Genomic DNA, 576,716 nt, shown 5'->3' on the forward strand with positions numbered 1-576,716 from the left:
GTCTTTTATCGCCAGCAACTCTTTTTCCGTAATCGTATAATTGATTTCTGCTGGTGTCAACTTCCTGGACCGATAAGCCACCGGGTGTAACTGGCCCGTTTCCTTATTCCTTTGAGATAGAACTCCACCAATCGCAAGGTCCGAAGCATCTGTCTCGACATAAAAGGGCTCCATCGGATCGGCATGAAGGAGGATAGGCGCAGTGGTGAACTCTATCTTCAAATCTTTAAAGGCTTGCTCTGCTTCCTCCGACCATTCGAATCGTGTTCCCTTCTTCAGTAGTCGCGTCAAAGGTAGTATTCGTCGAGAAAATTCTCCAATAAATCTCCGATAGAAATTTGCGAACCCAATAAACGCTTGGACTTCTTTCACACAAGTGGGCGACTTCCATTCTTGTACGGCCTGAATCTTTCGTTTGTCCATATGAATGCCTGCTGGCGAGATTACAAAGCCCAAGAACTCTACTTGTGGAACTCCAAAAGCACATTTCTCCAACTTGACAAATAGTTTGTTCTCTCGCAGTTTCTGCAAAACTCCTCGAACCTGTGTTTGATGCTCCTGCGTATTCGTTGAGTAGATTAGTATATCGTCAATATACACAATTACGCATTGATCAATGAATTCACTGAGCACATCATTTATGAAGTGTTGGAACGCTGCAGGCGCATTACACAACCCATAGGGCATCACCTGGTATTCAAATAGCCCCAAGCGTGTTCTGAAGGCCGTCTTCCACTCGTCTCCCTCTCTAACTCGAATAAGGTGATAAGCTCCCCTTAAATCCAACTTCGTGAACATCTGTGCTCCTTTGATCTGGTCCAACAAGACGGAGATAAGGGGAAGAGGATACCTGTTCTTCTTTGTTATCCGATTTATGGTCTATAATCAATGCACGTTCTCAACTCGCCCTGCTCCTTCTTAGGCACAAAAAATAGTGGCGAGGACACCGGCGATTGGGATGGACGTATAAATCCATTGGCCAGATACTTGTCGATATACTCCTTTAGGTGATGATTCTCTTGTTCCGTCAAGGCGTACACTCGACTGCAAGGCAAATTTGCCCCTGGCTCCAAATCTATTTAGCAGTCGTAAACACGATGAGGCGGCAGTTGCTCGGCTTCCTGTTCGTTGAAAACGTCCTCGAATTCTTGATATTCTTGAGGAATTGTTTGCGTATTTATTACGCACACAGAGACTTCCGCTGAACATAAGGCATGAGCCGGGTTCTGTTTACTCGTTGCCTCGTGGGCCCCCAAACAGTTCTCTCTACAATATGCCGAGTTCATTTCAATTGTTCTGTTGCTCCAATTGATTGAAGGATTGTGTTCTGTGAGCCAAGGAAGCCCCAAAATAAGTTGAAATTGGGGGGCATCAATTAAGTTAAAGTGCATAGCTTCTCTATGCCCATCTTCTTGAATCAGCTCTATCAATTCTGTGTGACTCGTGATTGGCCCTGAGGATAGATTGGTACCATCGATTGCTCGAACTGGTTCACTTTTAGCCTTGGCAATTGCTTGCAGCCCAATCTTAGTCGCGAATTTCTGATCGCAGAAATTACCTGTGGCTCCTGAGTCCACCATCACAGTCACTCCTTTCATTATTTTTTCACGAAAACGGATTGTCAAAGATAAAATCAAATGAGGCGAAGACGACTGTAATGTATTCGCCAGCCGATGTTCCTGAGGAGTTGATTTCTGATTCGCATCCACCTGCACAACTCCTTCTACAGGTGGTGCTGCGAGTTTTCCTTCGGCTTAAATGAACCCTTTGGCTTTTTTGGACAATTTCGCACAAAATGTCCACTAGATCCACAATACATACATAAGTTGTTGGCTCGTCTTTTCTCCTTCTCCTCCTTTGTGAGCGGTCCTCGAATCGTTCCTATTTGCATAGGTTCAGATCCTGAGGTTTCTTCTGTACTTCTTCCTGTTTCAGCCTTAGCTCGGTCGAATCGCGGAACCGTACTTCTGTACTCTCGTCTTCTCTCTCGTCTTCTCTCTCCCTGCCGGAAATCCAGTTCTAGCACTAGGTCCATCAGGGCGGAAATTTCAGTTGGACGATTCGGTATTTGAGCCAAGCCATCTTTCAATTCATCTTGCAGGCCTCGATAAAATATTGCTGTCCTCTTGTTCTCCGGCCAATCAGTTTCCATTACAAGTTTGTTGAATTGAGCTAGATAAGCCACTAAGTCTCTATTTCCCTGCTTCAATTCCAAGAACTCGTTATCTACTGCTTGAGAGATCCGTCTTCGGTCAAAGATTCTCAAAAATTCTTTCTTGAACTCATCAAAATTCTGCAATAATGGATCATCTCGTGACACTATCGGCATCGACCATGCTGCTGCATCTCCACTTAAATATGACAATATGAAGGCTACTTTCGACTGCGCATCAGGAAAGATAGAAGGGCGACACAAGAAATAAAGTGAACATTGTGTAATAAACACCTGCGCTTTTTGTGGATCCCCACTAAATCTCTATGGCGCTGCCAATGGTATTACTGGCGACAAAGAATGTATTACTTGCGTTGTTAGCTTATTTGTGTCTTCCATTGAAGTGGTGGGACCCTCCCTTCCAGTTGAATACGGTTGTCTCATCCTCTGTGCTAATTCTGCCGTCTCTTTCCTAGAATTCATGACCTCCTGCCTTAGACTTTGATTCTCTTCCTTAACTCCTACCAACTCCTTTTGTATCGCCTCTAGGACTGACCCTAAGGTCTGTAAATGTATTCCCTCAACCATTTTCTTTTCTGTTCGGGTGCAAGATTAATACGTGGGCACTTCACTCTGTCAAGGCTCACCTTCAGCTTCCCGCTGGTTGCTGTTGTCTTGCACAGGAACAGAAGCTGCTAGCTTCCCGACTCCCACTACTAATCACCTAGCCCCAAGAAATGTCTTTGGCTCTAACTGATCAGCTAGGGGGAAGGGGGAAATTGGATAAAATAACAAACGAGAGAAGAGACTGGTTCTGGACCTTCTGGTTTTCCTATCTGGAATTCTTCTTCAGCTATCACTCTGCTACTGAAGATTCCTGAGGTAACTGAGCACACAACATTATTATTATTATTCCTCCTCTACTCTATTCTATCTCTTTTCTTCTCTTCTCTAATGGTGTTTTCTACCTACCCAGTATCCTGAACTCTGTGCCTCTCTTCTTGTTCAACTCTGCCTTTTCTTCTTTCTGGTTATTGATGTCACTAATTATCTGTAAAACATATATTCGTCTTTATTAAACCTATTTATCTTGTAGTCTTAATATCTTTTAACTCTTTCTCTTTTGACCTACCATAATCTTTCTTCTCGTGGCTTCTCTTCTTCCTTTGCTTGCTTCTAGCTATACTAATAACTGTTGTCTTCTAGATGAGTCTTTTGTGCTTTAACTTCTCCAGTTGCTTCCTCTCCTATGGTTACTGCGATCTGTTATAGCTCTGGTAAGTGTTTCTCCTTACTTCCCTAGTTGACTGTTCTTATTGTCTTTAATATTTTTTCCCTTAGTAACCTCTTCAGTATCAACTACATTATACTTCTTTTCTTTTCAGGACTCGGTATGCAGATCTCTGCTGTCTCTGGTAAGTCTTTACTTATTGCGTCACCAAACACTACTTATCATTTTAATGTGACCTTAAATAACTGTCAGTAATTCACTTAGCTTTCAACTGTCTTCTCTTCAGGTGCTGTAGAAGTCGTATCTTGTAGGCCTGGGCGAAAATTTCGTTCCGTTCGCGGAAATTGCGATAATTTGACATTTTCGCGTTCCGCGGAGAGCGCGAAAATGTCAAAAATTCCGGTTTCCGCAGCTTGGCGATAATTTGTTTCTTGCTCGCGCTGTAAAATAATACATTCTCCCGCGCGCGCGATCGCCTTACCTGAATCCCTGCGTTCGCCGACAAGTTTTCTTGATCTGGTCGCGTTCTCCATGAGATGTTGTATTGTTTTTAGCCATTTGCGCTGTCTCGCAACAGTTCGCGCCCGCAGTGACGTCATGCGTCGCGCGATCACGTCTTTCTTCTCGCGATCATGCACTGCGAGAACAACTCAAAACAAGATTGCCGCGCCCGCAAGCAACCACATGGGTAAGTTGGCGACCCGCAACCATGCAGAAAATCTCGCGAACATGCCGGAAAAAAACTTCCGCATCTTCGCGATATTTCTGCTTGTTTGCGATAATTTTAAGCATTTTCGCGATAATTTGCGAAGGTTAATTCCGCAAATTCCGCCCACCCCTAGTATCTTGTCCCCTGGAGCGACGAGGAAAAACTCCGAACTCCCTCAGTAAGTTGCCTCTACGGACTCTGCGGCTTCTCCTGTTCTCTTCGGTAAGTATTGACACAACTCCCTTGTGTCACTCTGGAAAACTTCTTGACAAGGTATTCTCTTCAGAACTGGGAACTCTCTTGAACACGTCTTCTCTGAGGAAAAGTCTTGGTGAAGTGCGCACTACCTCAGGCGCGCGCGCGTCACATCGTCTCCCTCTAGATCTGTTAACAACTAGACCGCCGACCCCAGCGTCTGCGCGGCCATCTTGGAAATGCGGGCATGCCACAAACTCGACCATTGAAATCCATTCAAGACTGAAGCGCCCATAGAACTTAATTCCTTGTGCTTCGTTTCGGAACTCACATTAGGGGTTCTGACAAAGGGTAAATGGAGATATGAATGTTTTATTTTTAAGTAGAAATACTGCCAAAAAGCACATCGCGCCAATGATAGTCAATTGTTGAAGTAGACTGGAACTTAGGCACAACTTGCGGCTGACCCCAATGGGGCATGGGTCAGATACGCCAACCAGGTCCAATCTCTTCTACCGTTTTACTTTCTAATTTACTACTGTAAGTCCCAATCCACCCCCAGAGTACCCATTTAAAGCCATCCAGAACCTAAGGGGAGGCTCTTAGAAACTCACTGGCTGACAGGCAGAGACCAACAGCAGCATCCAATACAGGTCCATTTGCCACTGGTCAGCTGGGTAAATTCTGAAAATGGCCTCTTGTAGCTTTCTGTATCCCTGTATCTTGAACAGAAGGCCACCCTTATGACTCTTGCAGTCCATCTCTTTGTCCTGGGTACAAAAGGGAGCAGGTCTAGTCCTTTGGTCTTCTCTCAGGTCACAGTCATCTTCTGTTCTTCAACAGGTCCAGAAGTGTTCTGCCATGGGTTCCTAGAGGAGCCACATTTACACATGGCACTAGCTAGTGAGTGGGAATAATTCCCTTGGGAAACCCTAAACAATGAGGTAAGCATTCCAGTGGCCAACCCTGGCAACTGTGAACATTTTCAATATGCCCAACGTTGGTAGGGTTGGGCCACACTTTACTTGGGCTCTGGGGGCTGGGGGTGTCTGTAGAGAGTATTCTATTGTGATCCGAGTGTCCTGCCTCCTCTAACATTAAAGTCTAGTTTCGAGAAGGTACTGTACCCACAACAAATCTAGAGAGTGTTTAGTAGGACAAAAGCAGAGTCTTTCAACAACCAGACATTTGATCATCAAAAATTGTCTTGGCATTCTGTCCACTCCTCTTTCAAGCATTCAAGCAAGTGTTATATGTGAACCCAGCTGACCTATCAAACACGTTTTGACAATAAAGCAGGATTTCACATATACATTTTAATGTCAAAAAGGATGCCCACAGCCTCCACCCAGAATATTCTGTGAGTTTCAGAGGAGTTATCGTTGCCCAACCTGAACAGCCTATTGTTTGCTCCTTGGAGGCATTTCACACATATTCACACCATTTCAAGGCCAATTATTGGCTGGGACAAGCTGCAGAGCCACTGCAAATTAGCTTCCAGGAACTTCACACAGGAAATCTGCAACTTTGTTAGAAATACTTTGCCTTAATGTTTATTGTAAGTTCGAATTCACCATTGAATTGAAGTTTACATAACTATTTAAAATAGTGTTTTAATTATTTTTCTCGCTTCTTCCATTTTCTGTGATACAGTACTAGTATTTTGATTTGTACGGTAGTGTTGTACAGCTAGGACTGCCACAGTGAAAGTTGTTTTTGGGTGGTAATCACTGTAAGGACATGTTATCATGAAACATTCTACATTTCCTACATTTAATTACCGTGAAACTGACTTGTGGGCTAGAAGGACTACATAGGGGTGACGTATTAATATTTAAAAGGAAAGTTTTGACCTCTCAAAGGGGTTTATTTTGACAGGTCGGCAGGGCTGGACTGGTTGTGGCAAACTTTGGATGTTTCCCCAGGAGGCTGGAAGGGTGGGGCCCACTTTTGGAGCGGTGGGGGCCGCTTTAGTTATTGGGGGCTGGTTTTGTAGCAGTGCTGCAATATTGGACCCCAGTAACAAAAGCAGCAGCGCTTCACACTTCAAACCACCCCACTCCCTGACCCGGGGCTGGTCTAGCAAAATGTCCAGGGCTGCTTTAGGTTTTTCCGTCCAGCCCTGGAAGTAGGAGTGCAGGGGGTATTGCAGCAGCCCCAAAAACAAACATGCTCAAGGATCAAAGGTGAATGAGCATAAAAGATTACTTTGAGTTTTGTTTTTATCTTTTCACATTTGTTGTGCATTCAAAGACAAAGGTTACATGTCAGGCTATGTTTTTCTGACATATTGCTGCTTTTTCTTTTAAAAGTGATGTTGGTGTTTACGTTTCTTTCTCTGATTGCAAAGTGAGAGGATTTTGTAAATTGAATGTGACAATCTTGCTGGTGTGAAAATGTAGGATGTGTGTTTTTTTTGTAACACATATCAAAATGTAAACACCTATAAATGAACTGTACATATATTTCAAAATAAATAAGCAGTGAGAAAAGGACAAATGAAGCGCTTTTTCCTAATTCTGAAGTGTGATAGAAACAAAGAATTTAATAGGATCAAAACAAATCAAGACACTGTACTTGGTGATGCTCAAATGACAAATATTTACTGAAACCCAATTTCCAAATATCGTTTGTGCGCTATATAGTTTTATCAGTATAACTGTATGTCTGTGTAACCTGATTGGTCATTTCAATGGAAAATGTGCCATCTATAATTGAGACACTATGTTTAAGTAATGTGTTTGTGACAGTGTGCTCCAAAATGAAATGCTACCTCCATACTTCACCCTTGCTACTCTCTTGCTGATTTGACAGGGCTAGATTGCAACACTTGTTCTTTTTATGAGGCTTGAATTTTTCGGAATCCTTTAACTTAAGTAATGAAACATTGATGGCCGCACCCCTACACTTAAAAGTGTTTAACCACCACTGGATACTGGTCTCTTTTCTCGGTCAAGTACCCAAAATTGCAGTTGTGAGCCGAAAGTGGCTTGGGGAGAGAAACAAACAGGTGATTGTTGGAATGCTCCTCAAAATGGTTGAGACTAATTTAAGCACTCTTTCAGTAGAAGGTATATACACAGAAGTGAGGCCTGAGCTAACTGCACCATGGGACCAGGGCGCCGGACCGGCAGTAGTGGGCATCAGGCATTTCCCCAGGAGGCTGGAAGGGTGGGGGACGATTTTGCAGATGTCGGGCCGTATTTGTCGGGTGCCGGTTTTGCATCGGCCACCAGTAACAGAAGCAGCGGGGCTGGTCTGTCAACATTGCCAGGGCTGCTTTGGGTTCCCAGTTCGGCCCTGCATGGGACTAAAGCTGCACTGTGATGATGATGTACAACAAGGCTTAAACGGGTATGTTCCCATACAAAGGGGATCTGGAGCAGCAGTTTTGGCAGAATCACCCTATTAGAAAAGGGCCAAGATTTGTCCCTCGTTGTAATTTCACAGATGAGCTAAAAATGATGGACTGAGATTGTGTTTCCTTGAGAAATTTGATTTTTTTTACAATACTACCCAATTTTACTCAGGCTCCAGGTGTGATCATATGAAGGAGGAACATAGACTGAGGTTTTGATGGGAGCAAAAACCCTCATAATGTGCCCCTACCACTTTTTTGATCGTTGTCGTAAGTCTAGCTGTGACGTCTGCAGGGTTGGTACATCCTGGTGGTGAGTTAGAGAAGCTTTCTCATGGAGCTACCTATTAGTGTCAACAAATCATTGCAAAAGGTCAAGGAAATTGTATTTTTTTAGGTCTGTCGTTAGCCAAGATCTATTGATTTTACTAAAATCATATTCAGTAACAGTCATGGATTTTAGCCAGCCGGCTTCATCCATCAGTCTCTTGGTGTGCCATTCACATGTTCCTTCCACCAACTACAGCATACAGCTTTGAGCAGTGGTTCAGCCCCCTTCAGCCACTGACTAACTTCACTGCCAGTGATGGCTTTCTCCTCTTACACAATGAGCACAACAGCACGGAAAGAAGTCCTCTGGGGTTCCAGGAACGGACAATGTGTGCTTTTTGAGAACAAAATAGTTTGACTTTTGGTCAACTTTAAAAAAACACATATATATTTATTGGTGGGGGGAATTTGCCAAGCAACAAGCAATTGTATAGTCAAAATCTGGCAGCAAAACACCGCAACTAATGGGTTTGCCAATGCTTGTTTAGTGCATGGTCAGCCATCCAGAAAGTACTCTTTTGCCTGGAGCGCTGAATATCGCACCGTTCGTGGGTATCAGTGGTACTTTGCAGCTGATTGCTTGTCGTGCCTGGCCCCTCTTAAAATACGACCTCGGTGCCTCTTCATAGAGCCAGTAATAGTAAATAACCGAATTTCGTGCAATTCAGAAAAGTGTGAGCGCGAGCCAAGTCAGACGTGCACGTGCGCATCTGCAGGTTTCATGTGAGGCTGCCCGGGGCCCATGACTCAAGATAATACGCATGATTAGGCACCAAGGGACCCAGGAAAAAGCAAAAACATTTAGGCATTCATAGAAAGCCCGTTCCCTTGAACATAAAGACCACGGTGCTGGTGAAGAAACGTTCCCGCGGCAGTGCCTTTGAGCCGCCCTCTGACCCCAAGGAATTATTGATTGTTGCGGGCCCTTCTGGTTACAATTGAGGCGTCCTCTGAGCGGGCAGGCGCATGTGTTTTTCATCAATAGGAGACTGGTTGTACTTACTATAATAATGATGTTGCAGTACGTTCGCTGGGGTATGTTTGTTGCAAAACAGATCCTGGTATCTAGCGTCACACGTTTTTTACTAGTAACATTTAGCAACTAGTTCTTCTGAGGGCAAACTTCCTGTTCTATAAGCGGTTAAGCAAATAAGAACGGTTACCGTTTTAAAGTGAAATCCACTCTCTTAGGCAATAACTTGCTTTTTCAGTTTTTATTGTCGTTTTCCGTGAGAGCGGCTCATCAGTAGAGATTTGAATGGAGACAGTCTCCTGATTTCATCCTGAATACACCAAAGGATTATGAGTTAACCTCTTGGGTCCCACCTGTGTATTTCTTAGTGGTGGCACTGCCAGTGCAGTCCATTTGCTTGGCATTTCCTCCTATGGAGCAATAGACCTATATGCCACTGGGGCATCTTGCAACCTTTGACCTTTTTTGGGTCGAGCCTGGGCAGCGCATGCGCTGCTCTGCAAGGCATGCTGTATTCGAGTATGGACTTGAAGCTCCGCACACCCTCGGCCCATATTTGTCATTGGCTTGTGTCATTGTCTCTTGAAAATTCTGGCTTCTGATACGTTAATAGGCTTGTTAGTCCCTCCTTAGTACCGCCTTGCCTTCATTTGTAACCTCCCATGAGGACTGGCCCTTTTACTTCTGTTGTTACATGGAATGCCTTATTTAGTCTGTAAGCACGATTTTCTTTCATGAGTTACTTACTCCTACTGCAGGCACCTCATGCTTTCCTGCAACATCCAGCTAGCCATGTGCGCTTTCACTTTCCAAGCAGAGCAGGATAATGGCGGCCGCTTCTTTTGCATGAAATAGGTCTTGCATTTACAAAAGTTTGAGCTATTGGCATTGTAAATGACAATGTCTTTAATTCATGTGTTAATTATCAAAACAGATAAATAAAAGGCATTGTCATTTACAGTGCCATTAGCTTAAACTCTCGCAAATGCGGGACCTATTGAATTGCAAATGCTTGTTTCTAAATCTCAGCTGTGCATAGCAGGGATGGATGGGAGAAGGTTGTGTGGTTTTCACTCTGACCATGCACCTCTGATGCCCCCTAGAAAAGTCTCCTTCCAAACGCCGCCCTTCTTCTTCCTTCCTTGCCATACACCACTTTCTTCTCTGCTGGGACCCGTGACCCCCGGGTCAAGCTGGAGTGCCACCTCCACCCAAAACCAAAACTTGTGGTCTTAATGTTTTTCACTGCTTGACCAGGCTCGTTCTTTGGCATGGTGATTGCCTAAAGGGCACCAGAATGGGGCACCAGATAACTCCTGCCAACAGTTACCATACCACGTTGCCTGGGAGGCAGGACAGCAAAATATAATTTTACTTAGGTCTCTAAAAATCTATACTCTTGACCTGCTTCTGGTGGTGCACCAGCAGCATTTTTTTTGCAAGTAAATACATCCAAAGCAGCTGTCCTTTGTTTCCTCCAGTCCCTCCACCTGAGAGCTGGAAACACTGATCATAACTGCGGGTAGGCTGGCCGGATCCACACTGAAATACAGATGAGATCATCAGTGGAGACACTGGAAAGTCAACTAAAATGACAAATCTTCCTGATTCCAGGTAGTTTACGGAGGGATTCGGGAAGACTTGCTTCTCTATGTGCTAAATGTAGAACTACGTCATGGAGCAGGGTCATCTATTGGTTGCAATTGCCCATCCTTCTCAGCACTTGGTGACGAGATTCTGACATGAACATAGAAAACTGGGAAAGTGTTTATCGTTTTCCGAAGACACTCATGTGCTTAATTGAATCCATCACAAACTACATACACCTGAGATTAAACCTGCTTTATCAAGGAGTAGCCTCTTCTTAACTGAAACTTTGGGGCACGTCAAAGCGGATTGTGAAGCAGGAGGAGCAGAATTTAACTATCAAGAGCCAGGATCCTGCCACAACCAGGTGTTAGCCGGGATGCAGTCCTTTGATGTTCTACACATCATGGATCCTGTGGACATGGGTACCAGCAGACTCATTTCGGGTGTGTACAGAGGCTAGACTACGCTGTCAGTCAGTTACACTGGGCTTGTCTGCATGTTTCCCCTTTTTCACTCTAAATAGTTGCTGGGTGCTCTTTAGGGGTATTCACCTTCAATCTAAACCATGGCATAGGTGTTGACTCCCTAACAGTAATCAGGAGAGGGGTTCTCTTTTTCATAATGTTGTGTCTACCTCAACCATGTTTCTGTTACTTACCGGTTATTGCATTATTCAGAGACCCACTCTCACTTATATTCCATAACGAGACACTGTACCTCGTATACACACCCCCTATAAATTTAAAAAGTGCCACCTCCTGTATGTTCCAAGCTGCCTTAGAAACAGTTGGACTGACAACCGTGAGGGAGGGCCGTAATGGAGATAAGCGAGAGTAGGACGCTGAGCAATGTAATTACCCATAAGTAATAGAAGCATCACCTTCCTAGTCCCTCTCGCTTATCTCCATTACATAATGAGACATACCAAGCCAAAAAACACCAGGACAACTGTACAAGTATCTGCATAGAAATAACCAAACAAAGATGCACATTCATGAGCATACAAACTGGAAAGACAGCCCAGCTCCAATTCAGTGGACAGAACTGTGGAGCCAGAACCTGACCCGAACCACACGAAAGAAAGGAGACAGACAAGACAACAAGCCAATTCAGATGGAGTAACCCCACCGATGACAGAAACACAAACGGGGGATACTGGAGCACCCTTAAAACCAGCTGTAAAACTCATGATGGACACACCATCCAGAAGAAATGGATGTAGTTTAGTCAAAGTGTAGTTTTCACTCTTTGAATTGGAGGTGTTTTGAATAAGCATAATAGCATGCATAGAATTTGTTTGGGGGTCTGTTACTTCCTGTGTGTCCTCTAGGGACTGCTATTGGCTACTTAGCATTATAGCCATATTGAAGATTTTTTGGGAGGAGAATTTAAGTACATCCATACGTTTTTTTATATGTGTTATACTATATTTCTGTAATAACATGTTTTGTTGTGTTTTGTGAATGTACTAAATGTTTGTTTTTTAGTCAAATTACAAATTTCCTTTGGGCTCCTATATTACAGCTATAATAGACTTTCCCTCTTATCTCTCAATCTCATACTTTACCCCCAACAATAATAAGGTTCAATACCACATCTAATTAGTTCCTATATACGAATTTTCTTTGTTCAATCAATCTTATTTTGGGGCCCATGAAAATGAATAAGAATATGAATGAGTATGAGATTGAGAGATAAGAATGAAAGTCTAATATAGCTGTAATATAGGAACCCAAAGAGAATTAGTAATTTGACTAAAAGACTTAATTGGTTCCTTGTCCTCTTGGGTGAGTAGGGCCCCTCTCCCCTTTTTTACACAAAATTTTTGTGGCCCGATAAAACACACCCGATACTTGGAGTTGGTGTTTGCTTGTGATTTAAGAATCATATAGTAATGTTGGTTTGTATAGTGATATACAGTGATAGAGATTAATTCCTACACGTTACCGTGTTTGCATATGCTATACCTCACGACCAGGTTGTGGGGGGAGTAATAGGGCAAACCCCTAGATTGTGGAGCTACTATATCCAGCCTAGTCAGGCTGCTGCAATCAGACCACCCACTCTGCATAACACAGAGAGCCTTGCAGGCCAATCAGCTGGTTACCGAGGAGACACTTCCACCCCAGTACCCGGACATGTCCAGTCCAGCTGGAGTAAGGCACCATAGGCCATCAGCAAAACACACAAGATGATGGACGGAATGTTGCACATTGGCAAAACATTCACCCCCACTCACAGATCTGGGTTTAATCCATCGTTATTTTGCTCCCCACGCCACCCCAGTTCAGACATGTCCATATGCAGATCAGTCTTGACCCTGTCTAGGCCTGGGCGTAGTTCGCGAAGTAGCACTTCGCGAAGCTACGCAAAGTGAAGTTCGCACTACGCGAGCTACGCGTAGCACTTCGCGAACTGCGTAGTACCTTGTTCGCACTGTGCCAGATGTCGTTTTCAATGATTGCACAGTGCGGACAAGCAACCGGCACTGTGCAATCATTGAAAATGGCATCTTGCACAGTGCGAGCTGTAGTTTTCTGCTGCTCGAGTAGATTTTTACTCGAGCTTCAGCTTTCTCAACGCGAACTGGTAGTTTCTCATCGCGAGCGGTCGCGAGCATACGCGACCACTCGCAATGAGAAACCTGACCTCCTCGCGTTGGGAATCTCGCCGGGAGGTTTATTTTCCATGCTCGCGATCGCCAACTTGCAGTTGCTGATCGCGAACAAGGAAAAAGTCTCGCCGGGATGTCATTTTGCTTGCTCGCGGTCGCCAACTTGACGTTGAGGACCGCGAGCAAGCAAAAAATGACCGCAGCACTACGCAACACTACGCTACGCGTGTTCGCACTGTGCTACGTGCAGTTCGCGTTGTGCGAAGTAGCGCGAACTTCGCAAACTACGCGAGCGTAGCGTAGTGCTTTGCCCAGGCTTACCCTGTGCCTCATGGGAACAGTTCTGCCCGAACTGCCAAGCCATGTCTTCCCTGGTCCGGAATCAAACATCCTAGGACCGCTTTCGGGGTTTTACCCCTCTTCAGCCGGGATAGCTTGACTCCAGTGGCGTAGTGAGCACGGGACCCACATCTGGGCATACCCTTCCCACATAGGGCGAACAGAAAAACACACAAGATGATGGACGGAATGTTGCACATTGGCAAAACATTCACCCCCAGTCACAGATCTGGGTTTAATCCATCGTTATTTTGCTCATCACGCCACCCCAGTTCAGACATGGCCATATGCAAATCAGTCTTGACCCTGTGCCTCATGGGAACAGTCCAGCCCGAACTGCCAAGCCATGTCTTCCCTGGACCGGTATCAAACATCCTAGGACCGGTTTCAGGGTGTCACCCCTCTTCAGCCAGGATAGCTTGACTCCAGTGGCGTAGTGAGCACGGGACCCACGTCTGGGCATACCCTTCTTGTGAGAAGTTGGCCTGGCATATGCTGGTCACTAGTTATAGTGGCCACCTTGCACCAGTCCAATTCGACTCTTGGTAGATAGGTTTAAAGACAACCTTTTAAAGAAAGCTATCCTAGTGGTAACTGTGGAGAGCAGCCTTCAGGCTAAGTCTCTGAGGAATGTAAAGCAGCTTGTTTTACCTTATAATCTCTTGAATTACCAAATGAAAAGACACCACACAGGTATATATATCAAATATATATGTATTTATTTCTAAATATACTCTACTAATCTCTTTATGAGATTAGAGCCAGGTAAACATTCAAAAGATCAACAGTTCTCAATAAATTAAGCACAAATATGGCTGTAGCCCTAGGGGCGTACCAGACCATATACTAAAATAGTGGTTTAACAAACTCGACTTGCAATATGAAGAAGCCTAGGGCCTTGGGAATCGCTGGGGCTTCACTTCTGCAGTGTTAGCAGGTAAGTAATCAGCCCACAGTAGACGCGTGCAGTGTCTAAACACACACGCGGGTTTCAATGCGTTTCAATGGCAAATGTCGCGGTTTGTATTTTACAGTTCTAGGGCACTTCGGAGTGGACAACAAGCAAACAACTTACAGGGTAAGTACTTCGATCGCCAATGCACACTTGGGTACCGTAATGCCAGAGTTACCTCACCCAGGGAAGCCGGGTGCACAGATGTCCTTTGGTGTCGGGTCGCGATGCTGTTTTCAATGGAGATCGGGGAAGTCTTGCTGCTTGTGTCGTCGAGAGAAGTGTCCGCTTGAATCCGACGATGGATTGGAGTTGCAGGAGACCTAGAAATTGAGGGGACAGAGTTCAAAGTCACTTGCCAGTGACTGGTGGCCAGCAGGATAGATGACCACAGCTGTCGCGTCTCTTCAGGTCGCTGATGTGATTTTGTGTCTTCACTCATGTGGTCCAGGAGGGATCGATTAAGACCAGCAGCTGGATTCCGGAGGTCCCACAACGTCTGCAGTTGATGGCGGTGTCGGCACTCAGATTTGAGTCAACAAACCTTGGCAACTGCAAGTCTCGTGTGGATAGAAGATTGTCGATGGATCAGACCAGCAAGGTCCGATGGACTTACCCAGAGAAGGTAAGTGAGGGCCGGCCCAGAGCAACCAGACGAGCCCTTGAAGTGGATGTGGAAGTCTTCTGGAGGGCTACTAGCCAACAGGCAAACAACCGCGAAGATGCCTTTGCAGGAAAAGTTTAACAACAGCCCACGGTCACTCGGGATGGGGTAGGCTGCTGAAATTTTGTACCAGACCTGCTCAGGACTTGGACACCAAATGGTCCAAAGCACAACTTTGTTGGACGTAGTTTAGGGGTTGCACTCTAAATCAGTGCACGGTTCCCTGGTATTGCCGTTTCTCGTCACTCGTGGGGTCCAGATGCCACAGCTTCGCTGGGGACTCAAAATGGCCAACGAGAGGTCAGGAAATCTCCTTCAGGGGACGCAGGGACTTCGGGCTCCGGCGGGAGCGGTAAAGTTTGCAACCGTAGTTCAGTAGTTTTGGTGCCTGCCAAGCAGGGGAGTCACTCCTTGACTCCAAGGGAGATCCTTCGGTCTTCTAAAGATAGTAGAAAGTTGAAGGGCCAGGATTATTCTTCGTAGAGCGTCGTCCAGGTGTAATCTAAGTTGCATTGGCAAGCTTTGGTATCTTATAGTGAAAAGATGGGAGGGACTAGCTCTATGGCCACTCCTCTAGGAGGGCCAGGGTAGTGGGTGGTTACACCCACTTCCCTTTGTCCAGTTTCGCGCCAGGACAGGGGCAAGCAGCCCCTGAACCGGTTTGAGCTGGCATATGCACAGAGGTGCCTACTGCTCCGCCAGTGCAGGACTTCAAAGCACTATAAGAGTGCACCCACCCAGCTCCAATACACGAAATCCTGTCTGGGAGGTGGTGACACCTCCCTGTGACAGGAAACCCTTTGTTGGGCTCCCTCCACTGCGAGTTTCGATCAGCAGCAGGAGGGCAGCCCGGTGTCTGTGCTGGTGGCATCCATTTTGTGATGCCAGGGCCTTAGAAGATTTCTACCGGTTAGTACAGTGTGTACATGTCGTCCCCTCTAGAAGGGAGGGATCCTACTCCCACACCAGTTACTGGTGTGGGGGTAGGATTCCAAGTTGTTTGACACCAAACACGACATGTTTTGATGCAGTCATTCCAAAGTTAGCATTTACCGCGAGGTTATAATGCACTTAAGAGTATATGGTTTAACCGCATCCACAAACAGCAGCAGAGAATAGACTCTGCCAGCTGCAGAGGGGTCCTGCTCAGGCAGAAGCACCCCCTCACATAGTAAACCACGCACCCTGCCCTTGGGATTGATAGGGCCTACCATAGGGGTGACTGATAGGTTTATATGTGTGTGTATGGTGAGATATAGGAAGCTATACCTCTGTGAGGAGTGCTAACACTACCTCACACAGGCTGCAGTAGCAGGCCTGTGGTGTCAGATTGTGAGTGCTTCCCAGGGGTGGCATAATACATGCTGCAGCCCCTGGTAGGCCTGTGAAGTACCAATGCCCTAGGTACCTAAGGTACCATATACTAGGGGCTCATAAGGTACCATAGTATCCAATCACTAGTGCATCTAATATGCACACCAAGTTGTTTAGAGAGATCAGTTAGACTGGGGCCCTCATTAGCAGGGACCCAGCCAGACTATAGCCAGAAACCAGTGTATACATCAGAAAAAAAGTGGGGGCAACACAAGTGCAGATCCTACTCTCCTACACTTCCCACATAGGGCGAACAGAAAAACACACAAGATGATGGACGGAATGTTGAACATTGGCAAAACATTCACCCCCAGTCACAGATCTGGGTTTAATCCATCTTTATTTTGCTCACCACGCCACCCCAGTTCAGACATGGCCATATGCAAATCAGTCTTGATCCTGTGCCTCATGGGAACAGTCCAGCCCGAACTGCCAAGCCATGTCTTCCCTGGACCGGAATCAAACATCCTAGGACCAGTTTCGGGGTTTCACCCCTCTTCGGCCAGGATAGCTTGACTCCAGTGGCGTAGTGAGCACGGGACCCACGTCTGGGCATACCCTTCCCACATAGGGCGAACAGCAAAACACACAAGATGATGGACGGAATGTTGCACATTGGCAAAACATTCACCCCCAGTCACAGATCCGGGTTTAATCCATTGTTATTTTGCTCACCACGCCACCCCAGTTCAGACATGGCCATATGCAAATCAGTCTTGACCCTGTGCCTCATGGGAACAGTCCAGCTGAACTGCCAAGCCATTGGAGCCACTGGAGTCAAGCTATCCTGGCTGAAGAGGGGTGAAACCCCGAAACTGGTCCTAGGATGCTTGATTCCGGTCCAGGGAAGACATGGCTTGGCAGTTCGGGCTGGACTGTTCCATGAGGCACAGGGTCAAGACTGATTTGCATATGGCCATGTCTGAACTGGGGTGGCGTGGTGAGCAAAATAACGATGGATTAAACCCAGATCTGTGACTGGGGGTGAATGTTTTGCCAATGTGCAACATTGCGTCCATCATCTTCTGTGTTTTACCATAGGCCATCAGTCAGACAAACACAGAGCAAACTAAGGGCCTGATTTAGATCTTGGTGGACGGGCTACTCCATCACAACGGTGACGGATATCCCATCCAACAAAATATAAATCCCATAGGATATAAGGGGATTAACATTTCGGCGGACGGGATATCCGTCACGGTTGTGACATGGTAGCCCATCCACCAAGATCTAAATCAGGGAATATAGCACGTTACAACGCGTGCTTTTATTACGCGGTATGTAACAACGCGGTCGTTACAAAGTCCGCATTGTTACAACGGGATGCCATTACTACCCAAGTCATTACATCGACTTGCAGTAGATGGCGCCGTAACATTAGGAATGAATAACTTGCTATTCCAACTACAGCCTACACAACAGTAGGGAAGGTGTTGGAATAGTAAATTATACTATTCCTTATGTTAAAGCGCCATCTACTGCAAGTCCATGCAATGACTTGCATAGTAATGGTTTTGCTTTGTAACAACGCGGTCGTTGTAAAGACCGCGTTGGGAATATATCATGTTACAACGCATGCTATTACCACGCAGTAGGTTACAACGCGTGGCTTTACATCGCAAGTCATTTCTACGACTTGCGCTAGGTGGTGCGCTGGACTTAGGAATAGTATAAATTACTATTCCTACTCCAGTTAGCTCAACAGCAGGGAATGTGTTGGATTTAAAATCCAACACATTCCCTGGTGTTGCACGCCACCTAGCGCAAGCCGTAGAAACAACTTGCGATGTAAAGCCATGCGTGGTAACCTACCTGCGTGGTTATAGCAGCGTTGTAAATGCTGTTTCCTGTTGTAAAGGCATTGTGGTCTAATGACCGCGATGTAAAGGTTGTTTTCCAAATCAGGCCTTAAATCATCAGAGCAAAATCGCAAGCCCATTCCACAAGGCCCCAGGTAACTATAACATTCAACACAGCAATCCTGGAAATGGGTGTCACCAAGTCAATTGCACACAGGCAAGACCAATATCACAAAGTGTCCGCTGTCACCACCAGGAGTAAAGACACAGCAAAATTCCATATCAGAACATACGACAAGCCGTAAATAGCAGAAGAATGCATCAGAACCGCATACCCATCTCAGAAGAAAAATACAAGGAAATAGAAGCAGAAAACCACAGAAAAGAACAAACATGACATAATATGAAAGCCAGGTAAGCCTGCAAACCAGAACAAAGCACCTACCTATGGTTTTTGAAATCATGGCCAAATTACACCATAAGTGCATGGCCTCGCTTGAAGTCCAACCCAAAAAAACATAAATCAAAATGCTGACGAACTTCACATGTAATAAGATTGCCTAAGTCACCCAGACAAGACTTGAACCCCTGGTACCAGAAGGAAAGGAGGAAATCAGAGACTAGTGCCTGCCCCAATGAGCACTAGCTCTCGGCAGCCTGCCGGCCTTCTCTTTACACACAGCAGTCTTACCTCTCCCACGAGTACCACACTAGTGGTGACAGCTCACACACAAACCCCCGCTGGGCAGAAAAAGCAGAAACACAGCAACACAGGGGCAGGCCAGACTATCACATTTAAATCTGTTAAAGTTATTCTCCATTGCGTCCTCAGCAGGCGTCCAGCAGCCCTGGGGACGCCGAAATTTCACCATCCTAACCAAGAGAAGAATGTCACACAGCTAGTCATCACAGCAACGCAGCCATTCACACCACGGCCAGAAGGAGGCAGAGCAGACGTTCGGCCGGGTGAAATCAGCCCTCTGCAAACAGACCACAGGCACCCTGGCTGGAGGAAGGCACCGCAGACCACAGGAAAAGTCTGCACCACCACATGCAGACGCCCCTCCCAGGAAACGCACTGCCGTAAGAATTGCCGGCTTCTCACCAAGACCACCGCCGTGATGCTGCACCCAGGCTCACATCCACCGGTCGCAGTGGTAGAGACGACTCTGACCCGGCTGGAGCATGTGCATCGCACCACCTCCTGGTGTATAGACATCCCCCAGCCTCTCACCTCCACCAGGTCCTGCAAAATGCCAAAAAGGTTAAAACCAAATAAACAAACCATTGCTGGAGTGCGCGCTCCGCACTCACCCTACTGTGTCTACAGACATACATGAACAGGAGGTGTGGTGGGGTGGGTGCTTTTAATAAAGGTAGGGGGGAGCCTACGAGGCACAGGGGCCTCATTATGCAATGGAGATAAGCGAGAGGGATGAGGAGGTAATGAGCTACTTCATGCCCATTTTGTGCGCTAAAATATATGCCCCGCCATCTAGAGGTCTTCTTGGTGCTTGCATTTAATGTACTTCTTTGTTTAAGCCCGGTGGGGCTTTGATCTCAGTAACAAGGTGAGCCCGACTAAACTGAATGACCGCTCCTTCCTCTTCATTCCTCAGTGTCAGGGGCACCCTTGATTTCTTATCGGCACACAGCCAGAGATGTTTTAAGGTATGTGCAATTGCCATGGGCTACCACCTTCCAAGGAGTCCCCTGGGGAAGTAAATATTCTGGGCCTCATTGCTACGAAATGATGCAGCACAGCGCCGCAAGCCATTTAGCTGCGCCGAGCTGCGGCATTTCAAAAGCACAGGGATGTGTCTTATTAACAACAATATAATGCATCAGTGTACTTTGCCCTGTGCTGGCGCACAATTGGCTGCTATGCACCACCGCAGGCACCCTTGTGTCATGTTGCAAGAGAGCCTGCATTGCGGGGAAGATTGTTTTTGTGCAGAAAGGGACACCTTCCTGCACCATAACAGCCACTGGTGGCATTTCCCTCTTTCTATGCATGCTTCAGAATGCAGCACGCATAGAAAGAGGAAAAAACGAGGAGAAATAAAAGTATTTTTCCTCGTTTCGCCACTTCTACGCCTCCCCTGGGGAAGTATAGGATTCTGCCGCATTCCCAGGTTTACGACTCTTTGAATAATGCATGACAGGGGCCCATATTTACCGTGCCATTAAAAGTCACGTAGGGTGACTTTACGTGGGCAGGCGCACTGCACCACCGGTGCATCAAAAAAAGTAATGCACTGGCGGTGTAATGGGCTTGTGAATGAGGCCCTCGGGCTATTTGACCTCTGTCCATTTCACTCTCTAACCCTCTTTCCCTCTCTCTTCCTGCCTGAACCTCTAACTCTGTCTCTGTTTGCCCAGTGTGCTCTTAGTGATTTCCATGGTCGTGGGCAAGAAATATTTAGTTTTGTATGACCCGGTTACTGAAAGTTTAACACATAATTCCGCATAGTTTGGGAATATGTGGGCTTGAATTTGAAGGTAATGCTTAAGAAATGTGAATGTTATTTCGAACAGGGGCCCCCAAGACATTTCTTGCTCAGGGCCCCAATGTCCTTCATACGAAACTTCACACAGCACTCACAACAAATGAGAAAACGGGCCGTGTTCACAGTTCACACTGCCGCATAATTGCGGAGAGTGCTTTGTTTATTTATCAGGCGAGCACATGCGTGGCATCAGATGCGCGAGCTTGGAGCCACCATGCCACAACCTGGTGAAAACTGTGAATGATGTTACACAATATGTCTTCAAATTCAGGATGATGTCATCAAATGAAGGGTGATTCTAGAATACCTATTACGGATGAGACAAGGTAAACAACCATTATTTTATTATTTCGTTGAGATTCTAGCTGCCAGACTTTTACGATCTGTTATCCTATCGCGGCTTATTTCCATTTCAGAAGCAAGGTTTTTTTTAATAAATCAGCGTTGTTTCAGTTTTCTGTCCATATTCAAATTGTAAACTACTCGAGCGAGTAACGGAAAAAATCCCGTTCAACTGTAAATTGTGTGAAAATGTCAAAATCGACCTCGTGTGTTTCTCAAAAGTACGTGCCTTCTAACTGTCAGTGAGCTGGCGCGCGATGAAGACTGTAACTTTAAGAGCCCCCCTCCCCCGCTTTTCCCTGCTCCGTGCCTCCCCTCCCACTTCTCCCCCTCCCTGCAGGAAGGAGGGATGTGATGCAGAAACCATCATCATCACTCTGGGAAAGTTTGGAGAAGTTTTGGATTGCTGAGGGAGAGGCGGGCCAGAGCCCGAAACTGGGACAAAGGGCTTGAAATTAACCAGGAAATCAAATTGTAGCTCGGGAGGGCCCGCAGCGGCGAGGGTGAGACCCCCTGGGGCTTACTACGGGAAGACGGAGGGGCACAGGCACCCCACCGCACGCACGACCAGACTCGCCTGGAAGTTGCAAGGAAACACGGGGACGCTGAATTTCCCTTCGGCCTCTTACTGGGCTCAGGGGCGCCCTATGAGCAGTCCCTACTACTGGCTATTTGAGATGCGGGTTTCCTAGGTGGCGGCTGTGCGCCTCGAAGCTTTGGAAAGTGGAGGGGCGGCATTTCTGGAAATCAAATAAGAGGTACAGCGTTATATTCTCTTTCACGTGGCACTCTGCTGTCCTATGTTTTGTGGCTGTTTGTTTTAAGCATAACTATGAAAGATTCTATACTATTGATTTACTTGTAGAAGATTTAGGAAACTGTGCTTTCTGTCGGTGAGGTGACTTGTTGATCGGCAGTGTTTCTGTGGCTGTGATCCGTTGACTGCATTGTCTGGTTTACTTCACTGCGCCTTGTTGTCGGTTTACTCCACTGCAGTGGGGCTTGTGTACTTCGTGCTGTGTCTGATCTCCTTCTCTGCAGTGTGCACTGTGCCTGGTGTACCTGGCTGCAGTGTATTCCGTCCCCGGTGCTTTTCACTCCGTGCTCTGTACACTCCCTGGATCAAGATTTATGCCGGGTGTATTACACTTCAGTAAGTTTGCTTTGTGTGACGTTTATGCTTCCTTGCAGATGTGCATAGCTTTAGTATGCTGAGTCCCTATGATTTCCAGTGCAGTGTGTTCTGTGCTCTGTGCCTAATGTCACTACATATACATATGCGCTTGAATTGCCTCAGCCCAGTGGACTTGGTGTCTGGTGTAATATGTGGCAATGTCATTCTCTTTGTCTCCACTGCAGTGATTTCATTCCTTCGCTGCATTGTGCTTTATGCTGCACTGTGCTCTGTCCCCAATGTCACTACACTGTGCAGTGTGCTTGAGGTACCTCACTCCAGTGGCCTTTGTGTCTGTTGTACTTTATGGCAGTGTGTCATTCTCTTTGTCTCCACTGCAGTGTATTCAGTCCTGATGCTCTTCACTGCAGCTTGTTTTATGCCCCACTGTGCCCAATGTCACTACACTGTGCAATGCTCTTGATGTACCTCCCTCCAGTGGCCTTTGTGTCTGGTGTACTTTGTCTTGTGTGTCATTCTTTTTGGCTCCACTGCAGTGTACTCAGTCCCGATGCTCTTCACTGTAGTGTGTTTTATGCTGCACTGTGCCCAATGTCACTACACTGTGCAATGCTCTTGATGTACCTCCCTCCAGTGGCCTTTGTGTCTGGTGTACTTTGTCTTGTGTGTCATTCTTTTTGGCTCCACTGCAGTGTACTCAGTCCCGATGCTCTTCACTGTAGTGTGTTTTATGCTGCACTGTGCCCCGTGCCACTACACTGTGCAGTGCGCTTGAGGTACCTCACTCCAGTGGCCTTTGTGTCTGATGTACTTTGTCTCTACTCACTCCCAAGGATAAGAAACAGAACGACAAACTTGTGTGTGTCACTACCTTTACACCTATTTCCAACATAGTGAAAAAATGTATCAAGAGACATTGGCCTACACTGAATGCTGGAAACCTCCGTATAGAGTGCCCTATTTTTGCATTTAAAAAGAACAAAAGTATTAAGGATCATCTAGTCAGGGCCGCAATTCCAGAACCAAACAGGGACTCTACCCTGAGAACCTTTTGCAATCTACCACGACTAGTGGGCCACTTCAAATGTACTAACTGTAGTGTCTGCTGCCTCACATTGGATACTAAAACCTTCGTGCATGCTAACATTAACGTCACCTTGAACAATTTTTCTAATTGTAACACTAATAATGTTATATATGCCATAACATGCCCATGTAATTTGATCTATGTGGGACAAACGACGCAGAAAATCAGGATTCGCATTTGCCAACATAGAAGCAGAATCCGCTGCAAGACGGCTAATGCTCCTCTTGTTGAACATTTCACACAACTTAATCATACCGAGGACGACTTGAGATGGCAGGTGATCAGCGTTATCACACAGTCCACAAGGAACATGAACATTGCATCTGTCCTCAACAAAGAGGAACTCAAATGGATAATTCGCTGTGATAGCCATCACTCTGGACTGAACCGACTTGAGGACTGGTCTAATCTACTCTAATCCGTGAATATCTCTATGTGTACACTTGGCCATGCGTAAAATTACTGAAATGTGGTTTCTCTCTAAATCTATGTACCAAGTACCGAGCAGTTCTCCGGCCTTTCCATGCCCTCTAACCCCTTCCCTTCCACTCCCTTATTATAACTGAAGTATTCTAACACTATACTAACTTATCCCCCCTTTCCTCTTTTCTCTACTGCTCCTCGCCCCTCATCCTGAGGCGCTACTTTCCTTACTACTATTTTCCTATCTGGGTTACCTTCGCAATTCTTGTTTCTACTGGCTTCCTTGACCATTCAATCATGGCCGCCCTCTTATTCCACCCCACCTTGGCCCTCTTCGCTTTCGGCTACTGGGCGGTTCCTTTTTCCCATGGTACTTCCGTCCCATTGAGGCTCCATTCACACAGCCCGCACCCTGACGCTTAGCCGGATCCTCGCAAGCTCCCCAGGTAAGACACACTCGCTCGCTCACTTCTCCTTCCCCCACATTACTCGCCCCTTCTCACTCGATTCCCTCCCTCCCTTCCACAGGTCCTCGTGGTATATGCGGCTTGCATCGTAACTATCTATCAATTTCCTACGCTTAATTCCCGGACTACCGCCCCACGGTGAGTTTAATTCCTCTTGTCCCGTAACTATCACACCAACCCCCGCCACCTCCGTGTTCACTATTCCTCCTTCTCCCCACAGAATGTAGTTTTCCGAACCCATCGACAAGCCCGACCAGGCTGCCTCGGAATTCCTATCGGTTGTACAACACAGACCTGATTCGCCAATTTTGGACCAATTCCTCCCTATTCTTCGCCGCTCCCCTGGTAAGCCGTAGCCCGCTTGTCTCCCCTTACTCACACATTCAGTCACTCCCTCACCCCCTCCTAACCCTCCTATTCTTCTCCAGGCTCACCTATCAGCCCACACGGAATTGTTACATCCATCGAGCCCAGGTTGTGACGGTTTCTGACGGGGCGCTTCATCCTAAATGTTTCCCGCTAATTATCTCTGGTAAGCCCTTGCACAACCTTCCTCCACTTGCACCCCACGTTCCCGCACTCCTCCCCCGCATTGACTCTCCCTCTTCCCCACAGGCTCTAATTCTCGCCTCTACCTCATTCCGGACAACAACACTAGGATCGTCTAGTATTGGCTGGCGCGGCTGCGCAACAGTTACTATTTGATTGGGTCATCCTCTCACTGTAAGTTCCGACCCCCCTTAATTAATTTTTGTACCACCCCCTCAACATCCCTCCCTTCTCGCATATCACCCTCTAGCTATTCTCGCCTCCCTTTACTCTTCCTATGATCTCTTCCTAACTTTGCATATTGTTATTTTTTCTCCCCCTCCCCACTAGGCTTTCTCCCAGGCAATTATTTATCATTTCTTTGTCCTGAAGAGATCCCACTACTTGTTAAGGGATCGAAACGTCGTCGACAATCATTTCTAAACTCCAGTGTATTACAAAATTGAAATGTCGGAGTATGAAATGTTTTACTGACTTTTTGATAACAATTACCTTTGAGCACCAAAAAGTCACCTTTTAAAATCACTTGCCTGGGTACCGGAAATCGGCTGATTTCCTATTACCCTGCCACCAACTCACTCACTGTTTTACTTTTTTCTCACTATTTACAGTAATTTCTTAGTTATTTTTGCATTGTCTTTAAACATAAAACCCAATTTTTCATTGAACTAATTGTGGCACTTTAATTTACTCGAATTGAATGGGACCACTGTTCCTTTATAATAATGTCTACACCCTTGGTCCCTTCTGACTCCTAGGGTCTCCTTGTTCCTTATAAACGTACTTTGTCTTGTGTGTCATTCTCTTTGTCTCCACTGCAGTGTATTCAGTCCTGATGCTCTTCACTGCAGCTTATTTTATGCCCCACTGTGCCCAATGTCACTACACTGTGCAATGCTCTTGATGTACCTCCCTCCAGTGGACTTTGTGTCTGTTATACTTTATGGCAGTGTGTCATTCCTTCTCTTTGCCTCGACTGCACTGAGTTCAGTCCTGATGTTCCTTCACTGAAGTCTGTTTTATGCTGCACTGCGCTCTGTGCCCATTGTCACTATGCTGTGCAGCACCCCTGATGTACCTCACTCCAGTGGGCTTTGTGTCTGATGTACTCTATGTCAGTAAGTCATTCATTCTCTTTGTCGCCACTGCAACGTATTCAGTCCTGATGCTCTTCACTGTATTGTGTTTTATGCTGCATCCTGTACAGTGCCCAGTGTCACTGCACTGTGCAGTGCGCTTGAGGACGGTACCTCATTGCAGTGTGTCATTCCTTCTCTTTGCCCGCACTGCAGTGAGTTAAGTCCTGATGTTCGTCACTGCAGTCTGTTTTATGCTGCACTGTGCTCTGTGCCCAATGCCACTATGCAGTGATGTGCTCTTGATGAACCTCACTTTGTGTCCGGCGTACTTTATTGTTGTGTGTCATTCCCTTTGTCTCTACTGTAGTGAGCTCAATCCAGATGCTCTTCACCAAAGCGTGTTTTATGCTGCACTGTGCCCAGTGTCACTACACTGTGCAATGCTCTTGAGGTACCTCACTCCAGTGGAGGTTGTGTCTGTTGTACTTTATGACAGTATGTCATTCTCTTTGTCTCTACTGTAGTGAGTTCAGCCTCGATGCTCTTCACTAAAGCTTGTTTGATGCCCCACTGTGCCCAGTGTCACTGCACTGTGCAATGCGCTTGAGGTACCTCACTCCAGTGGAGGTTGTGTCTGTTGTACTTTATGACAGTGTGTCGTTCTCTTTTTTCCACTGCAGTGTGCTCAGTCCTGACGCTCTTCACTAAAGCCTGTTTTATGCTGCAGCGTGCTCTGTGCTTAATGTCACTACGCTGTACAATCCTCTTGAAGTACCTCACTCCAGTGGAGGTTGTGTCTGTTGTACTTTATTGCAGTGTATCATTCTCTTTGTCTGCACTGCAGTGAGTCCAGTCCTGATGTTTCTTCACTGCAGTCTGTTTTATGCTGCACTGTGCCCAATGTCACTACACTGTGCTATGCTCTTGAGGTACCTCACTCCAGTGGAGGTTGTGTCTGTTGTACCTTATGACAGTGTGTCATTCACTCTCTTTGTCTGCACTGCAGTGAGTCCAGTCCTGATGCTCTACACTGAAGCGTGTTTTGTGCTGTAGCGTCCTCTTTGCCTAATGTCCTCCACTGTGCGAGGCGCTTGATGTACATCAGTCCAATGGACGTTGTGTCCAATTTCTTTTAGGGCAGTGTCATCCTCTTTGTCTCCACTGGGGTGTGTTCTGTGCATGTTGTGGATCACTGGAGTACGCTTAGTGCCGGATGCACAACACTGCAGATGTACGTCACTGCGCCGTGCTTCACTATGAAGTGTTTGCGTATAGATTTACACAACTGTACTGTGCTCTACGTGCAGTGCCGGGTGTGCCTTCATGCAGTGCTTGCAGTGCCCAATATACTTCCCTAGCTTTTGCTCGGTGCCTGATACCCTCTGCAGTGCCTCGTGGTCACAAATGCCGAGTGGTCAGTATGTGATGGATTTCACTGCAGTGCATTCAGTAACCTCGGTTGTGTTTGGGGCTTGATTGGGTACATAGTATATTTCAGTGGGTTGTGTTCAGTCCCCTTTGTACTGCAGTGTGTCAGTTGCCTCAGCGTGTCCAGCACAGTGTGCAGTTCACTGAAGTGAGTCACAGTGCCGGGGATTCTTCTTTGGACCTCGTTTTCTGAATGCAGCAGGCACTGAACAGTTCTGGCTGGAGTGTGTTTAGTACCTGGTGTGTTTGGCTGAATTGTGTTCGAGTGTCTGGTGCGCACCTATTAGCTGTGTTCTTTGGGTCACGTTGGCTTCTCTGGATTGTATTTAGTGCCTCGTGCACGTGTGTGAATTGTGTTCAGTTCCCGATGCACTTCTTGGGTCACGTTGGCTTCTCTGGATAAAAGTTCACGTGAACCAGTGCATTTTTTTTAAGCAATTGACCTGTCAATCAAATGAAGCCTCATACTCTAGGAGTTTACCACTTTGTTTTTCAAAATGTGTAAGTGTACTCCCTGTTGTCAGAAATTATATCCACTGTGCCATGGCCAGCATTTTGTCACAGATGCCCTCCATATGCCCTCTTATGCCAAGGATTACATACAATATGCAAGTGCCAGCATTTAACCCTTTATGCCATCCGTGTACTGTGGATGACCCATATGCTAAAAGTTCCCTCTGGTATTTTAAGCCAGCATTTTGTCATTGTTACCCGAACCCTTTCCTCAAAATCCCATAATTGTCCTCCCTAATGCCAAGAATTATCTCCAGTATGCGAGCTTTTGTCTTTTGCAATATATGAACCATATGCTGAGAGGTACCTCTAGTGTGCCAGTGCCAACAGTTTGCCATAGGGAGCCCCTATGCAAAGATTACATCCTATATGCCAGCACCAGCATTTTGCCACAGGTGCCCCTTGTTCAAAATATTATTTCCAAAATGCCAGGATCAGCATTTTACCATGCGTGACCCTTATGTAAATGATTTCCTAAAGTATGCCAGCATTTTCCTAGGCTGTCTCTTATGCCAAGAATTATTTCCAGATTGCCTGTGCCAACATTTTGCCATATATGTCCCTTATGCCAAAAATTACCTCTATTGGGCTAGCATTTAGTTATTGCTGCTCTTTATGCTAAGAATTGCCTCCAGTAAGCCAGCATTTTTCGATTGGTGCCCATTATGCCAAGAATTACCTCTAGGGTGCCAGGCCACTGATGAAGAGAATTACCTCCCATATGCCATTTTGTTTGCCATTGGGGCTCCTTATGCCAAGCATTTTCCCTAATATGCAAGCATTTTGCCATCAGGTCCCTTATGTCAAGAATTAACTCCAATAAGGCAGCATTTTGCCACTCGCATGCATAAACACGCACACTCAGTCACCCTCAAGTGCACTCTCTCTCTCCCTCACAGATAATTGACCGTCAGTGGAAGATTAATTTAATTATTATTTAAATATTACTTTAGTTCTCCTTTAGCTGACCACCTGACCACCTGTTTAGGTGCCCATGAGCTCTTTCTGGTGTCACACATTCATGGTATTTGGTGGTTTGGCCCTTTACTGTCAATCACGCTATAGCGTGTGACCATTGGGCAATTAGAGCGCCCAGAGGCAGCGCTTCATTGCAGAGTTTTGAGGCCTGTTTGAAGGTCAACATCTGCTCAGACATAGCACCGTCTGCTCTCTATATCAACACAGTTCATGCGACAGCCTGGACATGTTTTTCTCACTTCCCATAATATGCACAGTTTGTGCATTGCTTTCCCTTATCAGCGTGTCTGTATATGTGTGGTGAACAGATGCACCCTCTCACACTGACAGGGAAACAAGTAGAGGGTCAGCACCCAAAAACTACAAAGAGTGAGCTCCCCCTGTCCTTCCCTGTCATGATTTATTCTTGGTTTACTCACGTTCTTCACAGCCAACATGTTTTGTCCCAAATAGTCTCTTTTTAGAGGGCTTGATCTGGTGAGTGATAGTCATGTATGGCTTCCATTTACAAAGCGAAGCCCTTGGGAATGGAAACATACCAAGTACTTGTCAAGGACTCTTGCAGGAGGCCACCGTAAGAGTCCTCAGTTACCTGTGCAAGCGATCTGCAAACATGTCACTCATAAATATCATTCCTGCTTTCCAAGTCGTTCTTACTCATGATGGTCATTCAGTTTACCATCTCCTGAAAGTCTGAAGATGGTACATGTCCTTCTAGTTAAGGGTTTGGGGTGAAACCTTTCCCTACTTGGAAACCCCATTTTATATTTTTACACTCTGGATACCTGTCACAATCATGAAATGCACGGGGATACCCGTTTAGAGCTCAGTGTGACCCTCTTACATGTTGGGAGTGTTTGTGGAATGATATCGCACGTTTGTTCTGTATCGCTTTCTTCTATACTCAATTTTCTCCAATTGCTTCACCCATCAATCAGCTAAGTGAAACACCCAAATATCCATTCCACACCATCTCCATCCTTGAGCTGGTAAGACTCCGAGCCCAGAAGTGGTACCTGGGAGGCAGAAGGCACCAGGACTACACAAACTCCCAGTAGTGCAGAGCATCCAATTTTAAAAGAAAGGGAGTGGCCCTACTATCCAAGGGACAGGGTGCCAAATATAGGAACAATATTGCAGAGTATCCATACTTCATACAAGAGCACACCAAATTAACCGAGCTTCAATCAGTTATGGAACCAACCATTCTAACACCACCCCTCTTTACCACTCCATCTCAGTGAGGGACCACTGCATCCCTGGACACTGCAGCATCCCAATGAGGAAGCGCTGCTTTCCTTCAGAAATCAAACTGAGTTAGGCACTCGCCCTTCTTCTAAGATTGCGCCCAACCTAAAAGGGTCCTGGGATCTTCATTACGCTTTCTCTGTGTGACATATGCAGCGGCAGCTGAGAAGGTATGTGGACAGGAAACAGTCACTCCGTCTCTCTGTCAGGCCATTTGCTTGTGTGTCCTTTCCATGTTCTATGGAGGCGGGGTCCATGGGGTTCCCTTAGGGATGTTGTTCAAGGAAGGGTCTGGCTTCTGTCCATCTTCCACCTTCATGAATTGATGTTCCAGCATAGGGGTTAGGGATTGGGGACCATACGTAGAATTGGGTTTCGGGCCTGGGGGTGGTGTCCATTAGAGAAGACTCCAGGCTAGCTTCAAAATATTGAGCTTACTGAGGTGAGTTCTGCGTCTGTCCTGAAGGTAAAAAATGTCAGGAGTTTCCATCAGTGTGCCTGTCAGCTTCCAACAGCTGCCCAATTCCATCCCCACTCTCTTTTATGCTCACTCCACCTCTCTTTCACACACTAAACCTCCTTCTACTCTTCCCTTCTCACACTATCTCCCTCCTTCCTTCTTTCGCCACTTGGCAATCTTCCAAGAAGCTACCAAGGCACTCACACTGTATTCAGCTACACATGATCTCCCCGTGACCAGCCTTTCTTCCATCCCTCCGATAGCAGCCACTGACTATTCCGCTAATCGCCATGCTTAAAGGTACATACAATACTCCTAAACCCAGTGCACACATTGATAGGGGAAACACTGTGGCCTCAGACCTGGAAGGGGGGGAGGGGGTTTACATTGTTTTATTTTTCAAAACCCTTGGCAAGTTCAATGTAAAACTTAACTAACTTACTAATTTACGAATTTTTACACTTTGTAACCACAATGCATATCACAAAGGGTAAACTGGCAATGAACAATTCTGCTTACATTCGCCATTGTGCATGAGGGAAAAAAATCATCTTGGCTGGGTTTTATCTAACGTAAAATGATCCCGCAATGCACTGAAAAAGTATGTAGAAGTGAAGAGAAACTTGAACCACACAACTTCTTACAAATTAAAAAATCGTGAACTATGTAAATCTTCACTGAGTTTCAGAACCGTCAGTCAGGTGCAATTGGGCTTCTGTTTGTATTTGAAAAGCGGGTGGATGGGACGGTTCTGCACATAGATGGTTATTTAATTAATGAATGTGCTTTATTTATATGCAAAATCAGCTTCCCTGCAAGAGGTGATGGAGGCAGGATCTGCAGTAACATGCCCTGGTTGTTTAATAGTGCCTCTGGGTTGGGTCTCTGCTGGTGGATGGATCTCTCCCAGAATATAGCCTGGTTGTTTAACTGTGGCCGTGTGTTTCGTATTTTTATAAAATATCTACTTGTCCTAGGGCAGGATGCTTCAGACGTCTTCCTGTCCTGTTAAATAAGCCCTTTGCCCCTTTTAGAGTCATGGAGTGAGGTGACAACTTATGCAATGTTCTTAGTCTTTCAGAGCTCTGATAGGATCTTCTCCGATCACGCAAGGGCTCGTGTTATATCAGGGCTTTGATTGTAGAAAGGGTCTGATTTCCCCCCTTTCTTCAAATCTATCTAGAGGGTCTGGAAGTAGGCAGGAAGTGGTATTTCCAAGGTTGAATTCTCCTGTGAGTGTGTGCACCTACATACATACATGTTTAATGGTATTCCCAAGCTCCCCTCCAATCTCTTCCTACACTGGAAAAGGTTGAAATGTGCTCTTGACAAAGCAGAGAGTAAAACCTTTTCCAGGGTGGGGAAAAATGGGTTTACAGAAAGAGAATTTGCAATCACTCAGTAGATTTTCCTATGAGAAAATATATGCTTGTATACACGGAATTCAAAAAGTTGTGTGAAGTCTCTTTTCCAAGTCCAATTCTGTAAACGCCTGTGAATTTTTGAAAGTTGTAAATCTGCACCAATCCAAGGTCAGATACCTTGGATGCAAGTACACCTTTTGTGACTTTCTTTAAGAATTGGGCCACTAATTTATTTTCCTATTTCCCAAAATGTTGCCCATGATGGTTTTAAACTGATGCTCCATTATGGATCTTTTTAGGTCTTACTTGATAATGCAGGTGTTATCTCACCTTTTGCGATCAACAGAAAAAGAGTTTTAAGAAGTACAACTGAGTGAGGGACTTTGGCCTCATGTTAGTTTCCTTGAGTACAGCTTTTGTTAGGGCAGCAGTTATGTCTGTTTGTTGAAAAAGTGTGCGCGAGTTGCTCTCCTACAGGGTGCGATTGCCCTCCTAAAATTCAGTGGTGATAGTCCAGGCCCAGCTGTGGTCTCCAGCTGCGTGTCTTCAGCAGGCAGCAACCAAGATGGCTACCGCCAGTGACATGGAGTTGGACAGTACCAAACTGATTGAAAACCCCTTTGGTGCAACAGTGCCCCAGGATATTTAGCTCTAACGGCCAAGGAAGCATCTTGAGCTTACGCATGCTCATTGATGGAGAACAAACAAACTGCAAGGATGAGCCATCCGTCTCTGCCTCCAGCCCCATTGGATGGCTATCCTTCCGCTACTGGGGAAGCAGTCAAGGCCAATGAGCTGCAGAGGTGCCTAATAAAGTGGAGGACGCATGCTCTTCAGGTGCAGTATGGGGCTGTAGGGAGTGAGGTTCAGGGTGCCAGGGAAGGAGGCTCCACCCGGGAACTCACTTGTTAACCCATGCATTCCGTCGACACGTAGGGGCAGTCGTATCAAGGTGGTTTTCAATGGCCGCTCGAGGGATGTATGTCATTACAACGCACACTTTTACAACGCATGCACTTACAATGCATTTTTTACAACGCATTCCATTACATCGCATACTACCTTTACAACGCATACCATTACAACGCATAATATTAAATTGCATTTAAGGTAAGTATTGGATAGTATAGGGGTAAAAATTACTATTCTAACTCCAGGGGGTGCAACAGTAGGGTAAGTGTTGGATTGCGTTGTAATGGTATGCGTTGTAAAGGTAGTATGCGATGTAATGGAATGCGTTGTAAAGGTAGTTTTTAAACATGCGTTGTAGTGTCATGCGATGTAATGGAATGCGTTGTAGTGGATGTTGCGTTGTAAAAATTTAGTTGTAAGTGTAGTGCGTTGTAATAGTTGCGTTGTAAAGGTTGTTCACCGCCGCTCAAGTAGAGGAGGAAGAGCGGCAATTTTGGCCTGACGGGGAGACAAATAAGAATCTGCTGCTATTGTGACCCAATGATGATTGCTGACTATCGGAAGATGAGGAGGGCAGTCACAGCCACTGCACACAGAGGGCAGCCAGTTTCAGAAGTCAGAACAGATACAACAGCCCTCCAGGCCAAGCACCCAGGGAACCGAGCAAGGGACGGTGGTGAGCTGCAGGACAACACACAAGATACCTGGGTATCTAGGGCAACCTAATGCGCCACAGTCCATGCCCATTCACCACACTAGATGAGAAGTCAATACAGCACCACGTGAGCAGCTGCGGTGCTTCACAACATGCACTGCACTGTGAGTGGATCATCACCACAGCGCTCCTCCTGGAGATTCTAACCCACCCAGCAAACATCTGATCCGAGAGCACAAAGCACCCTTGCATCAATGTTCAGCCAAACTCACAGACATCCAGTGTGCGGGGGGGGGGGGGGGGGGAGAGAATAGAGAAGAATATGAGGGGATGGTGAAAATATTTTGAAAGATGAATTTGAAAGGAATACATTGCCACATGTGCATCTCCTGAGTCTATTCAGTTCAGTTTTCAATAGCAGCAGTGAGTATGTATATATACGCGTTTGTTCTACATGGGATTACATTTATATATTTTTTGTGCCTATACCCATCAGTAACGTAAAATGATGGGGACCCCTGTAGAATGTGATAAGTGGCCCCGGAGTCTGCCATATCTCATAGATATTCATTGGCCTTGGGCTGAATGGGGGTCCCCTTTCGCCTGTTAAGCCCCTGATGCATATTTGCTTGTTTAATGACATATTTGCGAAAATATTTTGAAATGGGAAACGTAACACCCCCTCAAGCAAAGCCGCTGGAAGCAGTTTACCTTCGATTGAAAGTATGCTTTTTTAAATAACATTTTGATAACCGACTAAAATAATTACGATAATAATGCGACGATCACAGTGGAATATTTAATTGTATTTAAAAACAGTACACTCAATTGTTAGTTTTTTCACAATGACAGTACAGCAGTAAGGGTGTATTTGAAAAAATTACTTCTCAGTTCTAGTGACAGGTTGAATCCACACCCACTTCGAATAAATAAAGTAAATGTGGCACTTTCTTTAATTTCATTTTCTTTTCGCGTTCCTGTGGCTTGCTGCAGGCATAATATGTACACATGTTTGCAGCGTTATCTGATGTTCTCAGGTAAAAGCATTGAACCTTTTATAATAGCCCTGCTTTTATTTTTAATTGTGCCACTAGTAAACTGTGCAAGCAAGCTCTGAAACTACTTTAGCCACATCGCACGTCCAACAAGCATTGGAAAAGCCATTGGCTTTGGCAACGTTTTTGGGCCATGCTGTACAGCAGCGCGAATTCTTTGCAGCGTGTCTAAAACCAATTTTAAAAAGTGCTATGATGCAACCAGGATTTATGCACTTTTCTTTAAAGTGTATTAGCGCTGGATGCATCAATATACTTCTTTTATTTTTATTTTTAGCCATGTTGCACAGCAGCCCCACTGTTGTACAACTTGACTTTAAATTATTGCCAATGTTGGCAAAGTCCATGCTGTCTTGCAGGAACAAATAGCAGGTGCAGAGCCGATAGTCTCAAAGGCAAGGCCTATGGGCTTTGTCTATGCTTGTTAGCAGGAGCGTCTCCTGGAGGGAGTGCTGTGAGGTGGTGAGGTGGGGCGGGGCAGGGTGGAGGGTAGTAACGGAGGTAAGTACATAAATAAATAAAGCGAATTACATTGCGCACGTTGCATCGCCATTTGGCTTTGCAGCGTGCACAAATGAATTTGTTTTATTTATGTACTTTCCGCTTTTCGGCCGTATGCCGGAGTTTATTACTTCCCACCCTGCCCCTTCCCCGCCTTACAACCCCACAGCACTCCATGCAGGACCCGCTACTGCTTGTTAGGTCGCGGCACAACACTCCTATGATTCTGATCAAATCAGTTAATCTCTCCATGTTAAAAAGATAAAGAACTTGACAAAAAATTATATCACATTAAAAAGTAGTAGCACTTATATCCATGTCTTATTGAAAATACATTTGGAAGTAGATAACCTCTGTTGTCTCAATAAATATCCATTTTAAGGAGTAAAGTGCGTTTTTTAAAGTGCGTGTGGCAGAGTAAAATATAGCTACAGATGGCAAGAGGGTCAACAAGGACTACCGGGGAGAAGAAAGCATAAAAGTAGCACCTCCGTCACTGTATGATCAATGGAAGGACAGCAATCAAGCTGGAGAAATCAGTGCTTGGTCCATGCTCCAGCCAAAAGAAGAGGCTGGCATGCGCTGGCCAATTAAGAAGCAGCAAATAGGAGTGGCAATGAAGCCAATGAATGTTAACCCCTTCGGTGCTCATGACGGAACGGTTCCGTCATGAGCCACGGTTGAGCTGTGCTCATGACGGAACCGTTCCGTCATGACCACGCCCGCGCAAGATTCCGTCAGCACAGCAGCGGAATCTGCGCAGCATGGAAGGGGTTAAGCAATGAGCCGGCTCCAAGCTCTTCATTGTAAACAATATCTCATGCAAGTGAGTGCGCATGTAGATGAGACCTAAAGCCAGTGGTCATTCACCCAGTGTGTTCTGGCTCTTGAGGGGCAAGAGCAGTCACTCTTTCATAGCGGGTGACCCAGACTCGTGCTGACTCGAGCACCCAGTTTCATCATTGGAAAATCCTTTATAAGGAGGCTGTTTGATTTCTCTTTCGCTCTTATTTTTCTGCTGACATCCTGCACAGTAACTCTCCTCCCACTCCTGCATGGCCATGGCAGGACCTGTTTGGTGCCTGGCCCTCCCCTTTGACTGTCTCTCGGATCCAAAGTAGTGTGCTTTCTTAGGATGTTTGGGTTAGAATCCACGTTGTGCTATTTTAGGAAGAGTTGTATATTGTTTTGCCAACTGTAATTTTGTTCATATAGTTTTATGACTATATACAGTGTTGCATACAGGTGGCCTGTGTTGGTGTGGCTACAAGCCAGTGATAAAGGGTATAAGCCTGATTGGTTGATTAGAAGAAGTTATGTCCGAGGTAATAGGCCTCATCTCAGTATTATGGAAATGTACTACAAATACAGTAGGCCTGACTTATTTAGTGTGAAAATATGTTAAAGTCAATAGGCCTTTACATTTGTATTGTTATTACACTCTTTTAAAGCCTGCATACAGGTATTCTGTTACATGCATTAGCACAGATCACTATAGTAGACAGGGGTTTTGGTTTCACTTTCTATTTCTGTTTTCCCTCTCTGAGAAAACATGCGGATAGAGGATTTGCATTTAGATATTCTTTGTTAGCCCTCTCTGGAGGGGTTTAGTATTGTTTTCTAAGCTGTAATTCTGTGTTTATGTTTAATTTCCTCACTGTATGACTAAGATAGGCTTGTGGTAAAGCTTTTGCAGAATTCAGTAGTTCTGAATTGGTTATGTTGACAAACCGACTTTAAAGGCTATAGCCTTATTGGCTCTTTGGGCACATTTATGTTGGATGCCATAGGTTTGAAATGTTTTTTATGAAAGGGGACTACAAAGTCAGTATCCTGGTCAATGTATTGTACAATTCATTTATTATGCCAATAGGTCTTTAAGGTTAAATTGTCATTATATTCCATCAAAATATATTTTGTTCAATGGAATCTCTCAGACTACCATTGGCAGAGGTGTTGCCCACCCCGATAAATTACGGGGTTGTTTATTCTTTTGCCAACTGTGATTATATTTGTAATCTTGTGACTGTTCCGGGTGGTTGTCAGTTTTTTGTGCGATACAGTAAGTCACGGATTTTTATGGCGACAAGACTATTGGCTTGATTGGTTCATTGGGAGAGGTTATGTCCTATTCCATAAGTCTGAGTTATTTAATATGAAATGTTTCCACACATTTATAATGCCTGAAATATTTATTAAAGCCCGAGGCCTTTAAGGATGGATTGGTAATTCACTGTATTAAAGGGGTATACCATCATTTTGACAATTTCCCAACATTAGGAACGCCAGCCTGGCGAAACCAGGCTTATAAAACTACATGTTAGAGAAATGCCAAAATGATGAAATCTCTTTCCATAAAAATAATCTGTGTTTGTGGAAAAGGCGGGGAGGGAAGATATGTGAGGAAACAGCCACAAAGAGAGGAGGGTCAAATCTTTTTGTCATCAGTGCCCAAAAGAAGACCACTTATTAGAGATAGAGAGAATCTCTGAAGAATAAAGTAATCCATCGGCTGAGGAACAGACAGAGCTGCACCTCAATAATAAGAGACGACATAGCTAGGGTTATAAGGCCCTCAAACCAATTAGAAAATCAGGACGCCATTAGGATTGTTTTCCGTTGTAATGGCATGGGGTTAATGTCGGTTGATGCAAGGACTATCATTTCTGCCTATTCATCAATCAAGATAAAATATCAACTCCCCGCAGGGTGGAGAGCCATGGTGGATGACCATGGGCACCATGTTAAATCCCCTGAGCGGGATGACCAGTCATCATATTCGGACAGGGTAGACTGGCTAACCCAAGATCAGAAAACAAGGGGTCATCCTGTGCAGACAGTCGATATGGTAGGGAAAGTAGAGCCACTGTCCTCCATTGAGGAGATTTTATGAATAATTTTAATGATTGTATGTGTTTGTCCAAAACCACTTTGGAGAGAAAAAGGCTTATATTTGGACAGTAAATAGTACAACAGTTTTTTAACAATGTATGTTTTTATGGAAAAAACGTTTTCGAAATAAACTATTTGTGATTTTGGAAAAGGCATATGTTATCAAGAGGAAGGTGAGAGGATATGTTGGAAGGGGGGAAATAGATGGGGTATGGGAAGTAGTACTTTAAAAAAAAGCAGAAGTGGGAGGTTGCAGGATGTATGTATTAAAGAAAGGGAAGGTAAATAATAGAAGGGACTCAAAGCGGAAGGTAACACGTGGAGTGTGTTTAGTATGAGGAAAGTGTAAATGGTTAGTGGGAGTAGTAAAAGTAAAACAAGCATTTGCAATGCAATAGGTCTCGCATTTACGAGAGTTTGAGTTATTGGCATTGTAAATGACAATGCCAATAGCTTAAATTTAAGCGCTGGTGAGGCGTTACCACACAGTACCGGTGTTTACAGGTCAATAGTTTGCACTCTAGTGTCATTTTCATGCTGATATTATCAGGTCAAATGTAGACATGGACACTGGGAAACTTAAGGGAGCAGGGACACCAGGAGACTGGGACGAGGCAAACACAGACTAAGGGAGATATATACTAAGGGACACATGGAGGACCCTGAGCACGCAGTGAGACACGGACTCGGGAAGACACTGACAAAACGTGGATTACAGAGGAGACTGAGAGATGGGGGTGCCATGGATACTAGGAGAGACTGCAAGGCTGGGGAGATGCGGCCACTGGGAGACATACACTAGTAGATGGGCACACTGGGATACAGGGAAAGGCACTGGAAGAGCTCACACAAACAGCAGGGGTGTGGAATTTTCCAAATAATCTAGTTGTCCAAGGGACAAAATGCCACTGAGATCTACATGTCCTGTAAAATCCACTTGTCCCACCTACCCCCGTTCCACAACAAACCAAAGGGCTCCGGCTGACAGAGAAACATTAATATATGTTTGCTTTATTAAAATCAGTAAACCATTGAATGCTGTGCAATAATAATGCTAAAGGAAAACTTGTCAAGCGATATTATAAATCCCTTTTCATCCAAACATATAGAAATACAACAATAAACGATCTTGCATGGCACAGGAATCTGCTCTAAAACTAGTACTTCAACAGTTATGATAGATGTGGCCTTTTATGTCCGCACACATGCTTTGTGCCTCCTGTTGTAAGCCAGAGATCAATAGCTCTGCTGGGGTCATAATCCTCAAAGTTGGGTCCTTCTACCTTAAGAAGCATTAGGTCTTGGAGAACATCTTGATTTAACCGTGTTCTTAGTGGATTCTTAATGATATTCATGGCAGAAAACACACGTTCAGCTTCTGCTGTAGATACACTGAATGTGAACATCATCTCCACAAGCTTTAATATATTAGTCAACGAGTAAGGTTTTGTTGCTAGCAGGGTGGAATATGCAGGCAATACAGGAATACCTTTGGTCTGAAAGCTTTTCATATGGGTTTTAAGTCCACAAAACTCCTCTACAATTGCTAACCTCTCGTCTGTGGTGAAAAGTACCTCAAAATGTTGTACAATTGCCTCAATATCAGAGAGCCCATATGTATAGAGCTCCTCTCTACTTTCTGGCCACAGTGTATAATCAAATGCCTGAAAACCTTGAACTGGCATGCTATTAAAATTTTCAAACCTCTTATCAATGTACTTAATCATACTGTCAATGAGTTCACTGTCACTTTGGACTGTTGCTGCTGGTGGGCAGTGTCCTGATAAATTTATTTCCCAGCCATCAGTAGAAATGTGTCCAAACTTCTTTTCTTCAGGGTGGTACAGTTTTTTAAACTGCTGCATATATTCACCCAGCTCACTCTTTAGGCCTACTAGGGTCAACGCACACCTCTCTACAGCAGGTGGAACATGCAATAAAAGCAGTTCATTAGACTGAAAGAATTCTGAAAGCTGAGACACTGGCTTCAGAACATCTCTCAGACTGTAAAGGTTTTTTATAAATGTAAAACTAGTAACAACTGAGAGGTACTTTTTTGCCTTCGCAGCAGAATCATCACTACCAGCTGCGACCTGTCCCAAGTGTAGAACCACTGTCTGCAGGTTTTGTTGCATGGCTGCCAAAGCCCTGGTTTTGCTGGAAACCCATCTAACCTGTTTAATATCAGTGAAATGTGCAAAGTTTTCATCAATTATTCTTGAAATTTCTTTGGCATCTCTTCGCCTCTTAGGACTATACCAATAGAATTTGAAAATCCATTTCAAAGTTTGCTCAAACTGACAAATAGAGGGATGGGATTTTACAGCATCTAGAATCCCAAGCTGAAGCTTGTGAGCTACACAATGGAACGGAAGAAGAAAAGGAATGTCTTTCTTTAGGAGTGCTGCAACCCCTCCCTTAGATCCCATCATAACTGCAGCACCATCGAAATTGACAGCTATTAGTGATGGACCTGGATGTTCTGCAGACCTTATATCTACTAAATCCAAAGATAACCTTTTAATTCCTTTAACTATACCGTCCAGAACTCCTTGAGCATGTGCATGTTCAAGTGGAACAAGATCTGCAAATAGAGTGTAGGGTTTCCCACCATTGACTACTCTGACCAGCACAGTTTCCTGTTCAGTGATTGCACTATCTGTACTTCCGTCAGCAATAATGCAGATGAAGCGAGAATTTGAAACTATTTTTTTGATGTCCTGTCGAAGTATATCCGCCTCACATCTTATGAACTCTGTGGCTTTTTCGCGGTTTGCATAATTTTCTCCTATATCCACACCTGCTTTCTTCATAGCCCTACATAGGGTGTCCATGTCTGAGAGTGGCTTACCTTGTTTTGCAATTAGGTAAGCATTGTTAAACAAGATGGTCAGTTTCTTTCTTTCTGTTTCCTTCAGTTTTTGCAGTGCTTGCATGATGAGGGGCTGCTCTGTAGGGACACTGGAATTTGAGGTACTCGCTGTAGGGGTCTGACATTGCAAAGTGGTTTCTTTCATTTCCTGGCGGTGCCATGAAACACATGTCATATGTGCCTTACTACTTTCATGAGCTCTGATTGGTTCAATGCGCAACTGGTCACATCCACTTAAGAATGCATTCCTACCGGAACCCGAATAGCTGAGTGCTATAGTAGGATATTTTTGGCAAATAGTGCAGTACATTTTTGGTCCTTCCCCCTCCGGACTTTCCTTCAGGGCTAGCCATGGCCAGGATTCCACCCAGTGTGACTGAAAAACTCGTTTTCTTTTTTCAGCGTCATACTTTTTGTTCTTAGTTATGTTAGGATTCTGTGCAGTGCTACACGGCCCAACGGCCTCAGTTGTTTTTTTTGGGTTTCCTTCTCCTGGGCTATCTTTATCACTGTCTTTACTTTTTTTGAATCCAAAGCTAAATAGACTTTGTTGAGACATATTTGCCTGTCAACTGGACAAAAAGTGATCAAGTATGAGACTACTTAATTCAGTTTAAAACTCACTGTCCACAAATGTTGAGTTATTTATAGCAACAGACTTGTCGTTTCTCAGATAGGAAATTACGCTAAATCTTGAATGAGGTTTCCTCCTACATTTTTCCAAACTTCGAGAATCAAGGGTTGCTGCTGCCTGCTGCAATGAACCTCTATGCTGCCTCTATGCTTCGTAGTGATTCTGTTTCATGCAAAGTTGTGAACGCACAGCTGGTGCTACACTGGCTGGCACTCTAGACCTAGAAGCCAAGAAAAGAATGTACACTAAGAACAAGGATTTGAGCTTTGGAAAAGTACAAGCTAGCTTTCATAAACTTTAATGCAAAACTACCATCCATGTTACCAATAAAGAATAAATGAAAAACATTAGAACTGACTGCTTGAGAAAGATGATTGATGGAGTAAAGGAAAGAATGAACAAAGAAAATAATGAAAGGTAAAAGAAAATAAGGCAAAAAGAAAGGAAAGAAAAATAAAGAATTAAGGAAGGTAATAAAGAAAGGAAAGGAAAAGGGAAGATAAACAGGAAAGGCAGAAAGCCAGACGTGGTGAGCCCTACTCCTTGCGAATCGGTAAGTTATCGAAAAAGAAAAGAAACAGCAAAGTTGGGAGCTTCCTAATAATAAGAATCGTTTTTTCGCCAAATGTACCCTCTTTGCATTTGCAACTTTAATCAATTTTGTAATGTATATTTGTCGGTGTGTTTATGCAGTTCTGGGCTGAAAGTAATAGTTCACTATTCTATATTAGGACAGTTAGGACTCTTTAAGTTATAAATTACAAGTCACCAACGGATGTCTCTACTGAAAGCATTAATCTGCAGATCTGTTTCCATCCTATGCACTCTCTGTAATCGACTTTGTACATGTTCTTTACCCCCTTACGCACTTTCACTAACTTCACCGAGGTCACAACCTCAACTATACAACTCAACTATACAACAGGGATCTCCGCTGGCGTTTGTGTGTTTATTCATGCATGAGTGTGCGTGTGATCTGTGTTTGTTTTTCACTATTGACATCGCTGTACAGGGGGCCTAAAGCACTTGGCAAGGGGTCTCAGACAGAGAAAAGACACGTAGGAGGTCGTGAAGGGTGGAGGTCGCACGCGCAGCATGTTAGCAGCAGTGTACGATGGCGGACGTTAAAACCTGGTGGCCTGCCATACTCTCCTGCCAAGAAATACAACTGACTTAAAAACACAAGCCGGCATTGAGGAAGAGTCGGAGCAGAAGAGCGGCGCCAACGTGCGCATGTTTTATGCACAAGTACACAGGGAAAGTACAAACAGGAAGGAACAAACCTGTGCCCAGATTTGTTAGGATCAGAGGTAGTCTATGGAAGATGAAACGAGGGGAGTGCAGGTCCACCGATGCAGAGAAACGTATGGCCTTTAAAGGGAGAAAGACTGGGGGGGGGGGGGTTGATCTACGTGCACCGGATGCAAACGAACCTAAGGCATATAAAGGGGAGGAATTGGGGGTTATACCCCAATGCAAAGGATCTAACTGGTAAATGTGGTTACACATCAATCGAAGCAAGGTAACGCCTAGCCTTGAAAGGGAGAAAATGGGCGGGGGCGGAACGAGGCATTAAACTGATTCACACCCATGCACAGAAACATGTGGCCTGCGCGGCCTGTGATGGAAGAGGGGCGAGTTTCGGGTTCAGACTCTGGTGCAGAGGTCGAGGAGGACGGTGTTTCGAGTCCACATCCACCGAGGCACCAGAACCCCAAGCTTCACTCTAACCCGCCGGCTCATCCCGAGATGTGCGCCTCCTAGATAAGATAGCCGGGAAACAACGCCACCTAAACCACAACGATACAAAATGTGACATTTAATTATTCTGCAGTAGCCTGTAGCCTGGAGGCAGATTAACATCTCAGTAGTGCAGCTGCCAACACACGCCTCGCGGGAGGTGTGCGACTGTCTGCTGGGACCGCGGCGACACTTGAAAGCAAAGAGAGCACAGGAACGAAGCTCACGGCGACAACACACGTCCAAACACAAAGAGTGCCCGATATGCTAGCTAAGCTCGCTAGGTCAATGCACCTGATGCAGGGGCCGGCTAACCTCACCCAGGCGCACTTGATGCAGAGATAACCTCACCCAGGCGCGACCTGCATTTCCAGTGTTGCCGACCTAGCCCGCCATCTTCTATGGTCAATGAAACCCATACCACAGCAATGCGGTTGTGGTGGAGTTTTAAGAGCTTTGGTAATTGGTGGCTATCCACGTTCCAGTTAGTGCAAAGATAGTGGTCTCTTAATTGACACTGACACATAACTTTTTTTTTTCTGTCTTGACCGCACATACCTATAACTTCTGAAGAAGACGGACCCACGAGGCACAGCAGGGCAGGGCGGGTGAGCTGCGTCTGCCAGTAATGGCGCGGAGGCTACGTCTGCGAAAGCACGTACGTACGCATGTACGTACGCTCTTGGGCGAAACCATTGTCCCCGCATTAAGCAGGTGGCATTTGCAACCCCCCCCCCCGTACTTTGCATATCAGTTGCCGCGCTAAGCTGCAATACGCGGTTCATAGTATTTTACACGGCCAGACACTATCTTTCCCACATCGTCCGCGGCGACCCTGGCTACTGATAACGGCGCACCAGGGCGCCGCGGCACAGTTTGGGAGCCACTCTAACGTGATTAAAAATATCTAAATGTCTACATGTCCGTCGGACATAAATAGACAATAAATCTTCTTGCCCGTGAATTAAAACAACATGGTTCGGGCGTCGGGCGATATGATTCCCCCACCCCTGAAACAGTACGCCACAGCCCAGAAACACAACATAATCTGATATATAAATACAGTATATCGCTTACTACCCCGACGAGGCGTTGAAATGTAGGAACACGCAGTGACAGCATAGCATAACATAGCACTGCCCAAAAACTGTCCGAGTATTGAATGGCCCAGAGCCTTATGCGACTAAAAACATCTAAATACCCGTAGCAAGCCATTGCATATAACATAACACAGCATGTTATAAATGCATAACTTACTATGACAACTCACGGCAAACATACAGACGTGATGCAAAAATATCATAACACAGCACAGCGTTAAATCGACATAAGTAACATGCTGCTTCTCTTTCATCTCCTGTTAACTAGGTTGTTAGCACCTCGTAAGGCTGGGAGAGGCACTGGAAAATGATCCCCATGCTAGATATAATGAAGTCATTGAAAATTGTGCACACTATCCTTCCAGCCCTCCCCGGGGAAAATATCACCCCACCGCGCTCACGACGGTAGAGGGAGGGAGTAAAGTGACAGGTGGGGATATTAGAAAGGGAATGGGGGGTGCAAATGGGAGGAGGGGAAGAGCCCACGCAATTCTTTGTTCTTCTTTCTCTTAATTTGCACTGCTCTCTCTCTCACCATCTCTTCTTTTCTGGGGTGGGGACCTTCTCTCATTAATTATCATTAGAGCTCTACTTGTGCTCATTGTCTCAATTCATATTGGAAAGATATAGTGAAGTCAAGTTTCTGGTATGTCCTGTGTATAAGGAAAGGTGATTATGTAATGACACGGGATGTCTGTATACGATACATGGGCATGCTGTCAAATGATGATGAATGGTATATTGGCGTCTGTGTTCTGTGGGAAGAGGGAGTTGATTACAGTTAGAAGGAGAAAGGAGACCAAACAGGACCTATCGTGCTTTGGCTTACATCAAGGGCCTAACATGAAAAAAATAATGTACCTACTACCAGAATGGCTTTAGACTCCTGTGTGATGACCCTGCCCTCCAACTACAACAATGTAGCATGGATTTGTTAAAAGAACCCGTGTGAAAATGCAAAAATTGCAACATAACATTGGTGTTAGTTAGGAGCTCGTCCTGACAGAGAAGGAATCTGTAGAGGAGAGAGGCCCTGTGACCAGGGGGCGAAAGTCTGGGGCCACCACCACCAAATCCACCAGCAAAAGGTATCAGCATGGCTGGTGACCAAGAGCCTCGTGAGGAGGGCTGGCAAAGAACAGAAGGCGAGGCCAAGAAGTCAGCTGAGTGTGGTGAATCCGCTTACTGAAGAGCTCAAAACACAAGGTCTTAAACATGGGACAGTAAGAAAGCTTATGTCTGTGTTACACACTTGCCACCGTAGCAGAAGCATCGGGCTTCTTGATGAACGGAAAACATGCTAACTGAACATCAGAAATACAGCCTTGGTGACTGACTATTTGGATGACTAGACGAAGAAAGAAACAGCTCAGGATTTTGGGGGGATTATAAGGTGGACTTCCCCTTGGTGTTCATGTCCCTTCCGATAGGCGACTGTTGCATGTAATTTAAATTCAAGCTCTGCGCACTCACAGGCTCAGCCAGGTGCACGAGACCTGCTCATCAACAATGCTATCAGGAGAACTTTCAAGATCATAGGGGACAGCAACAGGACCGATAGGTGTTTGTCTAAGCTGCAGCAATAAACAGGCCAACCCAATAACCCTAAGAACCAGGGTAATGTCAATAGATAAAAAAAAATAAAGAAGAAGAATGGTTCACTCAGGAACAATTCTTTTTTGACGTACAGTGTTTGTCTAGGTCAACGGAGTTACAACGGAGATGACAGGAACTTGCTATCGGGTGCAGCACCCGCTAGTACTCTGGTGTGAGGGGTTGGCCGTCGATGAAAGGGGGCTTACTAATGGTCATGGAGTGTAACGAAGGACTACTCCACTTAGTAAACATTGTCATGACAGAAGAAGAGGATGGGCTAGGAAGCAGAGTCCTTCAGCGAGTTCATGGGCAACAAACACAAGGGAGGCCTGTGGCGCAGATTACTTTCAGCTTGGAGGGGGCAATGAAAAGGACGTTGAGTAATTAATTATTTATGGTTGTGTCAAGTGCAGTGAGAGTTCTGGGTATGAAGGATAACAGCAGGAGCATTATATGATGCTATATGTTGCGATTGTATTCAGTCTCTTAGTTCAGTACAGTTTGATAAATGTAACTGTAGTACTGGAAACATTGATTTGAAATGTCTTTCCCAAGAGTTATAAACACATCAACATGTGAGTACAGGGATATTTATGATAAGGGGAGGCAATGATTTTTAATGCCATGTTTTGATACACTTGTTAAGCTTTACATTTTGGGGGGAATTTGCAGTTTTTGAAAAGTGTGCCTGTGTATTCAATCCTTCCTTCACTCTCAGGGCCAGGCTGCCCCTATGGTGAATACGCTATGATCAATACTCCATTCATTCTTTTCCTGTGAGCTTTATAAACCGGGTACTACTTCAAACTTCAGAGCCTAATGCACACCATAGAAAAATGGTCATACAGAGTTTTTCTTGGCCACACTACCTCTAAACTGAAGACAGTCAGGCCTCCTCAGGCAATCTCCTTTCTTGTGGACTTGTGCGAGTTCAAGAACAGCCTTGGGATGGGATCTCTCCAAAGAATGACAACCAGGTTACCAACCTTCTCCGATCTTAGTACCCACGTCTTTTCCCTTTGCCTGTCTTTTAATATGAACTTGCATATAGTAGTAACAAGGGTTTAGGAACAAAGAAGACACGTTCAATGTTTAAAAGTGAAAATTATGCATTGAATGGTTTTACTGCGGGGGTGCCCAAAGTAGGTCCAGGAAGGCGGAGACCAGGTTTTATTTTTATAATAGCCACAATAGATGCATTTTTCTAGGTAATTAATTTTAACTCCTTCAGCCAGCCGGAATTTTTGGTCCACAAAAATTGGCATGGATCCCAAACTCCGGAACCTTGTCAGCATATTCATTTTTAGTGAATTGGAGTTCCAAATGTAATGCAAATGGATGGACGAGTAGTCAGTCCATTAAAAGACAATGCAAGTTCATTAGAAAATCTTAAGAATGCATTTGAATAATGAAAAACAAACAGTGTAAAGAAAAGATTACAGAAAGATAAACCTAATAACTGAAAGTAACAAAATAATGTAAATAAAGCATGCAATCAACCAAAGCACCGAGAGGAAGCTAAGTCAGGTGCCACATTCGAGTGCAACGAGGCCAAAGCTGGAAGAACTTAAAAAAATTCTCAGAAAACTACAGGTTGTCTAGATGCAAGCAGGCACGGCTGGCAGGGAATGTCTGCTTTGTTTCTGGGCGTGAAGTTGTACTTTGACGGAGGTCCGGAGCCGAAGGAATCTGTGCTGCGTTTGGCTCGGAGGTCACTTCTCTGCAGCGGTGTTCTAAATGTAGGTTCCACACTGGATGACTGAAGCAGGCAACAGGACGCAGGCCTGAAAGGCCTGACAGTGAACATTGGCATGTCTTGGTGTTTTGGGGAGGGAAGTTCGTCTGGAAGTCAGGAATGGCGTATACCCCGTATGGGTTATCTTTTAAAGAGTCACTTGCCACTACCAGCATGTGACGTGATTATGTATGCGCCCACCTCTTGCCCCACAGTGGGAGACATCAATTCATTCCAGGGCGTTTATGAAACCTGATAGTTGCTTCCCTGTTAAATGGATCCAAAAAAGAACAAGCCCGCGAGTGGTGCGCGCGCACCACAGAGGAGCGGGGGCGAGGGAGCGCGGCAGTGAGGACACCGATGCGCATAATAGACACCGATGGGAATGGGTGGAGCAAAGGCGGGACATGCGCCCGCCTTTGCCCAATTGCATGCCTTATTTTTATTTGAAAACACGCTAAAGCCAATGGCAGCCGGCAAAAGTAAAACCACACGCACGAGCGTGTGGTTAGCTTTCAGAACCCCCTACATGAGGTCTCACGCTGCGCGAGCAGTGTTACGCACTGCAACGCTAGGCGCGAGACCTAAAAAGGAGTAAAGCAGGGGGTCACAAGATGCACATTCACGCAGTAATCCATACTCTCATATACTCCAAGGAGTTCACAGATACCTCTAATCCTAGTTCCTTTATTAATGCACACCACTTGTCTGGCATGTGGGTGATACCCAACCCTGTAGATTTAGTATAATTGATCGTAAAACTCTGAGAATCTTTCTAGATCTTGGATGGGAGCTGAGAGTAGTGTTTCCGGCCTCGTAAAAAAGCATAAAGTATCTTCCTCTAACAAGACAATCTTGTAGGTGGTGGGGACGAGGGGGCACCCCTGGTGTGTACCTCTACCTGTAATCCGAAGGGTGGCATTTATTTCATACATCTGTTGTTCCAAACCCACCTCAAATATACTGTGAGTGAGGGTGTACCCTGGTGTGTACCTCAACCCGCGCTTCAGAAATTATGTATTCTCCGCACCGTTGACGGTTATATGAGATTAGCTTTGATACATTGTTTATTCTTTGGGTTTAGGGTTTTTTTATCCAACAGTTTTAAACATATCGCCAACCCAAACTATTGAATGCCTTCTCCCCATCAAGTGGGAGGAGGAACATTCATGTATCAGTCTTAGTGTCCACCCGGCAAATATCCAACACTAAACAATATTGTCTCGCTCCTGCCTACTCTTTATAAATCCAGATGGTGTCGGTGTAGGGAGAGGTGTGGTGCAGCAGCCAGAGTGGCTGACTCCGGAGCACGGGGCTCACGGTTCGATCGCCAACAGCAGCTCAGCTCAGCATCAAGTGACATTGGGCAATAGCTCACCTAATCTCCCGGACGACTCCCAACACCTTGAAACCCTTAAGGGTGATATGTTCGAGCTTTACAAATAGGAATTATGATTATTAATATAGGGTGGCCATGTTTGCTTTAGTCGCCTGACAAGAATCTTTGTATATTTTTTCTCATTGATGTTCAAAAATGCTATCGGTTTATAAGATTCACATAACTCGGGGTCTTTTCTTGGCTCAGCGATCAGGACTGTTTCCGATTCCATCAAGATTCTCGTTACCTCTGAAAGGCAGTTTTTTCTGCTGTTATTCCTTTAATTTGTCTTCCATAGATATTATTTTGGGAGTTTGTGTGCATTTTCTGTAGAAGTGGGTAAATGAAAAAATGAGCCAATAGTGGATAACCGGATGCACGAGTAACAAAGTGCCAACATGATGGCACCTTGAGTGCCTAAAATCGTCAGTGATTAAAAATCCATTTTAATTTACAAGCCAGACCTATTGACATTGCTAATACTTGTTATGGTCATTTTAGGAGGCAGAAAATGGAAGTGTGCAGGTTGAGGGGCGTGCAGGGCAAGCAGTGTGCCTATGTGAGTGTATGATAGATAACTGGTGTGTCTGTGTACGTGAGCGTGTCTGTATGTATGAGTGAGTATAAGTTGAGTTGTGCCTGTGTGAATATATGATGAGCAGTGTTAGTGCATGTCGAAAGGTGTGCCTGTGCAAAGGTTGGCAGGATGCTGCTCGTGAAAGCCAAACATATTGGTATTGCTAATGGGTTTTCGTATAAGTATTCGTGTGCAGAAAAACACATTTTATGGCATGGTGCCTCTTTAAATCGGTATTTAAAAATGCATAATAGTTGAGATTTTTTTCTTTCTTTTTAAAGTCACACATTTGTGTGCACATTTTATTTTGAAAGCGTAACGCACCTTAATCTTGCTGTCAGGCTTCTGCATGCCGTTGCATGTAATCGGGGATCATCGTGCCTAACCTCAAATTGTTGAATTTTGCAAAGAACATTGACACTAAAACCACTTTCAGTAATGCAAGCTGAACTTTCAGCTCACAGCATTTCTTTAGAGCCCTCGCCCTAATAGTAAAGTATTTGATTTGAAGTAGTGAGTCATATATATGGGTGAACAAGATACATGCATATACATTGATATATAGAAACAAATCGTGACATGGTGGCAGAGAATCCTCTTTCACAGATCTGTAGTATGGTGCTGTAAACTTGCAGCCTATTGGGTCAGGCCTACTTTTCCATTGAACAAAATAAACATGAAAGCATGTTAACCTTCATCTGTGCGCCTGGATGGTATATCCCCCGGTTGTTTAGCAGTGTCTCAAGGAGTTGTGCAGTGTCTCAAAGGGTTGTTTCTATGTTACTTTTGTTTGGAACTGCGCATTACTTTTACCTTGCTTCATTAACAGAGCCTCCCGGGGTGGATCTCTCTTTGATTTTGAATGGACCCTGCATAGCATATGCCTCCAGGGGATGGGTCTTTGTTCACAGGTGGATAGACCCTACATGGTATGTTCCCCAGTAGTTTAACATTGCAGCCAAGGAATGTGCCTATGTCTCCTCCTGGTGGGCCCTTTATGTATAGTTTATATACATTGTGGTTTCTTAACAGTGCCTGCCAGTGTTGTGCCTATTTCTCTACTAGATTGACCCTGCACGGGCTATACCCTGGTTGTTTTACAGACCTCCAGGGGCTAGGTTTCTGCTGATAGATGGACTCCGCACAGTCTGTACCCCGGTTGCTTAATAGTGCATCCAGGAGTTGTGTCTTTATATATCCTGGATGCTTAATAGTGTCACAAGAGATTGGGACTATGTCGTTTTTAGGTGGCCCCACACTGTACCTACTCTTGCAGTCTGCAGTTCCTCCACGGTTTGTGCTTTTGTTGATCCCAGGTAGACCCGACATGCTTTATACCCTGGTTGCTTGCAGTGCCTCCAAGAGGTTGGGTCTCTTATCTGATGGTGGATGAACCCTGCACGGTATGTACCCTGGTTATTTAACTATGTGTCTAAGGGTTGAGCCTGTACTTCTGAGCTTACTCAACGTAGTACACTCCTTGTCATACTCACATTGTTGTGCACTCTGTGACTGTCTCAACGTACGTAGTACTAAACCCACCTAAAAAAGTAGATATACAGGGCAGTGTTGATATAAGTCTTTTATTGTTAAGAGAAAAGGTGATTTTTTCCTCATGGCCAGTAACTCCCACATCTTCAATAATCCAATCTTTGGCATAACCATTTCCCTATGATCTCAGGTCTCCTGTGTCCTGTTCCAGTGAGTCAAGATTGTATGTGGCGTGTCCTGCAGATGGACATCTGATGCAAAGGAACATACCTTATCATAACGTTTCTCCCACTTGTGCATGAGTTTCACTCCCAACTCTTTTTCTCACCTTTTTTGTGGCCATGTGTCTTATTTTGTGGAGATAAAGAAATCCATAGCATGTGGACAGCAGACCTTTATTTGAGGGCCATGTCTCAAGCCCTGTAGTAGCTAAGACTTTCACGGTGGGATGGAGGACCCGATCCATAATCGCCGTGTGAGTGAACCTCTGTCCCTAGAAGGCCATACTGGCCTCTGAGGTGTTCACAGAATGTTATTTTTTTCATTTGAGAAGGAACCCCCCATTAAACACCTCCTGTTCCTCCCGATTTGAAAGCTTGTTTTCTCTTTCGCTGGAGAATAAACCTGGATTATATGAGACAGGCCTACGTGGAGGAGGAGAGGATGTGAAGCCTGGTCTCAGGCACGCTTTGTTCCACCCCAGCATTATGACTCTGGTAACTGGTGAGGAACAGAGATCCCAGCCCCTTGGTCCTTTCCGCATTCGGGGCGCTTGCGAGCGGGGTGCACCAGCTGTAAGGTGGTCTATAAAGCACCACTGTTTGGGTGTCCACTCCCCCCTCTACACCCACCACTCTAGTAAGAATCTATATTGGACAGCCTGGAACTAAGATGTGATATGCAGATTTCCAGTCCTCCTTGTGTTGTTGAACAGTACAAAATATTGTTTGTGATTTGTGGGGTTGTAGAGTGCCATATCTAGGATTTAATCAAATCTTTCTTTAACTCTCTTAAAATTCTGTACTACTTGTCTTCACTGTTCAAAAAGATCTGGATACCACACAACAGCAGCAGTGGTTCTGTAACTCTACTTGTAAAGCTCCTTGGCACACTAAATGTAGCATTGGGAACTATGCGGTCTCTGTTTCCGTTATTGTTGTTATACTCTCTTGAAACCTGTCTACATCAAGGGGCGAGGGGTGTCCACAAGAATCTTGTGGGTGTAAACGAAAGAGAGACAGTCTATTGATCTCCAGATCATCCAGCATGTGCATAGCACGCACCAGCGACTAGTCTGGCATCTTGGCACTCTAACTGCCCATAGGCAATACAGAGTGAACAGTATGTTTAATTGGAGAGGTGTGTGGTTTGGGTAGATCCCATGTATGAAGATGTGTGTGGTTTGTGAACACATTCCATGCAGTATTTGCTTTAACCTCAACATATATAATTCACGAATCACTGCATGGTGGGTGTGCTACCCCAAAAATATACATTTGAAAATAAAATATAGAGTTTGAAAAACCCATAACAAATCAGGATACCATTAACATAGATAAGCATTCATATTGCCATGGTCACAGACATTTGAAAGCCTCATTTTAATGTTCTTACAGTAAAAAATATTTTTCATTCTAGCAATAATTTAAGTTACATGATGAGACGTACTGGAGAACTTTTATTTATCAAACTGTCATCAGACAAAACACCAGATGTCTTTAGAACTATTTTTTACACGAAGTGTATACCAATTTAACAGTCACCAGAATGCATTGTTTGATTTATTTGTTTTAGTTACCTTGCTGACAATAATATTAGACAATTTTTATTGGGACCAGATTGTGAACAGCCATGGACTTCATGGTATAGCCATCTAACTATATAACGCAATTGGTCAGATTGTGGGGTCAATTCTCTTACTCTAGCTATAGTCCAAAACTTGAAGTTCACAGGTTCAACTACAATGTGTATGGATTTTTCTTCTTTAAACTCTGTTTAGACCATAACACCATTGTCCACTAAAAAGTAATTTCTATTTTGTAAATGACAATTTGTGTTGAGTTCAAAGGGTATAGTAGGTATATGTCCAGGACTGCCATTTAAGGGAGTTATTGGAAAACGTCTTCCAACTTCTGACTTGCTGTATTTAGTAAATATTTAGGTTGTGCATGGCTCTCATTGAGAATTATCAGTGTGAATGGATGGATTCTAAATCGAGTAATTCACAGCCATGACGTAGCAATGTTGGGTAACAGAACTTGTTAACCCCTATTGCTACCTCATTAAGGAATTCCAGGCTTCTCTGACAGGGCTCTCAGAGAGTCTTCAGAACAACATTGAAAATCAGGGATCTCAGCTTCTGGAGGAGGGGCTAAGAAGTCACAGAGAATGGTGGGGGTGAGTGGCCATGTATTTTTTAGGTCTCGCCTGAGCCAACGCATGCCCTGCTCTGGCGAGACATTTAGTGTGTGGGCTTTAAAAAGCCGACCACAGCGTTTTGTCTGGCATAGAGCGTGCGGTTACGCGCCCAATGACGAGCAGAGGCGCCATCTGGCTTTCCTCTCTCGTCATGGTGCGCGCACATCGCACACCACTTGCCAGCCTGCTTTCACTTTTGCCGTCGCGCGCGCGTGCACCACTCGTGTGCTTTTTTAAAATTTTCTTTTAGCGAGCGCACACAACTCCTGGGCATGTTTTTTAATTCAGGCATGTTTTTCATACAGAAAAGATGGCTGCGATAAAAAACAAAAGTTTGAGAGTTGGCAGCAGCACCGCGGATCACTATCTACTCCTTAACAAGCTTTTTAACATTCAAAGAGGCAATACGTTTACAACCTCATTGTTTATCTCTATTTGTTTTGAACTACATTTATTCCAGTTTTTTTATTTTTTATTTCAAACTGGATTCAACGAATAAACCCCTGGCTTCCTGAAATGCGTTAGCACTCATTAGGTCATTGATATTAGAGTTACCTTGGTCAGTAGACGCCAAAGATGTGGCTTGTGACTGTATGCAGGCTTGTTGCGGAGTCAAAGCATGCTTGCTGCTTCTTTTCAAACTGCTGTAAGGTCTGCATTTGATTAAGAAAAGTGGAGGCAACTTCGTCGTGCCTTTGACGGTTCGTGCTATTTCACCGTGAGGAACTCGTAGGTGAATACATTAGCTCTCAGAGCATCGCTCCACTTGCTATACGGGTTCACTTCTTTCCCAGATTCACAAGTGTGCTTTTTCTGCCACCTACTGGATGGGCGTAAAACAGCCTTATAAAAAAAGCTGCACATTTCTATCCTATCGGCATCGTTAACAGGAAATGCCAGAAAAGGCTCCATATATTATGCCTCACTGGCCTCCTTCAGCTCTGAGAAGTGAACAATATACTGAAAAGAGCCATCTAAGCTGCACTCATCTTGTCTTTGTGTTTTTAGTTTTTGCAAGGCAAGACTTATTGTTAGCTTACAGTTGGCTTAAAGTACGGTGACCAGACGTCCCGGATTTCCTGGGACAGTCTAGGTTTTCAAGGATTGACCTTGCGTCCTGACACATTTCAATAAATTAACAAGCATTTGCAATGCAATAGGTCTCGCATTTGCGAGAGTTTGAGCTATTGGCATTGTAAATGACAATGCTTTTTAGGTCGAGGACCGTCCGGTCTGCCGAAGGCAGAACCGGAAGTCCTAGATTTAATGTTTCTGAGAGTGGCTCCTTAGCCCGCCTCTCTTTTTGCCTCTCCTCCATTGGCTGGCTTCCTAAACGGAGGCCAGCCATTGGAGGAGAGAGCCGTCCCTCCAAATAGGCTCCGTCTTTTTCAGATTCGGGGGCGTGTTCCTTGCTGTTCTTTCCACCTTTTAGCCACGCCCTTTTTTAGGCGTGTTTTTCTCTCCTCCAGCCAATGGTAAGAGGAGAGAAAAGAAAAACACGCCCCCGAATCTGAAACGCCTCTGCGTTTCTCCGAGGCATTTCTGCTTCGCCTCGGAGAAAGGCGGTGGTGTGCTTGTTTGCTGATGGAAGGATGTCTTGGACGTAATGCCCCCACACACTGACGCGTAAGAGTTGCGCAGCAAAAAGTTTCCAAAGTCGGGGCTTACCTGCAGTCCTCCAGCCAGGTCTCAATCTTCTCATTGGGTACGTGCTTGTTTCTGCTCTCCCACCTCCTTCATCACCAACTCTCTCATTTACCCTATCCGCTCGTGCGTCCTCCTCCTCCTCCACTCCTTTCCATAGTATCTATTTGCCGCCAGTTAGTCACTTTTTTTTTGTAGTGTTGGCGGCCCCGGGCAGCGCAGGTGCAAACTTGGACCCCATTCGAAAGAACACCTGAGAAGAGGTGAGCCTGGAAGTGAGTTAGACAGGGGCTCTCTCCCCCGCCCCAAATCCACTCCCACGGAAAACGTCAGGCGGGAGACTGCTCTTGCAACGCCGCAGCAGGAAAGCGGCGGCGAAGTTCGTTTCGGAAGTGACTGCTGGCCGTAGCAGAAAACAAAGACAAGCCGCAGAGGAATCGAGCCTGACGGGATTAACTTGGCTTCAACTGCGGTTTTGATTGAAAATGTGTTGAGTCTGCAGATGACAAAACTTGACAATTAACAAAACTCTACGCAACGCAGGAACTTAACATATACGGACTTAAAATATCTGCTCTGTCCGTGTGCTGTGTGCGGGTGACCGTGCTGCGCTTACCCCATGAATGATGCTTGCGTTGCTTCTGTTGCCCACTTTAGTCTGTTGTGCGGGAGGGAAGCTTGTCTGTGTTTTGGAAGAATCTGGTGCAACGGCTGCCACTGTCACGTGTGCGTGGGAAGTGTCACTGCTTCTGGGTGCAATACATTTGTTCTGCGTGTGAGGCGAGTTGGTACTGTTGTTGCGTGTGCTCTACATATTGAGAGATATGCAACAGAGCGAACAGTGAGTGATTAAGCTATTGACATTGCAAATAACAATGCCGTTTCTTTAAATGTTTTAAAAACAAAAACACAGCCGGTCATTTTCACAGGCTGAATGCCCCCCCTTCGCCCCCCCATGCCTGGCCAGAGTCCAGGGCGATACATTCATTAACACTTAAAGAGACCTGGGAGCTCATTGTATTCAAATGAAGCCTGCGAGCCCTTCAAACACAGCCAGACCCATCTAATCTGCCATCTTTGCGGCCTTTGTCCCGCTCGAAGTGGATTGCTCTCCGCTCGGCATCAAAAGGCTGCAGGCCGGAGTCTTCTATTAAGGGCTGATAGTGAGGACAATAGGACACTGCAACGCCGCGCGCTGGGGCAGCGGGGGCCCGCCTCAGAAATGACGAAACGTGCCCGCTCTGTCCGGTGCTCACGTTGGACAGGCGGTAAGCAGTTTTGGGGAGCAGGTTTGTTTTACAGTATCCGACTCCGAGCTAAAGCAAAATTGAGGAGCGTAGGAAGAGAGTTTGAAAGAAGGACGCAGATAACGATAACATAAATCAGCTACGTGGGGAGAAAGCAGGGGGAAAAGAACATGCAAGAGTGAACTAAAAAGATAGGACGTGTGGGTTTAGGGAAGAAAGAATCAAGAACTGGCATGAATAGTACTAGTCTGCAGCCCTGGCATTCGGCAGCGGCGGGCTCCTAAGAACAACTTTAGACCTTTGCACTATTTTAGCAAGTTAAGCACCCCAGTGACTCTGAAGGGTGGCAGGGCCCACCTTTCAGATCGATAAAGAAATGTGCAGAATTGTGAAAATGTCAGTGCAGTAAAAACAATATCACGCAAGCCACGGCAGCATGAAACCAAAAAAGAAAGACAATTGGCTAATTTCTCTGCAGCCTTGCGACGCACAGGCTTTACATGGTCGCCGGCTTTACCAACTGCTAGTATTTCAGATGGGCATCCGAAAAAAACACCACGAGGCAATGCTGCCGATAAACACTACAGAGCAGAACAAACTGCTCCAAGTGAGGCCTTCGGACGTGATCTCCTTAGCAGGACACACTGCTTAATTTATGTTATGAATGTATTGTGTTACACAAAACGACCTTAAACCAGCGAGGTTTCAAAGAAATGTGCAGAGTAGGTTTAAGAGAACAGCGTATATGCATTGACCGAAAATTAATAAAGATGCAGAGTAGAATTAGAAGCTCACAACCTCACAACTTCACTCTCTCTCACTCACTACCTCAATCACTCTCTATCTCACTCTTTCTATCTCACTAACTCACTTTCACTCTCTCTTTCACTACCTCTCTCTCTATCTCACTACATCACAACATCACTCTATGCTTATATATCACTACCTCATAACATCCCTCTCCCTCACTACCTCACTCTTTCACTACCTCACTCTCTCTATCTCACTACCTCACTCTATCTACCTCACTCTCTCTATCTCACTACCTGACTCTATATCTACCTCACTCTCTCTCACTACCTCACTCTCTATTTCAATACCTCACTCTCTCTCTCTATCTCACTACCTCACTCTCTCTCTGCTAATGCAATAGGTATCACATATGCAAAAAAAAATCTAATGCCAATAGAAATGACAATGCCATTTATTTAGGGATACAAAAATGATAAAAAATAATGAGCAATACCAATAGCTCTACCTATAATATTGCCGAGACCATTGCATTGTAAATGCTTGTTATTTATGTGTTTGGAAAACCTGCAAGCGCTGCGTAAACACGTACTTTGTACTTATAGTGGTTGCTTACGAGAAGCAAGACTGGCAGTAACTGCACCTCTTTTACTGCCAGCCTTGCTTCTCATAAGCAAGGACTATAAGTACAAAGTGGGTGTTTACACACCACTTGCAGGTTTTCAAAACACATAAATAAAAGGTATTGTCATTTAGAATGCCAATTGCTCAAACTCTTGCACATGTGAGACCTATTGCATTGCAAATGCTTGTTTTTCACTTTGACAGGTAGGAGAGCCCATTTTATGTACTGCTCTCCCATTAATTCTCTCCTCCTGTACAGCTGTTATACTCAAGGGAAGATGAATTTGGGGGCCATGCATAACATACATTTATAGATGGGTGAAAAGTGAATTACTGGGATTTTTTTCACCTCTGGATTCTGAGTGAAATTGTAAACAACTCGAGCTTCGCCCTCTTCCTGTGATTAGTAACTGTTTATTAGCATGCAGGCAAACTCATGTTTTCAATATTGTTAGAAACAAGTAACAATAACCGCCATAAAGGTCAAAGGTCAGGTCACTTTTCTTCCTCTTTTGCCAATTGGAGATGGAACAGTGGGCGTCAAATGATGTGTTGTGTGTCTGTTGACCCCATGGTTTTGGCTAAATTTCCTTTCTCCTTTTGTGATAGGTTGGTTTCTTACATTGAAAATTATTGTACCCACCATCAGAACATAAACATTCAGGCCCTTATTTTCAGTGCAGTGTAACTCGAGACTCGGGTGCAAACATCGCTCTGCGCCTGTGTCGTGATTTCAGGTTTTCCAGTAAATACAGAATTTCGCAATTTTTCCGTACACACTTCCCTGGAATAAGCCTCCTAGAATTTGTTTGAGAAAAACATAATTGGAAAAAGGCAAAACGTGCAGGCTGTGTTACGCCTCATCTTACATTTTAGATGCAGACCTTGAAATGGGTGGAAAAATAAAACACACTGTAAATACCACACATTTTGGCTATTATCTTTCACAGGATGTAGTATTGCCGCTCTCGGAATGCGGTTCTAACAGTGGTAAGTTTTGGCAAAGCCAATCGGGCTGGCTTTGATATGCTTACGCATCTACACATAGGAGTTTACAAATACTGTTTGCATGCATTGCATCCCAAATGGTGTTAACCTCATTAAAGCCCGACCTATCCTCTTAGCCAGTGCTGGCAAAATAGGTGGCACATAGGACATAAAGCATTCAGCGTGGCAAACACTGTGATGGTTAGTTTTCACATGTGAAAGGGCCATTCATGCATTCCACGGGAAGCAACTGCAAGAAGGTGTAATGATGCAACAAACAGAATGAGGTGAGAGGGGTATTTTACTTCCTGGGTGCACTGTAAAGCATTTATTTGTACATATATTTTGAAGAACTTGTTAGAATAAATCGCACAAACAGCTGCTCTGTTCAGCCAGACCTAAAAAACGTGTTGACAGTCTCCCTTGTACTTGGCAATAACCAGACTTCCTTCTGAGATCATCACGTGCAGTGGTTAGTACTTAGTTACTACATTCCCCCCCCCCTTAACTCTGTAGACGTCATTGGCCCCATTACAAGATGAGGAATGGGTTGAGTGTGATAGGCCCTGTGTGTGACCCGGAGATCGTGCCCCTGGGAGTGAGTCCTCCAGATTCAGCAGCTCCAACTGAGATTCCTGGAAAATGATCAGTCCTGAGAGGACGTGATAAGAGCCAGAGGCGAGCAGCAGGCTTTGATATTCACTCTGAAGTCATGTGCTGGCCCGGCTCACCGTGTGCAAGAAACCAACCCCCTTCGTGGGGAGGGCTGCCTTCACACATTACGAAATAATCCGCGTGTTTTGTTTTGTACTCGTCTGATTTAGTTCTCTTGGTATCTGAGGAATTCTCAGATTGAGGAACGCTCAGGGCGAGGGAGGGGGTGTCCAATCAGAATACAACTTTTTTCGGTCCTGTAGCCCCATGTAGCAGATAAACATCTTGAAAAACTTGTGACTTTAAAAAAAAAAACGTTATCTGTTGAGCGTGATTATTTCGAAGGATTTTTGGTTCGTCGTCTGAAATAGATCATTTTGAGATGCGCGTTAACGGTGTAAATTGATAACAAGCAAAGAAAGTCTGTATCAATGTCTTAGTCTGTGTGCATGTTCTACATAAGAAAGTCCAGGTTAGATAAATTGTACATTGACAATTGCACGTGTACCAAATGAATTGTTTGTGCTTCTGACTGAAGTTAAGTGAATGTCCCCATACCGCTGCACATGGATAAGGAGATATAGATGGATAAGGACGGCATGACTGCCCCAGCCAGGGACCCTGATGAGGATGCCTGGCCCCAGGGCTCAAAATCTGCAGGACAAATCCAAGAATTTAGGCTCCCTTGAGCCCTCTCGCTCCCATCTTTCCCCATGAGGTAATATAAACACTAACAAAGGACCCAATTCACAAAGCTAAACTTAGACTTGAAGTCTTAAGTTTACCTTGGTGAATCAGGCCCAAAATATGTGTGTGTATGTATATATATATATATATATGTATATATATATATATATATACACACACACACACACACACACACACACAAACACACACACACGCAAACACACACACTTCATCTGAATAAAACAAGGCGAAAACAACAAAAAAATCCAATGTACACAAGTCTAGGAATGAGTTTTTAAAGATTAAAGCAAAATGCAGTGCTTCGAAGTCTATAGCTCCAATTAGGGCTATCCGATCGCGCTTGACTAGGACAAATCCAAAAGTTCAGCCCGACTGCGATGGAGCACGGGCCGGATACAGGAATCACACAGATCCCCTTACAGTACCGTGGATGCGTCGGGAATCAAAGAAGATGCATCACGCAGAGGAGGTGAGGCATCGCGGGTTGCATGTGATGCGTCAATTCCTTAAGGCTGTGTAGGGTCGTTGAGCTTCTTCTCACCACTCTATCTCAGGAAGACTCATCAACCTGGTGATGAACCTTCGGAATATACAGGGCACACCTCAGCTCCCTTTTTGTGTTACTGTCTATAGTGAATTCACAAAGTCCAGCTGTCACCCTGACCCAGATGTGTATTCTAGGGACAGGAAGAGGCACAGAATGGTTAAAGTAAGAAAATGCCAACTTTCTAAAAGTGGCATTTGTAGATCTGCAGTTTAAAAACCAACTTCACTAAAATATGTGTTTTTAAATTGTGAGTCCAGAGACACCAAACTCCAATTTTCTAACTGCTTCCAATTGGACTTATAAAATGTTACAGTGCAGCTCCAATGCTAACCAGTGGGAGAGATAGGCCTTGCTGTAGTGAAAAACACATTTAGCAGTTCTCCACTACCAAGACATGTAAAACTCAAAAGCACATGTCCTACCTTTTAAATATACTGCACCCTGCCCACGGGGCTACCTAGGGCCTACCTTAAGGGTGCCTCACCTGTAATAAAAGGGAAGGTTTGGGCCTGGCAAGTAGGTTAACTTGCCAGGTTGACATGGCAGTTTAAAACTGCACACACAGGATCTGCAGTGGCAGACCTGAGACAGGTGTGAAGGGCTGTTCATGAGGGTGGCACAACCAGTGATGCAGGCCCTCTAGTAGCATTTGATCTACAGGTCCTGTGCACGTGTAGTGTAGTGCACTGTACCTGGGACTTATTGGTAAATCAAACATGCCAGTCATGTAGAAAGCAAACATACCATGTTTTAGAGGAGAGAGCGTTCTGTTTGCTGTTTGGGCCAATTCATGCACTTACGCTTTAGAAAGTTACTGAAAACTTCTTTGTTCAACAGAAAACATATCTGGCCTTCGGTTAATGAGCTGCATGAAACGTCGATATACGTGCGCGATGGAAATAACTGTTAACATAACAGATGTCCAAGTACACCTGTTACTTAACATCCATATTGGATTTGGCACATTGTGCCTCCTCTGTTTTCACTTGGTTGGTATGTTGCCTTAGCAACTCTCCTCTACAGCAGGACTGAAAGGCCATGATGGCTGCTGCAGAACACCGAATCAGTTGCAGTCCCTCGCCTACAAGTTTTAAGCCATGAGGTGCGGTAAAACGGTAATGCTGCGACATGCAACACCCAGGAATGCTGCAATAAAAGATTAGCACCTGGGAAAAGAGGCATCTTGAATCATCACAAATGTTTGAAACAATCCACTGTAGGCCAAAAAATGCTAACCTTTGGGTTTACTTTTTCAATAACTTGAAGTTTTAGGTTTGAATAATTTTCATGACTGTAAACATTAAAGGCCAATGGAATTCATGGAATATCCTCATTCCAGGTCTGTCTCATCTGCTGCTTTCCTGGTTAGCACATGAGGTTGCTCTGTTTCTTTAGAGGCGGGTCCTGCCTTAGGGCATTGGGGTGTTGCCCCACAGATATTTGCCCCCCGCTTCCCCCAGTGCATGTGACAGAATATACACTAATTGAAACCGATTAAAAAAGCTCGACTCGCGAATCAGCATTCAGCCACGGGCACGGCGGCAGCTCTGATGGGGTCGGGGCTTCAGTTCATTTGATAGGCAGGCACACATGGGTCGCAGGCAGCGAGTACCCAGCACCTAGGCCACAAAGTGTGCATGTCAGGATGGACGGCTACTTTTCTCCAGCCAGCCCTCCATGCGCACTAGAGGCTTCTCCACTCTGCACATTAGTGAGCGGGGTTTACTCAAAGCCGCAGACCCCCAGTCTCCTAATGAACGATGACCACTCAAGCCAGTCCTGGCACTTCTCTCTTCTGACGCAAGGAATCCACGTCAGAATTGGCTGAGCAATGTGGTTGCTGGATCCTAGGCTAGGGCGCTAGTGCACAGTTTGTGCATATGGCGCTGCGGGGTGGGAAGTTCTGTCCATGGAGCAATGACCAATTACTATAAGGGCTTATTGACTATTTCTGCCATTTGCTGGGCTGCTGCTCGGCCACTGCCTGTCTCCCCCTCTCGCCCCTCTCGGAAAGCGAGCGGGGGGAGTCAGACAACACCTGTGACTCTACAGCTGGTCAAGTCGAGCCTGGTAATAACATGTCCAAACTGGTTGTCAAAATCGCCTGTGTCCACTGTGCCCCTTATTTCCGCAAACTTCAAACAAAGCACAAAGGCTAGTCGTGGCACAAATGTTATTTTTGCCCTGAGATGGCAAAAATACTTACTGAAAAATTTGTGAACCATTTGTAGTGTGGAATTTCCAGCTCTACTGCATTTAGTATAGATCAAAGCATACTTTGGGTAACTAATAATATACACTGCAGAGTTTTACCATTACAGATGATTACGCAAGGAGAAAACCCAGTGCTGAGCGATATCTCCCAAGATTGACCTACTGCTGGTATCGTCCCCATCTCTGGCACTCCAACAAAGTAGCCTTGCGTTCCGCTGGATCTTAAATAGCATGCGCCGCTGCGTGCCCGTTTGCGTTTCACTAGTGCCGGAGCAAAGCCGAAGTAAATCCGGCCTAGCGACCTAAAGGCATGAAGCGAGGCGATACAAGGGCCTTGGGCGCTTTCGAGGTTTCTGTGATCCTACCATTCCCTTGAAGAATCACTTACGAGCCAGGTGTGTTTTATATGTATTTCTTCAGTTCTGACTGAGCTGACGGTGACCTGTGATCGTATGATCATTGATTTCGCGTTATGTGAGGTGCATATAAACTTGGGTCCCTATTGGGCTATCTCTGGAAATGGAGGGTTAAACAAACCAGACTGTGAAGTGCGCACTGCTCTGTAGATTTTGTTTGGCAGATGTCATAGAGTCGAGGCACCTAGTACATATGCTCACTGCACACATCAATTCATGTAAGGAGGTTGCTTGGTTGGTTGCATTTTCATTTATTTACTTGGAGCATGAGACCAAACGTACTATTGCCGCTTCGGTTGTCCAACAAGAACAAGCATGCATGGCGTGATGTGAACACATTTAATAACTTGCTCACAGTAGACCTTGCTTTGTGCTTTTGTTTTCATTTTGTTTGCTTTCTTTCATTGCCGTCGTATTGTGTGGCCAGTTTTCCTACAACATATTTGCTAATATTTTATTTAAGTTGGCTGTGTTTAGTGGAAGAGAAAGAGTCACACATGAAGTCATTCCTCTGTTGAGGTTACTACATTGAGGACAGTAAAATGATGTTATGCGTGTTTATAATTGAGGTGGCTGGCTATTGTAATGGGACAGACGTCCTGGCACAGTCTGCACGGCATCCGTCTCTTTACCACGGGACTGGACACAGGCAAAAATAGACCTGGTAGACTTCTTTCTTTCTATGGAGTATGTTGATTGCGCAACACTTCATTGTCCCCTCATTAGTTGCCGCACAGCAAATCAGCCCCGTCCCTGCGCGTGTAACTAGAAGCAGCCGAGCCCGGTCCCGGCGCGCGTAACTCGAAGCAGCCGAGTGTAAGTCAGCACTACTACCAGCAAGGGGAGCTAATGGAGTTCCATCTTCAGGATGGGAGTGTTGTGATCATATTTCTTCAGCCCCTGAATGAAATGTACAGTGCCTTTTGGGGTGTCCTGCTGCCTTTTAATATTTATTTCTTGCGGTATCATTGTGTCCAGTCCGACAAATCCCAATAACTTGATTTTCCTCAGTAGATTTCATTTGTAAAGGTATATCAATACATAAGGGAATCTATGAGGTACTCAGCATTGTTATCTCAAAGTTTGTTATGGAGTTCTGTGGTTATACTGAATGAGCAGCTGCATACATCATTATCTTATGAAATCTTTTTATTGATATCATACTCATATCTAAACTTTCACACCGACTTACTAACCTTCTTGCTTTCTTAAATTTGCTTGAAAATGCACCATTTGCCCACTTTGTTTTCAAACTTTTCTTGGGGGAGACTCCTCCCCTTCCCAAACCCCGTTATGACGGTTGGACTCGCTTGCTGCACTTGTTCGCTACAGGTCACTCATCCAGAACTTTCGCCTCTCACCACTTTAAAATGTTACTAGCCACCACTGCGTTTCATGGAGCTCTGAGTCCTGCAGATGGCCCCGGTGAGGGAGGAACCCAGTGCATACATGCCAACATTTTAAAGCTGGCTAATGGGAGATTTTGAAAAAACAATTGGGGGAATGTATTTTTCCAATGTCCCATTGAGGCAGAGGCAATTTTAGTTGGAAGACACCTAAAATAAATCCAGTTTTGGCTTCAAAAAGCTGTACCTAATGCCAGTGCAGGAGATGAAAGGAGTGAGGCCGTTGAGCATGCCACATTCACAGTTTGAATTTTTATTCCTCTCTTTCTGCAGATTAAGGAGTCTTGCAGGTTTCTGCAGGGGCATGCTAGCTTATCGTGTTTTCTTACGTGCTGTCAAGAGAATGTCATTTATACGTTTCCAGTATCTTCTCAACTTCAAAATTTAAGATTGCATGCTCCCCAAATAAAGTGTGTTATCTTGCGTGACTTTTTCTCAATGCTACAATTATGTGGTGTTTTCGGTATTTCCTAGAGACAGTTTTAGCAGTCTAGACAGCATCATATTTTCCCAAAAATGTATAATAAAAATACACACTCGTATAGCTGCACACACTTTATCCTCATATGCAACTGAGCCCACCGGGGCCTATCAACCTTTAGAAATCAAATGAAAGACAGATGACTTTCAATGCCCAGCCTTTCCAACAGGGGCAGCTCCTCCACTATGGCGGAGGAGCATCGCCCCGCCTGCCCGCCAGCAGCAGTAGCTGCAAAACTTGAAAAATAAAATGATAATAAACCATGTTTACTACTGTTGTATTTGTCTCCTACATTGTCGTCTTGGGGGCGGTGCCACGGGATGACAGGCACTCAGGGGGAGTGCTGAGCTCTGCGTTCAGTGCGCATGACCGTCATGCACAGTGAAGCTCTCTCCAATCCCAGCTGCGTTGCCGGGTTGGAGAGAGCGGGTACAGACTCTCAGTCTCCCTGGGAGAGCAAATGGAGGGCGCCCAGGCCAATCCTGACGCTGCTTTCATGCTGTGAGAGCACTTTCAGGATTGGCCACAGGGCAGGCTGGGAGCCTGTGCCTGAAGTGGAGCCAGAAGAGGGACGATACGGCGATGCGCCGGGATTCAGGTATGTGTTTTCGTTTATTTGCTTTTTTATTTAGTCCCCCCGCCCACCATTTTCCACTGACACCAGCCACGACTGCCTACCAAGCTCTTTGATCAAACGTTTCTGACTCTGAGTCTGCTCCTCCCTTCTTTCGGTGACACTAGAGAAGGTTGCGACCAATGTTCAAATCGTAAATCGTCTGCCTCTGTAGAAACACTGACCTCCTGTATAATTAACTGTGTCCGAGCCCTACAGTGTGACTGACTCTACCCCTTCCCTACTGCCTGTCCAGGGACTCTAACTAGCCGTGTGAGTAATCAGAAATGTGCACTGCTTTTCATCCCAGTGCCCTAATCTGCATATAAGACTAAGATGCTCCTGACACAGGTGCACAGAATACAACAGAATCCACCCTAGCCCCACTGACCTTCCAAAGGAGATAATCTGATGTGACTGATTACACCCCAGCTCTGCTAGCCTTCAGTGAGCCAGAGAGGCACACATGACATCTGATTGAATGGACACTTGTGCAATACCAAAAATGGGAGACCACAGTTCTGGAAGCAAGGAAACAAAAGATTTATTTAGTACAAAGGTTTTGACAATCTCTAGAGATGGAAGAGTGTCCGAGACCCACTGTTTGCGTAGGTGTCAGGAGACTGTTCGATTTGTCATTGGCATGCCGCATCTCTTATAGGATGTGGACACTCCTCTCGTGTGCAGGGGGACGACAGAAAGTCAGTTGGTATGCAGGAATTCAGGTGTTTGGAGCAGAAATTCAGGTGTTGGAGGCAACGGAAAGTCCGGGGTATGCAGAAGTTCAGGAGGGCGCTGGGCATAATCCTGTTTGGAGGCATCTTTCATGCCATGCGGGTAAGAAGGGTTTCGTGACCTTACCAGGTGTTAGGCCGTTGGCAGAGACAGACCGGCTAGGGACAAACCTGTTCTGCTGCCCACACAGGTTCCTGAGACAAATGCGTGGGTGCAGTAGAGACCGGCCCAGGGCACCGACACGGGGTCATGTAGAAGACGATTTTGTGAGAGGTCAAGAAAGGGTTTTGTGAGCAAGATGGAGTTTATACACGGCGACATTTAGAAGTTTAGTTATAACACTTGCCCTGGTGGTCTCTCAAAGATCTCATCTTGTAATTGTAGCTTTGCTGCAGACCAGGTAGGCCCCTGCAAGACATAAGGCTGGCTCTGCCTGTGGATACTAGCCTGAAGGAAGTAAAGCGCTTCTTGATGACTTCATGCATCTAAATATGTCTCCAATGTGCCAGGCTGGAAAGACAGGAGAACGCAGCTGACTTTGCCTTAAATATCTTTTAATTACCAGTATATACTGTGCCTGAATGTTACATGCTTGCGTTTTGCACATAGGAACTAACATATCCATACCTAAGATTGGTTTTCTGCTTTTTAGGATGCAGCATATATGGACATTACTGCATTATCTCTTTATATGCTTGTAGAGGATAGTGAGTACAAACGTTGGAATTGTGACTACCAGTGTAAGGTTAATCCAAGAGTGACCGGCTGACATTCTTTTACGTAACTGATAGTAGCGGGAAATACAATATTTGCATTAGTAAGCAAAAGGATGTGCACATTTCTTACAGAGCTCACTTCATTTTGCCTGAAGAACGGGACTTGGTTCCCTTCTTCAGACAATTCTATGACTTTGTTGGCCTAATTAATTTATTGATTCTTTACTTTCTTCAAATCTTTCCTATTTATCCACTACGTGGTACACAGAACCTGAACTATCTATCTATCTATCTATCTATCTCTCTCTCTCTCTCTCTCTCTCTCTCTCTCTCTCTCTCTCTCTCTGTCTGTCTGTCTGTCTCGGTCTCCTCTATCTCAGTCTCCTCTGTCTCGATCTCGGTCTCCTCTGTCTCGATCTCGGTCTCCTCTGTCTCTTCTGCCTCTGTCTCCTCTGTTTCTGTCTTGTCTGTCTCTGTCTCTTCTGTCTTTTCTGTCTCTCTCTCCTCTGTCTTTTCTGTCTTTCTGTCTCTGTCTTTTCTGTCTGTCTTTTCTGTCTCTGTCTCCTCTGTCTTTTCTGTCTCCATGGTCTCTTCTCTTCTGTCTTTCTCCTCTGTTTCTGTTTCTGTCTCTGTCGCTACATTGCCTGTGCACCTGCGCAAATCCACCTAATACATTGTCCACCTCAGTGCCAGGGCTCCTAGGCCACTCTCTTTTCCTTGTGCTTTGTTTTCATATTTAGTTCTTCATTTATGTTTGGAGTTTCTCGTTTTTAACTTGTTTTTTGCAAACAGATGTACGCCCACTTTATTCTGTTGCTTTCTTACTTTTTGTTGCTTTTACAGTTTTAATACCCATTTCTGATCTTTGTTATGAATGCAGGTTTATCAAGGCCAGACCTGTTGGATTTTTAGGGCAATTGTAGATGATTCTCATCATCTTAAGTTTCGGCACAGCTCCACTCAATAACGGGCTTTTGTTTTAGCTGAAATAAGAATCTTTGGGCCAGATGTATGTAAAGTCAGTTTTGCAAGTCCTTAATAGCGATTTTTACTGAATAGCTATTAAGGACTTGCAAAATGGAATGTATGTTGGAATCGCAATAATGATTGTGATTCCTTAATATTCCTTAATTGCGAATCGCAATTTGAGATTCGCAATCAAGGAATACCTCCTATGGGCCAAGAGGCCCATAGGAATTAATGGGATTTGCGCACGCAATTTGCGAGTAACCAAGAGGCACTCGCAAATTACGTGCTCAATTTCAAGGGTACAAGGGTTCCAAAAGGAAACCCTGTTGCACCCCTGAAATGTGCATGTGTGCACATGTGGCGCACATACATGCCCTAAGGCTCTTTGAAAAAGCAAAAAAGTGCTTTTTTAAAGGAAACTTGAAGTTGGTGGTAATTTGCGATTCCTTAAGGCAATATCGCAATTTGCGATGCCTACTAGCATAGCATTTAGGGAATCGCTAATTGCGATTCTCTAAATGCTTGCGTACAATAAGGAATCTCAAATTTTGCGATTCCTTAGTTTGCAAGAGGGTATTTGCCTACCTACATTGCACACAGCCAAATTGCGATCGCAAACGTAGACATTTTGCGAATTTCAGCATTTGCGATCGCAGTTTGGCTTCCTACATCTGGCCCTAAGTGATTACAAGTGATTTGGAGAGATTTGCTTGAGTTCAGGAAGACTGGATAGACTTGAATCTTTCTTAATAATGTTGATATTCACCACAAAACCTCCAATTAATGCATTATCCTAATTCTGAACACTTTGGGTGTGAGTGACAAAAGCATATTGTGTGCTTAAATGTCTGCGTACAAATGAAACATTACCAAAAGTAAACAAACAAGTCCATATCCAAGGAATCAGTACTAGTGGAATTTGGCATCCGAAAGGGGTATTTGTGAATGCAAGAATTCCACCACTGAAGCTGAATTGTGGCATGAAGATGTATAGGAAGAAAGGTTGGTTTGTAGTGGTTTCTGTTTGGCCTTCATTGCAACAATACTTTGAAAAACACGTCCGTTTGTGGGTGTAAACAAATCCATTGCAGGTAGTTTCCCACCTTTGAAGCACATGCCCATTTGCTCCGTCACATTTATTCGCATTGTGTGACTGGAGAGAAACCACTCCCATTTTAGATTGAGCCTAGGACCAGCACATGCCGTCTAGTGTGAAAGACATATTGTGGGCTTACCAAGAACGTACAGGGGTTTACATCACACCCTTTTGTTGGTTTTACTGTCACTCTAATTTACTTGCTTCTTATTCTGTGCCTTTCCTTGCGCATCCTGTGTTTGTACCTCTCCTGGAGCACAGCCTCTTTTCTATCTTTCTTCTGGGTTGGATTCTATCCTTTGCTTCTCTCTTTTTGGGGAACTGGCTTGTTTCTTTGTGGTTAAGGACTCCATGAGAGTGTATGTGTTTCCAGCTCTCCTTTGTGTGCTTCTCCTAAACAACAACTTCCACCCCCTCCCCACATTCTCTGTGTTTTTCTCACCCTTCTGTGCTTCTTCCCTGCCCCTGTTGCTCGAGGTGGCCATTGAAAGCTCGAGCCAGGCTCAAGCCTGAAGTCTGTCTCTGGCTCAGCTTGAAGTCCTGTTGGAACCTCTAATCCATAATGAGCAATAATGAGCCAAGCTTTAATTTGGCTTCTGCCTGTCACCCTCGCTCTATCCAGGATGTGGTGTTAGGGCCTAAGCCATTGTCTTTGGAGCTGAGGAACCAGGTTTGAGTCTCGCCGTCGGCAGGCCATCCTGTGATTCTGGGCAAATCACTTAGGGCCTGATTTAGATCTTGGCAGATGTGTTACTCTGTCACAATGATGACGGATATCCCATCTGTCGAAATATAAATACCATAGGATAGAATGGGATTTATATTTCTGGATATCCGTCACCGTTGTGGCAGAGTGTCCCATCCGCCAAGATCTAAATCAGCCTCTATGTTATGGGATGTTAGAAGTGCTGGTATACCGTATGGATGCGACAGCAACGGGGCGTCCCAGCGCTTGCGAACGGGTGGCCATAGATGGTGACTGCTAGCCAGATGGAAAGACAGCCAGGGAATGTCTGTTTCTGAAAACCCAGGGAGCAGGAGAGCAGCGTGCGGGCGCATCCTGTGCTTGATGGATGAAAACAGCCAGATTTTAATCTGTTTTCTAAATGCCCAATGATCTTGTGTGCTGCGCGCAGTGATTGGAAAAGAGTTCCATAGGGCTGGGGCCAGGGACCTAAACCAGCGCCCCCACGCTCTGCTCCATCGCACCCTAGGAGAGCAGGCCAGATGCAGATCTGCGGAGCGTAGTGCTCGCGTTGGGACATATAGTGTGCAGAGCCCCTGCAGTATCTGGGGGCCCTGGCTGTGTAGGATCTTGTGAGTGGTACAGAGAGTTTTGAACTTAATTCTCTGTTCGATCGGCAGCCATTGCAGGCGTTATAGGATATGGGAGGTATGACAATGCTTAGGGAGAGCAAAAAGAGTGCGGGCAGCCGCATTCTGTGCCCTTTGAAGTCTCTTCATAACCGTGTATTTACACCCAGTAGTAGTCCGTTACAGTAGTCAATATGTGACAGAACCACTGATTGAATGATCACTTGTCGGGTGGGAGCGTCAAAAAACCCCAAAATGGGTTTCAGCCCGCATAGGTGGCCGAAGCATGTACCTGCCACTTTTTTGGCATGAATCTCGAAGGAGAGGGAGTTATCTATCAAGACCCCTAGGTTCTTGACTGTGCTTTTCGGCTTGGGTGGAGTGCCCAGTGCAGCGAGCCACCACTGGTAGTCCCATTTATGGAGGTCCCGGCCAACCAAAAGCACCTCCGTTTTTTAAGAATTAAGTTGGAGGTAACTTTCCGCCATCCAATCTGAGATGGCCAAGACATCATCACGGAATTTCAGTTGGTCTTGGGCTGGGTTATTGGAGAAAGTGAATAACAGTTGCATGTCGTCCGTGTATGATATCATATTAATCTTCCGGGCTTTGGCCAGGAGGGCCAGAGGGCGGACGTACACGTTAAACAACGTGGGGCTCAGGTCAGAGACTTGGGGGACACCACTGCAGAGGGGGTAAGTACTGGACTGGTAAGGAGGGGTGTGGATCTGGAAAGAGCGATCAGATAGAAAAGATGCAAACCAGGCTTAGGCCATGCCGCTGACCCCGATCTCCCAGAGTCGTTGGAGCAGAATCTCATGGGAGACCGTGTCGAAGGCCGCACTCGAATCGAGTAAGACCAGTACCAAGGTGTTGCCCTCGTAAAGTGATGCCCTCAGCTGCTCTGTAACTGCCAACAAGGCGGATTCCGTACTGTGCTTAGGCCGGAACCCGTTTTGTGACCTGTCCAAAATCTCATTAACTTCCAAATACTTGGTCAGGATGATGTTAAGATGGGATTCCATGACCTTGGCCAAGTAAGGAAGTAGGGAAATTGGCAGGAAATTCTCCGGTAGAGATGCATTAGGTGATGGCTTTTTCAGTAAAGGGACAACCTCGGCATGTTTCCAAGATTTGGGAATTACTGACAACTGGAGCGATATATTGATTAGTTCCCTACTCTCTGTTATAATGCAGTTTTGGAATTTCCAGAAGGTGTCTGGTTTTACTGGATCATCAGGGGAGCCTGATTTCACCTTTGCTGACAGAGTTTCCAGGTCTTTACAGGACATAGATGGTAAGTCTAGTAGAGAGTAGGGGAGATCAGATGAGCAGTTAGACGGCCATGATTTGGGGGCAGCCCTTCTGGCGTCGAGTGTCTTGTAGATGCACACAACTTTATTGATGATGTAACGTGCCAGAGATTCGCAATGCAGGTTAGTAGAAATGATATTATTAGTTCCTACTGGGGGTTTTGGCATGTCATTTATAAGAGAGAAAATGGTTTTGGAGGGGTTGGGACTCGATGTGATCAAATTGGTGTAGAATGCGGCTTTAGACTTTTGAACAAGTTTGTGGTAGGTGGTAGGCTTTAATAGCCTGCCTGTAAATCATTTTAGCTATGGGGTCGTAGGTACGTCTCCAAGTACGTTCCAGATAAATGGTTTTTTCCAACATTAGGGTCTCGTTATACCAGGCATGCGATTGTGTGCGCTTGGCGCATGTCAGTTTCTTAGGGATACAGTGGTTAAGTGAGTTGTTAATCCAACTCCTAAAGACTCCATCCGCTTCCTCCAAGTCAGTGGGCCAGACGGGGCAGGATGATTTTAGGCTGGACACAAAGCTTGGGGCGTCCAGTTTGTGCCAGGGTCGTTTCATAGAAAGTAGATGAGGAACCTGCCAAGGAGCACCGGTTAGACCAAGGCACATATGGATAAGAAAGTGATCCGTCCAAGTTAGTGGGAGGGGGGCGTGGACTTTGAGGGAACGGATATTAGAGAACACTGGATCCAGTGGGTGGCCTGCGAGATGTGATGGGCCCTCTACTAGTTGAGTTAGTTGGCAGGCATCCATGTCTCCCAGGAAATTAGTGATCTCCTGGGAGTCAAGGCGTTCCAGGTGTAAATTAAGATCGCCAATGATACTAAAATTGGCTGTCTCTAGGGCCAAGGTAGATGTAGTGAGAGCTAGGGCTTCCTGAAAGGCCCTGGCCAGCCCTGGAGGGCGGTAAATGAGAAGCCCAGTGAGGGTGAAATTATGTGATATACACATTTTGAACAGTGCACATTCACAATTGGGGATATCGTGGGGTGAGAAAGTGAAGGAAAAAGAAGATTTTAATATCACTGCTAGACCACCTCCCCTGCTACAGGGTCTTTTCTGTGCGAGCATGGAGTAACCTAAGGGGAGGCCTAGGGCAGGAATTGCCACGGAGTCACTGATTAGCCATGTTTCTGTTAAGAAGAGTATATCCGGTGTGGAGTCCTGGAGAAGATCGAATATTTCTTCATGATGTTTTACCAGAGACCTGCAGTTAAGGCTGTAGATATTAATGTATGTGGAGCTAGGGGCCGCAAGGGGGGCCTCAGGGACCGCCTTAGCTCTGAACCCACACTTATTGCACTGCATTTGGGGGGTGTCTCGTTGCAAGTTGTGATTGCCGCAGGGCAGTTTGCCTTGCAAGGCAAGCAGGCGCTCCCTAGGGTAAATGTGTCTCTGTGAGAGCCCAGGACCAGGGGTTCTGGCGCCTGGCGACGTACAGGCGTGGACGGGCGCAGACGAGCTTGCCTTAGGCTTGCCAGCCGCGCGCCCGCTGCGCATGTCCGCTGTTCGTCTGAGCCGGCATGCTAGAGAAATAGAGATTCGCGGAAGAAGGGCCCGCCTCTGCCACCAGCCGGAAGTGCGTCACCCTCAGGGGGGTCGAGCAATTGGTTGGATAGTGCCCTCCACTCAACCGGCACAAGCCGTGGTGGCCAAGATATAATTGCGGGGGAGCAGAGCGAGTGTCAAAGTGCAGCGAGAGATACCTGGTAAGTCAGGGTTCAATGAAGGCAATTTAAAATCAGAACAGTACTATTTTTAAAACAAATGCAGTCTCAAAGCGTAGCTAGTGCCTCACCAGAAGAGCTATAACTCCCATGCCTTAAAAAAACAAGCATTGGCATAGCCAATAGGTCTCGCTTTTGGGACCTTATAAATGTTTAGCCATGCAACAGTTGCGTATCTAAATACTTATACGGACCCAAAAGCGAGACCTATTGGCTATGCCAATGCTTGTTTCTGTTTATTACTGCTCTGAAGTAATGGCGGCGCACGGGTGCCACCATTACTACATAGAAGTAATAAACAGGAAAAAAAACCTGGCTCACGGAGAACATCAAAGCGGCAGTGTGGCAGCGAAAGTGAAAGTGATCGCGATCGTGATCAAAGCGGCCATGCGGCCGCGAAAGTTAGGCGCGCGCGCCCGCGCACATGCACTGTAGTTCTAGGCTACAGTGGGAGCACTTTTTTGAGCCCTCACAAAAAGTCTCGCCAGAACAGCGCATGCGCTGGGTCAGGCGAGACCTAATGAATATGACTTTGTCAAATCGAACTGGTGCTCATGTAAATAACTTTAATACCTCTGGGTCATGATTGTGCTACATAACCACTGTAGAAAAATGTACAAAGAGATAAAAATAAAGTATTAACATAAAAAGGAGGAACAAATACAAACCCATATATTGGCCGATTTTTACAAAGTGAAACCAGTAAACCAGGATAAAGCATGGCTTCCCCACTTAAATTGTGTATTCTAAGGCAAATATTTTATTTCACCAAAGCTCTTTTTTCTTCATAATTATGTGAGGAAGCACTTTCAAATAGATGTCCTGGTCCGATTTAAGTCATCAGTGCCACTTTCGGATCATCTGCATTGAGTGGTCCCACTTATTCCTCTCTTTACGCATAACAACAACAGGTGATACATGACCGGATGGATACATTTGTTACCTCGTACTCGGGATACTTGGCCACAGAGAAACAATGTGTCACCAGATTCTTAATGTTCTTGTCACAGGAAGCCTCGCGCTAAATTCTTTATTACATTCAGACAATGACATATGTAGTCAGATGCACCAAGTGCTCGATTCCAACTTCACCTGACTTCTAATTAAGTATCATTCTGGGACTTAAGTCCACTCAGTCTTGCCGCAATAATACGATCTGAATTAATAGATTGGGGTTCGAATCCACAAAGGCCATCCTGGTTTATAGTGCTGTTCCACTCTGCATTTGTCATATATGTGACAGGTGTACCTCCCTTGGGTCCATTGTTTCTCTTTTATTGAGCCAGGGGTGGTGATACAGTGTTTCCATGCACTGTGCAGGGCTCAGCTGTCTCTGCTATGTGGGTGTCTTGACATTCTTAGTTGCCCTTCTGGTGTTTTTTGTTTGTTTTTTTGCAGCGGAATATGCAGCGGTTGTGGCCTGTTTTGATGGGCCACGTTAATCTTCATTTGCTGCTCGTATGTCTGAATAATAAGTAAAATATTAGAATATTGGAAAACAGATCAATGCGTCCAGCAGTGACATGATATTTCCCTCTTTGGGGAATCGCGCCAGCTCCCATGTGATGTTGTACTATAATCTGCCACAACCATTAGATATTGACTAGCCTATATCGAGACGTGGTTCATGTTGACTAACACGAAAATTCCCTTCCTAATGTGCTTTGTTCTCTGTTATTGCATGATAATGTACAGACTTTACCCAAGCTCATTCACGGTTAAGATGAGTCTCTATTCTTATTCTGTATACTGAACCTGTTCATTTGGGGTTTCGATTTTTGCAATCTCACCAAAGCCCATGAGTACTATCAAAGACTATTTAATTTGAAATTGTGACAGATTAAATGTCTCCTGTTTCAGCGATTGCATTCAATCTACTCGACACTGTTTTTAAATGGAGGATTGTCTTTGCTTCCTTCTGCAGTAGCTCTGAAGTGGTCCTGCTGTCAGTACTTGTAGGGTGTTCCATTTAAGTTCTTTCTCAAGTCAAGTCAAGTCAAGTCATAGAATTTGTATAGCGCACTACGTACCCAGAGGGTTTCAAGGCGCTTAGGAAGGGGAGGAGGGTTATTTGTCAAATATCCACGTTTTAAGCTGCTTTCTGAACGCTAGGTGGTTCTGGGTGAGGCGAAGGTAGGCGGGGAGTGAGTTCCATGTTTTAGCAGCCAGGTATGCAAAGGATCTGCCTCCCATGGTGGTCTTGTTGATGCGAGGTATAGTGGCGAGGGCTTGGCTGGAAGATCGTAGTTGGCGGGACGGGGTGTAGAAGGACAGTCGAGAGTTGAGGCAATCTGGTCCGATGTCGTAGAGTGATTTGTGTGCGTGGGTAAGCAGTCGGAAGGTGATCCTCTTATTGACGGGTAGCCAGTGGAGGTCTTTAAGGTGATCAGAGATGTGTTCGTTGCGAGGGATGTCTAATATGAGCCTGGCTGATGCGTTTTGGATTCGTTGGAGTTTCTTCTGGAGCTTTGCGGTAGTACCCGCGTAGAGGGTGTTTCCGTAGTCCAGTCGGCTCGTGACAAGAGCGTGGGTAACTGTTTTCCTTGTTTCGAGGGGGATCCAGCGAAATGTTTTTCTGAGCATGCGAAGAATGTTGAAGCAGGAAGAGGATACGGCGCTGACTTGTCTGTTCATTGAGAGTGAAGAATCCAGGATGACGCCTAGGTTCCGTGCGTGGTCTGTCGGGATGGGTGCTTTTCCGAGGGCTTCAGGCCACCAGGAATCGTCCCATGCAGAGGGGGATGTACCTAGGATGAGGACTTCAGTTTTGTCTGAGTTCAGTTTCAGACGGCTTTGTTTCATCCATTCGGCAACTTCTTTCATTCCTTCGTGTAGGTTAGTTTTGGCGGTGCTAGGGTCATTGGTGAGAGAAAGGATTAGTTGAGTGTCGTCCGCGTAGGAGATGATGTTGAGGTTGTGTCGGCGTGCGATGGCCGCGAGGGGGCTCATGTATACGTTGAAGAGGGTGGGACTCAGTGAGGATCCTTGAGGGACGCCGCAGATGACTTCAGAGGCCTCGGACTTGAATGGAGGAAGGCGGACTCTCTGGGTTCTTCCGGTGAGGAACGAGGTGATCCATTCAAGTGCTTTTCCTTGGATTCCGATGTTATTGAGGCGTTGTAGAAGGGTGCTGTGGCAGACTGTATCGAATGCTGCAGAGAGGTCGAGGAGGATGAGGGCGACTGTGTCTCCGTTGTCCAGTAGAGTTCGAATGTCGTCTGTTGCTGCGATGAGGGCGGTCTCAGTGCTGTGTTTGGCTCGGAAGCCGGACTGTGAGGAGTCGAGGGATTTGTTGGCTTCGAGGAAAGCGGCGAGCTGGTTGTTGACGGCTTTCTCGATGACTTTGGCCGGGAATGGAAGAAGCGAGATGGGGCGGTAATTTTTGAGTTCGGTGGGGTCCGCTGTTGGTTTTTTCAGAAGGGCAGTGAGTTCGGCGTGTTTCCAGTCTTCTGGGAAGGTAGCGGAGTTGAAGGAGCAGTTGATGACGTCTCGGAGGTGCGGTGCTATGACGGAGTCTGCTTTGTTGAAGAAGTGGTGAGGGCATGGGTCTGTGGGGGATCCTGAGTGGATGGAATTCATCAGGCGGATGGTGTCCTCAGTGGAGATTGGGTTCCAGGCGTTAAGGGTGTTCACGGGGGGAAGGTGGTCAGCAGATGGTAGGGTGGGTTGGTTTCCGGGTTGGTTGTCAAAGCTGTTGTGGATGTCTGCAATCTTGTTGTGGAAAAAAGAGGCTAGGGAGTCGCAGAGGGTTTGAGAGGGGGTGATGTCGTTGGAGTTGGCCGAGGGATTGGAAAATTCCTTGACGATGTTGAAAAGTTCCTTGCTGTTGTGGGCGTTGTTGATAAATCGATCCTTGAAAGCTGTTTTCTTGGCTTTTCGGATCAGTTGGTGGTGGGTGCGGGTGGCGCTTTTGAAGGCGTCCTTGGTGCTGGTGGTTGGGTCTTTTTTCCAGGCCTTTTCAAGGGAGCGGCAGAGTTTCTTGGACTTCTTGAGATCATCGTTGAACCATGAGGCTTTCTTGCTGCCAGGTTTGCTTTGACGTTTTTTCAGTGGAGCTAAGGTGTCGGCGGTGTTGGATAACCATAGGGTGAGGTTGGCGGCGGCTTCGTTGGCGTTAGAAGAGAGGGCTGGGGAGTTTCGAAGGAGCGATGCGGAGATTTGGTCCGTGGTGATTTTTTTCCAGTTTCTTTGCAGGGTAGGTTGGGAGTGGATGATGGGTTTCGGCTTGTTGTAGATGAAGTGAACGCAGCTGTGGTCGGTCCAGAGGAGATCCGTAGTGTGGCAGAAGGAGATATGATTGCTGGATGTGAAGATGGGGTCGAGTGTGTGACCTGCGATGTGGGTGGGGGAAGTGACTAGTTGTTTAAGTCCGAGGTTGGCGAGGTTGTCCACGAGGGTGGAGGTGTTGTGGTCGTTGGTCTTTTCAAGGTGAAAGTTGAGGTCTCCCAGAAGGATGTAATCTTTGGAGGGGAGCGCGTGTGGGGTGATGAAGTCCGTGATGTCTTCACTGAATTTTGCGCGGGGTCCTGGTGGTCTGTAGAGGAGAGTGCCTCTGAGTGTTGTTTTGGGGTCGATGTGGATCTGGAAGTGAAGATGTACGGAGTTGGCGAGATTGACGTCAGAGCTGGTTGAGATGCGGATAGATTTCTTGTGGACGATGGCGATTCCTCCTCCTGTGTGGCTGGTACGGTCTTTGCGGGTGATCTTATAGTCTTCAGGGATGGCAATGGTGATGTCTGGTGCGGAGGAAGCATTCATCCATGTTTCCGTAAGGAAGGCGATGTCCGGGGAAATGGTGTCTAGTAGATTCCATAGGTCAATGGCATGCCTATGGACCGATCGGGTGTTGAGAAGGATGCATTGTAGGTGGTTGGGGTCGGGAATCTGTGGTGTGGACGTAGCAGAGATGTTGTCGGTGCCGCTGAATTTGCAGGAGTAGCAGGAGAAAGGGCCATGGGTGTGTCCAGGAGCGGCAAGGACGCAGTTGGGGGCGCGACCGGGGTCGAGGGCTAGGAGGGAGGCGGCATCGTAGGTAATGCGGGAGGGCTGGGCAGCTCGAGGGGCAGGGGGTCTGGCGCTGGGCGCGGTCCAGGCGCGGACGGGCGTAGACGGGCTTACCTTTGGCGCACCTTCGGCGCGGGTTGGGCGCGGACGCTGCGCGTGGACGCTGCGCGCGGGAACTACTGTCATATATGGATAGCGGAGGGGGAGGGGCGAGGGCGGCTCAGCTGGGAGGCGTGGCGGGCTCAGGGGAACACAACAACAGCAGGATCAAAATGGAGGGGAGGTCAGAGCAGGGCGCCGGGGGAAATCACACACAACAATGCAATCAAAGCAATGTAAGCGCTGTGGGATAATAGCGCTATGAAATTACGAAGCTTACTAAAAATGGAGCTATGCAGATATCACAACTTGGTTACAATGCAGCAATACGATACCACGCTGTGAGGAGCAGCGAGGGGAGCGATCACTCAAGGCGGAAGCAGCGAGTGAATCACAGCGCTGCGAGGTTTGGGGAATGCTTTTGGGTGCTTGTGGGAGGGCGGCTCAGCTGGGAGGCATGGCGGGCTCAGGGGAACACAACAACAGCAGGATCAAAATGGAGGGGAGGTCAGAGCAGGGCGCCGGGGGAAATCACACACAACAATGCAATCAAAGCAATGTAAGCGCTGTGGGATAATAGCGCTATGAAATTACGAAGCTTACTAAAAATGGAGCTATGCAGATATCACAACTTGGTTACAATGCAGCAATACGATACCACGCTGTGAGGAGCAGCGAGGGGAGCGATCACTCAAGGCGGAAGTGCCCTTCCAGCTATATAAGTTCAGACTACCAGTTGTACAAAAAAAACCACTTTAAACACGTACTTCTCAATGCATTGCTATAATGGGCCTATTAGTGTCAAAGCTTCTTTGTTAAAGAAATACACTTTTTTTGGAAATTTGAAGAGACTTTATCATATTTTCAGTAAATAGCATGGAATGTAGGCCCATGCTTGGGTATTTGTTAAAATTATCTTCACCTATCCATCTACTGAGTGAAATGCACTTTAGCTACAATATATATTGGCCTTTCATTGCATATGTCACCAGCCCCAGCTGCCCAAGGCCATTCACTACATCATCTGTGTAGTACAGCTCTAAAGAAACCACAGCAGTGTCATAACACTAGGGAGAAATTCTTAATTCCCCAGCCAAGAATGTAAATCGTTGTTTTGAAAATAAAGTACCTTCTGGCTAGCAACAATTTGAGGCAAGGGTCTATTTCAGGAGTGCTTAGAGCAGTTCGAAACGAAAAGTTTATGCACTAACTTTTGTGAAGACGTATAATGATTGCACTCTGTCAACTAGTTAAATCAGCCAAATTTCAAACTAAACAAGCATTGGCATAGCCAATAGGTCTCGCCTTTGGGACCTTATAAGTGTTTAGCCGTGCAACAGTTGATTTTGTTGCACCAAGGATATTGTGCTGCATAACTAAATACTTATAAGGTCCCAAAGGCATGACCTTTTGGCTATGCCATGCTTGTTTCCCCTTCTTTTGGTCAGCACTGCAACATGTCAGCAAAAAATGCTAAGGCATTGACAAAGCCACTTAGTCTCAAAGGGGAGACATATTGGCTTTGCAAGTGCTTGTTAATTGACCGTAAAAGGTTAAGGATTCTTCATGGGGAAATATACTTTTCATGTTTGAAGAAAAAAATAATGCATGATCGCGCCAGATGAAAGCCTGGCAAATTGTCCATAGTGCATGTCATACTTTGGGGTGCTCCTTGAAATCTATGGCTGACCCAAATCCACTTGAGTTCTTCCGGGACTATTTGTAATGCATGAAAAGTGAGCAAGCTTAGTCAGTTGGTCTGGCAATGGCTGACAACCTCTTAGATCTTCCAATGCTTTTTATATTTTGTCGCTGCTTTTGCAGAACTTCATTGTTGGAGGAGCTGCTGGACCCCCAAAAATATTTTTTTAAAGTTCCTAAAAAAACCAAAAAACATTTGGTCTCATAAATGACACATTTCTATAGTAGCCTCAAATATTGTGGGATCTACTCTGTGTGTGGATGAACTCTTTGCGAAAGACAGAATGATGTAATTCACAGTGAAATTAGAAAGTGGCTTAAGTGAGATGACTAGCTGCGCATGCTGTATACTTGTGAATGGTGGAACAATGTAAATGACCAAACAGACCAATGGGTGAAGAGGGCAGGCTAAGAGCCCCTTTTGGGTGGTGTATTAGATATATATAATTTTAATAACGTCAAAAGATGCTGCTGATGTCAGAACTAAAAATCTGATATTTCTTTTAAATATAGGCGTAACCCTAAAGGTGCAAAGTTCTAACTTTTCGAACTGGCTCCTTCTTAATCGGACAATTTGTGAGTGAGAGATGAGTGTATAACTTACAGAAATCCAAAACTGTTACTTGCACGACAAACACACACAAAAACATATGATGTTTTTCAAGCTTTACTAGGTATGAGCTACACACTCTAAGTTACTTCATACAGGAGCAGAAACCAGGCTGAGACTCACAAGAACGGAACCAGTGAGGTACTCCTGGCAGCGTTTACGAGGACTATTCCCGTGGAAGCGTATAACCGACAAGCGATACTCGACTTGTGCCAGACATGAGGCGTATCCATAGCACATCCTTTGTTTAATTAGCATCGTTCACGCGACAAGGGTAACCGGTCACAGTGACCCCACTTTGGAACGTTCTCCTCCCAACAGTGATCTGCAGTCACTCACGGCAACTCCACGGTCTTTGTTGTGGTCCAAAGAACAAACACATCAACGCACTGTTTATGAAGAGGTTAGGGTACATTCCGTTACATGCCTGTAATTCATTTAAGTTTGTCAAACATCGTAATTAAAGCCTTCTGGGACTCCAGCATCTTGTCTCTGCACGTTTGTGTTCATAAGGCACCTGGGGCCAGATGTGCAAAGCACTTTTCCAGTCGCAAACGGCCCAATTTGCAGAATCGGGCCGCTTGTGACTGGAAAAATTCTTTATCGGATGTACAAAATGCAACATATGATTTGAAAACGTATTACTGAGGACTAGATGTACGAAGCATTTTTGCATTCGCAAATTGCCTGATTCTGTGAATTGTGAAGTTAACTACCGCAAAAATACTCTTGTGATGCAGAAAGCCCAAACTGCGATTCGTTAGCTTGTTACCAAATCACAATTTGGGTTTTGCTATTTGGTTTTTGGAAGGGGCATGTTGAGGGTGTCCCTTCCAAATATCGAATTGTAATGGTATGTATGAATGCTTTGTGACCGAAATCCGGTCGCAAAACATTTGCAATTGAAAGTTGGTGGTAACTGATTCTGAAATGGTAAAGAGTACCAAAGGGACCCCTAGCCCTTTGAGAATGGTTGAAAAAATGTTTTTTAAGATCAATCAGGTAGTGCTCCAAAGGACACTGCCTACACTTACAAAATGAAACTTCAAAGTTTCATTTTTTTCTTTTTAAACAGATCCTGTATTCCTTTAAGTAAAATGGGCTGCGTTTAAAAAAAAAAGTGATTGCTTTATTTAAAAGCAATCACAGACATTGTGGTCTGCTCACCCCAGAATGCCACAGTCCCTGTGATGCAGAGAATCATAGTGGGGCGTAATTTGCGACCTACCTAATTAACATGCATGAGGTAGGTCTATTTGCAACCCACTAGGAATCGCTAAAAATTGCTAATATAACTCAAGAGTTCCATACATTGGGAATAATTGCTATATGCAGGAAATTCCAATGAGGAAATTGCTATTTCCAATATTCCTTCATCTGGCCCCAGGTCGTTAAGAGGAGCCGTCTCTTCTCACATACATAAGTACACAAGACCCCACTCTGGCTCGTAATCAAGGCACCACTCTCCAAGACGAAAAAAATAATGCAATACGCCAGTACTCTAGGTAACTCAGTGTAACAGGGGGCCTACTACTAGAAGAGTGTAATCCATTCAGCACTGAAAGTTGCTAAATGTAACAAGGCACCTACTACTGAATAATGTAATGCTGCCAGCACTGATAGCCACTCAGTGTAACAGGGGGCCTACTACTAGAATAATGTAATGCTGCCAGTACTGATGGTCACTCAGTGTAAAAATGTGGTCTACTACTAGAATAATGTAATCCTGCCAGCAAATAGCCACCCATCTCTTAATATTAAGAACCTTTTACCACTAATTTACCACAGACATGTCCAACCTGAGGGTTGGAAAGGGAGCAAAATTAGAGCCCTTTTGAGGAAGCAGGATCCTTGAGTAGAAAGAATGCAAGTTGCAAAGAACAAATCTGTGTTTATACTGAATACTAGTTTTCTTTGACTTATTACATTTTATGAGCCTTTTAAGACATGGGGGCTTGGGTGAGAAACCTTTCCAGGCACTTATCTATGTTCTCAAGAAACATACGTTTGAAGCTGTGGCCAGCCTTCGAAAGATGCAGCAGGACATGGGCTCTTCAGATAGTCTACGTTTTTGCCATGGTGATACTTCCTCCTTTAACAATGGATGCCACATTTTTTGTTATTTGCCTTGCGCAATATAACATCATCGTTATGAGTACTGCACCTCGTGGGGTCGGATATTGCGGTAATCTAGATTGCTTTGCCTCCTTTGCAAAGTTCAAAACTCTGGATAATGCATACTCTTTGTAGAACACACAAATGGTTAAATAAAGGATTGTTCTTTCTTGCACTTGATGCGGAAAGGCATTCGATTCAGTATACTGACCGTTTCTTGGCGGTAGCCTTTTTAAATTCGGTTTTGGTCCCTGCTACAGGAGATGGATCACGCTATTATATCAAACCCGATCGGCAATGGTCCGAGTTAATGGGGTATTGTCAGCAGTGTTCCCTATAGGTAGAGGCACTAGGCAGGGATGCCCTCTGTCCCCCCCTTCTTTTTGCTCTCATCATTGAGCCCCGGCATACGCTGTACATAACAGTCGTAGGGTCAGAGGCTTTACATTTATGGGAGAATCCAGGATTGAAGAAAAGATCATGCTTACGCGGACGATGTTCTGCTTTATCTGACGGACCCTTCACTATCTCTTCCCTCGACCTTCCAATTTTTCGAGGAATATGGGAGCTACTTGGGCTACAGCATTAATTGGGATAAGTCTGTCCTTTTCTCCCTCAACAGATGCTGGACATACCCCTACTCTTGTGTCGATTGACCCTCACTACCCTTGGGTTCAAATACTTGGGTATAATTATGTCACCAGAAAGGGAAACCTGTTACGCACATAATCTTGGGAGTTAGTGCGAGCTTGTCGAGAGGACATGGCAAGATGGAGAGGGTTGCCCCTTACATTGATGGGAAGGGAAGCCATGTTTAAAATTATTTCCTTGCCCAGACTGCTTTATGTCCTGGAGGACACCTATTATAAGATCCCACCTGAGACCTTCCAGCTGATCGATAGTGAAATGTGAACCCTACTGTGGGATGGTAAACACTACAGAAATGCCCTGAAAATGTTACACCGTAACCAGTATAATGGCAGATTTGCACTGCCAGACATGCAGGCCTATTATTTGGTCCAGGGAGGACCTGAAAAAAAGGTCCAGGGAGGACCTGAAAGGTCTAAACTGGGGTGGCATGATGAGCAAAAGAATGATGGATTTAACTCAGATCTCTTGACTGGGGGTGAATATTTCGATTTGTTCTGCATTCCGTCCATCAATTGTGTGTCTTTTGCTACTATTGGGCAGCACACCTTATTAGTATCAACAACTGGATATTTGCCCCCTTGGATCATTTCACTTTCCGGTTTGAGAGTGCGCAGTTGGAAGGTGGATCCTGTCTCCACTATATATACGGGGGCGGGGAGACAGGGCATCTCCTCCCGGCCACACAAGTGGCAGTAATGGCATGGAACAGGCAGTATACTCTCGGCCGTACTTCCCTTGGACCCCAAGTTCCTTATACTGGGAATCCCTCATGATATTGATTTACCATGCGCCCAGCTGTTGTTTTGTGGCCTTGTAGTTGCCAAAAGGGCTATTGCCAGATATTGTGGGATAAGTCAATGCCCGACTATACATGAATGGAAACGCATTTTGATATGTATGTGATGGCTGCAAAAACCACCTGTGCCTCACGGGGATGCCCTAAAACATTTTGCAGGATCTGGGGCAGATGGCCACACGCCGCTACTCACTGGATCTGTTCGAGTACAGTAGGTGAGAAGGACCGGATACGCCCCGGAAGGAAGGAATATATTGTTACCAGCCATAATGTCGAACAAACTAGGGTGTGGTGATTCGTAAAAAATTGGAAGCAGACTGTTTGGTGTCTTGGGAGGGGGTTGGTGTGAGGGGGGGGGATAGTTTATGGATTCTACTTTTTTTATGCTATCGAAGGAAATCGTTTTTCTTTTATATACATTATGTATGCAATATCTCCTTCTGTATTGTTCTCAAATACAAAATAAAAATATATTTTAAAAAAATTGGGCTAATGCTCCTGTTGTCCACATGGATTCAAGTAGCTTTCACTTGATGAAAAACGTGCAGAGCAAAACCTGCATTAGCGGTAGCAAACCTACTCTGACATGCCACTTCCGGGGCACATGCCCCTTGTAGAGGTGGGCGAGCCAACAAGTTGAAAGGGCAAGAGAAGCTAAAAGTCTGGTCTGGCTTGGTTCTTCGGGCTCGTGAACGACCCGAGCACTAAAAATGTTTACTAAGTAAATCACACAACAAATATCACATAAAGTATTATAAAATCTCGCCAAAATTAATTAATGTGTCACATTATAGCACTGCACTGATATGTATTTATAAAATTGATATTTTGTAAGCATTAACCATTATTCAACTAAGTGGCAAGAGATTCGTCATGCGGCCCAGATTATTGAAGACTAGCATTATAGTCTATTAAACACAATAGGTTTTTGTGCAGCTGGTATTCTGAACTCACATATTCAAAAGGGCTTTCATAAACAATAACGAAGAAAAAGGAGTTTGGTGAAATGAATTATTTGCCTAAGATCACACAGTTTAAGCGGGAAGCCGCTATTTATTCTGCTTTTTTGATTTCACTTTGTACAAATCTTCCACTACATAGTCCTCTTTTTATGTTAACACATTATTTTCACCTCTGTGCATATTTCTGCAGTTTTTATATAGCGCCAAGTCGGACGGAGTTACCCAAGTGCTTTGTTTGAGCAACAGTTACATTTCCCAAGGACATATTCATTTTTTATTGGCTCGGTAAGATGAAGTGATTGTCCACAGCTCTGTACCTGTTGCCACATCCTGTCTAGAATAAGAGTGGCATGCAGAAGCTACATGAAAGCTCGGCTCATTATGGGCTCGACGTTCCAGCAGGACCTCGAGCTGAGCCAGGCTTCAAGCTCTAGCCTGGCTCAAACTTTAAGTGGCTCACCATCCTCTACAGCCGGAGAGTTTGTTGGACACTGGGCAGAATTCAAGCGAATTTTCTGAAATGCCTTTACCTGAACATGAATTGGAGAGAATGTGGGCATAAGTACAGAAAAGGGAGTGACTGCAGTGCTTAATTTGCTATTAAAAAAAACATATGCCATAAGGGTGGGCAAAGATTATTTTAGGATTCAACTGGCACTTCCGAATGGCAGGGCTGCAGAATTCCAAGGCTGCCTAGTCTTGCCGACACCTCATTCTTCCACCACCTTGCACTTCCTATCAGGCTACCTCATTCTAGCAGGCTCTTTTTCAGCCCTGTTTTCTACCTTTGTCACTCTGCTTATCTTTTCCTTCCTCCTTTTCCTCCCTTTTCTCTTGTTCTGGGTTAAATCCTAATGATGAAAAAAAAAGTCTAGGTCCCCAAAGTAAATGGCAGTAATGATCACCCGCAACCACCAGCACACATTAAGCCCTAGGTGTGGGCCCTAAGACTTTTTTCCTCCACTAAGGAACTATCGCAAACACAAAAGAGATCAGAGGCAGGAAGACACAGCAGAGCTAAGAAAGAAGGGTAAAGCGAGTAGAAAGGAATCATACCATAATATTATACTAAATGTGTGGGTTTGCGACTTGAATTGAAAGGGACACAACCAAAAAAGCATTTAGAGGGACAAAAACACAGTGGAAAATAAAGTAAATAAAATTTTTATCTCATGTAAAACAACAACACAAACAATGCAGTTATAGATACTAAAATATATTAATAGTAATTAATAATGATAATAAACACTCAGAGAAGGGCTATAAGTGCTCTGACAAGTGAGAATGCGTTGGGTTTGTCTAGGGCCTGCTCTCACAGCGACCGGAATGCCAGTCATATTGCCCCGTCCTTGTTAGCGTTTTTGAGCTCTGCTCCATGTGGGATTTTCACCAGATTGTATTACAGTGCACTGGATTACGAAGGCTTGTGATCAGACGGCTCCGCTGTCTTTAACCACTAACCACAAACCACATCATAGAATGCCTCCCGCACCAGAACCATGAGTGCCTGCAGCGACAAATATTAGACCTTATCCGCAGAAGCATTGCCGTAGAGACACACCACGTACAGCAGACAACCCAGGCTCTCAAGATGGTTTCTCAGAGGATAAGGGCCTTAATGTATTGATGTATTTCCTCAAAGTCACAGAGGTATATATCAGGCCCCACTTAATTAGTCATAATAACTTTTTTCTATAGAGCTTCATGTTGCTTCAAATTGCACTTCTGCCATTTCTAAGCACTTTAAATAACAAGTGTCATTATTACACAATTTACCAACCTTGGAAGGATAGAAGATATGTTTGCTTGCTTGAAGTTGAACTGGTGATATTCAGATAATGTGAAAAGGGAAAAGATCCTTTGGGCAAAACTGTATTACCTGAGCGTACTTCAATTTCTACACTTCAATCCAGTTTACACCATTACCATTCTATCTCACTCATTCATACTAGAGAAGATTGTGAACCATATATAATCAACAAATGAACAAAGTAAAATAAAATTCTCTATATAAAAAATATATGTAATTTATTGACAAAATCACATATAAAATAGGACAATAAATTCATGGACAATATACCTTACAATAATCATTAAAAAAGTTAATTTATACAATCCAATTGCAAAAGACAAAAACAGTACTAGATAAAAAGAGAGAATGTAAAACAGACAAACAAAATATGCCTTTAAGATTTACATATCCGTGATGTAACAGTTCATATGGCGTGGAACTTGGTATTTTATGATCTCTACTCATTCACCACCACACGTGTTCACGAATTATGTAGTTAGTAGTGCGTCGACGCATTTTGATGGATGTAAAAAAATTCCATCTTTTTCAAGACCAATCAATAAACTCTCTTAAATTGTTTAAAAAGCTTGTAAAAGCGACCAGTAACAACCTATTATTGGTGACATGCTCTGCACACTGTATTGGGGTTGAGATGTTGTCACATGACTTCCCCGAAGGGCCCTATATCAATTATAAATGGCCATGCAGTATATCTTCGGTCTTCTTTAAAATGGTTGCTTTTAATAAAGTACTTGGGGCCAATATATGTAGTAGCGGTCCCATTCAAGATTAAAAATAGTAGGTTCTTAGATATGGGCAACTATAGCTTGGAAATAGTCTATATAGCTTCTTTAAGATGTATCGTAGTTGCTGTGGAGGCTGTTCTAATGATCATAGCCTTCAGGTGCTCCCATATAGATTAAAAAGGGTTTCGGAGGATGCACGCTCCCGAGCTTCATGTTGCTTCATATTGCACTTTTGCCATTTCTAAGCACTTTAAATAACAAGTGTCACTATTACGCAATTTACCAACCTTGGAAAGATAGAAGATATGTTTGCTTGCATGAAGTTGAACTGGTGATATTCAGATAATAACAGCGGCGAGTCCTAACTCGGTAATCTTGCTGAGGTAAGAAATATGTGCCTCCCATGCCTCATATCTTTTGGATGTGGATAATGTATGTTCTGCTGAGCTGGAAAAACAGGGTCTGTAGTTTTTAAGTCTCAATACATTCATTTTGAGACATATGTAATAAAGATTGTTATTAACTGATTCTAGTATTCATCACATATTGGAACGGAGAAAGTTAAGTCTATGAATTCAGTTTTGTTCTGAGTGTTGCCATCTTTACAAACTGTCAATCAATGCCCTCCAAGTTCTCACTCTGTCTCACATACTTGCAGTGCTCATCAGACCCTATCAACTAAGTCCTTCTATGTTTCCTCTTCAGTGGTCCATAATCCTCCTTTGGAGTCAATGGCAAAGAATCTGCTTCTGGCCTCTTGGCACGTTTCTACCAGTTGTAGTGTGCGAGGTCCTCAGTGGGCGTTGATTCCCAGTGTTTTAAATTCGGTTTATGTAACCCTAGCCATTCTATGCTCCTTCTTTGACTGCAAATCAGTGGCTGTTTTTTTTTAAACTGTTGATTAAGTTGTTTAATATTGTAAGAAAAATGGCCCCTCCAGCTTTCTGATGTATAAGCTTGAATATCTGGTGATACGTGCATGCCTGCGCATCACACTGGGGCTGACTATTTAAATTTTTTGGTCCATTTTTTTTGTCGATGCTGAGCAACATTGTCATAATGTTTTGCCACTTTTTTTGGCTGATGGTTGGCAGTGGCACATTGTACGAAACAGTTTTTTTGTTGCAGCAGTCGTCCCACTTTGTTGCCTGTGTTTGATGCAACTTTGACTGAAGTACACTGGGTTCCTGTTAACCAGGTCCCCACTGGCTGTGTTCCTTCTCCAAACAAGACAACTGGTCCCTTGATCTCCAAGCGACCAGGCCTTTAGCACCTCTGTAAGCCCCCAGTAAGTGGTTCCTCTGGGACCTTGGGCATAGGTACTAAAGAGGGTCCCTAAGAGCTGCTGCATATCTTGTGCCACTCTAAGGGACCCAGCACCAAACACACTCAGACTGCCACTGCAGGCTGTGTGACAAGGTGCTCTAAAGAGTGAAAACACAACATGTGTGTTCCATGTCCCCTAACACTGCATGAAATGTTTATAAGTGACCCCTACAGCAGGCCTTACAGCCCTAAGGCAGGGTGCGTTACATTACACGTGTAGACATATCTGCATGAGCAGATATAACCCTGTGCTGGCCAGTTCAGTTACTGCCAGTACAGATGAACAGGGAAGCCATTATGAATACATGTGCTAGACACTGGTCAAAAACGAGTTCCCAGGTACATGATGGCTTCACTGAAAATAGGGATGTTTGGTATCAAACTTCTCACATTAATTAACCCACACTGATTCCAGTGTGGGATATATTAATATATGCACCCAGAGGGCACCTTAGAGGTGCACCATGAAAACCTACCATTACTGGCTGACTGACTGCTTTTTGACAGCCTGCCACCAGAGACAAGTTTCTGACCCCCAAGGGTGAGGGCCATTGCACTCAGGAGGACAGAAACAAGGCCTGCTCAGTTGGTGGGTGCTTACACCCCCTCCCACTGTATGGCCCGCAGATTAGCATGATAAGGAAGGGGGCTTTCAAAGAGCCCACCGCCTTTGGTATGAAAATATGTCTTCTCTCACAGGTCAACCCCGTTGTCCAGAGCCCTTTGGCACTTAGTGAGGTCGGAAAATTAGCTAGTCAGATAGGTGTGTCCACCCTCAGGCCAGTACCACCCCTTAGGTGGGCCCTAAAGTGTAGACCACTTTTCAGAGTTAGCCATTTTGGTGATGGCAAGCTTAGGATCTCTGGGACATGGTTATGAAAGAAACCCGACAACTCACAGACCCTCTGCACCCGGCTGCCCTGGCCTAGGAGAAGAGGACCCCCATTGTCCCCACACCCCCCCCAGCATTGCAAGACGTGAACCTTCAGCACGACTGGCCTCCTAGTCGCACCCTGCAACTTCTTTTCATGCAGACCGATCTCCATTGACTAACATTGGGCACACAAACGCTGTATTACACCACTGCACCCAACCGTCCTACTGCAACTGGAGGTGATTTGCTGGTGCGGCCGTGGACCTTGCCCCATACTCACCTTAAGTCCAGTAGACTGGTCTCATAAGTCGCTGTACTGTACCTGAACGCCATACTTGTTTTTCCTCCCGTAGAATAACATTACAGCTTCTGAAAAATGCACTGTTGACTTTTTAAACATAAACTTATTTCTCTTGTAAAACTAACTTACCTGATCGTATCGATTCTGGTGCCTAAAAATATATAAAGATATGTGTTATTTTTATAAATTGGTGTGGACCTCTTTATTGAGTCGTGTGCATAATTTATTGACTATTGTTTGTATTTGTATTGTGTCCTATTTAGGGAATAGATCCCAGGACATCTGGCTCCCACCGTTCTCCTCTTTGGGTCCGGCCATCAATATTGGTGTCCCTCAGGGCTCTATTCTCAGCCTTACCCTCTTTAATATCTATCTTTCTCCCCTGGCATCCATGGTTTAGGATGAGGGCGCCAAAATTGTCTCTTACGCTGACAACACTCAGCATATCTTCTCTTGTGATAAAGGATCTGACTTTGATTGGCTTAAGATCATGTCCTGCCCCACAAAGGTTTTCAATTGGCTTAAGGTCAACCAGTTCAAGAGTAATCCGGACAGAATGGAAGTTGTTTTCTTTGGAAAACCAGAAACACTCGACTGGAGTCCCTGGTGGCCCAAGAATCTGCCGACCCCACCTAAAGTAAAAGAGAAAGCAAAAAATTTAGGAATTGTCATTGGCAACACACTTTCGATGCGTTTTCAGATCTTAAATCTCACTGGCGCTTGCTTCAGTACTCTCCGAATGTTGAAGAAATTTCTGCCACTACTACCGCTCGAGAGTAGAAAGATAGCGGTGCAGGCTTTAGTGAGATCAAAACTTGACTATGTCAAATGCGTGTACCTTGGTCTCCCCAAATCTTTGAACCAGCACCTACGAGTGGTTTGAAACCCAGCAGCCAGAGCCATCTTAAGATCTAATCCCAGATCTAGCATGACTCCGATTCTCAAATCTCTTCACTGGCTCCGCATTAAAGAGAGAATAAACTTTAAAGCTCTGACCATCTTTTACAAGGCGTTCCACAAGGGTGAAGCTGGCTACGTAATTAAACGAGTGAACCATTATTCTACTTCAAGACCCCTATGCTCTTCCAACGCGAACCTGGCTGTTGTGCCCAAAATTCACCTTGTCCGTATCAAATACGGTATTTCATTTCATTTAGTTTCATTTGCAGATGTTGAACCCTTCTCTCTGATAAGCCTGAGGCTGCTTGACTACACTACTCCCTAAAAGAGCACCTTTGGCTTGCTAGAGTAATTCCCTGTCCACTCATAAGGGAAGCCCTGGACTCTGTGCACAATATACCTCATTTGGTATACCATATAAAGAGCCAGCTTCCTACACACATCAGTCACCAAAAGGTGATATGAGGAATATTTGCAAACCAATGGGAATTGGGACAGCCAAAAGGTTGGCTATCGTTAACAGCACACGCTGTTGCCACTTCCGGTCATAGGAGATATGGGCAGTAGCCTACAATGGTGACCAAGTAACTTCCTGGGTGACTTCCTTGCACAGACTAACTATGCTTATGTCCTTTTCTAAACCTCCAATGAGCTGCCTTTGCGTTAAATTAGTACCACTCTCTTTGATAGACATTGTTGATATTTGCTGCAACTGCCCAGCCTCCTTCTACCAAGTTGTTCCTTCTTCATTTCGGATGCTCTTGCAGAATGTCTCTCTGTGAAAATTGAGGAATGGGAAGAAAATCCACAGGAAATTTCTAAAACCTGCAGTAAATTTCCCAAGTTTACAAAATCTGCACAGAAAATAAGAAATCGGCATATAAGGAGAAAACCTGCCCTCTCCTATTCCTACCCATCAGTCACCACCTTCGAACTTCACGCTTGCACCCCATACCTGGGGATAAAAAGTGTATCTCACACCTTTCTGCATCATTAATAATCAGACGTAGCTGGTTTACCCCATCCGAACCTTGCTGGCTTGACCCTCAAGTGTCCTATTGCAACGTTTTCGCCTGCCTTCTTTACTGCCTGCCACATGATGCTGCTGTTTCTCTAATTTGGAGATAACACAACAACAGTTGTTTATTAGTTTAACATACATTAGAAATTAACAATGCATGCCACCCAAACCACTCTTATAGCTTCTGGGGCATTGAATGGTCTGAAATGTCACACTTCTAGGAGTCTGATGGCAGAAGTTGTGTTGGTACTGCCATTGGCAGTGCTGTCAGTGGCACTGTGTGGTGCAAGCTGCAGTGGTCTCCTGACAAGGGCCCTGGCACTCATTTCTTTTACACATTAAGCACTGCAGGGCAACTGGGAAAATGTGCGGCTGTCCCTTTTACTGTGCAACTATGAAGTGGCCACCTACTGCACACGCTCTGCTGCATAACTTGCCATATTTTAACCAAAAGGACTCTTGTTATGAAACAAAGTAATATGAATTACACTTGCTAAATGTTTGTGAATACCACTCGAAACACTACATTTAACTGGGATCTTCCAACAGTAGTTTTCTGTCATCAGCCACTTAACAAGGTGGCAGAAACTGTAAACATTTAATGGGCTTGAAAGTGTTTTTCTCTGTAATAGCAGAGAAAAGCCACAATACTTGGATCTTAATTCAAACAGGGAGGGTTAAAAGAGGCCTTCTTTGTTTCACTGTTATCAGAAATCTATGTTCATAGCACATGGACGTACATTGTTTTCCTAGCTATAGGTATTTCACCGGGGCACTTACATTTTAGAAAAATCCCCAACATGTTGCATCTCTTTCTTTTTAAGGTCCTGTGTCTTTACACCTAAGCGACCTGTTATGCTATTATGTTATGTGCTTATTATTTGTAGGGCTTGCATGTCACCTGTAGGATATTCTGGTGCCTGTGGAGTTGGGGCGGTTAGACTGCCCTGTCTGATGGTCTGCTGGAAGACCTCATAGTGAGTCATGGACATACTAATATATGAAATGTCCAGTACTAATCCAGCAGTACATTTATTTATTTATTTATAACGTTTTATATAGCGCAAACAAGATCCAGGGGGATATCAGAGTGCTTTATATTAGGATGGAAGGAAGGACATAAATGCAAAGTCAACAACAAGTAGTAGTAAAAAAAAAAAGCAGGAATTGTTACAAATTCAGGGACAGTTGCACCAAAGGAGGGTCATACAATAAACAAGTTTGCGCGGGCCCAGAGGGGAGCGTTGTGCATGGGAAAGAGGAGCAGTAACGGATGATTTTCAAAGGGCAGGCAGTGGTCCCTGTGACCTAACGAATATTTCCCCCTGCACTTGCAAAGGGGAAGGAGTCCACTGCATACACCAGTCTCCCCTCCCCGGGGATTACTGCCTTCCATTTCAGTTCGCTTCCATCTCTGAATGATGCCAACGTCACTATCTCTAAACATTTTTCTATGACATCACTCTCTGCAACCAATCAGTTATTCTTATTGGGATATTTATTTCCATGTTACATAAACGTTTGCTACTGCAATTGGATCTTCTATCAGGATGTAGTGTTCAATGACCGTGTCTTAAGGAGAAAACTTTGACAGGGCCCTTCCATTCAGGGTGACACATACCATGTGCATAAAAAAGCCATAACTTGCAAAATCACTCCACTAAAACAATAAAGGAGCTACAACTGCACAGCCCATGGCCACCTCCATGACACTGTATGAAGGAGTGAATCACCACGTTTTTGCTGTAGGCGTCAACAACCTCCATTGCGCCTCGTGGACACAGGCTAACTTGGAAAGCTCCAGGACCTTGTCAGTACCTAGGTCACAATTTAACTGACACCAATTCCCACTATGTGCCTGAATTATTAAGGAGCACAGGATGGATTGCTCTAAAAGCTGGGATACAGAAGTCGAAATCCGATTGGCCGTTATTGATGGAGCCGGGTCAGCCAGAGTAACCCATACCCTGTCATTCATCCAAGGTCACAGTAATACCTCTGCCTTTCACTCACTCCAGTGGGAATCAGTGCTGAACCAAACATCTGTGAGAAAGATCATTTTAATAACATTCTGTACAGCTGGGCAGGCTGCAGAAGGGTGGGTTTCCATCAGTGCCTCCCGGTGGATGTTAACTTCATGTCTGTGGTATGGAAATGATTTGCTGAAATTATGCAGCATATCTGGTTCAGCATCTTTTCGACGTCTTGTTATGCCCTTCAGTCATAATTCCAATTGTAAGATGAATCTGCTTTGTGTCAAAATAATTGAAAAGGGAGGGGCGTTTGTGTGGCAGCAGACCAGCTCTTCCTTGGGTTCCATCATCTTCCCATTTTAGGCGGTATACTAAACAATTGGCTTTCGAGTGTAGCCTCACGGGCTTCGTGAATCAACAGCGAAACGGATGCTGATGGGAATCCAGGATTCAGCTGAAAACATCTAAGTAATCATTGGCGCGGACATCCCTATTGACACTATTGGAAGTGTGACAGACCCACCCCACAAAGAGCTCCTTTTCGTAGTGTTGTGTTTATTCTGCATTAATAGACTTCTGTTTGGAAAATATGGAAACAAATTGAAAAGGGGGTAATGGCGAATCGCTTTGCAAGTGTGTAACTATGTTTGGGCCACACCTGCCTTGGAAGGTTCTACGTTTTATCACTGAGATGTTCTTTTCACAAAGATGAAGCCTGAAACAACCAGTTGTGTGTTGTGTTAAACAAAACTTGCTGTTCTGCTGGATGTTTCTTAGCAATCCCTCAACCGCTCCTTGGAATGAGTTTTGCTACTGGTCGCGGGGTGCTCTGTGGCAGAGATACTTCTTACTTCTATAGCAGGTCCAACCTCACCAGACATAATTCGTCAGGCACTTCCTCTTTTTATTTTTAATCCCTGCCACCATTGCCAGGACCCAAATTTCTCAGCCACCGTGCCTGATCTCTCCGTTCATGCCCCAGTACGAGCCCCACTAAAGTTCACTTCTGTTGTGGCTGGATCCCAATCTTCCTCCACACTCTTGAGTTGCCAAGGCTCATTTGAGTTTTTCCTAGTTGCCCTCGGCTATCCTTACCAAGTGGGGTCCTCCTGAAAGTAGTATGCTTTCTTTTAACTTCACCTGCTGGCACGTCAGAGTACCAGAGCCATTTTATCTGGAGCTAAACTGATGTCTACTGTGGAACTAATTGATGTTGGCTTTTGGTGTGTTCTTGTTTACCTCCTGAATGTTCCTGTGGACCCATTTGCTTCACTTACTGTGGCCACCAATGGGCCTAGCATTTGGCGACCATCTTAAAGTAGGGCTTATTGACCCTTTCAGTTGCAAAAAATTATGTCTCACGCTGTTGTTCCTCAATCATATTAGTTTTTTTTTTTTTTTTTTTTAAGTTTCAAAAACCTTTATTTGACAAAAAGTAAACATACAGGTCAGCACAGCAGGAAGTCACATAGCCATGTGTTACCCCCCCCCCCCGATCCGTAGGAGGTGGGGGGGGGGGGGAAGAGGGAGGTGCAGTTCACAGGTACACAGCCATTTAGCCGACATCCCGGAGGACCGGCGGCGTTTCAAGGGGATCTACCCACCAGGAATCCCATTGCCATTACTGCAAATATCAGAGGCAGCACCGGCCTCCAGACCCCGCCTCAGGCCATCATGTAAGTGGGGCGGTTCCGCCAGTGACCTCCTTCACCAGCTAACCTGAGCCAGTCCCTGAGTTTCTGTAAAACAAGTCCCAACGCCCCCCCTCCCATCCCACCCACCCCGCGCACGTCGTCTCATCACTCTCGCATCTGCGTACTGTCCTATCCGCCGTCCCTGCATCCGGCTGTAAGCCTGCAAGGCAGTGCTCCACTTTCGATTCGCCGTCCACTCTGCAGCCACCCTCCATCTCCCCCTCAATTCCACTCAAAGCATGCCACGCCCCTCCGGGTAATGCCCCGCCACACACTCAGCCCACCAGCGCGCCTCCTGAGCATCACGCCAACCCGCCGTCCAGTCATGCGTCTAACAGCGCGCGCTCCAGTATCACACCTGCTTCCACCTCGCTGTGTGCATCAGGCCCATCGTCCTGTGACGCTCCCCGGCTCGCCCCCTCAGCTTCCCCAGCCGTCAAATATGTTCTGTACAGTCCCCAAAAGTTCTTGGGACGGCTCTTCTGGGGCAACAATTCACTATATGTCTCCGCTTGCGTGCAGCAGTACAGCATATCTCTGACCCAGCGTTTTTTAGTGGGGAGCGGCCCCCTCATCCAGCACGACGCCACAACGCGCCGAGCCGTAAGGAGCGCTATATCCGTCAGGCGTCTGAGCGCCCGCGGGAGTGGCCTGGAGAGACCCAGCAACGCCAGCGCCGGGTTAGGCTGTATGTCCTTTTCTAGTATCTGGCTCAGTTCCAGGAACACTGCTGTCCAGAATCGAGCTATACCCGGACAGTGCCAGGCCATGTGTATGAAGTCCGCTACCGGGATATGGCAGCGTTCGCACTCTGCCGATGGGCGAAGCCCGTACCTGTGCAGTCTCTCTGGGGTGTAATAGACCCGCTGCAGGAACTTAAAGTGTATCAGTCGGCGCCTACCGTTTAACGACACCCTTTTAGTGCTAGAGCAGCAGTAGGACCACATCTCGTCCGTTATTTCCATTTGTAGGTCGGCCTGCCACCCCCGTCGCGCCGCCGAGCACTCGGGCGCCCGGTGCTTGTCCCCGAGTTTTTTGAGAGTCGAAACGAGTTTGGCTGGGGTCACCGTTTTGATGACATAAGTGAGTTCCGGGACCTCTGGCGGTTCCTCCAGGCCCGGCCCCAGCAGGGCCGACAGCGCACCATGGACCCTATGGAATTGGAAGCGCTGGAGCTGGGTTGCCCCAGGCCGGGCCGAGCAGATCTGCTCCCATGTTTTAACCACTCCCTCCTGGAACAGGTCCGCCAGTTTGGCGATGCCCAAGGCGCCCAGCGCACGTCGCACCCCCGCATCCCTCAGTGGGGGTAGCCAGATCGCCCACTCCACTCTCATCAGTGGGGAATACAGTAGATCGCAGTCCTGCGCCCTCCGGATCGCATGCCATGCATGATTCGTGGCCTTTAGGGAGTCCAATGTCCCCACCCTGCGGTCCACCGGCTGGAAGACAGTTGCCGGGAGGGGAAGCGGTTCCGCAAATAACCGCTCCATCAGCACGTGCTGTATGTCCGTGGTGGCATGGACCCACGTATGTAGGTGTGCCGCCTGCGCTATGCGATAATACCTTTCCAGGTCAGGGGCCCCAAGTCCCCCCATCTCGTAGGGGAGCGTCAGGACCTTCCACTGCACCCTTGGCTGCTTACCGCCCCAGGCCAGCCGAACCAGGGTCTGGGTCAGCTGCGCAAAGAAAGCCTTAGAGAGTACTATAGGGATGTTCGCGAAGAGGAACAAAAATCTCGGCAGAACCACCATTTTCATGATGGCCACTCTGCCCATCAGCGACAGAGTGAGTTTAATCCACACCTCTACGTCGTCAACAAGTTTGGAGTAGGCTACCCCGTAGTTTTCCCGGAGCAGGACCTCCGGGTCCTTGTGCAGCTGGATCCCCAAGTATCGGACGGGGTCAGTGGTCCACTGTAGGGGGTATTCCATAGGGAACGGCACAGTGAGCGGGGTCAGTGGGAACGCCAGCGACTTATTCCAGTTCACCTGGAGGCCCGAGAGGGCCCCGAACCGGACTACCTCTCTCAGCACGGAGGAGAGATTCTCCTCCGGGTTGCGGACGTAGAGTAACGTATCGTCCGCGTAGGTAGAAATGCAAATCCGATATGAGGGGAAGTTAATACCTTCAAATTGATGATACTCCCGCATAGCGCATGCCAGCGGCTCCGCCACCAGAGCGTATAAGAGGGGAGAAAGGGGGCATCCCTGCCGAGTACCCCTGGAGACCGCGAAGGCGTCCGTGACTCGGTCCCCTATGCGCAGCCTGGCCGTAGGTCTAAAATATAGCGCGCCCAACATCTGCATGAACGGTTCTCCCAGCCCTAGTTTCCTCAGGACTCTCACCATGAAGGGCCACTCGACAGAGTCAAACGCCTTCTCCATGTCGAGGAAAATCGCCAAGGCCTTACCTCCCGGGTGCACATGCTGCATGGCTCCAAGAACTGTGCGAATGTTATAGGTGAGGTTCCTGGACGGGATGAACCCCGCCTGCTCCGGGGCCACCAGCTCCGGCACCAGCAACGCCAGACGCGTAGCAAGGACCTTTGCATACAGCTTGGCGTCAACATTTATCAGGGAAAGCGGTCTGTACGAGCCGCACTGGTTCGAGGGCTGCCCAGGTTTCAGAATGGTGACGAGCAGTGCCTCCCGCATCGAGTCCGGCATGCTACCCTCCTGGCAGATATCATCAAAAAGGGTCATGATGTGTGGGAGAAGTTTATCCTGAAAGGCCTTGTAGAATGCCACCGTTAGCCCATCCGCGCCCGGGGCAGTGCCCGCCCTCATGCCCCCCAGTGCTTCCAGGATTTCGTCTTTTTGCACCGGCAGCGCCAGGAATTCCCTCTGCGAATTTGACAGGAAGGGCATTTTTATATAGCTAAGATAGTCGTCTATCTCCTCCTCCATTTGAGAGGATTTTGCTGTGTACAGCCCCGCATAGTAGCCCCGGAATTCTTCCACTATCTCCGTCTCGTCAGTAATCACCGACCCAGATGCAGTCACCAGCTCGTCAACGACTAAGGGACGCCTGGTGCTACGGAGTATCCCTGCTAATAGGGAGCCCGGGCGTTCGCTCTCTCCATAGGTGCGAGCTGTGGCGTATTTGCCCATGTGTTGCACTTCCCTGTCCGCCTCACCGTTGAAGTCTGAGACTAATGTCTGAATCTGGGCGGCCACCTCGGGGTCTGTGGACCCCCTATGTCGCTCCTCCAGCTGAGCCAGCTGCATCTCTAAGGTTCTCATACGCTGCCGTATGGATTTGAGAACACCGGAGTGCTTGGCCATGGCCACGCCGCGTATGTAGGCCTTAAACGAGTCCCATACCATTTGGAAGCTCTGCACAGTCCCCAGATTAGCCGCAAAGAAAGCGTCAATCTCGTCCGCCAATTCCCCCCGAAATGCCTCGTCTAGCAGGGAGTAGGGCAGCATCCGCCACGTGAACGGCGGCAATCGTGTGCCCGGGGCAGCAATTACCATGAGAAGGGGGGAGTGGTCCGACAGAGTACGAGGTAGAACCTCGCATCGCTTGACAGCCGCTAGGAGCATCCGGGACGCCAGCCAGTAGTCGATTCTGGTATGGACATCGTGATATGCCGAGTAATGCGTGTAGCCCGCCTTTTCGGGACTTCTATGTCGCCAGACATCTACCATGTCCAGTTTGGTCAATTCCGCCTGCATGCACACAGCGGCCGCCGCCGGTCGGCGGGCCCGCCCCGAGGAGCGGTCCAAAGTCGGGTCGAATACGAAGTTGAAGTCGCCCCCCCACACCATGCGTGCCTGGGCGTGATGCCTGCACTGTGCAGCGAGTGCGGCGTAGAACTCCGGAGTATCGTAGTTGGGACCATAAACATTGACCACAATGAGGTCATGACCTTTGCCGATACACCGAGCGATCAAGTAGCGTCCGTCCGGGTCAGCAGCCAGCTTCTGCAGCGACATTTTGGATCGCGGGTTCACCCATGTGACCACCCCTCTAGAGTGTGAAGTAAAGCCTGCCGCCAGGCTGCAACCAGACAGACCCCTGTGGGAGAGCAATTTACTAGTGAGTGGGAGGTGAGACTCCTGCATGAGTGCCAAGTCTATGTTGTGCCTATTGAAGTAATTCAGTACTTTGCGCAATTTGCGAAAGTCGTTCAGTCCCCGCACATTCCATGTGAGCGCTCTGAGGGTCACCTCACGGGCATCCCCCTTCAACTCTCCATGTTCAGGCATTCCTGCAGTCATACTTCATAGCGTCCGTAGGGGGAGAGTCCGCGGAGGACCCCCCCCCCCCCCGATCACCGCCTGACAGCACATCTCGGGCGCGTAAGAACAGAGCAGAAGACTCTTTTCTCAACATACCGTGCGTTTCCCAGTCCCCAACCCCAAAACAACTCCCCAACAGCCCAGCCCCCCTCCCACAGCCGACCAACCCCAACCTGGCCAGACAGGGCCCCATCCCCACCCCCCACCTTCATTCACAACAAACATGAGATAACTTCCCCAAATCGGCCCTCAAGAGAGCCTCCCGTGCTTAACAGCGCTGGGGCAGCGGCCACCGGGGATCGAACGTCCCTACCTGTCGGGACACCGCTGTGCAGGCGCGCCCCCCGCACCGTTACCCTCACTTGTCAGCACAGCTCAAGCTAGTGATGCCCCCCAGTCAATAGTTCTAGTGGGCACCTGAGTAATCCTCACAGGGGCGCAACGCCCACGCCAGCGCGACGAACCCGGCCGCCCCAGGGAGCCCATGTCCGGGCATCTAGTTCAGCTGCAGGCCGGGGCAGCAACAGGCCGTCCCCGTATCAGGATAGGACCACCCCTATGGAGACCCCGCAACTATGAGACCCCAAAGCACCGCGCTGGCGGTAGTCCGCAACTGCTAGCGGAGCCCCCCTCCCCAGGTCCAGTGTCACAATAGGAAGGCACCCTCCACAAATTAGAAAGAGCTCACCCAGCGTCGACGTCGTCGAGGGCAGGCGCCAGCACCTCCATCAGCACACAGGGCCAGTAGGCAGGCCACTCTCAAGGGACCCGGATGCCCCCGAGGGAAGGGGGGCCTCGGATCCGCGTCGGGCAGCAGCTCACCGGGGGGGGAGCCGGCGCTCGACGGCTAGTCCTGCTCCTCCAGGCCAGGGGCCCCAGCGCAAGCGCCCGCATGTTCCCGCGAGCCACTACGTTGTCCCCTGGACCATTCCTTCAAGGATCGTTGCAGTTCTTTCGGGTCCGTGAAAAAGTGCGACTGGCCCTGCCTGTTGATCCGCAGCCTCGCTGGATACAGCATCGCGTAGTCCAGCCCTAGCTCGCGCAATTGTTTCTTGTAGGGGGCGAACTGTCTCCGTTCCTCCTGCACCCTAGCCGTAAAGTCCGGGTAGATGGAGATGTCCATTCCCTCGAATTGCAGCTTCCCTTTTTCTCTCGCAATCCGCAGGGCGGTGTCCCTGTCCCTATAGTTCAACAGCTTTGCTATGATGGGTCTCGCAGGGGCACCCGGCCTGGGGCGAGGTCCCAGCGAGCGGTGGGCCCTCTCCACGACGAACATGGGCGAGAACACATCCTCACCCAGCAGAGTGCGAAGCAGTGTTTCCACGAAGGGCTCCATCCGACCCGTATGCGTCGTCTCAGCGACTCCCGTGATGCGGACGTTAGATCTCCGTGAGCGGGCCTCCAAGTCCTCTGACTTATCTTGTATGACCTGGAGCAGTTTACGAAAGTGTTTGCGGTCCGAGTCCCATTCCGTCTGCGCCTCCTCGATCTGTGCTATTCTGTTCTCGGACTCGTCCAGGCGCGCTGAGTTCTTATCCACCCTCTCCGACATGCGGTCCATGCGATAGGAGAGCGCATCGATCTTGGTGCCTATCTCCGCCAGACTGCCCTGCAACCCCTTTTCCATCGTCGCCAGCATTTCTTTAATGTCCGCACAGATAGAGGTCTCCTGGGCAGGTCCACCGGGCGGCGGTGCCGGAGCCGCGGTATCAGGCCCCTTCGTCTTGCGAGGGTCGAAGGACAGTTTAGGCTGGGTCTTGTCCCCCTTGCCCATGTTGCTTCCGGAGCTCCGCGCTCTCTAGGGTCTCAGCACCGCCCGGCCGGTCCCGGTATCCGTCCGGCGACTCCCACGAGGCCAGGAAGGGACTCCGCCGTTTCTCGGCAAGGCGCAGGCCAGGGGGCCCCCCAACGCAGCCGGGCCACCAGAGGACCAGGGCTCCCGGGTCCAGGCCACGTCGCCCAGCACACCGCTCCTGCCCTATGTCCGGAGGGCACCTCCCGGCCGTCACCCCCGAGGGGGCAGCTACGGTCACTCCAGAAAGGCTCCCCCTGCCCCTCTAGGCCGCACGTCGCCGTCTGGTTCCCGGCCGGCGTCACGAACGGGGCCAACCGGTCCCGGTCTGCAATGCGCTCCACTCCGGTCTGGCAGGCGTCTGGAGCGCGCTCCGTGCTTCCCCAACGCCCCGCCGGGCTCCTCAGGGCTCGCTAGGAGGCCGCAGCCGAAGCACCAGTGCCGGTCCGCCAGGCAGCCGCAGCGCTGCACCACCTCGCCCCTCGACAGCAGGGGCCCGGTTCCTCCCTATTCTGGGGCTGCGTGTGCAGGAGCGCCCGCCCGGTGTCCTCCCAGAGGTGGCTAGGGAGGGAGGGGTCCGGTAACCGGCTCAGCCGAGGGGGTCAGCGGCAGGTCCTGAAGCGCGAGGTCTCCATGTGCTCCGCGAGGTCCCCGTCCGACAAACTGAGGCTCGACTCAGGAGGGGGGGGGAGGCGAATCCGACAGTTCTCCGCCCCGTCCTCCACAGGTGCTCGTATCTCCTTGGTCCCACCGGGTGCCGTCCGTGCCCCAGCGTCTCCGAGTCCACCGCGGTCGTCCCCCTCGCCGGTGACCGCACGTCGAGCGACGCACACCGGGGCAGGTCTCAAGGCAGGTCGGGGATGACGGCCCAGTCCGCCCTACCAAGCTCCGCTCGACTCAGGAGGGGGGGGGAGGCGAATCCGACAGTTCTCCGCCCCGTCCTCCACAGGTGCTCGTATCTCCTTGGTCCCACCGGGTGCCGTCCGTGCCCCAGCGTCTCCGAGTCCACCGCGGTCGGCGCTCCCGGGGGTTCGGGTCCTCCCCCTCGCCGGTGACCGCACGTCGAGCGACGCACACCGGGGCAGGTCTCAAGGCAGGTCGGGGATGACGGCCCAGTCCGCCCTACCAAGCTCCGCACTCCGCGCCGATGCCCCTCGGCGCTGCAGGAGTATTCCAGGGCTCCCAGGTGAGGTAGTCTGGTGCGGGAGGGCTTCCCCACGCTGAGGCGCTCGAGCTATGCGCTGCAGAGAATAAGGATCGTTTGAGGGTTGATGCCAGGAGCTACGCGCTCACGCGTCCGCCATGATCCTCGGCTGGCTCCGCCCCCCCCTCAATCATATTAGTTCTCAAAACTTGTAATAACATGGTTTTGGATTACTGGTTGAGCATTATGTTTGCTACTGTTTTTTTTCTCCACAACTACTTCTTGATTTGTGTGTCTGTACCCACTGCTCCCACACCAATCTCGCTTTTTTAGGCCTATATTAACTTAGTAATTAAATCGAGATGTTTTTTGTCCAACTGCCGCAACCTATGTAAAATGTTTACATTTTATGTAGCATTTGCAGCCATCTATGCTCTGACATGCAAGCATGGTCACAATAACTATTTGAACGTGTAATGCAATGTTCATTGCTCTTGTGTGAAGAGGAACAGATACAACCACAAAAGAGCTAGGGAAAAGGACGGCTTCGCACATAACAAAACAAGCATTAGCAAATCTAATAGGTCTGATATTGGGTGCCACCCTTTTGTCTTTATCAGTGCTCGTTTTATTATGTTTTTTGTTAAACTTTATTCTGGAGGGCCTGTGACATCATTAAAAAAATATATACATTGGCTGAAAGCCAAAATATTTTTTTTTTCACCTCACAAAGCACACATTGCCATTGTAGTTCTTGGCACTTAATTAAACTACTGTGTGTGTGCATGGGCAGCTTGTGTAATGAGAGAATGCGGTCACTCACAGTGACGTTAGCTAATGGCATAAGTGGGCTGGCCCATTGCCTCACGCTGTATGTTGTAGTGGTAGGAAGTAAAATGTGAGTGCTGGATGCAGAGCCCTGCCTTAAACCCCCAGTGAGCATATTAGATATATAACTTAAGTAAAATGTAAAGGTCTTGGCTAGCACCATACCCAAAACAAGTCATTGATGGCATATGCCATGCACATTGCTGAGAGCCTCTATGTTCCCTATTGGTCTGTTTCATGCAGCCCTAAGGTGGGTGGAAACCAGAGGTGCCACCCGCAGAAGCAAGCGAGCATTGGCAGTATCTTGCTTTTTGTAGCGCCCAGAGTTTTTACCCTTCTCAAGAAGTGTAGTAGGGTGCCTCAGACAAAGATTACCGTACTACAGTCTGGGGCTGGTCCCGGTGCTGCCATTGCTGTGTATTCGTCTGGTTGAGATGATGGAGGGCTGCTGTTTGGGACCAGCGATGTCTCTGCTGAGCTGTTACCCACATTTATTTTATATATAGCGCTTACTACCCCAGACGAGGCGTTGAATATAACCCTCAAATAAACGGAGAGCCACGTCGTGCAGTAATGAAGGGAATTGTGATTGGTTTGAAGGCCGAGAAGTGAACGAAATGTTTATTTTCAATTAAAATGCCACTTTTAAACCCGGGTGTACGGCAGATAAGACCTGCGAGAAGTTGCAGTTATGGGCAGCGGTGTTTGGTTTACACAGTGAATAAAATGACCTGCACTGCGTGCTGCAGAGAGCTCGAGCCCTAATTAGAACAAGGCTGATTCATTACTCTTAGGTTATAGGTTCTTCTCCCCTCCCCCACCTCTCATCTTTCAGGCTTCGGGTTACCCTCTCCCCTTTGGCTCAAGCAGCAGCAGAGACGCTTGAGTCGCAGCCTCCCCTTATTTCCTAATTCCCTCTACTATGGTTTTCATTTTGGGAATATTAGCCTTGTCAGATCTCTTGTTTTCCCACTGACCTAGAGTTTATCCTTAAATAAACTTCTACATAAAGTACTGTACAAAGCTGGCCCTGCGGACCGCCTGCTGAAGGCAAATTCCATGCAAGTCGGTTGCAAGAGGGTTTCAAACAAATCGGCCATACAATAATAGTTTTGCACTATACAGTGTTCCAGAAAAAGTGCATGTACATTGCATGCTGGTAAAATGGTGGCATATCAAGAGTCGGGGCAATGAAGATTTCATGTGCAAAACTGCTGGTACATATTCCATGTTTCTTGTTAGTTGATGGGTAACCTGGTATAACTAGCAGTATATTGTACTGTAATTGCATTTATGTAGCGCTTACTACTCCTGACATGGCATCAAAGCGCTTTTTCGGCGGGGAGCACGCTGCTCCGGAATCCATAAAGGATTAGTGTTGAATTAGTATAGTGAAATATGAAAGTACTTTAAGTGGTGGAAATCAGTAAGTTATTTGGATTGAGAAGGCTAGCGGAGGGATAGAAGAGGGTTAAAGGTTTGCATTTATATAGTGCTTGTTACTCCTGATGGGGTGTTGAAGCGCTTTTTTGGCGAGTAGCACTCTACTCAGTGGGTTATTGTTTAGTGTACAGATAGTGGTCACGGTGATTTTTCATGAGGTATTGGAAGGTTCTGAAGGGTGAGTCCTGCCTGATACTTAACAAGGTGTCCTTCCAGATCTTTGGTGCAAAACATGGAAAGGAGAGGGTTTGAGGGCTGACTTTGTTGCAACAAACTGATTCCAACTAGAGCTTGCTCGTACTCCAAAGGTGTTGCCATCTGCTTGAGAATATTAATATTTTTCAGATAAAGAAGGGTATTTCAGTTTCAGTTTCATAAAGCTTTATTTCGGTTAAAAAACATAAAAGCACAAACATATAATACAGAAACATATTAATAAAAATTCATAGGGCATACTAGACCATAGTACATTAGATAAAATAGTTAAAAAATACTAAAAGAATCAGGTAATGAAACAATCAGTGGCCAAAAGTAAGAACAGTTGATCAATAGTTAAAACATCATAATACTACACAAGATTTGCCTTAATTATTACATTTCTTATAAACCACATAGAGAGGAGGAATCTTGAAGTGGCAAAGACAAACACAGGGGTCGTATCATGTTTTAATAATCTAAAAACCTCCCTGTAATCCCTAAAACCTCTCAATTTACAAAGGGAGATAATCCATTTACATCGTGCCCTGATATAAGAGGGACAAAAAAGCAAAACGTGCAAGTCTGTCTCCTCTACATGCTCACAACCAGGGCAGGGGCACCACCTAGAAGAAGAGGGCATCCATTTATTTGACAGCCCGCACCGGTAGAGAACCGTATCTAAATTGGAGATAAAGTGTTTTTGCTAACGGGGGCTGGATGTCATCCAAAAAATTTTCAAAAACATAATGGTCCTTCACCTCCAAAAATTTAAGAGACAACCTGCCCAGGTTGGGGTCCAGATCACGAAAATTCAGGTGGTGCTGTTTTAGAATACCCCCCAACGCCCTCTTACTAATCAGAGGACAGGAAGTTTCAGGCGAAGTCCACAAATCTTCCCTGTGTGTATCATGGCAGAGTTGTTTAACATGTTTAAGCCACAGAATTTTACCCGATCCCCTAATAGACAGTAGATCGACCAGCTCTTCCTTATAGCTTGACAACTCAGGAGTAGACCAGAGTCTCCTCCAGTAAAGCAGAGGTTGATGGGAAATAGTCTCCTGGATGGGGAGCAGTCCCAAATCCAGTCTTAAGGGGATCAAAGGAGTACTCTTAGGGAGGTTTAAAAGACATCTAATGAAATTATTTTCAGTGACGGACATGGAGCTCGCGTTGGCATGGCCCCAGAGCTCTACGCCGTATAATGCCGCTCCCCTAGCCTGAGCCCTGTAGATTTCCACTGGGGGGCCCACGGGTCATTAAAAACCTTTAAGATTCCACCTGATGTTTGAATCAGCTTGAGATTAGCCTTGACCATATGGGAGTCCCACTCCATCCTATCATTCAGGGTGACTCCCAAATAATCGAATGTAGAAACTTTCTCACGAGAACATCCCTCCAGATGTGGGTGGGGGTAGGTTGATGGTTTGGAATTAAAAACCATAAATTTGGTTTTAGAAAGGTTTATCTCCAAATTTCTAGAGGAGCAGAAAGAACAAAAGAACTCCAAAGTTCGCTGGACACCCATTGGAGATTTTGAAAGTAAAAGGGTGTCATCAGCGAACATTAGGGCCGTAATTCTGCGTGCTGCTAGAGTCGGAGAATCAAGATCCTTTACCCCCAAAAGATGTGGGATCAAACCATTGATAAATAGGGTAAATAAGGTAGGGGCCAACACACACCCCTGCCTAACACCCCTATCTACCGGGAAGGGCGCAGAGAGAGGGTATTTAGTTTTAGAGTTTTCATAATATTTAAGGCTCGTGGCTTTCAGTTTTTACGGATTTTTACAGATAATTACAGACAGAAAACAAAGTGTTTCCTGTCTGTATGTTTTTTTAAAAGCGGAAAAATGCAGAAAAGTGTGATTCTTGTGGGTGACTCTCCATGCTGTTTTTCGTGATTTCTAGCACAACAGCTGAGCAGATAGGCAGCATGGGAAGTTAAAAATAGGTTGAGATTTCCCTAAATGCGGTTTATGGTAATATATATTTGTATTTGTATTATAATGCTCAAATTTACCTGAAGGGGAAGTGTTTTGCTATGTTTCGCTGCTTAATTAGCTAAAAAAAATGACAAGCAGCAAAGTATGAGTGCATGTTTATCAGTTGAATAAATGTGGAAATATACCATTTTATGACTCCATATATTCTCAAAACACAAAAGAAATATGGATAAATACCAATAAGTTGAGCAATAAAATAAATAAATACAGACAAATGTTTTAAAACAAATACCATAAAACCGGGAGCCCTAATAATAATACAGGCAGATCTAAAAGTTCCCTAAATTTGGTGAGGAAGCAATACGAGGTGAATAAATTATGCCATAATACAGACAAGTTTCCTAGTGATAGGAAGCAATCTTGCATCTCTACAGAGGACACCTTTCCAAGGGGTGTCTGTATTGCAGGGAAAAAAGTTAAGATGGAGATGCCATATTCCAGTCTTGAGATTACCAATGCTTGTAAAACCTCATTAAAATATCTTTGAGAAATGGGCTGCTAATCAGATTGGACTAGAGATTAACACTCTCTGATGTTGCTGTTATATGGCCATCTAGGATGAGTTTATGGTTTGTGTGTCAGTTCAGAGCATAGACCAACGTCTTTGAGGTATGTCATGGTTTTATAGGATTTTTAGGCATCTGAGCTGATAAGCAGAAGTTCAGTTTTGCTTTGAATAAAGTTTAGTTCATATTCACTTATTCAGCTATGTATTTTTGAAAAACACCCCTGCTGATAGTTGATGAAGGTGCTAGCATTAATCTTGAGAAAAATCTGAATGTCATCTGCATATTACTGGCAAGACACGAGGAGAGTAGGTGTCCCAGGGTTTCTAAATATCTGCACAATTAATGCACATACAAAGAATCTAGAGCAAGCGGTTATTCTGCAAAGCTGGCATGTTTAGACACATCAACCAACATTCCAATAAAATGAAGTAAGCTGCACAGCTTTAAGACAAACACTCCTCACAGTGTAGGGTAACAGGAATTCTCTGTGAAAAATTAACTCTTTTCAAATGTTTGGACATCTTAGCACCCCCCATGTGGATACTCTCAATATTAAATCATTACTCTTCGACCATTTAATTGTAGTTCAGTTTCCCAGGCTTTGTTTTCAGCTGTGGTAGGCGCTGTCAAGCTGCCCACTTTGCATGTTTTGTGTATCTTCCCGGTGTCAATAAAGCGGGATTAGCCAAAGTTTAAAAAATGTAATGCACACTCAGAACGCAAAACTGTCAAGTTTACTTTTACAAAAATGTGCATATGTTTTCAATCAAGTGGAGAAAAAGCACGCATGTGCACAGATGAGTGAAATAGCTGCTCTATGGCCCGATCATTGAACTTTTTGTCGGTTCACAAAACATTCCTCTGAAGAGGACAAACAGAAAGGATGTTTAGTAGAGGCTGACCTTGGGTAGAGTTCTCATTAGCCAACTTCATCATGTAGAAATGATCCCTCCCACCAAAAGGAACAACAGTGTCCATTACTACAATAACCCCATGAAGCACAGTAAAATACTGTATTGCCAATCCCTCTTCCAGCTCCTGAATCCATCATGGGCTGTTCAACTGATGGTTAGAGATCCAAGTGTTGACTGGTGCAGGGGGACGCATGAGTCGACAGAAGAGTAGGTACTCAAATTCCAAGTGATGGTTAGGACCAAGGTGTCAACTGATGGTTAGGGACCTAAGTGCCAACTGGTGCTGAGGGACCCATGAGTCAACACGTGCATAGGGACTCAAATTCCAAGCGATGGGTAGGACCAATATGTCAACTGATGATTAGGGAACCAAGTTTATACTGATGGTTAGGGACCCAAGTTAGGGACCAAGGTATCAGCTGATGGTTAGTGACCAAGGTGTCAGTTGATGGGTAGAGACCAAGGTGTGAAATGATGATTAGAACATTGGAATGTTGGGAGCTCCATTGAAAACAATGGAAAGCTCCGGGCTTATAATGGCTGCTATAAGCCCGGAGCTCCAACATTCCAATGTTTCTTTGTTCACAGCTCTGGCTGTGAACAAAGACTTCAGGGAGCCTGAGGGGATTTGAATCCCCTCGCGCTCCCTGAAGGCTTTGTTTTGTTAGAACATTCTGCCCTCTATAATGTTCTAATAGCCTTATAGCCCTTCGTAGCAGGGCTATACCGGCTTTTAAAGCCCCTCTGCTTTGTTAAAGTCCCTCGCCTTCGGCTCGGGCCTTTAACGCTGCAGCGGGCCTTTAACAGCCGGTATAGCCCGCTACGGCGGGCTATAAGGCTATATTAAGGACCAAGTTATCAGCTGATGGTTAGGAACCAAGGAGTGAACTGATGTTTGGAGAACCAATTGTCAATTGATGGTTAGGGACCCAAGTGTCAACTGGTGCTGAGGGACCCATGAGTCAACAGAAGTATAGGGACTCAAATTCTAAAAGATGGTTAGGACCAAGGTGTGAACTAATGGTTTGGGACCCAAATGTGAACTGATGGCTAGCAACCCAGGTGTCTGCTGCTGAGTAACAACCAAGGTGTCAGCTGAAGGGCAGGGACTAAGGTGTCAGCTAATGTGTAGGGACCAAGGTTTGAAATGTTTAAGGGCCAAGGTGTCTGCTGATGGTTAAAGACCAAGGAGTCAATTGATGGTTATGGAATCAAGTGTCAACGAGTGGTAAGGACCAAGGAGTCGGCTGACGGTTAGGGAACCAAGTGTTGATTGATGGTTAGGGAACCAAGTGTCAGCTGGTGGTTAGGGACCAATGTGTCAGCCGATGGTTAAGAGAACATGGTGCCGAACAGTCGTTAGAGACCAAGGTGTCAACTGATGGCTAGAGAACCAAGTGTTGAAAAATTAACTGAATGCTGATGATAACCAATTTTACAGCTAGACTGTGTTCACTTCAAAAAGCTAACAGATGTTCAGGTGAAATATGCAGAAAGTCTGCAAAGTGACCTATGTAAGTGCAGAAAAAACCATCTTAAGCCGGATGCTCTTAGACCAAATTGAGTTGCCAACAAAACTTCTATAAACTCCTCTTCTAGCCAAAAGGAAGCAGGGGTAAAAGTCAATATCTCAGTCAAAAACAAAAATAGGTCAACTACTACAAACTTTGCTTATTCACATACACTTGGCCACTGAGGTACACAAGCATGTATGCCGTTAAAACACGGGCTCTAGGGACCCATTTTGTTATTTGTAGAGTGTTTGGAGTAGAATTTGCTTGCCTAGTTTGAGATTTTAGCAGGTCCATGTGGATTCACCTGAATGGGTTTGGCACTCTGTGTTTTGACTTTGCAGATTCAGCTCTGTATTGGATGGTGAGCCTGGTCCTGTTCTAAATGTTGAGCCTAGTTCTTTTCTACTTTTTGACATTCACAATTTCCGTTTGTTTTGTTTAATGTCTGTTTTCCACTTGGTTACACCCTTCTAATCTGATTGTTTATATATTTTGTATTTTCTGTCATTCCTTCACCCTAAAAAGGGGCCCTTGATCACTGCTTCTGCAGTGCCCCCTTCTATCTGATCCCAAATAACATTGTCATCACTTATCTCTCCTTCCTACTAACTATCCACTTACTTTAATTCTGCTCGTACTCTCTGCATCTCCGGATACCTGCCACCATGATCTACATTGTTTGTTGTGCAGGTGCTTCTGCTGTGGTGCTGTAGGACTGTCAATCAGTTGTATTATCTACCTATCTCATTTCTCTGGAGGTTGTCTGACACTAGTGTTCCAGTGGTGGGGCTGTGTGCTTCTTAAATTGTGTTACAGTGAATAACAGTCCAACTGGCTGCATTTGTATGGTATGTGGGCAGTATTTGCTTAGGGGCTGGCAGTCTCTCAAACAAGAGGTCCATGGGGCATGAGGGATTAACTGAGTGCTGGTTTTCAAGATGTCACAATTTGTTTCAGTCAGGGTGCACTGTATTAGTGTAATTGTTGGGTAAGTATTTTTAGTGTTCTCTTCAGTAGAAACTGTAGCTTGCCATTAAAGAAACCACAGACTTCATTCTACAGGTCCCTCCTCAGACATGTTCACTCTCGCCAGCTGCTTCCTGGCTCTTATTGAAGTTTCGCACCTCCGTAACTCTGACTAGCCTAGAAGACCATAAGTGGACCCTTCAACTCCAAACACTTAGGCTTATCTGCATCCTTGCCTTCTCTTGTTTCCCGCGCCCCAAACATGTCCGCTATTTATCGTGCATCGGCTCATTCATTAAGGAAGTTGGGCATTCCAGATAGTAAGAGCCAGGCTTGAGTCAGAGGCTCAGGGCAACTAGAAACTTAAAATGAATGGGTCAACAGGATTTCCTAGTCAGACACACAGTTGCAAGAAAATCACCATCCTATCATAATAAGAATACCCTTGGCTATCAGCTTCTACAACAGCATGCACAGTCCAACGTCCAGACAAACAAACAAACAAGCTCTAATACAATGGAGTCTCTTCTGTGATGTCACATTAGGGTGTCTGCCAAGGGAAGGTTCCTTACAGCACCAGCTCACACTGGCATCCATTCCATTCCATGAATAGCAGAATGCAAGCACTCTTACTTAATATACACCAGATTAAGTAAAGACAAAGGATTAATTTTAGGTGAATAGGTTGACTTTCTCGTGGAATATAGAGATTGCGCCAGAAAGTTCAGGAATAAATAATTTAATGAAGCATACTCACATGAAAACCTTTCTGAATCTGGCCCCCAGAGGGCACTGCAGTGATTACTTGGTGTACTGTCAGACTATGGTATAGTAGCATAAAAAGTATTTGAGAAGCACAAATTCACCTCAAGAGGTATTTTGACACCATTAGCAGATGTTTGATGCACAACACAAATATACTTATTTTATAGACATCGTTATTCAGCTTTCACAATCTTCTCTTGTTTCAATGCAAACCGTCATGCGAGGTGACTTGATAATTCTCAACTTGGTGAATCGCATTTTCTTTCAAAAACGTTTTCTTCCTTATACACACTCTTCTTCCTTGTACACACTCTCCTTGACTTCTTAATTCTCATTGTTATGGGTTTGTAATAAATGTGATGTTAATGGAATGTTCTTCTTTCTATGTTCTGTTTGCCTCACGCTTGGAGTGTGTGTTCTTGGGAGTTCGATCAACTACTTCCAGTTCTGATCGGGATCCTTAGAATGCGACGCTCCTTGCCGTGGCTGTTGCTGTAACCAAATAAACGAGATTCTACGTATATAAATACTTCACTTCGTGGAGTCTCAATACTTACCAGATTTGGCGACGAGCGGGAGCAGCTTCAGCCATCAGAACAAACTCATTTCCTCTTGTTCGACCTCAAGTGCCTGCAACCGGAACGGGACTTCTTGTTGTGACCATCTCACCCTATCTGTGTCAGAGGAGGTCCGGCACGATCCAGTTTTTTCCAATTGGCGCATGTGGACCTCATTGTTGTTCTTGACCGTTGGGGGTTCATGCTCTTGCTTGTGCGGAGTCAGAGTTTCCATGTTCAGCGCTCGATTGGAACTCTCTCTGTAAGGCTGCTGAGTCTGACGTCAGGCGCATTTCGTAGTGTACTGACGTGACGTTTGGACGCACGGCGGCCATCTTGGCCTGGGTAAAGACCTTGTACTATGAAGAGGTGGGAGTTAGCTGTTCGTGCATCGCGGTGATGCACACCCCCTTAATTCTTTGACGAACAGCTGTTTGTGCATCGCGTTGATGTGCACACCTTTCAATCTTTGTTTTTTATGAAAGCAGCTGTTGGAGCCATTGTCTAAAGAAATAATACAGCTGTCGCTCCTGGTTCTCTTGGACACGCTCACATTTATTGGTCTCTTCGTGTTTCACAGTGCTATTTTAACAGGCACATCCGGTGATACACACACCTTATTATATCTAAGGCAGTTGAATACATATTTTTTTGGGTTTATATCAATATTACATTTATTTATTTAATTTTCTACTTAAAAAAAGTAGGGGAATAATAAATAAATATAATATAGGAGGGCATTTTGACTATGGCTACTCCTCATTAAATCATGCAACCTCCTCCATTTCTTGGAAAGCCGGGTAAGCCGTGCATGCCTTGGATAGAGTGGTTTTGTTTATTCGAAAAACAACTTGGTTGCAATTGATGCAACAGAGTAAGTATTCTCCTGCTTGCAAGTTTGCTCTTATGTTTGGTAGTCTGGGCCAAGCAGCACAACATATTTTTGACAGTTTGCCTCCAATTCCTCCTCCAGCTTGTCAATCTGGTGACAGAGTTTGGAACGTTTATTTAGAGGCAATCGCAAGACTTAAGAAACAGTTCTCTGAACAACCTAATATTATGCTTGAAAAACATAAATTTTACAAACGCAAACAGGGTGAGGAAGAAAAAGTGGAAGAATACATATCAGCTTTAAGGGTTCTGGCTACAACTTGCAGGTTTGGGCCTTTATTGGATGATTTAATCAGGGATCAATTTGTTTTTAATTGTGCGTCCAACAAAATAAAGGAAAGGATTCTAAGCTGTAAAAATCCTCCACTCTCTGAAGTAATTGATCCTGTTTTAAGCATCAAGAGATCTATTATCTCCACTAAGGCCATGCAAGCAGGTGCTCCAGCAAAAGTTAATCTAGTTTCTGACCAAGAAGTAGCCGCAGAAGAAAGTTTGCTTGCTGTGGGAGTAAAAGATAAGTCTAAAAATCTAGTTCAAAGGAAAAGCCAACCTTATTGTTAGAGATGCGGTTCGAAGTTTCACATTGGCAATTTTCCTGGCTGCCTGGCATTGGGTAAACGTTGTTCTATTTGTAAAAAGATTGGTCATTTTCAGAAACTTTGCAAGGGTCAGAAGAGACCAATCCAAGTGAACAATGTGAACGTCGAAGTGGATTCATGTTCTGAGTCTTTTGAAAATTTACTTTTAACTTTGGATTATAAGGATGACCTTTTGGAAGTTAAAGGCCCTTTTTTGATGCTATAATTGATGGTGTGGAAACCAACGTTTTGGCTGACTCTGGATCGCCAATAACAATTCTTCGTGATTCTTATTTTTTTGAGAAATGGAAAAAGAAGGTTACTTTATCCCATACAGACGTGAACCCGAAAGCCTTCGGAGAAAAGGACATTGACATGTAGGGTTTTTTCATATCTAATATTGAGGTTTTGGGTCGCAATAATGTTACTTAAGTGTATGTAGCTGAAAAGGGGAAGAACATTGTGGGCTGGAAAGATCTGGCAAAAATGGGTCTGTATTTAGTGCCTGGCGAAGATAACCCTGTTAGGGTTAAGGAAACCTCTGTGTGTAGTGTGGGTGAGCCGGATGTGGATCTTAGATCTGTGTTCAAAGATCAGGTGGGTTGTGTGAAAGGTTTCGAGCATAAAATTAGGTTATTACCTAATGCCCAACCAGTAATTCACAAGGTCAGGCCTGTACCTTTAAGTGCAAGAGAAGAGTTAAGAGCCATGCTCGATGATTTATGCACTCAGGGTATCATTCAACCCTCAGAATCTTCTCAATGGGTCGCCCCCATAGTCGTCGCCCATAAGAAGACCGGGGAGATTAGGCTTTGTGTAGACTTGAGGGGTCTAAATAAGAACATTTGAATCGAATGCCATCCGCTCCAAAAATTAATGAACTTCTGGCAAATTTGGGTGGAGCTAAATTGTTTTCCCTTATAGACCTTAAATCCGCCTATCATCAGATTCTTCTGAAAAGGGAGTCTCAGGAACTGACGACATTTGTTACACCTTTTGACGTGTATACGTTTCAGAGGCTTCCCTTTGGCCTAGCGTCAGCTGCTAGTGTTTTCCAGAGGATAATGAATACAATGTTTAAAGGCATGATGAGTGTGCAAGCCTATTTAGACGATATCCTGATTTTTTCTAAAAATGCAAGTGAGCATTATAATTTGTTGAAGAGGGTGTTGTCTGCCCTTGGGGACCATGGCATGACTGTAAGAGCTGATAAGTGTAAATTTGGAGTGAGGGAGCTAGATTATCTGGGTCAAACTGTATCTGACAAAGGTATCAAACCTACATTTTATGTTATCAGGGCCCTTAAAGAAGCTAAACCACCTGGTGATAAAGATGCACTGCGTTCTTTCTTGGGGCTTGCAGAGTATTACGCTAGATTTGTGAGCAATGATGCTCAAATTGTGGCACCCCTTAGAGTGTTACTCAAGAAGGGTCAAAAGTTTTTATAGTCTCATGAACTGGATGGCGTATTTGAGAAAGTTTAAGAGCTGATTGTTTCTGCGCAAGCTTTGCATGCATTTTGTGATGATTGTCCTTCTATTATCACGGTGGATGTAAGTATGAATGGTCTGGGGGCTGTCCACAGTCAAAGAGTGAATGGCAAGGAGCAAACTGTGGCGTTCGCATTGAGATCTCTCTAACATTTCAAGCGAAATTACATCACCATTGAACGCGAGACTTTAGCATGTGTTTGGGCGGCTCAAAAATTCAAAATGTATATTTGGGGTCGCAAGTTTGAAATTTTTACGGACCACAAGCCTCTCACTTTTATTTTCAACAAAGTCTCTAATAATACTATGTCATCCAGGTTGACTCGTTTGGTATCAAAGTTGCAAGAGTATAACTTTGATATGAAGCACATTCAGGGGGGGCAAAAAATGTTGGGCTGAAGAGGACTTTAATGAGGATGAGGTAGAGTATGTTGCTGTTCTGGACGCAGTTGAAAATTGTAGTCCAATTATTTCAGAAGCAGATTGGAGGATTGCTTGCTCAAATTATGTGGTGGTGGAATTTTTCACTGAAAAATGGCCAGAAGTAAGAAATGTAACTGGAGAATTAAGGAATGTTGCATTAGTTGATGATGAACTTTCAGTTAAGGATGGCTTTGTGCAAAGAGGGGATACATTCGTCCCTCCTGTTAGTCTAAGAAACTCTATTATTAGAGTTGCCCACAAGGGGCATTTGGGTGTGACAAAAAAATGCATGAAAATAAAACAACATTACTGGTGGCCTGCTTTGGAAGCTCAGGTTAGAAGTCTTGTGAACGGTTGTGAAGAATGTTTGCTTTCAGACAAGCACTGGAATCTTTCAAAGTTACCTTTGCATCCCACCGAGTTTCTGGGGAAACCTTGGGATAAAGTTGGTCTGGATTTTTCTGGTCCTTATGTTGTTTTGGCAGGAGAGTTAAGGTACTTGATCTTGGCAGTGGACTATCATTCAAAATGGATGTATTACAAATTTGTGGATTCTCCTAACTGATAATACCATTCATTTTTTAAAAAGAGTGTTTTTGTTGGAAGGAACACCTAGGTCTTTAGTGACAGATAATAGAACTCACTTTGTGTCGGATAGAATGTGTACATTTTTGGAAACTCACGATATCAAACATTTGAAAGTGGCCAGGTATTCCCCGGCTTCCAATGGTCTAGCGGAAAGGGGCAATAAAGTCCTTAAAGAAGGCATTCAAACGGCCCTGGCTGCTGGTCTCGATGTTGGAGCATTTTTGGAAGAAAAGGTGTGGAATTTCAATATCTCTCCACACTGTACCACATAATTCACTCCCTTTGAATTGCTAAGGGGTAGAAAGGCAAACTCTACTTTGTTACCGTCATGGCTGGACAGTAGGTTATCTGTTGGGCTTGACTCTTCTGGCATGGCTAAGGTAGTCAAGGAGAAACAGGCAGATATGAAGAAAAGATTCGACAGGAATGGTTTTCAAGGAGATTTGGAGATTGCTGAGGGAAACTGGGTTTTGTTTAAAAAAACATTCAAGGTTAAGAAAGGTGAATCTGTATTTTCGGATCCAGTTCTAGTCTGTAAGGTCAGTAAAGGTGCAGCATTTTTGGAAGGCAGAGGTTGGTGGAACAAAAGGCAGTTAGTTAAGTTGAGGAAGGATCAAGCGGAAATTATTAGAGGCAAGAAGGTCTCAAAGAATAAGCATGATCTTGAGCGGGCACATTGGTTGAATGATCATGAACAGACGGGGTTCAGGAATGAGAATGTAAGTCTGTCAGCTGTGGAACCGGTTGGGGGTACCTTGGATGGTAATGTGGGCAATTTGGCGCGGGGGTGTCGTAGTAAAAGACTTTCTCCCAGGTTTTCGGATTTTGTTACATACTGATCGCTACTTTGTTTTATTTTTGTGTTAAGGGGGGAGGTGATGTAATGGGTTTGTAATAAATGTGATGTTAATGGAATGTTCTTCATTCTATGTTCTGTTTGCCTCGCGCTTGGAGTGTGCAATCTTAGGAGTTCGATCAACTGCTTCCAGTTCTGATCGGGATCCTTAGAGTGCGACGCTCCTTGCCGTGGCTGTTGCTGTAACCAAATAAACGAGATTCTAAGTGTATAAATACTTCGCTTCGTGGAGTCTCAATACTTAAAACACTCATGGTTTCTCCCTCCCACAGAAAACATTTACTTTCTTACACTATGTGTTGGTTATATTCTTATCCGTTCCAGTTTATTCCAAACTATTGTAATACCTCACACTGGACATCATTTATTTTTGGATCTCATGTCCGACCTGTAATGAGGATAAAAGGATGGATCACAAGTGACGACTCTTTCCCCACAACACTTATTTAGGGAACTTGGGGATCAGTACTCCCCGCTCACTTACAAGCCAACATTAGGTCGACAGTTGGTTACCAAAGACTATATGGCTTTGACTCTGGGTGTCTACATCATCACCTGTGAAATAAGCTCACTGGTGCAATGAAGATGACACTTTTATTGGAACAAACAAGACACCCCTCCTCAAACAGCACCCAAAGTCACAAGCAGCCTTTAGTGCAATGTACAGATTGCTCTAGGCTCACATTAGGCAGCTAGCCAAGGGCAGGCACCATATACGAGGGTGCTGAAATGAAGTTGACATTGTACCTATTAATCCAACTGTAGCATTTGTGTTGGATTATAATAGCGTGATCTGTATGCACCACGACAGGTTAGCGTGCATCAATGTGCATCTGTAATTGAGCCTAAAATCAGTGTTTTAAATGGAAATACAGAACGGCAGGTACACCCTCTTTAGAGTACCTGTTTGCTCCTAAGAAGTGCTGGTACTCTCCCATTAAATGTATTCCAGCAGTGCTGAGAAGTGAAGGTACTTTCCACTTTAAATTAAAGATGTTCAGGTACTCAGTACCTGCCCGTTTAAAGCACTGCCTAAGACTTTGACACCTTAACGTTGTCTACATCAGTCTTCCAACCTGCAAAAAACCTGTCTTGCAAAGATTTGCACCTATACCTTATGATTTGGGGGAATAATGCAAGAATGTGTTTTTCAGACAGCGGGACTATTGTTTCTGTTGAAGGGATATTACCGCTCACTATACTGTCGAATGCCACAGGATGAAACTTGAGACGATATATGTATTGCACCTCGACCCCAACTGTCATAGCAGAAGAACCACAGCTCCGGGGTGTCGCTATCAATGGTGCAGCAGGTGCAGTGACACCAAGTCCCGGGAGTGTTAGAGGCCCACTGCAGCCCAGTTATGGCTGAATTTTACTACCTAACCAATGGACAGGGAGGTCCATTTTCCATGCCTGCACTTGGGACGAAGACACCCATGTTAAAGCCACTGCACAACTCGCCTTTTTGTGAAAATCTTATGCCACTGACATTCACTGCATGCAAGTCAGGGCACCGTATGAAGTGCAGTTTGGGCCTGTTGCTCGCCGGGTGTGGGTGGTGGGGACCACATCATTTCCCAGTATGCGTTATGCACATAGAAAAGTCAGCCAAAGGTAAATCGTTTTCGGCCTCTATCGAAATCCTTAAGAGATTTTATTGTGAAAAAGGGAAGAATATCTTGTTCCTGCCAGAAAAGAAAGGCGCCTCTGCCAGTGAAGCGGCCTTGTTCCCTCTTGCCTCATCAGCGTTCCCACGGAGATAAGCCACGGTTTCCAAGGCAATCCTGGGCGCGAGCTCCTCTGTTTCCATCATAGCACGCAAAGTTAACAGCCAATGGAGGGAGGCGGGCCTCAGCAGAGAGCCTTGAAGCTCTGATGAAAGAGAGCACGTGAGCATGAAAGCAACATGGCCTCCGCTCCTCGTCCTCCGAGCAGTGATTGGACCGCTGTGGAACTCTGAGCTTGTTAGACGGGGTTTGGAGAGTGGCTTGAACCACAGTTCTGGGCTCGTCTAATCTGTGAAAAGAATTATCATGTCCATTGTACTGTAAACTCCATGTTGTCTGAATGCACCGTTTTAACCAGTTGTTCTGCCTTTTTACCTACGCTGCATATATGAATACTATTAGGATATGGGGGGTGAGGGGGAGGGGCATCCTAGTACCACAAGGTGCATTCCTCCAGTCATCACCTTGAGAACACTGCCTAGTGTGTGATGTATGCCTTGTCACTGTCTGGCTGTTTTTACAGGGTTTTGTTATTGTTCCTTTTTAATTATTTTGGGACTGCTTTCCAGAGTGACTTGAAGCAACCGCAGGTCAGAGAGTAGTCACTGTTCAAAATATCTACATAATGAACAAATGTCTGCCCGTACCTGCATTGTGGAAATCCTCCACGGAGAGTTCCTATTGATTTTATACTTTTTTTTTTTAAGCTACGTGCCGTTCTTGTTGCCAATAGAAAATTCTAATTAATCAAGGATATTTTACACGAAAAAGGCTTTCAGGTTCCCTACCATAAAGTTATATCTCCTACATAGATTTAAAAAAAAAAACCTGAGCTATTACACGAAATTGACTTGAGATGGAGAACTATTGATAATACTATGCAACAATTAAAACCATCTAATACTCACCAGTTATGGTTATCTGTCTGTGCGCGGCTTCCCCAGCCATTGTACTGCTCAAGATCTCAGATTTGATACTGACATCACTGACAACCTCATATATTTGTTTTTTAAAGGTTTTTGTAAAGCACTACGTGTCTCCTTTGAATTGCTTCAGAATTCTAAGATGGAGCACATTGAAGAGATAGAGCGCAATCACGTCCAGTGTTCTTCAGACACAACACCAACATCATATATGATCATAACAGAGCAATCGTATATCTGGTCCTGACTGACAGCCTTCCCATTTCCTACCTATAGTATTACATCACCACTGCTTTATTGACTCGTTTCTCTGCCCACGGATCTACACACTTACACACTTATTGAGTAATGCTCTTTCTCACCAAATCACTTATGTGCATCTGTTCCCTCTGTGTGGCTACATCAAGGTGAAGTGGCCTCGGAGCATGCCAGTCTCCTCCCAACTTATATATGAGCATCTATTCACAAAACTAGCAGGGGCACCAGAACCTCTGCTAAAGCGTGCAAACTTGCATCAGGAACTATGATGGACTTAAGGTCATCAAACATGCTTTGACCACAAAGGACATCACAGGGTTGATCCATTTTCGGGCCCCTATGTCCTCAATAGCCTCTTAGTTGCACCTGAAGAGTCAGTGGATCGGCTGGGGATACAGCCATGGAAGTGAAAGGAGCTTGTGGTGTGTTATAGCCTCATAAATGTATATTGTGTTATATTAGTGCTTTCATTTTCGCCGTGATTGTAGAGCCGACTAACTCCATATGATCCTGGAATTCTAGTGTTAGATCCCTACTGTCCTTCTTTGATGTATCTTCTGGGAAACTCAGTTGGTGTGAGTCTGAAAAGATGTGCTTTACCTGTGTATTTCATCTCAAAGTAAACAATACCTTCTCTAACTTGTGGTGACGTACTTAACACTGTCAAGGAGCTGTTGTTGGACCCATCGAAGAGGCATACCCAGCAAAGCTACTCTTCCACTTTTGTCAAGGGGATAACTTTTGTCTGATGTCTTCCGATGACTACAATGATGGGCAGATCAAACGCATCAAGTATGTTATAATTGCAAACACATATCCTAAATCAATCACTGTATCCAGAACATGCGCTGCTTGTACTACATGTGAAGTTCATCCTGCTTAATGTGCAGTTTAATCTAAAGATGTAACTCCTGATAAATCTGGAACATGCATTGCCAATGTACATCATGCTTAAAGTGCAGTTGCAATTAAATTGCACAAGCCCGAAATATAACCACTGGGAGTTTTCTACAGAAAGTGGCTATTTTTCTGACAATAACTTTTTCAGGGGAACATAGGAGTGCACCTCCAATAGAAACTAACTCACAACAAGGAAACCATATGCAAGTAATAGGTAAAAATAGAAAGAGGACTACCAGATACTGGTTGTGTGAAATTACTACACATGATTTTACTACACATGCCTTTACCATGTATTTTTTACAACGCATGCCTTTACCACGCAGGTAAGTATAAATAATGCAAGAAACATATATATATATATGCATGTGTGTGTGTAGCTAATTTTAAATTGTATTTTTGGGCGGGAGACCCCAATCTCTCCCACTTTTCTATAAATAATTGTATGTATATATTTATTCGAAAGGAAACCTCCTAAACCCCTTTATTAATCACCCTTGCCACCTTATGCCCACACCCACCTCCTAAACCCTAAAAATACCTTTATCATCATATTCCCTAACCCACCTCTAAATCCTAAAACCACCCTATGCCCCTACCAGTCCCTAAACTCTAACATACACCCTATGCCCCTGCTCACTCCATAACCCTAAAATACCCTTATTGCCCTATACTCTTACAACCCCAAAAACCTAATAATTGCCTTATTACCCTATACCCCTACCCACCCCTTAATCCTAAAATACCCTTACAATTCAATACCGATACCTACTGCTAAAAATACCCTTATCACCCAATACCCTTACCCACCCTTAAACCCTAAAAACAGACTTTCAACCCAATACCCCTACTCTCCCTAAACTCAAAAAATACCCTTACCACCCTATACTCCTGCTTACCCCTAAACCTCAAAAATCCCTTGCAACCCAGTACGCTTACCCACCCCTAAACCCTAAAACAAACCATTTATTTATACATATCTATATTAGATATATTTATATATAGATATAGCTACAGATGTAGATGTATAGATATATACACACTCACTACACACACACATACACTCACCTTAACTGTACTTACCATGCGTGGTAAAGGCATATGTGCAGTAAAGGCTGAGTGGTAAAGACACTGAATGATTAAAACATCATTGTAAATATGTTTTCCCCAATTCTCCATCAATGTACTTTTGTTGGGATCTGTGAAAATAGAATTATATGAAGAAACATAGTTTTCAAGGGAGAGTAACTTTATAAGTTGTATATAATCTAAAACATATTTATAAACAACATCTTCTGTAGAGAAAACAAATTAAGAACTACCCATTGTCATCAATGGATTATAACAATGCCGTTATAGTATTGAGACACCAAAGAGCTGAGATTTAGGTGTCTATTTTTGTTATTTCAGTCTCTTATTTTCTTTTGACTTAGAGATTTATCGTGGGTCGGTTTTCAAGTTATATCTGAAAAATATAACTGTACAAAGGAAGACAACAGGGACCACTTTTATTGTTTTAATAGTGGAATACCTTGTGTTCAAATGTTAAAATGATCGTTCTAGAAGAATTCAGGTGAACCAATTATACCATGGGTAGAGAGGTGCGACGCATTTGAGACTTATCTGGAAACAGTGGGTGGTGATATATTTACAAAAGAAATTTGGCCATGTTAAAGCATAGTCGTGGGATCGAAGGGAGAAGAATTTTGAAACCATTAACTGTTCCAAATATGGATGAGGTTGATAATGCTTCTGAAAAAGATGACGATTTAGATGATGAGTATAAATGGGCTATGAGGATGTTGGAGGATAATTTTTGAAACTGGGTTAGCACAGTGGTAGACAGATGTAAATCATTTTCACATGCACAACTTCCAGGAGAATCTGTTGAATATACAGCAGGGTTACGTGCCATAGTTGCCACAAATAAATTTAAAGAATTAGTAAAATCATACAAGATCAGTTATATAGCCGGACCAACACTGTGAACATACATTAAATGCTGCTTGGGATATAGGAACCTTCTTTAGAAAAGGTAATGAATTTGATCACAGAACACATCACATTATCTGAACTCTGTCAAGGCAAAGGAGGGTGTAGCTAGGTTAAATCAAAACTGTGAATTGAATGGCACTGAGGAGGAGCAATTGGTGAATGAGAGCAAAACAAAAGGGGGAAAGGGTGCGGTGCCTGTTGTTTGGGAGAAATGCCAATGTAATAGGCGTGGACGCGTAAAGCACACAGCAGCTTCTACTTCATGTCCCACAATAAAAGCAAAATGTTTCAAATTTAAAAAATGTGACAGTTTTCGTAAGACTGAGATGGCTAGCAGGAGAAGCATGGATGTGGTTCAAACCGTTAACCAAGACAAGAAAGAAAAAGCTCGTCATCAGATTGTGGAGAGGAAGTCGAAGTCTTGGTAGTGTGTGAGGCAGAAACATCACTGAAGGAAGTTTATAGTGTGGACAGACAGAATTAAGCTCCAAAGTGTTTGGTGAATGTGTGTGGTACTTATGTACAATGTTGGTGGGTTCGTGTTCTCTGTATACTCTGATTGACATGGGGCTTTGGGAAATGTTGAGAAAGTTAGAGCTGATTGAATCTTACAAAGATACAGAAGGATATTATTCAACACAACTAATGTACAAGCTGAGGCACGTTTAGGGTAAAGTTTATGAGGTGGAGAAAGGTAATTCTTTGTTAGGATGGCGGGAGCAACGAGCTTTGGGTATCATCATGGACCCAATCACCCTGGAGAAGTCTTAATGATGGTGAATAGAGACGTAAACACATGGATGCATAAGTTTCCAAATCTGTTTAGCGAATGGCTAGTTTGAAAAAATTCAGTCATCACATTGTAATAATGCAGAGATCTGGGGGTACGAAAACCTTGTCAATCTTACGACCTCTGAAAATAGGTTAATGCGTAGCATCACATTGCTCCCACAAAGTACACCAGTGTGTCCGCTACTACATGACCTAGGAAGAAGGACCCTGGCTGAGGTGGCCAAACTGCGCCCCTTACTATACTGGCGTAGGCTTTGGACCACACCAGAACTAAACCATTATGCGGTGGGCTTTATGGACATAATCAGGGCTGATACATTTCACAAAATAAGTTGGCTGAGAGGAATTAGAGATGCCCTAGTAAGTATAGGTATGAGAACACTGTGGGAAGAACCAGACAGAGCTAGCTTCCCTTCAAAAAAGATCCTGAAAGAAAAATACTGGGAGATGATTACACAAAAAATACTTAGCAACAGTGTGTCTTCTACCTTAACAGGAAACTTTTTGGAAGCTAAACTGTCACCGAATTTTGAAGTCTTTTGGGACATAATAGCAAAACCACACAATAGGAAATTGTATTTCCAGTTTAGGGTGGGTTCATTGCCCATCAAAGCTTTTACAGCTGGTTGGTCCAAATCCCATGATAATATGTGTTCTCTATGCCAGACTAGAGAGGAGTCGGCAGCACACTTGTTATTTGCTTGCCCAGCCTATGCCGCTCCTCAGCGAATGTGGCTAGTTCCAATTTGCAAACTACTTGGAACTAGAAGGAGTGAAAAAGCACGAAGAATTCTACGCACAAACACTTCTATTCCAATCATTACAGCTGTAGCAAAATTCTTAAGTTGGGCTTGGACGATAAGGTCACACTCCTTTCCCACCTAACAATTGCTCTTTCTTGCACCTGTATACGAAGTTCCATAATTAAACTGTGATTAAAAGTATTAGCCCCATAACGCTTGCTCCATATGCTAGGACACATTTTTAATTTCCTTTTACCTGAGTTATCTAACGGTGCTTGTTTTTTAATGGTTTTTTAATGGTTGTCCTTTATGTAAGCTATTAATGCTATTTTATCATTGTTTTATGGTTTTTAAGACAATGTTATGAAGATAAATTTGTATTTTAAGGAAGTCTTTTAATCATGCTTAATTATTCTGTTTACTGATATCGAAATATCAGTAATATGTTCTGTATTTCGCTTTTATGACAAATAGTCAAATAAAGCTTGTTTGACTGAATAAAGGGAACTGCTTTTTCAAAAGTTCAAAAAACCTCAAAGCCATTGTAAAAGGACTATCCTCTTTGATCGCCAAACAGCAGTGAGTTGTTTGAAAGTATGAGTGATGCTGATTTGGTTAATTTGCTTGATTATTCTAATGCTTACCACCAGGTCTTATTGGATAGGGACTTCAGATATTTGACGTCCTTCACAATACCTGAAGGAGTTTTCAGTTTTGTGCGGGTGTCATTTAGCTGGAGACTATAGAGAAAGCTCGTAGCACGGGAAACAAAGAAAAGCTGAGTTACTTTTTAGGGCTTACTGAGTACTATGCGAAGTTTGAGAGATATTTCTCAAATTGCAAAAGAGCACTAAGGACATTGAAGAAGAAAGGTGAAACATTTGTATGGTCACTTGAGTGTAAAGAGATGTTTAATTATGGTAAAAGGAGCATTGTAAACACTGGAGTTAAAACCTTATGATCCATGTGAGAAGTCCATTATAGTTACTCATGCGAGTTTGCACGGTTTTGGTGGGGTTCTTGTACCGTCATGGGCAGGCCGAGAAGAGGTTTTGGCATTTGCTTTAAGAGCACTGAGTGAGGTGTGCAGAAGCAAGTTACTCTGCGATAGAAAAAGAAACCATTGTCTCCTCGTGGGGAGTATAGCACACTCGTAATGCGCGAGGAACTTCTTTTGAATGAAGGACCAACCAGTAACCATTCATACGTATCTCCACTACAAAGGGCGCAGGTATGGCTACTCCCCTGTGTAGCGAAATAGTTGTACCTATTGCAAAAATTTACATTTAAGGTTAAGTATGTTCCAGTATAAAAAACGTGAATGAAGACTGCTTATACAGACTGCCGTTAAGACACTTAAGTTTGGAGGAGGATGGTGAGTGGTGTCCGGCTTCGAGCTAGATCAAGCATGCCAAGGCTCCATCAAGAAGGAAAAATGGAGAAGTGAGCATATCTAGAGATAAGGCTCTCCAGGCAGTGATTGAGCATTTGTTTGGAGTTGGCAGAGGGCATGGAATGGCAAAGCAGAAGTACTGGCTTCAAGCCAGTCTGGTCAGATTTATCAGTTGGAGGGGAGGTGTGGAGGATTGCTGACAGGCTAGTGATACTGGAAGCTCAGCTTGGAAGAATAATACATTTGATGCATGAAGGACTTAAGGAAATGCAATCTATGAAAAAGTAGGCAGACTTGTGTGGATTTTTGGTATCCGGGCATGGATCGTGACATAAAGCAGTTTGTGAGGAATGTGTTGCATATTCTAGCAGTGACAAGTTCCACATATCTAAAGAGACACCTGTGAGCCTGTGGAAATCCTTAAGTATGGGTTCCAGAAGATAGGAATAGATGTTTTAAGTCCATTTGGAACTATGATTGTGGAAGGTTTCTTTAGTTGTAATGATTGATTAATACTATAAATGGCCACCCTGAAGAAAGTTAAGCATGCTAAAGTGATAACGTTTTGTGAGGAGGTTTTCAGGGAAAAAGGTTGTCCTAAAGAAGTGATAACGGACAATGAACCACAGTTTGTTTTAGATCAATTTGAAGACTACATCGGGCAACTGGGTGTAACCATTTTAGAGCAACACTATAGCGACAAGCTGCCCCCCACACCGCCACTGAATTTTCCACTTGCCCTTTAACAAGATCGTTCTGCTGGTATAATGGGTCAAAAAGAATCAAAGGATGGATGACTTTAAAATTATGCCCTCCCCCCCCCCCCCGAAAAATGTTCTGTGAACGCCGTTGCCTGTTCCTTGGTTGATCCCGTGTTAATGGGTAGGATGTTAAGGGGTGAAATGAATATGATGCGTTTGAGAAAGAGAGTGCATAATATTGATACGGGTTGTGCCCAAAGCCATAACATTAAGTTCAAGATGATGGAGAGGTAATATAAAATGAGTGAAATTGTCCGAGGGAAATTGGAAGCCTCGCCTAAGAAGGGGGATTTTAGGTGGTCTTATCTCAAGCGCGTGGTGTGAGTTTGAACTCTGTGTGGTGCTTGAGGTTGGATAGAAGTGAAATGTGGAGAAGATGACGTGCAGTATGGAGGAAGGATTATGGAAGGAATATCATGCAGAGACTGTGAGTTTTAACGCTGATGTAGAAAATGGAAGGGGGAACGTGTTCAGGAAGACTGAATGATCGCCTTATAAGGAGACACAAAACGTGGGAGGATTTTGTCACTAATACCTGCTATTCATGTGTTTATTAGTCTGCCCCTGGATTAGCATTTTGGGATTTTCTTTCCCAATCAAACCATCAAAATGCTGTTCATTGTTATCTAGTGTATTTCTTTAGCATGTTGTTATTGTTTCAATTGGTTTTACCATTTTTTTCTTAAAGGAAAGGTGAATATCTTACACTTTCAGTAATGTATGTTGTGTTATGTTAGATGTTTCAAATTGGTTGTGGTGATGACTGACTCCATTATGATTACAGTCTAGTGTCAGAACCCCACTCTCATTGTTTGATAAACGTTCTGAAAAATTATCTGGCATGAGTATAGCAAGCTTCCCTGTACCTTTCATTTCCAAATAATCAAAACCTTCTGTAACTTGTAGTGACCTGCTCAACATGAAGCCCTATATATTTTTAGTTCTAATGACTGCCTTCCTGACCACCTAACACCAAGAGTAGCAAGGCAGGACAGGGGGTAGCTGGTACTTTCCTAATTAAGGCCGATGGCTGTAAATTAGAAATAGCGGCTTATCCTCCAGTTTACCAATTAGGCACCAATGTTCAGCACTTCAGCTACTAGGCAAGGCCCTCTTTTATCCCAAAGTACTTTCAAAATGCCTTCTGGGAAGTTATTTTGTGAAATGTAGTCCATACAGCCAGTGCGCCCCAAAACAACTCCGCCAACATGAAAAGCAAGTCTGTCAACAGCATTCTGTGCCATCCAACCGACCACACAAAATGAATTCCATGAGGGTCTGTGGCTGAAGTTTATAGGCTTGTGAAAAGGGTTCATGGCCTTTCTGTTGAGAATGCATCACATGATCAGAGGCCTTCGATGGCGATACCTTACATTTCATAGGCGGTGTCTATTTGAAGCAGATTCCAAAGTGGATCATGGTAATGCCCACTTTGCGGGAACATTGAAGGCAAACATTTAGAAACTACAGACCTTATAAAATATTGTAGTGATGGTAGCAGAGGACGTTCCATCCAGACATCACACCACTCTTGCAAGGTTGGAACTGGATTTTCTTCCAGTAGAGAAGAAGAAATCCAGATTAAAATGCTTGCGGTGCTGCACAAATCGATTTACGAATCTGGTGTTTAATTTTGAGTCTTACCTAAGACAGTGCACATGCTTATTCGCTTGCAATGGATTTTGCTTACTTAATGGACATGAAGTCCATCCATTGCTTACCATTCATTGGCTTCTTGTAACTCTTATTTGTTGCCTCCTTATTGTCCGGCATGTGATAGTTTCACATCCTCTTCTTTTGTGTGAAGCATGGACCAAGTACTGACTTCTTCATTTTGATTACTGTCCTTCTGCTAGTTGCACTGTGATTGATGTACTACTTTTCTTTCTTCTTCCCCGGTTGTCTGTGTTGCTTTTTCCCCTCCCCCCGTAGTCCGTATTTCTTTTTCCCCTTTCACCTCCCATCGTCCATGTTGCTTTGCCCTCCCACCCTCATTGTCTGTGTAACTTTTTCCCTCCCAAACCCTGTTGTCTGTGTTGCTTTACAACATGGCTAAGACACATTGGCAAAGCCAATAGCTCTTGCATAGGCGAGACTTATTGGCTTTGTCAATGCTTAATCATCTAGTTTTTAATACACATTATAGATCTACTACCCAGCAACAGTTTTATGTCTTAAATACTAAATGTTTTATGTTCAGTATCGAAACAACAGTTCAAGGATAGGAGCAAAGAATTTTCCACGCGCAGTGGCTGACCGTCAACTCTACCATAATCGTCTCTGACTCAGAAAGGCATTAAAAACACATCTTTTAAGCCAAACTGTGACCTTATGGTTGAATAGCACATTTTGAGAGTAACGAGCACCTGGCACACACAAATTTAGGATACTTTGTGAGAGCTCTGGCCCGCCCACACGTGGACATCATTTGAGCTGACTCGCACATCTTACCCACCTACTGTTCCCCTCTGGCATATGTTGCACGTTGTTACTACTCTGCTATCACTCTTTAAGGCCTACATTCTGACTGTTGTTGTATTTTTTTCTTTTTTTGTGTGTGGTAATACCACTTGGGTAAATACCCCTATTGCAGGGCTTATATTTTTCTCCATCACGATTTTATATGCACCCGCCTCCCAATTATGAGTTTGACAGGTCAGCATTGGAATGATGTACAAATGGCGTCTCTTTTCCCACATTGATACAAATTCCATTGTATTGTATTGTAACATCTATATAGTGCTTATTACTCCTATGTAGGGAGCTGAAGTGCTGGCCTTCGTGGGCAGTATACTATACTTTGTAGGCTGTGCGTTTAAAAGTGTGTTGTCTTTGTTTTGATCCTATGTGGGAAGGATATCCGCAGGGGTATAGCTTCAGAGGGAGTATTTGTGGTGTTACACCACCTGGAAACATTTATTTTGCTTCAAATACTTGGGTACAAGTACTTTCATTCGGGTATGGTGAAGTGTCTGTCGTATTTCACTGGGATTTTTACATGTCCACATTGACTGCAAGGATTTTGAATGCAAGAGGTCTCGCATTTGCAAGAGTTTAAGCTATTAGCATTATAAATGACAATGCCTTTTATTTATGTTTTAAACACCAAAATAAAAGGCATTGACATTTACAATGCCAATAGCTCAAACTCTCATAAATGCAAGACCTATTGCATTGCAAATGCTTGTTTAGTTTACCAGAGACGTCTCAAACAAAAGTGCATGCACTGTCTCGGGCAATATCTAAAAAACACATCATAATGTTCAAAGTTCATCACTACCGACAACCACTTTCTAGTCATTTATGCTGAGGAATGAGATGTTGAAGCAAACCACAAGAACTCAGGCATAACCTTCTGAATGACACTTTCGCATGGTATACACTGATCAATGCAATTCATTCCTTGTATTTAAACGTCATCTGTAAAGGGGTAAAAGTTGAATCTGCCATGTAACCCAAGTGTGCAACCTTTAGCGTTCAACAGGTTTAAATTGCCAGATGGTCCCCTGTAATTTTTCAAAAGCATTTAAGGTAAATCATAAGTTGCTACACGTAGCTACAGGGTGAAAAAGAAAAAAAAATCCATTCTTAGAGAATTAAACAAAGTGGCAATTTACACTGAAGCATATTCATACTGTGCATTTTAATTGTCTCTTGCCACCGAAGTAATGGAGTGGAACAAAGGTGCTGCCAATCAAAACAGAGGCTTGTTTAAAGTACAGTGATTAACGATAAAAAAATATATATAATTGCAATGTAGTAGAATGCAAGTTATACGACTGACTTTGTTTAACTGTGTGTGATGTGCACATTGACAAAAAGAGCCAACCGTTTTAGTATCAACGAGTTAAACAAGCCGGTGGTCACAACTGTGCATGAGAGACCCTCCTGCAGTAAGAGAAGCTCATTAAAGAAAATAGTACTTACAGACTAAAGAAGACGTACTGTGTAACAACCTAAGTAAAAGGGCCGGTCCTCATGAGAGGTTACAAATGAAGACAAGGCGGTACTGAGGAGGGTCTAACAAGCTTAATAAGGAATCAGAAGCCAGAATTTACGAAGGACAATGACACAAGCCAATGACAAATATGGGCGGAGAGTGGGCGGGGCTTCAAGTACATACTCCAATACAGCATGGCTCACAGAGCAGTGCATGCGCTGCCCAGGCTCGGCCTAAAAACTCACTCACACACACTCTCTCTCTCTAGTATCTGTTTTGAAACACTTTAAACATGTTGATTCGTTTTTAAAATGTTGTGTTATAAGTTCCCCTAATAAAGCATCCTCTTCTCTGCTTGCAGTGCTCCTTAACCCCTCCTTATGTCCTGCTTCTCATGTATTGTTTTTTAACAAGCTATTCTGACTTGAATGTTGGGAAATCTGAAGTTCACACCCCTCCAGTCTTATTGCCCAAGCTACTCCCCTTCGTGTCCCGGTCTTGTGTGATGACTGACGATTGAGGTGTGGTTCCTGTTTTATGCGGTGCAGCATTTAGCACTGTGATTGGTAAAGAGGTGTAAAAGATAGGCGTGCATCTTTTGTTTTACAGTAAGGTTGCAACTTTGATCATCTTCACATAGGCCACTGAATCCCCCGCGGTGCAGGGGGCCACGAGCTCCAGGGAGCGACCTCAGCACAGTACCCTGGCCTGAGAGCTCCTGGTTGAGTCCGGAGGGGTGGGCCCTTGATGTACCTTGCAGGCCCCTTTATGGCATTTCTGATGAGCCAAGCCCACAAAGGTGTTAACCGCACCGGGTTGACCTTTCAGAGGTTTTTTAGGTCTTGCTGAGTCAGCGTGCATGCGCTGCTCGGAGAGACTTTAGTAGGTGGGTTTTCAAAGTGCTGCTGGCTGGCAACAAGCTTGCGTTCACGCGAACGTGCACACGCGAATCCCCAGCCTTCAGCAGCACTTTGAAAACTCACCTACTATAGCATGTCTTTTAGCGTGTTTTCTGTATTTTTGTTATAATCGCGGCACCCGCGCTTTACTTTTAATGTTATAAGTAAAGCGCGGGTGCCGTGATTATACCAAAAGTAAAGAAATAGAAAAAAACATCAATTTCTTTACTTTTTCTATAATCACGGCACCCGCGCTTTACATTTAACATTAAAAGTAAAGCGCGGGTGCTGCAATTATAGCAAATGTAAAGAAATAGATGTTTTTTTCTATTTCTTTACTTTTGGTATAATTGTGTCACCCGCAATTTACTATTAATGTTATAAGTAATAAGTACAGCACGGGTGCCGCGATTATACCAAAAGTAAAGAAATAGGAAAAAAATCTATTTCTTTACTTTTGATATAATCGCGGCACCCGCGCTTTACTTTTAACATTAAAAGTAAAGCGTCGGTGCCGCGATGCTTGGTGCTTTCGCTTTCCTAGCCAATTCTCTGTTCACTCGAGGTTGTGTACGCATGCGCTGGAGATGGCCATGATTTTTTTTTGTGTCTGAGGCAGTGTAGGGTATACATTGCCTTTGCCTTGGAGAAATATTGAACCTCTTTACTCCTAGTTGTAGTTGCATGCACATAATAAAGCTGCCTTCTCTTAAGAATATTTTGAGCTATGCTGCCCATGGCAGCTGTTGAGGCTGGGATTCTTACAGAAAGTGATTGGAGTGCACTTATTTTTACAGAATTACATTAGAGTTTGAAGTAAGGGTGAAATGAGATTTCTCACTGTACTCTGATGTTACATGGAAGTTATAAAAGCATGAACAAATGCTGTTTGCTTTTCGCAAGTAGCTTGTTTTTATGAAGTGCTTCATTAATAGTGTAGTTTTGGCATTTTCAGCCATTGTAATCAAACTGCATATTTATGTGCTTAAAACAGTGTCGTGGGTCTATTGCTTGGGACAGTTAAGGCTCCAAAACGCAACATGTAAAGAGCAAGATATTTCCGTTTGAATAGTAATAATTCTGGGGATGTGGTTCGAAGCAGTATTTAGGCTTGGCCAGTTCCCAGCAAAACCTATCAACCCAAAACTTTTTTTAAATCCTAGTCACATTCTGCGTAGTCCAAGGTGATGGTGTTTGTGTTGATCCCAGTACATTTTCTTTACCAGAATACTTTCCAAACTGCAACACTATGCCTAACGTTTCCTAAATACCTGTATGGGCAGTGGCTGCAGTATTTGAGCTCAGTGTCAACTGGCACCTATGGAACCCTACCAGACCCAGAGTGTTTGTTGTGGATAGTGTTGATCCCAGTATGTTTTTGTATACAGGATGCTCTATAGATTGCATAATTATGGTAAAAAAATGTTACCTTGTGGTTTCTAGTCTGGGCGGTGGGGGTTGATGGCTGCAACATAGGGCCCATGATTGGCTGGGACACAGAAAAAATGCATGCCCCAGAAATGTTCGAGAACCAAATACATGGGGTAGTCCAGGATCGTGAAGCTTGTATGGATCTTACCACTTTTTCTTACCCAGAATGCTCTATAAATGTCAAAGTATGTGCAAAGAAATTTCCTCATATATATGTGACAAAAATAGTTTTGTAGCTTGCATCCAACAGCAAAAGTCCATTATACCCACACTTCTGATGCCAACAGTATCCCACATTTGTGCATGGCCCATCGCACTAGAAAGGAACCAGTAAAATGTTGGCCTGTGTGAGCCAGTGGTAATATCAATTTGATCTTTACTTGTTTAAGAGTTGGTCCATTCCGGTTACATGTGTTGTGCCCACCTTGGGCCTAGCCAAACGTGAGTTTCTTTTTTTTTCTTGGGAGACTGGGTGGAACACAAAGTGGTAAAATGTTTGGTTTTGGCTGAATGTGCCCAAAATGCCTGTCACATAAATATGGGCAAAATTGTTATTTTCAACCCAGTCTTAAACATTTGCATGACATTCTTGGTAAGAAAATATGCTGGGATCCATACAGGCCCAAACCATCTTCGATTCCCCATAGTCTCAAGTTTTCAGAAAGGCCCATGGTTAGCAGTGTTTTCTGTTTAGCGGTAGAGCCCAGTCCATTTGTTGTAGCCATCTGTCATGGAAAGAGAAGACATTTTTTGTTTTTTCTGGACTGGTTTGGTATTTGCAGGGTATTTTTGGCAAGGCATCCTACAGGGACCCACTCGGGCAGTGCAACTCTGGATTCTACTGGTTTTGGAATTTTACATCTGTTCCAAAAGGACTATGCAAGTGACCAGTGCCCTTCCATCCTACGAGTGGCAGGACGTCACCCCCGAAGGGCTCTGCGAGCGCGGCGGCATTGCAGCCTATTATATGGCTGGCTGACCCGTACAGGCGGGCGGGCGCGCGCCCCTGTGGCTGCGGGTGTCACAGACCCACCCCCAGGGGCTGTGGAGAGTCACCGCCGCCATCTTATTGTTGCCAGATTAAGGAGCTGTTCATTTAACCAAGACACGTGCTATCCCCTCTTCACCCACATAACATAGTAGAACTACCCAGCTTCGACAACGATAACAAATGACGGCAGTGGCCGGTTGTAAGAAATAATAAAACATAAAAATAAAAAAATGACAGAAAAAACACTTTTTGGAACTGTCATTTGTAAATGTACATTACTTTTGAGTAGACACTTTGAGCCCATAGCTTTCCAGTCAGCCTTAATTGGCGTGTGTCACTCTACATTCCCAAAGTTTGGGAATACCCTGGAGCCAGGATGGCTACCTTACCCAGTTCAGGTTTATTAGCATTCATGAATACTTTAGGCAGCACAAGAACACTTTTTAAAGTGTTTTCCTGATGTGTGCCTCGTTTTAACTCCGTAATAAAAGCGGGGAAAATACTGGTATTGGCTGATTTTTTTTTTTTAAACCTTCTATATACACCACCCAAAAACACAGGTTAAACCATAAACCAGAACCTAAAACATTAAAAAAAACTTTTCCCTAGCCAATAGGTATTGCTTTTGGGACCTTATAAGTATTTAGTTAGTTGATGTTGTTGCACCGAGGATATGGTGCTGCATAACTAAATACTTATAAGGTCCCAAAAGCGAGACCTATTGGCTATGCCAATGCTTGTTGATTTTGTTTAGTGTACCGAGCATGCATAGATTGCAGGGAGAAATGGTCAGGCGATCTAAGAATGAGAAGGGGAAACTGGGAACAGTGTAGATTTCCCCTGCATACATTTTTACTAGGTTTTATCTGTCAAAAAGTCTGTAGAAAATTGTAACTCCCCAGTCGGAGTTCGATCTTCGTGGGGCTGTAAAAAAATACGTTTTAGTTATAGAAAAGAATAAAAAAAGAAAACATTTTTTCTTGACTGACTCAAGTCGGATTGTTTCATATCTGGTGTCCAAGGAATGCTTGTGCCTTTTTTTCTTTCAAAAGCTTCAACAGCAATAAGATAAGACGTTTGTGTTTGCTTTTCCCTACCCAAACATTGCTTAGTTTCGGTGCCAGCTGTGGATTAGCGGTCCCTTGTGACCCTCCTCCCCTTGCCCTGCTGAACGCCCCCACACTCCGACAGCGGCTCCGGTCCTGACCGGTTCCGTGATGGCGGCAGGGCTTGAACCCGCCCGACCCTCGAGTCATGGAAACACGCTGCCCTTGTGCGCAGCCAGCCGTCTGCAGCACCCTCCACGCGCTGTCTCCATTCGACTGTCTGTTCTTTGTGTTTTTTATCCCTCCACGATGCGTGACGTGCCTACTCGACTGTATTCAAAGTTTTTTTTTACTGTACTTTTTGTCTAGCGCGATATCCTGCCTGCGTTTTGGAAGCTTTCGTGAGGAAGCTGTTTGAGTTCACGCTGGGCTTGCTTGCAGGAATGATATGAAATGTCTTGCTTAAAGCGCAAGGGCAGATTGCAGTCACAACTGTACTAGATTTCTATAGGCAGCCATCAGTACTAGGGTCACCATAAGACCTCCTGTCACCGTAACACAACTTTTACCAACACGGTCTTTCCTTTTGCAAAGCATTAATGTCAGGTGCGTTCCTCCAGTTGTCGTATTTGAACTGAACCAAGAAGGCGACATCTTCCAGAAAGCACTGGATTACCAGAACCAGGGTGCCCCGGATCATGTTTAATCCTTGAATTGAGCAAAAAACGTCTGGTTATCTTTACTTCTTGCGAAAAACAAAACGTCTCCGCCTTGTGGTGGTTTATCCGAGTCCCTAATCCTGCAATTAAGAGCGGCCTGTTTGCACAGCGAGGGCCCTCGCACGCTAATGCCTAATCCGGTAAATGAACGCGCGCTCAATCTGACATCATTTGTTAAACGTGCAACAAAAACACATTTTTTGAAGGCAGGAGGACCAGCCAAAGAATTGTGCCCTGAGGTCATTGTAAAACAAACATTGGCACACACATTGCTGACCCAGGATCCCACTGGTTCCTCAGAAGGGACTCGACCAGGCTTGCCAAGTGAAATACATGTTACATTTTCGTGATCCTTTGTGCGTTTCAGGTCTGGTATCTTAAAACTGATGATTTCCTACCCTCTGATACTGGTTCGTCTGAAGTAAGTTAGAACTGGACCCATGCCAGGGAGAGGGATGCCTTACGAAACGTTTCTTAGAAGGCCTCATTTTTCCATTCAGAAAGTAGCTGCAATCTTCAATCTTGAAAAATACCACATCTCATACTCTTAAATTTTGTCTCTTTCTTGCTCTCTATTTACATCTGTTTCTCTTTCCTTCTGAGTTTCTCCTCAGTCTATGATATGTTTCTTCTTTTTCATTTTGTTTTCTCCCAAATCACTCACTTCTCCTGTGTCCTGCTTGCCAATCACAATCTCTTTCCCTCACTCTTGACTCCTCTGGTTTCCTTCTCCCTCCGTTTCTTTTTGTCCAGCTTTCTCTTTACTTATCTGACATTTCTGCCTTATGCGCATTTCTGTTTTCCACTGTCCTGATTTGACTCGCAGCTGATTTATTTTCTTTTATCAGGAACATTCATTCTCCTATGTGTATCTTCTTTCCCTCTTTGTCTTCTACATCACTTGCTCTCTCTCTCTCACACTTTTTCTGTCTCTCACATCCATGTTTCACTCAGCAACCAGCATTCTTCCTTTTTGTTTTCTCTATCTCTTTTTCCAGGTCACCATTTCTCTCTTGTTCACATTCCCTTTGTGTCTGTCTGTTATTTCTCTCTTCCACCTCTTGTCTTTTTCTTTTGCGCACAGTCAGTTTTCTATATCTGTCTGAAACCTATCTCTATCTATTACTTTCTCATACCTCTCAATCTCTCTCACACATCTCTGTGCATTCTTTCTTTCTCTGAGTCTGTTTTTCACTCTTGCATTCCCTTATTTACTCTTTCTTCTTAATCCTCTTTTTTATTTATATATATTTCATTTCTTACTCTGTTGCTCTGTCTCTCTTGCTCAATCTTCATTATTACCATTCCACTTTCCCCTTGTTCAGCTTTGTTACATTGTTTTCCGTGCCTTATTAATCTGTTTTTGTTTTCCCTCATTTCCTCACTTCATTCTGACAGCCCCTCCTATGTCTAGAACTTCTTTAGCCTCGTATCTCCTCACATTTCAATTGCTCCTTTCCCCTTGCCTGTCACAGTTTTTCTTTCCCTCACTCCAGTGACTGCTCTGCTTTATTTATTTCTGTGTCCCTTTTTAGGTCTTGGCTAGCGAAGGCTGCGCTTGCGCAGTCTCGCTCGCGAGATTGAATGACTTGGAGAAGAGGGGCTTGAACCCGCCCCTCTTCTCCCCTCTTCTCCATTGGCTGGCCTCTTGAATGCTGGCCAGCCATTGGAGAAGAGGTTCGTCTTTCCGAACAGGCCCCGTCCTTTTCGGATTCGGGGGCGTGTTTTTTGCTACTTTTCTCATTATCTCCTCCAGCCAATGGCAAGAGGAGAGAAAAGAAAAACACGCCCCCGAATCCGAAACCGCCGCTGCCTTTCTCCGAGGCATTTGGCGGTGTTCCTGGCGTCCTCTCCTCCCTATACTTTTGCCCAGGAGTTCGCATCGGAGCCGCAGGGTGGGTGCAGCAATCGTCAGGTAAAGTTGAAGCGCACCAAGTCTGGTGCCGAAGTTGGTCGTGTAAACAGGGCCCAGTCACAGCACCTTTGCAGCTAGCACCATCAATTGTAGAGGGGTCCCTACCAGTCCCCACAGCAACTCCCTTCTTTTAAAACGGCCTCGTACCTCAGTGTTATGGGAGCAGGCCTGTGCACTTCGTGCTGCCTCTCCTCCCAGCCCACTGTGCGGCCCCAATGGTGCTTAAATGTCGCACCGTTTAGGCATTATATGCAGTCCCCCGCTTCAGCGCTGTATGGCGGCTTCATCACCAATCTCCAGCGGGGGGGGGAGCGCCCCAGTGGCCCACTCTTCAGCAGGCACCGTCCATCCACGCCGTGAGCCTCAGCGATCACCGAGTGCCGCTCTCGTAGTCGGGCCCCGCCGCAGCCAGGGCCCGCATCTCATGCCACGCTAGTGCGGCCGGGCTTTACACGCCGGTTGGGGTCCTGGGGCTCCCCCCCGCAGCTCCACTTTCCTCTCCACGTGTGCGTGTCGCTCCACCGCGGCCTCCCTGTCCGGGTAGTCAGAACACCGACACTCGGTCCCAGCGATCAGCGCACCCCGTGTGGGGCATCATCTCGGCCTGGAGTCCGGGCCCCTTCACCGGCGGAACCAGGCCGCCAAATCTCAGCGGCGATCACAGCAACAGGCAGCCGAATGTCGAAGCACCAATCACATCACTGCATGCCGCTTTGTTTTCAGCGTGAGTGCCCCCTACTTGGGAGCCAGGATGGGGCAATTTTCAACAGGATAATTGCCGGATAGTGTGCTAGGCCGGCAGAGCCCCTTTACCAATCGCCCATCTTGCTGCACGGCTCGGCCACGCACCCCCCAAGTAATTGTAATACGATGTTGCCGGCATCATATTGTCTGTCTGACCAAATTTCAAAATCTTTCATGTTCCGAAGAAGCCAGTAAATATGCAAATTGTGACAATAGGGCTACAATGGCAGCATCTGACGCAAGCCTATTCTTACAAGGAGCGCACAAGACATGATTAATATATATACTTCACTTTTAGGACTAACAGAGGTAAGCGTTCTACAGTTGGGGAGAGGGTGTAGCCTTACGTCTAGAACTGCTGATTTTGAGCTGGGAAACGGGGCTCGAGCCTTGGCGTCGACTCAGCATTCTGTGATTCTGGTCAAATAAATAATCTCCCCTTGCCTACCCAATAATAAACGTGTCCTTTAGTAACGTAACTGGTGATCATAGGGTAAAGTGCTCCAATACCTTCGGGTGGACAACTGGGTACATATTAGTATTAATCACACAGGAAATATGAAATACGAATTTTCTTATCAGTTTGCATATTTTGGCACATACATGCAACCGAGCTCCCAAGTTTATCGGTTCCACGCGCGAGTACCTCATTCATTCTTCCAGGATTTTATTTTAATTGTAGGATTTGTAGTCCTGCTTTTATGATGGAGTAAGTACTACAAAACCCATCGTGCAACATTAGTGACTGGCCTGGATTAGCTATCTACGCACGGAACTGAGAAGTACGCTGATGAACGTCCGGTTGAGCGGTCAAGTCAAGTGCAGCATCACTGGTTAAAATTGCGCATTTCCGCATATCGTAGCAAATACCAGAGATTGTCACGCAATTCGTTTGCCGTCTCAGAGAGCGATGTGCCAGTCCGGTGACTGACATTATTTTTAAGGCCGTTACCCTGGCGACCCATTTCTGGTATTAATAATGCAGTTCTTTAACGGTAGCCCTCGCTGTATCACTGTGTTGACATTCCCTTTGTGGAGGTCTGGGCTTTTTCCTCTGCGCCCTCGTTGCTGCCACTGATTGGATACTCAGAGCAGAGGTTTGGCTAATCCCACGCGCACTGCTAATCCCAGTTTGGCATGCCCATCCAGCCAGGATCCTCGAGTTGAAAGAAAGAGCTAAGGGGGTGATGGGGGTGTTGAGTGTGGTCTGAGGGGCTTGCGTCACTGATGGGAAGGCCCCCCCCCCCATTTGAGTAAGATTCTTCCTCCCCTCATCGCCATTCGCGACGGTAGGTAATAGGTATTTTTCGAATGGGGTCAGAGTATAATAGGTATTTTTCGAATGGGGTCAGAGTATAATAGGTATTTTTCGAATGGGGTCAGAGCTCTGGCGGATGTCTGCTGATTCTAGGGGAAAGCAACCGATGGGGGCAGTAATAGATAGCTGAAGCGTTCAGCTTCTGGGAGTGCAAGTTCCTCTTTTGAGCTGCTCAAATGGCTTCTAGTGTCAAGGTTAAACACACTTTATGAGGTCCTATGCAGGTCCGGGTATATTCCACATTTTCCCAGAGCGGAATGAATGGGGACGGGGAAGAGCTCAGCCTGTACCTGATTGCTGTCATATGCCGAATTTCCAAGGCGGCCCTCGTGTCTGGGTAATTATAGAGTGTATTGGTTCGCTGAGTTTTGTGTCGCCTTTGTAATTCATAGAGTGGCCTTGCAGCCAACGTGTGATCAACCATACACCGGCCTGTGCATTCTCCCTTTGTGGGAGTGCAAATGCAATAGGTCTCGCATTTGAGAGTGATTAAGCTATTGACATTGTAAATAACAATGCCGTTTCTTTAAATGTTTTAAAAACATAAACAAAAATAATGTCATGAGCAATATCATTAGCTTTAACTTTACCAATGCCGAGACCATTGCATTGTAAATGCCTGTTATCTTTTACTTTTTCTTTGTTTTTGTTATCACAATTTTGCCTTATCCACGCTTTGTGTTTTTCATTGCTCTGTCTACTTTTGTGTCACAGGTATTTTTTTTCACAAGCCTGATCTCTCTTACTTGCTTTCTTTCCTATGTGTATGGTCTATCCCCAGCTCCCCGTTTTCTATACCTGTCATGCTCTCTCACTTTCCTTCACTCGTATCCCCCTTGCTCTCTGTCTTTCAATTCATATTGTTCTCTTTTTTGTTCTCTTTATCTGTTTTTACAGGTCTCAATTCTCTCACATTCAATCTGTGACCACCTGGTGTTTCTCTCAGGCACCTCTGTCTGTACTTATCCGTGGACTCTCTGAACTCTGTCTTTCTCTCTCATAACTATGTAGGTTTTACTTTCTCACAGCTCTCTTTTTCCTAAATGTGTCTTTATACTCTCGCGTCGACCTCTGATTATCACTTCTGTAGGTTTCCACTTCTCACCCTCTTTCATTTCGTTATCTTTCTCTTGACATTTTTTTTCACTCTGTTCCTCTGTCTCTCTTTCATATAGCTATCCCCTTCTACTCCTCCATTACGAACACGGGTTGGGTTTGCCCTTCTTTACTTGTTATCAGTGTTTTGTCTATATTTGCTTCCTGTTCTTTCCCTCACTTGCTCTCTGACAATTCTTATGTTTGAGACTCAATTTGTCAGATCTCACTTGCATTCGTCTTGGGTCTCCTTTTCCCATTATCCCATCCTGACTGACTCTGTTTGTCTTCTTATCTCTGTCTCTCCTATCAATTTCTCCTTCCCGTAATCTCATTTTCTTACTTCTCTCCCTTTTCTCCCACGTGTTGGGCAGTCATCTCCCTTTACTACTACTTTTATATATTTTTCTTATTTTCAATAGTTTATTGCTGGTTACAAACATTTATTCTGAAAACAAATCATACATTTGCCTATAACAATGTAAACAATTTAAGATTAACAGCTATTCCGTCGTATAAATGCGCCATCAATCTGCTTTTAGCTTTGTTCAAGTTTTTCATGCGTCTCCATTAGAATCTTGTATTTCTTTTTCATTAAAGATATTCTGTTTATTCACAAATATTATAAGTGTGGTGGTGCTCATAGTTTGAATGTGCTTACCTGTTAGCATGATATACATTGGATATGCCCTGAATTACAAAATTTGCATCACTTTGAGTCGAGGTATACCTGGCAGTTGAAGCGCCCTTACACGCCCTCTTTGCATTAATTGCTGCCTCAGACACGGTTCTATAGATCTACACAAATAATTTGGCAGAGCAGTTGTATGGGTTGTGCTAGCATACTACAAGCAAGCACTGGCAAAGCCAAATAGAGCGTGCCTATCAAGAGCTATTGGCGTTGGAACTGTATTTTAGCCATTATTTACACCAGCATGGCTAAAAGTTGGTGGCACAGAGTGGGGTGAGGTGGGATAGAATATCGGTAGATTGGAGAAGAATGGAGTGGGTTCGATTGGCGTAAAGTAGAGTGGAGGTAGAGTGGGGTAGAATGGAGTGAAGTGGATTGGGTTAATGTGGAGTGGAGTAGATGTGAGTTGGGTATATTAACATGGTAGATTGGAGTGGGATGGATTGAATTGGGGTAGATAGGAGTGGAGTAGGATGGAGTGGTGTAGATTGAGGTAGATTAGAGTGGTGTACATTGGAGGGGGGTAGATAGAAGTAAGGCAGGCCGGGGTAGAATGGAGTGGGATATATTGGGGAAGGGTGAAGTAGGGTGGATTGGGTTAGATTGGAGTGTAGTGGGGTAGACTGGTTTGGATTGGGGTAGATTGGGTAGATTATAGAAGTTAGAATGGAATGGAGTGGGGGGTAGATTGGGGTAGTTTGTAATGGAGTGAACTCAATTAGAGTGGAGAGGCTTGGGATCGATTGGAGTGGAGTAAATTGCATGGGGCAGTGGGGTAGATTGAATTGGAGTATATCTCTGTGAAGTGGGTTAGATTAGAGTGGAGTGGGTAGAGTGGAGTGGAGTAGATTGGAGTAGAGAAGATTGGAGTGGAGAAGATTGGGGTAGATTGGGGTGAGGTCGATTGAATTGGGGCAGATGGGGTGGAATGGGGTAGATTTGAGTGGTGTGGGGTAGATTGCAGTAGAGTAGGGTTGAGTGGGGTAGATTGGAATGGAGTAGATTGGAGTAGATAGGGGCAGATTGGAGTGGCGCATATTGGGGTAGGGTAGATTGGATGTGGGTACATTGGAGTGGAGTGGGGTGTGGTATATTGGATTGTGATGATTGGGGTGGAATGAGTTAAATTGGAATTAAGTGGAGTATATTGGATGAAGTGGAGTGGGGTAGATTTCGGTAGAGTGGAGTGTGGTAGAGTGGGGTGGTTTACAGTGGAGTGGAGTGGGCTATATCAGGTGGATTTGAATGTAGTAAACTGGATTGGAGTGGGGTGGATTTGGGTGGAGTAGGTTAGAGTGGAGTGGGTTAAATTGGAAGGGCATGGGGTAAAATGGAGTGGAGTCGGGGTTGGATAGGGGTACATTAAAGTGGGGTAGATTGGAGTGGGTTGGAGTGGAGTGGGGTAGACTGGGCAAGATTGGAGCAGAGTGGGGTAAAATTGAGGCAAGTGGGGTTCATTGGGGTGGAGTGGGCTGGATTGGAATAGGGTGGGGTGGATTGGGTTGGATTGAATGGAGTGGGGTAGATTGGACTTGGGTAGATTGTAGTGGAGGGGGGTACAATGGATACTCAGCAGGATTGTCATATAAATTCTTTTAATTTGAAGTCAGAGGAAGAAAAGTAAACACCAAGCTCCCGCGGAAGAGAGATTGACCACTTTGAATGCACAGCAAATGTGACAAGATGACAACAAGATTTAAAGGCCTGTTTACAGAAGCGAGTTTGTGGAAGAATACAGTTAAGTTGGTTTGTGCAATGGGAGGGACAAACTCATGCTTTACAGCTAGCAAATAGAAAGTCAGAAAATGTGAGTTTCACTCCACAAAGTCAATGGTAAGCAACAAGCAGAATGCATTTATAGGTCTGCTTTCTGAATGTCTCTAAGATGTCTTTAACAAAGCAGACAGCTGCGCTGTCTGGTAGGCTTCGACCTCAAAAGAAAGTCTTTGATATAGCGCAAGCCAATCAGCCTGTGTTGTCCTCTTAAATATTCACAGGGATGTTGTATGTGTACACCTCGTTACAGCACAATCCATGCACACTTTCAGGTATTGGCTGTATCTGGTTTTGTGTTTGGAGTTGTGCATTTCATCCTTTACCCGAGATGCTTTAAAACCATGTTAAAACTGAGTTTGTAGGAGTATTTCAGTCACTTGTAGAGGGGAGGGGCAGTAATCAGCCAAATCAAGGTACTATAAAATAGTATTGGGATCAATTCATACTTTAGGCTTTTATGTTTGACATTTTCTCTCCATTTACTTCTCTCTTTTTCAATTTGTTTTACACTCCATCAGTCTTTACCTCCCTTCCATTCTTGCTCTTGTTTGTCCTCTGTCATTGGTTACTTCTCTCCATTTCTTGCTCTTGTTTTCTCTTTGTTCCTTTTATACTTCTTTGTCTTTCTCACTTTTACTTGCCTCATCTCCAATTATTTCTCCCCTCTCTTTCTTTTGTTTGCCCTTCTGCTCTCTACTTCTCTCTCCATGTTTTACTTGTTTGCCCTCACTATCTCAACATTTCTCCCTTTCTTGCTCTCGTTTGCTCCCCATCTCTATTTACTTCTCTCCCTTTCTAACTGGTTTTGCCCTCCATCTCTCTTTACTTCTCTTCCTTTCTCTCTCTTGTTTATCCTTCATCCCTTTACTACGGCCAGCCAGACAACTATAAAAGGATTCGTCAAAGTCACCAAATCCTATATTCTTAACACAAAATCGGATCCCTAGCAAAAACACAAATTGTATTAGGTAAACCAGAATAAGTATTGAAGACCCGCAAGTCTTCTCAGAAGGATAACACTGGCTACATGCCCAATGTTATATACTGAACAAGCATTGGCATAGCCAATAGGTCTCGCCTTTGGGACCTTATAAGTGTTTAGCCTTGCAACGGTTGATGTCGTTGCACCAAGGATATTGTGCTGCATAACTAAATACTTATAAGGTCCCAAAAGCGAGACCTATTGTCTATGCCAATGCTTGTTTTTTTACTGTAGTTCAATAAATCATTCCAGCAGCCTCTGCAGTGCTCTGGTAGGGTTGGAGCAGGTACAATGAGTACTGAGAAGGTATCATTTAAGTATGGGTTAGTTTGCAGAACGCGTGCTTTCAGATATTTGCCCTTACCTTCCAAAGTGCACCCCTTGGTGGAGAATGCATGGCTGTGACACTACCACTTGTGAGTGACATCACCTTTTACCAAAACATGTCTAGCATCATTTCAAAGGAATAACCTGCCCTGGGGCCAGTTGTCCCTTTTATTTAGACCTACTGGTATCTCCCGTGTGGCCGCACTTCCAGAATGCTCCTGCCCAGTTTTTACTGACACGTCGATCTCTTCTTTGATTCCGATTGCCAAGGAAAAGTCATTTGAAGGCGCTGTGTGTTTTGCAACAAACCAAGGGGCATATTATCAAGACAGGCGATAAAATTATCGCCGCATTAGCGGCAGAAAACTGCAGCTAAAACGGCGATAATGGGCTTGATAATATGCTCTATGGAATTCCAATTGAAGACCATGTTAGATGTGAAGGACATCAGTATAACTTTAACATCTGGTGCAGGAAACTTTTTGAGGACTACTGTACTGAGTTCTGGGAGACGAGTAGAGTGTATATAATTTAAATGTGTTTAATTTTTAACTTTTTCAATTCTGCTAAATGCACCTCGGCAAGGATCAGAATCACCGCTCAAATTAGAACATTCACTTTCCTATTATACTCGAAATGCTACAACTAATGCAACACAAAATGCACGCACTGATGAGCTGTTTAAGAATAGCTATATATGTGCAGGGCCTACATCACAGCACATTTAATGGCCACTTTCTAAAGTTCATTTTATATACCCTGATGCGTAGGCCTCGAGCGCCGGCCTTGCCTGAAACGGAAAGCCGCCTCAAAACATCCATTCGACAGCAACCGTCGGCCAACTACCCCGCTCGCTAGTCTCAGATTCACTAACATGACATACGTACATTTTCCGGGTCGTAAAAGGTAGCCGTTTCGTCCTTTTACGCTGTTAGCGTTAGTACGCAGGAAAATATGGAGGATGTGTGGAAGGCGCACAAAATAGCCTACGCCAGAGCACTTCCCAGAAGGGGCGCGGGAGGGTAAGTAAGAAAAAACACATTACCGCCAGCTCCTGCTTGCGCTTTACCAGCTCAGCCAGCTCCCGGCGGGTGTCGGGGATTTGCGGGGTGGCCGCCTTGTTGTGCATCGCCATATTGGAAGCTATTGGGAGGCAGGGTGTTTGGGGAGGGAGGTGAGGAGGTGAGCCCGTGCTAGACTGGTAACCGGTCTGCAGAGGGCGCTGGGCGCTCACAACAATCCTGTCATCGAAACACTAAAGTCAGCGAAGAAACAAGTGATCTGTCCCTCCGATGAACCCGCCCTCCCTCCCGCACAGGCGCCTGCAGAGCTCCCACTGCTCCCCAGTCCGCTTTCACTTTCGTCCTTTATGAAAGCTTTCTTGTCTTTATGGGGCCATATGTTTGAAACGCATGGACCATAAAGATAAGAAAAGCTTTTACCACAGAGGTAAAGGAACCGAGCCAGTCCAACTGGGACGGCTCTAAAAGAGAAAAGTGTACGTCACTAGATGCTCTTTTCCAATGGCTGGCCACTATTTAGCATAAATGGTGACGCCAGCCAATGGAAAAGAGGGGCGGGGCTTAAAGCCGACTAGAGAAATCTTCTCTAACTCATTAAAGCTCGCAGTCTACGCCAGGCGAGACCTAAAAAATAAAGCACAAAAGGAGCTATAAACGGGTTTGGGGTCATAACTCATCCCCAGGTGGCACCAACACAATTTGAATATATATTTTAACTGTTCTATTGACCTACTTACCTCTAAAGATTTGCCTCATTCTTCTTTTAAGTTCTAGAACCGATTGGCAATGCATGTTTTCAAGCACAAATAACTATGTTATTTTACTTCTATTTTCTAACTCCTAGCACACCTACAGCAAGCCTTCACTACTTACCTATGCTACCTAAAGAGTCAAATGCCCACGTTTACAATGTTGTTCAATTGAACCTCCGTCCATTACATTAAGACTCACTTTTAATACTTAACACCCTTAGTGCCACCGACCAATTGTATTATCACGAGACCCCACACCCTTAAACATGTTAATGCCTTTGTGACATTACCTGTACCAAGTCGCGTGACTCGGAATAGTAACCCAAACCACGTACTACATGTATGCCGTGCTTGTTGTGTCATTCACATCAGGCCCGCCTACTGCTCTATCCTATGCTGGATGTCTTTCTTACCCTCCGCCCCTACCTCCAACATCCCAAGGTATACACACACCCCAAGCCTCCTGTATCTCACCAAGTCGAAACCATTGCCATAAGCTATCCTCTCATGTAGAACTCTCAAGCATTTTATGTCTGAGACGCTAACCTGAGCTCACCAACGTCTAACCCATTAGCCACCTATGACTTCAACCCACCTATGACTTCACCCAAAAGGTTCACAGCTCCCTCGCATTTACTCACGAGCCCTCAAGTCTTTCCCCGTCCACCTGTCTTAATCTCAAAGGGCTCCTATTACCCGCAACCCAACAGTAATGCATACATTTCGTGTGCCCATCCTGCATTAATACCCGGTGCTCCATTTATGGCACTAAAATAGTTAACATTATCCTAACCGTGTATTCGTCACATATTCCCCATTACCTGCAGTGCACAGGAATAATCCTGGCCCCAGTACTACCCCCACTTCTCTCTGACCTCCGAGAGCTCATATTACCACCAGCCCCAATAGCACACCTCTCCTACTCAAACTGGGACCCCACATTCATTCTACAATAATTCAATACTATCCCCCTCTCACTTACCCCCATGGCGATGGCACCGGTTCCTCTCAGGTTTAGCGCGGGCGGCGAGGGTGCAGAAAGGGGGTGCTCGCCGGGAGGTCACTGCGCGTGCGCCCACCTCCGAAAAAGGAGTACAATGGGCTGTCTACAATCTGCGGGGCGCTGGCGTTGCGGCCATCTTAAGACGGGGCTTTCTCAGAACCATGCCAGTGGTCCCATACCGCTGCCGCCATAGTCGGTCGGGTGACTATGAATGGTTGTGGGCTTGGATATACGTCAAGAGCGCGGAACTGTTGGGGGCCGCCTGTGAGGGTAAATGAACAGCTTCTAACGGCAGATATCTTGTGTTAGCCTAGTTCCCGTTCATTACAAAGAAAACATTGTGATATACAGGTAATTCTGGCTACCTGGCTTAGTGTTCAAGGAGACCCGTGAGTCCCATTTCAATGCGGGCAAGTATGACTGCCAATGGGAAACTTGTCGGCAATCTTCAGCCCGATAAGTACAAATTTAAATACAGTCAGGTTGTTATTAACCACATTTAGCGGTAATGGGAACATGGATAAAATACTACTTTCAATAGACCTAAAAGCACTCTCGTTGGGGGGATGTCACCCTCCTTGGACTCTTCATCCCCCCCCCTCCGTTTCCCATCATTGACTTTAGTGGGATCACCAGTTCTGAAAATCTCTTCCCACCCTCCAAAACTGTTTTCAACCAATTAGTCAATGGACATACTCTCAAAACACGCTTAGTCTCTCCCTCCTTGGAGAGCCAAACGGTCACGGGATATGACACTGCCCACAGCTGGATGTAATGGAGATATATGTTGTAAGACAACTAGTGTTGCCACCTGCCCAATATACTTTCAGCCTTAGTAGTATTTTTAGATGATGCTAATTGAAACATTAGATAAATCAGTAAATGCGGGAATTTTTCATTCTTTGAAAAATTCACTCAAAATAACTAACTGTAATAACTATCACTGCAAAGTATTTTAGAGCTGTCTAACCTATTCACTACTGGTTATTAAGCAAACAGAGGTAGTAGTGTTGCCCTAGTATAACAAGCATTTGCAATGCAATAGGTCTCGCATTATGAAAGTTTGAGTAATTGGTGTTGCATTCTTTAGCAATGCCAATAGCTTAAACTTTAATAATGCGAGACCTATTGCATTGCAAATGCTTGTTAGTCTTTACTTGCGTGTGTCTCTTCCTCTGCATCTCCTCTTCCCCGGTCAACTTCTCTCTCATTCCACCCCCTTCTCCATGTCCTCAAAAGTCATCCCAGGCGAAACCTCTCCTTTTAATATATGTCCTTTAGTATATCTGCTCTGGGTATGAGATTGAATGTGTGTAAATCCTTTTCGGTATGAGGGGCGGGGTGTGGGAGAGGCTTATTTGGCAGTATGCCCTGGCACTCTGCCATGTTACATTTTCATGTCTATTTTGCCATAACAGTCTGTCTTCCCTCCATGCAAGCCCCAGTGATGCATTTTACTTGTTTACCCTCGAAGGCCAGCTTTTCTTATATTTTCATTTGCAGACTTTACCGCAGCACAAAGAAAGGAAAGACAGTCGACGTAGTATCTATTGACCGAGCAAGATAGTTTGTGTAGAATATACTGGGGAGGCACGTGACGCCTCAAGCCAGAACAGAATGTGGGGACAGATATTGGGCATCACCCACAAAGGGCACATTCACCTTTAGGAAAAAAATTTACATATCTAACTTTAGGATAATATCCGCTTAAGCGGTAGTATTGATATCAAAAACAACCAAAGGTGATGGACTTAAATAGTAGCACCTCACTTTTAATAATGCTGCTGCCTTATCTGGCTGTTAGTGCACAATAACTCCAGCACCATTCACCTAGTCAGAGAATCTCTGACAATTTATTCACAGCAAATGGAGGTGCACTGAACATAAAATAGAGAGTCCAAAGTGTTTTTCTGTTTCTTTGTTTGACTTTTATTTCATAGCTGATAAAACACAACAACAGCCAACGCGTTTCGTTCCTTTAAAGACAAATTTTAACGGAACTTCTTCAGGGCTCAAAATGACAGCAAGTCAAGTATAGGCTTTTTATTTGATGATTGGTAAATAAGAAATAGACAGCAAATCCCACATCAGGACATCCAAAATATCAGAATTAATCTTCGTCGGTCGCAGAAAGTATGAATGTGTCTAGAGAGCCAGTGATTCAATATTAAAGATGAGGAGGTCCAATATAATGATGGCTATCAGATTTCTTAATACGTGATTCCTGCTCTCTCTCCGATTCTCCGGTCGGTGAATCGGAGAGAGAGCAGGAATCACGTATCAAGGTGTTTGATCGATATTTTGCTGTTCAAAAATTGAGCGTCTACTTTTGTAAATTAAGACTTTCCGCCTTACACAACCATTTGAAGCTATCGTACAGATTTTTATTAAGAAATCTGATAGCCATCATTATATTGGACCTCCCCATCTTTAATATTGAATCACTGGCTCTCTAGACACATTTATACCTTCTGCGACCGTCGAAGATTAATTCTGATATTTTGGATGTCCTGATGTGGGATTTGCTGTCTATTTCTTATTTACCAATCATCAAATAAAAAGCCTATACTTGACTTGCTGTCATTTTGAGCCCTGAAGAAGTTCCGTTAAAATTTGTCTTTAAAGGAACGAAACGCGTTGGCTGTTGTATTTTTATCAGCTATGAAATAAAAGTCAAACAAAGAAACAGAAAAACACTTTGGACTCTCTATTTTATGTTCAGTGCACCTCCATTTGTTGCGCTTAAGTGGTAGTAGTTCATCCACTAAGTGTCTCCCCCTCGCTGTCCAATGATAGAACTAAATCACCACTTCAGCCCCACCTGGAGCAAGGTTACCACTTCTCCATCAAGAAATGTGCATGATAGAAATATGCTTCAGCTCTGGGTGTGAAAGCAACAGGGGGGGCCTGGAGAGGACGAGAAAACAAAAGCAACGAGGGGGTTGCGACAAAGCAACACAGGGAGTGGGTGGGGGAAGGAATGGGGAGAAGCACAAAGATGAGTGCAGGAGTGAGTTGTGCGGGACGGGCAGGTCTACAGAGAAAACAGCAAGGTGCACGGAATGAGACCTACATGAAGGAGACGGCTCAAAAACGTGTTCTAATTGAGTGCTTCACACAAAAGAACAAGCATTGGCAAAGCCAATAGGTCTTGCCTCTGTGAGATCTATTGGCTTTGTTGGAGTGGAATACCATGAAGTGGAGTGACATTGTCTGGCGAGGAGTGGCATGTTGCGGCATGGAGTGGAATTGTGAGGTTTGGTGTGGTATTGTGTGTTGTGTAGTGACATTGTGTGGCATGGACTGGCATTGTCTAGATTGGAGAAGAGTGGCGCTGAATGGAGTGGAGAGGCATTGAGTGGAGTGGCGGGGCACACAGTAAAGCACTTCAACACCTCATCAGGGTTAGTCAGTGCTAAATAAATACAATTACAAATGAGTGGAGTGAAGTGGCATTGAGTGGAGTGAAGTGCCACTGGTTGGAGTGGAGTGGCATTGTGTGGCGCGGAATGGCATCCCCTGGAGTGGCATTGTGTGATGTGGGATGGATTGGCATTGCATGGTGTGGGGTGGAGTGACATTGTGTGGGGTGAAGTGGCATTATGTGGTTTTGTTAAATGGTAGCGGCAGTTGATAACCTTTCAAGTAGTGCCCGGCGGTAATCGCCTTTTATACCATTCGATGATTAACCAACAAAGAGAGGCAGGCGCCGGAGACTGGAAGGCAGGAAACAAAGTTTTATTCTCTCCGGAGGAGAACACATCAGATCAGACAGCAAGGTATCGTCACGAGGTGCTCTAACTGCATCTCTGAGGCCTGGCCTCTTATACACAGGTTTATTGTTTTATTATCGGTTTACAGCACATGGCACATTCTTGAGATTGTTTTGGTACATGAAAGAGCATCCTCGGAATCCCCGGCTTAGATCCGCTCCCACACATAACTACAGTGAAAGTCCCCACCCCACCCACAGTAGTAGATGGCTATCACACAGCTGGGCATTCCATCTATTCCCGGGGGGTGAGTGCGACTGGTCAGGTCACAAGGGTTAGGGGCCTTGATCTACTGCGATCCCTTAGATGTGAGGTGTTTCCTTTACAGTAGGGGCAATAAACTGTGTCCGCAGGGCTAGGTGATGGCCTGGGATTAGTTCGGACGATCAGGCATGGAGGAAGGGGTTACCGAAAGGATGTATGACCATGTATGGGATGAGAAAAAGGGGGGTGTTGGTCAGGCGCGGGAGGTGGTTCCATGGCAGGGTCGCGCAGAAGGAGAGGGTTTATGGCCCATGTATGAGAGAGCGGGGGTGGCCGGCGCGCGGGGGGGGTGTTTGCAGCGCCTAGGGAACGCTCTGGTGATCGGCGAGGGGCAGAGGGGCCATGGCGCTTTCAAAAATGGCTACTGCTTGAGGGAGCATGCGGGTCTGAGAGGGGACAAGATGGCGCCGATTATGTTGACATCGCAAACCAGATTTTAACAGTCCTCCCTTTTCAACATATCTAGCCAGCTTGTCTGGCCGACGTTCACCTTCGTTAACCTTTTAGCCATAATATCGTAAATGTTTTCATGCGTTCCTGTTTTAAAAGTACAGAGTCTTAGGACGGGCGGGAGCAATCTGACACAATTGTACATAGTTACATGTGGTTGACGTGACAGTCGATGAGGTAGCGTATACAGAATTACATCAGCTGCGTCATATATCAGACACGGAGATAGGTGGAGGGAAACTTGCTTGAACACAAACTCGATACTTGAAAAAGGTTCGGTAAAACAAGGGATAATTACGCTCATTACTTAAGGCCTAGACTTCGCGTGGATCAAGCTAAACAGCATAGTCATGTGTACGGTTGATGCTATACAATTGTCATTTATAATAAGCTAATGTTTCCTCATTTATTTAGTGTGCAGTTGGAAGCGACCGATAAAAGATCTTGGAAACTTGATTGGGAGATAGTCAAATCAAAAAGTGGTTGGGAGAGGAATACAACTCAAGATGAGTTACAGTCGGGGGGGGGGGTTCTTCTTTCCAGTGTCTTATTGCAGTGAGCCATCACTGGTAAGCTCTCTCTTCTTCTTTCGTTGGCACTGTTGAGCACCGGCGGTGGAGCTAAGGTCCAGCTCAAATCCAGATTTTTCGCGTTGCAGGGTGTGATCATCCTTTGCTCTTGGATCACAGTCCAGTTCTGTCCTGTCCCTTGACTGGTCTTATCATAGGTACCTTGAGACGGGGTACCCGCTTCTCATTTTTCTTTTGTAAAGTCAATGTCAAAAATAGGGGTGCTTTGGGAGGCCGAGGGAAGAGGGGGTGGAGTGGGATCGGATCAAAAGTGGACCAAGGAAAGCAGAATCTTTCAGCACTGGGCCCACCAATTGGGCCCGACGGGTTGGGACTTCAGGAACGAGCTGATCAGCGAGCAGGGGGCTTCGGGATAGCCCTTCGTTCTATTGCTTTCTATGCTGAGAATGGTGCCTCGTCCCGCATCCTTTTGCTTCGTGGCTCCCCCTGGGTCGATGCCATAGATGTTCCATGGTCCGCAGCCAGGCTGTGCGTCACGTCCGACCCCTCTCTTCCGATGACCGCATGTTATCTTTGAATGAGCACAAGAAAAACAAAATCTTAGAGAGTTGGTAGGGAAGACATTTACACACTTCGTTCTCTCTCCCAACCACCGAGTAGTCGGGGAAATGCTTTTATCGGTCGCTGTATGATTGATGTCTATTAACTCTTATGTCGGTGTGTGTTACTAATTTATTAATCATTGCTGTGGTGCAGGTTTCTGTGGGTGTTCCTGTAAATTTCCATCGTCTGGCCTGCTAGGTGTCGATTCCTGTACCCTATAATCATGGCAGGAAGCCTGACATCTGTCAACTTTCTGGTCTATCAAAATTCGAACCGGCTTCTCCGGTAGAGACTCGTTCTTCTTAACACAAGTTCTGTTAATACACATTTTCCTCCGAGGACTGCTAAGTTTATGAAAAAGTGCGAGGTGCTACTGTCATGGATTCACAGATATCTATTTCGGGGAGGGACACAAGCTAAACATTTTTCTTGCTGGAGACAATAGGTAACCCTCATCAGCTTAGGCGATGTACCTTTAGAAAATAAAGTCATCAGCTGTTTTGTTCGAAATACTCTGGGACGGCTAGTACAGAGCTGGGGTGATTCTGGGAGGACGGGGTGCTTAGACATTCTAGTTCGGAGCAATTGGGCGGGGGCAATTCTGGGCGGTGGAGATGATGTCGTTAGAGCTCTAAAAACGAAAACCACTGACATATAGTCCCCGTGATGAGGGCCAGATTGGGAGACATCAGTCGTCTTACCTGTCCTTTTTTTCTCAGCCAATTAAGTTCAACATTTTGCAGAAAGGAGAGGTAGTAACGTGGTAAAGTACGGTCATTTTTGTTTCTGTCAATTTGTTCGAACACCGCCGTGTTTTAGGCCAATTATACACATTCTGAGGAGGTATAGGGTCGGTAATTTATTCAAAAAGAGGGCAAGAGAGCCTTCAGCGAGGGGGGAGAGAGAGAGAGAGAGTGAGAGAGAGAGAGAGAGAGAGAGAGAGAGAGAGAGAGAGAGAGAGAGAGAGAGAGAGAGTGCATCAAGTAGGCTATTTGGTATACGTACGACATAAAACGAGAGAGAGACGTGTACGATAATAGGCTACTTGGTGTACACACAACATGGAGTAGCATGGGTCAGTTCTTCATAAGGAAACACAAGCGGGGAAAAACATGAATTCAGCGTTCACGTACACACAAATACCGGATAGGGCGTAACAGTACATGCAACAAGCGCAGAAACTTAAGACGGAGACACAGGGCTACGTTGAGTAAGGGGACCTCTCCTTTCCTGTCCTCTTTCCTATGCATGCTGCGTATTGTTAGTATTTTCCGTAATTCTTTTTTGGGGGGGATGTCGGACTTTTTACTTCCCTCCCTTTGATCGATAGACAAGCACTTCAGTCATACGATGACGTTCTCTTCCAGCGACCCAAGCATGTGTAATGCATACACATTCATACCGTACAATCAGGGCACATACGCACAGTCATACCATACAGTTTTTCACGTTCCCAGTGGTGGTCTGTGCCTCACGCACCATCCCACAACGTTTGTCTATGTCTTTCCCTACATTGAGCACGGTGCGGTCCATGTTCACTCCATTCTCCAGTCGGAATTCCGATGTGACCTATAGGGAAGAGAAGAAGGGGGGGGGGGGTGCGCAGCATTCAAAGTACATTAGCGCGCGTAGACACGGAAAAGTTCTACTTACCACGTACCAGGCTAGCCGCAGGAGTGGGTAATACCACAGACCTATTATTCTTCCTTTCGACTATACAAAGATGCTCCATTTCATTCATCTCCTAAATTCGGGTTCCCTGGTCGTGCATTTATTTCTCAATCGGTCGTATATTATGGTGCAAGATACCGTACCTTGCATTCGGCATATACCTTAAGCTACAGTCGACCATTTTCTGACAACTCTTGGAAAAAGACAGGTGTGACGGGTACAAATTCCGTCAATCAAAAAAAATTCAGGCAAAAAGGGTCTGCATTATCTGCTTTCTATTGCTTGGGAGTAACAATCATTTATTCAAAACCTTTACCAACCTAGATGATCAGTTATGACGCTAATTCCGTAATTCCTTCAAAAACCCCTTTATTGAAAACAATGTCAGTACACAAATACGGGCCTACAACCGTTCAGGCCGGCCACGGTGTGAGAGGCGTCGAGTATCATGAGCAAAACTACCTTAACACGAAAAATGAAAATAATCAGAAAATGGGAAGACCAGCATCAATAAAGTTGTTCGTATGCCCGATCTGTACCCTCCCCGTCCCTCCGCCCGTCATGTGCGAAAACATCGCATTGATATCCTTTTAACATAAATGTCAAATAACTGAGACGCCATAAGGAGTTGTAGGCCCTTCCCACATCGGCGCCATTTTGGGGCGAGGTCGGGCCAGTGTACAGTCTAAGTCTTTCCATGAATTAGCTGTCGGACCAGAATCCCTTTCGGCAGTTCGAGAACTGTCGTTGGCATCAATGGAAAAGAACAGACCGCATAAATCGTGATTCGGGGATGGGGAGGCACAGTTCTTGTTCCTACCGGGTCATGTTGAGGTTCCACCGGAACCGATGCGAGCGGATAGGCTACAGTGTCTTCTGATAATTCAAACAGGAGCTTGCGTCAGCATGACGTCACCACGGTCTCGCAGCGATGCCGTGATCCATCCTCAGGGTGGGACAGCAGGCGGGTCTCGCCGCCGACGCCTTGAATCAGTCTCTTTCATTGCATCAGGCGGAGGCAAGGTGGCTGTCGCCCGGGGCAAAGACAAGTTAATGCGGAAATAATCGAACAATAGCGGCGGTTTGCCCTCACCTGAAGTCCGCGCCACGCCCGAGCAGGCAAGCTTCCGAGGTTCAAAGTAGCCCAGAGCCGTCTTTTTAGTGGGCCAGGCCTGAATCTGAAGAGCCAACCGCCATTTTGAGAGTCCAGTGGCAGCAGCAGCAGCAGCTCTTCGTTACAGCCACCGGGGTGGGTCCCCCGATCACTCGGCTGCGGGGGCCCACTTCTTGCGTCAAACGCTAATGGCATTCTTGGTGAACCCGCGCCTGGGTGGTTGTCCGATAGGCGAGATGTAAATGGTTCCCCTGCTGCAGCTGGCTGGTGAGTGCAGGGGCGGCTATTCAGCTGGACAGCGAGTGAAACGGCAGGGGTGCCTTCTCAGCTGGTGAGCCTCCACCTGGGGAGGCCCATCCGCGTTGCCTCCCCCCGCCAGGGCACCCTTCGCTGTCGATCGAAGCAGAGAATGGGAAGACCAGTACAACGTGGTGGACTCCACCTCGGCGCTGCCAGGGCCTCGGCGCTGCGTGTAGCCTCCGGCCTATTCGCACAATCGTCCGCCACTGATGCCGCCTCACAGGCCGATGGATTTTGCAGGTCTTTTATAGCCCAAAGCCAACTAAAAGGACCGCCCAAAACAGGCAAATGTTGCTATTTCGAAGAAGGAGGGGCGAGGACTGTCATGTAAATAGTTGTTTAAAAACGTGTTTTAATGTGTTTACCCTGTTGGCGTGTTGTTATACCTATAAGTTATTAAAATGTTATAATTATACTACTTTGTTGGAGTGTTGTACATATTTGCAATCTGGCAACGAGCACGAGGATGTTACTGCATAACCGGAAAATGACATAGCCCAATTGTGCGCGATCTAGCCCAGTTCGGTGACGTCGATGGTGGGTGTCAGCAGGCTTCCGTTTGCGCAGGATTTTGTCGTGTTTACTGGGCGGGGTGGGCAGTAGGGCAGACATGTTTAGACAGCGAGAGCGACGGAGCCGAGCTACCTCATGGTTACCTCGACCGTGAGCTTGGCTCCTTCCCCTGGTTTCATATTCCTCGCAAAAGGGCTATTTCCTAACGTTTCTTATTTTTGCAGGGTCAAAAGGATCCCGTCATCGGTCTACTGGTCTCGCTTGATTATTCTTGTTTCTATATAGCAATCCTTATGCCCTAATTTGCTGTAAGCTACGGCGACTAATCCATATTTAGAAAATGTGTCCTTATTAGGGGTGTCTTCCAGTGGAGCCGGATGGTTCACCTCTAATAAGCGGTCCGGGCAGAACCAACTACCAATCAATGGGGAGAAGATAGGCATGACGGGTTACAACGGGGACAAAAGTCAGCACTACCTATCTTTTCACTGCTTGCAAAGACTAGATAGAATATCTCTATTCCACGTTATTTGTAAGCAGAGAATACCTCCAAAGAACCAATATCGAACAACTAGTGTTCGGACAATCAATCAATCAATGGTGAGAAAGAGATAGGCACGACGGGTTACAATGGGGACAAAAGTCTGCGTTACCTACCCTTCACTATTTGCAAAGACTAGACAGAATATTTCTATTCTACGTTATTTGCAAACAGAGAATATCTCAAAGAGCACTATCCTTCAAAACAATCAATATTCGGACAATCAATCAGTGGGGAGATAAAAATAGGCACAACGGGTTACAATGGGGACAAAAGTCTGCGTTACCTACCCTTCACTATCTGCAAAGGAAGAGAGAGTATTTCTACTCCTCCCCGTATGTAGACAGCGAATATCTCAAAGAGAACAATCAATAAGCAATACTAGTATTTTCAATCAATCAATCAATCGTTTCGCAATTTGTCGTGTTTCACGACCTTACCCGGACCGCGTGGACAGTTTCTTGTCTTCCGCCTCCAGCGCCCGATCGTCCTCTACTCTTCGTATTTGCCGCGGCACTCCTGATGGTTCCCAGTCAGGACCGTAGATCACTCGAGAGAGGTCTGCTCGGAACCAGTGACGTTCGGATGATCGGCTGCCAGACGAGGGTCTATCGGGCAGGAGCTCTCCCGATCGTTGCAGTCGTTCACTCTGTCGTCGGGACCTCTCCCACTGGATCCACGTGTCGCTGATGGGCCCCACGCTTGGGACGCCAATTGTTAAATGGTAGCGGCAGTTGATAACCTTTCAAGTATTGCCCGGCGGTAATCGCCTTTTATACCATTCGATGATTAACCAACAAAGAGAGGCAGGCGCCGGAGACTGGAAGGCAGGAAACAAAGTTTTATTCTCTCCGGAGGAGAACACATCAGATCAGACAGCAAGGTATTGTCACGAGGTGCTCTAACTGCATCTCTGAGGCCTGGCCTCTTATACACAGGTTTATTGTTTTATTATCGGTTTACAGCACATGGCACATTCATGAGATTGTTTTGGTACATGAAAGAGCATCCTCGGAATCCCCGGCTTAGATCCGCTCCCACACATAACTACAGTGAAATTCCCCACCCCACCCACAGTAGGAGATGGCTATCACACAGCTGGGCATTCCATCTATTCCCGGGGGGTGAGTGCGACTGGTCAGGTCACAAGGGTTAGGGGCCTTGATCTACTGCGATCCCTTAGATGTGAGGTGTTTCCTTTACAGCAGGGGCAATAAACTGTGTCCGCAGGGCTAGGTGATGGCCTGGGATTAGTTCGGACGATCAGGCATGGAGGAAGGGGTTACCGAAAGGATGTATGACCATGTATGGGATGAGAAAAAGGGGGGTGTTGGTCAGGCGCGGGAGGTGGTTCCATGGCAGGGTCGCGCAGAAGGAGAGGGTTTATGGCCCATGTATGAGAGAGCGGGGGTGGCCGGCGCGCAGGGGGGTTGTTTGCAGCGCCTAGGGAACGCGCTGGTGATCGGCGAGGGGCAGAGGGGCCATGGCGCTTTAAAAAATGGCTACTGCTTGAGGGAGCATGCGGGTCTGAGAGGGGACAAGATGGCGCCGATTATGTTGACATCGCAAACCAGATTTTAACAGTTTGAAGAGGAGTGGCATTGTGTGGGGTCGAGTGCCTTTATGTGCTATGGAATGGAGTGCCATTGCCTGGAGTGGTGTGTAATGGCACTGTCTGGCGTAAATTGTAGTGGAGTGGCTTTGTTTGGAGTGGAGAGGCATTCTAAGGCATGGAGTTGGGTAAAATGATTTTGTGTGGAGTGGAATAGAATTGAGTAGAGTGGCATTGTGTGGCATGGCATGGAGTAGTGTGGCACGGAGTGGAATTGAGCAGAGTGTCGTTGAGTGGCGTTTATTGGCATGGAGTGGAGTAGAGTGACATTGTGTCGCATGGAGTGGCATTGTTTGGCATGGAGTGGCATTGAGTGGAATGGCATTGTGTGGCATGGAGTGGCATGGAGTGGCATTGAGTGGAATGGCATTGAATGGAGTGGCATTGAGTGGAGTCGCATTTTGTTGCTTGGCGTGGAGTGGCATTGAGTGGCATGGCATGGAGTGGCATTGAGTGGAATGGCATTGAATGGCGTGGTATTGTGTGGAGTGGAGTGGTATTATGTGGAGTGGAGTTGAGTGAAGTGACATTGAGTGGAATGGCATTGAATGGAGTGGCATTGAGTGGAGTCGCATTTTGTGGCTTGGCATGGAGTGGCATTGAGTGGAATGGCATTGTGTGGCATGGAGTGGCATTGAGTGGAATGGCATTGAATGGAGTGGCATTGAGTGGAGTCGCATTTTAGTGGCTTGGCGTGGAGTGGCATTGAGTGGCGTGGCATTGTGTGGAGTGGAGTGGTATTATGTGGAGTGGAGTTGAGTGAAGTGACGTGTGTTGTGTAGTGGTATTCTGTGCCATGGAGTGACATTGTGTGGCATGGAGTGAAGTGATATTGTGTGGTGTGAAATGGCAATGTGTGCTGTAGTATGAGTGGCACTGAGTGATGTAGGGTGAGTGGCATAATGTGGCATGGAGTCTAGAGTCATTGTGTGTTGTGGAGCAGCTGCGGCCCATGCAGGTAAGAGCAGTGGGGCGGTAGTGCCGGGTGAGGGGCAGATTTCGACAGACGAGGACGAGGGAACATTTATTCTTTATGGAACTTTCCCTCATGGTCGTCTGTGAAAATCCCCTCACCCCACCCGGCCCTGACCACTCTCACCTGCATGGGCAGTGGCTAGTGTGGAGTGATATTGTGTGGCGTAGAGTGGCATTGGGTGGCATGGAGTGGAGTGGCATTGTGTTGCGTGAGTTGGAGTTGAGAGGCACTGTGGCATGGATTGTAATGGAGTAGCAACGTGTGGAGTGGAATGATATTGTGTGGAGTGTTATTGTGTGGCATGGAGTGGTATTATGTGGCTTGTTGTGGAGTAGCATTGTGTGGCATTGTGTGGAGCTGAGTAGCACCTTGCACCCACACCTGTAGGAATAGATGTCCTTTTTACTCACACCGGAAGCGGAAGGAAGAGAGTGCATTTTACCCCCACATGTATGAAGAAAGCTCCTTTGACCTCACATTTACTAAGAGAGCCCCTTTGGCCACCTCCTATAGGACAGTTTCCTGTTTGGCCCCGTCTTTTAGGAAGATAACCCGGGTCTTCCATGTTTTCCTTTAAGGCGATAGACTTCTTTCTGGAGGAAATTGGCCCCTTCAGCTCATCTAGGAAGATGGCCTTTCAGCTCTGTCCTTCTAGAAAAAGTACCTTTCTACTCAATAGCTGTAAGAAAGGAGGTGTAGGTGTAGAAATCGAGGGTTTACACCCTCTTTTGTAGTAAGGGGACTCCTTCAGTCCCTCATACAGACGTTAAATACAGTGGCCACCTTGACCTTCTCTAACCTCTCTATTCCTCCCTGTTCTGAAGGCACGGCTTGGATGTCAGTAAACACATGATTGAGATGTAGTCCTGCATACTTTGTTGGGAACAAAAATACAAACTACTAAATTGCCTGCCTGGAATGTGCGCTTTTGCTCTGATCCGAGACAGATCTGCCAGGGGATAATCCTTGACAAATGGGCGAAAGCCCTTTCGGGAAGTCAAGATTTCTTCCTGAGGCCTAGGTCCAGGACAGATGTTTGTAGGTCCAGATGTGCAGTATGAGCAGCTCAATATTTAAGTCTCGTAGCGTGCTAGTAATGTATAGTGCAGAGCAAGGCACACAGCTGGTCACTGAGAGTTTGATCCATAAACGTATTTGTTGCTGACCTGAAAATCTGCATCCATTTCGCCTCAAAATGGCTAGGTTCTGGAAAGTGCTTATGCTGTGGCTGGATGCTGAAAAATGCTCCATGGTAAGGCTGGGCGCTAGAAAGTGTCTTTGTCAAGTTTTGGTTCAGGAAAGTGTGCCCCACCAAGGTTGGGGTTCAGAAAGCGTCCGTGTCTTAAAGTGCGTCACAACAAGGCTGAAGTCTAGAAGGTTCAGATGTCAAGTCTTGGTTTTGCTAATTGTGTCACATAAAATCTGGCTCTAAAAGTGCCTAGATCAGTAATGGATTCTAAAACCTTGTTCCCTTTACAGTCCTTCCCATGACCCATTACCATCCTTCCCTTTATCCTGTCACCTCCCTCCTTGACCCTTTTTAGGTTGAGCCTACCAAACAGCACAAGCTACCTGGTTGAGAAACACGAATTGTGGGTATGCAGCCCTCCCGGTGCTTACCATTATTTGGCTCTACTGTCCCTCTTGCTTGCTTTCTATTGGATGGCTTTGCTTGTTATACCCTCTTCATGGTGTGTTTGTTTCTTCAATAGAGCAAAGCTTCTTCAGGATCTGCTTCATTGGCTGGCTTCATTGGTTCCTCTGCTCGGTTAGCGAACTTCTTTCTTCTTTTGTATAAGTAGTCCTTGAGCATATACACGTTTTCCAGCTGTCGCTTTTGTATTTTTTCCTCCTTCCCACATCCCTCTGTCTCTCACCCATGTGATTCTCCTACCCCTCGTGTTCCACATTGCTCTCTTTCACCCATGTTCTTTCCCTCGTGTTGCTTTTCCCCTCAGCCGCCATGTTGCTTCACGTCACCCTGCATCGCGTGTAGCTTTACTTCACCCTATGCCTGCCGTGTTGCTCACTTCACAGCCCGTTTCCGAGTTGCTTCATCTCCCACCCCCCACAACCAGTTTATACATAAAAAAAACCAATTTAAGTTCCTTTACACGATATTTTAAAAGAGCACTAGTGCTACTTTTTTCATTTTCCCGAATCAAAATGATGAAGTGTATTTTTTTTATTTAATTTTAATGTACAGCAGCCGCTATGCTGTACAACATGGCAAAAAACATCGTCAAAGCCAATAGGTCTCATGGTTTTCCATCTCATTATTCCTGCAGTGCCAAATGAAAATACCCATCCGATGCCTCTTCTGATCAGGTGCCGATTTGTAAGAAAGCATGGGCAAGGAGTCAGACATCCTCCAGGTGGCGTGGCACAGAGAGAAAGTTCTCAGAGCCAAAAGCAACACATTTCAGTGGATTTTGTTAAGAACCCGTGCAGAAAGAGTTGAAGCAGTGCGCAAAAAAATGGAAACCTTTTAAGAGATGGGACACCTGGTGGTCTGCCTGACTGAGGGACAATGTCCAGTATGTCTCCTGGGAGTCCCTGCAGCCTGGGCGTCTAACATAGATCAGTATGAGCTAGAACATAGGTACTCACAAACATTTTCCTGGGGGTCGCAAAGTTTGGTCTTTGGTGTTACTGAGGGCCGCACTGATGCCAGTGTGTGTAAGGTGAAACAAAGAATGTATATCTACTAGCTGAACTCAAATGCGCAATGCAAAACCAGAAAACCTGGGATTAATCCCGGCTTCTCCACTTGACCAAATTGTGTGATCTTGGGCAATTGTTTTATTTTAATTTCCCTCCTTTATATAAGAGGACCTCAAAATACATGACTTCAGGATGTGTGCTGTACAAAACCAGCTCCTGTGCTTGGACGTAATCACTGATGGCATTGTTGTCAGAGTGGGAAGCATGAATGTTTCTTAATTCATGTTTGAAAACCATCACTTTAAATATATACTTCTGAATGCACTGTTATAGTTTAATTTACTAAGGTGAAATGGTTCTACAGGTCTATGAAATACACTCTTTGAAATTTGAAAAGTCTATCGTATTTTTGCATGTTTGCTGTCTTTAAAAATGAAGGTGCTTCTAAAGTTAAGGGCCTGGTTAATTCCTTTTGTTTAACTGCAGTTGACCTTTAAATAAGTGCTTTATATATATATATATATATGTATATATTTTTTTTTAAATGTTAGTGCCGAGTCGAGTAAACAGCAGCCCAGTGCTTCTGCTGGTCAGGGGGCCACATGTGAAGGTCAGGAGGGCCGCATCCGGACCCCCAGGCCGTACATTGAGTATCACTGAGCTAGGACAATGCCAGATTTTCCGTCTGAATGCTCCGTTTTCACTTTAAATGTGCACAGCACATTATATGCGCTGTGAACAAAATCTGTTTTCTCTATTCTTTGTTATAGAACTTGCAAAACCCATGCAAAAGAAAATGTGTTCCCTATTGCATCAGTGTACATTTATGTAACCAGGCTTCAGGCTTGAAAGGAGTCTTCAGATCAGACTTCGCATTCCAGGGTCAGGAAGGAAATTGAAGGGATCGAATGAAGTGAATGTTTTGCTCCCAGGCATCTAGTAGCGGCCAGCATGTGGCATTCTTGTGAGGCTGAGGTTCTTTCTGTTACTAGTACTAAAGAGACCATAGAGTTGTGAGGGTGACTGCAAGAGGCTAAGATAACAAGCATTTACAATGCAATGGTCTCGGCATTGGTAAAGTTAGAGCTATTGGCATTGCTCATGACAATGCCGTTTCTTTAAATGTTTTAAAAACAAAAACATAAACAAAAATAATGTCATGAGCAATGCCAATAGCTCTAACTTTACCAATGCCGAGACCATTGCATTGTAAACGCTTGTTCCATTTAGAGAGCTATGGCACACAGCTTGTGCTGGATTGTTCTTACTGGAGCAAAACCACCACGGATATAGTTGAGTCCATCTGGAGTGGACAAGAAACGATGGACTTGAATGCGAGTCTGACAGACTTCAGTACAGAAGAAATCACAATTGATCCAGCCGTCACCATTTGTTGTATTTTCAGCAGCAGGTGCATCAATTCTATTCAGGATGGCATTCCTGCACGTCCACTGATACGGCAGATTGTATGGTGCGCGTTCATGGCATGATCTACAACTGCATTGCATTTGTTTGCTCCCACTGGCTAATCCGATATGTGGTCTGGATGATAATGCTTATTATGGTATATTTAAACACCAGCAACATCAAGGGCCTGAACAACCGGCATAGCGCAGGTAACATGAAATTGAAGCCCACGAGACACTGCATCAATATCATGTTACTGCAAGGCACAAGTTCAAGCAGCTCTGGCATAGAAATGGCTAGGAGGGGGGCTCCCAGAGGATTTTCTTTGTTCACTACCAACTCTACAATCAGCACCATAATGACACATAAGATGAAGGCTTCTTTAACGAGGATCAGATGATAAATGTCGATCGATTCATGCTGGGAGTTGGAAAAGGCAGAATTCTCTCTATTGATATTTACGTGTACATACTGAAGTGGGATTCTACTATTTTTGAAACAGCACCCAGTACACAAATCAGTCTCATGGACACGGAGTTATTTCGGGAGGTGTCTTCAACATGTCTCTAGACAAATCTGGCTGCACTTCCCGCTCTCTTTACCTACAGTGGGAATGGCGATCTAGATTGTGGAACTCTATAGCTGGGACAGTGATAGTTAAGAAGTATTCTCAGGAGACGCTGTGGGTATTATTTGCGCATTCGACCTCACTTAAGACAAAAAGTGTGAAGAAAAGGCCTGCCATCTACTACCCTACACGAAGCAATTGAACGATAAGTCACAAAGTATCCAAAATGGGGTAAGATAAAATAAATGTGGCAGACCCAGTGAATTTTCGTGTGACTGCATCAGGCAAGTAAAACGCGCTGACACTAGCTGACGTGAAAGCAACCTACGCATGACTCCGAAATGTAATAAATCCATTACATCAATTTAAAGGTAAGCATTTCATATGTATCGTTCTGAATGGATCTTTAAAAATAGCTATCCTTCAAATCCTGGGGATGGGGGTACAGCAAAGCAAATAGTGTACGTAAGGAATACGAATTGGGCTTACTACCTTTGAGCTATAAGGCTAAGATACGTGTCAGTCCGCTGACTTAAAGGCCAGTGTGGCCTTTAGAGAGAGTGAGGTTTTCGGCAACGGTGGCGTTCACTGCCTCAATTTACGTTGGGGTTTAATCGTACGTCGTATGAGGCTACAACTGTAATTAAAAACTGACGTTTCTTTGCTCCCGGGGAATAGCGACGCGCACCAGGGCCTCTAGTCTTGACTGTGAGAGGTGGGGGTGGCAGAGAATACTCACAGGGTCTTGGGCAGCTCGTCGTCCATCATGGCGGGGTGGCTGAGGGGAACTGCCCGGGCGTGAGGTGAGGAGTCGGTAGCGTGTCCCCGAAGCTCCCACAGGCCTTGAGTTCGGCCCCAGCGGCGTTGAGGTGAAGCAGCAGCGGCGGCAGATTCTGTAGGCTACGGCGCTTCTCCAAGACAATGAGCGGCGCTCGCGCTCCCCTCACACACACACAGGCGAGACACAGAGAGAAGGGGGGGGGGGTGGGGGGCAACCGTCACAAGATGGCGGGCAGGGAAGGAAGGAGACCACGCATGCGTGGGTCGGAAACAAGCATCCAAGAGCGTCACGTAATGGGCTGCGCAGAACACCGTATAATTGCGTCTTTGCTAGCGCCATCACGGAGTTAGGCAAAATGTAATTTCTTAATGTAGAACGCTCGTTCGCTCTTGGAAAGTGACAAAATAAGAATCCCTTCGCATGTGACACGTTCGATGTTGCAGCTATACTTTTGCAAAACTTCTATCCAGCGAAGAATGAACTCCAGTTCTGACCGTGCGAGCTAAAAAGTTAGTTGTGGCTACTAGATAGAGGTCCCTTATTGGATACACTGTTACTAGCTGTCTGGATATCACTGGAGTAAAGTTGTTTTAGCCGCGGGGGTTTCCCTTTCAATTTCAGCTCCATTGTTTGGATTTCGCGGTTGTCATTGAATTTTGCCCCACACTCAAACCAGCAAACTAGATCGAACAGGTACACACCATCGAAAGATGAGGGGAAAAAACAGTTTGTTTAGGCAAGGCAGCACTCGTAGAGTGAAAAACAAGTAAAGAGGGCACCGGAAGACACCACCGCCTTTCTCCGAGGCAGAGCAGAAATGCCTCGGAGAAAGGTTGCCTCCTTTTCGGATTCGGGGGCGTGTTTTGCTGTTGTCTCCTCCCTGAGACTTTTCGCAAAAACCACGCCCCCCGATCCGAAAAGGACGGGGCCTAATCGGAGTGACTGACCTCTTCTCCAGTGGCTGGCCAGCATTTACGAGGCCAGCCAATGGAGAACAGGGGAGAAGAGGGGCGGGTTCAAGCCCCTCTTCTCCAAGTCATTAAATCTCGCGAGCGAGACTGCGCAAGCGCAGCCTTCGCTAGCCGAGACCTAAAAATTGGTGAGGGAAAGCTAGAGACATGTCTGACATGTGTTGAACCTGGTGTGTACAGCTTTGTTTTGCAAAGTCCACTTGGAGGTATCTCACTTGGGAGTCACGCAAGACAGAAGCCGGAGACTGGTTCAGGATGCAAGACTGGCTCAAGGATGCAATGTCTGCCTGAGGATCTTTTCTGCATGACCCAATCTACTGTGGGCTAAACATTTGTGCCCTCAAATTTCTAGAAATATTTGTAATGTGAGGGACACGTGAAGCAAACAATAGGAGGGATAAAAGCACAGCACAGTCTCTCGGGGGTATTAGTTCTACTGTATCTAGTTCTGTGCTAATGTCTGACTGGGAAAAATAAGTGCTGGTGCCCAAAAATAAGTGCTGGTGGGTTCCACCAGCTCAAATAAAGCACTGGTCGCGCACTCTTGCTGTGTCTGCATACAAGACACTGGAATAGTGACCGTAAGTGTCTGCATGTAACTGAAGGAGTGACTTTGGATCCAATTCTCCAAGATGGGGTACATTTTTGCATGGATGTGATTATGACACTGATCCTCATTGTTGAGTTAGGACATGCAGAGTTCATTTGCTCCTTTTCGTGCAGAATTACATTGGTGCCTGACCAGGGTGCAGAGATTTGGTTTTTGTGATTTAGAACCTTTTTAGAGCCTTTTTACTCTGGCTCCGAGACTCTAGAGAAATTATTAATTGTACATCTATAAATTTATTATCCAAATAAAGCACATCAAGTGTGCACAAGTCCAGCTAGAATGCAATACAACTTTCCAGATTGATAAAGCACTTCATATGTGGACAGTGTGAGGTAGAATTTAATTCCAAAGTCAAATCTATCAAACCTAATCCCAAGTGATGAATATATTCCTAAAGATCTGCCCTTGAGTGGAGCCTTTTGGGTTTCTGCGATCGTGGGGGAAGTGCATGATGTTTCGTCTCTGGATCAGGGGCGAGTGGGCAAATTAGTTGTAAACCAGTTTGCTTTCATGTAGCACCAAGTACACTTTTACGAAGTGACTTTTCCACAAATTTAATCCAAAATCAACTTTCACCACTGTATTGGATTTTTCATTACACATTGAAAATAAGTTTGATTGAGAGTTCAATACATTTCCCAGGCTAAGTTACACAAAAGAGGCTTTTATTCATAATTAGAACTGTTCATAGAGAGTGACTCTTTACCTACACAGTGACAACCAATTGTTTATAACAGTTCACAATAGGGGCATAGTTTTTTCTTAATATCCATTATATCTCACGTTTTATATCTTAACGCACACGTTAGGCGTTACTTAGCCAACATATTATAGTAAGTTTTCCTCCATTACCGAGCACTTTTGTATGCCACGTGACAGTTTGATGCTTTTAAAGTCCTAGTCAGCCTGAAGACAAAACGATTCTCTGGAATCATACACCTTAATTCCATATATAGGTGGTGCAACTGCACATTGCATCCCAAATATAGCTTTTAACTTCCATTGTGGTATTTGATTTCCTGTGCCAGTTTGCCATGGCCTTACAGGAAAGTTAAATAACCAGTTGGGTGTAAACAAATGAACATTAGGAGGTTATGGATCTAACACATGTATTGTGGCACTGAATGGCGTTTTTAGAGTACACAGAGTCATAAGAACAGAAAAAAATGTGGCCCATAACACACAATAATGTGAAATGTGGCAGAACAGTAAAATCATAATTCGTTCCAAGGTAGTTTAGAGTTGCTCACCTACGTAGTTCACCTCACTCTGACTACTCACCCCTCCAGTCTGAGGAGCCCTCACTCGCCCACATACCCTCCTCACCTACCATGTGCTCATTTACTTGCGCAGTGGTTAGCTTTTTCACACTGCACCTCATCCCTCACTGTGCACCTTATCCTCTCCCTGTACTCACCTCACGGATGCTGGACTCACCTCATCCAAACTCTGCTTTCCTCCCTCCCCATGTGCTCATCTCACCCACCATGACTTCCCCTTACCTCTTATGTGCGTGCCTCACCCACCATGTGCCCACCTATCACTTCCACAGCTCCCCCACCCACCATGAACACAACTCTTCATAATTGCACTTGCCTCACTCATCCTATACTCACTTAATGCACCCTGGCTCAACCAATTCCCACCTTACTCAGCCTGCGCTCATCTAACCAGCTTGTGCTCAACTTTGTTGAAAAACAATGTTATAAGCGTACAACAGCTTCATGCTTTCTCAGTTACTTGAACGTGCTGTTTTGACAATTTTGGATTAAAAACACAGAGTCACATATGATTCATGTTTATTTGATGTATTTTAACTGTGAGTAAACATACACAAATATTTGAAGAATTGGGCTTTATAAGTGATATATTGTTACAGACTAATTCTGAGACTGCTTATGTTAACTAATAGAGTTCCGAGGTACAACATTTTCTGTAAAAAATACAATAACGAGTGTCATCTGAAGACTCGTCAATCCAACATCCTTGGTAGTGGGATGTTTCTGTCGTTGTTACCTTGAGGGGCACCGTAACTCATAAAAAAATAAAAAAACGAAATTAAAGAAATATACCATTGACGGACTGATGTAGGCCTGGGCGTAGTTCACGAAGTAGCACTTCGCGAAGCTACGCAAAGTGCAGTTCGCACTACGCGAGCTACGCGTAGCACTTCGCGAACTGCGTAGTACCTTGTTCGCACTGTGCCAGATGTCGTTTTCAATGATTGCACAGTGCGGACAAGCAACCGGCAATGTGCAATCATTGAAAATGGCATCTTGCACAGTGCGAGCTGTAGTTTTCTGCTGCGCGAGTAGATTTTTACTCGAGCGGCAGCTTTCTCCACGCGAACTGGTAGTTTCCCATCGCGAGCGGTCGCGAGCATACGCGACCACTCGCAATGAGAAACCTGACCTCCTCACGTTGGGAATCTCGCCGGGAGGTTTATTTTCCATGCTCGCGATCGCCAACTTGATGTTGCTGATCGCGAACAAGGAAAAAGTCTCGCCGGGATGTCATTTTGCTTGCTCGCGGTCGCCAACTTGACGTTGAGGACCGCGAGCAAGCAAAAAATGACCGCAGCACTACGCAACACTTCGCTACGCGTGTTCGCACTGTGCTACGTGCAGTTCGCGTAGTGCGAAGTAGCGCGAACTTCGCAAACTACGCGAGCGTAGTGCTTTGCCCAGGCTTACTGATGAGCGACTGTTTAGACCACCACTACCGTGTTGTGATATTGTAAAGTCCACCTCAGTCATCCTGTGGCCACGTCGCTATCCCTAAGTTGACCTCAGCCTCCATGGACACACCTCGCCCATGCTGTGCTCTTTTCACATTGGGTGACCTCGGTTCTCATCCGATACTCGCTTCAGCATCCCTTTTCACCTCAGCCTCCCTTCGCTCCCCATAGGGAATCCTGTGCTCGTCTCAGCCACTGTCTGCTCATCTTAGCTACCCTGCCCCCTGCTCTGTCTCCCGGTGAACAAATAAGCCATAATGCACATGCTTCACATCAGGAGCTCTCCGTTCTTGCCCCAAACTGCTTTCAAATGTCTTTTTCACCATAACCTCCCAGTGCTGACCTGAGACCCATTGCGCTTGTCTCCAGGAACCCTGTGCCCACCTTTATCACTCTTTGCTCATCTCACTCTCCCTGATGCAAATACATCAACCAAGGTCCTCTCGCCTTTCAACTACTGTCTTTCTTCTATTATTCTCTTCCAGCCATTGGCTTGACACATTGTCAATCACTTCTTGTCTGATTTCTTGTTTTTTCCACACATTGCAGTGCTTGCATTGAACATGACGAGGGATTGCATTACAGCAATAGCCCTCTCTGTCTGGATCTGCTTGTTTTCTCCCAGGTGTCTCACTCTAACGTGCTAACCCTGCTGCATTCGAACATTAAACTTAGGCCTATTGGCTTTGCCAAGGCTAGCATGTAAATCATTCGAAGTCACACACCTTCCCAGTCAAGCATTTATCATAAATTCACCATTTTACCAGATTTATAATTACCTTATGTTTTGTTTGAAGAATGTTTCAAGTGTCTGTGAAGGAGACCATTAACTCCAAGGCAACATGCTATCTCATTGGTATCGGTCAGAGGTAAAATCCAAGTCTTGTATCTTCCAATATTCGACCAGAAAAGAAGTGACCAATCCCCCTTGAGGCCCCTGAGATCTGAAGGGCTAACTATTCAGACAAGGGCTGTTGTCAAAGGATCATGTGGATCAAAATAGGGCTCTCTGTCCACCCGAAAAAGTAGGAATTCTGCTATTTGGTATTTGGGTATTCTCAATTGTTCCCAGAAGTACAACTTAAAAGCTGCTTCTGCTGCAGGTTTCCAGGTGTACTTCTGGGGCTGTCATTTGATCTTTCCGAGAGGCTTCTAGTCCCCTTGTATGGAGTGCTCCATAGCTGAGATGTCCATATAGAGGAATGAAACCCGCTGGGCAAATAAACCTTTTTACCCGATGGAGAAAGTTCTTGCCCTATACGAAATGTGGGGGTGGTCTGTTCCCCTTCCTATACCGGAAGTAGAGTCACCACAGTCTTTGGCTGCTGTAAATATCTGACCACTTCCAGGGTGGAAAAAGGTTGGATTGAAGTTTGTTTATGCCCACAAATGTATGTTTAAAGGCATTCATAAACTTCCGGCGTATAGCATGTCCGTTTCCCATTTCCCTTGAGTGAGATTTACTGCTATGGATTACACCACATTCATGAAGGAGAAACTCACACTGCAAATGCATTTATGCCTGTCAGTAATCTCTTTTTGAATTCCTTGCAGACTGAATATACCTTTGTGAATAGGTCACAGAGACGTTAATGCAATGACTTGGATTATTATAACCTATAAGGACAGAATAGAAAGTCCTTGTATCTGAAGACTACGCCCAGCCGAGTAAGACTCAAGTCTTACAGGGCAAATATGTAATTTTCTACAGGGGACAGAGTCGGTAATAGTTGAGTGGGAGCTGCTGGAGATCCAGATATCCACAGGGGTTTGTCCTACCTTGATTTCGCAGCGCATTCATTTGGGCTCCTCTTGGAACATTCTCTAAAGCTTGTATCGCAGAAATAGCCAAGGCTAGGTTTCAGTATCTTTGTGTTTTCCAACATTTGTAATGTAATTCCTTCACCTTGATGCAGTATATGATTAGGCCATGATTTAATGCAGATGCCTTTGAGTTACTGATGCCTACCTGCAAAGGATGGATAGGGACCATACTCTAGGCTCCAAGTAGTGTAAGCACAGACTGTAACTTGCTTCCCAGCTTTAAGCATTTTACTCCTGCTTTTACGTTTTGAGATCCAGTTTAAGGTTGGTGTTAGGATCGACTTGGCTGTTCCTTTTCCAAGTCCAAAATGAGGCATGCAGTAGCAAAAAGAACTCTCCTGAGAAGCATGGGCTTTCTCCTAGTGTACTGATTGATCCTGCTTCCAGGTGTTAGGGTGTATGTATCCCTGAAGGTGTGTATTATGTAAAGATGCTGTAGTTTACACAGGCATCTGCTTTTACTTGAATGACCGATACATGATGTTTATAGCTCTCTCCTCTGTGTTATATCCGGGTTTGTTTTACTGCAAGTTATCTATTTCTGTTGTGTGGCCACGATTTCAACATAGTGATGCTGATAAGGGTGTGGGAACAATCTTTCCAATAGGATAGGATCAGTGAATGATTTAAGTCTTTCTTGTTGCTTTTCAGCCTTTCATTCATGGATATGATTGGTGTTTGAGAAGGAAGGCGAGCCAGAGTGATTGCAAAATCTGGGGCTGTGCCGAATCAGATCATCTGACATTGGTGGGGCCAGCAGGTAAGTCTGGACGTGTCTGCTTGCAGCCTGCTCTATCACCGCATTGATTGGGTTGGTTCACGCTTATAGCCACAGGCAAGGACAGTGAACCTCCTACCTGAGTCCTTGCTCTCTGGAACATTGTTCGGTACCGCAAGTGCATGGTCAAGAGCTCATCTTATCTTTCTCGTGTCCACGCACAGCCTTGTTCTAGCCCTGGACGTGGTGTTCACCATCCTAGCAGCATCATTTTGTTTGTCTATTTTTGAAGGTTTGGCCCTGATGCAAGCAACTCATCCAAACCCATATGTGTTGGTGGCCCGTCTTTGTGCTGCGTGTTGTGCAAAATTGTTCTGTGCTGTGATTTTATAAGTCTTGTTACTGCTAATGTGAGTGTGCTCAATGCAAACTGAGACCGGAGGGGGGTGGTTCCCCACATCCCATCTTGGGTTGGATTTATGTGATCTGGTTTGTTCACCCTAGAAAGGCCTCAATGTGTGGTGGGTCTAGGAAAACATGTTGTGCACCTTTCTGAAACGCGTTCGGCTCTCAGCAGTAGTGAAACCCTTAAAATGCACAACACTTAATTCCTGAGACTGCACATTATTTTTGCACTCAGACCGTCTTCAGCATAGCTTTTATCTGCCATTCAGTATTAGAGAGTTATTTGCCCTCAGAGGTTTCGTTCAGGCAGTGTTTATCGACGGATATGCATGCAGAGAGTAACCGACTTCACCACTTAAAAGGGAGAAAAAGGCGTTGCACTCACTCACTCACTCTCACCCTGCACCCTTCCCCTTAATACAAGCATGGCTGGCCTGATTGACTCTCTCTCACTCTTTGGTCCAACAGGACTGATGTCAGCCTTTTGACTGGGAGTCGTAAGTAGTTCAGATGCAGCAGCTGCAAATGTGCCAAAGCCTCGTGGGTTTCGCCAGGGCTTTAAGTTGGATGGAAACACTGGGGGGTCTCTCAGAGGGGCGTGGCGAATGTAATTAAGGGCGTAGCTTAAAACACGTAAGCTTAAATCTGTGCTTAGCATAATGTGTTGCCCTAGTGGTATTTTACTACTTCTATCATTGAATCCAGATGTATAATACAACAAGTAACACTAACCCTACAAGTCAGCACTATTGGCTTTGTCAATGGTTGTTAGTTGTGTAAGATAAATAAGCAACAACTGTCGCTGCGTCTTATATAATATTGAAAATGCTTCCGTTCTGGTATGGTGAGACTGTGAACGAGCTGTAAAGAGTCTCTTTGAAGTTACATCAAAGGCAGTGAAAGTGGTACAGCTGCAGAGGTAAGATTTATTTTATCACCCTGAGGGCGAGGGCAGAAATGGAGAGCCTGAAAGAGACCCGGCTCAGCACCTGCCTTTAAGTACTGCCACTGGCAGGTCCCGGCCCACTTAAAACCTGGGTTTCGCCAACACAACTACAGGTTTGCAAGTCGGAGTTCTGCCATGTCAACAAATCTTTTCTAAAGTCATTGGTAGCACATCCAGTCTACATTTACCCAGGCTACTTACAGAACCGAAGGAGTTTTACTTTCTTTGTGGGCTACAATTTCTGGAGAAGTTGCTAATGGCTGGTCATTTATTGTTTTATGATGTGCGACTGTGTCTGAGTTTCTTTTTCAAAGTTCTGAAAATAAAGAATAGAAAAAACATCTGCCCTTGAAGCTCACCTTTCTATGTAAGTCAATCTGGAGTTTATCGAATTAAAAGGCAGCTGAAATGTGGTTCTTTGGAGTTTCGGGATCAGTGAAAAAGTGACTGTGACTATGACCCAGGGCGTTTGCGGGTTTCTCACTCATCTGAGTGTTAGGCAGTCAAGTCACCAATTACTTCTTTTGCATAATAACTAGAAGGGATTTTGGGCCCAATTGTTCAGGTCCCCTGCGACAAGACATAATGTAATTAAAGAGCAGGACACCTCTTTGAACTTGAAAAGATATCTCAGGTGAGGTTGAGGTAGACACCTGGAAAGTTATCTACAATCTTTTGGGTGGGTATTAAATGACTGCATGATGATTTGAAGAGATTCGAATTGTGATATATTTATGGACAGATAATCAAAGATGCTGTAATCTGGGTACGCCGCAGGAACTCAGTCGTAATGAATGAGGGCTTTCCTGCCATCCATCTGCTTTCTCCTCTTTCCTTGTTGCTATATAAGAGGACTTAATTGGCTGGTATGAGACCTACAGTTTTTTGATTGTGTCAGTTGATCAGTCTATAAACCAGGTTAGAAGGTGGTGAAAATGTACTCAGGCACAGCCTGAATTATAATAGAATTCTTTAATCCAGGAATGTTCACTGGCTACGAGGAATATCTACCTAGGTTAAAATATTCTGGTTTATTGCATTTAGAACTCAGCATCTCATTAATGTAAGAGTGGTGAGCGAACTGCACTCTCAGATCATCGAACAAGGGTCTTTTCACCCAGGCTGCCCATCCTAGGAATACTTTACTTGATAACCGGAGAATTGAAGTTTTGCTCCCCAACCTTAAATTCCATTTAACAATTTACGCTTTTTGCTTAATTTTCCAATCTGTCCCATCTTTCTTTGTGTTTATGCCACGGCAGTGCTAATAGAAGAGTCCCTATAAAGCACGTTATCAGAAATTCACACATATATTACTACAATAAAAGTCGAATTGGAGATCATTAACACTTTACAGCAAAATTGACAGGACAAGAGCACTGTTGACTGCCACATGGATTGCACACAGCAATTACTGTGCACCGGTAAACCACTCTCTTAACTGTCCCAAGACCTCTTTGTGATTTTACCTCGCTGCACAGGTGCTCGCTGCGAATAAACTTTGACACGTGATGGTTTTTTGGGAAAGCGCTGGTCTGGGGAGATGGATGATGCATTGTACACAACAAATAATGCGCTGAATTCTTCACCAAAGGAGTTTTATGAAATTAGAATCTCACCTGTTGCATATGAGATACTACTGATGCTGCCAATACCCAGCAGTGACTTGTGTACCCACAGTGTTGATACTCAACAATGTGCTGGTATCTAATAGGCGGTCTCGAACGTGAGCAAAGGCTATAGAGACCATGATCTATATTGAAGATCCAGCCACCAAATTCGAATCAATTGATAACAGTGTTATTATTTTGCACTTTAGTGAATGTAAATAAGAGCGATGGTCAATGATAAATTGTAGAGAGGAAGAAAACAGAACCATCCAAGAGCAATAAACACTAAATTCAAGAATGGAGGAAAACATTGCCATGCATGCTTATTCACTGAACAAGACCGATAAGTGCCCAAGCTGGCTGGAAGTTGTGAAATTCCATCTGGAGCTGGAATTTCGAGATATGGCTCCTTTTAAAGTTGGAAAAACAGGATGTAACTTTAATAAACTGAATAATTGCCTAAAATGACCATTTCCTTGCACTTATCAAACCCACTCCATTGAGTCGTTTCCTGCAGGCATTCAGATGGACCACAGCACCATTTCCGCAAAGCGTCGTGGTGTGTCGGACCTGTGAGATCCCAGGTCTGCAGCGCGCTTGAACACTATTCAGTCAGAACTGTAGAGACAGATGATGCTTATGATACAAAGATGGTTTTAGCATCTCTGTATCAAAGGCTATGTAATGGATCTTGTGTAAAAAGGAGAACCTTTACAAGATGTCTACTTTTTCAGTTTAGAAAAAACATATGCCTTGCAACACAAGTGCCACACAATCTCTTTCTCGATCCAGAGGCAAGCAGGTAATTTTCTCTGGACCCAGATGAACTTGATCACCTGTACTTTCCAGAATGTGGATAATTTAGCCCTTTAGTGCCCCCTGGAGGGTTGGTTTTCATACTCGTCCGACTCGATCATTTCATTCATGGAAGCTACGGCTCATGCTTGTGACTTAGACTGTCAATCAATACTCGGGTAGTGGAGAGGGCAGAAGCCTCCCCACTGCATGAGTAATGTCAATCAATACTCATGTACTGTCAAGTCCCGGCAGGGACGCTCAACTTCCTGTGATTCTGGGCAAATCACTTAATCCCCCCGTGCCTATCAACATTAATGTGTCCATCTGTAACGCACCTGGTGCTCATGTAAAGCGCTCTGATACCTTCAGGTAGAGATTGTGCTATATAAAACTCCAACAATTTGTTTTTCCTTAAATTAAAATTATCATGTGCCTGGGCAACAGAATATATTAGAGTTTATGTATGCATCTACTAATCTACACTGGCATCACATCCCAAGTTGCTGCTGCTTAATTTGTAGGTCTAGGAAGAGACCACAAGGTTTCAGCAGGTCCTTGTCTCTTGCAGAAACGTTACAAGAGTATCAATATATGATGGGACATATTCCCGGTGAGCATTGCATGAGTGAAAGGGGCAGCTCTCGTCAGCCATTAAGCTGTTGGTGTGTCATTCACATTTTTGTTCTGCCCGCTGTAGCATGGGGCACAAGGTCACCCCACTTCAGCCATTGACTTACCTCTTTGTGTATGAAGGCTTCTTGGACAACGTGCACTTATACACTAAAGATAGTCCCCTTGTATGGTTTTACAAATACCATTCACACAGAAAATAAACATTGGTAAAGCCATAAATCGACAGCCAACTTTAGACCGATTGTCTTGGCAGTGGCTTACACTTCAGATTTATGGATTGAACTAACACCACAATACAGACAACATCACGATACATTAGACTCTTGTATTCTGAGGAATCTTCCTAATTTAGAGTTGATTTTAGGGTTGAATATTGTCTAATAAAAACTGAGTCCACAGTTTGGTTTATCTCTTTATTAAAATAATTCTTGGAAAGCTTTTCACCGACTTCTTAATCTCAGATTCATGTTTTATAGGCAATTTGACGTATTTGCTAATTTTAAAGCGTTCCTTTGTTGACATTTTTACTTTTGTGCTTTCTGGTGGTATTTTAGGTCTTGAGCACATGTTTTGTTGCTTGCGAGATCGTTTGTTAACAAACAAAAAATATAAGGGGGTTTAGAGACTACCCATTACATACCATTGGTTGGTTTCATCATCACTTTCACTTCCTTGCTTCTCATTGGTGAGCCCGTTGTTCTCACGTTCTTCTTTGTGTATTTCTCCCTTCGATGAAGCATTGACCAAGTACTGATTCATTTCTTATTCGTGTCCTTCCACTGTTTGTGCTCCTGATTGAGGTACTTTTTTTCCTTGTTTTACTTTTGTGGTCATTTCTTCTTGTTCCCTCGTCATTGTTGCTTCACCCTTCCCCCCTCCGCGTCATTGTTATCCCATCCTTCCTTCCCCGTTGTTGCTTGTTGTTGCCACCATCCCTCCCACTTCATTGCTTGTTTCTCTATCCCTGACCCATCCTTCCCATTGTCCATTTTATTTCAAAAGCTTTTTAATAAATGCATGAAATTAGTACTACTGCTACACAGAGAACACATAGGGGACAACATTAATGTACCTGTTGGGTTTCCCTGGTTTCCTTCCCAAAGGTCACAGGAACATATACTTTGGACGTATCACAGGCTTAAGCCTATTAGGCATCCCAAAGTACAGCCCTGCTATTTTGTTACAACTCGGCCTGGTTCAGTTGGTGGTACAGTATGCTGTCTTGGCACGCTTCGGAAAGGTAAACTTATGGCACACCATAGAAACCGCAACGACGGATCGAAAGTGAAAATCATGTTTCCCTGCTACGTTCAGCACGAAGCCTTTGTCTGCCATTTTGAAGACCCAGGAAGGTCCAATGCTGCAGAAACAAGCTTTGGCACAGCCAATAGGTCTCGCCTAAGCGAGATCTATTACCTTTGTCAATGTTTTTTAGCCATATTGTATAGCAGCGCGGCTGCTGTGCAGGATGACTGAAAGCTTTTTTTTTTTAAAGCGCTCTAACAGTCAACGCTCTGTCATCATTTCTTTTCCTTTTCTTTTCTTTATTTTTTATTTCAATCATGCTGCACAACAGCTATACTGCTGTACAACATGGTTAAAAACGTAAAAATATACATTTTTAAAGCCAAATTGTTATCAATATGTTTTTAGCCATATTGTATAGCAGCATGGCTGAAACTTTAATAATAAGAAAAAAATGGTATGACGTGGTCCGCATTGACCAAGTCATAGTCGCTTTATTTTTGTTTTGTTTTATTTACTTGCAGCTATGCTGCATGTACAGCATTGCTAAAGAAACATTGGCAAAGTCAATTCATCCTGTTTAGGCGAGACTATTGGCTTTACCAGTGCTTGTTTGTTTTCACTATTTCCTTTCTGCATGTACCTCTCAGACAGCTAAAGTTCGCTTAATCCTAGCATCATGTGTTTTTTACAATAATTTTTCCATTGTCACCGGCTGTTATCATTGCTTAGTGGGGCAGTTTAGTAATCTTTTATTGTTTTTCACAATTTTTAGTTGGGTATGGAAGATAGCCATTGCTGTAATGGAACCCCTATGCAGGCCAGTTAAATAAGGATGATTAGCCAACTTCATTTCTGCCTGCATATATATGTTGTATCCTTAATAAGAAATGGATTAACTATACCTAACATTTTACAGTTCTGTTCTCTGTGCTATTGGGGGGTAGGGTGGAATCTCTGGTACACCTTAGGTACCTCTGTAACAACGCCTGAGTTTCTGCCTGCTATTTCACACAGGCACGATATAGATGGGTGGATTCCTCCGTGCCTGATCTCACTTGTTTACACCAAGTATTATCTAGGAGATTAGTAAAGCGATGTGTAGTATTGCCAGTTTGCTGATTTATGCTGGTTTGCCACGATGCTACTGTGCCAGAAGGTGCAGGAACTATTCATTCAATAAGTTGCTCTGGGGGACCCGCCTGTCTGGGCTTATTTGCCTCACTTGGTCCCTTGGTCATCTCCTACTCAACTGGGGAGGGACCTGCTAGAGTGGTGAGAGTGCATCCCACCCAAGGCATAGATTAACTAGGCTTTTGGTTAGAAGCCCTGCTATTTGGTTTGACAGAATAGGTTTCTTCCTATTGTAACAATGAAGATGATTCACTCAAATTCGTCAGAACTGAGGTGCATGAGGGCTTTTGTCGCAGCAGTGTACATGTTGTGATGCTTTGTATGACAGTTGTTCATTATAGACAGTAATCACTCTGATTTCTATTCCATTCTTTGTGAAACAGCCAATGCAGGATGACATGCTATCCTCTCCACTACATTCGAGAAAACAACTTCATCTGCTTGATGGTGCATGGGCAACTTGAAACACCTCTTGCTGTCTTCAAGTTGCCGGGTTGTTTGGAATGGCTTGTCCTGTTCCGGTAGTTCTGAAGGTAGCGGCTATCTTTGATTTACGTTTTATGAGCTGCTGAGCCCCAGTCCATGGGGCAGATCCATCTCATACTTGTAATGCTTGGTCGGATTGAGCAGTCTGGTTGTCCTGACATCCTTACTTGTAACTTTGCTGATTAACTGGATCCGGGTTTATCATTAACACAATATAAGACTATTCTCTGGAATATTGCCCACCTTTGTGTTTAAAGTGCTGGAAATGAGTGATGGCTTGTCTCTGATGGTACGCCAGGTAGTTGATATTACCTTATCGGAATAGTTGTGGGTTTTCTGGCACCAGTGATTCAAGGAAGGAATTGCCTGAGTATCTAGGGCTGGTTTGGCAATGAGTTGAAGTGCTCTAGCCAGTTCTCCCTATGTCTGATTTTCCAAACGTATGCTAGTGTTCATGTCTTCCCTTGTCCATGTCCTCTAGTGTTCTGTCTTTGATTAACCTCAGGCACACATCTCTTTAAGTCCTCTATTGTCTCTGTGGTTCTAACTACATGTTTTCGCATCATTCCTAGTCTCCCTGTGTCCGCGTTTCCTTGGATCTAACTTTGTCCTCAGATTCCATTTGTTGTTGCCTTGCATACCGGTGTCTTGTTTTTAACAGTGACTCTCTTTGCTTGCCATGCGTCCCAGCATCCACTTCTAATGGGACTCCCATTGTCTCCTCAGTGTCTCTCCCACGTCTCGCCTTTGCCTTCCTCATGTTTCAATCATGTCTCTGTGTCTCTACGGGCCCTTCTCCTCGCCGTCCCCTGCTACGCTCTGTGATAGCCCACACTGCCTTTGTCTTGCCAGTCTCTCTGTCGCTATTGGTTGTGTGACACCCAGTGTTAGATGTCAACCTAGGTTCCAGTTGTGTCAAATGGAACAGAACTCGTGAGCTAACCCGGAAGCAATGTCAAATGTCCTGTTGGGGCTTATTGATGAGTAATAATTCTCTTAACGTATAATGTTTTGATAAGTATTCTACTTAATGTGTAAAACAGTTTGTGGGACCTTTTGCAGACCGAGTCACCTTCTTCATTCCTCTGAGATAGTTTGTTTTACCCTGGTCGCTTCTCCTTCTCTCCTTCATTTACCACTCACTACATCTGTCAGAGTCCATGTTCCACCATTCATGCCTCCTTATCTTCATGTGTTTCCCAGTTTTCCCCAGTGTATCTCTGTGTCTGTGCCTCCTCAAATCAGTGATGGACCCGCCTCTTGAGTGTTTGCCAGGATCCAATCCTGTCACTGTTTTCCTTCATTTATTTGTTTATTAACAGCCTTCTAGGGTGGTTCTCCGCGCCTCCCAATGAGTCTGTTTTCTATTGGCCGTTGTATTGCATTGGTCCCGCCTATACCTATATGTAGGCTATATCAGCTGCATGCTGTCCTTGAGTATGCATAATGCATGTATAGTGGTAAGGGCTCTTGCGGCAGGCTGCCTCTGTATGGGAATGAACCGTGGGAGTGTTCAGTCTCTCTCCAGGCGTGGATGGCACCCATGGTAGGTGTCACCTGCATATTACAGGTAGTATTTGACATAGGTGATTCTGGTGTGTGTGTATCGGATATGTGAGGGTTTTGTTGTAGGCGTTGTCCTGACAAGGATACTGACACCTACAACTCAGTTATAACCGAGCGGGGCTGTCTGTGAATGTGGGTTTGCACTTGTGGGTGTTGCTTACCTCCAGTGCATGGGTGCTCCCTGTATAGGGGTACAGGCCATACGAGAGTGCTGGCTACCTGAGGGCACGGGTGCCTCTGTACCCGTTGTGCGGGGTTGTGGCTGATGTCTGCACATCGGTGTGGGTCCTGGGATATTTAAGGATGTAGGGGCAGGGGGATCAGCAACTAGCGCTGCTAAGAAGCAGCCGGGCAGTGTCCAGGCTGGAGCAGCGCACCGCAGGCGACTGGTTTATTTTTTAAAGGTGGCAATTATGCCTTTGCATTACACTGCCTGCCCCTAATAACCATGTGAGTTTAATACTATTTGAATACTACACGCATCCACACTGAGTTGTGTTTTGGAGCATAAACAATAGGCTGTGTGGTGTCATCCTATGGACTTACACTAATTTTATCGATCTGTGCAGAATTGGGGTAGTCTACGCAAAAATCAAGAGGCTACTAGAACAACTGATAGGCCAGTATGATTGGAGCAGTCAGTATTATGAAACAAGCATTGGCATAGCCAATAGGTCTCGCCTTTGGGACCTTACAAGTGTTTAGTTATCCAGCACAATATCCATGGTGCAACAACTTCAAGTGTTGCATGGCTAAACACTTATAAGGTCCCAAAGGCGAGACCTATTGGCTATGCCAGTGCTTGTTTAGATTTGTAAACAGATAAAGGCTTTGCCTTCCTGCTCTTGCTCAGGGCAGGAAAACTGCAGACCCGATCAAACCGCCTCATTTCTTTTACTTTGACCAACAAGGAACTACCCCATTGCTTCTGTACAATTCCGCCGCTCCTCTTGAATGTTGGTTTAGTTTGGGAGTGAAGGAAGTTCACAGCATAGTACAGAGTTAGAAAAATGCCTTCGAAAAAAGTATTAAAAATAAATAAAACGGATAGAAAGAGTTTTTGATTGGTTACTGGTATTGTTAGTAAAGAACAACGTGTATGTGCGTCAGTGAGAAAAAATATACGTTTTACATATTATCATTGCTGTATAAAAAAAACTCCCCACGCATTAGATTATGTGCTACCCTCTGGGCATTATTGTTACAAATCAAGTGGGCCAGATACAGCAGGGCACAGCATGGGCGTCTCGCTGGCTACAGGAAGTTAACCAACCATGTGGCTATACATACAGCAGCAGTAACCACAGCCATCCGGACAAAAAAACGAGGCTACATAAATCGAATAGCACTTAAACGAGGAAACTATCACCATAGTAGTGCCCTCACCACACCCGTGAACTCACCATACTTGCGACTTGCCCTTGTGGCCGTGTACTTTCCCGCCTCCAGCCCATCCGATTTTACTGGCGGGTTCTAAAGCATAGGGCCTGAATCAATCATAATTTACTCTTACATCAGCGTTATCTATCAAGGGAGAGAGGGATCCGTTCGGGTAGAGAAGCCAGCATCTCGCCCAGTCAGTATGGCGTTGATTATTTTCAGGTTTAAAACCCACAGCCGTCCTCCTTGGTTCCTGTCACTATAAGTAGTGTGGAAAATGTAAAAAAACAAGAAACAACAAGGAAGTTAACCGCGAAGTGATCGCTGGGGAAAAATGCTACCGCCGACCACAGCTTGCAGTGCATGTGCGCGAGTGGTGCATGCGCAGCAGTAATCACACCATATGGCGCATCTGCTCAAGCGCGCGCCCGCGCACATGCACTGCAAGCTGTGGCCGGCGGTAGCATTTTTTGAAGCCCTTACTTAAAGTCTCGCCAGACTAGCGCAAGCGTTGGGTCAGGCGAGACCTAAAAAGGGAAAACACCGAGCACTTTGTTCAGAGAGGCTGAAAATGCAATAATTCCTGCACACGTAGTGTGCTCTAATAGAGTAATTCTAAACGGTAAACACAGCATTGCACCGAATGTAACACTTGTTTTCTACCGCACATAATTTGATGGAATAATGTTTCCGTGCTGTTTCTGCACTTACTTGTGCAAAGTTACCTCCAAGTAGGAGGAAGTTGGCACACTTTCATGTGCGATGTGATATACCACATTTGTATCAATGCACTGCTAAAAACTATTAGAACACACTACGTGTGCAGGAATTATTGCATTTTAGCCTTGCATTACGCAAGTCACAATACCTTAGAGTTGCGCATACAGTCTGTTGAATAGTACGTAAATACAAAAACAGTGATAACACCCACAATAACTTCCGGCTGGGGGTCCTCCCCATTTGAGTGAGGAGGGGGGGCAAGGAGGGAAGGCGGAGAGCGCAGTATCCATGATCTCTAAGGAGCGAGGGAGGGGGAAGGCTCCGAGGGAGAATGTGGCCTAACGGCTATTGCCGTCGACCTCGAAGCTGGGGAACCGGGTTCGTGTCTCAGCAGGGACTCTCAAAAATCATTTGAATCTGGGTCTCAGTAGGGACTCTCAACATCCTGTGATTCTGGGCAAAACACTATTCTCCCCGTGCCTAACAAAAATAAATGTATCCATCTGTAACTTCGGGTCGTGTTCACGCTATATACTCCCACCCCCCCACCACCCCTCAAACAAGCATTTGCAATGCAATAGATCTCGCATTTATAAGAGTTTGAGCTATTGGCATTGTAAAATTACAATGCCTTTTATTTATGTTTTGGTTTTAAAACAAATAAAAGGCATTGTCATTTACAATGTCAGTAGCATAAACTCGCATAAAAGCAGTGTGTGGAGCGCAGCAGTGTGCGGCGTGCAGCAGTGTGTGGCGTGCAGCAGTGTGAGGCGTGCAGCAGTGTGCGACATGCAGCAGTGTGCGGCATGCAGCAGTGCGGCGTGCAGCAGTGTTTCGTGTAGCAGTGTGAGGCATGCAGCACTGTGACGTGCAGCGGCGTGCAGCAGTGTGCTGCGTGCAGCAGTGTGCGGCGTGCAGCAGTGTTTCGTGTAGCAGTGTGAGGCATGCAGCACTGTGGCGTGCAGCGGCGTGCAGCAGTGTGCTGCGTGCAGCAGTGTCGTGCAGCATGCAGCAGTGAGTAATGTAGCAGTGTGCAGCAGTGTGTGGCGTGCAGCAGTGTGCCGGTTGCATCAGTGTGTGCCATGCAGCAGTGTGTGGCGTGCAGCAATGTTTCGTGTAGCAGTGTGTGGCATGCAGCAGTGTGTGGCGTGCAGCAGTGTGCGGCGTGCAGCAGTGTGTGGCGTGCAGCAGTGTGCGGCGTGCAGCAGTGTGCGGCATGCAGCAGTGTGCAGCGTGCAGCAGTGTGTGGCAGTGTGTGGCGTGCAGCAGTGTGAGGCGTGCAGCAGTGTGTGGCGTGCAGCGGCATGCAGCAGTGTGTGGCGTGCAGCAGTGTGAGGCGTGCAGCAGTGTGAGGCATGCAGCAGTGTGAGGCGTGCAGCAGTGTGAGGCGTGCAGCAGTGTGAGGCGTGCAGCAGTGTGTGGCGTGCAGCAGTGTGAGGCGTGCAGGGTGAGGAGAGACACGTGGAGGGTGAGGAGAGACACGTGTAGGGTGAGGAGAGACATGTGTGGAGGGTGAGGAGAGACACGTGTGGAGGGTGAGGAGAGACATGTGGAGCGTGAGGAGGAGACACCTGTGGAGGGTGAGGAGGAGACACATGTGGAGAGTGAGGATGAGGATGAGGAGACACGTGTGGAGGGTGACGAGAGACACGTGTGAAGGGTGAGGAGAGACACGTGTGGAGGGTGAGGAGAGACGTGGAGGGTGAGGAGAGACACGTGTGGAGGGTGAGGAGAGACACGTGTGGAGGGTGACGAGAGACACGTGTGAAGGGTGAGGAGAGGCACGTGTGGAGGGTGAGGAGAGACGTGGAGGGTGAGGAGAGACACGTGTGGAGGGTGAGGAGAGACACGTGTGGAGGGTGAGGAGAGACACGTGTGGAGGGTGAGGAGAGACGTGTGGAGGGTGAGGAGAGACACGTGGAGGGTGAGGAGAGACACGTGGAGGATGAGGAGAGACACGTGGAGGGTGAGGAGAGACACGTGGAGGGTGAGGAGAGACACGGAGGTTGAGGAGAGACACGTGTGGAGGGTGAGGTGGAGGGTGAGGAGAGAGACGTGTGGAGGGTGAGGCGAGACATGTGGAGGGTGAGGAGAGACGTGTGGAGGGTGAGGAGAGACACGTGGAGGGTGAGGAGAGACACGTGTGGAGGGTGAGGAGAGACACGTGTGGTGGGTGAGGAGAGACACGTGTGGAGGGTGAGGAGAGACACGTATGGAGGGTGAGGAGAGACGTGTGGAGGGTGAGGAGAGATGTGTGGAGGGTGAGGAGAGACACGTGGAGGGTGAGGAGAGACGTGGAGGGTGAGGAGAGACACGTGGATGGTGAGGAGAGACACATGGAGGGTGAGGTGGAGGGTGAGGAGAGACGGAGGTGGAGGGTGAGGAGAGACGGAGGTGGAGGGTGAGGAGAGACCGAGGTGGAGGGCGAGGAGAGACGGAGGTGGAGGGCAAGGAGAGACGGAGGTGGAGGGCAAGGAGAGACGGAGGTGGAGGGTGAGGAGAGACCGAGGTGGAGAGTGAGGAGAGACGGAGGGTGAGGAGAGACCGAGGTGGAGGGTAAGGAGAGACCGAGGTGGAGGGTAAGGAGAGACCAAGGTGGAGGGTAAGGAGAGACCGAGTTGGAAGGGAATCAGAAGTGGAGGAGAGAGAGAGGTGGAGGGTGAGGAAAGACCGTGGTGGAGTGGGGGGGAGGGGAGGATATTACTTTTACTTCCTCTCCTAGTGTAAGGTAACGCCCCCACCCCACAGGCCCTGCTGGGGCCGAGAGCAGATCACTGTTCGCATCAGCCGTCACCCGAGACCGCTCCGTACTTGTTGGTAAATAGAGGTTCACTATCTGTTGATAATGGGATTCACTTGGGGGGCTGACTTACCTCCTCCACCCCCAGGGCCAACACTGAGAAGGCATCAGAGACCTGGTGCTGCCTATGCTGCAGTACTGCGAGAGAGAGGGATGGGGGGGTGGGCAGAGGAAGAGGAGTGGGGTTAGAGAAGGGACAGGTGGGGAGAGAAAGAGGAGAGAAGGGACAGAGACAGAAAAGGAGCAAAAAAAGAATTAGAGAGAGTAAAGAGGAGAGTTGGGGAAAATGAAAACATTACTAGAGAACATGTAGCAAAGAGGTGGAGAGAGAAGATGGGAGAGAGTAAGGACGCAGCCAAGAGATAGGGCAGAGACAAAAAGAATCGAAACAATACAAAAGTATTTTCCAAACTCGTAAATAACCACGGGCCAAACAACTGATCTGCAATGAAGCATCCGAATCCGGTATATCATGACGTTAACCATGCAATAAAAAATAAATTAAAAAAAAAAAAAAACACGTATACACCATGTTGACCCTTTTCCATGCAACGTATTCTAAAACGCCATTCTCATTCATACATTCACAGCAAACCTGTTCACAAGAGTGACAGAAAATGTGGTATTAGTGTTACATTTTTGTTTACATCCATACCCGCTCACTTATGCAATTAAAGGATTCATGACCACACGGTTAAACAAAACGTACTGATTGGCCTTGCCGTGAAGGAGAAAAACGTGTTGACACACACTCCCGATCTGTGAAACGTTCACCCCACTTTCTCGAAATTGTAACCAGTGCATGTGTCCGACGAACTTCCTGCCGCTTATCTGAATGCACCAGTGGCAGAAGATAGTCACCCTCTTGCAACAACACAATTAAAGGGAGGCATATCTGTCTCTCCCCGCCGCCACATGTCTCTGAGTCTTACTGTCTCATGCGACATCTCCCTCTAGGAGACAGCTGACACCGACTCTTCCCCTGAGACAGTACGGGAGATGCGTGTGTGTGCATAGTGTGTGTGTCTATATGTATATATATCTGTGTGTGTATGCATGTGTGTGTGTTTGTATGTGTATATGTTTGTGTATGCATGTGTGTGTTGGTGTGCAAGTATGGGTGTGTCGTGTTCATTTGTCCTCATGGATGTGTACACATATGTTTGTGTGTATACCTATGTCTGTGTATGCATGTTTGTGTGTATGTATATGTGTTTGAGTATGTTGGTGTGCGTGCTTGTTTATATGTGTATGTGGGGTTGGTGTGTTGGTGTGCATATATATGTATATGTTTATGCATGTCTGTGTGTGTTTGTATATGTTCATATGTGTGTGTAAATGCATGTGTGTGTTTGTATGTGTGCATAGTTGTGTATGCATGTGATCAGAGGGAAGAGTGCACTTGAGGGCAAAGAGGAAAACATACAGGGAAGAGTATGTGAGGGCAGAGAGAAAAATACAGAGGGAAAAGCATGTGAGGGCAGAGAGAAAAATACAGAGGGAAGAGTCCATGTGAGGGAGGAGAGAAAAATAGAGAGGGAAGAGCTCATGTGAGAGCAAAGCGAAAAATACAGAGGGTAGGGCGCATGTTAGACCGGAGATAAAAACATAGAGGGAAGAGAGCATGTGAGAGCAGAGAGAAAAATATAGAGAGAAGAAAACATACGAGGGCAGCGAAAAAAATACAGAGCGAAGAGCACATGTGAGAGCATAGAGAAAAAATGCAGAGGGAAGAGTACATGTGAGGGAAGAGAGACAAATACAGAGGGAATAGCATGTGTGAGGAAAGAGAAAAATGGAGAGGGAAAAGCACATGTGAGGGCAGAGTGAAAATACAGAGGGAATAGCACATGTGAGACCAGAGAGAAAAACATAGAGGGAAGAGCATATGTGAGGACAAAGAGAACAAGTACAGGCTATGCCAAGCGGAAGTGATCGCGTTTGCGACCTCCCAGACTGCTCAGGGTCCAGCTCGAGGTCTCGACGGATAGAGCGGTGCCTCCTACACCGAGCAATCTGCCGGGTGAGGTGAGGCTTTTCTCCCACAGAACGTTGGGAAAGAAGAAGAGGTGACAACACCTAAACAAAGCATAAACAATGCTAGTCTGGTAGGGTGGCAATGGCCACATAACCATATCACCAATATTATGATTATGATTTTGAGTTGCACTGGTTACACACACCATTTTACCAAATTTATCCTGCAGTAGCCTTCGATACCATTATTATTAGGTCCTGAAGAAAGCCGGGTGAAACAACCAGATCGGCTGAAACATGTCGACCTTGAGAGACCAAGTCAGGAATTAGTCGTATATATTGTTTTGACTAATTTGGTTTTTTAGATATGACACCTGGTCAATTCACAATAAACATATTTGTTGACCACGTAGTCATTTTTAGAGCACTATCACATTATCGCACTGCATTTTTTGTATTCTTTTAAATATTGTTGCACACTTTGGCAGGAGATTTTCCTCTTTGGGGATCATTGGGACGGGTACCCAATAGAGCCGGGTGGCTCGAGAGTGTAGGGGCCCTGACTTTGACCCCCTAGGGTCTCATATGACGAAGCTCCGCCAATAAGGGTGGGCTGAGGGACTCTTAATCTCCCTGCCTAGTGATGCAGTAATTCTTTGAAGAGGGGTGCAGCATATATAGCATCATGCGGCGTTCTGTTTTTCTTTGGACTTAAGACCTTCTGTTAGTGTATGTTGACGCGTTTGCGATCAAACATCAAAGTGGCGAAAGTGAAAGTAATCGAGCAGAGCATCAAAGGGCTGGGTGAGAAGGGAGGGGGAAATGCAAGGGTCAAAGCGGCTAAAGTGAAAGTAATCGAGCAGAGCATCAAAGGGCGGGGTGAGAAGGGAGGGGGGAATGCAAGGAGCAGAGGAGCAGCTGTGCACGTGCACGCCATAGTGCACTCAAGCCCTAGGCCAGCAAAATCATGTGGGTAGCACTTTTGAAAGCCCACTTACAAAATGTCTCAAAGAGACAGCTTTCGCTGTCTCAGCGAGACCTAAAAAGGTGCAGGGGACCCCTGCTGGAGATATCCAATTCCACTGACCCCTTATCATGAGAGTATGCTAGGGCGGTGTTGTCATCAGTCGAATCAGCACTAGTAATGAATTTAATTAAGGGAGGGGTGGATGTGAGTTGTCAAACAGCTTGAGGACATATGTATCCCAGAGTCCCAGAGAGTGGTCGAGCTCTCACCTCCCTGACGGAGATGACCAGACTCCAGGGTGTCCGCTTCAGCCACTGCCCAGTTGTGTGTTACTTAAAGCCAAGTAAGTACCGTGGGCGTCTATGCCGCCTCCAGGACAGGCTATCAGCATCTTGTATATATCAAAGAAGGGAGTGGAGAGGGAACGTGTCCACACAGACACTTGGGGCGAATTCAATCTCCCCAACTATAATTAATAAACATAGAGAATCCACCCATGTAAGATAGGCGAAAGAAAGCGAAAAAAGGTCTGAAATGGGATGTGTTTCCTACAATGTTGGGAAGCACATAGTGTTCTTAAAATACCCCTCACACACCAAAAGGGCCCTTGGTGTCATGCTTCATCATAGGGGTCTTCGCGTCCCTCTACGGAACGCGGCGTGCTACTAACCATTGAGTATGCGGGAGCACTGATGTAATCGCTATGTGTGGTGTGTGAGGGTGGTGAGTGGTAGGGTCAGAAGTGAATGGTAAAAGAGTGTTAAAAAATACCTGGCATGTGAGGCCTAAAAAGAATTTTAATATACCTCCGTGCTGGTATCGTTAAAAAAGGTGTGGTGGAGGTTTTGTGTAATTAATGTACATAACCTCCTGTGTGCGTCGACATGTTTTGAAGCCTAAAGCTTCTTCTTCAGGACGGGTGCACAGATCCCTACCCTATTCACATGCGACAGTCTAGTACTGCCCAAACACAAATACTATTATGTATAGAATAAAGCCAAATGTGCCTACTATGGTACTCGGCCTGGAACAAGGTGATAACTCCAAATTCAATTTGCTAAAATGAAGGCAATAGAATCATGAGCCTGTGAAGAAAACGGAGGGGACCCTGTGCTCAATGGCACTAAGCATAGTGGTACTACCTGCTACAAACGTCCCTACCGCGGCTCCGTGGGATCTGTGCACCCGTCCTGAAGAAGAAGCTTTAGGCTTCGAAACATGTCGACGCACACAGAAGGTTATGTACATTAATTACACTAAACCTCCACCACACCTTTTTTAACGATACTAGCACGGAGGTATATTAAAATTCTTTTTAGCCCTCACATGCCAGGTTTTTTTTAACACTCACTTGCCATTCACTTCTGACCCTACCACTCACCACCCTCACACACCACACATAGCGATTACATCTGTGCTCCCGTATACTCGCTGGTTAGTAGCACGCCGCGTTCCGTAGAGGGACGCGAAGACCCCTATGATGAAGCATGACACCAAGGGCCCTTTTGGTGTGTGAGGGGTATTTTAAGAACACTATGTGCTTCCCACCATTGTAGGAAACACATCCCATTCCAGACCTTTTTTCGCTTTCTTTCACCTATCTTACATGGGTGGATTCTCTATGTTTATTAATATCAGCCTCTTGAGCAGGGCCGGAGCGAGGCCTGTGAACCTTGGATGGTGTTTGGTGCGTTTGGTGATTCCTGGTAAACAAAGCAGCGGGTCAGGAGTTAATGGCATGTCAACTACTGTGGAGACATGTTCCAGCACCTGAGTCCCGCGCTAGTGGTGGGCCTTCAAACCCATGTGTAGAAATGTAGCCTCGGCATGCCCGCATCAGGGCCACGCGCGCGGTGTCCCTGGGAACATTGCATGCAGCTGATGTTCGGTGAGGTATGTTTGGTGGAGATAGTTAAACTGTGTGGCTTTAAGGCGCGCATTTCGGGACACACCATGCACATTCTCCAATGCCATCCATCATCCACTTTTTAACAGTGAGTGCGGTGCCTAGGTTTGCCTCCCATCGAGGTATCACAATACAGCGGCTGCTAACTCCCCTGGGCCCCGGTGCCGCTGCACCCCCTGCACTATTGATAGCTAGACCTCTGATTATTGCATCATGCTGGACATCCGGGACATAGCAGTAATGACTAAATGACATCTCCAGTCTGGTGGTAACAGGAGCCTGAGACAAAGCACGCATCAGCAGGATATTCACGCACACCTCTGCAGCAGGCTCTCAGCCCACTGAGCTACGCCTGACGACAAGCCGTGCTCTCCTCCCCTCGCCATGGCGGTGCTGCTTCCTCCCCCCGTGCACACGCGCTTTCTATTCCTGGAGCAGCGCGGTGTGAAGCTGCAGAGCAGCTGGGATAACACAAGGTAGCCTGGAGGTCTGGGCCTCTCATTAACCCCTACCTCTGCTGCGAGGTCAGACTCCATGTGAAGTGGTGGCGACTGCATTAAGAGTGCGCGCTCAGCATTCCCGTAGAACATGTGGTAATGATATTGGGCATTGACGTAGCAGGCACCATCCACCCATTTTTTCTTGGCGCTTGTGTAAGCGGTCTTGTGACTCAGCTCAGTGATACACATTTTACGGCCTTTAGAGGATGAAAAGCAGCATTGGCCATGCCCGGGCTTAAACCCATGCCCTCTCCAGGTAACACTAACACATAGACATGTGCCACCCCCACAAAGAGCTGTCCTCTTAATTAGTGAGTTCACAGGCGCCCTGAAAACTCAAATCTGCTGTCATTATCCCAGTATGTATTTGTTGTAACAACAAGAGCATTTCCACCAGAAGTCCTGTACCAAGTAGCAGACAAGAATGACAGAATCAATAGCTTTTAAAGACATATACTCGTATTTCATTGTCTTATCCAAGAGCTGCTAAGCTATATGTACCACCCTCAAAAGCCTTACGTGCTGCCTTGTTACTGTTTACAGTGCTTCTTGTTAAAGTGCTTGAATTCTCACTACATCCAAAGGCAAATCTGCAGCGCAGATGGACATACCGAGCGGTCTTTCTGCTGTTCTGTGAAGGGCTTCAAAGGTTGCTTCATCGCTCCGTCCTGGCTTCCTTATTTGAGGGATGCATTTTACGTTATTTTTATTCAGGCTCTTGTGCTGACTGCTCGCATAAATGCTTGTGTCAAAGCACTGAAAACTGATTTGACTGACCAATAAACAGACTGCTTTGAGAATTGGCATTGACAAAGCCAATTAGTTTAGATGTTGTTAAAGAACACAAAACAACCTTTACAACGCAGTCATTACAACGCACTACCTTTACAATGTAGTCATAGCAACGCAACATCCTTTACATCGCATGCCATTACAACGCATGTCACTACAATGCATGTCACTATAACGCATGTCATTACAACGCATGTCACTACAACGCATGCCATTACAACAAGTTATAAGGTAAGTAATGGGGAATAGTAATTTTTACCCCTACACTATCCAACACTTACCCTACTGTTGCACTCACTGGAGTGCGAATAGTACTTTTTACCCCAACACTATCCAACACTTACCCTACTGTTGCTCTCACTGGAATGGGGATAGTAATTTTTACCCCCACACTATCCATAACTTACCCTACTGTTACCCTAAAAGTAATGCGTTGTAATGGTATGCGTTGTAGTGACATGCGTTGTAAATGTAGTTTCTAAAAATGCTTTGTGATGGCATGCGTTGTAAAATCATGCATTGTAATGAATGGTGCGATGTAAAAACTGCGTTATAAAGGCATGCGTTGTAAATGTTTGTGCTGTAACATCATACATTCTTATAGAACAGTATGTGTGTTTGTATCTGTATATGTATGTATGAATATATATATTCATATTCTCTAGTTAGGACCACGTTTCCACAGGAAATAGATTTTTTTGGTTTGCTAATAACTTTGGCGCAAATTGATAAATCTTCATGAGGTCTTCGGCCTCCCTTTGTCATTGTGAACAGGATCCCTTCAGCTCTGATGATGGAGAAGAGGCCAGCTCCTCTGGAGTTCCCCCAGCCAACGTCCCTCCCAGTCCAGAGTCAGTCTCCACCAGTGCCTCCGAACAAGAAGAAGAGGAGAACGTCGAACTGGAACTGAAGACCAGCGGCCTTTGAACCATGACTGCTCCCATACACCCAGGGTCATAAGTACTTTACATGTGTCTGGCACTTCTTCAAAGCCTCACAAGAGACTGCCTCCTCCAGTGCTTCTACCGCCTTCAGGCTCTGGACCACTCCGAGAGAAGCCTTTGGAACCAAAGAAGAATCCGCCCAAGGGCATTGACCCCCACCAGCCTCACCTGAGTCAAGGGTGCTGAGCAGCCTCACCCGCATGCAGAGCCCGTGCTGAGGAATCCATCGCAGCCAGCACTGAAGCCCAAAATGCCATCAATGTTGAAGATCCAGTCAGTGCTGAAAGTACAGTTTATAGTTTGGTCAAAGAATCCGAGCTGCCTATCATGTAGAGGCTCAAAGAAGAGCTTGATGGCTGATGGCTGGCAGAAGCACTTCTTCAATCATCCCATCACTGGGAAAATCTCGGCAAAACCACTTCTGCCAAAGCCAGCAAAGTCTCTACCTTCTGAAAGGAGACTTTCCTTCAAGAAAGAACCTACTCCACCCCCACCCTAGAACCCCCCCCACCCCCAGAACAATGACCGAAGATGCACCATCCCTTTCCCCCTTCTGCCTCCTCCACCACCGCCACCAATTTCACCCTCTCCACTCCCACACGTATACATACTACCCTGTCTGCCTTCGCTAGAGTCACTTGAGGGGTTCCCTAACACCCTTTCAGGTCCAGATGGTCACTTTGATCCTGTTGAACCCTATGACTAGCTCTTAGACTACAATATCAACCTGTTTGGGTGTCCCAGATCTGGACCATTAACCCGACTATGTCAGGGCCTGCGACAAGATCATCCAACGGACCACTGCTTTACGCAAGGCTGTCATGCATGTCCTCCATGAGGGAGAGGACTTCCTTGTAGAGATGCTCTCAAAGTTAGCGCAAACAGTGCAGTTTTTACCAGTGGTGAAAGGCATGATTAAATCTGCCCCTGAGATCTTTAACGAGCTTGTAGAGACAAGTGTAATAAAGCCCAGGGTTGGGAAAAGTACAAGCTCTCACTCAGTGACCCTGCCTACATCAAGGGCCGTATCCCCATAACCTCCTGGTGGTCCGTACAATCATCAAAAGAGCCTCCGCTCAGGCTAGAGTTGATGTACCACTGCCTGACAAGGAGAGAAAGAAAATAGATTCAGTGGGCAAGAGGGTGTCCATCGGGACATTTACCCACTGGCGTATAGCCAACTCGGTTGGGCTCTTCTCTCCCGCTATGACATGTCCCAGTGGGAAGAGATACATGAACTTGTAAAGCACCTCCTGGAGCAGGTTAGGAAGTGGGAGGAGCAAATGGTGTTTGAGGGCGTTATATCTAAGGCCAAAATTCGTTGTGCCTTTGATGCCGCGGACACAGCCTCTTGAGGCATTAACTAGTGTCCCTATCAGATGCCACGCAGAGCTCTGCATCTCTGGGTTTAAAGTGGAGGTCCAGTAGCATATTTTCAGCCTCCCTTTTGATTGGGTATACCTGTTTTGGCCACAGCTTAGTGCGATGCTGGAAATAAATCAAGGTCACCGAGATAGCAAAATCTATGGTTGCCTTCCAAACTACAGCTACTAAGGGCTTTCGTGAACAACCTAGGATGAGGAGCCAATGCCACTTCCCTCAATTACTCGTAGTCTTACCAAGGACAGCAGCAGTCCTTCCACCAGCCGGAAGGAAGGGGGCATGCATGGGGTGCCTACAGGGGTAACAATAACAGGGGCAGGGGTAGCGAAGACTGTCAGAGGGAGACTACAAGAGTTCTTTGTGGTAAGTGGACAACACTACTGGGAAACAACCATTACAATGCAGTCATTACAACACACTACCTTTTACAACGCGGCTGTTACAACGCGACTTCATTTACATCGCATGCCATTACAAAGCATGCCATTACAATGCATGCCATTACAACACATACCATTACAACACATGCCATTACAGGGTAAGCAATGGAGTTTAAGTTTTAGGGTGGGTATGGGTTTTGGGTTCATGGGAATAGTAATTTTTACCTCTACACTATCCAACACTTATCCCACTGTTACCCTAAAAGTATTATGCGTTGTAATGGTATGCGTTGTAATGGTATGCATTGTAATGGAATGCGTTGTAAAGGTAGTTTGTAAAAATGTGTTGTAATGGCATGCGTTGTAAAATCATTCGTTGTAAAGGTAGCTGTGATGTCAAACCCATGTTGTAAAGGCATGCATTGTAATTGTTTACACTGTAACGTCATATATTCACACTACCAATTCTAAATCTTTCCCTTCAGGGTTACCTCCACCCTAAAGTTGTTAAAGAAGTCCCTGCCCGTGGTGGGCACTCATCCAAGGAGAGGTGGTACTCATTCCTTTCCCTACCTTGACGATTGGCTGATCAAGAGTGTAAGCAGCAAAGTGTAGCCCACACACAAGCTGCAATCTCATTGCTTCACAGCCTTGGGTCCTCTATAAATACTGCAAAGTTCCACCTTCAACCCCTGCAGGTTCCGCCCTTCCTAGGATTCATCCTAAACAGTCACAGGGATCTCTTACCCCAAACAACAGAGGGTGCTGGCATTTCAGCAGCTCCTGCCTCTTTTTCAGCCCAGTCACCAACTTACAGTCAGGGCTTTGATGCTCCTCCTAAGGATGATAGCCTCCAGCCTGTATCACCATTGTGCCTCACACCAGGCTCCACATTCGACCATCGCAAGAATACCTCTTGGCACAGTGCTCACAAGTTGGGTGTGACATATAAGACATCACTCATTCCACTCTGCTGTGGTGGAACAGTAACAAACTGTTGCAAGGCCGGCCTTTCTCAGACTCTTTGTTACAGGTGACCATTACCACAGAGACCTCCCTCAGAGGCTGGTAGGCACATCTCAACAATATGACTGTCCAGGGAGTGTGGCCCCTCAGTATTAGCAGTGCTACTTCAACTACCTCAAGCTGTTGGCCTCAACTCTAGCTCTCAAAGCCTTCTTTCAGGTCTTTCGGCAAAGTAGTTCTCATCAAAACAGACATGACAGCCATGTTTTACCTCTAGAAGTAAGGCAGCACACACTCTCCCCCACCGTCATCACTCGCAGTGTCAGAGATCTAGCACCGGGCCATCTGCCACTGTATCACCTCCTGGCTGAGTTCCTTCTGGTGGTCGACAACTACTGTGCAGACCTCAGCAGGATGAATTAACAAGTCCATGAGTGGGAACTCCTCCACAAGTCCTACACAGCTACTCCTGGTTCCCCCCGGTAGGAGAGTTCATGCTACATGCATACACTCTGAGCACACTGGAAGGCTGTGGAGGTGAAAGGAGACGGGTCTGGGTCCTCTATCCCTTTTCAGTATGTTTTATGTTTACGGGTTGATTCCTGGAGTGCAGTGTATGCTGTATGGAGAGTATAAGTGTGGTTGGATGCTCAATATAAGGCATTTATGTTGGTACATTTTCCTACGGCCCTTTCTGTGAGACTTCTCAAACTACAGAGAGCACAATGTCCCAATGGGAAATGGAAGAGCTCAGGGTGAAGGAGGAACCACTGCTCAAAAGGATTTAAATGGTGGTAGTGACTTGGACACAATGCCCGTCAGAGTGAGATCCATTCCATTCTGGGATTTCTGCACATAGCGTTCCAGAAGCTGGATGGAAGGCTATGTGTGGACATAGAGTTATGCACATGTGAAAGTGAAGTGGCATAATGTAAGGCAACCAATTTGAGAATAAAGAGAGGTATGGACGTTTGGTGGTTTAGTTCTGCTGAAGAAGCATATGCGATTATTTATTAGATGTGGACATTGATGGGAGTCTGTAAATGTTACTCACACAGAAGGTTGTGCTTGATGGCTTCCACCTCAAACACCCCTCCCATCTCCCCGTGAAACGTACTTAAGCTGTAGGCCTCAGTTGCCCCAATGACAAGTCATGCTTTCTGGTGTGGTTTGAGAATCTGCCTCTTGGCGAAGGAACATTTCTTTTATAGCGTGTATTTAATTTTTAGATGAATATATAGGCTGCAGGAGGTATAGAATATCGGCTAATGTCCAACATGAACAACTGCAGTGTTCATGCACCCACATGGTAGACATCTGGGCATATTGGTGTTCAGTACCACACTAATAAGAATACTATGCGTTGTTATGCAGAGCTTTGTGCAGCAAACGTGTGAGCTTCCTCACACTGTAAGCTATCAGTGGTAATAGAGATCTTCCAAGGAGAAAGGTGACTTCTGAAGAAGTCAAAGAGGCTCTTTTAAATTCAGAAATCTTGGTAGGTTGGGCTTCAGGCAACAGACCACTCCTATTTATAGTTTGTATCCAAACTTCTGGGGGGAACTCATCATTCACATATTATTCTGCAGGTATGTTATCGTTCATTGGCAGGCATTTACCAAGGTGAATTGTTACCCTGATTTTCTAATTGGAGTCAGATGGTCTCTACCCAATCAGGGGTGGTTGCTGCCTTCAGCCAGCCCACCTCTTTGTGCAGGTGTGCAGCTTTGGCCAGCAGTTGCAATTTTCACTCCTAAGACTTACACAAAGTGTCCTTCCGGATGCAGTTTGTGAGTTCGAATCAGACTCGTACACTTTGGGTCAGGGACTTCCACTTTCTGCAGGGATCGAGGAAAGTAAATCAGAGCAGGGACAGGCAAGAGAATGGAAGGCAGCAGCTCTGGTTAGCCCTGTAACTTATGGATCACTCTCCAAATGTAGGGTCCACCTACAAACATTGGGACCTTAACTGTGGGTACCCCACCACTCATATTTCTAAGCACTTTTCAAAGCATGCAGCCTAAACTTGGGCGAATCAGGCTGTCCATTCAGGACAGACTACGGAACTTTGATCGGGGAGAGCCAGTAGGCAGTCTCGCCACTGTGCTGCAAGTAAAGAAAGCTTGTAATGCACAACTATTGATCAACTGCCAATGGTAGTCATGATATGGCCTGGCCATGGAGGCAGAAGGCAACCATAGTAAAAGGAATACAACTTCCTGTGCTCCCCTTTTACCCACCTGAGTTTAGCCTCTGTTGGTAGAGTCCAAAAGCTTTAAAGCATTCCTGGGCTGGTTCAAGAGTCACAATACTAAGAATACGTGCTGGGCTGTTCGGAATAAGAAAATGGGCAGCAGTATGTCGCATGCTGCTTCTCTGTGGACTTTCAGTTCTACACTCTGCTCGTTTCCTTGACCACAAATTCCCTGAGTACAAACCCCGAGCATGTCCTCCTGAGTACAAACCCTGCTCGTGACCCAAACGGAGTCGGTATATGCCATATGGATCACAAATATTGTGCTTGGCTTTCCGAGCCTTCAACATAAGTCCCTTTCAATAAGGATATTTTGCATGGCTGCTGAAGGAGACCCCTGTCTTCTGATCAGCACTTGCAGTTTTGAATATAAATGCTATTGATACCTTCCTCATCCTGGAACACAAACACTTTGAATGGCCCCTAAGAGCACATCCTCTGCTTCTGATCCTGCGGGAGCCATGCAGCCTTCAACACAAATACTGGGCATGGCCTGAGTGTAAACATTGTTCTTCTCCTTATGAGCATGATAATAAACATGTGTCCTGAGAGAGATGCCTAGGCTGTAGTCTCTACTTGCAGCCTTGATCACACATACTGTGCATACCTTCTCGGCCCTTCAATACAAATCGTGTGTTTGTGACCTCAATCGCATAGTCTCATAAACACCAGCACACACCATGACATGTTGAATACCAACACTGTGCATGCCTTCTTATGCACCTACTCTGTCCTTTACACCTCGAGCTCAAACACTGTGTATATCTCTTGAGCACTAATATAACCAAGTTAATGTCAGATAGCGGCCACCAAATGTCCAGGATGTTCTGTTCACTTGCCTACTATAACAGCTTCGACAATAGTAAGTCCCTAGCTTTATCTTTGCCACAGAGGTCTTCACCCCAGTGTATGGCCCTGAAACTCCTTGGATGTTTTCTTATCCTAAAAAAACTCCAAACAGCTTCTTGCTGGGGTGCAAACACACAGTTCTGTCCCAGGCTTGGTATCCCCAGGCTCAGTGGGATTGAGAGGGACAAAGCTGAGGTTCAGCTCTTGACAAGGGTCATACAGTATTCTTTGCTCTTTCTCACCCCTCCAAAGAGGAAAAGAGACTCCCTTGGGTGGACCCTAAGACTTTTACATCCATCACATCAAAGACCATTGAGTGAACAATCCGCTTTTTAGGGTAGTATGAAGTCGCTGTGGATTCATAAGCTGCCACCCACCAGAAAAAACCTCTGGATCCAGTCTGGCGCCTGGGTATATTCTGAAGTGGAGGAATCTTCTGGTAGATACAGTACCCATCAGAAAGAACGTTACTGAAAGTAAGTAACTTGTTCACCAGGTACCACTTTGTTTTTAGTTCAAAAACTCTGTGAAAGTGTATGTGTTTTAAAGATGTCTCCCTAGTGTACTTTTCCCCCGTCCACTCTCTGCGTTGCATTCTCTCCCTTGCTCCTGTGCTTCTCGGCCACTCCCATTGTTGTCTCACCCGTTTACTTCCTGCCCCCCCCACGCTCCACGTTGCTTTCTCCCCTGTTAGGTTGCTTCCCTCCCCACATCCTCATGTTGCTTCACCCTGATTTCGCCGCTGCCCTCCATATTGCTTTTGCTTCCCGCGCTCCACGTTGCAGTCTCTCAACCGTGTTTCTCCCTTCACACTTGGCTCACAGAGAATCTGAGGATATTTGGATCTGTTTTGCCAGGGAGATGACCTGTGTGGCTTTTGGAATAACTTTGCCTGGGGGCAATTTCCGCAGCACCACATCTAGAGGCCAGCTCTGGAACCGGGAGCCCCGGGATCTACATTCACATCCAGGCATGTCACAGTGGAGGATGCCAGGCCCTCTGCGTTCTCTCACTGAAGTGCTTGACTCCATCCTCCGTCATGTAAGACCAGCTGTGCTCCTGCCCTCCCAGAGACACTGCAGAGCGAGGGCCACAGAGGGAGGGGCAAAGCGCTCGCTCCTTCTTCTGCTCCAAACGTTTTTGAATTGACTCCAATGACTCGGCAAATTTATTTTACAACATCATAATCTTTAGGTTTCACCTATGAGACAGCTTTTAGCTCTCAGTTTGCCCACCTTGCCCACTTCTACTGGAACCAACTCCCCATCCCTCTTCGGCAATGCCCAGATCGTCTCCAGTTCAAAAGGCTCCTCAAAGCCTGTATTCCCGCTCTGGCCGGCTGCAGCACTCCTACAGCGCAGAGATACTCCTTGGAGGGGGAGGGGGTTCGGGCCCTTTAAAAACGAATAAATATCAAAAGGTAGGAAGTGTCTAAAAAAAGCCTGTGACCTAAGTAATTAGGTGTATGTCTTAAAACATGTGAACAACAATCCTGGGCTTTACAAAGCATGCTGTCTGACCAGCATTTAGGTGCATCTTTGTGAGTTTTAGGTATTGCATCGAGACTTTTCACATAACAAATATATGCCTAAAACAAGCCAGACTTACTGGCTGTGTAAATGCTTGTTAGCAGTTTGATATAAATGAGTAACCAGAGAGATTTCTTTGCATATAATTAGATTTGGCAATTGCAAATCGTACACATGGACCATTACTATTTGCGCACTATGGACCATTACTATTTGCGCACTGGCGACAGGCCAAGGACAGGAATAGCATGTAATCTGAACAAACTTACACTGCCATCAGCCTGGGCTCCAGAGCTGTCAACCATGCCCTATGACACCCTCACACAAGCAGAACTCACCCAGGCACCTAACGGTGGCTCGGCTCACATTTACCAAACAGGCATTGGAACACCAAATAGCTCAGCCTTTTGGAGCCAAGATCTCTTTGCTCTGCCAATTCTTAGTAACTTCCAATTATAAAACAATCTTACACTAGAGCAAATAAAGTTAACAAATGTTAACAATTCAGAGTATTTGCTTGTGTAAAATAAGTAATGTATATATAGTAAAATACTGCTAACATCATTGGCAAAGCCAAAAAGGTCCCAAGGTCGAGACCTGTTGGCTTTGTCAATTCTTGTTTCACTTGACTTCCAAATATCCTAGTCACTCTAACAAATACAAGTGTGTTGATGGTTTAAGGGCAAGATAAGGGGTAATTCCTGTGATGTCATCACCGGGCAATAGTTGCTTAATTGTCACTTCAATTACCTCTGGTATTTTGATAAACTTTTTTACCTTAAGTCTGTGCCTTTGCCTGGAGGAGCTAGGGTCCAAGGGTGTGGGAGAATGATGCCAAAGGCTGCTGGCATGCGCCTAGTGAGCATCTCTCCTTACTAGCAGAAGCTTCTAAAAGACATGTAGGGCTATGGGAGGGCAGATCATAGCTTAGTCGTGCTTGATGTGTGACTGACCGCCTCTGCCCTGTTCTTCTTTGAGAAACACTTGCCTGATGACCAGTCTTTCCATCTCCTCATAGGGTAGGCATATTCTGAACAATTTGTTGAGCTGTGGGACCCAGCAGGGAGGTGACCGAGTAAGAGGATACTTTTCTGCTGCCTAGCAAGCTCTCTAGGACCCAGCGGAGAGGTGGCAGAGAGCATAGAACTGGCCACTGCCAGCCAGACTCTCCCTACGTGAAAATACTTGTTACCTACGCAGGCGGCATTCAGCGGCATTGTCTCCTTTCAGTTCACTCCGGGATTCAGGCCAAACGCCAAGATGTGAGGGAGGCTCCCGGGACTTGGGTTGTCTCCGAGTTAAGCGGCGACTGGCGTCATCCCTAGCGGCTCACGATGCTGGACGACCCAGCCAAGGCCTTCCCTGTCTCTCCACATCTTACAATGGGTTATATCATGGAAAAGATGAAGACTGCTGTTGCCCCAAAATGGGGGCGGGGGGGGGGGGGATGCTATCCCTATAGTGTGATGGTTTGTTCATCTGTGATGCAGTGCTGGTTCTCCCGGCGTGAGGGACTCTCGCACTCCTGCTAAGGATACCGTGTGAGGGAGCGCAGTGATAGTTGATGTGTAGGCATTTGCTGCTGTTGGTCTCACTGAACCTGTTATCTGTGTTTACGGCGCTGCATGCCAGCCCGCGCCGGTCCTGTCTGTCAGGAAAGCTGCCTGAGCTGTACCTCTTCACTGCCTCTGTGGCTCTGCCTCACCTGTACCTCTTCATTGTTTCGGCTCTGCCTGAGCTGTACCTCTTCACTGCCTCCCCGGCTCTGCCTGAGCTGTACCTCTTCACTGCCTCTGCAGTGCCTCGGCTCTGCCTGAGCTGTACCTCTTCACTGCCTCCCCGGCTTTGCCTGAGCTGTACCTCTTCACTGCCTCGGCGGCTCTGCCTGAGCTGTACCTCTTCACTGCCTCCGTGGCTCTGCCTCAGCTGTACCTCTTCATTGCCTCAGCCGTACCTCTTCACTGTCTCCCCTGCTCTGCCATTGCTGTACTTCTTCATTGTCTCTGCTCTGCCTGAACTGTACCTCTTCACTGCCTCCGCAGCTCTGCCTGAGCTGTACCTCTTCACTACCTCCCCTGCTCTGCCTGAGCTGTACCTCTTCATTGCCTCCGCTCTGCCTGAGCTGTACCTCTTCACAGCACCTCTTCACTGCCTCGTGTCTGCCTGTGCTGTACCTCTTCACTGCCTCCGTGGCTCTGCCTTATCTATACCTCATCTATACCTCTTCACTGGCAGGGTCCCGATTGCTGCTTCTGCTTGAGCCGTGCTTGTACTGAGACAGGAATACTTTACCTACAGCAGTTAAAGTGCACATCGTACGTCGTACATTGCCACATGTGAGGGACGCTTCCACGGCAGTGGCGTGGAGTGGGGAGCTCGTGTGCCCGCTGTGGACCTTCCCCTGGCGGTGCTGCACTCGTTTTGTGTCTGTGGAAATCGTTGACTCTTTGACGTCAGAGAAGGCTGCACTGCTGTCTCTGCTGTAGTACGGGAAACGAGTGTGAAGAAAGGACGGGAAACGAGTGTGAAGAAAGGATGCCCTTTAGTAGGCTTGTAGTTTACTTTTTAGGTCTCGTCTGGCGTGGGCTGCGCACATGCGCAGTCTCGCTGGCGAGATTTAATGATTTTGGGTCTTTTCTGTAAAGGGCATTAAGCTCCACCCCTCTTTTCCATTGGCCGGCGTCATCGTTTATGCTAAACGGTGACCAGCCATTGGAAAAGAGCTGTTCGTAACGTTTTCGTTTGGCTTTTTAAACCGTCCCATTTGGACGGGCTTGTCTGCCTTCCGTGCGTCGTAAAAGGATTCTTATCTTTATGGGGCCGGCCCCATAAAGACAAGAAAGCTTTCGCAACGGACGAAAGTGAAAGCGGACCCTGGAAACTAAGCCACAGCCGTAACTACGTGTAATTCCTTTGTGGTGAGTGTGCACTACAACAAAACAACACGAAGATTCCAAAGGAAAGGCTGCGCCTTCGTAAAACAACAGTTAATGTTTTGTGATAAAGTACAAATGTGAAATGGGTATGCTGCAAAATAATCTCTTGAACTTGCGTCGCCAAGCTTTCAAATGCACTGACAACAAAAACTGTGTATTTAGGAAATCGTTTGCATATGCATGGATGTCCAAGGGCTTGCTTCGGAGTCTGCGCGGTTAAAATAAAACATCTGGCACACGTTGGCACTTCGTGACCCTGTTTATATGCTCAGAGTTTTGCCAATAGTGTTTTTAGAAAATCCACCATTGGCCCACACGCAGCTTTAAATTATATCATACGCCGCTGACAAGAGGTGAAAAAATTGATCCTGTGCTCTCTTAAGTTACATAGTGGATGCGGCACTACAGCTAAAGCTACCAACTGTAGAACTGGGGAATCAGGTTTGAGTCTCGGCGTCGGCTCTGCATCCTGTGATTCTGGGCAAATCACTTAATCTCCCTGTGCCTAACCAAAATAAATGTGTTCCTGTTTAAGGCGCCACAGGACAAACGGCGCACATGTGCCCAGCAGACGCAGACAAACATCAGTTTGTTTTGTTGGGCCGGGTGTACGCACATTTTGCTCTCCACGCCCTATCTTTAGGTTGCCTGGAGTGTGTGTCCCGTGCAGATGTTGTGTCCAGTACTTTGGACGCAATTTAGGTACTGCCGGGCACGGAGTGCTGGCACCGGGAGTCGGGGACATTTGTCCCGATCTGAAGCACCAAACTCCGCGGCAAGGAAATGTGAAGTAAGGAGTATCTGGAGCAGAGAGCTTTTAAGGAGCTCCTCACTTGACAATATATGGAAGCTCGGAAGAGGGACATTGGGACTTGGATAGAGGGACAGATGTGTTTTCCTATCCCCTTGCGTTGGAGCCGGTGGTGTTCAGTACGAGAGGTTGTTAGGCACCAAATCACAAGTTTTTCCGTAAGGAGTGATATCTGACAGGTCTTAATATGCACCCTTTACGTTATAAGGGATGGCATCCCCTTTGTGCCTGGATATGGAATGGCTGTAAGGACCTCCGTGTGTGCACGTGCCATTCGTGCACCTTTGTCTGAGGCTCTCGTGTATGCCGCAGATCTGAGGAGCGTACGGTCTGTACAGGGCAGACCCTTCCCCCACCCTAGACGGCGACAGAGCCTGCCCCTATCCTTCCCGTGGAAGTCAAGGTTTTTAGGTCTCGGCGAGCTGGCTCATCTTTCCCACCTCCTGCTTTTTTTGTCTGATCTTCTTTCTTGTCCTTATCTTCGCTCGTTCTCTCTTCCACTCCCTCTCATATCCCCTCCCCATTTATGTCACATCCTTCGCTTTCGCTCTCGCTCTCTCAACAGCCCCACCACCGCATCTCTCATGGTCTCCCCCCATACTGCACCTCAGTGGTGCACCTCAATTTGTGCTCTCTGTCTTCCCCCTCTCATTTTCTCACCATGTCTGTTTTCCTTCATCTCTCTATTGCTCCCTACTGTTCGGCTCTTCTTCCTTCTCTCCACCCCAAGCCTCCTCTCGTCTCACACTCGCTCTCGTTCCTCTTTCTCCCATTCCTTGTCTCCCATCTATTTTCTTCCCTCGCTCCTCTACATTGTATTGTCACTTTTTCCTCATGTAACGTAACGTTTGCTTTTGTAACATGTCCACTTGTAATTTTCTCCTCAAGTAACGTTACTGTTACGATTGTGAAGTGCTCTGACACTTTCGGGTAAAGTTTGCGCTATATCAAAATGCATAAATAAATAAATAAATTGTATGACCTCTTCGTCCCGCTCTCTCGTCTAATACTGTTTGTCTCTACATCCATCTCTCTGCTCTCTTTTTATTTATTTTATTCTAATTTCTTTCTACTCCTCGCCCGGGGCGCTTTTTCCCCTTTCCACCTTTATCTTCTTTTACTCATCCTTCCCTTCTTCCATCTCTCCCGCTCACTTTCATTGTCTCTCGCCTTCCCTCCCTCCTTCCCCACTCACCCCCTCCCTCCTCCCTCACTCTCACCCCCCGCGCCCAAGCATCCTCTGGTTGCATCCCATCCTGTCACCTCTCCTTTGCCGCTCCCCTCCCCCCCTCTCCCCAAGCTCTTCTCTCTCTCCACAGTCTGCATACACTTGGGTTTCTCTCACAGACTCTGCTCCGGGGAACTTATGAAGTGCGGCGCTTGTCTGCCGCACAGCAGTGCAACCCTGGGTCTGTCTGGGGGTCGGTGCGGATCTTTCTACCCCCTGAAGCCCTCACGTGCCTCAAAGAGAAGATTTGCGTAGAATCAAATCAGCTTCAAAATAATCGGATCTAATCGGGGGGCAAATCAGCAATGGCCATTTCGCCGCTTTAGCGGCACTTTTTGCTGCTAAAGCGGCGATATTTCTATCGCCCTATCAGCAAGCTGTCGCTAACAGCAGTTAGCGACAACTTTCTGGCGATAGCGACCGGTTTGGGGCCCGCTTCGCATGTCAGCGATATTTATTGCTAATGACTTGCAAAGTGGGCGTACCCAAACTGTTAGACAGCTATCGCCTATTAGCAAGGCAGGCGAAGCGATGAAAAACATCGCGCTAAGCGCGATTATCACTATAACCTAACGCCTGCTAAAAACATGACTTACCTGTTTATCCAATGGGAAGTGGATCTTCAGGTTAAGTCCCCATTGGCGTTGATGCGTGAATATCGCTGGATTTCCAACGATATTCACGCATTTCGCCGCTATCGCTTGATATTTTAGCACAGGGGAGATAAACGTTGCTAATAGCATGTTTTCCCCGCTAAAATATCCAGCGATAGGCGGCGATAAAAACAAACACGCTAAGCGCGTTTTGCGATAAATATCGCAACTTCTTGCAAAGGTGCGGCTGACGCTACACACAGGGGTAGTTTTACTAGCGCGGTGGCTTAATCCCCAATACCAACTGCCCCACTCCTCCCGCCGCAATGAGAGTCACAGACACTTCCCTTACAGTAGGACGTAGCAAAGTTTACTTCAAAAGAACATCTCGCCTTAATGCACCGCATTTCAGGAACATTTCAAGCCGGGTATTAGCCTTGAAAAGGGGATGTATGCACCGGGCTTATTTACATCCCCTTTGGAAGGCAGGGAGGGCCCAAGAAACCCCCTTCCCCTCCACCCAACATTGATTACTGCAAGCATTAAAAATGCAATAGGTCACGCCTATTAAGTTAAAGCCATTTGCTTTGCTATATAATATCATTAGCAAGGCAAATGGCTTTAACTTAATCAAAGGCGAGACCTATTGCATTTTCAATGCTTGTTCTTAGTGGTTATTCAAATAGTTTGCTTTGTCAATGTTTGTTAGTGTCGCAGAGGTGGGTGGTTGCTCCTTCAAACATTTTCATGGCCAGATTACAGGACCTAGAAGGCCGTTTCCCATAACAGGAAGTACTGAAAAGCAACATTTCACATAAAAGGAAGTGCGTGGCGTTTTCACTACTTCCTGGCTCTTCATGTCTGTCTGCAGTAGCTCTGATTGCTGTGAACGTGCCTGTGTTTCTGCTTGTGTTGTGTCTAGTGTGTGTCTGAGCGACTGTCTGCTATAAGCATATGAAATGAATAGCGCACTGATCAGTCTGCGTGTGTCGTGTCCCAGTGTTCTGAGAGCTGGTCTGTAAAATACAACGTAAATGATATTCATAAGAAACTCAACCAATAAAATGTGAACAAGGTCCTTCCCTTAAGCACGTCCCCAACAACCTTAAAGGCTGACCAGACTCCGAAAGCACTAAGGGATCATACCATTGGCAGTAGACGTTATACGAAGGTACATAGTATGTTAGTCAAAGTGTGGGCAAAGTTAGTACATGTTAATAGCGAAACGATCATTACATTATGGACCTTTCAGTTTGTACTAAAAAGACGTATACTTACAAATGAACGTTGTGGGAAACAAGACTGTGGTTGCATTCCTTGTGTAATCTTGTTGCATGATGTCAGATATGTGCACGCCTTGACTGACACCTCGTGCTTTGCGTGAGTAAATAAACATTGCTTTTCTTTGGAGTTCTGTACCGGTATTTCGTCAAGAGTGCAGCAGCAGACTGTCCCCAGCCTGTTTTTGCTCATTGTCTTATTGTTTGCAATGCCTGACCTCTGTGTTTTTCCACTCCTGCTTGTTTCAGAGTCCATTTTGTTTTCTTTAAGCAAGGCTCGTGCTGCATTGAGGTCACCGTAGGCAACCTCCTATGGCACTTCCGCAAGACAGCACTGCAGGCCCACAGATGGCCGTTTGCAGGGCGAGCATCTAAGTGGAAGCTACCTTTTGTCTAAGGCTTCAAACATCCTTTCAACCGAGTCTCTCTGATCGGTTCCTGCTACCAGTTAAAAATGCTCACAGCAACAGCACAACGACTAACGTTAAAACTGTTCCTGAGAAAATGGTGCATATTATTATTTACGCTTTCTTATCTTCTTTTATCTAGCGAAATAAAATGGGGAGCTTCTCAATTTACGGGAATGTCTCTGGAGCAGGATTCCAGAGTTTTTGAACCCGTCGCGAGATTGAGGATTTCCCAAGTCTGCAATAATATAAGTTCACCCAATAAGTATCCACTGCCATGAAAAGATTTAGCTTCAAGCACTCTGTGTCTTGCATGTTTATTCCTAACAGTGGTCTCATTTCTCCTTCCAGGAAGTGCTTCCTTTGGAATGCATGAGCGACTAGTGTACATCTGAAAAGTGCATTCAATTATCCTGCTGTTTGTCTCATTCAATTCTTATTCTCCTTATTCTTTAAAGAAAACAATACTCTTTTGTTCTTTCTTCCCCAGCACTGGCAATGCAGGGTGGGCTTTAATGTGGTACGCGCTATATCTGCATGCAGCATGCGCTTTATGAATGCCTTTGTTTACATGTGTTGGCCAATTCATGCCAGCCCTTTTGGCTTTGCCAGTGCTTGTTTCAGATGCATAACACCACTATGGAACAATAACTGTATAGTATAAGACTTGACTTGCTGGAAGTATTTGTACAGCGCTGCCACGGAAGCACAGTTCCTTCCTGGCACTAGTGTTCATCCACTCCCTCAAAAAGAATAGAACCTGCAGGACCATCTGTGACTGCTGTAGCATTATAAAAATCCCTGCTGTGGAAAATTATGCGCGAGCTGAGAACGCCTCAGTTAATTGTACTGAATCACCCCAGTACATACTACTAGCCATTAAAGTACTAAAACAAGTTTCCATGTATGCTAGTGTCTTGCACACTGTAGCCTTTCACGGCCAGGTGGCGCATTATGAAAGTAGCCACCATTGTGTGACTTCTAATCTGTGTTTATTTCTCAGTATTAACAGTAAAGCAGAGCATGAGCCAAGCGACCGCTCCCCTTCCTGGTTTTGAGTTGTGTTCCTGTGGTCAGCGGAATAATCAGGCGTGGTAGGCCATAGCAGGCACATACCATGTACGGCTCCCTCTGGTAGGTGAAGTATCTTGTGTGGAAGATACCTCATGCAGGCTGTTCCCGTTCCCTGCCACGCTTGTCGAGGCAGATTTCTTCGAGTGGTGGTGACTTTTAGCTCTCGGCCCCTCATTTTGCTTCAGTACCCTGCACCCTTACCCCTAAATGTGTGACCTCCCGCGTATGCTTCATCTTCCCCCTCTACATATCTGAGTGTGCCCTGCTCTGTCTGCGCTGTTACTTTCTCCGAGTGTTGTCTTGTCTGTCCTTTAAGTGTGGTCCCTGCATCCCAGGTAAGCTCTCACCTGCCACAGTTGATCTGTTGTCCTAACCGAGGTGTCCTCTAGTCATCCCCGCATCCTGCTCTTGTGTCCCCACCAGCGTACCGTTATCTTACCTGTATCAAGTCTTCCCGCCTCCCACTAGTGCCATTTTACCCACTTCTTGTGCTTTTGCCTCTCCTTCCAGGGCTGATGCCCCCAACAGCAAAACACACAAGATGATGGACGGAATGTTGCACATTGGCAAAACATTCAGCCCCAGTCACAGATCTGGGTGTAATCCATCGTTATTTTGCTCACCACGCCACCCCAGTTCAGACATGTCCCTATGCAAATCAGTCTTGACCCTGTGCCTCATGGGAACAGTCCAGCCCGAACTGCCAAGCCATGTCTTCCCTGGACCAGAATCAAGCATCCTAGGACCGGTTTCGGGGTTTCACCCCTCTTCAGCCAGGATAGCTTGACTCCAGTGGCGTAGTGAGCACGGCACCCACGTCTGGGCATACCTGTCCCACATAGGGCGAACAGAAAAACACACAAGATGATGGACGGAATGTTTCACATTGGCAAAACATTCACCCCCAGTCACAGATCTGGGTTTAATCCATCGTTATTTTGCCCACCACGCCACCCCAGTTCAGACATGGCCCCTACGCCTAGTGCTGTTGTCTTCTTTGTCACCCATAAGACCGAGTTGGTTGCCACAGTTTTAAGTTTTTTGTATGGCCCTTCGAGGCGGGCATATAACTGCTCTGGCCGCTGTCATTTGAAGGGTTAAAAGTTTCATGATGGTCTTTTTTTGGGTTTACTTTCAAGAGAATATGTTACAATAGTTGATTCAGGAGACCGTAATGGCGTGAGCCATAGTAGCCTGGTGTGTGCATCTGATTACAAAAAGAGTTGAATTCTTCTCAGTAGTTTCATGAGAAGATGACACAATGTCATAACATTTGCCCATCTTCATGGTGGAGTCAGGTATTTTCTCAAGGTTCTTAACATTCCCAGAATGTGATTTTCTGGCTCTGCCTACTCGCATGTTGCGTTAACACCTTTGCTGTGGTACCAAATACCCATGTGTATACCTTACTCTATCATCTTCTGCTAAAAGACGGGTGTCAGCTTTGTTTAGTTGACGTGTATTTCACATGCATGTATATCACTGGTCTGTGGTCTATAACATGTGAGAGGTTGCATAATAGCCCATTCCTCCCCAGCTTCCAATAGAATTCTGGTGGGACGTGTACACTGGAAGATCAGAACTACTCTTTCATATACTGAGTGACATCAGGGCTGACCATGAGATCACTCAGGCTTTGGTGATGGTAAGCTCTGTACATACCGCTGCACCAGGACGACCATTCGAGCTTAAAGACCCAGAACCCTTTTTTCCCAAACTATGCCAGGCACCATCGACTGCCTATGAGTAAAGAGAGGGCTTTTTTTTGATTGAGAGAGTTGTTTTTATCTCTCAGAGCTCTGTGGAATGGGGATTAATGCAAACGAAATCGGGGCAAAACGTTAAACGCTGTTGTCTCAGTTGCACTCTCGGGGGCATATAACTCCACACAACATTTACCAACTCTCTCATCGCCCTCCCACAATGATAAATGCCACATCTCCATTTCCATCCCAAACCGTTTAGATAAGAAGATAGTAATTAGGCACGTTTGTGCCACTTTCCTTCAATGTGCTCGAGAGATCTTTCATAATCAATTATAATTAAAAACCTTGGTTTTCAGTTTAAATTGAAGGATACGCAGGATGTCTGGCTTTTGCTTCAACATATTTAAAGAAATCCTGAATCAAAGCAGTCCTGTGCTTGGTCTGCCTGTTCCTGGCGCTGACAGGACCTGACTCCTAGCACAGTATTTGCGCAGTGACACCTGCTGTCTGGCTTGATCGCTGTCTGATGGGACAACATGACTGGCACAGCAAATGCATGATGGTGCCCTCTATACCCAATAGCTTTATCATATGTCCTGAATACTGAAGCAAAACCTGGCTGACAGATGTCCTCCTCTAGGCGTGACAATTGGCCAATGGGACTCAGTCACAATCACATTTACTATGTTGTGCTTGAATACATTAACTGTGATGGATGCATAATAAGTGCCTACAGGGACTGTAATACTAGCAGAGTAATTGTCTTATGGGCCCTTACATTGTCACAATAATTGTTGACGGATGTAGAATTTTAGCACAATAACTGTCTGGTGAGGTCTGATATTTGGCACAGGAGCTGCTGCATAGGACGTGACGGCCAACACTATAACAATCCGAATTATTGATTGTGGCACAGTAATTGCAACAAGGATTGAAAAGTTGGCAAGAACTCTCTGAGGATGCATGAATGCTTGCCAATAATTGTCTGTAGGGTTGGAGGTCTAGTGCATTGCAGGTCAGATGAGACGCAGCTGCTGTCATAATTACTTTTGATTGGTATTGCGTACTGGCATCATAGCCAGTTCATGCGGCATAAGAACTGTATGGTAGCTTTTAGACTTCTGTGGAGATCTAGTTTATTAGGAGCAGAAAATACAATTGTTGTCCTTTCTTTGTGTTTGAATGAAACGTTTTGATGCCTGCACTTACTGTGAGTTGTGCTGTTAGAATCCATTAGTCCACAATTATAGGAGAGATACCCTTATAAACAAAAGGGACAGGTTCAATTACAGATTGGAGCAGAAGGGGTCCATTTTGTGTCACACACTCTCACCGTATACACCATCTACTGCTTTAGGCCATAAGGTGATTTAGAGAAAACAACAACATTGACTTATACACTGTGCTATCTTATCACTGAACACTGTTTTATGTAAAAATGTCTAATTTGATTCAACATAATCAAATCTTTACATATTCAAAAGTCATATTTCGATTGAAGACATATTGCACACAATATTGCATTTATATGAGTCGATGTATTTATTCTTATATCATAAAACATTATTAGTACCATGTACATTTATCATCACAGAAATACCTCTATACAGGTTAAAACAAAAGTTTTAAATAAACATGTGTTCTACACAATCACAAAAGGGACAATGAATATTCTAAATACCATATTACACAGTAACTGATCTTGACTTTGATACACTGAGGACCATCACACTCTGAAGTGGCATCTAAAATGCGTGTAGTACAGAGTCTACTAACTCTTTACATTTTTTGTAAAAAAACATACCTTTCTAGAGAAATGCTGTGGCCTGAATATAGTTTCTGTAATGCGGCACTTGGTGGTGCAAGTTTTGAAAAGATCTCAATATATGTGGGCTTAGTTGAGAATTTGTCCCTCAGTGTAGGAGGGATTGGTACATTGCTTGTGGGTTATTCAAAGCCTCTAAAGCCACATCAATTGTTGATTGTCAGTGAATGGAGGGCATCTGTAGCCAATGCAAGGTGGCCTTTCATCCTTAATCTGAGGAGGAGTCTTGCTTCTGCCTTCTCCAATCTTAGAAACAGTAACTGACGAAAGGCTGGTGAGGCTTGCACACTGCTGGAATAACTGCAGCAATAGGTCACCTATTGGACATTCAGGCATTTTAGGTACTTCTTGTCCATCACCATTCCACAGAGTGAAAATATGTCAAAAAGATGTATCCCATAAATTTAACAGCCCATTATGTTAGCCCCGCTAAATCTGTTAATTGATTTCAGTAGGTCAGAAGACTGTTACCATTCAAGAATTTAGACACGTGATTCTGAGGTATGTACAGATTCCACATCTGATACTCAACCAGCTGTCCTCTCAGCTGTAGATATCCTTTCAAAGAAAATAAAATGCAATGATATACCTTTTCAGAGGAGTATGTGTTGCATTGAAGGTACCATATCTTTACCCCTCGGGGTACCAGACATCCTAAAGGGGGTATTGCATATTAGCAGCGGAATAACTTATGCAAACAAGTGACGAGGTACCACATCTTCCCGATGGGTTATCATATAGTTACAATACAGTAACATATATACACATTGTGGGAGTTCCATTTTGTTACCATAGAGCTACCAACGTTGTATAGCGGGACGCCGATTAAGACAATATTCATTCAAAGTGTACCGCTGCCAGAAGTATCGGTTGCAGTGGGGACGAGGGACTGCCTAATTACTTGTAAACATGGAAGAAAACAGTGTTGGAGAAAAACCAGATTCTTAGAATGCAATTTACTAGCCATAACATCATCACTCACCCACTTGTCATATATATTTTGGAGCCTTGTAATCCACTGGGGCCAGTAACATGGCGGATCATTAGCCCAGCAGCCAAGCTGATTAGAACATTGCAGCAACACTTGCGAAATCCAGCAAAATAGTGAAGATGCCGGTCCAGCAGAGAGCATCCGAGATGTGAGTGAATAACACGATACATGGAAGGCTCCTTGAGAGACCCCGTTAACTAATCACCTTCTATCATGTTTGGCTTCTAAAGGCTCCCACTGCAGCCGGGCAAGGCAACACCAGCAGTGCAGTGAAGGACTCTACCAATCTGGGTGTTAATCTCATACTTTGACACTCTTATGGAAGGACCCTTGGGCAATACCCCTATTTACTGCAGCATATTGTGTGGGGGACTCAAAAAGCATTTTTGTGAGCGCAGTTATGTTTTAAATCTCACTTAGGTGTGACTTATTCATGAATGTTCAGTAGTAAGGCAGACTTGCAGGTAAAAATATTGTGGACCAGTCTCTCTTTGTAGAGATAGTCTGACTGTCACATTAAGGCCAGGACAAGCAGCTGCCCTACTGGCCCACCTTAATAGGACATACATAGTCACCATGCTAGAAAACTGTCTCCAAGCGAGCGTGGGCAAAGCCAGTAGGTTACACCTTTGTGAGCTACTGGCTCTACCAATATTGTTTTACCATGGTGTACAGTGCACATGCTTATAAAATTACGCAGGCAACAATTTCTTTTTTTACTGATCCTAGATAGATTAGTAAATTTAAAAAAAGGAATAGTTGTAGTGCAAAAGTGCTTTTAAGGTGGACAGCCAAGTAAAAGTTTGCTGCCTGGTCCTCGCGTAAAAAATTAAGAAATTTAAAACAAAGACCATAAGTGGTCAGAAAAAGGCAGCAACTGGAAGCTGAAGGGAGGGACTAGACAGCAAAAGAGTATGAGAGGAAGAAGAGCTGTGCAGAGGGAAGCAGCACTCGAGAGTAGCACATGAGTGAAAAAGCAACAGAGGGGGAAGAAACACACAAGGGAAAGTGTAACATGGAGGTAAGAAGGGGAAACGCACACAACCAATGGAGAGCAACACAGAGTGCATCAGAGGAGGGACACGAAGTACATAAGAAGTACATGAGGGAGACTACTGGAAAATATGTGCACTGTCATGGAGTGCTCAACAAAAAGGAAAAGTGATCGCTATTGTAAACAAAAAAAACTACGCCCACGAGTGGTGTGCGCGCGCCACAGCGAGCCATATGTTTTCAATTATCGCTCCCGTGTCTGGGCACGATAATTGAAACCACATGGCCTTTGGTGCGTGTAATAGACACCAATAGGCCAGGGGCGGAGCAATGCGCCTGCCTTTGGCCTATTGCGTGCTCTGTTGTGAAAAAACATGCACGCAAAGGCCAATAGCGGGGCACAAAAGGAAAAGCACACACACGAGCATGTGCGATTCCTGGTTCCGTTTTAGAACCTCGGAAAAAAGGACTCTCTCTGCGTGAGCAGTCTGCGCACTGCATCGCTAGGCGCGAGACCTAAAAAATGTAGTGCCTGAAATGTGAGTGCCGGAAGAACACACGTAATGATCCTGTGCTCCAGGGAAGGGACAAACATAGTAACAGGCAGTCCGCACAAGCTAACCAAAAAAGCAAACAAATACGAGTGATAATAAAGTCAACCAATTGTGAACAATGGGCGGGCTCTAAGCCTAATGTGAACTGACATTAAGTCTTTTTACAGTCAGACAGCTTGTACTGCAATATTTTCCTGGAGCTCAAAAGTTCTTGGTGAGGATTGCGGGAGGCCTATTGGTCCCCGCAGTGGGAATGGGATAGGGTACTAAACTACTTGCACTGTAGAGGTTTTTAATTGAGTTCCTTGTCGACATTCTGACTGGAAAACCTTTTAAAAGAGTCTACTGTTTCTAAGGAGTAAATCCTGCTGTATGTAACCTAGATGAAGCTCCCACACCCAACAATCACTAGACAGAGACAAAGACATACACATAAGGCATGAAGAACTCAGTAGTGCTCTTTCATGGTCCTTTATGTGCCTCATTTTCTCAGTCGTGCCCAGGGTTCGCTTCTCCCATTGGGCATTATTAATCATGCACGCTCCCTCCACACCTCCATTGTGGGTTGTTCTGATTTGTGCTGACAGAAGATTCCAATTCGATCAGTTAGTTGTCAGCTGCTGGTCACTCACACTGGATTTGTACAAGTTATGCTGTCAATTACTTGAAAGTACAGCTGAACTATATTTGAACGGTGATGACTTGGTGCATTGAATTTAAGTGTAGCATTGAATTTTTTGGGAAAGTAAGGAGAATGGAATATGCAGTTTGTACTTCTTAAGACATAGACTGATTCAGTAGGAAGAGGGCTGGTGGTGTTCAACCACGCAAAGTTTTTTTTATATCGATTGCTACTGTATCATGTAGGTAGTACAGTATATGTGGATAAGTATAGATTTTATCACCGTAGCTCCAAATCAATATGTTTTATAATATATATATATATATCGCAGCACTCCGTCACTCCTTAGCTTGCAGCATGGACGGAAACGAACCACCAAATAGTGCCAAAAAGTGAATTTTATTGCCTGCTCGGTCCTGACGCGTTTCGGCTCGGGATGAGCCTTGATCATGATGGTATTATTTATTTTTTGTTGTTGTTTTTTTTTGTTAAATAGTCACAGATGCACTCCTTACATCAAAAAGGGCACGGACTCCAAGGTTGGGTGCTGATTTTAGCAATTTATTTGAATAAACAGGTCGATATGACGCGTTTCGGCCATTATGGGAGTGTGTATCGTTGATTGCAAGGATATATGTATATATATATATATATATATATATATATATCACAGTTGCAACATGTAGTACACCAACTCCATGAGGAGAGACCCCCCACTCCAGCCTGAGGAGGAATTGCCTTACCAACAAACCAAAAAATACTCCAGCCAAAAGAGGACAACAATGAAGAGTGTCCAGCACTAAGAGCATAATAATATGCACCAATGTACAGAAGCCCCAACCAGACGCCTTCTGAAGACATCCTCTAAAAAAATCCTCCCAAGATCACATGAAAGCTTTTTCCAAGCTTTGGATACAAGGAACGAGAATTATTTACCTCCCTTCTTCTAGCTTTTAATGCTGGAAACAACCAGCAGCGCTCAAGAGGGGCTATAGGCACACACCTCCTGGCAAGGTAGCCTGGGCTATCTTGAAATACAGCCCGGTGAACCAAGATACGGTATTTAAATAAGATCCGATTCCTGATCCGCAGCCAGTGTAAGGAATTGAGAACAGTGGAGATCAAAGAACAACTGCGCAAGGGCATAATGAGCTTTGCAGCGGCGTTCCGAATAACCTTAGGCGACCAAGCAAGGCTTCCAATGATCCAAAATAGAGGGAATTGACGTAATCCAGGTGCGATGGGATCATGGAATGGCTCACCGTCCTCTTGCTTGGCAGAGGCAGGAGATAAAGAACTTTTCTAAGGGCGCAAAGCATTGGCCCACCACCGCAGAAATCTGAGGGTGCATGGACAGCAAGTTGTCCAGCTTAACCCCAATATTTTTAAGGGCTTCTGCAGGGGGACTAGGACAGTCCAGCTTTCCTCTGTCCCAGTTACATGTGAATGGTGATGTGGTTTGTAAAGTAAACCTTTCCCCTGTGGTCCTGTTTCTTACGGGGATGGATAGGGTGACATCCCAACCCATCTCATGTGTGTTAAGGTTATGTCATGGGGTGTTCTGCAGGAGAGATACAAATCTTACAGATCGGATCTATCCTTTGTCAGCTCTGAAAGTGGTTCCATGTAGCAGTGTTGAATCTTCTACTCTTCCAAATGTGTCTGAGTCTTTGTGTCAAACAGTTTGTGATGCTTCTTTTTGCCTCAGCTGAGAAAAGACAACCACCCTAGCCTATAACAATTTATTAAGAGGAAGTACTTGCTGCCGGCTATAGGTGGACGTAACCTAAATATGAGTAAATAACCACTGTAACATATAGGAGAACACAACATCACTTAGAGAAAACCACCAGTCTAGGTCCCTTGAGCACTGACAGAAGATAACCACAATGGCCTCTATGAGAACATAGACAAGAGACCACTACTGACGCTTGTGTAGAGGACAATGACTCCAGACTAAAAGACACAGACTGAAAAAGAGGAGACAACCACTCTTTCCTTTAGGCACATAAAAGTGGTCTGAAAGGAGATGCCCAACACAGGCTGTAGGAAAACAAGTAAGTACACATATTGGAGGGTACTCCCTCCCTGAATGTAGAGAAGCACTCCATCATGTAAAAACAGTGTCAAGCTGAGAGGTGACAAGTAATCACACTTTTAGGATGACATTACATCACTGAGGAGACACCCACCATTTCTAGTTAGTGGAAACACCTCAAGAACAAGGGGACTCCCATGCCATTGCCTATAAGAAGGGTGTGCCCGCGCACACCCACAGACATCCACATATTTGTGATGAAACACCTTATGGTGTGGAAGACTAGCTAATAGTGCGTAAGACCATTGTCACTTATGCCCTCTCCATCAAAAATCTTGCTGAGGAGATAACTACTTGTGCCCATCTATCAGGAACATGCAAGAGGAGCCAGTCAGTCATGCGATCACTTGCATAAGCCATGGGTGAATAGCACACGCTTCCGTAGAACACCCCTCATAGCAAGGAATGTATCTCGCGACAGAGGCTTAAACTACATGAGTGAAAGAAACCATCTCTTACACAGTCTGATCTGGGGATCTCAAGGCAGGATGGCACTTCCAACAAGCATTTACAATGCAATGGTCTCGGCATTGTTAAAGTTAGAGCTATTAGCATTGCTCATGACATTATTTTTGTTTATGTTTTTAAAACATTTAAAGAAACGGCATTGTTATTTACAATGTCAATAGCTTAATCTCTCTTAAATGCGAGACCTATTGCATTTGCACCCACACACAGAGCCACACACACAAAGCCACCCACCCACACAGAGCCACCTACACATAGCCACCTACAGAGCTATTCACATAGAGCAACCCACACACAAATAGAGCCACCTACACAGAGCCACCTACACACACAGAGTTACCCACACACAGACAGAGCCACCCACGCATAGAGCCACCTACAAAAAAAGCCACACACACACACTCTCCCACGCACACACACACACACACACACACACACTCACACTCTCCCACACACACACACTCTCCCCCCCCCCACACACACACACACACTCACACACACACACACACACACACACACTCCCACACACACACACCCTCTCCCACACACACACAGAGCCACACTCAGCACATGTAGATCAAGCTCATAGGAGTATTTAATCCCAGCACGTGCCTCTGGCACTCTACCAAAAAGAGCTAGCTGCACATCAACAAAACAAATGTCTGATGGACACACTGATAAATAGTTATGTTAACGACTGAAAATCCTTTTGCACCAAGGACACTTCACCATAAACGTTTGACATGAACGGAAAGTGAAGCAAAACTTTCTACATTTGAACAGAAATCATCTATAAAGATGGTTTAAAAATGAACAGACATAATGTATATAGATAGGCCAATAATGACAAAACGAATCTGTTTAAATGCAAGACCTATTGCATTTGCACCCACACACAGAGCCACACACACAAAGCCACCCACCCACACAGAGCCACCTACACATAGCCACCTACAGAGCTATTCACATAGAGCAACCCACACACAAATAGAGCCACCTACACAGAGCCACCTACACACACACACACAGAGTTACCCACACACAGACAGAGCCACCCACGCATAGAGCCACCTACAAAAAAAGCCACACGCACACACACACACTCTCCCACACACACACACACACCCACACACACACACACACACACACACACACACACACACACACACACACACACACACACACGCACACACACACACACGCACACACACTCACACTCTCCCACACACACACACTCTCCCACACACACACACACACACACACACTCTCCCACACACACACACACACACACACACACGCTCCCACACACACACACACCCTCTCCCACACACACACAGAGCCACACTCAGCACATGTAGATCAAGCTCATAGGAGTATTTAATCCCAGCACGTGCCTCTGGCACTCTACCAAAAAGAGCTAGCTGCCCATCAACAAAACAAATGTCTGATGGACACACTGATAAATAGTTATGTTAACGACTGAAAATCCTTTTGCACCAAGGACACTTCACCATAAACGTTTGACATGAACGGAAAGTGAAGCAAAACTTTCTACATTTGAACAGAAATCATCTATAAAGATGGTTTAAAAATGAACAGACATAATGTATATAGATAGGCCAATAATGACAAAACGAATCTGTTTAAAAAAAGTCCTGCAGCCAAAAATATTGTTTTCGTTTGGGCCGTTAAGACATGACAGTTTGCCTGACACGTATCTATCTATAAGTCCTCACACGAGATTCAACGTCGTGGCTAAGCGAAGAATGAGCCAGGGCCGTAGGGCGGGGGGAGGGGGGGTTGTAGAATAATTAATACCACAGGGTGTAACTTTGTTGTTGTACTGATTGAGTCGGTGAAAAGGGGGCAGGGAAATATAAAATGGCTTTCAGTAAGACCTATAACCCAAAGACACTGTCCATAGATGGGTGACAACGCGTGGTGCACTCTTACATACCGCTGTATGAACACTGATTAAACTGTGAATTTGGCGCAGCACAGTCACAAATCTGACAATGAGCACCCCATCGGCAAGGTCAGGCACCCAAGAAGTGGAAGAGCCCGCTGCGGTTTGAGTAGCGTTTAAACCCATATGCATTTTTTTAGGGGGGGGCTGCTACGGGGGAAGTTGGACCCGATCGGGGGAATATAATGCGGTCTGCATCGCAGAGGTGCGGATCGGATCGCTATTGTGAAAACCGCTCGTGCAAGACGAGGCAGGGGTCGAAAAGAGGGCTCTACGAGATACCTAGAGCTCTCATTCATACTCCAGGCAACAGGCCCAGTCCACTGTATACTAGCTCCCAGTCCCTGTGCAGGAATATAAATCTGTGCGTACAGTAATGCTCCTCGGATGCTCACCTCGTTGTTGAATACTTTGACGGCCTCCATGTTGCTCTTTGAGTTGGGGCCGCTGCAAAATCAGCACGGGGATAGGGGTGTTGTGGTGTATGTCACTGTTGAGGCTCCACACTGCCCCGGGCTTTGCAGTTGCTAGAGTGATGCGCCCTAGCCCTGCCCCGCCTCCTTCTCCTCCATGATCCCGGCATGGTCCTCCCGGTTTTATCGAAGAGTGCGGGCCCAGCAGACCTTGGGATCAGTCCTACGCCGAGTGCCGGACAGTGAGGCGCGCACACCAGCAGCAAATGCAGCAGCGGCAGCAACGACAACAGGCAAGATGGCGGCACTGCCATTTCATATCGGGATGCATTATGTTCACCAAGAGCGAATGTACATGAAGCTCTTTCATACCTGTATTTTCGAATAAAATATGTTTTATTTAAAAAGAGTACAGATGGATGATTAAAGATATCACTGACTTCTGAACTTCAACGGTTTTAAATGATAGGGAGTTTCTATGGTATGCTGCTGTATCATTTAAACAAGCGCAGCCTTCGGTAGTGGAGACACGAATAAACACAAAAACATCCCAGTAAAAAAAAAAAAAAACACGCCCACCACCAGTGTAAAAGGGGCGGGCTTCAATAAAGAGAAAGAATCGAAAAAACACGCCCACGAATCCGAAAAAGACAGGGCTTGTTTGGAGAGACAAAGCTCTTCTCCAATGGCTGCCCAGCATTTAAGAGGACAGCCAATGGAGAAGAGGAGAGAAGAGGGGCAGGTTCAAGCCCCACTACTCCAAGTCATTAAATCTCGCGAGCGAGACTGCGCAAGCGCAGCCTTCGCTAGCCGAGACCTAAAAAGCACGCAATGCTTAATTTTTTATACTTATTTTTTGCAAATATATAACATAAATATAAAAAGAAAGAAAGAAACAAAGCATGCTGCCACCTAAACATGAACATGGTGGTGATATGCTTACAAAAAAAAAATGTGAAAAATAAATTAACCATTCCATATATTTTTAGTGGACCAGTATGATTGTTTTTTTAGCATGCAAGAGCACTTCAAACAGATATGGAAACTCTTTTTACATTTTCACTTTTTAGCACACTTTCTTATTAGTGCAAAAAAATAATAATTTTGGTTTGATTACTGTAACCTGAAGACATAGTTCAAACACATAAGGATGACTAAAAAAGAAAGAATAATGCATCATCAAAGTATTGTCCCACAAGCCTTGGCACTGACATGCACTTATTTTAAGGTATACGTGCACATGTACTTAGGATAAATGCCATTACTCTGGCGTGCAAGAGAGCCATTAGTTAAAGTGGGTCCCATGCTATATGCTGCACTGGCTTTTCACAGTTCAACAGATCACTAAATCAAATGATGAAGTGGGCTGGACCAGAACCCACCTATGTATGTTTTTTAATATATTTATCTTGTTGATGAATATGATTTGAGGCTGGTAAGACGCATAAGCTGTGTCAAGACCAGACATAAAAATATGAGAAACCAAGATGAACAAGCTACAGCTCGGCATTTCAGGTCTTTGGCTGCTGCACATGCTGTCTCCCCACCCACACACTATGATGCACCGTGTTTCCTCAATTATCCACATAGTGAGCTGTGTTAGCGCTTTATTTTGTACACGGTTTGGCGCCCATAAAGCACTACTCGATTAATCGAAATTCAAAAGTGAGACCCTTCAACAAACCAATACATTTAAATAATGTGAAACACATTAGGCTCCCCACGAAAGACAACGAGTGGTGAAGTTCTAAAACCATAAATGTGTATATTAAAGGTTAAATAATTGTATACAGAAGGCAAACTCATCAAGTTAGTATCAATCAATATGAGAGGATCAATTAATATGGAGGTCAAATCAATTCGAGTCATACGAGAGGACAGACTATCATAGTCACCTCAAAAGGAAATGTTTAAAAAGTCAATTCTCCCGAAGAGGGCCCTACATGTCCTTGTCTGCTCCAAGCTGCATCGAAAATCAGACAGCCTGATAATCTACTCTGTGCTAACTTAAATCACACAATTCTAACATTTGCTACACCCACAAAAAGATTCAGTGAAGTGATCCTGTGAGACTTAAGTGAAATGATAAAATCTTGTCCTCCTTAACTTCTCAGGATCGACCACAATACAGTCTTTCTCAGCAGCTTTCAAACTAAAATTATCCCCAACAAAAAGACATATAGGGACCAGCCTATAGTCTATAGGTGTCTTCGTAACTTTACAACTGATTCTAACATTCCATGATTATCATAGTAAAACGACAACATTTCACAGAGAGAAAATAAAGTGAAAAAACATTGCATTCGATAGGTAGGCCTCCAGCTTCTTGTAGATCTAAAATGTTACAAAGCAAGATGGCAACTAACATTAGCCATTTCAAAATGTATGTCTACATTAGCTATCCTCAATCTAATAGTGAATAAACACAAATTCTCTAATTCAATTAACATTTACGTCTCTTTGTGGTAATATTGATTTAATACCAAACGGCTAACATGAAAAAAAGCCTTCAGCTGTTTTGCCTCTTTGCCACAATGCCTCTGCTTGGGTCGTGCATCTCAAAGGGCATCAATCACTGGCATTCAGTGTGTCCCACCGGGCCTTCAGTCCGTTTGTTTGACCTCCCAATATTTTGGCTCCTTGCCTGGCTGCCTGGGTTTGGGTTTCAATTAAGCTGTTATTGAAACGGTTTACGGCCAGAACAAACACGGTCCCCCCCACCTGTGAAAGCAGAGGCATGAACGATCAAAAGTTCTTAAAACAGCAGAATCTTCTTTCTAACTAGAAAATGTATACTGCATTGCACTCGAATCTCCTAAAATGTAAAAACATTATGCAGCTTTTTATAACTAATAAATGCTGCAATACAGTCCAATACAATTAACAATGTTCCCTTTGCGTGCTATATTGCATATCTCCCCTTGAATTTACATTGTTCTTCGTAGAATTTATTAGTGTCTTACTTGGCATAGTGTATGATGACGTGGCTTTTACAGTAGGTTTGAGCCGCTCACTGAGAGCTCTCCTCTTTCTGACGTCTTGGGTATGGGATGCAGGATTTGCACCGATCTGAGGTCTGTGAACTCTCACCTTCTTAGGGTTCCGAACATTCTGCTCTTGACTCACCTCCATGGGAGTTCTTTGAGTTCCTCACTGAGGGCTGAGTAGGAAACTCAGGAATGACATCTATCTGATGCATTGGCGTCAGGGTAGCATTCCACTTATGGGACTGCCCGCAGTGGCCTCGCCCCTTGCATGGCTCAGACTTTCATCGCTGTGAGGTCTTTTAGCACTCAGCCAAGACTCTCCTCATCCTTTTGAGGAATAAAAGGGGTACACTCACAGATCTGCAGGTGTACATCCCACTGAAGCCTTTCTACAAAGAAAGTAGAGTCAACTGCATCTAAGAACTCTGCCTGTGAGCACCACCTGAAGGTCCATAGCCCTCACAGGGCTTTGAGTATGAAGCTGAGAGACTCCTTCCCTCTGACGTCTGTGAGCACAGAGATCAGAGAGCCCATACATCCCTGAGAGACCTAGGCACAGCTGTCAATCCACACATTCCTCAGAGGGCTTTGGCCACTGAGGGCAGGTAGTCTTTACTCCTATGAGGGCCCTGACCAGAGAGGTCGGAGAGCCCAGTTTCCTCTGCGGGTCCAAGGCACCACTATCAAGCCACATTTTCTTCTGAGGGCTGTAAGCACAGAGGTCAGAGAGTTGATGCCGTCTGTAGGTCCCACGGATGAGGCTCCAAAGACACACATCCCTCTGAGGACCCTCAGCTCAGAGATCTCAGTGCACCCCCAACGTATGAACAATATGCCTTAGTGCCTACTGGATTGAATTCTCCCAGACACAGTTCTGCCATTGAGGAATGACTGTAGATTCTCTTCATTGCATGCTCCTATACCCACTTCTGTTTATTTATTTTTTATAAACAATTTTATTGGTTTTTCATATGAGAACAAGGACCGGCAGTTCAGCACGTTACATTAGAATTGGCAATTCCCAATCAGTTAAATGATGATCTTTTACCGCAAGACCCCACAAAATCTAACTTGATACAAACATGTAACAGGCGACCCAGAATTAAGCCATAATACCCAGCCATTTGCCCCACACCGTGTGGTATTTCTTCGGGCATCCCCGTGCTTCATACATAGGTTTTGCTTGTGCAGCGTACCAGTCCACCCCCTCCCGCCATTTCTTGAGGCTTGGTGGAGCTGGACGCTTCCAGGTGGTGGCTATGTCACTCTTTGCTACAACCACAGCCGTGTTAAAAACAGCTTCTCGTTTCTGGACCCATCTAGCCCATCCGTGATCCCCAGGAGCGTGTGTAGTGGGTCATGGGGGTCTTCCCATCCCAAGACTTTTATGAGTTCCTCCTCAATGCCCCCCCAGAATCGTGTCAGTTGAGGACATGCCCAGACCATATAGAAGAAATCCCCCTGGTCTTGGTCGCAGCGTGTACAGGAGGCAGTTGGATAAAGGCCAGCTCTGTGAAGGCGTGCAGGGGTTAGATAGGTGGCATGCAAGTAGTACAGTTGAATCAGGCGGAGTCTAGCCGATGCAGTAACCATCTTAGGTGCCATGAGCACATCCCTCCAGTCCTCTTCCTCCACTGGACCCACCCATTCCTCCCACTGGCTTCTGAGCCGGTCTAGTGTAGGTGGGGTGTTGTTGATTAATGTACGGTTGATGCGGGAGATGCCCCCCTTTCCCAAATTGCCCATCATGATCTATGCTTCGGGAGGGTTGTATTCTGGGATCTCTGTGTCGTCTGAAATGTATGATTGGAGGGCATGACATAGCTGCAGGTACTTGTATAATTGTGACGGGTGTAGGGAGTATCTGGATTGAAGGTCCTGGAAGGAGGGCATGTGGCCGCCAGCCCACACATCCCTGAGTTGGGAGATCCCTATAAAATCCCAAGATCAAAATCCCCTCAGCCCACTAACCTCCCGGATCCAAGTACCGTGCCAGAGAGGCGTGTATTGAGTTAGTTTATGTGTCCATTGAGTGTGACGCAGTGTTGCCCGCCAGGCCAGACGTATGGTACACGTCACATCTGGCAAGGTGGAAGGTATGGACCCTCCGTACATCATAGATTGGATATTAGGCAAGCCCAGCTTGCTCAGCTCAAGCCTGTAGGCCAGATCGGACCATCCCCTTTTGAACCAATCGTGTATTGTGAGGAGACGGGTCGCCAAGTAGTATAAGTGTAAGTTGGTCATCCCCATGCCCCTGTCGAAGGGCAGGATCCAGCAGCGGGTCAGAGCTATAGAGGACCTCCCACACCCCTAGAGGAATTTGGTAGCTGTATTGTCTAGTTCTGGAAACCAAGCCCGTGGAAAGCTGAAGGGGGTGTTTTGGAGGACAAAGAAGAATCCGGGGAGAATCCATCATTTTAAACAGGGCAACCCTCCCCAGGGGATTTAGGGGAGAGTCTGCCACTTGTGGAGGTCTTCCTTCACCTGTTTCACCAGTGGGGTGATGTTGAGGGACCAGGCGAGGTCAGGGAGCAGGGCGACCCAGATCCCTAAGTATTTGAATGATTGTCGCCTGAGGGGTATTGTGGATTGCCAACCATAGCAGTCCCTGGCCAAGTGTAGGGGGAACAGGACCGACTTACCGGGGTTAAGTCGTAGGCCAGAGGTCTGCCCGAAGGAGTGTAAGACCCGGAGACAATTTGAGGACAAGGCAAATTAAAACGTCTGCATAAAGGGCAATGTTGTCCACCTCCGATTTGGGCCACTCCCATCCCCCCACTTCTGTTTTTTAAGAAGATGATGGACCTCGTCTTAGAACCTGCGAGAAACAGTGGCAATGGATGAACCACTCGAATAGTGTTTGCTTGAGGGGATTGGGCTCAAAGGAGACTAGCCTTCATCCCCATAAAGTTGCAGTGTTTCACCCTTTAACACTGGTTAGAATTAAGGAGTCTGACACATCTTTGAGGTCTCAAGAAAGTCATATTACAAAGGATAGAGGATAAACATATTTTACTTAATCAGATCTAATATCTTATGCAAACATAACATCCAAAGTTTATTATTATTGATTGCAATTGATTTATTGAAGTTTCTTTGTCAAAAGAGATCCACATATGTAGGTGTCTGTTGAGTCCAGATTAATTCATAGCCAAAAACAGCCACGGTTTCACTCATCTGTTGGTCTGAATTACAAATCAAAGCCAACACGTATTTCACGACTATTGTAGGCTCACTTTAAGATTGCGAAACTTCACAACTGTTGAGTGTGTCTGCTTAGAGACAGGCCTTTGGTGGAGTAGGTCACCGTTATGCTAGCGCGGTATGCACTTTCACTGGGTCACTGTTGATCTTGAGTTAAGGGAAGATCAGAGGTTTTGAGAATGACAAATTAAATTACTAGGTAATTTGTGCAAAATGACAGAGTGAATTGGGATTTTATGATACGGAAATGTAATTGGAAACATCTAACTTCCAGTTTATGTTGTCATTAAGATCTTAATGACAGGATGGTGTTTTCCCTGTTTATCTAGAAATCTTTTTTAAAAATTGCTTTTATGTCCCAGGTTAAGTTCAATTCTACCAGGTGAAAGTTTGCAAACCTAGTATCAAGCTCAAATGTTTGCAATCCCACATTTATGCAAACAACGATATGTACAGTAATAGGGGGCTTGGGGGAGAATAAAACATCCAGAGAGAAATTGTTGCTTGTGTTTTAAGGAAGAGGAATTCCAACCCTCTCAAAATCTTTGAAACTGACATAGAGTTATGGGAAGAAGACTCTATGTGTTTTTATGTCAGCTCACTCTGTTCTGATGTATTTAATGTAACGGCTTTTTGATCAATGTGTGCTAAACAATTATTGTTTGTCTATGTATGTGATGTTAATGAATGCAACAATTTTTTTTATTTTAAGATATAGTTCAGTCTAAACTGCAAATAAACTAAAATGTTATAATTGGACTTTGTGACCCAATACTGCATATAACTATGTTGGAAAAGGAGCTAATTGCATTCGACAACAGAAGATAGAGCAGTTCCTCGACGTAGTCATTAGGTCGAGCTTAGAGCAGCGCGCATGCGCTGCTTGCGAGACTTTTAGTAAGGGGCTTCAGAAAGCTCACCAAGCTCACCACACGCTCGTGCGTGTGTTTTTGTTTTTCGCACAGGTTACTGGGCTTTGCGTGCGTCTTTCTAAGAAAGACAGCACGCAATTGGGCAAAGGCGGGTGCATGTCCTGCCTTTGCTCCGCCCACGGCCTATTGCTTGCGGTTACCCACACAGGCATCATCTGTTTTGAATTATCGTGCCCAGACGCGTGCGCGATAATTCAAAACAGATGTTTCCCTGTGGCGCGCGCACCACTTGTGTGCTTGTTTTACCTTGCATGCCTCTATGACGGTCCGAGTGGTAGCTATTTGTCCTTTATTTCTGCTCGCAAGTTTTATTGTAAGGTACGGTTACACTGGCTCTCAATTGCTTCTTTCTGTTAACACTTCAAAAAAGGACTTGCGCTGTTTTTGTACTAACGCATACACCATTCGTTTGAGCTGTCGCACCCAAGTCGCTTCACTGTCTGCCACACGCTGCGTCTCATGCGTTTCACTCACCCGTTCAGGAGATTCCTCGCCGGGATGTGTTCCCGCGTCTCCTTCCCTTCTCTGAATCTCCCGGTGAGTCGTTGCTTCGTGACGTGTGGCCTCGTGAGGGCTGCTGATTCAATTTTCGTTTCAACCAATGTGGCCCCATAGTCTGCGCTCTCAACAGCGGGTGTGTTCGTTAGGCCGGGCCCGCGGCCTCAGTAAACTATTTGTAAAACAATGTACGTCGCACTCAGGAATCAAGAAACAGTTATTTATTTCATATGCAGAGCCAGTCGGCCTCGACCAGTACACGCACTTGCGGGCAGATGGAAACAATAGTGCTCTAACTGGATTTTATGCAATCCCTTCTACCGTCTGCGACTCGGTGATATGAAAAATGCCTTGCGTTTACGCCCGACACACTTTGGGGCTCCCGGGTGTGGGGTATAAAAAGGAAAGAAAAGCATTTTCACTTTTTAAGTTAAACAACTCGTCCTCCTCAAAAATGCCCTGTTGTTGCCTGAGTGACAAACCCACGCCAGTTACTTGTGTGAATAACCTGGGTGTGAAGTTAGAGGTCTACCTTACTCGCTATGATCAGATTAATGCAGTGACCCTTTTTCCGCTTTTAATATCGAAAGATATTCTTTATATGTCTTCCTTGTCCCATAATATTTTAATATTAAATTATTTTAGATCTGCCATAATGGACTACTTCAATGCATCATATCTGGATATTTCTGAAAAAAAAATTTTGTTCAACACTTCGCAGATACACTTGCTCTTCTTTTTTAAAAGACTGGGGGCCATATGTAGGAAGCCAAATACCGGTCGGTAACGGCCGATTTTCGGTAAATATCCCGTTACCGACCGGTATTTTGGCTTTTGCTATGTAGGGGGCATATTTCAGGATTCGGTAATTTACCGAATCGGTAAAATTACCGAATAGGTAATTTTACCGATTCGGTAAATACCGAATCCTGAAATGATATGTAGGTAACACTCAAATGAGTGATGTCTAGGAAAAAGAATTCGGTATTTAGCACCAAATATAGGTTGGTGCTAAATACCGAATACATTGCACAAAGCAATATTCTGCTGAAATAACAGTGCCATGTGGCAGACATACATGCCCTTAGGGCATGTATGTCCGCCACATGTGCACACATGCAGGAATCAGGGGTGCAACAGGGTGTCAATGTGACACCCTGCCACCCTTGAATGTGCTCCCCCCATTACCGGTAATGGTAACTGGCTTCCCATTGATTCCTATGGGCCTCCTGGCCCATAAATACAGATTCTAAATTACCGACCCTTTCCGAATCGGTAAATATTACCGATTGATTACCTACATCACATTTACCGATTCATAAATACCGAATCGGTAAAATTCGGTATTTATGAGTCGGTAAGTGTGAACCAACCTACATATGGCCCTATGTCTTTTTCTTCTGGACAAGCTACGCCTCACTACTGTCCAGTAAAGCAACAAGTTTATTTTTAAATCACTCTTTTGACTTTAAAATTTAGGGATATGAGCCCAGACAGATCTGGTTGATCTTTAGTGTTGTGTTCCCTCATTTCGAACATATAACTAGTGGCAGAAGCGCTACCTTCATAACTGATGCAAAAACCTGGAATAGGCTACCAGCAGAGCTAATAAACGTTAATAAAATTCTTAGTTTTCGGAAATCCTTGAAACCTGGCTGTTTCCCAGGTAAAACCTAGGGCAGTTTCTTCAACACTGGTTTATATGTTTTTTGCTTGTTCGGTCACCTAAATGTTGACCTGTTGGTGATAGTTGTGCTTTAGAAGACCTATATTAAATAAATCAATATTTACATCTCAGATGCCCAGGAGGCATCATCAAACGGACAAACGTTCTAGAATTCCTGTTGCTGGTGATTGTAAGAGATGCCGGACTGGTTATATAGAACTGGTTTTCCTACATGACATAGCCACTTAAAGGTTCATGAAAGCAATACTGAGTAGTAAGAGGGTAGATTACAATTGCTTGGTCAATAGTACATAGATCAAGGTCGATAAAAATATATCAGAGGAAGTTGTCCAAATGTCTAGAAGTTACTGACGTAATATGCAGTTGCCACTGCAGGATTAAGGTCTCGAATCCTAGAACTAAGGGAGCCGCGTTCATTTTGAGAGTAGACGTATTCAGCAGGGTAGTTGGATATCAAAACCTGTAGAGTTGAAGAGAAGGGCAACAGAGCATCAGTGCAATGGTTGGGTGCAGTTGATAACTGCTGGGGTTTTAAAATAAAATAAATAAAATAATTGGGGAGAGAATGTAGACTTACGGCTAGAGCGGTCGACCCCGAAGCTGGGGAACCGGGTTCGAGTCTCGGCAACGACGCTCACCATCCTGTGATTCTGGGCAAATCACTTAATCTCCCCGTGCCTAACAAAAGTAAATGCGTCATTCTGTAACAAAAACTGGTACTCATGTAAAGCGCTCTGATACCCGATGTATCGGGTCTAGTTCGCGCTATATAAAACTCTAAAAAAAAATGTTTTTTAAATGTACGCTGAAAAATATACGCCTTCAAAAATAGGGTTTATTAATGACTGAGGCGAGGACATGGGAGGAGAGAGCCACAGATTTGATCATTTAAAGCAATTCTAACATTTGGAAGAAACTTGTTTGTAGGTGTAATCATGAGTAACTGGCTCAAATCTGGCATGTAACAAGTTTCACAAATTGTACTAAACACTCAGGGCTCCATTCCAAGCTTCAATGTAAACCCCATCCAACCCTAGACAGATGTGTCTATGGTCAGATCTGGAGTACACGAGTCCAGCAGCAAAGCACTCTTTCCGATGTTATTCTGTGGGGTCAGTTTGCTTGTGGAAAGTATGCACAATCTAGGCAGGGGGAAAAGTAAAAGAAGAATGGCAACACATTCAGGGGGTCAGTGCACAAAAACTGATGTCCTCGTTATTCCTCATTACCAGGTGTGAAACTTGTAATGGTGCAGCAAGCCTGCCCTAGGCTGTGTCTGAGGTACCGGTGCAGTGTAACATAACTCCAGTTAGTGGGTGTGATGGCCCCTAGGCCAGATGCCTCGTGGCTAGTGCGCTGCAGTGCTCATTGAAACACGGGGACACACGGTGTGGTTCCAGCGTGGTCCCGACTGCCGTTAGCGGGCCACGCCCCTTTATTTATAGTGAGCGCCTGACGTCATGCGTCCGCGCTCGCGCATCACCTCCGACGCGGGTAGACTACACCGCTACCCCGCGTCGGAGGATACTACATTCCTTCTAACCTTTATCAAAACAAACAATAAACATTTGACCGTGTAGGTCTGTTACCAGTCACTAGAATTCCAGTCCCAGGTCCGTCACACCAGGAAATCAGCCAGATGGGAGGATGGCGCCGGATTTCTTCTCAGGCTGTATCCGGACTGCTGTCCCCGCACTGATGGTATTGTTGGGGCCACTCCTTGCAAGGCTGCGCTCCCTGAGGACCTCGCCTGAGGGCTGGGCGACCTTCCACCTGGTGTTCCTGGCAGCAAGGTTGCACTCTGGTCGGGTTGATTCTCATATTCGGTGGTGGTGGACCCCTGATCCCCTTCTGGGCTTTCCTCCGCTTGCGGCTGACTTGGCCGGTCGCCCTGGCGTTCCGACAAACGCGGGTCTGGGGTCCCGGGGTGCACCCTTTTGAAGAACTATATGTTCCGGGTGACCTTCTCGGTCCCTCTCCTCGCAGTGATCAGAGTTCCAGTTCGGCGGACTGCTGTCCAAGGTTTGTGTTCAAAGGGGAGCCGGAATTTGCTCCCGGGATACCTGTCCTTGAGATAGACTCTGTCCCGTACTTGAATGGTTGACGTCCGGGCTCCCCGGTCGGCACTGGCCTGTTCATTGGAGTGGGTCCTGTTGGCTAGGACCTTCCCAGCGTCAATTTGAGGCGGGATCCAGCTTGGGTGATGCGGGATGGTGTCTCACACTACTCGGCCCATGCTCGCCGGTCCAGGAGCTGCCACTGTCGTGAGATGAGGCGTCAACCGATATTCTCTCAGGAAGCTGTAGATGGCCCTCTCGAGCGGCGACCCATCGGCGTGCGCAATGCGTACCACTTTGTTGAGGGTCCGCATGAACCTCTCCGCTTCCCCATTGGCCTGAGGCCAGCGCGGGGTCACTTTCCGGTGTTGGATCGCCCACTCCTTAAGATAGTCCGCAAATTCTTGCCCTTGGAAGGGTGGGCCGTTATCTGTCTTGACCACTTCGAATATTCCGTGCGTGGCGATGGTCTTCTCGAACTTTGTGATGACCTCCGCGGCGGTCTGGCTTCCCACCACCTCGACCTCCGGGTACTTTGTGTAGTCGTCGATGATCACCAGGGCATAGCGTCCATCTGGGAGGTGCCCGAAGTCTGCACTCACCCTCTCCCATGTTCGTTGTGTGTTTTCCTCGGTGATGATGGGGTGGGGGTGATCTGGCTGACCCGACGCCTGGCACCAAGAGCATGTTCGGACCGTTCGCTCCACCATAGGATCCATCCCCGGGAACCATACCTTGTCTCTCAGCTGACTCTTTGTTTTCACCATGCCTTGATGGCCTCGGTGTGCCAGGTCCACCGCTTGCTGGGCCAGATGGGATGGGATCACCAGTCGCGGGCCTCGAAGAAGACATTCGCTGGTGGCAACCGAGAGTCCATCCTTGACCCGCAGGAGCGACTCCAGGATGGCCTTGGCTTGCAGCGTTCGTCTGGCCATGGAGGACTGGATGGGGTGCCAGTCATTCGACTGGACGGCCGTCAGGGGCAGTTGCAGACATTCGTCCCTCTGGGTGGCTGCCACGATCGTTTCGAGGCTCATGCGCAATGGCTGGGATCTCTCTGATACCATCTGGACATATTCTTCCGTATCTTCAGCGTCCTCTTCTTCCGCTTTAGTGGCCCCTCTGGGATGTCTCGAGAGATAGTCCGCGGGATTCGAGGAGCCTGGCTTGTACTCCACTCGGTAGTCGTACTCCTGTAGCTGAAGGATCCACTTTTCGATCCGCGGTGGGGGCTTTGATGCTGACCCCTGAAACAGGGGAATGAGGGGTTTGTGGTCTGTGGACACGGTGAACGGATTACCGTACACATAGACGTGAAAATGTCGACAAGCCCAATGGATGGCAATCACTTCTTGCTCTATCTACGAGTACCTCTGTTCTGTGTCCGTCAAGGAGCGGCTTGCATATGCTATCGGGGCCCATTCACCATTCTCCTGCAGCTGCGCGAGCACTGCCCCTAGACCATATGGGCTGGCGTCCACTGCGACATTGGTGGACCGGGCCGGATTAAAATATGACAGGTTGGTGTCAGCCGACAAGGCCGCCTTGGTATCCTTAAAGGCTTGTTCCTGCTCTGGTCCCCATTGCCACGGGGTGGTGGATTTTGTCACTTCCCTGAGGGGCTTCGTGAGGTTCGACAAGTCCTGGACAAACCGCCCGCAGAAGTTCACCATCCCCAGGAAACTTCTTATTTCCGAGATGTTGGAAGGTGCCGGAGCGTCCTGTACATCTTTGACCTTGTCCGGGTCCGGGGCGACTCCTTGGTCGGAGAATGTGTACCCAAAGAAACTGATCTTCTTCTTTAGGAATTGGCACTTCTCCCTGTGTAGTGTCAGTCCGGATTCTTTGATCCTCTGGAGGACCCCTCGCAGTCTTCGATGGTAATCTTCTATCGACGAGGCGTACACCAGGAGATGGTCGCTTACATTCAAGACCCCTGGTAGCCCGCTGAGGACCTCTCGGATAGCGTTTTGGAACACTGTTCTGCTTGGGTTTTCGGATCAGATAGAACCCGCTCATCAGAGCCTCACTAACCCAGCCAGAACGTTACCCCCTCCCCCTCCCTAGGGCCTATTTACAATAGGTAACCACGTATATCTACCACCTAAGGACAGGGAATTCCTACTATACATACCAAGACCTCTTATAATCGGCGGCCTCGCGATCCCATACGGATCCAGACCTCTCTGCCCATACGACAGTATCACAAGTGGCGGCCTCGCGATCCCATACGGATTCAGAACTCTCTACCCAGACGGCAGTCTCAGCACAAGTGGCGGCCTCGCGATCCCATACGAATCCAGACCTCTCTACCCAGACGGCAGTCTCAGCACAAGTGGCGGCCTCGCGATCCCATACGAATCCAGACCTCTCTACCCAGACGGCAGTCTCAGCACAAGTGGCGGCCTCGCGATCCCATACGAATCCAGACCTCTCTACCCAGACGGCAGTCTCAGCACAATCGGCGGCCTCGCGATCCCATACGGATCCAGACCTCTCTACCCAGACGGCAGTCTCAGCACAAGTGGCGGCCTCGCGATCCCATACGAATCCAGACCTCTCTACTCAGACGGCAGTCTCAGCACAAGTGGCGGCCTCGCGATCCCATACGGATCCAGACCTCTCTACCCAGACGGCAGTCTCAGCACAAGTGGCGGCCTCGCGATCCCATACGAATCCAGACCTCTCTACCCAGACGGCAGTCTCAGCACAAGTGGCGGCCTCGCGATCCCATACGAATCCAGACCTCTCTACCCAGACGGCAGTCTCAGCACAAGTGGCGGCCTCGCGATCCCATACGAATCCAGACCTCTCTACCCAGACGACAGTTCATACGACAGTTCATCCTATGATCACCATAACATACAAAAAGGGAATCAGTCTCACTATTCATCAGATCACACAAGGACTGCCAGTTCGAGCATAGCCTGTTCTCCGGTTCGAGGGGCTCCTCTCTCCCTTATTCAGTTACCACTTACCTGATCAGGGTTAACATCTGTTCATGTAGCCGCAGCTGACTAGAAGAATAGGCTACCCTCTCATACAAGAACACGCAGCACATGTTGGTTCACTACAAACTGGGTACTTTATTACTCATTACATACGCAATCACATAACATTACAATATAACACATAACCTGCAAAGAAAAGTGAAAGATTAAGTTGTGCACTCTAATAAGAAAGGGTCGACATCACCTTAGTAGTGTGTAGCCTGCACTCAGTGGTCATCTAGGTTCCCTTCTCGTCTGTGCCTCGGCTCGCCTGGAAGTCACACCTCCGCAGTCACGGATACACGTCTGCACCACTATGCGCTGTTCCCTTCACCCTTCTCCGAGTCACTGGGACCTCTTCCTTATCGGCTACTCTCTCTTCTCTGGCTATTCTGCTAGGAGAGTATCTGTCTCTCGGTTTTTCTCCGCCTCCAAGATGGCGTCTGTCTTCCCTGGAATAAGTAGTAGCTTTACTGCTAACGGCTAGATGCCGCCTACGGACTGAACATGTAACTGCCTCAGACTTTCACTAATATAGAGGTGCGTTTCCTCATGGAAAATTCCGGCCCGTAACCTGCCGCCCACCAAATTCTTGTACCTCCCCGTACCAAGGACACGTTCCCAGCCGGCCGGCCTGATGTAGTGTCTTCGGCATGAAGAAAAATACAATCCTTCGATAAGGGCCGGCCTGAACCGGTTCTCTCCAAGCGAATAACACCTCATAACTAAAACATTACATTTGACCTAGAAGCATCCCAAGCTGCCGGAGCAGAAAGAAAGATGGAGTCTCTCCCGTTTGAGGCCTACCAGGCCTGAATTCAGCACGGCTCCATGAAATACCCTCACTACAGGACAGGTTATCCCTAATACTAACGAATCTATCCCCTAGGCTATGTGTGCAAGCCCTGATCTATGGGGAAGAGCACAGGATCATGTCGAAGTGCCTAGTAAATAGGCTCCATTCACTACTCTAACCCTTAGACTTGAATGGTAAGAGACTGAAGTCACATTCAATCACCTTTCCTCACAAGAAGGCCGGGAAAATCGAGCAGAACATTTCACCCTTGACTTCAGTCTATTATACATCCATTAAACAGAACTAATATCTGTGGAAGAATAATATGAAACAAAACTAACTGATCTATGTCTAGTACCAGGTGTGCAGAATTGAAGTAGTGAAGGAATACACTGAATAAAGCAACAGATAGAAATCAAAATGCCGATAGTAACCAGAATACCTCCTAATATCTGACGTAACATATGCAAATCAGGTAACCAATTAAAGAGCCAGTCAAACCAGCCCTGGTCAATGTGTTTTCTAACTTCTTCTGTCAAGTCATGTAGTTTATCAATGTGAGCTTGAATGGATTTTGTATGATCAGACAAGTTAAAACAACAAAGACCCTCAAAATCAGAACAATCGTGTCCATGTTTAAGCAAAAGATAATCAATGGCCGCTCGATTTTGCAAGATAGCTCTACGTTCACCCTGGGCTTCTAATAGCATGTCAGACAGGACTGTAGAAGTATGATTAATGGATTTTACCATCCAGCAGGCCATTTTCCCAATAGATTTGGCATTATAAACTGCCAAAGCAGGAACACCAACAATTGAAATAGCCAGGCTAAGGTATTCAGACTTGGAATATAAATGCAAAGATGAGTCACAATCCTCCTGTAACCTCACTGTATCTCGAATCACACGAGAGTTGGCATTCGGATGTGATGAAAACATTAACAAGCTCAGTCTAGTAATGGCACAAGGGCCTCCAGAAATATTTGCGGGGATATATGGCCAGGAAGTATTACCACATGAGAAAAGCCATCCGGCAGGTAGTAACATCGTGCGATAATGACTGGGGGTAACTACCAAACTCTTGCAAGTCATGTTATTCTGAACAGAAGTACATGTTTTCGGTATCCTTTGAAGGCACAAAGTTCGTTCATGAGCGGTGAATGAAGTGGCACCTTTCAATCTTAAACGCATACATTCAGAAATCGCACTAGGATCACAAGTAAGGAAAAAACACAAATCACCCTGTGTGACATTATAGGTAACTATTTGGGACTGGATGGGGGGTATCGGGTCTGACAGTACAGTACACAAGGGGCAATACTCATGGGTAGCAAAATCGCCCAGAAGAACATTGGGGCGAGCATTCGATATATTGAAAATATGAGTCAAAGTCTCCAATGAAGCAGGGACAGCAACTAAACAAGTCGCTAGAATGTCAGTCACCGATCTCATCGGTGTCAAGCAGAAATGAGGGGCTTTAGTCACTCGTTTGGCTAACGTAGTCCAAAAGTTCGACGACGAATCCCACGCAGCGAAGGAACGCGACACTCGGGTTCTCAACTCAGCCCGGGTTGATGGGATCCCTCCTCTCTCGTCGTACCAGCCCAAAAGGAGTCCAACGCCGACACATCCTGCAGCAACAATCCAAAGAATGATCTGAAAGAGAATCAAATACAGGCATTATTCATTCTCGTAAGTAACATTTGTCAGCCGGGACTGCTTCCCAGCTATCTTTCCCTGGTCTCATAACTAAAATGGTGTTGTCTTGACCGGTTGCAATGACCTCTGCTTGTTCAGGGGGATTCTTAGGCGACTGCACCCAAACTCTGGCCCCAGGATTATCTGTGGAGCCAAAACCTTTCTGGCCTCGTACAGTTAGCAACGTTGGGGCAGTGCCTTTTGTGATCTCACCACTGAAAACAGGCATTATTAGCAATTGAGCCACTCGGTCAGTTTGATGTATCAGTAAGTCAACCTCACTGCTATTCAGCAGGAGCACCTTAATCTCTCCCTGATAATCACTGTCAATGATTCCTCCAAGCACCTGAACGCCTTTTACAGCCAGCCCCGATCTAGGGGCGATTAATCCGAAATTCCCAGTTGGTATATGAACACCAACACCAGTTTCAATGATGACTTGATTCTTACTTTTTATAACGGTGTCATCCATGGCATGCAAGTCTAAACCTGCCGACCCTGGGGTCGCTCTACATGGAGCCAAAGCTCCGGGAGTAATTTCCCAGTACATCACAGTCTCTCTGATTTCATTGGGCTTAGCATCAACATTCGGAGGAAACAAACGCATAAGTGGGGATTCAGCATTTAGAAAAGGACGGTTATTCAAAATCAATAGCGCTTGAGGCAAAAAGTCTCGCCAATTCTTATACTTGTCATCTGTTAATTTACGTAACTGATCTTTCAGCAGGCCATTCAACCTCTCCACAAGACCCGAGGCCTGTGGATAATATGGTATATGAAACACCCATTCAATATTGTTTTCCACACAGAATTCCTGTACCAATCTTCCACGAAAATGGGATGCATTATCAGATTGAATTTGGAATGGCACACCATAATACATCATAATCAATTCCAATTTTTTAATAGTATTCAATTGGGTAGCTTGCTTACAGGGAAGGGCCACCAGCAGGCCACTGTATGTATCAACAATAGTGCAAACATATTGACAATTCCTACTCATAGGAAGTGGACCGATGTAATCAATCTGCCAAATTTGAGCGGGCAATTTCCCGCGATGTAAATGACCTTTAACAATTTGGGGCACTTTGCGCTGCCTGATATGCTGACAAATGGGACAATGTAGAATAACATTTTTGATTAAATCTAGGGGAATATAGATTCCTCGATCAGCAGCCCACCTGCTAGTGGCTTTCTCTCCAAAGTGTCCTGCTTTCTGGTGGGCCCATTTCGCCAATCCCGCAATATCAGAATCTTGCCTGTCCACCACTGCCTCAGCAATTTTAGATTTCTCATCTGCAATGTTATGAAAGAATTTGTCAAGAGAGTCTATCGGGGTATGAGCATCCACATGGAAGATTGTAACAGTACTCTGTGGGAGCATTTCCCAAATCTCCTGCCATAATTCTTTTCCCCACAGTTCTTTTGAATGCAATTTCCAACTATGGGAATGCCAAGTCGGTAACCAAACTGCCAGTCCATTGGCAGTAGACCAAGAATCGGTGAAAATATGACATGTGCCAGGTAACTCTTGTTTCAGAACTTGATAAACAGCATAGAGTTCAGCAAATTGACTGCTCTTACCCTCACCAGTTGTACTCAGCAATTTTTGTGTGATCGGATTATAGGACACCGCCTTCCAATGCCGTTTCGTCCCTATGAACCTTGCTGAACCATCCGTAAACCAGACATGGTTTCTGTCCTCCGCGGACAAATCATCAAAAGGTCTACCCCACTTAACAGGAGACTCCTGTACTAAAGGTACGGAACATTCACTCTCAGTCTCAGTCGATGGCGCCCGCGCCACCTGCTCATGCAAAGATGCAACTCCTTTTTGTCCCACACGTGCCCTGTCTTGTGTATACCATTTCCATTTAATCACACTCGCCTCTTGAGCGTGTCCAATTCGGTGAGTTTTCGGCGAACTCATAACCCACTGCATGATAGGAATTTCAGGTCGCAAAACTATATCATGTCCCAAAGTCAATTGCTCGGTATCCACCAGAGCCCAATAACATGCAAGTAACTGTTTCTCAAAAGGTGTATAACGCTCACCAGCATCAGGTAACTTTTTGGTCCAGAAACCTAACGGTACTCTACTCTTGCCTTGTTTCTGCCACAAACTCCAATTCGCATAAAGGCCTTGTACAGACACATTCAAATCCACATCACCATCACATACAGGCCATAAATCCAGAGCATGCTGAATTGCTTCTTTTGCCAGACTGAACGCATCTTGCTGTGGTTTATCCCATTCAAATGCATTCTTTTTACGAGTGACATGGTACAAAGGGGCCAATATTTGACTCAAATGAGGAATATGCTGGCGCCAAAAACCAAACAAACCAATGAAGCTTTGGGCTTCTTTCCTATTCCTCGGAACTGCAAAATCAAGAATTTTCTGTTTAACCTGAGGGATCACTTCTCGGTGCCCCTCATGCCAATTAATACCCAAAAATTTCACAGCCTGGGACGGACCTTGTAATTTATCCGGGTTGATTTCCCAACCTTTCTCACGCAGGCACTCAATGACTCTGTCCAATTGGGTCTGAACTTCCTCTTGTGTTTCGCCTTGGATCAAAATATCATCAATATAGTGACATATCTGAATTTGCGGATGAACCGGTACCTCAGCCAAATGCTCTGCCACCAGCCGGTGACATATCGTAGGACTATGCACATAGCCCTGGGGAAGACTTCTAAACGTCATCTGACGCCCGTTCCACGTAAAACTGAATTGTTCCTGACACTCAGGGGCAATCGGAATCGAAAAGAAAGCATTAGCAATATCAATGGACGCATACCATGTACCTGGATGTTTTTGGATTCTTTCAATTAGGGTAATAACATCCGGTACTGCAACAGTCAAAGAGGGTGTGTGTCTATTCAATTCTCGATAATCAACAGTCATGCGCCAAGAATTATCACTCTTACGTACAGGCCAAACAGGATTATTCCAAGCAGAAGTAACTGGGGTTATAACTCCTGCATCCACCAACTCCTGAATAGTGGTACTAATCTCTTCATAACCACCTGGAATACGATACTGCTTCTGACAAACCACTTTTGTCGCCTGGGGAACTTTTATGGGGGGCATTCTTAAACGACCAACCCGTACAGGCCTGGACGATATATAATGTTTAGTTCCAAATTGGTAACATCCATCATCTAAGTGCAAAGTCATTCCTTTCAAAATATCAATTCCAATTATGAATTCTAAGAGTGGCACCACTAATACAGAGTATTCTTTTCTAGGAATTCTACCTATTCTCATTTCAAGTAAAGTTTGAACTGCGGGAGTTTCCTTTCCACCTAATCCGGTAATTGTAAAAGGCTGACCTTTAAACTTCTTTGATTTTCCATGAATAAGAGTGGCCTCCGCTCCTGTATCTACCAATGCTCGGGCCCTTTGGACATTACGATGTCTCCAATAAATATCAATATCTACATAGGGTCTATTATCTCTGTGAGCCCATCTGTGTACTGGAGCTTGACCTATTTCCTAGTCATTTTTACTGCGTTCTGTGTACCAGGATAAATCAGGATAAAGACTCTCACGTTTCTCAGGTATCGATACCTCCTGTTCATATCCATCTCTATTACGAAATGGATTCCTGTCCTCTGCATTGTACTGCGGGTTTCGATCGGCCAATCTGTGTCGATCCTCTCTCCTTCTCAACTCAGGGGATTGATCCCTATCATCTCTACGTCTGCTGTTAACATAATCATCTCTCCCCCTTTCTCTTTCCCCCTCTCTCTCTCTGTCTCTCTCACGAAGGGGGGACAAATCACGTACATAACGTCGATCATCACGACGATTAGAGCGCCCACGGCGGTCGTCATCACCGCTACCGTCAGAAAAACCACGATCACACTCAGTCGTCCGAACACGCCGGGCACCCTCCTTTCGATCCAAGCCACGTTTGCGAAACATTTCCCACAAACGAGGAGTAGTCTCACCGTCAATGTCCTCCTTCCGCACACCATCGGCCATAAGACCAAAAAACATATCACGTCTAGTAAGTTTATTGTCACCAGGAGTACGAGTGTCAGGCCGGGACTGCCGTTCAGGTTTAAACCACTCACCCAACTCACCGAGTTGGCGTACCGATTCCAGCACCATAGATAACATGTTACCAGTCTGATTAATCAATAAAGTCATCATGACCTGCTTATAAGCAACAGGGGAAGAACGAATAATACGATTCCGCACAGAAGATGTCAACAAACCATCAAGCAACCTGTCAGCAGTATTCAGAAAAATTGCCGTTTTCATCACCTCCTCTTTGAGACGTTGTGCAGCATCGCGCAAAGTATACCACGGTTTGTCATTCACAGGCCAGTCAGACTCAGTAGGATATTTTTGATTACAACCCTCAGTCGCCAATTGAAGCAAAGTAATTTGACCACCACCATTAAAGTTACGAAAATGATCCTGTACAGTAGAATCCGAACTCAAGGAACAAAACTTCAAACAATCGCCAGCATCCAACATATTGCCAGCAGCGCCCAGTTCATAAAGGCGCACCATCCATGTGAGTAAGGTCTCACCAGCTCGCTGCCGAAATCGCTGCAAAATATCACTAATTTCTTGTTGAGTAAAATCCTCCAAAGAGTCTAAAGCAATACCATTCGGAGCACCGGGAGCCTGCTGCAACTTCCGCCGAAAAACTGGATGAACCGAGACCGCGGGACGAGCATCACAAGGAGCTCGATCAGTACACGTAGAGGAACAATCAGTGTAAGAAGCATCGACCCCACTCGAAGGACGAGCGCAATCACGGGGTGCACCATCAGAGGCGCAAGAAGCAGACTTACAATCACGGCCGGAGCGAGAGGACTCGCGCTTGGCAGACTCCTCACCCGAGGAACGAGAATCACTCGAGTTCCAGATATTACCATCCCATTCATCAGGATTCCAATCCAGTCCGGCTTTCGCCACGACCAGACGCACCTTTCGCGTCGAAACCCGACCACGCCGATTCTTGTATTTATAACGAGCAATTCGCACAGCCGCCCTCTCGGCAATAGTTTGGTACGTCTCAAGTTTGTCAGCAAGCAACTTATTTTGACACCGCAACAAAGTATGAGCATTCTGAATCTCAACAAAGTTCGCTTCCACATCCTTATGCAATTTCTGTAACTTCAACAACGTCTCATGCAGAATCCTGTACGCAGACAGAACAATCCAACCTCTGCGCCCCAAAACGGGAAGCTCATCACCCTTAGATACCGGCGCCTTCTGTAAACAAGTAATCACATTAGCCGGCTCCGCCAGCTCCAAAAAAGAATTCCAATTCTCACTCAAACCAGTAGAATCAGCCCACTCACGGGCTAAGGCTTCATAAGGCGTTGAATCCCAGCCGGGAATATCAACGGGCAACTTAAAAGTAGATTTCGACTTTCTAGAAAACATCTCGGAAAAGAAAGAAAAAAAAAAAAACTATACACACAATTATATACAAATAATATACAAACGAAACCACGCACGCGCCGAAAGCAAACACGATACAACCACAACGCACACAGGTTTCGTAAACGGTTCGTGACGCCAAATGTTCTGCTTGGGTTTTCGGATCAGATAGAACCCGCTCATCAGAGCCTCACTAACCCAGCCAGAACGTTACCCCCTCCCCCTCCCTAGGGCCTATTTACAATAGGTAACCACATATATCTACCACCTAAGGACAGGGAATTCCTACTATACATACCAAGACCTCTTATAATCGGCGGCCTCGCGATCCCATACGGATCCAGACCTCTCTGCCCATACGACAGTATCACAAGTGGCGGCCTCGCGATCCCATACGGATTCAGAACTCTCTACCCAGACGGCAGTCTCAGCACAAGTGGCGGCCTCGCGATCCCATACGAATCCAGACCTCTCTACCCAGACGGCAGTCTCAGCACAAGTGGCGGCCTCGCGATCCCATACGAATCCAGACCTCTCTACCCAGACGGCAGTCTCAGCACAAGTGGCGGCCTCGCGATCCCATACGAATCCAGACCTCTCTACCCAGACGGCAGTCTCAGCACAATCGGCGGCCTCGCGATCCCATACGGATCCAGACCTCTCTACCCAGACGGCAGTCTCAGCACAAGTGGCGGCCTCGCGATCCCATACGAATCCAGACCTCTCTACTCAGACGGCAGTCTCAGCACAAGTGGCGGCCTCGCGATCCCATACGGATCCAGACCTCTCTACCCAGACGGCAGTCTCAGCACAAGTGGCGGCCTCGCGATCCCATACGAATCCAGACCTCTCTACCCAGACGGCAGTCTCAGCACAAGTGGCGGCCTCACGATCCCATACGAATTCAGACCTCTCTACCCAGACGGCAGTCTCAGCACAAGTGGCGGCCTCGCGATCCCATACGAATCCAGACCTCTCTACCCAGACGACAGTTCATACGACAGTTCATCCTATGATCACCATAACATACAAAAAGGGAATCAGTCTCACTATTCATCAGATCACACAAGGACTGCCAGTTCGAGCATAGCCTGTTCTCCGGTTCGAGGGGCTCCTCTCTCCCTTATTCAGTTACCACTTACCTGATCAGGGTTAACATCTGTTCATGTAGCCGCAGCTGACTAGAAGAATAGGCTACCCTCTCATACAAGAACACGCAGCACATGTTGGTTCACTACAAACTGGGTACTTTATTACTCATTACATACGCAATCACATAACATTACAATATAACACATAACCTGCAAAGAAAAGTGAAAGATTAAGTTGTGCACTCTAATAAGAAAGGGTCGACATCACCTTAGTAGTGTGTAGCCTGCACTCAGTGGTCATCTAGGTTCCCTTCTCGTCTGTGCCTCGGCTCGCCTGGAAGTCACACCTCCGCAGTCACGGATACACGTCTGCACCACTATGCGCTGTTCCCTTCACCCTTCTCCGAGTCACTGGGACCTCTTCCTTATCGGCTACTCTCTCCTCTCTGGCTATTCTGCTAGGAGAGTATCTGTCTCTCGGTTTTTCTCCGCCTCCAAGATGGCGTCTGTCTTCCCTGGAATAAGTAGTAGCTTTACTGCTAACGGCTAGATGCCGCCTACGGACTGAACATGTAACTGCCTCAGACTTTCACTAATATAGAGGTGCGTTTCCTCATGGAAAATTCCGGCCCGTAACCTGCCGCCCACCAAATTCTTGTACCTCCCCGTACCAAGGACACGTTCCCAGCCGGCCGGCCTGATGTAGTGTCTTCGGCATGAAGAAAAATACAATCCTTCGATAAGGGCCGGCCTGAACCGGTTCTCTCCAAGCGAATAACACCTCATAACTAAAACATTACATTTGACCTAGAAGCATCCCAAGCTGCCGGAGCAGAAAGAAAGATGGAGTCTCTCCCGTTTGAGGCCTACCAGGCCTGAATTCAGCACGGCTCCATGAAATACCCTCACTACAGGACAGGTTATCCCTAATACTAACGAATCTATCCCCTAGGCTATGTGTGCAAGCCCTGATCTATGGGGAAGAGCACAGGATCATGTCGAAGTGCCTAGTAAATAGGCTCCATTCACTACTCTAACCCTTAGACTTGAATGGTAAGAGACTGAAGTCACATTCAATCACCTTTCCTCACAAGAAGGCCGGGAAAATCGAGCAGAACAAACACTTCCATGGCGCTTGAGATTCCGAAATTGAGGCGTCGGTACCGCCTGAGGCCGACATGCGTTGAGAAGGTGGTGACGTAGCGAGAGTCCGGGTGCAGCGGCAGTTGGTGATATCCGGACCGAAGATCCATCTTTGAAAACCATCTGGCACCGTTCAGTTCTCCCAGGATGTCGTCGATGGTGGGGGTTAGGTGACGCTCCCTTTTCACCGCGGCGTTGGGGAGTCGCATGTCCACACAGATGCGGACCTGCCCCGGCTGCTTCGGTTTTCTCGCCACTACGATCGGGGACACCCACGGGGTGGGTCCACTGACCTTCTCGATAATCCCTTGCTTCTCCAGTGCCTCTAGCTCGTCCTCCACCTTCTTGCGCAAATGGAATGCAATGCGCCTGTGCCTCAGCGCCACCGGTTGGACCGACTGGTCGATGTGGAGGGATACTTCTTTTCCTTTGAGGCATCCGATGCCCTTGAAGACGTCTTCGAACTCCTCCAGGATGGCCTCTAATTCTTCCTCTTGCACCGCCAGGGCGAATGATATCAGCCTCAGCTCTTCCACTGACTGTCCACTGATCAGCATCCCGTTTCCCTCAGGGGTCACGTACACTGTGGTGGGGATCCTGATATCGTTGTGGCTCATCTCCGTCTTGAAACATCCCAAGAGCGGGATTGGCGTCTTCTGCCCATACGCGAATACTCTGATTCTTGCTTCGCTCAGTGGGGGGCTGGGATTCAGTTGCTCATACACATTTGCCGCCATGAGCTCGATCGACGCCCCCGTGTCTATGGTGGCTCTCACGTCCTGGTTGTGGATCTTGACTTTGCACCTTGGAAGTCGTCGTCTCTTCCATCGTGGCTGGTCTACTGCGAACACGAAGTGGACCGGCTATTCCGCTGCATCATCATCCATGTCCTCTCCGTCTCGCTCTTCCGCCACCGTCTGTGCTGCCTCCTTCCGTGACTTTGTGGACCGGCAGACTGCCGCAAAATGGTTCATCCATCCGCATGCACTGCATCTTTTCCCTCTTGCCGGGCAGTCCTGCAGGCGATGGGGTGTGCCTCCGCAGTATCCGCATCCTTTTCTCCTGTCTTGCGGCTTTCTCCCTGCGTTTTGGGGCGATTTGGGCCTTACCGCGTTGGTCGTGTCCACCGCGTTGACTTGCTCCGTCTTGACAGGGCGGTGGAGCGCCGCCTCCATGTGCGACGCCCTGGCTTGCGACAGTTATTTCGACCAGCTCAGAGTGAGGATGTCCGCAAGGGATTTGCCGTCCTCCTGAAGAATGTTAACTCTGAGTTTGGACGAGTAGCATCCTTGTATAATCTGACCTCGGATCTCCTACTGTTCGTCTCGAAATCCGCACGTGCTGGCCAGTTCCTTCAGGCGCCCATGGAATGCGTCAAGCGATTCTTCTGCTTCCTGCTTGGCCTGGCGAAATATGAACCGTTCATAGTCCCTGTTCGCCATCGGCCCGAAGTGCGCATTCAGAGCATTGAGGAGCGTGACGTAGGTCTTAGGTGTAGCCTCCACCAACGTCTTGTAAATGCGATGGATGTCTTTGCCTCCCAGGTGGAGGAGTAGGGCTCTGCACCGTTCGTGGGCTATGCCCGCCCCTTCGAAGTAGATCTGGAGGCGATCGGTCCAGTCTCTCCATCGTGGGGCAAGGGAGGAGAAAGCTCCATCGACCACAAACGGCTCAATGGCGGGAATCGACGCCATCTTGGCGCAGTCGCAAAGAAACTTAGCAGCACGTGCGCTGCTTACCTCCTGGGCACAGTGGCAGCTGCCTGGCTGAGGTCAGTGGAGACACACTCAGGGCTTCTCCTGTGGCCCGACCGTGTTAGGCCTCGCAGCGGGGACCTCCGCTCACCAGGGTGCCGGGCGCACACCTCCGCAGGCTCTGCCGGCCACGTGTGATGCACACTCCCATCAGCAGGCACACCCCTGAGGAACAAAGCTGAGCAGGGGGTCTCGCAACCTGCCTAGGGCACATAGCAGGTGAGCTGCAACAAGGCGAGACAGCAAGGAGCCAGGGCTGAGGGCACAGACACTGTGCACGAAGAGATGGCCTGTCAGCACCTCAGCATGGGGTCGTTTCTGCCCCTCATCGCCAGTGTGATGGCCCCTAGGCCAGATGCCTCGTGGCTAGTGCGCTGCAGCGCTCATTGAAACACGGGGACACACGGTGTGGTTCCAGCGTGGTCCCGACTGCCGTTAGCGGGCCACGCCCCTTTATTTATAGTGAGCGCCTTAAGTCATGCGTCAGCGCTCGCGCATCACTTCCGACACGGGTAGACTACACCGCTACCTCAGCACCCACTGCAAACATCTCCGTGTAACCTGCATGCCACAGTCTCAGATCCCAGTAGGTGTGACCTAGCTCTTCATTCTTAGGAGGCATATAAAGTGCAGTGATTTGGATTAGTAAGGGGACATCAGATTGTGGTGTGCGCTAAAAACTGGTCGCTAATTTATTTTAATCAGAATTTGTGGAAGTCTCGGGAGTGCTCATGGGAACAGACATAAGAGGAGCGCTGTGGATTCCTTGACCTCCGTGTACCCCAATGTATTTATTTTACACTCGAACAGCTCCCCGCTGCCCATGTGGCTAGGCTTGTGCTGTGCTCTGTCTGTATTTTAATCCTATGTATCATTATTATGTGTGCGCCTCTTTCTCACACCACCTTGTCTATCATACTTCTAGGCGCTGCAGACCAAGACAAGACCACCTCCCTCGTCACTGAGGCACTGCTCTAAAGCGCTTCTAATGTAGGATCACTACAAATACTCTGCCAGCCACACACACTACACAGTGTAGTGTAGTATCTATTCAAAAATGTGCTTCGGCGAACCACAGAAGCGCTATATAAACACTACATTACAATGCTGAAATCTGTTTGTTAACTGTGAATATGGTTGCCAGGTGGCAGTGGAATTTTTATCCCCTAATTTAGTTTTACAAACTTTAATTGTCTGACCTTTTATTTCCAATACTTCATTTGAAGTGAACCAACACTCCCAACTGCTATGAGGACACGCTCTCGAGCAAGGTTGTTATTTTCGGCGTCCATGGTCATCACCTGCAGGCGGGTTGCCAGGGCACTGGAAAGTGAAATATCACTTTGCTGAGGATGCCTCAGATTCATTCCTGTGCACCCAGAATGCACTGGGTTGTTAAATGATAAACCAGGAGAGAAAACATGGCACCCCTTGTCAAATGGAATGAAGAAAGCAAACACGCGCTCACCGTCCGGCCCATAACTTTTCAATGACATCACGAGGCGCGCGCAGAGGCCGAGGAGTGTAATGTGCCCGCACCCCCAGGGAAGGGTGATTTGTCGTCTCCATGCCCAGCCAGCTGGAGAGGAGCTCGATGAGCAACTGAATACCCCCAGTCCCTCGGGTTCGAGAAGACAAACAGATCTGTTGCCAGGAAAACCACAGCCCGGGCTTTTAAGGTGAGTTCATCCCTCGAGCTGCCCGTGCGCTGTGTTGATGTTTTGTGGTCTAGCGGCCGACGAGGAGGAAATTCAGAGAGAATTAAAAAATCGTCGAAGAAGCTTAGCAGGAGCAAGACACTTGGTGGTTGTTATTCTTCAAATGTAGCCATCTGTGTTGGGAAGGTGCGAAGGCAATCTTGCAAAATAGCTCAGTGGGTCATGCAGGAGCTAGCCGACACCCAAGTGCAGGGCCAATGGAATTATGCGGCAGAGGAGGACCAAAATATGCGGCAAGAAAAGGCAAAGTGTGTGGCGTCATGCGACGCATTCTGCAATATTTGTCTTTTTTTACACATGTTAACACTGTCTGGTCATAATTTCCACCTCATTAGTAACAGTTCAACGCTCAAATACAGCAATAGGCAAATGAAAGGTGGCCAGTAACCTTCTGTGAAGGGCCCTCCACTGCGGAGCATGTGTCACTGAGTTTTCTTGTAACTTTTGAGCCGTTTGAGATAGGAGTTTTTTTGTAAAATTTGCAAATCATGCAGCAGATGTTGGATTATGTAGCAAATGCAGAAAATCCATTACCCTGCTGAAAGCTCTGTGGCAGCAATAGCGCATCATTCCAGTGGCCATGACCTTGTGTGATCCACGGATCACAAGTTTGGATCCAAGTGAACCTCATTCGAACCAGGGCCAGATTGGGAGCTAAAAGAAGCCATTGATAATGTGTTCATTGCAGCCCCCATTGTACAAGGTATGAGTGAGTTGGTTTTCTGCATGAGGATTTTGGGAGGGGGTTATATTTAAATCTACAAGACAATTGTGCGTCTTCCCTCAGAACTGGCCGCCAGGCTGGATAGAGGGTGAATTCTCCCCCTAAAATCTGCTGCCAGGGTTTTTTCCTGTCTCATACTGCTAGTCTAGGGTATTTTACGTGCCAAGAGAGGGTTTTATGTACGGTGGACTCTGTAGGAAATCTAGTACACACCTACTCCCGTTGGGTGATAATAACACAGAATATCCTCCAACAGCAACATTCTGAAGGTGGGTGTGGCCAGATGTTCTCTGCAAGAATTCTTCTACCCTTTGAGGCAGTGGGGCGGGTTATCGGGGAGTTGGGCTTCCAGCAGTTCTCATTTGGCGGCTCAAGCAGAGAACAAGGCGTGCCTTAGAAGGGTGGCTGATGTGAGTTCTGTTAAGTTACAAATACTTAACTGTCAGAGGGCACTCTAGACGTTTTAGATTAAAAGTTACATTTTACTCAACATTTTATATATTTTAAATCTGAATGTTGGGAATCTTGCTCAGTTAAGCTAGGCAGAGGTGAGAGGAAGATGGCTGAAAAGCACAAATGAATGTTGCCTTGGCGGAGGACAATTCAAAAAACAGCAGTAAAAGAAAAAAGATTTAGTTATGTGACTGGAAATGTTTCAGGCTTGGCAGTGCCCTTCTGACCGAGCATCAGATAAAAAACAGCATGCATCCAAAGACAGTTCAGCGTTGAAACCTCTCCGGGTGCATGGAAGCAGGATCCAACAAAAGCAGTCATTCAACTTTCAGGCTCCGCTCGCAGTTCTTTGTTTTCTTTCGTGGTTTACCAAGTTTGAATTCTAACCGCCTCCCACTGTGGCTGCTGAGTATTTGGTCTCGGTCATGGGGCGGGCTGTCTGACCGGGCGATGCTCCGGAAACCTTCAGGGTGATCCAGTTGGCGGTAACTGTTGATTTGCTTCCACCAACGCCATCATTAAAACACTTCAGAAATGCAGGTGATTGGTACGAATGTTCAGTAATGTTTTCCTTTTGGCCTCTTTGCTACATTTAATAGTTGCCGGTAATGTCTCATGGTGATGTCTGCTAACCGATACCAGGAGCCGCAAGCTGCCAATAAACAATGCAGTAAAGATGCCAGTGGTAACCATGCCACTGTGGGATATTCACCATCTTTACCGACAAAGCCCTGTCTACTGTGGTAATGCATTTACAGAAGCAGGCCATAAATGAGTGCTGTAGCCTGCTTTACAAGAGAAGTGTTCCACGACCTTCTGTGGCCCTCTGAGAGGAAATGCAATCTCTGGGGGGTCTCTGAAATTAGGGACCAGAGAGTGTGCCTAGTCCATGCTAATTGTTCAGTGCCGTGATCCTCTGCTCAGGAGCTGAAGACCCGTGTGGAACCAGAGATCAATGGTCTTCTGCTGCACTGCCTTCACTGTGCTGCCTGTGTCCATGCCACTGCAAGGCCAGGAGATCTCTGGAGGTTCTTGCTGACTCATGGTTAAGGAGTCCGACCGCCTTAGCTTTGTGGGGATTTTTGCATGAAGCTGCAACCACCACTGTGGGGTTCACGCCAGTTCCAATTCTGCTCTTTTAAAGGACAGGAATGGAGATCTTTTATCAACATTAAGCATTGAGACAAATACGAATTTGAGGCCCAAGAGTCATTCATCAGAAATGTAACCCCATTGAATCCTTCGGATTCTGGGCATGCACAGGAGCCCATCAAACAGTGCCGAGGAATCTATTTACATTGTTCATTGAGAAGGAGCAGCGTTCATGCAAGTGGACAGAGTGGGAGAGCCTGAGAAATGGATGTTCCGAATGAGGAACAAGGAAGTGACTACTTCTCAGTCAAATGCTACTCACAAGGACACCCACAGCTACTCAGCTCTCAGCCCCTGTCACTCACTCAGCCATCTAACTCAGCCCAGCAGACTGTAAGAACCGAATGCGACCAACTGGTGGCACTGAAATCTCAACCTCTGTGCCGCAGGAAGGAGCGAGGCGGCCAAGAGTGGATCATATGCCCCAGTAAATGTCTGCAATATCTCAAGATGCCTCCAGCCCTGAGCATAAATCTGAATGAATGCACACAGGTGCACAGAGAGCCTGCGTAAAGCATTACTGGGGTCCTTCTTTCTACGGTGGAGCAGCTCCAATTGATTTAAAAATGCCGCTAAAAATGGTGTAGACATATTGATGCAGGTCTCTAGCAAAAAGGTATTTTTATGGCTTCACCTGACAGTGCATCCGTCGCCAGACAATAATGTGAGCATCGCTAGAGAGAGTCTTTAACTCCACCCTAATGCTAGCAGTCAGGAGTACATGTTTTGATTGGGCAGGAGCTGTGCACCTCCTCAAAAGAGTGCTTTCCCTTCACACACCTGTGATCATTTTGTTTATTTATCCTGCTACCTGAGCTTGGACTTTCAGGGGCACCCAATTGACACTGTAATGCTATTAAAGTGTCTTAAATAACTATATAATTTACAGTGTTTTTTCTGGCAGCATCACAGATGGGAGGAGGGCAGTAATTAACTTATTTGGATTTTTTAGGTCTGGTTGACAGTGCAACTGTCACCTGACCTTTTTACCTACAATAATATTATTCTACAGTTCTTTACTTCCCCACCCATACATATCCATTCCCCTACTACTTCATTCCTTTAAAGTCAGACCTATTGGCATTGAGATTGCTTATTTAAACTTGACAGTATTCAGTTAGTGATGAGATCTCCATAGATGGTCTGTGACCATTACAGCGTTTTGCCACTGGTCTCAAGCAGCCTTCTGGGATCACTGGCGCTACCGTCCTTACATCTCTACTTTGCGCCTACCGTCCTAGATCTTATATTACGTTCTCACTGATCAAACAGTGCTTCTCTGGCTCATGTGTGCCAAGGAGTTCATCTGGATTAAGCATGAAGCTTGCTGTAAAGTCAACCATAGCACTCCAAGTTCATGTCTTTCCAGGTGGGGGAACCACTCACTTCATGGTCGGGGAATTAACTGTGAATGCCGTATCTAAATATATGTGTCCTCCTGAGGTAGTGATAAAAACTTTACACTTGAAGTTTAAATATTTCACATTTTGTTTCAGTCAGTACTTAGTTTACATTGGTGAAAACCTTCATTAAAAGTGACCTCTCATTTTAACTTAAATCTTGTTGTTTCTCTGAGAAGGTAAAGGAAACGCTCCCCATTCACAGTTTTCTCTCCACAGCCGTGCCTTTCCCAGTGCCAGGCCAGTTTAAATGTTGTTTCCTTCATGTTCCTTGAAACTTAGTGGAATCACGGAGCCCACCTCCATTACTTCAACCTAAGACCTCTGATCCAACTCAAGACAGCTCCTGCCCACTCAACTACTCTTTCTAGATCTCTGTGTGCTCACATTCATGCACATTCATAACACATGCACATATACGCCTACCCCACTCTTATCAAATCCATCTTTCTTCCTCCTCCTGCTCTTTCACTTGATCTTTCTCCTCTCTCTCTCACCTAGTCCCTATGTCTCCCCCTCTTTCTCTCTGACTCTCTCTCTCTCTCTCTCTCTCTCTCTCTCTCTCTCTCTCTCTCTCTCTCGCTCTCTCTCTCTGTCCATTTTGTTGAGGCAAGGCCCTCAAAGAGCCAACTAGAATACTTACCTAGTAAATGCAACATACATGATTTTCCACAAGCTTGAACAAACTCCTTACTAAGCGACATCTATTGAAGCCCTATTTATGAGGAACCCTGTCCATAAACGGACCCTACCATGATAGTCTGCAATGTACAAAAAGCTTTCATAAATATAGATCGGGTTCTGTTCAATGAGGAGTGCATGTTGGCTTTTAACTAATATTGAATCCAACACACACCAGTTTCAGACTTTTGCTGTGTACCATCTTTTTCCAGACTAGGCATTCAGTGTTAGCCGTTAACGCAGCGTTAACCCTTTTTAATGCATGTTCCATCCTCTTTGAATCACCAACCGTGCTTTAAACAACATGTATCTAAATTTCCCCTGAAACTACATTTGCAAAAGTGCTCTGGGAAATTAACTCCAGCTTTTCATTTCACCTCCCTCAAGGTACCCCTTGTACCTTGAAAGCTGCGTTGTCTTTTGTGGTGTGGTGATCAGGGGTTTATGGATGTTTGTCCATAATTCCCAGGTGCTGCAGAGGCCAGCTCCAGTGGTTAACACTTCCAGGAGTCACAAAGTTAAGTGCTTGCTGTTTGGTGCATACTCCAGCTGTGGGCATCTTTCTTATCTGAGTGGCAAGCTTAGAATATCCGAAGGTCATTGTATTTAGTAGAGCTTGCAACCCCCACTGCTACTGGTCCCACCAGCAAGCATCTGATATGCAGGGTCAAGCTCACACCTCCGGGTGTTCAGGTGTTAAGGCTGACTACCTCCTGGCTGATCTTCAGTAAGTATGTGAAGATCCTGCTTCTAAGAGCTTTCCTTGGGGGTTGAGTGTTTGAGGCAAAGTCGCTGTATTTCATTTTCTGTTGTCGTGCTTTTTGAGATTTGTGTTTTGGGGCTGTTTACTCTTGTGGATACCATTGATGCAATGTACTCTTGCTATTGCAGGGCTTTGCAACCTGTTACATGTTATTTGCATACCTGATGTGTGGCTCAGTAGATAACTTGACTGGCACATGAATTACATATTGACAAGTGACCAGCTGCATTGGAGTCAGATTCACGCAATAAGAAGCATCTTCTTAAAATACATGAGTATTAAGAATGCGTTCAGCCTTTAAAACTATGAGCACCGCGGTCGCACTCATGAGTGGTTCCATCCTACGCTATTCATGTTTGATATTTCTTTTATCATGGTTCTAATTCACTGTTATTGTGCTTCCCTTCCTTAATTGCAGTTCTAATTTTATGGTCTCTGGAAGGGTGCCAGACCTTTCCACCCCCACTGAAACCTCCCCTGTCCTACATGTGAGCGCCACCTTCTCCTGAGCCCCATAAGGCCATTAAGTGTCTTAGCGTGCCAGCTCCATCCCACAAGGCTCCATTGGCGCTTCTGCCTTCCTAATGCACAGATGTGATTGCTCGTTAATGGCTCACTGCCTCTCATTGGGTGGGCGCACACTAAAATTGTTCTTTTTCATTTCTCCATGCAGGCCAGAGGCTTTGCCGTCTGCGTATTCTCAGCCACGGATTGGGTCGGCGACTGTTTGAGGTAGGTGGACATTCTGATAAACATACGCATGTGAAATCAGAAGAATTTGTAGGAAGCTTGGCTTTTTTCGTGGCTGGTTTTCCAAAACTATTTTGAATGGAGTTGTTTCTTTCCTTTATTCTAAACAGATCCATTGCTCTTAGACACTTGATTTTGATACTTGGGGCTGAGAAACCTAAAGAGGGGAAATTGAAAGAGGTCGAAATGAGCAGAGTGTCATTGTGGGTTGCGTTATGACTCTTTGTCTGCACTGGTGATCGCTTGTACCAATGACCAGCTGTCTGTTGATCATTGCGGTAAGGTTAGCTGCAGACACCTCACGGAGACCGGAAAGCATGCCGGAAAGCCCCCATGCTTTTTGCTTGAGGTGGTTGGTTGGTGGACTTTGAGAGATGGTCGCTGCGGGGTCTGTCTAGTAAGGCTCACAGTGAGAACTTGCTAAAGGTATGACTAATCTGTAAGTCTTTCTAGTGAGAGTCACAGTGAACAGGATAATACTAGAGTTCCAGAAACTTTTGACTTGGTCTAAACTTTTGTATGTCGTTGCATCAGTAGGTCTGTCTAGTGAGTTGAACTTGCCCAATGAAAAGGATAATGTGTGGGTCACCCTAGGAAGGTTTGCAGTGAAAACTGCTCATCGATAAGGGTTGCAGGAAGGTTTGACTTGATTTAACCTATGGTTTGGTGAGATCGCTATTTAGCGCCAAATCCCCTTGACTCGCACCAGCCTCGTAGACGAGAAAACCAAGCGCTACGGACTTTCCGCGTAGTGTTCATGTTGGGGATTGTCCTCTGAGCGACAAGAACACTTGCAGCACACCATCCTATAAAGAAAGGAGCGGCCACTACATCGAGACAGTGTAAGTTGTCGAGCTAGCCAAATGGGACTTTTTGTTGCGAATGAAGGTACAAGCCTGAATACGCTGTATGCCATGTTAGCACGTGCCCTACATTCATTGTGATCCATGCAGACAAGCAATGTTTGGTTTGTGCCATGTGAAGGCATACTCCTCTTTCATTTACTATCATTCCCAAGTGTTATGTCCAGTGCCCCAACATGTAGTGTGTTTGTTTTGTGCCGTACAGTGGCATGAATGACGTAGGTCACACGCCATTTAAGGTTAAGCATTCGTTTAATGTAGTGAGTGTGAGATCATGCATTGCAGTCACTGCAAGAACATAAACAACTCTTGTTCCATGCCATGGAAGGACATGCATCGCATTCATTTTAACGCATTCATTGTATGCCAGTCGAGGTCATTTTGGTGTTCTAGGCTATGTTATGTGTGCTTGGTGATTTTGTGTTGCAACCATTTGTAAAGTATGCTTCTATCGACCGTATGGCACCATAACACTGGAATCTGGTGCTCTGTCGTCAGTTTTGTTTGGCTACTAAAAATGGATTTGTCTGGTGTATTCTTGGTAATGTTTCATGTTAGGTATTATGAAAAACAGGATGAGTCTAATTCCATAAAGGATGTACATTGTGCACTGTGTGTATAGATGTGTGTGCCAAGGGGCTTTCATTCCATGGCTGGGTAAAAGGATTTTGTTTGGGTGGCTGGGTTGTATTTTATGCTTTTAGGTGCTGTGTGTAACATCATTATAGCATTTATTGTACGCCATGTGGAGACATAAACCACATGCATTGAATACATGCATTCATTGTGTGATACAAGCTGCAACCCATCGATAGTGTATACAAATTTTGCTCCTCTGACTAATGTGTGTTGAGCACAGGATTGCTTTTGGCACGAGTGGAAGCGTTCTTATAGTCCGGCATAAGCGGGAAGTGGTCAGAAGGTCTGTACAGATTACTGCTTCCATTTAGAAAGCCCAGTGTTTAATTCTTTGACTAAACATCTTAGAGCCCAGGAAGCTGGGTTAGGCCTGTTAATGACATTTTAATAAGAAAACCCCATGAACCCATGATGTGACTATGCAGTACATAAATACACAATTGGCAGTACATTTCTACATTGAAAGGATCTACTAGAAGTATTTGCTGGTCGTTAGTATACCGGAAACTGATGGAAGTAGCTTGCATGAACATTAGAAACACATATAAATCTGAAACCAGTTACCGGTTTGTATTCAGAACTTGAGTTAGTAGGATAAACCATAATTCCCACTTTGTAAATACATCGCACAAAGTATATTTAAGCTATAACCCCCATGATGTTGTTCTGAGAAAATAGGTAGGATGGCAAAACAAAACACACTGGGGCTGGGGGTTTGAACCGTGAAATAAACCTTAAGAAGTTAAATTCACTTATCCTTCAAGAAAAACTGATAGAGGGTGGACCTATCAAAGTCCAAATGTTGAATTGAACATTGATGAGGAAAAAGAATGATTGAGGGAAGGAAGGACTCATGCAGGTGATGGTTTCAAAATTGGAAAAAAGCATTTGGAGTACTTAATGCTCGAAAACATGTGCTAGTCAACATTTTCTATCCTGAATTACCTTTGCCTGTGTACCACATGTAGAATTTCAAGGCTAAAGGTAACAGAAATAAAGCAGTTCTCCAACCCGAGACCAGCCACAAGTAAACAAATCTTATAGGCACTTACAGATGTGTCCATTGTGATGTACTAGCCACAACACAAGTGTTTCATACGTGGCAGAGTCCAAGCAGGGATTGCAAACCAGGAAAAATCCACATTAACAAACATTTATGAACAGACATCTACCACCAGTTGATATCACGCCCCACTCTAGAAATAATCATGCAGTGTCTTTCGTGGTGATATTTACTTAATTAAAAAAATTATCCGGCATGAATGACCTTGATGATGAACCTTTTTTAGAGATGCTTGACTCTCCGACCGTGGGATATAATTTAGAAGTGAAGCTGATGCCTTTCTTCATAAGGTTACCAGAGGGCTCCATGTTATATGGGAATCCACTTAACATTTCTGGGCTTTCCCTTAACTTATTGCTTCCAAGTAGTTGCATTCCAGGTTCATATAAATTAAGCAAATTGGACAAAGACACATGAAATCGAAGATTTGAAGTGGGAAAGCCTTGAAGGGAACATGTCGTCATCTTGAAACCCCATTGCACAGTGAACTTTGATTCTTGTACTACAGTAATATTTCTATGCAAGACACACATATTCTGATGGATATGTCTAACCACAGATCCCTCACCTTTAGAATATCCCTAGGCACTAGAGTGGATATGGATTATTTTCAGCATAGCCCCCCCCCCCCCCCCCCCGCTCTACTCTAGAAGTGACAGCTGGAGCGACATATAGGTGTTAACCAAGCACATTGTAGAGACTGTTGTAAAAAATGTCTGTGACAGATCCCTGCATAAGGAATCTGAGGTAGCATGACTCCGAGTCATACGATGAGTGTGCCCTGATGCACCCAAAGGTGATCCAGGAATGCAAAGCCAAGCTGTACGTCACGAAGCACAGCAGGAAGTCACGTAAGGGCAGCTCCTGCCTAAAGTCATGGACACAGACCTGTTCCTGCTTTTGGGGTTGGTCCCGCAACAGGTCATCATTGTGATCCAGGTCTTTCGGTAAGTCCAAATTTTAAAAGAAGCACAAGAGGTTTAAGCGGGTATCGTCCCAGCTTTGCCACTCTCCATCTGAAAAGTTGCAAGAACGTCAAGCTACCCTGTGGTCTTGCTCCTGGTCACTTATCTAGCAGCCGATTCAGCAGCTGATCCTGATGTACCCCAGGTTCCCGGGTCTGATGGTGATGCCACTATAGATTGATACATTTAAGAAGGCCAAGCTCTGCATCGTTTGAATTATTCTAGCTCCCTGTGGCATGGCTTGCAGCTAGAGAGTCTGTTGTTGGTAAAGTGTGTGCCTCTTGAACCTGCTTCGGGTTCAGCTCTAACTTCAGAGTCAACCCCACATGCAGCACCATGATCCATGCTGGTTCCTGCCGCTCCAGCCCAATGCTGCAGGATGCTGATCTTACTCTCATGTCTGACTCTGAACTGAATTCGGCTTGACCTCGGTCAAAGCCGCATTCTTACACAGTCCGAATGCACCCAGAGCCCATGCACTCTGACTCCAAGACAGGGCCTTTGCCTAGGAGCTGTCCCCCACACCCCCAGTGCTTCAGTCGGTTCCAATTGGACTCTGACCAGAGCCAACCAGCTTTTGGGGAGGATGGTGATGGTAGTAGTGAGGATGAATTCTCCCTGCAGTATGATGATGTAATTTTATTCTGGACATACATGAGGCCACTTGGCTGGACATTTCCCTGACACAGGGCTGGCCATTCCGCAGAAGAGTCTGCTTCATTTGCCATGGTCATTAGAAGGTTTCCAGTTGCCATTCGTTAAGGTAAAAATCAACATCCTAACAGAAGTGTTACAACTCAGATAGTCCTCATTTGAACCCTTACTGCCACTCAACAAAACCCTGACTGACCCCCTCATGGACAATGGGCTAAACCCTGTTCCTGCCCACCTTTAAACAGACTGCCTTCCTGACACAGCAAGCTACTCCTGAGAGTCTGGTAGTAAAGGCCTCCACTAATAGGATCATTCTATGTTCTTCACCCACCTCACCTTCCTAAACAGGAGAAGACACTCCATCGTCTGGACCCTAGAAGGCTGCTTAGTTTCTACACTGATGTGGAAAAGACCATCGGAAGGACGATCAGCTCTTTGTGGGGTTTTCTGGGGCAAAGAAAGGAAAGGAAGGCCCTTATATAGGTGGATAGTCCTCTGCACCAAGGTCTATGTGTTGGCCCAGAAGCAGCCTCCGGAAGGATTGAGGGCTCACTCCACTAGGTCCTAGGCTGCTATCATCACACTACCACATGGAGTGACCGCCTTGGATATTTGTCAGGCTGCTACATGGGCATTGGTGCACATGTTCACAAAGCATTATTATCTTGACAGGCAGGTCTGATGCGAAGGGAATTATGGCCATTCGGAATCTGCAGTTAGAGGTATCCATCCGAAGAGCAAGTTACTTACCTTAAGTAGCGTTGTTTCTGGAGAATAATCTATATTACCACACATTAATCACTACCCTCCCACCTCCCTGTTCTGTGGATTGTACTCTTTTTCATCCTAAGAGGTCCCAGATGAGAGATTTGCACACTGCCACACTGCCACAAACAATTGGTGTTTGGGCTCTATGTCTTAGGGTGTGGACGGTGTCTACACAGAAACTGACCACAATGCATTTGGGTTGCGCTGTTGACGGCACTAACCATCACTTCTGGAGTGGAGTGGAGTTTGCATGGAGCCACACAATGTCACATTGTGGTATGCAAGGGCTGTGCTGAAAATCTTCTGGATCCAGTTTGTCAACTGGGGATACTCTAGCGGTGAAGAATCTGGTGAGTGTATCCGCCAGAAAGAGCATTACTGAAGGTAAGTAAGTTGTTCTTTACTGCAGTGTATTTGGTATTTTGCTCCAACAGCTTTTAATGTAGATCCTCATGTTTCTAAGACACTTTTTCATTGGATGCAACCTTTCCTGACCCCCTGGGTTCAGCACTTCACTCCCCAATCCTCTTGGTAGCTGTCAAATGATGCTCCATTTCACTAACATCCATTTCTCATTTCTATGGTTGCCTGTGCCATAAAAAGTTGTAGCCCTGGCTCTCCTGCATTTAAGCGTAATTTATTTCATTACATAAAGTGCAGCAACGGTTCCTCAACCGCGCTGCTAAACGTAATTAAGAGGCTCAATATACAGCGATAAGGAGAAGTTGGAATATATATATAAATATCTTCCACAAGATGGCGCCCTTCAGGTGATAAAGGCTGCTGCGCAGCCGAAACGCGTCCTGTTGGTCCTGAAGGCCCGATGAAATAAACAGCCGTCTATTTACTTCTGTCCCCGAGTGCCGCCTCTTTCGTTTAAAAAGGAAGATTTCTGATATATATATATATATATATATACATACATATACACGTATATATATATATATATATATATATATATATATATATATATATATGCATGCAGCTTTAAAGCACTGCAAATACAACATAAAGTATGTAAACAAAAGAGACAGCTTGAGATCTAGGATGCGATAGGCCTCTGAGCACTGCCTTGACTTATCTTAGCAGATCATGTGCCATTTCTTCTTGAGAGGAGTTTCTACATGTGTGGAATTGCATAATTGTACTGCCTTTATCCTAACCAAGGCCCAATTTCAAAGAACTGAAATAAATAATGAATTGATATGGTCGAGCCAACGCTTCATGTAACCACTCTCAATTGCTTTGGGCACGATCTTCTACCATTGGTTTTACATTTCTGCATATGGGGTGCAATCGTAATATGGCACAACATGCTAAAGTGATGTTAAGAGGTGCCTTCAGGATCATAGAAGTGAGTATGAGACCAGTATTAAGCTTTACGCTAAAAAACCATTAGTACAGCTAAGTAACTGTGTTATTTTATTGCTGTGCATTGGGCTTTGTGCCTAATGCTGTTAGCAAGGCTCATTGATCCCAGCTGTAAAGATAGATGCTTTCAGTGGACTTTAGCAAAGTATTGACATCATGGAGAGTATCTCTCCTACTCCCTTTGCCTCTACTTTTGACACTTATTTCAGTGAGACTTGTATGGCATTCCTCCTGTACCTAGTGAGTCTAAGGCCAGGAGGGGGGCTGCAGACAGTGATCGGGGTGATCAAGTGATACAGGCTGCGCAATAGCAGAGGATATGACCACTTGTAGGAGGCATTGTTGGGAGCTCTTCCCAGGCTTGGGACCAGGCTTCCTGTTATGGCAGAACCTCGTCTGCCCATCACAAATTGGCTGTGTTATGGTATTTTCCTACTGCAAGTGGCAGGAGCTCGGCCTTGTTCAAATTTCCCAAATTTGTAGCTTCCTTATGTGGGAAAAGACAGAGGCGAATGAGAAATCTTAAAGCGAGTAAGGTGTGAGGAGAGACCTATTCAGTTTTGCACTGCGACAATTGTTTTACTACAGGAAAATATGAAAAAGATACAAAATATAAGTCCTGCCAGTGATCACTTCCCCTGCACCAACTCTAGAATGTGCCATAGTCCTCTACCCCCTTCTACTAACACTGGCCCTCCCTGGTCTATGTGAGAGAAAAGCATGACAGGCCGTTGCCATGTTAAGTTGGTCAACCTATGTGAAAGAAGCTTGCACTGCTTTTAGCTATGGTGTAGATGTCATATGCAATCAATACTTCTACATTTACTGTTACTTCTATGAGGGGGATGTGAAGCTTGCAAGGTGCTTTCCAGCCCTTGCCTCATGAATCCAGCACTACTGAACTTGGTTTGATTTTAATGAAAGCTTGTATAGCTTCTGCCCATGTCTTATCCGTTCAATCCTATTGTTGCTGTCAGAGCCAGGCATGATTACATTGTACCCTGCAGAAGTAATTTGCACTTGAATGATCTATGCTGTCCTTGCTCAATGTCAAATGAGGGGACATTGCCTGTGTAATTCTGCACTTTTTGTGAATCTTTATGTAAAATTTGTATGTCCCTGTAACCTTTGGTTTTTTTAAGTGAATTTCTAAGTTTTTTTTTCATTTTTAATTGTTAGCTGTAACCTTTGAGAGTGATTGTGGGTGTGTGAGGAAGTGCCTGAGTGTCTCAGTGAGTGTGTGAGTGTGTGTATTGGTCTGGCAATGGCTGCATAGGTGTCTCACTGGGTGTGTGAGTGGGTGCATGAGTGTCTGAGTGGATCTGTGAATGGGTGCGCTAGTCTCTGAGTGGGTCTGTGAGTCTCTGGGTCTGTGAGTAGATGTATGGGTCTGTGAAGGGGTGCATGAGTGGGTCTGTGAGTGTGTGTATGTGTCTGAGTGTGTCTATCGGTGGGTTTGTGAATACCTGTGTATTCACACACTGATATGGAAGTGTTAGCATTGGTATCATTGTGCTCACTTGCACAGTATTTTAAAACTTGTGTTATTTCCTTATGTGCCAAACACCACCCGCTCAGGAGCCGGCTGCATTGTCCTTATCAGTTCTGGTGTTGTCACTTGAGAAGGGGCTGTTGCCACCGTATACCAGCCACTTAGCCGTACATGCAAACTTATATCGCCCACATAACGTAGGCGTTAAGAACAGATGAGTTACCTACAATTCAAAAGAAGAACTCATAACAGAGGCAGCGTGAACAGCGGTACACATAGATTGCTCCCCCCCCTTCCTACCCCTGACTCCCCCCCTCACCCCCGGGATCGCCCCCCAACCCCCACGGTTGCATCCCCATGTCTTCGCAGACGCCCCGTCTTTAGGCCAGAGGCAATGGGGGCTATGCTATCCCGTCAGTTTGTATTTGTTTATCAATCATAACATTTCAGCCACAGATGTTTTGCGAGAGAAATTGCTCTTTATAGAATGTGGAAATGGTGATTAACATTATGCCAAAGTGATCATACGTGATAGTGATTGAATGGTCCATTTGAATGGAAATTGTTTTCATAGACACTCATATCTAAATAAACATATATAACTAATAAGGCATTAAAGAATGAAATATACATCTATATAATTACGTTGACAAGTGGCTATTTGTGTCTTTCTAATTGCACGAATTACCTTTCAGTGCTTATTTGCATCCTTATGGGGATGGGGTTGCCTGAATGCTTTGTGGTAGACCGCTCCAGTGAAGCGTCCATACAAGGTAAAGGGATAGCAACTTCAATGTGGCTAATGGTGGCTTGGATGCTACTAGGGGATTCTGGTTAGCAGATCTTATGTTCTGGCTGGGTTGTAGCAGGAAATGAATTTCTATTCTCTGCTTAGAATAGAAGCATCTGTAGTGTCTACATGGCTTTGTTGTTGGCTGAGAGCTAGCCAGCCTCGAGGCGATAGGATGGAGTAGGATTATGCTTCTGAAGATTGTACAAGTCTCTGCTAGTGAAGTATGGGACCTTGCTAAATGGGGTGAATGTATATTGGAGGTGAATGTACATTGGGGAAGGCCCACTGGTATCATGTTACAGACGTCTATAATACAGAGTACCGATGAGTTGGTCTGTCTTTTCTTGTGTTGAAAAGGGTGTGTGGGCGGATTGTGCGAATGATCAGTATAATGGACAGTGCATCGTTGGCTGTAATAACTATGAAGGATTCAATCTTCATGGATTGACTGTAGAGAAGTACAAGATTACTGGCAGAAGAGGCAAACTTCAGAGTGATCAAGGGAAGTGGATATGTTAGAGAGAAAGATGCTGATGAGGAGGGAAAGTACATGATCTCCGTTTTAACAGGTTAACATAATCACCCAATGGCAGTGAGAAAGTTAGAGAGTGTGGCTCAAGGATGGGTGAAGAAGTGAGACCAGAAAAATAGATATGGGTTGGTGAAACAGGTTGACGTTGATTGTGAATAAAATTGGCCTGATATTTTGGGGGGATGAATTTTGACTTGAACTTGAGGAGGTAAACTTGTCTGTGCTTTTTGGGTGACATACTAGAATGTTTTTGAAGTGGATGACATTGGTCTGTGGTCATTTGCGGGTAAAACTAGGGTCTTGTTTATTTGAGGGCCCAAATATCACTGTGATTGTTTGTGAGATGCGGGGGATAGTCGTAGTTATTAACAGGGTGACATTAGGCTGTCAAAGTAGAAGGGGTGGCGGTCATGGTTGGGGTGGATGATTTTGGCCCTGTGGTCCGTTAGAACATAAGGTCAAAAAGTGAAGTTTGAGAAATAAAATTGTGCAATGATTTAAAGGGGGTGGTTTGTCTGTGAATATGTGGCTACGTATTTGGGCTAGGATTGTTTTAGAAAGGGCAAAGTATGGTAAAGCGATGAAGATTGATGTTAAGTTGTGAATAGATATGGTTATGTGGAGGAAATCAAGGGTGATAGTCTGTGTGGAGAGTATGTGAAGCTGTGTTTGTGTGTGGTCATCTTGGGTTGTCATTATTTAGATTTTAAGTTAGGTGTATTGTAAGATGAGTCTGGAATGTGATTGTTTGGAGGTAAAGTTTGGTTGTGTTTGGTTAGGGTGCTTTTGGCTTGGGGTGAGCCTTATGTTTTGCGCAACTGTTTAGGGGTCTGAATGTGTGCTATTGTTTTTCTGGTCCGAAAGTACTATGTTTAGTTTTATTGCAATCGTTATTTTGTTTGGGTAAAAGGTGGCGACGTTTTAATGTAATAATAAGATGAAATGTGGCTGTTATTTTTTGGGAGTGGTGTGTTGAAATTGAGTTTGATTCTGATTAATTGAGGTGGCATTTGGCTATGATCCTAGGGGAAGTTTTGTTTGGAACCTAATTTTGTTTTGAAATTTGAGGATATGCAAATGGACTGTAACTGTTGACAGGGACATTCTAATGCAGCGTTTCACCCTGAGATAAGAACAGCCCCTTCCTATGAGCTATTCAAGAAAAAGCTGAATTCCTCTTTGCTAGAACATTACCTGCCTCCCTTTTGCGTCCGATCACCAGCGTTACAGAAGAATAATGGGCTTTTAACCGAAACCATGTACTACTCATCCTAATCTCCCTTAGGCTGTCTTTCATTTCGTTGCACTTGTGTCCACCGACTGTTATTTGGTGAAACTACTTCTCTCATGTACGCGGTATATAATGAACCTCTCTCGATTCTAATTAACCCCTATACATGTGTGTTTTCATTTACTTTTAAATTGTTCAAACTTTTGCAACTATAAAGCGCTCTGATACCCTAGGGTCTTGCCAGCGCTGTACAAAATAAATCCCTGAAATAAGGATATAATTCTCATGCGCTTTTTCTTGGGCAGTGATTGTCCGGGAAGTGGCCTGGGTTGAGTCTCTGACATGTGAGCAGTTCATGCACGTGAAGCAGTACTTTTCGTGCCAGCTCCTGCCCGAAGGAGTTTCTTGTGCTTGTTGCGACTGTAGATCATATTATGGAGAGAAAGGTACAGTAAAGAATTTGGTATTCTAGATTGAGCGTGTTAGGGGGGTCATTTTAACATGAAGTTCCATTTTATTTTACTGCGCAGACCATGTCCTTTAAGATCTGTTTTTTTCCAGCAATACTGCATGTGGGATGAACCTGCAGTGAGTTTGGCTCCTTGTATGGACCTGGAGGCGCAGAGGATGTACCAGGATGGGTCCCTTTGACTCTGACTCTCTTCCCACCTCTTCTCTTTAGGTGCAGCCTCCTTTGAACCACTCCTTGACTCCCTCCCTTCTCAGCGGTTTCCTGACTCCTCTTAGCACCTTCCTCCTTGTTCCTGTGGCTCGCCTCCTCACGCCTTGTCGTTTTTCCTAGCTCCTGCCTTCAGTACCTCCCCTCCTCCCCCGTTTCCCGTCTATGGTGCTAAATAGAGCTAAGGTGACTCACTTTCTTACAATGAAATGTTTAACAATAGACTTTTGTGCATCTGTGGCATCAGCTATGTGCTGCCAAAGGAGGGCACACCGTCTCCTCTGGTGCTGGAAGAGCTCCGAACGTGCACATCAGGAACCGCTGTAGGCAAAGACCGTATGTTGCATTTTTTAATCCTGTTTATTTATTGAAATGTGTTTCACGAGACCACTGGCACATTGGAGTGGATTACACGGGTACTGACGTGTGTGATCTATCATGATTTGCATTTAGTCTCCGTGAGGAGAGGGGTGAATGTGACTCAGTGAATAGAGAGGATCCAAGGAAGAACCCAAGGGGCTCAAAAGAACTGAACCATGAGGGGGCACAGAGTCCGGGGGTGTATCAATGTGACTCAGTGAATAGAGAGAACCCAAGGAAGAGCCCAAGGGGCTCAAAAGAGCTGAACCATGAGGGGGCGCAGAGTCCGGGGGGTGTATCAATGTGACTCAGTGAATAGAGAGAATCCAAGGAAGAGCCTAAGGGGCTCAAAAGAACTGAACCATGAGGGGGCGCAGAGTCCGGGGGGTGTATCAATGTGACTCGGTGAATAGAGAGAACCCAAGGAAGAGCCCAAGGGACTCAAAAGAACTGAACCATGAGGGGGCGCAGAGTCCGGGGGGTGTATCAATGTGACTCAGTGAATAGAGAGAACCCAAGGAAGAGCCCAAGGGACTCAAAAGAACTGAACCATGAGGGGGCGCAGAGTCCGGGGGGTGTATCAATGTGACTCAGTGAATAGAGAGAACCCAAGTAAGAGCCCAAGGGACTCAAAATAACTGAACCACGAGGGGGCGCAGAGTCCAGGGGGTGTATCAATGTAACTCAGTGAATAGAGAGAACCCAAGGAAGAGCCCAAGGGGCTCAAAAGAACTGAACCATGAGGGGACGCAGAGTCCGGGGGGTGTATCAATGTGACTCGGTGAATAGAGAGAACCCAAGGAAGAGCCCAAGTGACTCAAAAGAACTGAACCATGAGGGGGCGCAGAGTCCGGGGGGTGTATCAATGTGACTCAGTGAATAGAGAGGATCCAAGGAAGAGCCCAAGGGGCTCAAAAGAACTGAACCATGAGGGGGCGCAGAGTCCGGGGGTGTATCAATGTGACTCGGTCAATAGAGAGAACCCAAGGAAGAGCCCAAGGGACTCAAAAGAACTGAACCATGAGGGGGCGCAGAGTCCGGGGGTGTATCAATGTGACTCAGTGAATAGAGAGAACCCAAGGAAGAGCCCAAGGGGCTCAAAAGAACCGAACCATGAGGGGGCGCAGAGTCCGGGGGGTGTATCAATATGACTCGATGAATAGAGAGAACCCAAGGAAGAGCCCAAGGGACTCAAAAGAACTAAACCACGAGGGGGCGCAGAGTCCGGGGGGGGGTGTATCAATATGACTCGGTGAATAGAGAGAACCCAAGGAAGAGCCCAAGGGACTCAAAAGAACTGAACCATGAGGGGGCGCAGAGTCCGGGGGTGTATCAATATGACTCGGTGAATAGAGAGAACCCAAGGAAGAGCCCAAGGGACTCAAAAGAACTGAACCATGAGGGGGCGCAGAGTCCAGGGGGTGTATCAATATGACTCGGTGAATAGAGAGAACCCAAGGAAGAGCCCAAGGGACTCAAAAGAACTGAACCATGAGGGGGCGCAGAGTCCAGGGGGGTGTATCAATGTGACTCAGTGAATAGAGAGAACCCAAGGAAGAGCCCAAGGGGCTCAAAAGAACTGAACCACGAGGGGGCACAGAGTCCGGGGGGGTGTATCAATGTGACTCAGTGAATAGAGAGAACCCAAGGAAGAGCCAAAGGGGCTCAAAAGAACTGAACCACGAGGGGGTGCAGAGTCCGGGGGGTGTATCAATGTGACTCAGTGAATAGAGAGGATCCAAGGAAGAGCCCAAGGGGCTCAAAATAACTGAACCATGAGGGGGCGCAGAGTCCGGGGGGGGTATCAATGTGACTCAGTGAATAGAGAGGATCCAAGGAAGAGCCCAAGGGGCTCAAAAGAACTGAACCATAAGGGGGCGCAGAGTCCGGGGGGGGTGTATCAATGTGACTCAGTGAATAGAGAGAATCCAAGGAAGAGCCTAAGGGGCTCAAAAGAACTGAACCATGAGGGGGCGCAGAGTCCGGGGGGTGTATCAATGTGACTCAGTGAATAGAGAGAACCCAAGGAAGAGCCCAAGGGACTCAAAAGAACTAAACCATGAGGGGGCGCAGAGTCCAGGGGGTGCATCCATCAGACGAAGGTTAGGAGAACTTGGGAGCATGGTAGAGTGTGGCCAGTGACTACTTAGGAAAGATCTGGAGTAATAACCAGTAGAGCTTTAAGTAACAGGATGAACATCTTGCCACCATTTTTGCCAAGAATTTACCAGATTGGTGTCGTTGGAAGAAGGTAGGCGCTGTTCTGGGCAGGTTAAATCGTGTCGAGGTGGTGAAACTGATGCGCGTGTCATAGGATGACAATGCACAAGAAAGGGATCCATCAGTTTACATGGTCCGGTTTATTGTTTACTGATGGTCAGCAATCCCCATGTCAATGGCTGGTATTTACCATCTTCGAACCCAGTGTCAGTAGATGCTATTATAAAGGATTCCAGTTGTATGTTACACTTTTCTAGTACTGCTAGCTTCCTGGCTCGAGAGAGGGTGTTAAGATGTCCTGAGAAAGGAGACAGGAGAGAGGTGAATGTTGCTGTCATGGATTTGTGCCTTGAAGGAGTTTGCGGTTGGTGTTTGGAAAGCCATCATATTGTCGTATGGCTCTTAGACCCTGCAGAATGTTTGGAGAATGAGCTAAAGCAAAGGGAAGAAAAACATTTGGATGCCACTTAAATAGGTACAGGATGGCCACAGATTTAAAACCATTTTCTAGTGGATGAACACAGTGAAGTACAAAAAGATTCGTAGGAAACGAAGTTTGGTTATCAGCCCAGAGGAAGTGGGTGGAAGATGGTGTGGGTGGGAGGTAAGAAGGCTGCAGAGTGAGTTTATGGCAGGCGATATTTTGTATTAAAATCAGAAATCCAAGTTAATTATGTAGAATAGTTTTGGGGTGAGTGGTCGACGTGCATGACCCAGTTACGATAACTGTGATCCTCAGAATAATTGGGACATAGCTAAAGAGAACAAAATATTCTCTAACTATTTTGTTGACCTTTCAACTCCAGATAGCCGCATATAACATGGAATGCATGGACATTAAATACAAAATAAATGGTAGTGAAATAATCCATGGGAAATGCCTTGTGCTGACAGGAATGCTCAGATGGTTAATGCAAACACTCCAGATGCCTGTGTGTGAAACTGAAGGGACATTGCTCTGAATACTTTTTGGCAGACTGGCGAATAGTGGTGTGTTTGTGTAGCGTTATGAGGTTCTAGCCTCTGGCATAAAGCGCTGTAAATATGTAATTTAGACTGCCAGAGTGTAAACATGTACTACGCACAGTATGAGGTAGAGTGCACACAGTATAGGACGGGCTACTACAAGATATGCAAAAGAGCCAGTTTAAATGCTTGCTGTGATTTCATTAGTTATTTTATTAGCAATGGGCAATCAAACAGTACCTAGTGCAGTGTTTTTTATAGGTTTCCATTTAAAGGCCTCAGTCTAGAACTGATAGCCTTACAGTATATCCCAAAAGGAACAACTATTTGCCACCTTGAAGTTCCAAGTGATTATATCCATTAAACCCGTATCAACTCTCATGCGGACTTCAGATTTGATGATTAACCAATTGCCACCTTTACATTCCTTCCAGGTGGACAGCGCTTTGGAGAGAAGGCGTGTTTCGCCTTTAGCTCCCCGTCCTTTCACTTCACAGCATGAGAAACCCTTTGCTTCCCTTTCAGCTTGAGACAATTCTAGGTTGCATCAACATCCATGTAGGAGCTGTTGTGCTTTTTAAGACAAAGTAAGGTAATCAATTACGTGAAATCAAAAAAGCGTGGGCCCGTCGTTCCTAGTAGATTTCACCCACGTCGACCTTAGGGTTTGGCCGAGGAGACACCACTAAGTTAGTGCACTGATGTGCAAGAGGTCAGTCCACTGAAGGGCATCAGTTGAGAGTCGAGATGATCCCTGGTGCAGGAATGTTTGCCATCTGTATTCATTTGTGCACATTTGTTTCCTAAGGGCAGTGGATTGTAGTTTGGTGCTGGGGGTGAGTGGCAGATGGAGACCTGGTGCACATGGGATAGTGAAAGGTGAAAGCTGCTTATGAAGAGATTGTAAATTATTTTTCTGGTGTGTGGGGTTCATTGTTCTTGAATTTGCTGATGGTGGCTACAGATTGATCCAGCTGGAGTTTTACTCTTGGAGGAAGGGATTGCAGAGGTGGGTTGCAGAGTAGCTGTGGAAGATATATGAAATAGTTTGAAATAGGGAGTGGTCAGAGGGAGACAGTGTGGAGTGTTTGGAGAGTAGGACGAGAGTAGTTAGACTGTGGTCAGATAGAGCACAGAGCATATGCATTAAAGAATGAGTGGTGACATAATAAGATACAATTCTGTTCATATTACTCAGGACCAATAAGAGAATAAGATGTTGAGCAAATCTAGCATTGAGTCGAAGCTCTTGCAAAAGGGATAGCTGGTGTTTGGCAGCAGTAGACTGGGAAGCTGGAAAGCTGCTCTAGTGTGATGGCTTACATCTGATGGTGGGGAGGAGGGAATCTCTTTATGCCGGGTCTGGTGGCTCGGTGGGCCAATGCTGCTGGAGCCTGTGTGTGACCTCATGGTCACAGGTTCGAATCCCGGCTGAGTGCCTTTCATCATTCTGAGGTCTAAAAAATGAGTCCCATTGAGTTGGCAAACAAGAATCATGTTATTCATCTCCAAGATGCTGACAAGCAAACATGCGTTTTAGAAATACACATGTTATGTTTAAGACAATCCCAACAGCTCTGATGTTCTTCGCGTGTGGTGGAAGGTGGTGTGTCTAGTTTGTAGGACAGCTCTGCAGCTTTGTTCTTTTGATTGATCTATATTTCAACGATGGCAATGGAGCGAACAAGAGGGAAGCGGGAGTACAAGTCTTATGAAAGTGTGGGGCTTTTATGCATGTAGTGACACAGGCAGCGTTACACATTAAGATGGATACTCTGAGGAGGATGTAGTGAGGACCTATAGATGGAGTTAGGTTTCTGGATGATGATTCAAAACTTGCCGTGCAAAGGGTTGCCATATGTTGCAGCTCTCGCAGAGGATGCAGTTCTCTGGCGCATGTGGCTTCAATAACTCGGCGCCCCTGCAAGGGTATTATTCACCCAGCAGTAGAGAGGGTGGGCTCTATATGAACTGAGTTGAAGAGATTCGTGCTAAAGGGACGTCTTCTACTCAAATACGACACAGCAGATACCAGGTACAAGGCTTATATATGGGGTGCATGGGCACAGCTTTGCAAAGCTAAGTGATGAAGCAGCGGGGAGAATTATACACCTCGTAGACAAATGCAGCATCACCACTGCAGTATTCATTGCTTCTGTGCCTCCCAGTGAGAGGTAATGAAGCTACTGTGGTCTTCTGTATCTTGCAGTGGGAAGCAGGCAAGATACAGTAGAAGTATGTGCCTTGTAGTGAGACCAGGCGCTATTACCGCAGTGTTCCATTCTTCAGCGTCTCACAGTGGATGCAGTAACACTACCAGTTGTGTATGCCTTGCAGCGGGATGCAGCAAGGCTACCATAGAGTGACATGCTATGCAGTGAGATGCAGTAACACTACAGCAGTATGCTGTTCTTCTGTGCCTTTAGTGTGATCTGTCTTGCAATGGGGTACAGTTCCTGCACTGCGGCACAGTACAGGTGTTGGGGTGGTAAGTACCTTCCAGTGAGATGCAGTAACACTACAGTAGTTTGCTGTTCGTCTGTGCCTTTAGTTGTGATCTGTCTTGCACTGGGGTACAGTTCCTGCACTGCGGCACAGTACAGGTGTTGGGGTGGTAAGTACCTTCCAGTGAGATGCAGTAACACTACACTAGCATGTTGTTCTTCTGTGCCTTTAGTTGTGATCTGCCTTGCAATGGGGTACAGTTCCTGCACTGCGGCACAGTACAGGTGTTGGGGTGGTAAGTACCTTGCAGCGGGATGCAGTAACACTACAGTAGTATGCTGTTCTTCTGTGTCTTTAGTTGTGATCTGTTTTGCACTGTGGTACAGTTCTTGCACTGTGGTACAGTACAGGTGTTGGGGTGGTAAGTACCTTGCAGCGAGATGCAGTACCACTACACTAGCATGCTGTTCTTCTGTGCCTTTAGTTTTGATCTGTCTTGCAATGGGGTACAGTTCCTGCACTGCGGCACAGTACAGGTGTTGGGGTGGTAAGTACCTTCCAGTGAGATGCAGTAACACTACAGTAGTTTGCTGTTCGTCTGTGCCTTTAGTTGTGATCTGTCTTGCACTGGGGTACAGTTCCTGCACTGCGGCACAGTACAGGTGTTGGGGTGGTAAGTACCTTCCAGTGAGATGCAGTAACACTACACTAGCATGTTGTTCTTCTGTGCCTTTAGTTGTGATCTGCCTTGCAATGGGGTACAGTTCCTGCACTGCGGCACAGTACAGGTGTTGGGGTGGTAAGTACCTTGCAGCGGGATGCAGTAACACTACAGTAGTATGCTGTTCTTCTGTGTCTTTAGTTGTGATCTGTTTTGCACTGTGGTACAGTTCTTGCACTGTGGTACAGTACAGGTGTTGGGGTGGTAAGTACCTTGCAGCGGGATGCAGTAACACTACAGTAGTGTGCTGTTCTTCTGTGCCTTTAGTGGTGATCTGTTTTGCACTGGGGTACAGTTCTTGCACTGTGGTACAGTACAGGTGTTGGGGTGGTAAGTACCTTGCAGCGGGATGCAGTAGCACTACAGTAGTATGCTGTTCTTCTGTGTCTTTACTTGTGATCTGTCTTGCACTGTGGTACAGTTCTTGCACTGTGGTACAGTACAGGTGTTGGGGTGGTACGTACCTGCCAGTGAGATGCAGTAACACTACAGCAGTATGCTGTTCTTCTGTGCCTTTAGTTGTGATCTGTCTTGCACTGAGGTACAGTTCTTGCACCGTGGTACAGTACGGGTGCAGGGGTGGTAAGTACCTTCCAATGAGATGCAGTGACGCTACAGCAGTATGCTGTTCTTCTGTGCCTTTAGTTGTGATCTGTCTTGTACTGGGGTACAGTTCTTGCACTGTGGTACAGTACAGGTGTTGGGGTGGTAAGTACCTTGCAGCGGGATGCAGTAACACTACACTAGCATGTTGTTCTTCTGTGCCTTTAGTTGTGATCTGCCTTGCAATGGGGTACAGTTCCTGCACTGCGGCACAGTACAGGTGTTGGGGTGGTAAGTACCTTGCAGCGGGATGCAGTAACACTACAGTAGTATGCTGTTCTTCTGTGTCTTTAGTTGTGATCTGTCTTGCACTGTGGTACAGTTCTTGCACTGTACCTATTCTTTTTTAATAAAATTGCTTCTCTTCAAGCTTCTTTCAGAGAGGTGAGCCCTAATTGTGATCTGGAGCTGGACCGGCTGTTCCAGCAACCTCCCCCTGCCACTAACTGCCTACTTCATATTCCTGCTATCCCCTTAGAGAACTCCTTACATATTCTTCGTTCTCTAAAGTCTGGCTCCCCAGCCGATCCCTGTCCTGCAAAAATCCTGGCCGCTATAGCTGAAGTTATTAATCCTGCAGTCAATACAATTTTGAATCTTTCACTTTCCTCGGGGACCTTTCCGGATCAATGGAAATTGGGTACAATTCTTCCCCTGCTAAAGAAACCCTCTGCAGACCCCTTACAGGCTAGTAATTACAGACCCATTTCCTTACTTCCGGCTTTATCTAAAATCCTGGAGAAATATGTCAATCATATTCTCGGAGAATTTATAGAATCTAACAACATTCTACATTCCAGTCAGTCTGGTTTCCGTGCTAACTATAGCACCGAAACCGCTCTCCTTGAGATCTCTGAGTCGATAAAAGTCACTCTGGACAATGGCGGGCGAGCAGTGTTGGTCCTGCTCGACCTATCGGCAGCTTTCGATACCGTACCTCATGACCTTCTTCTTGATCGTCTCTGGAGATGCGGTATTGGGCACACCGCCTTACATTGGTTCAGATCTTACCTAACTAACCGACAGCAAACTGTCTGGTCTCCCCCTTTTGAGGCCGACATCAAAGCTATGAATGTAGGAGTCCCCCAGGGCTCAACTCTGAGCCCTACACTGTTTAATGTGTATGTAGCTGCTCTGGCACAGTTGGTTGAATGCTTTGGCGCCATAATCGTCTCTTATGCAGACGATACTCAACTGCTATTCACCTGTGCCAGGGGCGAAGTCTTGGACGGGCTGTCCATCAAGCGCTGCCTTTCGGCAGTCTTCAGCTGGTTCAACTCTAATCACCTGAGATGTAATTCAGACAAATCAGAAATGATTTTCTTTGGCAGGGCACCAGATGAAAACTGCCGTGATTGGTGGCCTTCAAATATGTCTCCGCCCTCAGACCTAGCTACCACGGTCAAGAACCTGGGGGTGAAACTTGATAATAAGCTTTCCATGAATGCCCAGGTTCAGTCAGTGGTAGGCATCTGCTTTGGCTTACTCAGGATGATGCGAAACTTTCTTCCATTGCTCTCTCAATCACATAGAAAGACAGTCGTCCAGGCTTTGGTACTATCTCGCCTTGACTATGTGAATGTTTTGTATCTTGGTTTGCCTGAATATCTCCTGAATCGTCTCCAGGTGGCTCAAAATGCTGCTGCTCGAGCGATCTTTCTGGCCGATCGTCGTACTCATACGACCCCTCTTCTGAAAACTCTGCACTGGCTTCCTGTACGCAAGAGGATTCTCTTTAAAGCTTTGGTACTGGCCTTTAAGGCCTCTCACAATATTCCTTACTGCGGCACAGTACAGGTGTTAGGGTGGTAAGTACCTTCTAGTAAGATGCAGTAGCACTACAGTAGTATGCTGTTCTTCTGTGCCTTTAGTTGCGATCTGTCTTGCAATGGGGTACAGTTCCTGCACTGCGGCACAGTACAGGTGTTGGGGTGGTAAGTACCTTGCAGCGGGATGCAGTAACACTACAGTAGTTTGCTGTTCTTCTGTGCCTTTAGTTGTGATCTGTCTTTCACTGGGGTACAGTTCCTGCACTGCGGCACAGTACAGGTGTTGGGGTGGTAAGTACCTTCCAGTTAGATGCAGTAGCACTACAGTAGTATGCTGTTCTTCTGTGCCTTTAGTTGTGACCTGTCTTGCAATGGGGTACAGTTCCTGCACTGCGGCACAGTACGGGTGCAGGGGTGGTAAGTACCTTGCAGTGTGATGCAGTAACACTACAGTAGTATGCTATTTTTCTAAGCCTTGCAGTGAGGAACAGTAACACTACAGTTGCGATCTGTTTCTTGTACAACTACAGTGGTGTTAAATACCTTGCAATAAGATGCAGTAACACAACAGTAGTATGCTAGACTTTGATGCCTTCCACTGAAATACAGTAAGAGGACAGTTGTGGTCTATGCCTTGCACTGCGGCTGCAGTACAACTACAGGTGTGTTGTATACCCTTGCAGTGTGATACAGCAACACTAGAGTAGTGTACTATTCTATGCTTCTATAGGTTGCAGTTTGATTCAGTAACACCCCTGTGGTACTCTATGCATTGCTGTAAGATGCAGTGCAGCTACATTGGTGTTAAATACCTTGCAATGGATAAAGTAACTCTACAGTAGGTTTTAATACCTATATTTTATTTGATTTTCAACATAAAATACATGCGGACCATAGCTTGGATTTTGGGAATTTGACACACATTCATGACAGCACACATTAAAAGGCCTCTGACCAATATAGTCATACAGTGCCAATTTCATATACCATGTGGGTAGACACTTCTTCCAAAAAGGAAATAAAACATCAACCGCAGCAGTTGGTTATGACCATAAAATGGAAAATTGTTGACATGGCCAGGGGGTCGCTCTTTGGTGTATTTGTAGATCTCCGCGTGGCATTCGATCTTGTCTTCAGGACAAAACTTCTGGGATGTCCTTGGGAAAATTGGGGTCCTGGCTAGGTATATTGTCACTGATCCAGCAAACTGTATATAGACAATTTTGCTACAGTCAGGTGGGGCCCAGGGGGACGAAACCACAGGATAAATACCTATCAGGCGAGATGTCCGTCAGGGATGTGTCCTGGCACCTACACTATTTCTGTTGTTCATCAACCAAAGCTACAGGACTGTGTGAATTGCTCCCCTAGAATTGCAGGGTCTAAACTGCCGGTACTGCTACTTGCAGATGACGCACTTCTTTCAAAAACTTGGGGTGTAAAGGGTGTAAATACCCTTTTGGGAAAGTTCAGCCTATTCTACAAAGACCACGGCCTAGAAATTAATAATAGCGAAACTACATTTTTGGTATTTAGCATTCGAAAAAGGTTACAGGGAATGTGGTTTTGGAGGGAGCTAGTCTAGATAGGGTCTCCAAATTTGATTATCTAGGGTGCAACTCAATGACTCCCACAGCTGGTCCGCCCAAATTTAAAAAAAAGCACAATGATGCTTAAACACAGAGCTGGGTCTATTGTCTGGTTCGCTAATAGGGCTTCTTCTTACCCCATTTTACCTGCATTGGAGATATATTAGGCCCAATGTGCGGGGCAGCCCTGTATGGGGCGAATCTGTGGAGTCATTGCAATCTCAACCCAGTTGACAGAAGTGAAAACTCTTGCATTAAATCCCTATTGAGGCTACCCAAAAGTGCCCCCATAGCCCCACTAAGGTTTGATTTCCATCCTAAACAGAAATTGGATATAGCTTGTCTTAAACCTATCTTATATTGTCAGGCCCTGGATGACAGAGGACCTGGCCACATATAAAGATTGCTTCATGGAGATAGTGGCTAATCACCGTGCACACACGATCGCCTTGGCGCCTCACGTATCTTGCTGATCAGGCTAGGATTATCTGAATATTGGCTGCATCCCACTTACTTCAAAACCCAAAAATGCTAGAGGAAATGTGAAAATATGTTATTGGAATGTTGTCTTTTGTACCAAAATCTCAACTGTATCTTTGTGTAGTCTCTCAGATTCTTCTTTGTCTTTTCAATGCGGCCCACAATTTGAAGAATTTATGGACCATATAAATGTCCCATTCCCAAGATCCCTTTTAATCAAATTTAGGTTATGGATTTTGCCTATTGCGTCCTTTACGTGCTAAAATAACATCTCAAATAACTTATGCCCCATGGGGTGTCATGCTGTTGAAAATAAGGAACATTTACTATTTTTTTGCTGCACATATGCAAAACAGCATGCACCTTCCTATATTCCTCCTTGTAGGCTTCTAGAAGCTCAAAGATCGACATTATGCCTTTAAAGTCTTTGAGTCAAATAATAGGAGCAGTATCGTATACTCAATGTCTACCTACTTGCATTCAATTTGGCACATTAGATCAAGAGCAATTGGGGAAGAAATGTCATCTTAAGAGCATGTTTTTCTACTTTTAGTGTTTAATGTTTTATACATTTTCCCTTTTTGGTCTTAAATGCACTGTTAACTTTAAGTCCATCTGTGACAGCCAGTGAGTTTGAGCTACCTTTGACTGGCTATTATACTACTGACTAGCACTATATAAAATTCCCTTACAGAGAATAGCACTACCTTAACCTAGCTAAATTCAAGTATAAGTGAATTTCGAGGAGTTCAAGACACCAAATAACTCATAAGAATATATAAATTGGACACTACTAAATCTATGATTTTTGCTATCTGTAGGTTTTAATTTTTAGCGTGGAATATTCGGGCAAGTACATTACATTAGCCTCATGAGTTAATGCTCCCTATTGTGGTTTTTAAGGGAAACTTCATTTACTCTGCATGCGTTACTCCGCATGCCATTACCCCGCATTTGTTACACCGCATAATTGTTTACAACACAGGGCTTTACACCACAAACTATTACAACGCATTCCTCAAAGTAACTCCCCGGTAGAGTTAAAATAATAAATTGCGTTGTATCTGGAATGCGTTGTAATGGGTTGCATTGTAAAGCCTTGTGTTGTAAAAAATGTGGGTTAATGACATGCAGGATAAAAGTGTGGGGGGTAAAGTGCCCTATTCCGTTTTTATCACTATCTCGTTTACGTGTGAAAGTACATTACTTTTGGGATAATAAATGTGGAAAATACATTGGTTTTTTACCAGAGAATATTTTAAGCAAACTCTTAGAGCCTTATTACAATGTCGGTCTGATCGCAACCGACACGCCGTCAATTGTGGTCCGACCGGCATCTAGTGCCGCTGTCCGACCACCGCATTATGATGTGGGCAGTTGGAGGCAGCGGGCAAAGATACCGACCAATACTTCAGTCAGACCGCCGGTCGGAGCTTAATACCCTTCAATAGGGGCGGTGCTTACTCAGGCACTGCCGTAGGAATTACGATGTTCTCTTTCAGGCATCCTTTCTATGGCAGTCCAACTGCCATAGAAAGCCCGTTGGAAACGAGCTTTGGGGGCCCTTAGCAAGGCCCCTGTCCCCCAGCGGCCTCTGCTATGAGACCTGGGGGGGCACATGTGTATGGGTGTTTCAAAACATACATTTTTCCAATATGGTTTGTGCTGCGGCCCTTTTCTGGCCACAACACAAGCCCCAATGGAAAAATGGATGGAACCGCCAACTACGAGTCGGGCGGTTTCCATTCCGAAACGATGTTCATCGGACGCACGTCCGACCGGCATCGTAATAAGGCCCTAAATGTCTTTTTAGTTAACATTTTACATTATGATTTCTTGATCTGTTTAGAAATGGCTCCAGAACAAAACAAATGGTTACACTTCAATTAGGAATTGTTTATTTGGTCCAATATTAGTCCAAAGTAGCTTTTAATTATGGGCTCGGGTTAATTGGCAATTCCATTGCATACACTTGTACATATTGATGGTATTTTAAAATGTTATTGTAGTTTTTCTTTTCTCCTCTTTATGTTTTAAACGTTCATATTTTTATTCTTATGCAAGATTTATAAATTATTTGAAATAAAGTTTGTCTTGATGTAATTGTGCTAAATACAAGTGTAAGTGCACTAATATGAAACATAACCCTAAATCTAATCTGATGCTTAATCTTTTTTGCTAATACTATACACAACCTTAATTCTTACCCTAATCTTACACATAGGACAACACTGTCCTATACCCAGTACCTAATCCAATACTTAACCCTTCGAAAAACCTAACACTATCCCTTACCGTAACCTTACCATTAAATGTATCTCCTACACTAAACCCATGTCTTAATACAAAGCCAAACCCTACCTCTTACCTGCCCCTTACCCTAAACCTAACATTACACCTACCATATTTTTAAACATAACAATGCCCCTTACTGTAGAGCTTTCATGTACGCATACACTTTACTACTTCATACAATGTAGTTTCATTCTCTGCAATGGTAGTGTCGGTTGCAGTAATTTTGATCTAAAGGTGCATTGATGTTAACAGACTCTTAGTTGGAGGGGGTGCCTCAAGGTAGTGCTCCAAGACTTGCAGTGGACATAGGAACAGTAAAGTGGAGCTGCGTGCCTTGCAGCAATATAAAGTTGTAGTTTACTTCTTCCAGTGAGGTGTAGTAAACCAGTGGTAGCTTTAAACACTGAGCGGTGTGATGCAGTAAACCTTTCCTTTAGTGTTAGGTCTTGAAGTGAGAGGCCCTAAAACGAGAGCAGTGTTGTCTACCTTAAGGCACAACATAGTAAACCTGCGGAAGCAGTTTACACCTTTCTGTATGCTGTATTACAACAATGGAGCATTTATCTCTGCACAAAGAGACAATAAACTGTTCGCAAACTTTTATTTCTTTAAGCGAGATAACCCAAATACTATGGCAGATTTGGATTCATTGGCGTGTAATGCTGTGCTATTACTCGGAAATCAATGCACTATTATTTAATTGCATTATTGGCTGCTGATATCCATACAGCAGAAAAAAAACATTGAGGTGTTTTTCAGATATGCACAATGTAATTGATCTTAGTTTATCTGTAGCTGGTCATTTACAGGGCACCCACAGACTAAATTATCACTTGATGTCATAATGCATGATGGAAAATGAGCTGTTAACGCCAAGTCCTTTGCAGCGTTTCCCGTTGGTAGTATAGATCCTAAAACCTACTTGCTTTCATCTTTTCAGTTTTACCACCACCCCCATCCATTAGGCAGACTTCATTGTCCCGAGAGCAAAGGAAAACGCAGTTTGGAATTTGTCCAAATGCTTCCTCCAATTATGTTGCTTGAAACAAAATGTGGCAGACAGATGGGGTGTTTTCTCACAGAGCACACTATTGGACAGGCCTGGGAATTTAAGCACCACATGTGTCGGGCAGATGACAACCAGTCCTATTAGATAAGAACCCATATTCCAACTGACCTGAAGTAATTCCCCTCGCAATTAGGAAATATGTTTTTTTCTATCAGGCAAAAAGCTCAGCTCTATAAGAATTCCTCCTCTTAAATATTGCTCTGGTGAACACCTGATGCTGAAAAAACTGTGGCCTCGGAACCAATAGTAACATTCAGCTGCCACCCAGTTGCCAGCTAAGCACAAAGTCAAGAAGGGAGTGTAGATAGCCAGAAACCACAGGAGCCTACATTTTAAAAAGTGGCATTCATGTACAGAAAAAAATAATGTTATTTTTTTTTTAACATAATTTTATTGATTTTCACAATTTGCACGTGTCATACAGTGGCGTGACATTGCAGCATAATTCTATCACATGACTTGTAGCGTTAACTAACATCATGTCAGCGTTCCGCAGCTGTTCTCTAGCCTGCAATTGCTTACCATATTGTTCATCTCAACAAGTAACATGTGACCCACCATTCTTGCACAGAAAAAAAATAATGTTAATTAACATTATGTGAACGATTTGAAGAAAGAGCACATCTAGGCTTCTGCTCCTGCTACCCTGAAAGATTTTGAAAAGATTTTGAAGAGTCAGCAAAGATGAACTGTGCCTAGAATAAATAAAAAGCAAAGCTACAGAATCCGAATCTTCCGTACATATATATGATCACGTGAATTTCTATTTATTTAGGAGTTTTATAAACCACTGGTTCACATTTTTCAGAACTTTGAACTACTGTTATAGAATTACATAGAAATACAATACTTTATTGTTGTGGTTCACACAAAAATCTCTATCCAGAGCCAAGGAAATAGGCGACAAATTGGATGGATCTCTTTTCACAACAAAACAGCCACATCTCGACTACTTAAGAAGCCAAATTCGCCAGGACAGACAGTACATTTAACAATGTGGGTAGAGATGTGGAAAGCCATTTTGCGATCACAAACCCTGCACATTTAAATACAAAACACTACGGCATCTCGTTTAATGGGAAATGGAGCCACGGTTGGCTAGGATGATGGACTTGTCTCCCTACAAAAGAGGAAACATAAAATTAAATTTGGAGTCATCTAAATTATGTATGTTCATTGGTGTTTCTTTGTCTCTTGGAACTGGTTTTGTGCACAGGCTGCCATTATTGTGGCATGGCAGTGCTTTTGTGAGTTGGTTCTAAGGGTGACCTGTTGTTCACATTCCCCAGTACTCCACTTTGCTTGTTGTACTCAGTGTCATATATTACACAGTGTATTTGTACCAAGCTTCTTAGTACTGCATCAACTTTATAGGTTTTAAACCAAGTTATCCTCTACTATTGGTTCATCCCAAATGCACAACAGAAGGGGTGTTGGAGAAAGTATAAAAAATAAGTCGACTTGAATATGACGTTTTCCCTCCCATTTAAATATGTTTGTTATTGTATGACATGGATGTGGTAGGAGCGAGGGATGATTCATTTTGTGCTATGGGATTGGATTCATAGTAGGTCATAGGAGATGTGAATGCCCAACACCATCTCTTTCTCTTCCGACTCCTCAAACAAGGTGCTCTCCATAGCATCATCTTACCTTCGCAATGCGATTCCTTATGGGTTCAAATTAAGTCTCACAGCTTTCCAGCAGCGAGTCATACACACACCTTTAGTGTCTTGTTCTTGCCTCTGTCTTCATAAGACCTCTGACCATGGGTAGCAAGAACAGTGCAAGAGTACCAGAGAGGAAGATAATGATAGGAGCTACTACTCATAGCTTCCCCTCTTTGATGTTCCTGCCTTTGCTTATACCAATGTATGTGGACATCTTACATGGCCCGAAGAACTAACTCCCTTTTCAGTTGAGAACTTCTTTGCTCTTTAGTGTGAGGTTGTGTGATCCCTTTCTCCAGCTTCCTTCCCCGCCCCACTTGGATATTTCACATTCATAAAACAACTGGAAAGAAAAAGATGTCCATCTGCTCTGCCTCTTTAAGGCTTGGAAACCAGCCGAGCCTGCAAGGCACACAGCACCCAGCGGCCAAGAGGCTGAGGAGGGGGTCGACTTTAATCACAGCCTTTTCTTGAGCTCTAGCGCCCTTCCTGCCATTGGGGCTCCTCATGGCTGAAGGGGGTGAGTGGGATGCCGAGGATTTTCTTGCCCTGCTCCAGTCACCAGTGGAATTGCCTTGTAATAAGCTCCTTTAGGAATTTGCTTGGCCTGGTGTCAGCACTTCTGGGCCCGCGGCCAAGCATGCCGTGCATCTGGAGTGGAGAAATTTCCGGAAAGAAATTGGGAGTTTGTGCAGCATTGGCAAGAGGGACTGGGCGGGAGCGGAGCTGGGCGAAGTTGCTTCTCGAGAAGTGAAGTTTTTCTTAACTCTTTGCTGCTCTTTGCTGTAGTCGTGCTCTTTAGTTCAAAATCAGATGTTCGATTGGTCTACATAGAACAGAGAATAAGGCCTATCATCTGTAGATGGGCACCATGAATCCTACCATGAAAGGAAAGGACTGTGGGTTCCACTGACGACACCCCAGCTTCTATACCAGGTCATTTTGTTCGCAACCGACACACGCTTGTGCTTCTGCACCAGAGCAGAACCACCAGAAAATTATGACTGGGCAACATTTTAATTGCACTGGTAAAATTTGGGAGGTTCTCATGTAAAAATGGCAAAATATCTTGAAATCTCACATCATGCAGTTTTTGCTTAATTCTCGTCTGAAGGATACTGATCCGTGTGGGAGACATTCATGATCTGCTCAAAGTAGTCTCCTGCTGGCGTGCCCTCGTCAAACAACATACTTCCAAATCGCATTTGGCTCTAAAAGTGTAATGTCAAAGCATTTTCATGAAATGTTGTGAAATGGCACTGAAAAAAAATACGCAAATTCCCACAACCCTGAGCAGAACCCTCCTTGCAGCACGGTTGCTCGCTCAATCGACAAATGTACGGACCAATTACCATTGGCTGTCCTCATGCGCAGCTCCATTCTTTTAAGTCCTGCCCTCCATTTGAGAGACCTCAGTATGTTGTCCTGGGGCTGGAGTTATTCAGTGCACATTCTCAACATTGTCGTGTTGGGGCTCCCGAGGGCATACATATGTCTGTGGTTGCTAAATCTTTCCATCCTGCTTTACGTAAGGGTATGTTTATGAGTTCTTTAATTTCCCCATAAGGAACTTGTTTACCTCTAATGAACCAAAGGGGAGTTGTTTGCATACTGGCCAAGTGATTTTCCTTGAATAACTCGGTTACTAGATTTTATAAGGTCATTTTTTACGACTGAGAAGTATCTTATTTTTATTATGCTGGGTCTCGTTATATTTTGAAAAGTTAACTGAGAAATCCACACTTGTAAATCCTACACAAGGGATGGAAATGTGACATTCAAAAGGTATGGTTTGCCTTGAAAGTTTGTGAATACCCACAAACATTTACGTTTATTGACATTAAACTCTGATCCGACCCCTTCCCACCCGTGAATCGGTCGGAATTTTACTTTGAGGATTTGTTCCTCCAACTGCTGGAGTAAGAAGACCCCTTTCTGGATGGGAAAGGGAATGGATCACCCCCAGATTTGCTGGGTGTGTTGTGGAAGGGATTTTTCCACAGGCAAAATTGTTTCCTCGTGGACGAAAAAGCGAGTGTTTGCACGGGGAACAACCTTTACAACGCAACTATTACAACTCACTACACTTACAACGCAATTTTTACAATGCAACATCCACTACAACGCATTCCATTACATCGCCTGACACTACAACGCATTTTTAAAAACGACCTTTACAACGCATTCCATTACATCGCATACTACCTTTACAACGTATACCATTACAACGCATAATACATTAAAACCCCTACACTATCCAACACTTACCCTAATGTTGCACCCCCTGGAGTTAGAATAGTAATTTTTACCCCCATACTATCCAACACTTACCCTACTGTTGCACCCCCTGGAGTTTGAATAGTAATTTTTACCCCTATACTATCCAACACTTACCCTACTGTTGCACCCCCTGGAGTTAGAATAGTAATTTTTACCCCTATACTATCCAACACTTACCCTACTGTTGCACCCCCTGGAGTTAGAATAGTAATTTTTACCCCATACTATCCAACACTTATTCTACTGTTGCACCCCCTGGAGTTAGAATAGTAATTTTTACCCCTATACTATCCAACACTTACCCTACTGTTGCACCCCCTGGAGTTAGAATAGTAATTTTTACCCCTATACTATCCAACACTGGCCCTACTGTTGCACCCCCTGGAGTAAGAATAGTCATTTTTACCCCTACACTATCCAATACTTACCTTAAATGCAATGTAATATTAAGCGTTGTAATGGTATGCGTTGTAAAGGTAGTATGCGATGTAATGGAATGCATTGTAAAGGTAGTTTTTAAAAATGAGTTGTAGTGTCATGCGATGTAATGGAATGCATTGTAGTGGATGTTGCGTTGGAAAAAATGAGTTGTAAGTGCATGCGTTGTAAAAGTATGCGTTGTAACGACATACATCCGTTTTCACAGAGGACTCCATTCACCAATGCAATCTACTTCCCTATGGAGAACGCAGCACTGACAGAAGAGGACTCCACAGAAAGAGTAACCTGGCAATCCAAGTAGAGCTCCTGGTGCATTTCTTTAGGGATTTTGTTGTTACCAAAAGCCGTAAATTCACTCTCACATATACGCATACATTTATGGGTGCAGATTTACTCGTTTTTTCATGAATCTGGCATATTGCACCAGTTACAGAAATATCACCCCTTGACTTTAATAATAGAAAGCCTGCTCCAAATTAGACAAAGTATTCGTAGATGATATTTAGGGCATGATGTTTATGTCAGACCATGTTTTTGTCAGTGATATTCTGAAATTCAACATTATGAAGGTAACACCAAATATTAAGCTACCCGATACAGTTTAATTGTATTGTATTGTATTGTATTGTATATAATATTTATAGAGCATGAAAAACACCCTATGGGTACCCCGGCACTAATTAATAGGAGATCAAAATGGTTCATCCTTATGGTCCTCCTTTCATTAGTCTTTGTCAGAAACACGGCTCAGTTAGGCTTACTGAGTTCAACCCTCTAAGTGGCAAGGTGAAATGACCTTGAAACACCATTTTTAAAGAGTCGAACAAAAGTTGTTGCGCTTCTTACATAATATGTGCTTCTAGACATCCATGAGGAGTCATTATTTGATGTTTGTGCAAATATTTATAGGAGGGGGCCCAAAGAACCCTATGTGCTGTACCCCTTCATATGCTAGGGTATTCCAGCATCCAAAAGTTCAATGTGTCAATGTGTGTTATATCTTAGGAAGTAATGTTTTATGCTACCAATGTCAAGCGCTCTCATCCTGACTTCGCCCTCAGCTTCGGATGCTTTGGACTAGTGGCACGTTGGCACAACTATTGGAGTGTATATTTCAAGAAATGGACTACTCAGAAGGCAATATCTTTTGGATTCAACACAAATTCCTTTCATTCTATTGTGTGCCCTTCCATTTAAAAAAGAAAAAGAGACGTAGCAGTCGAGGGTTTATTCCCTTCATTGGAGGTGAATTGATCCACAACATTCATGCAGCTGTTTCGCCGGTGTGCCCTCACAGCTGGATCAGGAAGTGCAGGGATTGATTGATGAGGACAGAGTGATTGTAATGTATTTTGTTGGAGCTGCATTTGTGTAACATCTCATACACCTGACGAGTCACTGAAAGCCATTTTGTTTTATGGGTTGCATTCATCATTGTTGGTTGTGCTCAGCTGGAAGAGTGTGGTTAGGAATGGTGCCCATATGGGATATTTTTCGGTATGGTCTGATAATAACACATTTCCTCTTTACATTAAACCTGGAGTGGATCAAAGAGAAATGAGACAACCTTAGCAGGTGCGGACACCTCCCAGCTTACCCACCTCATTGGGTGGGTAAGCTCTGGTAATGCTTTCAGGTAGGATGTCCTCTCTTGGAGAAGAACTACGTCTTTCCTTCCCTCCTGAATGATCAGTGATCTTGGATTTTCCAGTCCTTGTTGGGAAAGTTTTGCTGTCTAAACAGAGAAGGAGGTGGCACCAACACACAGCACCTTGAGCAGTGCATTGGAGTTTAGGAATGCCAGTCTGTGGTTCAGTCTGATGAAACAAGTCATCTGCTGCGAGCGATGCTGTGTGCAGAAAGGTTGTATGACTGAACAACGCACATAAAAACATTGCATGCCTTTACAACACATTTTTAACCACGCGTTTCTTTAGCACGCATATGCTTTTACCTTGCGTAATTTAACTAAGATATAGCTTAGCAAGGTAAGTTTAAATATATATATATATATTTATATTTAATATTTTCTTCCCATACTCACCTCATCCTGTGTGGGTTTAGGTTCAGCCCTCTAGCAGCTCGCTGAGGGTAACTCCCTCATGTGACTTGTAGTGGCTCTCTCGGTCGCTTCCTCCTGAGTTCCTGTCCAGGCCTCAGACCATCCTTGTGATGCTGCTGCATAGTGACCATCTTCTCCCAAATAAAAAAAAAAGAAAAATACTGCACTAACATTTTAAAATAAATAAGGATGAGGCACCATTATAAAAATAAGACTGTTTGCACTTCATCTTAGTGAGATTTTAACACCTCCAATGCTAATTATTTTCCTAACACCACAACTAGAAATTAAACTGTTCCAAGGTGTCCTCGAAGGTCAGACTCAAACAAACGGCCAGGAGTTCAAAGGTTTTGTTTCCGGTACTGAGATTGATTTTCCTCTAATGCTGTTCTCCTTCTAGGAGGGGTGGACAGGCAAGGGGTAGTTTAGAATGAAGAAATATAGTCTGCACTGTTCTCATTTAGCTTGGAGGAACATAGGGGCATATTTACAAGGGCCATATCTCCGCCAAAATAGCGGAGATAAAAATATTGCTCTATTTACAAGAGGGTGATAACATGCAATAGCGCATGTTAGCACCCTTTTACCCGTCGCCTCCCTTTGCATCTCTAATGAGATGCAAAGTGGGCGTCACTGGGCAGTACAACCTTGTAAATATCGCTGCTGTACACATCGCGATATTTACAAGGCTGCCCACACATTTTAGCAGACGTCAGTTTTTGGAGAAAACAGCTGTTTTCTCCAAAAACTAATTTCTGCTAAAATGCAGACTTAGCTATACTTATCATTGGGGGTGGATTCTGCTGATACGACCACAGGGTCGTATCAGCAAGGTTATCGCCGTTTTCCATGGAACATCGCTGGAAAACCAGCGATGTTCCATGGAAAACATCGCTATCGCTGGGAAATTATCGCCATTGCACTATGTGTTGACAATACAACTCTAGCATGGCGATAATTTCCTGCGATAGCCATCGATAACATTTTTCTCGCTAGGGGCGGCCAGCGATAATTATCGCTGCCGCTTGTTAATATGCCCCATAGTGCCTTTGCCTTGGAGGCCTCTGAGCACGATGCATAGTGCCTTGAAGGTAGAGCATTTGGCTGTAAGTAGCCATTAAAGTGCTACCCCTTTCTCCTGAACAAAGATCTAGGAGCTGTTTTTATTGCAGTCCTTTGGTTCCTTTTGTAATTTGTGAAGTAGGATAAGTGGTGTCCCTCCGTACAGGTGATTGGCATGGGGTCATAATGGCCTGTAGTTTATGTGGGACTCTAGGTATGGAAGGATGCGTTGTAGTGCCCTCATTGTATTGAAGCCGCTGGAATTTGCTTCACTTGCAGGGTCAGGGTTTGTTTGAATCTAAAATTGCTCTGCGACTCCTTACGCCCTTTGTCGATGGTCTGGTCTTCAGTTCCTTGGGCCTTTCAGGTGTAGGTTGGTAAAGATCCTACCTTCTGGACTCCATTGCCCAGTTTTGAAGGAGCATTGCAGAAGGCTTGTGAGTGTGTTATTTTGATGGCGCTGCATTCTGCAGGGAGTGCAGTGCGGCGCAGCGCAGTGCCTGAAGCATGACTGGACGTGATACAAGTCTCACATACTGTTCAATCAGAAACAGGCGAGGCTGAGGCGGGTGGAACACTCGTGTGTTTCAATGCCACCCCACAGTGCACTGAAGCTGGGAGTGGGCTGGTATGGCTGTCTGCTGAGCAATATTTCACGCTTCTCCATACATGTTTGGGCCACAGCTGCCGAGTACAGACAGGTTTGGAGCAGTAATGCAAAAATGCCTTGTGCTTGGTTCCACAATGTGTGAGACTTATTTTGTATCATGAAACTGAAATTCAATTTTATAACCATCGCAAAAAATGTTGTGTAGTTTCCTTTTGTGCACTCTGTATTTTTAGCTTTGGAAGGGAAGATGGGTGTTTGCTAGTGTCACAATTTTGTGCTTTGCTGTGTAGTTGGGATCATACCATGGTGTCGATTATATGGTTGTTCAATGTATATAACATACTTCTATGCTTGGTACTGAGTTTCTGTTGTGCTGGTTGCTGTGGGCGACGGATTTTGCCTATATGACCCACCATTGACCCCCACAACCCACACACGAGCTTGGTTCAGTGATGCCCCTTATAACAGGAAAGTCCAGAGACGTTTTAAGCCATGGGCAAAGTGGGCTCTGGCCCAGGGCCCCAGCCTTTCCGGGTTTCCCGCTCCCAGATAGAACCAGATCTGTTCTGCAGACAGTCTTGACCTGTTGACATTGAATAATTATTAAACAACTTTTTTAAAATACCATTTTCTTTTACTTTATTTTTAATGTAGGTGATGTGTGAGAGAAAATTACAGACATTTTGCAGAGAAATGTGTTTATTTTTCATGCAACATCTATAAAAACTTCCTTTAAGATAAAAACAGGACCTCACATATGAGAGATGGGAGGGTGTCAGATAGATTATTTGCAGTAATATGGGCGAGCTGCTTCTGTGTTACAATATTAAATCTACACATTTAGAATTTGGACCATTCTACCCGTGCACACTCAGTGACCCGGGCATGAAAGAGCTGAAATTGGATCATAAGAGGGTTCAGAAGAGGGCCCCCCCCCCAAAAAAAAGTTTGACCCAGAGCCCCCAAAATCATTAAGGTGTCTCCTGTCTGAAACCCCAAAACAGAGACACAAAGAGGTGTGACCTTTCTACACTTATCTGTTATCAGCCCAATCGAAAGCGTGATCAAGAAGGATAAATGGCTGGACCGCTCATAAATTGCCCCACCACCTTGCGTAACAGAATCTGCTGTCAAATCCTCCACTCCTATCATCCACTAAAGGGCAGTGCTTCAGGAAGTCTAATCAGCAGCCCCTTGCTAACAACATCTTCAGTGAATTTCTAAAGTGAGATCTGTGACCACTTCACCCCATTGCCTGGATCCTCACCCCTCCAGACAAAAGAATACAGGCAATGCACTCCCATCCAGACACAAGAATACAGGCAATGCACTCCCATCCAGACACAAGAATACAGGCAATGCACTCCCATCCAGACACAAGAATACAGTCAATGCACACCCCTCCAGACACAAGAATACAGGCAATGCACTCCCATCCAGACACAAGAATACAGGCAATGCACTTCCATTGTTAGGGAAAGCCCTCCTCACCCTCCATCTTGTGCAGTGTCAAACCAGAGGCATCAAATAGATCCTACGTTGCCTTGTAATTAATACAATGAGCCAGACTTGAGGATGAACATCGGAGCGATTCCATTCCAGCATTTGCAGAACCTCTTTTTTTGATGTTTGCATTAGTTACTCTTCTATTTACTCTGATTTCTATGATCCTGATGCTACTGCTTCCATTGAGCGCAACATAACGCTCTTAAGCTTTCCCTATATTCTTAACCCTGGGCCACGAACTCTGCTCCGCTGGCGGAGTTTGCGGATTTTTGCATACTCCGCGTTCAGGGGAGAACGCAAAGTTCCTCCAAAACTTCCGACTCCGGAGCGGAGATAAGACCCGGACCCTCCCGCCTCCCGCCCCCCCTCAATAAGTATGTATCAAATAAAAATTACAATTAAGGTGAATAAAAGCGCACTTACCTTTATCGCGGCATCTCCGGGCTGCCATCCTCCTCCTCGCCGTAATCCCCTACGTCAGACATACGTCATGGTAGGACTGCAGGACATTTCAATGCACAAAAGGGGTGCGGGTGCCTAGCAGAAGTACCTAATACAGCACTAGCTTCACGTGCAAATGTGGCTGCTTCTTTCTACGGTCTTGCAGCCTTAAATTGCATTCTATTTAAAAAATCATCCTCTATATTTCCAAAATCCAGAAAGAAAACTGACCTTTACTCAAAAATTCTTACTGTCACATTTCCTTTTTCTTTCAGATGGCTCTTTCCTTTCCTCCAGTCCTTTCCAAGCCTTCTTTCTCTGGGCAAGTCCTTTTATGAACCACATGCATGGTTGCCCTAATCTTTATTAATATATTTTTGCAAATTGACTACATCTCATTTCAAACACTGCAACCTCTCCTTCCTTGAAAGTCATGCACCTGCAACCTAACAATACATTGTGCATCTATTAACCCCACCTTCCTCCCCCTCAGCTCCCTGCAACCCAGGCCAACTAATGATTAGAACTTCTTTAAATGTAATCTACTTCAAAGAAACTGTAATGCATGCATGGAATGGTTTGCTAGAGCGCAAAGAACTAAACCCTGTAGCCAGCAATAACCAATGACACTGAATTAACCACTAACCTTGAGTTTCGGAGTAGCGTGCTACCCAGTGTAAAGCGCTTCAATGCCTCATCATGGCTAATAAGCACTATATAAATGCGATTACAGTGAAATACAGGTCTAAGTTGCAGAATTCTGAGAGGAGAGTATACCGTTCTTTTGATGGGATGCTTCATTTGACATCCACATGGAGTGATGAAGTCTTAGAATTCTTGATGGATGATTTGTGCATCCTGTTGTGCCCTCTCGGAGAGGAATTTAATTGATGTTCAGTTTAATGAACTAGCATTGTAAGGCAAAAATTCCCAATTTTAGCTTACTTGCCTTTCATTGACCCAAAGGGGTCCCTTTTTTCCCCTTGGGGCAAGTGGGTCTCTTTTTTGTGCATTTCTTCTCCCAAGCTTCATCATACCACCCCTGCTCCTAAACGTCCCCTAGTCCAGTTCACCTCCTTCTTGTCCCACTAGGGCAGGCAGTCACCGCTTTCCCATTACAGCATCTGCTTTTATTTCTCATTCCTGCCCGCTGCTTTCTCACAGTGTCATTCATGCTCTGTTTTTCTTTTTCTTTCTTTCTTTCTTATCCTCTTAAATGCCATCCTTCCTGCACCCCCCCCCCCCCCCCCGCCTCATTCCCTGTCAAAGCCCTGCTTTCTCACACTTCCAGCTGAGTGTTGGGAGTTTTTAACAGGCGGTGCGGTGGATTGTTTTCTCTGCTCCCCAAGTGGTTGTAACATGATTTCCTTCTGACGCCCAGCTGGTAATAGTTAGGAAATGATCCATGTAGGCCTATACAACATGGGTTAATGCGTTCCGCGCTCCTTCCAGGATCCGCCGTATGGTCCCACCGTGCCTAGTGTGAGCTTCATGGCAGATGCTCCCATGACACCCATCACAAAGCAATGCTGCTTGAAGTCAGGATCCATGGGAAAGAGCGGAGGCCTTCAGTAGAGGGCCAAGCACGGGTAATTGGAGTAATGAAGATTACTATTAAATAACTGGTGCAGTGCTTCACCGCTGGGCTGTGGGTTGATCATCTGTTTCCAGCCAAGCTTCCCCAAGTATGCGCCTAGAGCACATTACTCTCTATGATCCCAGTCCCTCTGATGCTGATGTTACTAGACCAATGGGAAACCTTGCAATTTTGCAACATTTGTCTGGGAATCAAGGATTTCACAACAATTTGTTTATTTGTATTTCCATGTCAAACACTAATGAAATGGCTCCTCAAAGATATTTCTGCTCAGAAAACTGTTAGGAGAGAGAGAATCTAAGCAAGACAGCGGCAGACAAAACGCTGCAAACACTTTCCATTGTGATCATAAAAGCTCACAGTAGGTGAAGAAACAAAGGTCTGTATATTTTCCACTTTGGCTGGCTGGATTAGAGTCAGAATTGTCTTCTAATGCAGTGCAGATTATCTCACTATGCACAGAAGCACTTAGCACAGGCGAAGGTATGCCAGGAAACTGCAAGCTTCGATAAAGTTGAGAATTAGAGCCCAAATCTATAGTTTTGTCCTGGCCCACTATTACCACTCATGCTCCTCAGTGCACACACCCTTCTACTGCTCGCCTCTCCTCTCCCCTCAAGACTTGTATTCATGCCCACTATTACCAATTAAGCTCCCCAGCTCACACACCCGTCTACTGCTTGCCTAGCCTCTCAAGGCTTGTAGTCACATCCACTATTACCACTCAAGCTCCCCAGCTCACACACCCATCTACTGCTCTCCTCTCAAAGCTTGTAGTCACACCCACTATTACCACTCAAGCTCCTCAGTGCACACACCCGTCTACTGCTCGCCTCTCCTATCCATTCAAGACTTGTATTCATGCCCACTATTACCAATTAAGCTCCCCAGCTCACACACCTGTCTACTGCTCTCCTCGCCTCTCAAAGCTTGTAGTCACACCCACTATTACCACTCAAGCTCCTCAGTGCACACACCCGTCTACTGCTCGCCTCTCCTCTCCCCTCAAGACTTGTATTCATGCCCACTATTACCAATTAAGCTCCCCAGCTCACACACCCGTCTACTGCTTGCCTAGCCTCTCAAGGCTTGTAGTCACATCCACTATTACCACTCAAGCTCCTCAGCACACACACCCGTCTACTGCTCGCCTCGCCTCTCCTCTCCCCTCAAGGCTTGTAGTCATGCCCACTATTACCACTCAAGCTCCCCAGCTCACACACCCATGCACTGCGCACCTCGCCTCTCAAGGCTTGTAGTCATGCCCACTAATACCACTCAAGCTCCCCAGGTCACACACCCATGCACTGCTCGCCTCACCTCTCCTCTCAAGGCTTGTAGTCATGCCCACTATTACCACTCAAGCTCCCCAGCTCACACACCCATGCACTGCTCGACTCGTCTCTCAAGGCTTGTAGTCACGCCCACTATTACCACTCAAGCTCCCCAGCTCACACACCCATGCACTGCTCGCCTCTCCTCTCCCCTAAAGGCTTGTAGTCATACCCATTATTACCATTCAAGCTCCTCAGCTGACACACCCGTCTGCTGCTCGCCTCGCCTCTCAAGGCTTGTAGTCACGCCCACTATTACCACTCAAGCTCCCCAGCTCTCTCACTCATGCACCGCTCACCTCTCCTCTCCCCTAAAGGCTTGTAGTCATGCCAACTTTTACCACTCAAGCTCCCCAGCTCACACACCCATGCACTGCTCGCCTCACCTCTCCCCTCAAGGCATGTAGTCATGCCCACTATTACCCACTCAAGCTCCCCAGCTCACACACCCATGCATTGCTCGCCTCGCCTCTCAAGGCTTGTAGTCATGCCCACTATGACCACTCAAGCTCCCCAGCTCCCACACACATGTACTGCTCGCCTCGCCTCTCCTCTCAAGGCTTGTAGTCATGCCCACTATGACCACTCAAGCTCCCCAGCTCCCACACACATGTACTGCTCGCCTCGCCTCGCCTCTCCTCTCAAGGCTTGTAGCCACACCCACTATTACCACTCATGCTCCCCAGCTCACACACCCATGCACTGCTCGCCTCGCCTCTCAAGGCTTGTAGTCATGCCCACTATTACCACTCAAGCTCCCCAGCTCCCACACACATGTACTGCTCGCCTCGCCTCTCAAGGCTTGTAGCCACACCCACTATTACCACTCAAGCTCCCCAGCTCACACACCCATGCACTGCGCGCCTCGCCTCTCAAGGCTTGTAGTCACGCCCAGTATTAACACTCAAGCTCCCCAGCTCACACACACATGTACTGCTCGCCACGCCTCTCAAGGCTTGTAGCCACATCCACTATTACCACTCAATGTCCACACCTGACCCTCTCATGTACAGGTCCCTTCTCTTCTTCCTAATGCATGTATCCTGGCCAACCGTTACCAGTCAAGGGCGCGAGCTCTCACTCCCATAAACTGCTCACATCCCAAGCCCTCCTTCCCTTACTCTGTTGAAAAGCCTCGAGTGCTACAGACCCTCTTTCCAGCCCTGCTCACTCTAGCCCCCTGCAGCTGGCTTCAAGGCTCACACTGCCAGGCCTCACTGGTGCATGACGCTCACGAAGCGTGGCACTGACACACTCTTTCCAGCCGGGCTTGCCTGCTCGCACTCCCAGGCCTTGGCCTGCCTGTGCTGTAATGCTGCCCCGGAGAGCTGCTCGACCATGTCATTCTGTGGGAAATGAACACCTGTAGCTCATCAGCTCAGCTTGTGGACTTGTGGGACACAGTAAAACCCAACACGCGGCATCAGGAATGTCTCCAGCGATGGATGTGTGCGGGCGGGAGCGGTTCCTGCCTGGTGAAGCATGGCAGGCCAGAGCGGGGCAGTGGAGATATGGAAGACTGCTGATCCCGACGAGGAGCGGGCCGCTTCCGCTCTGGCTGCCCTCCAATCTCTGGTTCTTGTGCTCAGTCTGGGATCGTCTTAGCACCAAGACGTCCTGTGGTATGTGTGAGCACTCTGCAAAAATCCCATTATTTTGTACTGTACTGTAATGTAACACCATTTGCATAGCGCTACTTACCCCTGATGTGGCCCTAAAGCGATGGTGGGTAGACTAGTTGAAATTCACACACTTGTACAGCTGCGCAATCCCCAGTGCTAGAGGGTGATATGAGCACCGCCTTTGATATGACCACCATACAACAGTCTAGCAGAACCATACCAGTGTGACCTCTGACCGCAGGGTGCCAACGTCCCATCGTGTATTGCCAAGCAGGGAGGTAAATGGCTAGAACCGCGGCATAAGTGTTCCTACAGCATACGCCTGTGGAAATCTACGTGGCCCATGCCACTGTACCAGTGGCCATGAGCTCACTATAACTTACACTTCATCATCCAGCACACTGCTATGCGCTGCGTCTCGTAACACGATAACTGCACCTCTGTGGTCATCACGCATGCATCCTTCCATACACACAGCCTACACGGTGAAGTGTACTACTTATGTAGGCAAGCGCTTTAGCCCCCCACATAAGGGGGGGGGGGTAAGTGCTTTGAAGATGCTGCAATACAATATACTTCTATCTGCCTATTGTCAAGGAAATAGGGATAAGTGGCGGACATCAGGTTTTATTGTGGTTGGAACCAGGATTCATTTGAGAGTACGACTGACTCTTACACATGGCAGATTAGAAGGTTTACGCTGCTGCATTCAGCTGCTTCACCTCAATCTCCTCACTCACAAGACTGATATGGAGAGCTTTAAAGTGGTATTTGAGCTGCTAAATTGTTTTCTATTAACCAACAACATTTGGGGCTTGCGTCTTCTGGTTAAAAAAACAGCTGCACAGTTGCCCCTGGACGTGTGTCGCTAGAGTCCCAACCACTGGCACAAGTTTCAGTTGGAGGAAATACTTTAATGGGAGCCTCCGCCACTGGGCCCCTGGTACTGGGAATAATTTTCTGAGTGAGGATTCCACAAAGAATCTCTCGTGCCAGTCTGCCAGTACGTTTTGCCCCCCCTGCTGTCTGGTTTGTTTGCTATGTGTGCCCAGAGGTCCTGGAATGGGAAAGGGCTTGAAGGTGGAAATTGAACCCTGCTGCAGTATGCGATCATTGGATTGAATGGTATGGGGTTGGGCCTAGCTTTTGGGTGGGGGGGGGGAGTCACAAAAAGGCCCAAGATGTTGCAGATAGGGGTTACAGTGTGAGACAGCTCCTGGCAGGCTTTCAGTACGGCATAGAGAGAAAACAACGCTGTTGGGAAAGGACAGCGGTCTGTGTAGGTCTCTGAGTGAGCACCAGACCCCAAAAAGCATAAGACAATGAGTACGGTTTCTGTGGGGAAGATCCAGTCACACAGTAACTCTAGATGCTAAGCAAATCCCAAAAGACGTATATAATCTTCCACTTGTCAAATCTTTAATATTTTCAAGTTGGACTAATTCAAAGGCAGTGTTAGCATATTCAGGGTGCAGGATTCGGAAAAATAAAACTGTTAAACCTTTGCCAAGTGACATCAGAGTACCTTGCCATTTGCGGCTGCATCCGCTGGCACTGAGGGCACATACATTTTCAGAGCTGCAGGGCATCAGCGTCCCTTCATCGTCGTCCATGGTGCTCAGGTGTGCCACCCATTGTTGGTTCACCTTGAGAGCCCAGTTGCTGTGACGCGACACCTTCCCTGTCCTATCAGTGCTGTTGTCCCTTGGATCTGATGGGCAGCCCCTTCACCGAACTCTTTTACCTGGTTACATTCCATGCACTGCGTTTGTCTCTAAGGTCCCGGGCAGTCCTGCTTCTCTTTCCACACTCCAAGCCATTCTGGCTTCATAGAGCACCTGGCAGGTTGCAATGCATGCTGCTCGCCTACTAATTGCCATCCTGAAGACTTGGGGGTTCTCCTAAGCATCTTCTGGCTCTCGCTGACATGCAGAATAAATGACCTCTCTTAGCAATGATAATCCCTATTTGTGTGCCAACTCCATTTGCAGAATATGTGCCAATTAGGTACTGACCGTGACGTTTATCCCACACAAATTCCACCAGGTAAAAAATCTGGCAACATTTTACAGGTTAAAGCCGCAGCATTCTCAGTTTTGTAGCTTGGAACAGGTCAAAACATGCAGCACCGCCGGATTATCCTCCATTTTGACCTGTTAATGATTTGCTAATTCTGCACCTGAGAAAAGCAAATCCCCAGTGTCAGTAATTCTCCATGTGGAATTACCCCTTCATTTTTCTGGCCTGATCACATTGAGGGCCTAAGTGCCTTTTTGTGGGCTTAGATCAGCAGGTTATAGGGCGAAGTTCCATCTCTAGACCCTGCTCATAACAAAGATTCTTGTACAACTACCATACAATGATCTCATAATTCTGTTTATTTGCTGTTCACTGTTTTAATCCCTTCCTTAGCAACTCCCTGCCACTGAAATTTTTCTAGCGTGTTTAATTTTCCTTGTTTTCTGTGAGATGATATTTCCATGATTTATATAGGTCACATGAGCTCTAGTGGGTAAATAATAATAATTCCTGTTTATGAAGTGCAAACATATCACCTTAAGGGTTTCGAGGCGCAGGGGGCCATCGGGGAGATTAAATGAGATAGTGCCCAGAGTCACATGATGCTGAGCTGCCACCAGGGATCGAACAGTGATCTGCGCACCATGGAGTCAACCACTCTGGCCGCTGCGCCACACCTCTCTATTTTGAGTTGGTTGGGCAGCCTATGCGTTGTACCACTGAAGACACCAGTGTCCAGATAGCTGGGGAACGTGTAAAATACCCCCTTTGCTCATTATGTAATGCTACTTATGCCATCTATGAAGCAAGCTCATTAACCAGACACGAGCTATGTCTCTAAGTCCCTGGAGTTTCTTGTAGTGATGTTCTGTGAAGGAATGCTTGCATTGAGCAGGGATCATAGCAAATGGAAACTCTTATGAAAAAGTAGATATAATGAGTGTTTAATTAGTGGCGTTGTAGCCCAGGTTTCCTTTGATTGACTTCAAAAGCTCACTGACTGCTAGTAGTGCCAAAAAGCCCACAGTCATTCATAGGTGCTATAAATTGTCGACTCTGCAGCCACACTTTGAAGGCAAAATTGGAGGGCGTGCTATGACCTTCAGGAAAGAAGACTTCTTGGAGTAAGACCAAGAGCTACAAGAAACAGAGTCTGAAATTAACACAAAGAAAGGAAAAATGGCACTGGGCGTGACAAGGGACCAAACCCAAGACCAGGAAACCCTGCAAACAGACATGAGGTTCAAGTGGTGGGTCTTGACGATGCCCCTGCTGGGGGCATGCATGGTGCGGTGCCAAGTGCCGCTGCAAAAGATGCACATGACTTACTTCTGGCAGTTTGTTCTTAGCTGCTTGTTGTGTTTTGAGGGTTTGCTACCTCAAGTTGAACTCAATAACAGCTAGATTACTGCAGGAATGTCCCGGAGGGAAAACTTAAATGAAACGAGGGGGCTGGGATCTGACCAGCTTGGAGCATTAATGTGTCATCTGTGAACCATTTTCTTCCAATAATCCATTTTGCTTCGGCCTTGAGCCAATCATGAGGTTTCTGTTTTTGTGAAGGGGAAAGAAAATATGTTTTCTAGAAATAAATAATATATTTCTCCCATCACAACAAAGCAGCATTTATTCAGGCAAAGTTTCAAATACAATGGGTTTCAACAAACATCTATCAAAGCATTTAATGTGATATTAGTATTAGGTTTATTCAGAGCAGTAGTGAATCAACGGGTTGTCGACATATATGAGAATTTATGAACAAGCGCGCCCTACATGCTCTGCTGCGCCTTGAACCTTGACATGGGACACTCAAGATAAAGGGCGCTACCAAAGCAAGGCAAGCCGGAACTGAGCATCAGTCTCAAATTTGCTGTTGATGTAAGGGACATAATCCAGGCTACGCCACGTGGCACTCACTGCTCTGATAACTTTCCATGCTCCCAGCATGGGAGCCTATTTCTTGGCCAGCCGCTGGTAGCGCTGCCGCAGTAGCTGGCTGATCATCTTAACCAGCTGCGCTGCTACTACCACTCACAGTGACCCTGGTGGTTAGCCTAACCCTACGGGCAAAAATAAACAATTATAGTCTTGGTATAAAAGATGAAGTTAATTACATGGATGGGGCAGTACTCAGAGTTGTCAATTCCTGGACAACTGCTAAACCTATGGTGGTAGTAATGTTACACACTTGTTTACATTTTCAACGGTACTCTAATTCCTTCTCCAGTTGATTTGAAATGGCTGAACCCAACTTATAATGTGATATATCTGCTGAATTAGTGTTATTGGTTTAGTCTTGTGAATACATTCTTGAAAACTCTACATAAACTGAGAGTACAGGAGGCCACTGTGCCCAAGTACTAGAGTATCGCACGTGGGGGTCTTTCCTCTCCTGTAGATGCAACCCTTAGGCCTGCCTCAAATGCAGCATTCTGCCTTCTGCTGTCAGGCAGCTAACCTACTGTAGCCATGCTTGCACTGAGAAGATCTCCTACCCACCTCTGACGTCATTTCAAATCAAACTCCTCTGGCTTATCACGTTGATGCCCTGATCTCAGGAGCCCGGAGAAAGATCTCACTTAGTAATCAGAATAACTTATGAACGAGAAGAACGCTGAGTTCCAAATGACTCCATGGAGACCTGCACAACGAACAATGTCCAAGCCAATTTGGGGAGAGTGTCCATTGATGGATGTCCCCGTGTCAGTGTTCCAAAGCTGTGGACAGCCCGTCCACTCTGTTGTGTAATCCTTGTAGACAAGGGTGATCAAATTCTACTGAAACAAACTATGCTTTTTACCCCTTACTGTCCAACACCTTCTCAGAGGCAGACTCGACCTATGCCATAGGGTGCGGGTTGATGGTCTGGGTAGGAAATACTGCCTGGAAACTACTCTCTCGATGTATGCTTGAAAGAATGACAAGCTGGAACACTGACTTTTAAGTGAGCTTCTTGCGTGCAGGTTCATTGTGGGTTCTTGTGAGATTTTGGTGACCCTGCACATTTCTGCCCCTCAACAGGTTTTTAGCAGCCTCACAAGTACTCAAAGCACTTGCTTTTATAGGCCAGGTGTGGTTCGTTACATTAATGAGCTCTTGTTTTAAGGCATCCATGACAACTTAAAATCCCTCTTTCAGCACACAAGAGAAATTAAATGACCTCATAATTTGGCTTCTTTGTGAGTGTTCTTTGTTAACCAAACCTATTTAATATACTGTCCAGTGCGGACACAGCATAGTTTGAGACATAGCTCCAGGTGCCTGAGGTACCAATCCAAAAGACCTGTACATATACATGAATTGCTCTACTGCCTGTGACAGAAGCTGTACAAATGGATATTCTGGGGCTAGCTCTGCTGTTCAAAGTAAAATCCTGGAATGGTAAGTCCATTGGTTCGAAGTCTGAGATGTTTAGGGCCACAAACGCCGGTGGCTATCGTGGCACAGATTGGATCAAATCACTCTTAAAGGCAATAAACACAAGACAGCCCGGTTTATATGACACTGCACTTCAATTTATCCCAAGTACCAAGGAGCCAAAGCCTTCCAGATGGAAAGGGTCACTCTCTAACATTCAAACTGCATATCACAGACAAGTGTAGTAACTACATAATTTGATAGATGGTTGAAATGTGAATTGGTTTCCTTTCGGCTCTGTATTGTACCCGTTTTTACAGCTCTTTTTATACTCCTAACATGGACTCAAGGCCTTTTTTGCAAAGTCCTGTAAGTGGACATCCAGATTATTGTGCATAGGTGGTAGTGAAGTTTATTTGGCACATATTTAGGTTTCATGCATGAGGTGCTGAGCCGGTGTATTCCAAATATATTGCAGCAAACTTGTAGCTGCCCTATGCGTGACGTGAATCACAAAGGAGTGTGAGAGAGTTCCGTGTGCTTACCATGCTTACCTTGCCAAACATAGTCTTTGTTTCTTCTGTTCACTTTGTGGGAAATTACCACTACAGTTGTGCTGCTAGGTAGGTGTGGGGTTATAGTCTAGTCAAAAAAAGTCTGCACTAATGCAGTAGACAGATGGCATGCTATAATATAACCCAGGAGTTCAAGAAACACTATTCATGTTTGGGCACCACACAGATGCAGAGATGCTATTATCCAGAAAATCAAGACACCATTCTTCACTTGGGGGTACTACGGGATCCTCGCAGATGTGGAAATCCTCTCACTCAGTAAACACAATTCATGCAGGAGTACATGGACTGCTCCCGGGAGCAGCACCGCCATGCTAGAGAAGAGCCATTAGACACAGCAAAGTCAATGGACACCATGTAAACATGCTCCGTCCATCACCACCCCCTTTTGTACCGCTTTGTTCGCCATAAGTTGGCAGGATATGCTCAGACGTGAGTCCCTTGTTCACTTTGCCACTGGATTCAAGCAAGCCTGGCTGAAGACGGCTGAAATGCCAGAAATGCCAGGAAGCTTGTTTCCGGTCCAGTGAAGGCATGGCTTGGCAGTTCGGGCTGGACTGTTCCCATGAGGCACAGGGTCAGACTGATTTGCATATGGCCATGTCTGAACTGGGGTGGCAGAGTGGGCTAAAGAACGGTGATGGATCAAACCCAGATCTCTTGACTGGGTGTGAGTGTTTGATTGGTTCTGATGCTCCGTCCACCACCACCCCCTTTTGTACAGCGATCTATTCTAATGGTGTACAATCACGTCCACAGTTCGAGTTGGGGGACGGAAGGAAAGATGTTTCCAGTGAATAATACATTTCTGTTCTTTCATTGGTCACTCAGACTAGAGTTTAGACTATTTGGATGAGATAGGGCAGTATCTACTGAATGAAAAAGAACTGACCTAGTTTAAATGTCTCTAAAGCGAGGATGTTTGTGACGGCATCTGCAGGTTAGTAGGGTCACTTGAGATGGGAGACATCAGCTTCGATCCTATGGACAAAATAAAGGTTTAGGGTTTTTGTTCGATTCCATCATGTTACCTGCCAAAACATGTAAAGCAAACTGTAGAGTCGTGTTCATATTATTTGAACATAATTGCAATATTTGTGCTTCGCTTGGGAGTCCGCAGGATGACCGTTGCTAGGGCCTTCATGTTTCTGAAAGTACCTAAAATTAGTTGGCTATCATCCTGCCAATCTACTCAGTAGCACTTCCAAAAAGAACATTAAAAAACTACAAGTATTCCAGATCTCAGCAGCAAGGGTTGTAGCAAAGACATGAGGCAAACAATTTTTTAACTCGTGCAAAAATTTGAAAAATGTCCACATTTTGCCATTCTTAAACTTTGCAATGTTTCCTTTTATAACCTCAACTCCAGCTGTGGAAATGTTTTCTGTACAGTGCCAGATAATTTTCACCACATTGCAAGACCATTCTCTGTGTAACCTAGCAATGGCAAATGTATGCAGAATGTTTCTCTGCAGGCTTACCTCTTGCAACAAATGGTGGGTGGCAGACTGCACATTTTTCTTAGAACCGTGCGAAGTCTGTGAGAATACAAACTTGTAAGAACGTACACCCCTAATCAAGGTATAAACATATCACCTCTTTATTCTGAAGCTTGCACTAATCCAAGCAGATGTTGATTTTAAGACTTTGGCCATTGTGCATAAAACAGCACATCAGCAAATACTTACATTTCCAAAGATGAGACTTGTACTACTGAACACCATCTGGAAAGTGCGGTAGGGTAGATAATGCCAGGTTGTTATCCCACGAATAAAAAGAATATTTGATCAATCTTTTGATTTTGCAGGCAGGAAAGTTGTAAGATTCATTGTTGGAGATCCTGAATCTTTTCCTTCTGATGACTGTTCTGCTTGTGGGTTCAGTCCCAGAGTTCTGATGGGCAACTGGCTTTGTTTAGTTCCTTATAAGAAACCTGATGATGATTGAGCATTGGGGGATTCTGGGTAAGTTGTAAGTACGGGTAAGGGGGTGAGGGATGCTGAAGGCATATCGTAGACCTGGCGTCTACCTCCGAGCTCTTGGGGGCTGACATGGCGAATGGATGCCATCTGCTTTTCATTGTCTTTTTTCTCTCACAAGATCTTTCCAAGAATTCTCCCTTTGAATGAAAAACCAACAACATGCAGGAAAGTGCATAAATAAGTGTACAGTGCGGTGGGGAGGGGGAGGGGGAGGGGGAATGGAGAACATGGAGGAGAGACCTGCAGGAGGATTCATGTTCCTCGATGTGGAAACGTGATTGTTGGCAGATGGCTCTCATGACTCATGGAATTTGCTAAAACACAATTTTTTTTCTCGTAATTCCTCGATGGAAACAGGGATGAATATTGGTAAAAGAGGCAAAACGTACTTTTTTAAAGGTAGACATTTGTGAGAGGTAAAACTCCCCAGTCTGACTTGACTCTGCCACGCTAGAGTGGCGCGTGGAGGATGGTACAACTGAATATCAACACCAACAATATTGTGGCATACTTATATCGAGGATAGAATATAGAGGGTTAAAATATCAAAAGGAAAGTACTTATAGGGAAGTGTAGATGTACTACTTCTAATTCCACATCTGGGGACCTTGAATATAGATATGCATTGCATAGATACATATATGTGAGTTAGGTATAGAAAATCTAGACTTACCTGTCAATATTTTATTTTCGATATTCTGCCCCATTCTGATATTCTTCTCCCATTGATATTTTTGTATTCGATATTCAGGGCACGCACCAGCATGGAGCCCCCCTGCCTACAGGAAACAATTGTCATGCAGAGTTTGGCATAAGGGACTGGGCCAATAAGACTGATCTGCCGGGCTGTTTTTTTCCAGGAGTCCCTTTTTTTAGGGTCCACGTTGCCGCTGTTAAATATATCTATCAACCACAAACTCAGGCCGAGCCTGCTTTTGTGAAGCATATTCATAATGAGGAAGGTAACATCATTCACCACTAGATGGTGCCATATATTGGAACTGCCTCAAAATGTGTCGCAGTCCCTTATTTTTCTTTCGGACAATGTGCTAAAGCACTAAAGAGAACTACACCTGTCATTGGTGAACTGGGTTCCCTAAAGCTTTTGACAGAGCTGCCCCTTCAAGTGCTAATTCTGCACTTGAAAGAGTGTGCAGACTGCCTGCTGAGGAGAGACTGGCTGTTTTGCACTCTCAGGAATTTGGTGTAATTGAGAGTGAGCTGAATGTCTATATATATACTCTGTACTTACCCGCTGAATGAGTAAGTAGGCTCGTAAAAATGTGGCCTTTTTGGGCTGACATAGAGGAGCACCACTAAGTCTAAGGCTGCTACCTTCTTAACTCCAGGAGAGTCATCCTGTGTGTCCGAAGTAAGCCAGGTAAAGATAAGTGTACTACAGTGGCGGTAGGATAATACGGCAATGTAATGCGTTGGGCTGTGACGCAACCTCTTCACCCATACCTGAATATTCTGAGTGTGTGAAATACTTGCACAGGAGTCTGGACAGGCTCAGTAGACATCCAGAAAACATAAATGGGTTGGGCTTGGTTGAGGTGGTGCAGCGGTGGTGTTGATTTGGAGGGTTGGTGTTGGTGGTGCCAGCTAAACTAGTGTGGAGAAGTGACAACTAAGTAGTAGCCGGTGAGGCTAGTATTTTGAGGAAGGCCGGACATTCTACAAATTATTCAATGGGCTGACTGGGGCAAGGAGTGTTTTGAGCAGAGTCGAAAATGAAATGTGAGTCGAGTGACAAACAAAACTGATACAAAACTGATACCAAAAATGGCTTTAACCAGGGGTGCGTTTTGGCTCCTAGTCTGTTTAATTTATACCTTGCAGATATGGCAGGCGTCCTTCCACAGGATAACTGCCAGCCACTAAGCCTAGCTCAAGAAAAAATTAGTTAGAGACAAAAGAAGCAGCGCTAACCGCGGTTAACGCTGCTTTTTTACGTCTGGTATTTTTCTGACTTAGCCATGATATCCTATGGAAGGAGGATATCATGACTAAGTTTGCCTGTCCCTATCAACAAGGTAACGTGAGATTATCGCTGGGTTTCCAGCGATAATCTCACGTTAGCCTGTTAGCGTGAGGATTTTTATCGCTATTGAGATAAGCGTTGCTAATAGCACGCTATCTCAGCGATAAAAATTCACGCTAGCTGGCGATAATTATCCTAGCGCTAAGTGCGCTTAGAGATAATTATCGCCGGTTGTTGTTGATATGCCCCTTTGTCTGTCTTCAATATGCGGACGAAATTGTCCTATTAAGCCAAACTCCAATAGGCCTGCAACGGAGTATGAATGCCCTAAAAAGTTATATGGACAAGCAAGAGCTAGAGCTAAACTAGAATAAAACGAAAGTGGTACGGTTGTTTGATTTTAAATACAAATCACACTACTGGTTTACGGAAGAGCACAACGCTGAGGTATTAGCCTCTTACAAATACCTAGATTTTAATATAGAACATGCTTTTTAAACATCACTTTGCCACCATTCGAGCAAAATCGCAGTCTTTAAATTATGGTTTTAATTTATTAAAGAAGAAATTGAGTTGTCCGTCATTTAGTCACCTGCTCACAGTTATGCATGCTCAGCTGATGCCAGCAGTGGCCTAAGGTACAGAAATCGTGCAGGGGCACAAAGCAGCTACTCTTAAAAAGATCCAAATGAAAGTATACAAAACCGCGTTAAGATCCCAAAATCAGCCTCGCCAGCCCAGGCACGCCTAGAGTTTGCCTTGAAAAATCCAACATTTTGATGCAAGAGTGCCTATATTAAACTGTGCAGGAGACTGCGCGCCCCTGAGAGCGGCTCCATCAATAACATATGCTGGCAGGAAATTGAGGAGCAAACACACAGCAATGTAAAAGGCTCCTGGGGATTCAAACTAAATCAGGACATAAGGATTAGGTACTCAAGAAGCCTGGGATGCGAGTAAGGGAAAATCTAAATTTTATCTAGAAATAAATGCATCAACTAAGATGTCTTATACAACAGAAAAAAATGCTTTTGCACAAAGGTGACACACCTGGACAGGGATCAACAACTATAAAAAATTGCAGCCTCAGGAGTATCTTTCAGCGCTCTTTTCACAGGACTTAAAACATCATTTTATGTTATTTTTTATTTATGGAGTCCAAAGATCTTATCCCCGCTTGGAAAGACCAGCTGCAAAATCAAGATTGTCGACTCTGTGGATACAAGCAAGAATCACTAGTGCATATTCCTTGTGTGTGCCCGCGACCCTTACTAGATAGAAAAAAAAACATTTAAAAGCAATTTCTATAAACTTGAAAATTAGCTCTTGTAGGCAAGCAGTAATCAATTGGTTAAGCGGCACCTCACTTCCTCTGATATGTAAGGGTTTAACATTTTTAAAATCGATCTTAAAAGAAATGAAAAAAGTGAAAGAATAATTTTCCGCTTAGGGGAGACAATTTAGTAAGGTTGTCTTATACTAGATAGCAGAATTTTACAAAGCATCTCCACTTTACTTGTCATAACGCTGTTTATTCATTTAATGACTGATTGTTACTCTCTAGTTTTGCAGAAGGCACCTGCACTTTAAAAGTGAGTAAATACGGGTAAATTATCTATTGCTAAAGGGAAAATTATTAGTAGGGCGAGATGATGGGTTGAGTCTACTGGCTCATTCAAGTTTATATGTTTACAGGTGTAATAGACGACATACTTTATATTTACACTTAAATTTACTTATACAAGACTCTTAGATTGCGCAAGGCACTTGCACTTTCAAAGAGAGTTAGGGCGGGGTAACTCATCTGCTGTTAAGGGGAAAATGGCTAAGCAATGAGAGGAGACGGGTTTGTCCAGTGGTTTATTCAAGATGGCATGCTGTCAGGAGCAATACCGGTCAACAATGCATATGCCTCTCTATATTTAATTCATGTTGTACCTTTACTTACAAATGAATTTTAATGGCAGGACAAATTGCAAAGTTTAAAACAAAAATCCTTTCTAGATGAGAGTAAATGTTTTTTAGAATTTCAAACTTGTATTTTAAACAAATGTATCAGTATGGTTTTCTTGGTATGCAATGGGTTTAACTAACTATGCAAATAAACTTGACATTGAGCAGAGTCGATAGGTGAAAAGTTCCCAAGATAGGTATCTTAACAATTTTAAAATGAAGTATTAATTTACTTTTGCTATGCTATTGTTATTTTCGCTCTGATGATCTCAAATTAGAGTGAAACACTTATCGAGGATTGCACTAACAGAGAGTGTCAAACAGTGCAACCTCCAGTGCAGTAGGCCTTAAAAGGAAATTAAATTGAAAGGAAAGATCAACACCAGTATAACGATATACCAGAACAATATTTAAGGACTACAACGTCCATAATGCTGTGCATGATACAGTAACTAGGCTACTTATGACTACTCACACCAGACCATTTCAATTGTTGGGCTACCATGACCATTTGGCCGAACAAGCAAGGAGAATGTCTTGGCACCGTTAAACTGCGAGCAAACGTTCCAAATTCTAAACCTATGATAGCATCCTCAGGAAAGGGACTACCCATGAAACAGATTAACCGACCAAGAGAAACGTTTCAACAAAAAAGTCAAACTAATTAATGTCCATAGATTAGAAGCTTTGCGTAGCAGCTGTGTAAGGCAGACGCCATCTTTGATTCCGAGCAGTCAAGTGCTGCACACTGTGGCTGTCCTCACTTCTACTGCACTTACTCCAGCATCTGTGTTTTAGAGATCAGATTGCCAAACAAGGGCCTCGCTGAAAAATGCATCGCATGGTTGGTATTCAGGATAAGTAGAGGAACCTGAGGAACCTGAATGAACCTGAAGGAACCTGAATGACCACATATATTTTGAATCCTACACGTACACTTGAGCGTTTAACACCACATTTCACCATCGCCAGCTCAGCGGCATCTTAGGTTCTCACGACCACTTCCTGTGGGTTAAACTGATTAAAGCATGGGTGCACCAATATGAGGACTGTGATATGCTTTATTTACCATTAGCTTTAAAGTTCGGACTACACCTCTGCTAAATTCCTCAGCCATTTTAAGACGAGTCATTGGAGATCTGTGTACGCCTTTTACACATTTTATTCTTATTTTCTGGAAAGTTAGCAAATCAGAATTTCAGTTAGCCCATCAGAATGCCAGAATTAGTATGTTGTCTTATGTGCTGCCCTTTCACCAGTCATGATGGGCTTTGCAAAGTTGATAGGATCCTGTAGGGCCAGTGGGCCACTGGGAAGTTGTGGAGATCACTGGGGGTGGTTTCTATGTGGTGTTCGCAGTATAATTGAGTCCATTTGTGGATTGGGAAATCTTGAGCAGATGGACTGGATGACTCAAGCTACCTTGTGGAATATCTTTCTTGCAGTCCTGCACACTGTCAGCCTGAGCTGTGCATTGCATCCTGAGGGACCAGCATTTGATTATTAATTTTGTAGCTTTTATAAAAGTTTTGCTTCACCTTGCAGTGGAGTGCTTGCTGTTTCTGTGGTAAAGGGGATAGGAGAAAGACAGTACAAAAGATATCCTGGAAAAGCAGCTTTAGATATATGTTCTACATATAAAGATAGTAATGAGGAATGTGAGCCCCAACAGTGAAGAGGCCCAGATTCCAGAGGGGAACAGCCTGACATTAGCAAAGGGCTGCCCAAAGCCTTTGTCAAAGCCCGGCTACCTTGGCATGGACCTCACTGAATAACTAGTCAGTCAGCCCCTAACTGAGTCATGAACATGACGTTTTTCATGCTATCCTTCTGTTTAACTGAAATTATATTATCTAAGACACAGTAAGTAGGCATTATCTTTTCCCCCTACTTCTCTAAATTTCAAACTTTTCCCCCTACTTCTCTAAATTTCAAACTTTTCTCAATAGTGTTCTTCAGAATTATTCCTCGAGTCCGACTCTTTAATCTTATACCCCTTTCCCACCGTTATCAGATCTATAGCTCTCATTTGGGATCTCTTTTATTGTTACGCATGCACTTCCCAGGTCATTTTGAAGTTGGATGCCTAGAATGCAAAACAAAACTTTTGGGGCTGATAGTTGGCCATATCAGGCTGAATTTATGAAGCTTAGTAGCAGCAAGACGGAAATAGGGATCTCTGGCACTTCTCATACATGCTGGAATAAAAAGAAATTGCCTCCATTTCCGGTTGTCCAGGATAAGAATCAAGGGCTACTTTATGATACAAGTCTTTCCTTTAATCCCAAATCTTTAAGGGTGCATCTTCCATCTTTAGTTTTCTCTGTTCCCATTGTGTAACTATTCCAACTTCCTTATGTAGGATCCAGGAACACATACTCAATTGTCATCTTTCTGTCCATCACTATGGCGATGCAACTTATCTTGGGTTCCTAGACCACATGCTTCAGAAACTCCAGTTGGTACAAATTACAGCTGCGTGCCTGGTTCTTGGTCTGACTTATTGATAACCTTTCTGCCAAGCTATGGCCAATGCCCTTAAAAATTGCCTCTTTGACAATCACTTGGCCTTTTGGGAAGCTGTAAAAAGCTAGCTGTCTCTTTCCTTGGAATCTTAATTCTAGACATCATTCTCCTGAGCATAGCCCTTGTAGCCACAAAACTAGCCTCCGCAGATTAGCGCACGCAAAAGGCACCCAATGTCTCCTTAAGAAGGTCTCATTTGGGAGGTAAACCCCCAAAAAGGGTGAAATACCTCCTTGTCAATCTTCTAAGTCATGATTTAAGATGGAGATTAGTATTGAAGGAAATAGCAAGGAAGCATACTCCCCATGACATCAGGAAGAGAGAAGAAACAGGCAAAATACCAAGAAGAACAAGCCTGTAGAAAGTTTCAACTGCAAGGATAGAAAATTAGGCATAAAAGGATTCCAAACAAGTGATGCACCCGAATCACAATAAGGGGACAAATGTTTTGTAATGCACCATTCACTTGGAAATGCCTCTTTATATATGAAGCTCACAGGGGAAAAAAACTCTGCCTCATCTTTGATTTTGAACACCTATAAGCAGCCGTAGGGAAACCACCATGCTGGAGAGGGCTTGTCCACTCCTCTTTCCTGAAAATCATGGTGTCCATACAGTAAATTAAGAAGAAGCCCAAGTTTGACATCTTTTGAGTGCAATTTATGACCCCCACCACCGCCATCCTGGTACGCCAGGCAGCTGTAAAAATGTAAATGTAAATCAAGTATTTGTAAAGCGCGAACAGCTACTCGAAGGCATCCCGGCACTGGGGGCCGTAGGGAAGATTAAGTAAGCTACTGCCCAGAGTCACATGGTGCTGGGCTGAGCTGCCGACGCCGGTGATCGAACCGTGAACCCCAGATTCCAGCGTCAATCGCCCTGGCCGCGGCGCCACACCTCTTCCCTAGCTGTTGGAGCACCCCTTGATGCAAGCATGAGTGTGGAGCATCAGGAGAGTTCCGACAGGGCGAGTGCTCAGCTGCATGCTTAGCGCGGTCTCTGTGAACATTGCAAGCACCACTCCTTCTACGGCCTGTTCATGGCCTTCGATAAGCTGTCAGCGGAGGTCTCGCCAGTGACACAACAGCAAGTGCAGTACATTTTCACAAGTAGCAGATCAAAAATTGTAGAATAATAGTATAGGCACTGAAGTAAGAACCATGTTTGTTCACATACATTGCTTCATGTGGCATGTTTTTTGTATTTTCCTTACATTGTTCATAGCCTAATAGTATTTCCTCCTACATGGACTTTGGACTTTGTAAGGGCTGTAGTGCATACAATCATTGCCAGTGCAGTATGTAATTTGACTTGACAGGCAATATCTTAAGAACTGCACTTGTGCAAAAGAGATTGAAACATGTCAGTAGTATATACCTGGTAGGTCCTGGTTTGATAGGGGCCATCTAAAGAAACATAAAGTGCATTGTGTGCAATGCCCTCCACCCCTTATGTATATGTATAATTTACTTCTTGATTAGTCATGGGGTCAGTGCCAAGGTGTTGGTGAAAATCTTTTCAAGGAATCAGAGAAGAGTGCAGAGTGTATGATGCTTCAATGGACGAGCAAGACTCCTGGCCTGGGACACTTAGTTCAAAAAAGAATGTTCTAATTGCCGGAGGTGTGTTCTAAAATAATTGGGGTTATGGACTACTCTGCAAAAGAAATGGGAACACATGACATACAAGCTCCTGACCCTTAGGAGAGCTGGTGGTTGGCTGCTGGAGCCTGGAGTTAGCAACTTGGAGCTGTTGGACACTCATCCTAGTAAACTAAGCTTTAGGTCTTGTTCTACCCAGCAGAACGATTGCCTGCTGATGAGTCCACTAGGAGAATTGTTTGCTTTTCTGATGAGTTCATAAGGACAATACATTGGTGTGAAAGGCCGTACAACATTGGCTGCACTTTAAGACTAAGCGAAGACAACCACAATGGCCGTAAGGTCTGTCTTGTACTACCTTTACCATGATGCATTGCTGGAACAGGCTTGTGACCTTTGTACTATGTCTTCGGAACAGATATAAATTAGATAAGAAGAACATCTACCAGTTGTCATAGAGAATACTAATATATTTTGCATTTGTATAACACATTGGTATAATCTGTGTGGCTTAGTATCATTGTTCAGACTTTGGGTGACTTGTTCCTAGCTGGAATGAAATGAAATACCAGCATTTGTAAAGCACACAGCTACCTCCAGAAAGGGGTCCTGGCGATGGGGGCCGTCGGGAGGATTAAGCGAGCTATTGCCCAGAGTCACATGGAGCTTGGCTAACCTGCTGCCGGCACTGGGGATCAAACCATGAACCCTATGGTCCAGAGGCAGGCACCCTGACCGCTGCGCCACACCCAGTGGCGGCTGGTGACATTTTAAACAGGTGGGGCGTAATATGTTTTTTTCATACTGGACCGTAGCGAGCGAGCGCAGCGAGCGAGCCTGAACAACCTAAGGGGGGTTCGGGGGGGTTCTCCCCCCCAGAAAATTTTGAAAAACGAGTGGACAAATGGTGCATTTTCAAGCAAATTTGAGAAAGCAGGAAGGTTACTAAAGCAATTGTGAAAGTGCAGTTATTACATTAATAAAGAGATGTCATATAACATAGGTAACTGATTCAGTATAGGTAGCTGCTTATTCAGTATAACCACAGATCTCCATAACAGACTTCGAGATACAATGCATTTCTGAGTACCTCACAGATGTTTTTTATTTAACAAACAACTAAACATCTAAACATCATGTGTATTTTGTGATCTGCATCAGGTACATGTTCTTTGCAGCAGGCACATTACCCTTCTATGCTACCTTTCCATGAGTCAAAACTTCCACTAGACAAAACTCTGATCTCTCTCTAGGAAAAACATTAACCATCAGCGTTATCATGACATTTTTATTGTTTCTGTGAATAAAATCAATCTAGCCACTTTGCGAACACTCTGACTTGCTTTATTTATTTTTGTATTTATTTTTCATAGTTTGAACCTTTTACTCCCAAAGCGCACTGTGAAAACAAAAATGTTGACCTCCCCCTTATTACTACAAGGAGACTGAGGCCTGTTGCTATATAACATTGTTGTAGAAACAGCTCTCTTTCATGAATGACCTCTTTAAACTAATCACAACCAAAATAAAATAAAATAAACCTCTTACTTCCCACTGACACCACCCTGTTAAGAAACGTTCATACCGGGTTAACTATATCTTCCAATTGGAAAACTTCTGAAGTGCCACCTATAACCCCAGCTAATGACCTCCTTCTGAAGCTTAGAGTCCAAATTCAAGCTTCAAAAGGTCCAAGGGTTCTGAAATGCACTTCCATACATTTGGACATTTTCCTCCCTAATTAATATCCCATCGCCCCAGTCTGTGAGTCAGAGTGCTGTGAGCTCAACCCAGATCTGTGACTGGGGGTGAATTTTTGCCAATGTGCAACATTCCGTCCATCATCTTGTGTGTTTTGCTGTGAGCTCAACCGTGGCAGAGCTGCCGCTGATTGGTGTAACACTGTACAGCAAAGCACAGACTGCTGGCCATTCCTGTATACATCAATAGTGCACAGTATAGTGTAGCAAAGCAAGTAAAACACCCCAAAGTATAGTGTAGCAAAGCACAGCACAGTCCAGCAAGCCTCAGAACTGTGGAGCAATCATAAGACTGGTATAGAAAGCACAGTGCACAACGTTACCGCACAATACAGTACAGAAAACTATAGCAGACAACAGTGCAATATAGTGCAACATAGCACACGACAAAAGCACAAATCCGGACATCCGATTCAATACGGAAAAACCCCTTGGCACTTGATTATAGCAGTGAACATCAAAGCAGAATATAACATAACACAACAATACACAGCACATTAAAGTACAGCAATGTACGCAATGCAATGCAAAACAGAAGCGCTTAATAGAGCACATCCTTATTGAACCCTTCCACAATATGTAAATGTCTTTAGGCCTATTGCCCCGTATGTTCATGATTGGTGACATTGGTGTTGCTTTCTCTATATATGTGAATTTTATGGGAACTATGTCTCATGTGCATAGATTGTGTCTGTGCTAGAGCATATGTATTGGCTATCCTGTTGGTTTTCAGGACTGGCTTGATAGTGCAGCTGTCTGAAAGACCTATTGGTACCAATTCTTTAAAATGCACAGTGTACTTTGCCTCTATTCATAGGAGTGTTACTCTTTCACGTTGTTCTGTTGGCTGTTTGGTGTATCACTCAGTCTCCTGGGGAGTACCTAACAATGTAATGCGTGACAGATTAATTTACATCTGTACAAGAAACTTAATCATCACATAATACATTATTTGTGTTGTATACAGAAAATAGTTCTTTTTCTGTTGTTTTTTCCCCGCTGTATCATGTTTTTCAAGTTTTGGTCAGGACTCCTCGGTATGTTTTCCCTGTCTGTTATTCCCTTTGTTCGCATGTAGCTTTCAAGTAACCTGTGCTTGCATTTTATTTTCCTATTGTTTTCTCTGTATGAATGTTTACATTGCTTTCTCCGTCTGTCTCTGGTGCATTGGTCATCTCGATCTATGTTTTCAGGTAACAAAGCTGTGCCAAAGGCAATAGGATTAGCTTTAAAGAGCATTGTATCCATATTTTGCACATTAAATTCAGAGCTATTAGCTTTGTCAGTGCTCGATTAATTTATCGTTACCTTTTGCATTAAAGAGAAGTAAACTCGAAATGAATACCCCTTTTTAATAAGAACTACCAGGTACCCCCTTCTAAACCTTCTGACATGTTCAGAAGAAGCAATATATTTTTCACAACTTCTAAGCTTCCCTTGGTAGACAGCAAAAGTGTGTAGGATTGCTTTTTTACATTAGGTGAGTGGAATGAAATATCCAATAACTTAATCAAATAAAGCCTGCGTCGTACGTGGCAAATGCCATTCTCCACAGTTCAGCTGATTTCGTTCAAATTGTACATAATTTGCACAAATTACATTTGAGAAAAATGAATTGGCGCTTTTTGCTAAACCAATCGCTTTTTTTATCTATATTGTCATCTTCCTGACATGATAATCTGACTTTAAAAACAAGATGATAAATGTGGAAACAAAGAGCAGTTAAACATCACAAGCAGCCCCACAACTAGTATCAATAAAACAAGGCACTAGTTTCAGGGAAAGTCACTCCATAAACGCATGTTCAAGCATAAGGTCATTTAGAAGCCTGAAGAACTGATACACATGAGCCAGAAATGCCAATGAATATTAAATGAGCTCATATCGCTCTTAAAGATGGAACTTGCCGCCCTTACATGCTCACATATTTTAAGCATGATGGCAATTCTTAACCTAGAAATAAGTTCCATCAAATCCAGCATGCATCATGGAAACGTTTCCGTGTTACAGCACATGTTTAGATTGCTACAGGCTGCAAAGCACCAAATGTCTCAGACTGCCAAAAGTCAACTACATACCAGGGAGCAGTTTACAGCCATGACTAGTACTCTCTCTCTCTCCACAGAAATCTGCGTAGGAAGAAGTCCCAGGTCCATGTTAGTGCTAAAATCTGGAACCCGCTTCTAGTTTTTTGTAACATCTCCGCACTACAACCACTTCACAAAAAAACACAAAACATGTTTTTTTGTCACAACGCTTTCCCACACGATGTAGCCGTCCACACATACCCGCACTCTGCATGCCCTGCAAGCTAGGGTAACCTAGCATAATGTGCCACCAGCTTGTGCCATCCTGTGAATCCATGCCATATACAATGAATAGAAACTGACAGTCAACAGTTCTTGGCACTTTACCAACAACTCAAATAACCAGTCAAGAGCAGCACATTTTCTTTGACAGGTGGTAGCGCCGGAGGCCATACTGGTAAAAGGACTGACTCTTCGAGTCCCTCGACATTTACAAAGAAAGAGTGTGAACTTCCCCCTAATTATTTTCCACAGGAATAAAGCCATCCAAACGCTGCCCACAAATCTCTCTCCCACTGCCCCCCTTCCATCCAGGTCCAAAACCTCACCAGGAATGCGCTCCTCTCCAAGCTGTATTAGGATGTACTTGTTTCCCTGGGTAAACAAATTGTGCTAAATACAGTGTTACCAGGCGCTTCCTGCAGTAATGCACTGGCGACCCATAAAACAGAAACAGGAATTGGAGATATATTTGGTTCTGGGGATTAGAGATTTACGTAAATATACTGCAAAAAGAGCCAAAATGGAAACGTGCTGGCTCGGGCTTGATGTAAATAGAGCTGTGGAGGTGGCCTGCCCGTTGCCTGGGTTCATGATTGGCAGACACACCCTGCACAGTGTGTGCAGCTCCTGTGTGACAGCCCCTGCGCCAGCCACAGGAGCCCAGTCAACAAACCAACGCCTGGCACAGAGTAATGCAGTTTCAAAGAAACCCTTCCTTGTATTCAGGTGCAGTGCAATGTTATTTAAAAGAAACTGCCTGAACTCCGTTCATTTTATGATGTATCCTGCAGTGTCTGAGTGCCACATCCTGGTATTCTACACCAAACACTGGTAACGTCACGCGCACCGCTTTCGACGGTCACCCACAGCACCATTTCCATGAGAGGTGTTAAGCAATACGTGGACTGTGGCCATAAATGAAATGAACACACGCAGGTGTCTTCGCGCTATTTTACATGTGTTTAGCAGTCTTTAAAAACATCTGGTCGAGTTTTAATATTACAGGATGTGAAGCACTCAGCAATGGGGCAATCTTTGCAAGATTGTGGAGATGGAAGGGGCTGCTTTGGCTACAGCAGTTGCCTGAGGGTCAAAGGACAAAAACGAATGTAATGGAACTCGAGGATCCTTACAGACAGCACCGGCTGTGCAGCGTCACCGAGCTCAGTTGGCGAAGCAAAGCTAATTTAGCTAAAGCTAACTGATAATCTCCAGCAAGAAAGTCAGAAATACACTCCTACAATATGTACAATTTCTACAACTGCAGTCGTGGCCAGCATGACTCGGGGGTACGCGCGGGGGGGGGGGGGAGCCGGAGGGTGTTAATTTATTTATGCATATTTTTAAAGCGCGGACTTTGCCGCCCCGAAGGTGTCAGAGCGCTGTACAAAATAGAACCACAGTTACGTTACATCAGAGAAATGTTACAAAATAGAAAGTACAAAAATAGCAGGACATTCATTATTATTAATTAAATTAAATAAAAATAAATAACTTACCAGGATGAGGCATCTCCTCTGCCTGTCCCGCGTCGCATCACGGCGCCGAGTCCAAGTGGCAAATCATAAGACTGGATGCGACTCGGGGAGTCTACTCAGTGGTATCCTGCATTTGACAGGGCATGGGGCAACTGTACGTCACCGCTCGAGCAGGATCCTATCTACAGACTCTTGCATTACACTAGGCATGCGCAGCATGCCTAATGTCAATGTCAATGGAGTAGCCGTGCTGAAATAAAAATCGCTCTGCTCGCAGATGCGCAGTAGGAGTCCATTTCTGAACTCCTGCTGCTCTTGCCTGCGTGCATGCGCTGGACGTTGATTGTAGAATGACGCATGCGCACTTGAGGCTGTGAAGCAGCTGCCAGCACAGGCCGGAAATGTAAACAGACGAATTGCGTCTGCTTACATTTCTTCCTGGTTCCTGCCCGTGAACAGTTTTTCTTGTTGGACCTGACTAGTGGGGCGCTGCCCCGTCGCCCCCTATGGACCAGCCGCCACTGGCCACACCTCTTCCACCAACCTCAGACATGCTGGGAAAAATGCATGTTTGGAAGGGTGCATGATTGCTGGGTGTCTTATGTATGACGTGTCTTATGTTGTGGGAGTGGACCGGAGCATTGCTTTGTTCTTTTCTGTGCATAACCATGGTTATATTCCCAAAGACTGGTTTAGCTCTTTGAATGCATACCTCCACCTGCTAACTCCATGGGTTGCATTCGGATAAACTTTTCATTATCCTTGTTCTTTTTACATGGTGCACTTGTTATGCGTGGTACATGACTTTGAATCAAGCATCAAGATGCTAGTAGTAGAGCCCTCTGTTTCATAAGGATAAATCAAGACTTTATAGTTCTGCGGAATTTAGGGTGGAAAGAGTGAATTTGTTTTCTGGTTGGAAGGGCTTTCAGACACTGGCAGTTTGAACTGAGAAATCTGCACCCATATTCCACACTGTTGAATGAACGGGCAAAGGTAGTGACTTTGCCAGTGAAAGTAGTGTGGTAACCTCTCAGGAGTCATGGCCTCTCAACACACTCAACAATAGTAATATATTGCACTAGGCATATACCTATATACTATACACAAATATTGTTTTGTTCTTCAGTGGTTAAAAGAGAAATGAATTGTCAGTTTCTTTATCGATTTTATTTCGATTCCACCCAGTAGTGATTAAGGGTGGTTTATGTTGGTTCTGTTTCAGGCTTCCATTCTTACCTTGGCTCAAATAATACCAGCGAGTTTGGAGCTAGAAACTCTGGGGCATATTAACAAGGGCTTTATCTCTGCTTTTTTTGGCTTTAAAAGCCAAAGAAGGAGAGATAAAAATATTGCCCTATCAACAACAGGGTGCTAACATGCAAAATCGCATGTTAGCACCCTTTTTCACTACGCTTCCCTTTGCATCTCTAATGAGATGCAAAGTGGGCGTTCCAGAGCAATATAATAGGAGAAATGTCGCTAAGCGACAATTCTCCTATTATCAAGCTTCACGCTAACCCTGTTAGAGACAAAATAAGCAGTGCTAACCACGGTTAACGCTGCTTTTTTACATCTGCCAATTTTCAGATTTAGCCATGTAATCCAATGGGAGGTGAAATACATGGCTAGGTCCACCATGGGCTATCAACAAGGATATTCCTATCCTTGTAGTTTTATCGCTGCATTACCAGCGATAACCTCCCAAAACACCGCTATCGCTGGATTTTTTATCGCGTAGGCGGTTAGCGTTGTTAATAATGCGATAACCAGGCGATATTATCCAGCGATAGCGGGCATTAAAAAAATTAACGCTAAGCGCCCTTAGCGTTAATTTTCCCTGTTCCTTGTTAACATGCCCCTCTGTTATTTACCACACAAATAACTTCAGTGAATTAGTACTATATGAAGCATAGCAGCGCGCTGCACTCTAGAAAAGCCATTATGTATATGAATTTATCATGAACCTCGTTTTGTTTAGCATGAACAGAGTATGAAGGTCTTCAAAGCATAAAACATTATTATTGGTAGTAGTAGTAGTAACATTTTGCATTTCCATTAGCGTAGTTTTTGTGCAATGCGTTGCAACATGACTACAGGGCTAGTAATCTCTAACGTTGATTAGGGATTTGGCATGTAGTTGTAAGACTGCGGTGAGAAGGCTGGTTTCTCTGAAAGGAGAACCTGGCTTTTTACTGTGCATACCTGTTAGATTGCAAGTGGAGAGGCATTAAAGATAAACTACTCTTATGTGGCACATTTTGCAGTAGGGAGAGAAACATAAACGCGTCATTCCAGGAACAGCAGACAGAATGTATCCAGGTCATGTCAGATGGCGCAGACATAGTGTATCCTCAGCTCAAGGGGGGTGTACGACATAATGTATCCTCTGCTCACCAGATGTATTAGACATAATATATCCTTATCTCACCAGACACAGTAGACACAGTGTATCCTCATCTGAGCAGATTGAGTAGCCACAATGTATCCTCGCATCAACCACAATACACACAGTCTAGCCTCCTGTCACCAGATGTCATTGACACCAGGTGTTATTGTTTCCTACTGTATCTATCCTATACGATTGTTTCCTTGCTGTAGAGTACATAACCGAAAGAAATCCAAACGTAGAAGTTGTTTATGCAAGTAAGTAATTAAAAGTGCCCATAAAACAAAATTATCTTTGGTTTTGACAGGAAATGTGGATCTACACCTCACATGTTCTTCTCCGTTGGTTAGTGTCAGGGATTTGCTGGAGTCTGCTTGTTGGGACATGTTCTAGTACACCTGGCATGCTCTTAGTTGTTTATCTTCAGGGATTTAGTGGAGTCTGCTTGTTGTGACATGTTCTAGTACACCTGGCATGCTCTTAGTTGGTTAGCTTCAGGGATTTAGTGGAGTCTGCTGATGTGAAATGTTCTAGTACACCTGGCATACTCTTAGTTGGTTAGCTTCAGGGATTTAGTGGAGTCTGCTCATGTGAAATGTTCTAGTACACCTGGCATGCTCTTAGTTGGTTAGCTTCGGGGATTTACTGGAGTCTGCTTGGTGGGACATGTTCTAGTACACCTGGCATGCTCTGAGTTGGTTAGCTTCGGGGATTTACTGGAGTCTGCTTGTTGGGACATGTTCTAGTACACCTGGCCTGCTCTGAGTTGGTTAGCTTCAGGGATTTAGTGGAGTCTGCTGATGGTAAATGTTCTAGTACACCTGGCATGCTCTGAGTTGGTTAGCTTCAGGGATTTAGTGGAGTCTGCTGATGTGAAATGTTCTAGTACACCTGGCATACTCTTAGTTGGTTAGCTTCAGGGAGTTAGTGGAGTCTGCTGATGGGAAATGGTCTAATACACCTGGCATGCTCTGAGTTGGTTAGCTTCAGGGATTTAGTGGAGTCTGCTGATGTGAAATGTTCTAGTACACCTGGCATGCTCTGGGTTGGTTAGCTTCAGGGATTTAGTGGAGTCTGCTGATGGGAAATGGTCTAGTACACCTGGCATGCTCTGAGTTGGTTAGCTTCAGGGATTTAGTGGAGTCTGCTGATGTGAAATGTTCTAGTACACCTGGCATGCTCTGAGTTGGTTAGCTTCAGGGATTTAGTGGAGTCTGCTGATGGGAAATGTTTTAGTACACCTGGCATGCTCTGAGTTGGTTAGCTTCAGGGATTTAGTGGAGTCTGCTGATGTGAAATGTTCTAGTACACCTGGCATGCTCTGAGTTGGTTAGCTTCAGGAATTTAGTGGAGTCTGCTGATGTGAAATGTTCTAGTACACCTGGCATGCTCTGAGTTGGTTAGTTTCAGGGATTTAGTGGAGCCTGCTGTTGGGACATGTTCTACTACACCTGGCATGCTCTGAGCTGGTTATCTTCAGGGATTTAGTGGAGTCTGCTGATGTGAAATGTTCTAGTACACCTGGCATGCTCTGAGTTGGTTAGCTTCAGGGATTTAGTGGAGTCTGCTGATGTGAAATGTTCTAGTACACCTGGCATGCTCTGAGTTGGTTAGCTTCAGGGATTTAGTGGAGTCTGCTGATGTGAAATGTTCTAGTACACCTGGCATGCTACAAGTTGGTTAGCTTCAGGGATTTAGTGGAGTCTGCTGATGTGAAATGTTCTAGTACACCTGGCATGCTCTGAGTTGGTTAGCTTCAGGGATTTAGTGGAGTCTGCTGATGTGAAATGTTCTAGTGCACCTGGCATGCTCTTTGTTGGTTAGCTTCAGGGATTTAGTGGAGTCTGCTGATGTGAAATGTTCTAGTGCACCTGGCATGCTCTGAGTTGGTTTGCTTCAGGGATTTAGTGGAGTCTGCTGATGGGACATGTTCTACTACACCTGGCATGCTCTGAGTTGGTTAGCTTCAGGGATTTAGTGGAGTCTGCTGATGGGACATGTTCTACTACACCTGGCATGCTCTGAGCTGGTTATCTTCAGGGATTTAGTGGAGTCTGCTGATGTGAAATGTTCTAGTACACCTGGCATGCTCTGAGTTGGGTAACTTCAGGGATTTGCTGGAGTCTGCTGGTTGGCAAATGTTCTAGTACACCTGGCATACTCTGAGTTGGGTAACTTCAGGGATTTGCTGGAGTCTGCTGGTTGGCAAATGTTCTAGTACACCTGGCATACTCTGAGTTGGGTAACTTCAGGGATTTGCTGGAGTCTGCTGGTTGGCAAATGTTCTAGTGCACCTGGCATGTTCTGAGTTGGGTAGCTTCAGGGATTTACTGGAGTCTGCTGGTTAGGTAATGTTCTTGGTTAGTGGCAGGGATTTGCTAGAGTCTGTTGGTTGGGTCTGTCTAACTGCTTGTGAGAAAGGATGGGCTATCCGCCATCCGAGGCCTCCAGTCTCTCCACAGATGCCACTCCCTTGCCCAAGTCAGTGTTACGGGAATGCGCAGCACCGAGAATTACTTCATCCGCTACTCATTCACGAACGGTAACTCGCCAAAATTATCCTTGTTATGTCGGTAAGACTAGAGGGTCCGTCCCCGCTTATCTGTTGAAGCAGTTCCTGGTTCTGCTCGTACGGCAAGCTGTGGGAGCAAAGCTCAGAAATCAACAGAAAATCCCAGAGCCTTAATTAGTGGGTGGATCTGAGGGGGTTCCTTGTTACTAAGCCTGGGGCAAGACTGGCACCTGCTGCTATGTTTAGTTTCAGTATTGCAAGCATATGCGCTTTGCCTTCAGACAGCAGCATGTTCTTATTTTTTTTATTTTTGTACTTGTAGACTTAATTTTTCTTGCATATGTTTTTGAGTTTGTATTTGTTTTATTGCAGTTGTTTCAGAGGTTAAATGCAAGAATGAGTCAGTGGATGGATGAATGGATGCATAGGTGCAAAGCTGAGCGACAGAGTTCATGTATGATGATTTGGTGATTACCTTAACCCATCAGTGACACAAAAGGCACTATCATTCATAAGCCAGACCTGTTGTCATTGCCAGTGCTTGTTTAAGGTATATGTGCTTGTTGTTGTGGGATGTGTCTGGGTATACTAACAAAAAACTCACAGCAAAAACGAGATGTTCTCTCTAATTAAAAATAAAACAGATTGGAAGACGAAGGCTATGATGAGAATGTGCTGTTTGCCCCCCAGTGTGTGTTCCACTGGTCAAACAGTGAGAAGGAGAACTGCGTGCGGTTAGTTTCGCGCACTCACCTCGCAGGGATGTACAGTTTTGGTAAATCGAGCCGTGATGATCACAAACAGTGACCTCCGGTGTGGTTGTTATCAGAAAACGATGTTGATGTGTACCATGTTAAGTAGCACTTTTAAAATCAGGGTGCGATATTATTTTTTTAATGGTTGCATGCTGCCACCTAGTGGAACGGTATGGCGCTACTCTCGACATTAACAATTGAATTTGGAAATTCGTTTTGTGCAGTCATGGCCTTATACAAATATTTATTAATAAAATGGAAATATCTTATATGACTTTTGAAAGCTTCATCTCTTCAAGTCTATCGTTCCTCTGTTTCTACTGTGCCCTCATCACAACTACAGTGGGATTTCCTCTGTGGCAATTACGCAGTCGGAATTACGGGCACCATGTGGCTTGGGGTACACGGAATGCAAAATTAGCCCGGTTTAACAGGTATCCCCCCATGCAAGGAACAGTACGTCATTTGTGCCAGAATGTTTTCTTGGGCGGCTGTGGCCACGCCCAAAACTTATGCGCCCCATTTCCACTACTGATGCAGGCCCACTCGCAGGTCCCTTTATGCCCACTATAGGCCCCTTCTATGCTGTACTCCGTTGTGTCTTTCAATGAGCCGTGCTGCTCTGTCCCCTCCCTTCATTTCCTCAATGCAAATCTTCTTTTCTTGTGCTGCCTGCTCTGGCAATCTGCTGTTTAATCATTTTTCTCCCCCCGGCTTTAACCCGCATCACCTTGGTTACATTTTTTTGTTCCTTCACTCTTCCATCTCTTCATTCCTTGATCCTTTACGATCTTCCTTCCTCCTCCTTTATGTTCATTTATTCTCTTTCTTTTCCTCTTTACTTTGATCATTTTCTGTTTCTCCAATTCACTTCTTCATTCTGCTGCCCTCTTATCTTGCTTCACTTCTCCATGGCGAGGTCCACCAGGGATCAAAATCACACCAAGTGGAACCTGGCGAGCTTGCCCCCTGGAAAAAAAAGCAAAGCAATGAGAAATAATTTAGCTATAACCTTAACTCCCAGGGAATGTCATGAAGAGCATCTTGTAAAACCTGTCCTTATCTTTGCAGCCAGCACATAATTAGGAAAGAACAGCTAGCAAAAAATGTTATAAGATTAAGTTTGTCGCTCGTGATGAGTATGATTTGGAATAAATTCCCATTCAGAATATTTTTCCTACTTTGGCACCTATTGTTTTGATTGGTACGGAAAAAGTATATTAAAAATAAACATAAAATCTGTCTATCACCTTACCCAACAACGATTAAAGCATTCTTTTTTGTTTGTTTTGCATGTTCCTGTACTGACCTCACCTGCCTGCATACCTTTCAGTTGCTTTACACCTTTATGGGGAAATGGCGTCACATTCCCTCCATCTGTTGGCCCTACTGATATCTGTATTTGCCCTGTCTATGTTGTTTATCATGTTGTGCCACCGTGCAGGGTAGTAACTGTAGAGCTTTTCTTGGTAGATTCAGGCTGTTTCGGGTCAGTCCTCTGGGCCCATGTGCTGCTGCAGGTGGCCAGCTGAGGGAGGCTACCATGCTCTTGAAGACAGTAGCCATCTGGCGTGTCTGCCGGACCATACTGATGAAGGGGGTCAGTTTAGGGCTTCATCTAATTATTATAGTCAGGCTGGCTGCACTTCTTTGTCATGAAAGCCGGTGTCTTTAGGACATTTGCTGATGGATTCTGATTGGACAGGCGTGCAAGACTGTCACATGGTGGGGTGAGGTTGGGGAGTTTCCCTATACATTCTGGTTGGCAGAGGTAGCTGCATTGGTCATGAGGGAGCTTGGGGCATTTATTGATGGATCCTGGATGATTAAACCCATGCTAATAAAGCTGGAAGTGACTGAAATTTCCCGATAAATCCTGATGGTTGGTTGGTGTGATCTATTATGTTGATGAAGGGGGCGAGTTTAGTGCATTTCCAATGGGTGCTGGTTGGTTGGTTGGTTGATTTTGGTTGGTTGGATGTGGTTTGGCCACTGTGCTCAGTTAGTGACATATTCACATCTCAACAATTGTCTAGTTTGGTTTAGCTGATAAATTCCAGTTATTCCTTTATATATAAAAATTGCATGGTTTTCCTGCTTTGCAGAAATCGTACTATAAAACGGTCACATAATATCAAGTCAGGATTTTTAAGCAGGGACAAATCTTATTATTTTAAGGAAAGGCTTGCTACTAGACCTGTCCACCAGACATCTAGCATTAAATCCAATAATCAGAAAGGACTAGTGCAATAAATATTTGACCAAAAGAAATAAAGTATGTCACTCGTTAACTCATAATTTTTTCAATTACCATCTTGCTAGCGTATTTTGTACAGTTCACAAAGTTGTTTTCAGATTCAAATGCCTTCATTGGTCCTCACATCATTCATGGAGGAAAACACAATAGTGTGTCTAAATGACATTATCAGGAGTATGATTCCATAAAGAGATAAACACTTTATCCCTAAATGTTATGTAATAAGCAATATTGCTTCAGTTAATCTCATAGTAATAGAAACCTTATTGTGTCAATACGTTTCAGCCATCCAGCATTGCGTGGCTTCTTCATGACATACAAAGAACACTGCGCCCGGTTCACAATAAGTAGTCCATCAACATGTGTTGCTCTTTTTATTTTAACTAGTGACATGTTACGTAATTATGGAGCAACCTTTCCTGGGAGCTAGAGAGTGTCTTACTTTATATATTGAGGCAGAATCTCCAAGGTAATGTGAAGGGCTCATCCATATAGTCAGATGATGCTCCTCGGTGAAGAGTCCTCCTCCGTCAGACTATCGTTGGTGTGTAAGTTTATGTCCTCTCGCTCCGCAGTCATGAATTGCTCCGCTCATATCCTTTAATGGTTTGGGTATGGATTGCTTCCTCATCATGAGTCCTGTGATGGTTGGTAAGAGAATACTTTTGCAGCTCAGACTCTACAAATCGTACTCCTATGGATTGCTCTCTTTACTCATTCCCAACTATGGGTGTCGCAGGGATTGCTTCCTTTTTGCACTTTTCAGATTGTCATGGGCTTCTCCCACAGCTTGTATCCTTCTGTAATTAATTCAGGGATTGTACTAGACTAGAGCATGGGTACTCACAAACATTTTCCAGGGGGCCCAAAGGCTTGGCCTGTGGTGTGACCAAGGGCTGCACTGATGCCAGCAGGTTGGCCGGTGGGAGTGAGGCGGAAGGGATGTAAGGTGGGCATCGGGGAAGCGAAGCATTTACATCTAAAGGCTGAAATACACAATGTGAAACCAGAAAACCTGGGATCCATCCTCACTTCGCCAAACGACGCTCAACATCCTGTGATTCCGGGCAAATCGCTTAATCTCCCTGTGTCTATAAAAAATGAATGTTTCCTTATGTAACGCAACTGGTGCCCATGTAAAGCGCTCTGATACCTGATACCTTCGGGTCAAGTTCGCACTATATAAAACTCTGGGGAAAAAATAAATAAAAAATGGTGTGATCCTAGGCAATTGTTTTATTTTACTTTACCGCTTTTTTCTTCCTTATCGAATACATAACTTGGGAATGCACACTTTTATGTAATATACTTTATTGTTGTCCATGTATAATAGTAACCCAGGCCACTCAGAGTGCGCACATGACAACTGACTTGCCTCTTAGTTCACTATTTGTATTGTTGCCAGTGTAGGGGGAAGCATGAATGTTTCTAAATCCATATTTGCAAGCTATCCCTTTTTAAAAAATACTTCTCAATGCACTGATATAATCTGATATACTACGGTCAAACGCTTCTACATGTTAAAGTATTACACTTTTAGAATTCTGAAGAGACTTTATCATATTTTCACACATTTGTTGCAAGATGTCTTTATAAATGACGGTGTTCCTAAAGTTAAGTGGTGCAGGACACCTTAGTTACTTCCTGTCTTTAAGTTAAGTTAAACTTTAAATAAATGCTTGCCCCCATATTTAACATCTATATCAATGTTAGTGCTGAGTCGAGGAAAAAGGAGCCCAGTGCTTCTGTTGACCAGGGGACTGCCTGTAAAGTTCAGCCGGGCCGCACGTGGCCCTCTAGCGGCACTTTGAGTATCACTGTCTAGAGCTTCTACTCTTTTGAGGTCTGTTCAGAGTGGTTTCGGAGCTTGCACCCTTCTCTGGTTAGGAGAGAGGTCTCTCTGTAGCTTGTACCTTCTACCTGCTTCCATAGCATACACCCTTCTACATTTGAGTCATGTATTGCTCCTGCAGTTGGTATCCTTCTAAGGTTTTGTTCTACATTGCAGCCAGAGCTTGTGGACTTCTAGAATCTGGTTATAGCCCCCCCCATACTCCCTTCAAAATTATGCAGTATTCACTTCAGCTAAGGAGATTGGCGTTCTCCTCTTATTGATAGTTATGTTGTAAATGACATTCCTACTCTCTGATGTGCTAATGGCCGTCTCTCATTCAAGTTATTAACTATTTTATTCTCTAGTACAGGATGTCTATTATGTCGCATCCATAATGTGTGCTCTGCAGCTTTCTTTTAGCTAGTCACATTGAAAGTGACCACTTTTTAAAATTATGATTTTACCTCACAAAGAAAAAAAATCCTCTTCAATTGTTTCTTCACCATGTACTGCCTTCAAATGCAAAACAGATGTTCTTATGCAGAACCTGCTCTCCCAGCTACAGCATTTTTGCTAGAATCCAATGAATGTATGACGGTACAATGCATACATTTACAACGCATGCCTTTACAACGCAGTTTTTACATCGCAACATCCTTTACAACGCATACATTTACATCGCATGCCACTACAACGAACTTTTTAAAACTACATTTACAACGCATTCCATTACATCACATCATACCTTTACAATGCATACCATTACAACGCATACCATTACATTGCATTTAAGGTAAGTGTTGGATAGTGTAGGGGTAAAAATTACTATTCTAACTCCAGGGGGTGAAACAGTAGGGTAAGTGTTGGATAGTGTAGGGGTACTATGAGTTGTAATGGTATGCGTTGTAATGACATGTGATGTAATGCCTGCGTTGTAGTGACATGCGTTGTAGTGTCATGCATTGTAGTGACATGCAATGTAATGGCTGCGTTGTAAAGGATGTTGTGATGTAATGACTGCGTTGTAAAGGTAGTGCGATGTAATGACTGCGTTGTAAAGGTTGTTTCTCCAACCCAACAGAAGCCCACTGCAGCCAGACTCTGAATTAGATCTGATCTGTAGTATGGAGCTGGGTGGATCTTGTGGGCTAGTCGTCTCTCTTTCCGTGTATTCCTGCCACAGTATGTCATACAAGAAGTCCCGCCCACAGAAAATGTTGCTGAATAGCTGCTCCCAACACTATTCATAACTGAATAATGTGGTTTCGCCAAGGCCCCACATGCAGATGGTTCCTGGGAGTCACCCTGCTTGGCAAAAGCATTGGCTGGTGGTGTGCCTAAAACGATTTTCTTTTTTGTGGTTTTGTGGAAATTACATTAATAATGTGTGCTCTGCAGCTTTCTTTTAGCTAGTCACATTGAAAGTGACCACTTTTTAAAATTATGATTTTACCTCACAAAGAAAAAAAATCCTCTTCAATTGTTTCTTCACCATGTACTGCCTTCAAATGCAAAACAGATGTTCTTATGCAGAACCTGCTCTCCCAGCTACAGCATTTTTGCTAGAATCCAATGAATGTATGACGGTACAATGCATACATTTACAACGCATGCCTTTACAACGCAGTTTTTACATCGCAATATCCTTTAGAACGCATACATTTACATCGCATGCCACTACAACGAACTTTTTAAAACTACATTTACAACGCATTCCATTACATCACATTATACCTTTACAATGCATACCATTACAACGCATACCATTACATTGCATTTAAGGTAAGTGTTGGATAGTGTAGGGGTAAAAATTACTATTCTAACTCCAGGGGGTGCAACAGTAGGGTAAGTGTTGGATAGTGTAGGGGTACTATGAGTTGTAATGGTATGCGTTGTAATGACATGTGATGTAATGCCTGCGTTGTAGTGACATGCGTTGTAGTGTCATGCATTGTAGTGACATGCAATGTAATGGCTGCGTTGTAAAGGATGTTGTGATGTAATGACTGCGTTGTAAATGTAGTGCGATGTAATGACTGCGTTGTAAAGGTTGTTTCTCCAACCCAACAGAAGCCCACTGCAGCCAGACTCTGAATTAGATCTGATCTGTAGTATGGAGCTGGGTGGATCTTGTGGGCTAGTCGTCACTCTTTCCATGTATTCCTGCCGCAGTATGTCATACAAGAAGTCCCGCCCACAGAAAATGTTGCTGAATAGCTGCTCCCAACACTATTCATAACTGAATAATGTGGTTTCGCCCAGGCCCCACATGCAGATGGTTCCTGGGAGTCACCCTGCTTGGCAAAAGCAGTGGCTGGTGGTGTGCCTAAAACGATTTTCTTTTTTGTGGTTTTGTGGAAATTACATTAATGGTGTGGCTCATGCCTTCAAGCTGCTACATTCGTAATTAAAATGCTTTTATGTATGAATATTAGAACTTGCCAAACCTAATTTTGACATGTAGAATAAACCTGTTTGACTGACCTAACTTTGGTATTGCTTTTCTCTTAGAAATGTAGATGTCTGGGTGGGACGTGGAGCACTTGCCTGAGCTGACGGGCCCTTGCCCGTTGTTGCCCGCACACCATGTTTTTCGGCTGGCTGCTGTTCGCGCTCCTACCTGGAAGATCGGCTGCGGAAGTCATTGCCGGTAAGGACAGCCTGACCCTCCCCCACTGCTCTTGTGGCAGAAGGGGATTTAGCTCTCTTTTTCTAAAGGTATTCAGATCGATTGTAGAAACATGTTGAGTAAGGAGAGAGAGTGGATTTGTTTTTTGGAGATGACCTCCTATGACTGTCCATGTGTGCAGACATGCATGACCTCTTTGCATTTCTTGCAGTTACTACTTTGGTGGCACAACTCATTGCCACGAATAGGGCTGCCTATCACCTGAGATTGCAAACTAGAGGAGGTACAGAGTGCAGCAAAGTGAGCAGAAACCATTTTAGTCTCTCAATTGTAACGAGCCAGTTATGAAATTCAAATGCTTTAAATGACAGGACTTTTAATTGTATCTGATGTCACCGCATAATCCTATTTTAACCAGATGTGTCCATGAGGTCTGGCAGTAGACTCCTGATGGTCCACTAGTGAGCCACACGGGCATATTCTGGACAGGGTCAGAGACTGTGCCCCTCCTCTGCTTTTTATCATCTTTAAATAAGCCCCCCGTGGGTGTCCGGCCGCTTTCTCATTCTATGTTTAGTGACAGGGCTGCTCAGAGTCCACACACCCTGCAGAGTGCATTGTTGGATATTTGTGGTGGGTCTGCCAGATGCTCTCAAAGTTGAACTTCAGCCGCTAACCTTTTTTTAAATATTGAAAAGTTGTGGGCAAGTCCTGTTCAGGTGGTGTTGCAAGCATTCAAAATGCTTTATGGACACAGGGTTGTGTCACAAACATGTAGCGTCTCCTGCAATCCACGTTTAGCTGATCTCAGGTCCGCTTCCTTTAGGATTGACTAGCTCCTTTCTTCAAGTATGTTTGTTAATGTATGTGTGTTGTTCCAGATAGCCTGTTGTGTGGTATTATGTTTAGTTCTCTATTTGACATCACAGCAGTTTAAACAGACCTATTCTTTTCAATATACATACCATACCGTCTGTTTTCCAGCCTATATCACTCACATCTAGGCGCATCCCCGAGGAGTAATTCCTTTTTACCAAATGTCATTAGCTCTTTGAGTGTATTCAGTGGTGTATATGCTTTGAATTGCACGAGAGACTATTTTACATTTACCTGCTCCTCCCTTCATTGGCTCCTCATTGCTGATGTCGTCACAAATGCACATTTGTGTGTGCCTTTCTGGACATGCTAACACATTGAATACAGACCTGTTAGCTTTGCCAATGCCTGATTTATTTTATTTTCATGATCATGAATTTGTAAACACCGCTGCCTTGCCCTGGCCTAATTCATGCATTACAAAATGATGATTTAGCCCTTCAGACTTACAGGTGTTCTCTGTATCTGCACCATGTACATGTCGAACACCTACAGCTTTGGCATTGATTCTTGAGATACCTGTCCGAGTGTGGCATCACGCCCTACTGACCTTGTCCTTGTATCTTCTCTACAGCACAATGCAGGTACCCTCTGGGGATGCATGACCGCACCATCCGTGACGAGGACATCACTGCTTCCAGCTACTGGCATGAATCCACTGGACCTCAGTACGCAAGGTAATGTGTGGGTCAGGCTATCTTTGCAGGTTGCTGAAGAAACTCTGCAGGGTACAGCTGCCACATTGCACGTCTAGAACAGAGGTGTGAGTGGTGGTCCATGAAAGCCACATCCATGACCGATTTGGAGGATAGCCTCATGAAATTCTTTAACATTGAGTGAAAGGAAGGCGCATCACTGAGTCAGTTCATCTTTGTATCTTCAGTGTACAGTCTTGATCGGCTTAGTCAAGTAGGATGGATGATGCAACATGTGAAAGGATTGCACCCCTCAAGAATGCACCTCCTCCTTGAATGTCTCATACCAAATTTTCAAAAGTAATATATCTGTACTTGAAGTAATGCTCCTGCTCTTCTATCCATATGCTTATAAATGTAATTCATATATGTGCACTTAAGTATACAAACATGTGATGGATGGAATGCTTAAATTAGGACTGACTATATTAATATGGACACTAAAATACACACCATTACTCAACATAAAAAACCTAGACACAGGACTAATATTTGAAAAAAAAACATAACCAAGAAATGAAATCTCATGATGCTAGAGCAGAGGTCTTCAAACTTTTGGATGCCGAGACCCCCCTGTCAACATTTTGAGGTGTAAGGACCCCCTCCTAACAAAAATTCTAAACCTGTAGGCAGGGCTACTGGAATTATGAGGCAGGTGAGGACCAAATTACGTGAGAGGCTTGACTAAATTGTGTGGGAAGAAAATGTAAATGATGTTATGTGATGCTGCGTATTTTGGGATAGCATTGCTTCATTGTTTTGAAATTAATTTTTTACACACAGTAACACTGAGGAAAGATTTTACCCCATTAGTACGTGTTTATAACCAAAATACAGCAATTAACATCAGAAAGATTTCTAGTCAACCTTTGTGAAGGACCTTCCACTCCGCAGGATTACGTGCTGCCACATTAGAAGCTCACCTGGCCCTGGCCGGGAGCAGCAGGGTTCCCTTAAAACCCTGGCGGTCTTCTGCAGAGTTAAGCAGTTTACCCATGCAGCTTTCCTCTCACCCCCTCCCTTCCATCCCTCTCTCCTCTCCTCTCCCAACCCCAAATCCCTCTCTCACTTTGCAGGCCATTTTCTTTCACCCCTTTGTACAATTTCTGAACTCTCCCCATTCAACCTCTCACTTCACCTTTAATCACCTCTTGCCATTCTGTCTTTTCACTGTCCTCATCTCTAACATTCTCTTGAATTTATCTCATGGCCTCTCTGGCCCTGTCAATTCCCGTGCCCCTCATCACTTCTCATTCACCTTGTCTCTCCATTCAAATTTTTGTCTATTGTATCTTAAACCTCTCCAGTCCCCCCATTCATCTTTCACATCTCCCCTTTCTTCTAACAGAAGCCCTCACGTTTGGTTCACACTCACTTCTTGCGTGTCCACACTTCGGCAATTCACATTTCTCCTCATCCCTGACCTCTTCAATCAAATTCTCTCACTACCTTGCTGTCCTCTCCCATCCTCTCATCGCTCCTCAACAAAGCATACGGGTCGGACCCGTATGCTCCTCTTGGCCTTTGCCACTCTGCTTATTGTTCCCTAATTGAAGAAGGGATGAGCTGTCTGTCTCGCTGTTTTGGTGCAGGCCGCACAGTTATGGAACTTGCACCCTCCTTTGCTTCGCTCCACCAAGAATTTATTATCCTTTAGGAAAGATATACAAACCTTTCTCTATGCTCTGTAGGTTACCCCATTTGGCAGGTTCTCCTTATCCTTCTGTGTGTTTCTCATTTGCCTTCAGGCAGCAGATGGTTATTAGCCCCAGGACACCTTTTGGTAACAGTAGCGCACTACAAATATAAATAATAATAATAGGCAGAAGCAGGGGAGCCACTAGACCAGAACTTTGGGGGGTGGGGGGGGGGGGCTAACACTCCCCAGCCAGGGCGGGCCCTAACACTGGTTGCACATGGTGCAATAGTCTTTTTTGGTGCCCCACCCCCGTTTCCTTCATTTCCATGAATTCCCTCACTACCACTTACCAACAATGCACCTCATCTCTCTATAGCACCTTTCTGACAAACATTTCATTTTTTATAGCGCTACTCACAGTTTACTTACTCACACTCATTTCTGTAATCTGCATGGTACATACTCTTTGTAGCAGGCACATTAACCCTCTGCACTGTGTGGGTAGCAAGAGTGCCCATGTGAGTGCATGGTGAGCGATGCAACAGTGTAAGAGTAGGGTGAGAGGAGTGACAGCAGGGTGAGTGAGGTGGCCATACGAATTTGGGTGCAGATGCAAGTTCAGAATGGGACGAATAATAATACTGGAGCTTGATAGCGCAAACAGCTACCTCAGCAACAGAGGTGTCCCGGCGCTCTAGCAGCAAGCATTGCGTGCAGGGAGGTTTAGCACTGGAGCCAGGCCTAGTCAAGACTAAAGAGCCATGTCTTCAGCGTTTTTCTGAAAAGAATGAATATATGATTACTGATGGGCTTGTTTGAGTGAGTTGCATATTGAGCAGTGAGGGGGACAGGTGAGTGAAGTGTCACATGAGTGCAGGGTGAGTAGTGTGCTCGTGTGACTGCAGGGTGAGGTATAGGGTGAACAGCGCAAGTGCATTGTGAGTGCAGAGTGATCACTGTGAGTGCAGGGTGAGCGGGTGAATGGTGTGAGTGCATGGTGATCAGTGTGAAATAAATAATGTGCTGATCCTGCAACAAACTTCCAGTCCTATGGTTAGGCTTGCCAGCAGATTATTTTGATGGCCCAGTCGGTACAAAAATAAGCAGTCACCTAAAGCTGTATTTTAAGCACTTATCTGTGCATAGAACAACAAATATAAATAGAAAGCACTTTTAATTGTGTTCTAGGGCTGCCTCAATGATCCATGACTGATAAGAGAACAAAGACAGAAAAGTGATAAAATAAATGAATACATTCTTTTTTATTTATAAGTCTATTTAGTGTGAAGAGGAGACCTTTGCAGGCTCTTTAAACATGGCAGGCATTTTTCTTTTGGCAGCCCTACTTTATATTCCTTTTCATGAAATGCATTCTCACACTTCTGCAGTAAATGTAAAATACAAATGTAAGGAATAGGCATAGTGGGGACGCAGGGGGTACTGGAACCAGGAAAAAACACTAAGCCTCTGTAACCAGTTTACAAAGGCATCTAAATATGCAAATGGTCTTTAAAGACCTGTGAAAAACTAGGACAGGCGTGCCGGAGATAAGACTCCAGACACTGCCCAGCTGAGTCTCCAGCAGCTCGAGTTGCACTGCAGCAGCCCGGGCTGAGACACAGGACGGGGGAAGAGGGGGGGCTGAAGCCCTTGGGCCTCAGAAGTGTGACTGGGAATGCGCGACCCCCTTTGCATCGCTCCATGGCCCCCCTGGGGGTCGCGCCCCACAGTTTGAAGACCCCTGTGCTAGAGCAATTGAAAATATCAATTTAGTATCAATGGGGAAGAACTTTGCACACGCTGCCACCTACTGGCCACAAAAAGTACAGCATTTCAAGCAAGTTATGGATACATCATTCTCAGCCCAAATTTGTTTTCCGAAGTTGACAAGGCTCTATAAGCAATGCCAACTGAGGAAGCAACGCAAATGTTACAATTATTGTACAAAAAAATTATTTAACTTTTAAAAGTGAGGAATTCATCTCAATTTCAATATAAGCATTGAAACACCAGAGTGAACCCCTTCCTTGCTGCGCAACACAAGAATAAAGTTTCTAAGAGATAATGTCAATTCACCAAATACAATATTCCAAATGCAATTATTTTTCAAAATGAATTCACTGACGCTCAGAATGACAGTTACAAAACTATTATATTGTTTGGCATTTTTCTACAATTCGGTGTTTTTGGTCAAAATGAGTAAACAGTGTTTTTCCCTCCTTATAATTTCTTAAGATTGAAATGAGTGTTTGTGTTTTAGGCATTGTAGCTTTATCATTCCTTCCTGCATATACGTCTGCCATTGCTTTGTGGGAAAACTAGGTCTGCACTTCATCTATCAGCTCGAGGTGGTTGAGGTGTCTGTGTGTTGTGTGTCTCTGTGTGTGTGTAGGTACATGCATTTGTCAGTGTTCGCGTTTGTAGGCAAGCAATATAATGGAAGTGTGGCTGAGCATCAAAATTCCCAGAACTAGCTCTGTACGCTTTTGGAACTCCCAGTAATACTTTTCTTAAAGAGAACCTTGCAAGCATCGTGAGCGCCACTTTTTTCTTCTTGAAAGTAGATTCAGATGCTCTTCCCTAAGAAACTCTGGGGAAAAGAGTGCCAAATGGTTAATTTTCACATAAATGGATTTAACAATTCAGAGTTTCTGAACAGACAGCAATAACACCACATATATTTTGTTGTTTTCATACTATCCTCATGGGTGATTGGTGCTTACTCAAATCTTAGTCACACACCATATTTATTCTATATATGTGTGTGTATATTGTATATACCCTATATAATCAGAAGGAGACCGGTTCAACAATATTGCATGGTCAGGCCCAAGACAGCAGTGGGATATAATAGAAGGTTTTTAGGTCTCGCCTGAGCCAGCGTGCATGTGATGCTCTGCGAGACTTTTTGTAAGGGGGCTTCAAAATCTGACCACACACTTGTGCGTGTGGTTTGTTTTTGGTCTGAGACTATTTGCCTTTGCGTGCGTCTTTCTAAGAAAGACCGCACGCAATTGGGCAAAGGCGTGTGCATGTCCCGCCTTTGCTCTGCCCACGGCCTATTGCTTGCGGTTACCCACACAGGCACCATCTGTTTTGAATTCGTGCCCAGACTCGTGCGCGTTAATTCAAAACAGATGTCTCACTGTGGCACGCGCTCGCGCACCACTCACGTGCTTGTTGTAGTAGTTGTTGCATCTCAGCTCATCCCCTGTCTGTCTGTCTGGGTCCCTCTCTCTTCAGTATGTCTCCTCCCTGTATATCCGTGTGCCCTTCTCTCTCCTCCTGCCCGCTCGTTCCCCGGCCCTTTCTCTTCACCTGCCTCCCAGTCCTGACTCTCTCAAACCTCTCCTCGGTGTCTCAGCCTGTCTTCCGTGCTTCTGCTTCAGGGCCGGTCCGTTTTCCTATTCTCTGTAACTTTCCTTTCTCTGTCTGTGCGTCGACCCCTGGCCCTGACTCTCTCATGCCCACCCATGTGCTCTGGGTATCCTCTCCCCCTCAGGGACTGCTTGGTGCATGGCTTCTGCTGCACACGCGCTCTGCCTTGTCTTACCTTTCACTCCCCGTCCCAACATCAGCTATTATTACCCCGCTCTCTCCGGCGTCTTCTGCCTGCTTCCCATCACACACATTTTCTCTCTTTCTCTCCAAACTCCTGTCTCCCCTCATTTCCCCCACCCCGTCCCCATCCCCCCAACCGCGGGTGCAGCTCACCTGTCTCCGCGGCTCGTGCTCAGCCACGTGCGCAGGGCTCTGGCCATTGGCTCCCTCCTTGCCTGTCCCATGCCACCCGCGGGATGCCGGGCATTGGCTGGGCCTGCTCCTGATGGCCTGTGCGGTGGGCGCTGCAGACAGGTGCCTTGCCCCCGTGGCCCGAGGCTGGTGGGTTCTGAAGTGGCAGCGCATGCACCGAGGTGGTATATCCTGGAGACAAGCGCCCTGAGCAGGTCTCGCAGGCGAATACTGGTGGGTACTGAAGGTCGATGCCCTAATAGAGGTGGGCTGTTGATGGTAGTTGGGTCCTCAAAAAGGTGACCTGCCCTTGTCTTGAAGGCAGGTGTCCTGTGCCGGCTCGTCCTTGATCTTGGTGCTCTGGGCTGATGGGTCCTGGATGCTGGTGCCCTAAGCTGCGAGGTCCTGGAGGAGGGAGATCTGGTTCTTGCAGAAGGCGGGTTCCTTCCTACGCGTGAGCGCTGCAGGAAGGTTTCCTGCACCGGTCCTGTCCATCTGCTGCACAGTCTCCCTTTATCTGTTCCAGTACTGGCGGGCTGCTCCCGTCTTGCCTGAGCTCCACGGGCTGCTCTCCTCTGCCCGGTGCAGCCCCTTACCCCCGGCCGATACTGGCAGGCTGCTCCCGTCCCCCCAGAGCCTGTCTGCGTATCTGTACATATATAGGATTACCATATGTGTGTGCTCATGCCATTACATAACTCAGTTTATCTAAATCAATCGGTGTGTATGAATGTATATGCACATATGAATGATGTATATTTTATATATGAAGGATAAGCCTGTGTATGTTTGCCATTGCATAATTGATGTAATCTATTTCAACCAGTGTACGTGCACATATCTAGATGTATACACACAAGCTGTACTTTCAGTGAGCGAGAGTTGAGACTGTAGACTCACAGATCTGAGCCGAGTGCACTCATTTCGAGGGACAGGATTCAGGAGCAGAGCAGGCCACATTCATCCTAGAGGGGAGGCCACGTCAGAACATACTAACGCTTTAGTGCTGTGGGCAGGCGGTGCCACTAGCAAATTATGGGAAAAAGTGATGTGTGAAATGCCTGAGTTAATCTCAGCGTGGTTCTCCTTCGGGTGCATTCTAGTCCATCTTTTGTGTTTTGCCCACCATGCCACTGTAGTCTCTTTTATGCTACATAGCTAAACACTTATAAGGTTCCAAAGGCGAGACCTATTGGCTATGCCAATGCTTGTTCTGAAATAGTTCATGCAAAGCCTACACACGAGTCCTAAAACTTCTGCTTTAACTGTAAGTGGTACCTAACTACCAGAATTACACAGCGCCTGGAAACCCTCGCGGTTGACAATTATCGCTCTACAAATCCACTTTACATTACATTACAAACTTAGCTTCCCTGACTTCAATTATCCCTCAAGTATCAGCTTTACGTTTAAGTCGGTGAAGCAAAAATCTTCTCTGAAAATGAGCTATCTAGTGTCTGAAGATGTACAGTTTTGTAGACGTTTTGCATGGTCAGTGGCACTACAGTGCCCCTTGGCAATACAGCCATTGTGCTGGCAGAATAAGTTGTAGGTGGAACTTGACTTGATCAGCCTAGTGGGTGCAGTTCTTGCCTGGGAAGGGGGTTAGAACAATGACTAGGGCGCCGCTGTCCTCCACCAAAGCCAAACCTACCAGCCTTTGGCGTTCACTGTCTCACGGTCATGGTCCTAGGTGCCATATGCATTCATGGCTCTCCTCCCTAGCTAACTACCCAGGGCAACTCAAAGCAGAGAAGGCGTTGCATGCATGGGCTGACAACGCTCAATAGGCCTGTCTTTCCTTAGGCTGGATGAGCAGAAGGAAAAGAGGAACATTTGATCTAGAACATTGCTAAACACTGAAATGCCACTGAGACACCCAGGAGAGTCAGCAGTGCTATTAAGGATGATTTAATCATGTAAAAAAGAAGCACACAGGAAGGCAAATATCATTTGCAGAGCATTTCAAGGACTTTAAAAGAGCTCAGGCTGGCACGTAGGCTGCCATGTTGGACCAGTGGGCATGTGGCCTTCTTGTGATCAATTCAGTTATTTTATGCTATGCTATATGCTATGTTATGTTTTGTTAATTATTCGTGTATAGCAATCATTCACCAACAGTATCCAGACGCTTTACACAGACATCAAGATATAGGCATAGATTCAATTGGGAAGGAATGCATGAAATGATAGGTTTGCTTGAAAACCCATGTCTTTTCATTTTCTCAAAATAATGTAAAATCCGATTCATGGAGAATATTGTCAGACAGAGAGTTCCAGATTACATGAGCTAACTCTGCACACAAAGCTGGTCTGCCAGACCTGTTCTTCCGAATCTTTGGGACATTGGGTCGGTTGGCATGTGAAGATCTCATATTACGCGATGGAGTGTACTTTTACTCCTTCATAGTCAGAAATAGGGGTGCTGATCCACTCAAGCTTTGACATAAGACACGGAGAGTTCTCTTTATTTCAGTCAAAAAGACCATAAAAGCACATACAACTACTTTCAGGAGCATGATACATTAAAAGGAAGGTGCCTCGTGCAAAACTATAATTAATTAAAACCAACTTTCACAAATACAAACACGTAAGTCATATATCAAAGAAACAAATAAAATTATGGAAGTTACATAAAAATAGTGTGAAAACAACATTGAGTTGCGAAGTCGAAGGTCAGATTTTAAGAATAGGCCCGCTGTAAAACACACAGGAAGCTTTGGAATGAATCTTTGCTTCACTGAACGCCAGTGGAGCTTTTGATGTGGCGGAGTGGCATGCACACTTCTATGGAGTTGAAATATTAGTTGCGCGACCTCATTTTGTATTACCTGTAGCCTATAAACGATGGCATTGGGAAGACCTAAGTAAACCGGATTGTCAAAATTGAGTCTGGAAATTTTGACGCTGTTACTGTCCTTTTCTGTGCCTCGATCTGGAGAAAAGGCACAATTTTCCTAAATATTTCCAATAGGCATGTGCATTGGGATATCACCGATCCAACTTGTGGTTTCAGAGTTAAATTAATGCGAACGATAACACTCAAACCGTGGCCGAAGATATTGTTTTGGGTACTGTACCCATTTCAGGCGTCCAATGAAATTAAAAAGTTTGAACGGGGTATTCAAAAATTAGGAAGAAATGGCGCTCTGCAGGTAAACGTAGGTAATGTGAACTCCAATGTCTGATATGGTGCAAAACAGGGAGGGGAGATCCCTGAAACCCCTCAAATTGTGTAGGAATTTTTTTTACCTACAACCAAGCAATAAGAGCAATCCTGTGCACACATACAATCGATTAAATCAAAATTGACATGAGTAAGTACAACTTGACAAAAGAAACATCCGCATATATGCTAGTGATTCTGTTTAATAGGCGTATCCAGCCGACACGTGTTTCGTCATGGGACGAGTAGACCACGACTCTTCAGGGCTGGAGAGAATATAAAAACATTACATGCTAAGACATATGCCATAAGGCAAACGTTTGCAAATTTTTACATAGTCCAAACGTAGAATACCACGCCAATGTGGAGATAAAACAAGAGAAAAACACCACTACTTCAAGAAGGTACTGAAGTGCTGATAAAACAAAGGTATAGAGTAAGCCTGCACCACCAATCGGTGAAAAGACACAAAGAAAGGGAAGAAAGGAAAAAAGAACAAAATTATCCCCAATGCACCAAAATCGAATGGAAGGTACAAAGGCTAGAATCTCTGTGAGTGCAGAATCAACAAAAACATCCATACCTGAAGCTAATGCCAAAAGGACAGTAGATACTGAAACAAAGAACAATACGAAAAAATAATAAAACGACTGTGTGTTCAAAGAAGCGAAAACAATAATCCCAAAAGAAAGTCTAAAACACAGTAAACGAGAATATCTTACCCCTCAACCGGTGATAATTCCAACCCGGTTGGGTAACGCAAAAGTGAAAACGGTGGGTCAGTAAAGCTGGGCAAATCGGTATAATCTCTGTACAGATGAAAAATAGCACCCCCGATATGAGTGGCCAAAAAATCATATGTGATACGTAGGTAAGACTAATAGTACATGAATAATTCGTACCTCCAAAATTTCAGCCAAAAAAGTCTTAAATAGCTTCCAGCCGCCAGTCACGTATAAATCAGTGGCAAAGACAACGTATTCTTAAATAATGGTTCCAACCCGTGAGTGTCGGGCAAAAGTTTCAGCTAGAAAAAGTCTATGCGAAAAAGTGTCTGAAATAAAAACAAAAGCAGGAGCCAAAGTCAGGTAACAATAATGCCTCCCACAATGCTTATTCAAAGAAAGACAAAGGTACCATGTCAACATCAATGTCGGAATCAGAGGAAACAATCAAAATTAGAAATTTATTCGCTACTTACATGTTGAAAGGTGTGTCAAAACATCCTGGCGGCATCCATTCCGTGTGCGAGTGAATCCGGGACCCGTAACCCGGAAGTGCTTAAATATCAGGACAAAGCCCAAACACTAGAACGTTAAATGCGTATATTAAGTAACACCGGAAGAGGACGGACCGTAGTATGCTGTAACCGATCGTGACCGAAGTGCCGGAAATAAAGAATATTGAATCTACTCCTAATGTACGTGCATCAAGGTGACTCCCACAAAAGATACACATCCAAGGCATCACGCACAATGTGTCGCAAGCTGTTATTTAACCGCCGTATGTCAAAAAGTGAAAAGAAAAAATCAATATATAAAACAGCCGCAAAACACGAGTGGTGCAAAGTAATCCCATAAAAGAGACAAGGCTCCCTAACGTTAATATTAGTCGCTAATGATCAACAAGGGAAAAGAAAACCACGGAGCATACGGTATAAGACAATATATTAAGCTCATCCAAAAAGTATCAATCACAACCCGGAGCCAATCAAGTCAACGATATAGAATATCTGCTTCAATCCCCTCACTAGAGGATAGAAAAGAGGCAGGAGAAAGAGAGAAGGAGGCAGGACAGTGAGTACCAGTGGCATCCCCGTACAGCATTAGTGAAACAGAAAACAAGCCAAAATGTGTCGCTGTTAATATATCCTAGGCTGTCACAAAGGTCAACTGAAACACGTAGTGTGTGACATAGGGCGCGTTAAATCACACGTAACTGGACAACCAGTTATCGGACATAACACCAGTCTATGAAGAAACATGAACACAGTATGAAATTATACAGGATAAAACACAAGTGCTGAACTATTGGCACTAAAAATGGTTCGAAAACATGAGAGGGTATGTACTGAAGCACAAAGCACTTAAAACGTCATCGTTCTGAGTTACATAGAGTGAAGTAGAAAACTCAATCAAAAAGATGTGTCAGAATTATGAGAGTACATAAATTACAGCAACTCTTACAAAAACTCAAACTCTCATGGGCAATAGGCAGGCGGGAAAAAAAGGCAAGTATATGAAAGTAGGGACATGACAAATTTCGAATACAGTTAATGTCACGAAAACCAAATCGCAGAAGTAAAATAGCTAGATGGCATTTATCAACCCACATGTATATTGCATTTTAAGACCCAGCTGTTATTATGTTACAAAATCAAACTTATAGAGGGCAAGGGAGCAACACACAGTATTGCAAACTGGCAAAAGTAGCATAAGAGCAACATCACATCAGTTAAGTCACAGTGGAGAGCCAGGTACCAGGTTAATGGAACGGCTAAAGAGCTGAAACAAAAACATTATGTGCATGTTCGTCTCAACCCAAAAATATTGTATTTCTGAGTCATAATTGAGCCCGTGCTCAACCGTCTGGAGGCGCATTATCCACATAGCCTCACACTGTCTTAAGCGAAGTTCTCTATTACCGCCTCGCACCCCTACATCAATAGTTTCTATCCCAAAAAATTGAAAACCTTTCCGGCTATTCTGTGTAGAGCAGCTAGCAGTGTGTAGAGCTACTGGATATCTGGCATCGCCCTGGTGAATTGCCCTGGTGTGTTCACCTATTCTTTCCTTAAGCGCCCTGATGGTGCTACCCACATATTGTTTCCCACAATTGCACTCTATGATATAGACTACAAATTTGGTAGTGCAATTGATGTTGGATTTGATAGTGTATATGTTACCATTATGTCCAGCAAAAGATAGAGTCTTATGTTTCGCCCATCTGCACACTCCGCAGCAGCCGCATTTGTGAAAGCCCAATGTCAGAGGTGTAAACCAAGACTGTTTCCTTTGAACTTTTGGTACAGTAGGACTCAGTCTACTACGTAGATTGTAGCCTCGTCTGTACGTAATCTGTGGGTAACTGGTAAGGAATTCTCGAAGAGAGGTGTCTGTTTGGAGAATGCCCCAGTGTTTATTGAGGCTTTTCCTCATGATGTGACTTAATGCATTGTACTCCGTTATCATACGTATGTTGCGCTCTGTAGTCGCCTTATTGGTGGTTTTAGGTAGTAGGGTATTAGTGCGTTTCACCCTGGCTATTCTGTTTTCCGATTTTTTAAGAATTAAAGGAGAATAGCCCCGTTTCTGAAATCTCTGTTTCATATCTTTAATGCAATCTGCAAATTCCAAATCATCACTACAGTTGCGTCTGGCTCTTAAAAATTCTCCATAGGGAATTGCGTTCACCTGGTGAAATGAGTGGTTACTGTGTGCATGTAATAAAGAATTGCATGAGGTGCCCTTGCGGAATAACCGACTGTTTAATTTGTCATCCTTTACGAAAAGTTCAACATCAAGGAATGTTACACTAGTAGTGCTATAATCTATGGTGAATTGTATTCCAAAACTGTTGGTGTTGAGATAGGTGCAAAACCTCAACAGCTCATTCTCACTACCGGACCACACTAAGAGACAATCATCTATATAGCGGCCCCAAAAGATGATGGAATTGCTCCATTCTGTTCCATTAGGGCCCCAAATCCATGCCTTTTCCAAACAGCCCATAAATAGATTCGCAAACGATGGTGAAAAACGTGAGCCCATTGCTACTCCTTTCACCTGTTTATACCATGTGTTCTCAAATAGAAAGAAATTGTTATGAAGTATGAGCTGCATCATGGTAATCAGCATGTTGTTGTGTAGCCAGAGTGTTGCTGGCCTATTTTCAAGAGTTTTAGTGACTGCTCTGAGACCTATTTCAGGATCAATACTGGTGTACAATGACACTACGTCCAAGGTGGCCAAAATCATGCCAGGTTGCCACTGAAAATCAGACAAAATGCTTAAAATGTGTTTAGTATCTTGTATGTAAGATGCAAGATTCCGTACCAACGGGCCCAAAAATAAGTCGACATACTCCGATAGTCTCTCTGTAGGTCCTCCTATGCCAGAGACAATAGGTCTTCCAGGAGGAAATGGAAGATGTTTGTGTATTTTTGGCAATGTGTATAATACAGGAAAAGTGGGTCTAAAGACCTTCAGATAGGCCACCTCATCTGCATCTAAAAGGCCTGCAGCATGCCACTCTGAGAGGTGTTTGGTAATCAATGTAGTCAAAGGTCCCATAGGATTATGAGTGACAGTGTGATAACATAAGTGATCACTAAGCTGTGATAGGATCTCATTGTTATAGTCGACCCGGTTCATGATAACAACATTCCCACCCTTATCCGCCTCCCTGATAAGGATGTCTTCGTTATCCACAAGTTCTTTTAGTGCCTGACGTTCACCTGATGTTAGGTTATCATTGAAAACACCCTTGTTCTTATTCCTTTTTGATTCATGCAAGTTTAGATCCTCTAACACCCTTTTGTAAAAGATATCAATCACATTCCCCCCTGAAAGTGTGGGTACCCATTTGGACTTATTTTTTAGACCACTACCAGGAGTACTGGAAATATCTATATTGAGCTCATCAAGCAGTTGGACCATGGTGTAAGGAGACTCTTCTATGTCTGTCAGAGACAGGAGCAAATTAGTAGCCTGTATATCACAAATAGTGGGAACACCAAAAACATCTTCACAATGATTTGTAGTGGCTCTTTTATTAGCTTTAGGATTTTCTGAAATTTTTTTTTTCAATTTCAAAGCTCTAACAAATTTAAACAAATCTATTTTGAGTCTACAAAAATCACCAGAGACCGTGGGATTGAAATTAAGGCCCTTGCTAAGCAATGAGTTCATGTCCGCAGTGAGTGTCATGGATGATAAGTTGACAACCTGAACATCAGAGATAGAATCCATAGTGGGTTCCGCTCGTTGCCCGAACGTAGTTTTCTCCTGTATTCTCCCTTTTCCGCCTCTCCTCCCTCTACGTGTTTTGTGACCTGTGTGGTGCGTGTGTTTGAGGCTCTGTTTCCTCTCCGAATGGTCCTTACTTCCCTTAAAAAAGATGATTCATGCCTCTTGGTGTTAGGATCAGTGTCATGCTCACTATCACTAGATACTGGGATACTTAAAGAAGTGGAGCTAGAAGCTGGAGAGATGATGTCAGTTCTGACTGTTTTGTCTGGCAAAGTGCTGGTAGGAAACAGTGTGTCATATTTTCGAGCATAAGTAAAAATTCTGCCCATTTTGTAATCGAATTCGTCCCGTTTGAGCTGTCTCGCTTTCCTATCTTTGATCTCATTCTGGTGTATTGCTAGTATATCCTTCAGGGTTGCATAGTTTTTCTCAGTAGCTTCCTTACGGTTAAGATTTTTAATTTCATCTTCTAAAGTGGCTATATCAGTTTGTAGTTTACTGACTTTCCTCTCAGCACTTTCTATAAGGATTTGCATTAGAGTTTTGGATTTGTGATTAAGCGCCTCTTCCCATTTAGCCAACAGGTCCTCGTCTAGCTCATCGTAGGTGGGGAATATCTGTGATCTTAAACCTCTAGGTACCCTATCGAGTCTGAGGTACTGTCTAAGAGTAGCTCCATCCCACCATCTTGCATTTTCTAATTTCTTAAGTCTTTCCAACTTAATGAACTTCTCCCTCAGACCCTCCTGATGTGTAGTGGTGTTACTGGTGGAAGGTGTATTAGTGTTAGTACCTTTGGCCAAATTGCCAAAGAGTTCTTCAGCTTCTTTGTCGCGATCCATACTGAGATGGATCAAATGCAAGGAACCCCTGGTTAAAATATGATGGATTCACGTTGCGGCTGCCCTTCCTAAATGACAACAATGTAAAAAGTTTGAACGGGGTATTCAAAAATTAGGAAGAAATGGCGCTCTGCAGGTAAACGTAGGTAATGTGAACTCCAATGTCTGATATGGTGCAAAACAGGGAGGGGAGACCCCTGAAACCCCTCAAATTGTGTAGGAATATTTTTTACCTACAACCAAGCAATAAGAGCAATCCTGTGCACACATACAATCGATTAAATCAAAATTGACATGAGTAAGTACAACTTGACAAAAGAAACATCCGCATATATGCTAGTGATTCTGTTTAATAGGCGTATCCAGCCGACACGTGTTTCGTCATGGGACGAGTAGACCACGACTCTTCAGGGCTGGAGAGAATATAAAAACATTACATGCTAAGACATATGCCATAAGGCAAACGTTTGCAAATTTTTACATAGTCCAAACGTAGAATACCACGCCAATGTGGAGATAAAACAAGAGAAGAACACCACTACTTCAAGAAGGTACTGAAGTGCTGATAAAACAAAGGTATAGAGTAAGCCTGCACCACCAATCGGTGAAAAGACACAAAGAAAGGGAAGAAAGGAAAAAAGAACAAAATTATCCCCAATGCACCAAAATCGAATGGAAGGTACAAAGGCTAGAATCTCTGTGAGTGCAGAATCAACAAAAAACATCCATACCTGAAGCTAATGCCAAAAGGACAGTAGATACTGAAACAAAGAACAATACGAAGAAATAATAAAACGACTGTGTGTTCAAAGAAGCGAAAACAATAATCCCAAAAGAAAGTCTAAAACACAGTAAACGAGAATATCTTACCCCTCAACCGGTGATAATTCCAACCCGGTTGGGTAACGCAAAAGTGAAAACGGTGGGTCAGTAAAGCTGGGCAAATCGGTGTAATCTCTGTACAGATGAAAAATAGCACCCCCGATATGAGTGGCCAAAAAATCATATGTGATACGTAGGTAAGACTAATAGTACATGAATAATTCGTACCTCCAAAATTTCAGCCAAAAAAGTCTTAAATAGCTTCCAGCCGCCAGTCACGTATAAATCAGTGGCAAAGACAACGTATTCTTAAATAATGGTTCCAACCCGTGAGTGTCGGGCAAAAGTTTCAGCTAGAAAAAGTCTATGCGAAAAAGTGTCTGAAATAAAAACAAAAGCAGGAGCCAAAGTCAGGTAACGATAATGCCTCCCACAATGCTTATTCAAAGAAAGACAAAGGTACCATGTCAACATCAATGTCGGAATCAGAGGAAACAATCAAAATTAGAAATTTATTCGCTACTTACATGTTAAAAGGTGTGTCAAAACATCCTGGCGGCATCCATTCCGTGTGCGAGTGAATCCGGGACCCGTAACCCGGAAGTGCTTAAATATCAGGACAAAGCCCAAACACTAGAACGTTAAATGCGTATATTAAGTAACACCGGAAGAGGACGGACCGTAGTATGCTGTAACCGATCGTGACCGAAGTGCCGGAAATAAAGAATATTGAATCTACTCCGCATTGTGGGAGGCATTATCGTTACCTGACTTTGGCTCCTGCTTTTGTTTTTATTTCAGACACTTTTTCGCATAGACTTTTTCTAGCTGAAACTTTTGCCCGACACTCACGGGTTGGAACCATTATTTAAGAATACGTTGTCTTTGCCACTGATTTATACGTGACTGGCGGCTGGAAGCTATTTAAGACTTTTTTGGCTGAAATTTTGGAGGTACGAATTATTCATGTACTATTAGTCTTACCTACGTATCACATATGATTTTTTGGCCACTCATATCGGGGGTGCTATTTTTCATCTGTACAGAGATTATACCGATTTGCCCAGCTTTACTGACCCACCGTTTTCACTTTTGCGTTACCCAACTGGGTTGGAATTATCACCGGTTGAGGGGTAAGATATTCTCGTTTACTGTGTTTTAGACTTTCTTTTGGGATTATTGTTTTCGCCTCTTTGAACACACAGTCGTTTTATTATTTTTTCGTATTGTTCTTTGTTTCAGTATCTACTGTCCTCTTGGCATTAGCTTCAGGTATGGATGTTTTTTGTTGATTCTGCACTCACAGAGATTCTAGCCTTTGTACCTTCCATTCGATTTTGGTGCATTGGGGATAATTTTGTTCTTTTTTCCTTTCTTCCCTTTCTTTGTGTCTTTTCACCGATTGGTGGTGCAGGCTTACTCTATACCTTTGTTTTATCAGCACTTCAGTACCTTCTTGAAGTAGTGGTGTTCTTCTCTTGTTTTATCTCCACATTGTCGTGGTATTCTACGTTTGGACTATGTAAAAATTTGCAAACGTTTGCCTTATGGCATATGTCTTAGCATGTAATGTTTTTATATTCTCTCCAGCCCTGAAGAGTCGTGGTCTACTCGTCCCATGACGAAACACGTGTCGGCTGGATACGCCTATTAAACAGAATCACTAGCATATATGCGGATGTTTCTTTTGTCAAGTTGTACTTACTCATGTCAATTTTGATTTAATCGATTGTATGTGTGCACAGGATTGCTCTTTGCTTGGTTGTAGGTAAAAAAAAATCCTACACAATTTGAGGGGTTTCAGGGGTCTACCCTCCCTGTTTTGCACCATATCAGACATTGGAGTTCACATTACCTACGTTTACCTGCAGAGCGCCATTTCTTCCTAATTTTTGAATACCCCGTTCAAACTTTTTACATTGTTGTCATTTAGGAAGGGCAGCCGCAACGTGAATCCAACATACTTTAACCAGGGGTTCCTTGCATTTGATCCATCTCAGTATGGATCGCGACAAAGAAGCTGAAGAACTCTTTGGCAATTTGGCCAAAGGTACTAACACTAATACACCTTCCACCAGTAACACCACTACACATCAGGAGGGTCTGAGGGAGAAGTTCATTAAGTTGGAAAGACTTAAGAAATTAGAAAATGCAAGATGGTGGGATGGAGCTACTCTTAGACAGTACCTCAGACTCGATAGGGTACCTAGAGGTTTAAGATCACAGATATTCCCCACCTACGATGAGCTAGACGAGGACCTGTTGGCTAAATGGGAAGAGACGCTTAACCACAAATCCAAAACTCTAATGCAAATCCTTATAGAAAGTGCTGAGAGGAAAGTCAGTAAACTACAAACTGATATAGCCACTTTAGAAGATGAAATTAAAAATCTTAACCGTAAGGAAGCTACTGAGAAAAACTATGCAACCCTGAAGGATATACTAGCAATACACCAGAATGAGATCAAAGATAGGAAAGCGAGACAGCTCAAACGGGACGAATTGGATTACAAAATGGGCAGAATTTTTACTTATGCTCGCAAATATGACACACTGTTTCCTACCAGCACTTTGCCAGACAAAACAGTCAGAACTGACATCATCTCTCCAGCTTCTAGCTCCACTTCTTTAAGTATCCCAGTATCTAGTGATAGTGAGCATGACACTGATCCTAACACCAAGAGGCATGAATCATCTTTTTTAAGGGAAGTAAGGACCATTCGGAGAGGAAACAGAGCCTCAAACACACGCACCACACAGGTCACAAAACACGTAGAGGGAGGAGAGGCGGAAAAGGGAGAATACAGGAGAAAACTACGTTCGGGCAACGAGCGGAACCCACTATAGATTCTATCTCTGATGTTCAGGTTGTCAACTTATCATCCATGACACTCACTGCGGACATGAACTCATTGCTTAGCAAGGGCCTTAATTTCAATCCCACGGTCTCTGGTGATTTTTGTAGACTCAAAATAGATTTGTTTAAATTTGTTAGAGCTTTGAAATTGAAAAAAAAATTTCAGAAAATCCTAAAGCTAATAAAAGAGCCACTACAAATCATTGTGAAGATGTTTTTGGTGTTCCCACTATTTTTGATATACAGGCTACTAAATTGCTCCTGTCTCTGACAGACATAGAAGAGTCTCCTTACACCATGGTCCAACTGCTTGATGAGCTCAATATAGATATTTCCAGTACTCCTGGTAGTGGTCTAAAAAAAAAAAAAAATAAGTCCAAATGGGTACCCACACTTTCAGGGGGGAATGTGATTGATATCTTTTACAAAAGGGTGTTAGAGGATCTAAACTTGCATGAATCAAAAAGGAATAAGAACAAGGGTGTTTTCAATGATAACCTAACATCAGGTGAACGTCAGGCACTAAAAGAACTTGTGGATAACGAAGACATCCTTATCAGGGAGGCGGATAAGGGTGGGAATGTTGTTATCATGAACCGGGTCGACTATAACAATGAGATCCTATCACAGCTTAGTGATCACTTATGTTATCATACTGTCACTCATAATCCTATGGGACCTTTGACTACATTGATTACCAAACACCTCTCAGAGTGGCATGCTGCAGGCCTTTTAGATGCAGATGAGGTGGCCTATCTGAAGGTCTTTAGACCCACTTTTCCTGTATTATACACATTGCCAAAAATACACAAACATCTTCCATTTCCTCCTGGAAGACCTATTGTCTCTGGCATAGGAGGACCTACAGAGAGACTATCGGAGTATGTCGACTTATTTTTGGGCCCGTTGGTACGGAATCTTGCATCTTACATACAAGATACTAAACACATTTTAAGCATTTTGTCTGATTTTCAGTGGCAACCTGGCATGATTTTGGCCACCTTGGACGTAGTGTCATTGTACACCAGTATTGATCCTGAAATAGGTCTTAGAGCAGTCACTAAAACTCTTGAAAATAGGCCAGCAACACTCTGGCTACACAACAACATGCTGATTACCATGATGCAGCTCATACTTCATAACAATTTCTTTCTATTTGAGAACACATGGTATAAACAGGTGAAAGGAGTAGCAATGGGCTCACGTTTTTCACCATCGTTTGCGAATCTATTTATGGGCTGTTTGGAAAAGGAATGGATTTGGGGCCCTAATGGAACAGAATGGAGCAATTCCATCATCTTTTGGGGCCGCTATATAGATGATTGTCTCTTAGTGTGGTCCGGTAGTGAGAATGAGCTGTTGAGGTTTTGAACCTATCTCAACACCAACAGTTTTGGAATACAATTCACCATGGATTATAGCACTACTAGTGTAACATTCCTTGATGTTGAACTTTTCGTAAAGGATGACAAATTAAACAGTCGGTTATTCCGCAAGGGCACCTCATGCAATTCTTTATTACATGCACACAGTAACCACTCATTTCACCAGGTGAACGCAATTCCCTATGGAGAATTTTTAAGAGCCAGACGCAACTGTAGTGATGATTTGGAATTTGCAGATTGCATTAAAGATATGAAACAGAGATTTCAGAAACGGGGCTATTCTCCTTTAATTCTTAAAAAATCGGAAAACAGAATAGCCAGGGTGAAACGCACTAATACCCTACTACCTAAAACCACCAATAAGGCGACTACAGAGCGCAACATACGTATGATAACGGAGTACAATGCATTAAGTCACATCATGAGGAAAAGCCTCAATAAACACTGGGGCATTCTCCAAACATACACCTCTCTTCAGAGATTCCTTACCAGTTACCCACAGATTACGTACAGACGAGGCTACAATCTACGTAGTAGACTGAGTCCTACTGTACCAAAAGTTCAAAGGAAACAGTCTTGGTTTACACCTCTGACATTGGGCTTTCACAAATGCGGCTGCTGCGGAGTGTGCAGATGGGCGAAACATAAGACTCTATCTTTTGCTGGACATAATGGTAACATATACACTATCAAATCCAACATCAATTGCACTACCAAATTTGTAGTCTATATCATAGAGTGCAATTGTGGGAAACAATATGTGGGTAGCACCATCAGGGCGCTTAAGGAAAGAATAGGTGAACACACCAGGGCAATTCACCAGGGCGATGCCAGATACCCAGTAGCTCTACGCACTGCTAGCTGCTCTACACAGAATAGCCGGAAAGGTTTTCAATTTTTTGGGATAGAAACTATTGATGTAGGGGTGCGAGGCGGTAATAGAGAACTTCGCTTAAGACAGTGTGAGGCTATGTGGATAATGCGCCTCCAGACGGTTGAGCACGGGCTCAATTATGACTCAGAAATGCAATATTTTTTGGGTTGAGACGAACATGAACATAATGTTTTTGTTTCAGCTCTTTAGCCGTTCCATTAACCTGGTACCTGGCTCTCCACTGTGACTTAACTGATGTGATGTTGCTCTTATGCTACTTTTGCCAGTTTGCAATACTGTGTGTTGCTCCCTTGCCCTCTATAAGTTTGATTTTGTAACATAATAACAGCTGGGTCTTAAAATGCAATATACATGTGGGTTGATAAATGCCATCTAGCTATTTTACTTCTGCGATTTGGTTTTCGTGACATTAACTGTATTCGAAATTTGTCATGTCCCTACTTTCATATACTTGCCTTTTTTTCCCGCCTGCCTATTGCCCATGAGAGTTTGAGTTTTTGTAAGTGTTGCTGTAATTTATGTACTCTCATAATTCTGACACATCTTTTTGATTGAGTTTTCTACTTCACTCTATGTAACTCAGAACGATGACGTTTTAAGTGCTTTGTGCTTCAGTACATACCCTCTCATGTTTTCGAACCATTTTTAGTGCCAATAGTTCAGCACTTGTGTTTTATCCTGTATAATTTCATACTGTGTTCATGTTTCTTCATAGACTGGTGTTATGTCCGATAACTGGTTGTCCAGTTACGTGTGATTTAACGCGCCCTATGTCACACACTACGTGTTTCAGTTGACCTTTGTGACAGCCTAGGATATATTAACAGCGACACATTTTGGCTTGTTTTCTGTTTCACTAATGCTGTACGGGGATGCCACTCGTACTCACTGTCCTGCCTCCTTCTCTCTTTCTCCTGCCTCTCTCTTTAACCTCCCTCTTTTCTATCCTCTAGTGAGGGGATTGAAGCAGATATTCTATATCGTTGACTTGATTGGCTCCGGGTTGTGATTGATACTTTTTGGATGAGCTTAATATATTGTCTTATACCGTATGCTCCGTGGTTTTCTTTTCCCTTGTTGATCATTAGCGACTAATATTAACGTTAGGGAGCCTTGTCTCTTTTATGGGATTACTTTGCACCACTCGTGTTTTGCGGCTGTTTTATATTGTGATTTTTTTCTTTTCACTTTTTGACATACGGCGGTTAAATAACAGCTTGCGACACATTGTGCGTGATGCCTTGGATGTGTATCTTTTGTGGGAGTCACCTTGATGCACGTACATTAGGAGTAGATTCAATATTCTTTATTTCCGGCACTTCGGTCACGATCGGTTACAGCATACTACGGTCCGTCCTCTTCCGGTGTTATTTAATATACGCATTTAACGTTCTAGTGTTTGGGCTTTGTCCTGATATTTAAGCACTTCCGGGTTACGGGTCCCGGATTCACTCGCACACGGAATGGATGCCGCCAGGATGTTTTGACACACCTTTCAACATGTAAGTAGCGAATAAATTTCTAATTTTGATTGTTTCCTCTGATTCCGACATTGATGTTGACATGGTACCTTTGTCTTTCTTTGAATAAGCATTGTGGGAGGCATTATCGTTACCTGACTTTGGCTCCTGCTTTTGTTTTTATTTCAGACACTTTTTCGCATAGACTTTTTCTAGCTGAAACTTTTGCCCGACACTCACGGGTTGGAACCATTATTTAAGAATACATTGTCTTTGCCACTGATTTATACGTGACTGGCGTCTGGAAGCTATTTAAGACTTTTTTGGCTGAAATTTTGGAGGTACGAATTATTCATGTACTATTAGTCTTATCATCACATATGATTTTTTGGCCACTCATATCGGTGGTGCTATTTTTCATCTGTACAGAGATTATACCGATTTGCCCAGCTTTACTGACCCACTGTTTTCACTTTTGCGTTACCCAACCGGGTTGGAATTATCACCGGTTGAGGGGTAAGATATTCTCGTTTACTGTGTTTTAGACTTTCTTTTGGGATTATTGTTTTCGCTTCTTTGAACACACAGTCGTTTTATTATTTTTTCGTATTGTTCTTTGTTTCAGTATCTACTGTCCTTTTGGCATTAGCTTCAGGTATGGATGTTTTTTGTTGATTCTGCACTCACAGAGATTCTAGCCTTTATACCTTCCATTCGATTTTGGTGCATTGGGGATAATTTTGTTCTTTTTTCCTTTCTTCCCTTTCTTTGTGTCTTTTCACCGATTGGTGGTGCAGGCTTACTCTATACCTTTGTTTTATCAGCACTTCAGTACCTTCTTGAAGTAGTGGTGTTCTTCTCTTGTTTTATCTCCACATTGGCGTGGTATTCTACGTTTGGACTATGTAAAAATTTGCAAACGTTTGCCTTATGGCATATGTCTTAGCATGTAATGTTCTTATATTCTCTCCAGCCCTGAAGAGTCATGGTCTACTCGTCCCATGACGAAACACGTGTCGGCTGGATACGCCTATTAAACAGAATCACTAGCATATATGCGGATGTTTCTTTTGTCAAGTTGTACTTACTCATGTCAATTTTGATTTAATCGATTGTATGTGTGCACAGGATTGCTCTTAGTCCAATGAAATTAATTCCACAGATTTGCTCATTTGTTCATTATGACATTCTCCTTCGTATCTGTTTTTAGTTTTTAGATGATTGACACTTGTCCAAACAAAAACGAATCACACCGTATTTCGGAATTCCAGTTGCGACATAGATGTTTCATCAAGACTGAGTAGCAACTGTGAATCGCCAGCGTAATTATATAGTCTACAACTAATGCTTTCATTAAAGATTTAACATTGAGGTTTTTTTTTTTACAGAGTCTCCTATAGCACAAACTTGACCCGAAGGTATCAGAGCGCTTTACACGAGCACCAGTTATGTTACATGAGGACACATTCATTTTTGTTAGGCATGGGGAGATGAAATGATTTGCCCATAATCACCGGATGTAGCGTCTTTGCCCAGACTCGAACCAGGTTCCCTAGATTTGAGGTTGACCGCGTTAGGCCAAGATTAAATAGATGGGGCGATAGTGAAGAGCCCTGTGAGACTCCACACTCTAATGTAATCGCATTTGCTGAAAACTTAACAAGTTTCCCTGCCTCAGTGCACCTCGCAAGAAACGATTTAATCTAAATCGGAGTCACTCCTTGAATCCTAGCTTCCTCCATATGTCAACCAATATCTTATGGTCAACCACGTCAAGGCATGTGGCAGATCCAAGAAGACTAGTGCGGATAACTAGCTTAGGAAGAATTCCTGGTTCTGTACTGTGCATAGGCCGAAAACTTGTTTGGAAAGAGTGAGCAACATCTGAGATCTGTAAATGATTGCAAATTTTCGTGGGCTACATATGCCTCTAGAATTTTTGCATGAAAGGGCGGGAAAGATATAGGCTTGTGGACTTTTTTTATTTTTATATTTTATAAATATTTTTATTCAGCAGCATAGAAACGGTTATACAGCATTATTGGACGACTCCGAATACAGAAAGTACCATTTCAACATTTGTGCGTAAGACTGTAGGTATGGATATAAACAATATATTTGGAGGAGAGCCCTTAGTGTACTCTATACCCCAGCCATCTACCCCAAACTTTCCCTAATTTTCGAAGGCAACCCCGACTTTGGAATATCACTTTTTTGGCTGCAAAAACACCAATCAAGTTCCAGCTCACAATTAACCACCCACAGAGGTCGCTTTTCCCCCCAGGCCCGGGCAATGTTCCTCTTGGCTATCGCTGACGCAACCATCAACCATTTCCCGAGATATATTGGCCATGTTTCTGTCCCTAGTCATGCACGGTATGTGCTGTCTAGCCTGATCGACAACTTCAGACATAACTCTCGTTATCGCTACCCAGTATTGCAGGATTCTTGGACGGGTCCTAGGCTTGTAATCTTCAAGAAGTATGGGCTCCTTACCCTGTTTGTTCATTGAAGGAATCACTGCTCCATGCTTAAATGCTTGCGGCATTACGCCTTCCTATTAGTGGCTTGTTGAGCAGGCTTCTGGAGTTAAGGATCACCTAGGCTTCCGTGCCGTCCTGCAGGGAAGCCTAGGTGATCTAGATTTCAATTTAATTATTAATTCTCGTTGTGATTCCTTATTAATTTCTTGGAAGGCAGTCAGAAGAACAGGGTTACTATCCATTTTTAGCTCTCTCAGATATGTTGAATTTTTATTTAGGCTTTTCCTAATCAGTTCTGGTTTTTTTCTATGAAATAACATTTAATTTCTCACAAAAAACCTGCGTACAAATTGTTAGCCATATTTTTTTTCCAGGGAAGTGACTTCTGTCAAGATGAAATTAAAATCTTTCTGCTTATTATCGTCCTCATATTTTTTTTTGCATAATATTTCGTTTTTGTTTGAGTTTATTTGACTTTATACTGTGTTACTTCGAGTTTACATTTGTGTTTTCTTTCTTCCTTATAATTTTTGCACCATTACAGCTCCAGCTGACACAGCTTAAGCTTAGCTTGCTTTATCTCTTGTCTGCCTGGTACCAGCTTGGCGTGATTTATTACACGTTGTTTTAACAGAGTAACATTTTGATCGCTCGCTTGCTTTGGCAAAATTCATGGATAGTTTGTATGCCTCAATTACTAAACCGCTTAAGAATGATGGAGTATGCTGATGGGTGTATAGCATTTATTCACTGTGAATTTCTATGTATGTATTTCATCTCAACTGTTTGAGCAGGTTTATTTGTGCTTATTGGAATAGTGAATTCAGTCAGGGAATGGTTTGACCAGATACAAGGTACTATATGTGTCGCCTTATTGCCCATGTCTCTTTAGCCGCTAATAGACTTCCAGTCTTCGGTTCCCTACAGTTACTTCTTGGGTGTGTCTACCAGCTTCTCCTTCCTGGTGGTATGCATGTCTACTTTGGCCAAAATAAAGGCCGGTGGTACCCACAGCACAAATTAAGTACTGCAGTACAATGCATTAAACAGATGCCCTGGCATGCCCATGCACCTAACCACAACATAATGCAGACCTCTTGGTGCCCTCATGGAACCTAGGCTTTCAGAATACATTACGTAGACCCCCATTGCTCACTAAACCAATAGAATGCATTAACAGTCCATCTGCAGCCCTTGTGCACTAAGGATCAATTAATACATTTCAAAGACCCCTTGATACCCTCATGTACCCTACATTGACACAATATATATTAAATAAACTCCCTGGTGTCCATATACATCCTGCCAGAATAGAATTATATTAAACAGACTCCCTGGGGAAACCCCCATGCACCCTACAACAATAAAATCCATTAAGCAGATTTCCTGTGGTCTTTTACAGAACACATACAGAATATATTAAATAGACTCCCTGGTGCCTAAATAAGTCCTGCACCAGTCGAATACTTTGAACAGACTTCCTGGGACCTGAATACACCAGACACGGATAAAATACTGTAAATTGCCTTGACCCGTTCTACACCCATAGAATACATTAAATAGACCCCTGGAAGCCACATGCACCATACAATAATTCAATGCTTTAAACAGACGCCGTGGTGCCCTCAGGCACCTTACACCATTAGAATGCATTACGTAGCCCCCCTGGCGCCCTCATTGACAAAACACAGCACCGAGGGCTTATAATTGGTGTGTCTTCTGCTCCAACAGCATTCAAAACAAACCATTCCCAACAGCTTAAAAGTAGCACTCCCACAGATGCACAAGGTCACAGTCTTGTCATTGGCTATGCCTCTCAATCACCACTTCTCACAGGCTGGGCAGTGAACAGCCATGGATCCCAGCAGAACAGAAGCAGGGGCAAATGTGCTCGGCACACACTTCAAAACACACCATGCACTGCAGAGATCCTGATAGGATCGGACATGTCGCTGTTCTCATTAACCAGTGCAAAACCTTATTATATAAACAGTGCACAGCTCTGTCTCCAGATACCAAACTCAAAGGCACAAGGCAACAATCCTAGGAGCTTCAATGGCATCCAGACTCCAAAACCTGTGTGGCAGCAAAGAAGTGGTGGAGGTGCACTATAGAAGTGAAAACGACATTAAATTAACCCAGTTATACAGCATAGTAAAACATTCTAAATGCATACAAAACAAAAGTTAAGCATTCAATCAATCAGTGTCTAGTAAAGCGTGACTACTCCCCCGTAGGGGTCCCTCGGCACTGGACTGCTGATTTGTCGAAGGCGCTGTGGTTCTGTCGAAGATCCAGGTCTTGAGGTCCTTCCTGATTTGAGGCAGAGGCGGTGATTGCCTGAGGTGGAGGGTCAGGGTGTTCCAGGTCTTTGCTTTGAGGTAGGAGAAGAATCTTCCTCAACCCGTGGTCTTGCGGATACATGGGATGGTGGCCAGGGCCAGTTGGGAGGAGCGGAGGTCTCTGGTGGATGCGTTGAATTGAATTGTAAGGACTATATGGTGTCTACCGACTTTCTACTACAGATATTTCTAATATGGCAACCACTTCACATTTCTCTCCTCTCTAGACTGCAGCAGGAGTATGGAGATGGGGCTTGGTGTCCACAAGGTTTGCTCTATCCAGAAGATGTCCAGTTTCTACAGATTGACCTTCACAAGTTGCACTTCATCACGCTCATTGGGACACAGGGTCGGCACGCCAGAGCCACCGGGAAGGAGTTTGCCCGCTTCTACAGGATCGACTACAGTAGGAACGGCGTTCGTTGGCTCACCTGGAAGGACCACCATGGCAAACAGGTATCTACTCAGAGGTCTTCATTGTACACGCATCTAAAGTGAGCTAGATTATGGAATGGTTCCGTGGCTTGAGGACATTGTCCCCATACCTACAAAAGGAATAAATAGATAATGTTAAACACAAAATGTTTTTTTTGTCTGAATCATTTTTCTGTTCTCCCCACGTACCTGCAGGTGATCCAAGGTAACTCGAATGCTTATGATGTCGTACTGAAGGACCTGCGGCCCTCGATCATAGCCCGCTACATTCGTGTGATACCTGTCACAGAGCTGCCCATGACCGTTTGTATGAGGGTGGAGCTGTACGGCTGCATCTGGCTCGGTAAGCAAAGGAGAAATATTTCTACTTATCACGTTTCTGAAACTGTGGACTAGCAAGGTGTAGCGCAAAGATCACGCCTTTAAGTGAGCTGGGTCCTGTCAGAATGCAGCACAGGCAAACACAATCGCAGGCAGGGACAAGCAAGCAACAAAAACTGCATTTGAGTTCTTTGTAAGTGATGCAGGCATGGCAGTTGGTATCTAAATGAAAGAATAAAAATGCAACTTTCCATGAAGGTTGCAAAGGCAGAGGCACCGTGCAGTCCAGCGAGACTTGCTTGCTGCCGTTGATCGATCACAAAATGATTAGCACCTCCTAATTGTTTCACACTCCCTTTTGACGTCTTTTTAATTTCAAATGCCCCCATCAAATTAAACATACTTCAATTCAGACCTCTTCTGAGCAGTGGGGCAGAGCGGTGAGAGCCAGAGGTGACTAGAAGCAGAGAGTGTTTTTAAATTCTCCTCTTTCTCTTTCTCTTTATCTCCTATTCTTCTTAGTAAATACACTTTCCAACCTTTCCAGGGACATCTAAGCACCCCAAGTGGAGGAGGATAAGCCACCTTGTTGACTGCGCACATCATGTGACTGTTCGTGTAAATCCTCAGCCTGTCTCGCCTGCTTAAACTACGTTGCCATTCCTCTAACGCCTAATCACCTCCAGTCACCGATCTAAAGGGGGCTCTTCCTTTCTAGGTCTCGGATTTCTTATCCATCTGTACTTGAAACATTGTTTAGTTGATCAGTTTAGTGAATTTTAGCACACTTAAAGCTTTTTTGGGAAGGCTACTCATTGAACTGGCTGCAAGTTTCTTGACAGAATTGCCACTGACAGAGCATCTAAGCTTGGAGAGCTCTAAGAAAACCATTTTTTTGGTGTTCAGAATTTATAATTAGCACCGAGTCTGTGGTCTGGCTGAGTCCATCTGCGCAGCCTCAAGGCTGGTCCCTTCTTCTTTGACGGCTTTCATTACACAACTTGGCATTAGAGATCTGCGACCAGTTCATTATGCACCGCAATACTATGTGGAGGCCTCCCTCCACCTGACTCTTATTCCCCAGTTTTCCACAGACAGTAGATTACAAAGGCTAGACTCTTCGCCGTACCTGGAGGTAGGCGCCATCTCTTATGGGTCTGAGGATTTTTTAGGCTCTTAGCCCCATGATGCATACGTGTGATTCATGGTCTCGTCGAGAGCAGGGGCGTAAATGCAGCCGGCTGCCTGGAAAGACGTAAGCTGACGATGCTTGGGGGCTTTTCCCTGACCACAGTAACTCAAGAGGTCACCTTTTTCCGAGGCTGGGTTAGTCAGTCAGCTTGGCTTCTCTTGCCTGTTGCTTGTCTTATGGTGCCCTCTCTCTATTCCTGCAAAAACTTGTTTCCATGTAGAAAGTCTGTGGTGCATGAAAACCGTAAGTGTTGAATAGGTGCATTTGATGACAAAGATTCTCAACCTTATCAGAGTTGATTATTGTGGTTTGCACCACCAGAATGTAATGGATTTATTTATTAGTAGTTTATACAGTGAGGGACAGACCGAGGGGTGACAGAGTGCTTCATATGGAGTCAGTTTCCAAGTTACAGTTCAGTGAGTGATTATTGCATAGAATATACTCAAAGACAGAGGGGTAGTAAACCTTTGTACAGAATATACACTTTGTAGGTTATACAGGTGACCCTACATATAGTAAGGATATGTATGATGTTTCTAGTAATGTAACAAACCGAACAACAGTTAAGAACATAGAAGTAAATATCACTGTCACATGTGAAAATGCAGGTGAAAAACACAATGTACCCTTTGAGAAACAATGTCATTAATTTCTACAGGAGTAGTTATAATACCTTCGGACGGATTCCTCAGTTCTGCAGACCAAGGCACATCTTTATCCTTTATTCTGAGAGATGATGCATGAACAGTATTGAAGGCATCAAAGGAAGAGTCTAGCCTGATGTTTAAAGGGATGGTGTTCCAGCCCCTGGGCATGTTTGTCCCAGGAATGATAAATACTCAGAGCACTTTCCTTGTATGTTCATTAGAGTTCCTATAACCCATTCATTTATTTGGGGGCTGATTCAGATCTGGCCATGAATGCACTTTCTTGGAATTCGGGATCTTTCCTACACCACGTGTAGGTTTCCACGTGTACTACTGGGAATTTTATATGAGGATTCCTATGGGTTCCTTCTGTCGATGTGCCGTCTTCCATACACCACCCATGGGGAGGGAAGTAGGCGGTCCAAAGTGTGGTTGGTCCTGCAGAGAAATCTACGGTGGTAAATATATTTACACCTGTCAGCAATCCCTTTGTCAATTGTTGACTTGGTTAAATTAAGGGTTTTTGGCTGCCAACCACTGTTTACACCTGTAAATACCTGAACCAGCGTATTGAGAATCCAGTCAGTGGGTTGCTTCTCCCTTCTGATGCTCTTCTACGGTGGGCCCTGGTTAACCCGTGGGCAAAAGCGTTCTTAAGTGTCCGATCTTAACAGTTTCCTGAATTGGAGGTATTTGGGATTGGTTCTGATTTGGAGTCAAGAACATTCCAACGTTTTGGCTCCGGTCCCTCATGGATCACTCTCTGGTCCTTGGTAGAAGTGCTCCGGTCCCTCCATATCTAGAATCTATTGGTGTGATATTATCACCTATAAGTATAGCTCTTCAGAGTGGGGCCCACCATGCGGGTGTTGGTGCAGAAAGCAGGTTTGACTTACTGAGAGGTACCGGATTGATATTACCACAGGGAGGAGGGAACTTTACACACCAAATAATTACCAGGGGCACTGCACTTCTCAGGAATCATAATTTCGGCCTCTGCACTACATGTGGTTTGCTCAGGGATCAGAGTCTGACCATCCTGAAATATCAGGGTCTAGGGGTGTCTTGTTGGTTCGCGAGGCTTGTTGGAATCAGCTGCAAGAATTCTGAATCATAGCTGGTCATTTCATAAAACATAAAGCATACTTTTTATTTTGTGTGTCCTTGCAACGATCTAAGGCTGCAACATCCTTTTCTATATTAGATGTTGGTCTAATTTCTAAGTTAGGTATTTGTTCATATTTTCAGTTGATATTACATTGAGATATTCCTTTATATTTCTACTTTGGCCAGGCATCCTTTTTAGTTTCCCCTGTTATCAATGTGGTCTAACGCCGCTCTGCGTTTTCTGTTTTCACTTTGGTCTGACATAAGAGTGAATTAATTACAATATCAGCTGTGCTTCTAAATTTCAATTGGCTCCATCTTCACTATGAGATATTTTTTGTATTTTTTACTTTGGTATGGTTCTGCCTTTGGTCTAATTTTCTCTATTTTCGCTTTAAACTTGTGAATATGGTGTGTTCTCTTTGGTCTAGCGTGACAGTGATTTTTTTTTCTTTATTTTCGCTTTGCTCTGTGTTTACATTGAGTTTTCTCTGTGTGTTCAGTTTGTCCCGGTCGTAATGAGATGTTTCTCTGTATTGTTACGTTTGTTTGATCACACAATCATTCAATCTTTATCGTTTTACTTTAGTTCCAAGTAGTGATGAATGTTTGTATTTTATTTTCACTCTGGTTTAATGTCAGTGACATGTTTGTTTGTTTTGCCCTCATCTTTATGAATGACTAAAGATATAGCTGTATGCGTTCTGAGAACTAGCTATGCCATACTTTCATGTGCTTTACTGCGGCATAATTTAAACATCTCTTTGGGCAGCCAGTTGCCACATTGAAATATTACCCCATGTTATGTGGATGAGATGGTTCACCACCCTCGCCCTAAACTGAGAAAGGAAGGAATACTGGCTGCAGCATGTGGTACAGCATCTATCTCTTTATGATTTAAACAAAGTTCGTCCCAGCCCCCTTTATCTTACAAAGTCCTGCAAAAAATCCACAAACACCAACTTACATACAACTTTCTTTGTTTTTCAGATGGCTTGGAATCATACAGTGTTCCTGAGGGAGGCATAATTGCGTCTCCCGGCTACCCTATTGCCTATCTGAATGATACTACGTATGATGGATACCATGAGCGCAGGTAAGCACGGGTCCTGCCACACGTGCCCACCTTTACATGCAGTAAATCTATACATAGGATTTTTGATATACTCCAGACCCAGTTTTCATGTCAATCATATTCAGGGTTAAGGGGAACCAAGTGTCCTTCGGGTAAGTTTAGCCAGTAAGCTCTCTGGATTTCGTGTGCATTTTTCTCTGGAGTCTGCTTAGGATCAGATTGTAACCAGAGCACCAGAAAGAAGTGATTCACCAGAGTTTGGGTGGGACAGGTCTGACATACCTTCTTTGAGCTTGTCTGAAGGATGTAAGTGTTCAGGTTTGATTTAGTTCTTAATACTGGCAGGTAGTCCGCTTCTAATTGCGCTCTATATGTACAGCTAAGGGAAATGAGGCCCAATTATCGATCCTAAGATGACCTGACTGGTCTCACCCATATTCCCTCTTGAGTAAATCTAATGGCGGTTCCTACACTCACTCAGGAGAGGCCATTCAGGTAAGAGCAGTGGGGCCGGGCTTGGGGAGGGGGGTGGATTCAACAGATGACAACGAGGGGAGATTAAATAAATAATTTTCCCTCATCGTCATCTGTCGAAATCCCCCCCACCAGGCCCCACTGCCTCGTAGCTCTTACCTGCACGGGCCACGGCTGCACTCACTCCTCTTTAGACTCCTGATGATCTGACTATTGATCAGTCACTCAGATAATCACCACTGTTGATCAAGAAGTGATCTCGATTACTGCCTTACTGAGCCCTGGTAAGGAGTAAGGTTTCTGATATGGCCATAAGGTGACATGTACTGCTCAACACAAAAATAAAATAATCAAATACAAAGCTACAAATGCAACAGTGATGAATGCATTGAAAATAATACACTTATTTTTCTCTGCTATCACAATCAAGAACGTAAGTCTGCACTTTCTCTGATATATGTAGTATGCTTCGCAGAACAGTTGGGATAGATGTAGCTCCCACTCTAATGACATTAATAATGATGCAATATCTCCGAAATCTCTCATATGAGCGATTCTTAACCTGGGCCCGCAGACCCCCGGGGGTCCATGACGCCTACTAAAAGGAGATCTTCAACTGTTTAGAAAATTAAATAATACTAACATAGCAAGAAACTTTATGTATCCACATCAAAAATCAGAATTGAACATTTATTTTTAAACTCTGCGAATGTGAAGGAATATGAAATTAAGTTGGTATCCTTAGTTTAAGAACAGCAAAGTACAGTAAACAGAGTCTAGTATGGATGATTGGTAGCCTCAACTGAAGCACTGGTATCCACCAACAAAAACAGAGCATCCATTAGGAGCAAGAAAGACAAAGTTATCTGCTACAGTCTAGAATACTTATTTAGTTTTTTAGGAAAAAAATCAAATGTAGCAAAGGTCCACCTTCCGATTGAATTAAAATTGGATTGTTTGTATATTTAGTATATTTTTGTGAAATAAATACAATATTCTAATGTGTATTTGATGTATTCTTGTTTATGTATTTTTGTGTACTGTTTTATGATTTAAATCACAAAAATACATTAGGCAGAGGCCCCTGGCTTCAGGCAATGAATCACAAAGGGTCCCCAGAATTCAAAAGGTTTAAGAACTGTCATCTAAAAGCAAAGCTATTGCTTCAACGCGGAAGAAGAATCTTTATATTAAAATTGATACACCCAAAAGGTGAAACTGACCCATACCACATGGGTCCGGTCTTGAACATATCCAGTACTTCAACTGGCATGGACATTGTATAAGCTCTCTACTGTGCACTACGTGTTCCCTGGGGCTAACTGTGCTTCCATTTGGAAACCATTTTCAACACCTGGGACAATGTGATTTTAAATGGAAGATAATGTTGGGAAGGAATGAATGCATAATTACTTGTTCAGTTAATTAAAACTTACAATTAAAAATAAGAAACATAAAGTTAAGACCACAGTAAAATCCATCTATCTTTGTGATTTTTACCTCTTCACACCCAATAACCATATCCACATCTATGGCAGTCCTCATGAGCTTGTTTAGCCTAGTACTGCTTCGAATGTGGAAGTTTGCCTCCCTCCCCGATAGTTGGCGGTGGAAATGGTGCTCCAGATTAAAATGCCTAAGCATCCTAATGTAATCTTGAGATGTTCAGATGAGTCAACAAAACAAAAAGTACGTAAACAGGAGGCTCACTAATGAAAAGGGCTTAGTGTGTTAACCAGTTGCAGGGTGCAAAGGAGGCTATGCCCAGCTCAAGGTCCTAACTTAGTGTTGTTAGAAGCAGTTGAGTGTACCGGGTTAAAGTGCCGCTGCCAGTGCTAATGTTGGGAAGGGATCATCGATGAAATAAACAATGTCCTCATGAAGATTATCAGACCCTGGAGGGCTCTGCTTGGGAGTGCACTGAGGGATAGAACCGAGTGTCTTGCCTTTTTTGGTAGCTAGAAACTAGATTGTAAAGAATTGGGAAAAGGATTATGCACATTTCATTTTGACTCTCTGAATGTATATTTTATTATCTGCAAAATGTTTGAATGGGGACAGTGTTCATCTGAGGCACATAACTGGCTATCTTTGCTGTTGCTTTTTGTCTGTCCTCTGCACTCTACCCTAACCCAAAAACATTTCACTTATTTATTCTCATACTGTTTTTAAAATTATGTTTAGGAATGACCACTGCTCTTTAACTATAGTAGCTGAAATTGTGTCTCGGTTCAATAGTCCCCTGGGCTTTCCATGGCCTTAGTTGTTACGTCCATTTGAGCATCTGTTCACTAATATTGAACTCACAAGAGCTGCACACACAATTTCCTCTCCTCCTCTCTTTGTGGCAGGTGAGTACAAAGAAGGAGGCGTGGTCCCTTCAAATGATTCCACGCCTTGTAGGTATAAGTCACTTCAAGTTGTAATCATTTTGCAATGGGGCTGTAAATCAAACGGTTTCACAGCGTGAAGTGTTGCTCTAAGTGTTGAGATACTCTTCCCAAGCTAGGAATAGTAATCCACGAAAGCCTCCTCTGCAGAGTCCTCCTGGAACAGGCACTACTTTAACCAGTTGGATTGTCTCTCTTCTCTCCAGGCATCTTTTTGGAGGTCTGGGTCAGCTCACGGACAGTGTGATTGGCCAGGATGAGTTCACGCAGAGCATCCAGTACAGGGTGTGGCCAGGCTATGACTACGTTGGCTGGAGAAATGAAAGTACTGGTAAAGGTTGCATTGAGATGGAGTTCCAGTTCGACCGGGCAAGAAACTTCACCTCCATGAAGGTATTCTTCACAAAGGGGTGGAGATAGAAATGGGAGGAGGAAGATAAGGGGAGTTGAAGATGTCAAATGAGATGCTTAGCACCTGTAGGATATTACTGAGTTTTGCATATCCTCCTGGTTTCTGTTGGTCTTACATTTCTGAAAGGTATGTTTTTACTATCATATAATGTAGTTTTTATGTATTACAGTCAAACATGGAGTTTATGTAGAAAGAGATTTTTGTGTTAGGGACTTCTGTAAACACACCATAGGATCTCTCAATAAATGTATAGAAAAAACTTCTAGTTTGTGAACCAGGAAGTGAGAGCCACCACAAGATCTGCAGCTCTCCAGTGCTTCAGAGTTAACAAATGTTCAGACCATTAGGAGAGGGCAGGAGTTTAAGTCACTCTTGTTCATGGCTGGGTGGAGCCCCTGCACTTTGAGGCCTGCAGGTAGAAATTCTTTCTCTGCTACAGTTCCATCTGTGGAGAAAGCGCCTCTCGAGCTAAGAAAACACTTCTTGTGCTCTCTGCCCTTCCTCTTTCACATACATTAGAGGAAGACTCCCTAACACAAGCAGTGCAGGGATGCAATGGTTGCGTTCAAATTGGAGGCATATGGCACAGCCTTTTCGACAAGATCTAGCATGATCATCAGAGACCACCCACTAAATTATCAACTGAAAGCAGATCATCTGAGGGATCCACTTCAGGTGTCACTGAACCATGTTTGAGATGGAAACCAAATGAATGCCTTTCTTTACCAGAAATTGTGGCCCAAGAGGCCAGAAGTGAAGGGAAGATTAAGGCTGTCGTCAGCAATGTGCTTGGAGCTTTTCTGTCCATTTGTGCTGCTGTAGTTTGGATCTACTTTACATCTACATGGGGTAGTTGCCGAAAGGCCTTCTTGGAGGGAAGACACAATTAGCTAAATACAATTTAGGATTAAAACAATCCGCTGTATGCTGATAGGTTGTTGTTGGAACAGATGGTCAATCAGGAATGTAAACATAGTGTGTTGATATGGTGTTAACTGCAGACTCTTGGTTACAAGGTTTCCAAGAGAGTTTGAGGCAACAGGCTTTTGACATATAATTCCATTTTCGATCTGAGGCACCTGTAACAATACAAGATTCCTGGTCTACTGCCTGCAAATAACTGGCAATCCTCCAAGGACCAATTGCCGTGCCTGTGCCATTCATAAATTACCACGAGGCAGTATAGGCCACTGTTTGTGTGTATTGGTGAGCTCCTTCTTGCACTCCTGTGTCTGGCTGTGTCTGGCTGTAGTGCTTTTGTCATGCATTTAGACCCTAAGCAGCCCATGTTGCCACCAAATCAAGCTTCATTGGCTTCAGAAAACAGTCTGTCAGCCAAGCCCAAGTGGCGAAGCCAGATGTCATTATAGGTCAGTCCAAGAAAGCTGTAGTAGACGTACAAACGAAGACAGAGCATGATTTAGTGGTGGAAAGGATGCAGTGCCAGGAATAACTGTCACAGCTCTAAACACTACACTGCTGTCCTGTTCTTTTAGGTGACTCTTTCTGTTTTCCTTACATGGTCTACATTACTATGTGAACAGTATTTAGTAAATATGTAAGCGTTGCCATGCTACACAGCTGCTTTCCCAGAGTTGGTGTTTAGACTTCATTACATTTCACAGTTTTCCATGTTTTTGCATTAGAATCCCTATAAATTCATTCTTCTTGGAGTATATGGCGCTATTTTCCCTTTTTTATTCACTGTCCGAATTCGATGCGCCATGTGCTTCGCTGAGACTGCTCAAGTGTTGCCTAGCCAGCCTTAAGTGAGCTAAAGTTATTGGTATACTGACTATGTAACCATGAAAGCCCTCCACTGCGGAATATATACTGACTGCTTAACAGTGGCATTGCTCTAATATTGCATGTACTCGCTGTGTAATAGTGAGAGAACTCCAGTGCAGAATATACTGTGCTTCCGTGCTGCTGCTCCATGGTTGGATATAAATGAACCTGGCCAAATCTGAACCCAACTTTTCACTTAATGCCAAGTCACCCTGGTTCATCCTGGACACTCATTTCGCCTTCACGGAACACATCGTTGCCAAAACCAAGACGGCTCTGGTACCAGCTCCCTCTACTTAAGAACGTCAAAGCATTCCTCCCAGAATGTGACCTCTAAACTGCTGCTTAAGGCCTCATACTCTTGCATTTGGATGTTGGCAGTGCCCTGCTTTATGGCCCCACAGACTCCACACTACTCCCCCTTAAGAACATCCTACATGCTGTAGCTGGTATCATCCAGGGGCTGAAAAAATATGATCACATCACCCCCATCTTGAGGGAACTCCATTGGCTTCACTTGCTGGCCCACACCATCTTCAGAACCAGTTGCATCATCAACAAAGCAATCTCTTCCATCTCCACGCTCAGGAAGGTTCCTACTGTTTTTTTCACTCGCACCATCACTATGATTCGGCTAACAAAACTAAATGATAATCAGACTGTCCCTTCCTTACTCTCTGAGCCCCACTCTCACATCCATCAGCAATTCCCATTAGAAAAACATCTATCCTGTAGTGTGCCCTAGAAAAGGAGCATTACTGATTGGTATTTCCCTCTCACTCTGCCCACCTGCTAAACACATTTTATACAGTTTTCAACTAAGAGCTTTTCTCTCACCTGCACTCCTTTTTTTATAATACTTTAAAGTATTTTAAAATACTCACACGTTAACTGATTTCTCTTTTTGTGGAGAAGTGTTCTTGAAGAATCTTTGTAGTGACTACACACTCTTTAAAAACTAGTGGCATCCATTTTCCCTTGTTGGTTTTTGGAGCAGAGTACAAATGCAAGTGTGTCATTTAGCATATATAATAATGTCACTGACAGACAAATAAACAAAAATGAGTTGTTTAAAGAAAAAATAGTTGTGGTCACTTTTAAAATAAACTGTTGTAAAAAACCTATACCATTCTTCCTTCTGATGTTCTGCTGATTAATAGTCCCTCTTCCCTTAAATTTGATGATCATATGAATCTGCTGGCCTTCCTACATCATTTTTCATTTACTCTTCAATAAATGAATACAGTAAAGTGCAGATTTTCTGGAGCGCACAGCTACTCCAAGGAATGTCCTGGTGCTATGAACTGCAGGTACAACTAAAAATAGAAGAATACCAGAAGACTAGATTAGGCAGAAGAAAAAAGCCAGTTTTTAGCTTCCTAAGGAAAACTGATTCCAAATCCAAAGTTCGCAGTTCAAGCGGAGCTGGTTTAATGACTTAGCGGCCAAGAAAGAGAAGGCGCGCCCTTCCTTCCTCATGCGCCTGATCCGCAGCACTACCAGCAAAGCTGCCTTCACCGAGCACAATGCTCTTAATGGAGACAATAGTGTGAAAATCTTTTAGCGAGGACTCGCAAGAAAGTGTGATGAACCAACACAAAATATTCTAAAAGAATCCGCTTCTTGATGGGAAGCCAATAGAGATATCTTAGGTAGGGAAGATTGGGGTATGCTTCGGTAGTCTCAAAATAAGGTGAGAGGCGAAGTTCTGAACAACCGGAAGTCGACCTAGCAGGGCTTCCAACAGCCCTAAATAAGGCGCATTTACATAGCAAGCCAAGATGTAATCAAGGTATGAATCACTGTCTTCCTAGAATGAAGAGGTAGCAGAAACATGTTCGATGGCATGTGTGGCTGTAGATACACATGCTCTTCATACTCCTGCCATCTAGTGTTGGGTCCGGAGTTGTGCAAGTTGTTTTTCTTCGAAGAAGTCTGTTGAGCCACACTGTCAAGTGACTCCTCCTCTTGGTAGTGATGCGCATGGCATCGACTCCATTGTTAGATTGTGTTTTTTCTCTGGTGTTGGGTTTGGACCTGTGTGTCCCCTCTCCGTGTTTTGAGTCCATTTTGGTTCGATTCTCTGTTTTTTTTCTCTGTTGTCGGTGATATTGTTGTCACTCACCTTTTTCCTTCTGCGACTCGCATTACAAACTCCGACGGTTCGACTCCATTCGACTGAAGCCTCTTCAGGGAGGTGCCCTTTGAGGCCTACCTTCTCCCTTGTTGCCAGTCTTCACAAAAATGCTTCACTGGTAATGGAACGCAAGCCTTATTGGTTCTGTCAGCATTTCCACGTGGAGTACCCTCACACAGATTAACACTCATGTGCAACTTGTGCTTCTCCCCTGAGCACAGCGAAGTGGTCTGCGATGCCTGCAAGTCCTTCTACTCCAAAAAGACTCATTGGGATTCGAGGGCTCATCGTCTCAAGATGTCTTACAGAGTCACCGATGACACCCCGACATCTTTGATGGGGAGCATGCCCAGGAGCAGTCATTGACCGATGAAGAGGCGGTCTTATCTGTCGATGAAACATCTGGCGCATAGCATGAAGAGGACTTTGAGGTAGATTACATTGTTCCAGCTCAACTGTCTGTGAGTGCACCACCCCCCCTGTCCACTAGCATAAAATCCTACCAAAAAACATTCGACTCGGCTGGTCTCAAAATCTCAGGTTTCCGGGCCACCACTGCTATCTAGCCATGGCCGGCATCGAAAAACAGCTACAGAGTCTTTGGGCTCAGCACCAGATTGTGCATGAGAAGTCACAACCATCTACTTCAGCTTCTTCGGACCAAGACCACCAACCGGCATAGAGGCAAACTTCGGTACTGAGCCGACAGCCGACATCTTCTACCTCGTTGCAGAGTGCGCTGTCTGCTTCCAAGCTGAAAGTTTCTGAGCCAAAAAAGTCGAGACTGACCTCCAAGCTCGGTTGGGACCAATCCTGACCAAGTTACAGGACAAATTGGACACGCTTTAGATAAAAATTCACATCCAGGCATATACTGGACGTATACTGTCTACACCTTCCTCTCCTCCACCACCTAAGAGGAAGCTTACTTTTGACAAACCTTTAGACAGGACAGTTTGTCAAAAAAGGAATGCTATGGACAAAGCTACCAGCCCTCCACCTCTCTTATCAACTCCACCACCTTCACCTCCACCTCCACTACTTCCACACTCTCATGCACCACCGTATCATCAAAGAGAGCCACTTGATGACTGGCCACAAGGGTCTCCATAGTCAGACACTGGTGAGTATGGAGAGCCACAGGGAGATTACCCCTGGGACAATTATGACACAGATCCCCCTGCTGGCACGGATCCTGATATCTATCTGGCACGCCCGTCTCCTCCTGAAGATGCTACCTCTTACCAGGAGGTCATATCAAGAGCTGCTGCTTTTCACATTGTGGAGCTTCAAAAAGAGCCTTTAGATGATGACTTCCTCTTTGACACACGTTCCACCACACCTAGCGCTACTGAATACCTGCCTTTGTTAAAAGGGATACTTAGGCATACTGAGGACAAATTTAAAGACCCTAGTGGGGGAAGAGGCATCGCCCCTAGGGTAGATAAAAATAAAAACCCGCAGCATCTGACACTATTTACATCAGAGGGCAATTACCACCAGACTCCTTAGTTACCACAACAGCACATGTGCCAACTCTCAGGCCACTGGAGACACTCCGCCTCCTGAAAAAGAAAGTAAACAGATAAATGCTGTGGGAAAAACAGTTGCAGTTCAGGCTGCCAATCATTTGCGTATTGCTAGCTGGCAAGCTCTCCTAGCGCACTATGACTGCATCTACTGCGATCTAATGGCAGATCTATTTCAATATCTCCCAGAGGAGCACAAAAACGTGGACAATAGTTAGTGTCTGAAGGTAAAATTATTACTAATACTTCCATACAGTGGGCATTAGGTGCTGCAGACACTGCAGCCAGGGAAGTAAACACTGGCATTTTACTTTGGCGACACGCTTGGCTTCAAATATCAGGGTTTAAGTCTGAGGTTCAACAAGCTGTCTTAAACATGCCTTTTGACAAAGAACATCTTTTTGGTCCTCAGGTGGATTCCACACTAAAAAAACGATGCTGAGACGGCCAAAGCTGTGGGGGCACTTCAAACATATTCCACTCGTGGGTTTTTACATCGCTCAGGATAACGTGAAACCTCCAAATACATTTCTTCTGAGGCTTCCACCTCTCAACAAAAGCAGCAAGGTCAGAGATCATACTTTAAGGGCTACTACCATGGCTCCTATAGAGGAAACAACACCAGAGGTAGAGGTAAGGGTGCCTCCCCACATGAAGCAACATCCTCTCCCAAACAGTGACTACCCTAATCTTCCCCCTCACCACATAAGACATGTCAGGGGCAGAATTCACAATTACCTACCTGCTTGGCAATACATCACACCAGTAAAGTGGGTATTAGCCATTATACAGAATAGATGTTGTCTAGAGCCCATTACCCCATCACCCAACATTCCACTTGGTGTTCACATAATGTCATATGAGCATCAAACATTATTCAAACAAGAAGTTCAAACTCTTCTCAAAGGTACAATAGAGCCCAGCCCTGTTCAAGATCAGGGGCATACTCTCTATACTTCCTAATCCCCAATAAGGACAGGTCTTTAAAGCCAAATTTAGATCTCAGGCTCTTAAACAAATACAGTCTATCAGAACATTTCCATATAGTTACCTTTCAAGATGTCATTCCACTTCTTCTACAAGGCGACTTTATGACAAGAATAGACTTAAAGGACGCCTACTTACATATACCAATACAGCCAGCTCATCTCAAATACTTAAGATTTGTCATAGCGGGCAAACAGTACAAGTTTTGCCATTTGGGGTCACCACTGCACCTTGAGTGTTCACCAAATGTCTAGCCGTGGTTACAGCATTTCTCAGAAGGCAAGCTGTCCACTTATTCCCGTATCTGATTGACTGGCTTACAAAGCCAGCACTCTTCATCAGTGCCAGCAGTACACTCAAATGACAATAGATCTTCACAATTTGGGGTTTAACATCAACATCTCTAAATCTCACTTTCAACCATTACAAATTCAACTGTTTCTAGGATTAACCCTCAACACACAATAACAATTAGCTTACCCCAATCCTGCAAGAATTCAAAATTTTCAACCAATATTTCCCCCACTTTCAGACCTACCAACAACTCACAGTGAAGGTGGTGATGCGCCTGTTAGGAATGATGGCTTCTTGCATTTCCATAGTTTCCATAGATTACATATGCATCCATTACAACAATGTCGAGCTCATCAGCGGTCACAGTCATAGGGTCAGTTAAGAGATCTAGTGTTGAAAGACTGCCACACTCAACGTTCTCTGCAATGGTTAAACAACAACAATCTGAAGAAGGGGCGGCCTTTTATTGACCCTGTTCTCCACCTCACTCTCACGACAGATGCATCAAATATGGGATGGGGTACTCACCTCCAATACATCACATTACAGGGCCTGTGGGATGGCAAACATCAATCGCTCCATTTCAACTCCAAGCTGTTCACCTAGCATTGAAAGAATTCCTACCTCACCTCACTCACAAAGGTGTCGTAGTCCGGACGGACAATATGACAACAATGTATTATCTTCGAAAACAGTAGGGGAGACATGGTCTACAGAACTCTCACAAGTGTCTCAGACCATCTGGAACTGGGCTTTACATCGCCACATTCACTTGTTAGTGGAATACCTTCTGGGAATAAACAACAACTTTGCAGACCTTCACAGTAAGATGCAGCAACAAGTCCACGAACGAGAACTCCACCCAGAAGTTCTCCTACCCTACTTCCAAAAGGTGGCTGTCCACAAACAGTTCTTTTCGCCACTGCAGAAAACGCAAAATGCCCATGCCTCTCTTCCAGGTTCCCACACTCACCATCCACGGGCAGTACACTGTGGATTAGCTGGTCAGAGATATTTGCTTACGCCTTTCCACCTCTCCCGTTCCTTCCATTTCTGGTATGGAAACACAGGCAGACATCTCTAACAATGATTCTAGTAGCTCCCACTTGGGCTCATCAGCCTTGGTACACATTACTGGATCTTTCAGTAGTTCCACACAAGAAGCTCCCTAACAGGCCGGACCTTCTCACACAAAATCACGGACAAATCAGACACCCAGATCCCAAAACTCTAAACCTAGTGATCTGGCTCCCGAGGTTATAGAATTTGGCTACCGTAACTTACCAGCAGAATGTGTTGACATTCTTAAAGAAGCACGAAAACCTGCTACTTGGGCTTGCTATGCAGCTACATGGAAACATTTTGTTTGCGACTGCCACTCAAACCAAATTGTACCTTTCACAGCTACAGTACAAAATGTTATCTGTTATCTACTTCACTTACAAAAGGTGGGCTTAGCATATACTTATATACCCTTACACCTCGCTGCCATAGCTGCTTATCTTCAAAATAGGCAACACCTTTCCCTTTTCAAAATTCCAGTCATTAAAACCTTCATGGAAGGACTTAAACATGTTATTCCACCCATGATTCCTCCGGCACCTTCATGGAACCGTATTATAGTACTCACAAGACTCATGGGACCTCCTTTCAAGCCTCCATACTCATGCCCTCTTCAATTCCTATCACAGAAAGTGGCTTTTTCATTCTCTATAACTTTACTCAGACATGTTGGTGAGCTCCAGACATTATCCTTAGAAGGACCATTCTTCCAAATACACAAAGATAAGGTGGTTCTTAGAACTAATCCTAAATTTATACCTAAGGTAGTCTCACAATTTCACATCAATCAATCCATTGAATTGCCAGTTTTCTTCCCTCAACCTGATTCTGTTGCAGAAAGAGCTCTGCAATCATTAGATGTCAAAGGAGCGCTTATGTTCTACATTGATAGAACTAAACGTTCAGATAGTCTAAGCTTTTCTTTGTCACCTTTTCACCACCACACAAAGGCAACCCTATATCTAAAGCAGGCATGCATAGCCAGATGGATAGTAAAGTGCATTCAGACTTGCTTTGCTAAAGCCAAAAGACCTGTACCTATTCCTGCCAGTGCACACACTACTCTCAAGAAGGGAGCAACCATGGCCTTTTTAGGAAATGTTCCCATAGCTGACATAAATAAAGCAGCTACATTGCACAACTCCGGTTCCAGCACTAGATGGCAGGAGTATGCAGAGTATGTGAATCTACAGCACAACATGACATGAACAGATGCTTACAGGGTAATTAACCAAATCCTTTTTAATGGCGCGAAGCAGCCAAAGCAGTCACCAACCACTGCTGAAACCTGCGGTTGAAAAGAGAGTTGGTTGTCAGATTTGACTCCCAAGTTCTTTGCCACTAAGGAAGGATGTGGGGGAGCCAGAAGGTGTGGAAACCAGTCTGCTTACCACCAGTTGGGACCCAAATAAAAGAATTGCTGTCCGAATTACATTGAAGCCTACTACTGTGTTTCCACTCAAAAACCGTAAGCATGCAAGCTTAAAAGACTTCTCTACTGATGGGGGATACTCTCAAAAGAGAGAAACAGCTGCATATCGTCGGCATAGGAAATGATTTTGCCACCAGCAGATTCTGCCAGTGGGACATAAATATATTTAGGAAGAGCCCTGTGGCACCACCTGCATTAGTGGTTTAACAACTGATGAAAGGGTCGCCAACCCACTGCCGTCTGGAATCTAGGAAGGATTTAGCCCACACTGTGCCCCAACCTCCTTGTTGGCAAGACATTATAGAAAGATGGCATCAATGGCAGGGGGTGCTCAAAATGTAGCCTCACTTTGAGTGAAGCTGGCTACCTCCCCACATTCCAGGCTGTTTGGAAATTAAGCGAGGTGGAAGAAAATGTATAGACTGGCTGGACAAGCCTTTCTATGTCTATTCCTATGAGGAGGCTGCCTACTGATTCACCCTACAAGGTACATAAAATTATGAAAATTGCGGTACTTTGTGTGAAACATAGGTGTTTTGCAGCCCAGCTGAACAGAAGAAATAAGATTCAGGTACAACATCATCTAGATCATTAAGCTGCTTTCTTGTTTGCTGTTAATGAATGGGTGAGCCTATACTGGTCTGACCCAGTCTGTGTGCTTATAGTGCCTGTGTCACCCTACTGCCCTAGATGATAGAAGAGCCAGGGGATAAGCCCACATTCACTGCTCCAGAGTTTTCTTTTTTTGTTTGAGCTGATAGATTAGGTCATATTGACTCTGGAACCATGTGGACCATCTTTCTAGCTTGTACGAATTCATTCTTACCCTAAAATACAGCTTCCAGTGGGAACTGGTGAATCCAGTATTCTCAGTGGTGACCCCAGTCTATTGAGTGCCAGAGCTACTGTAAACTGCAGACATCTACAGGTTGATTATTACATACATGATCCTAAAGTTTAGAAACCCTTTGAGACTCCATAGTGGCCTTTGACCCACCACTACATCTGTCCTGTAGAAACAATTAACAACCTGTTGGGACTTTAATTCAACACTAGTGAGTGCTCTCTCTGGCACCACTGACCTTGAACACTAGAACTCTTGAGTGATACCAGTGAATTGCTGTTTGTGGTTGTGGTTTTTGTTGGACACCATTTATTTTTCTTGAGTTCAGAAAACTCAGCTGTTGGGATTTCAGCTCACAAACCTGTCTAAATTGGTGTCCAAGATTGGATAATTGCAGGGATTTTGTCCAGGGTACCTGCACCAACATCCCTTGTGCAGAACCTGCATTCCTTTCACTGAGTCCTTGCAAGAAACTTGAAGATTACATAAGTTCCCAAAGTTGACTATGAGCACGTGATTTGTAAAGCCTGATGGCTCAGAAATCCATGTAATTTATTTATTTAGTTTTTAACTGTGGGTAAAATAATGAAGAACCACTTGAGCAAGGAGCACTGGTTGGCAGCCATCCACCCTGACCTCTGCCTTTTGCCTCTGTCCCCACTGCATAGAGATTCCCAGTATAAGTAACACAAAGAGTTTCCCAGTTCAGATCCCCTACCCGCATTGTTTCCCAGCTTCTCATAATAGCCCACTGGTCCATGCTGTCCTGTTTACCGTCACCGGCAACTAATGTTATTTCTGAGAGTGGTCCACCTTCTACGGCCCATTATTGCTGCTCCAGGACATTTTGTCCAAGAATATCCACTGGATCCTCATTGGTCAGAATTTTCCAATTCTGGTGGATACTTCTAACTGCAGATTCCTCACTTTGTGATTATCCCCAGGTGTGAGACTGGATCTGGAAAACTCAAAAAGCATTGCTCTGCAGTGCTAGTAGGTGGCACTGTGTGACTCTGTGTAGACTCTGTTCTGCTCCGAAAGTGATGAGAGGAGTGCATAAAAGCACCACCCATGCACACTGACACCAGTTCATCTCTTTCCGCACCTTCATATACAGATCTGGAGCTCTACCCCTTTTTTCTTTATTTTTTTAATAGATTCCTCTGCTCGTTCCTTTCTGAGGACCATCTGTCCATCCTACAACAGTGTAGAGGTTTTCGGCCAAAGTTGCCATAGAGCAAATTCTATCCTCGGAGGTGGGCACAGGATGTTATTCCTCTTACTTCCTGTGCTCAAGAAGAATGGAGGCCTTTGCCCTGTTCTACATCTTCGCCCTCTCAACGCCTTCCCGTGAAAGACAAATTCAAGATGCTCACCCTGTCACAGTGTTCCATCTTCCCTGCATCCCAGAGACTGGATGATAGTGTTGAACCTTCAGGATGCTTATTTTCACAAACCCCTGCTCCAGGCCCTCAGGTGCTACCTGCCGGTCTAGGTTGACCACTAGCACTTTTAGTTTGCTATGCTCTCTTTCGGCCTCACCATAGCTCCTCAGGTGTTCACAAAGGTGATGTTGGTGGTAGCTATCCATCTGCGGAGGTCGGGTGCCAGTCTTCCTCGACGTCGGTGTCTGGCTGTTGAAGGCGAGCTTGCCACGTCAGTCGCAGACCACATCGAGATGATGGCAAACCTCTTCACCTCACTGGGTTTATCAGTCAACCTATCGAAGTAACACCTGACTCCTTCACAGAGGCTACATTTCAGATGAGTCATTTTGGCCAGACAAACATGTCCAGGACATTCAGGCTATGATCCCGATGTTTCATCCTCTGTTGTAGGTGTCAGAGAGGATGGCGCTGAGCCTTCTTGGTCTACTAACCTTCTGCATCCTGTTCACCTGATCATGCCAGACAGCACATGTGAGCTTTTCAGTGGGACCTAAAGTCGCAGTGTACCCACCACTATTGGAACATATAAGATTCCATCCAGGTGTTGTAGTAGACTGCAGAAGATCTGCATTTGGTTGCTGCTTGACCGCCTTTGGGCCAGTAGCAGACTCTTCTCTCTGCCCCACCCACAGTTGACGGCAGTGACAGATGTGTCACTGCTCGTTGGGGAGGTCATCAGGGAGAGGTGGATATCAGAGGACTCTGTTGTCCGGCACAGGCCCGCAATTTGCTTGCTGTTAAAGGGGAGGCTCATGGATTCCAACACCATATGGTACTGCAACAAGCAGGGCGGGAGTCATGGATCCTGTGCCAGGAGGCTTTGCACCACGGGACCGGGCTGAATCATCAGTGCATTTCTGGTGGTACATCACCTGCATGGATCTTTAAATGCCAGGACAGACAAGCTCAGCCAGTGACATCTGTAGAATCATGAATGGCAATGTCTACACTTTTGAGTGCTGAAGTTCCCAAAAAGGCTGCTCATTTGGGATGCATTCCACATGCAGTGGAAAACAGGACTCGGGTATGCCTTTGTGACATTGCCTACCTGTCCCATGATCTGAAAAGATAAGGAACAACATGGTGACTCCGGATTGGGCCAGGAGAATGTGGTAGCTGGAATTTCTGGGTTTGACCATCTGACCTCCGATCAGGTTGCCGCTTTGGGAGGATCTTCTAACACAGCAACAGGGCAGGGTCTTGCACCCAGGCCTGCTCAACCTGCATTTCCATGCATGGAGATTGAGCTTCTTTGACCTCCCTCCCAAAGCTGTTACCATCCTGGCAGCCTTCCACAAAATCGGTCTATAGCGGGTGCTGAGTTAAGTTTGTAACTTTATTCGTTGCTTGTCAGACCGACTCATTGCAGGCCAAACTGTTGGATGTATTGTTTGCTTTTTCATTGCCCCAGCAAACACTTGCTTTTGTGACCTGTTTAAGGATTATCTGTCGGCCCTTGAGGGTTCTTGTTATGTTTGCAAGACCTGGTATCATTGTTAAATCACCAGTTGTGATGTGTCTACTTAGAAGTTTGCAACATATGTTTCCACCTAAGCTCTTTGTAATGCCACGGTGGGACTTAAATCTGGATCTCTGATAGAGACTACTAGCCGCAGATTCCTTCACGTAGAATTATCCCCAGGCGTGAGACTGGATCCGGAAACTTTTTGCCACAGCATCTCTGCACGCCGGGGGCGGGGCGACATCATGCGACTCCGCCCAGGTGTCATCCACGTATGTGACATCAGCGAGGTCACATAAGACCCGCCCTGGCGCGCCCACATCAGTTTTTTCCTTTTCCACGTGCAACACGGATCCGATCCTTGCTACGGGCCTGTTAGGCCCCTTTTTTCTTCCATTTTTTAGTGGAACAGTGTGCGAATGCCTTCGGGCTTTAAGACTTGCACGTCTTGTGGGCATCTTATGTCGGCGACGTACCCTCACCTCATTTGTATGTGGTATTTGGGGAGGATCATGGCACCACAGACTGTACGCAGTGCCAACAGTTGAAGCCGAAGTTGCGGCGGGAGCACCGAATGAAACTTCTCTCGGCACGTCTCTCCAGGTCGACGTCCTCCCCTCGGTCTGCTTCGACGGATGGCTTCAGACTCGGCCGTGGTCGTCGTCCTCGCCTTTCTCTGATGTCACGTGAGCATCGCTCCCCGGTGGGTAAGTGTCGCAGTTTGTCCCCGGGGGCTGGTTTCCGGCCTCACGGGGGCGGGGACTCTCCGCGGGTGATGCAGCCCGGCGTGTCGTCCTATCCACCGTTTCCCGGTGTTGGGGCGTCGAGAGTCCAAATGGAGACATACGCGGCGGCTTTGCAGGCCTCGCTGGCATCTCCTCCTCCTTCCCCTCCTGTGGCGTCGGCAAATCCCTCGCTCTACGCAGGGCCCTCTGCAGCGCCGACGGTGGCTCCGGCCCGACTGGTTCGGATCCAGGCTTGGAGGATGTGGTACTGTTGGGGTGCAGCTCCTCTGGGGCACCTCTTTCAGGCCATGGCATCTCTGCCTCGCCGCAAACTCCCGCGGGGTCCCTGTGGTGTCGCGGGAGGTCGCCGGGGCTCGGGTCGCATCCCAAGCCCCTCTCGGTCCTTTGACAGGGCGGTCCTGTCTAAGTCCGAGGTGTCGCCGCTATGGCGCCGGCAGCAGCTGGACCGTGCGGCGCCACAGGGGTCGGTGGACCCTCCTCATCCCGCTCCGGGTCGAGGACGAGGGAAGACCCCTCATCCCTCTCCGGGCCACTCTCGTCCCTCCCCGCAGGTGGCTGCCTCGTCGGAGGGCAAGTCGGAGGTTGGATCGTCCCTGGTGCCGCCGCTTGGGTTGCCGAGTGATCTTCGCCTCATTCTGGGCCGCGGCTGTCGGAGGGCTTCGAGCCACTCCCCAGGCCCGTCTCGTTCCCCCGCGCAGGTGGCTGCCTCGGCGGGGGTCGGGTCGGCTCCAGCTCTACTCCGGTTTCCACTCCAGCACCCGGTGCAGGGTGACTTGGAGGTCCCTTGTCCGGCGATGCCAGCTGGTAACGACGTCCTACCTCAGGCAGCGGATTCTACGGCTCCGCGCAGGGGTCTTACCGTGGATTTGTCTTCGGACACTCCTTCTTCTCCTGAGGCATGCATATTGGTGTCATCCTCCCCAGAGACTGGTCGCCGTGTGGTGTCTTTTTCACCGGCGTCGAAAGGCGGCTCCCACCCTTCCTGGGGCAGAGGTGTTCGTCGGAAGAGTGGCAGGTCTCTCATTCTTCGGCTCCTTCTGACTTCCAGGCCTGGCCCTTGCCCGCCGCGCTTGGCCTCGGGGACGGCCGCCTTAGTTTGCAGCCGTCGCCCACGGAGGAGCTGATTTCTCCACCGCGGGGCCCTACGGAGGCGGGTGCGGCCTTCGGTCAAGCGGTGTCCACGGCTGTGGGGATCCTGCGCATGGGTGATCCGGTGACTCACTTTCCGGCGGACCATCTGTTGGAGGTCCTCCACCAGGGCTGTGGTGGGAGGGAAATCTTACTTCCCTTTGAAGGTTCGCTCCTTTCTTCCCTGACGGGGGCTTGGAAGCGTCCTGCCTCAGGGGACCCAGTGCCTCAGCATCTTCTGCACCGGCACCTCCCGGCGCCGCGTGACCCGGCGTGTCTTTTCCTTCACCCCTCAGCCACCAGCCCCCTTTTGCAGACTGCTTTTCCCTCCCTGCCACCGCTGTTGACTCTGCCGTCCCTAGAAGAGGCCCGCTGGCTGGATTCTTGGGTACGCAACATGTTCGCCTCGACCAGCGGGCCCTTAACACCTTGTGTCTACTGGCTAGGGCCTCCTCCTGTTTGTGGTACTCGGCTGAGTCTCTGGGATCTGCAGCGTCCCAGGAGTCTGGCCTGGTTGACTTATGGCATCATGCATTGGATGGCCGGGAGCTTGCAGCGTTTATTCTCCGCTCCGCTCTGGACATCTCAGAGGTGCTGGGCCGGGCCGTGGCTTCCTCAGTCGCTCTCCGTCGCCATGCTTGACTTCGGGACGGAGTGTTCCCTGAGAATATTCGGGAGCGACTCATCGACCTTCCGTTTGATGGCAGCCTGTTGTTCCATGCCCCGGCTGACACCGCCATCCAAAGGCTCTTGGCAGGGCTCCGTCCTCCTCCGCCTTATCCTCCTCCTCCTCCGTCCCCTCCTCAGTAACTTCTGAGTTGGGTTGATTCTGGGCCTTCCTAGGCCGGCGGTTCTGGCTGTGCAGTGTGTTTTCTAGCCGTTTACGTCCTTCCTTGGGACTTTGGCATTGTTGTCTGCTGGACGGCCCTTGTGTTGCATGTTTGTAGTTCTGCAGGAGTTGTTGCGCAGACTTGGCTCTAAGATTGGGTGTTCTGCTTATTTGGGCTGCTTGTCAAGCCTTCAGCGGGGGTGTTTCCTTCCCCGTGGCTCATTTTTTTTTCCTCTGCGGCAGAAGTTCTTCCAAAGAGGGTTCCCATATCTTAGGACTTAACATACCCTATGTGGGGTAGTGGTAGCTGTCATATGGCTTGCGCTCTGCTAGAGAGTTATGGTCGCCTTCTGGTGCCTGTTCTCCATGGCGTTTAGGTAGGTTGCTTTTGCTTCCTGAGGTTGTGTGCACGGCCACTCGTAGTGGTGGCCCGGGCATCTCCTCCTTTCCCTGCTCCTGTTCTGAGTCTGGGATGATCCTGTCTTCTCCCTTGCTAGGCGTCGCCTACTCGGCCTTCCTGGGGACTCGGGCTGTTCTTCTTGCTTCTGGCTTTGACTGCCGGCGCTGTTCTGGCTGGCAGGCTGCTTTCCATCTGGAGTGGGTTCGCCTTCTTTTCCCAAGTTTCCTTGGGTCCTCTAGGCTGCTCTTCTTCTTCTTCCGCTTTCCTGTCTTGGCAGAAGCTATGTTGCCTTGTGAGGGGAGTGGGGTGCTTTGGCCTCTCAGTCCTTGCCCTTGGTTCCTCTACTGTGAGTGTACAGGCCTCTTCAGCCTTCTTTCCCCCCTACATCCCCTTGGGGTCGGTGGGGTTCTGCTTGTGAGGGTTCCCTTGGCCTGACAGGGGCGAGGTTCTACCTGATCCACAGCTCTGGTCCCCTATGGAGCCCTCTGTTCTGCATTGGCTGATGGGGTCCTTTCGCAGACCCTCCTTCCCAGGGGGTATTGCTAGGGTATCTATTCTACGTGAAGGAATCTGCGGCTAGTAGTCTCTATCAGATGTACGAGTTACTTACCTTCGGTAACGATGTATCTGGTAGAGACGATTCTAGCCGCAGATTCCGTCACGGCCCGCCCTTCCTCCCCAATTCTGCGAGGACCCTTGGGTTGGTCTTCGGTACTCGCCTCCCGGTGGGCGCCTGTGTCTCCTGTGAGTGCCTTCCTTGTTCTTGCAGGTGACTCCGTCGGGGGCGGTTCATTCCTCCTTTGGTACTTGGAGGATGGGGTTCCGGTGCTCCGGTGCCCTGAGGCTCTGGCTACTCCAGGTTTTGGGGGGATTGCTTTCTATCCCCTCCCTTCCTTCCATTGCTATATTCTGATTAAGGGTCAACTGGCATTGTCTTGCCCCTTGTCCCTTTTGGGTGGATGCCCTCTAGGTTGGGGTGGCTTGGAGGTTGGTTGTCCCTGTCTGTCTTGGGACTGGTCCCATTCCTTGCTCAGGATGGGGGAGGGGGGGGGCTTCCTACGTGTGCCACGACTTTTGCGCCTGTTCTTGCCTCTGGGGCATAGGGATGGGAGGTTGTCCATGTGCTGGCAGGGTGACTGCGCAAGTTTCTGCTGGTTCTTCTTCTTTCTTCTTTCCCTGCCCTTGGGCTCTGCGGTGCTGGCACTACCCTGGTGGTGTTGTCAGGCAGCGTTTCTTTCCAATTTTTTCTGCTCTTCGCACACTGTTCCCATGCCTCCACAGTTTTTTATCTGGTGGTTCCTCATTGTGGTGTGGAAAAGTTCTCCGAAGGAAACTAATGTGGACGCGCCGGGGCGGGTCTTATGTGACCTCACTGGCATCACGTATGCAGACGACGCCTGGGCAGAGTCGCGTGATGTCGCCCCGCCCCCGGCGTGCAGGGATGCTGTGGCAAAAAGTGTCCGGATCCAGTCTCACGCCTGGGGATAATTCTACGTGAAGGAATGTGCGGCTAGAATCGTCTCTACCAGATACATTGTTACCGAAGTTAAGTAACTCGTACTTCACTTTTCTCATGCATACCCCTTTTGAACTAATGCACAGTTGTTCATTGCCCCCTCACCTAAAAAGCAAATTTTCTGGTTACAATAGCATCCGCACGCAGGGTGTGTGAGCTCCAGGGCCTTTCAGTTAAGCCTTCGAATACCTTATTTTTTCTAGACAAATTGGTGTTAAGGCTTTGAACAGCATTCTTACCAAAGGTGTTGACGCCTTTTCATATAGCAACTTGACAAAATAAAATGATGGATGGAGTGTTGAAACTTTTCAAACATTCACAGATCTGGGTATAATCCATCATTTTGCTCACCACATCACCTCATTTGGCACCCAGTCATATGCAAATCAGTCTTGACCCTTTCCTCATGGAAACAGTCCAGCCCGGAAAGACCAGGCTGGGTCCTTCATGGACCGGAAAACCAGCATCCCGGGGCCAATTTCATGGTATCACCCCTCATTGGCCAAGCTAGCTTGAATCCAGTGGTGCATCGAGCAACGGACCCACGTCTGGGCATACCTTTCCCACCAATGGTGACTTATAGCAAAGCAGAAAGTTGATGGATGGAATGGTGAACATTGTCTAGCATTCACCCCCAGTCACAGATCTGGGTTTAATCTATCATTATTTTGCTTGCCACGTCACCCCAGTTTGGACCTAACCATATGCAAAACAGTCTCAACCTTGCTCCCCATGGGAACAGTCCAGCCTGAACTGCTAGGCCAGGTCCTCCCTGGACTGGAAACAAGCATCCCAGGATCGTACCAAGGAACATCTATTGGATGATCAGGTCTTTGTTGAGTATTCTGGTACAAAGGGCAAGGCAGTGCAGAAACAGACCATCTTAGGTTTGGATAGTCTTCTGTATTGTTCTGTGGCCTGGTCTTCTTCGACCTAGAAAGATTCCAATTATGGGAACAATTCACACTGATCTTTCCAACTCACTGATAGGCTCTGCAGGTTAGGACATGCTAATGAGAGAAACTGTCAGGCACATGGTTGGCTTTTATATTTGTTCTGCTTGTCACTTCTGAAGCGGAACAGAGTCGACTCTGAGTTGCACAACACCACCTGCCGGTGCACAGTATCACTGCTTTTTTGGTTTTCCCTATCCAGTCGGGTGTTTGTGGATATTCTAAGTCGCACAGCGCCATCTACTGGTGCAAAGTATTACTGCTTTTTTAGTTTTCACGAGCCAGTCTGGTGCATGGGGATATTCTCAAGGTGATCAATCTGCTGTTAGATAGGGTATCCTCCAGAAACAGCGTTGCTGAAGGTAAATAGTTTCTTCTTTTCGTCCACAGAGCATAGCTAATGTATGTGACCTGAGTGCAGCCTCATAGGACAAAATTGGCTGATGAACTAATGCTATAGAAAATCTAGCATGTCGGAGCTATAACAATGTTGGGTCATATGACATCCACAGAAGCTGCTATTATCTTTTTGTTTTCTTTGTAGATACTAGTTTTAACTACACTAATACACACAATGGTAAGAATGTGGATGGGGAAGGGGACTCAACTTTGAGGTGTGGAACAACTTGGTGTGCCTTTGTGGAGAGAGACTGTTTCCTGGTTGGGCTCTAAAGAATCCTGTCTGGGATGGTTGGCTATTAATGTCCTTTCCACAATGTGCCTGCTGTACTGCATGTCTTACACTCTACTTACTGCAGTTTTCTTGTTTATCTTAAAACTGAAAAATAAAAGTAAAAAAAAACACAATATTAATGCACACTAAATTCCATTTTCCTCTTTAGAATAAGGCATTGACTGTGCATTGAAGTTATTGAGTGTTTTTTCCTGCATCATACTCTATCTACTTGTTTAACCCTTACCACTTCCAAGAGCTAAACATTACTGCTAGCCTTCACTGCAACGATAGTGCCCAAAGTACTCTTAGAAAGGCCTGATGACCGAATGTTAAAATGTAGGGTCAGAATTAGAGCTTGAAGTAGTCCCTAGGTCAGGCGAAGGTCGATTAAAGGACTGCAGTGTCATTACCCTGTACATCTGAAGCTGTATATGCATCCCTAAGACCCATCGGATGGTATGTAATACAGTGAGTGAAAATCTTACATAGATTCACTATGAAACCTGAATATTATCAACTGGAAATTGCAGCACTGTCCCCAAAATTGTCAAACGCCAGGGTGAGGGGTGACTTCAAAATGTCTTTCAAATGGAACAGCAGCTTTGCGTTCACATATGCAACAGCGTGTTCCCTGTGCAGAAATATTCTTTTGTATTCTGTTAATGGATTTGTGTTTAGAGGCACATTTCACAAGTATGTAGGTGTCCACATCTACATTAATAAGGAGCGTTCTCTATTGAGTGAACCTACTTTAAGGTGATGCTCACCCTTCCTGTGCCCTGCTGAAGCTCAGTTCTCTCTTAACATTGGGATCAAATGCTGAGATTCTGCTTTTATCCTTTGAACCTGGGCTCTATTTAAGTGATGCTGTAGCACTGCGGCCCTAACATGAGGATGGGGGGGGGGGGGGGGGGGGGGACGCTTTCCTTTATTCTGTACTCTGCAAACAAATACATCCCTCTCCCAATTCCTGCAGTACTTTCACTCTCCCCTCTTTTGAGGTCTCCGGCTATTGAAACCATCGGAGGTTGGGAGTTATCACCTCCCTCCCTGAATATGACTTAATTCTCTTCTTTGGGGCGGGAACAACTATATAATGAGCGTACAGCCTGGAACTCGCCCCTCTTGGTCTTGGAGTGAGGCAGGCTTCTGGTGAAGAGATCATTTATCTACCCAGAGTGTGCTTTTCATACACAGAAGCAATTTGGAAGCATGATGGACAGACATACAATGACCTTTTTATTGAATATATTATAGCCTTATAGCCCGCCGTAGCGGGCTATACCAGCTATTAAAGGCTCGCTGCAGCGTTAAAGGCCCGAGCCGAAGGCGAGGGACTTTAACAAAAGCAGCGGGACTTTAATAGCGGTATAGCCCTGCTACGAAGGGCTATAAGGCTATTAGAACATTCTGCCACTAGAGGGCAGAATGTTCTAACGAATTAAACAAAGGCTTCTCGAAGCCGAGCTTCGAGAGGCTTTTGTAAAACATTGGAATGTTGCTCTGCGGGCCTTTACCGGCCCGCAGAAGCATGGAGCACTCCATTGTCTACAATGGAGTGCTCCACATTCCAATGTTCTAATATTGCAAAATGTTATGGTCTTCCTTTACAGTCCCAATCATTGGCATACTTCACAAGAGCAGCAGTTTTCTTCCACCTAAAGTATAATTGGATACATATTCCCATATCTTCTCTGTATGGTTTTCCTCATTTAAAAAAAAAATAAAAAACACTGGACTTTGAAGTTCATGGAAAATGACATGGGCCGTTCACTAACACCAGTAGACATGCTTCATCACCTGGGTCACTGCTCACCTGCAAGAGTAGATCGTTGCTAGGCGGGCTCACCGAGAGATCTTTTTTTTATTGATTTGTGTGTGTGATTTATCCTAGCTGTTTATTGGCGGTTGGTTTGATACTGTGTATGGTGTATGTGTGATTTAAAATTAAATTAAGTGAGAAGAGGTATTTTTTATTGCTTTTATTAACTTAATTGCCCAACATTCAAATTATGTGAAGGGTTCTGGGTTATTGTTTAGGAAACCTCCCTTCCAATTAGTCAATCAGTCACCATGTTTCTGCCCCTTCGTATGTGGTCCATTGGTCACTGGGATTTAATCAGGACCTCCGCTTACCCCTCCTTCTCTCCTTTTTACGGTAGCCAATTAGCTGTGCATTAAACTGTTGCAGAAAATAGGGAAAAGAAAATTCTGTAAGTTTACGATATACTGTGATTTCTTTCTGCTTGGATACTTTCCTGTAAATTGAAATCCGAGGTTCATCAATCACTTATAGTCATTCAAGTTTTTCTTATGTGCACTCATAACCATATGCCACTGCAGTATGGTAGAGTTAACACTACTACTGTGCTAGATGCCAGGTGAATGGCTATTAGTGATTTAACGATCCATTGTTGCAGGTGAGAAGTGACTCACATGACGTATACCACCTACTATGGGGGGGAGGGGGTCTGCGTCCTTTTTTTGAGTTTACTTTAAAACCGAGGCCAGCCAAGACACAGGCATACTTCTCTAAGTGCTGCACGCGACACAGTAGCTATCTATATTTGAGAGCTTTTCCTGTACCAGGCAAATAAAAACCTCCGATTTCCCCAGCTCCACCCAAGTATTTTTACTGAGTTAGCATATATATATATATATATATATATATATATATATATATATATATATATATATATATATATATATATATATATATATATATATATATACTTTCCTCATTTCCTCATAATAAAATTAAGAAACTATTTCGCTTCGTGCAAGAGAAGATGCCCAACATCAAATAGGATGTTGAGCATTATACTTTGTATTATAAGTGGATGTAGAGGGTGCAAGGCTGTTCCAGTCTAACAAACCAACCCGGCAAAAGTTGTCGGATGACCTACAAGTCCGCAACATCCTAGATACCTGCAAAGAGAAGGTGATGGAAGGTGTTGTGAATCTGACATAATCATACAGAAACCCTTTGCAAAGAAGAGGGAGATACTTCGATATTAGATAAACGTTACAGCTCTAACTCTGAAGGGAAATAACATTGAAAATAGGGAGATGCATCACTTCCTGCCGGACTGTGATCTTCCTGCTGCTTCCTCTTAACCATTCTAGCCTAAAAGGGTTTTGCAGTCATGAAGAAAAATCTGATAAATTCAAATAGTTCACTTAATTTCGAAATACTGCTAAGAAAGCCTACAATTCAATGTTTCGCCAATGAGCCCATTACTATAAATAGGTTGGTGGCATGTGGTGCACTGATAATCGCCATAATAAATAAATAAATCGACACATAAAGGGCATACCAATTACACCTCTGAAAACGGATGTTGGCAGCACAAGTGTTAGCCTGGCATAATCCGGATTTATGTGGAACAGTTCACAGCGTCAGGCGTTTCTTTGCATCAGAGGAGCACAATGAGGACACACACACTGCAGTTCTGCACTTTGAGAAGCTAAATGGGGTTATTTTAAGGGAAAATGATGGCTGCTGAAGTTATTTATGTGCCATAATGCCTTCTTTTCTCATCTTGTACAAAATTAAATGATTTCCGCTGCATTATAGAAGGCATCAATCAGGTAATAGATTTCAACGGCGGTCTTCATTTCGTTGACAAATACTTTACATGCCCCTCGGTCCCTGAAGTACAGGAGCACTTTAAGGGGACACATTTTGTTTGTGTGAATCAGAGAAAACAGGCTGTGATGGAGCGGGGCTAGGAACGAGTCATTGGAGGACACAGGGAACATTGTATTTTCCCATTTATGTTACACAGCTTTGTAGTTCGAAATGTTAGCATGTTACGCAATGAGGGTTCTCCAGAATCGCATGTTTTTCCAAGCCAAAGCAAGAATAGAACACAGGGGACCAAGGCAGCAACTTAGCAGCTAGACCACACGAGCAGATGTGTATACCACTGTTAAGAATTTCTGCGAACGTGCTGCTCTCCCTGCCTCGTCCTACCTTCCTTCCACACCAGATCACCGCTTTCCCCCTGAATGGCTCTGCTAATTAACTTTGTAATCTGGCTGAATTACATTGCTCACTAGATAGGGTGTGTATGGCTCAATGTATTTGTTTAGTATGCCATTGTAAATACTAGTGAAATGTGAAACCATTTTGACCGAACATCAATTTGCTTTCACAGTGAAGGTGGTAGTAAAATGAGAAGAGTAACATACGGGTCATTGTAAGGTACGGGGTTCCAAGCTCTCTCCGCCAATATAAAAAAAAACGATGACCACTGCGCTCACAATCCTCTCTTATTAGAGTCTGCCTCATCAGTATCAGTAACTGGTCTAGAGAAAGAGCAAAGAAAGTATGCGCTAGGATCTAACATAGTGACTATAAAAGACCACAAAAGCCGTCTTCAAATTTAGATGCATACAATTGTTGCATACACTCCCATGAATTATTTATGTGCATAGGTTTAAGCAATACAAATATAAGACCTGGAACTACTTGTAAACTGCAGCTTTGGACTCCTGTGTTAGCCTTTCACTTCCTAACTCTAGATTACCTCATTGATGAATATCCTTGCTCTGTGATGCTGTTATATTGTTTATTAGTAGACCCAATGAAGTCTCTCAGAAATATGCCCAAACTGTGTCAGAGATCACACAAAGAATGTTTAGTGAAAATCTGCCTTCTTCAAGTTTATTCGCATCATATCTGTTAGCATTACGTGTTTAATCAAAGGGTGTGGGGTGTGTGTGTGTGTGTGGGGGGGGGGAGATATCATGGTATGTGGAGAGACCTTCTTAGTAAGGGTGTGTGAAAATGCCTGTTTCTGTACCTTGTCTTGGGTGCCATCTTTTTCACGGTGAACCCGTGTGTTGAAACACCGGAGACCACTCCTCATATGCTTGCAATCTGTACTAATGGCAATGACTACTGCTGTGCAAAGTCTGCCACATTCATATTTTCCTAACTTTCTTAGAATGTCACAGATGTGCAAAAGTTCCTTGTCATCAAGAGGATGTTGACAAATTCAAAATGTGACTAGTTATTAGTTTTAAATCAAGCGGAAAACAGTGTTACTTAAAAACCCGCTTCTCTTCAGAATCTCACAGAAGATTTTGCTGTATCATGGCTTTTCATAGGGCTGGCCTCTGCAATCAGGTACAGATCAATAGTCGCAAACGTGGTATGAGTTACTGAGATGAAGAAATAGGGCTTGAGAGCCATAAACACGGATACTTACCGATACTTATAATGAGTGTGTAATTTTCTGTTGACTAGTGGAACACCTGCCCGTGGGAGCGTTATTGAAACAAGTTTGTACTCATGCGTATGCAGCATGCAATTTGTTAATAGCTAGATGATTGATGTTCCCACTTTGAAATCCAGAGGTGGCTGTGTTATCCCTTGATTACTCTTCTGAATACTCTCAATTTGGAAACATTGTGATTGCTCAGAGTTTCTGTTCCGCCTCCGGTGACTGGTATGGTCTTTACTGTAATGGGGCATGTAGGTGAAGTAGAAATGTTTATACCGAGGCATTTTCATTCTACCCTTTGATAAAATGAAGGCAGAAGCGTTTAGAAGTGGATTGAATTCTTGGAATTAATGATATAACAGCAGCAATATGTCTGTGTCCTCAGGATTGTTACTTTTTAGGTTGAGCTGCTCTGCGGCATGTTGTATTGGAGTATGGAATAGAAACCCCGCCCACTCTCCGCCCATATTTCTCTTTGGCTTGTGTCATTGTCCTTTGTAATGCTGGCTACTTATTTGTTAATAGGCTTGTTAGTCCCTCCTTAGTACCGCTCATTGGCTTGTGCCATTGTCCTTCGTAAATGCTGGCTTCTTATTTGTTAATAGGCTTGTTAGTCCCTCCTTAGTACCACCTTGTCTACATTTGTAACCTCCCATGAGGAGTGGCCCTTGTACTTCGGTTGTTACACGGTACGTTTTTTTTAGTCTGTAAGCACTATTTCCTTTAATGAGTAACTCTTACTGCAGGCATGACATGCTTTCCTGCAACATTCAGCACGTCATGCGCGCTTTCACTTTCAGAGGAGCGGGTGCTTCTTTGAATATGTCTCGCATTTACAAGAGTCTGAGCTATTGGCTTTGTAAATGACAATGCCTTTCATTTATGTGTTAATGAGCAAAACAGATTAAAAAAAAGGCATTATCATTTACAATGCCAACAGCTTAAACTCGCAAATGTGAGACCTATTGCCTTGCAAATTCTTGTTATTAGAAGCTGAGAGTCCAGAACAGGTAGAAACAGCTTTAAAATGTTTGCAAATGCCTTTTACCTTTCTTGAAAGATAGATTTTGGTCAAATGAAAGCAGATATGTCAACAAATGTGGAATATGATCTGGTTCGAGGGCATTTATTTTTTACTATGTACATGCCTGAAAGAATTTCTTATGGTGTTTTGAATTCCAGACAGTCGTAGGCTTCAGTACCATCTCCAGCTCTCCTTCTGAAAGTAGATGGATGAGGGTTAAGACCCTGCTTTTATTCACAACAGTAATGCTCACTGCCACTGAATGGTTTGAACATTAAATCCAACAAGGATTACAAGGACTAAATGGCAGTCTTAGAACAGACAAAGTCGTCTTCTGTGCTCGCTTTCACTGGCTTCCTTTTCCACATCTCTCCTCCAGGTGCACTGTAACAACATGTTCTCCAGGGGAGTGAAGATATTCCAAAGGGTTGAGTGTCTGTTCAAACCACGCCTCATGTCTGAGTGGGAGCCAGAACCTGAGGGCATCACCACCGTCCTGGATGACAAAAACCCTAGTGCCAGATTTGTCACCATCCCTCTCAACAAACGCGTCGGCAAAGCCATTCTCTGCAGATTCTACTTTGCCGACACCTGGATGATGTTCAGCGAGATCTCTTTCTTGTCAGGTGAGAATCACCAAAGATGACTACTATACAAATGCACTCTTCAATGTTATCAGTTCAGGAAATGTAATTATTTCGCTAGATTTGTTGTTTCTTTTTTGTTATACTTTAAGGCAATGCACTGATAAGCCGAATAATTCATCTAAGTGCAATTATTATTATAGTCGGATTTGTATTGCGCATGGCCGCCCCAGTAACGGGGCGTCCCATGTTGGTTACCTTTACCGTTTCTGTCACCTCAAAAGGTTCATAAGTGACCAAAGAAAATATAGCAAACGTGGACTGTATTTCATCATCACTAATTATGGTTGTGCATTTTTTTTTTTTTTTTTGAAGCCGTTTATTACAGAATCCAAAAAATATACAAAGATGGGCCTACAACCTCCAGGCCGGCCGCTAGCACACAGAAGGAGCATATAATACAGACAGTAGAACGCACGCTGCGGCAGAAGGAAATTCACAGTGGTTGAAAGAGGCGTTGGTAGCCACACCATCCGGACCCCACACGACGGCTTCATTTTTATATAAATAATCAACAAGAAACAAGTCCACAAGGCAACCCACAGTCAGAAATAACAACATGTGCTCCCCTAGGGGGGGGACCCCGCTGACCCATATCGAAAGGGGGGAAGGTCAGGACGGGGACTAAGTAGACTCACAGCCCAGCACAGGGAAGACAAACAGGCTAAGGAGACGGGGCCGGTGAAGAATCGGGCAATAACGGCGGGGTACAGATTCCCCCACGGTAGGCGTTCCAGGGGCCCCACACTTTCATCCATTTCCCAGGCTTACCTCTCGCAACATACACGACCTTTTCCCGAAACATACACCAGTCCATGTTGTCCTTCCACGCCGAGACGGTCGGCGACCTCTGGGAGCCCCACAATTGCGCAATGTCACGTTTGGCTACCATATATCCCAGAGTCGCCCACCACGTCTGCGGCACTGAATAGTCGGTTGGCTCCCACACGTTCAAAAGGCATCTCCTCGCCTCAGGCAGCAGCTGCACATGCGTAACTACCTGCAAAACCTCATGCACACCACGCCAGAATCGCACCACCTCCGGGCATTCCCACAAAATATGGAGAAAGGTCCCCAAAGAACCACACCCACGCTTGCACAACCCGTCCACAGCATAGCCCATACGCATCAGCCTCGGTCCCGTTACATAGACCCTATGGAGTATCTTGAGCTGGACGAAACTAAGGCGGGCCGGTATGGCCACCTCTTTCGGGGAGGCCACCGCAGACACCCAGTCCTCGTCATCCAGCTCCAATCCATCAGCCCCCCACGCCTCGCGAAGGCCAGTCAGCAGTCCCGAACGGTCATTAATGAGCTTTTTGTAAATCAATGAAATCTTGCCGTCCGGGACATGCCCATCCAGCACTCTATCCTCCAGAGGGGAGTACTCCGGGATGGATGCAACGTCCGGAAATACGGAGCACAACGCATGACGGATCTGCAGATATCGAAAATACTCCCTGTCCTGCAGCTGGAATTCTGTCTGCAGCACGTCGAATGTTTTGAATCCCCCCCTCGTCCAGAGATCGCCCACCCTGCTGATGCCTATCATGTCCCACTTCTCAAAACCCTTCGAGGTCCACAAGGAGCCCAGCCTCTCGGATGCGTATAGTGGCGTCGCCCGGGTCAAACGATCCTTCCACCCCATCGCCACGTTAGCTGCGTGCCACACTCGTACCATGACCCGCGTGGGGCCCGTCAGACGTGCGTCGAGCGAGCTCGAATAAAGCGCCCGATTATAGTCACCACCCGGCAATAACATTTTATCCATCTCAAAGGCAGGGTTGAGAGCGGGCCCGTAAAGGCCGTGATTGATCGCAGCCAGCTGGGAGGCCCAGTAATATCGCTTGATATCAGGGAGGGCGACCCCCCCGTCGTACCACGGGAGCGTCAGCTTCGCCAGGGCGATACGCGGCCTGCCCTCCCAGTACAGTCGGCGCTGCAAACTCTCCACCTCACGAAAGTAGCGCGCCGGGACAACGTCCATTGTGTTCTGTAAAGCATACAGGAAGCGTGGCAGCGACATCATATTAAACAATGCCGCCCGGCCGAGCGGCGAGAGCGGCAAGCGCTCCCAGCGCGTGACGTCCTCCTTCAGGCGCTGGAGGGGGGGAAGCAAGTTCTGTTTGTATCTGGCCTCCGCGTCCAGGGTAATGAAGACACCCAGGTACTTAAATCCCCGTGGGGCGATCTGGATAGGACAACCCCGTGGAAGGATAGGATCCTCCCCCGTGAGAACATACACACACGATTTAGCCCAGTTGATGACCAGGCCGGAGTTGAGGCCAAATGAGTGCAATACATCAACCAGTACTATCAGTGACTCACGTGGGGAAGCCAAGTACAGGAGAATATCATCAGCGTATAGAGATACGCGGTCCTCATACTCGGGGGTCCATCGGAGACCACGGATAGAAGGATGCCACCGCAGCCACTCCGCCAGGGGCTCCAAAGCAAGCGCGAAAAGGAGCGGCGATAACGGGCAGCCCTGCCGCGTGCCCCTGCCCAGCTCAAACGGAGCCGACACTCTCCCGTTCACAACCACCTGCGCCAGCGGTCCAGAGTACAACAGTTTCACCCAACCGATGAATCCCGGGCCAAACCCGAACTTCACGAGCGTCGCCCAAATATATGGCCACTCAAGTGTGTCAAACGCCATAGTGGCGTCCAGGGACGCCAAAATGGCCGGCTCCCGTATGAACGGGACACGTGCGAGCACCCCATGCAAGCGCCACAGGTTAAGGGCAGTGTTGCGATGAGGAATAAAGCCGGACTGATCCTGGTGAATCAAATCGCACACCACTCCAATCAGCCGATTAGCCAACACCTTGGCGAGAATTTTGGGCTCTGCATTCAACAGCGAAATAGGCCGGTAGGATGTGACCCGGTCCCGCGGCCTCCCCTCCTTATGAATAACCACGATAGTAGCCAGGCGCTGGTCCAGCGGGAGGGAACCCGCCGAGCGGGCCGCAAGGAACATAGCACGGAGATGCGGCGCCAGCGTGTCCGGTCGCAGCTTGTACAATTCGATGGGGAGACCATTAGGACCCATTGCCTTGCCGGAAGCGACCGAACGTATGGCGAGGGCAATTTCCTCAGAGGTCGGGGCGGCGTCCAACGACACCCTGTCCTCCTCCGAAAGGGAAGGCAGCGCGATATCCCTAAGCAGGGCGTGGGAATCGTCTTCCGAGCGGGAGGACACCGGGGAATACACCCTACGGAAATAGTCTGCGAAGCAATCTACAATGTCTTCAGGTTCAGTGACACACACACCATCCGGCCTCTCAATCGACGGGACAACTCGACTCGCTCTCTCCTTTTTATCCAGCCACGCAATCAATTTCCCAGCCTTATCACCCACATCATACAGTCTCCCCTGTTGCTCTCTACTGAGGCCCCTGGCCGCCTCCGCGACGAGGGCCTTATAGGCCGCCTGCTTGAGTCGGAGAACATGCAGTTTGTCATCCGTCACCCCGCATTCGAGGTCACCCTCCAACTCAGTGATTTCAGTTTCAACACGGGTCACCTCCTCCCGCTCGCGCCTCCGGGAATAGGAAATAAGGGACAGGGCATCCCCCCGGATCACCGTCTTAAATGCCTCCCACAGCGATATCGCCGATGACACAGACCCCACGTTATCGTCAAAATATCGCTTAAGGGACTTAACCAACTCTGCGCGAATGGTGGGGTCACGCAGGTACCAGGGATTAATCGGGACCACCCTACCCTCTCCCCTCGGAAGAATATCGAAATGCAACAAGAGCGGGGAGTGGTCTGAAATACCCCGCGCTAAATGGCGCACCTCCCCGATCCTCCCCGCATGCGCCGCCGGCACCAGGACATAATCTAGCCTTGAGAGACTGCCATGGGCCCCGGAATGAAAGGTGTACTGTATCTGCGTAGGATGTTTCAAACGCCAACAATCCACCAGCCCCAAGGTGTCCAAGAGGCCAGACAACCACGCCTGGGCGCGGGGGAGATCCCTAGGGGGGTGACGGTCCTCAGTTCCGGAAATCACCGCGTTAAAATCCCCCCCAACCACTAGAATCCCCTCTGGAAGGCCAAGGAGGAGGCGCCCCAGATCCGCAAAGGTGGTCGCCTGCAACCCTGGCGGGACATAAACAGACACAAAGACAATCACTCTGCCCTCCATTCTACCCACCAGAACCGTGTAACGTCCCCTGTCATCATGGATCACCTCATCAACTTCCAGCGGGAGCGAGGTCTTAGCCATGATGCCCACACCCCTTGAACCAGACGTGAAGCCCGAATGGGCCAGAAGGCGGTAGCCCCGTCGGTTCATGGCACGAAAGGAGTTGCCAATGAGGTGCGTCTCCTGCAGAAAAACTATGTCTGGTGAAATTCGTTTCAAGAACTGCAGGACCACACCTCGTTTTATCCTGTCCCCCAGTCCATTAACGTTCCAGGACAAAAGACTCAGTCCCCTACCCCCCATCATAAACGAAAGCAATCATTCGTCCTCCCGAGAGCACTTTAGAAATAGCACAACAATACTTTTGCCTTGTGGTACAACTAAACAACACCCCACCCCAACCCAACCGCCCCAACAAAACTCCCCCCTCCCTGCACCCCTGCCTGAGCCCAGACAGCCCCCCCAACTTGCAGTGTGCCTGTTGCCCCTATATAATGGAAACTAGGTAAACCCCCTAGAGGAGGAAAGAGTACCCCTTCGAGACCCCGCACCACCTACAAAGGAGGGAGAACAAGTACAAACAACACGAGACCCTAAGCTTGGCCGAAAGTGGCCGCATCTTCGTCCAGAGTGAGTCCCAGTATCAGCACCTCAGTCCCGATCCAGTGGGCCCTCTCCTCCCGCAGCCCCCCCCCCCCGCCATCCCGATCCCGACCCCCAGACAAAGTGTCCAGCCAGTCCCCGGCCGTTTCAGGACGGTCAAAAAAGTGAGTGCGACCATCTACCTCCACCCGCAGTCTGGCCGGGAAGAGCATGGCGTACTTTAAGTTCATGTCCCGAAGCCGCCGCTTGACGCCCAGGAAGCTCAATCTCTGCTTCTGGACCGCTTGGGTGAAGTCCGGATAAAAGTTCACCTCCATGTTCTCCAGCTTAAGCGGCCCTTGCAGCCTGGAGGCTTGCAGAATCGCGTCCCTGTCCCGAAAATTGAAAATACGGGCAATAAGAGGCCGCGGAGGGGCTCCGATCCTAGGCCTTCCCCCGGGAACCCTATGAGCCCTCTCCACGGCAAAGAATTTACTCAGTCCCCGAGGCTGGAGATGGGTAGTGATCAGGTCCTCCACAAAAAGATCCGCCGCCGACTCCTCCCGTCCCTCAGGTACTCCGATGATGCGGATATTATTCCTCCGGGCCCGGCTCTCGGAATCCTCCAGGCGCCGATCCATGAGCGCACTCGCCTGACGAAGCCGATGCACCTCCGTCTGAAGGGCCGCCACCTCAGTCGTGAGGCCCGACGCGGTGTGGGCCAAAGAATCGACCCGGTCGTTAGTCTTCGAGAGATCCGCTCTCACCAGGTTGACATCAACGAGGACCGCGTCGATTTTATGGGCTAAGGTGTCAAACCGCTGGCCCACCGAGGCCTTCATCTCAGCAATGGCGCCCATGACGTCCTGCAGGGTCAGATCTGTGGGCAAAGCCGGGGCATCCGGGGGGCACTCAGAGGACTTGTGCGGTCCACCGGGAGATCCCTTCGGGAGGGTGTAGCGGTCCATGACGTTGGCCTGATGTGCGGCACCACGCCGGGTCGACTTGGCCTTCAACCGATCGCCATCTTGTTTCGTGGCCATCGTCGCGGGTCTCACACCCTCACCAGCCACACAGTAAAAGGCCAGCAATCAAGGCCACGGGCTCCGGGGGGTCACCCCAGGACGGCGGAGCGGGCCACAGCAGGCAGGCAGGCAGGGTCCCCCAGCGAGGCCACCCCAACACTAAGAGCGCCGCGATCCCACTTGCAAAGACGGCAAGGGGGCGCGAAAGTGAAAGTGAAAGTGCGGGGTACGCGACTCGCCAGGCCCGGCCCGCCGTTGTTGTTCACTTTGCCACCGGGTCGCCCCCAAACGCGAGTCCGGGGTCAGGAGAGAAGCAGGCCGCAAACTTCAATCGGTGCTCACTCCGGCACCCGAGGTCCGATTCGAAAACGGAAAACGGGTACCACCTCGGCTCAGGCTCACCGGCACAGTCCCCTCAACCGATGCAGGATGTAGACAGGATAAACGTAGGAGGTTGCGGAGGTCCTCGGGAGCCTCGCACCTACGCGGCCATCTTGATTGCGCGCTAGGCTCCTCCTTTATGGTTGTGCATTTTTGTTTAATTTCTGCATCATTCTAATTTTCTGAGTGGTTGTATCCGCGGTACTCTGAGACATGCTCATTACTGGATTAAGTTATGGTCCTTTAAAGGGCTTGTACAACCATGCCTGGATAAAGTATAAGCTATAATACTTCACCCAGAATGTTGACCGAATATAACTCTAATGACAGAATACATTTTTATGAGCAGAAAACATTGACATTGCTGACAGATTCAAATTTCTCTTGGATTTTTTTCTTTTATCATTAAACTGAAAGTCGCCAAAAACTCCTGTAGCACCTTCCTCAGGTGGTTGATCTTTACAAAGCTGTGGTCTTCCCATGGCTTGGCAATACTCCTTGTAAAGGAACATAATGTAATACTAGCCTCCAGTTGATGCTCATGGAAATCTGTATGGTGTTTTAAGAACCTTTCCAACCTTTCGGGGTAAATACTACCTTTTCAAAGGCTTCTTGTACACTTTTGACATTGCAGAAGTTAATTGCTAAACGTAGAGGTCAACCCACGATCATGTTTTTGTTAATAAGGTTTTTATTGCTTTTCTTTGAAGTACCAAATAAACATGGTTCTAAAGTGGAATGCATATCCTATGAAACCAAGTTGCTGCTGCACATATTTGCGCTATTATGAAATTTAAACATCTCGGCATGAGAATTTTCTACACACCACCCTCCTTGATGTTGCTCTAGTAAAGCAGAGTATCTGGCATCAGTCTTATTTGGACATCCTACTAGTGCTGGCCTTCTGTTGCACCTACATCTAACAGAAAATAACATGTGTATTTGTAAAGCACACATTCACCGCAAAGAGTATCTTGGCGCTGAATAACAGAGCCTCAAAATTGGGCATTGGGCATCTTCTCACATTCCCTTAACCACCCTTAGGTGAATAGGTCCAAAATATCTGTGCTGGTCTATGGATGAAGATGTTGTGCTTCACGTAGAGCCTCATGCAGATTGGATGTGAAAGGCAATGCTAGAGTCGGACTAGGTTCTATCTTTTATTTCTGCCGTTTGTCAAAGAACTCAGTTCTGGGGTCATTCAACATGGAATCTGCAAAAGTGAGATATGTTTTCAAAATCATCCAACATACTTATTGACACATGACACAAAAATTAATGTTGTTGGTCCTTCTTCAAGCATTACAAGCTGAGCTTGTGTATTGTTTTGTCTTCTGCAGACATGGAGATTTCAAGTCCAGCCGTTATCACACCCCCTCCTCTGATCTTATATGAGACGACGGAAGCCCACCCGCAGACCCAGAACACCACAGAGAGGAGCGTGGGTAAGAGGGGCCACGATCTGCAGATGTGGCAAGGTGGGAATCACTATCCATTACCTTTTTACAATTGCACAGTGTGAGAAAAGGTTCTTGTTTGAGGCAGGGATCTTAGCTGTGTCTTTGAGAGAATTTTCTGTGCAGTCAATGAGTGCAATCAGGCCTATATCAGCAAAACGTTGGACTTGCCCTTGATTTCAAGGGCATACATTTTTACTTAATTTCAGGAAACAATTCATAGTCCTTTCAAAGCATTGTATGGGTAGTGGGACACTGTGAATCCTTATATAGACACGCCAGTCCTTTATTATCTGAATACAGTCATTGGATGAATGAGAAGAAGAAGATGGTCTTTCCCTGATTTCCTAGCTTCCCTGTTGCTCTGTATGGTAAAAGATGATATCCTATAAGCTCTATTTTCATTCATTCAGCTATCGAATGGTGTTTTGCTCCTGTGGTCTACAAGCTTGGAGTTCATAGAACACAGATTCCTTGTTTGTAATTAAAGCTATCGTGCCTGACAAAAGAACAAAATTGTGTGAAACATGCTGCCTTTTGCTTTGTTTTTACTGTATCAACTACAAACATGGAACTCTGCAGCCAAGAAGACAATCTAATTGAAGACCAATGAAAGGAGTGATTGATATAGAGTTCTGAGTGGTATTTGTGTACAGTAGGGCAGAATGAAACAAGAATGTTTTCAGATGAAGGGCCGTATTTAGTGTTTGGCAAATGCAATACTCCAGCAACATGTGGCAGATGTCTCTCCTCCCATTTTACAGGTGTCATATAATGCATTTGTAATGCAGTGGACAGGACATCTACCATGGTTCTGAGTATTCTGTCGGGCAAACTCTAAATAAGGCTCTAAAAGTCCCTATTGTTGATGGTGGCTGATATGAAGTACCTCTTATATACTTGAAAGTATGCTGCTTTTTAAGAGACATTCTTGAGGTAGAACAAGAAACTGATCTAGACTGGTCGGGATTTCCCTTCAGATGGGTATTTTATTGCCGTAGTCAATGACTACACCAAATAGTGTTTTGGAAACATGGTTTCATTCATAGTGTTTCTTCATCCCATTCTCTATTGTGGTTCCTCTTTTCCTCTGTTGTGGTCCCTCATTTCCACCTCTCCTGTTAACCATTTGCCTTAGGCTAATCATAGGGTGAGACGATGCACTATAGAATCAACTAATACAGTATAACATAAATAAAGCAACTTCCTTAAACATTTTATATCCAGTCCATAGCTTTTAACTGTCCGGCTTTTGTACCTTGAAATTTGCATCTATGGCTGCTTTCAAGGGAGCAGCATACATCTGAGTGATATGTTGTGCACATTAGTGCCTTCTAGCATTGGGTTCAGCAAAGTATGAGTTGTTTCGGCTTCAAGTATCACTCTAATGACTTTTCTGTTGCCCACCCTGAATCCTGCAATGCTTCAGGCCACATAATACACCTAAGATTTCTTTTCATGCATGTCTGGCCCAGTGGTGCAAACATATGCTCTGCTGGAACATGAAGAAACGCAAATCTTTCCAATACAAAAGATGCAGAAAAATCAAACAGAGACCCTGGTGCAGATTGTAAATTAAGAAACATCAGAACTGTCTTTCCAACAACCTTGTCTAAGGATTTGTGTAATAAGAATGTCACATGGGATGGCTGTGTTGGTGTTCAAGGTAATGGTGCATGCTCCTTTTAGGTTCTGTCCTTGATGCAACATCAGGGCTTGCATTTACTCAGCATCCTTTTGTTGCGCACGCATCACAAAAGTATTGAGCTTGTCAAATGTTTAGGTGCAAGAAAATACTAAACTGCAGAAGCAACTTTATTGAGATCATTACACAGTGATGGCGAGGGATCCTGCTGTCTTCTCAAAAAGCCTGTGAGAATGAACTGAACAGGGAGACAGATGCTAACACATGGGATAAAGCATTTTTTCAGAGCAGTCTATAGTAATTGATGCAGACGACTATGTAAATTAGTCTAATTAAATTAATTGCATGTAAATTAATTTGTTGAAATCTGAAAAATCTGGCACGACTGTGAGAAAGTGCCATCTTTCTTGCATGCTATGCCCCCACTTTTTGCTGAATTGCTGATGTACTTTGACTGAGTGTGCCCTGGGCTCCTGCCAATCAGGTACCCAGGGCCTATGTTCCTTCCCTAAAACTGTGTTGAAGCCTAAACCCAATTGGCATCTCTGGCCACATGTCAGCCCATGGTGAATGGTACACTAGGTACCCAGGGCCTTGTGACCAGAGAAGGCCCCTAAGGGCTGCAGCACTTATTGTGCCACCCTTAGAGGCACTGTACCCTGACACACACACACTGCCCTTGCAGGCTGAGTGTCTGGGTGCAGAACAAAACAGAGTCGACATGGCACACATCCCTTTGTGCCATGCCCACAACACACACTGCCCTGGCATACATCAGCCACCCCTCTAGCTGGGTGCCCTATGCCAGTGGTGTGGGTACAGGTGCATGAGCCCTGTGCCCCTACAGTACCCAGGTCCTTTCCTGGGCACTGTAAGTGCAGTGCTGCCATTTAAGAGTATATGGTGCTGGGAGATCATCAACATGAACTCCACAGCACCATGATGGCAACACTGGTATCAAACTTCTCAGCACATTAAACCTGCACTGATGCCAGTGTGGGATTTAATGTACAATGCACTAAAGAGGGCATCTTAGAGATACCCCCTGAACCTAACCTACAATCCACGTCTTGTCTGAGGGGCTGCCTACGCTGCCACACAGCAGACATGTTGCTGGACCCCTGGGTAGAGAGCCATCCGCTTTCCTGGGTCTGCAACAATGCACATCCTGGGCGAGGTGCTAGTTCTCCTCCCCCAGGATGGGCAGGGGAAGCTTCAAAGGCATGCCGCCTTTGTGAGCTTCTCCAGGCCACTTGCTGTACTCAGCAACTGGCCCCTACCGGTTCTGACCCCCACTCTGGCGGGAAGACTGGCCGGAAATCCCAAGGAAGGAAAGGGGATGTGCCAGCCTCTGCCAACCCCACCCCTCAGGTGGGGGAGGTGAGGTGAAGCACATTTCCGGGCTCTCGCCATCTTGAAGATGGGAAGGCCTTCCCAATCAGGACTACGCTACTGCCCCCCTCCCACAGGAGAGTGGCAGGATAGGGGGTGTACCCACCCCAGGGAAGGGACCCATTGGTCCCTGCCCTTTACCTAAGTGTAATGCCCCTAAATTTAGTATTTAGGGGCACCCTGAACCTCCCTTCTTCAGATCCAGATTCCGAAACAAGAAAGAAGAACAAGGAACAAGAAGACCTGCTGTGCAGCTGCTAACAAGACAAAGACACCAACTGATTTGGCCCCAGCCCTACCGGCCTGTCGACCCTCGAACCTGCTCCTGCTAAACCCTGGCATCTCCAGTGGTCAGCAACCTCAAAAACCCCGGAGGACCTGATTGCCTTGTGACTCTAACTACCTGGGACTCCCATGAGCAGTGGTACTGCTCAAAGCAAGCAACTGACCCCTGGCATCAGCCAGGAACTGCAAACCCTGCACACTCTGCACCCGCCAAACCTGGCCTGTGCTGGAGTGAACAAAGACCACAAGGAAGTCCCCCCGGCGACTGTGACCCCGAATCCAGCACCCAAGGACCCTCCTCAACACTCCTGACGACGCCTGCAGCCTCAGAACCAGGGACCCCTCCAACCGCGACCAGCAGAGGGTAAGATTTCCCGACACCAAAAGGCACCCCTGCACCCGGCACCCTGCGGCCCCCTGTGCCCAACTCCTGGGTGCCTACCTATCCTCCAACTACCCAACTTACCTCTTGAAGTGGTGGTCGCACCTGAAGAATCTTCGTCCCCATTGAAATCCATTGAGCGCCCGACGGCTCAAAAGCACCCTGCACCCAGCCGCCAGAGTGCCCCTGGCAGTGCAACCTCTACTCTAATCTACTTCCCCATTTGCACTGAGCAAGTGACCAGGAGCCCAGCTCCCACAGCCGCGTGGCCTGCTAGCCAGCAGCCACCAACCAAAGGCCCCCTGCCTCCCATAGGATAACATTGGGCCTAACTCACTGTGCACCCAGCTGCCCCTGTGCCGCTGAGGGTGTAACAACTGTACTTACCTGACCCTGGGAGACCCCTGAGTCTATGCCCAGAACCTTAACTCTGCCAGTCGAGTACTTACCCAAAAGCCGATAACTCCCTTTTCTTCCATAGGGTAACATTGATTGGTTTCACTTGGAAATTCTTTCAAGTGTCGAGTTTTGAAACTTTAAAATATTCATCTAAAATCAGCAGAATTACGAAAACGAATTTACTCACCTGTTATCAGGAGAGATCCCAGTGCTGGATCTTGGTGCCTAGCACTGACGCTGAAAAGTAATTACAACCGTACTTACCTATAACTTGATTTTCCTTCCATAGGATAGCATTGCCTGGTTTTCACCAGAAATTCTTCAAAGTGTCGATTTGGCAAACTTACAAATATTCGTTAAAAATCGCCTGTATAACAAAAACACATTCTTTCAACTGTTTACAGGAGATGCCCCAGTGCTGGATCCAGGATCCAACACGGAGTTAGAAAAAGTAACAATAACCCCACTTACTTAGTGAATTTCCTCCCATAGGATAACATTGGTGATTCTATGTGGAAAAGTTTCTGTGTCAACTTTTAAAATACAATAATATTCCTTAAAAATCACAACTGTAACCAAAACGTTTTTACTCAACTGTTTACAGGAGATGTCCCAGGACTGAATCTAGGACCCAGTCCTGTGGTAAGAAAAGTAATCAATTGCATTTAACTAGAAATTCCCTTTGAGCTCAATGTTATATTGTGTTTGAAATTGTGTTGCCTATTGCAACAACTGTATCTATTGCATTCAAAAGTCTATTGCATATTGAAAGTATTTATCTAAAGCATCTCATTCTGAGAAAGTATATTTTGATACCTATTGTTGGTTCTAAAATAAAACAACTATATATTTTTATACAAAACCATTGGCCTAGAGGTCAGTTCTTGAGTTTGTGAGACCATTTGCTGACTGAGTGTGTACAACAAATGCTTTACACTGTCCTCTGATACTGCCTTACTGCTCGACCAAGCTACCACTTTAGAGAGTAAGGTTATATCTAACTTTAGCCTCTGCCACACCTCTGGGGACTGTGGACTCTGTGCACACTGTACCTATTTGGCAACAGTATATACAGAGCCACTTTCTTACAATGACCGTGGCCCTCGTGGACCAATGAAGGAAAATATTTGTTCGAGGCATGTGAGCTGTAGATCACATGCTTTGCATACTCCTGCCATCTAGTGTTGGGTCAGGATGTTTGGAAGTTGTTTTTCTTCGAAGCATTCTTTCCAGTCATGAGGAAGGTGACTCCACCTTTCGGTGACAGTGCGCATGGGCATCGACTTCATTGTTAGATTGTTTTTTTCCGCCATCGGGTTCAGATGTGTATTGCTGCAGTCTGGTTCGAAGCCAATCTTTGGGTTCCCCTCAGTGCACAATCCACTCTATCCACGTTGGTATTGTTTCAAACGTGTATCTCACTTCTCCGCGTATCGTATCTGTCGAGGAAAACCTCTATTTCGATCGAGGATCATCGGGAAGGCCGTCCAGCCTAACTGTGTCGGTCCACTTCGCAGCCGATGGAACGGACTCCATTCAAATTCAGCCCTCTGTGGCACGCCAAGTATCCGTGCACCGACTCGCACGAAGTGTGCAACTTGTGCTTGTCTCTGGAGCACTACAAACAGGCACCAACAAGATGTTTTTGACGCCCCGCCCTCCGGCTCGGCACTGAAACACGTCACTAAGCCTTCCAGCTCGGGATCGAGTCGGCCAAAGTCTGGCACTGAGGCAAAACCTTCAGGCTCGTAGCCGAAAACCGCTTCGGAGCCAAAATTATTGATACTGAAAACTAAGCCTCCTTCAGCACCGAAACCTTCTGCGCCGAAAAGTCATTCTACCCCGGCACCGAAATCCTCTGTGCCAAAACCTAAAACTGTTCCTCCGAAGCTGCAGGATCCGAGTTATGAGGACCCAACACCCAAAGCAGACCCAAAACAAAAGGAACTTTATTTAAATCCAGATGCAGAACGTGTTCTTACTAAATCACCTCAGAAACGCAAACCTGAGTCAGAGGACACCCCTTACAATATAACCCCTTCCCTCCTTCTCCTTCACCACATTCCCGTACACAAACTTCTCCACCTTTGCATTGTTTACTGATTACACCAACTAACTCTTCACCACCACCACCTGATGATGATGAAGATGATGGAGATGGGGAGGGGGGGCAATATTTTACCAATAGACCCCTGGAAGGCTTATAACACAATTCACCTGCTGATAACGACCCAGATCTTTACCCTGTAAAGCCTTCCCCTCCTGACGACAATGTAGGATATCTAGAATTACTCGAACTCGCCTCGGACAGGGATTTTGGGCAGTTTTTGGCGCCGCAGCGGGTCCTGCTTCACACACCTCGCACGCCATCACCGTCGATCCCTCAGGCCACGCCCCCTTAGTGTGGACACGCCCCCTACCGAGACTATTTAAAGGTCTCCGGCTTTTAGAACCAATTCAGAGAATTGTATCCTCCTGAGGCGGAAGCCGGGAGTAAGCTAATCGTTTTACTAATTTGAGTGTCACTGATTTTCTGTTTTTAAATTGTTCTTACCTCATTCCTGGGCACTAATTGGGCTCGAATTCGCCTCGGACAGGGATTTTGGGCAGTTTTTGGCGCCGCAGCGGGTCCTGCTTCACACACCTCGCACGCCATCACCGTCGATCCCTCAGGCCACGCCCCCCTTAGTGTGGACACGCCCCCTACCGAGACTATTTAAAGGTCTCCGGCTTTTAGAACCAATTCAGAGAATTGTATCCTCCTGAGGCGGAAGCCGGGAGTAAGCTAATCGTTTTACTAATTTGAGTGTCACTGATTTTCTGTTTTTAAATTGTTCTTACCTCATTCCTGGGCACTAATTGGGCTCGAACTCGCCTCGGACAGGGATTTTGGGCAGTTTTTGGCGCTGCAGCGGGTCCTGCTTCACACACCTCGCACGCCATCACCGTCGATCCCTCAGGCCACGCCCCCTTAGTGTGGACACGCCCCCTACCGAGACTATTTAAAGGTCTCCGGCTTTTAGAACCAATTCAGAGAATTGTATCCTCCTGAGGCGGAAGCCGGGAGTAAGCTAATCGTTTTACTAATTTGAGTGTCACTGATTTTCTGTTTTTAAATTGTTCTTACCTCATTCCTGGGCACTAATTGGGCTCGAACTCGCCTCGGACAGGGATTTTGGGCAGTTTTTGGCGCCGCAGCGGGTCCTGCTTCACACACCTCGCACGCCATCACCGTCGATCCCTCAGGCCACGCCCCCTTAGTGTGGACACACCCCCATTTACCCTCCCACCTCTCTCTTAATCATGTGCATTTCCCGGCCGCGCAGCGGACGCGCGCAACGGGCGCGCCGCCGGCGTGCCGAAGGCGCGCTAAAGGCAAGCCCGTCTGCTCCCGTCCGCGCACGGCCGGGCCTAGGGCCAGAACCCCTGTCGGACAAAGCTGCCTTTAAGGTAAGCTACTCACGTCGGGACCTCTTAAGTCTCAGACCCACCATCGCTACTTCTTGTAAGTACGTTCATGATCTTGAAGGTCCATTCACCAGATGCACCTTTTGCCACCCAGTCCAGCTCAAACTCCTTAACCGACCTTACAGGCCCTCAACCCTTAAACTCGCCACCCTGAACTGTCGCTCTCTCCCAAAACACGCGCTGTTAATTAATCATCTCATAGAAGACCATGAGATTGACGTTCTGTTCCTGACAGAAACGTGGCTCTCCTCTCACTCGGACGCAGATATGGTCCTAGCTACTCCCCCGGGCTTTCTTATTCAGTCCCTACCTCGTCCCTCCGGTAGGGGTGGTGGTGTTGCCATCATCCATCGGGATCATTTCCCCTGCAAAACTAACGATGCGCACGTCCTTGATTCTGAAAGCCTTCAGTTCACGATCAAGTTGGACCCGACGAACTCACTATCAGGCCTCTTAGTCTATCGCCCCCCCGGTCATCCAGGTTCTTTTTCCAATGCTCTCCTGGATACGGTAGCATCGCAGGCACACTCCACCACCAACTTTACGATTCTAGGAGACCTGAATATCCATTTTGATGACCCTCTAGATACAGGGGCAGCCGACCTGATGACAGACCTGGCGGCCTACGACCTCCACCTCCTAAACTCTGGAGCTACACACAACAAAGGTCACTTGCTGGACCCGGTGTTCACGAGCACCCCCACCATGCAAGCTAGTGAGTCTCTCCCCCTCCCTTGGACGGACCATTTTTTAGTCTCCTTCCAGCTACCAGGAGTCTTCAGTAAACCTCACAAACCTCCCACCTATACCAGGGACAGGGCATGGTCCAAGCTCCCCACAGAAGATTGGGCCAGGACCCTGAAGGCAACTACCCCTTCTTATTCTGAAGACCCTGTTATCGCTGACAGTAATTTCAGAGAGTGGATTGTCACATCCCTAGACTCCATACTCCCCTTTAGAATCCGGGAAGATAAAAACGGGAAACCAGGATCCGCCCCATGGTACACCCCGGAACTTCGGATGCTACGCAAAAATTGCAAGAAAGCTGAGCGGCAATGGAGGAAAGACTGGCAGTACGCTAGCAAGGAAGATTACCAGAAATCAGTGAGAATATACAAATCTGCCCTTAAACGCACCAATGCAAAAACAACAATTGATGGACAGAATGCAGAACAATGTCATACATTCACCCCAGTACAGAGATCTGGGCCTAAATCCATCGTTTTTTTGCTCACCATGCCATTCCAGTTTGAACCCAGCCATATGCAAATCAGTCTTGACCCTGTGCCTCATGGGAACAGTCCAGCCCGAACTGCCAAGCCAGGTCCTCCCTGGACTGGAAACAAGCATCCTAGGACCGGTTTCGGGCTTTCAGCCCTCGTCAGCCAGGATAGCTTGATTCCAGTGGCATGGAGAGCATGGGACTCACGTCTGAGCATACCCTTCCCACTCGGGGTGACAAATGCAAAAACAACAATTGATGGACAGAATGCAGAACAATGTCATACATTCACCCCAGTACAGAGATCTGGGCCTAAATCCATCGTTTTTTTGCTCACCATGCCATTCCAGTTTGAACCCAGCCATATGCAAATCAGTCTTGACCCTGTGCCTCATGGGAACAGTCCAGCCCGAATTGCCAAGCCAGGTCCTCCCTGGACTGGAAACAAGCATCCTAGGACCGGTTTCGGGCTTTCAGCCCTCGTCAGCCAGGATAGCTTGATTCCAGTGGCATGGAGAGCATGGGACTCACGTCTGAGCATACCCTTCCCACTCGGGGTGACAAATGCAAAAACAACAATTGATGGACAGAATGCAGAACAATGTCATACATTCACCCCAGTACAGAGATCTGGGCCTAAATCCATCGTTTTTTTGCTCACCATGCCATTCCAGTTTGAACCCAGCCATATGCAAATCAGTCTTGACCCTGTGCCTCATGGGAACAGTCCAGCCCGAACTGCCAAGCCAGGTCCTCCCTGGACTGGAAACAAGCATCCTAGGACCGGTTTCGGGCTTTCAGCCCTCGTCAGCCAGGATAGCTTGATTCCAGTGGCATGGAGAGCATGGGACTCACGTCTGAGCATACCCTTCCCACTCGGGGTGACAAATGCAAAAACAACAATTGATGGACAGAATGCAGAACAATGTCATACATTCACCCCAGTACAGAGATCTGGGCCTAATTCCATCGTTTTTTTGCTCACCATGCCATTCCAGTTTGAACCCAGCCATATGCAAATCAGTCTTGACCCTGTGCCTCATGGGAACAGTCCAGCCCGAACTGCCAAGCCAGGTCCTCCCTGGACTGGAAACAAGCATCCTAGGACCGGTTTCGGGCTTTCAGCCCTCGTCAGCCAGGATAGCTTGATTCCAGTGGCATGGAGAGCATGGGACTCACGTCTGAGCATACCCTTCCCACTCGGGGTGACAAATGCAAAAACAACAATTGATGGACAGAATGCAGAACAATGTCATACATTCACCCCAGTACAGAGATCTGGGCCTAAATCCATCGTTTTTTTGCTCACCATGCCATTCCAGTTTGAACCCAGCCATATGCAAATCAGTCTTGACCCTGTGCCTCATGGGAACAGTCCAGCCCGAACTGCCAAGCCAGGTCCTCCCTGGACTGGAAACAAGCATCCTAGGACCGGTTTCGGGCTTTCAGCCCTCGTCAGCCAGGATAGCTTGATTCCAGTGGCATGGAGAGCATGGGACTCACGTCTGAGCATACCCTTCCCACTCGGGGTGACAAATGCAAAAACAACAATTGATGGACAGAATGCAGAACAATGTCATACATTCACCCCAGTACAGAGATCTGGGCCTAAATCCATCGTTTTTTTGCTCACCATGCCATTCCAGTTTGAACCCAGCCATATGCAAATCAGTCTTGACCCTGTGCCTCATGGGAGCAGTCCAGCCCGAACTGCCAAGCCAGGTCCTCCCTGGACTGGAAACAAGCATCCTAGGACCGGTTTCGGGCTTTCAGCCCTCGTCAGCCAGGATAGCTTGATTCCAGTGGCATGGAGAGCATGGGACTCACGTCTGAGCATACCCTTCCCACTCGGGGTGACAAATGCAAAAACAACAATTGATGGACAGAATGCAGAACAATGTCATACATTCACCCCAGTACAGAGATCTGGGCCTAAATCCATCGTTTTTTTGCTCACCATGCCATTCCAGTTTGAACCCAGCCATATGCAAATCAGTCTTGACCCTGTGCCTCATGGGAACAGTCCAGCCCGAACTGCCAAGCCAGGTCCTCCCTGGACTGGAAACAAGCATCCTAGGACCGGTTTCGGGCTTTCAGCCCTCGTCAGCCAGGATAGCTTGATTCCAGTGGCATGGAGAGCATGGGACTCACGTCTGAGCATACCCTTCCCACTCGGGGTGACAAATGCAAAAACAACAATTGATGGACAGAATGCAGAACAATGTCATATATTCACCCCAGTACAGAGATCTGGGCCTAAATCCATCGTTTTTTTGCTCACCATGCCATTCCAGTTTGAACCCAGCCATATGCAAATCAGTCTTGACCCTGTGCCTCATGGGAACAGTCCAGCCCGAACTGCCAAGCCAGGTCCTCCCTGGACTGGAAACAAGCATCCTAGGACCGGTTTCGGGCTTTCAGCCCTCGTCAGCCAGGATAGCTTGATTCCAGTGGCATGGAGAGCATGGGACTCACGTCTGAGCATACCCTTCCCACTCGGGGTGACAAATGCAAAAACAACAATTGATGGACAGAATGCAGAACAATGTCATACATTCACCCCAGTACAGAGATCTGGGCCTAAATCCATCGTTTTTTTGCTCACCATGCCATTCCAGTTTGAACCCAGCCATATGCAAATCAGTCTTGACCCTGTGCCTCATGGGAACAGTCCAGCCCGAACTGCCAAGCTAGGTCCTCCCTGGACTGGAAACAAGCATCCTAGGACCGGTTTCGGGCTTTCAGCCCTCGTCAGCCAGGATAGCTTGATTCCAGTGGCATGGAGAGCATGGGACTCACGTCTGAGCATACCCTTCCCACTCGGGGTGACAAATGCAAAAACAACAATTGATGGACAGAATGCAGAACAATGTCATACATTCACCCCAGTGCAGAGATCTGGGCCTAAATCCATCGTTTTTTTGCTCACCATGCCATTCCAGTTTGAACCCAGCCATATGCAAATCAGTCTTGACCCTGTGCCGCATGGGAACAGTCCAGCCCGAACTGCCAAGCCAGGTCCTCCCTGGACTGGAAACAAGCATCCTAGGACCGGTTTCGGGCTTTCAGCCCTCGTCAGCCAGGATAGCTTGATTCCAGTGGCATGGAGAGCATGGGACTCACGTCTGAGCATACCCTTCCCACTTGGGGTGACAAATGCAAAAACAACAATTGATGGACAGAATGCAGAACAATGTCATACATTCACCCCAGTACAGAGATCTGGGCCTAAATCCATCGTTTTTTTGCTCACCATGCCATTCCAGTTTGAACCCAGCCATATGCAAATCAGTCTTGACCCTGTGCCTCATGGGAACAGTCCAGCCCGAACTGCCAAGCCAGGTCCTCCCTGGACTGGAAACAAGCATCCTAGGACCGGTTTCGGGCTTTCAGCCCTCGTCAGCCAGGATAGCTTGATTCCAGTGGCATGGAGAGCATGGGACTCACGTCTGAGCATACCCTTCCCACTCGGGGTGACAAATGCAAAAACAACAATTGATGGACAGAATGCAGAACAATGTCATACATTCACCCCAGTACAGAGATCTGGGCCTAAATCCATCGTTTTTTTGCTCACCATGCCATTCCAGTTTGAACCCAGCCATATGCAAATCAGTCTTGACCCTGTGCCTCATGGGAACAGTCCAGCCCGAACTGGCAAGCCAGGTCCTCCCTGGACTGGAAACAAGCATCCTAGGACCGGTTTCGGGCTTTCAGCCCTCGTCAGCCAGGATAGCTTGATTCCAGTGGCATGGAGAGCATGGGACTCACGTCTGAGCATACCCTTCCCACTCGGGGTGACAAATGCAAAAACAACAATTGATGGACAGAATGCAGAACAATGTCATACATTCACCCCAGTACAGAGATCTGGGCCTAAATCCATCGTTTTTTTGCTCACCATGCCATTCCAGTTTGAACCCAGCCATATGCAAATCAGTCTTGACCCTGTGCCTCATGGGAACAGTCCAGCCCGAACTGCCAAGCCAGGTCCTCCCTGGACTGGAAACAAGCATCCTAGGACCGGTTTCGGGCTTTCAGCCCTCGTCAGCCAGGATAGCTTGATTCCAGTGGCATGGAGAGCATGGGACTCACGTCTGAGCATACCCTTCCCACTCGGGGTGACAAATGCAAAAACAACAATTGATGGACAGAATGCAGAACAATGTCATACATTCACCCCAGTACAGAGATCTGGGCCTAAATCCATCGTTTTTTTGCTCACCATGCCATTCCAGTTTGAACCCAGCCATATGCAAATCAGTCTTGACCCTGTGCCTCATGGGAACAGTCCAGCCCGAACTGCCAAGCCAGGTCCTCCCTGGACTGGAAACAAGCATCCTAGGACCGGTTTCGGGCTTTCAGCCCTCGTCAGCCAGGATAGCTTGATTCCAGTGGCATGGAGAGCATGGGACTCACGTCTGAGCATACCCTTCCCACTCGGGGTGACAAATGCAAAAACAACAATTGATGGACAGAATGCAGAACAATGTCATACATTCACCCCAGTACAGAGATCTGGGCCTAAATCCATCGTTTTTTTGCTCACCATGCCATTCCAGTTTGAACCCAGCCATATGCAAATCAGTCTTGACCCTGTGCCTCATGGGAACAGTCCAGCCCGAACTGCCAAGCCAGGTCCTCCCTGGACTGGAAACAAGCATCCTAGGACCGGTTTCGGGCTTTCAGCCCTCGTCAGCCAGGATAGCTTGATTCCAGTGGCATGGAGAGCATGGGACTCACGTCTGAGCATACCCTTCCCACTCGGGGTGACAAATGCAAAAACAACAATTGATGGACAGAATGCAGAACAATGTCATACATTCACCCCAGTACAGAGATCTGGGCCTAAATCCATCGTTTTTTTGCTCACCATGCCATTCCAGTTTGAACCCAGCCATATGCAAATCAGTCTTGACCCTGTGCCTCATGGGAACAGTCCAGCCCGAACTGCCAAGCCAGGTCCTCCCTGGACTGGAAACAAGCATCCTAGGACCGGTTTCGGGCTTTCAGCCCTCGTCAGCCAGGATAGCTTGATTCCAGTGGCATGGAGAGCATGGGACTCACGTCTGAGCGTACCCTTCCCACTCGGGGTGACAAATGCAAAAACAACAATTGATGGACAGAATGCAGAACAATGTCATACATTCACCCCAGTACAGAGATCTGGGCCTAAATCCATCGTTTTTTTGCTCACCATGCCATTCCAGACGTGGGACCCGTGCTCACTACGCCACTGGAGTCAAGCTATCCTGGCTGATGACGGCTGATAGCCAGAAACCGGTCCTAGGATGCTTGATTCCGGTCCAGGGAAGACATGGCTTGGCAGTTCGGGCTGGACTGTTCCCATGAGGCACAGGGTCAAGACTGATTTGCATATGGCCATGTCTAAACTGGGGTGGTGTAGTGGGCAAAAGAACGATGGATTTAACCCAGATCTCTTGACTGGGGGAGAATGTATGCATTGTCAGCATTCCGTCCATCATTTGTTTGTTGTAACGCTTTTCGCCCTAAGTGGGATGGGTATTCCCAGACGTGGGACCCGTGCTCACTACGCCACTGGAGTCAAGCTATCCTGGCTGATGACGGCTGATAGCCAGAAACCGGTCCTAGGATGCTTGATTCCGGTCCAGGGAAGACATGGCTTGGCAGTTCGGGCTGGACTGTTCCCATGAGGCACAGGGTCAAGACTGATTTGCATATGGCCATGTCTAAACTGGGGTGGTGTAGTGGGCAAAAGAACGATGGATTTAACCCAGATCTCTTGACTGGGGGAGAATGTATGCATTGTCAGCATTCCGTCCATCATTTGTTTGTTGTAACGCTTTTCGCCCTAAGTGGGATGGGTATTCCCAGACGTGGGACCCGTGTTCACTACGCCACTGGAGTCAAGCTATCCTGGCTGATGACGGCTGATAGCCAGAAACCGGTCCTAGGATGCTTGATTCCGGTCCAGGGAAGACATGGCTTGGCAGTTCGGGCTGGACTGTTCCCATGAGGCACAGGGTCAAGACTGATTTGCATATGGCCATGTCTAAACTGGTGTGGTGTAGTGGGCAAAAGAACGATGGATTTAACCCAGATCTCTTGACTGGGGGAGAATGTATGCATTGTCAGCATTCCGTCCATCATTTGTTTGTTGTAACGCTTTTCGCCCTAAGTGGGATGGGTATTCCCAGACGTGGGACCCGTGCTCACTACGCCACTGGAGTCAAGCTATCCTGGCTGATGACGGCTGATAGCCAGAAACCGGTCCTAGGATGCTTGATTCCGGTCCAGGGAAGACATGGCTTGGCAGTTCGGGCTGGAATGTTCCCATGAGGCACAGGGTCAAGACTGATTTGCATATGGCCATGTCTAAACTGGGGAGTTGTAGTGGGCAAAAGAACGATGGATTTAACCCAGATCTCTTGACTGGGGGAGAATGTATGCATTGTCAGCATTCCGTCCATCATTTGTTTGTTGTAACGCTTTTCGCCCTAAGTGGGATGGGTATTCCCAGACGTGGGACCCGTGCTCACTACGCCACTGGAGTCAAGCTATCCTGGCTGATGACGGCTGATAGCCAGAAACCGGTCCTAGGATGCTTGATTCCGGTCCAGGGAAGACATGGCTTGGCAGTTCGGGCTGGACTGTTCCCATGAGGCACAGGGTCAAGACTGATTTGCATATGGCCATGTCTAAACTGGGGTGGTGTAGTGGGCAAAAGAACGATGGATTTAACCCAGATCTCTTGACTGGGGGAGAATGTATGCATTGTCAGCATTCCGTCCATCATTTGTTTGTTGTAACGCTTTTCGCCCTAAGTGGGATGGGTATTCCCAGACGTGGGACCCGTGCTCACTACGCCACTGGAGTCAAGCTATCCTGGCTGATGACGGCTGATAGCCAGAAACCGGTCCTAGGATGCTTGATTCCGGTCCAGGGAAGACATGGCTTGGCAGTTCGGGCTGGACTGTTCCCATGAGGCACAGGGTCAAGACTGATTTGCATATGGCCATGTCTAAACTGGGGTGGTGTAGTGGGCAAAAGAACGATGGATTTAACCCAGATCTCTTGACTGGGGGAGAATGTATGCATTGTCAGCATTCCGTCCATCATTTGTTTGTTGTAACGCTTTTCGCCCTAAATGGGATGGGTATTCCCAGACGTGGGACCCGTGCTCACTACGCCACTGGAGTCAAGCTATCCTGGCTGATGACGGCTGATAGCCAGAAACCGGTCCTAGGATGCTTGATTCCGGTCCAGGGAAGACATGGCTTGGCAGTTCGGGCTGGACTGTTCCCATGAGGCACAGGGTCAAGACTGATTTGCATATGGCCATGTCTAAACTGGGGTGGTGTAGTGGGCAAAAGAACGATGGATTTAACCCAGATCTCTTGACTGGGGGAGAATGTATGCATTGTCAGCATTCCGTCCATCATTTGTTTGTTGTAACGCTTTTCGCCCTAAGTGGGATGGGTATTCCCAGACGTGGGACCCGTGCTCACTACGCCACTGGAGTCAAGCTATCCTGGCTGATGACGGCTGATAGCCAGAAACCGGTCCTAGGATGCTTGATTCCGGTCCAGGGAAGACATGGCTTGGCAGTTCGGGCTGGACTGTTCCCATGAGGCACAGGGTCAAGACTGATTTGCATATGGCCATGTCTAAACTGGGGTGGTGTAGTGGGCAAAAGAACGATGGATTTAACCCATATCTCTTGACTGGGGGAGAATGTATGCATTGTCAGCATTCCGTCCATCATTTGTTTGTTGTAACGCTTTTCGCCCTAAGTGGGATGGGTATTCCCAGACGTGGGACCCGTGCTCACTACGCCACTGGAGTCAAGCTATCCTGGCTGATGACGGCTGATAGCCAGAAACCGGTCCTAGGATGCTTGATTCCGGTCCAGGGAAGACATGGCTTGGCAGTTCGGGCTGGACTGTTCCCATGAGGCACAGGGTCAAGACTGATTTGCATATGGCCATGTCTAAACTGGGGTGGTGTAGTGGGCAAAAGAACGATGGATTTAACCCAGATCTCTTGACTGGGGGAGAATGTATGCATTGTCAGCATTCCGTCCATCATTTGTTTGTTGTAACGCTTAAACGCACCAAAGCCTCCCATTACGATATACAGATAAAAGACTCCACTAACTCAACAAGGGAATCCTTCCTGATCGTAAAAGAGCTACTAAAAATACCAGCTCCTCCATCCTCTAACACCCCCCCGGTAGACCGAAGCAACGAACTAGCTACCTATTTTAATGACAAAATCGCCCGCATTCTAGCATCCCTTCCCCCTCCCTGTCTATCAAGCCACATGGACAATGAAACCCCCATCAGTCAGACAGGAAACAGCTTGCGCCCCCAACTAGCGACGTTTAGGGCAGCAACCAGTAACGAGGTAGATGTAACCATGACCAAAATGAAAAGCGGATCACCTTTGGATCCCGCACCTATTAGATTTCTCAAAACCGTAGCCCCAGTCATCGTACCAACGATCACGGAGCTTATAAACAGTTCGCTCGCCCAAGGCTCTGTACCCGCTAGCTGGAAGAGTGCAGTAGTTAAAGCACTCCTAAAAAAACCTCAGCTGGACCCAGCAGATATGTCAAACTACCGGCCAATCTCACTCCTCCCTTGCATTAGCAAAGTAGCCGAGAAACTGGTCAATGGACAACAGTCACATTTTCTAGAGGTAAACAACATCTTACGGCAATCCCAAATTGGGTTTCGCCCTGGCCATGGCACAGACACCGCCCTTCTCGCCGTCATCGAGGAGGCAAGGCGCATTTTGGATTCAGGAGGGTCAGTGGCAGTGATCCTCCTGGATCTTAGTGCAGCCTTCGACACAGTCAACCATCGTGTCCTTCTCCATCGGTTGGCGGCAGCAGGACTCACTGGGGCGGCGCTCAGGTGGATAGAGTCCTTCCTTGCTGGGCGTTCGTTCCAGGTATGGGATGGCAATCACCACTCGACCATCCTCCCCCTCACGAGCGGGGTTCCCCAGGGGTCGTCTTTAAGCCCCACGCTTTTTAATGCCTACATGGCCCCTCTCGAAGATGTGGTGACCCCCTTCGGGATCAAAATAGTGAGCTATGCTGATGACACACAGCTGGTCGTCTCTTTATCCCAACTGGACGACCACCCGGACAATCTGGCAAATTGCCTTACGGAAATTCACAGTTGGATGTGTGAATCATCACTTAAATTAAACGGGTCAAAGACAGAAGTTATGCTCATGGGAAAGCAATGGGCGACTATACCCCCATCGGTCTGGCCAGACGTGTTCGGGGAAATTCCCACCCCGAAACAAGAAATCAAGACCCTTGGAGTCTGGCTGGAACCCGAGCTTTCAATGAAAACGCAAGCGTCCAAAACAGCAGGTACCTGCTTCGGGCTTATGCGCACCACCCGCAAGATTCTCCCCTTACTCCCGCCCACATCTAGAAAACTCCTAGTCCAAGGTTTAATACTGGCACGGTTGGACTACAGCAACATGGTTTATCTGGGAGCCCCAGAGGCCACCATGGCTAAACTTCAACGCACACAGAATGCAGCAGCCCGACTACTTATGAACCTTCCCTCCAGAGTATCAGCCAGACCAGCAATCAGGGCCCTGCACTGGCTGCCAGTGCGCCAAAGGGTGGAATTTAAGGCCATGTGCACTGCACACAAATTGATGAATGGAGTTGGCCCTATGATCCTCAGCGACCTGGTGACTCCTTATAAGGCCCCCAGATCCCTTCGGTCTGAGTATGAGCGACTGGCCAACATCCCCAAATACAGAAAGACACGGACTGGAGGCCGACGCTTCTCCGTGAAGGCATCCGCCGGGTGGAACTCCCTCCCCCGCACCCTTAGACTGGAGCCCAGTTATCTGATCTTCAGAAAAAAACTGAAAACGCTTTTATTCCCAAAATAAAGACCCTTCTCTTTCTTCCCCTCTCCTCTGCTTAATACAATTAATATAGCGCGGGGATGCCTTCGGGTCACCAGGCGCTCTACAAATCGTCAAATAAATAAATAAATAAATAAATAATACTTGCTAGAGCTTCAGAATATCATGGGGTACAGTTACACAAGGAATCTCTAGAGGAAGATTTCCTATTTGAAACACGCAGTAGCACACGAAGGGCTACCCACACTCTACCTATACCTAAAGATATGTTGAGACATGCCGATTATATCTTTAAAGATCCAGTGCGTGCTCGCATTCTCACCCCGAGAATTGATAACAAATATAACCCTGCTCCCTCAGATCCAGTCTTTATTAAAGGACAGTTACACTAGAGTCCTTGGAAGTCTCTAATGCCCGTAAACAGGCCAATTCACAGACTACAGGGGATGTTCCCCCTCCAGACATAGTCAAAACTGTTAGATGCCTCCGGTAAACGAGTAGCCGCCCAAGCAGCAAATCATTGGTGCATTGCCAACACCCAGGCCTACTAGCCAGATATAATAGGGCACACAGGGATGAAATGGATCAGTTGCTACAGCACCTCCCAGATGAGCACAAAGAAAAAGCCCAGGATTTAGTCCAGGAAGGGAAGCTCATATCCAATTCCTCAATTAGATGCACTTTAGATGCTGCAGACACCACAGCTAGAGAGAGCAACCCTAGTGTCTTATTAAGGAGACATGCATGGCTGAAGATTTCTGGTTTCAAACCCGAAGTACAACAGTCTATTTTAAATACTTCTTTTGACAAGGAACATCTCTTCGGGCCCGAAGTAGAGAAGTCATTAGCAAAAAATGAAAAAAGACACAGAAGTAGCCAAGTTTATGGGAGCTCTGCAGTCTCCCTCTAATCGGGGCTCCTTCCGTCGCTTCTTCACGCGTGGAGGGTCGAAAACCATGTCCTCAGACAATACTGCCACCTCTTACAAAGGCAACAGTCAGTCTTCCTCTATAAGGGGCTTCTTCAGAGGAGGATACAGAGGAAACAATAACGGAGGTCGAGTCAGGGGCTCCACACCACATAATCCCCCCCCCCCCCCAACAAGCAGTGACTTGCCTACACTTTCCCTGATCATTTAACAGCTGTCAGGGGACGTCTTCTACAATTCCTCCCTATTTGGCAATCTATCATCACAGACAAATGGGTGTTAGGAATTATCCAACATGGTTATTGCCTGGAGCTTACGAACAATCCTCCAAACATTCCACCACGCTCTCACAAAATGTCACCAGAACATTTACATTTACTTCAGCAAGAGGTCCAGTCTCTCCTGTCCAAAGGAGTCATAGAACCTGTGCCGTTACAATATCAAGGGACAGGCGTGTACTCCCTGTACTTTCTCATCCCCAAAAAGGATGGCTCCTTGAGACCTATTCTAGACCTCATAGAACTATACCTCTACATACTTTCAGAGCATTTCCTCATGATGACACTTCAACAAGTGCTCCCACTTCTGCAGCAGGGCGATTTTACGTCTACTCTAGACTTTAAAAAACGCATATTTACACATTCCAATTTATCCTGCCCATCGCAAATACCTCAGATTCATGATAGCGGGTCATCATTACCAATTAAAAGTACTACCATTTTGAGTCACCACTGCTCCTAGGGTATTTACCAAATGTCTGGCAGTAGTCACAGCATATCTGAGAAGACAACACATCCATGTCTTCCCATACCTGGACAACTGGCTCATCAAAGCCAGTATTTACCAAATGTGTCTCCAACACACTCAAACCACTATTTACTTGCTTCACCAACCAGGGTTTACAGCGAATGCGTTGTAGTCTCATCTACAGCCTTCCAACACAAAAACCTATCTGGGAGTCACAATAGATGCTCACAAAGCTCTAGCCTCTCCCAACACAGCCAGGATTCACAGAATTCAGTTCCTTCTCACTCAAATTCAGCCCAACCAATCATTGCCAGCAAATGTATTCATGCAACTGTTAGGGATGATGGCATCTTGCATTATAATTGTTCCCCATGCAAGACTTCACGTGTCCCCTTCAAAAATGCTTAGCAAGTCAGTAGACCCAGTCGCAGTGTCAGTTGACCAATCTAATCTTGGTAGATGGCCGCACCTATCACTCTCTGCAGTGGTGGAACCCACAGAATTTATCCAAAGGGTGACCCTTTCTCGACCCTGTTCCACAGACAGTGCTAACAGCAGACACATCGCTCACTGGTTGGGGCACTCACCTACAAAGTCACACAATCCAAGGATTATGGACTCTAAAGTACAAAAGCCTCCATATAAATCACCTCGAGCTACTAGCAGTGTTTCTAGCGCTGAAAGCCTTTCAAACTCACATAAAAGGCAAAACTATCTTAGTCCACGCAGACAAATTACAGCTATGTATTATATACAAATACAGGGGTGGACACTCTCTCCAACTGTCACGCCTAGCACAAGCCATTTGGAAATGGGCCATACATCACAAAACCTCCTAGCAGAACATCTTCCAGGACTAAACAATCAAATTGCAGACCTTCTCAGCAGACGGAGATAACCAATCCACGTGTGGGAACTTCACCCCCAAATTCTTCTTCCCTACTTTCAGGAATGGGGATTTCCTCACATAGATCTGTTCACCACAGCTCAAAAAGCAAAATGCCCAAGCTTCGCCTCCAGGTTCCCACACCCGCTCTGCAAAGGCAATACCCTATGGATGAACTGGTCAGGGATATTTGCCTATGCTTTTCCACCTCTCCCACTCATTCCACTGGTAGTTCTGAAGCTCAGACAATCATCCCTCAAACTCATTCTCATAGCTCCCACATGGGCACGTCAACCTTGGTTCACTATCCTGCTAGAGCTCTCAGTTCCACACCAAAAGTGGGATCTCAACTCCAGTATCCTCACTCGGAGCCATGGAGAAATCAGGAATTGAAATCCCAAGGAACTCAACCTAGCGATTTGGCTCCTGAAGTCATAGAGTTTGGTTATGGACAATTATCACCAGACTGTATGAATATCCTAAAGGAGGCTAGGAAACCTATTACTAGGGCATGTTATGCAGCAAAATGGAAACGATTTGTTATATATTGTAACAATCACAATATCAATCCCCTTGGTGCTTCAGTGCAAAACATCATCTGTTATCTCTTACAGCAATCTGGATTAGCCTACACATCTATTCGATTACATTTAATAGCAGTAGCTGCATACTTACAAAACAGACAACACTTATCTCTATTCAGAGTACCCGTGATTAAAGCCTTTATGGAAGGACTAAAAAGGGTAATACCACCAAGAGCACCATCTGTAACAGTATGAAACTTAAACGTAGTACTTACGAGGCTAATGTGTCCAACTTTGAACCAATGCACAAGTGTCAACTACAATTTCTCTCATGGAAGGTTGCTTTTCCTATTGCAATCACTTCCTTAAGGAGAGCTGGTGAACTCCAGGCACTAACTGTACAAGAGCCTTTCTTTCAACTTCACAAAGACAAAGTGGTTCTTCGAACCAATCCCAAATTTCTTCCTAAAGTGGTTTCTGCTTTTCACATCAATCAATAAGTTGAGTTACCCATGTTCTTTCCTCAACCTTATTCTGTAGCAGAACGAGCTCTACACACACTAGATGTTAGAAGAGCTCTACTATATTATGTGGAAAGAACAAAAGATTTTTGTAAGACAAAACAGCTCTTTTTTGCTTTTTCGCCACCACACAAAGGCAATCCCATTTCTAAATCGGGCATTGCAAGATGGATCATAAAATGTATCCAAACGTTATCTGAAAGCGAAAAGAACCTTGACAATACCCTCTAGAGCGCATTCCACCTGCAAAAATAGGGGCTACTATAGCTTTCGTAGGAAATATTCCCCTAGTTGACATCTGTAAGGCAGCAACATGGTCTACACTGCACACATTCACCAAACACTATTGTGTAGATGTGTTAGTGTGGCAACAAGCTAATGAAGGCCAGGCAGTACTTAAAACTCTTTTTCAAACAACTGCAACAGCTACAGGTTAGCCACCGCTTTGAGAGTTTACTGCTCTATAGTCTGTGCAAAGCATGTGATCTACAGCTCACATGCCTCGAACGGATAATATTAATTATCCAGTATGCATCTGCTCTTGATATGTAGAGCTATTGATTCACATGTGCCCACCCACCTCCCTGGGTACCTATACCAGTTTTCTTACTTTACATACATACATATGCATGGACATCTCTATTCTACCTTTACTAACTCCATTCTCACCCTCTGCGGGAAAACAATCTAACAATGGAGTCGATGTCCATGCGCACTATCACCGAAAGGAGGAGTCACCTACCTCGTGACTGAAAAGACTTCTTAGAAGAAAAACAACTTGTAAACATCGGACCCAACACTAGATGGCATGAGTATACAAAGCATGTGAATCTACAGCTCTACATGCCAAGAACAGATGAGTAAGTAACATTATCCTTTTTTAAGGACTGGTCTTTGATGCTTACTTAGTGCTCTGTGCTAGGATCAGGACATCCCCTCTTGATGCCCCTGTGTGTTCCAAAACTGTTCTGTGGACTTTTGCCTTTCTGCATTTATGTTCACGTTTGATGTTTAACCAAGATTTGTGCAAGACAGCGAGGCTATCGGGCCCTATTATACCTCACTTTACATATGTTCCACGCCAGGCTGTATTTTCGTTTCAGGAATGCATTCACCAGGATATAGAATACAATTAATAATTTCATATTAATGTGGACTGCTTATCAAATAGCAAACGTTATCATGAGTAAAATAAATATGATTAAAGAGTTTTAGAATGCTGACCTCAATAGGTGAGTCTCTGTGTGCCGTTCTTGCCCTCAAGTTGTCCTTCAATGTTCAATGTCTAGAGAATGTTGCAATGTCCCGGTCTGTGAAGGTGTCACTCTAAAACAGCCCTCTCAGCTATTTTGTGAAAGAAAGTCATGGGTTGAGTAGAGTATTTAGGGTGGAGTGAAGTTAAAGGTGTGTCCTCATATTTGGCTGCCAGGAAATTTGAAGGCGCATAAGCTCCTTTTGACATGCAAACAATATATTGGCTTTAAGTTATCACTGTGTGTGTGTTTGACCAAGACGCTGTAAATCCTCAAACAAACAAGTAAAACCTAAGGTGCTGCAAGATCTGGTTCTGCCACACGTTTAAATGACCAAATAGAAACAAAGTTCAGGGTTTTGTCTATTTGTTCTCTGTTTGTGATAATACTTGAACTTTGTCTTAGTGCTCAGAAAATAGAATTAGTTCCAACATACCTTACTTTTATCTGAAAACAATAGTCTTCCCATCCTTTGGTCTAATACAGCAAGTAATAGCAAGCAATTTCATACCACTCTTATGAATTTAATCTTGGACATCGGCCATATTTCATTCTTAATATAAGTCTCCTTAGCATTTAACAAAGTTGTGCAATTCTTAGTATTGTCTAGTCTCCAAATGATCTTACTAACCAAGTGAAATGCTTTTAAAAAAAAAAAAAAAAACAATAAGTGAAATTAGCCTGAACCAGAAGTAAGCATAGTTGTAAATATATTGCTGTGACAATTGAAGTCTCCATCATGACTACCAGAGTATCAGTGGTGTGTTAGAAATATAACCCACATGAGATTCCGCAGGTACTGGTAATTCTGGGATGTGGTGTACCATGGAGTTATAAATAATACCACATTAGGTCCCCTGTAGAATGGGAAAAATTTGTAGGCAGAAGGTTCCTTCATGTGCATGCAGAAGATTCGTCGACCACCCAAGAAATCTGCTGGGGCTGACTACTCACTCCTTCTGGACGTTAAATCAAATGGACAGGGACTGCAGCCATGGCAACAGGCATAAAGTGAAAGCAGTTAATGGAAGTATCAGCTAGAATAGTGGGTTGTGGGGATTTTCCTGGCCTCAAGCATTGCATTGACGCAGAAATGGGGGGAGCCACCACTGCCCATCCCCTCACACAAATTGTACATTTCTAGTTAGGATGCAGAGCTTGGTGGTTAAAGCAAGGGATAGGCATGAAACCATAAACATTTCAGCCAGAAAGTCTAGTGATTTGAGAGTGCTGGTGCCCTGGTATTAACTTGTCTCCAGTCTCTCTATTTTTCTCCCCCCAATCACTCACATTTTGCAGTCTCTCTCTCCTTCTGAATTCACTCCACCCTCTTCCAGACGCTATGTTCTTTTCACCTTTGTCTAGGATTTCAACCCAAAGAAAGACCATGTAATCCTCAACTCACAACCCTTGACCATAGCACCTGAGCCTCCTATTTAAAAATCAAGTGTAACAATGGCCACTCTTGACAATTAATGGTGGGAAGCACATCTGCAACTGCTGAATGTTGTTGAGGTGAAGAAACTTCACACATCAATTACCTCAGGCTTTTGGCCATCCTGTTAGCTCTCACTGCCTTTTGTCAGCGCTAGACCTGATAAGGGCAGGCAACATGACCACCATAAAATATCTCCAAACGCAAGGCAGCACTCACTCACCACAGGAATCGGCAGTAGCAGAAAATATTTGGCATGGGAAGTTCACCATCACGTACATTCTGGTGAAGTACCTTTGGGCAGTAGACAATGGTTTTGCAGACCTGCTCACCAGAATGCAGCAACACGTCCACGAGTGGGAACTTCCTCCAGAAGTCCTACTTCTGTACCTTTGCCGTTGGGGGTTCCCCAAGGTCAAACACTTTGCCAATGCCTAAAACGCTAAATCTCAAACTTTCCCTCCAGGTTCCCACACACACAGTCCATTGGCAATGCTCTACTGATGAATTGGTCTGTGTTCTTTCCCTACGCTTTTCCTCCTGTCTCACTTCTTCCATGTGTGGTCCGGAAGTTCCGCAAACATCCCTCTCTCTCATCCTGGTGGCTCTCAAATAGGACAGACACCCATGGTTTTCAATCCTCCTGGAGATATCAGTGAGCCCCCCAAAGAAACTCCCCAGCAGGACGGACCCTCCTGGAGATATCAGTGAGCCCCCCAAAGAAGCTCCCCAGCAGGCCGGACCTTCTTACTTAAAACCAAGGCACCCCAACCCCAGACAGCTAAATCTAGCAATTTGAGTCGGGAGGTCTTTGAATTCGGCTGTCTCAATCTCTGCCAAAAGTGCATGTGCATCCTCAAAGAAGTACTCAGACCCACTATGTGACCTTGTTATGTGGCCAAATGAAAACGTTTGTCCATTACTATATTTCCAAGCCCCTGGTCCCCCTTAAAGCTGCAGTTCAAGATGCCTGCTATCTTCTCCACTGGAGAAAATCAGGTCTGTCTTACACTTCCACACACCTTCACTTGGTCGCTTAAGCAGCCTACTCGCAGAACACTATCATTCAAAATCCCTTTTAAGAAAGGTTTCATGAAAGGACTCAAACAGGTTATGCCACCCAGGGTATCTCCTGTCCCTGTGCAGACAGGCCCTTGACAACTCCTCTCCTGGAAGGTTGCTCTACTAGTCGTTCTAACATTTTTAAGGCGTGTTAGCGAGCTGCTGGCCCTCACTTTAGAGTTCAAGTTCATACCAACAGGATTGTCCTCAGAACTACCCATAAGTTTCTTCCCAAGGTGGTATCCTTCTTCTATCTCAATCAGACCATTAAGCTACCATTTTCTTACCCTCAGCAACACTTAGTGGCAAAAAGGCCACTTCACACCCTTAATTTCAAATGTGTCCTCATGTATTACATTGATAGGACTGAGCCTTTTCACAAAACACAGCAGCTCTTCGTTGCTTTTACCAAATCTTTCATGGGCACACTCTATCAAGGGTGGGCATAGCCAGATGGATTGTCAACTATATCCAAATCATCCTCTACATTAACCCCTTGCATGCCCGCCCCTTTCCCCGCCCAGTGCCGCGCTTTTTATTAGCGGGCGGAGTTCATGACGAGCTGGACTCGTCATGGGCACAGCGCCACCGCAGCCCATGACGAGTCCAGCTCGTCATGGGCACTGAAGGGGTTAAAGCTAAGAGAAGTTTGCATGCCTCACCCATGCTGCGTTCCAATTGGAGAAAAAGAGCCACTATGGCTTTCCTTGGAAATATCCCCATAGCTGACATTTTGTAAGGCAACTACATGGTCCATGCGACACACACATTTACCAAGTACTACTGTGTCGATGTTTTAGCACACCAACAAGCTAGAATTGCTCACGCTGTTCTAAGAACTTTGTTTCAGTCGTCTGCAACATCCACCGGCTAACCACCGCTTCGGTGAGGGGAGGCAGTGGAGGGGGCATTGCTTTACAGTCTATCCAGAACATGTGTATCTACACCCACACATTCTACTAATAGAATATATTGCTTACCCTGTAAGCAGCTGTTTTTAGATTATAGTCTGTAGATCCACACGCGCGCACCCACCTCCATGGATGCCTTCAGTTGTTCCAGATGTACATTCCTGCATTTACGTACCTTAACTCTTTTGTATATAATTTCTTGGATGATTACCCAACTTTCCTGTCTAATTCTCCATCCTTATACTCACCTGCTGTGTGGAAAAAACTCTAACAATGGAGCCGGTGCCCATGCATATTGCTGACTGAGGGAGAAGTCACTGTACCTCATTACACACAACACGCCTTTGAAGAAAAACAAGTTGCAAATGTCTGAGCCCAACACTAGATGGGGTATGCTGACCATGTGAATCTGCAGCACTACACACTACAAACAGATGCTTACAGGCCAAGTAACAAATTTCTTTTTGCATAATACATGACTTCAGTGAAAGAATAAAATCAGCAGTACCATCTGGTATTGTGCAAAAAGCAAGGTAACTGTGCCACTGAGTTGGATTTAGCGGTAGTGTGTGCAGTCATCCTAGTGGGGGGAATGGGTCCTGCTTCTCTCCCTCATATCCTTCACTTAAGTGCATAGATCACGGGTGTGGAACCCTCCGTGTGTAGATGCATCTATATATTGAGGTGCCAGTTGCCTATAAATAAAGAAGAGTTACTCTGAGAGCAAGAATGTCTTGAGCAGAGAGTGAAAACCTTGGTGGGGAGAACCCACAATAATGGGCAGCAACATAGAAGATGTCATTCTGTGATAAAGAAGATTGCTGCAAAAATGGCACTGCAATTCACCTGCTCTTTGTAAAATATTGCATGACTGATAAACTGTGAATACGAATGAGTGAAAGGGAGGAATACTTGTACTTGTGACCCAGCGGGTAGGGCCAATGTATTTCCAATATACCTCATTTTAAAACATCTTATGGAAATTCGACCAGCCCTGTTGGATTCCATAATACTTTCTGTACAGTTCTTATCTGGCAAATAGGGACAGGTGTCCTCCTGCAAATGTTCCTACAGCATCCTGTTGCATCACACTCAGTGGGTCCCAACATTCTTTAAATGTGGCAGGTTTGGGTTAACAATATATTCAAAGCTATTTCCTTTCAGTATAAAATAGAAAGAGGCACACTTCTTCCAGACGTTTGCCTAGAAAAACTTATGTACTCTTTTAGACTGTGTCCATGAGACAGGCAAGAATCAGCTGCACTGGGAGATTGGCAGGAACTCTCCGGCTCTAGGAAATTCTTGTGGCACTAAATTTGTCTCAGCTGCACATGGTTGAGAGGAACTAGGGCAGAGGCGGTGACTCTCTTTGATGGATTACCAGCTTTCCTTTGTTGAGACAACAGGGATTTATCTGATTTCTGATCCTTTTCCAAAGCTGTGAGCTTCAGCTGCCAAGGATTATTTTTTGGATACTGAACAATTATCTTAGAAAGAGGTGGAAGTCATTATATTAACACCTGAACAAACTGAGGTTAGCTGAATCATTTAATTTCTCTTTCAATTTCTATGCCTGTGTCCCCTTCCTCACTGACCCCATCAAGTCTAGACCTCTCTCTCTCTATCTCTCCCTCAATGACAATATTTAATAAATAGATTTCTTTATTTCATTGTAATTACCTGTTAGTACCATATTTTGAGTTGTATTAACTATCTCTGTGTCCACTCACCATTTTACATTTCACAGAGAGGCTGGTCGGGTGGATAATTTAATCGGACTCCCAGTACCAGCCGAGGCTCAGCTAACCATTTCCTTGGGACGTGATTTGGTGTGTTTCAAGCTGCTTCTGTGTGGTGCCAGAAACATGGGCCTACGAGCTTTCCCAGTTGCAATTTGCGAGTCGCTAAATGCTATGTACAGCAGTGTTTGAGACACTGTTAGCGATTCCCAATGGGGTCGCAAATTGCATGTCTCATGAATATTAATGAGGCTGTCACAATTTGCGACGCTATTGGGAATGGCTAGCACTCCCAGGGATAGTGCCCTGCTGGGGTCAGCAGAGCTCCATGTCTGGGACTGCTTTTAAATAAAGCAGTTTTTGGTTTTTAAAAGCAGCCCGTTTTCCTTAAAGGAAAACGGAATGCATTTAAAAAATAAAAATGTAACTTTTCATTTTCATTTTATAAGGGCAGGCAGTGGTCCCTGGGATCACTGTCTGCCATTAAAATGTTTTTGCGCATGCATTCCCAAAGGGGAAGAGGTCCCTTGGGGACCCCTTCCTGTTTGAGAGTGCTTTACTACCCTTCTGAGAAGTGTGGTAAACTGCGATTGTTTTGCGACCGCAATCGCGGAAGGAAAACATTCTTACATAGCTTTTGGAGTCGCAATAAGGAAGTGAACGCCCCTTCCTAATAGCGAGTCTCTAAACCCTATTTTGCGAGTCGCAAATTGTTTGAGACTTGCAAAATAGGGTTGGTACATGGGCCACATGTTTTTGGCAGTCACAAACAAGCCTAAAACCCCTTTGAGACCGCAAAAAACGGTCATATATCTGGTCCCAAATCCACAACAGAAAGTGAGTCTTACTAAATAGTCTTTGGTTTTGTAGTATGAAATGGGTGAGCTGTCCCCTGCATAATTCAAGAGAAGGCTATGGGATGAGTGTAGGTGCAGTGTAATAATTTCATCATATTACCAAAAAAGCAGGAATGCCCACCCAAGGCTCGGCTGAACAAACATTGTTAACAATATAAACATTTAGTCAGATGGTATTCAGCACTATATTAAATATCATAGAATAAATGTAAAGTGTTACCACGTCCAGACAGCACCAAGTGCCAGGAAACCTGGCCTGTGGAGCCAAGACGGCCCTTTGAGGTTAACTTACTTTAAACAGGTTCTATGTGAGATGAGAAAATATGGTTAGTTTAAAGCATGTTTTCCTGGTCATTAATCTTAGCAACATTGATGTGAGGCTTATATTCTTTCCTCCATCCCTGTTCGGAGCTTCTTCATTTTTGTTTGAGAGATTTTAAGATTTCACGAATACCATGGAGCAGAGGGACTCGTTCTTTTGTTTTTCACTTTATGGATAGGCAGTATTGTGTCTAACCCTGTCATTATTCAATTGTCAAAACAGGTCACCAGCATTTCGATAATGTCCTGTAACATAGGATGATTTTCCATAAGTGAAGTTTCTTTGCTTCACCTTGCCCTATATGCGAGAGAAGAGCGCCGGAACAGGAATAGCAGGCTTTATAGGCATTTAGGTCACATTACTAACGAAGGCTATCGCTACATGATCTCGCCAGGTCAACGGAAGGGGGTGCCTAACTCTAAGGAGTTATAGTTAGAAATGATAGCATCCAGGGTATGGCCTGTGTTGTCGGTGGGAAAATTCAAGCCTAGCACTGTCGTTGTGTCATTTAAGGCTATTGTGTCCGCATTCATTTTAGTCTCTAGATGGCAATTTGTATCTCCAAGGATAGTAAGATCAGGCTTGTGAATTATCAGTTCCAGGAGTAAGCAATGGATTGTACAAAATTAGTTATTGAGCCAAGGGGCGGTATATAAGAACTCCTTAAAAGGAATTCATATAATTAATCTAAAAAATAAATGAGATTACTTTGCAATTGGGAGAGTCTATTTTACAGTTGATCCTTTTATCATATCAAAAAACACACATCATAATATGGGAACATTTCATCCTTTACATTTATTGGTTACAATCACTGAAGATACTCGGATAGTATCGGCTAATTTCCAAAAATGCATGAGAGAGGGAGGGAATTCAGTGAACTCCAACTACCTCAAATTAAATGGGACAAAACGGAGGTATTGATATTTATCAAGGACCAGACTTTGGTCCAGCTCTTGGTGGTCATCTGAACTTGGGGCTCTTCCTCTACCAGTGAAATCTGGGAGTAATGTTTGACAATACATCTTTCCTTTACGACACATTTTAATCAAGTCACTGCCACCTGCTTCCATAGTCTACGTATTCTGAGTAAAACTTCCTCTTCCATCCCTGTTTCCTCACATAAGTCAGTAATACAGGTACTGATTGCCTCACGTCTAGATTACTGCAACTCCCTCTGTCTAATTATCATCATCTATTAGACTCTCATTTTGAGTTTACCCAAATACCACTCTATTTTGAACGTGATGAAGAAGCTACACTGGCTCCTGCTTCACAAATGGTCTATCTTTAAATTCTCTGGATGGCCTATAAAGCCCTCCACAATATTGGACCAGAAATCAGTGCAGCAAAGTTCTCCTGGTATGCTCCTGGTCAACATTTGAGATCTGCCAATCTGAGGAATGTTGCAGTACCCAGATTGAGACGGAGTAGAGGTGGTGGAAGATCCTTTTCCCATCTCACTGTGAAGCTGTGGAATTTTCTTCAAAGCGGAGATCAAATCCATAGACATTCACCTTTCCTTCTGGCAATGAGGGCAGACCTGACTCTTCTCCGTATAGATGCCTTGGAGTCTCAATCCCCTAGTAAGCTGGCTTTTTTAAGCCCCAAAACATCTCCAGATATAAGTGCACTTTATGAGTATCTTTCATATCAATACACTGTACCAGTAATCTCAAAATGACAATGGTGCTGGCATGCAGACAGATTTACTGGGCAGCAGATAAAGCATAAGTAAAAACAATGCAGTACTGAACCAAGCCCCTCCTCCCCAAACACTACAGAATGTTTGTGATCAGTTCTAATCTTTGCAAAGGGTTTACTACATGCAGAGCTTAGAATGTAACTAGGGTAGAATAGACAATGTTAAATGCAAGAAGTACTGATACAAAACGTTAGAGTTCACAAAACTGTGATGTTCACAAAGCTTTACGGATACAGACAGTGCTGCTGAAAATGAAGGATCATACAAATACCACCATCATTTAAATACTTTGGCTACTTAAAAGATGTTTGAAATTCTAAATGTTTGTTAACAATTAATAAATACTGTTGCAACCTCTATATTGAAAGTGTGATTGGAACCTGAGAGGCAAATGGATTGTGTCTCTAAATTTATGCATGTACCTGGAGGTTCAATAGATGCACGCCAATGCTAATCAGAGCAACAGCCTTAGAGTGTACAATGCTCTCAGCGGGCCACAAATATGTTAAGCTAGCTTGTTAGTAAATGAGATGCTGGACCACCAAACATAGAAGATCAAGGGGTGCCTCAAAGAAATTTGCTAGCATATTAAATGTTGGTGAAAGGGAAGAATGTGCTCACCGTGGTAGGTCACCACTGTGCCTCGTGGTAAGTGGTTTGAGGACTCTTAATCAGGGGCAGTTTCTGCGTTTGGCATTGTGCCCCTGATATTCTGCCCCCATTACATGTAAACGGAACGCTGTCAACAACACTTAGCATACAATGCATTCTTTTTTCAATTTGGCCCGCCCCGCGCAATTAGTCTTCAGCAGCGGCATCGGTGACCCAGAAGGGGGTGGGGCTTCAGTCATAGACTGACAGCACATACAGGTGGTGGCGTGGGTGGCAGTGAGTGCACGGCACAAAGTGTGTATGTCGGGTTGGACAAAGAATTTCTCTGGCCAGCCTGACACGTGCACTAGAGGCTTTGCTCCGGCTGCACATTAGGAGAGCGGGGTTGATCAACGCCGCAACCCCTGGTCTCCTAATGAATGGCAAATTCACATTCTCAAGCCACTCCTGGTGCTGCTTTCATGCTGCGCTACAGCAAGGGACCAGCGTCTGGCTTGACGCTAATGCTTGTGTTGTTCGATGATGTGTGCATGTGACCCAAACTGTTACCTCCGTCCTCCTATAAAGCACTCCAAATCAGACACGAGCATCATCGCCGCCTCGCCTTCTCGCATGGGGAAGAAGGGCTCTGTCAGGACAGACGCTGGACAGGTGGCTGTGAGAGAAGACGGACAAGCACTGCAGGTCAAGGGTTCTCTTTTTATTTCCAGTAAAACTCTGGGCTTTCCTCGTCTGCTTCCTGGGGTCCATGCCCCTCTATGGGCCCTGGGGCTGTTATGAATTCGGCAGAGAAGACCATGACCTAGTTGATCACATCGGGGGTGTTGGAGTCGCCCAAGACCATCTTGGGCCCGAGGCGTTTCTGCAGTCGTCCCTGAAGGTTGGGGTGGTGGTGTGCAGACTACTGGACCGGCTGCTCCCCGGCTCAATAGACATAGTTAGTGAATCACGCCTCCCTCTCATGCATCTGTGCAATGGAGCTAAATGTTATCTCGATATACTGTGTTATTGTGTGATTGTTGTTTAAATCCGTGGCTGTGGTTTTCCCACCTTCTGAGATGATCGGACTATAAATAATACTTGTGCACCAGTAGACTTTGCAAACGCAGATTCAGTGTAACTGAGTGACACGAGGGACTGCAGGGCTCACTTGAGGCTATGACAGTTACCCTCTCCCCAGTCAGCAGGGGGGGAATGCATTTATTATTAATAAGTCTACTTTTGCACACATTCTAATTGTAAATTTATTCTGTCTTCCAGGAATCTAAACTTTTTTTTAGAAATATATATTTGAAAACTCACAGTCGTGTCTTGCATCTCTCTCGCTCTCTCTCTCTCTCTCTCTCTCTCTCTCTCTCTCTCTCTCTATATATATATATATATATATATATATATATATATATATATATATATATATATATATATATATATATATATATATATATATATATATACCACAATAACACTGGACAAGTCGAATTTGTGCAACAGGAATGCAGACATATAGATATTTGTTGTCAAATCCTTCGGGGTGAGTTCATTCTATATAAAACTGCAAAAAAAGGTGATGGGGGATTGGGTCTTCTGGCATGTCAAATATTTACTTGACCTGGCATTGTTCAGGGACCCTGTGTTGGTGATGGCAATTGCAAGTCTCTTCTCCACCCTGTGTGTGAATACGGGCGACTCTTCTTCAGAACATGGATGCCATGGCCATCGTCATGCATGTTTAGAGCATTCAATTCAACTCCATCCTCCACCATGGCTCTCGCTATTGGTTTTATTGTTGGGTTCGTCAGTGGGTGAAAGGAGCAGCAGACGTTGGTATTGCAAATTTTTAGTTTTTTCACATGAACTGGTATTTTCTTGCCCATCGCTGGACAGTGCGTAGTATGGGGTCATGGTTCTCTGTATCTCCCACAATCGACAGTTCTTAGTGACGTCTACATTTCTCATCTTGGGGGTCGCATATTTTATGAGCTGATTTAGAGGTTCACTTTTGAATAATTACATAAGCCATATCTCTTTTGGAGACCCTCCTCTTTCTTCACCCCAATTAAAGCCCACAGTACAATCATGAGACTTCCGCGCAGTGAAACTGATTATTTACAATGCATGAATCAGAAAATCGCTGGTAACGAGTCCCACACATAGCACTTTGCATGCCATTTAATGATATTGAAGGGCATTTCGACAACATAGATTCAGGCAGGAGAGGAGTGTGATCAGCATAGAAGGTTTCAGAGGTGTTTCATTACCACTCCTCACCTGCGAGTATTCTGAAATGTTCAGAAAGACTTCTTTAAGATACATAAATGACGTCACAAAGGTGAGTAGGGCTTTTAATTATATGTACTTTTATTATGTGTTCGGCAAATTATAGTCCTTATACTAGGCATTCTCTGCTCAGCTGCCTTGGCAATGTCATAAACCTTACCGAGGTGATCACAAGCATCACACTTGAGCGCACGATGACATATGTTAAGGGTGACTTGAAGTGCATGTTTCTGTGTCTGTCTTTGGGATGATGTGATCATATTTCCTATTCCCTGAATGAGACATACATTGCCTTGTACGGTGTCCTACTGCCTATGTTTATTCCTTGCTGTCTCATTGTGTCCTGTCCGACAAATCACAAAACTCGATTTCCTTTGTAAAGGTATATCAATAAATGAGAAAATCTGTGTGGTAATCCGCATTGTTATCTCAAAGTCTGTTATGAATTCCTGTGGTTATAGTGAATAAGCCGCTACCTACATCATTATCATATAAAAACCTAAGTGCAGGGGCTCGGTTGAACGCTCCAAGAGCTTCTTTGGAAGGAGGTATGTGTATTCCATCCAGAACAGCCGAAACAAAGGTACCGCAAGAAGAAGCAATGGATGGGTTGTCCTCTCTGGTTAGCACATATCCGCTATCTTGTACAAAGTTATTCTAACATTATGGTAAACCTGCACCAACATTTACAGGTAACGTTAGCTAAATAACTAGTGGCTTACAATGAAAAATATATTCTGCAACGTCCTTAGAACCATTAATGTTCGCCAAGACTTTGATAATAATTTATTCATGCCTGTGTTTGCAATAGGTCATACCAGTGATAACTATGCCTAATGTTTATGAACACTATATTTAATAAAGGAAAAACAAGCATGAAGGGGCCCCATCAACCCAGTGTTTCAACATCAATTTACATGTGGAGGCCGGTAGGCAGCTCTCATGGGTGCAACTAGGCACCCCGAGTAGCTGTCCTCTCAGGTCTAATTGGGAAGAGACCAATGGAAATATTCTATATTGGGGCACACCCAAGGCCTGACACTGAGAACAATAATCTGCAGGATGTGGTCTCCCTGGGGATTAGAGGCCACAGAAACTGTTCTCAAAAGGCAAAAAGTCCACAGGGAACTTTGGTGAGACACTACAACTGCAGCTTTTTCATAGTGTTATCTGATACTGAACCCTACAGGAGCAATTGCTGATAATCAGAAACGTTTGAACAGAGCATGATCTGATGTTGGTAGTTAGAACCCCGCAGAGTTCTTTTTAACAAAGGTGTAGGGTGACATTGCAACCTGCGTGTGTTGTCCCGCCCTATCGTGGTGTGCAGATACATATGTGTTAAACTGCCTGGGTTTGTTCTAACACCAAATATGATGTATGCCATACACCAGTCTTAGGGCCTGATTTAGAGTTTGGCAGATGGGTTACTCTGTCACAAATGTGGATATCCCGCCCATCGTATTACAAGTGCATTATATCCAATGGCACTTGTAATATGCAAACGGTATATCCGCCACATGTGTGACAGAGTGACCAGTCTGCCGAACTCTAGATCAGGCCCTTAATCTGTTAATTGGGAGATGCACTTTCTTGTTGTTTACTATGCAATTTCCCTATTTTGGGCCTCTGTTATACTGACAGAGAATTAATTTTGCTCTTGCAGAATCGACATCCCCTTTCACCATCAGCCGGCCAGTGGATAAACCCGATGAGTCCAACACATCCATTCTGATTGGCTGCCTGGTGGCCATTATTCTGCTTCTGTTGGTTGTCATAGTGATAATCCTTTGGAAGCAGTATATACAGAAAAGACTGGAAAAGGTAAGAGTGAAGGAAGGAGCTGGAACACTATAGGAGGTATGGGATGCAATTTGTTATATCGCTTGAAAATAACCCAAATGGAGACATGCATCCAAATTGCACATAGAGAATGCTAAGATTATTCATACAAAGCGATTAGGGACTTTGTCTCTTCTTCATACCTTCTGGTTTTATGTCGGACACCAATATGGCTTTATTGTTTATTGGTTCAGTGTTATGCTGAGGTTGCACCGTTTTTCTATCCCTTCTATAGATGCACCTCCACATGGCTGTTGATTAACTGATAAGTAAAGCGTTTGGACACTTCTTCCAGATAGTGCCACAATTTCAGTTTCTCCTTTATTGTTTTCCTGTAGACAGTACTGCTTGTTTCTGTTGTAGCGTGGTTTCTCCCCTTCTTTCTTTGCATCAATACTCTCCCTTCTGTTCAGCCTGAATGACTGGAGAATGTAGGATGATGTCACGGAATGTTGGTGTGTGGTCTTGGTGAGAGCGTCAGTTGAAGATGAGAGGCTGAGCAGCAGGGAAGGGAGAGCATTGATGCAAAGAAAGGGAGAAAACACGCTACAACAGTTTCTCTCTTCCCTCAATGAGGCTGATTTTCCTAAAAAAAATTGAGTTTTTTTCATACAATTTGGAAATATGCCGTCCCGCCACTGGGCCTTGCCACTCTACTTAACACCTTGTCGACCATGTTTCTTGTGACAAGTGCTGTTTCCATAGCAGCTCGTCGTGTATCATACACAGCGATATGTTATGAAGTGTTATATTAAGGTTACTGATAGAGCACAAAATTAATGGATCCTGTTGTTTTTGGATGTAAAGAAGCAGACAGGAGACATACAGAAAATTGAAACAGGTTTGCTTTTTCAGCACAATAGAATTGGATGTTATAGGTGTCTAAAATACACCTGTGAGCTGATTTTGTCTACTCTGCACTAAATAGTTTCAACAATCCACCTCCCCTATTTCCAACCATTTATAATTGATCTGAGTTAGACCTATACATTTTCTATAACTTCACCACCAGTCTCATCATGTAAAACAGGCCACCAAAATTGAGGTGCAATGTAGAAAACAACGATTGCTCAACTCTAGGTGATGTATAATTGTTGAGTTTATTCTTAATAACTATGTCATTTAAAAGCTTCAGCAGGTCAATTCATCCAGTTTTTCTCTCTAGTTGAAAGACTATGGCCCCAACGTTCTGAATGACACAATAATACAGACATGGAGATTCTGGATGCTTCTATGATATTCCATCTCCTTGGCAACAAGTACATGTTGCCATACAGAACACTTCCCTTCTACTGTTGAAGCCTCACATTCATTTTTACTGCTAGTTCAATTTGTCCAGGGTGAGCAGTGGGAACACACTGGGCTTCCGATCCCATTGCAGTGGTATCATCATATTTCAGACATTATGCACCTGTGAATAATCAACACTTTTCAGGACTCAGAAGGGATTTCATGTGTGGGGAGCTCTTCTTTATGAAAAATGTTCTCACTTCATACTTCTTCCATAGGCACCACGACGAATCCTGGAAGAAGATGCCACAATCCGTTTGTCCTTCTACAGCTACAGCATCACCAACAACCAGACTCAAATCCACCAATCGAATCCCACCTATGAGCGAGTCTTCCCTTTAGATCTGGACTACCAAGCACCAATTATGCCTCCTCGTAAACTTCCTGAACTCTCTCAGAGTGCTGAGGACTCTGGTAAGTATCAGCAGCCACTGCACAGTTGAAGAGGGAAAGGCGAAGATTGACACGATGGCTCATAGTACTACCTCTTATAGAGAGTTTGAGTCTTGTGCACTTAATCAAATCTTAATAATTTGATATGCAGATACCGCATAGTGCAATGTGGGACAGGCATTATGACTAGCAGTACTGTCCTACATCAAGAGTTTGAGTCGTGAACACCTTACTCAAATAGAGCATATTAGTTATTTAGCATCCTGGTATAGCGTAGACTACTGCTTTTAAAGAAAATAGTATGTGTACTCAAAGCAGACTTGATGGAACGGTATTCCTAAGAACAAAGAGCCACATGTACTAAGCCATTTTACAGTTACAAATTCTGCAATTTGCAAAATTAGAAAATTTGTAACCACAAAATGACTTTTTTATATTTACTTAACTCATTTTGTGACTCGGAAGAGGCTTACCGGATCTCAAAATCGGTTTAGAAATGCACATCAGATTGCAATTTGGAGGGGTATATTTAGTGCTTCCCTTCCAAATTGTGACCACAATTCCAATGAAAAATTTGCAATATTTTAAAGACAATTGTAACTTATTCGCAAAAGTGTAAGGGTCCCTTTGGAACTTAATCCACTTAATGTACGTTGACAAAACATCTGTTGGGAGTAAGCAGTAGTCCATATGGAAATTGCCAAATCTCAGACAAACTTTTTAAACTCACCCCTGCTTTCTTTTAAGGGAACAGAAGAATTCCAAGAATTCATTAAAAGTAAGATTTGTGAAAATTTACAAAGGGAAGACTGCAGTGAGTTGGAGGTTGGGTCAATGAATGAACAAGCACCTGGTGGTAGACCTCACCAACAGCATTTTTATGCTGACAAATGAGTCTCTAACCTTAAGTAACCTGTTCATGCAGCACAGAAAATAAGAAAACGTTGCTTTAAAATTAGGTTATGTGACTAGTAGCTCTGAGCTAGGTAACTGACATTTTATCTCCACCAGGCACTTGACACATTCACAGGCCTTCATGTGAGTATATACTCACTGAGATTAGAGCATAACCTCCATGTTTCTAATGGGTACATCTAACCACAAATTCCTCACCTTGGAACATTCCCCAGGTGCCTAACGGGATCCGGAAACATTTTCAAGCACTGCTCCTGAACGCTGCATGGTGGTGCTATGCAGCTCCATGCTGGCTCCATACAGCTCTGGAAGTGTCTCTGGGGAGATTTATATAAGTGCCACTCCTGCCACTGACTTCCATTCCTTTCTTTCAACATCTTCCAAAGCAGATCTGGACTTCTGCTCACACATTTTGTCAGCCTCCTGATGACTAATGAAAATCAAACAAAATCTTGTGTGCTAGGGAACGATGTTCTCTCCTAAAACGACAGGTTTCAAAGTATGCCAAGACTCTGGAAAGCAGAAGTCTGTCACAGATCCGCATGAGGTGTGTCTGTTACTTGGGCTCAGGAAACAACTCCTAGTGGTGCAACAAGTGTGACCTTTTGCATCCAAAAGCAATCAGTGTCAGAAAAGCAGAGCTGTTTGTTTCCAGAGGTTGTATGTGATTTCATAGAAAAACTATTTAATGGACTACCATAACTGAGAAACCATTTCACCTTTACTGTTTAATGGGAATTTTCAGAATGAATTGCATTCACCATGTCATAAAAACTAATTCATAGAATGCCTTGTAAATCAAAATTGGCTTTTGCTTGCTTATTCTTTAATGTGTAAATACAATGGTTACACCTATCCCTGAACCCCATGGTAACTCCACTGCCATGTGGAATTGGAATACATAGGTTGGAGTGGGTTCCAGGGGCCTGTACCAGGAGGCTCTGCACCTCTGGAGTTGGTTGAAGTGTCAGGGCATCTACCTGATGGGAAGTCCTTGAATGCCAGATTGGATTAGCTCAGCAGACTGTGTGTTGCAGACCACGAATGGCGGCTATATCATACTCCTACTCGTCCTCCCACACTGCACCCACATCACACCGCACATCAGGAAGCTTCACTGGCTTCCCATTCACAAGCGCAGTTAATTAAAACTTCTCCTGGGCACATAGAAAACCCTACACAACACAGGACAAGAATACCTGAACAGCCACATACACTTTCACCAACCCACCAGATACCTACACTCTGCCTCACTCTCACTCACACACATACTCCCCACAGCCGGAAACTGGAAGTCGCTCATTCTCCTATATCATACTCTAGATGTGGAACAAACTCCCTCACTTCATCAGAGCCTCCTCTTCACTTCTTGTGTTTCCCAAGAAGCTGAAGACCTGGCTCTTCATATATGCACCTTGAGACCACAGAACTACGTACTTCTCCAAGTGCCTAGATACCCTCTTGGGTGATCAGTGCACTATACAGATTAAGATAACATATGGCACAGGGTATGTTCCGGCAGTGGGGAGAACCCTGGCATGATCTTTTTGCCACTGTCAAGAACATGTCAAAGATTTTTCGCATTGGAGTTCCCGCAAGAACACTTACTAGGAGATGCGTTCCAACTGGATGCAGCGCACAACTCCAGTAGGCATTCCCTCCTCTGCCTATCCTGCCCCAAGTTCTGAAAAAGATTAGATACTACCAGGCCCATGTCACTGTAGTGGTTCCAATTGGGCCAGGAGAGTGTGGTACCTGAAGCTTCTGGGCATGAGCCACAGCCCTCACATCAGGCTACCACTGCCTGAGCAACAGGGCAGTGTTCACCATCTGACTTTATGCAGCCTACACCTCCATGTGTCAAGACTAAGTGTCAACAGTTGACTGCTTTTGGTCTGCCGCCGGAAGAGGTGGATGTCATTCTCGCCGCCAGACGCTCTTCCATAAAGTCAATTTGCTGCCGATAGGACAAGTATGTGGCCTGGAGTGGTAACGACAAGATTGATCCTTTACAATTCAAGCAGCTGGTTGGTGTTTTGTCTTTGACCCACCAAGGCTTTGCAGTTGACACTAAAAATTATTATTTAGTCCTTTGGCATTTTTAAATTTGCCGGACCCACCGTCCTTGTTTAAATCACCTGCTGCGATGAGATTTTACTCATTACTGATGCCACCGTGGGAGCTTAATTTGGTCCACACATTTCTCGTGTGCATGCCCTTGGAGCAAATGTATAGCTGCTCATTGCATCTCTTGAGTTTGAAGTTTATCTTCCTCATAACAATCATTTCTACTTATTGTGAGAGTAAGATTCAGGCACTGGTGATGCATCCTCCCTATTCCACTTTTTTTCAGACAAACTGATGTTGAGAACTTGGACGGCCTTCTTGCCTAAAGTTGTGACTCTTTCCGCATTGAGCAATCTATCTCCCTGCCTACATTCTTTGCTCCTCCTCACTGTAGGAGGAGATGCTTCATCAGCTGGGCCCCAAAAAGTCTTTAGGTTTTTATATTGATCAAACCAAGGAACATCGTTTGGATGATCAGCTTTTTGTGAGGTTCTCTGGGGTGAAGAAATGGAAGGCTATGCAGAAGAAGACCCTGTCAGGGTAGAAAGTCCTCTGTATTAAGATCTGCTACGCATGTGGTCAAGAAGCAGTCATCGGAAGATCTGAGAGCCCATTCCACTAGGGCTATGGCTGCTACCACTGCGTTGGCACGTGGAGCACCTGTCCTTGACATATGTCTGTAATGTAATCGTCAGTGCGTACATTCACAAATCATTACTGCCTTGACAGCCAGGTCCAGAAGAAAAGTCATTTCACCTGCTGGTTTCTGCAAGACGTTTTGGTCTGAGTCCATTCCTCAGACCCTCCACCTGGGGGAGGTACTTCTTTGGTGGTGAATCTGTAGTTCAAACTGTCCATCAGAACTTTATCTTTGGGATTTCTCTTTCTAGTGGATACTGTATCTAACTGCTGATTCCTCACTGCCCTCACACCTCCACGTTCAGTGGAGTGGCCTCTTTTTAACAAATAAAAGGATCCTAAGTTAGTAATCTGCACACTGGTACCAGCAATCTGGTGGCCCACATCTGTGGTGCAATCTGGTGCCCCACATCTGTGGTAGGAAATAAGCAGGAAACTGATGTCAGCTCTTAGGAGGGCACTTATATTGGCCCCACTCTGCCATTTCCAGGATGAGCTGCACAGCTCCACCAAGCCTTACTCAGGAGCATTGCTGTAAAAGGTTTCCAGATCCAGTCTGGAATATTCTTTGATGAAGAATCTGCGGTTAGATGGAGTAACCACCAGAAAGAGCATTACCGGAAGGTAATAACTTATTGTTTTGACCCATTCCTAAGCCTTACTCAGGTGTTATTGGTCATGGCTTGTGAAAAAAACAACATCTTGTTCTGCACATTAAGGATGACTTTGCTTTATCTTTATAACAATAGTTTTCTGAGTTATACAATAACCTGCTGATCTGCTCTTCCTCACTCATTCTTTTCTTGTTCTTTTCACAGCATGCAGCGGGGACTATGCTGAGCCTGACCTCACCCAGTCCACACCACATCAGGGCTTTCAGAACAATGTGCCCCACTATGCTGAGACTGACATTGTGAACCTGCAGGGAGTCACTGGCAACAACATGTATGCCGTGCCTGCCCTCACTGTTGACTCACTCACCAAGAAGGACATCACAGTTGGAGAGTTCCCCCGGCAGCACCTGCGGCTGAAGGAGAAGCTGGGAGAAGGGCAGTTTGGAGAGGTAGGTGGTCACAAGCCCAAATGTGTGCTTGCAAATACACCAACAGGGAAAACGTTACTTTACTTTAAAAAACAAGTGAAACTAAACAACCTTTCATATATAATCGCATTGCCCTTGATATTTTGGAAGCTTGAGTTTAATTAATGCTTTCGTGTTACTAAGTCCTGGCCAGCAATAATTTTATACTTTTACATAAACTTGTGTTTTCTAAATTCAACCTGGCATCATTGGGAAGCAAATCGTTTGGATGCTGGCTTCTAACATTTGGAATAACCTCCCTCTCTTGAGAAGATAAAATAACTAACTCTTCAGAACCTGAAAAACAAGTAACAGCTAAGTCAAGTCAGTCAGGCGCTTATTTCATGGTGAACCTCTGTTTAACTTCTTTCTTTCATCTGCAGTTGCATACACAAGGGTCTTAACACTTCCAACTTATTTCAACATGGCATAACTTATCTCCTTGAGGGGATGCCAGCCATTTTAGAACCATGATGTAATTTTCAAGGTGGATCTATGACAATGGAGGCTAGTAGAACATCACTGTAAATCCTCTGCCCTAAGTTTATTCCATAGCATATGTTCCATTTAGACATTTGCTGCAGTCATCATGAAGATAATCTATTTTCTATATTGCTGTTTAGATCACCTTTTCAGCAGTCTCAGGTGCTCTCTGTTCTCTGTATGTTAAAGGCGGTAGGTGTACGTTGACTTTAATCTTGACGAGTCCAAAACAATTGAAATCGGATGTGCCTTAGTCCTGTGTCTCAGTGGGAGTGGTTTTGAGGCTTCCTAGTCTCTTGGACTCCTGCACCGTGCTCATCAGCTATGCCAGGTGGCATATGCAGGCTGTGCAGTGGAATCTAAAGTTCCATTGGGCCCAGCACCAGGGAACAATGTCATATTCCATTGAGATTTTAGAGGAGACTGTAACAGATCTGTAGTGCAGGATGCTTGATCGAAATTGGACTGGTGGTAGACCCCTCACTCTACCCCACATGGAGCTGATAATGGTGATGCATGTATTTTTATTGGGTTGGGGGAGTGGTCAGGTGAGAGAGGTGGAGATCAGAAAACTCTAGTCTCCTGTGGACTTCAGACTCCACATCAATCTGTGGAGTTGCAGGCCATTTGCCTGGTGTTGAAAGACTTCCTGCTATTCATTAAGGGCAGGTTGGTACAGGTTCTCATGAACACCACCACGCCATGTGTTGCTGCAACAAGGAGAGAAGAGTAAGGTCCTAGGTCCTGTCCCAAGAGGCTTTATACTTCTGGAGTTGGCTAGAGAATTAATGCATCATACTGTTTGTGTACCACCTTGTGGGATCTTTAAATGCCAAGGCGGGGGAGCTCAGCCAGCTATGCCTGACTGACCATGAATAATAATTATACCTTGATATGGCACAGGGCATCTTCCAACAGTGAGAGAAATCTTGGCTAAATCTTTTCACCTCTGTCAACAATGCAGAAGATAAAAACGTTTACACGCTGGAGTTTCCAAGATGGCTCTCTCTGGGAGACACATTCCGTCTAGAGTGGAGGATGGGACTCCTGTACACATTTCTGTCTCTCCTTCCAAGTTCTGAAGAAGATCAGAAATGACAGATTCTAGTCATCCTAATTGGTCTGGATGGGGCTAGGCGAGTGTGATACCCAGAACCTCTGTCCATAGCTTCTGGAGGATCTTCTGTCGCAGCAGTGGGGCAAGGTTCTCCATACTGGCAGCACAGTCCAAACCGCCATGCATGCTGATTAAGCTGCAGTAGTTAAATGCATTTGACCTGCCTCCAGAGGTTTTGGTTGTTATCCTTGCTGTGCAGTGTCCTTCTACAAAGTCTATTTATACCTTGCATTGAGCCAAATGTGCGGTATTCTGTGGAACCTGCAATATAGACTGGTTGCAGGCCAAACTGTTAGATGTTTTATTGTTTGTTTTGGCTTTGGCCCAGCAGGAACTTGTTGACTGCCAAATTAAAGGTTATGTTTTCGGTCCTTTCAACTTTTATGCTTTTGCCGGACCAGCTGACTTTCTTTACATCACCTGTTGTGATGAGGTTTATAAAAGGTGTAACCCACGTTTCCTCCAAAACTGATTGTGATGCCAAAATGGGATCTCAGTTTGGACCTGACTTTCCTCATGTGTACTCCCTTTGAACCGATGCACAGCTGCCATCTATATCTTCTAGATTTAGCAGCGGTCTTACTTGACATGAATACTTCAACTCGTTATGTGAACAAGCTCAAAGCTCTGTAGATACAACCATCTTACACCACCTTTCCCAGATAAACTGGTGACCTTTTTAGGTCGAGCCTGTAGTAGCGCGCATGCCCTGCAATAGGAAAACAACCTCTTGCAGCTGACCAGCACTTTTCACAAGCTCGTGCTTGTGGCTGTTTTTCCTGCAATATTTCGATTGGCGTGTGCGTGCGTCTTCCTTAAAAGACAGCACGCAATTGGGTAAAGGCGGGCGCATGTCCCGCCTTTCCCAGCCAATGTAACCTCCCACGGCCTAAGGCTTGTGGTTACGCGCACAGGCACCATCTGTTTTAAATTATCATGCCCAGATGCGGGCGCGATAATCGAAAACAGATTGCCTGGTGCTCGCTCTCGCGCGCCCCTCTCGCAGGCTTATTCTTGTTGTTACATTCATGGAGGCTGGCCAGCAGGTGGTGCCAGAGTACTGTTCATTGTGACAGTGAAACCAGTTAATATGAAAGTGCCCGTGAGACTCCTTTCCACTCAGCAATTCCCCAATAATTATAGCGTGATTAAGAGTGAGAAAGGATACACTCAAGCAAGAGTTGGCCAAACTACACTTCCTGTCTTATCACTTTACTTATGGGGGAGTGTTACAATATTGGGGAATACCGACGTCTGATAAGTAAACTTTAGAAACAGTTAAGCCTTGAATCGCTCAGGTGGGCGGAGCTCGCAGGTTTCAACTGTGAATTCTGTGCAGACTGGGAGGTGTAACTAGACTGGTCATTTCTTATGTAAAGACCGCTAACGTCTTTGTGCAACGCCAGCGAAATAAATAGATTGAATGAATGAATGAATGAGTATCCACTAGGTTGGCGGTCCCTAGCTCAGGAGAGCGCTGGCTCTGCCAGGTTGCACACAGGGCACGAAGCCCTGCTGCAGTCTGTAATCACAAGAAAGGTGCAGAGTGAAATCATCATGAGGAGAATTAAATCTGCATAAGAGGGAAGCAAGGAGTGGCACGGGTTGCGGCATTATTTTTAATGCTGTGCAACTTTGCTAAAAAACATTGATAAAGCCAATATACATCTCGTGCTGGCGAGATCTATTGGCTTTGCCAATGCTTGTTAACTAAAGTTGTGACTTCTTTTCATGTCACAACACAAAATCATATCAAATACCCCACAAGGCCATTAATATACATTAAGTAAAGAAGTACAACATACACATCAATCTAAGGTGTTTGAGAATTTATCTAATTTCACAATTTATATAATTTTTTTCGCTGTTTTCCATGTTTTGATAATCTTCTCCATTTGGTACAAACAATATACAAACAAAATACAAATTGACATTAGTCAACACACATCAAAACACGACAGAACAATCAATGTTATTTGAAAAAAACAATATGTACTAAACAAACATGAGTTGTTAATGAGTCCAAAATAACTTACATACATCGTTATAGTGCCCCTTAAAGCAAAGCATGGGGTTATCTGGTCAATATTTGCATTCCCACACTCGTGTCCAATAAAATTTATAGTTATTTTCGAGCTGTTGGATTCTTTTCAGACATAGCCAATGTTCCTATATTGAGGTGGTACTCCTTATGAATCCCCAGGACAAAATGCCTTTGATTGGACCAGGCTGAGTGTGGGAAACTCGTGTTTGTTTAGTAGATATTGTTTTTTGAAATAACTTATTAATTGTTCTCTAAATTCTAAATCTCTAAATTCAGACATTTATCCCCTATAATTAAATTCACCAGGACAAGGGGAATCCTCGATTGTGGGTGTGGGAATGGCACACACAAATTTGGTTTGGTATTACCACGCTTGCAGTTCTCAAAACCATAGTATGTACCAGGCTCACAGTTACCACACTATTGTGATTTGTAGGTTTCTAATAGGAGAAATAACACACATATGTTGAGTATTTTGCCATTAATGTGGTGCGCACAGTCGGAATGTGCCATGTTTATCTACAAAATGCGCATTGATTTTTCCTGCTATATATCCTGTGGGCAGAAACCCCACAGTTAACAATCTGGAGTTTGAACCTGAATGTGGATTTGAATGAGACCCAAACTATCTTATTTGAGAGAATTGGCGTCAATGTTGGAAAATTGCTTGAAGGCGGGGACAGATGATGAAAATGTCGGATTCCTTTATGATTTGTTGTAAAATGCGGGTCCTGAAGCAGTAACGAGGAACATCTACTCCAACAAACACTGTAGGCATCCCTCCATTCCACTAGTGCACCCCAAATCCTGTGCAAGTGCAGCTGATCTTCTCAAAAAGATAACTAAAATGTCAGCTCCTCCAGGCTTCCATAGGATTGCCTTAGTTACAGAAATCTTTAGTACTCTGTTGCCTTTTGAAATAGGGCTCCAATTAAACAGAGGAGTGTGCAAGATATTTTAGGTAAATGTTTGCCTAATCTAGCTTTCTAGCTAGTTACCTTCATTTTGATTGTTATTTGAGATATTGAAAGATATACTTGCACTTTCAAAACTGCTCGTTCCCTTTTTCTTGTGAAGCAGCTTGTTGCATGACTATTCAGAGCCTGAACAAATAGAAATTATGGTATATACATCCAGCCACTCCCACCAGGGCCTGATTCCCTATTTATTCCATGGGGCATTGCTCCACGAGGCTGGAGCCACTGGAGGCCAGATCTTGAAGGTCGAAGGTCACTGCCTCTGTCCCCAGGGTTTATGGCAAAAAGCACAGGATGCAAAAAGAGAGCGAGAATGAGAAAGAAAGATTGGAAAGAAAAAGATGAGAACAGAGACGTGTCTGGTTTGAAACTTTTTGTCAAGGTTACTTTTGACTCCGCGTCCAGCCCACATCCCCATCTCATCTAATGTAGGACTTAAGCTATGTGTTACAAATAATCGAAGCTGGATCGTAGTTAGTTGAGTTTAAGCATGTACTTTATTAGTACAAAAGTAAGACCCCGCACCACACTCTTGCCAGGCACAGCTGAGCAGCAGAATGACAATGTCGGGATGAACATTCCAAGTATGACATAAATGGAACTGAGGCATGTCATCAGTGTGAGTGCAACATCAGACTAGCTGATGCTACCTAACATATTATAACACATCTCCCCACCTTGGGAACTTATAAGGCACTAAACATTAAGGTGCAACGAGGGTGCACCAAAGTAAAAACGAAGACACCACAGACAACACTAGGATAAACAGAAGCTGGTAATTGGGAGAAATAACAGATGGTACGCCTTCTCTCCTAAACACATCACTAAGGAACTCGATAGTGGAAGTAGTGGTAATGTTCCGCATAAATGCAACCTCCACCCACCTGGATTTGGCATCAATAAGTACTACCGCAAACCTTTCTTGATCAGGTAAAAATGAAATTGGCCCTATGAAATCTACGCAAACTTTCTCCCTTACCTCCTTAGCCTCAGACACATGCTGCTCCTCCTGCACACGACCAACAGCCACTCGGAGACGTTTCTCAGATTCCTTGCACACAGAACATTGTACAATCCATTCCTTTATATCGGAATCCATGGGAGGTCACCAAAACCTCTCTCTTACTCTCTTCGTAGTTAGAGATTGTCCCAAATGTCCCTCATGCGCCAACGCAATCAAACGAGACGTTAAAGCTGTAGGTGGCACAAATTTGTCGTTGCGCATCACAACATAACCTCCAAGCACAGACAACTCATCACCCACCTTAAAAAATGGTCTGACAGCATGAGGCAGAATGCTTTCTCTTCTAACATCACCTTTTATTATTTTCAACTCACACTGAAGGGTAACGTCCCTTTCCATGTCACTTGTCCACTCCCCTCTGGAAATGGAAGTACCCAAATCCCATGTGACATCTTCCACATTCACAACCACCTCTTCAGTGACAACCTCAGAAAGTTCCGCAGATCTATCAGGGAGTCTAGAAAGGCAGTCAGCAACCTTATTCTTCCATCCAGGGACATATTCAATGCGATAATCATAATCTTGCAATCTGACGGCCAACCAAGCCAGACGCCCAGAACAATTCTTACTGCCACCGGGCCCCAACACCTTGAGTAGGGGTTTGTGATCTGTCCTAAAAGAAAATACACTTCCCCACAAAAAGACTCTGAAATAGGTTGCAGCCCACGCAGCAGCTAAAGTTTTGCGCTCAATAACTGAATAATTTCACTCCATGTCAGTTAAAGAACACGAAGCAAAAGCCACAGTCTTCCCCTGTTTGCCATGCAGTTGAGACAACACAGCACCAATCCCAACTGCGCTAGCATCCACCTTGACGATATTCTTCAAAGGGCTCTGGAAGGGTGCCAGAATGCCGGCATTGGCAATGTTGTCCTTAATAGCAAGAAATGCTTGTTTGTGTGACTCACCCACACAAATTTCTTGCCCATACGCAACAATTCGCCGAGGGGTTCAGTTGTGAGAGCAAAATCTTGTACAAACTTGGAGTAGTACTCCACTAATCCCATGAAGGATCGTAACCCATATTTGTCACGACAGGACATCTGAATTGATAATGGCACTGACTAACTTCATTTTGGGCTTTACACCAGATGAAGTGATCATGTACCCCAAATACTCTACCTCCTGGACCTGAAACACACACTTTTCTCTGCGTAATGTCAGACCTGCTTTTTTAATCTGAGCCAACACTTCTCTCAACAGGCAATTGTGTTCCTCTTCACTCTTTCCATACAGTAAAATGTCATCCTGGAACACCACAACATTACTGAGACCAGATAGGATCCCAGTCATCAACCGCTGGAATACACTAGCAGCAGAGCATAACCCAAATGGCAGCCTCCAAAACTGACAGGTTCCCTCTGATGTAATGAACGAAGTCAAGTGCTTTGAGTGCGAATGCAGCTTTACCTGATGGTAGGCTCTCCTTAAGTCTATTTTAGAGAACAACTTCCCCCCCCGACAACATCAAAATAAGTTCATTAATATTAGGTAGTGGAAAGTTGTCCATAACAACATTTTGGTTAAGACTGCGGAGGTCCACACAGAAACTGAGAGAACATTCCAAGTATGACATAAATGGAACTGAGGCATGTCATTAGTGTGAGTTGTCATCAGTGTAGGCTGCTGTGTCCTCTTTTAGACCAATTTAACTGCACTTATCTTTCACTCCCGGTTATTATCAATGCACAATTACACATGCTCCAATTGAATGGCCTTTAATAGAGACTCCTTATGCTCGAATGCATCTGCATGTTAAATCCCTCGTGACCCATGTCAGATGTTGATCATAGCAGTGGGGGGGGAGCTACTTTTCAGAAAAGTGTGTGCAGTGTGTAGTGTAGGCCAAACGTTGACCTGGCGTGAGTTGCTTGTACTAATATCTCTCCCTCTTCTTGTTCCAGGTGCACTTGTGTGAAGCTGAAGGTCTTCAAGAATTTCTGGAGCTTGCAGACAGCGAGTTCGCCCACCAGCCTGACTTGGTGGCAGTAAAAATGCTCAGAGCAGATGTCACGAAAACAGCCAGGTAATGTCACTAATTGTGAATGGAGTACAGCTTATATCTTTGTGCATGAATAAGAGTGCAGTGTCCTGGCCCGGGACTTGAGTATTGATTGTTTATATTCATACACTTTCATGGCACTATCCAAGCATTGGCTAACTATGGTACATGAAACGGTTTCATTGTGAGTCCTGCTTCAGGACTCAGCCCCAACTGGACATACCCCCATTCTGGCTCTTCCCCAGTACGCTACAATCTAGGATACTAATCTCAGACAAGGGTGGTCTGCTATGACCTACCCTTGCCCACTTGGTCATTTCCAGTCACAGTCTTCTTCAATTTGGGACTAGGTTTTGTAAGGCATATTTAGGTTTGCAGTCGTTCCCCGGCTGAAGTGTGTGTCACAAACACGGGCTGGGTACCTGAGTTGCAGAGCCACGCTAGGCCATGATGCCGTGGATGTTGCAGATAAGGTCACCTCTCCGAAAACTAAAGTTTGTCTATAGGTAAGGTAAAGCGTAATGAAAACTGTGTCTGGAAGAGAGGATTTGAAAGATACTCTTTTCATGGAAGTATTGTTGTTCTCCTTTCACATTTTCCTTGTCAGTCCACATAGGAGACAGAAAGCCACTAGTGCACTTAGGAATTTACAAGTTCCTTATTGTGATGAAAAATAATTACAAAATAATAATGGAGAAGGGGGGGGACCAGGAGCTAGTTAATGGTCCAGTGCCTATGCTCCGAAAAGTCAATGAGGTAATCACATAGGAGGCACTGTTCCGTGGTGAGTGTGGTCGAAGAACAACCTACACACACAATAGGGTCAGGGGTGGGAAAGATGGAGAAGTTAGGTCAGGGACTTGGTACTTGTGGTGGGGAAAGGCATAAATTGTCTCTTGTTGCCCTCACACACCCCGAAGGATGTCATGCTTCATCATCGGGCGGTTGCTCCTCGTCGGGCCGGCGGTGCAATGCCCTACGGGTCCCCCGAAGGGTCTCTTTAGCGGAGATCTTTTAGAGAACTGCCGATGGGTGCAAGTGGGTATGTGGCATTAAGTACCAAATGAGAAGTGAAGGTAGTGCGTGCAGTGTGAGTTAAAAATACCTAAGGGTTACCAAACATAGAAGAATTATTTAATAAAGAGGTGCCCTTGGTAAAGTAAATAAACCCGTAAGTTAGCAGTTACCAGTAGACACGTAATGTGTCTGGGTAACTAGGCTATGGTCGACATGTTTCACGCCTTGGGTGGTCAGTAAGATCCTTGGCGTTTCATCAAGACCAGGGGTGATGGTGATGTGAGGTGAGTGCACGAACTTATTGGTGTGTGTAGGGTACCATTAGCCCTCTCACTGATCAAAAGAGGGGGGTGGGGGGTGCCTCCTACACTCATTATGTGTGGCTCTAGAGTCAGTTATGCCCCCTTTGATCGTGACCTAAATGAGGAGCAAAAGTTACTCCTTGAGTCTAGCGGCGTTGGACGCCCACACCTTCTCGGGGATTACTCAGGTGTCGGCTCTGGAAACCTGCTCCATCCAGACACCAGCTCGTAGGTCCATCTTTCCCACCCCTGACCCTATTGTGTGTGTAGGTTGTTCTTCGACCACACTCACCACGGAACATTGCCTCCTATGTGATTACCACGAAAAATAATTACAGACATTACCATAACTGCTCGCCATTCAGTTGCTACACCTCTGTTCAATGTAAGAGTGACTAATTTAATCCCAACATGAATTTGCTACAACTTTATTCTCAATATTAACATGCTGAATTTTCTTCTCAGATTGCAAATAACACAGTTTAATTTATTGTGAATTGGTACTTTTGGGGTCAACAAGAATGCAACATATTTTGCTAAATATTATCCAAAAGGCGACAGTCCATTGGTTGCATTTAGGTTGTGCCCGACGACTATTATTTTGTATCTAGATTGTGCCCCAGTGTTTTTTGTCTCTATATTTTGCTCTAACTCCAGAGTTTGTGGACCAGGGGGTTCAGTCGAAGGTTTCGGTTTAATCACTTTTTGGTTATAAAACTTAGTTTACACATATGGATACTGGTTTATGCCGAAGTATTGTACCTGAGCCACGTTTCTTGTTCTCATATTTTATTTGCAGGTTAATAAAATAGCATGTACATATAAAGCAACTCATATTGGGCGTCAAAGTTATTTAGCGTTGAAGGTTGGTGGCCTGGGGACCTTTTCCCCCATTCATTCTCAATAATAGAGCACGAAGACACTTCCAGCATCTCTGCCATCATCCATCTTCTGTTGCTGCGTTCCCACTGTATTTTTGTTAATGTGTCAGCAGCATTGGAGGGAGCATACAGGAATCTGCAGTACAGCACATGGAATTGCTGAAGGACTCACTGAAGAACTCATAGCTGAAGATGTTATTTACTGGGCACAGTGGCAATGTCTGTCCAGAGTGCCTACTGGATTTTATTTAAGGTTTGACATTATGTCTATGTCTGTAGCAGGTCATGTTTGTGGTGAAAGTTGCCTTTTAGAAAATCCATGCCCAGCATCCTGCATTTCGCTATGGTTGGCTGTTTTTCTTCAGAGATAGAGAGTATGCCAAGTACATCATAAGCACACTCTTCCTGCAGCATGCTCCCAGGGTTACTGTGTACCTTCATGTTGTGTGTACCTCAATGCCTGGGGTGAATTTTTAAGACTTTCTTTACTTCTCCCAGCAATGCAAACAGCAGCGTTTGTCCTTGACTGCATTCATGAAGCCGCTTTTGATCCCAGCTGTATTGAACTTTAAAAGGAGCCGTATTGTTGGGAAGAGTTACAGTTTGCAATTGGCCGGCTTCCTTCCACTCACCCACTAGAAAATGGAGCAGAACTGTGCTTAACAATTGGTCTCTGTGTTGCCTCTAGTGTATTTATATGGCCTTCAGAGAGTAAATCTTGGTAACCAAACAGTAGTCTTCGGTCACATGGAGCCTGCAAACCCTTAATTTTCCTACAGTCTACATTGTCTTACACTGTGGCCTGGGGATATATGCACTTTGCATTGTGCTAGGAGAGTAAATTGAGACTTGAGATGCTGGGCAGAAAACATGTCGGCTGTGCTTACGAGTGGCCTGTAAAAATGGCTGTCATTTCCCCAACCCAGCATTTACCATTTACTGGGGGGTTCTGGTCATTCCAGAGGTGTGGAAATCAGTCACAGGGATTGTAAGCGTTTGGAGAATATCATGCAGAATTTGCTATTTCTTCTCCAATTTCAGCATGCCTTCCCCTAGTGTTTCATATGGATATTTTGGCTGCTTGCTGCAGCCAAAATCCCTGGATGAAAAAACAAAACTTGTAATTCCTGTGGTTCCGATAACTGGTAACTCCGGCATTACACGGTCTTCTAGCAACAATGGCTGATGCCAAGTTATTGTGAACATGGAATGCAATGTGGAAATACAAAATGTTGGAAGCAGCAGTTTAGAGGGGCTTGCTTGTCCTCAGCTGAAGTGAAGTTGTAGGTTTATGTGGATTGGAATCAAAACGTTTCTGAAAGGTATCCAACCTGCGCTGACCAATGTTTGTCATTGTTCCCTCTTCTCAGGAATGATTTCCTAAAGGAAATCAAGATCATGTCCCGGCTCAAAGACCCTAACATCATCCGGCTACTGGGGGTGTGCATCCAGGACGACCCACTCTGCATGATCACCGAGTACATGGAGAACGGAGACCTCAATCAGTTTCTGTCTCAGCGGGAGATCCGGAGTAAATTCACCGCTGCTAACAACATCCCGTCGGTCAGGTGAGTGGAGCTACAGATGGATACTCTATATGTATCAAGGGAAGAGACCTATGTGGGTTCGATATGTACTAGCTAGAAATGTGCCTGATATAACATGTTTTCTTAAGCAATGTAGTGGCTAATGGACAAATCCAAGGAACTCAATACCAAAAGAGATCTGTTGGTCATCACTGGCTCTCTATGGTGTTTCTGCTTTCTGTGTGCTACAGTAAGACCAGAGTACAAGGGCACTTTTCCATCTGCCTCTAATGAAATACCCACAACAGTGTCAAATCCAATAATGCTAGTGCCAAAGCCATGTACAGAACCTGATTGAATACTGAATGCAGATCCTCTCTGGTCCTTTCTTGTTTTAGCTACCAGAACCTCTTGCACATGAGCACACAGATCGCGTCTGGCATGAAGTATTTAGCGTCGCTGAACTTTGTACATCGAGATCTAGCCACGAGGAACTGCCTGGTTGGCAACAGCTACACGATCAAAATTGCTGATTTTGGAATGAGTCGGAACCTGTACAGTGGTGACTACTATCGGATACAGGGTAGGGCCGTGCTGCCCATCCGCTGGATGGCCTGGGAGAGCATCCTATTGGTGAGTTCTTACATTGACGTAAAGGAGATGCGTTCAGCTCTGTGCTTTGGGGATCCAGGTTTTTACCTGTCTGATCTTGGAGTGCATAATTAATAATGGTATCCGCTGAACATCTTTCATAGATCCCTTTGCTTGTCTCTTCTTTTGCCAGGCTAGTGGAGCCCATGAATATTCTTTAAAAATGTGTCTTTAAATAACCTGCTCATTGAGTGTCTGTAATAAACAAATGATAATGTTGACAGGAAACCAACTTTGAAACATGACATCCAACAGTTTTGTACGGCGTTACAGTAGACTCCTTTGGGTTTTAATTTCAGCATATCCATGTTTACAAATTTAGCATTACATTATCCCACTAACAAGGGTGCCGTTTCATGTTACTTTCAGACATGGCGGTATTGTAAAAAGACAACATAAGTAAAAAGGAAGCACAGCAGTGAAATACAAAAAAAAATATTGAAATCCAAAACCCCCTTGACATTCTAAATGTTCTGTACAATTTGTGAGGCACTGAGTTTGGAATATTTTAATGGGGTGGTTTTTTTTTTTACCTTGCTGTCTTGAATTGCAGTGTGTTACTGATGCATAACTACCAGGCTCACAAAAACAAGAAATCAACCAGGTAGAACCCCAAACATCACCCTTTCTTTTACTTTTCCCAACACGAACTCCTTGAAAATAATTGCCATTTATTAAAATGGTTGATCTCCCAAGGCTGTATCATTTGCAGAACTAAAAAAATGCAATGTCGTGTGGTGTTGAGCACAGACATCGTGACTGCACATTAGGCAGAACCAGATGATGGCATTGTTGCAACCAACTTTTCCGTTCAAACCTGTGGATTAGGTGATTGTGCACCTCTAGTAGTACAGTCCGTACAGTGAATTTAATTCAACATGTTGGAACTTGGCCTTGTAAAAAAAATATATATATATATTTATTTTTATTTATTGCATTTTCAGAAATACAATATTGCAGAAACATAACGGTCCGGCATTGCAAAACAATGTACAGCGTTCATACACAACAATAGCAATAAGTCCGCTTTTGGGAACATCAATAGTTGCACAGGGAAATAATCTGAATTTCTGAGACATCCATAACATTCTCCTCCCGCCCAACAGTCCCAAATCGCACAAATAGGCATAGCGAAGATATAAGACATCCGGCATCAGTACAGTCACAGCAGAATCCATCGCCCACCTCCCACAGGTAAACAGGGTGTACACTACATTATCAAGTCTGCGAGGCTGGACTTACAGTGGGTTCCACAGGGTGTTCTAAGAGGTACATTCTGAGAGGGTCCCATATGTCCCGAGGATGGGGCGAGAGTGGAAGGAGTTCAGCGTAAGTAGATGCTTGTTCTTGCCAAAGTATTATATCGCCAATCCACTCCTTGAATTTTGGCGCTCGTCCTCTGCCCCACATACAGGCCCCCCGCCTTCTGGCGAGAATGATACTAAATGTGACGAACTTGTGCTGCGCCACCAGTATCTCCTCTGCATATCCAAGAAGTGCCAATAGTGGGGAACGTGAGATCTCCGAAAGCGTCATCAGCTCTAGCGCAGTAAACACCTGCTGCCAGTATGTACTCACTGCACTACATTCCCAAGCAAGGTGGAGAAAATCCGCATTCTCCGCCCTGCATGTGTCACACCTGGTCGTGACACGGAGACCAAATTTGTGTAATCTAACTAGAGTAAAATAGAGGCGATGGAGAAATTTGTAATGCGTGATGCGCAATCTCTTGCTAGAGGAAACCAGCTCAGTCTGTTTACAGCAGTACTCCCATTGTTGGTCAGTAATGTCGTGCCCAAGCTTAGCACTCCATTTATCACACGCAGTGCTCGGAGGGTATGTTATTTCAGTGTAAAGGCTATGACACAGTGTGGATACCAAGTGGGAGGCATTGGTAGTTCGCAACGTATGGTGCAGTGGGACATCTATTGGGGGCTCTAACGGGTACGAGGGAGTATGTTCCTTGATGCCCTGTCTCAGTCGGATGTACAGGAAGACATCCATGGGGGATGGCGGAGTTCACTGTAATAAATGCTGCATGGAACGAAATTTGCCATTTAAATAGAGGTTACCCCAGCAAGTTATATTAAACTTAGATTTGGTCTTGGTGAACACGCCTTCCTGGAGAACAGGCATCTGTGGGTGGTATGTAAGTGGAAGCAGCGGAGAATAGAGCTTGGGAGCCTGGCACTAGCGGGCAAGCTGTCGCCACGCCTTGACCATGCAGTCAACTGAATTCAGGTGCTGCATGCGGGGTGCGGGGGCAGTCAATATAACGCCATCTAATGGGATAGGGTCCGCCAGCCAATGCTCCGTTGCGACATGTGGATTGTATCTGGGAGGGTGGAAACAATAATGTGGAAGTGCGCCTGAGCACACACATAGTACATTTCAAAATTGGGAATATCAAAACCTCCTTGTGAATAGGGTCTTGTGAGTGTTTTCCATTGTAACCGTGGTTGTTTACTGCCCCAAACCAGTTTAATTAGCTCTGACCGGAGCCTAGTAAAGAAGTGTCTACCCGGAGAAAAAGGGATTTTCAAGAACAAATACAAGAGTTTGGGAAAGATGATCATTTTAATAAGGGAAATGAGTCCCGCTATGGTAAGGGGGAGGGCAATCTACCGCGTGACACAGCATGTTAAATGTTCTAATGTCCGCCCATAGTTGAGCCGTAGCAGTTCTTCACGATCCACAGTGACATGCACTCCCAAGTATTTCACGTCATCTGTACACCACTCTATGGGAAAGTCCGTAGGGAATGGCGTCACCGACTGGGTGAGTGGGAATAACTGTGACTTAGCCCAGTTAATGTGTATGCCCGACAGCCCGTCGAATCTAACGAATTCCCTAAATCAGATCTTTTACATACAAAGTGACGTCATCCGCATAAAGAGAAATTAGTATGGGACGAAGGAAGCACCGAAGGGCCTTTTTCTGATGAGGTTGTCTGAGTTTCGCTGCCAGGGTCTCCATCGCAAGGGCGAATAATAAGGGGGAGAGAGGGCAGCCCTGGCGGGTGCCTCAAATGAGCGGGATAGAGGATGGTGTGTGCCCGTTAATCATCACCCTCGCTGTCGATGAGGTGTAAAGGAGGCGTATCCAGGATAAAATCCCAATAGGGAGTCCCATACAGTTAAGAATAGTAAAGAGATAATCCCACTCCACAAAGTCGTAGGCCTTCGTGGTGTCCAGGAAGACTGGCACGAGTGCCAATTTTGGGTCTACATTGTGTAAGATGGAGTACAGGGTGCGAAGATTATGGGAAGTTGCTCTCCCGGGAATAAAATCCGCCTGATCTGGTAACACTAATTTATCCATTAAGAGGCTGAGGCAATTTCGCTAGGATTTCGCTAGGACTTTTGTATCGGTATTAATAAGGGTGAGGGGCCTATATGAATCACTATGATCTGCATGTTTGCCAGGCTTCAGGAGCGAGATGATAATTGCCTCTCGCATAGATCCTGGGAGGATTTGCGATTCCTGAGCCTCCAGATACACCTCCTTCAGCACCCGGATCAACTGATCTATATAGGACTTGTAGAAGTCGATAGGAAGCCCATCGGAGCCCGGGGCTTTCCCTGATTTCATTTGCATAATTGCCTCCCAGAACTTGTCGTCCTAAAACGGCGCGGTCAGAAACTCCCGTTGATGGTCACCTAGCCATCCTAGGGCGATATCTTCGAGAAAGGGGGTGAAATCTGGTGGCACAAGTCTGCGCGTGCAATAGAGTTCTCTGTAAAAGGCAGTAAATGTATGTAGGATATCCTGACTATCCCTGTGTTGCTCCCCTGAGGAATCGATTATGTCCATAATGTAATTAGAAAAGCGAGACTGCCGGATATCCATCGCCAGATTCCTTCCGGGCCGCTCTCCCTCCCCATAACGGTGAGCAGTGTAGCGTTTGCCATGAAACCGGACTTCCCGTTCAGCCGTTTCAGTGTATTCAGTGAGCTTTTCTCAAAGTGTGGCTCTCTGAGGTCCCGATGCCCCCGCCACATGTCTGCTTCCAGTTGTTTTAGTTTGCCTTCAAGACGATGCACGCTGCGCCGGATGTCCCGAAGGATTCCAAAGCTTTTTGCCATTCAAAAACCCCACACAGTGACTTTAAAAGCCTCCCAGAGCGTACTCATATGCTCAACCGAGCCTCAGTTCCGACTAAAAAAGCTAGCGATCTCTTCCCCTAGTTCCGTCTGAAAGATAGCATCGAGCAGTGCTTCAGGAACGAGCCGCCAGCAACGCGGTGTAGGGATTGAGTTGGGGGGCGCAATCGTCATGCTGACGGGGGCATTGTCTGAAAGGGTTCTGGCCATGTGCCTCACGGAAACTATCCACGGTGCAACTCCTCGGGAAACTATCCAATAGTCAAGGCGGGACCAGGAGGCATGTGCTTTGGTGTAGTATATACCCTCTACCCCTACGGGACATGGCGCCATGCATCAATGTGTCCATTTTCAGGAAGCAGTTGTGAAAGTGTCTCATAAGTTTTGGTATAATGATGCGGCTGGGGGTGTGATCGGTCAAGTGATGGACACAACGCAGTGTTGAAATCCCCCCCCAAATGACATGAGTAGAACCCACCTTGAGAATTTGTCCCCATAGTGCAGTGAAGTAATCCGGTTCATCAGAGTTTGGCCCATAGCAGGAGATGAGTGTGACCGACTGCGTGCCTAGCGTGCCTCATAACAGGCAGTGCCGGGCTGCCGGATCACTGAGGGAGCCCCCCAGGAGGAAGGGCGTGCCTTTCTTAACCAGAATCACGGTGCCCTGTGAATACGTTGAGTAAGATGAAAAGACACGATCTGACGCCCATCTACCCCCAAAGCAGGGCAATCTATGTGGATCTGCGTGTGTCTCTTGAAACACGGCTATGTGTATCTGATGTCTATCAAGGTAGGCGAGGATTAGACAACATTTGCGGGGGTCCCTGAGGCCTCTGACATTCCACGTGAGAAGCTTTATGTGAAGTGTGTCAGGAGACGAGGACATTAGCGCGGAGGTGATATGTAGCTAAAGACGCCAACACTGAGATTTCTGTGTATATGCACCGCAAAGTGTGCTGAATGAGTAGCTGCCGGTGAAAAAAACATTTGATTCAGCAAAAAACAACAATCCCAGTCCCACTCCCTCCCACAACAGCACCCCAAATGTGCTGGAAATTTACTCTCCCTCAAAACCCAAGACAACCATAGCTGCGTAGTTCAGATCAAAGTATCCTCATATTGCACTGCTGAGAACAAAAACAGTAAACAGGGGGCATGGCCCATTGCGGGGGGTATCGCTGGTGCGCCACAAAGCCTTCCCTTCCGGGTCAGTGTCTCAGTGCCCCCAAAAGGGACTGAGGTGAGAAAGGCAGGGAGCCTGGCTTAGTCCATTGTCAAACCACCTGTCCCATACGTGTGCTCCCACCCCAATATGCATAGTCTGTATGCCAGTTTTACACTTATCTGTCCATGAGGCGTAGCTGCTAGCGTGGCTCCTCAGGATGCAGTGAAGTATCCTCTACTTAAGGCGTTGTCTCTGAGTTCACAACTGTCGTACATCCCAGCATATCAGCATGTTTCCATGAGTTTGTCTTATACAAAAGAGGGTATCTGCCGATGTCGCAGTCATGTATGTAATTCAGGCAGTGTGAGGAGAGGGCGATCGAGAAACGTGGTCCGTGGAGGAGCGGCGCTGAATGGATTTAAGGAACTCTTCCACTTGATGGGGGTTGGTGAAGATGGAATGTTTCCCTTGATAGGAGACTCGCAGCCGCGCTGGGTACAGGAGAGCATATTTGATCTGCGCTTTGAGAAGTTTTTGCTTGACTCCAAGGAATGTTTTGACGCGCTTCCTGCACTGTGACAGTGAAGTCGGGGAAGATGGTAAATTTCACACCTTCATATCATAGCATCTTGTGTTCACGGGCCATCTTCAGCGTGGCGTCCCGGTCACGATAATTAAGGAGACGTGCCACACAGGGCCGGGGGATTCCGCCAGGAGGGGGACAGGGCCCCAGTGATCGATGTGCCTGCTCCACTATAAGTTGCGCTGAGAAAGGATCCTCGTCACAGGCTCCCCTCAACAGACGTTCAGCATACTCCTCCATGCGGCCCGTGTTGGTGCTTTCTGGGACACCTACAACTCAGATGTTGTTCCGGCGACTGTGAGCCTCAAGGTCCTCGTTCTTAGCTGCGATGATCTCGAGCAGTTCATCCATCTGCGACACCTGAAGTTGCAGCTGCAAAGTGGTGTCCTCGTTATCCGATACACGCCGCTCTGCCTTCTTCATCTGCCCGTCGTGCTTGTCCACCTTCTGAACCAAAAAGTCCAAGCGGCTATTCATGGTATCCATCTTCCCCGAGAGATCAGTCAGACTATGTTGCATGGCAAGGAGCAGCATCTTAACCTCATCCTCAGGTGCGGAGGGCTGCGTCTGTAATGACTCCCCAGCTGACTGTATCACTTCCTCCAAGGTCGAGCATGTGGCTGCTCTCTTGGACTCAAACATCAGCTTGGGTTGACGGCTATCCGGTTTCCCCGTTGCAGCCAAAGAGAAGCGTGTCGTAAGGGGTATCCCCAGTAATTACAGCACTCTCCCCAGGGCGCGTCGTCTGGCCGTGCAGAACTGCTTGGGGTTGCAGTCCTCAGTGCCCCCGGGGGGGGGGGGCACAGCAAAGGACAACCTGCAAGGCTTCTACCTGTCGGCAATGGCGGAGTCTATGTCGGAATCTATGGCATGAGCCAGGTGTATGCTGTCGGCCACCAGATAATCCTCTTTCAATACATAGGAGGAGCACAGCCAGCACGAGGATGGGGGGCCCACATCACGCAAACTAGGTATCTCCTCCGGACAAGGACCAAAACCAGCCCCTCACCATTCAGCCAGTCGCAGGCCTTCCCAATCAGGGGGTCACAGCAGCCAAATGTGCAACAATCTGCAGCCCGGAATGTGTGGGGGTGAGTTGCCGCAAGCCTCAGGCAAACAACGGCCCAAACACTACAGTCTACCCTTGCATCGGGCTCAGCATAGGGCCTCTTCACAATAGCCAGATGTTGCAAGCGTGTGCCGGTCTGAATTACACAACAGCAGTCCAGCGGCACCCAAGCCCCGCACAGTGGGAATAAAAAGATGGCGCCTCACCTCCAGAGCCGCAGCGAGGCAGGACGCAAGATGTTGTGCGTGAGTGTATACCGGGTAGGGCCGTGTCAACAATCCGCCACTCCAGCAGCAGCACCAGCTACCGCTAACCACGGCCAGGCCGCAACCCAGTTCTTCGCATTAGCTGAACCGGGGGCGGCATTGTAATGCAGCACCTTGCCAGTGCAGGAGCAGGGGGTCACAGTTCTTGCGGTGTCTGCGCTCCTTCAATACCGCCAAAGTGTGTGTCAAAAGCACGCCACATTCCCCATATTTCGAACGCTCACCCCCACGGGGGGCTCACCTCTGTAGCAGGCAATCGAGGGGGGCAGGGAGTCCCAGCAGGGCAGCGGCCACTCCCGCCGTCCTGCGCGCTAGCCGCCGGGGCCTGTCACCACGTGGGCACCCCGGGCCTCGAGTGCCCTCCGCAGCCGGGCAGGGTGCCGTGCTGTCCCCCACGCCTACCCCGCTCATATCTTCAAGCTCCTCGGGAGGCAGCAGCGAGAGGTGCCAGTCGTCAAAAAGCGCACCGGAGGCAGGGGGGATTTACAAGAACGGCTTATGGGCATGCAGAGTTAAAACAGCAGGCGATAAGCAGGATTAGTAGAGGATCATGCAGCCAAGTAGTTGGAGCCTCACTGGTGTGCGACCATCACGGTCGTGCGCCACCTAGCACCCCCCCCCTGGGCTTGGCCTTGAATGTTTACACATGCTAAATCTAAGATTGTGCATCTGCTCATTTACTACCTATCCTTTTCTCCACATTTATTCTCGGGTCACACTCACCCCCTTTATCCAAACTGGACATTCCTACTGCCAGTTGATGGTACATGGGTGGGTTAGGTATCAAAGCCAAGTCGTAGATTCCTTCACTTTCAAAAAGAATGAAAAGAGGGTCAACACAGGCCGAAGCAGGGTATGTTTGCTCTGCATGATGGTGATACCCTTTGTTTCTTTCTGAATGAAATATGCAAGCATGGTCTTAGGCTTCGAGCAAATCATTTGGAAGGCACAGCAAAGTCTGGATTTTGGACTCTGCTTTGAAATGCTATGCCGTGTTCTTGTTTCATTGGCTAGTAGGGTGTCCTCTGCTGAAATAGGTGCAACATTTCCCAATATGGAGATTCCATATTGCCCATTCTTTCCTTCATCGTGGTGTGACACACATTTCTTTTCCTGCCCCTTGCTGTTAATAGGCTGATTGGTTAGCAGTTTGTGTGACATATGGGTAAGTCTTTGAGGTCACCTTTGCAGCAAGAAATAAACGAAATTGGGATGCAGTTAGGAACCTGTAAAAGGCCAAAGGTCCACCCATACCATAGCATTTTGTCTTCAGCTCATGGTGCCAGTACCCAGCTACTCGATGAAGTTTTAAGGCTTAGAGGAGATAGTTCATAGATTGGAATAGTTCAGAAGCAGAGTGCCTCTGTAACTGCCTCTGGTGAAATGCTGCTGTACTTTGAGTGGTCATGTGAAGAGATATACACCCTGGTGGAGTTAGGTTACTTTACTCTTACCTCAAATCATTCCACGTTAGAATGAGACGAGAATCAACCCTAGTAAAAATTCTATATGGCTGACTGTACCAGCTGCTCACCTGGAGTTCTATTTCCAAATAAGAGTGCATCTTGCTGGACTACCAGCATAGTGTAACTGGCCAATAATGTAGTCACACGTTATGCATCTTTAATAATATATTTTACCTACAGTGAGCAGTGGCCTCTATTTGTTAAATGACTAATACACTTTCCAGCAGGACAGAAGTTTTGGTACACCTCTGAAACTCTCTTGTTCCATGGCTATCCGCTGCTTTTTGTCTCTTCTGTAAATAATTTATTGTGTTCCTTCAGTGCAGTAATGAATATTTAGCTGGGTTTGCAAGTTCTATTTTGTTGTTATTTTTCTTGTCTCCTAATGGCGCTTTCAGTGCCCCTCAATGGCTCCCATTGAAAGATTTGTGTTTGGAACTGGGCGCTTGCCATTTCAGCAGGGTGGCTTGTCACAGCTCCTTTCTCTGGACATTGGAGCAGGCAGGTAAATAGGTATCTGTACAGTAATGTATTAATTGTTCAAAAAAGCAAATAATTCAAACGTTTTATAGGATTTTGTCTGCTGGTTGTTGGAATATATCTCTACTCCAAGAATGACTTTCTGGTGGAAGGTTTAAATAAGTTATTGATCTGACGATAGACTAATATTGACACACTGATTTGTGAGTGTGATATGTGCAATAACGAGGAATTCCTATTTGTTGCATCAACGATATTACCTGTCAAGTAAACACTCTTCTGACAGTTAAATTGCAAGAAGATATATGCTGCCATGCAATTCCAGTTTCTCCAGATGTTTGTTCATGTGGCTGCTCTTTATAAAGCCTGATATTGTATGCAATGTCAGAGTTATAAGTCAGTTGTCTGTAGCCACTAATACATTTCCTAGAATGCTTTTGGGAGTTAGTCGGTCAACCCCAGCAGTTTTGCTGGGTTGAGGTAATCTGCTGAGTTTAGTACGTTCTGACATTGGTCTGGCCTTTGATACACTGAGTTAAACTGGGGTGGGAGGAGGATGTCTCACTTGTGATAGCAGTGGCCCACTGGTACGGTGGTCAACTGCAATGGTAGCAAACTGGTATAATACCAGAACTGTTACATACTGCTGTGACTGTAGAGAACTATCTATTTACCTTTTTGGAATTATCTAACATATTTATGCGTTATGAGTTGTTTAACTGGATATTGTGTTGAATTATTGAAATAATGTATACATAAACACTACTATTATTGTAGAGAAGTGTCAGACCAACCCAATAAGTGTCCCAATACCCCAGCATAAAAGAAAAGGTCTACACTGACAAAAAGGAACATAGTCCAACCCGAGGATGCTAGGCTCACTATGCAATACAGAAGGTGTAGTCCAACCTGAGTTTTTTGGTCATAGGCAGTACTTCCTTGGAGGTAAAGTTATTAATTGGATTTAGGTTATGGGAACTGGAGTTACCAGTAGTTGTAAGAATATGGACGGTGCTAGAATACCCAGCATCACGGTGTCAGGTTTAGTCACCGGTACAGTGCAATGTGAAGAAAATGGTTGAGACCCATGTGACTAATAGCAAGAATTCAGGTTTTTGTGGTGGGAAATCACATGCTAGGGATGGCACAAGATGCTAGAATCGTTTCTTCTTTAGAGACTTTGACAATGAGATGAGGTTATATACTTAGGTGAATATATCTTTTTCTTTTCAGGGAAAGTTCACTACAGCTAGTGATGTCTGGGCATTTGGAGTTACACTGTGGGAGATGTTTACACTTTGTAAGGAGCAACCCTACAGTCTTCTATCAGATGAGCAGGTCATTGAGAACACAGGCGAGTTCTTTCGGAACCAAGGACGGCAGGTAAAACATCTCTACGCTCACCTCTACTGACCTTAAGACTGTCTTCTAAAAGGCAGACTCTGGGTTCTCTGTTGATGTCTTCTATGACCTTTCCATGGGTGTGTGTAGGTTTTTCTTCAGTTTTTATAAACAATGATAGTGGTGCATGGTCTTATTACATTTTAATGGCCTCTATTGACAGTGACCCATCAAGGAAATGTCAAGGCAATTCCATCAATTGTCTAATGTGCAGTTTTACAGTTTTCATAAGTGTTCTGTTATGGAAATGTGGTTGTGTCAAGTGCACAGGCGCACTAGTTGTCCTTAGCGCTCTACTTATATGCTTCGGAGTGTTTCTGTTGGCAGAGGATTAAGCAGCTATTTTATTTCACTAGCATGATGTAAATTCTTTGCAGAAACCCATGAGCTTTACTTTCTGCCTCCGTGCATCTGCACTTTATTGCCAGGAGAAGTAAAGGACCGTATAATCGACGCTTTTGATAATCCAGTGTGGCTCATACAAAGTCTGGAACATGTTGTTGCAGAGATGATTAAATTTGCATATTTTCATGCAGAATTAATTTGATAAACACCTTTTAGAAGAGCAACTGAAATAAAAGTCTTGAGCCAGCCAACTCCTTGGTAGGAAACACATGACAGGGTGCAGCTTCTTGGGTTTTCCTTTGACGTTTTCCTGGTGTTCGAGGAAGGGTTACCAATAAGGATGAGCCAAGAGCATGCCAGAATCTGTAACTGGCAGTAGGGCATTTCCCACATTAGGAATGTGATTCAGAAGACCAGAGAGGCCTTAAGTAGATTCTTCAGATATTCCTTCCCTCCTGCAAAGGATCTGCAGAGTACTTGTAGTAGTAGTAGTAATAATAACAACAATAATAATAATACCTAATATCATGATTAAAATATATTTCACATTTTTTTAAAAATGCACTCATCATTTTTAAAATGGAATACTCTAGCTGGGTTGTATGCAGCCCCACAGCAAGATGATTTTACTGGACAGAGCATGGCAGCTCCTGCACTATCATCTTGATAGTCTAGAAGCCCTGCCATGGAGACCTTAGACTCAGAATAAACATTAGATTGAGTGCATGCTATAAAGAATAGCAGATCTAGGAAATAGGAGGTATTGAAAAAACTATAAATATTTCAGAGAAAACAATGATAAGTCAAAAATCTGCCCTTTTGTAAGGGGTGTTGTAGAATGGTACCTAGCACCCTCTTGCAGCTGTAGTGTGATTAGCTGATGTAGTGTGATTGGGTACAACTTGCTGAGTTATCTGATCGAAGATTGGACCGAGGCTGTCCACAAATGCAGTTCTCATCCACACCAAAATGTTCGGTTACAACTTGGTTTTTGGTCCACTGAGACTCTTTCACCCCCCAAACACAAGAGCGAAGATTCATCAGCGCAGGCTGGAAAAATGCCCATACCTTCGGCCAAGAGGTAAAGCATAGGTTTCTGGAGTGTATGCATTAATTTGCTAAGTCACCAGACCCAGCGTAGTTCCTAGAGCCGTTGGAGCATCTTTTGGCTGATGCTATTTCAGGTCCCCTTTAATTATGGAAAAGAAATATAGCAGTAGTTTGGTTCCCTTCAACATATTGCACTGCACCCCTTTCTCCCCTCAAACCATTCCCAAGGCTGGCCTAGTTGCTCCAATCAGAGATCAAAGAAAATCTCTACAACCTACGCCCCATTTGTCATTCCTTCTTTGCACCTTTCAGTTTGCGAGCAGCTTAACCGTTCAGAGAAAGGACCCCCATTTCAAAACACCATGGTGATGTCAGTTTCTTTCCACAGGGCACAGGGTTATGTGGCCTTTATAGGTTTTAATAAGATTCCATCCAATCCTGAATCCTTTGTATCAGCTTGCCTTTGAAGCCAGACAATTATACTCTTCAGCCTGAGGGTATATTAGGTGTGAGATGTGACAGATGTGACCAGCAAAGCACCAACCTACGATTTGCATCAGAAATAACCCAGCATTGGTTTGCATTATCAGTGAATTTAGAGGATGATTGTTGAATAGCTTGATGTGTCTTGTATGAGCGCTGTGATCATCTTGTGAAACAATTGTTGCCATAAAACTTGGCAATGTGGTTATAGCCTGGGGTCCCCCAGTCCCTTGTAGTCAGAATGATGCCCTAAAGTTATAGAAGTAACATTCACTGCCCTCAGTTTCTTTGACCTACCCATTTTAGTATCCTTCTGCAGCACCCCTCTGACCACAGAGCATGAAGATCAGCACATCTCAACAGATGTACACCGAAAAGTCAGATTAGGCCAATCATGAGATCATGTTATTCACAGATGACATAGCTGCCTTTCATTAGCTTTTGAATTGAAACCTTGCCTTTGCTTTCCTTGCAGATACACCTATCGCAGCCGCCTCTCTGCCCCACCCCTGTATTTGAGCTAATGTTGAAGTGCTGGAGCCGCGATATCAAAGATCGTCCAGCTTTTGAAGCCATTCACCAGTTTCTAGGAGAGCAAGAGGATGCTATTTAATGTTTGGCTGTGAGAAGCCTCATTTCCATGGGACATGTAGGGGAATATGGTCTCCTTTTCCATTTTAGGACCTTGCCCTCCTGGCTCCCAATTGGAAGATTTGTTACTAAATGGACTGTCTGCTGTTGGAGCTGTCTCTGTATAGAAGTTCCTTGTAGCAGCTGAGTCGTAGACTCTGTATTATATCTACATGGACCAAAATGGATCTCAAATTGCTGGTTGGCTGAATCTCATCATGGGTAGGTGACTTCCTGGAAATGCTTAGAAGCTTGATCTTGGCCGACTTTTGCACTCGTCTCTGTTCAAGGCACCCCGAGTTAAATTGACTGATGGCGCCAAGTAGAAGGAGAGACAACTTTAAAGACAGGAAGAAGAAAAGTGAAATTGAAACAGTACTGGATGCAAAAAGGGATGTAAGAAATTGGACGAGTCCACTATAAATGTACCACTACGTTCAAGGATGTGGGTGTGAGTGTGTGTGGGTGGATGTTTAAGTTTTGTATATTTGTCAGGCCAGGTTTAAAATAATACGATTTTTAAAGATGAACTTTAGTGGTTATACTATTATAAGCACATTTCCAACTGTTTCCTTATGCAAAAGTTGCTAAAGTAAGGATACCCACCTTCTATTTGGGTAATTAATACAGAAGAAGGGGCACTGTCAAAGCACTCATCCGAACTAGACTGATGGCATTAATAAATGAACCGTTAGGCACAAAGGCGACTGCTTTGTAAGTACGAATAGGCGTGCATTCAATACGATATGCTTCATTTCAATGCAAAATTGGAAACAGTTCGTTAACCAGCAGTTTTAAATGTTAATTATTATCATGAGATAGTCTGCCCCACCACATCTAAGAATCTATTTGATGCTCATTATAGATGATTAATGTAGCAATAAATGAACATCACAAAATACAATCTTGAGGACAGTTAAAGTTAGGGAAAGTGTAAGTGAAAGAAGAGAGACTTAAAGAGGGTTGGAAAGCTCTGAGCACCAGAGGCATTTTTATGTACTGCTGACGGGGAGTTCCAGGTCTTTGAGACCTTGCTTAAAGAGAGACAAGAAATGTCACTGAACCTGTGGATTGCAGTAAATATTACCCTGAAGGCTGGACTCCAATAGTCCCAAATACACTGTGGATTGAGCCAGTGGTTTTTGTCATTCGCGGATACTGCGCTATCATTCGAAGGCCCTATTCTGCACCTGTTGTGATGCACTAATTCACAAGGGACTTGGGTGTGGAAGATATCCCAGCAGATTAGTTGAATCGTGCCAGTTTAGTGGACCAGTTATTCTGGGCCACCTTATCAGCCTGCAGTCCTGCAGTGCTCAAATATTGCATGTTTTGCAACATGAATCTGCTTTAATATGAATACTCTGTCTTAACCTTCCATCTGGTGGTACAATGTGGATCCCTTTTGAACATGTTGTTGAAACAGTCTAGCCAAGGGTTCACACACTTTAGGGTGTGTCTGTAATCCCTGACCCTTTATAAATCATAGACCGACCTCATACAGTAGCCTTTGATTTGACACCATTTTAATTGTGGTCGCATTGAATACAGACCAAATCTGGGCACTCATTATTTTCTGTGTAGGAAACCAACTCATTGCTTAGTCAACAGACGCGTGGCCTTAGATGTAATGTAAAACCTAATGTTATTTGCTGATTTGAAATTTTTTCAATATCATTTTTTTCTGGTGATGCAGATCATCCCAGACATTCTTTTCTTCAAGATGCTACAACAGCTTGGCAGTGACTGACAGCAGCTGAATTGTGGTGGAGCGTGACAAAACTCCCTGTGCAATTTATCTGAGGTCTAACCAGTGCATCTTCAGTGCTTTAATACTGGGCCATAGAGCTGTGCCATTAACAGGGAACTCAGTAAAAATGGTGTCGTAGGTCAAACCGGAGTTCTCCAATGACTATTGGATGAAATTGAACCATGATAAAGCTCAGAAAATTGGCGCTACCTTTGTGATGTCTGTAAATGTGCAAGAATGAAATGTAACATCGTTTAAGAAGTTTTGAATTCTCTCTTCCGTGCAGTAAAAGCTATAAATGTTTTTAGTCTACATCAGAAAATTATTACATATCACTGTTCTAAAATGTAAAGGGACTAATTCAGTGAATGGGACACACTTATTGAGTCAAATTCTTCTTTTCCCGGGCTAGGTGTAAGCCAGTCATTTACTAAGGGCCCCAGTGCTTTCCCATTCTCAGTTCTCTAATTGAACCTTACAGGAAGACCGGCTGTCTTTCTACCACACCCTGACTTTCAGGTGCCCTTCTGTGGCTTCCAGACAAGGTGCCCATCTCCAGCCGTTGTCTTCTAGGTGAGTTGCTTTTGTGAAAAAGACAAGTATTCAGGGTGAGAGTCCTATTTGCATCAAATGCCTCACCCTGTCTTTCACACAGGTGCTCATGGAAACGGCACTGTCCAATCTTAAAAGTTATTTTATGTGCATTCAATTTAGGTGAAAACCTTGCAAAACAAAATGCACGAAAAATATCAAAGAAGGCTAATGACTGATGTCTGTTAAAGGAAATAGACCTGCAGTTGTGTTGTTTCAGACATTGCATCACCGCTTGTTTAGACCGTTTTATTGCTTGAACATGTGCACGCCTGCAAATGTCTCTTTTCCTGCAAGATGACTTGGTGGATTGATGGTTTGTCAACCACATATACAACAATCAGATGAGTGCTTTTGCTACCTTGCTGTATAAGGATTTGATGCTGATAACTCTGTCATTGTTGAGACAAATGTCTTATCACTAGCACAGCCAGAACAGAACGACTGTCAGTAACGGGTTAAATGTTTTCACCAGGGATCACAGTTGAACCCTTATTATATTTAGGCAGCGCCCCTGGACGCCAGGCAGTTGAATTAAGATTAGATCGAATCCTAGAATGACCAAGCAGATGTCAGTCACAGATCTCCTCAAGGTGTCTTTGGTGCCTGTCTTCCAGTCCCTACTCCAAGTTGTATGACCAATGTGCCCTCATCCACCCGAAGGCGATCCTAGAAAAGAAGTCAAAGCTGTACATCGCTGAGCATAAGAAATAGTTGCAGACATTGCGCAGACCCCATACCTAGTAGCAGCTGCATGCCCAGTCCAGACGATGGTCCAGCGACTACTCCAACTCCCACTCAACATCTTTGGGTAAGTAGAAGTCCCAGAGCCACAGGGGCCTCTAGTCTGGTTACCACCAGCAGGTCTGCCACTTATGCCATCTGCCACCCTTAGGAGCCAATTCATGGCTGGTACTGATGCCAGTGCAAGCTTCCATGCCGGCCCTGTAGCCCACACTGGTTTCCCTCACAGCAGTACAGTTTCTGGCTCCCCTTGCTCCAATCACTGCCCTGGTGCCGACAACACAGACCCAAGCTCAACTGACTGCTCGCTATGATGCCTCTACTGTGACATCACTTTATGTAGAGGCTTACTTTTCTTTTTGGCTCTGCCCCTGACGCAAAACAGGGACCATCCCTTGATACTGATGATGACTGGGCAGGGGATAGGCTTCTCCTCCATCACTGTACTGATGATGCCCTATACTCTGGCTTACAAAATGCCAGTGGGAATGGCACCTCATTTGTGGTGGTCATTTGGAGAGCAGCCCCCCTCCATTGAGACTCAAACAAAGGCATACTAAGACCAAGGTTCCAAGAGATTATCCAATCCAATCCATTCCCTTTTAATAGCATCCTTACGGATGCCTAGATGGCTTTGTGGCCGAAACCAGGTCCAAATCTGAGCTTGCTGAAAGAAACTGACACCAGTGAGCAGGGGTGGATTGCTCTGTCATTTATGGTGCACTTCAGAACCATCATGGAGCTGCACAATGGTGGCTACTGGCGTCGGAAGCACTGCTGAAAAATTCTCCACATCCAGTCTAGTGCCTGGGGGCTATACTATAAGTGAGGAATTTGTGGTTAGACAGAGTATCAACTAGAAGGAGCTTCACTCAAGGTAAATAAGTTGTTCTTTAGCACTAATAAATTATTTGATTAAGTGATAAGAAAGGTCAAGGGCCAGTAAGATAAAAAAGAATTATGTTTTAATCAGAAGGCGAGTGTAATGAGGCTCCCGCCATACCTGATGGAGATGTAATCGTGTACAATACCTGTATTCACATAACATCTGATAATGATGGTCTGTACAGCCACATGTGTAACTTTAGGACTGTGTTTTTAATGTCACATATATGACCTCAAGTAGAGGTACAAGTGTTATCTGAATCTACACTTTAAGAGGAGAATTGTGCAGTGTCCTAGCAGTTAGCATTTTTCACAGGATTAAAAAACTGACTTGAAAGGAAAGTCTGCTGTGATATACTAGCAGAATATGCTTCTCAGGGCAGCAGGAAAACCAAATACAAATAAGACTATAATACATAATTTTCCACATGCAGGGTTCAGCATAGTGTTCTGCTGACATAGATTGAGAACAGAAAGTTGAGTTCGAGGCATATGAGCTGCAGATTACACACTTGTGCATAGATCACCATCTGGTGTTGGGCCCGGATGTTTGCAGTTTGTTTTTCCTCTTGGAAAGCCTTTGGAAGTCACGAGGTCGGTGACTCCTCCTTTGGATCGTATTGCGCATGGGCTTCGGCTCCATCCTCAGATTGTTTTATTCCGCCATCGGGCTCGGATGTGATCTTCGCGCTCCGGTTCCGAACAGCTTCCAGTTCGACGGTCGACGCGCAATCCTCACCTTAAACCGCGGTATTGTTTCGATCGCGATCTCCCCCACTCGACGCGCCTTCTCATCGGCACGGACCTTCAGTTCCAGTCGTCGACGGCAGCCTTCGGGCCTCTCCAAGCTTCGGTCCTGGCTAATGGAAAGAAACTCCATTTAAAAAGTGCCCTCGATGTGGGTCCAAATTCCCCCACACCGATCTCCACGAGGTATGCAATCTCTGCCTCTCCCCTGAACACGAGGCTCGAGACTGTAAGTCCTGCCGGTCCAAAAAGACTATTCGGGACCGAAGAGCCAGAATAACTATGGCGCACTCCTCGACGACGATTCCGGACGACATCTTCGGAGAAGGCATCGATGCTCCAGAGCAGTACACCGAAGAGGGCCTCGTCAGCGCTTCCGAGGCCGATGACTCAGATGTGGAAGACATCACCCCGGCGCAGAGGGTCGTGAGTAGTGATCCCCCCCCCACACCCCTGCTGGCACCGAAAAAGGCTCTGGTCACGCCCTCGCCTCCGGGCCTAGGCAAGACCAAGGACACTGCTTCCAACACCCCACCTTCGGGCCCGGTGAAGAAGCCAAGCAAGCCTTCCGGCGGCTCGGGCTCGAGCCAGCCTACTCCCGGTACCGATAAACACGCTTCGGCGCCGAAAAAGAAGCCGACCCCCGTATCGACACCGAGCTCCGCACCGAAGCACTCGGGGTCGAAACCCAGCTCTTCGGCACCGACAACACCTTCGGTGCCGACCAAAGCACACAAGGGCACCGGCACCGACACTTCGAGGCTGAAATCCATCTCGCCGCCGACCAAGCGTCCGGAGGTCCCCAAACCAGGTTCCAAACAACGAACCGGCACGGAAAAGCCTAAAAAGCCAACGGCCCCGATTCCTTCGGCACCGACGGACAGACCAGCCTCACCGGACTTATTTACACCGGATCCCGTGCAGAAAACACTCACCAAGGATCCAAAGACTGGACATTTGACACTTTATTCCAAGAAGAGACATTTGGAGAAGCCTGCTCCACCTCCGCCTCCAAAGAGGAAGGACTCTGCTACCTCCCCGTTCAGAATACCTTCCCCACCTCATCCACCTTCTCCACCTCCACCCCCTCCGCCTTCTCCACCCCAACCTCATCGTTCCCCTCCTCCACAAGATGATGATCACGGGGACCCATATGATGACATAGGGGATGTCCCCCAGGACCTACCCACAGGGGACCCCACTCCTACAGGATTCCCGGACCCATGGGACGACTACAATATCCCTGATATCCCCAACGTCCCACAAGATGACCTTTACCCCTCCAGGCCATCTCCACCAGAAGACTCATTGGGGTTCCACCACCTACTGCAAAGGGCGGCCCACTATCACGGGGTAGACTTACACACCGACCCCGTGGAAACATTCCACCCAGGCAGCGCCCAATGTCACAAGAACATTTAATACTCCTACAGCAGGAGGTAATCTTTCGCCTACAAAAACAGGCAATAGAACCCGTCCCTGCCAACCAACAATACATGGGAGTCTACTCCCTATATTTTCTCATACCAAAAAGGGACGAGACTCTGCGGCCCATCCTAGATCTCCGGCCCCTAAACACGTACATACACTCCGACCATTTTCATATGGTAACGCTTCAGCAGGTACTTCCGCTCCTCTCCCAAAATGACTTTTTGACCACCTCAGATCTAAAAGATGCATATTTCCACATTCCGGAGCATAAAGCTCACCGCAAGTACCTCAGATTTGTAGTGGACGGACAACACTTCCAATTCAAGGTGCTCCCGTTCGGAGTCACAACAGCGCCAAGGGTATTCACCTAGTGCCTAGCAGTGGTAGCAGCACATTTGCGAAGACAACACATCCACGTCTTCCCATACTTAGACGACTGGCTGATAAAAGCCGGGTCATACAATCAGTGTGTTCAACACACATCTACCACCATTCAATTACTCCACCAGCTGGGCTTCACAGTAAACCACCAGAAGTCCCATCTCCAACCATCCCACATAAAACAATACCTCGGTGCCACCATAGACACCTCAAGAGCACTAGCCTACCCCAATCCTGCAAGGATTGCAAGCATTCAAGCTCTACGTGCAAAATTCGCACTACAACACTCCCTTCCAGCTCGAGTGTTTATGCAACTAATAGGGATGATGGCCTCTTGCATGTTCATAGTGCCTCACGCAAGACTCCAGATGCGTCCTCTCCAAGAGTGCTTAGCGCACCAATGGAACCAGGCCCAGGGTCAATTAACAGATCTGGTGTTGGTAGACCCATCGCACTCTGCAGTGGTGGAACACCACAAACCTTTCCAAAGGTCGATCGTTCCTGGACCCGGTTCCTCAAATAGTACTGACAACTGACGCATCGCTCTCCGGCTGGGGAGCTCATCTACTACATCTCACCACACAGGGCAAGTGGACACCTCACCAAAAGTTACTCCATATCAACCATCTGGAGTTACTAGCAATCTTCTTAGCCCTAAAATCTTTTCAAACTCAAATTTTCAGGCAAGGCAGTCCTGATCCGAACAGACAACATGACAGCCATGTATTATATCCAAAACAGAGCATATGGAGATGGGCAATACCCCACAAAATCTTTCTCCTAGCTCAGCATGTCCCAGGAGTCCAAAACACAGTGACAGATCTGCTCAGCAGGCAGACACAACAGATCCACGAGTGGGAGCTTCACCCGCAAGTTCTTCACCCATACTTTCAAATGTGGGGGCATCCACAGATAGACCTATTCGCCACCCACGAAAACGCCAAATGCCCAAGCTTCGCCGCCAGATACCCACACCCATTGTCCAAAGGAAATGCGATATGGATGAACTGGTCAAACAAATTCAGGCAGATTTGCGTACGCTTTTCCGCCTCTCCCACTCATTCCACTAGTGGTGCGCAAACTACAACAACACTCCCTCACACTAATCCTAGTAGCTCCAACGTGGGCCAGACAACCGTGGTATACCACACTGCTGGAACTATCTGTAGTGCCGCACCAGAAACCTACACCTCTCTCCACACCTCTTAACCCGGAACCATGGAGAGATCAAACACCCGGACCCAGCGCAGCTCAACCTTGCGATCTGGCTCCTGAAATCCTAGAATTCGGGTACCCAAATCTTCCCCCTGACCGTATGAACGTCATCAAAGAAGCTAGAAGACCTACCACTAGAGTGTGCTACGCCGCCAAGTGGAAACGTTTTGTTGTTTATTGCCATAACAACACCATCAATCCACTGGACATGTCCATTCAACACATAATAGGCTACTTACTCCACCTACAAAGGTGCAATCTAGCCTATACGTCCATTCGACTACACCTCGCAGCTATTGCAGCTTACCTACAAAACAGGCAACATCTCTCACTCTTTAGAGTACCTGCCATTAAAGCCTTCATGGAAGGCCTTAAAAGAATAATTCCCCCCAGAGTGCCACCCTCACCTGTGTGGAATTAAATATCGTTCTCACAAGGCTAATGGGGCCTCCCTTCGAACCTCTCCATAAATGCGAACTACAGTTCCTAACATGGAAAACCACTTTTCTTGTAGCCATCGCTTCCCTTAGAAGGGTCAGTGAGATACAAGCACTTACCATTCAAGAACCCTTTCTCAAAATGCACCATAACAAGGTTGTTCTCCGTACCAACCCAAAATTCCTCCCTAAAGTCATTTCTCCCTTTCACCTAAACCAAACAGTAGAACTACCAGTATTTTTCTCGCAACCACAGACCATTGCAGAAAGGGCTCTTCACACACTGGATGTCAAACAAACCTTACTCTACTACATTCAGAGAACACAACCTTTCCGTAAGACCAAACAACTGTTTGTTTCTTTCTCTCCACCACACAAAGGTAACCCCATCTCAAAATCGGGGATAGCTAGGTGGTTTGTAAAATGCATTCAAATCTGCTACCATAAAGCAAAGCGAACGCTATCCATTCCCCCGAAAGCCCATTCTACACGAAAAATAGGGGCTTCCATAGCATTCTTAGGGAACACCATTAGATGATATCTGCAAAACAGCTACATGGTCAACACCGCACACTTTCACCAAACACTATTGTGTAGATGTGCAAACTAAGCAACAAGCTAGTGTGGGCCAGGCTGTACTCAAAACTTTATTTCAAACCACTGCAACTGATACGGGTGGTCGTCGCTAACGGTGGGTACTGCTATTTAATCTATGCACAAGTGTGTAATCTGCAGCTCATATGCCTCGAACAGAATATGCTACTTACCAGTATGCATCTGTTCTTGGCATGTAGAGCTGCAGATCTACACACGCCCACCCGCCTCCCCAGCTACCTTTATCTGTTCCAGTTTATCTTATTTAGATAGCACACACATGGGCATCTTCACTGTTACTACTACGCTCCATCTTTCCCTGCTGGCGAAAAACAATCTGAGGATGGAGCCGAAGCCCATGCGCAATACGATCCAAAGGAGGAGTCACCAACCTTGTGACTTCCAAAGACTTTCCAAGAGGAAAAACAAACTGCAAACATCCGGGCCCAACACCAGATGGCGATCTATGCACAAGTGTGTAGATCTGCAGCTCTACATGCCAAGAACAGATGCATACTGGTAAGTAGCATATTCCCTACAGAACAAGGCAGAGGGAGCGGTCATGTTTACAGTGGGGCTCCCTCCAAGAAACATTCACCCTTAAAACCATTGTGTCAGAATGTTTAACGTTGTTCAAAGAGTACTGAAGGAACGTTATATCAAACAGATAGGTGAGCAACACACTGTATAAGGACAACCACAATGCATAGTACCCATTCAATCCATGATTTATATCTTTTGAGAAAGTTAGTATAGTGCTCCCACAGAAGGAAGCCATAAAGTGGGGTGCCTGAAGATCCTAGATTGCATTACATTTCTAATGGAACAAAATATCCTATATTAGCGATGCAGGATTGTATTTCAGTCTTAGAACAGGGTACTTTGTGAGAACCATCAGTTTAAATTTGCAACCAAGACATAATCATGTATAGTGCTAGCATCCCATAGTGTTTTCTGGAACATGATGTCAGTACTGAGGGTGTTCACCAAATCACCATGAGTAGCACTTGCCACCTACTGATGGTGGCATGCCTGTACGTCACTGCATATATAATTGTCTGAAAGAAATATGTTCAGTGTCTGCTAAAATAACGCATAGCAATAATACATTTACTATGGATCTTAGAACTCACAGTCAGCTCAAAGAAGTCTGTGTTTAATCCAGCTTAAAGAGTTCAGTTCTTCTGAGCAATCATTTATTCCACAGGCGCTCCTTTTAAATTATATGAATGGAGCTGGGTATTGACGAGTTTTACAGCACTCATTAAGCAGATCCGGTGGCTACTGCAAGAAGAGGCAGTATCCCAGAGGGCAAAATGGTGTAATTTATATAGCTCTTACTTGGAGCAGTTACAAATGTGAACATACGCAAGCTTCTGGACACAATCCCAAGAAGATTAAAAGGATCTAATTGTTGTGTCACAGAAATAAAACAAATTTCTTACATAGCTAACTAAGAAAACCTGACCAAAGTGAGACCTTGCAGAGACACGGCAGTGCCTGTGAGAGCAGAGACATTCCTAGGTGCACACATCAAAAGTCTGCTAAGCAGGGGACTTGGAGCAAGAGAGTGGACATACTTCAGGTCAGTTGTCTGGAATTGAATGCAGTGGTGTAGATCTTTAAAAAAACAAGACAATGAGTTCTTTGGACAGCCATGGCAATATGTGGAATTCGGAAGTTGTAAAAAAACTTTAAAGTATGTCAGGAGGCCCAGACGCTGGTCCAATGGTTACTATTTCATCTTTTCATTAAGTGATACAAGCTTGAAGAATGATTTATCAAATTATTTAAATCACAACTTTCAGAACAGGGACAAGTGTGAGTTTCAGGCCTCACTTGTTTATAGACAGTAATTTGTCAACAAGCAAAATGGCAATTTACTCATCCAGTACCGTTGAGGTGGGCCTGGTGGCATGCCATTTGATAGACTACTCAATAACATTTTGTTATGAAAATTCACAATACATGAACATTTCGAACGTCAGTTCTTTAAGTCTGGGAACTCAGACATGGCTGTGATTTTAATTGCACTGTTGTTGGTAAGGAAGCCATGGATATCAAAACTCATGACAATGCCTTATGTTAAAAAATGGAGATCCAAAAATGAAGGGAATGGTGGCTGGATAGACACAAGCATTATTCTTGCCTATGTATCATACCGACCCTGGCACATGTCTTATTAAACAATGAATTTGTCAAGGAGATCCACCACCACCTGAAACATTATGCTAGCCAGTGAAAATGCTACACTGGCATGGAAATGTTGGCAAGCAATTGCCACTATATTCACATAGTGAAATACTGAATGATTTGCCAATAACTATCTGCTATAGCCTGCTGTTAATTTTTTCTTTGCTACTCTCACAGATCCCAATAAACAGACTTGACATAGATACCAGTGAAAAGAGCATTCTTGGGCTAATATAAGATCTGAATATGGTGTTGGCAAGATTGATGGGACCAACAAATAATTGTGGAATGGAGTTTTTGACATGACAGTTGACTTGAATCTTTATCTCATCAGAGAAATGGTCTAATGCATAGAAAATGTGGCATGACCACTTTCAAATTTTTGGACTGTTTTTCTTTTTTGGATTTCAACCGGTCACCTATTTATTAACTGTTAGCGATGCTTGGTACACTGTAGTAGCTGTGCCATTGCCCTTATTTCCTTTTGTTGTCAGTTACGTTGACATAACATTGCAATGTTCTCCTTACATCCAAAGTGTTCGTGGAAATATCGGACACTTTAAAAACAATAACAGACAATGGCAGGAAGGCCGTTGTGATCTTGCTCGACATGTCTGCTGCGTTTGATACCATCTCACACAGCATTCTTCTGACAAGGCTCAAATCCAATGGCATCGCTAATATCGTACTGGCATGGATTGAGTCCTTTCCCTCCAATCGCAGGCAAGTTGTGTCCCTTGGAACATTCCTCTCTGCTGAACGTACCATCGCAACCGGAGTTCCACAGGGCTCATCCCTAAGTCCGCTGTTGTTCAACATATATATGACCCCACTCATTTCCGTGTTAGCTTCATTTGGGATAGATGTAACATCCTACACAGACGCTACACTATTGATTCTATCCCTGGACAACGACTCCGCCAATGCTGAACTCAAATTTAAACGAAGTCTAACCGAGGTCATCCAGGGATGAGGGACAACCACCTCACGTGTAACACAGACAAAACCGAAATCCTACTTATAGGAAAAGACAATCCCTTCCAGCCGAGCACTTGGTGGCTGGAGGGCGCAACTCCACCTCCCACCACTGTTAAGGTAGCCAAAAACCTAGGAGTGCAATTCGACACGGCTCTCTCCTTTCAGACACACGCATTGACAGTGGCGGGGACCTGCTTCAACCTCATCAAGTCTTTAAAAAAATGTTTTTGACTTTATCCCCTTCATTGCAAGGAAAACAGTTGTGGTAGCACTGATCCTCTCGCGCCTAGACTACTGCAACAGCCTCCTGGCGACAGCCAATAAACCAACGCTAAAAAGACTACAAGTGGTGCAACATGCTGCGGCCCGCTTAGTCCTGAAGTTACCACATAGGTCCTCCGCATCCGCAGCTCTAAAAATCCAGCACTGGCTCCAATTGCATAAGAGAATCCTATTTAAGAATCTCTTAATCACTTTCAGAGCGTCACTAAACCTCGGCCTAACGTACCGCTCAGACAGGTTCACCCCTTACACCGCGGCTAGGACCATTATGGCCTCATAAGCAAAATTCCTCAAGTCCTCAAGCCCCCCTGCTTTAGGTATAAAACAAAGGGAGGAAAAACAGTAGCAGCCATGGGAACATAAGCCTGGAACCTCTTGCCCACCCACCTGAGAATGTTCAAAACAGACACAGTTCAGGAAGGCACTGAAAACTTGGATCTTTGAATCTCCTGACGATTTCTGCCTATCCCTCATAAAAGGCCCCTGTGGCTTCCTCTCACCCTTCCTCCGACTAGCGCAAGGATGCTCCTTTCCGAGTGACATCCCGCGCTCTATAAATACAACAATCAAATCAAATCATTGGTTGCATTTGCAGTTTTGTAAAATACACCTGCAAAGCAATGACCTCATCCACAAAGAAATGTGTTAGTACCTTTTGTCAAAAGCCTCAGATGCAGTCCTAACAAAAGACTCTGATAATTTATTATTATCACCTTAATGTTACGAAATTTAATACATATTTGAATAACAGCAGAATCTGTAGCCCACTATCCTGTTGCAAGATATATACAGAGCAGCATACTGGTGCTCAAAATATACAGGTAATAGCAAATTCTACTCCTTTTGATGCTATGCAATAGTGCAGGTGGGGCAAGCTATTTTAAAAGGTTTTGAGAACATCCTACTAGTTTCTGCTAACCGTATTATTCAAGAACACTTCCTTGCTTACAAAAAACATTGCTGCCATGCAAAAGTAAACTGACTGTTCAACATTCATATGAACCACTCGTAGAAAGAAAATTATTTCCCGAAACGAAACGTTTTTTTCTACAAAAGTGCTTTAAAAGCAATATTATATGCACTAATGGTCCTTTGGGGTTTCACTTTCGCCAACACAGGTTTTTATCCAGTCTCCAGGTGGTAGGGTGCTGCAAAGCACGTGAATCGGTAACAGACATCAAGCTGCAAAACTGTTTCTGCAGATAAGTGATATTGCATTCTGACACTGGTAAATAGAACTCCACAAGTAGCAAAGTTTACTGTTCACGATCTGTTGTCAGGGTTTGACTTCAGACAATTTACTGTTCTAAGCAAAATCTGCCAATTCGCAACATCTCCACCTATATCTGATGGAAGTTCTAGACACAGCTGATGTACGAGTCTTGAATTCCATATTGGCCTTTCATTCTTGAAGCAGGGGGTCCCCCAACAGATTCTGCCCCTGCTGCCAATAGAATAGTGAGATGCTTCAACCCATGGTCAATGGGGGAAAAAAAACAGATACATCACAAATGACCTCAGTGGAGATACCCATGTCCATGGGTCTAGTAAAACATCTATTTCCTAAACTAGAATGAGTTTGGTCCTACGCCCTCAAAGCACTCCATTTTTCAAACTCCAGCTAGATGTTTGCATCCTTGGCACGTACCTTCTCAAGGAGAGGAACCTGCAGGTCTCTATAACACTTAACAAGATCATAAATGATCAAATTATAGATCTTTTTAGAAATCAGGGGGCACACTCTTATGGCTCAGTTACGACTACTGAGTCTCTACACTTATGGCAGAATCGCCGCACTCGTGCGTAGATTCCACCACAAATGTGGAGACTTCGCACTCATGACTACACGGAAGTACCTTAGTTGGGCGGTGGAAAGAGACAATGAATGAAATCCCTAATATAGTCACAAATATGCAAACCTCACAAATACATGCACCCACACAAACATCCATACATGCAACCAGTAATTTGGCAAGAATTAGTATGTTCTTGTTGATTATATATGTATATAATAAATATGTTTATAAAATAGACTCAGAGGTCATTTTAACCTTTGATGAAACAGAGCTATATTTAGTTTTTAGCAATCCTTCTGTAGTTCAAAATGCTAAGAGATGTGTGTCTGTACCTAATGCTGCAAAAGTAGACATTGAGGTTTCATGTGCTTTCTGTATCCTGTGGTCATTATTAAGCACTATGCTTTTGTTTTATATTTTGTAGTGTCATGTTTTAGTTTTGTTTTGCTTTTATTCCCACACTGGATTTAAAAAAAAAACCTTGCTAGAGTTGAATGTCTTAGGTCATATATTGGTTATTGTAAAGTTTAAATAAGAGGGTTCTGCTGTGACTTGTAAATGGTTGGTGGTGAGGGGTTGTACTGGATGGGGTGTTAGCTGTACTGTACTACTGTCACTCTGTGGATGAATAATCTCTGACATTGTAGCCAAAATGGACTGACGTGCAATGATGCCTGTATGGTAGCCCAATAAATATGAGATTTGGATAAATGTGCTTATTTAGACTCGGCTATGTGGCTACTCTTGTCTTCTTTCAATTCAAGATGATGTTTGATGTTTGAATTCACTTCTTTGAGTGCATAAAAAAGAAAAGAGTCAATAGAATACTTTACTACGACTTGTCCTGGTACATTAAAGTGACATACTTTTCGTAAAAAAACAACAACAACAAAATATGGACATCTAGTCTTCTTCTTCTGCCTTTCCAAGTTTAGAGAATGAAGTTCACTGCTTTTAAATGTTTATTCCAGTATTAGTGTTTCCACCACCATGTCTGCGAGCCATTGACCTTTTCTTGTCAATCTCAGTTTTCCATTATCTTTTAGCCTAGGTGTTCCATTATCTTTCTTCTCTGGTCCTCCTGTACCATTGTCGGTATCCCCTAGATCTATAAGACTCTCTTTCACCTCCTAGGTTTCAGGGTTTCATTATCTGTCATCTCCATTTCTGATTGTCCTGTTTTCTTCTGACTCCATGTCTCTGTGTTGTTATCCTCGACCTCTATGTGTCGGTGTTTAATCTTTAGATCTGTTTTGTTGTCCTCCTTGTATAGGACTCCCTGTTCCATTATAGTCCACCTTTCTTACAGTCCTATGCAAGTCTACCCTGCTCATTGGCTTCCATGTCCTAGTGCTCACTATTATTCAAAGCTAGGTCTCATTCATGGATATAAACATTAAGGGGGTCACTTCACGTCAATAAATATTTATTCAGTTTTTTATTAAAACCAAATGGCTAAAACAATCAATACATAATACAAAAGTAAATAGTAAAAGAATACACGTACAGCTAGAACTCATAAAACATTTATATGCTTAGCTCCATTAAGAAATTAACCTTTGTGGAACATGTGGAAACATTCACAAGCATTTACAAATAGGTCAAAACAAGTCTGTATTGAGCAAAAATATATTTTAAGGAGCAGTAACAACTAGTGACTGTGGATCTCAGAATAAAAATTAGAAAAAAACAAGATGTAAGGTAGCCTGACTGGAGGCATTATCACAAGAGCGAGTAGAAAATACATCTGAATGAACCCACTCCTTTCACAATTTTCAATCTGAAACATGTCTGCCAAAAATCTGTGTTTAGAAACAGGGATGAGAGTAAAATATGGCCAAATAGTAGGAACAGATTTCAAAATTAAATAGACACTATAGGGCTGATTGCGATGACGGTGGTCCCACCGCCATCGTAACCATGTTCTCCGCCCGCCATATTACAATAGCTGGCGGAGGGTTGGCATTCATAAAGACCACCCGCCACGCATCCGATGGGCTCCTCGAGCCCGCCGTTGAGGCGGAGGGGGGTTGTATTCCTTACCGTGGTGGCTGTGTCTGCCAGGCACCGCCGTAGGGATTACAATGTTCCTTTCCGCCTGCCTTTTCATGGTGGTTAACCCGCCGTGAAAAGACAGGCGGAAAGGGACTTTGGGGGCCTGTAGCGGGCCTCTCTTCCCCCCTGGCCCTCAACTGTGGGTTTTGGGGGAGCCTATGGTGCCCCCTACATATCCCTGCACCATGTGGCAGGCACTGCATGGTGCCTGCCACGTAGTGCAGAGATATGTTAAGTGTCCCCTTTTTGCACTGAAGTGTGTGCTGCAGCCAGCAGCACCTGCTGCAATGCAAAACATAGGCATTGGTACCTCCGTGGTGGCGGTCGCATCCTAATGCCTCTGCGGGGATCGCCGGCAGCCTGTCGGGTGGTCCCATTTGCGAAAGGGTGGCAGTTGGATGAAAGTTCTGCCATCCTAACCAGCCCCTAACTTCTGATTTCTGTAATTCAGAAATCTTGTTTTACAGCCCTTATGGTTCATGAAGGTCGATTTATTCCATAATACACCATATTTTGTAATAGCTGGAGGGTTTGTAAACAAATTCTCCCGAGGCTAGAAAAAGTGCTTCATAAATAATTCAGTCAGGAGAGGTGCAAGGTCTCATCTAGAGATAGCAAGTCCTCTAGGACTGTTCTGTTAAATACCATCTCTACTTAGTTCCATTCAGAAATACTCAGTATCAGCGGTCAGGGCTGAATTCTACCCCCAGATAACCTTATCAACGCTCCGCATGACACTGCGAGAATCTCCCAGAAGTCACTGGAGAACTCTATTGTCCTCAAATTGTAAACAAGAACCATTTATATACTCCCCCAAACCCCCGCTCCCTAATGGGCAATGGATAAACATTTAACTCTATAACTTCTCGGCATCGTTGATCAGTCCTTGATCCTAATTTGAATGAAAATCCAGACACCGCCCCTAGTCGACTGCACAAACTGTTGTCTTCTAATGGATAGAAGATTATGCCATTTATTTTGAATATCAAAAGAAATTATCAAATAGGAGAATGCATTAATCTTACTTCTAACTTTCTCACTACTCTGTATGTTCTAATTTCAGTAGAATTCGGCCTACATACCCTTGTAAACATTGTCGTAAAATTGGAACGTGCAAGCAGGTCTTTAAAAGCAACAAAGCAGTTCCAGCTAAGAGGACTGTGTCATCAGCGTAAAGCAACACTGGGATAGGGGGCAAACTTACTACGAGCATCAGTTTACCATGACTGTGGAAGAAGGAGCTGGAAAATTGAGATCTAAAATAAAAGAAAAGGGTGCTAAAATGCAGCCATGCCGCACTCCCCTGCTTCAATTGAGATGATTTGTGTACTCAAACCCGGGAACATATCTTACCCTGGGTGTAATATCCCTGTGTACCTGTAGTAAAAATGTAACAATGGATCCATCTATGCCCATAAGTTTTATCTATTAACTCTGTCAAACACAGAGCTCATGTCCATAAATTCAAAATGAATGGGGTCATGCTTAGCTGTAGCATATGTATTGACCTGTGTATATATAAGTTAACACATTGGTCCATACTGCAATTCGGATGATGTTGTGCTATTTTCCTGAGCCCACTGAGACAGCTTATCCTTGAATACTCTTCCTGATACTTTCACAGTATAGTCAATCAGTGTGACTCGTCTAAAACACTTATTACCCTTCTTGTAGACAGGCACGATAATGACTGGGACCAGGATTGAGGAGGTGCAGAACGTGAAGCGGCATTAAATATATGATGGGTGGCCATACTTCTGTGTGATCCTTGTATTAATCCAGAGCCGCCCCCCGCCCACATTCTTCATATTGCACGTTGTCCCATCACTAGGGCTATTAAGAATAGCATCTAAAACATCTTCATAAGCAAACCAAAGTGGAGTGATGTGTAAACGGTCAAAGGGTGTAGTGGAAGGGGTGGGCTCATCAAACACGCTGTTTGGCACCGAATAAGTGTTAATAAGACAAGTAACCCAATCCTGAGGAATGAAAGAGGATGGGCTTCTTCTTGCTCCCATGAAATAGTACATTGATAACTCTCCGGCTGTCATTTTTGGAGTGCTCGGATGCAAGGAGCATCGAACCTGGCAGTCACTAACTTTTGATAGAAGCAGTAACCATACTAAAATAATGTTGTTTCAAAATAAGATCTAAATCTGTGTTCAGACAACAAAAAATCTCACTATTGGAGCTAGAAATTAACTGTTTCCATCTAATCTGGCGGCCATGATCTATTATCTACCGTGCCGAAAGGTAAGGAGGGATGTTTACATTTAAGCCAGGCAAGGCATATACAGAGAGGGTTATGGTCACTTAAAGCACTGACAATAATAGTTAATGTGTTAACAATATTTCTTAGCCCAGCACGAAAGGGGTCCTTGAGACCCTGGCTAATGGCCTGAAGGTAAGGGAGGACTATTGGCTTTATTTAGACATGTTTGTACTAAGGGGGGAGCAGCCTTATCATTGTCGCTGTTCAGGGCATTGCATATTTGCTTGCGGGCGGTATGTTTTAAGCACTCACTCGACAACATTTTTTGGATTGAGGAAATAAACTCCTACGGAGGGAGCCTGTTTTCTCAGTACAGAAACATATAGCCCACTGGCGCGTGGAATTTTCACCCTGGGCATGGGGGTCATTCTGTATTTTCCCTACCTGTGTCCAGTTGCTTCGCATTGCACACAATGGCAATGAAAATGAGTAGTCACCCTGCCCTCCATAAGGATGGACTACTGTCCTTGCGACTTGCCGTGTCTTCGGCATAGGACGCCAGGCCAGATGTGCAGAGTGAAAGAGCCAGCAGAGGCGCTGCGGTGTAAAGAGAGCACTTCCCCCGACTCAGCAATGGAGCCACGAGTGTGGTGGGGCGGGAGGAGCGATGATTTACATCAGTGGTCCTGCTCTCTGGCAAACTTTAAATGGTGCCCTAACTCCCAGAGACTTATTATTTTTCACTTCGAGGTGTCTGTGTAATTATGCAAAAACTCAATCTACTGTATATCATGCTTAGCGTTTTATATATTCAGTTTCGATTTGCTATGAATTATGCTGGACATTTTCAAAACAAAAAAAAAGTCAGTGGTTAACAGTGTTCTGACATTTTTTGTGCCATAAACCATCATGGGGATGGGTTACTTCAGTCTTTACAGAGAATGCTACTTTTATTGCAATTTACTTTCTGCATGCACCAGCATTTTCTTGTATATGTATATACTCCGTGTGTTGTGTTATAGCTTACAGTGCGTGTTCAGCATTCAGCTATATGGCCTGCGGTGTCAAGTCAGAGACTAGGATGCTGTGCCTTCTCCTGTTGATGGGAGCAGTCTGAACTGCGCACACACATTTCTATTTTGCATATATAGGAAATGCTGCCAAAGCTTCGAGGCAAGGCGTACTGCTGGGGCTCAAAGAAAGCGTGAGCTGCGCAAGTCCAGAGCTGCCTGTGCATCACTGGAAGTGTCATCACATGTCTGCCCTACATGTGACAGGATGTTCCACACGCGTATCAAACTACTCGGCCATCTTCGGATGCACAGAGCCCGGTCAACCAATCAATGAGCTGTAGAAGTCTTAATCGACAGCGATGGACGAACACCATTTCGGAAAGGCTCCTCGCAGCCTTCTAAGAAGCATGATCGAACAAGTAACATTGTCCCTGGTGGTAGTGTGCATCGTCCCAAGGCTGTTGCTTTTTGGCTGTTGGGGGGAGAAATAAATAATTAATATTCCCTCGGCATCGTCCCTCGAAATCCCCCCAACACGGCCCCACCGCTGTTACCTGCACGGACTGCGGCTGTTGACAAGAATGAAGAGATCGTCAGTACAGGGAGCAGGTTAAACAATCTGTTTTTCACTGCAGGGCTCAGTCTTCATACTACAGTCAAGCCGGCCCGTATATTTACTGATGGCTATCTCGTGTCCATTTCACATTAATGGAAACATTGGTTGAATGAAAGGAAAGATTGCATTCAAACTGACATTCATAATGGCCAGGTAAACCAGGCAAAAAACACTGCACACCTGGATTTACAAGACTTTATTTGCTTTGCTTTTTACCTACTTGAATAAAAAAGAAAACCTTTGGTCGAACTATTTACTATCCTCACTTGCAGATCATTGGTGCCAACCACTGTCCAAGTTGCAGACTGCAAGCATTTAAAACAAGCATTTGCAATGCAATAGGTCGCGCATTTGCGAGAGTTTTGGCTATTGGCTTTGTGAATGACAATACTTTTTATGTATCTGTTTTGATAATTAACACTTAAATAAAAGGCATTGTCATTTACAATGCCAATAGCTCAAACTCATGTAACTGCGAGACCTATTTAATTTCAAAGAAGCAGCCGCGATTGTCCCGGGCTGCTTGGAAAGTGAAAGCGCGCATGACGTGCTGGATGTTGCATGAAAGCATGTCTTGCCTGCAGTAGGAGAAACTCATTAACCCCTTGTGTGCCACGCCCTTTCCCCGCCCTGTGCCGGCCATTGCATTAGCGGGCGGGGTTCATGACGAGCTGGACTCGTCATGGGCACAGCGCAACCGCGGCCCATGACGAGTCCAGCTCGTCATGGGCACACAAGGGGTTAAAGAAAATAGTGCTTACAGACTAAATAAGACATACTGTGTAACAACACAAGTAAAAGGGCTAGTCCTCATGGGAGGTTACAAATGAAGACAAGGCGGTACTAAGGAGGGACTAACAAGCCTATTAATAAATCAGAAGTCAGTATTTAATAAGGACAATGACACAAGCCAATGAAAAAATGTGCAGAGAGTGGGCAGGGCTTCAAATCCATACTCGAATACAGCATGCCTCGCAGAGCAGTGCATGCGCTGCCCAGACTCTACCTAAAATTCAGTGATTCTTGGTTAAAATCGTGACATCTGATTGTAGCATCAGTAGGGTTTTCTCAGTGAGTGTCAGTTTAAATCGTTTACGGGAAAGCACGCTGCATAAATACAGTCTAGTCACTGGGCTTAGAAAACTTTGTGTTTTTTGTAAACTTTCAACTGCGTCTCATATTACTTTTGATAACAGTAATCAGAAACCAAAATGCCCCACTCTATAGAAGCCGTTTTTCTGCTTTTGGATCTGAAAACACTCGTTGCTAGAGAGAGAAACAACGTCTGGAAACCAGAGCCAGTGTAGAGAAATTCCAGGATTCTGTAGAATAGTTGATAGACCTATATGTCTTAAAAGTTTTACATTTGTGTCTATGTGCCTTTTTCGATGGCCTTCAATGTCAGAAGTGTCATTGAAGGTTCTATGGGTAGACATACACACAGCATAGAAACTCTATCTTGCAATTGCCTGGTGGAGCGGTTGAGACCGGGGAAATGGTGGCGGTGCCCAGCAGGCACCGCCCGCCCGATCACAATGCTAGTGTCAGCCAGCTTTTCCATGGCGTTGGAACCGCCATGTAAAGGCTGGTAGAGGCTGGTTTCGGGGGCCTGTTACGGGCCTCGTCTGTGGTGGGGTGCCGTTGTTCACTGGGGGGTACCCCCCTACATTTCCATGCACAAGGTGGCAGGCACCGCACGGTGCCTGCCACGTTGTGCATGGAAATGCACATTGTGGCATTTTAACATTGCGAACGGTGCTGCAGCCAGCAGCACCGTCTGCAATGTTAAAAGGCCAGGATGCGCCCGCTATACTGGCGGGCGCATCCTAATTGGGCTGGTGGGACAGCCGCACGTCTGGCGGGCGGTCCCAGCACCGCTATGATGGCGTGCAGACTGATATCCGCCCGCCATCATAATGATTGCCTAAATCCTCAAAGCTGTAGTGGTTTTCACATCCAATACACTGAATCACAAGATTTCACAATTATACAGTATAAAAATTGAAAGAAGAAGAAAATCAGTTATTTCTTTGTGCTTATGAGATTTTACTTGCAGATTTTGCTTTAGGCACTACAGTGAGAACAATCACACCTTGCTGGAAACACATCTATAAACCTAGACTTCAGGATGTCACTTATATATTGGACCATGTTGAACCACACACCATTATCATCAGGGTAAGAAAGATGTATGAGCTATGCTGTTTCCGGTTTACCACCTGGTAAGGAAGTGAACAATTAGATTGTGTGCGTAGGAAATGGAGAATTCGGTTTGGACATTTTTAAGTCCATAGCCAATTCCACAGCATTAAATGGCATGCCGACAACAGTAACAGGAAGACCTAGATGAACTCCTATATCTGCCTGGTGAAAGGAGCAGGAGTGATTTTACAAAAAGGCAATATGTGCCCAACACTGGTATGAAAGATGCTAGGACTCCAAGCAGACAATCTGTGTTAAAGAACGTCATTCAAAAAATTGAGAAGAGATGTCAAGTTTGCGATATAGCATACCCCGCTCCAACCATACAAAATACAAGCAGTAACTGTGCGTTGTGGTAAGTGGCAGTGCTATCAAGTTTCCATTTAATCTTTTAGAAAAAAGTCTACACTCCAAGTAGTTACCAATTGTCTGTTAGTGGAGATGAAACGGCTACACATTGAAACCTTTAATGTGACCCACACCTACAAGAGGATGGAGGGAAATTCTTCTCAATATCAGAAGTGCGCAAGCAGGCTGCAACTGTAGTACCTGGTGATCATCATGGCTCACTAGAAAAAATTACTGCCTTATGGAAACATGGAAAGAGAAACCCAGAGGACGGCATAATTACAGTGAAAGTACTCAACTTTTCAATGTTGACTTGAATCCTGACATTCCAGAAGAACCTTCACCTTTTCCGGTTGACTCAGTTCGTACTAGTGATATCCTATGGATCACTGACAGAATATCGACACTCACAATATCGAGGTACAAAAATATTGACGCAAAAATATTGATGTCCAGAATATCAAAGTTCTATCTACATAATGGTAAGTACAAAAATATTGAGAAAGAAATATCGCTGTTAAAAATATCGTTTTTTTTCATGTTTAAAAAATAATGTAAAATAAAGTAAATAACATATAATTAAAAAAACATAGTTAGAAATATTAGAAAATGTTTACAATTATAAGTAATACATATGTCAAAATAAATTAAACATACATATGTATAAAATATAATACATATACTTACTTAATAATATTTATAATTATTTTAATAAATAATACATTGTTAGGAACATATTAAAAATACATATATACACATACACCAATAATATAAAATAAAAAAAATATATATATACATATATATGTATATATCTACAACTAATTAAATTATGAAAATATTTTTAATCTTTTTAAAATAAATTTTACACTACATAAAATATAACAGTAGAGAAAATATTGGATAGCTGAGCGGATAAAATTACTATTCCCACTCCAGAGACTGCAACAGTAGGGAAACGGTTGGATAGCGTAGGGGTAAAAATGATTATTCCCACTCCAGACAGTGCAACAGTAGGGAAAGTGTTGGATAGCGAAGGGGTAACAATTACTATTCCCACTCCAGAGAGTGCAACAGTAGGGAAAGTGTTGGATAGCGTAGGGGTAAAAATTACTATTCCCACTCCAGAGAGTGCAACAGTAGGGAAAGTGTTGGATAGCGAAGGGGTAAAAATTACTATTCCCACTCCAAAGAGTGCAACAGTAGGGAAAGTCTTGGATAGTGTAGGGGTAAACATTAATATTCCCACTCCAGTAAGTGCAACAGTAGGGAAAGTGTTGGATAGTATTGGGGTAAAAATGACTATTCACACTCCAGAGAGTGCAACAGTAGGGAAAGTGTTGGATAGCGTAGGGGTAAAAATTACTATTCCCAGTCCAGTGAGTGCATCATTAGGGAAAGTGTTGGATAGCAGGGATTTAAAATTAACATAATTATCATTTAAATAATTATTACAATTAAATAACCAATAAATAATTAATAATAAATTAATTATAAATACTAATAAATACATACATATTATTATTACTTTATTATAATTAAATTACTTCCCACCCTATTCCCTTATATAAACCCCCAACCCACTCCTAAAAAAACACAATTAATATTATCAATTAATTAGTTAATAAAAAATAATAACCAATTAATAATTAATTGATAATAAATGAATTACAAATACTAATAAACAAAAAATAATAATTACTTTATTATAATTAAATTACTTCCCACCCTATTACCCTATAAACCCGCAACTCGCTCCTAAAAAAATAACACAATTAATATAATTATCAATTAATTAATATAAATTAATAACCAATTAATAATCAATGAATAATAAATGAATTATAAATATTAATTAAATAACATTTAGGTGCCGATTCCGATCCTGTAAAACCCGTGTACAAATGGTCGTACGGAGCGTTTTCTCCGTACGACTCGTACCCGGGAATTCCACCGTACAAACCAGCAAGTACGATTCATACAGAAATACCATTTCCGTACGAATCGTAAAAAACACCGTACGGCTAAAAAATACATACAATTCCGATCCTGGACAGCGCGTACGCGACGTCCACACGGAGTCAGGCAGCGTTTTACGGACCAGCAAGTACGATTCGTACCTACAGCACTCCGCACAGCTATATTTTTACGGGAGCCAAAAAGTGCCAGAAAAGCTACGTACGCTGCGATGCACGAGGAAAAGGGGGCCCGCTACGCGACATACACGCCATCACCCACATTGTACGTGTCATCATGTACAGTGCATACCCCAACATGGCATATGTATGGCCTGTACCCCCCACCCCACCTATGTAAGGTGCGTACCCCCCACCCCCCGAATGTACGGCGCGTACCCCCCACCCCCGTATGTACGGCGCGTACCCCCCACCCCCGTATGTACAGCGCGTAACCCCACCCGCGTATGTCCGCACCGTACCCCAGGCGTACCCCCCACCTGCGTATGTCCGCACCGTACCCCAGGCGTACCCCAATCCTCACGTATGTATGGTCCGTACATACGCGAGGATTGGGGTACGCCTGGGGTACGGTGCGAACATACGCGGGTGGGGGTATGCCTGGTGTACGGTACGAACATAAGCGGGTGGGGGGTACGCCTGGGGTACGATGCGGACATACATGGGTGGGGGGTATGCCTGGGGTACGGTGCGGACATACGCGGGTGGGGGGTACGCCTGGGGTACGGTGCGGACATACACGGGTGGGGGGTATGCCTGGGGTACAGTGCGGACATACGCGGGTGGGGGGTACGCCTGGGATACGGTGTGGACATATGCGGGTGGGGGTACGCCTGGGGTATGGTGCGGACATACGCGGGTGGGGGGTACGCGCCATACATACGGGGTGGGGGGTAAGGTGCGGACGTACGCGGGAGGGGTGGGAGGCTGGGGGGGGCGTACGACTCATACCCCGGGCACAAGTGTACTCGGGGTAGGGCTCGTACAAAGTTCGCTCCATACGGAGCCTTTTCCATGCGCTTGTGTTTTCGGACGGGCGGTACGGATCGTACTTGCACACTCGGAATTCAGTTTTACGATTTGTATGTAAAACTGTCCGGGGACGTCTCGTAGACTTTTCCCGAGGCGATTCGTATGTATTTTTCACGTACGAATTGTACTTCGCCGTTTGTACGGGACTTGTACAATTCGTACGTAAAAAAATACAGATACGAGTCGTACGAGAAAAAAAAACCAGGATCAGAATCGACCCCTTAATAGTTGCTTCATTATAATTAAATTGCTTCCTACCCTATTCCCCTATAAACCCACAACCCGCTACAGAACTAAAATACACAAAAATAATTTATATAAAAAGTCATTACTGCAAAAAATGTAACACGTACATTAAAAAAAAACACTACACTTATACCAGTAAGTTTCATCACATACTTTTAACACACATACTAAAACACAGAACACTAATATAGATATCGATATTATTAATGATATTTTTACAGACAATATTACTGTCTTCGATATTACAAAAAACAATATTTCTTACCTTACTGTCGATATTCTGTACCACGATATTCTTGCAGTCTATATTCTTGTACCTCGATATTTCAAACTGGATATTATTGTAGTTCGGCAAAAAAAACTCGATATTCTGTCTGTGCACCATATCCTATTCAGGTCTTGCCTACAAACATCTTTAGCTTTCTAGGGCCAAAGACCTTTTTATCTACAATAGGAAAAGGAGGTCAATAAGCCTCTATATCAAAAAGTACCAATTGCTCCATTCAATCCAGTTTGTGTTCCATGCAGGGTACAGAAGCGGCACTACTAGCAGATGCTGAAAATCTCACACTCACCCTGGTCAAGGAGGCCAAGCCACACTTATCCTGCTGGACCCAAGTGTGACATTTGACACCGTTTCTCAACAGAATATGCTTGAGAGTCTCACTAACATTGGGCTCTGTGGGACAGCTCAGGCACAGTTGCCATCGTTTCTTTCTGATTGTCATCAACCTATTCACCTTCCCTGTTTCTGATCTTCCTTCAAACTCCTTTTGCTGTGGCATTCCAAGGGACTCTGCTCTTAGCCCTACCCTTTTCAATATGATTACAACTCCCCTGGCCTCTCTCTTCTTGAGCACAGACCACACTTAAATTATTGTGGTGGTCAAAGAAACTTGGCTGTTCCCAACTCAATTTAGATCTCAGTATGTCTGCAGTTGCCAAGTGGATGTAACTTAATTAGCTAAAACTTAAACAGCGGCAAAACAGTGGTGCTTATTATTGCTGGGTCTCCTACCTTGTGGTCCATATCCAGTGGTAAAATGAGATCTTCCCTGTATCCACACCAGAAACTGAAACCTTTAACCTTGGGGTCACTTTTGATGATTGTTTTCTGTTTTCTAACAAAGTCAACAAAGTTGCATCCTCATGATTCTTCTACCTAGGAGTACTTCAAATAATTCTCCCTTATCTCACGGCTGACTGGTGAAAAAATGTCCTGCAATGAAATATCCTATTGCTACTAGATTATTGCTTCTAGCTTTCTAGCATACCTCATCGACCGACTTCAAATAGTACAAAAATTCAGCCTTCCACCTAATTCTTGCTCTTCTGGCCTGCTCATTTATCTCTCTCTCCACCAATCCCCTGCATTGACTCCTGGTGGCCGAAAAGACTATCATTAAGGCGCTCTGTCTCTTCGACCAAGCCTTTTTTTGTATTTGCAAACACTGGCAGCAGGTCTTTCAAAGGTCGAGTACAAACATGGACATAAGTACAGGATGCAGCCAAAAAGGACAGGAAGCACGTATGGTGGAATGGACATTGTCAGCCAGTGGGCTCTGCAAGTGGGTATACCTCTACATACAATACATTGGAACGAGAGACTGCATTGTTCGCGCTGAAAGCACATTAAACACATATACCTGAGAGGGTGGTACAGATGCAGGGTGACCGCAACATCAATGCACTATCTGAACAATCAAAGGAGTACAAAGTCAAAAGACCTGTCCACAATTTCGGAGGTAGGTCACTGGGAGGCCGTCCAAGAAGTACATATAATGGTGAAACGTGTGCCAGGAGATTATCACAGCATATGAGACACTCAGCACATCTATTTCATTCAAGAATAAGATTAAGAACTTCAAGGTCTGATACTGAAAAAATGAGTTATCTAACATCAGTTTTTTTCCTACCAGAGGGAATAAAAAATGGCCAGATTCAGCATGCTGGTTTAGGTCCCACCCCCAGCACTGTTTCCATGGGGACAGAAAGTGTAAACAGTTACACATGACAATGATATTCGTTGCACCAATGCGGATGAGCCTGCTGGTCTCGGATAATGGGTCCATATCTAGCACCACTAAATTAGAACTTGCTCACAACGCTCAATTCACTTCTGATGAAGGAGGACCAACTGTGTTACCCAAACTGCAAGTTAACAAATTTGACAGCATAGCGCCAGAGGTCTTAGAATTTTGATTTTTACATCAGCAACACAATTGGGTTCTTAGTGAGACCAATTAGACAATGAGATAATGCTTTGCAGCAGAGCCGCAAATAATGTGTTGCTTGTTGTATATGAACACATGAAACAGTCTATAGCACTATAGTCCAGGATGTTTGCAAAATATTCGTTGTATTTAGTACGCACAAAACTAAATTACCCATCAGTACAAGTACATCTAGCTACCCTAACGATTTACGTAAAGAATCAAGAACGGCCTTTGTTATTTAGGATCTTAGTGATAAATGCTTATTTGAGAGTGACAAGAACATGATACGTCAATGCACAACACTATCTCCTGCATGAGATCCGAGAATTGTGCTGACTGAACTCTGACCACCATTAGAACTTTTGTACAAACGTACGCTGAAGCAATCGCCACCCAAGCAGCATTCTTATTTGCTGCCATTTTGTCTAGTAAAGTATAAATGTAATGATGCTGTCATGGGCTTGGTTGAGGTATGCACGCTCGTTCTTGCTGACTTAGGGGCATATTATCAAGACAGGCGATAAAATGATCGCCGCTTTAGCGGCAGAAAATTGCCGCTAAAACGGCGATAATGGGCTTGATAATATGCTCTATGGAATTCCAATTGAAGCTCAGGTTAGATGTCCTTCACATCTAATAGGGGCTTCAATTGGAATTCCATAGAGCATATTATCAAGCCCAATATCGCCGTTTTAGCGGCAGTTTTCTGCCCCTAAAGCGGCGATAATTTTATCGCCTGTTTTGATAATATACCCCCTGGTCATTTACAAGCACTGATTTTCAAAGAAGCATTCTTACGGATAGATATGGACAGGATTGTGTGGGGAACCCATCACACATTAACCATAGGTTATATGTATTCGCTATATAAATCAAACTGCAGAAAAAGAGCTGAACGTTTACCTTGAACACCAAGGGGCAGATTTACAAGCCCCTTGCGCCACTTTTGCGTCACTTTCCCCATGTTAAAAGTGACGCAAAAGTGGCGCAAGGGGACTGTAAATCTGCCCCCAGCTTTTTAATGAACATGGATGATCTGCTCTCCTCATCTTTGGCTCTGTCACACAGGCGTGAAACTTCTGGTTGAAGTGCTTTACTATGTTACTGAATCCCTACCAGTGAGGGGCGCATCCCAACTAGGGTCGATTTGTTCGCCTCCACCCTGTCTCTGAGCTTAGATTGGTCGGCTCGTAAAGCCTCACATCAATGACCAGCACGTCTATCTTAGGTTCCAGGGTGATTTTCCCGCCCTTAATGGCCTTTAGGAGTTCATCAAAGCGCTCCTCCTGTGGAGCAGATGGGGAGACATTTCTCCCCGGCTTCCGTGTGGTGAGGTAGGCGAGGGCCACCTCCCTCCACCCCGCTACTCCTAGGAGGTCGCTGTTTCACCATCTTCGCATAGCTACAAGCAAGTGGCAGGGGTTGCCGTTGGTGTTCAGTCGCAAGAGGACATCAGCATGGCTCCCAGAGCCCAACCGTGCCTTCAGAGTGCTGCGGGCCTTGGCACACCACTAGTTCTCTGCGTTTGGCAAAAGAGGGTGTCACTTTTATTCCACCAAATGGTGTGAGGCTGAATAAAGGTCTATCTGAGGGCCGCCCCTGGGTCATCCCCCAAACAGCCTCACAGTGCACCTCGCAGGCAGGCGGGCCCCCAGCGACCTCAACGTCTGGCCCTCGCAGCGCCTGTATCTAGAATGCGGCCACTGGATCCCTACAACAGGACACAACAACGACAATGCCCTCTGTTTCTGTGTCCTTGGTCTAGGATTCCTGACTGTCCCAATCCGAGTGTTGAGGGCAGTGTCCGGGGTATGCTGCAGGCAGCAGCTGGGGCCCCCACACCTTTCGATGCATAGTAGCGCTAGTTGGGGCTCCATCAGAGGCGCAACTAAAGTCAAATTTCGGGGGGGGGGGCTAAGAAAAAAATTCGGGGGGTGCTGATTCTTGAAGAAAAAGGGAGTGGAGCTGCAGGGGCTCTAAGCAGGGGTGAAAACCATCAAAGCCTCATTAACAAGCCAAAGGTCTTTTAAAGACCTGTGAAGTACTCGGGTGCGGCTGTGTGTCCGGGAAGCTGTCTCATCCCCGGCTGCCACACACGACGGGGGGGGCTGAGGCCCTTTGAGTCCAATGGGCGTTGCGCGCCTGGGTTCCATAGAGGCACTGTGAGACCAGGCCCCGCAGTAAAACCGTAGGTCTCCGCTGGCCGGGTGACCCGCCCGCGTGTCCCCTCCCTCTAACAATTGCCCATGGTGAGGAGGGGTAGGCGCAAGTCTAAGCCTTCAGAGCACCAGCGCGCAGAGGGTAGACTTCACTCCTATTGGCCTTCAGGTAATGGCTCCACCTGCGGGGGGCGCATGGGATGCGGCCCCCGGTCCTTCGATATGAGCAGCACCCCACTGCAGGCCAAGTATGCCACCAAGGTGCATGCAGCGAGCTGTGTGCGCCGCCGACACTGCTCCCTTCGTCATCATCATCAAATATCTTTATTTCGCGTAGTTTCTGAGGCATAGAAGAGCACATATAAAAACAGTCCTAAATAGACGTTTAAAACAACAATCACTAAAAATAATTAATAGATATTACAGCGTTTTAAGAACCAATTAGCCTAAACAAGCAGTATATACCTAAAAACATAAGCTTCATTAAAAACATTTAACACCTCATTTAATAAAATCATACAATTCCTCCTTGCAGCGTGTCAGCTGGTGTCTATGTTTCAGACATTGCCAAAGGTAGAGTGCAACCACCTGGCACACCAGGGGGCCACCCAGCTTTTGAATAAAACATAGGGCTGGCTTATACTGCCTTACATTATACCTACGCATGAGTGGAACAATACATGTCTGCCTCTGGGAACGAAAAACAGTACAAAAGAGCATACGGTGCAGGTTGGACTGAGTTGACACAAGTCACATGGGCACGAACCGAGCTCCTTAAGTGACTAACAGGTTACAGGAAAGCCCAGCATTAACGGGAGATAATTCATATGGAATCTAGTGAGTATGAAACGGTGCTGCAAATTCTGAATTAACACCAAATAAGGCTGCAAACTGGGGCATTATAGTGGGTAACAGTAGCGGCTCCTGGAGGGACTGCTGCGGGGTGGTGAGGCGGGGGAGGGGCAGGGTGGGGGCTAGTAAAGTCCGGATTAAGGCCGAACGGAGTTCGGTAAATAAATAAATAAATAAAATGAATGACATTGCGCGCGCTGCGACGCCAAACCGGTGATGCAACGCGCAATGTAAATAGTTTTATTTATTTTTTTAGTCACTGAACTCCGTTCGGCCTTCATCCGGAGTTTACTACCCCACACCCTCCCCTTGGGTAACAGCATATTTCTGATTATTAGTTTCACTTCTTTTAAGAGAAGCCTTAGCTAAAAATACCTCCTTCGATCTCACCTTACTTACTGTAAAACAGGTGGCAGGAGTATTAAACAATTCGGACAGTCCCAAATCCTCCAAAGTGCACTTTACATATAAAAACCAATGAATCGCTAAGGCATACTCTAAGATCAGGCAGTCTTCCATGATCAGCTGGTTTAGAACAACCATGTCCTCTTCCAAATCCAGTGCCAGAGCAATACCGGTGCCAACATCATTATATCTCATATGTAAGGCACGCCCATTTCGCTGTGGCATATTATGCTAGAAAAGGAACGGGGTAGGCTTGAAGCTTCCTAATAAATGTATCCTCAACTCGCTGGATCTCATCAACATCCACCATAGCTGGCTTTTGGGACCAATTTTGCTGCATAAATACTTAATATCGTGGGAATAGGCTTCGACCCTAGCTTCTTTGTGAAGTTGAACAGGGCTAATATTTTTTTCCAGTTTCAAAGGCCTGTTTACAACCATATTTTTCCACAAATGCTTGGAGTTGAACAAAATACCCGGTACTAAAATTACTCTTCCGCCCTACAATTTCAATGTAGAACACAGGACGTGGTTTGGGCCATTTCCCACAAACAAGTGTGACAGATTTACTTTCATTCACCTGGCAGTCCAACTCCCTCATAAAAATAGTGTAATCCTCTATGAGACCCTTCAGTGCTCGACCAGTTCATGCTATGAGCACCGCGTCGTCTGCATAGAGGAGTAGGAGGAGTGAGCGTGATCTAGTGTAAGGAACGTCCCTGGGCCTCTCCGCCAAACCTGTTTCCAATCTATTGGTAAAAAGGGAAAGTAGAAAAGGGACCAGGACTCAGCCCTACCTCACACCCCTCTCACTCTTAAAGTGCTTAGTACATTCGTCTTCTTGGCCAAAGTGCACACAGGCAGAGGTCCCCGAATACATCTCTCTTTTTTTTATTTTTTTTATTGTCCTCATACCACCTTTGAATGCAAATTAGTAGCCTGTTTGCCAGTCTACACCTCTCCAGGCTATTGCAATACTTCAATAACTCCTGCGCTCGTGCCCTTCCAGCGCCCTGGCTGCAAAGACCATGCAGGTGTAATCATTGGACAGTAGGGGTTACTCAATTATGTCTCCATCCCAGATCTGGAAAGCCACCCAGATTTTAGAAAATGATCTTGTATTGGACTCCAAATCAATATCTGTTTTCGCCGTTCTTCTTACTGCTCGCAACCAGTCTATCCCTTGCGGTGGGGAGGGTTCAGTCCATTTCTTGCAGATTTCCCACCTAGAACGGACTAAATAAAATAACAGAGCTTGTTTGTCCCCAATAATGTCCTTACATGGCGGATCTATTACCCCGAGCATTACTAATAAGAGGTTAACTTTGATGTTTGTCTTGAGAAATTCGTTGATTATCCTCCCAACCTCTGACCAGTACTCTTCTAATAGAGGGCATTCAATAAACATATGCTTATCATTAGCTCTGAGCAATCCGCACCTACGACATTTGGGGGGAATACCAGTTACAAACTTCGCTAATTTTTGTGGAGTCCAATATAGTCTATTTGCCGTGAAAAAATGATTTCTCTTCAAGTTTGCTGGTTTAACTGTTTTGTAAAGCAGCCTGAAATAGAGATGCTAAACTTTTTTTGGATCAGGGATCTGCATCGCCTCGCCCCAGATTTTATAGGGGGCTTTGATTTTTTCCTCCTCGGAGGTTAATAATGCATGATACCATCCGGTTATTTCCTTCTATTTTATTTTTTCGTTCTTCAATTTTATTTCAAACTCCCCAAAACTTTTTGTTTCCAATCTATTTACTTCCCCCCATGACTTCAACTGAAGAAATTTAAACCGGGGCAAGGATCCCCCTGTCATACTCCATAAAACTTCCCATGGGACCACTTCATTCATCACTATCAGATCCCCCCAAACCTCTATTCCTGCCCTCCTCAGTGGGACACTCAATTGATCCTGCAAAAACTCAGGCGTACCTGGTGAGTCCCATATTGGGGCCTCCCCTGAATAATAACCAATTCCTAACATATTCCTAATCTTAACCCACAAAATCAGAGCTGCCTTTAATGTTTTTATTTTTTATTTTGTGCACCAAACTTGAACAAAAAACCTTTCCCTCCCCACTCTTTAATCATTTCTTCACACAATCCTCCCCACAGCCGATGCCCTGTTGTACATAGTAGAATCCTACAGTTTTTGAACTGGAATGCCATGCAGTATAATTTTACATCTGGCAATGCAAGCCCTCCTTCTGCCAATCTACGTCTAAGTTTTTTCCAAGACATACGCACTCCCCTATCTGCCCAAACAAAACTGCCCAATTTACCCTGTACTCTATCTATTAGCCTACTCGGGAACGATAAAGGTATACAGTTAAAAAGAAATGTGAGTTTCGGGAGAATGGCCATTTTGATCAAATTAACCCTTCCATATATCGTTAAAGGCAGATTCCTCCACCTTTCCAATATTTTTACAATTTCCTTTGTGATTCTTTCCAGATTATATTGTGGAATATTCTGTACTTCATTGAGGATATTAATACCTAGATATCTGATCTCTGTCTGTACACTCCCTTTCCAATCAGGAGTGTTCCAACACATTATCCCGGTTTTATCTCTGTTTACCAAGTACCCCGACAGAACCCCAAACTCATCCGCCAGTTGTTCAACTCTTGGGATCGTTATAACTGGATCTGATGTAAATAAGAGTAGATCATCCGCATATAGTGAGATGTTTTTCTCAAACATTGCTACACAAAAAGCCTTCACCTGGCTGTCCTGACGGAGTGCTTGGGCAAATGGCTCCATATATAAATCGAATAACAGGGGAGAAATTGGGCAGCCCTGCCTTGTCCCTCTAGTAATCGCAAAACTTTTAGTGAGGACGCCATTTAGGAGGATTCTAGCTGTAGAGTTGTTATACAATGTTTTTAATGTAGCTATAAAGTGAGGTCCCAGCCCTAAATGCTCTAGGACTACCCATAAGTATTCCCAACAAACTCGATCAAACACCTTAGCGGCGTCCAACGCGACCACCGCTAAGGGGACAGATCTTTCTATCGCTATATCGATACATGCTATTAGTTGTTGGGTTAACTCACACATGTGCCTTCCAGGGATAAACCCTTTCTGGTCCTCATGTGTTAATTGGGAAATTACTCTGGATAATCTCCCTGCCAAAATGCTGACAAATATCTTATAGTCAGCATCTAACAGGGAGATTGGCCTATAAGATTCTGCCTTTGTAGAATCCTTAGTAGGTTTCAAAATTAAAACCACAGAAGCTTCATGCCATGAGTCCGGAGCCTGAACCTCCCCTCCATATATCTGATTGAACAGCTTCTCCCAGGCAGGTAATATTTTGTCAGTTATATTTTTATATACTTCTGCCGGGAGGGCATCTAGCCCTGCTGCCTTCCCATTCTTAGATTTTTTTATTGCGCCTTCTATCTCTTCTTTCGTAATTGGGGCTTCTAGCATATTTTTCCCCTCTTCACTCAGTAACGGGAGATCGAGTGTGCTAAGCCAGCTTTACAGGGTTAGCAACAATATTTTCCGTATATAACTGTGAAAACATTGTAACTATATGCTCCTGCATAGAGTGCCAGCTATTCATCTTTTCTCCTGTTTCATTTTTTAACTCCTTTATATCATTTCTAGACCTTTCCACTCTCGCTTTCCATGCAAGCAAGGCTCCGGCTTTCTCCCCGTATTCAAACTCTTTTATATTCGCTGCTTGCCATCTAGCTTTTTGCTTTTCATCTATTTTCATTTTAAATTCCGTTCGAACCTCATACATCCTCGCTTTATCTTCCTCTGAACTCATAGAATGTAAGGCCTCTTCTAAAATCCCAATCTCCTTTTCACTGTTCTCTAATTCTATTTGTGCTTTCCGATTTTCTGATGCGTTTAGGCTTTTTAGAATTCCTCTTATGTACGCTTAAAGGCATCCCAAACAATATACGAGGGGGCAGTGTCTAGATTATTAACAAAATATTCCGTCGCTGCTTCCTTTAAGGCTTTCTCCACCCCCTCTTCTAATAGTAATGCCCGTCTTAAAGTCCATCTCCTAAGTGGTTGTGGACTCTGAGCTTGTACACTTATTATTACTGGTGAGTGGTCTGAGATATGGACGGGTAGATGTTCAATCTTCTTAATATTTGCTGAAAATGATCTTTCAGAGCACTCCTCATTCTAGGGACAGATATGTTCTCTCTTTTTGTAGACCTATCTAGCGCTGGGTCTAATAACACATTAAAGTCGCCACCTAAGATTACGGGAACTGAGGTTGCTGCCATCCTTAGTTCTAAATCAACAATATATTGAGAATTATCCTCATTAGGGCCATAATAACCAATACAAAAGAAATCCATATCAGCCCACCTAACTTGGGCTAGGGCCCACCTACTTGAGCGATCTGAATTTGACTCTCGCATTTCTATTCCACAACCACTCTTAATCAAAATGGCCACACCCTTACAACAAAATGGTTGATCTGAGACGACAAAATTTTGCAACCACCTGTATTTCCCGAACAACTCCTTACTCTCATTTGCCAAGAGATGCGTCTCCTGTAGCATCATCACTTGTGCCTGGCTATTCTTTAGATACTCAAATATTCGTCTCTGTCTAAGTTTAGATCTCATACCATTCACATTCCAGGTAAGAATTGTAATACTTGGAACATTAACCGAACTCATCTTCTTTAACAAGTTATTTTCCCAATCTCAGCCTTATTCTAAAAAAGTGACCCCGCATACATGGTGTTGATAACATTTTTTTCTTCTTTTTTTCCCACTGCTCCCCACCCGTGCTCCCCCCCCCCTCCACTACTGTGCCCCCCCGAGGAACCCTCCCTAGATTATTAGGCATATCAATGCCTATGGACGGACAGTCTGGAGGAAATGTCAGACAGCTTATTTATATATTTAAAAAAATGCTGGAGAGCTATCAAGCTATTTCTTACACTGACCCGTTCTCATTACACATTCTACTTATTAATGCATCAACATCTTCCACTGAGCGATAGTCATACATTTTGTTGTTCCACATTATACGGAGCATAGCGGGAAATTTTAACTGAACTTTCGCTCCCAGTCTTCTAAGTTCTTCCATCTTCCCACCTAACTCCCACTGTTTTTGTTCTGTAACCCTACATACGTCAGATCTTATCAGGAGGGAAAAACCATTAACCAGGTATGGGCCATTTTTTAAGGCTCTATTTAATATCTCCTCCTTGATGTTGTAAGAAAGAAAGTTTACCAAAATCTTTCTGGGTTTAGTGTTCTGCGGGTTACGACGAAACGGCTCTCTATGCGCCCTCTGTATTTCACTCTCAAGATTAATCTCCGCCTTATCTTTCAGAATCGTTTCTCGAAGCAGGCCGATAATAAAAGTCTTCATATCTGCCCCTTCTTCATTTTCATGAATATTTAAAAGTCTTATATTATTCCTTCGAGAATGATTCTCAATTCTCTCTATATCGTCTCTTAGCATCTGGTTTTGTTTCCCCAAATTAGAGATCTCGGTTATGTTTTTTACAACATCTTGTCTAACGGCGCTGACTTCTTCTTCCAGTTTTTTTGTACGAGTCGTAACCTCGTCCAGTTTCTGGGCCAATAATGAGCAGGATGCTTGTATATTTGTTTGATTAGCTTCTGACACTTCAAAACACTCTTTAATATCCTTCTTCAACTCCAATAGGATATTAGCCAGCGAGGGCTCTGCCTCCGACTCTAATACTCTTCCTTCTGGAGAATCTTGATTATCTCTGTTTGATTCTAAGATTGATTCTGGTTTTTGCGCAGAAGTTTGTAGTGGTAATAACAGCTCCAACTCTTCAACTACTGTTAAGACTGAGTATTTATTACTAGTTGGAATTGTTATTATATCCTGTTGTGGGACCCTATTCTCCACTCCTAAAACACTAGAAGGACCTTTTCCTGCAGCAGCTTCTATACCATTAACCTTTGGCGAATTAGCTTCGCGCATCCTTATATCCTTGGGTAAACACTCTTCAGGATAAGAACTTGCGTTTGCTGCTTTGTCCTTCTGCATATTTGGGAGGACACGAAAAAAAGATTTAAGTGAAGGAGTCACTTATACTCTTGGGAGAGAGGATTTCCTTACATTCCTTCCCTCGCTGGATTTCCTAATAGTCTCCCTGGTCCCTTTTGGTTGGAGAAACCCCCCCTGTCACCCTCTTTTTACTTTAGTAGCAGTCTTTCCCCCTTGTGGTAAATCAGGCAAAGTGTCAGGTAAAGTGGAAAGAAAACTCTTACCTCAGATGTTTCTGGTCCTCAGCGTATACCTGGAGGGTACCTCACCTTCCTTAAGGATCTATCTCTCCATAAGCAGGGGACTTCCTCCCCTCTTTCTTAGACCACTCGTCTGCACCGCCGACTCTCTACTCGAGCCTTTTCTCTCACCTTCCGGCTGTAGCAGGGAAACCCAGCTTGTTCTGCCTCTGCCCCCAAAGCCGGCCCACCAGATCCGCCGGAGGCTCCCTGCTGCCTCTTCCCAGCGTGTCAGCTGCGCTTCGTGCCGGACTCCCCGGCATCTCCCTTGCTCACAAATTAGCTCCATGAGCATTATCTGGTAAGTGCTTTCTCCACCGCGGGTTAAACTAACAAGATTCCCGCTATGCACCGCTTCTTGCCGCTCGCTCACACGCCAGCTCTTCCAGCAAATGCAAAGCCCTCCGGACTTTCGCCTACGGCCACTAACGTCCAGCGGCCGCCATGTTCCTCATCCCGTCGCTTTGGCGCAGACACAGCTTCGGCAACCCCTCGAATACATCTCTCTTATAAAAGTAATAATGTGTCCTTCAATACCCATCTTAGCCATAATTAACCACAGTTTAGAGTGAGAAACATAATCGAACATGGCTGTGATGTCCATAAAGGCCAAATAGATGGCACCTTTCTTCGCCACCACACACTTGCCTATCAATATACTCAAATGTAGGCACTGGTCTAATGTACCCCTGCCCTTCCTGAACCCGTTCTGTACTTCTACCAAGATATTGTTTTACTCTGCCTATTCCTTCAGCCTGTGTAGTAATAGGTGCCCCATGAGTTTTGAAGTGGAATCAAGCTTTGAAATTGGCTCATAGTTTTTGGGACGGGACTTATCTCCCTTTTTATATATCGGGACAATTACCGATTGGTTCCAAGAGGCCAATGGGCCAACCTATACTACGGCATTAAGCACAACCACCAAAAGCAGAGCACACAGATCCTGGTGCTCCAAGAAAATATCCACGGGTCCCCATCTGGGCCAGGGGCCTTAAGGCTAGTACATTCCCCAAAGCCCTCTTTATTTTCTCTAAGTCAAAAACCAAGGGGGATCACCTTCACCAGGGATGGGTTGGTTTGCAGCCACTATGGAGACAGACCTACACTGATATAGCTGCGTAAAATGGACTATCCAACCCCCGTCTCCTACATGAACCTTTAAAGAAGGACCTTTAGAGTCCTTAAAATGCGGGGCGTTCACCACCTTCCAGAATCTGGAGCTATCTCTAACTAGACTTGCTTCCCGAAGATCATCCCTGGCCTGTTCCTTCAAGGCCTTTAGCCTAACACTTCTAGCCTCTTTATATGCACGCGCAACCTCCTCACCAGCACCCTATCTCTTTGTTCCTCGTGAAGCGCCACGTGCAGATTGGATAAAGCCCCTGAGCATGATGAGTCAAACCAGCCTGGTGTCGGTTGCTTTGTAGGGCGACAATCACGTGTCAACTGTTGTTTTATGTATGACAGGATATCATTAAAAGCAGAAATAACCTGTCCTGAGGGAAGCTCTGGATTCAGGAAAGCAGACACCTCTGATTGTTTACAATACCGAAGCCCTGGGACAAAAGTACTTTGGTCCACTTTGTCCCACCCCAGAGAAAAGCCGGTTTTACTAGCTAACACTGGCCTAGGGACCACAGTTCTGTTGATTTTTGCTAAACCCTCCACCCTTAGGGTGCAGGACAATCATCGTGGACTTAAACTCTGAGAAAAGCACCTCAGTCTCAGTATGCAATATGCAAAAAGATTCCAAGGCAATAATATAATCAGTCATGGTGCCTCCATCAGGTTCTCCAAAGGTACTAACCAAACATGCTCTCTGTATATTCACCTTGTTCTTATTACCAGGTCCATTTTTACCATGAGACCATTCAAAGAGTCCCCATATTCATCGTGTTCGAAATGAACCAATGACTCGCCTTCATTGTCCTTTAGCCCACATGCAGAATTTTCTAACCTCGGACAGTAATGCACATTGAAATCGACCATCCAAATTACATTCAAAACTTTAGGGTGATGGGATTAGATGGACTCTAGTAAGCACGCTACTTGGGCCATGTTTCAAGTAAAACAGCTATTGTAAAAGTTAGCAATTAACAGGTCCAAATCTCTGCACATTTCACGGACCAAACAATGGAAATAAGGGGAGGCATTGTGAAATTTACACACTTTTTCCAAGCAGGTGTTCAAATCCAAAGTTCGGAATCCAGCCTTTCCTCTGCCCGCCCTAGAAGGCATGACGGGAGAATGGAAAGAACGAAAACTGCAAACAGATCACATCATGTCTATCAATTTCCTTCACCCATTCTGAATTTTCCAATTTCCTCCTGAGACTCACTATATTCCAAGATATAAATTTAAAAGTCCCGCCCGAGCCTGCTGAACTGCCCTCAGGTTGACCTACCTATGTTCACTCCCCCCCCATTAGCAGCAACAAACTTACGTCGCTTATCACAAGGTAGATTAGAAACTGACCCTGTGATATTTGAGGGAAAATAATGTTGATCTTCCCTCCCAACGAAATGGTTGCAACAACGGATTGTAGTAGGTGATGGGCTAGGCCAGGATATTTACGACTCATATCAACACAATCCCCGTTAAGTTGTTTTCTAGCAGGTCCATCCCAACCAACCCGCCTGACAAACAAAATGTTATTAAATTCGGTCAGCTTGAAGTCAGAGTTACACAGCCAGTGACAAACTTTGTTTTTAATTTAAACGTGTGTTCCTCCCTAGTAGATTGCAAATACGATACGCCAGTTAACACGGCTACATATGGGCAACATTCAGGTGGAAGATTGAGGCAGGATTTATCAGGAAAAGTATTAATACCCGGAGCTCCTCCTCCTGATTGAAAATCAGCCCACACCTCAGATTGTCATTCGAGCCCCACACTGGTAGTGCCTACAGGCTGAACTCCCACCTCATTCACAAGAGAGGGCTGGGCATTATTAGCAGATGAAGGATCTTGCATGGTGGTATGGCCTGGGGTAGACGTGATGCTCAAAGACGAAGACCCAGCTAAATCCCTTAATGGTATCTGAACAGAACTCGGCTGAGCAAATAACTTTGTCTGGGACAGGGATAGCTGAGCAATAGCGTCCTCCAAGTTCTGTAACCGGACCATTAAAGGGGAAATTGTCCACTGTAGCTATTATAATATCCAAAAAAACAGTGCAATCTATATTGGCCACAGCACCAGCAGCACAAGGGTTAAAAGTCACCCACGGTGAAAGACCCATTTGAGCAAGCTGGAACAAACTCTGACTTAAGTGGCTTGGAAAGCCCCCCTTGTCCTCTATCAGGTTTAGTTGAAGATTTAGTTGAAGCCCCTTGTTTGATATTGCTATTCCTTTTGCCTAGGGGGCCACTAGAGGGGGAGCCATTAACGCCATTGTTTGGTGGGACAGATTTGGACGATAAAACAGACCCCTGACCTGGTGTTTCATGAATCGACGTATTAGTCAGCTGATCGCGTATCACAGGCTCAGAACCGCCCTCCCCTCCTGCTACCATTTGATGATCCAGGTGATCATCGGTTGGGCATGGGAGGGCTAAAAGACTCTCCCAAGTTAAGGGAAAGACCTTGCTCGGCTAGATCACTTTCTTTTGTGAGAACATCCGATGCCCTTGTTAGAAAGGAATCAAGAGTTGTGACAGTTCTGCCAGCTTGCTTGGTATTCACGTCCAACCGCTCTCAGTCCCCAGGAAGATTTCGCTTTATCATGACTCAACTAGTAGACATAATAGTGCGCAAATACAGTGTAATGATAACCAGTGCTTTAAATGGGAAAAAAATAGTGCAGGTACTCATTTAAATGTGGCGAGTGGATGGGGCTAGGGGCGGGGCTAAAGGCAAGACATGCAAAGTTTATTGGCTTATATACTAGTTGCAGTACACACGAGAAATGTCTTTCTATAAACAAGAGAAATAACAACAATATCTCAACTGGTATAAATATGAGAGACAGTTAGAACATGCATGTCAAAAACATTGCAGCACGGAAAAAAGGGAAGACTCTTGGTGAAATGTTTTTGGAAGGTGCACTGGGCATCGTATATTTTCAAAACATAATCAAGTACAGTTGTAGCAGCACTGTAGGCCAAGAATTGCATTAAAAAACAATCCAACATTGAACTTGGTGCTAGATTGTGTAAGTGACAAGACAAGTGGCGATGTGTGTTCAGTGGAAAACGGCGCAAAGTGGGATAATATATACAGTGAAAAATGGTTCGGAAGCTGTTTTTAATAAATTTTGAAATTGTTTGATGGAACCATAACGAATAATGCGCTGTGATTTTGCGCTGAGTTAACTACAATCGGATTTTTGGCAGTGGCTGGTCCTGGGAGAAGAGAGCCAGATGTTTTTATTTCAAATTAACAACCCTAATTATTTTAAACGTGTATGGTTCAAGACCATTAGAGATTGTGTACATATTTGGCAGGGTATTAAAATTAGATTTTCCCTATCCCTTGTACATAGTAAATTACCTCTTTGGGGTAATCCAATGCTGCCTGGAATATTTTAGGATGGTACGGCCCGTCAGTGAGCTAGTTATGGGGTGCACTATCTTGGGCAATTTTATAACTGTAATGGCTTTAAGACATTTGAGAACCTCCAGCTGCTGAATGATATCCCTCAACAACTGTTTTTTAAGTATAGACAGCTTAGGGATTACTTTATTAGAAACTTAACTGTTCAGAGCGTCTCTGGGTCAGATATGTGGGATTGTATGTATGCTTAGAACTGGTGTGCCACCATTAGCAAGGCGTATCAAATTCTGTGCCAGAGCAGAACAGAGGGTTGCGAGAAATTGGCTAACAGGTGGAGCGAGATTTTGGGGGAAAATATTGCAATTGAAAACATGAAGATAGCTCTGGATACTATTGCCCGGTCTGTACACTCTGTAAACCTACGGTTGCAGCAATTTCGGACACTTTGTTTACTTTATTATACCCCTGAGAGGATTGCCAGATGGTCTCAAGGCGGGGTTGGGGAGGGAGGGATTTATGGAGAGACACGCCAGAACTGTCGCAAATGTGGTTTATTTGCAGCTGGCATTGTTCATATGTTTGTTATGTGTCCTGCTCTAAGGGTATTTTAGGATAAGATATGAACAGTAATTAAATGTAGACTTGGGGGCAACCTCGCAGTCTTGACAACTAAAAAGATGTTAGGGTACAAGGAAGACTGCAGACGGAATAGGTCTATATTGTCATTTATGCTGGGTGCTGATCGAATGGTGGCTAATTCTTAAAGAAACTGGGGAAAGGGAAAAAGCGTTGGCCAAAGCAAGGGGTATACAGGCTCTGCGAAAGTATAGGTCCATATGGGGCTGCCTAGAAGAGTCAAAAAATATATGTTTAAAGTTTATTGATCGCCATAAGAATATATGGTTGCGAAATACTTTAGGCCAATTCCCACCTTTTTGATTTTTAGGCTTCTGTTGTCATCTTGTTGCTTCTGATTTTTTTATTATGTTTGTTTTGCTTACACGACTGTACTTCTTCTTGACAATAAAAAATATTTTAAAAAACTTTTGTTTTTCACTGGACGTGCATCACTGACAGGTTCAGCTGCTGTGCTTCTCATAATTTGCAATGAATACGATAGGTTTCAATTCTCTATTCCACTCGTTTGTCGCTGTGTTTTTATTGCTTACTGATCATGTTTTTTTCCATATTTATCATATACGAGCAGATGTTGATTCACAGCAATACACTCCAGTCGGTTTTCACCATTGACTGGGTCAGATACATTCTCGTCTTTGCCTCAATGTTCATATTTTGGACGAGAGATTAAAATTTCTTGACCGTGTTTCCCTCTTGCAGGGAGACACGCGAGGTACGTAGGAGCCCCCCCCTCCTCTTTTCGATTTTTAGCAAGTCACTTGCAATTTGTTCCCAGACTGTTGGTAATCTGGGACCTCTTAGCTCACATAAACCTTTCATTTTGTGTCTATTCACACGGTGCTACATCCCATTGACTCAGCCCTCATGTCCCGATGAACACTCCCCTAAAATAATTTAAATAGGGAGTTGAAGAGCACATCAAGTACTAGGTACGTTTTGGGGTGTTTTCCATACAAATAATACAATTTCAGAAAAATATTTTGTCTTCCTGAACTTTTGCTGTCCTTGGTTGTTACAGCCAAAATCTCTCTCTAGTAACAGTTGAAGCAGCTCTCATAGTCAGTGTTTTCTTATTCGCCTGCACGATTCACGAGCACCACACAGTAACCTGTATTTTCACCGTAGTACCCGTGTTGTATACCAGTAAAATGAGGCCTATTTAATTGAATAGATTGAATAACAATGCAACTTGCTGTAGACTTTAGTACTCTGATGCCTTTAATTTGTAAGGATCTTTGCAAAATATGTCCTACCCAACAAGTGACCTATCCACAATGAACTAGGTAGAAGCCTTTGTTTCTCATGTGATACTCAAAGGAGCAGCCCCGCCATCCTTGCAATCACTCAGACATACTGTGTCAATATGAAACCAAACAAGAAGTTGCAGGACAAACAATACAAGAAAAGTATTTGCTGCTGCTCCAATCATACACACACATCCCTGCTCCCTGATAGGAGTTTTACTTTGAAGTTGATGCGCAGCATCTGAATCTAGTATAGATTCATACTGCAAAAAAAGACTCTTTACTAACCTGTAGATATAGTTGTGTGTCATTAGCGAGGGGGAGCGGCAAACAGTGACAACAGAACAGCTATGATTAATGTATAGCACTACTACATGTTATGGCAGGGAAATACTCTTTCTGATTGTGGCACCTGTGGTGTGGGACATTGTTGGTGCTTGATCAATGGCAAAGTGGGGCTTTGTGACCACCGGCTTGTTTATTTAACTCGTAGCAAACGGGTAGCTGTTCAGGGGTCATAGGAGACAGAGGGGGCAACTCAGCGATGCCTTCAGGCCTTTGGAATGCAATAGGTCTCACATTTGTGAGAGTTTAAGTTATTGGCATTGTAAATGACAATGCCTTTTATTTATGTTTTAAAAACCAAAACAGAAATAAAAGGTATTGTCATTTACAATGCCAAGAGCTCAAACTCAATTAAATGCGAGACCTATTGCATTGCAGATGCTTGTTTTCTTTTGTAACCTTCCGTGGGGACTGCCCCTCTTACATGTGGTGTTACTCTTCATGTTATTTTTTACTATCTGCGCACACTTTTTTTTTCGTTTTGGCTTTTTTAGGCTCAGGAACTCACTCGTGGACCACGCTTACTCCCTCTCCTCATAATTATGAACTGCTGCTCTTTATATGTGCTAACGCTCGCTCCCCCTCCTTGTTAAATATAGTGGCATAGCCGTTTTTGATGTTACAATTTAAAGACAGAAAGTCTTTATTTTTATAAATCGCCCCCTGCCGTACTTTTACTTAAACAAGGGCGGCAGGGTGCCGTTCTTTATATGCGGCTTGCCCTATTCACTGTAGTTTTTTTCTTTAAAGTGCCCCATGCTGTGCTTTCACTTTAACAATGGTGGCTGCATGCCTTTCTGCATGCCGGGCTCTCCGTATTCACATTAACAAACATAAAGTCTTTGATTTTGGAAGCACCCCATGCCGCACTTTCACTTAAACAATGGCGGTCACGCGCCTTTCTTTATGCGCGGTCCACCGCATTCACATTGGGAAACATACAAATAACTAGGTTTGTCTGTTGCTTTTGTCTGTGGCGGTGTGCAGTGTGTGGTATCATTTATTTTTTGTTTCCCTTGCGCTCACTGTGCTTTCTCAGACTCACTCGTCTTCCAGTATTTCTCAGTCTCTGGCACAACAGCACCAGTCATCATGGCTTACCGTGGGCAAGGTCAGATTTTAGTTTTTCAGGCACAAGGAGACTAAGTGATTTGCCCTGAATCACAGTACGTTGGAGCCGACGCCAGAACCTGAACTGTGTTCCTTAGTCCAAAGTCAGTAGCTCTGGTTGTTACGCCACACGTTCTGCTTTATCATTTGTGAAACACATTGCGGCAGAAACAAAAATGCCCCTACAAAAGTAGTTTACAAAAATCACTTGTGTATGTATACATTATCTCAAATTAAGACCATTCCTTACGAAGGATGAGCATTTAATTAATGCCTGTTAACATAGCTGCTGGTCCTAAATAGGAGACTTGTCAAAATAATGTATATTGTGCAACCATACGAAGTCCCAAGTACCGTTCTATTTGCCGCGATTACGCAGATTTCATGCCACTTCTTAAAGATGTGGATTGTCAGCACAAAGTCACAGTGGCATTTCCTCACCCTCTACCAGTCATTGCAGCATAAAGTATGAAGCCAGAAATATGCAGTATGTATTTTCTAGAGAGGTATAATTTTGCTCTGGTTATTCTGGGTTACTTTGTCACTTTTCCAATAAGAAGACTTGTGAACTTTTACAGCATTTTAAATTTGCACTCGGGAGAAGCTGGTGTCAGCAGTGTGAGTCAGCAAACAGAATCTATCAACTGAAAGAGGCTGCAGGTGATACAGGCATTCCTCAACTCCAACGAGGAGTCTTCTACCTTTCTCTCGCTAGCTCTTATCTTTTATTGAATTTTAGTTGCTGCTTGTCTCTTCATACGGATTCCCCTCTTTTAATCTTTCTCTCCTCCATTATCAATATTTCCTTTATTCGTTTCTCCATGTCTCATCTTCTTTTCACTTTTTCTCTTCTGGTTTCTTCCCCTTCCTTCCTCCTCTCCTACTTCTTTCTGTTAGGACTTTTATCTCTATTATTCTCACCTTACCACTCTCTACCTTTCTCACCATCGCTGTCTTTTAATCCAGTCCACTTGTTCTTCTTTCACTGGCTCCTTCTGTTCTGACTTTCCTGCGGTCCCCTTTGTCATTCCTCATGGCTCACCTACCCACCTACCTAACTTCCTTCCTTTTTCCTCCCTTCCTTCTTTCTTCTTTCCTTCTTTCTTTTTCTCTCTTTCTCCCTCAAACAGTTTGCGCAATGTTCTTACTACCTTTTTATATGCAATATTTTATTATTTCATAAGACAAATATATCCAGACACATTATTTGCATCAGAATGTTTGTGTTACAAGATATAACATCAAATGAATGGAATTGCATATTTTGAGTGGTTTCACAATGAAAAATACAGATTCAGAATGAAAAAAATATGCCCTTCTCCCTCCATTGTTCCAACGTGTTCCCAGATCAGTGCTATCCTAAGTCAGTAAGTAACACTCTGCCTTTCTCTTCCCTGCTAATGTGTTGTTTCTTAACTCCAAGCTCAAAGTAAGTCTCCTTGTGCCCACTCCCCACCCTCTCCTGCATGTTCAACTAAAAAGGCCCGGGGTTGCCTCATCTCTACAACGGCCCCCCACAGACGCCGGGGAAGCCTGGTTTCACCTTGGAGATACCCAGAAAGGGACCATCTCACAGGGATAGCCAGGACGGGTTCCCCAGCGGTCTACAGCGCCGGGACGCCCCGTTGCTGGGGCAGCTGTGCGCTTTACAAGTCTACAACATTTACATTTACATTTACATTTACATTATGTTCAGCATGGCATCAAATCAATGGTCTAGCATTGGCTGCCAGATTCCATCAACTTTGGTTGTTTCTTCTCCAATATTACTAATGAATCTCTCCATGGCTGGAATGTGCCATATATTTGAACCAGGCTGGTGGGTCTTTGCTCTCCAGTTCCTTTGCACAATTTAAGCTCTGTTGTTATATTGTCAATCAGTCAATCAATCAGGATGTATAAAGCACGGCTAATTACCTGATAAGGTATCCAGGAGCTTGCAGGTCCCAGAGGCTTATTCAAACAGCCAGGTCTTGAGGGCCATTTGGAATTCTGGGAGAGAGGTGATGGTCCGGAGTTGCATGGGCAGGTCTTTCCTGCGATGTGAGAGAAGAAGCGTCCTCCACTTCTGCTTTGGTAGATGCGGGGAGAATGGGCAAGTGAGAGGGAGACGAAGCGTAGTCTTCGTGGCGGTTGGCAGCAGCTTGAATTGCCATCTCTTCTGTTTGGGGAGCTAGTGGAGTTGCTCAAGTCAGGCTGCGGTGTTCTGCATGGTTTGCAGTTTCTGTTGGAGGTTGGTGTTTTGTTCAGGTGGTGTCTGTGGTGTGTTTGGGGAGTGCTGGTCGGTGGGCTGGTGTGTGTGATGTGGCAGGTAAAGTGGCAGTGGGTGCAGGTGAAAGGTCCTACCGTGGAGCGTGGGTCAGCGTGGTGGCAGTGTTTGCACATTGAATGCTATTACATTGCGTTCCTTTACAACGCAGTTGTTACTATGACCGCGCAGCTAGAACGTAATGCCTTTACAACTCAAGTCATTAGATTGACTTGCTGTAGGGGGCGCTCTAACAAAAGGAATAGTATAATTTACCATTCCAACTCCAGCCTGCGCAACAGTAGGGAAGGTGTTGAAATAGTAAATCATACTATTCCTTATGCTAGAGCGCCCCCTACAGCAAGTCGATCTAATGACTTGAGTTGTAAAGGCATTGCGTTCTAACATTGCGGTCGTTGTAACGACTGTGTTGTAAACTGCAATGTAATGACTGCATTGTAAACGCTGTCTCCCGTTTGTACGGGGTCGTGGCTGTGGAGTATGGCGATGGTGTAACTTTGGGGGAAGGGCTAGGGTCCATGGTGCTTGGAGTGGTCCAGGTTCCGATGGGCACAGATTGGCTTGCCTTTTGTGCACCTGCTGCGTGCGTCCAATGCACACGTCGGCTGCATGGACATGCTGCGGTCTGCATTAGATAGGTCCTGGGGTGGGCAGAACTTTTGTTGGCGGAAAGAATAGTGAGTGGGAAAACTCTGGCGGAAAAACCTGTGCAGCGGTGGTGTCACCGGATCAGTCTGCAACAAGCAGGAACTGGCGGCCACAGGCAACTGACAGGCTAGGTGTTCAGGTGCCTATTATATGGTCGTGCTGCTGCATTCATTAAGTAGGTCCTGGGGCGGGCGGGGCTTCTGTTGGCAGGAAGAGCGGTGAGTGGGAATGTCCAAGGGGGGGGCAAACCTGGGCAGCGGTGGTGTCACTGGATCAGTCTGGAACAAGCAGGAACTGAAGGCCACAGGCAAGTAGCAGGCGAGGTGTCCAGGTGCCTACTCGGACATGTCTAGAATCTTGCCCCGGAGACCAATAGGTCCAGCACAATATTTTGACAAAATCATCAAGTTCCGTTCATGCATTTTCTGGGGTTTCTTGCTCATTTTGACTTGAAGGTGAGCTTGATGTGATACCCTTTGACTAGCCGTTCCCTCTCTTTCAATGTCCTGCAGCAAGCATTCTGCTTTTATGTGGCTCCAGACTTTCTTCTCCAAAGACTTACACTAACCTTTCTGCATTGGCACCACCACACTGGGTAAGGAAGTGCAGTCTGAGGATTTGTGATGTAGTAGGTCCCTAGTTTCAAATATGGTGCACTCGATCAGTCTGTCTTCCTGGGAGTGCCACTGTATCAAATTGGGTTACTAGTTGAGGGGGGTGAAACCCTACTGAAGCAGCAACCACAATTTCTGTTAGGGTGAAGTCCCAAGAAAACTACAAATTAACCTGTGCTTAACCCTCTGGTAACTTGGCACAAAAGCAGTCAGGCTTAACTTAGAGGCGATGTGTAAAGTATTGATGTAGCACTCAAACAGTAATAAAGTGAAAACACAACACAGGAAAAATACCACACTAATTTAGAAAAATAGCGTACCTTGTAATAAATAATTTGACATCAAAACAACAAAAATCCAATCAGTAGAACTGGAGATATATGATTTTACATATTTAAGGTAAGTATTACACCTAAAAGCAAAAAGCGCCACTTGCAGATATCCGGTTATGTGATACTGGGTGAAAGTCACAAGTTAAGGCTGATCGCAATGGGGTGTGGGCAAAACACAAGGGCCATCTAAGTCCTGCTGAAAAAGTTACCTTCTAAACTCCATTGTGAACAGTTTCATTCGTGATGGAGGAGGCCGCGAGGAGCAGGGAGAACGTCGCATATGGTCAACTCTGTAGCATGAAGAGCAGGCTTGGCGTCACAGACGGTCATCGCGGTAGCATGAAGATCCTGTTGGGCGTCGTGAACAGTCATTGCTGGGCCTTTGCTTTGGTGGTTACCATGGGTTGTTGATGTTGTAGAGCAAAGTGCAGATCTCAGATTGCCAATTGTCACTAGCGTTCAGTGTAGTGCAAAGAGTCTGGCACACCAGAGCTTCACATTGGCTGGAGGCACGGGCGGCAACATCTTGGCGTGAATGGGTCAATTTGCGGTTGCCAAGAGCCCAACACTTCAGGGTTTCTCCTTTTCTTCAAGAAGGAACTCAACTTTAATTTTTTTACTGATGCCCCAGCAAGGGTCCAGGACCACTGATCAGGGACTCAAATCAGCAAAGGCCAGTGGGGCTCACGCAGGTCCAGCTGTAGTTCAAGGCAGCCTTAAAGTCACTTCAGCCTGTAATGAAGGGCGCATGTCCAAGCTTCCTTCTCGGAAAAGCTGGGAAGGCCTCAAGCAGCAGAGTAGACCTCTGGGAGCATGGCAATCCTTCTTCTGTAGTATCCACAGATCTAGGAGTGATCTGAAGAGTAGGACGGAGGGTCCAATTGTTATACCTGGTGCCCACTTTGAAGTGAAAGCAACTAATGGAGTCTTCACCCTATAGATGTGTCTGGAATTTCCTGCCTCCCTGTCCTAGTCCTAGTCTGCCTTCAGGCTCAATAGGCTAGTATGTGTGGGAGCTGAGGCAGTGTCTTTGAAGTCCAAGTGTGACAGGTGACAGCTCCGCTGTCTCATCAAGTCAGGATGGTGCGTGCCGCTATCACTAAGACCCTCTATTGTGTGGCTGTCTGGGAGGAATACACAAAGCGTTACAACAAACAAATGATGGACGGAATGCTGACAATGCAGACATTCTCCCCCAGTCAAGAGAACTGGGTTAAATCCATCGTTCTTTTGCCCACTACGCCACCCCAGTTTAGACATGGCCATATGCAAATCAGTCTTGACCCTGTGCCTCATGGGAACAGTCCAGCCCCAACTGCCAAGCCATGTCTTACCTGGACCGGAATCAAGCATCCTAGGACCGGTTTCTGGCTATCAGCCGTCATAAGCCAGGATAGCTTGACTCCAGTTGCGTAGTGAGCACGGGTCCCACGTCTGGGAATACCCATCCCACTTAGGGCGTAAAGCGTTACAACAAACAAATGATGGACGGAATGCTGACAATGCAGACATTCTCCCCCATTAAACCCAGATCAGTTGACTGGGGGTGAGTGTTTGCAATGTTCAACACTCCGTCCATCATTTCCTTTGGTTTTTGCTTTGTTCGCCATAAGTTGGCAGGGTATGCTCAGACGTGAGTCCCTTGCTCACTTTGCCACTGGATTCAAGCAAGCCTGGCTGAAGACGGCTGAAATGCCAGAAACCGGTCCTAGGAAGCTTGTTTCCGGTCCAGGGAAGACAGGGCTTGGCAGTTCGGGCTGGACTGTTCCCATGAGGCACAGGGTCAGACTGATTTGCATATGGCCATGTCTGAACTGGGGTGGCAGAGTGGGCTAAAGAACAGTGATGGATTAAACCCAGATCAGTTGACTGGGGGTGAGTGTTTGCAATGTTCAACACTCCGTCCATCATTTCCTTTGGTTTTTGCTTTGTTCGCCATAAGTTGGCAGGGTATGCTCAGACGTGAGTCCCTTGCTCACTTTGCCACTGGATTCAAGCAAGCCTGGCTGAAGACGGCTGAAATGCCAGAAACCGGTCCTAGGAAGCTTGTTTCCGGTCCAGGGTAGACAGGGCTTGGCAGTTCGGGCTGGACTGTTCCCATGAGGCACAGGGTCAGACTGATTTGCATATGGCCATGTCTGAACTGGGGTGGCAGAGTGGGCTAAAGAACAGTGATGGATTAAACCCAGATCAGTTGACTGGGGGTGAGTGTTTGCAATGTTCAACACTCCGTCCATCATTTCCTTTGGTTTTTGCTTTGTTCGCCATAAGTTGGCAGGGTATGCTCAGACGTGAGTCCCTTGCTCACTTTGCCACTGGATTCAAGCAAGCCTGGCTGAAGACGGCTGAAATGCCAGAAACCGGTCCTAGGAAGCTTGTTTCCGGTCCAGGGAAGACAGGGCTTGGCAGTTCGGGCTGGACTGTTCCCATGAGGCACAGGGTCAGACTGATTTGCATATGGCCATGTCTGAACTGGGGTGGCAGAGTGGGCTAAAGAACAGTGATGGATTAAACCCAGATCAGTTGACTGGGGGTGAATGTTTGCAATGTTCAACACTCCGTCCATCATTTCCTTTGGTTTTTGCTTTGTTCGCCATAAGTTGGCAGGGTATGCTCAGACGTGAGTCCCTTGCTCACTTTGCCACTGGATTCAAGCAAGCCTGGCTGAAGACGGCTGAAATGCCAGAAACCGGTCCTAGGAAGCTTGTTTCCGGTCCAGGGAAGACAGGGCTTGGCAGTTCGGGCTGGACTGTTCCCATGAGGCACAGGGTCAGACTGATTTGCATATGGCCATGTCTGAACTGGGGTGGCAGAGTGGGCTAAAGAACAGTGATGGATTAAACCCAGATCAGTTGACTGGGGGTGAGTGTTTGCAATGTTCAACACTCCGTCCATCATTTCCTTTTTGGTTTTTGCTTTGTTCGCCATAAGTTGGCAGGGTATGCTCAGACGTGAGTCCCTTGCTCACTTTGCCACTGGATTCAAGCAAGCCTGGCTGAAGACGGCTGAAATGCCAGAAACCGGTCCTAGGAAGCTTGTTTCCGGTCCAGGGAAGACAGGGCTTGGCAGTTCGGGCTGGACTGTTCCCATGAGGCACAGGGTCAGACTGATTTGCATATGGCCATGTCTGAACTGGGGTGGCAGAGTGGGCTAAAGAACAGTTATGGATTAAACCCAGATCAGTTGACTGGGGGTGAGTGTTTGCAATGTTCAACACTCCGTCCATCATTTCCTTTGGTTTTTGCTTTGTTCGCCATAAGTTGGCAGGGTATACTCAGACGTGAGTCCCTTGCTCACTTTGCCACTGTATTCAAGCAAGCCTGGCTGAAGACGGCTGAAATGCCAGAAACCGGTCCTAGGAAGCTTGTTTCCGGTCCAGGGAAGACAGGGCTTGGCAGTTCGGGCTGGACTGTTCCCATGAGGCACAGGGTCAGACTGATTTGCATATGGCCATGTCTGAACTGGGGTGGCAGAGTGGGCTAAAGAACAGTGATGGATTAAACCCAGATCAGTTGACTGGGGGTGAGTGTTTGCAATGTTCAACACTCCGGCCATCATTTCCTTTGGTTTTTGCTTAGGAATACACAAAGGCCAACTACATCTAGTCATGTGACCCAGCAAACAGGCTGCAGGCACCAAATGGTTAGGACAAGAAAATGACTTATAATCCAAATTTACCATTAAAGAGGGTTTGAAATTACAGTTCCTAAGACACCAACCATGAAATTCAGACCTACTCCCAAACAAAAGTTATACCTTATTAAATGTAGTAAGGTAACCAAATGTTATCCTATGGAAGAGGTAGGCCTTGTAATAGTGAAAAACAAATTTGAGAGTTTTCCACTATTAGGATTGATAAAACTTACATCTACAGTGTAACTTTTAATTTGTTAAATACAATGCACCCTGCCCTATGGGTTGTTTGGGGCCTACCCTAGGGGCGACTGCAATGTGTTAAAAAGGAATGTTCGGGCCAGGCAAAAGGTCTATTTTGCCTTGCCTAAATGGTATATAAAAACTGCACACACATGTTGGAATGGCAGGCCTGATACATGTTTTAAAGGGTTACTTAAGTGGGTGGCACAATACGTGCTGCAGGCCTACTAATACCATTTCATTTACCAGCACTGTGTATAGGGGATACCACTTTACTAGGGACTTATAAGTACATTAAATACGATAATTGGGTGTAGGCAAATTTTTCCATGTTTAGAGAGAGCACTTTAACGCTGGTTAGCAGTGATAAAGTGTATAGAGTCCTAAAGCCAACAAAATCAAATTCTGAAAAAAGAATGGGTAAAGGCAACAAGTTAGGGGATGGCCCTGCAGAGAGGGCCAGGTGCAACAGAAAACCATTTGCTGAGGCTCCAAAATACTGTGTGTTTCTACAAAAGGAGAGAGTTGAGAGTTTAGGAATGATTCAGTCACTTTAGCTATCGGAGAAAGCCATGAGACCGGCCAATAGCTAGCATCAGGGGTTTCCATTCACCCGGAACAGTGCAGGAAGACCGAAGCCTGTTACACAGATCATTGATTCACTGATATTTTTATTTTATTTATTTTTTTGCACTTGCTGCAGACATCTGTGTGCCTAGCAACTTTTATTTTTTTATTTAGTTTTTTTTAAGTTACATACCCCCCGTGGTGGTGGGGGAGGGATTAACAATAAACATATTCATACAAACAAATTCCATGAAGATTTACAAAACAAGGATACATTATAGAAAAAAGATTGGAAACAGAATCGTATAGGAGTATAAACAATGAGAGAATAGATAAACAGAGATAGGTTATTAATGTGCTAACCAATCTTGAAAAGGGGCCCAGTTCTTAGCAGCAATTAGACGTTGTCTCCTTCCTTTAAACTTTTGTACAGCAATTTCTAATTTAGACCATGCCAACATCCTAGCCTGCCAATGAGAGAAAGTAGGGGGCTCGGGATTTATCCAAAGGTAAGTAATACAGAGTCTAAAAATTGCCATTGCAATAAACAGAAAGGAATGTATATGTCTCAGAAATCATAGAATATTGATAACCAGTGATTACCATTTCTGCAGAAATTTTAATTGGGGACTGAGTAATCTGTGTAAGAAATGTTTCAATTTGATTGATAAAACGCGACAACTCTGGACAATCATAAAATATATGAAGAGAATCGGCAGCTGGAAGTTTACATCTTGCACATGATGAACTTTTGCCCCCGATAGCAGTCCCCCATCTGACAAGTTTTGCAGGAGTATAATAAAGATTAAACATGGCCATGTAACTTTGAGTACGGAGTGTACCAGAGACCAAAACTGTCCTGGCCAGCTTCAATGGAAGTTTTAGATCATTGGAAGGTACTCCGAATTTAATCGCCCATTTGCTGTTATAATCGAGTAAATCATCTGGGAGTTGAGACAAGAGAGTTTGGTATAGTGTACCAATTTTTGCTTTCCTTTTGACTAATTCAAATATCAACATTTTGTCAAAAAGAGTTTGATTCGATAAGAATTTTTTATCAAGAAAACTTCTGATTTGTAGATATTTAAAAAAATGATTAGACTGTAATTGAAATTTATGTTTCAGAAACTGTCAAGAATTCCTGTCATACAAGGAAAACACGCCCTTATGTAAACAGGAGAGCTGTTACATAACTCAAGGGAAACACGCCCTTATGTAAACAGGAGAGCTGTTACATAACTCAAGGGAAACACGCCCTTATGTAAACAGGAGAGCTGTTACATAACTCAAGGAAACACGCCCTTATGTAAACAGGAGAGCTGTTACATAACTCAAGGAAAACACGCCCTATAAAGGGAGGAACCGGGAGGTACAACGCTGTCGGATATTGTGTTCACACCGACGTACCTGCTTCGTGAAGAGCAGTGTTCCGGAGTGGTGCTCCAGTAAGGCAAGAACGGAGGTAGGTCGAGTCGTTACTCCCTGGGCCGTGTCTTGCCCCATCGTCACCTGTGAAGGACCCGGAAGCTCTACCGGTCAACCATTGAGCTTCGCTTTTTGACTCGGCTGAGTCCAAGCGCAGTGGCGCTTTTGCTGGTTGGAGTCGTAACTCCCAGCCCGACCAGAGACACAGGGACTGCCAGCTGTAACGCACACCAGGAGGTGTTTGCCGCGTTACAGACTCGGAAGTCCACAGGATCGATCGAGCGGCTGCTCTCGGTTCAGTCTTCTTGCTTGTGATTGGGGTATCGGTGACGCATCACCAGGAGGTGACTCCGCGTCCCGGTGCAGTCTGAGGAAGAGGTTGAGCGGCTGCTCCCTTCAGGTAGAGACCCCGGCTGGGTGTTTCCCCGACTCCTCGATTCTCCCCAACACTCTTCGTGCCCCTCACAGCCTACCGATTGGCATTGTCGGCCATTTCATTTCTGCCCTCTGTTGGCATACGCCGGGACCGGCGTATATGCAGAGGACGGTTAGGACCATCCGTGCTGTGGGCTGGTAACGTACTTAGCCTGGAGGATTCCAGTGACTATAACTTGTTTATTCTTTGTATTATATTTGCCTTCATTAAAACAACTAACCCTTCACTAGTGGTTGCGTCCTCATTGTCGTGTCTGTTAAACGATCCTGAGACGTTCAGGGCGTTACAGAAACGAAAAGGAAGCCATCAGGCCGGAGTCAGCGAGGTCCCCGATATCTCTCAGGCCTTGAAGAGCCCAAATAGATACTACACCCTCTTGAAATATCACTGGAAGTAATCCAGAGGCATTCAATGGTGTATAATAATTGAGCTTAGGAATGGAGAAGAGACGACGAACTTTTTGCCAAATCATAAATAAGGCCCATATAACCTTGAATCTCGTTTTTTGAAGTAGCTTGGCTCAAGGATGCGTGTTAATATACCTTTTGTGGCATCACCTAATGCAATTGAATATGTTGATGGCGCCAGATGTGGCGATAACTCCGCAGTCTCCCCTAATAGTGGAAAAGCAAATTGCTGGATCATTGCTGCCCAGTAATAATGAACTAAATTCGGGACTGACCAGCCCCCACGTTCCTGCGGAAGGCAGGTCCATTTATTGGCACGTCTTGGCTTACGGTATGACCATAAAAACCTTTGACAGATCCTTTGTGCTTTTGTTAAAGTAGAGTTCGGGATTAATAACGGAATAGATCTGAACAAATATAAAAATTTTGGGAGGACTAACATTTTAAGGACGTTACAACGCCCAAATAAAGAAAGATGAAGATGATTCAACCGTTCTAGCTTATTGTGAAGCCTATAAATAACAGGTAAATAATTCAGATCAGTGATCTGGTCGACTTCGACCGAGATCTGAATACCTAAATATGATGCCTGTGTACTAATAGGTACCAGGGATGTTGGCATAGCCGATGTTTGCAGGATTTGCGTTTTTTCTATGTTTAGCTTATAGCCCGAAATTGAGCCAAATTGATCTGCTAAAGTCTGCAATGCTGGAAAGGAACTGGTAATATTATCAGTTAATACCACTATGTCGTCGGCATATGCCAATGCCTTATATTCAATACCATGGGCTATAATTGGAGAGATATTTTGAGATTTTTCTATCAAGGAGAGGAAGGGATCAATAAATAAAGCAAAAAGAAGAGGAGAACAGGGGCAGCCTTGTCTGGTGCCCCTGGTAATAGAAAAATAGCTTGATTCATTCCCTGAAATACGAATTTGAGATATATACAGAGATTGTAAAGCCAAAATAAATTCGGGCGTTATACCCTTCCAATGCAAAACGGCCCATAAATACCCCCAGGAGACCCTGTCGAACGCCTTCTCGGCGTCCAACAGGATCACCCCGAGGGAAGAATTTGTCACCTGGGCCCAATCTAAGAGGGCAATGACCCGCCTAATATGATCGGTCGTATCCCTGCCGGGGATGAACCCGTGCTGACGAGTGGAAACTAAGGGAGAAATTATTTGCGCAAATCGAAACGCCAGGATCCTTGAGTAAATTTTACTATCGGTGTTTATTAATGCTATGGGCCGATATGATGCAGGATTTAGTTCATCCTTACCCTTCTTTTTGAATAGTACTATTGTCGACTGCCGCCAGGAGTCGGGGATTACCCCCGTCTGGGCAAGTTGAAAGACTTCCAACATCGACTGCTTAAATAGATGTGAGAAAGTCTTATAAAATTCAAGATGAATGAGGTCGGGTCCCGCTGCTTTACCAGTCGAAAGGGATTTTATAGCAGCCACAATTTCTTCCCAGCTGATGAGTTCAGCAAGTGTTGAATTTTGATCGGAAGTAGCGGTCTGGGTATCGAGTGATTTAAAAAAATGATCCAACTGAATTTGTTGCTGTTGAAGTATATTTGACTCCTCAGTATATAGCGTTGAGTAAAACTCAACAAAAGTATTTAAAACAGCACTTGGTGAATCTTGAATTATACCAAACCGATCTTTAACCTTTAAAATTTGACTAGCTGTTGCCCTTTGTTGTAGACGTTTTGCTAAGACCTTTCCAGAAGCTTCACCCACCTCATACACTGAAGATCGAAATTGGAAGTACTTAGCTGCTATATCCTCATACAGAGGATCTAGGGGGAGATTAGCCTTAGCAAGGGCGACCGCTTTCTGGCTAATTATTAGATCTTCACCACTACGGATGTTGGTACTTAAGTCTAACTCGGCTTGTTGAACTGCTGCTATTCTGTTTTTGAGAGTTTGCTGTTCTGTTTGCCATCGATAAGATGCAAATCTCTTAGTTTCGCCGCGCAAGGCAGCTTTAAAAGTGTCCCAGACTGATCCGACCGATGCAGTGGAGCTATTTATTTTAAAAAACTCTGGGATCCAAACCAACATCCGTTCATGATATAATTTATCGAGCAGTAGTTTCCTATCAAAGGTCCATGACCTAATTTGGTTAAAGGGATGATCCCATGGAAAGCTAAAAACAATGGGATTATGATCAGATATAGTCCGAGGATCGATTTGAACCTTGATGGACCCCAGAACATCAGGAGAGATAAAAACAAAATCAATACGAACCATCTTTTGATGGGGTATTGAATAAAAAGTGAACCCATCATGAGTTGGATGATTAACATGCCATAGGTCTACCAACCTATGTTCAAAAAGTAAGGTACGGAGTGCTTTATAAACCTGGGGCTTCCGCCCAACATAGGCACTATGCTTTATAATATCTAACCGACTAGGAATATTAATATTAAAGTCGCCACAAAAAATTAACGGGTGCGGCCAGGTGGCTAATTCCACATTTAAATCCATCAGGGTCTGCGGGTCATCTAAATTAGATGCATAGATCGAGCATACCGAAAGCAAGGATTTATTAACCAGTAGTTCCACAATTAGCCATCTACCTAAACTATCTTGCTTAAGCTTTTTAACCCGTGCGACCCCAGTTTTTGAGATAATAGCCAAACCCCTGATAGTAGAGGTTTGTCGAGTGCAGGCAACTAAATCATAGCCCAAAAATTTGAGATAGTGACGACTGCCCCAGGGAATATGAGTTTCCTGCAGGCAGATTAAATCCACTTGCATCACCTGTAGCATCTTGTGAAAAATCCTGCGCTTCTTAGGGTTGTTTAGTCCACAAATGTTCCAGGTTGCACATGTCAATCTAGGGCCAGCCATTAATTAAAAAGAAAGATAGATCTGACAAACAATCTGAAACATTATAGAATATATTCCTGATGTTTATCTGGAGAAATAAACAAATAGTTGACATCATCCTACCACAAATATTAACACAAATACTAGCAATGAAACTAATCACCTCTTCAACCCCCCACCACCAAAACACCACCCAGTGCACCCACCTACCCACCCTCCCAACCCCCTGCTGAACACACCCACCCACCCATTTCCCACCCCTACCCCTCTCCCTGCATGCGGAGCACAGGACCAGAGCCCTTGTGATGGTTGATTAAGCGTCAACCCACGCTCCGCTGGGCCAATAATTTCAACTCTATATGTACGAGATGAGGAATGATCCTAATATCATTGAGAAAGAAAAAAAGATTATTTTTTTTAATATATAAGCAGATCCTTCCCCAAAAAAGAAAGAAACCCCATTCTGAACAGCATCTACCCCGAATTGTAAAAAGAAACAAGACATAGCTGAAGAAGTACGACTACATTGAGTCCAAAAATTCCTTGGCAGCTATTTCAGAGAAAAAAAACTTTGTATGACCTTTGTATATCACTTTTATCTTCGCTGGAAAGAGCAGAAATGCCTGAGCCCCCTTCGCCTGGAACAAAGGGATCTGCTGACGTAGATACCAACGGCGTTCAACTGTCTCTGCAACAAGATCGGGGCGAACAAAGAATTGACAGCCCTTGGCGGATCGCTTTTTATTAGGTCTGGCTAAGTCAAAAATACGTTCACGAGCAAGAAAATTATTAAAGCAGACCAGGATAGCACGAGGATAAGAGTTATTAGCACTAAGAGAGGATTGCTTCTTCTTTGTAAGTGGGAAGCGATGCGCTCTCTGGATCTCTAGATTCCAGTTCCATTGTGTAACCTCTGGAAAGGCATCTGTAAAGAGCTCCACTATGAATTTTCGGACATCATCACCCTCCAGATTTTCCTCTACCCCTAAAACGCGCAGATTATTCCTTCTAGCGCGATTCTCGAGATCTGAGAGTTTCCATATGATGTCTTTGCGCTGTTCTTTGACCTCGATAACTAAATCTTTTTGTGCTACTACAGCATCTTCAAGGGCAGAAATTTGTTCCTCAGCTTCCGCAACCCCTGCGGTGGTCTCAGCAGATGACTTAATGACACGACGGAGGGAATTTTGCAGCTTGCGACAAACAGATTGTGTACGTAAATTCTTTTGCTTGGTTGCCTCTCTATGCTGCATTATTGTGCGATATATTGTCAACAGAGAGATTTCTTCTGGTGTCTCGAAAGAGCCCCCTCCACTGTAATTAAGGGGTGCCTGCACAGTAGCCTGAGATTGATCCTCTCGGGGATTGTCATGTGAACTATTTTGATGAAAAGCCTTAGAGCCAGGGGCTTTACGGACCGTGCCAGCAACCAACTCCTTTGAGGTCTCGCTTAATCGCCAGTCTGCGGCATCGCTATCATAATCTGACCATTGGAAATCAGGATCGTCCTCTTCACCAGACAAAGAGTGGTCAGATACAGAGTAAAATGTTTCTGTTGGCTCACTAACTACAGACCCCCCAGCATTATGAGGGAATTCTGTAGAAAGCCCCGGGGTAATAGCATGAGGAAGTGTATTGGAGGGTAGAACTACATTACCCATAATGCACTGGTCTGGAGCTGGGACAGATACAACAACAAGAGGACTAGAAATCGAAGCTTCTTTTTGAGAGGTATTTAATTTTTTAAGTCCAAGCGGGTCCGCAGAGGCTGCTATATGCATAGAACTTGGCGGAGTATGAGGGAGAGAGACATTTGTACTTAACGAGGAAGTATTTTGTGAGGTATCAGAGCAGGTAACAGAGACCGGAATGGCAACAGTAGCGTCAGACGGGCTTAAAGATACAGTCTTCTCCCTGGCTCCGAGCTTAACAAAGATGTCATAATAATATCAAAAATGGGGTAACCCAGTATCCCTCAGAACCTGGGCAGATTATCAAAATAGTACAAACGGTTCTGTCGGGTAAACAATATTACTTTTAGAAAAAACCTTCATTTGTTTGCATATACGAACACACATAGAAACCATAAGTAGTTTTCAAAACAGCTTTATGAATTGCATCATTCATAGATAACTAATTGTAATGGCTGTCAAAGTGTGAAACACAGTTGTGACAAAGTGACATAAAGTGCTCAGTGCTGTGGTGAAAAGTGCATAATATATACAGTGTGATTTTTGGAGGTATTAATAATTTACAGAGGCCAGTTAAGCGAATATTCGAAACAATCTGCAGATGGATTGAATGAGTCTTTTATGCAGAGTATTTCCAACTGATCCTTGACCAAATGTCGACGTTTCAACCCTAGGTAGCGTAATTCGCTAGTCAATACGGGTCTTCATCAGGACAGGGAGTGACAGCCTATAAAATAGTAAGGAGTTATGGTCAGGTGTGTTCGAGAGACTGAATGCCGTTTAAATTGGTGCATGCAGGGTGAAGACTCACCAAAAAGGAAGCCCAATGTAACTTGTGGGGCGGTATGTGAAGAGAGGCAGACAGGTGCAGTGGTATCCTGTACAACCTGGCTAGGAATCAATTAAAAAGATTTAGTATTGGTCTTATAATGGCTGTCAAAAATGATCGCATTATAGAAGAGACACTTGTAAACTCACTTGGTGGGTAGGTGAATTCTTTCTCATAAATGGTTGACGTCGAATCGTTAGATAATTGAATTAAACGACCCGCGTAAGGGATTAGTCCAGGACTGAAATTACGTGAGGATAGACAAGGTTTTGTCCTCAGGAGGAACGAATCACTGTGGGAATAGAATAAATAAAGGAACTCAGTCAAGATTTAAAAGTTTAAAAAGGACTAGGCGTCTAATTGAGGGGAGACAAGGGTAAAGCGCATGAAGATCTCAACTCACCGAAGTCAGCGTGGCCTAGAGCAATTACTTGATGCTCAGTAGCGCGCAGGCAAGCGTCCTGTCTTTCGCGAAGGCTGTCAGCGAATGTGTGACAGACGCTGTCAGTTAATATTGAGGAAGGGGGCGCGTTGTGAGTGGCGCGTGCGGCCGCGTCATGTATTGGTTGCTAAGAGACGCTCGTGACGCAGACATCAGAGAGCCTGAATACTGGTTCGCTGTGGTGAGGGATCCGGATTGGATAGAATGTCCGTTGCTGGAGCAACGACGTGAGCGTTCGTTGCTAAGGACCCCAGTGTATGCAATCAGACTATTGGCTAGGACAACGACGTCAACGACGTCAAGCTTTCGTTACCGGACCATCCAAGCGCGAACAGCTGATTATTGAGGGCGGTCTAGTGAAGACTCGCACGGTGTTTTAATTAGTCAGGGATTGTCAATATGGAGTTCATTATAAACCCTCTTTGGTTTCAACCCAATCAATTAGTCCCAGCTACTAGACACTTATCGCATGTGTCTTGTCTCTCCAAGTCCTGCGGGAAAGGAATCTAAGTGATTCAGATTGGTGTTAGAAATGAAACTTGCGGGATGGCACAGTAAGGATTTTTCTACACGTAATCAAATCATGCACACAAATCACGTATTAGAAGCATTAGTAAAACAGATGAAATAAGGATTTAACACCTTATCTATCAATATGCCAAGGACCTTTCAGCAAGCATTTTCATATCACGCATATAATTTCTATTAAGAAGTTTTGAAGTATTGTGATTATGCACATTGATTCAGAAGTAAAAGGTCAACAAATAACAGGTGATTTCTAACAGAGGAATCTGAGACATATCTAGAATGTGTTGATCACGTTTTTGAAGCATTTGCTGAGTAGATGAGTAAAAGAATTAGAAACCTTATATATTGGTGTGCCAAAGACCTTTCTGCAAGCATTTTAAGCATACAATTCAAATATTAAAATTAAAGTATTGTATTGTTGTACATTATTTCAAAAGTGGGAAGTCAACAAATTGCAGGTGATTTTTAACACAGGAGTCTATGCTACTTATTCTGAGACATATATGAGTACCTCATCTTTACAGCCTAGTCTATGTCAAAGTATGGCACAGCGTGGTCTGTGTTAAAATCGGCAAGCAAGAGCATGCACGAGGAAATCATGTTACAGTTGTTAAAAGTCACTGTATTGTAGATCCTGTAGTGGAACAATAATGGAGATTTTTTAAAACTATAGTTGCCCCATCTGTCTTGCAGTCTCCTCGTTTTCGTTCAACCCGGTCTGTACCGAGTTGAGCAAATGGATCCATCTACATTCTTTGTAGTTTAAGGTCCCAGAAATTGCACCTCCTCTAACATTAGGGCTAACCTTCTCTAGGATCCACCATTTGATGCTGTCTGGAGGGTGATTGTGTGTCACAAAATGCTCGACCATAGGCGCACCTTGCACTTTGCACCTAATCCTGCTAGTATGCTGGAGAATTCTAGCCTTTGCTTTTTGGATAGTTTGTCCTACATAGATAAGGCCACAGGGACAGAGAATGGCATAGACAACCTGCGAGCTGTTGCAATTAGTGAAGTGGGGCAATTTGTATGTTTTGTTCTCATAAGTGAAGCTGTTCCCCTCTTGGCAGAGGTCGCATGCTTTACATTGCCCACATTTATGGTGTCCCGACACCGGTGGTAGTCCAAAATAGTTCCTCAAATCAGGTTGTTTGGGTGGTTCAAGAAACGCTCGTACTAGCGAGTCTTTGATATTTTTGCCCCGCTTGAATGCAAAGATGGGGTCTTGCTGGGTCATCAGTTCACTCGCTACCAGGTTCCAGTACTTCTTCACGATTTTTTTGATGTCATTACTCTTGGTATTGAATGTTGTGACACAAACGATGTTGTTGTTTTTGGTGTCTTTAGTTTTGACTTCCAACAGCTGTTCTCGTGGACAGTACCAAGCACGTTTTTTTGCTCTTTTCAGCAGACCCATGGGGTAACCTCTTTCCCTCAGACGGTTTGTGAGGACATCAGATTCTTTAAAGTAGTCCACTCTACGAGTACAGTTTCTTCTTAGTCTTAGGTATTGTCCGTAGGGCAAATTGTCTCTCAGATTACGGGGATGGTGTGAGTTGTATCTTAGTAGTGTATTTCTCTCCAGGGGCTTGCGATAAAGATCACAGTACAAGAGCCCTTCCTCCACTCGAAAAGTCAGATCCAGGAAATCTATTGACTCGTTGTTACTAGTCATAGTAAATTGAATGTCGTTAGACCTGGCATTGAGCCACTCATGGAAGTTATTCAGCTCCATGCTGTCGCCGGACCACACCATGATGACATCGTCAATATAACGTTTCCATACTGCAATCTGGTTGAGAAATGGATTTTGGTGACTGTATAGATGTTCCTCTTCGTAGTTGTCCATAAAGATATTCGCCAAGCTCGGCGCATATGTGGCTCCCATCGCCACTCCTTTACACTGGTAGTAGAAATGTTTCTGAAAGATAAAATAGTTCTTTTTCATTGCGATCTCTAAGAGTGTGATCAAGAAATCGGTCGGGATCCAGTGGGGTCTATCTCGTTCATCCAAGGTGGTTCTGATAACTTCCAATGCTTTGTCTTGAGGGATTGAGGTATATAGTGAAGAGACATCCATTGTAACAAGTAGTTGTGTTTGTTGATCGAATTCCTGCCCCTCCAAAAGTTGAATAATGTGCATAGTGTCTCTCACAAATGATTTAGTCTTGGGGACACGCGGTTGCAAGAAATGGTCAATACATTTGTTCAGTGGTTCCAAGATTGACCTGCAACCAGAGACAATTGGTCTGCCTGGTGGTTTCACTAGTCGCTTGTGCACCTTTGGTAACGTGTAGATTGTAGGGATACGAGGTTCTCTGTTATTTAGGAAATCATGTTCGTGTTTGCTCAGGAAACCACAGTCCAGTCCGTGTTTGGTCACCTGTTGAATCAATGATTGTATAGTCGGTGTTGGATCTTTTCTGATTAGTTGGTAACTTTCTGAATCTCCTAGTTGGAGTTCAATTTCATCCACATAATCCTTGGTGTTCTGTAGTACCACAGCTCCACCCTTGTCTGCTGCTTTGATAACGATTGAGTCGTTGCAGCTCAGGGAACGCAGTGCCTGCTTTTCTTCCTTGTCGATGTTGAATTGTATGTATTTTCTCTCATCTAAAAGTTGCATGGTCTCATGGAGAACAATCTTTTCAAATGCTAGTATTTTCTCACTCATTTGGTAAGCATTTGGGGTAAAGGTGGAGGCAGGCCTAAAGTTCGTCGCCGATGGTACTGGGTTGAAAGAATTTTTGCTAAAGTAATATCTCAGCCTGATTTTGCGAAAGAATTGTTGGAGCTCCAGTTTTACTTGAAATGAGTCAGGTATAACAGTAGGCACAAAGGACAATCCTTTAATGAGAACATTTCTCTCAGCATCAGTCAAGTTATGTGTTGACAAATTAATTATTGGTTCTCTGTGGTCAGTTGTAATGAGCCTATTTAAACATTCAATCTGGTTCGTTGGGCCAGTAGTCTCAGATATAGATCTCACTAGTGCTGCGGTATCTTCCGTATCCGTATTGCCAACCATGGCTGTCTGGGGTACTCCGATGTCAATGCTCTGTTCAGCGGCAATACTCATCGTATTCTGATGTGTCCTTTCATTCTCTGTTCTCAGATTGATGTTATTGGAGTTGGGTAACCCAGCTTCGTTGTGCATGTTATCGATGTTGTTCCAGACACTCAGTATCTGAATGTTAGCACTGTTTTTCTGGTTTTCAATGCTGGTCAAAGTACTCTGTATTTGGATGTTGGTCAAAGTGCTCTGTGTCTGGATGTTCGCACTAATTCTCCGATTCTTTACCACCTGTAGGTTTGTCTCCGGGTGGAGATTTCCCCGTGTGTTTCCGGTTGGTAGAAGCGAACACGTGATGTTCCTTGTTGCGTATTCCTGCCTCTGTTCCAACTCCTTGGTCTTTCCCAATTCTGTGCTCTGCCCCCACCCCTGTTGGTTTGGCGGTAGCCTTCCCCTAAAAAATTGGGGCCCTGATTAGCTTGGTTACCTTGATAACTAGTGGAGGGTCTGTCTAAATCTGTGTCTGAGCCACTACCAAATGAAGAATCTGAGAATGTTTTGAATCTCCTAGGGCCCTGTCTGCTTTTATTCGAGAAGAAACCTTGACTGTCTTGCTGGTAATTGTCGTCCGATAAGTAGGGATAAGGTGTTAAATCCTTATTTCATCTGTTTTACTAATGCTTCTAATACGTGATTTGTGTGCATGATTTGATTACGTGTAGAAAAATCCTTACTGTGCCATCCCGCAAGTTTCATTTCTAACACCAATCTGAATCACTTAGATTCCTTTCCCGCAGGACTTGGAGAGACAAGACACATGCGATAAGTGTCTAGTAGCTGGGACTAATTGATTGGGTTGAAACCAAAGAGGGTTTATAATGAACTCCATATTGACAATCCCTCACTAGACCGCCCTCAATAATCAGCTGTTCGCGCTTGGATGGTCCGGTAACGAAAGCTTGACGTCGTTGTCCTAGCCAATAGTCTGATTGCATACACTGGGGTCCTTAGCAACGAACGCTCACGTCGTTGCTCCAGCAACGGACATTCTATCCAATCCGGATCCCTCACCACAGCGAACCAGTATTCAGGCTCTCTGATGTCTGCGTCACGAGCGTCTCTTAGCAACCAATACATGACGCGGCCGCACGCGCCACTCACAACGCGCCCCCTTCCTCAATATTAACTGACAGCGTCTGTCACACATTCGCTGACAGCCTTCGCGAAAGACAGGACGCTTGCCTGCGCGCTACTGAGCATCAAGTAATTGCTCTAGGCCACGCTGACTTCGGTGAGTTGAGATCTTCATGCGCTTTACCCTTGTCTCCCCTCAATTAGACGCCTAGTCCTTTTTAAACTTTTAAATCTTGACTGAGTTCCTTTATTTATTCTATTCCCACAGTGATTCGTTCCTCCTGAGGACAAAACCTTGTCTATCCTCACGTAATTTCAGTCCTGGACTAATCCCTTACGCGGGTCGTTTAATTCCATTATCTAACGATTCGACGTCAACCATTTATGAGAAAGAATTCACCTACCCACCAAGTGAGTTTACAAGTGTCTCTTCTATAATGCGATCATTTTTGACAGCCATTATAAGACCAATACTAAATCTTTTTAATTGATTCCTAGCCAGGTTGTACAGGATACCACTGCACCTGTCTGCCTCTCTTCACATACCGCCCCACAAGTTACATTGGGCTTCCTTTTTGGTGAGTCTTCACCCTGCATGCACCAATTTAAACGGCATTCAGTCTCTCGAACACACCTGACCATAACTCCTTACTATTTTATAGGCTGTCACTCCCTGTCCTGATGAAGACCCGTATTGACTAGCGAATTACGCTACCTAGGGTTGAAACGTCGACATTTGGTCAAGGATCAGTTGGAAATACTCTGCATAAAAGACTCATTCAATCCATCTGCAGATTGTTTCGAATATTCGCTTAACTGGCCTCTGTAAATTATTAATACCTCCAAAAATCACACTGTATATATTATGCACTTTTCACCACAGCACTGAGCACTTTATGTCACTTTGTCACAACTGTGTTTCACACTTTGACAGCCATTACAATTAGTTATCTATGAATGATGCAATTCATAAAGCTGTTTTGAAAACTACTTATGGTTTCTATGTGTGTTCGTATATGCAAACAAATGAAGGTTTTTTCTAAAAGTAATATTGTTTACCCGACAGAACCGTTTGTACTATTTTGATAACAAAGATGTCAGGCAGTGTCTGCCCCTTACAAGATGCTGAAGAAATAGCAGTTACGGCTGGTTGATCATGAAGAGGGGTTTTATCCGCCATCAGTGCTCGTGCTTTCCGGAGGCCCCGGAATCTTTCGTGTCCGCATCCAGCGGGATACGAGTGGAGCTATGAGGTTTCAGTATTTTGGAAGCAGCTTTCGGTGGCATCTCCGGCGTCAAAGAGGAAATTAGAGAGAATGCACAGTTTTTAGATAAAGAAAGCCACGTTGGGGACGCCACACAGGATACACAGGGATCCGAACGCCAAACAACCACTGCAGTGTTGATGAGAGGGCAAGTCTGACAGTATCCAGGTGAGGGACAAAGGCCATGAGTAGTTGTAATATCCTTTTCTTATCGTGTCTCTGAATTTCCCGGCATATTCAATTTCTTCGGAGTAGACGCCGTCAGTCAGGGGTCCGATATGGTCCGGCGGAGCTTGACGCTGCCTCACTCGGCCGAGATCACGGCCGCCATCTTGCTCTCATTGATTCACTGATATGATGAGATTTTAGTCTGAGGAATTTTACAGGGCAGTGTCTAAAGGGGAAGGAGAAGAGCTAGGTGGGGTCTCACCTACCTGTGTGATTGAGTGGAATGTTCTTCTGGCTCTCCCAAAGGCAGAAGGCATCTGACATGCCACCATCCTCGGAACACCTGGAGCCACTAAAAGTAAATCAAGTAGCTATGGGGATATCGAAAGGGCTGTGTCAAGTTCAAATACAAACCCACATCACTAAGCATTCAGTCATCACAAATGCTCTTCAATAACACACTACTCTCTTAAATATGTTAAATCGAACTTCCAAAACGAATCTTCGAAGAAAAATGATACATTCCATGCCTTAATTAGACTTTGGGACTGTGCAAGCTCTTGTTCTTTCTCAACCCGGTATGCAATGCAGTCATTCTATACTGGCTGGCCCATATGGTACCAAAATCTCAAATCATCGTGTCTTATTGAGTCTTAAGTATCATTTACAAAACTATTGCTGAGTTCCGGAGCTTGAGCTTCCAACTTTCTGCTTCTTGCTTTTTCACTTCACCCTTTCCTAAATCAGTGATGAGTTGCGGAAAGGTGGTGGTAAAGGCTGATTAGCGTGGAGCCCCCAGGGGCTGCAGGGCTGAAGCCAATAGTGCCCGGTGCTACTAATAGCAGCGATGCTACAGATGTCCCTAATGGGGATGCTTGCAAGGCCCCTAAATGTATGCCTTTGGCTGGTAAAAGGTGCACGGAAATCAGATCAGGTCACCCCCATTCTGAGAGATATCTGCTGGCTCCCCTTGTTAGCCATAAATACTCTTCTTTAAAATAGAGAGTATCTGCCATGCAGCCCTCAATCTTGGCCTTCCTGTCTAAAGGATAATGTGTGCATCTCAGGAAGAATGAGAGGCAGCGAGAGCAAATCTCGCTTACTCCTTGAAATCCCAGATGGAAAAAGATGAACTTGAATTCTTGAGGCTGTGGTGAGCCAGAAAGCAAATCCTCCCTACCTCCTCTTCAGCTCATGTGCATTGCTTTCTCTGTCATTTTCCATTTCGTTGAATGCTATACGAGCAGATATGAATCATCGTGCAGCGGATCCCTGCAGAGTGGGCTATGCATGACTGTGAAGAGGAAATCGACCCTTTTCTGACCCCTCTTCTGCACAGCACTTGGAATGAGAACCACCCACCACTTCCACGGACATGCAAAATGGAGGCACATGCTTGCCTCAACACTCAGGCGCTAAAATCCCCATGGATCTGCTTTGGACACACCCTCGATCAGGAACATTTAAGGATTTTAGGGGGCTCTGTTCAGAATAGCTTTGAATACATGGCCCAATTTCAGCTCTTTCATGCCCTCTTTGGCAAGGACACTCACAGTGCACAGGCACGCTCGTCCAAATTCTAAACGTGTGTGAGTTCACTATTGTAACACAACAGCAGCTCAAAGTTATTACTGCAAATAATATTTGGGGCATCCTCTCATTTCTCATATGTAAGTCCTGTTTTAAAAAAATATATGTATCTATTATAGACGTTGTTTGAAACATTAACACAACATTTCTCTGCAAAATGTATGTAAAGGACTCACATATCATTCACATTAAACATGAATTAAAGGAAAGTGTGATTAAAACAATTTGTTTAGGATGTATTTAAGGCAATCAAGGCAAGACTCTCTGCTGTGCAGAACTGGGTCTATCAGGGGCCCCTGAAAAGTTGGGGGCCGGGACCAGAACCCCCCTTGGGTCCCTCTCTACTCAGTACAAAGGCAGGTGGTCCCCGACAACAGCGGGCATTGCCTTTCATTAAATACGGGCTCACTCACCCACCCCCGGAACTCAATGAAGTACTTTGGATGCCCAGCGAATGTACTTCCTCTTGGTACCTGGCACGATATTGATCTAATAAATACAAACCCTTCTTGCTCACTCATATTGTAGGAATCCATAGTCACCAAGTAGGAGTGGTCCATCCAGTTTGTGAGTCTGGCCTCTAAGTAGAAAGTAGAAACCAATAACGTTCTTAGGCTTTTTCTGACCTCTGTAATGTCCACAAGTGACGTAGCTAGTGGGCACTGCTAACTCTCAGAGGTATGAAGGCAGGGGGATGATCCACGTGTTCACCCGCAGCGCAGGTGTGTTGGTGCGGTCCAGCGGTTACGTGGACTGCAATAAAAGGAGGCTCGGCCAGGAGAGGGGCAGGGATACAGCATGCGCCGTAGCCGAGTTCACGTCACCAGTGGGTCCGTGTCCTAAGTTACCCTAGGCCTGCCGACGCCCATTCCGTGCGCAGCACGTGTATGTACCGCGCTTCCAGCCTTTAGCACCTTGCAAGTTCTCAGGCAAATACAGACAAATGTCCACTGGCAAAACCAGGAAGCACACGACACCTTGTGAAAAAAATGCCGGACCAAAAATAAAAGCAAGGCAAATAAGGCGTGGGCAGGGCCCGCTCGTTACAGCGCGTGAACGCAGCCTCTCGCCTAGCAGAGGCTTCTGCAGCCAGCGCAAGAAATACCTTGTTGACAGGGTTGTCCTTTTTATTGCTGGAGGAACACACGCTTTATTACATTTCGGATATCCGATTGTAGGAGAGGGCACTTACTATGCGATAATGACCGTGGCAGGACAGATCGATATTCCCAGACGTGGGACCCGTGCTCACTACGCCACTGGAGTCAAGCTATCCTGGCTGATGACGGCTGATAGCCAGAAACCGGTCCTAGGATGCTTGATTCCGGTCCAGGGAAGACATGGCTTGGCAGTTCGGGCTGGACTGTTCCCATGAGGCACAGGGTCAAGACTGATTTGCATATGGCCATGTCTGAACTGGGGTGGCGTAGTGGGCAAAAGAACGATGGATTTAACCCAGATCTCTTGACTGGGGGAGAATGTCTGCATTGTCAGCATTCCGTCCATCATTTGTTTGATGTAACGCTTTTCGCCCTAAGTGGGATGGGTATTCCCAGACGTGGGACCCGTGCTCACTACGCCACTGGAGTCAAGCTATCCTGGCTGATGACGGCTGATAGCCAGAAACCGGTCCTAGGATGCTTGATTCCCGTCCAGGGAAGACATGGCTTGGCAGTTCGGGCTGGACTGTTCCCATGAGGCACAGGGTCAAGACTGATTTGCATATGGCCATGTCTGAACTGGGGTGGCGTAGTGGGCAAAAGAACGATGGATTTAACCCAGATCTCTTGACTGGGGGAGAATGTCTACATTGTCAGCATTCCGTCCATCATTTGTTTGTTGTAACGCTTTTCGCCCTAAGTGGGATGGGTATTCCCAGACGTGGGACCCGTGCTCACTACGCCACTGGAGTCAAGCTATCCTGGCTGATGACGGCTGATAGCCAGAAACCGGTCCTAGGATGCTTGATTCCGGTCCAGGGAAGACATGGCTTGGCAGTTCGAGCTGGACTGTTCCCATGAGGCACAGGGTCAAGACTGATTTGCATATGGCCATGTCTGAACTGGGGTGGCGTAGTGGGCAAAAGAACGATGGATTTAACCCAGATCTCTTGACTGGGGGAGAATGTCTGCATTGTCAGCATTCCGTCCATCATTTGTTTGTTGTAACGCTTTTCGCCCTAAGTGGGATGGGTATTCCCAGACGTGGGACCCGTGCTCACTACGCCACTGGAGTCAAGCTATCCTGGCTGATGACGGCTGATAGCCAGAAACCGGTCCTAGGATGCTTGATTCCGGTCCAGGGAAGACATGGCTTGGCAGTTCGGGCTGGACTGTTCCCATGAGGCACAGGGTCAAGACTGATTTGCATATGGCCATGTCTGAACTGGGGTGGCGTAGTGGGCAAAAGAACGATGGATTTAACCCAGATCTCTTGACTGGGGGAGAATGTCTGCATTGTCAGCATTCCGTCCATAATTTGTTTGTTGTAACGCTTTTCGCCCTAAGTGGGATGGGTTTTCCCAGACGTGGGACCCGTGCTCACTACGCCACTGGAGTCAAGCTATCCTGGCTGATGACGGCTGATAGCCAGAAACCGGTCCTAGGATGCTTGATTCCGGTCCAGGGAAGACATGGCTTGGCAGTTCGGGCTGGACTGTTCCCATGAGGCACAGGGTCAAGACTGATTTGCATATGGCCATGTCTGAACTGGGGTGGCGTAGTGGGCAAAAGAACGATGGATTTAACCCAGATCTCTTGACTGGGGGAGAATGTCTGCATTGTCAGCATTCCGTCCATCATTTGTTTGTTGTAACGCTTTTCGCCCTAAGTGGGATGGGTATTCCCAGAAGTGGGACCCGTGCTCACTACGCCACTGGAGTCAAGCTATCCTGGCTGATGACGGCGGATAGCCAGAAACCGGTCCTAGGATGCTTGATTCCGGTCCAGGGAAGACATGGCTTGGCAGTTCGGGCTGGACTGTTCCCATGAGGCACAGGGTCAAGACTGATTTGCATATGGCCATGTCTGAACTGGGGTGGCGTAGTGGGCAAAAGAACGATGGATTTAACCCAGATCTCTTGACTGGGGGAGAATGTCTGCATTGTCAGCATTCCGTCCATCATTTGTTTGTTGTAACGCTTTTCGCCCTAAGTGGGATGGGTATTCCCAGACGTGGGACCCGTGCTCACTACGCCACTGGAGTCAAGCTATCCTGGCTGATGACGGCTGATAGCCAGAAACCGGTCCTTGGATGCTTGATTCCGGTCCAGGGAAGACATGGCTTGGCAGTTCGGGCTGGACTGTTCCCATGAGGCACAGGGTCAAGACTGATTTGCATATGGCCATGTCTGAACTGGGGTGGCGTAGTGGGCAAAAGAACGATGGATTTAACCCAGATCTCTTGACTGGGGGAGAATGTCTGCATTGTCAGCATTCCGTCCATCATTTGTTTGTTGCAAAGCTTTTCGCCCTAAGTGGGATGGGTATTCCCAGACGTGGGACCCGTGCTCACTACGCCACTGGAGTCAAGCTATCCTGGCTGATGACGGCTGATAGCCAGAAACCGGTCCTAGGATGCTTGATTCCGGTCCAGGGAAGACATGGCTTGGCAGTTCGGGCTGGACTGTTCCCATGAGGCACAGGGTCAAGACTGATTTGCATATGGCCATGTCTGAACTGGGGTGGCGTAGTGGGCAAAAGAACGATGGATTTAACCCAGATCTCTTGACTGGGGGAGAATGTATGCATTGTCAGCATTCCGTCCATCATTTGTTTGTTGTAACGCTTTTCGCCCTAAGTGGGATGGGTATTCCCAGACGTGGGACTCGTGCTCACTACGCCACTGGAGTCAAGCTATCCTGGCTGATGACGGCTGATAGCCAGAAACTGGTCCTAGGATGCTTGATTCCGGTCCAGGGAAGACATGGCTTGGCAGTTCGGCCTGGACTGTTCCCATGAGGCACAGGGTCAAGACTGATTTGCATATGGCCATGTCTGAACTGGGGTGGCGTAGTGGGCAAAAGAACGATGGATTTAACCCAGATCTCTTGACTGGGGGAGAATGTCTGCATTGTCAGCATTCCGTCCATCATTTGTTTGTTGTAACGCTTTTCGCCCTAAGTGGGATGGGTATTCCCAGACGTGGGACCCGTGCTCACTACGCCACTGGAGTCAAGCTATCCTGGCTGATGACGGCTGATAGCCAGAAACCGGTCCTAGGATGCTTGATTCCGGTCCAGGGAAGACATGGCTTGGCAGTTCGGGCTGGACTGTTCTCATGAGGCACAGGGTCAAGACTGATTTGCATATGGCCATGTCTGAACTGGGGTGGCGTAGTGGGCAAAAGAACGATGGATTTAACCCAGATCTCTTGACTGGGGGAGAATGTCTGCATTGTCAGCATTCCGTCCATCATTTGTTTGTTGTAACGCTTTTCGCCCTAAGTGGGATGGGTATTCCCAGACGTGGGACCCGTGCTCACTACGCCACTGGAGTCAGCTATCCTGGCTGATGACGGCTGATAGCCAGAAACCGGTCCTAGGATGCTTGATTCCGGTCCAGGAAAGACATGGCTTGGCAGTTCGGGCTGGACTGTTCCCATGAGGCACAGGGTCAAGACTGATTTGCATATGGCCATGTCTGAACTGGGGTGGCGTAGTGGGCAAAAGAACGATGGATTTAACCCAGATCTCTTGACTGGGGGAGAATGTCTGCATTGTCAGCATTCCGTCCATCATTTGTTTGTTGTAACGCTTTTCGCCCTAAGTGGGATGGGTATTCCCAGACGTGGGACCCGTGCTCACTACGCCACTGGAGTCAAGCTATCCTGGCTGATGACGGCTGATAGCCAGAAACCGGTCCTAGGATGCTTGATTCCGGTCCAGGGAAGACATGGCTTGGCAGTTCGGGCTGATCTGTTCCCATGAGGCACAGGGTCAAGACTGATTTGCATATGGCCATGTCTGAACTGGGGTGGCGTAGTGGGCAAAAGAACGATGGATTTAACCCAGATCTCTTGACTGGGGGAGAATGTCTGCATTGTCAGCATTCCGTCCATCATTTGTTTGTTGTAACGCTTTTCGCCCTAAGTGGGATGGGTATTCCCAGACGTGGGACCCGTGCTCACTACGCCACTGGAGTCAAGCTATCCTGGCTGATGACGGCTGATAGCCAGAAACCGGTCCTAGGATGCTTGATTCCGGTCCAGGGAAGACATGGCTTGGCAGTTCGGGCTGGACTGTTCCCATGAGGCACAGGGTCAAGACTGATTTGCATATGGCCATGTCTGAACTGGGGTGGCGTAGTGGGCAAAAGAACGATGGATTTAACCCAGATCTCTTGACTGGGGGAGAATGTCTGCATTGTCAGCATTCCGTCCATCATTTGTTTGTTGTAACGCTTTTCGCCCTAAGTGGGATGGGTATTCCCAGACGTGGGACCCGTGCTCACTACGCCACTGGAGTCAAGCTATCCTGGCTGATGACGGCTGATAGCCAGAAACCGGTCCTAGGATGCTTGATTCCGGTCCAGGGAAGACATGGCTTGGCAGTTCGGGCTGGACTGTTCCCATGAGGCACAGGGTCAAGACTGATTTGCATATGGCCATGTCTGAACTGGGGTGGCGTAGTGGGCAAAAGAACGATGGATTTAACCCAGATCTCTTGACTGGGGGAGAATGTCTGCATTGTCAGCATTCCGTCCATCATTTGTTTGTTGTAACGCTTTTCGCCCTAAGTGGGATGGGTATTCCCAGACGTGGGACCCGTGCTCACTACGCCACTGGAGTCAAGCTATCCTGGCTGATGACGGCTGATAGCCAGAAACCGGTCCTAGGATGCTTGATTCCGGTCCAGGGAAGACATGGCTTGGCAGTTCGGGCTGGACTGTTCCCATGAGGCACAGGGTCAAGACTGATTTGCATATGGCCATGTCTGAACTGGGGTGGCGTAGTGGGCAAAAGAACGATGGATTTAACCTAGATCTCTTGACTGGGGAAGAATGTCTGCATTGTCAGCATTCCGTCCATCATTTGTTTGTTGTAACGCTTTTCGCCCTAAGTGGGATGGGTATTCCCAGACGTGGGACCCGTGCTCACTACGCCACTGGAGTCAAGCTATCCTGGCTGATGACGGCTGATAGCCAGAAACCGGTCCTAGGATGCTTGATTCCGGTCCAGGGAAGACATGGCTTGGCAGTTCGGGCTGGACTGTTCCCATGAGGCACAGGGTCAAGACTGATTTGCATATGGCCATGTCTGAACTGGGGTGGCGTAGTGGGCTAAAGAACGATGGATTTAACCCAGATCTCTTGACTGGGGGAGAATGTCTGCATTGTCAGCATTCCGTCCATCATTTGTTTGTTGTAACGCTTTTCGCCCTAAGTGGGATGGGTATTCCCAGACGTGGGACCCGTGCTCACTACGCCACTGGAGTTAAGCTATCCTGGCTGATGACGGCTGATAGCCAGAAACCGGTCCTAGGATGCTTGATTCCGGTCCAGGGAAGACATGGCTTGGCAGTTCGGGCTGGACTGTTCCCATGAGGCACAGGGTCAAGACTGATTTGCATATGGCCATGTCTGAACTGGGGTGGCGTAGTGGGCAAAAGAACGATGGATTTAACCCAGATCTCTTGACTGGGGAAGAATGTCTGCATTGTCAGCATTCCGTCCATCATTTGTTTGTTGTAACGCTTTTCGCCCTAAGTGGGATGGGTATTCCCAGACGTGGGACCCGTGCTCACTACGCCACTGGAGTCAAGCTATCCTGGCTGATGATGGCTGATAGCCAGAAACCGGTCCTAGGATGCTTGATTCCGGTCCAGGGAAGACATGGCTTGGCAGTTCGGGCTGGACTGTTCCCATGAGGCACAGGGTCAAGACTGATTTGCATATGGCCATGTCTGAACTGGGGTGGCGTAGTGGGCAAAAGAACGATGGATTTAACCCAGATCTCTTGACTGGGGGAGAATGTCTGCATTGTCAGCATTCCGTCCATCATTTGTTTGTTGTAACGCTTTTCGCCCTAAGTGGGATGGGTATTCCCAGACGTGGGACCCGTGCTCACTACGCCACTGGAGTCAAGCTATCCTGGCTGATGACGGCTGATAGCCAGAAACCGGTCCTAGGATGCTTGATTCCGGTCCAGGGAAGACATGGCTTGGCAGTTCGGGCTGGACTGTTCCCATGAGGCACAGGGTCAAGACTGATTTGCATATGGCCATGTCTGAACTGGGGTGGCGTAGTGGGCAAAAGAACGATGGATTTAACCCAGATCTCTTGACTGGGGGAGAATGTCTGCATTGTCAGCATTCCGTCCATCATTTGTTTGTTGTAACGCTTTTCGCCCTAAGTGGGATGGGTATTCCCAGACGTGGGACCCGTGCTCACTACGCCACTGGAGTCAAGCTATCCTGGCTGATGACGGCTGATAGCCAGAAATCGGTCCTAGGATGCTTGATTCCGGTCCAGGGAAGACATGGCTTGGCAGTTCGGGCTGGACTGTTCCCATGAGGCACAGGGTCAAGACTGATTTGCATATGGCCATGTCTGAACTGGGGTGGCGTAGTGGGCAAAAGAACGATGGATTTAACCTAGATCTCTTGACTGGGGAAGAATGTCTGCATTGTCAGCATTCCGTCCATCATTTGTTTGTTGTAACGCTTTTCGCCCTAAGTGGGATGGGTATTCCCAGACGTGGGACCCGTGCTCACTACGCCACTGGAGTCAAGCTATCCTGGCTGATGACGGCTGATAGCCAGAAACCGGTCCTAGGATGCTTGATTCCGGTCCAGGGAAGACATGGCTTGGCAGTTCGGGCTGGACTGTTCCCATGAGGTACAGGGTCAAGACTGATTTGCATATGGCCATGTCTGAACTGGGGTGGCGTAGTGGGCAAAAGAACGATGGATTTAACCCAGATCTCTTGACTGGGGGAGAATGTCTGCATTGTCAGCATTCCGTCCATCATTTGTTTGTTGTAACGCTTTTCGCCCTAAGTGGGATGGTTATTCCCAGACGTGGGACCCGTGCTCACTACGCCACTGGAGTTAAGCTATCCTGGCTGATGACGGCTGATAGCCAGAAACCGGTCCTAGGATGCTTGATTCCGGTCCAGGGAAGACATGGCTTGGCAGTTCGGGCTGGACTGTTCCCATGAGGCACAGGGTCAAGACTGATTTGCATATGGCCATGTCTGAACTGGGGTGGCGTAGTGGGCAAAAGAACGATGGATTTAACCCAGATCTCTTGACTGGGGGAGAATGTCTGCATTGTCAGCATTCCGTCCATCATTTGTTTGTTGTAACGCTTTTCGCCCTAAGTGGGATGGGTATTCCCAGACGTGGGACCCGTGCTCACTACGCCACTGGAGTCAAGCTATCCTGGCTGATGACGGCTGATAGCCAGAAACCGGTCCTAGGATGCTTGATTCCGGTCCAGGGAAGACATGGCTTGGCAGTTCGGGCTGGACTGTTCCCATGAGGCACAGGGTCAAGACTGATTTGCATATGGCCATGTCTGAACTGGGGTGGCGTAGTGGGCAAAAGAACGATGGATTTAACCCAGATCTCTTGACTGGGGGAGAATGTCTGCATTGTCAGCATTCCGTCCATCATTTGTTTGTTGTAACGCTTTTCGCCCTAAGTGGGATGGGTATTCCCAGACGTGGGACCCGTGCTCACTACGCCACTGGAGTCAAGCTATCCTGGCTGATGACGGCTGATAGCCAGAAACCGGTCCTAGGATGCTTGATTCCGGTCCAGGGAAGACATGGCTTGGCAGTTCGGGCTGGACTGTTCCCATGAGGCACAGGGTCAAGACTGATTTGCATATGGCCATGTCTGAACTGGGGTGGCGTAGTGGGCAAAAGAACGATGGATTTAACCCAGATCTCTTGACTGGGGGAGAATGTCTGCATTGTCAGCATTCCGTCCATCATTTGTTTGTTGTAACGCTTTTCGCCCTAAGTGGGATGGGTATTCCCAGACGTGGGACCCGTGCTCACTACGCCACTGGAGTCAAGCTATCCTGGCTGATGACGGCTGATAGCCAGAAACCGGTCCTAGGATGCTTGATTCCGGTCCAGGGAAGACATGGCTTGGCAGTTCGGGCTGGACTGTTCCCATGAGGCACAGGGTCAAGACTGATTTGCATATGGCCATGTCTGAACTGGGGTGGCGTAGTGGGCAAAAGAACGATGGATTTAACCCAGATCTCTTGACTGGGGGAGAATGTCTGCATTGTCAGCATTCCGTCCATCATTTGTTTGTTGTAACGCTTTTCGCCCTAAGTGGGATGGGTATTCCGAGACGTGGGTCCCGTGCTCACTACGCCACTGGAGTCAAGCTATCCTGGCTGATGACGGCTGATAGCCAGAAACCGGTCCTAGGATGCTTGATTCCGGTCCAGGGAAGACATGGCTTGGCAGTTCGGGCTGGACTGTTCCCATGAGGCACAGGGTCAAGACTGATTTGCATATGGCCATGTCTGAACTGGGGTGGCGTAGTGGGCAAAAGAACGATGGATTTAACCCAGATCTCTTGACTGGGGGAGAATGTCTGCATTGTCAGCATTCCGTCCATCATTTGTTTGTTGTAACGCTTTTCGCCCTAAGTGGGATGGGTATTCCCAGACGTGGGACCCGTGCTCACTACGCCACTGGAGTCAAGCTATCCTGGCTGATGACGGCTGATAGCCAGAAACCGGTCCTAGGATGCTTGATTCCGGTCCAGGGAAGACATGGCTTGGCAGTTCGGGCTGGACTGTTCCCATGAGGCACAGGGTCAAGACTGATTTGCATATGGCCATGTCTGAACTGGGGTGGCGTAGTGGGCAAAAGAACGATGGATTTAACCCAGATCTCTTGACTGGGGGAGAATGTCTGCATTGTCAGCATTCCGTCCATCATTTGTTTGTTGGACCAAAAATAAGAGCAAGGCGAATAAGGCGTGGGCAGGGCCCGCTCGTTACAGCGCGTGAACGCAGCCTCTCGCCTAGCAGAGGCTTCTGCAGCCAGCGCAAGAAATACGTTGTTGACAGGGTTGTCCTTTTTATTGCTGGAGGAACACACGCTTTATTACATTTCGGATATCCGATTGTAGGAGAGGGCACTTACTATGCGATTATGACCGTGGCAGGACAGATCGATGAATGTAAATAAAGGGCCGCTGTGTAAATTATTAATATCATAGACTGTCTGTTCATGGAGGGTCCGTAGAGTGTCCAATACCCCTAATTAATCCTAAATCCGTTCTCAAGTTAGCAGTCAGTTAGGATATCCTATTTCGGCTCTAGCAATATCTGTGTCCTGTTTCAGCTGACGTGCTCACAAGTTTTTAGCCCTTTAAATGCTTCCCGCTCAGCTTTTCATTTTGCTGCATTTGTTTTCACTCGTTTATCTTTCGAAGGTGCCACAGGTTTCCCAGCGACACGGGGGGAGGGGGGGGGGAGGGGGGTCTGCAAGGTGAGAAGAAGAGAAACATCAGCTCTTGCGTCAATGGCAGCTCTTCTGTTTATTGGCAGGGGGAGGGAGGTGGGGTTCAAGATCAAGAAGAGAGTAGACAAAACCCCCACTACTCCTTGTATGTTTATATGTTATGCGTGAAGCAGGAATGGTGTTTGAGCCCTCCGTTTATCTGTTCATACTTCACACCGGTCCCTCTGAAGCAAGACAATCCCGACTTTCACATGTATATTTACCAAACATGTTTTTCACTTCTGTTTTTTAGTTATACCCCACTCTGCCAAATGAGGAAAAACATAGGGGCATATCAACAAGGGCTTTATCTCTGCTTTTTTGGCTTTAAAAGCCAAAAAAGCAGAGATAAAACTAGCGCCCTATCAACAACAGGGTGCTAACACGCAAATTTGCATGTTAGCACCCTTTTACACTACGCTTCCCCTTGCATCTCTAATGAGATGCAAAGGGGGCGTTCCAGAGTAAAATAAGCGACATTTCTCCTATTATCAAGAATGTCGCTAACCCTGTTAGAGACAAAAAAAGCAGCGCTAACCGCGGTTAACGCTGCTTTTTTACGTCTGCTAATTTTCAGACTTAGCCATGATATCCTATGGAAGGAGGATATCATGGCTAAGTTTGCCTGTCCCTATCAACAAGGTAACGTGTGATTATCGCTGGGTTTCCAGCGATAATCTCACGTTAGCCTGTTAGCGTGTAGATTTTTATCGCTATTGAGATAAGCGTTGCTAATAGCACGCTATCTCAGCAATAAAAATTCACGCTAGCCGGCGATAATTATCCTCACGCTAAGAGCGCTGAGCGATAATTATCGCCGGTTGTTGTTGATATGCCCCCTAGTCTCCTATTGCTGGAGGGATGAAACATAGAACGTGTTGCATGTAATTTTCACAGGCGTCTGCATACAACCCCCAATTTGAGGAACAGCTTTTATAAATTATTACCATATTCAAATGCACTAATTTTAACCTTGGAACCCACAGACCTGAAATGTTATCTCCGTTTTGTCGTGTCACCAAAAGTAATGCCATTGTGGGCAAGTCACCATAGCTTCCAGTACCCCAAATTGTACATTTGTTTTAATATTAAAAAACTGTGTAGTGCAAATATTGAATGTACATTGTATTGTCAAGAAAAAACATTTTGTTATCACTCGCCTCATCATCATATTCTATTTGTATAGTGTGATTTCAGCAGCACTTCAAATTCGAAATGATTCTGCTAACATACAGCTCCAAAAATATATAGATACCTTGAGAGATTGGACATGTTGGCAAATGGACAGACCGAAATACTTTTGCAGCAGGCGCATTAGCCCACCAAGGTATCCAAGATACAGATTACTCAATGCAATCTCAGCTGTCTGAGGTATCTTACTGACACTGGAGCCTGAACCCTGCAGGTGACGGTTTCCCTGGCCAGCTTTCCTCAAGCTCGTATTGTCCACTCCACGGAGACATCATTGCTTCAACAGGTTTGAAGGGCTTCATTCAGGAATGTTGTTAACGTTGCTGAATATCGCTCAGGCTCCCACCGTTGCCCATACGGTGCAGATACCACTTAACCCTCTCCCAAACTTGATGGAAAAGAATCCCTTATAACGCAGTCTTTACCACGCATGCCTTTACCACGCATGCCTTTACCACGCGCTAAAGAAACTGAAACTCTTGCCCCAGTATGCACTACAAATACCTTTACATGGTACATCAGTCATGACATGTGCTATGACATAATTGATAAAATTACCCCTGACATCTGAATGACTCTGTTCATGAAAACTGGGCACGGCCGGGGCACAAGTTACAGTTACTTCAGTGCTTGAGTTACAGCTATTTGAGTTAACTACGACTAGTGAATTTCAGTTTTTTCAGCTTAAAAGGTAATGTTACAACCGGCATTGTCATCTAACTATAACGTCACTGTAACCTTTTTCTTCCAGTGCATTTCTAAGGTTTTTTCGAATACCTAAGGTTTTTTCAAAAACCTTACTATAACTGCCACTTTAATCTTTGTTTTTTCAATGAAAAATGTTATATATATGTGACCAAGGGCCAGGAGGCCTCAAACGCGTCATGAAGGAGCATTGCACTTTAACTTGAATCAAATAAAGCAATATCTGGCCCCAGCTAAAAAAAAGCTGTCTGTTTGTGCGCCAAGTGCACAAAGGAGCGTAATTGGATCTATCTATCTATCTATCTATCTATCTATCTATCTATCTATCTATCTATCTATCTATCTATCTATCTATCTATCTATCTATCTATCTATCTATCTATCTATCTATCTATCTATCTATCTATCTATCTATATATATATATATATATATATGTGTACATATATATATAATTTGTAAAGGAAGGGGAGGTAATTATAGGGTTCAGTGGGGGGTAGTAGTAAAAGGAGGTAAGGATAATTTTTAGACTGTAGGGGTGGGTAGTGGTAAAGCAAGGCAAGGGTAAATTTAGGAGTGGACAGTGATAAAGAGAGGTCAAAGTAAAATTAGACGTTAGAGGTGGGTGGTGGCAAAGGGTGGTAAGGGTAATTTTAGGGTCCAGGAGGTGGCAGGATTAAAGAGAGGTAACGACAATTTTAGGGTTTAGTTGTGGGTAGTGGTAAAGAAAGATAAGGGCAAATTGTAGGTTTGGGTAGTGGTAAAGGGAGCTACGTTTAAATTTATGGTTGGGTAGTTATAAATAAAGGTAAAGTTAATTTTAAGGTTATGGAGTGGGCAGCGGTAAAGGGAGGTATTGGTAATTGCAGGCTTTAAGAGTGGGTAGTGGTAAAAGTAGGTTAGGAGTAAATTAAAAATAGGAGAGGTTGGGGGATTCCCCCCCAAAAATGTAATGTTACATAAAAATAACACACACATATATATATATATTCCACGCAAACCTGTTAACGGAGTATAAAACAGGCTCCAACACAGCCCAAGATACCATTTTATAAAACACACACACACACACATATATATATATATATACACATATATACACGTACATATCTATATATATACATATATATTTATAGTTATGACCTAGTTTCCACAGGAAAAGCGTTTTTTTGCTTTTCTAACAACTTAGTCGCCATTCGAAGAATCTTCATGAACTAGTTTGCCACTCACTTCAGCTGCTGTCTGTAAAGTTTAGGGGTGATTCGTCAAGTGGGAGCCTAGGTTCCTCCACGGATCTAACAGATTGCATGCTGAGATCTCATTGGCTGCCAACACTTTAACCAGGAAGTGTTAGCAGCCATTCTGGGACTTGGACTCAGTTGAGTCTCAAACAAAAGAGAAGGTGGGAAAGGTAGGGATACCCTGGCCCCCTAGGACTGGTGGTAGAGTTCCCCAGGGACCCCGCCAGGGCCTAAAAGCATTTTTTGTAAATATTTCCTACGATAATCGCAGCAGATCCACGAATCTTAGGGGGAAAAAGTGCTATCTCCTTTGCTTGTCCATAGTTTAGCCCCCAGGTGGGCCAGGTACAGGTGCATATATAAATAAATCTTTTGAGGAGGGGGGCTCACAAGGCCCCCTCCCCATTTCTGATATTGGCCCCAGTGACCCCAACCTTCCTGGGGCCAGGCCAATGCTAAATGTAGGGGAGGGGGGCCGTGCAGCCCCCTCCATAGCCCAGTTATGGCCCCAGGGACAGTCACTTCCCCGGGAGAAGGCCAATAAAATTAAAATCAAGGGAGGGGGCGAATGTGCCTACCTCCAGGATCCTTCAAGGTCTCGGGGCCCACCACGTAGCAGGGACTAGGCCATTCAGAAAAAAAAGTGAGTAGGGGGCTGCACGCACCCCCCAGAAGATTTATGGCCCTGGGTACCACTACCTACCCAGGCTTGGCCAAAATTCCGAAGAGGAAGGGGTCCGTGTGGGCCCTCGCCCACTTCGACCATTTTCGGCCACGGGGACCACAACCTCCCTGGAGCAGGCCTTGTAATAACAAAGAAGGGAGGCTATGCGCCCCCTCCTGTAGCCATTAATGGGTTTGGGACTCCCAGGGCTGGCTCCCTATGTAACAAGTGCCCACCCCGGGGCATAGCTGTTTGCTCTCACTTGGTGGGAGCTGTGGCAGCTCCTGCCAAGCGAGAGCAAACAGTAAGTCTGCTCACAGCAGGCAGGAGCAGGAAAACTGCTCCTGCGCACTGGGAGCATACTTTTCATCTGTTTTCCTGCCCACTGTCATGCGGGCAGGAAAATAGATGAAAAAATTGCTCCCACATGCTTTGAGCAGCATTTCTTACTGCTCCATGCATGCGGAAGCAAAGTTGGCTCTCAATGGATGCATTGGGGCTACCTCGCAGTCCCTAACAGTGCACACTGGGTGCCTTGCATGGGGCCAGGGCACCCAGCATCAAGTGGCAGAGCCTAGGGGATGGTACTTGATGCTGGGTCCCACTATCCTACCAGTAATTGACTGAGCCACGGAGATGAGGTCCCACGGCTGAAATCGGCCTGGAGAGGGAGGCCATGTGGCTCCCATTCATTCATGGCCAGACCCCAAAGGATGGGTCCCTGAGGCCAGAATCAGCCTGGGGAGGGGGGCCACCAGGCCCCCTCCCCTTTTGTAAAGGACAAATGATCCTAACTTCCTGGGCTTGGCAAAGGCAAAGCAAGGGTGGTTTCTCCACAATTCCACATTAAAACGATCTGAAAACCTTGCTGGAGGTGAAGGCATCATTGATCTATCAGAGCGCAATCTATAGTTACCGTGACGAGTGGGTTCATTCTTAACCTCTGCTAGTGAGATCAGAGTCCATGATTCTCCCAATGAGTTAGCACTTATTAATTAACCAGTAGAAAGTACTCCAGTTAGGTAGTCATTTTGTGCAAAACTGTGGACCCTTGATAAAGGGAATGGTGGGGTTCTGTTCAGGCCAGTCACTCACACAGCTACTGACACACCCACACAGCTACTCAGACACCCACTCACACACCCATTCTGCCACTCTCACATCCACTCACAGACCCACACAGCCACTCACACACCCATACAGGCACTCACATACCCACAAAACCACTCACTCACCCACTTACAGACCCATACAGCTACTCAAACACACACAAAACCATTCACACACCTACTCACCAACCCATACAGCCACTCACACACCCACTTAAAGATCCATTCAGCTACTCACACACTCATTCATAGACCCATGTAGCCACTCACACACCCACTCACAGACCCATACAGCCACTCAAAAACCCAGTCACACAGTCAGGCAACTACTCACACACCTACTCACAGACCCAAACAGCCACTCACACAACCACTCACTGACTCACAAGTCCACTCACACACCCTCAAAACTACTCACACCCACTCATGCACCCTATACAGACACTCACACACTCACTTCCAGACCCATACAGCTACTCACACACCCAGTCACTGACCCATACAGCTAGTCACACACCCACTTCCAGACCCATACAGCCAGTCACACACCTACTTATAGACCCATACATCCACTCACACACCTATTCATAGACCCATACAGACACTCCACACACACTCACTGACCCATACAGCCTCTCACACACTCACAAAACCACTCACACCCACTCACAGATCCATGCAGCCACTCACAGACCCACTCAAAGACCCATACAGCCACTCACACACTTACCTACTGACCTATACAGCCACTCCAACACCCACTATCAAGGGTTACTGGTTACAGTTAGGAAATACAATTTTAAAAACCTTCATAATTAACTTGAAAAAGCCAAATGTTACAGGGAGATTATAGTTAGGAAATAACATTTTAAAAACAGTGAAATTTACAGAAAAAACAAAAGGTTACATGGACATTATAGTTAGGAAAAAGAATGAAAAAGACCTTAGAAATTCAATAAAAAACAATGGTTACAGGGATGTTACAGTTAGGCTCAGATTTCTCATGCACAAAACCATAGCAATTCAGCAGTTATAGTTGCCTGAGCTATCTATAACTCACTCCCCCACAATGCACTGCTTATGACCTCACATATTACATCACTCATGACATGGTCAGTGATATCACTGATGACATCCCAAATGACATCACTCATGACATTACTGATGAAATCATCCACAGAACCACTTACACGCCCACACAACCACTCACACACACATACAACCACTCACACACCCACTCACACATCTACACAACCACTCACACCCACTCACATATCCATATAATCACTCACACACCCAGTCATAAATCCATACAACCAGTCACACACACTTATAGACCCATACAACAACTCATACATCCACAAAACCACTCACACACCCACTCTCACACCCACATACCCACACAAACACTTACACACCCATAGAACCAGACACCCACACCCACACATCCGTACAACTACTCCCACTCCTACACAGCTACTCAAACACCTATTTACATACCCATACAACTACTCATACAATCACTCACACACACAATCACTCTCACACTCACACACCCATACAACTCACATACTCATACAACCACTCACTTGCCTACTCACACAACCACACAGCCACTCACACACCCAGAAAACCACTCACAAACCCATTCACAGACCCATACACCCACTCACATACCCATTGATAGACCTATACAGCCAATTACATATCCACTGACTGATTCCTACAACCACTCACACACCCATACAACCACTCAGACACCCACTCACAAACTGATACAGACCATCACACAGCCACTCAGATTACATATGTTAGAAATAGTATCACTCATTAGTACATAAGGAATAGTAATTTAACATATGCAGTAGCTTCATATATATCTTTAAGTCTCAAAACGTTACAAAACATGTTCACTTAATGATGTCATCGGTGATGTCATTTGAGATGTCATGAATGATGTCACTGACCATGTCATGAGTGATGTAATATATGAGGTCATAAGCAGTGCATTGCCGGAGCGTATATTATAGTTAACTCAGGTAACTATAATTGCTGATTTTCTACGGCTTTGTGTATGTGAAATCTGAGCATAACTATGTAACCTTTGTTTTTTTCAGTAAAAAAAAAATATATATATACAGGTCTTACTTACTTTAAATATACTTACCATGAGTGATAAAGGCTTCTGCATTGTAAAGGTTGCATAACAAAGGCATGCATTGTAATGCCATACATCCACCTTTTAAAAACAAAAGTTTATTGATTTTGACATGAAATAGAACCATTGCATTATACAGTCAAAACAGTATGATCTTCAATGGCACAGAGAGTAAGTCACCTCCTATTCCAATACAACAACTGTGTTTGCAACCGCCAACAAGAAATGGGAAGTAAAGTTGATACATTTCGAACTATAACAACTGCAACTGAGTGATGAGGGTGTGGCCAGGGCAATTTGCATGATATCACTATTGGCTGCCGTCCATCTGTGTGTCAGAGTGGTAGGCCATACATCCAACGTGATGCACCATCGTTTTCAGTTGGGTACCTTTCTGCAGTTGTGAAATCTCAGATTCTCATGCTCTACATCTCAGTGACTAGGATACGCCTTTGCATTGGCTCGACTCAAAGCCACAAACAATAAAAGTGAGTGCCGTAGTCAAATTCTCTTCCTACCGGTGTGTCAGATGAATGAATTGAGGTAGGGCCAACTGAGCTTTTCTGCCATCCAAAGATGATAACAAAAAGTCAACTTGATTTGGACAATTGTATTCTGTGTAAGTTGTATTTCTATATTTAACAATTTGCAATTATCTTTATTGTTTTCAGGTTACAGCCACATAATTATATTGATTTGAATGATTTGCTGCTAACTGAGACAAAATAAACAACATCTTTCCTGGGTAATCCATTTCCTGTAGTGAATGGGGAAGTGGCGGCTATTATTCATTTCAGTGGAATGCTCACCATTTGCTCTTGACCAGTGTAACCAGTTCAGCAGGGCCAGACTGAGAACCAACAGCTCTCTCATTCCCCTCTCTGATGGCCTTCTCTCTGCCTTCGCCTCCCTCTCTTTCTCTCTTACTTGAAGCCTTCCTCTGCCCGCAGCAGTTAACCTCGGAGAGCTGGTGAAATCTTAATGTTCCATTGTTTGCCTATTACAGCTGCTAATCCCTTAACTAAGCTTAGCTTATTCTTGCAAATAACGTTTAGTACCCATTTTCCTTAGCTAAACAAAAAATTGTATTTTAAACTTAAGTGCTTTTCTTGAAATACTATTTCATGTGCAGCACACTGCCTTAGATAGTGCAGCAGCTAAATGTGCAGCCCTTTGTGATGCTAACTCGCACTCTGCAAACGATGGCTTTCCCACAAGTTTCTTACTTGGCTGCCAAGTTGGGAAGCTGATTGATATTCTGATCCTGTACATGTTCTGGCGCTCAGTGCCCTGGGCAAAGGCCCTTTCTTCCAGGCTTGTTTCTTTTGTTGCAGCCCTGCACTCGCCCTGACTTCAGACCGCTCCTACCCTCAAAAGCCCTGTTCACATGAGTCCAAGTGCACCTCCCCCCTGTCTTTGATATGGCACCACCCTTAGTGGGCCACCATCTGATTTGTATTCCTCCAGTACGTCCTGCCTGGTTAACTCAATGCGGAAACACTTGTATAGCTCAGAGTTCTGATTCCTAAATGTGTTTTATTTATGTGTGTACATTTGCAGCATGCGCATTACAAACTTAGAGACATATTTACAAGGAGATAGCGCCGCAGCATAATTCTTTTTGTCAGTGCTCCACACTGCTCCATATTTACAAACTGACACATTGGACCCAATGCGTCAGTTAGTAGAGGCCTACGTCATATTATACCTGCCCAGGCATAATGTATGCAGGGTATGCGTACCCACTTTAAAAGCCACGTAGAACTGAGGCAGTGAAATTTACAACTTTTCACCGCGTCACTCTACGACTTGACTATGTCAAAATCCCTACGCCTTCTCAAACCAGGTGTACGGATTTACGCAGGGTTTTAACATGGGACTCGCCCCTGTGTTCTGACGCGTTGCTGGAGTTATGGCAGTCTTACGACCAACTCCAGCAATTCACCACTTTGAGAATTTCTGACTGATACATGAATCCTTGTGCCATGGAGCACTGTATTGTAAATACAGCGCATCCATGATGTCATTAAGGCATTTGTGGCAGGCGTAATAAATCTGACTGATGGATGCTGATGCGTCGGTTCTTGTAATTATGCCCCTTAGTCTTTGCAATGCCACAAATGCATAGCCAGAACTTTTCAAGAATGAATGAACTCTGGTAGCAGCACCATGTCTTGGTAGCCGTTAGCCGCAGACCCTGCAAGTAGCACATTATCGCAGGTTGAAAAAGTGTCCTGAGTGCACAGAGGGAGGGCTGACTCCAGGGCAAGCTGTCAACAGTGGGATGCAAGTTTGACCCTGCAGGCATCTAATGGTGCTTCTGTGTCAAAGTGGACCCGTCTCGGCACCTGCTTTTCCGAACTGCTGGTGCTGAGCACCGGCAAGACCCGGCCCACTTAAAGCCCTGCTTGTACTACTGCATATTTGGACAGACTCTGCCTCGCATGCGTAAGTACCTAAATCTCGTTGGTAAAGCCAACAAATGCCAGGAACAGGGACCAGATGTGAGAAAATGGCCATCCTATACCTGAGATACCCACCAGAAGCCAAAGAATGTTGATGTTGTGCACACAAGCATGCCAAGAACAAAGATCCTCAAAACATGCCAAGAACTGCCACTTTAATAGGATCACTACGAAGTGACGGATAATCACCACGCAGCCACTTTAACACAGATGTGCACACAATGCCAGCATGTAATTTATGCTAGGGCTACCCACTAATATGCCAGGGATAATGCATACTGCCCCAAGATGGTCACCATTATGCCCTTGGCTGGACACCATAATGATACGTGATAACCACAGCTATGCCTGTCATGGCACCCATAATGCCGAAGATGCCAAGGCTACCAGAATGTCAGAAGTGGCCAACATCCCAAATGGAAACAACACATGACAAAAATGGCCATAATGTGCTAATGCTACCACTATGCCAACTAGGGAAATACAGTGTTAAGGAATTGCAGGATATAGTAGCGCTGTCATTCTACACCATTAGCACATTCTTCCAAGGATGCCCACAGTATGCCAGGGCCTCATTAAGAAGGGCGGGCCGCCAAAATTAACAAGGTCATAGCATAATATAAAAAGATAGACACAAAATGTTCTGTGCAACATTATGCCAGTGAAGCCCCGTCACCAAAGAGAGAGACGCGCAGGCACGCACAATCTCTCTCTCACACACACACACGCACGCACGCACGCACACACACACACACACACACACCACCTGGCGGGTACGTGTTCTAGTAGAACCAAACCCGAGAGGATGTGAAAGAGAGAAGCGGCTGCTTTTTTCCCCCTGAGAAAGAGAATGCTAAATTAGGCTGGAAAAGCTCTTACGTTTAAGTCGAGCTGTGTCTCATTGACATTGTAATGAGATGTTAATGACTAGCAGACAAGGCGTCAGAGGAGGGGATGTCATAGATCTGAGAATGTCTGCTATGATGTGGAGGCATGTGAGGCCCCATGGGTAAAGGGGCAAAGTGAACAGGGGGCTGTGCAAGAAGGGGTAAAGAGAGAGTGGGTTGTGGGTAGAGAGAGAGCAAGTGAGCGATAGCACCGAAAGAGAAAGAGGAGTGTGCAGAAGGAAGTGAGGGAGGGCTAGAGATGAACTGCTTATACTTGAGTGAAAATGCAAAACCACAAATACCAGAATGGAAAGCAAAAGCCAGAGCTGGGAGATGTTTTTACAACAGACTGCGAACAAGTTCACGTCGCTGCTCCCTTCCTCACGCCTTTCCTCTCTCTCTCTCGCCGGCCACATCTGAGTCATGGGGCCAGATGTACGACCGTTTTTCGCGGTTGCAAAGGGGTTTTAAGCCCGCTTGCGACCACAAAAAACGTGTGGGCCATGTACCAACCCTACTTTGCAAGTTGCTAATCAATTAGCGACTCGCAAAATAGGGTTAGCGACTCGCTATTAGGAAGGGGCATTCCAAGGGCGTCCCTTCCTAATAGCAACTCCAAAAGCAATGTATGAATGTTTTGCAACCGCAATTGCGGTCGCACAACACTCGCAGTTTACCACCCTTCTCAGAAGGGTGGTAAAGCACTTGCAAACGGGAAGGGATCCCCAAGGGACCCCTTCCCCTTTGAGAATGCATGCGCAAATATTTTTTAAGGGCAGGCAGATGTCCCAGGGACCAATGCCTGCCCTTAAAAAATTAAACGGAATAGTTTAATTAATTTTTTTAAAGGCTTCCTGTTTTCCTTTAAGGAAAACGTGCTGCATCAAAAGAAACAAGCATTGGCATAGCCAATAGGTCTTGCCTTTAGGACCTTATAAGTGTTTAAAGTTATCCAGCACAATATCCTTGGTGCAACAACATCAACTGTTGCATGGCTAAACACAGTTCCCAAAGGCGAGACCTATTGGTTATGCCAATGCTTGTTTGTTTTAGGCTGTGTCAGCAGGATCAATTGTTGTTAGGGGGCTTATGCGATGGAGGAGCAGAGCCTATGAGGTGGGCTATTGTCAGGAGGCAGGTAGATGGACTAGATGAAGGTAACAGTAGAGCAAGTGGTAATGTCAGTGGGGAATGAGTAGTTGGCCAGGCTTGGGTATGTGAAGAGAAGGTTATAAGGAGGGGACACTTGGAATTTTATTAGGGGGATGGGCACTGCCTGCACCCTCCAATGGTCTATGGCAGGCTGCCATGGGTTCTTGGATGCCTCTTGTCCCTGAACAGATTTAAGTTTCGTTCCTCTGTGCATCTTTCTGAATAAATGGGTAGCTCAATCTAATCTATACTCTGATAGTAGGAAGGGAAAGCTTTTGCTTATACAGAGCTATCAAATGAAGTTGGGTAACCATCTCTTCGTGGGGGCGTAGGCCCTTGCCTGTTTAGGACTAAGGGTCTGTCCCACAAACTCTGCAACATTTAGGTCACTGCTTCACCTTCATCTGTCCCTTCACTAATGTTGACAGAATGATCAGATTCGAAAATAATTTTTTTATGATGCTGCATAAGAACTTTTAGGAGTAATGCATCAGTTTTACTTTTCCTTCAAGACCCCTAAATTGCAAGGGGCTACATTCTAAAATGCACTCCCCTGTATAAATATGAATGCCTTATTTTACTGTCGATAGTGTGTTACACATAAAGCACTGAAAGCCTCACGTAGAAGCGTTCCAAAACTGTAAAATTCACATATAATCAAACAACATCCATGCCAGCTATGGCTATGATTCGCAGAGTCAAGCAATTACCATGGCACGACCATTCCTATGAATTTCTCGATTTGACCACCCCTACCTCTACCCTCCAAGGGGATTGATGTGCTATCCGTTGGGGTGCTTTCTGAAGAGCACACGGGGCTGTGCAGTCATTCCCTGGATGGACTTTAAAAGGTTGATAGAGGTGGCCCCATAACAGCAGAGGCCTGCGCTTCCCGCCCGTACCTGGTCAACTTTCAAATTCCTCGCTCGCGCCATCTCCTCTTCCTAATCGTGGCGCACGCAGCCGACCCGGGCCGGGACTGGCAACAGTTTGGTGTTTTGCACGGAAACATCCCTTGCACCAGGAAATAGTACTTCGGTTGCTGGGGAGTGCCCTGCAACAGCAGTTGGGGTCGGGTACGCCCATCACGAGTGAGTGACAGACCCAGAACAAACAGCGGCAACTACGATCGAGCTACTTTTGGTTTCTGTTTCAAGCTCGGACCGACTCTACACACTCGCGGAAAGCACAGCAGGAGGAACGGTTTTCAGTCCGATGCGGCGAAAAACTCCATGTGAGTACATAATAAGGTGGTTTTGGGCGAGTGGGTGGATGGGTGCCATTGAATAGCGTGATTGTCAACAGATTAATTCTAGAAGTTCCTCTGATCAGAGAACCCGGGTCGTCCGTGGCAAGTAGCGAGATTTTTTAAGAAGTCTTATCAAAACACAACTTTACAGTTTCGACGACCCTTGTCAAGAAATACAGCTCTCTTTTTCACATTACGTTTAAAATAAGTGGGAGAAAAGTTACCGAAATAATATACGAAGCCGTCAATTGTGATCTAATGCGCATAGGGTTGAGACAAGTCGTGGCGAACTGGGCGAGAACACCATGGAACCGCATCCCTCTATTGCGTTTCCGAAATAACTACGGCGTTTGAAGTGTTATCATGGGGCAAGGGGTGGATCACGGGTGGCGAAGTGCATTCGGATCTTTGAAAGCCGCGTGACCATGGAAAGTTGTAGACAAGCTCGGCCCCGCGGTCGCGAAAGTTAAAGCGGCAAGCAGCGTGCGCGCAGTCTGCTTATTTTCAAGCACTGCACTCGTGCTTGTGGCGCGCCGCTGTTCACTCCCGCAAGCCGGATGCCGCCACAAGCACGAGTGTGTGCTTGAAATTGAGCAGAGCGACGGCTAAAGGCCCTCCTATGCAGCGCATGCGCGCTGCGTAGGCGAGACCTAAAAACTGCTTTATTTAGCAGTCCCAAACATAGTGGTCTGCTTGCCCCAGCAGGCCACCATCCCTGAGAGTGCTAGCCATTCCCAATGGGGTCACAAATTGCGACTCCCTCATTATTATTCATGAGGCATGCAATTTGCGACACCATTGGGAATCGCAAACAGTGTCTCAGACACTGTTGTACATTGAATTTTGCGACTCGCAAATTGCGACTCGCAACTCGTCACAATATGCGAGTCGCAAATTTCAATGGTCGTACATCTGGCCCTTAATCTCTTCGGGATAAAATGCCATTCTCTTCTCCTCCTTCTTCTCTTTTCCTCTCTTGCTCTCTTCATTTCTCCATTTCCATGGGTGCATCCACCAAACCTATCCCTATACTTTGCCCCGCCTCTACTACAGATTTGAAAATTAGTCTTTGGGTAATGCTGAATGATGAAGGCACTTCTATTTTTTGTATAGACTTTTCAGTTTGGCAAAATATGCAAATATGAAGAAACAGCCAGCACAGGCTGGGGAAGAGTCTCATCCATTGGGATTAGATGTCTTTGGTTCTGATCTTCCTAGGGGATCACCAAGTTAACCAAACTAAAAGAAGCATTGGCACAGTTAATACCTCTGGCACTGACAAATGTTCAATATGAAAAACATGGCAAACATATAAAAAATAAATAAATAAAGGAGTGGCCCAGCATACGAGATGCACCCGCACTTACATTGAAGTGCACACTTTTCAAGTAACTGCACAAGTGATCAGGTTAAATGCCACCTCCCACACTGCAAAACAACCAATGAATGTGGAGAGCAGACCTATGCTATGGCAAGGAAGAGTTAAATATGAATTACACTGGAAGAAAGTAGTGGATCAAAACAAGAGTGTTGCCCTAAAACACGTCTGCATGTTTGTATGTACGTATTTTTATTGTGACTTTTTTGGAAAACATGAGGCTGTTGAAACAGCTAAACCTCTCTCTAGACCAGACCTAAAAAATGTTGTAACAAGTTGGGGCTGTGTGGAATGGTGAATGGTGAGAGGATGTCTGTGGCAGAGATCATTGCACTGACCACAAGTCATTGTTTCCAATGCCAGTAAGATTGTTTGGTGGGTGTTGTACCTGCAGCACATTTGTGTGTGCACACATGCATGTGGGAACTAAGATTAGAAGGGGTAGTGCATTTTAGAATGATCATTATCATATCTGAACTTGAGGTGCTGTACCTAAAACCAGAGCCAGACTGAGAGCACAAACTAGCCCTGGCAATTTTATCAGTCTCAAATGGAATTTACAGGCAATGTCATTCACAGGTTCTCCTACCTTTCCAACCAACAACAGTTTGTTCACGTGGGCCCTTCTAGGTCCCAAAGATCCCTATTTCCCGTGGAGTCCCCCAGGGTTCCCCTCTGTCCCCTGTTATCTTCAGCCTATACATGGAGCCTCCTGATTCCCTACTCACATATAACAGCATCATGATTCACCAATTTGCTGATAATACACAGTTTTACTTGAAAGTCTCAAATGCTTCAGACATCCAAAGCTTCAAACACTGCCTACACCTTATCCTCACCTGGATGTCCAGCACCTACTGAAAAAAAAAACCTGATATTTGTTAAGAACAACAAACAAGAAACAGTACAAATTTGGCTTAATGACATGAACTCTGAGGGCATCAAACCCCAACTTTCACCCAATAACAAGTCACTTAGATTAATCCTGGACACCATTCTTAAATTCATGGAACATGGCGCCAAAAGACAAAGACTGATTGGTGGTGATGCCATGCTGCATGCCATCCCAGACTGCACACTGGCACTCCTTGAGGGCATCCTACACGTTGCAGCACGACTCATAAAGGTCCTGAAGAAATATGATCCATCTCCCTCAGCCTGATTGAGCTCAATTGGCTGCCCTAGCTGGCTCACATATTCTTCAAAAGCTTTAAATCACTTTCAAAGCAATCACGACTAGCAACCCTGCTTGCCTTGCAGTGAAGCTCACCATCTCTGGAGGAGCTAGGCACACCCAGAACCAAGACAACCATCAGACGGCAGAGTAAGGAGTGTAAAAACAGAAAGAAACAAGATAGCAGGCCTTTTCCACCTATGCATCCAGGATTTGAATCAACACCCCCGTACTCATCAGGAACATTCCAGTGCTGCTCTAATTTATGAAAAATTTTAAGATGCACCTCTTCAAAGAACACTACAACACAATGCATTAACCGTCCACAAACCAGCTACGCTCCTATCAGCTGGCTTCATGATAGTCCTTGACTCTCTACAGCACTAGGCTACCATTTCCCCAGGTTGGGCTCTAGAAATACTACATAGTAAATAAATACATACATGCTATTCATAGCTACACAATGCATAGTGGCACAAGTGGTAGAGGCAACCAGGTTTTGTGCACAGAATGTGTTATGCACCAAAAGTTGATGCAAGCACCTCACTAACTGGTTATGGGTTGTATAGCACCAAACCCCTAATAAATCATGGAAAATGATTGTATCAGTGATGGGACAGTGCAAACACTCAATACAAAGAAACCCTACACAAAAGGGGGGGAAAGTGTGGGTAAAGAGGGTCCAAGGGATGTGTTTAGAGACCACCTACAGTATAAATCCCCAATCAACAAGCATTATACCAAAAATACTGTGGGTCTGAAAAAGATATATATATTCTGTGTGGATACCTGATATATTCAGAAGAGTGAAAACCATCTGGGGTATACCCATAGAGGTTGAGTTCCCATCACCCACAAAGGTGGTTATTCATCATTTGGGAGCTCTGAACTAAACCATAACAACCAACCACTTGGGTAATAATGGCGGTTGTATGGTAGTCCCAATCGTGGGTGACCAAAGGTGGGGTGATGGTTTGCAGTGCCAAGAATATAAAAGGAAAAAGTGCTATTAAAAATGGCTATCAAGACACAAACAATTTTATTCTGGTGCTATCTTGATGCCACTTTAAAAACAGTGCGTGGACAGTGTAACAAATAACTGTCAGGGTGGTGGTCTACATGTTTCGGCTATCGGACTGTGGAGTCCAAGCTCTCATCAGGACCTTTAGCGCTACTGCAAAAAACGTGAACAAAGGAAACTTATGTAAACTAGTAGTTGGGATAAAATCCCAATACGACCTTGTATGCTAGTCCGTTTCCCTGGAATTTTTGCGAGGGGAAACCAGAAACCTAGTTACAATAGAGGAGAAAAGTCAATCATTTCTAAAAAATATCATTTCTAAAAAATATCAATATCCAACACAGAACCAGCTAGATACAGTGTACTAACAGTCATGAGCACAATACAAGTGTGAGTATTGTATACACAAAATGGTAGACACATCAAAAACATTTTTTTGTTATGTACTTACCCGTCAATATTCGGGTATGTACCTCGCCTCGCCTGGCATCCGCTCAGGACAGGAGGCACCGCTCTAAGGGGAAGAGAGCATCAATGCGTACAAAAATTAGCCCCATGATAGTTAATCCCATAGTGTTATAGTGGGGGGGGGGGGGGGGGGAAAGGACTTCCACGATGTGTCGTTTGAGAGTGCAATTATGAAATGAGGCAGAATCAGACAGTCTAGTCAGGGGAAAGCGAACGCTAATGGCACAGAATGCTTACATCTTTAAAAGTGCGCTGTAACGCTGACACACGATAAGGAGCTAATGGCACAGATGTCATAATATGCTTACATATTTGCGAGTGCGCTGTAACGCTGGCACACGATGAGGAGCCGGCCAATAATTTAACACAAATCTCAATGACTAGAGCAGTGAACACTATGGTTAAGACAACAAAAACATAGCAGCGTGTCATAATGTACTGAAAGACTAATGTCCCATCTGTAACTTCTGTGTAAAGTATACCACACTAGAAGAAAAAACGTCAGAACAGAAGTCGAATGTCGAAGCGTCAGGACTCACCTCTCCGTCGGTACCCCACGCTACAAGCTGAGCTGGAAGGGGAGGTGGCGGACCGGACGAGGGAGTAACCTGATATAGACCAATGGGCGTCCGACTTCGTTATTGTATACGGAACGCTCAAACGGACAGAAAGGAAGTGTAGATTCTCGTCCGTGGGGAACTTGGGAAATGTAGTTGTGTAGCGTAGTTCCTATACCAAGCAGATAACGGCGACATAATGGAATGTCTGCCGAAGTGATGCATTCAAAGTGTACTATGCAGCGCTAGGCGTGTAAAGGCTGCTCTGCATGTAAGAAGAATATGTGCCATTAGAGTTTCACCTTGTGGGTTTATACAAAGCAGATAACGGCGACATGTTTGAATGTCTGGCAGAGTGATGCATTCAAGGTGTACTATGAAACGCGAGGCGTGTAAAAGGCTACTCTGCATATAAGAAAATTATGTGCTATTAGAGTTTGACCTAATGGGTTTATACATACGGTTTAACATATTTATAGGAATAAGGAATTCCAATGAACCGATAGGCCACATAACCTGAATTAAAATTTAGAAAGGCACAATCGGGATGTAAACAGTGCGATTGTGTAGTCCAATAAAGCCATTGGTGGTTGTCCTCATCTAGGATCAGATGTTAGTCAGATTTAGAGGTGTACAACCTGAACTAAGTAAGGGGAGTGATGCCACATATAATATTCATAAAACCCAGAGGGGTGGCCATTGATTTAGTACCCGTACTAGACACTTCAAATAGTAAGAGCGATATCCAATGTACAAAAATAATAAAGATCAAAAAGGCTGCATAATGTGTGAGTGTCTCTCGGAATTATAGATTACAAAGATGACCATGGGATATCGTCGTTCAAACCAAACAGATCGCTTTTAAGTTTGAACACCCATTTTTGTTCTTTCAAGAACAAAAATCTGCTGATGTCGGTGACATGAGTGGGGATGAAGGGTTGCTCTAAGACCACCCATCTCAAGTCCTCCGGTTTATGAGCCAAAGACAGAAAGTGGTTAGTAAGTTTGGTGGCTTGTTTATTCCGTCTGATAGTACTCTTATGTTCATTAATGCGAATTTTGATCTTACGTGTGGTCATACCCACATATCGCAATGAACAGGGGCAGGTTATGAGATAGATCACCCTGTCGGTGTTACAATTCGTGTGTTTTCTTAGAATCCAAGGTGAGTTGGTACCAATATCAATGGTTTTAGTTGCCTGAGTTTGAGGACAGACAGAGCACTGGCCACATGGGAAATGCCCCTGTACCGGTGGCAGGTTCCACAGGGTATTAGTGATGTTGGTAGATTTTTCCCGTGGTCTTGTGTGAACTAGGTTGTCTCTAAGGTTAGTACCTCTTTTGAAAGAGAAGAGGGGTAGTGGTAGCGCCTCATTCCCTACATTTAGAATCCGCCAATGTCTCCTGATCGTTTTTTGTACATGGTTAGACCATGTGCTGAATGTGTTGACACAGGTCATTCTCAACAGTGGTGGTTTTGGTACTGGAGGCTCTAGAAGTGCCCCTCGATGGTTGTTGGTGGCTCTTTTCCAAGCGCGTCTGACCAGGTTCTTGGGGTATTGTCTGTCTTGTAGCTGACTAGATAGCTCTTCTGCATGTCGATTAAAAGTGGTTAGGTCAGAACAATTCCTGCGGACACGCAGGAACTGTCCTATGGGTAAGTTTTCCCGGAGTGATCTTGGATGGTGACTATGAAAGCTCAAAAGAGAATTCTTTGAGGAAGGTTTTCTGTATAGCTCACTCCCCAGTCTGCCTTGGTCCGGGCTAATCACGATGTCTAGGAAAGGCAATCGGGTTTTGTCATAAGTTGCTGTGAAGCGTAAGAAATCGTTTTGTTCATTAAGCCATACATGAAAATCCAAAAGAGACGTAACAGATCCATGCCACACTACCAGAATGTCATCAATGTACCTTCTCCATATCTTTATCTGATCTCTGAATGGATTTGACTCACTTAGTACATTGTGCTGTTCGAAAAGGTGGACATACAGATTGGCTAAGCTCGGCGCGAAAATGCTGCCCATGGATGTTCCTGAGACCTGCAGATAAATTGTCTCCTCGAACCTGAAGAAATTTTCCATCATAGCCAACCTAGCACATTCCATGATGAAGTGAATTGGTGTGATGGTGTCAGGGTTCTCATCTCTAGAAGACTCTCTATGGCTGAAAGGGTCTCTATTTGTGGAATAGAGGTATATAAAGATTCCACATCAAAGCTCACCAATATGTCTGATTCTGTGTCAAAGACGATGTCTGGAAGCAGCCGAAGGACGTCCTTAGTATCTTGCAGATAGCTCGGCATCTCCTTAACAAGCGGCTGCAAAAAGAAATCCACGAAAGTGGAAAGAGGTTCTAACAGAGAGCCTATACCTGATATTATCGGTCGCCCTGGAGGTGGTCTTTGTTCTTTATGGATCTTTGGTAAGACATAAAAATATGGCATAACCGGGTATTTGGTAGTTAGGAAATTGGATTCTTGTTCTGTGATCCATCCGGCAGCAAGTGCATCTTCAACGAGGATTTTGATCTCTCTCGTCAATCTGGAAGTCGGATCCTCAGAGAGCGGTTTGTACGCTGCAAGATTTCCGAGTTGTCTCAGGCATTCAGTACGGTATGTCTCTGTATCTAGAATGACAATTGCTCCGCCTTTGTCAGCTGGTTTTATCGTGATGGAATCATCCTTTGCAAGTGCCATTAGTGCTTGTTTGTCCCTCTTTGAAAGATTGTGATAAGCCTTGTTTCCTCTGGCATTATAGGTGGTGATGTCTTGGATCACTGCTTGTTCGAATACTTTTACCCGATCTGGAACAAGATGAACTGGAGGGTTGAAAGTCGAGGCAATTTTGAGGCCTGTATTCCTGTCAGGGGAATCATCTGCAGAAGATGTAAGTTCTTTGTCCTTAAAAAAGAAATGAAGACGTATCTTCCTGAAGAATCGGGCCAATTCTTGAAAGAACAAAAATGGGTGTTCAAACTCAAAAGCGATCTGTTTGGTTTGAACGACGATATCCCATGGTCATCTTTGTAATCTATAATTCCGAGAGACACTCACACATTATGCAGCCTTTTTGATCTTTATTATTTTTGTACATTGGATATCGCTCTTACTATTTGAAGTGTCTAGTACGGGTACTAAATCAATGGCCACCCCTTTGGGTTTTATGAATATTATATGTGGCATCACTCCCCTTACTTAGTTCAGGTTGTACACCTCTAAATCTGACTAACATCTGATCCTAGATGAGGACAACCACCAATGGCTTTATTGGACTACACAATCGCACTGTTTACATCCCGATTGTGCCTTTCTAAATTTTAATTCAGGTTATGTGGCCTATCGGTTCATTGGAATTCCTTATTCCTATAAATATGTTAAACCGTATGTATAAACCCATTAGGTCAAACTCTAATAGCACATAATTTTCTTATATGCAGAGTAGCCTTTTACACGCCTCGCGTTTCATAGTACACCTTGAATGCATCACTCTGCCAGACATTCAAACATGTCGCCGTTATCTGCTTTGTATAAACCCACAAGGTGAAACTCTAATGGCACATATTCTTCTTACATGCAGAGCAGCCTTTACACGCCTAGCGCTGCATAGTACACTTTGAATGCATCACTTCGGCAGACATTCCATTATGTCGCCGTTATCTGCTTGGTATAGGAACTACGCTACACAACTACATTTCCCAAGTTCCCCACGGACGAGAATCTACACTTCCTTTCTGTCCGTTTGAGCGTTCCGTATACAATAACGAAGTCGGACGCCCATTGGTCTATATCAGGTTACTTCCTCGTCCGGTCCGCCACCTCCCCTTCCAGCTCAGCTTGTAGCGTGGGGTACCGACGGAGAGGTGAGTCCTGACGCTTCGACATTCGACTTCTGTTCTGACGTTTTTTCTTCTAGTGTGGTATACTTTACACAGAAGTTACAGATGGGACATTAGTCTTTCAGTACATTATGACACGCTGCTATGTTTTTGTTGTCTTAACCATAGTGTTCACTGCTCTAGTCATTGAGATTTGTGTTAAATTATTGGCCGGCTCCTCATCGTGTGCCAGCGTTACAGCGCACTCGCAAATATGTAAGCATATTATGACATCTGTGCCATTAGCTCCTTATCGTGTGTCAGCGTTACAGCGCACTTTTAAAGATGTAAGCATTCTGTGCCATTAGCGTTCGCTTTCCCCTGACTAGACTGTCTGATTCTGCCTCATTTCATAATTGCACTCTCAAACGACACATCGTGGAAGTCCTTTCCCCCCCCCCCCCCCCCCCCCACTATAACACTATGGGATTAACTATCATGGGGCTAATTTTTGTACGCATTGATGCTCTCTTCCCCTTAGAGCGGTGCCTCCTGTCCTGAGCGGATGCCAGGCGAGGCGAGGTACATACCCGAATATTGACGGGTAAGTACATAACAAAAATTTTTTTTTGATGTGTCTACCATTTTGTGTATACAATACTCACACTTGTATTGTGCTCATGACTGTTAGTACACTGTATCTAGCTGGTTCTGTGTTGGATATTGATATTTTTTAGAAATGATATTTTTTAGAAATGATTGACTTTTCTCCTCTATTGTAACTAGGTTTCTGGTTTCCCCTCGCAAAAATTCCAGGGAAACGGACTAGCATACAAGGTCGTATTGGGATTTTATCCCAACTACTAGTTTACATAAGTTTCCTTTGTTCACGTTTTTTGCAGTAGCGCTAAAGGTCCTGATGAGAGCTTGGACTCCACAGTCCGATAGCCGAAACATGTAGACCACCACCCTGACAGTTATTTGTTACACTGTCCACGCACTGTTTTTAAAGTGGCATCAAGATAGCACCAGAATAAAATTGTTTGTGTCTTGATAGCCATTTTTAATAGCACTTTTTCCTTTTATATTCTTGGCACTGCAAACCATCACCCCACCTTTGGTCACCCACGATTGGGACTACCATACAACCGCCATTATTACCCAAGTGGTTGGTTGTTATGGTTTACTCCACAGTGCAAACACTCACAGGAATAAAGTTTCCCAAAATAGCACAAAAACATTTTGCATAGAATCTAATTCCAACGAAAACAGATACAAGCAATGGGTTAAAGGTAAATAGCGTGATTTTCGCTTATGTAATACATGTAATTTCCACAAAATAACATGTTCTTTGAAAGACACATGACCATGTATCGCACTGTACATTATTGTAGTCTAACCCATTTGTGGCATGTGACACAACATAGAATTGCATATTTCTGAAAATCCCTGTGTTGTAAAATTCTTCAAAAATCTTGGGCACAGTTTACTATGAGAAGCATAGACTGCTGAGTAGTTAGTTCTGCCTGTCTCCCTCAGAGATTCAGTAAAAAATTTGAAAATTGTATAAAATGGGGAATTGAATACAATTCCCTTGGAATTCCAAATCCTTCTACGCTTGATATTTTTTAATAAGTGGCTTGATGTTAATAAAAATGAACACCTTTAATTCGGTGAGGTTTCAGGTAGAATCTGTCAACTTTCTATTATTCAACTCTTAGAACAAAATGTAATTTACATTATGATAGACATATTTCTGTAGCACACATTCTGCCTTGTAGCGCTATCTGGTCTGGTATCAACCTGATTTTGGATATCCAACATGTACTTGGGTTTTGGATGTATTTACGAGTTGTAACATCTTTGGTGTATTTGTGGTTCTTTTTTGCATAGTAGGTACGTTTTAACCTTTTGGTTGCCCTATTGATCTCTTTATACAAAATGAATGGGAGTCTCAATATCTCCTTATATATACATTGATGAACCAAAGGAGCCATTTGAATGCCACAAACTATTTTTTTAATTTTATGTTTTGTCTCCCTGATGGTGTCCAATGCCCCATGATGAGGATGTGCAGGTAAGGAGTTTGCTGGTGTCGTTTCTGGACACCGCCAAACAGCTGAATGTGGTGGCCCAGAGCTCTCTTCCAGACCACCTCATTGATATGCATATGACATCAGGAGTGATGTCACACATATCAGATGGACCCGGGAGGGATTTCATAGTCCCTCCCGGGTCCATTCAAGGAGGTGGGCTGCTCCAGCTGCTTGTCTGCCATGCTTGACCCACTTTTTTCAAGAGGTGGGAGGGAGGCAGGTTGGAGAGATCATGAGAGGAGCAGCCAAGCTCTGGACAATTGTTCCCATCCCACTAACAGAAGACAGGAACCAGGAGGTGCGAATTGGAAGGCGTGGGACTTGGATTATTCCTACTCCAACCCCTTCCAGTTTCCCCTTCCTGGTTCATTCCACACAGCTCCTGCACCTCAGAATGCTTCTCTGTCCATCAGTCTAAGAGGAAGGAGCTGTGAGTCTATGACACTGAAAGAGCCAGCTGCTGTTTGGATTTGTTCTGAGCCACAGAAAAAATCCAAACAGCACCTGGCTCCTTGCTGGGCACAGACACCCGGCTCCTTCCTCTCACACTGGTCCTCTCCCCATGAGGTGCATTGTGAGGGAAGGAGATGTGTGTGTGCACCCCAGCAAGGAGCCAGAGGGATTTTTTCTCAGCCAATAGTAGTTTAAATTTAACACACGTAATACACCATAACTTCTGTTATGCTCTTTTGGTTGCAGTTATATAACTGCTTGTAGTTAGTTAAAAAGGTCATAATACCCAGATCCAACAATTGAGCAGTGTTTTTCTTTGGGTACTGGCCAAGGCTCACCTAATAATGAAAATTGTAACACATATAAACTGGTGGTGAATAAAAATGATGTATTTTTGAGCATTCCCCAGCAATCTGAATTTAGTGATGGGGTGTTATTTGTACCAGACAGAATTCTGGATTATCCATTATGTTAGGTTATTAAGAGGACTTTGTTAAAGCATTTTTGTGGACAGTGGCCCAAGAACGTGACCATGGAAATCGCAAGAATGCAGTTTACAAGTCGACTGATTTTTTGCATGTAGGTAGTTGCGGAACTTGGCTACAGACAGAGTGGGGTTGTTGATTCTTGATCTCTTAGGGGAATCATCAAAGAGTCATTTGGACCTTTGATTGCTGCCTTGAAGTCTAAGAAAGGAGCTAACATTGGCAATTCATTTCAAATACAGTGAACGACAGAGAATATGGTGTCCAAACCTTAAGGGTTTTATTATCAATTTATTTCAGATAACAAGTTATCAGTCAGCAAAGGCAGGAAGTATATCATAAGAGCGTACATATTTAACTGGTCATACAGTCTGAATTTATATATTATAAGAAAGAAAATGCATACAACCCAGTGGAAAGATCTGTGACCAAAAGACAGGCACTATAAACCACTTTGCTTTCAGTTGCTAGCCAAATTTCCTAAACGCACTGTACCCTGTTGATCGCTTGTGGGCACTCTGAATCCATGGAATTGCTATTGACGTCTGGTACCCCCACAGTCAGGAGACACAAAGGAAGAAAGTTTGGGGTGAAACCTAAGTAGAGATAGGTTCCTGTGTGAGGAAGAGAGGAGGTAATAACAACCGTTTAACAAAATACAGAAAATCTGACTAACATCATGTTCAGCATGATCTCCTGGCTCGCTCATCAGGGTGGGGAGATCTTGCACACAGCAAGAGAAACCTTAGGATATGAGATGTTGAAAAATATATGGTTGCAGTTTGTTTCTATACAGCACTGGAGTGATAAGCATGACCATGGGCATCCAGAACCAATTAAAAACCCATATTTGCCTGATACCCCCACACTTAAGAGACCCAGAAGAACACATATGGTGGTCAAGCCTTAGCAGGGATATGTTACTATGTGAGTGAAAATTAAGGGAATTACTATATTTTGGAGAAAAAAAATCCTGAATATGCTATTGGGCAGCCAGTCAGGGCAAGATAGGTCTGTTTGGACCAATAGATTTGTTGTGTTATGTTACCAGGTTTTTATAGAGCGCACATCCACCAAGAAGTCTCTCGGCGCTAGAGCTACAGAAACAATACTACAATTATGCGCTCTGAAAGACTAATCGTATGCCATCCTGAAAAGCTGAGTCTTCAAAAGTTTCCTAAATTTGGAATGACAAGAGACAGACCTGATATCAGAATGTAGAGTATCCCAGATACGTGGGGCAAGTGTTGAGAAATTGGAGCCACCCAACGTCTTCTTCTTAAAAGATGGAATGGACAATAGATTCAAGTGGAAAGATCTTAGCTTCCGACCAGATATCAATTTGTGAATACAGGTTGAAATGAAGACTGGGCTGCAAACCTGTAAAGATTTTAAAATAATGCAGCAGGCCTTGAAGAATGAGCGTTGCTCAACTGGTAACCAATGCACGTAATGGGACACCTCCAGGGTAATTGATATAAAAGCCTAGCAGCCTGGATTTGAACTAGTTGGAGCCTGCCAACTACGAGGCAGATTTACAATAACTGGCGCATCCCTGCATATCAGCAGGGATGCGCCCGTTATTTTGCATCACGGCAGACACCTCTTGCGCCACCATGGATGGGCCGCATTTACAATGCGGTGCACCATGGGGCAAGAATAGACAGATGCGTGATGCATCTGCTGCCGTAAAGGTGACGCATTGCTGGAGTCGCGTCGCAAGTGCGACGCGGCTCCAGCAAGGCTCGGGTGCCCCTATGCCTAACATGCTACGTCAATCCTTACGCCTGCTTCAAGCAGTCGCAGGGTTTTGACGCAGCATGGCCGTAAAAGTGACTGAGTGAAATCTTGTATATTTCACTCAGCCACTTTTAGGAGGCGTTCCTGCGCCGGAACGCCCCCCCTGCGCCGGAACGCCCACATGTGGCGCAGGGCTTTACAACGTGTCGCATCTCCCTAGATGCGTCACGTTGTAAATACCCCGCAGAATGGCGCTGGCTTTGCGCCGCCGCTGCATCACAAAAGTGACGCAACGGCGGCGCAAATGTGGCATACGGGGCTTGTAAATCTGTCCCTAGGCTTTTAGAGAGGCCCAAATAGAGAGATATGTATGCCATACAGAATTAAAATGTAGAGTTTATCTGTCAACAGATGAATAGGGCTCCATCAACAGTGGGTCTCCTACAATTTTGTGATCCACGCTAATATTACAAAATTGATTGTGCAGATGACATTCCCTAAGAAAACCCATATATATATGGTAATGCCGCACTCCAGATATTCAGGTCAACCTTTCTGTGGTTAGCATTCCTGGATTTTTACTTGACCATTTGCGAAATGCAACAGGATATTGAGCACATTTATTAAAATAATAAAAATATCTCCACAGTTTTCCTTGTATCTTCAGGCTGCATGAAATATTGATGTTGAGTTTTCCCCTATATGTAGCCATGAATGTTGCAAGAATGCTGCAAATAAAGCACAAGCGGCTCTACTCAAAGGCATATTGGGTCATAAACAGACGCTTATGATCAAGGGACCTTTTTTACACCTTCCAGAGTTTCAAAAGGGATTCTCTCCAGGCATAATGAAGTCCATGTACGTGAACAGTGCTGTCTGCATCCATAAATCCTATTCAAGGCGTGAGAAATTGGCATTTCTATGGCATGGATAAACATGGACGTTTGTGAACACCTACAAACATAGACATCTGTCATCATTCACAAACTCCTTCCATTCACCTTTTCACACTAGAATGAGTTGTATTTTTACTCCTGCCGGCGCCTCAAATAAATGTCTTTGCGGGGTGGGAAGGGGGAAAGGATCACCTCCAGATTTGGTGGAGCTGTAAGGAAAGCGGTTTGCTAGCATAATGACCTAGCAGTAAAATTATTCTGTGCCCAGCTCTTCATTCAATCTGTATTTTGAAAGAACAATATATAGACTAATATATACGTTGATGCAACATATGTATATTTTTTTACAGATACCCTGAGGCCTTTTTGAAGGTGTCGAAGGCCTTTACTGAAACCGTGAGTGTGCCCGGTTTTTATTGCACCTGAGGCTAGGGTAAGCCTTAGTGAGCTTATACCGCTAAGGTGCGTTATTTTTGTTTTTTCATGAGGTCCTGAAGAAAGCTTTGTAAAAGACGAACATAAGCTGAAACATGTCGACCAATATAGGATGTATCTGACCAATTTAAGTCAGCATTTATCATCCTTCACTGTTTCTTAATCTGTTCTAGTTTCGTCACCATTAAAATTGCTTGTGGGCGAATCTTGACTTTTTAAATTCCCATTTTTCGCACTCATTATTCACTTGCATTCCTTTAGCCTGATTTTTGCGCTCCGCTTTAATAAAGCGTCGAAGCTCACCAGAGGTGCAGTAGGCACCCCTGGTGGAACCCTATGATGAAGCATGTCACCAACTATGTTGGTGAGTGAGGGTTCTATTTTTCATATATGATTGATTTGTTTTGAGGCACTTTCTTTGTGTTTTTTCAGTAGGATTACTGTTTTTTTCTTTTCATCACACTCTTTTGTTGTTATAACTATGATATAGGGGGATTAAGAGTGTGTCTCAACCCTCTCTCTCTTGTTGTTGTCATTTATTTAGGAAAGGGGTTTCTCCACTAACAAAAGTATTTACCTTTGGGAGAAGCAGAAATAAATGCAGAAACAAACAAATAAATAAATACATGAATGTGTGTTTGCTCCGGGGATCCTATATACCATGGGCCGAGTTTTCCGCTATGGAGAACTCCTTACGGAAGGAATAGAAGTCTTTTCCAGTAGTGCACCTGGAAACCTGCATGGATGCAGCTTTGCAGTTGTACAACCTGGAGTGTTGGTAAATTGTAAAAAGTAGTAAATCTGCACCTGCACAAAGACATCAATGTACAGCTGTAGTTTTACTATATTTTATAACTTAGTCTCACTCAATCTTATTCATTCTCACTCACCCCCTCATTCTCACTCAATCTCATTCATTCTCATGCATTCCCACTCAATCATATTCAATCTCATTCATTCTCACTCAGCCCCACTCACTCACTCTGATTCTCCCTCAGAGTACAACTCACTATCATTCTCCCTCACAGTTATGCTCACCGTCTTTCTCTCTCGGAGTTACACTCACAGTCATTTTTCCTCAGTTACACTCACTGTCATTCTCATCACAGTAACACTCACTGTCATTCTCCCTCACAGTTACACTCATTGTCATTCTCATCACAGTAACACTCACTGCCATTCTCCTTCACTATCAATCATTCTCACACATACTCACTTTTCCTATCATTCATGGTCACTCCCTGACTTCTTCCACTGATTCTCTCATTTTCAGTCTCCTATATGCACACACAGCACATGCTCTATCTCTCAGGCACAATCTTACCCACACACACATACTTACCCCTATGCTCAGTGCAGAACATTTAAAAGATTTGAAGCCTTTTGTTTTAAACTTATGTTGATTTGTATAGCACACTAAGCACCAGAGTGTGTATCCAGGCACTTGGGCAGGTGTGTGGTCTCCAAGGTGCTCATACAAAAACCAGGTGTTCAGCCTCTTGCAGACCTCAAGAAGTGAGGAGCAGGTGTTGATGTGTTGAGGGAGGTCATTCCATGTTTTGGGTGTAGTGTAGGGGAATGAGTGACCCCCAGTTTTGCGCTTGAGAGGAATGAGTGCGAGTGAGAGTGAGGCAGAGCGTAGCTGTCTGGTGGATTGGTGAAAGTGTATGCAGCTGTTGTGCAGGGCTGTGTATGTGTGCATGAGAAGTTTGAATTGGCTGTACTTGAGAATGGGGAGCCAGTGAAGCTTACTGAGGTATGGTGCGCTGTGGGTGCATCATGGGAGGTCGAATATAAATCATGCAGCGGTGCTCTGGATGGTCTGGAGTCTGTATTGGTGTTGAAGATTCTGGCATAGAAAGTGTTGCTGTACAGCCAATTGGAGATGAGTGCTTGTGTGACAGTCTGTCAGGTGTTCTGAGGTAACCATTTGAAGATCTTTCATAGCATGCATAGGACGTGGAATCAGGATGTGCACGCTCCGTTGACTTGAGCCATCATACCATGCTGCAGGTCTCCTTTGGACTCTTGCTCCTTTCAGCTTCTGGTGCTGGGGCATGAAATTGAAACCTCAAACCTGCGCAATTGAAGTTTTGAGATTTTAGTCTATGTTCTTTCACCCCACCCTTTCCCAGATGGGGTGAAAGATCGATTGGCATGTAGCCACGGGCACTGCAGGCTTTACGTCTGCAGCATCCATGCCTAACTTTAGCTGTGATTCTTAGCACAACACAAATGGTGGGGGCACAGACGCGTGCCAGGGTGCAAGGCCAGGGATGTGTTTTCTCCAGCCCTGGTGATCTCTCTCTGAAGGCTGGTGGAGGTGCCTTTGTGCGCCTGCACCAGGCATCAGACAGAGACTGTTCCTGGACCCAAAGGAAGTCAGCATTTTTATTACACCACAAATGAATAATAGATTATTATTCACTCTTGTATAATAAAAACAAATGGGCCAGAAAACAAGCGGGCCGTAGCCCCTGAGCCCTTTAAGAAGAGCCGGCACTATTTCTGATGTACGGAGTCAACGATTTTAGCAAAGCATTTGCATCCTGTCTATGTTATTCGACTTCCCCGCTGCCTGGCATTGTTATGTCAGTGCATTAACTATATTTAGAAGCAGTTTAGGAGAGCTATGTCAATCATTTGCCTGCGGGGGTGAGAAATTCTGTTTAACATGGCTTGTAAGTTTAGAAATTCTTAATCACACGCAACATATGTTCACATACCTTTTAATATGCAACCACATAAAACAGGAAATATAAAGTGATAACTCATGCTTGTACAAAAGGTTAGGGTGAACGGGGCCAGGGATCGTTGATCAATGTGAGTGCGCATGATTTCGGGCCCCATTGAGCTACTTGTCAGATGTAAGAAGAAAACACATTTTAAAACATATGTAAAGTTGTTTTGTATTTTTGTGTGGAAT

The 576,716-nt window shown here is 45.2% G+C and overlaps 2 protein-coding genes across 2 annotated transcripts; one reads left to right on the forward strand and one right to left on the reverse strand.

Annotated features, from left to right (window-relative positions):
- Positions 1-21,500: 21,500 nt before the first annotated feature.
- Positions 21,501-466,809, forward strand: LOC146868456 (discoidin domain-containing receptor 2-like). The gene is made up of 19 exons (XM_085610198.1): positions 21,501-21,890; positions 172,561-172,669; positions 254,579-254,637; positions 328,650-328,788; positions 330,218-330,320; positions 357,159-357,387; positions 357,562-357,709; positions 361,627-361,732; positions 364,782-364,968; positions 390,853-391,099; positions 398,599-398,736; positions 434,839-434,996; positions 436,523-436,718; positions 441,137-441,381; positions 448,949-449,070; positions 452,617-452,814; positions 453,171-453,405; positions 463,789-463,938; positions 466,310-466,809. The coding sequence occupies exons 4-19, from the start codon at positions 328,725-328,727 to the stop codon at positions 466,445-466,447; spliced, it is 2,664 nt and encodes an 887-aa protein (XP_085466324.1). The 5' UTR covers positions 21,501-21,890; positions 172,561-172,669; positions 254,579-254,637; positions 328,650-328,724; the 3' UTR covers positions 466,448-466,809.
- LOC146868457 (zinc finger protein 862-like) lies at positions 39,051-40,691 on the reverse strand. Its single transcript, XM_085624122.1, has one exon. It carries the CDS (start codon positions 40,689-40,691, stop codon positions 39,051-39,053), a length of 1,641 nt encoding a protein of 546 aa, XP_085480248.1.
- Positions 466,810-576,716: the final 109,907 nt, after the last annotated feature.

This window comes from Triturus cristatus, chromosome 1_2, assembly GCF_964204655.1.
Source record: "Triturus cristatus chromosome 1_2, aTriCri1.1, whole genome shotgun sequence".
In the NCBI taxonomy this organism is placed as follows: domain Eukaryota; kingdom Metazoa; phylum Chordata; class Amphibia; order Caudata; family Salamandridae; genus Triturus; species Triturus cristatus.

Coding starts and splice junctions, on each gene's coding strand:
- LOC146868457 (XM_085624122.1), bottom strand. CDS start 40,691: ATGAAGAAAGCAGGTGTGGATATAGGAGAAAATTATGCAAACCGCGAA.
- LOC146868456 (XM_085610198.1), top strand. CDS start 328,725: ATGTTTTTCGGCTGGCTGCTGTTCGCGCTCCTACCTGGAAGATCGGCT. Junction 449,071..452,616: donor GATGTCACGAAAACAGCCAG/GTAATGTCACTA, acceptor CCCTCTTCTCAG/GAATGATTTCCTAAAGGAAA. Junction 453,406..463,788: donor CCTGGGAGAGCATCCTATTG/GTGAGTTCTTAC, acceptor TTTTCTTTTCAG/GGAAAGTTCACTACAGCTAG.